The sequence below is a fragment of the Lithobates pipiens genome, unplaced genomic scaffold, assembly GCF_037356315.1.
Source record: "Lithobates pipiens isolate NorthernLeopardFrog02 unplaced genomic scaffold, aLitPip1_a1.2 Scaffold_19, whole genome shotgun sequence".
Taxonomy (NCBI): domain Eukaryota; kingdom Metazoa; phylum Chordata; class Amphibia; order Anura; family Ranidae; genus Lithobates; species Lithobates pipiens.
In genome coordinates this window covers 233,258,650-233,835,365 of record NW_027507764.1, presented here as the reverse complement: position 1 = coordinate 233,835,365, position 576,716 = coordinate 233,258,650, and the positions used below count along the sequence as shown (strand labels likewise).

Sequence of the window (576,716 nt, the reverse complement as noted above, 5' to 3'; positions counted from 1 at the left end):
CTCTTTATGCTTAGAGGAAAAGAGATTTCATCTCTAAATACGCAAAGGTTTCTTCACAGTAAGAGCTGTGAAAATGTGCAATATACTCCCTGCAGAGGTGGTTCTGGCCAGCTCAGTAGATTGCTTTAAGAAAGGTCTGGATTATTTCCTAAGTGTACATAATATAACTGGGTACTAGCATTTATAGGTAAAGTTGATCCAGAGAGAATCCGATTGCCTCTCGGGGGATCAGGATGGAATTTTTACCCTGCTTTAGCAAATTGGATCATGCTCTGCTGGGGTTTTTTGCCTTCCTCTGGATCAACTGTGGGTATAGAATTGGGTATATGGGATTGTATGATATTATTATTATTATTATTATTATTATTATTATTATAATAATAATATTTTTTTTTATTATTTTTTTGTGGTTGAACTGGATGGAAAATTAAGTTTGTCATTTTCCTGCAACTTGTGTCAAAAAATAAAATATTCCATGGGCTCAACATGCCTCTCAGCAAATAGATTGGAGTGTCTACTTTCCAAAATGGGGTCATTGGGGGGGGGGGGGGGATTGTACCATCTTGGCATTTTATGGCCTTCAAAACTGTGATAGGTAGGGAGGCGTGAGATCAATAATGTACGCTCTTAGAAATCCTGAAGGTGGTGCTTGGTTTTCGGGGCCCCGTACGTAGCTAGGCTCCCACACATGAGGTATCCCCATACTCAGGTAGCAAAATGTATTTTGGGGTGCAATTCCACATATAATCATGACATGTGTTAAATATTCAATGGGCTCAACATGCCTCCCAGCAATTTCCTTGGGGGTGTCTACTTTCTACTGTCTACTGTACCCTAGTTTGTAGATGCTATAACTTTTGCGCAAACCAATAAATGTACGCTTATTGACATTTCTTTTACCAAAGACATGTGGCTGAATACATGTTGGCCTATATGTATGACTAAAATTTAGTTTATTGGATTTTTCTTATAACAAAAAGTAGAAAATATAATTTCAGTTTATGTCGCAAAAAAATAAAAATCGCAGAGGCAATCAAATACCATAAAAGCTCTATCTGTGGGAAAAAAGGATGCAAATTTCGTTTGGGAACAACATTGCATGGCCGCGCAATTATCAGTTAAAGCAGCGCAGTGCCAAATTGTAAAAAGTCCTCTGGTCTTTAGGTAGCCTAATGGTCCAGGGCTTAAGTGGTTAAACATAAATTATATAATACACACATACACACAAATATAGATAAAACATGTGCAGCTGCTACTAAGAATGTGTTTAAGTTTTAAGAAATGTCAAAAACCATGAAGGTCAGGTTAATATAACCCAGGCAGCCAGCAAAGAGTTCCCCCTTACATCAGAGTCTGCAGGATTCCCCCCTTACAGTGCAAGGGGAACTGTGATGTAAAGGCTGCAGATCATGATACAAGAGATGGCCAGAGACTGTGCAGACGTGATACAAGTGATGGTCAGAGACTGTTCGGACATGATACAGGAGATGATCTTATGGTAATGACAAGCAAACTGTCACCTGGCTAACAGAGTAACACGACATTGCTGTAGCAGCCACCAAACACTAGAGCCCCAAATGATCCCACCACAGACAGAGTGCAGACAGATGATCCTTCTATACACTCCTCCATCCCCTACTACAAGCAGGAGAAGCCAAGATATTTGCTTTGAGTGCCCTGCAGTCAATTCTGGGAGGTGTAGTCTCTGCAGAGCACAGGCACTGAAGGGCCAAGTCTAGTGTGTGTTTTGGAGAACTCCAATTTCTGCCATACAATGTAGTGTAGGCTTTGGGAGAAGGCTAGGTTGGCAGTAGAGCCTGCTATTGGCTGCAGCTGATTAAATGTTTTCTGTTTGAGGGGGTGGTACAGCTGGCTGAAACCTCCATGGCTTTACCCCAGTGTGTGCGCCAGCCTGCTCACCCCTTGCCCCCCAGCCTGGGGAGTCTTTAATATTGATTGGACCCATGGAAAACATTTTCCTGAAAATTGTTACCGCTTACCCCTTAGTTGCTAGAGGTTACTGCGCATCCTCACTGATTGGTTGCAAGAGGTTACTGTACATTATTACAGCTCACTGATTGGTTGCTATGGGTTACTGCTTATCATTATCGCTCACTGATTGTTTGCTAGGGGTTACAGCACATGATTACCTCTCACCGGGTGGCAGGGCAGTATTGTGGTGTGTTATGCAACTATTGGGATACAGTTGGTTGGATGACAGGATGCAGTTTGGGGTGATGGTGGCAGCATTGGGGTGAGAGGCTGAGATCATATCTCCCCTATAATGATATGGGGTAGGGTAACAGGATGCCAGAGGTGGAGTACGGGGGGATGATGATGACAGGGGGTTGGGTGGTAGGATGCCAGAGGTGGGGTATAGAGGGATGATGGGGATGTTAATGACAATGGGCGGCATGGTAGGATGTCAGCAAAGGGATGATGATGACAGTGGGTGGGGTGGTAGGTAGCTGGCAGTGGGGTACAGGGGGGATGAGGACAATAATGATGGGGGTAGGGTGGTTGGATGCTAGAGTTGAGGTACAGGGGGATTATGGGGATGTTGATGACAGGAGTCAGGGTGGCAGTATGTCAGAGGTGGGGTATGGTGATGATGATGATAATGATGGGGGTAGGGTGGTTAAATGCCAGAGGTGGAGTACATGGGGGTGTTGATGGCAGAAGCCAGGGTGGTAGGATGTCAGAGGTGGGGTATGGGGATGATGATGGTGTTATGGGAAAGGCATGCAGAGAGGTTTGTTTATTTGCCCCCTAGCACTCTGCCTGACACTTTCTCATCAGCCCTTCCCAGGTCCTCTCAACCTATCCAGGAGGAGCCCATGCAAATTGGCACTACTCATATATCCTATGGGGAAAAGGCTAGAAGAAGATCCCAGGGACACTGCTTATACTATGGAAATCATGGCACTTTGTCGCCAACTGCCCTAATAAACCTGGAGGGGTCAGCTTCTCTAGACTATACTGTGTCTCATGCATGTGATAGTATGTCAAGCTACCTGTTTGTCTGCCTGTTCCTTGGCCTGCTGTTTGGATTCTCCTTTTATGATCTTGGATCAGCTATCAACTATTCTCTGAACTCTGCCTGCCTTTTGACTACAGGTTGTCATCCAACAATTCTGCCTGTCTGCCAACCACGAGTACCTGCTTGCTTTGCTCAGTTCACACCTGCCTCGGCGGGGTGCCTAGGCACTATAGCATCATTTATACATCCTGGGGGCAACTGAGTACCGATAGACCTACTTGCCTTATGGGAAAGGGGGCTGCTATAGGTGAAGAACACAGCAGCCAGCTATAGTATCTGACTTCCTGCGTTAGGGGTAAGAGTGACAGTGTCACGTACCTGGTTGGAGAGCCCAAGCGTGCAGGGAGCGGCGCCTCGTAAGCCCCGGCTCGAGAGCCCCTGGAGATGGGAACAGGGATTCAGGAGTCCGGAGGGCACAAGTGCCAGACTGGTTAGCTGGTAGAAGAGACCGGAGCAGATGGTGGACCGGAGCGGAAGGTGCAACCAGCGCAGGATGCTGGACAGGAACTGCTGGACAGCTGGCACAGGCGAACAAGCAGGAGCTGCAGAAGTAGTAGTCAGTGCAGGTCCGTAGGCAGACTGGCAGACGTGGTCAGGGACGAGCTGGGTCGGCAACAATCGGGCAGCAGAGGTACAAGGCAGAAGGCAGAAGCGTGGTCAATCAGGCAAAGGGTCGGAGGCAGGCGGCAAACAGGCAAAGTCCAGGAACAGGCCGGGTACAGAATCAGGAACACACACACAGGAACAGATAGCAGGAGTCACAGGAACGCTGTAGACGGGACAGCACAGAGGAGCAGGAGCAGGTCCCTTAAGTAGGCAACTGGGCGCCAAGAACGGTCGCACGGTACGTCTACGTACCCCCGTGGGTGACCGTGCTCCCGTTCGTGACCCCGCGTACCCGCGTACGCCCGTTCGGCTCGTCGCGCACCCGCGTGCGCCCGCTCGTGTCAACGCGCACCCGCGTGTGCCTGCTGGGGACTACGTGCACTCGCGTGCGTTCGTTAGCGCCAACCCGCGTCCGAAGGCACCGACGATCCCCTCGTACAGGGAACCTGCGGGTAAGTCTTACTTGGGTGACCGGGGTGGTGGAACGACCGTGACATTGCCCCCCCCAAGGGGCAACCTCCGGATGCCCAACTGTGCCATCTTATCCGGGTGAGCTCTTTTGAAGGCATGGATTAGTCTTTCAGCATGCAGGTTGGACTCCGGTTCCCATGAATTCTCCTCAGGGCCATATCCCCTCCATTTAACCAGAAACTGGGTCTGGTTACGTCTCCTCCTGCAATCCAAGATAGCTTCAACCTCAAACTCCAATTCCCCATCAATCATCACGGGTTCTGGGGGGTTGGTACTCCGGTCGGCAAAGGGGTCCGGAACCGCAGGCTTGAGCAATGAAACATGAAAAACCGGGTGGATCCGGAATGACCCCGGGAGTTTCAGCTCAAAGGCTACTTCATTTAGTTTCCTCAGAATGGGGAATGGACCCACAAACTTCGGACCCAGCTTCCTGGAAGGGCAGGCCAACTTCAAGTTTAAAGTAGACAGCCAGACCTGGTCCCCGACCTGGAGGTTAAGTTGGCCCCTTCTCTTCCTATCGAAGACTTCCTTATAGTGTTCCTGGGTCTTAGCCAGCGTTTCTTGAAGGATCCTGTTGTTATTCCTGAAGAAGTTAAGGTCCTCCTGGACCGCCGGTACTGAACACTCAGGAAGATTACCGGGCAGAAAAAGTGGGTGGAAACCGAAGTTTGCAAAGAAGGGGGACTGCTTGGTGGCCGAATGGACGGAATTATTATATGCAAATTCTGCTAAAGGTAGAAGCGATACCCAATCGTCCTGGGAGAAGGAAGAGAAGCAACGCAGATACTGCTCCAGCGTTTGGTTGGTTCTCTCGGTCTGGCCGTTAGTTTGAGGGTGATAGGCCGAAGATAGACGAAGCTCAATTTTCAGGGCCCCACAGAGAGCCTTCCAAAACCTGGACGTGAATTGAACTCCCCTGTCAGAGGTGATGTCAGCAGGAATGCCGTGGAGCCTTACTACTTCTTTAATAAAAGTCCTGGCCATCTCTGTGGCCGATGGAGTCCCCTTCATGGGTAAGAAGTGAGCCATTTTTGTAAATCTGTCCACCACCACCAGAATCGAGGAAAAGTCTTCAGAGGGGGGCAGTTCCACGATAAAATCCATGGATATCATCTTCCACGGCCTATCCGGGATGGGTAATGGCCTCAGCAAGCCCCAAACCTTCGACTTACTCCCCTTATTCCTGATGCAGGTGGTACACGCTTCTACATATTCCCTGCAGTGTTTCTTCATCTGGGGCCACCAAAACGTGCGTTGAAGTAAGTCTGAGGTTTTGAATGGCCCAAAGTGACCGGCCAATGGGTGGTCGTGGCAGGAGCTGAGGACCGCAGTACGTAACTCCTGGGGGACAAAGATTCTGTCCTGGTGCCAGAGAAGACCGTCCTTGGAGGTTAAAGAGGTGTCAGAAGATAGAGCCGGATCACTGGAGGCCTGTTTAATTCGGGACAAGAGATCTTCTTGGAGCAGGAGAAAGTTTCCTGGGGGAAGAATGGTGTCTGGCGTAGGAGATACCACTGGCTCATTGTACATCCGGGAAAGAGCATCGGGCTTCACGTTCTTCGACCCGGGCCTGTACGTGATATGGAACACGAACCTGGAAAAGAAAAGTGCCCACCGGGCCTGTCTTGGCTTCAGTCGCTTGGCAGATTTAAGATACTCCAGGTTCTTGTGGTCCGTATAAACCAGGATCGGGTGGGAAGCACCTTCAAGGAGGTAGCGCCATTCCTCCAACGCCGCCTTGATCGCCAGTAATTCCCGGTCTCCGACATCGTAGTTCTGCTCAGCTTCTGAGAGTTTACGGGAGAAAAAGGCCACCGGGTACAAAAGTGACTTAGGCCCCTGTCTCTGGGATAATACCGCCCCAACGGCTACTTCCGAAGCATCTACCTCCAGGATATAGGGCAGCGTGGCGTCGGGGTGTCTCAGGATCGAAGCTGAAACAAATAGGTTCTTCAGGGTTTCGAAGGCTTCTTGCGCCTTGGGAGTCCACAGGAATCTTTGACCCTGTTTGGTCAGCTCCGTGATGGGGGAGATAATGGATGAAAATCCTCTGATAAACCTTCTATAGAAATTGGCAAATCCCACGAACCGTTGGACCCCTTTCCGGTCCGAGGGAGCGGGCCAGTCTAGGATGGCTGAGACTTTCTGGGGATCCATTTCTATTCCATTTACCGAAATGATCAAGCCCAAGAATTGAATGCTCTGTTGCTCGAAGACGCACTTCTCCGGTTTGGCGTACAGGCCATGGAGACGGAGACGAGCCAGGACAATCTTCACATGTTCCCGGTGTTCGACTAAAGAGGAAGAAAAGATTAGTATATCGTCAAGGTATATGACAACAAACAGGTCTAAGTACTCTCTGAAGACATCATTAACGAAATGCTGGAATGTAGCAGGGGCATTACAGAGTCCGAAGGGCATGACGAGATACTCATAATGCCCGAAGCGGGTACGAAAGGCGGTCTTCCACTCATCGCCTTTGCAGATACGGACCAGGTTGTAGGCGCCCCGCAGATCCAGCTTGGAGAACACCCTAGCCGACCCCAGTCTCTGGAACAATTCAGGCACCAACGGTAGAGGGTAGCGTTTTTTCACAGTAACCTTATTGAGTGCCCGGTAGTCTACACATGGTCGTAGGGAGTGGTCCTTCTTCTGAACGAAGAAAATCCCTGCACCTGCCGGGGAAGTGGAAGGTCGGATAAAGCCCTTCCTTAAATTATCATCCAGGTAGGTCTTTAGAGCTCCCAGCTCGGTCTCAGATAGGGGAAAGATTCTCCCGAAGGGAATCTCCGCTCCCGGAAGCAAGTCTATCGGGCAATCATATAGTCTGTGGGGAGGTAGAGTCTCTGCGCCCTTCTTACTAAAAACGTCCAAAAATTGGTGATAGACTTCGGGCACTGCCAGTTGGATCTCGGTGTCTGTCTCCAAGCAGAGCAGGGAAGGAGGGTCCGTCTTGATGGCTGGAAGGCAATACTGATGACAATAGGTAGATGGAAACTCGATCTTTCCAGTGAACCAATTTATCAGGGGATTGTGGGCCTTCAACCAGGGTATGCCAAGAATTATGGGAAAGAGAGGAGACTCGATAATGTCCAGACACAGGTGCTCCTGGTGGTCCCCCGTGATGGTGACAAGAAGGGGAGATGTTTCCTGGGTTACAGGTCCGGATCTCAGAGAGGAACCGTCGGCCAAATAGATTGGAAGTTCCTTGGCCCTGGGCCGAAGGGGAATGTTGTTTCTCAGGGCGAAGGATAGGTCCATAAAACCGCTACAGGCCCCAGAGTCAATGATCGCGTTGACGCTGATAGTCTTGCCGGAGAACTGTAAAAGAAGAGGCACAGCCAGGTGAGAGATGGTACTGGTACTAGGCGGAGTAGGAGAAGAGGCGGGAGGTATAAGCAGGCACTTACGCGACTTGGCGGGGCAAGTGCGAACATAATGTCCAGATCCCCCGCAGTAGAGGCACAGGTTACCAGATCTTCGGCGTTGGCGCTCTTCGGGGGTCAGAGGTGAACGTAGTAGTCCCAGCTGCATGGGTTCCGATAAATCCGGAGAAGAAGGACCAGGAAGAACCGGTGGATTGGCACTTGGAACCCGTGGCATCATCCAGACTGGGCGAGAGGTGGAAGAAGAGCGCTCCAGACGACGCTCTCTTAACCGCCTATCAATCTGGACAGAGAGGTCGATGAGCGCTTCCAGGGTCTCAGGAGTTCCTACACGGGCCAGTTCGTCCTTCAAAGCCTCCGAGAGTCCCATGCGGAACTGGTAACGGAGGGCTGAGTTGTTCCACTCTGTGTCGGCGCTCCAGCGCCTGAACTCAGACACATAGTCCTCTACTGGCCTGCGACCTTGCTGGAGTGCATGCAAAGCCGCTTCTGCGGTGGCTGCAAGCTGGGGGTCCTCATATAGACAAGACATGGCTTGGAAGAAGACATCTAAGGAGTCCAGAGAGGGGTCTTTTCGATCAAGGAGGCGATGTGCCCAGGCCTGGGGTTCGTCGGTAAGCAAGGAGATAACGAACCCTACTTTCGTAGCCTCGAGAGAAAAGGTCCGGGGTTGAAGGGCGAAGAAGAGCTCGCAGGAATTCCGGAAGGCCCTAAACTTGTTCCGGTTGCCGGAAAAACGGTCTGGTGTAGGGACCCTTGGCTCTGGCGGCAACATGACCACTGAAGGAGGGCCTGGGGATCCTGAGGCAACTGGAGCTGCGGCAGATAGGGCTTGAACCCGTTCCTCCAAACGACCGTAACCCTCTTGCAGGTTCTTCACGGCCTGGGTGAGGCCGGCTAGATGGTGGCACAGTTCATCCATCGGTGACGCTCCCTGCGAGGGCTCGGACATGGCTGTCCCGTACTGTCACGTACCTGGTTGGAGAGCCCAAGCGTGCAGGGAGCGGCGCCTCGTAAGCCCCGGCTCGAGAGCCCCTGGAGATGGGAACAGGGATTCAGGAGTCCGGAGGGCACAAGTGCCAGACTGGTTAGCTGGTAGAAGAGACCGGAGCAGATGGTGGACCGGAGCGGAAGGTGCAACCAGCGCAGGATGCTGGACAGGAACTGCTGGACAGCTGGCACAGGCGAACAGGCAGGAGCTGCAGAAGTAGTAGTCAGTGCAGGTCCGTAGGCAGACTGGCAGACGTGGTCAGGGACGAGCTGGGTCGGCAACAATCGGGCAGCAGAGGTACAAGGCAGAAGGCAGAAGCGTGGTCAATCAGGCAAAGGGTCGGAGGCAGGCGGCAAACAGGCAAAGTCCAGGAACAGGCCGGGTACAGAATCAGGAACACACACACAGGAACAGATAGCAGGAGTCACAGGAACGCTGTAGACGGGACAGCACAGAGGAGCAGGAGCAGGTCCCTTAAGTAGGCAACTGGGCGCCAAGAACGGTCGCACGGTACGTCTACGTACCCCCGCGGGTGACCGTGCTCCCGTTCGTGACCCCGCGTACCCGCGTACGCCCGTTCGGCTCGTCGCGCACCCGCGTGCGCCCGCTCGTGTCAACGCGCACCCGCGTGCGCCTGCTGGGGACTACGTGCACTCGCGTGCATTCGTTAGCGCCAACCCGCGTCCGAAGGCACCGACGATCCCCTCGTACAGGGAACCTGCGGGTAAGTCTTACTTGGGTGACCGGGGTGGTGGAACGACCGTGACAGACAGATTGCTACAGGTTCTTCACCCTATTTCTGTATCCTCTGATCCCCACAGGTTCTCTTTACTGTTGTATTGTCCTATGAATGACAAGCAAAGATGCTATGTCTTGAAGGCTTCAGCTCAGGTTTATGCATTAGGATTTATATACATTTGCAAAATGTGTTTTTTAGATGTTATTATTGCATAATATTCTTATTTCGTTCTGGGAGGGGTTGACTTACCTGTCCCACTACCTTTGCCTCCGATCTTTGCTTATTGGCACACAGTAGTGGCATAGTAGTGGTTTAGTGGAATCAGAGCAGGCAACTGGTATGCAGAGTTTAAGTACACCCAAAAGTATCAAATGCAATCATACCAACAACAAGCATAGCTCTGCAAAAAAGAAAAGATGGGGGCAGTAAAATACAATACAGGGTAAAACAGGACAGGTAAGCTCAACATTGTTTTATTTTAAGGTCACTTTAAAAGCTGTTTTGCGTATTTTTTTATTTTTACGTAAAACGCATCCTTTGTTTCATGTGTTTAAAACTTGGGGAGCAAACATTGAGATTCTCCACTATTTACTGTCCCGGTGAAAATGGTCAGTAGGACAAATTGACCGACTCTATGCAGCTTAAACACAGACAGCACTAATAACCTAATAGTGTTTTCTACCACTTCACATATTATTCAAAGGGAAAGAAAGGTGCTGGCTTTAGAGGTATTATAAAAAGTACTATTGACCAAAAATACTGTTTTATTGCCACCACTGGCAAATTGGTATACAAATTTCAACTTCCCACCCATTCTTCCATTCAATCAGAACTGTTACAATCCACAATGTATCAATAGAGGCAATATCTACAATGACTTTATGCTTTAAAATATATTTATTGAGAATTTTATTAGATTGGGATTAATTTACAAAATCAGTAGAGACTGTTCCCTAAACAAACATTTTCAAGGGAAATTTAAAAGGGCGGGTTTTTGCTTGCTAATTACTTGGTGGTTGAAATGAACAAAGCTTAGTAGACATTAACTTTTGCTAAGTGATTAGCCTCCAATTTTTTTGTAAATCAACAGCATTATGTAACATGGAGCAAAACATGCCTGGAAAAAAACTTTAATCTTGTCTTAATTTATAAAATTAACGAAATTTAAGGGTTTTTGCCACAATAATAATAAAAAAATGATTAAAAACCATGTATATGAAAAATAAAGATACAGTGACTATTTGTAATTCATCCTAGGACTATTGTAGTGATAAACATTATGATGAATTCAAAATGAATAGAACTGTAGTACACAAACATACTTTAGAAGTTATGGTCAAAACTTTTAAATCATATATTTTCTTTTAGACATATTTTCTTGGGATTAAAATGTTTAAAACTCAGCTATAAGAATGTTTTCAAATTCTAAAATATTTAAAGGCCATTTATTGTCATTCCCACGAGAATATCTTGACATTCTTCTTTGCTTTGTATCATTCGTACTTCAATATGTCTACTTTTTATTTCTGGTATCACATAATTTGTCTTATATTCTGTACATGTAATTTATTTTAACATAAAATAAAAAATTTTGAACGAGAACTGTAGTACACTGTCTCAAAGAAATCTTCTTTCAGCTATACACCTATATTTAATAATTCAATGTGTGTGTTTGTGTAATATAAATAAATAAATATATATATATATATATATATATATATATATATATATATATATATATATATATATATATACATACATATATATATATATATATATATATATATATATATATATATATATATATATATATATATATATACACATTTATTTACAAACTTTGACAAATTTTTCACTTAATATTTTTTTGCCTACAGCAATGTATTTGACAAATGACAAATTTGAATATTTACTATAAGCCTGCTTTATATTTAAGCATTCAGTGTGAGCCCCTGTAACAGCAAATTAAACAAGACACTCTTTCTGAAATTCAAGCAGCTCCATTTCTTTATAAAAAAATAAAAAAAAAAACTTCTTGAATAATTAGGAGTGCATATAGAGGGAAGTTATGCTTGAGCAGTCTTATCAAGTATTGCTGTTGGTTATAGCACCATGCTAAATTAATGCAACACACATCCTCAGCATACACAGGAAACAACATTTACTATTCGCTTGTCAATTTGCTTGTTTCATGTTTTTATATATTTATTTTCATATACTCATTTTATGAGGGTTTTATATATAATTGATAGATATCGTTTTGCTTAAAAGGAAATACACAAAAGCATGAAAAAAATCTCTGTAGCATGTTTTGGATTGTCGGATTGAATGACTGTGCATTGCAAATTCAATCCTTAAACCTTTCTAGCAGATCATACACTGATCTTCAGTGCACACATTGCAGCCCTAGTTTGCAGTCAGTTTATTCAAATAAAGTATGCTAATAAATGCTAAATAAATTCATTAAAAAAGGAGCTGGATCAGGTGAAAAAAAGCATGTGCTGTTTTTTGTCATTATTACTCTGTTCAGAAGCAAAAGAATCATGTATGCATGCTTGCAGTGGCTTTATCAAGTCAATTCGTGCTGTGACACCCCAGCATATGGTGTACTATAGATTCTTAACTTTTTCAAGTGTTTTTACGAACATGATTACCAAAGTCAGTGCAAAAGTCATGCAGGATTTTTTTCTTTATGAAATGGGCATACAAATAGCTAACAGAAGAAGGAAAAACTATTTATTTAAAAAAAACACAAAAAACAAAAACAAATTTTTCTTAAACGTACCACCTAGCAAACAGTTGAAAACTGGAGTGTACACTTCATAACCAACCACATTTCACTATATACCGTCTGCATGTATGTACTGTATGTACGGTATGTATGTATGACAGATGCTAAAGGAATGGAGAATCTTCAGTTCATAAAATGTTGCTGTAATTAGTTTTCATACTCAATCATGTTCAGATAACATAAATACATTTTTTTTTTCATATGGATAGATTGAAGGGAATCGTCACTTTCAGTGATGATTCACTACTCCTTTAGTAAATGGGCCACATTTCACAGTTTGGTTGTTCATATACACTCGATCGAGATTATTCATAAGCATTAGTAAACCAGATCCATTGCAGTTGCTTTTTTATTTGAGGAATGATATGCACTGACTATGTTGGAAGAGAGAAGGGGTAAAGGGTCACAGGGACCTAATTCTGACTTTACAAGCAAGATGGACAATGATATAGTACAAAAATATATTTTATTAACAATAAGTCATATCAAACAGGTCAAGTAAAAAAGAATTAAAAACATACGATAGGCATATGATAGTAATGAGTATCTATTGTAAACAAGAGAGTTGACACCAAATAAACAACAGTGAGCCCCTGTGCGTCAGCACGTTTCACTGTTTTGCTTTGTCAGGACACTTGGGGGTAGCTGAAAGGAACAGGTCTCACTTGTCAACATAGAAATATCTCAACATGAGGAGCTCCCAAATGATCACCCAGGAATCACTGTGTACAGGAGGAGGCAGTTTCTTACTAATAACAGTGACCCTGTATAGGGCTGATGGCGTAAGGATATATAGATATGAATATAAACTCATATGGTTCACCAGGGGAGGAAGGAGATACACCGTGAGTATCCAAATAATTAAAGGGGGAGAGTAAGAGAGGAGAAGGGTAGAACAAACAAGGGCATCAACAATAATCCATATGGACAGATATATATTCCTTCCGAACTGGATATATCGAACTCTCCTATACCTGCCCCCAGTCAGTATAACTATATAGGCTCCATAGGTGTGTTTAAACAGGCCATAGTAGCATGAGGTTCAGTCTCTCCCCCAGGAACAAACAAACCCTTTGGGGTTTAATTAAACAAACCCTTTTGGGTTTGTTTGTTCCTGGGGGAGAGACTGAACCTCATGCTGCTATGGCCTATTTAAACATACCTATGGAGCCTATATAGTTATACTGACTGTGGACAGGTAAAGGAGAGTTCGATATATCCAGTTTGGAAGGAATATATATCTATTCATATGGATTATCGTTGAAGCCCTTGTTACTGTGGACTGAAAACAGGTGGAAGGGTGTTTGTTCTACCCTTCTCCTCTCTTACTCTCCCCCTAATTAATTATTTGGATACTCACAGTGTATCTCCTTCCTCCCCTGGTGAACAATTGAGTTTATATTCATATCTGTATATCCTTACACCATCAACCCTATACTTGATTGCTGGTATTCGTACACGGTGATTGCTGGGTGATCATCTGGGAGCTCCATGTGATATTTCCATGTTGGCAAGTGAGACCTATTCCTTTCAACTAATGCCAAGTGTGTCCTGACGAAGCAAAACAGTGAAATGCATTGATGCACAGGGGCTCACTGTCGTTTATTTGGTGTCAACTCTCTTGTTTACACTAGATACTTATTACTATCATATGCCTCTCATATGGTTTTAATTATTTTTTACTTGACCTGTTTGATATGACTTATAGTACAAAAATATATTTTATTAACAATATCATTGTCCATCTTGTTTGTAAGTTCGAATTAGGACCCTGTGGCCCTTTAACCCTTCTCTCTTCCAACCAAGTTTATACGGACGTGGCTTTAGGAGTGTTATTTCAATGTTTGCACTGACTATGTTATTGTCACCAAAACCTGATGCCATTCATTTATAAAGACACTCAAGTGCATTTACACGATGCACCTGCACTACAGCGCACCACAACATACATGCCATTCATTGTGGTTTCTCATATTTTGAAAGAAAATATGCCATGTTCAATTTTGGTTTTTCAAAGTAAATAGGTTGCCTTAATACGTGTTCAGTAACATATCGCAATGCAGCACAAATGTCTAAATGGTTCTGATAAGTTTGTTTCTTTTAATTATATGTAGTATTGACTCCCTAGGGAGCTTCTGGGATGTTGGGTCCCCCTACTGCTCCCAGGGATGACTCATCCTGAACCGAACCCAACACTCATCGCAATTCGCCAACACACCAATAATAACGAATAGGGGTTTTTATTAAGTTGCAGTCATGTTGAAACAGGAAGGGGCCATCCTAAAGCTGTTCCCCCAAAGTTGGGAGCATGAAATTGTCCAACATGTCCTGGTATGCTGACGCCTTAAGAGTTCCCTGCACTATAACTAAGTGGCCAAGCTCAACCCCTGAAAAAAAAAACACACCATAATCCCCCCTCCACCAAATGATTTGGACCAGTGCACAAAGGAAGATCCATAAAAAAATGGATGAAGGAGTTTGGGGTGGAGGAACTTGACTGGCCTGCACAGAGTCCTGACCTCAACTCGATAGAACACCTTTGGGGTGAATTAGAGCAGAGACTGGCCTTCTCATCCAACATCAGTGCCTGACCTCTTAAATACGCTTCTGGAAGAATGGTCAAACATTCCCATTAAAACACACTCCTAAATCTTGTGGGCAGCCTTCCGAGAAGAGTTGAAGCTGTTATAGCTGCAAAGGGTGGGCCAACTCATTATTGAACCCTACTGACTAATGCTCTATACACACGGTCGGAGTTTACGACGGAAAATGTTCGATGGGAGCTTGTTGTCGTAAATTCTGACCGTGTGCAGGCTCCATCGGACATTTTCCATCTGAATTTTCGACACACAAAACTTGAGATCTTGATGCTTGGAATCAGGAGCACTTACAGTGCAAAGTGGATTTCCTTTAGTAAATAACCCCCAATATCTTTTACTTTTTGCTATAATAAATATCCCAAATTAAAAAAATAATAATATTTTCTTCCTCAGTTTAGGCCAATATGAATTCTTCTACATACTTTTGGTGAAAAAAATTGCAATATGCGAATATTGATTGGTTTGCGCAAAAGTTGTAGCATCTACAAAATAAGGGATGGTGTTTTTATTATTATTATTTTTTTTTACTAGTAATGGTGGTGATTAGCGATTTCTATCAGATACTTTTGACACATTTTTGGGACCAGTGACATTTATACAGCGATCACTGTTATAAAAATGTACTGATTACTGTATAAATGACACTGGCAGGGAAACACTAGGGGGCAATCAAGGGGTTTACTGTGTTCCCTTGGTGTAATCTATTTGAAGAGGGGATGGGACTGACTAGGGGAAGAGAGCGATCAGTGTTCATACTTAGTATGACCACACGATCTGTCTCTTCTCTGCTGACAGAACCAGAATCTGTGTGTTTACACACACACATCCCGTTCTCGTTCTGTAATGAGCAATTGTGGGTACCCGGCGGTCATCGCGGCCGCCGGTCACTCGCATTGGCTTTGGGGACACACTTCGGGCACGTGGACATGCCTAAGGCAGAAAGGGCACCCCACCAGAGGCGTCTTAAAGAGCCAATGTACAGCTAGGACGGCTCGCACAGGGGAGCCAACCTGCCGCAGTGTAACAGCGGCAGCTGGTCGGGAAGCGGTTAAAGGAGCAGTGAATTTAATGATGCTTAAAGTGAAACATAAAAATTTAAAAATTTATTTAAATATAGTACCTGGAGGGTCCCCTTAGTCTGGCTGTAAAGTGGTGCATATGAACCATGTATAGAACCTTCTGCAGCAAAACTGGCATACATATAAAGAAAAAAATCTAATTTAAATGCAATACAATTGCCGGCAATATAAAATTGTTAAAAAAAATGATGTGGGGGTCCCTCCCAATCCATACCAGGACTTTTGAGTCTGGTATGGATTATAGGGGGAACTCCACGCCAACATTTAAAAAAAAAAGGCATAGGGACCTCCTCCAAAATCCATACCAGAGCCTTATCCGAGCATGCAACCTGGCAGGCCAGTAAAGGGGGGTGGAGCAAGCGAGCACCCCCCCTCCTGAACCAAACCAGGCCACATGCATTCAACATGGAGGGATGGTTTGGGATGGGGGCTCTGTTGATGTGGACAAGGACTCTTCCCGGCAACTTTAGGCTGCGGTTGTGGGGGTCTGCAGGCACCACCGCTGGACCCGAAAAAAGAGGGAAACCACTAACTCTGCCCTCGACGAAGGCTAACCGCCGCCTGCCTGCTCCGCCATGTGACAGTTCTTAAATAGGTAAGGGGTGGAGCCACATGGCAACTTCACCTGGTGTCACCGCCCTTGCATGATGTCATCGACCAGTGCATGTTTGGATAAGGGTCTGGTATGGATTTTGAAAGGGACCCCACACCATTTTATTTTTAATTTTGGCATGGTATTTTTTTTCCTTTTTCTATTGCTGCCAATGTTTTTTTTTTTTCATTCAGCTGTCAGCAAAGAAGCCCAATGATCTCTCTCTCTCTCTCTACCAAGGTTGGGGGCTGCTGCACTACACCAAATGAAGAAAACAACTATGTCAGTTTAAACAGGAACAATAGGAGTAATTCATTCCGCCCCAAATTGACTAATGCCCTGTACACACGGTCAGACATTCCGACGACAAAATCCGTCCCATTTTTTCGGACAGATTTTGGCCCAAACTTGTCTTGCATACACACGGTCGCACAAATTTGTAGGAAAATCCAATCGTTCAGAAGGAGGTGACGTAAACCACGTACAACGGGACCATAAAGAGGCCAATAGCTTTTGTCTCGTAATTTATTCTGAGCATGCATGGCACTGTGCATCAGAATTGTATACACACGATCGGAATTTAAACAATCAGATTTTGTCGTCGGAAAGCTTTAGATCCAGATCTCAAACTTTGTGTGTCAAATTCTGACGGAAAAAGTCAGATGGAGCCCACACGCAATTGGAATTTCCAACAACACAGTCCAATTGCACAATTTCCATTGGAAAGTACGCCCGTGTGTACAGGGCATAAGAGTGTCAAAAGTAAAGTGACTTATCCTATATGGTTTTGCCCATACCAACATCATTGGCTAGTGGAAGAATATGTATGTGGAGTGCTGGTGGTGGGGTCCATGACTACCTCCCACCATTAGGATGTCTTATGATGTCCTGGGCTTTTAGTGGGGATATTGAGATGATGCCTGGAGCTACAGGCTTCATCTCAGTCCCTCCATGCTCACACGCAAAGGTGAACGCATACATAAGACCTGCATGCATATGTAAACAGTGTTCGCACCACATGTGAGAGTGAGAGAAATAATTCTAGTGCCAGACCTCCTGTGTGACTCTAAATTGGTATCCTGTAAAGGCTTCTAAATAGGACTATTACTGATTAAAATTTTCATGTTCGATTAATCGATTTTTTTTAATTGATTAATCAACTTATTTAGATTAATTATAATGCACATACAGATCCAGCTACTTTTAGCACCCAGCACTAGTTAGTCTCCACAATCCATGACTTAACTTCACAGTTCACACAAATACGTTTTAAATTCAAACTGTAGCACTGACGTAAGTAATTTTTTTTATTAAACTAAAATACACCCCCCTTATGCAAGCTGGACACTAAAGAATTTTCACAGAATTCAAATAACAATTTTAAATAGGGATATAAGCGCAGTGCAAAAACAATTAATAAAATAAATAATAACAACAGAACAAATAATAATAAATCTGAAGGCAATTAGAGAGATGAAATAGCAGTCCAGAGAGAAGATAAACAGCTAGATCCACAAGTTATTCCACCAGTGCTGATCCACACGGCAAAAATATCACAGATTTTCAGCTTCTAAGGACAACAATGTTAAAAACTGAGGTTATCAAATTTGCCTACACTTAGCTCACTGAATGATCCCAGTTAACCACATCCATATTTACCATCACTGTCCAGGCTGTCCGTTGACGTTACGGACATCAACGTCACTGGACCCCTCCCCCCTTCGTTAGCAGACGGAGGCACTTGGGGAAGTGGAGAGGAGTCTGGTGACATTGATGTCCGTGATGTCACCGGATCTCCAACCAAACTCCTTGAAGACCTGGAAGTCGGTGGAGAGGTGAGTACCGATCAAAGGAATTTTGATTGATCAAAAAAATTAACGATTAATCGAGGAATTAATGGATGCCCCCCACTGAAACCACCGCTATGGAAGGGAATTCCACATCCTTGCTGCTCTTACAGTAAAGAACCCTCTATGCAGTTTAAGGTTAAACCTCTTTTCTTCTAATTTTAATGAATGGCAACGTGTTTTATTAAACTCCCTTCCGCAAAAAAGTTGTATCCCTATTGTGGGGTCACCAGTATGGTATTTGTAAATTGAAATCATATCCCCTCTCAAGCGTCTCTTCTCCAGAGAGAATAAGTTCAGTGCTTGCAAACCATCTTTATAACTAATATCCTCCAGACCCTTTATTAGCGTTGTTGCCTTTGTTGGTACTCTCTCCATTTCCAGTACATCCTTTCTGAGGACTGGTGCCCAGAACTGGACAGCATACTCCAGGTGCGGCCGGACCGAAGTCTTGTAGAGTGGGAGAATTATCGCTTTATCCCCGGAGTTAATCCCTTTTTAAGTAGATTGCATACATATTTTTGCTACCCAAATGCATTATTTTATTTTTTTCTACATTAAACCTCATTTTCCATGTAGTTGCCCATTAATTTGTTCAGATCTTCTTCCAAGGTTTCCACATCCTGCAGAGAAGTTATTTCCCTGCTTAGTTTAGTGTCGTCCGCAGATACAGAGATTGAACTGGTTACCCCATCCTCCAGGTCGTTTATGAACAAATTAAACAGGATTGGTCCCAGCACAGAACCCTGGGGGACCCCACTTCCCACCCGGACCATTCTGAGTATTCCCCATTTATCACCACCCTCTGAACTTGTCCTTGTAGCCAGTTTTCAATCCATGTACTCACCCTATGGTCCATGCCAATGGACCTACTTTGTACAGTAAACGTTTATGGGGAACTGTGTCAAATACCTTTGCAAAATCCAGATACACCATGTCTATGGGCCTTCCTTTTCTAAGTTCTCTGCTTAAAAATATATATAATGTTTGGGGGTTCTACATAATTTTCTAGCAAAAAAAAATATGGGTTTTATATGTATGAGAGAAATGTCAGAATTGACTCAGTAGGGAAGTAGTTAAAGTGTTTGTAAACCTCAGTCATGAAATCTGAGCAAATCACTTATATTTGTAGTGTTTAGTTATCTCTCTCCAAAGGTCTAAGTGTCATTTTTCTCTGGTGCTCCGTTCCTCTGTTATCAGCATGAGTCACTTCTGAGAAGGTTTCCCAACACATAAAATAAACTTTGTGACGGGGAGGGAGCGCAGCCCACATCTTGTCTATTCACAACACAGTTCTTCTGCTGTGTGAAGGGGGGGGGGGGTGTTCCTTTCCTTCAATCAGCTCTAATGCCCCGTACACACGACCAGACTTTTCAACATCAAAAGTCTGACGGAATGATTCCGGCAGACTATTCGAACGTGTGTGGGCTGCAGCGGACTTTTGATTTGCAAAAGTCTGACAGACTTTAGAAATGGAACATGTTTCAAATTTTTCCGACAGAACTCTGCCGGACCCAGAAATCCGCTCGTGTGTGTGCTAGTCTGATGGACTAAAACCGACGCTAGGGCAGCTATTGGCTACTGGCTATGAACTTCCTTATTCTAGTCCAGTCATACGTCATCACGTTCGAATCCGTCGGACTTTGGTGTGATTGTGTGTGGCCAAGTCTGTTCATTCGGAAAGTCCATCAGAACTCTGTCAGAATTCCATAAGAACTCCGTCGAAAGTCTGTCAGACTTAGTCCCTCGAAAAGTCTGGTCGTGTGTACGCGGCATTACACACCTCTCAGCCCCCTCCACTGTGATACTTATGCCGGCCATACACGGTTCGAATTTCGAAAGAATTTTCTTTCGAAAATCCTATCTAAGAATTTTCGTATGAATTTCGCACCATTAGTGGGCTGCAGCAACAGCCGATTTTTGTGCTGAAATAAAATTTGAGGAATCGGACATGTTGGAAATTTAAAAAAAAACGAACGATTTTCTAATCAATGATGGGAGAATCGTGCGAGAAACGTAATAAGAAAAGAAAATGTACGGAGATAAACGAAAATTTACAGAGAGAAAAGAAGATTCCCAGCCAAGAAAATTCTTTTCTGTAGCAACATGAGGTGAAATTGAAGGCTTGGTCGGCCGAATTTCGAAAATCAATGGTGGCATCATCGGATCACAAAAAAAACAAATTTTTTGATTTTGAAAAGAAAATTTGTTCGAAATTTGACCGTGTATGGCCTGCATTGCAGATGCAGAAGGATTTTATCACAATTCTGCCCTTTTGAAAGGGTGTAGGGAGGAGAAGTCTGCAAATAAGCAAGAAAAACCAATGTAGGAGGATTTGTTTCATCTCTATGTATCAGCTGAGGCTGTTCACTTCACTGGGTATATGTGAGGGTTTACAACCACCTTAATTTCTCAAAATTTTCGATTCTCTAAAAATGGCTAATTTCAGGAAAATGTTAGGGCAGCCAACTGGAAAAAACTGTAAAATACACCTACAACATTACTCACCATCAAAGTTGAGTGCACATCCTCAGGTCAGCAGTCCATTCCCTGGATTCCAGGAAAGGTGTCACACCCAGGGCTCCTCTCTCAGGCCTGCACCTATATCTGCTGCCTTCTGGGGTCCTCTGGCTCAGTGCAGAAGCACTCTCTGCAGCCTTGTTTACAGCACAGTCTCTCCTAATGACTCTTCTGCTCACAGCACACAGCAGACAGCTCAGATGTACCTCTGATTCTAGAAAATCTCTTTTGTGGCTACTGGCATAGTTCCCAACTGGCCCTGATTTTGAGGGATTAGCCCTGATTTGGAACAAAGTCCCCCTCTTGCCTCCTCATTTCTCCCTAATTTTGGTCTGATCTATATTGCTGTATATAAAATGCACTTTTTATCTTTTAAAAAGTGTTTCCTAGTGCTGAACCTTTCATCCAAATTCTAAATTGGTGCATTTGTAAATTTCAAAAAACAGTATAAAGGAATAGTAGTGGTAAAATTCTCTTTTAAGGGGGTGTGGCAGGAGGTGTGTCCTATGCCTTCATAATTTTGCTAATAAGTATCCCTCGTTCCCATCTCACAAAATTGGGAGGTATGTCTATTGGGAACTCAAATAGCCTGTCAGGTCACCTAGAGCTCAGGTGACAGGTGCACACCGTAGGGTTGGGGATGCACCGCAAGGCTGTGGACCCTACGGCTGACGGCTGCAGACGGGGGACAGATCCCACTGGGGTAAGAGCGTAAGATTCCCCGGGGCGCAGAGTCTAAGAGCCAGCCGGTGTTCACCAGAGCTTCGAGTGGTGAAGATGGTCTTGGCTGCAACTGGCTCCAGGTCGCGACCCCCAGGGTCCCCCAGCTCACACCCACAGTAGGTAACAGGAGGATAGGGATGGTGAGGGACAAAGCCAAGGTCGGGGCCACAAGCAGAACAGAATAGTCGGGTACACGCCAATAGGTCAGGGTCACAGGCAAGCAGGGATGGTCAGAACACGCCATGGTCGGTAATGGAAATCAGAAGCAGAGCACATGACAGGAAACAGGAAGCTAATACACAAAGGTTGATCAGCAGGATAGGCTAGCAGTGCAAAGGTTAATATAGTGTAGTCTGATAGGGGCTAGGGTGGAGCCATTTCCAGAGGAAGGAAATAAAAGCAGTCAGGTGAAGCTCGGCTGGTCTCTAGAAATGAACACATGCAGACAGGTAAGGAGAACAACTCTAATGCATAACCATGACAGTACCCCCCCTCTTACGAGGCCTCCCCCTCCCCCGCCTGGGACCAGGTTTAGAGGGGAACTTCAAATGAAACTTCCTCAACAGACGAGGTGCAAAGACCTCGGAAGCCGAAATCCACGACCTCTCCTCAGGACCAAAACCTTTCCAGTGCACGAGGTACTGGAGAATGCCTCTACAGAGGCGGGAATCCAAAATTTGGCTAACCTCGTACTCCTGATCATCCTCAGAGACCGGTGCTATGGTAGGGGAAGGACGAGAGAACTTATTGAGGACTAACGGCTTTAGAAGGGCAACATGGAAGGAGTTAGAGATTTTGAGGCTTTTGGGAATCTGGAGCTTGAAACAAACCGGATTCAGTTTAGAAATTATGGTGTATGGACCAATGAATCTTGGGGCAAATTTGAGGGAAGGAACCCGGAGTTTGATGTTCCTGGTGGAGAGCCAGACTTTGTCTCCTGGCTGAAAAGAGGGTGGCTTACGCCTGCGACGGTCAGCAAAACTCTTGAATTTGTTGGCAGCTTTCTGGAGGGAATCATGAACGTCAGCCCACATGGAATTGAATGATTCCTGAACAGTAGCCAAAGCTGGAATGTCAGAAGAACAAATCATAGGAAGGGGAAGCTGAGGATGTCTTCCATAAACAGTGAGGAAGGGTGTTTTCTGAGAACTGACGTTAACATGATTATTGTGGGAGAACTCAGCCCACGGTAATAGTGATGCCCAATCATCATGATGGGCAGAGACCAAGGTACGGAGAAAGACCTCTAACTCCTGAATAACTCTCTCAGTCTGGCCATTGGATTGGGGATGATAAGAAGAGGTAAAATCCAAGGTAATGTCGAGGGATTTGCAAAAGGCTCCCCAAAAATGAGAAGTAAATTGCACACCCCTGTCCGAGACGACATGCGAAGGAACACCATGAAGGCGGAAAATCTCTCGTACAAAAATGGGAACCAAGGCAGGGGCAGAAGGGAGACCAGGAAGAGGAACAAAATGAGCCATCTTGGAGAACCGATCGATTACTACCCAAATGGCCGTATTATTCTCCGATAGTGGAAGATCAGTGATAAAATCCATGGCGATATGAGACCAGGGCTCCTTAGGAATGGGCAAGGGCATGAGAAGACCAGCAGGGGCTTGAGTGGAAGATTTAGACTGAGCACAGACGTGACAAGCCTTAACATAGTCTTTAACATCTGAGCGGAGATTAGGCCACCAGTAGTGACGACTGATAAGCAGGAAGGATCGGAGGAACCCAGCATGACCTGCCATCTTGGAATCATGTCCCCAACGAAGGATCTTGGTTCTTAGCTCCGTGGGAACAAAGGTCTTACCAGGAGGAATCTTTGATTCCAGGGTGGTAGAATGGGCAACAATGCAAGAGGTAGGAATGATCGGCTCAGGATCAGGGTTGGACTCCTCGTCCAAGGTGTCAAATGACCTAGAGAGCGCATCAGCTCGACCGTTGCAGGAACCAGGTTTGTACGTAATCGTGAATTTAAAACGAGAAAAGAAGAGACTCCACCTGGCCTGTCTGGGGTTCAGACGTTTAGCATTCTGTAGGTACTGTAGATTCTTATGATCAGTAAAGATCGTTATGGAGTGAGGGGAACCTTCCAAGAGATGACGCCACTCCTCCAACGCCAATTTAATTGCGAGAAGTTCCCGATCACCAATGGCATAATTTCTCTCTGCCTGAGAACATTTTTTGGAGAAGAACGCACATGGTTGACGTTTCTTCTTAAAGTCCTGAAGAAGCACAGCTCCCACCCCCATCGAAGAAGCGTCTACTTCAATAAAAAATGGGTCTTCAGGATTTGGTCTCCTCAAGAGGGGTCCAGAGACAAAGGCCTGTTTCAGATCGTGAAACGCAGAGACAGCCTCGGAAGACCAGTCTTTGGCATTAGCACCCTTCTTGGTCAAAGCGATAATAGGCGCAGCAATGGAAGAGTAATTCCTTATGAACTGCCTATAATAATTTGTGAAGCCAAGGAAGCGTTGTGTGGCCTTGAGGCTAGCAGGAAGGGGCCAGTTGGTAATGGCAGAGACCTTTCCGGGATCCATGCGAAGACCCTCACTAGAAACAAAACATCCCAGAAACAGGACCTCGGAACATTCAAAGGAACATTTCTCCATCTTGGCATAGAGATTGTTCTCTCTAAGGCGCTGAAGTACGGTGCGTACATGGTTTCTGTGAGCAGGCAGATTTTGGGAAAAGATGAGAATGTCATCCAGATAGATGACAACAAACTGGTACAGTAGATCCCTGAATATTTTGTTGACAAAGTTCTGGAACACAGCTGGAGCATTACACAAACCAAAAGGCATAACCAAGTACTCGTAATGCCCGTCCCTAGTGTTAAATGCGATCTTCCATTCGTCACCTTCTCGTATTCGAATGAGATTGTATGCACCTCTGAGATCCAATTTAGTGAAAATGGAAGCCCCCTTCAACCTGTCAAATAGCTCAGATATTAGAGGTAAGGGGTAACGGTTTTTAATAGTCACAGCGTTTAAACCTCTATAGTCAATGCAGGGCCTGAGGGTGCCATCCTTTTTGGCAACGAAAAAGAACCCTGCTCCTGCAGGCGATGAGGATTTCCGGATGAAACCTCTCTCCAAATTCTCAGCGACATACTCAGACATGGCTTGGGTCTCTGGAATGGATAAAGGGTAGGTACGACCCCTGGGCAGGGTTGCTCCAGGGACAAGGTCAATAGCACAGTCAAAAGATCTGTGAGGAGGAAGTACCTCAGCAGACTTCTTACAGAACACATCCCGGAAATCGCTATAAGCCGCAGGAAGATCGGACGAGACAGATGTGGTAGCAATGGGAAGTTTCCTCTTGGGGGTCACCTTGGAAAGACAAGACGAGAAACACGAAGGACCCCAGGCCAGGATCTGCCCAGATACCCAGTCCACATGTGGCGAGTGGAGCTGCAGCCAAGGAAGACCCAATACAATGGGGGTAGAGGCCTTGGGTAGGATGAGGAAGGAGATCCACTCCTGGTGGAGTATCCCTACCGACATCCTAATAGGTAGCGTCTGGAAACGGATAGGACCCCCTGGGAGCACAGTGCCATCAATTGCCGAGACTACTAGTGGAGTAGCGAGGGGAGAAAGGGTAAGCTTCATAGAAGAGGCAGTTCTCCAGTCCATAAAATTGCCGGCAGCCCCGGAGTCCAGATATGCTAGGACTGATTGGGGAGAAGTGCCTACATGGAGGAACACCGGAAGAAGGAGACGAGAAGGTGATGTTTCTGGGTCCAATACTCCACCTTCCAAATGTATTAGACCCGAGCGTTTCCCGGACGGAGCGAGCAGGAGTCACGAAAATGACCCTTTCCCCCACAATAAAGACACAAGCCCAGAGTTCTGCGTCTAGCACGTTCTTCGGGGGTTAGTCTGGTCCGGCCCAGCTGCATGGGCTCCTCAGCAGACGGAGGATGCTCCACAGGGCGACGGGGAAAAAGCTCAGGCTGACTAGAACCTGGGGGGTGCTGGCGTCTTTTTTCTAAGGACCTCTCCTGGAAGCGAATGTCAATTTGATTACATAAGGAAATGACTTAGTCTAGACCGGCGGGGATAGCTCTTCCTGCTAATTCGTCCTTCACTCGGTCTGAGAGGCCATGTAAAAAGGTTGCGACCAGGGCCTCATTGTTCCAGCTCAATTCCGCTGTAAGGATACGGAACTGAAGTGCATATTGGCCCACTGAACCAGATTCTTGGCGAAGGCGTAAAAGGGCACTAGCCGCAGAAGAAACCCGAGCTGGCTCCTCAAAGATGTTACGAAAGAGCTTCAAGAAGTCGGACAGGCTGGAAACCACTGGATCATTTTTCTCCCACAGGGGGGCAGCCCAGGCTAAAGCTTCACCGGAGAGGAGGGAAATGATATAGGCTACCTTTGCCCGATCGGATAGAAAGTTTTGAGGCTGGAGCTCAAAATGAATGGTGCATTGGCTGAGGAAGCCCCTGCAGGCCTTGGAGTCCCCAGAGAAACGGGACGGAGCAGGCAGTACTAATGAATGCGTGGATGCGACTGGTGCGATAGGTGCAGTCGCAGACTGTACTTGAGGCTGCGGGTTCGGGGTTCCCAAGGAAGCCTGTAGCTGCTCGAAGCGAGAAGCCAGATCCTGGAGGAATCGCATCACCTGAGTCTGATTAGATTCCTGGGTCTTGAGTCTCCGCACTATGCCCTGCAATGGATCGACTGCAGGGAGCGGCACGTCAGCCGGGTCCATGGCTGATCAAACTGTCAGGTCACCTAGAGCTCAGGTGACAGGTGCACACCGTAGGGTTGGGGATGCACCGCAAGGCTGTGGACCCTACGGCTGACGGCTGCAGACGGGGGACAGATCCCACTGGGGTAAGAGCGTACGATTCCCCGGGGCGCAGAGTCTAAGAGCCAGCTGGTGTTCACCAGAGCTTCGAGTGGTGAAGATGGTCTTGGCTGCAACTGGCTCCAGGTCGCGACCCCCAGGGTCCCCCAGCTCACACCCACAGTAGGTAACAGGAGGATAGGGATGGTGAGGGACAAAGCCAAGGTCGGGGCCACAAGCAGAACAGAATAGTCGAGTACACGCCAATAGGTCAGGGTCACAGGCAAGCAGGGATGGTCAGAATGCGCTAAGGTCGGTAACGGAAATCAGAAGCAGAGCACACGACAGGAAACAGGAAGCTAATACACAAAGGTTGCTCAGCAGGATAGGCTAGCAGTGCAAAGGTTAATATAGTGTAGTCTGATAGGGGCTAGGGTGGAGCCATTTCCAGAGGAAGGAAATAAAAGCAGTCAGGTGAAGCTCGGCTGGTCTCTAGAAATGAACACATGCAGACAGGTAAGGAGAACAACTCTAATGCATAACCATGACATAGCCTCACTGATCTGCTGGCAGCTCTTTTCCCTGCAGCCCATGATCTCACTCCTACTGTCCTGGGAATTCTCTCTCTGCTGACGCAGCCAATCCAGTCCTGGGAATTCTCTCTCTGCTGACGCAGCCAATCTCTGCTCTCTGCCAGACCAACCTATCACAGCAGGACAGTCTCAGGAATTTCTGGTTTGTGCAACTACCACCTCTTAAAGGAGCCACGAGCCAATGCCTAATACTTGGTGTTTATGTCAGGGCTGGGCCCAGCCCTTCCTTCTCTGAGCTAGCCGCTCAGCTGTTGGCTAATTGCCAGCTCCTATCTCTTCACAGTGACTCACCTGTTGTTGATCCTGCTCGTCTGTCCAGCCTACTTAAAGCGGAGGTTCACACAAAAAAGGAACCTCCGCTTTTCGGAACATGCCCCCCCCCCGGTGTCACATTTGCCATTTTTCAGGGGGGAGGGTGGTGCAGATACCTGTATAATACAGGAATTTGCACCCACTTCTGGGCATAGATATCCGAAGAATATTTGGATATCTACGCCACTTCCTGTCTCCCCCGACTGTCTGCTGGGAAGCACACTGAACCCAGAGACAGCAGGGACTATTCGTATTGCGCAGCGCGACTCACAAGACTTCACTTCCTGATTTCCTTATCGAACGACAGATCGGCTTTGGGTGCCGACATTGCGGGTGCGCTGGACAGGTAAGTGTCCATATTTTAAAAGTCAACAGCTGCAGTATTTGTAGCTGCTGACTTAAAAAAATAAGCCGTCCAGTCCAGATGATGTCTGTCTTTGCCTTGGTTACATCTCTTGAAACGCTCTTCTGTGTTCCTGTTAAAGACTTGCTTGGCTGACATTCCTTCTGGCTACCAGACATTTTGGCTTGTCTGACTATCCGTTCCTTTTCCTGAACTCTGGCTACGCTTTGACTACGTTTACAGTTTTTTTATTATTATTATTATTAAACAAGTGTGATTTAAATGTACATCTGTCTTTGTCTGATTTATAGTTTATGACAGTTTTCCTCTAAGCCACAGCAGTTTTGATCTAGTACTAGACTTCATGTGTATATCATTAAAATAGCCATAATAATACAACTGTATGGTACTTGCCTATTTGTGGCTGATGAATAAACACTAATATTATCCTTTACTGACAAAAAAAACTGGATGTGGAGGTGTCAGGTTATACTGGAACAATGCTTTCAGGTACAAAAAATGCACATGTGGTCTGTGTATGTGATGCTCATAAATATTACATGAAAAAATTGCAATGCAAAAAGAAGAATAATTTTATAGAGAACAGATGCAAAATACCAGCTGCTGACATTTGTCTGTGAAAGAGTGACTGTGTGATTTGTTTTTTTTTGTTAAATGAATGAATTTTAAATTCAAAACTACATATTTCTTTGGCTCTTTCTGCTTACGATTATCTGCATCATAGAAAAAGTTAGACTAGCAAACTTCCCAACCATCCCACACTTTGCAGGATCATCCAGTCCTGGAGTGCCCAGTCTCCCACTGTAGCTGATGGATGAAATGGAGTGATGAAGTGGTGAGTAAGGGATCTATGAATAATGTTTTGCAATAAATTAATGTCATGTTTGTGAGAGGGGGTAGGCTCTAGGGACTCAAATGCAAGGAGGGGAATTCTAGGGATCCTAATGTAAGGGATGGAGACTCTGGGGACCCTGATGTAAGGCAGGGACTCTGCTTTAAATAGGGGTGGCTCTGGGGACCAAGATGTAAGGGGCTAGCTCTGGGAACCTGAGGGATGGGCCCTCAATAAACTCACGTACAATGCAAATCTGACAGTCCTGCATTGCGCATGATGGTGTCACACCTGTGACTGCTGACAAGAGGCTGCGGGGAACTGGATGCAGTGCGGGGGAATCCCATTGCATGGGGTTTTCTTTCCTTTTAGCTTAAATCATATTTAAAATATTTTTAAACTGTGCTTACATAAAAAAGAGGTCTATGAATATTTGGCAATGCAGGCTGGATTGTTGAAGTGGATCAGGTAAAAGTTGTTCAGTGAGGCACTCATCTTTGTCATTTGTTTTAAAAGACTATTAGTAGTGGGTGACTTTTAAACGTTCTAACTGCTTATTTTTAGACTTGCTGACTACATTAAACTGGCTATAGATGAATTCTTCATCAAGCATTGAGGCTACTTACTGTCAAAGGGCAGAGAGCAAGTTCACTGCCAAAACAGTTTGATCCACTGGATATCCACTAAGTATGTTTATGTAGATCACATGTGCAAATATTAACACAGTTAAATTATGCTTAAGGTGATCTGAACAAATTCTTATGACTTCAGCTTCCTCCTGCTGATGTTAGTTTTTCTCTTTTGATTTATACACAGGTTCACTTTAAGCTTGATTTCAATTAACTTCCTTTCTATACAAAATTACAAAATGCTTAAAGTGTTAGGGAGAAATTTAACTTTACCCCCTCTTTTTCTCCCTCTTCCATCCTTTTTGACACTTTTTTTGGTGATTGAGTAGGGGTACAATGTACCAAATACTCATTCACATGGGTGGGAGCCCTCTTGTTAAAGGGGCTTCTAGATTCTGATAAGTCCCCCCCAGCATCCCCACAGCCACCAGGCCAGGGTTGTGCGGAAGAGGCCCTTGTCCTCATCAACATGAAGACCAGGGGCTTTGGGGGTAGAGCCTCTGCCCCAAGTCACCCCCCCATGTTAAAGGCATGTGGCCTGGTATGGTACAAGAGGAGGGAGTGCTAGTTTTTCCCCCTCCCCCTTTTCTGACCTGCCAGGCTGCATGCTTGGATAAGGGTCAGGTATGGATTTTGGGGGGGACCGCATGCCATTTTTAAAAACATTTTGGTGTGGGGTTCCCCTCAAAATCCATACCAGACCAAAGGGTCTGGTATAGATTCGGGGGGGGGGGGGGGGTTGCTGTTTTTACTCAATGTCTATTTCCAGCAATTGTTGTGTTTACATTGAGCTGTCAGCGGGGAACCACTGACAACTGATGAGTTATCCTTTGTTAAGTATGCGGCAGCTGGCTTGCCAGCCCGTTCTCTAACGATCAGCTATATACTGGCTGTTAAGAATTCTGGCAGACTGCTGGCTAGTAAAATAAAAAGGCTGTAAAATTGTGCTTAGCAGTGGTTAACAGTGTTTGGGAGCTTCTAGGAGCTGTCAGCATTTTTTTTTCCAGCAGGCAAATCACTCCTAAAAATGCTCCTATTTCTGCTCCTAGAACTTGAAGCTGAAGCTGGAAAAATGCTACAAACTTACAAGCACTATTTGCTTCTAGGGGCAGAAAAAACTCTCCAACTAGCTGCTGAGAGCTTAAACAATAAGCTAGTGTGCATGGAACCTTAAAGCCTGCCATTGCTTTTCATTCCATCTGTCAAAAAGCTTTCTTCTCTAGTTCTATATAGGCTGATATCAATGTAGCAGGGGCAGCAGCATTCTAACTATGATACTAGTCCATATACTTCTGCTGGTCTAATAATATTATGATTGTACTAATTTTTTTTTTTTTTTAGGGACATACGTATGAAAGGGTTTAATGCCGTGTACACACGACAGGACTTAAGTCCGGCAGACTTTCGACGGAGTTCTGACGGAGTTCTGACAGAGTTCTGACGGACTTTCCGAATGAACGGACTTGGCCACACACAATCACACCAAAGTCCGACGGATTCGAACGTGATGACGTATGACTGGACTAGAATAAGGAAGTTCATAGCCAGTAGCCAATAGCTGCCCTAGCGTCGGTTTTAGTCCGTCAGACTAGCACACACACGAGAGTTCTGTCGGAAAAATTTGAAACATGTTCCATTTCTAAAGTCTGTCAGACTTTTGCAAATCAAAAGTCCGCTGCAGCCCACACACGTTCGAATAGTCTGCCAGAATCATTCCGTCAGACTTTTGATGTTGAAAAGTCTGGTCGTGTGTACGGGGCATAATAATTATTTAGAATTTAAAACACCTGGAAGATATACCTGCAGTGATTATACAGGGAATGTCACATTCACTGCTTTAAAAGTATGTTCTTTAGGCTATGTTTCCACTAGTGCAACTTGTCATGCAACTTTGGACACATAAAGTCGCATGACAAGTTACAGCCCATTGATTTCAAAGGCACCCGTTCCCATCTATGTGACTTTGAAAATCAACGACATTGAAAAGGTTCTGGAATTACTTTGATGTGACTTTTGATGTGACTTTGAGAATGTAACGTTGTATCAAAGTTTCACTCCAAAGTCACACTCTAAATCGCGCAACATTGGGGTCACAATAGTGGAAACGTAGCCTAATGCCCCGTACACACTATCGGAAATTTGGCCAGTAAAAGACCGATGGGAGCTTTTGGTCAGAAAATGCGATCGTGTGTATGCTCCATCGGACTTTTGCTGGTGGAATTTCGGCCAGCAAAAGATTCAAAGCATGTTCTCAATTTTTCAGTCGGAAAAAGTTCCTATCCAAAAATTTGTTTGTGTGTATGCAATTCCAACGTGCAAAAACATATGCATGCTCAGATGCAAGTACGAGACAGAAGTGATCGGTCTGGTAAAACTACTGTTCGTAATGGGCATAGCACATTCATCATGCTGAATTAGTTTTAATAGTTTAATGCAGTGCATTCTCTTCTTCTTTACAATGCTAGAAGAATGAAGTTGTTTTGCTGCTCATATTCACACAGTTCTCACAAACTTATTTCTTTATTATTTCTCTTGATCTGTAATCTTGTTTGTTTTTTAAAGCCAGATCTCCATAATAATGTTTGGATTTTTTTTATTGTTATTTTTTTTTAATCAAGAACTTTTTTTGGAATATTTTGAAATGATTTTCTAGTCATCTCCATCATTTTTTTTTGTGTGTGTCAAGTTTACACAACAACATTATTATCTTGTCTTTTTAAAGCTCAAGGAGGTTTCCCTTGTGTCCCTTGTTAATTTGACATTGTATTTTTGATATGTCTACTGTCCTATTTGAAGAAAAACACATAGGCACGTATTTTCTGAAAAAAATCTCCATTTATTCTGGCTGATAACAAAATAAAGAAGGCAAGAGACTGCTGAAGTTTGCGAAGCCTTTATACCCTAGGGTACACATCAACTATTTGGAAAATAAAATTGGTATCTTGAGTAGTCCATATAATGGGGAGCACAATCTGTTCTAGGTCTCCCAGAGATCATGAACAGCAGCGGATATATGTCCCCAGGCTGTGGTATTAAAACAGCCTGCGTCTTCTGACCAGACTGAACCCAGGCCATCACTTTCTTGTCTTCCTTGCAGCCTTCCCTGCAGTCTTCCTTGCAGCCTTCCTTGGAGGCTGTAGCTCTGGAGGTGTGGACTTGTGGCAGGAGGAGGAGGAGGATGGGCGAGCATACATAAGTGCATGTTATCACTTATTTGGCCACTCAACCCCTTTTGAATGGCCTCAAAAACAAATTTCTCACACCTGAGGTATTGGCCCTCCTCCATTTGCTGCAATTTAGCAGACACATAGCAGCCTCTTCAGCATCAGGGAGCTTTTCAGGGTCGCATTGGCATTCTTAAAGAGGGCCAGTGCTGCCTCCTCCACATTACTCCCCTTCCTGGCCCTTTTTTTTAAGGCGGAGGGGAGGCACCTGGGATTGGGTAAAGCTATAGGGCCCTGCCACCTCCTGGCTGCCAATTACCCCCGCCTCCTCCTGGCTGCCACTTACGCCTGCCTCCTCTTGTCTGCCACATTCTAGAGCCTTGTCCAGGCTGAGGTCTTCCTGTGTATGAAAAAGGGGCATACTTTTAGTTTTTGGTTCATCAATCACACCCAAATTTCAGCTCATGACTATTGCAAATTGAATGTTAACCACTTGCCGCCCGCCCTATAGCAAATAGACGGCGGCAAAGTGGTTTCATAATCCTGACCGGACGTCATATGACGTGATCAGGATTATGAGCCGCTGCGCGCCCCCGGGGGCGCGCATCGCGGCGATCGTTGTTGCGGGGTGTCAGTCTGACACCCGGCAACTACGATCTCGGTAAAGAGTCTCCGACGGAGACTCTTTACCACGTGATCAGCCGTGTCCAATCACGGCTGATCACAGTGAAAATAGGAAAAGCCGGTGATCGGCTTTTCCTCACTCGCGTCTGTCAGACGCGAGTAGAGGAGAGCCGATCGGCTGCTCCTCTGACAGGGGGGGTCTGTGCTTATCGATTATCAGCACAGCCCCCCCGAGGATGCCCACACTGGACCACCAGGGACACCACCAGACCACCATGGATGCCAAGGACAAGGTATGCCACCCTAGACCACCAGGGATTGCAGTCAGTGCCACAATGGATGCCAATCAGTGCCCATAATGGATGCCAATCAGTGCCCACAATGGGCATCACTGATTGGCATGCATTATTGATTGGCACTGATTGGCATCCATTAGTACAATATATTATAATACAATGCCGCCTATCAGTTCCCATCTGTGCCGCCTATCAGTGCCTACCCATGCCCACCTGTGCCGCCTACCCATGCCCACCTGTGCCGCCTAACCCATGCCCACCTGTGCCACCTATCCATGCCCATCCATGCCAATCCGTGCCAATTTGTGCCACCTATCAGTGCCCATCTGTGTCGCCCATCAGTGCCACCCATCAGTGCCGCCTATCAGTGCCACATATCGGTGTCCATCAATGCCACCTCATCAGTGCCACTTCATTGATGCCACCTCATCAGTGCCCATCAGTGCCGCCTTATCATTGCCCATCAGTGTAACCCCATCAGTGCCCATCAGTGAAGGAAAAAACTTACTTATTTGCAAAGTTTTGAAACTGAAACAAAAAAAAAACATTTTTTTTTTCAAAATTTTCGGTATTTTTTTATTTGTTTAGCAAAAAATAAAAACCGCAGAGGTGATCAAATACCACCAAAAGAAAGCTCTATTTGTGGGAAAAAAATGATAAAAATTTCATTTGGGTACAGTGTAGCATGACCGCGCAATTGTCATTCAAAGTGCAACAGTGCTGAAAGCTCAAAATTGGTCTGGGCAGGAAGGTGTTTAAGTGCCCGGTATTGAAGTGGTTAATAAATAGAAAAGACTATCATTCTGACCCCAGCATTTTTCATTCTTGTCACACTCATTTTTGGCCCCTACTGCCAATTGATATGTCAAACACTTTTGTTTTGTTAGCAAGACTAAAATCTAGTTAACAACAATCATTTTTGGACAATAAATATGTTAAAAGATACTATACCTAGCTCCAGCCGGGCTCCTCAACTTCCTCCAGGATGGAAGGCCCAGGTTTGTCCTTGGAAGCCTCAGCTGGGGTTGAGGGAATGGTGGATGGAAGTGTAGAAAGTAATTCCCTGGCTTCCATATAGTCTTCCAGAAACCGCATCCTGCTGTAGTACCACAGACTGGGTACATACACATCCTCTGCTGCAGCTCCTGATCTCATGGAAGCCTGGACCTTATTAAGCTCCTTCCTATATGTGCTTCTCAAACTACCAATTTTCCTATCCACAAACTTGATGTCTGCATCATCAGGGACCTGCGTCTTCACATATTCCAGTAATTTCTCCAGCGATGCCTTCCTAGCTGGTTTATTTCAATATATGGGTTTTTTAACCTCCCACAAATTTTGCATATCCCTGTATTTGTCTATGAAGTGGCCCATGAATTCAGGGTCTGTGAATTGTTTCATATTTGCTGCAAGACAAAACACAAGACAAAAACACTAAATATCAAGCTAAACTCTCTTAATCTTATCCTAATATAGGCCTCAATCTAGAATCAGTATAGGCCACTGATGTACCAAAGTTAAGATGTTACATTCATTAGAAAGTCTTCCTCCTTCCTTAGCACACCGAACGTACGTACGACACACACATCTTAACTCTATATACCCTGCGCATGTGTGAAACTCCGCCCGCTCACCCGCCACTGGCGTTCTTTCTCGAAGATTCCCTGCCCCGTCTCTTTCGACGCAGTGGGAGAGGAACATGGTGGAGACACAGCAGGTGGTCACTACTACTAATAGTAAAGAGTAGGAAAGCCCGGAGGTCGAAACGTCCCGATCCAGGAGGAGGTTTAAGGCCTCCAATATGTCCTTTTACCCAAAACCCAATCTGCGAAAAGGGCAAAAATCATGACGAAAGTGGTGAAGAGTCTGCGGTCGGAAATTTGGTATACGGCGATCCAAGGAGCAATTAAGGAAACGCTGGTCAGACCTAAAATTAAGGGAGCAGGATTAGTACAGAAGGATAAAGAAGGTGCTTCAAAAAAGTAAGTACTTGTGTATTTCTATTATGATTATTAACTTGCATGCTGCTCCATGTGCTTTTCTTTACTGTTGTAAAGTTTAAAATGGCTACTTTCATGTTCGTGGGCACAGTAATCGTTGTTTGTTTGCCAACTAAATACAATGTTTTTAGCTGATACAGGGTTAACTACATTTGGTCATGCTAATTTGTATTAAAAGAAGTTTAGGAGGGGGGCGTGGCTTGACCGGAGCCAAGATGGCAGCTTAGCACCAGAGCTCCGACGCATAGCGGGCAAACTTAGCGGCTCACGGACCACAGCGGCCTTTTTTTTCAGCCCCATAGTGGCGATCTGACTCGGGCACCTCTCGTCAGCATGACCCGTCGCAAAAGAGCGGAGAAGAAGCCCAGAAAATTGACGGCGTACTTCGTTCAGCCGCCCAGACAGCACACTAAAGATGGCGCCGACGCGTCCTCCACTCCGCTCCTCCCGCACAAACCCTGGGAACAACGGGAGGAATCGAACCACGCCAGCGGCGAGCTCTCCCCTGACGACTCGCGGACGTCCACCCCGCTGAGTAGGAGCCCAGCTAAGGCCAGAAGCAGGAGAGACTATTCTGACACACCGCTCCAATCTGAGGTGAGATCCCCCTCTGACTCTCAAGCAGACACAAGGGAGTTTCATGACTCCATTACTTCGTTCCCCACTACTAACCAGCCGGTTTTGGACACTACCCTTAAAGACATGCTCGTTTCATTGCGCAGCACTATCCACACAGACATGATGTCCTGTATGCGGAGCTTCGGCACAGAGCTTAAAGAGGTGGGCGAGAGGGTGAGCCATGTCGAAAACAAAATGGGGGAATATGCCACTACCATTAACGACCTGATTGATGCCTACGACTCGGTCGAAGAAGACCAACAGTGGATCAAAGCTAAATTGGCAGACCTGGAAGACCGGGCCAGGAGAAATAATGTGAACCTAAGGGGGATCCCTGAATCTGTGACCCCGGCAGAGCTGCGTCCTTATGTTACTAAGCTGCTATCCACTCTCATGCCGGATCTCTCACCAATCGAGCTGTCCATTGATAGAATCCACCGGATCCCCAAACCATCCTTTATTCCAGAAAATGTTCCTAGAGATGTTTTGCTCCGGATGCATTTTTTTCAAACTAAGGATCGCCTGATGCAAATGACCAGGCGAGGGGAACACCGAAATACGGAATTCTCTGACCTGCAATTTTATGCTTATCTCGCAGCACACTCTACAGCTACGCAAGAACTTAAACAACATCACTCATGATATTAACTACAAATGGGGATTCCCCACAAAACTAGTCGTGCACAGAGACGGGTCCAATTATGTGATTTCCACACCGGATAAAGGTCTCCAACTACTTAGAAAATGGAAGATACTTCCTGACGATTCCTCCTCACCTCCTGATGTACACAGCCCTAAGAGTCGATCATCTGCTGAATAACTGACTTTCCCCCCTGTTACTTTTCACTACCCATCTTGATGCTAATTGACGACCGTTGTACTCCTTTAGCTTGTCCCTCATGGGGCCCGCCTGATGGAGCTGTGCTTTGTTGGTCATTACAGACCCCACTTACTTGAGCAGATAAGATCTGCACACGGGTCATGATGACCCTCCTTTTATTCACTTTATCTTTTTGTTCTAGTTCTCTTCCCCCTGTTATGTTTTTTTCCCAGGAGATTGCAATACCTTCCCAAGAACCAGATGTCGTCAACCTTAAGCTATCTACGAGCCTTCCACAGGATGGTAACTTAGAGAAGATGTTCCACCCGTCGCATCTACCTTCCTGCTCGCTACGATTTCATCAGGACTAATTGCTCTGTGAGTACCAGTATCCACCCAGGTTTAGCTTCCAATCTTTGAGTTCTAATGCCTTTAAACATCTTGTCTATTAATGCCCGTGGACTAAACCACCCGGAAAAAAGATTCTCCTTGTGGAAAGAGGCCGAATCTTCGAAATGCGATATACTATGCGTCCAAGAGACACATTTTTGCAAGATCTCCCCTCCAAAGTGTACAGCTAAGGGATTTCAGCATTATTTTTTCTCTAACGCCCACAAGAAAAAAAGTGGAACTATGATAGCGATCAGAGATACTGTCGCTTTTCAACTACATCAGGAGCTGATAGACCCGAACGGTCGTTTCATAATTTTAATCTGTGATGTTAACAATGTGCGTTACACGCTGGTAAATACCTATGTTCCTAATGTACACCAGATCCGCTTTTTGAACAGACTTATGGTCAAAATTTGTAAAATTAAGCAGGGAGCTCTGTTGATATGCGGAGACTTCAACGTTGTACCTGACCCAGCAATAGATTCAACTTGTACTTCTATTAGGAGACCCCAAGCTCTGGGCAACTTTCTTCGTAGGAATGACATTTTTGATGTTTGGCGTTGTAGACATGCTGGTGAGAGAGACTACTCATTTTACTCTCATAGGCATCGCTCTTATAGCAGGATAGATCTCTTTCTCTCAGATAGGTGGCTTCTCCAAAAAATCACGCACACTAAAATCAATACTATTACCTGGTCGGACCATGCGTCCGTGCTGGTCACCATTGCTGATGGCAGCCCCTCTAACGCCGCTTATTTATGGCGAGCTAACTCCCGAGTAATTCAAGACCCCACCATCAAACGTTTACTTGAAGACCACCTGTCCGAGTTTTTTCGGTTCAACTCTACCCCTGAGATCACTCCTGATATAACATGGAATGCACATAAGGCGTTCATCCGCGGTATCTTTATACAGCAGGGGGCGCGGTTGAAGAGGCAGAGGCAGAGGCAGATAGATGACCTCCTGAACAAAATTACTACTCTAGAAAACTTACATAAATCTAATCCCACCCCGGCCTTTCATTCTACCTTGGGCAATCTACGACATGAACTTAGACTAGTGCTACTCCACAAGTTTGAACAGGTAGAGAGAAATCTTAAATTATCTTTTTACTCCTCGGGCAACAAGGCTGGGAAGGCCTTGGCACGTAGACTCCAAGGCCAGAGGTATAAATCAAAAATTCCATATTTATTGAATTCTAAGACTAACTCTAAGGAATGCGATCCTCAGCAGATCACTGACTCTTTCAGTGAGTACTATAATTCCCTATACAATTTGAACTCAGACAACTCCACTCCACAACCGACTAAGGAAGACATATTGAACTTCCTTGCTCTAGCAAAGCTCCCTACTCTTTCTGCTAAACAATTAGATGAACTTAATATGCCCTTCTCGATCGATGAGATCTACAGGGCCATAGACACCCTTCCACTTAATAAATCACCGGGGCCTGATGGACTAACTGGGGACTACTACAGGTCTTTTAAAATGATCCTGGGCCCTCACCTTCTCAGGGTCTTTGAAAATGCCGCTGCCTCTGCTCTCTTCCCGCAGGAAATGTTGGAAGCTGTTATTGTCACTATACCCAAACCGGGCAAAGCCCCGGAGATACCTCAGAACTTTAGACCTATATCTTTGCTAAATAATGATTTAAAGATATATGCCAAAATGCTTGCACTTCGCCTGATGCCGATACTACCTAACCTTATTGATGCTGATCAATCTGGTTTTACCATGGGGAGACAGTCTTCAGACGCCACTAGGCACTCTATCGATATCATCCACCTAGCACGGGCTCGGCGAACGCCTTCTCTGCTCCTTGCTTTGGATGCGGAGAAGGCGTTCGCCCGAGTTCACTGGGGATATATGGAGCAGGTATTGAGAGCTTTTGGTTTTGCGGGCCATATTTTATCGGCTATATTAGCTTTGTACTCCTTGCCTTCGGCTAGAGTTTACTCCTCTGGAATGCTGTCGAAGCCCTTTCAAATCACGAATGGTACCCGTCAGGGGTGCCCATTGTCCCCTTTGATTTTTAATTTGACAATTGAGCCTCTGGCGGCGTGCATTAGGCAGGATCCTAGGATTTGCGGATTTGAGGTGAACAATCGCAAGCATGTCATAGGCTTATTCGCTGATGATAGTAAAAAAGCTAGAAGTGCTTTCAAGAAATTGAGTAAAACCAGAAGAGCGGGAGGCCTTGGCCTCCCTGTACTAATAGACTATTACAGAGCAGCTATTTTGACACAAATGAGGGACTGGTTCGCTACTGCACCGACCTCGTTGTGGGGGGACATAGAGCGCCACTGTACTCCCGGTTGCAATTTGCTCGACCTAGCACTGGCATTCCCTCTCCTGGAACGAACCCGGACAGACCTCCCGCTCCCTATAATGGCATCCCTGAACTCCTGGAAACTATTAGTTTCGGCACACCCGCACAGCAGCCCAACCTCTTTAATATCAATGCCTATTTCAGTGTTGACCTGGCTAATCCCTGAGCTGTCCCTACATAGGTGGCATAGCTCGGGATTACACTGGATTCCGGATCTCTTTGAGGGTCCCCAAATCAAACCGTTTGCTCAGTTGCAGACGGAATACGGTCTACCTCATTCAGAATATTTCACCTACTATCGCATACAATCTTATCTTAAAAGAAAGCCTATCCCCCCTTGCGTGGTCTATTGGCGGGTTAAACAATATCTTAGTGCTAGATGTACAAAAAAAGGTGGTATCTCCTTGTTTTATGAAGCTATGAACGATAAATCACTCTTGGAAAAGACGGGGCCCATGTTGGCCTGGGAGAGAGATCTTGGGATCTCGATCCCTGATGTCCAGTGGAGCCGGGCCATTCATTATACTTATGCCGCTACTAAAAGTACCTCCCTCTGGGAGCTAGCCCACAAAACCACACAAAGGTGGTATCTGACTCCCTACCGTCTCGCCAAGTTTAATTCCTCGATCTCACCTCTCTGCTGGAGGAAGTGCTCCCAAATTGGCACCATATTCCATATCCTATGGTCATGCAGTAAGCTAGCTGAATATTGGAAGGGCATATTTCTGATCTTTAGACAAGTGACAGGCATAGCGACCCCCCCCCCCCACCCCTGCCTTGGCATTGCTCAACGTAGGAATTGAGGACATCCCCCCTTCACTTAGGCAGTTTGTAACCCACCTATTTCTAGCAGCTAAGTTGGTCCTCCTCAGGATCTGGAAGGCTCCTCATCCCCCAGAAGTTCTTGAGGCTATTAGAGTCCTTGCTACCCACTATGCCTATGAACTTATCCTAGCGTCGTCGTCAGGGAGGCGCACTGCCTTCCAAAACAACTGGCAACCTTGGTGCGATTGGTACAAAACTAACATATCACACTGACTGATACACTATATCCTTTTCTCTGATTGAGAACACAGTCACATTTAGATAACTGAGCGACAATCTCCTTCTACAGGACCTAGTTTTAGGTCCTTCCCCCTCCTTCCCTTCCCTTTCCCTCCCTAGTTATGGTTTTACGTCTCTGTTCTTCCTATTGTTTCTGAATTTATTTTTCATACACAGGCGATTCTATCCTGAAGCAATATGGTAACTGATGGGTCATCTTATATAACCCATCTGATGAGGTCTCATTTGGCTGATCTCTCTGCAGCATGGGATCTTGCAAAAGGTCCCGTACCCGTCCTCCCCCGGGGGTGCAGCTAGATCCCGGAAGGGGCACCTCTGGGGGAGATGCGGTATAGACCCAGTTTAGGACATTGTTGCCTAGATGTCTTTGAAACTAGAATGAATTGCAAACTTGATTCAGTGTAATGTAAAGACTCAGGACTCGGGAGCACTAGTGTGGGACACCAGAGCACATTTTTTAGGGTGACCCACACAGGTGCTCCAGTGGATACTTGGGGTGTCTCCATGTGTGAAACTTGTCCAAATAAGGTAAGTATTCCAGCTTGGTTAAGGGAATTAATCATGTCTTTAACTTGGAACTCTGCCCAAACAGCCAATTGTACCCCACTTCCAAGCAATGTTTCACATTAATATTTCTGTCAGCAAATATCTGTGTGCTAAGTATACCTTTTGTTTCAGTCCGTCGAAGGACAACATGAACCCCTCACCTCCTTAAGAAGGGGAACAGACAACACCACAATCTGAGGCTGTGGAAGAAAGAGATGAGGAGGCAGTGCTTGAATTTCTAAATTTCCAAATCTAAAGTTTTAATACAGTTTAAAAGCCAAATTTGGAAGATGCACACCGTGTGTCAACATGTGCTATCTGCCATCAGAGGATATCAATGTACGCATTTTGTGGGTGAAACCCTTTCCTCCCAACTCTAGTAGGTGAGAGGACGTGGTTGCACCCCCAAAACACGTCCATTGATCCCCCATGATGGGAAATAGCACATGTTGACATTAGGTATGGGATCAGAAAGAAAATCCCCATTTTGACTCACAATTTGTGTGCATCTTCTAAATTTAGCTTTTACAGGGGTGACTTCACCCCATCTGATGAAGGCATTTTCACACTATAAAATGTCTGATATTGCCTTCTTTTTTGCTATGTTGAACTTTGTAAGTTCGAGTGTATGTTTTGTTCGGTCAGCAAATATCTGTGTGCTAAGTATACCTTTTGTTTCAGTCCGTCGGAGGACAACATGAACCCCTCACTTCCTTAAGAAGGGGAACAGACAACACCACAATCTGAGGCTGTGGAAGAAAGAGATGAGGAGGCAGTGCTTGAATTTCTAAATGTCCAAATCTAAAGTTTTAATACAGTTTAAAAGCCAGATTTGGAAGATGCACACCGTGTGTCAACATGTGCTATCTGCCATCAGAGGATATCAATGTACGCATTTTGTGGGTGAAACCCTTTCCTCCCAACTCTAGTAGGTGAGAGGACGTGGTTGCACCCCCAAAACACGTCCATTGATCCCCCATGATGGGAGATAGCACATGTTGACATTAGGTATGGGATCAGAAAGAAAATACCCATTTTGACTCACAATTTGTGTGCATCTTCTAAATTTGGCTTTTACAGGGGTGACTTCACCCCATCTGATGAAGGCATTTTCACACTATAAAATGTCTGATATTGCCTTCTTTTTTGCTATGTTGAACTTTGTAAGTTCCAGAGTGTATGTTATGTTTGGAAACATGCCTGTTTCTGTATTTGTTAAAACATTTCAAGGTAAAACTTTGAAAAAAATATGTGTTTTTTTACCGCCAAAAGTTACATAAAAAGCACATGTGCAAGTTCATGGAGTAAAAGGCTTTCTACTCAACAATGTGCGGCTTCTTCTTTCAATGCTCAATAACACTTGTTGTATTAAGTTGGTGTTTACAGTGACAATGGGTGTTATTTAAATAATGTGAAAACCACTTGGCACTACAAGTGCACTAGGAGAACCAAGGAGACATATAAAAGAGACACAAGCAGTAAATCCAAATCAAGATTTTATCATATCAATTTTCTTTTTTTATTTAAAAAATATTTACAAATTAGCTGGCATAGCAATGGCCCCCCTACCAGTAAAATATTCCACATATTTTTCACACATGTCACGGGCACTTTGGGGGGGCAAGCCAGGAAGGACAGCTTCCAGGGCCATCAGTATTGGTTCACGAAGTCCGACCTCAGGCCCAACTGAGGCTATATAATTTGGAGCATTTCTTTTTAAAAAGTTGTGCAGGATGCAGCAGCATAAAACAATGTGGTTCAGTTTGTACTCCGCCAGGTTGATTAGCGTTAGAAATAGGCAGAACTGGCTGGCCATTATCCCAAAGGTATTCTCCATGACTCTTCGGACTCTGGTCAGCCGGTAATTAAAAACCCTCTTCTCTGGGGTGAGGGTCCTCTGGGGAAATGGCCCCATCAAGTGATTGGCCAGACCAAATGCTTTATCAGAAATAAAAACAAGCGGCAGTCCTTCGACGTTCTCTTCTGCAGGTGGTAATCCCAAGCCATCACTCTGGAGATGTCTGTAGAACTCGATCTGGGCAAAGACTCCACCATCTGACATCCGCCCATTCTTCCCCACATCCCCATAGAGAAACTCGTATGTCGCCCAAACCACCGCCACTATGAAACCTCTTATAGTTAAAATATTATGACCCTGAATGGGGTGGTGGAACGATGTGGACATGCTTCCCATCTATTGCTCCTCCGCAGTTGGGAAAGTCCCAATGATGGCCAAAGGAAACTGTGGAGTCCAAACAGAAAAAAAAATAGTAATTTTACACATAAACATTGCAAGCAGATTAGATACAAACATTCCTGGCCAACATTAGTATAACATTGATTTTAATCCATATTGAAAGACAAAAAAAGGTCCACTTATCAGATTCCTCACCCTCTCCGATGGCCCATTGTCCAAATTTTAGGGGGGTTCTAAATGAGTTTGTGAGACCAAAAAAAGCCTCTGACACTCTGCATGAATTTAAGGACAACAATAAAATTTGTGCACATTATTGGGGGTGTTTACAATGGAGCTGACAAAATACATGCTTAAGTGACTAGGCTAGGTGTGTATGGGCCCAGGATAGCATGCTTGGGAGGTTAGTGAAGGCAAATATGCATGTAGGCCAAAAAAGGAGCATTAAAAGATTCAAGCATGCATGAGGACAAAGGGGACATTCACAGCATATTACAATCAGAGTAATTATGGAATGATGAAAGAAATACAAAACATTGGCATACATTAACCACTTCCCACCCGGCCAATGCACATATACGGCCGGGTGGGAGCCGTCTACTCCTGATAGGACGTTCAGGAACGTCCATCAGGAGGAGCGGGATCGCGCGCGCGCGTGCCCGCGCAGCGGCGCGATCCCGATGCGCCCGTGTCACCGGGACACGGCGCATCTCAGATCGGCAGGAGGGCTCTGTGATTGGCCCTCCTGATCACATGACGGCCGTGTCCAATCACGGCCGTCATGTGATGTAAACAAACAGCCGGTTGCTAGGCAATCGGCTCCTCCTCTCCTCACACAGAAGTCATCGCTGAGGAGAGGAGAGCAAATTGCTGCAGCCGGCTGATGATCAGTGAGTATGAGCTGTTTTTTACAGCTTTTTACTCACTGATCTGCAGTCTAGTGTAAACACACAACACACCACACAGTGTAAACACAGTCCCCACATATGTCCCCATAACACACATGTCCCCAAAACATACATGTCCCCAAAAAATAAAAACACATGTCCCTAATAATAAAAACATGTCCCCCACATATGTCCCACTAAAATCACTTGTCCCAATGATTATGTGCACACATATGTACGTGATCACCTGCACACATATGTACATGATCATTTGCGTACATATGTCCGTGATCACACAAACCAATTATTATACACTTAACGGAATTTTTTTTACCAAAAACATGTAGCAGAATACATTTTGGCTTAAATTTATGACAAAATTTGATTTTATTGGATTTCTTTTAAAATAGAAAAAAGAAAATATTGTTTTTTTTCCAAATTTCCGCTTTTTTGCGCTTATATCGCAATAAATAAAAAACGGAGTCGTGAATAAATACCACCAAAATAAATCTCTATTTGTGCGAACAAAATGATAAAAATTTCATTTGGGTACAGTGTAGCATGACCGCGCAATTGTCACTGAAAGCGCTAGAGCGATGAAAGCTGAAAATTGGGCTGGGAAGGAAGGGGGCGAAAGTGCCCTGTATTGTAGTGGTTAAATACATATAATGTGATGTTAAAGGATCAAACTTACCCTAATATTGTCCTTCTGCAGGACCTGAATAATAGCAGAACAGGTCTCTGGAATAATGATCTCCAGAGCCTGGGGGGAGATGCCTGTAGAGGACTTGAGTTCCTGTAGACTTCTCCCCGTTGCCAAGTACTGCAAGGTGGTGACTAGCCTCTGCTTGGGAGTGATGGCTTGCCGCATGCAGATGTTCTGCCTGCTAATATAAGGGGTGAGCAAAGCCAAAAAACTGTGAAAAATGGGGTCTGTCACCCGGAGAAAATTCCTGAAATCATCAGAGTTATTCTCCTGGATCTCACGCAGCAGAGGCAAATGAGAGAATTGGTCACGCTGGAGTAATCAATTCTTGGTCCATGAACTACTCCCCATCCTGTTCATGGACTGGGCTTGGGTCAAAGTAAGAACCCCAGCACCAAGCCCCCACACAGCACAAACTCTACAACGAGTACGTAACAGCAACATGGTTTCAAAATGTTCGGCTGGTCAGAACGAACTAACCGAACGCACTGAAGAACAGCAAGGCCTGTGAAGAGCGAGCTAAAAATCAGGAATGAGCAGACAAGAACACACTGAAAAACAGATACGAACTGACTACACGCACTGAAAACCAGATACAAACCCACAAGCACAAACTGAACAGCAGTAAAACGATCAGAATAAGCACGAGTCTGGAAAGCGTGAATCGCCTGTCACCAAACTTCTACTAACACAAGATAGCAGAAGGAGCCCAAAGGGTGGCACACTGGGTATTGAACTTCCTTTTTCTAGTCCCGTTGTACGTGTTGTACGTCACCTAGTTCTTGATGGTCGGAATTTGGTATGACCGTGTGTATGCAAAACAGCTTGAGCTAAATTCCATCGGAGCTTTTTCTGACCAAAATTTCGAACGTGTGTATGTGGCATTAGTGTCTTTTATAAACATTTATACATGTTATACATTTATAGTGTAAATTTGCTGTCCCCTCAAAATAACCCAACTCAACAGTGAGTATACCCCTAAGTAAAAGTGTCCAAATTGGGCCCAATTAGCCATTTCCCCTCCCTGGTTTCATGCGAATAGTTAGTGTTACAAGGTTGCCAGATTATTTATACTGAAATATTAACCGTATTATATTTATGGAAATATGGAAAAACCAATGGTTAAGGAGATTTTCACATATTTCCACAAATCAACTAAATAATTGAAATTCTTTTTTCCATGCTAGTTTGAAGTCAAAATGAATACAGTTGTGTGCTGAATAGGGATGAGCTCGGTGTTCGAGTCGATGGCAAATTCAGAACTTTGCCATCACAGTGCATTCCTGGCTGATGCTTGGCCAAGCATACACTGTGACCCTGCATTCTTGGCCAACCACATCGCTGGCAGCGAGGAGAGCCATAATTGGCCACAGGCAGGATGCCTGTGGCCAATTATAGCTCGGGGGTTAGTACACGTCCCCACACTATATAAGGCCGCCAGCACGGTGGCCTTATGTAGTGTGTTGGCATGCAGGGGGAGAGCAGGATAGGCAGGGACAGTGTCATCTTTGCTTGTTAACCTAGCGCAGTTACAGTGGGTGTATTGTGCCTCCTGCACAGTATACACCTGAATTTACCCCTTATTGCTGGTGTTGTTCTGTTTCTGTAACACAGGCATCTGCAGCAGTTACAGTGGGTGTAGTGTGCCTCCTGCACAGTATACACCTGAAGCTACCCCTTATTGCTGGTGTTGTTCTGTTTCTCTAACACAGGCATCTGCCGCAGTTACAGTGGGTGTAGTGTGCCTCCTGCACAGTATACACCTGAAGCTACCCCTTATTGCTGCTGTTGTTCTGTTTCTCTAACACAGGCATCTGCAGCAGCTACAGTGGGTGTAGTGGGCCTCCTGCACAGTATACACCTGAAGCTACCCCTTAATGCTGGTGTTGTTCTGTTTCTCTAACACAGGCATCTGCAGCAGCTACAGTGGGTGTAGTGGGCCTCCTGCACAGTATACACCTGAAGCTACCCCTTAATGCTGGCGTTGTTCTGTTTCTGTAACACAGGCATCTGCAGCAGTTACAGTGGGTGTAGTGTGCCTCCTACACAGTATACACCTGAAGCTACCCCTTATTGCTGGTGTTGATCTGTTTCTGTAACACAGGCATCTGCAGAAGTTACAGTGGGTGTAGTGTGCCTCCTACACAGTATACACCTGAAGCTACCCCTTATTGCTGGTGTTGTTCTGTTTCTGTAACACAGGCATCTGCTGCGGTTACAGTGGGTGTAGTGTGCCTCCTGCACAGTATACACCTGAAGCTACCCCTTATTGCTGGTGTTGTTCTGTTTCTGTAATGCGGGCATTTGCAGCAGTTACAGTGGGTGTAGTGTGCCTCCTGCACAGTATACATCTGAAGCTACCCCTTACTGCTGGTGTTGTTCTTTTTCTGTAACACAGACATCTGCAGCAGTTACAATGGGTGTAGTGTGCCTCCTGCTCAGTATACACCTGAAACTACCCCTTATTGCTGGTGTTGTTCTGTTTCTGTAATACATGCATCTGCAGCAGTTACAGTGGGTGTAGTGTGCCTCCTGCACAGTATACACCTGAAGCTATCCCTTATTGCTGGTGTTGTTCTGTTTCTGTAACACAGGCATCTGCAGCAGTTACAATGGGTGTAGTGTGCCTCCCACACAGTATACACCTGAAGCTACCCCTTATTGCTGGTGTTGTTCTGTCTCTGTAATACAGGCATTTGTCTGGTCCTGGACAACGTGTTGCTGAGGCTTCGTTCAGTCACAGAAGGAGCGGTGAAGAAGGTGGCCATCTGACCAATGCGTTCAGACAATTTTTTAGTCCGCAGCCCCAAGGTATGATCGGTTCCAGCAACCATCACCAGCGTCTGATTTACATGGTGCAGAATTACCTAGGGGCAAGGTCAGACTTGGACACCTTTCCCACCGAAAATCCTCTGGCTTACTGGGTCTTGAGGATGGATCACTGGCCAGAGCTTGCACAGTATATAATTGAGCTAGTGGCCTGCCCTGCATCCAGCGTTCTTTCGGAATGCACATGCAGTGCTGCTGGAGGCTTTGTAGCCGTTCACAGGGTGCGCCTGTCCACTGACTCGGTTGATCGACTGACCTTCATAAAGAGGAATCAGTCTTGGATCATCACGAGCTACCAAGCACCTGAAGCTGATGTAAACGAATAATACATCCAACTGACAAACGTCTCCTACTTGCAAACGAAAGGAGACAACAGGAAGTGAGATGAAAAAAGACAGAAGGCCAAAAAAATTATACAGGGGTGATAACTCTTCCCTATGTTTTCCAAAAATCTTAAAAATAGATTTTTTGATTGAAAATACACTTTAAAAATGTACCAGTTCAAAATTACAAACAGATTCTACTTAACACAACAAACCTACACAGTCCCTGTCTTGGTTGCACCGCCTATATACTGCTGTTCTGAGTATATAGGGCCTGAGGGCCCCACGCCTTTCCTTTTTTTAATTTGGGTACGAGGTTCCCCTTAACATCCGTACAAGACCCAAAGAGGCTGGTAATGGGCAGGGGGGCTACCCATGCCATTTTCTCAATGATTTTCATCCGTATTGCCAGAAGCAGACATTACATTAAAACTGCAAGCAGTTTTAAATTACTTTTTTTCCGTTAAATGTCATTTTGTGCAGGGACTGTTCTAAACACAGGAAACACGTGCCACTTCACAGGCATACTATAGACACCCCCCAGGCACGATATTTAAAGGAATATTTCACTTTTTTTTTCACTTTAATCTTCCTTAACCACTTCAGCACCGGTATATTGTAATATGACACCCGCAGATGGGATCTCCCATCCTGGGTGGGCGTCATATGATGTCCTCTCATTCCCGGCCATCTAGGGAGCACGTGCGCGCCCGCGGCATCACTCGTCACCCAGTGCGCGTGCCCACGCGTGCCGCGATGTCCACCGGGCACCCGCGATTGCTCGGGAACATGGCAGGACGGTGGATCTGTGTATGTAAACACACAGATCCACATGCTGTCAGTGGAGAGGAGACCGATAGTGTGTTCTCAGTACAGAGAAACACCGATCGGTCTCCTCCCCTTGTGATTCCCCTCCCCCCACGGTTAGAATTACTCCCAGGGAACATAATTAACCCCTTCAGCGCCCCCTAGTGTTAACCCCTTCACTGCCAGTCACATTTACACAGTAATCAGTGCAATTTTGTAGCACCGATCGCTGTGTATATGTGAATGGTCCCAAAAATGTGTCAAAAGTGTTTGATGGGACCGACATAATGTCACAGTCACGAAAAAAATCGCAGATCACCGCCATTACTAGTAAAAAAAAAAAAAATCAAAAATCTATCCCCTATTTTTTAGATGCTATAACTTTTGCACAAACCAATCAATATATGCTTATTGCGATTTTTTTAACAAAAATATGTAGAAGAATATGTATCGGCCTAAACTGAAGAAAAAACATTTTTTTTTTTAAATGCGATATGTATTATAGCAAAAAGTAAAAAAATTGTGTTTTTTTTCAAAATTGTCGCTTTCTTTTGTTTATAGCGCAAAAAATAAAAACCGTAGAGGTGATCAAATACCACAAAAAAAAAGCTCCATTTGTGGGAAAAAAAGGACAAAAATTTTGTTTGGGTGCAACGTCGCATGACCGCGCAATTGTCAGTTAAAGCAACGTAGTGCCAAATCGCAAAAAGTGCTCTGGTAAGGAAGGGGGAAAATTCTCCGTGGCTGAAGTGGTTAAAATCAGTGCTCCTAAAAACTACAGTTTTAAAAAAAAAATTTGCATTGATCCATGTCCCCTGGGGCAGGAGCCGGGTCCCCAAACCCTTTTTAGGACAATATCTTGCATATTAGCCTTTAAAATTAGCACTCTTGATTTCAAATGTTCCTACGAATTTTCGGTCCGTTCGAAGGTTCTGGTGCGAACCGAACCGGGGGGTGTTTGGCTCATCCCTAGTGCTGAAATATATATATTTATTAACTTACAATTTAGTGCAAAATAGTATCAAATATAATTGGTGATGATACAAAGAAATATAAATTCTAATATCAAATATATGGGTGATACAGATGATGAGGAAAATAACCACGAGCTCTTGTTACAAAAACACCATGTCTCAACATCTCATGATGGCTAAGGCCGCGTACACACGGGCGGACTGTCCGTCCAACTAAGTCCGTCAGACAATCCGACAGACAGTCCGTCCTACTTTTGAATGAACGGACTTGACCACACACGACGAACAGACAGTCCGCTGAAAGCTTGCGCGATGACGTGTACAGCACGTACGACGGGACTAGAAATACGACGTCCAATACACTGCAATGCAACCTTCGGCCGTGTAAATCCTTTCTGAGCATGCGCCATACTTAGTCCGTCCAACTTGCCTACTCACGAGCGGACTGTCCGCTGAAACCAAGTTTGGACGGACAATATTACGGAAATTCCGAAAGACTTAGTCCGCCAGACTGTCCGCTGAAAAAGTCAGCTGAAGCCCACACACGAGCGGATTGTCCGCTGAAACACGTTTCAGCAGACCAAGTCCGTCAGACAGTCCGCCCGTGTGTACACGGCCTTAGTAAATAGTTTTCCGTTGCTTTACAGACCATGAAAACAAGAAAACAAACTAGGTGTTGATTTTAACACATGTGATTTCTTCTCAATCAAATTGCCCTTCAAGCTGACACTTTAAAAGTGCACAGAAAAAATAGGATTTTTATATACAGCTTACCTGTAAAATCCTTTTCTTGAGAGTACATCACGGGACACAGGAGCTCATTACATAGTGGGTTATATAGGCACCTCTGGTGATTGGACACTGAGTAACCCCAATTAAGGAGAATTCCTCCCCTATATAACCCCTCCCATATGGGAGGCACCTCAGTTTTGTAGCAAAGCAATAGGAAACCACGTAAAACCCAGGAGGGGCGGGAGGCATGTATCCCGTAATGTACTCTCAAGAAAAGGATTTTACAGTTAAGCTGTATATAAAAATCCTATTTTCTTGATCATACATCACGGGACACAGGAGCTCATTACATAGTGGGATGTCCCAAAGCAATGCTCAGATTGAGGGGAGGGAGACACAGATCATAATTATAGACTGCCATGGGCCAGAGAACCTAAACTGCAGCCTGCAGCACACTGTGCCCAAAGGTGATATCCTCTTGCCCTCTGACATCCACCTGATAGAATCTGGTGAATGTGTGGACTGATGACCAAGTTGCAGCCTTACAGATCTGAGCCAGGGAGGCCTGGTGATGCATTGCCCAAGAAACACTTACAGCCCTAGTAGAGTGCGCTTTCACTTGAAAAGGAGGGATTTTCCCTTTAACACTATAGGCCTGAGAAATAATCTGTCTAATCCACCTTGAGAGAGTGGATTTTGATGCCGCCTGGCCCTTCCTAGGGCCTTCCGGCAAAATAAATAAGCAATCAGTTCTCCTTATCTGAGTCGTAGCTTGAAGATAGATACTGATTGCCCTAACCACATCCAAAGTGTGCAAAGATTCTTCTTCTGCAGACTGTGGGTCCGGAAAAAAGGATGGTAGGATTACATCTTGATTCAAATGGAATACTAAAACCACCTTAGGTAGAAAGGACCTGTTGGGGCGCATTACCACCCGGTCCTTATGAACAATTAGATACGGCTCTTTGCTGGAGAGAGCTGCTAGTTCTGACACTCTTCTAGCCGTGGATATGGCTACCAAGAAAACCAATTTTTTGGTCAAAAGAACTAATGAAGCCAGATGCAAAGGTTCAAAAGGTTGCCCCTGCAAAGCCGAGAGAACCAAATTCAGATCCCATGGGCATACCGGAGGTTTGACTGGCGGCCTTATCCGCATAGCCCCTGGATGAAAGCCCGCACCAAGGAATGCGATGCAAGTGGCTTCTGAAAAAATACTGACAAGGCCGAAATCTGCACCTTGATAGTGCTTACGGCCAAATTCATTTCTAGGCTTGACTGGAGGAAGGCCAAGATCCTGCTAATGACATACTTTCTAGGATGCCATTCCCTGAGTTCACACCAGGAAACATATGCCCTCCAGATTTTGTAGTAAATAAGCCTGGAGGCCGGCTTTCTGGCATTAACCAGAGTACAAAGGACTGGCCCCGAAAGCCCACGGTCTCTCAGAATGTGGGTCTCAGCAGCCAAACCGTCAAATTCAGACTGTGTAAAGCAGGATGGTAAATTGGACCCTGTGAGAGCAGATCTGGCCGGAGGGGGAGGATCCATGGCCTGCCTACTGCCAACTTCATGATCTCTGCGTACCACGGTCGCCTGGGCTAAGCCGGGGCTACCAAAAGAACCGATTTTGTCTCCTTCTTGACTCTTCCCAGAAGAATCATCTGAAAGAGGAATCTCAGCAGAGGGAGGAGATCTACCCCTTTTCCTGCTATCTTTCAGGGAAGCAGAAATAAAATCCATGATTCTCCCCTCAAAATCCTCCAATGTAGCCCTAAGGGAGTCCTCAGTGACGTATACCGGGGCTGAGACATTGGGAGAGGCTGCAAAACCTGACAGGGGCACTGACTCATCCTGTGAGGCTGGCTCCAGTCTTGCAGGGGGGGATGGTAACTTACAGGCATTTTTAGAACCCCTGGACCTAGGTGGTGATTTACCAGTGCCCTTATTACCTCCCCCTGAGACCCTCTTACGAGGAGCCATAGTCCTAAGCTACAAAGCAGAGGTACTAGTATAAAGTGCAATCACTGTTGTGCTTAAAGTCTCACAATAAATATATATGCTTAATACTGCACAACCTGATGCTGAGTAGGTGTCTTAGGTTTGCCTGGATCCAATCCCTTGGGATGCTTACTGCCCACAGCTCCTGTGTCTCACACTTACAGCCCCCTGACGCTCTGGGCTTTTAAAACTGTCGCCTGGCGCCTGCGCAGTACAGTGCCATGCACACCAATGTGCACGGCTCACAACCACACTCCCCCCTCCTCCATTAGCCTTGGAGCGCGCTCGGCTCATGTGCACGTGCGCGAGGACCGCCGGAATCCGGGGGGGGAAAGGAATCTCCATCAGAGCTGCGTGGGACCCCCAGACTACGGGGGACCCCTGTATTACCTTATTGTGGCAGGGACTGCAGTGGAGACGTGAGACCTCTGGAGAACCAGGCTTCACTGAGCGTGTGTACTGAAAGGCATGTAAGTATGCATCAGGCTGCTCTTACTCCCTCTAGTGGTGGAAAACAGGTAAGACATACTACTACTCAAATGAAGAAATCCATAATATAATTATAAATAGGATTAACTTCCCTTACCTGTCCACGCCGCAGGAATTGCTGAAACAGACAGATTCCAGCCTTCACCCATCACGGAGGGCAGAGTTGTGCCAACCTTCAGGTTTTTCTGGGGTTCTTTCTCAGAAGAACCTCCTACTTGGACCTTGTAAAAGACTCTGCCAGAAACTTTCATGCCACTATGTAAACAGTACACCAAGTCTGGTTTTCCCAGAGCCCAGTCTTCCAATAGGAGAGGACTTACAGGCCAAACCTAGTTTCTTCAGATGATGAGGCCCGGGTACCATACCATCTCGGGAGTCAAATATGGGCCCGAGATATGGATCCGGTTTGTTGTAGCCCTTAGGCCCCCGCAGGGACCTGCACAGAGCTTTCTTTATAGCACATGTTTTACGTGACCAACCACCATAGACACTGGCGAAAAAACTGAGGTGCCTCCTATATGGGAGGAGTTATATAGGGGAGGAATTCTCCTTAATTGGGATTAACCAGTGTCCAATCACCAGAGGTGCCTATATTTTTTTTTTTTTTTTTTTTTTTTTTTCTTTTTTTTGCCACATCAGCGAATCTTTACCTGAGACTATGGATCAACTTAACGTTCATTGTTGTCTCTTAGAATTAATCTTCACATCATTGTGGCTGTTTTCTTGTTGCTTACTTGTATAATTAAATGTAAAAACATTTATCCAACTTTTATTTCATATTTCTTAAAACAATTCTTATATCTTACTCCCAATATTTCACTGAAATTATATTAAAGTTATACTACCCCCCCCCCCTCCCCTTTCCCCTTGTCAGTAGTGTCCCTGCTCCTGATATTCTGGTCTTTATGGTCTTAGTTGTGCGGAGAAACTCCAATCCCACTTAAATTGTTTCCAACCTCTCCATTTTTTTAGAAATATTACCCTTTCCTCTTCTTCTCTCAAACACAGGCTTTCCATATTATATATTTCTTCTACCGCATCTACCCACTCCCATGTTGTTGGGCACTCTACCTCTCGCCATTTTTTAGGGATCAGTTTTTTCGCAGCGTTTAATAGATGCGGGATGATTGTGTCTTGGTATTGTTTAACCCCAACCTCCGTGCCGTGAAAGAGTACTACCCAGGGGTCTGATTTCAATGCTGTTTGAGTTATTTCCTTAATCATTTGAAGGATCTTTTCCCAGTATAGTTTAATTTTAGCGCACTCCCACCAAATGTGTGTCATGGTACCTGTTTTCCCACAGCCCCGCCAGCACTCGGCGGTCCCGCCTAGCTGGAATTTAGATACCTTATCCGGGGTGTTATACCATCGGGAGATAAGTTTGTAGTTCATCTCAGCTGTTTTATTGTCCCTTGCCGAGCGGTGTGTCATTTTCAAAATTTTATTTATTGTTTCTTTACCTTTTTGTGATCCCAATTCCCTTTCCCATTTATTTATATATGGCGGCGTATCTTTCCAGCTGGTCCGCATCAATAGCCCATATAGCTTTGATATTATACCCTTTGTACTATCAGCCGTACAAAGTTGTTCCACCCCTGTCAAATCCTTTTCAGACCTAATCGGCTGGGGAAGTTTTTCTATGAAACGGGTCAGCTGGAGATATCGCCACCTATCCCTTCTCATAAATCCCATGTGCACTAACTCTTCATGTGAAAGAAGTTTCCCTTTTTTAATTATATCTTTTATTTGTGACCCCTCTAATCTTATCCAGTTCCCTCCTATCACCCCTCTACCCGGTGGGAAATATTCGTTATCTTTTAAGGTTATCAGTGGCGAATTATAGTGTCCATTTAATCTTTTATATTCCTTATCCCATATCTTCAGTGCAGTCTGTGTTAACTTATTTGTGTCTATATCTAGTACCCTGTATTTTGGGGGATTCCATATTATCTTATTTAATTGTGCTTTACTGTATGTATATTCTAAATTAACCCATCTTTTTTCCTCTTTTTTTTTCCCTTTTACCCATTCTACAATTCTTGATAAGACCACCGCCTGATAATAATATTGTAAATCAGGGACCGCTAATCCTCCCCTCCCTTTTTCTTGTTTTAATACTCCATAGGAGATCCTAGGTTTTTTGTTATTCCATATAAATTTGCTCATTATTGCTTTTAATTTTTGGAAATAGCTGGATGGGATTTCAACTGGCAACATCTGGAATTTATATACAATTTTTGGAAGAATAAACATTTTATACACGTTTATTCGACCTATCCACGAGATCGATCTATTACTTGCTCTTCTGAGTTCAGTTTTTATTTCATTCAATAAAGGGATATAATTTAGACGGTATATCTTATCCAGAGTGTTTGCCAATTTTACCCCCAGGTATTTCAGCTCTTTTGTCCATTTAAATTTACTTTGTTCTTGGATTAGTTGTACTTCCGTCGCACCTACATTTATATTAAGGATTTCAGATTTTGTTTGGTTAATTTTGAAGTTTGATAATTTCCCGTACTCATCCAGGGCCTTTGTTATCTTGGGCAGAGAATCTACTGGGTTACTTATATAAAACAACACGTCGTCTGCATATGCTGCAAGTTTATGTTCCTCTTGCTCAGCCTTAATTCCGCTTATTTCCGGGTTGTTTCTGATTGTCGCGAGTAGGGGTTCCAACGAAAGCACAAAAAGAAGAGGTGATAGTGGGCATCCCTGTCTGGTCCCATTTTCCATCTCAAAGGAAGAGGAGGGCAACCCGTTGATGTTTACAGTCGCTGTCGGGTGGTCATACATCGTTTTAATCCATCTGGCCATCCTAGGGCCTATGCCCATTTTGTCCATTGTCTGGAACATGAATCCCCAATCGACTCTATCAAAGGCCTTTTGGGCATCTATTGATAATAGTAGCGCCGGGGGTTCCGTCTTCTTCCTTTGAGATAGAATCAATAAAGTTCTCACTCCATTGTCCTTTCCCTCTCTCCCGGGGATAAACCCAGTCTGATCTGGATGTACTAGTATATTCATTACTTTTTTCATTCTATTTGCTAACACCTTAGCAAATAGTTTAGTATCCTCATTAAGGAGTGATATTGGTCTGTAACTTGCGCACTTGGTCTCGTCTTTTCCTTCTTTCCGTATGATCGTTATTGAGGCAGATAGCGCCTCTTTACTCATGGCGTACTCTGTCCCAATCCCGTTCATATATTTACAGAGTTTCGGTACTAGTATATTCTTAAACCTCTTGTAGTGACTAATTGTCAGACCGTCTGGTCCCGGGCTTTTCCCAGGAGCTGATTCCGCTAATACCTCGTTTATTTCTGCTTCCGTTATGGGGTTTTCTAAGTATTCTTTATCAATTTCACTGATCCTGGGGAGTCTCGCCTTATTTAAATATTTAACAGTTTCTTTTAGTTTACCTTCTTTATCTATCAAGTTGTTTTTTACCGCATATAATTTCCCGTAGTATGTTTTGAATGATTCGGCTATTTCTTTTGAAGCGTATACCATGTCCCCGGTTTCTGTTTGAATTTTCTCTATGTAGTTCGTAGCTTTTTTCTTTTGGAGCGTCCTGGCTAGATATTTAGTAGGTTTGTTTTCTTCTTGATACCTCACTTTATTGAGTTGATTAAAAAATTTTTTAGTTTCTTGTTCCATTAACCCACGTAGTTCTTCTCTCCTGGACGTTAATTTTTGATATAGCTTTTTATCTGTAAGCCCCCTTTTATGTTGTTGTTCAATTTTGAGGATTTCCTCTCTGAGTTTATTACCCCTCTCTATACGTTCTTTTTTTTTCTGCGAGCCTCGTGCAATCAAGATCCCCCGAATATACGCCTTATGGGCATCCCACAGGACCTGCCCAGAGATTCCTTCGGTCTCATTCATCAGAAAGTACTTCTCTAATTCCTTACTCACTACTTCCCCCCCCTCCTTATCAAGAATCAACGTGTCATTTAGTCGCCACCTAGAGAGACATTTACTTTGTCCGGGAATCTGCATTTTCATTTTTAAAGGCGCGTGATCTGACTGTGTTGTTATTTCTATACTTGTTTCTAGTACCATCTCTAGGGCTCTGTGTTCCACAAGAATATAATCAATCCTTGAGTACGACCCGTGTACTGGGGAGAAAAATGTGTAGTCCCTTATTTTGGGGTGTTGTGCCCTCCATACATCAACTAGTTGGTTTTTATTCAAGTTTTGAATTAACCTTTTTAATTGAGTGCTATTCCCTCCCAGTACCCGGGACGTACTGTCAAGTATGGGGTCTAGACAGAGATTCAGATCTCCCATTATAACTACATGGCCACTTTTAAATTCTTGTATTTTGGCCAGTATTCCCCTCAAGAAATTTATAGGGTTTTTATTTGGAGAGTAAATGTTAGCCAGTGTATACCTAATATTTCCTAATTTTCCTTTCAAAAATAGATATCTTCCTTCTGGGTCTGCTACTCTTCCTTCTACAGTGAATCGAATATCCTTACCGAATCCTATTGCTACTCCTCTTGCCCTTTTTGAGATCGTATCCCCATAGTACCATTTCGGGTGGTCTTTAGAGTAAAGCCTACTCCTTGACGTATGTGTTATATGTGTCTCCTGGAGAAAGATCACATCTGCCTCTAGTTGTTTTAATTCTACCAGGATTTTATGCCTCTTTTTTGCTGTGTTGAGCCCCCTAACATTATAAGATAGGAAGTTTAATTCCAGTTTCCTTTTATCCATATTCTCTGTCCTGACCATGTTTTCGTTTTTCTTTTCCTTCCCTCCTTTTTTCCCTCAGGGTTTCACTACTGACATCTTCTTCTCCTTCCTCCCTCCCCTTCCCCCTCTCCCCCATACCCCCCTCTCCCGCCCATCTCCCCATCCCCCTCCCCCCCCCCTGTTTTGGCCATCCTGCGGCCCTCGACTTATCAATTGGCCTCAAATCTCTGGCCATTTCTAAGTCTTAGTGCTCCGAGGTGGGGTTCGCCAGTTGCCTCCTTTCCCTCCCTACTTTGGTATATCTCCTCATAGGGATGGGAATGGGACTGCCCCACCCAACCGGTCCGACCACATACATCCCCCTACCTCTCCACCCCTCCCCCCCCCCCCCCGTCTCCCCCATGATCCCAGTCTCTTCCACTTCTAATTTATCATTTAAGTTGGGTGGCATTTTAAGGTGATTCCTCTGACTCGTCTGTCCAGCCGGGTAAACTTGGAGTTGGAATCTCCAGTTTTTCACAAAATTCTCTTAACTCTTCAGGGAAACTTAATTTAGCTGTTATTCCATCTTTAAATGCCAACAGGCAAGCCGGGAAGCCCCATCTGTATCTAATGTTTCGTACTCTCATCTGTTCCAAGAGAGGTTTCAGGAGACGTCTTCTGGCTAGGGTCTCAAATGCTAGGTCCGGGAAGATTTGTATTTCTGTTTCCGCATACTTTAATGGGGGGTTTCCCCTTAATTTCCTCCAGATCTCCTCTTTATCTTCATAGTGTTCAAACCTTACGATAATATCGCGGAATCTTCCCCTTCCTGTTTCTTCCGATCCTATCCTCCCAACCCGATGCACCCTCTCTAACAAAGGGAGTACCCCCTCTGCATTGTCTAGTATGGGGCGAAATATATCTTTCAGAACCTCCCTTAAATCTTCTTTCTTGTTCTCTGGGACATTTCTTATTCTCAGATTTAGTCTTCTATTTCTATTTTCTTGGTCTTCGAGTCGGTAGAGAATTCTTCTCTGGTTCTGAGAAATTGATTTAACTTGCGTCTGTACTTTCTTTAACTTCTGTTCTTGATTCTCAGTTCTTTCTTCTACAGCTTCAACTCTCGCTAGCATATGACCAAGGTCACTTCTTAGGAGACTAATATCTGATCTTATAGAGTTCTCCAGTTTTTGGAGCATCTCCCTCATGAACCCTTTTGTTATTCCCAGGTCTTCCATCCTCTGATCCTCATTTTTACTTAGTTCTAATTCGCTTTCCGTTGTCAGTTCGTCTCTAGACTGATCCGGGGTCTCCCCTGCTGTTTTTTCCACTCCCCTTTTTCCTCCATGGTTTGTGGGTATCTTTTCCTTCCCTCCTCCTCTTGGGCTAGCTCCTTGGGTCATATATTGTTTTATGGTGCTTTCCGTGTTGGGATTTTTTGGGGTTTTAAGGCCCCCCTTAGTATTTTGCTTTGAGGCTCTGCTCATTTTGGTTTTTTTTGCTTCCCGTGGTCGTCGCCCCAGTTTGCTGGTCTTCTCACGTTCTCCTTCTATGGCTGGTGCTTTTTCTTCTGAGAATTCCCTCCAATCAGCCCCTTACAGTATCTACCAGGGTAGGATCCCTTGGTTATGGCTGAGCGGTTTTCCGCCCTAAGTTTGTCAGTCTGCTATAAGTGTTTCTCCCCCTTCTTTATGGTCGATCAAGGGCAGGTACTTTCAGTCCAAGCATTTATTCTTATTATCTCCTCTCTTTCTTCCTCCCTCCCTCCAACACAGGGAAAGGGGGTCCGGGAGAAAGAGGGAGAAGAAAGGGGTAACAAAAAAAAAAAAAAAGAGAAGACAGAAAGTAGAGAGAAAAAACCAGTGGCACCACAGTTAGCTTTATCTATTGAGCAATGACGTCTTCCGTCCCTATATCTTTAATAGACACCTGTAAGTCGCATGTCATAATTTCGTTATGCGTTAAATATGGGGTTTCTCCCCTTATTGTGCCTCTCCTGATATTTTACCTCTATATTAGCTGGTCATCGAATTCTATAGGGACGTGCGTACTATGTAAGGTTATGTTTACTCTTGAGAATTCTGCTGGGCTCCCAGGAAAGTATGCAGCTGCAAAATGGGATCGCTTTCCATGCGTGTACTGTCCTTCATGCAGTTTCCTACATGCTATGAATATATTACTCCACCGAGTTACATCACTGCTCATGCGTTTAGAAAATATGCGATTTTTGAGTAGCTAAGCAGGAGTGCCGTGGGGTTCTTTTCCAGGGGGTTACCTTATATTAACCATCTATCATTACATTTAAGGATCCGGATTGATTTTCTGAAAGCAGGCAGCTAAGGAGTTATTCGTTCATTCCATCTTGAGTGTCTTATATAATGCTTGTTTCATCCTCACTGGCCGCTTTCAGTCTGGTTAGTAATATTTCAGGCTATTTCTCTGGGCATTTCCCTCACTCCCACCTGGTATCTTATAATTTTTTTTTTTTTTTTTTTTTTTTGCAGAGAATCTCAGCGACGAGTATAGTATTAATCTGAATTATATATCCCAGGGTAAAAGTATGTCATCATTCATACTATCTCTTTACTTTTACTCCAGTTTTAATGACCATGATAGTTTAAACATATTCTTATTTAAGACAGATGAGTTTTGCAGACATAAGTATCACTTATCTTATCTCTTATACTCGTTTATCTTCCTTAGTTCATCCCTTAGTGCGTCCCAGCTTACAAAGAAAAACTGCTGTTATGTTGCATCAGAGAGGTGAAGGGAAAAGTCTAATATCCTGCTGACCACTTCAGCGCATTTATAGTGTTCATACAAATTTTTCTAACACAATGCAGCCTGGTATCTTTATATCTTATATTTGTTTATGTATAGTTCCAGCAACCAGCGCAAAGCTGGTCTGAATTGTCTATCCCAGAAAGAGAAACACCTCATCATTCATGTTGTCCCATCATTGTTATTACAGTCCTTTCTATTCCCCTGGCAGTTTAGACATACGGTCATTTAAGACAGCTATGACTTGCACCGGGATATAGTACTTAGCTTATCTGTTGCTCTCCGTGATCATGCTCTCCTTTTATCTTCGAAATCCCGAGAGGTTGGGGGGGAGGGCGGCAGAGAGGAGGCGAGGTGGCAGCTGTTATTTATGGCCGGTAGGGTAGACAGGTTCCGGAGCGGCGTCTTGCGGCGGTGTCTTTCATTACTGGAGCCTCTCACCTTCCAGCATTATTCCGCTCTGCATTTCTCTTCCACACGCCGCACGCCTTCTCCTGCTCAGCCTCCTCGTAACCCCTCCCTTCCGTCGGAGCGTTCCTACGTCATCCCCCTGACCGACAGGCTACGACAGCTGTGTCTATAGCTTTAAATCCAGATTTTCTAACTGTTCCAGAGGTGCCTATATAACCCACTATGTAATGAGCTCCTGTGTCCCGTGATGTATGATCAAGAAAATGTTATACTGTGCACAGAGCTTGATAATATAATCAAGACTTATTTACAGTAAAGATAACTCTCTAATGAATTTTATGTTTAAACATATATCATAACTAGGGATGGGCCGAACACCCACCTATTCGATTCACACCAGAACACGCGAACAAGCAAAAAATTTGTTCAATGCCATTAAAGTCTATGGGACACAAACATGAAAAATCGAAAGTGCTAATTTTAAAGGCTTATATGCATGGTATTGTCTTAAAAAAGTGTTTGGGGACCTGGGTCCTGCCCCAGGGGACATGTATCAATGCAAAAAAAGTTTTAAAAATTGAGTTTTTTTCGGGAGCAGTGATTTTAATAATGCTTAAAGTGAAACAATAAAAGCTTAACCACCTCAGTACAGTGCAGTTACACCCCCTTCCTGACCAGACCAATTTTCAGCTTTCAGCGCTCTCACAGTTTGAATGACAATTACTCAGTCATCCAACACTGTATCCATATGAAACTTGCGTCCTTTTTTCCACACAAATAGAGCTTTCTTTTAGTGGTATTTAATCACTAGTGGGTTTTTTATTTTTTGTGCTATAAATAAAATAAAACGTAAATTTTGTGAAAAAAATGCCTTTTGCTTCGTTTCTGTCATAAATTTTTGCTAATTAGTAATTTTTCTTCATAAATTTTGGCCAAAATTTATACTGCTACATATCTTTGGTAAAAATAACCCACATTAGTATATATTATTTGGTCTTTGTGAAAGTTATAGAGTCTACAAACTATGGTGCCAATCACTGAAAATTGATCACTTCTGATCAGGCCTTCAGTACATCAGGTGTATCTCATTTCTTGAGACACTAACAAGTCAGGAAAGTACAAATACCCCCCAAATGACCCCTTTTTACAAAGTAGACATCCCAAGGTATTAAGTAAGTAGCATGGTGAGTTTTTTTAAGTTGTCATTTTTTCCCACAATTCTTTGCAAAATGAAGATTTTTTATTTTTTTTTATTTTTTTTTACTAAATTGTCATATTATCAGGTTATTTCTCACACACAGCATATGTATACAACAAATTACACCCCAAAATACATTCTGCTACTCTTCCCGAGTACGGCGATACCACATGTGTAAGACTTTTACACAGCCTGGCCACATACAGAGCACCAACATTGATGTAGTACCTTCAGACGTTCTACGAGCAAAAATTACGCATCTCGTTTCTCAACCACCTATTACACTTTTGAAGGCCCTGGAGTACCAGGACAATGGAATTTCCCATAAAATTATCCCATTTTGGAAAGCAAACACCCCAACGTATAATCTGTGAGGCATAATGAGTCTTTTGAACGGTTCATTTTTTTCCAGAAGTTTTTGGAATATGTGGAAAAAAATTAAAACGCATTTTTTTTTTACACAAAATTGTCAATTTATAAGCTATTTCTAACACATAGCATGTATATAGCAAAAATGACACCCCAAAATACATTCTGCTACTCTTCCCGAGTACGGCGATACCACATGTGTGAGACTTTTACACAGCCTGGCCACATACAGAGCACCAACATTGATGTAGTACCTTCAGACGTTCTACGAGCAAAAATTACGCATCTCGTTTCTCAACCACCTATTACACTTTTGAAGGCCCTGGAGTACCAGGACAATGGAATTTCCCATAAAATGACCCCATTTTGGAAAGCAAACACCCCAACGTATAATCTGTGAGGCATAATGAGTCTTTTGAACGGTTCATTTTTTTCCAGAAGTTTTTGGAATATGTGGAAAAAAATTAAAACACATTTTTTTTTACACAAAATTGTCAATTTATAAGATATTTCTAACACATAGCATGTATATAGCAAAAATTACACCCCAAAATACATTCTGCTACTCCTCCCGAGTATGGCGATACCACATGTGTGTGACTTTTACACAGCCTGGTTACATAGAGAGGCCGAACATTGAAGTAGTACGTTCAGGCGTTCTAGGAGCATAAATGACACATCTCATTTCATTCCTACCCATCACAGTTTTGAAGGTCCTGGACCACCAGGACAGTGAAATTACCCACAAAATGACCCCATTTTGGAAAGCAAACACCCCAACGTATATTCTATGAGACATGGGCTGCAAATAGGTACTCGGGTACTCTGATGGCCTGGTGACAGGTACTCGGGTACTCTGATGGCCTGGTGACAGGTACTCGGGTACTCTGATGGCCTGGTGACAGGTACTTGGGTACTCTGATGGCCTGGTGACAGGTACTTGGGTACTCTGATGGCCTGGTGACAGGTACTCGGGTACTTTGATGGCCTGGTGACAGGTACTCGGGTACTTTGATGGCCTGGTGACAGGTACTCGGGTACTCTGATGGCCTGGTGACAAGTACTCGGGTACACTGATGGCCTGGTGACAGGTACTCGGGTACACTGATGGCCTGGTGACAGGTACTCGGGTACACTGATGGCCTGGTGACAGGTACTCGGGTACTCTGATGGCCTGGTGATAGGTACTCGGGTACTCTGATGGCCTGGTGACAGGTACTCGGGTACTCTAATGGACTGTGACAGGTACTCTGTACTCTAATGGACTGTGACAGGTACTCGGTACTCTAATGGACTGTGACAGGTACTCGGTACTCTAATGGACTGTGACAGGTACTCGGTACTCTAATGGACTGTGACAGGTACTCGGGTACCCTGATGGGCCGTGACAGGTACTCGGGTAACCTGATGGGCCATGACAGGTACTCGGGTACCCCGATGGGCCGTGACAGGTACTCGGGTACCCTGATGGGCCGTGACAGGTACTCGGGTACTCTGATGGGCCGTGACAGGTACTCGGGTACTCTGATGTGCCGTGACAGGTACTCGGGTACTCTGATGTGCCGTGACAGGTACTCGGGTACTCTGATGTGCCGTGACAGGTACTTGGGTACTCTGATGGGCCGGGACAGGTACTCTGATGGGCCGGGACAGGTACTCGGGTACTCTGATGGGACAGGTACTCGGGTACTCTGATGGGCCGTGACAGGTACTCGGGTACTCTGATGGGCCGGGACAGGTACTCGGGTACTCTGATGGGCTGGGACAGGTACTCGGGTACTCTGATGGGCTGGGACAGGTACTCGGGTACTGAGATGGGCTGGGACAGGTACTCGGGTACTGAGATGGGCTGGGACAGGTACTCGGGTACTGAGATGGGCTGGGACAGGTACTCGGGTACTCTGATGGGCTGGGACAGGTACTCGGGTACTCTGATGGGCTGGGACAGGTACTCGGGTACTCTGATGGGCTAGGACAGGTACTCGGGTACTCTGATGGGCCGGGACAGGTACTCGGGTACTCTGATGGGCCGGGACAGGTACTCGGGTACTCTGATGGGCTGGGACAGGTACTCGGGTACTCTGATGGGCTGGGACAGGTACTCGGGTACTGAGATGGGCTGGGACAGGTACTCGGGTACTGAGATGGGCTGGGACAGGTACTCGGGTACTCTGATGGGCTGGGACAGGTACTCGGGTACTGAGATGGGCTGGGACAGGTACTCGGGTACTCTGATGGGCTGGGACAGGTACTCGGGTACTCTGATGGGCTGGGACAGGTACTCGGGTACTCTGATGGGCTAGGACAGGTACTCAAATACTCTGATGGACTGTGACAGGTACACTGATGGACTGTGATTGACAGGTACTATGAGGGGTGGTGACATGTCCTCTTTATTGGGGGGGGGGGGCAATCAGTGTGATTGGTGTACACTGTAGGCGGTAACGAAATGTTACCGCAATCTCCTCCTCACACACGATCGGTGTGTGAGGAGGAGAACCCGGTAACATCCCGTTACCGCGGTTTGTTTACATTTTAGTGATCGGCTGTGAAAGGATCACAGCCGATCACGTGGGTAAACAGCCGGCCAATGGCTGTTTACCAGCGTCGGTGACGAGCAGTGTTCCCGGGGAACACGCCGCCACCGACGTGCACGCGCAGCGCGCTCGCGATCGCGCGCATGCGCCGTGCACGTTCGGGGTGTGACAATCTGTGATCAGCCGTGACTTCATCACGGCCGATCACGTGGTAAACAGCCATAACGAATGGCTGTTCACCCCCTTCGGTGGCGAGCGGTGTCTCCGTGACACGCCGCCACCGAAGAAACAGGGATGCGCGCGCATTCCCTGTTTAAACGGGAGGCCGTCATATGACGGCCTCCCGCCACAATAGGTGCGCCGCCTGGCCGTCAATTGACGGTCGGCGGTCAGCATCTAGTTAATATTCCTTTACATTTCGTACCTGGGGGTGTCTATAGTATGCATGTAAAGTGGCGCATGTTTTCCATGTTTAGAACAGTCTGGCAGCAAAATGACATTTCTAAAGGAAAAAAGTTATTTAAAACTACTCGCGGCTATGATGAATTGTCGGTCCCGGCGATACCCATAAAAGTTCATTGATAAAAACAGCATGGGATTTCCCCACAGGGGAACCCCAAACCAAAATGTAAAAAAATGCATGGCTGTCCCCCCAAATTCCATACCAGGCCCTTCAGGTCTAGTATGGATATTAAGGGGAACCCCCGCCCCAATTTTTTTTTAAATGGCGTGGGGTCCCCCCAAAAATCCATACCAGACCCTTATCCGAGCACACAACCTGGCAGGCTGCAGGAAAAGAGGGCGGACAAGAGAGCTCCCCTCTCCTGAACCATACCAGGCCACATGTCCTCAACATTGGGGTAGCGCCACCCAAAGCACCCTGTCCGCATGTTGATGGGGAGAAGGACCTCATCCCCACAACCCTTGCCCGGTGGTTGTGGGTGTCTGCGTGCAGGGGGCTTATCGGAATCTGGAAGCCCCCTTTAACAAGAGGACCCCCAGATCTCCCCCCCCCCGTGTGAAATGGTAACGGGCACAAATGCACCCCTACCATATTACAAAAGATGTGTGAAAATGGTAAAAAAAAAAAAAAGACAATACACACTTGGGATGAGTCCTTTATTAAAAAAAATAATAATAATTCTGTAACCGAGTGACCCCGCCCCCTCTGGTGCTACGGGAAAGCCATAGGGATAGCCCTGTGCGTCAGAGGGGGGGGCGGGGTCACCCGGAAATGTCATTGTGTGGCCTCGCCCTCTGTTATAAAAGAACTGTCATCTGAGAGTCCTGTCATTACGGTGGGTGCCTCCCATGGAGGCAGATCATAGGCAGCTTGCGACTTATTTTTTTTTCCGGTCCATCGGAGTGCGAGAAGAAAAAGAAGAAGACTTCGTGGGACAGTTTTATTTTATTTTTTTTAAATAAAGGACTTGTCCCAAGGCGTGTTTTGTCTTTTTTTTTTACCATTTTCACACATTTTTTGTGAAATGGTAGGGGTACATTTGTACCCCGTTAACATTTCACACAGGGGGCTGGGATCTTGTAGTCCCCTTGTTAAAGGGGGCTTCCAGATTCCGATAAGCCCCTGCCCGCAGACCCCCACAACCAACGGGCAAGGGTTGTGGGAATGAGGCCCTTCAACAACATGGGGACAAGGTGCTTTGGGGGGCGTGGCTTCGGCATGGCGGCAGAAGGTCACTAGTTTAGTGAGCTCCCGGCCGGAGGCACCCGCGCGGCGCAGCAGGCACTATTTACCGGCACCAGACACAGCATTAGAGCCCGCAGAGGTGCGGGGACTGTTCCGCCGCACTTTCCCCTCGATCTACGGCATGGATCGATATATACAGCATTTTAAACAGGCAGCCTCCACCCCGGCGAAATCCAAGATGGCGCCGGCGGGACACACTGCGGAAGCGCCGCATAGTAAGAGGGATGCCCAGAGCAGAGGACAGCAGATGGAAGAGGATTTTACGATGCCGTCCTGCTCCCCCCTCAGCGATCTGTCTCCCTGTCTCCCACGGTCATTGGCCACATCACCAGACCGGACAGGGGGATTGTTTGGCTCTGAGCAGGCCTCGCCATGTGCACATCCCCCCCTTCCTGCTTCTGCACTCATACATGGCTCCAGCACACAGGACGATGTGAGTACTCATTCCAACCTTACTCAGCAATTTGGGGACGCAATGCAGGATGACCCCACGCATAAACTATGGGTCCTATTGCAACAGCTGCCCACTAGAACTGACTTTGAGGCTCTGGCCACCAGAATGGAACTAGCAATGAGGGGGGAGATGCAGGCCCTTAAACAAGAAGTCGCAGCAATAGACACACGGGTCTCCACTGTTGAGCAGACACAGGAAGTATTATCTCACAGGGTACAAGAGGTCCAGACAGCACAGGCGGGTTTCAGCGATCAATATTCCCAACTACAGTTGATGATCGATGACCTGGAAAATCGCAGTCGCAGACAGAACATCCGTCTGCGAGGAATCCCGGAGTCTGTCCAGCAGTCTGACCTCCGGTCGATGGTAACCACTGTATTTAATCGGTACTTGGACCGACCGCGAGACACCGCTATCACCTTGGACGCTGGGCCCTAACTCCAATGTACCTGACAGGCCCAGGGATGTCCTCTGCTGTCTGCACTCCTTTAATCTCAAAGAAGAAATCCTGCGATAGGCATGGCGAGTGGGAGTACTGGAGTTTGATGGCGCAGCGATACACCTGCTCCCGGATATTTCCCGTCGCACCCTACTGATGAGACGGGCGCTAAAACCTGTTTTGGACAGTATCAGTGAGAAAGGCCTTACATACAAATGGGGCCACCCATTTCATCTGATCGTTCGAAAGGGGACCGAGATCTTCGCTCTACGCCATCCCTCGGAGTTGCCGCACCTATTTGCCTTTGCCGCTATTGACCCAGTCGCCGTACCCAACTGGCTCCTGCTGAATGCTCCTTTGAATGCCCAGCAACGTCCCACCGCTGGAGGGCAACGGGGTGCCAGAATCGGACGACGCGTCCAGAGGGGTCGCTCACGAGATCCACGGGGACCGGCTCCTTGACTCTTGGGAAAACAGGTACTCTGATATCCCCCATTACTGGTCCTGCTAGACTATCCCTGTTCTGTGTGTGTTTTTTGTTTTTTCTACACCCAGCCAGTTTTTTAATGTGGCTAATTGGTCGCTCTCGGTGATCGGGCCCACCATACAGCAAGCCAAACTTTCCCAGCAGAAGGACTCCTCCAGCCTCCCGGATTGAACTGGTCGCTTTTTGTGCCCAAAGACTTGGGGGGAGACGGGTGGAACGGTTGTTGTTCTCTTTCCCTCCTCCTGGGCTCCCCGTCCGCTGGGCCTCCCCCCTCCCCCCCCTTTTCATTTTTTTTTTTTCTTTTTTTTTTATCTGGGGGGTGGGCCTAGGGGTGGGGAGAGTGCGGACAGAACACGAAAGCTAGGGGTTTTGGGGATCGGGTGTCGGGGGGTTTGGGGGAGGTGGGTGGGAGGATGTGGGATGGCTCCCATTCCACACCATATTACATTCCCCACGGGATTTCGGGCTTGTTGGGCATGATACTGAGGCTGTTGATCACAGACGTTGGGTTTGGGTTAAAATTACTTTCTGAGTCCCCACAGGACGCGTCTGGTTTCCTTATATGTGATTTTAGGTTAAATGTTATCTTTGCCATGTTGGTGTTGTCTTTTTGTCATTTTATTATAATGCTATGTAGATTACTTCCTGCTGATGCTGCGGGGGTCCCAATGGCTGGGGCTCCACGCTTGGCTGTGCCTTACCACCCCCCACCTTAGGTATACTCTGCCCTGGTGGCAGTAGTTCTCCTTTTTGGAGATACACCCCCTGATAGTTTTCCTTCTCTTTCCTCTCTCCTTCTATCTCCCCTTTCTCCCAGCTCTTCCTTGATGCCTATTTCCACCCTTGTTCACACCCTTCGCTTTCTTCCTCCCCTTCCCCTCCTCCCCCCCCTCTCTCCCCCTTCCCACCTCCCTCTCGGGGAGCGGGTACTCCGCTACCATGGCTCTTAAGTTTCTTTCCTGGAATGTTAAGGGACTCAATTCCCCAGAAAAGCGAACCAGCTGTCTTTCCGAGCTATGGAGGCAGAGAGCACACATAGTCTTTCTCCAAGAGACCCATTTTCGAGCAGACAAGGTACCAAAGCTTGCTAGCAAGCAATTCCCGGTAGCTTACCATAGTCCATCTGTCTCATCTAAATCCAAAGGGACGAGCATCCTACTGTCCAAATCACTACACTGGCAGTACCTGGACGAACTTAGAGATCCAGAAGGCAGGTTCCTGCTTTTAAAGGGGACAATAGACTCCCGCACGTTCACCCTTGCTAACTACTATCTACCAAACACGAATCAAGTACAGGCCCTGGGTATTTTTCTAGCTACGCTCGAAACGTTCAGTGAGGGCATTCTCATTGTGGGCGGGGACTTCAATCTTACCCTGGATCCCTCTAGGGACTCTTCGGTACAGTCGTCCTCGCTATCCCAAAGCGCTCGTCGTAACCTTAAAGAGTTGTTACATAGCCATCAACTGGTGGACATCTGGAGGATTTTCCATCCACAGGAAAAGGATTTCACTTTCTATTCTTCCACTCACGGATCCTATTCCAGGATCGATTTTTTTCTACTCCAACACTCCACCATCCCCCTCGCCTCTAAAACAGCGATCGGCCAGATAACGCTCTCTGACCATGCCACGGTCCTTCTAGAACTTACGATCCCACATTTCCGCCAGAAGACGCCATTTTGGCGTTTGAACGAAACACTCCTCAAGGACCCCGAGGGGGCTGCGGAGATTCACGCTAACTTGCGAGACTTCTTTACCAGCAATTCAGGATCTGTATCTAATCCTCTATCCGTCTGGGCAGCACATAAATGTGTCATCAGGGGGATTCTTATTAAGCTAGGTCACGCTGCAAAGCAGCGACGGGCCAAAACTCTGACAGACCTCCTGATGAAACTCCATCGACTGGAACGGAGGCACAAACCGAGCTCTGATCCCGCACTAGAGGCGGAGCTGCTCCAGACAAGAGAAGCAATTAGAAATCACTCTTTATACCAAGCCAAACACGTCCTACTCAAGGCGCGACGTTCATTCTATGAATATGGGGACAAGTGTGGTCGTTTATTGGCCAATGCACTTAGGGCGAAACGAGCACAATCGTACATTCCTGCACTATCAACCTCGACGGGATCCAAGATACATGCCTCCCCGGACCTGGCAGCGGCTTTCCGAGAGTTCTATTCGAAGCTTTACAATTTAGATCAGTCCCGGACAGCTACCGCTCCAGCCACTACCACCTCCAATATTCAGCATTATCTTAGAGAGGCTAAACTACCTACGCTCTCTGAGACTGACCAAGAATTGTTATCCCAGCCTATCCGCATAGAAGAACTGACTGCAGGCATAGCGGACACCCAGCCGGGTAAGGCCCCGGGTCCAGATGGCTTTACGCTTACATACTACAAAACCTTTCAGACGCAGTTGGCCCCCCAATTTGCTAAAGCCTTTAATGCTATCCTGGAGGGGCACCCCATACCTCCAGATATGCTGAGAGCATCTATCTCTGTGATTCCCAAACCGGGGAAGAACCCGTTGTTATGCGCCAGTTACAGGCCCATCTCTCTCCTGAACTGTGACGTTAAGCTCTTCACGAAAATCATAGCTTCCAGGCTCAGCGGCTTTATGCAACACCTGGTGGCTCTTGACCAAGTGGGCTTTATACAATCCAGAGAGGCGAGAGACAACACTGTCAGGACGCTTGACGTCATGGAGCAGGCGAAGAGATCAGGCACCCCACTTCTACTCCTGTCCGCTGATGCGGAAACAGCTTTCGACAGGGTGGATTGGGGGTTTCTCCAGGAGGCATTACGGTCCTTCGGTGTGCCTGAATCGATAATGGCCTGGATAGCTGCTATATACTCTAGTCCTTCTGCCACGGTCCGGGTTAACGGGATAGATTCGGAACCTTTTGAGATCTCCAACGGGACCAGGCAGGGGTGCCCACTTTCCCCCCTTCTTTTCGTCCTCTCCCTGGAACCATTTATTAGACACATACAGGACAACCCTAATGTAAGCGGGGTTCAGACCGATCACTATCATCACAAAGTGGCTGCATATGCAGACGACCTCCTATTCTTTATCACAAAACCTATCACGTCTCTGCCCTCACTGCTACAAGAGTTAAAACGGTACGGCTCCTTATCCAAGTTTAAAGTCAATCTTCAGAAGTCGGAGGCTCTGAATGTATCTATATCGGACCGCACTTTGGCAGGTCTACGACCGTTTTTCCCATTTAGGTGGGCCACCCGGTCTATACAGTACTTGGGCACCAAAATACCAGCCAACTCCAAGGACGTTTTTTCCCGGGACAAGGTGCTTTGGGGGGCCGCTACCCTAAAGCACCCTCCCAATGTTGAGGGCATGTGGCCTGGTACAGTTGAGGAGGGGGGCGCTCTCTCACCCTCTCTTTTCCTGTGGCCTGCTAGGTTGCGTGCTCAGATAAGGGTCTGGTATGGATTTTTGGGGGGACCCAACACCATTTTCTTTTTTATTTGGCGCGGGGTTCCCCTTAATATCCATACCAGACCTGAAGGGCCTGGTATGGAATTTGGGGGGACCCCCCACGGATTTATTTTTTTACATTTTGGTTCAGGGTTCATCTGTGGGGGAATCCCATGCCGTTTTTTTCAATGATTTTTATGTGTATTGCCGGGACCGCCAAATCTTTATAGCTGCGAGTAGTTTTAAATAACTTTTTTTCCTTTATAAATGTCATTTTGCGCTCAGATTTTTCTAAACACGGGAAACATGTGCCACTTTACAGGCATACTATAGACACCCCCCAGGTACAAAATTTAAAGGAATATTGCACTTTTATTGTTTCACTTTAAGCATTATTAAAATCACTGCTCCCAAAAAACTACAATTTTTAAAACTTTTTTTTGCATTAATACATGTCCCCTGGGGCAGGACCCAGATCCCCAAACACGTTTTATGACAATAACTGGCATATACGCCTTTAAAGTGACCACTTTTGATTATTCATGTTTGTGTCCCATAGACTTTAATGGTGTTCGGGTGTTCGAGCTAATTTTTTGCTTGTTCGCATGTTCTGAATGCAAACCGAGCCGGGGGGTGTTTGGCTCGACCCTAATAGTGACCATGCTGAAAAACAATGCTGTAAGTGATTTAAATCATATAACAAAGTGCTCATGTGCATGTAAGTAGCAACCAATTGCATCACTAATCCAGTATTGATAAAGATCCGTGTAATACAAAAGCTGTGATCCAAGCCGCGCTAAGGTGTCATCACTCAAGTGCCCCCCTTAGGTAATAAATGCTCACCTTGGAGCATGCGACTTTGCAATTAAGCTAAGTCAAAAAACGCATGTGGACCGCCTCTGGGCTCTATGATGGTAATAGGCTCTTGGATTCCTCAGCATACACCAACCGGGATATGAAACAGGAAAAACTTGATAGTGCAAATAAAGTTTGAACTGTTTATTTATGGTATTTTTTTTTTGTGCTGCCCTAGGCAAGACAAAAACTGGGCACTGTCCCATCCACATTTGCCCCACCCCTTCCTGTTTAAGATCCACCCCTTCATCTGTAAACTCCACCCATTTCTATGAGAGCCCGAGAGAGAGGGGAGGGGAGAGAAAGGGGTGGGGGAAGAGAGGGAAGGGGGTGAGAGAGGGGGCTCTCCTATCCCCCTATACTACACCATGTATTGTACAATAAATAAATAAATAAGTAAAATAAATTTATAATAAATAATAAGTGGTTGCAGCTGAAAAATCACTGGTGGAGCCTGGTATGTGTAAAGACAAGCACAACAAATTAGATGCACTGTGGGGTGTGATCCACTGTGTGGTGTACAATTAACAAAACAATATGATCAACACTACTTCCCCCTCACTCACAATGCAGAAAAGTCAGCCAACCAGATGGAAATGATAAGACCGTAATGGAGCCGGCCATCCTCAGGTCAGATGGAGCTTGTTTGTGATAGTTGTCCTGGTGGAGCTGCAGTAAAAACCACATGAGAACTGCTGAGCTGCCCTGCTCTGAAGACCCCTCACACTTCAACCTTGTGTGTCCCTTCTGCCTCTAGAGCCGCGTACACATGTAGCCGTCTGTCCAACGTCCTTAGTCTGGCGGACGTCCGCCAAACTGTCCGTCGGAATTTTCGAACGGACTACTTGCCCACACACGGCACTTTTTCAGCGGACTAATACGGCGTACTAAGTCCGCCGTACTTTCGAAATGAACGGACTCGCCCACACACGCGGAGGAAACTCCGCTCATTTCGAGCGCGTCTCCAGGTAGGCGGGGCCCGCGAAGGAGACATCGCTGGCCCCGCCGCCTGGTATGGACTTAAAGGGGAACCCCAACGCCGAAAAAAATCGGCGTGGGGGTCCCCCCAAGTCCACAACAGACCATTGTCCGAGCACGCTACCCGGCCGGCCAGGAAAGGGGGGCGAGCGAGCGCCCCCCCCCCCTCCTGAGCCGTACCAGGCCACGTGCCCTCAACATGGGGGGTGCCTTGGGGAAGGGGGGGCGCGGCCCCCCCACCCCAAAGCACCTTGTCCCCATGTTGATGAGGACAAGGGCCTCTTCCCGACAACCCTGGCCGTTGGTTGTCGGGGTCTGCGGGCGGGGGCTTATCGGAATCCGGGAGCCCCCTTTAATAAGGGGGCCCCCGGATACCGGTCCCCCACCCTATGTGAATGAGTATGGGGTACAATGTACCCCTACCCATTCACCTGTAAAAAAAAAGTACAAAAAAAAACACAACACACGAGATAAAATACTTTATTGCACAGCTCCGAGGGTCTTCCATCTTCGGGGGTCTTCTCGCCGGACTCCTCCGCTATCTTCTTGTAGCTCTTTTGCTAGCGGAGGAGTCCGGCTTTCTTCCTCGCCGCCGGCCTCTTCTCCCGACTTCGGGGGTCTTGTCCCCCTCTTCGGTTCTTCTGCCGGGCCACCGCGCCTTCTTATAGCTCTTTTACAGGCGGTGGCCCGGTCTTCTGTCGCCGCTGCCGCCTTCGGTTCTTCTTCTTGTTCTCCAGGAGATGTTGACTCGACGCTCTCTCCGGCCACAATGCCAGGGACGCGCTGCGCGGCCACTTATATAGGGACAAGGGGTGGTGTCACATGGCTTTATGTCACATGGGTTGGTGTCACATGGTGACCCCGCCACCTTACGATGTCACAGTCCCCATGTGACATCAACCCATGCGACCAACCCATGTGACATAACGCCATGTGACACCGCCCCTTGCCCCTGATTAAAGGGGGCTCCCTGATTCCGATAAGCCCCCCGCCCGCAGACCCCGACAACCAACGGCCAGGGTTGTCGGGAAGAGGCCCTTGTCCTCATCAACATGGGGACAAGGTGCTTTGGGGTGGGGGGGCACGCGCCCCCCCCTTCCCCAAGGCACCCCCCATGTTGAGGGCACGCGGCCTGGTACGGCTAAGGAGGGGGGGCGCTCGCTCGCCCCCCTTTCCTGGCCGGCCGGGTAGCGTGCTCGGACAAGGGTCTGTTGTGGACTTGGGGGGCACCCCATGCCGATTTTTTTCCGCATTGGGGTTCCCCTTTAAGTCCATACCAGGCGGCGGGGCCAGCGACGTCTCCTTCGCGGGCCCCGCCTACCTGGAGACCCGCTCGAAATGAGCGGACTTTTCTCCGGGCGGGAAAAGTCCGCTCATTTCAAAAGTACGGCGGACTTGCATACACACGGCCGGATTGTCCGCCGAAATGCGAGTACGGCGTGCAAATTTTTGTGCAAACCGAAATTCTAAGTCCGCCGTACTGTCGGGTCAAAAAAGTATGCCGGAGGCTACACACGGGGGGATTGTTTGGCGGACTTGAGTTTGCCGGACTTTTCCACCGGATTGTTTGATCGTGTGTACGCGGCATAGGGTGGCGCCGCCCCCTTGAAATATGGTGCCCAAGGCACACACCTCATATTCCTAATGTGCATGACATGTCCAGCCAGGGTCCATTTGTCAATTTACACATTAAGAGGCAGGTATTTAAGACTGGTAGATTTGGCAGACTATTCCTATGCTAATTCTACTCAACAGGCAAATGGTGCCTATGTAACTGTAACAAGAAAATGTTTAATTGGTTCAATTATTTGCTGTCCTGTGTAACAAGAGTCGTATACACTGTAGCTGGTCTTAATTGTTGCTTTCAGTAAAATTCAAGTAGGGTCTTTTCATGTTTTCACACAAAAATTGAACCTCCACTTTTTGGAACCCTCCCCTCCCTCCGGTGTCACATTTGGCACCTTTCAGGGGGGAGGGGGGTGCAGATACCTGTCTAAGACAGGTATTTGCACCCACTTCCGGGCATAGACTCCCATGGAAGTCTATGCCTCTTCCAATCCCCCTGCGTTGTCTGCTGGGACACACATGGGTCCCAGAGACAGCAGGGACCATTCGGATTGCTCTGCGCGACTCGCGCATGCACAGTAGGGAACAGGAAGTGAAGCCGCAAGGCTTCATTTCCTGATCCCCTTACCGAAGATGGTGGCGGCAGCATCTGAGGACCGAGGGATGGTTCGGTCTCGGGTGCCAACATTGCTGGACCCTGGAACAGGTGAGTGTTCTTACTTTAAAAGTCAGCAGCTGCAGTATTTGTAGCTCCTGACTTAAAAAAAAAAATAATGTTTTGCGCCACTCCCACTTGAAGATCAAAAGTGCTTGACCAACTAATCAGCTATTTTTTACATTTTAGGAGCTGGGGAAAATAAACTGTGTATCGAGAAAAGATTTTTTGATTGTGGCACATCATCATTATGGAAGCACAGGTCTAAATCATTACACATTATTGCATGTATGGAAGCCACCTAATTGCATAGATTGGACATATATGCTGGATACTGGAATTTTTCTATGCTTGCTTAGAGGCTGGGTTCACACTATTGTGAATTGGATGTGGGTTTCCCAATTCGCATAGCAGGAGATTGTAACTGGTTCTCTATGGAACCGGTTCATACATCTCCGCAGCAGCTCTGGTGCAAATTGCACTGGAGTCCTCTGTGTCTTTTGGTCCATTTCAGGTCTGAATTCAGCCCAAAATTTGGGCTGAAATCGGAGCTGAAACTGTGAATGGGGATGTACTGGACTCCTGCTGTGAGCCGTGCTGCAGTGCAAGCCCAGTGCAAACCCAGCCTTACAGAAGAGGACTAGTATTTTAGCAGCTGAAGGCTGCTGTTCGTTATATTATTTGCAAATACTCTATGGACTGTCATCTGTTCTGGAATTCAAGAAATGCCCATTTGGGCAACTCATTAACGTTTACGGCATGTGATAACAGGGTCACATTACTAATTTGCATAAATTATTGTATGCTATAAACAAAGTTTAATTCACTAGAAATAAAATAACAATTTTGTGTTAAATAACATGTAGCAATGTGGACTACAGTTATGAAGTACAGTGTTCCTCCAGTATTTCTTTGCATTGCATGTCCCTCTAGTGCTCAATGTTATCAATTTACATCATACTAGTGAGCCAAGCTAAAGGTATTGTAGGATGAGTAGTTCTCCAGACTGATAATTGCTTTGCGATAATCTTTGGCTGGACTACACATCCCTGGGATCTTTGCTGCCATTGGAGAGATCGCTGGGAGGAACTATATAAGAAGCCAAAGCCCTGCCCTGCGCTCTCTTCCTCCTGGGCCTGATGCAAGATGGACCTCTCCGTGCATGGAGAGAGAGGTTGCGGCCTACCATTTGGTGTAAATAGTCCAACCCAGATGAGAGGGGGCTAGCACTGCTTGCTGTCTTTGTCGGACATCCATCCAGCACCACTTCAGTTGCCTGCCAACCTGTGTCCTACACTTTGCATCGGGAGGTCAGAACATCAGGTCCACTGCATGTGTGTCGATCAGGGGCTGCTGTCAGGAAGATGTTAAATTGGCCTGGTTGTAGGTGAGAGGGCAATCACCCACTTTTACAAATCCTTTCTTATGGTTTCACTGAGACACTTTGCACAGACATCTTTATCTGGGAAACAGATCTATCTTGAACACTGTGCATAGACACCTTTAGCCTCTACCATTTCAAGAAATCTTATTGCTTCCTATTACACCGTATACATGCCAGTGAAGACCATCAGATCTGCAATGGGGACATTGCTGTCATTATTCTTCAAGGGCCCTTATACCACTGCCATTAAGCCTGACCTCTCATGAGGGTTTAAGGTTTATAGGCTGGGTGAGGTTTTCTCCCATTAGTAGTGCTCAGCATAACCATTTAATCTTGTTTACCCTTTCAGATGAAAGCAGTACTCCACTATACATGTGTATATAATAGACTGTTTACCTACAAATATTTTGATTTGTGTTATTGGAAAGAATTCCTTTGCTGAGTTGGAGCTGTTACTAAAAAAATAAACAGATCTATTACTCCTTTCTGTGACAGTATCTCTTCTTTGAACTGTCCTAGTAAACATTATCAGAATATAAACACACAGAGTTGTCTAACTTATTGCTTTGAAGTGGTGCAAAGATGTGTGAACCCAGAGTGACAGGTGAGTTGGAATGTTCACCAGGTCATGGCAGTGCAGATGACAATTTAGATCCATCAGCCTCTTAGGGGTCTTGCTACATTTGGGGGCTCATCCGGGATTCTATCTGCAGCTGGCCCTAAAGCGACCTAGACAAGAGCCACAATCCACTTGGGAGGTTGCTTCAATGGTCACGGTTGCTTGGGGCAGGGGTCAGGGAGCCCCAACAGAGAAGAGCACTGTTCTGGAGATCTCAGGAAGTGAGCACACCGAGAGAGAGAGAGAGAGAGAACAGAAAGCAGCCCTCAAACAGAACTCAAGAGAAGGGTTCCATACCTGTGAGAGATGACTCTCAAGGGGCCAGTGCCCCTCCTCTCTCTTTCTACATGGATATGAGCCAATTGGTTGATAGCTTAGTGAAAAATGTATCTGGAAATGCCAACCAGAACTATCTTAGACTTGGGTTCTTCCCAGGACAACTGCCAACTCCTGTAGGGAAAGATGAGTTTGAAACGTGATGAATCAGGGTCTGCAGGCTATGGAAGAGTGGTGTGTTTCAGAGGCTGTGAAATGACAAGTGACAGCCTTAGTGAGAGCCTTTGAGGTCCAGCGGCTTATCTGATCCATAATCTGAGGATGGGCAAGAAAATTTGTGTTGCCATAAACTACATAGATGCTCTGTATGCTGTATTTGGGAAGGTTGAAACTACCGCAGACCAGATGTACAAATTCAATCATACCCATCAGCAGAAGGGAGAGAGTATGTCCGAATATATTTCTTGAGTAGACAGGATGCTGCATCAAATTAACTTCAAGAGGGGTATTGACCCCAAAGATGTTGACCAGGCTGGCCTGGATCCTGTTCTGCAAGGGGCTCGGCTCAATCATCCTATTGTATTGAAGTTACTACTGAAGAGAACCCAAGTGGTCCCACATACCCCGAACTGATAAGAGAAGTACGAGAGGAGGATGCTCTATTAGAAGAGAAAAGCCAGTGATCGAGAGAATTGGCCTCTATTGCTGGGAACAAACAGAAAGTGGTGGCTCGAGCTGTTCGTGTGGCGATCGATTTCTCGGATGAAGACAGAGAAACTGAGTCTGAACCGGTGGGACTGGCCCTTCCTGACACTAATAAGCCGGTGGCTGAACTTGGGCCAATCAAATTGATTGCCCAGGTAGCTCAAGCCCAAACCCAAATGTATCATACGCTGATGCGAGTGATGAATAACCCAAGCGAAGGTCCAGGAACAAAGGACTCGTCAAGGTGAGCAAAAATCTTACCAGGGGCGAGAGAAGAGATGTTACGCGTGCAGAGAGTTTGGACACTTCCAAGATGAGTGCCCCAAGTCTGGCGTTAGCCCTTAATTACTGACTGAAGTCCTGAGAGCATTACACAAATTACTCTTCCCAAATCTGGCAGGAAACTTCAGGGGACCTCAGTGAACGAGCTAGTTGAGAGTCCCGAAGGGAAACTGCACTCCAAAGCCAAGAAAAGAAGCAAGAAAAAGAAAGGAAGCAACCCTTCGTTACCTAAACGAGTGGAAGAAACAAAATTCTCAGGGAAGGGAAAACAGAGGCAGGAGATCAATGCACACCTTACTGAATGAATAGTTAGACCAACTCCATCATCTCCAAAGAGGTTGGTTAGGGCACAAACTATAGAGCCATCTGTGAGAAACCTACCAAAGAACTTAGATGATAAATGGTTCTGGACAGCCGCACTCCAAATATGCCTTTTATTCAAAAACTACAAACAAAAATACATGCCACAGCAGAACAAAAGATCTAACATGTTTCACACTATATGTTAAGCACTACATATAGTGTGAAACGCATTAGCTCTTTTGTTCTGATGTGGCATGTATTTTTGTTTGTAATTTTTGAATAAAAGGCATATGTGGAGTGCCGCTGTCCAGAACCACTTTTGATCTATTTGATATATGAATGGCCTGCAACCCTGAACCGAAGAACTATCCCAGATCAGTACACAACACCTCACATAGAAGAAGCCCTACAATGCCTGTCAGGGATGAAGTGGTTCAGTGTACTGTATTGAGTGAATACTACCAGATCTCGATGCATCCAGATGCCTGAGAAAAGATGGCCTTCATCAGCCCTTTTTTTTCAAGTTTGACCGAATGCCACAGGGATTAACAGGGGCCCCTGCTACTTTCTACAGACTAATGGAGAAAACTGTGGGTGATATGAACTTGGTGGAAGTGTTAGGTTACCTTGATGATATCATTGTGTTTGGCAGAGCGTTGGAGAAGCATGAAGCTCAGTTGGAGAAAGTTTTCCAGCGACTACACACCGAGGGGTTGAAGCTGTTCTTAGAGAAGTGCCAGTTCTACCAGACTTCAGTCATTTACCTTGGGTATGTGGTATTGGCAGAGGGAATAGCAACTGGCCCTCAAAAGTTTGAGGCTGTTACTTCCTGGCCCTGCCCAAATACCGAGTTGAAGTCATTCTTGGGTTTCTGCTCGTACTAGAGAACATTTGTGGAGAACTTCTCACAGATTGCCCAGAAGCAAATGGAGGGAGACCAGCAGAAACCCAGAGGGGAGGCCCCAGGAGTCCACTCATGAGTCCATTCAGGAACAATGGACAGTGAAGATTGAAAGGTCTTTTGAATGGCTGAAGGAGAGCCTGATTGAAGCACCGCTGTTGGCCTATGCTGATCCATCTAAACCATATGACTTACATGTGGATGCCAGCCCAGCAGAGATGGCCTTGGAGGGGTGTTGTATCAAGAGTCAGAAGGGAAACTCCATCCAGTGGCCTATGTGAGTTTCAGCCTCACCCCCCCCCCCCCAGAACTATCCTGTGCCTAAATTGGTCTTCAAGTGGGCTGTGGTAGATAAACCACGTGACTATCTGTATTGGGCTACCTTTGTGGTGAAGATCGACAGCAACCTATTGACTTAGCTACTGTTCACTGCAAAGTTGGATGCCACTGGGCATCAGTGGTTGGCAGTTCTGTCAGAGTTTCAAATCAGCCTGAAATACCGACAGGCTGTGGGAAACAGATGATGCTCTTTCCCAAAGGACTCACTCTATCAAGGTTGGACAGAAGAGTTGGGTTAATTTACCTCTCGAAGGCCATGTGTCAAGGAGTAGAGTATAAACACAGAGGAGCAATAGGGGCTGAAGCCATAGGAGTCACCCCTATGGGAGTGCCGTAGTACTACTGTAATTTGACTCAATTATGCAGCCAAGAATTGCCTCAGCTGACAAAAGAGGACTCAGATGTGATCAACGGGAAGATCCATTGCGGAGTCTGATAAGGAAATCGCTGTCCTCCCAAGACCCTCATATACTAGTGAATAGCCCCATCGAGGGGGCCAAAGTGATCCATAGAGAGTGGGAGCAAATAAAGTTGGAAGATGGGGTCATATATCGAAGGGGTCCCTCTGAGAAACCAGGAGGTGTAAGTCAACTGTTGCTCCCTTAAAAACATCGTCTGACTGTGTTGCCCGCCCTTCATGATGATCATGGTCCCTGAGGCCCAGATAAAAATTTCAAGCTGGTCGGGGATGGATTCCATGAGAACAGAGGTGGAAAGTTACTGCTGCTCCTGCAGCAGATGCATTCAGAGAAAGACCTTACAAGGCAGGGCAACCCCAATGGGCCATCTTCAAAGCCAGGGACCCATGGACTTGGTGTGCATTGATTTCTAGTGTCTGGAACCTGACCTGAGTGGACAAAGTAATGCCCTGGTTGTGAGGGATCAATAAGCTAATACTGTAGCAAAGACTCTAGTGGGGAAGTTCTTTGTTCATTACGAGCTGCCTCAGAGCCTGCATTTGGATCAAGGTCAGGACTTGGAGAGCAAGCTGATCAGAAGGTTATGTGAACACTTGAACATAAAGAAATCCAAGACTACTCCTTACCATCCTCAAGGGGATCCACAGGACTGAGTGTTTCAACCGTACCCTGCTGAACATTTTGGGGACTCTTCCATTAGAGAAGAAACAGCATTGGGGGGATAATATTGCTGCAGTAGTTCATGCTTATAATAGCACCTCAAATGGTTCTACTGACTCATTGTCACGTACCTAGTGGTGAGCCTGGAATGCAGAAGGAGACCTCTCTTGCGTCCCCGACTCACGGCCCCTGATGGTGGTGACAGGAGGCACGGGAGTCAAAGGTAGCACGAGTTTGTCAGGCTTTGCATAAAGGCCATGCTGTCGGAGTCACTTTAACACACACTTGAAATGTTGACGATGGCTACTGATGGAGGCAGAAAAGATCAGAATGTCATCCAGGTAGATGATGACAAATAGGTCCAGAAGTCTCTAAAGATGTCATTTATAAAATGCTGGAAGGTGGCAGGGGTGTTGCAGAGCCCAAGAGGCATCACAAGGTATTCGAAATGTCCGAATCTGGTGCGAAAAGCTGTTTTCCATTGATCACCCTCTCTTATGCGAACCAGATTATAGGCCCCCCGTAGGTCTAATTTAGTAAAAATGACTGCTGCCCCCAGTCTCTGGAAAAGTTTCGGCACCAAAGGGAGAGGATAGCGGTTTTTAATGGTCACCTTGTTTAGTTCCCGGTAATCGACACATGGCCAAAGGGTATGGTCCTTTTTTTCCACAAAGAAAATGCCAGCTCCTGCAGGGGATGTGGAAGAGCGGATAAATCCTTTCTTAGGATTTTCGTCAATATAGTCTTTAAGTGAAAATGAAAGTGGATTGTGGGACTTTAAGTGAGGCATGGATATGTGTTTGAAATGGTCTAGGATACCTAAAATATTATTCATTGTCACTGTCCCTGCGGGGAAAATCTAAGTAGTTAGTTTATTTCATGATGTATACACTCACCTATTTGTAATATGTTTTTCATCACCTAGTCACTTTTTGATAGGTGTTTAAGCCTAGGTGGACAGTGTTGTTTTTTTGCAACCCCCCTTACTTCACACACATTTTACAACACAATTATTTTTTTTTATTTTTTATTTTTTCCATTTAAAACGTCATTATTCATCATAGCTTTTATCATCCAATTTTTATTTCATTTCACTATATTTATTTTATTTATTCACTCTTTTAGATTCTGATCTGTGGCCCATATGTGCATACCTCATACTCTGGCATTGTGGTGTGGCTGTTTGTTTCTCCCGTTGGCCGCTGTTTCCCACTGCCCTTCTCCATTCCTCCATGTTCCTTGGAGAGCTATGGCTTAGGGTGAAGGGGATGTGTCCCCGCCTCAACCCCGGGGGAGACGGTTCATTCAGTGCCACTATCCTATTCCCTTTTTGGGTCTGTTGGGTTACTTATCTGAACCTGGCCAAAGGTAATGCATTCACATGTAACACCTGCTCTCTTTTTGAAAGCAATGATTTTTCATTTGAGACTGTGACTGACCAATTTATTCATTTATTTCATCTCTTTATTTAGCGATTTTTGATGCATCCCACTCCTGATGATTGGCTGAAATCGCCATGAAACGCGTATAATCCATACTCAGGGATGCAAAGTCAAGTTTGCTACAATCATGAATTTTTTATTCATTCATAGTTATATTTATTAGGATAACCATGTTCACCTGTTCTGTCCATTCAATTTTTTAATTGTGATTGCTTGTACCAATTATGTCTATCCATTATATACATTAAATATGTCAATATGATTATTACTACAATTATGCTTCTTGCTGCATGACCCATGTATTATATATTATGATACATTATATATACCTACTATTCAGTATCTGTATTTAATTTATTGGATTGATTAGCAATTTTTTATGGGTATACAGATTTTCCCCGCAGGGACAGTGACAATGAATAATATTTTAGGTATCCTAGACCATTTCAAACACATATCCATGTCTCATTTAAAGTCCCACAATCCACTTTCATTTTCTTTTATCAATACAGGGATGGAGGCATGCTTATGTTGCATTGGGGTCCAAACAGGTCACGTGCTTTTTATAGTCTTTAAAGTGGAAGTAAACCCATCGATTTAAACAGTTAAAAAAAAGGCATGCTGGGAATGCTAACTGCACATTGGCTGTGCTCTCAGCCAAACTATCAAACCATCCAATGGCTGGTGTCATAACAAATCACATGTGCAGCACCATAGCAGTTGAAGATTAAACAGAGGCAAAGATGGCAGCTTCCTTGGCTGAAAACGATAGGGGAGTTTACTTCCACTTTAAGTGCTGCCAGTTCCAATTCAGTTAAAGGAAAAATTATTCCAAAAGGTACTTCGGCCCCCGGAAGGAGCTCGATAGGACAGTCATAGACCCGGTGAGGGGGGAGAGTATCTGCGCCTTTCTTACTGAAGACATCCAAGAAGTCGTGGTATGCCTCTGGGACTAATTGGCGAGCTTCAGTATCCAGGCACATCAGAGCTGTGGGCTGGTTGGAAGTCTTTGATAGACAGTAACTGGAAACAAGGGTGAAGAGATGATGTCAAGACATAAAAGTTCATGGTGAAGATTGGATATGCTGGCAGAGATGGGTATAGTTTTCTGGGTGACAGGACCAGACCGGATGGCAGAGCCATCGGCAAGATGTATTAGTAGTCCTTGGGTCTTGGAACGTAATGGAATGTGATGTTTTGCTGCAAAAGCAGAGTCCATAAAGCAGCTGCGGGAACCTGGATGTTGTTTCCGGGGAGCTGAAAAAAAACGGAAAGAGTAAGATGAGGGGAAGCATTGGTGATTGCAAGGACTTGATCAGCAGAAGGAGGAAGCCACTTATGGATCTTGGCGGGGCAGGACCTCACATAGTGCCCAGGCTCCCTACAATGCATGCACAGATCATTGATGCAGCAATGCTAATGTTCTTCAGGTGTGAGCGTTGGTCATAGCAACCCCATCTGCATAGGCTCCGGTACATCTGTAGTAGGAGTAGACTGAGCTGGTGACATAGTACTTGAGTAACTGGGCACTCTTGGCAACATCCAGGTGGGACGTGACGGACCTGTGGCTCTCTCTGACCTGCGTTCATGTAGGCGTCTGTCAATCTGTATGGCTAGATTGATAAGTTCATCCAGAGTCTGAGGAACCCCTACACGGGCGAGTTCATCTTTAAGGGGATAAGACAGACCCAACCAGAACTGGTAGCGGAGAGCAGCATTGTTCCAATTGGTGTCTGCACTTCAACGCCTGAACTCTGCAATGTAGTCCTCTGCGGCCCTGCGGCCCTGCGGCCCTGCTATAATGCATGGAGAGCGGCTTTGGCTGTTGCTGAGAGCTGAGGGTCCTCATAGGTTCGAGCCATCGTGTCAAAAAAGGTGGTCAGGTTGGAAAGTTCATCAGCCTTTTGTTCAAGAAGGCAATGTGCTAGGATCTGGGGTTCGTTTTGAAGCAAGGAGATTACAAAGCCCACTTTGGTGGCTTCCAACGAAAATGTCAGTGGCTGAAGAGCAAAGTATAGCTCGCAGGAGTTGCAAAAGGCCCTGAATTTGCTGCGGTCACCAGAATATCTCTCAGGCGTGGGCACTCGAGGTTCAGGGGGTAACATCACCACTGCTGGTGGAGCAGGCATGCTGGCAGAGGCAGATGGTGACCCCTGGGTAGTTGCAGGCAGAGAGAGGGCTTGAACACGTTCCTCCAGACGGGAATAGCTTTCTTGGAGACTTTTAACTGCCTGGGTCAAACCCGTCAAATGCAAACATAGTTCATCCAACGGAGAGGCTCCCTGCCTGGGCTTGGACATGGCTGCTTGATACTGTCACGTACCTAATGGTGAGCCCAGAATGCAGAAGGAGACCTCTCTTGGGTCCCCGACTCACGGCCCCTGATGGTGGTGACAGGAGGCATGGGAGCCAAAGGTAGCATGAGTGCCTGGCAGGATCAACAGCCGGAGGATGGATCAGGCTGACTTTAGGAACTGTAGCTGGACAAGCAGGCCTCAGAGGCAGCGGACAGGAACCAGTAAACAGCAGGAGACCAACAGGAACAGGTAGATCTCTCAGGGGCAGGCACACAGATGAGTCTGGCAAGCCGGGTCAAACCAGACAGTCAGTACAGGAACAGATGCAGCAGGCAGAGACAGGAACGTGGAACAGGCCGGGTCGGTAACGGATGAGCACGGATGGATGAGAGGATAAGACAGGTGCAGAGTCGTAGACAAGCCGGAGGTCAGAGGCAGACCCAGCAGGCTTGGCTGGGTCAATACACAAACAGATCAGATTCCGGTAATAGTCTCAGGAACGCTGTAGATCAAGCAGCAAGATCTGAAGGGAGAATTGGGTTTAAATAGCCCGCCTGGCGCCGGTAACCGCGCGCGCTCGTGTACGCGAGCATCCGCGGGACCGCGAACATGCGCAGCCACGCGCAGCCACGCGCACCCGCACAGACAGTCGCCCAGGCACCCGCAGGCTTGCACGGACAGGCGACGGACCACTGTCCCCAGCCAGCCTTTCCTGACACTCATGTTCAGGAGAGAAGCTTGTCTACCTGTAGATCTGGCTTTTGGAATATTCCCAGGTCACACCTCTCAAGCTTCTTATAAAGGTTGCATTGACAGACTTTCAAGAAATCTTATTGCTTGCTGTTAGGGATGAGCCAAACACCCCCGATTCGGTTCGCAGCAGAACATGCGAACAGGCAAAACATTTGTTTGAACATGCGAACACCGTTAAAATCTATGGGACACGAACATGAATAATCAAAAGTGCTAATTTTAAAGGCTTATATGCATGGTATTGTCATAAAAAGTGTTTGGGGACCTGGATTCTGCCACAGGGGACATGTATCAATGCAAAAACAAGTTTTAAAAACAGAAGTTTTTTCGGGAGCAGTGATTTTAATAATGCTTAAAGTGAAATATTCTTTACATTTCGTACATGGGGGTTGTCTATAGTATGCCTGTAAAGTGGCGCATGTTTCTCGTGTTTACAACAGTCCCTGCACAAAATAAAATTTCTAGGAAAAAGGAAAAAAAGTTAATAATAAATAAAGTAATTTAAAAGTACTCGCAGCTATAATGAATTGCCGTTCCCAGCAATACACAAAAAAGTAATTGAAAAAAAACGGCATGGGATTCCCCCACAGTCCATTACCAGACCCTTTGGGCCTGGTATGAATTTTAAGGGAAACCCCGAACCAAAATGTAAAAAAAAAATTGCGTAGGGGTCCCCCCAAATTCCATACCAGGCCCTTTAGGTCTGGTGTGGATATTAAGGGGAACCCAGAGGCAACATTTTTTAAAAAAATGGCCCGCCCCCCCCCCCCCTCTGACACCCTGGGGAAGCCATAGAGAAGTCCCTGTGCGTCAGAGGGAGCGTGGTCATCCGGGGACATCACTGTGTGGCCCCGGCCTCAATTATAAAAGAGCTGTCACCTGCGAAGATGCATCATACGGAGGGAGCCTCCCATGGAGGCGGTTTGGTCGCTGCTTTTTTTTTTGGTCCGTCGGAGCGGAAGAAGAAGAGAAGGAGAAGATGAATGGACTTCGTGGAACATTTTTATTCTTTTAATTTTTAATAAAGGACTTGTCCCAAGCCGTGTCTTGTCATTTTTACCATTTAGACACTTTTTTTGAAATGGTAGGGGTACATTTGTACTCCGTTGCCATTTCACAAGGGGGAGGCCAGGATCTGGGGGTCCTCTTGTTAAAGGGGGCTTCCAGATTCCGATAAGCCCCCTACCCGCAGACCCCCACAAACCACTGGGCAAGGATTGTGGGGATGAGGCCCTTGTCCCCATCAACATGGGGACAAGGTGCTTTGGAGGGCTACCCCAAAACACCCTACCCATGTTGAGGGCATGTGGCCTAGTACGGTTTGGCGGGGCGCTCTCTCGCCCCCCCCCCCTCTTTTCCTGTGGCCTGCCAGGTTGCATGCTCAGATAAGGGTCTCGCATGGATTTTTGGGGGGACCCCCACACCATTGCCTGGTAATGGTCTGTGGGGGAATCTCATGCTGTTTTTTTCAATGACATTTATGTGTATTGCCGGGATCGACAATTCATTATATCCGAGAGTACTTTTAAATTACTTTTTTTCCTTAAGAAATGTCATTTTGTGTCGGGGTTTTTGTAAACGTGGGAAATTTACCCAGGTATGAAATATTTCACTTTTATTGTTTCACTTTAAGCATTATTAAAATCACTGCTCCTGAAAAAACTGCCGTTTTTAATTTTTTTTTGCATTGATACATGCCACTTTTTATTACAATACCATGCATATAAGCCTTTAAAATTAGCACTTTTGATTTCTCCTATAGACTTTTAAAGGGTGTTCCACGGCTTTTGAATTTGCCGCAAACACCCCAAGTTATTCGCTATTCAGCGAACAGGAGAACACCCGATGTTTGAGTTGAGCTTACGTTCGACACGAACGTCGGGCTCATCCCTAGTGGCAAAGTCTGAAATCTGGTCACTGGATGTAACCTTTGAATCTGGTTGCTGAAATACACAAACTGCTTTTGCTAGTAGTGGTAAGAGTTAGTTATGGTGCCGGGTCTTTATTGGACCAGTTCTTCTTTATGGGCAGATCTAGTATACTGGAAATCTGAGCAGCTGCTTACAGATAACATAGGGTTAGGATTTCAAGCTAATCAGCTAACTTATGCTTCCCAGGGAAACCCAGATTCTTCAGCGGTAATCAATCACCTGGTTGCAGGTCCTGCACACTTACGCTCGGATCAAATTTTTTTTTGTTTTGTTGACCTCGGATGGCCACCTGAGCCTTCTCTCATTCCATCTTCAGATTCTTCCTCAAATGATTCACATACCCCCTATGAGATCTCACAGAGGTTTGCGCTGAAGATGTGCTAGGTAAAATGCTAGATTAGGCAACTATTAAAGTTGGGCAAGCAGTTCGGGCCAAGCAAAAGTTCAGCCTGAACATTGCCTGAGCATTTGGCGGGTGTTTGTTCCACTGAACACCATGCAATGTACTGCACACTGCCCAATTAGGGTGCAGTGAATAGCTGGTTAAGAAGCGGGGACGGGAAGCCGACACCCCCTTTCTCGCTAACCACTTTCTCATCAGTTCACAGTGTCTTTATCTTCAACCAGCTATCTCTCAAAGCATCAAAAGATTACTCGTAGAAATATTCTCCACTTTAACCCTTCATTTCTTTATTCCTCTACTGACTGCCTCTAGGACAAAATCTTACCCCTGTCCATAGGGGGCGGCCCGTCCATATGGGGCGCCTGGGTGCAACCCCCTCCAGACAGTACATTTTTTTTTAAAGCTGGTCCTTTAAAAAAAAGGTCCTTAAGTGCACTGTGTTCGGACGCCAGACACAGTGCACCTATGGGAAACGCCATGTCTATGCAATCACGAGATTACAGTGGAGCTTCATTTGTGGCCGTTTAGCCCACCTTGCGGCGCTTTCTAAAGCTCCAAATAGCTTCCGCACGTTCGTAGTATATATTACTACGGCCAGGCAGTTTGATTGACATCTGAGTTGATGTCACTTCCTTTTTTCTCTCTCCAATTGCACCCAGGAGAGAGGAAACAGGAAGTCAAGAAAGATCCATCTACTGCGGTCACGTAGAGGGGTAAAGCCAAGGCAACAAAGGCGATGCCCAACTCGGAAGCTAAAGACTGTTCAATGAAATTCCCGACAGCACCAGAGTCCACGTATGCAGAGAGTTGATAGGCATTTTGAGCCCAGTGGATAGCCACGGGAAGGGTGAAACGAGGGAAGCGGACAAAATTAACGGATCGGTCTAGATCACCTCCCTCCAAGTGACCTAGACCCTGGAGTTTCCCGGATGGACTGGACAGGAGTTCAAAAGATGTCCTTTATCGCCACAGTAAAGGCACAAGCGTAATCCCATGCATCGGGCATGTTCCTCGGGAGTGAGGCGGTCCGCCCAAGCTGCATAGGTTCTTCCAATGTGTGAGAGGTTGAAGAGAGAGGATCGCACAGGTCTTTGGACTACCTGTGCTGGATGGCAGCAGGGGGATGACTGGATCTGGATTTCTCCAGGGCCCGCTCCTGGAAGCGAATGTCTATTTGAATGCTCAATGCGATTAAGTCATCCAATGTGGTAGGAATGGTGCGTCCAGTGAGTTCATCCTTGACACGGTCAGATAGGCCTTGCCAGAAGGTAACAGTAAGGGCCTCATTATTCCATTTGAGCTCAGCGGCCAGCGTACAGAATTGAACTGCGTATTGGCCGACTGTCTTGCTGGCGAAGAGGAAGGAGGGCCCCAGCAGCTGAAGACACTCTGCCGGGCTCATCAAAAGTTTTCTGGAATGCATCCAAAAAGAGCTGGAGGTTGGAGGTGATAAGTTGTGTGATCTTGTGATTCCCAGAGTGGAGAGGCCCAATCTAGAGCATCATCGGAGAGGAGAGAGATGATATATGCGACTTTGGTGCAATCAGTTTGAAAATGGTGGCTGGAAAGTTCAAAGGGGATGGAACATTGATTAATGAAGCCCCGACAAGCCTTAGGGTTGCCAGAAAAACGAGGTGGCAACGGCAGATGCAGGCAGAGATTGCCAGGTGTAGCAGGTAAGACGGGAGCAACTGAATCAGGAGCAGGAATGGGAGGAGCTGAAGTTGCTGCGAGTTGCAGATGATCCAGAAGGCAAGATCCTGAAGAACCAGCATTATTTGCTCTTAATTTGCTTCCTGGGAGTTAAGTCTCTGAACTAGAAGTTGCATTTAAACCTCAGTCAGTGGCTGATTCTCAGAGGCGCTCATGGCTTGAGCAAACTGTCATGGTACTACTTAGGCCGCGTACACACGGGCGGATTGTCTGCCCAACTTAGTCCGCTGAACTGTGTTTCAGCGGACAATCCGCTCGTGTGTGGGCTTCAGCGGACTTTTTCAGCGGACAGTCTGACGGACTTAGTCTTTCGGAATTTCCGTAATTTTGTCCGTCCAAACTTGGTTTTGTCCGTCCAAACTTGGTTTCAGCGGACAGTCCGCTCGTGTGTAGGCAAGTTGGACGGACTAAGTATGGCGCATGCTCAGAAAGGATTTACACGGCCGAAGGTTGCATTGCAGTGTATTGGACGTCGTTTTTCTAGTCCCGTCGTACGTGCTGATTCTCAATAGGGTTTGGTCTGGAGTCATGCTTGGGCGGTCCATCACCTTTACCCTCAGCTTCTTTAGCAAGGCAGTGATCGTATTGGAGGTGTGTTTGGAGTCATTATCATGCTAGAATACTGCCCTGCGGCCCAGTATTTGAAGGGAGGGAATCATGCTCTGCTTCAGTATGTCACAGTAAATGTTGGCATTCATGGTTCCCGCAATCAACTGTAGCTCCCCAGTGCTGGCAGCACTCATTCAGCCCCAGACCATGCCACTCCCACCACCATGCTTGACTGTAGGCAAGACACACTTGTCTTTGTACTCCTCACCTGGTTGCTGCCTCACACGCTTAACAACATATGAAACAAATTAATGTATCTTGGTCTCATCAGACCACAGGACATGGTTCCAGTAATCCCTTTTCTTAGTTTGCTTGTCTTCAGCAAACTGTGCATCATTTTTAGAAAGGCTTCCTTCTGGGACAGCAGCCATGCCAACCAATTTAATGCAGTGTGCAGCGTGTGGTCTGAGCACTGACAGGGTGACCCCCCCCCCACCCCTTCAACCTCTGCAGAAATACTGGCAGCACTCATATCCCTATTTTTCAAAGACAACCTCTGGATAAGACGCTGAGCACATGCACTTAACTTCTTTGGTCGACCATGGCGAGGCCTGTTCTGAGTGGAACCTGTACTGTTGTATGGTCTTGGCCACCATCTTCTTATAGGCTAGACCATCTTTATGTAGAGCAACAATTCTTTTTTTTGGATCCTCAGAGAGGTGCCATGTTAAACTTCCAGGGAGCAGTATGAGAGAGTGAGTGCAATAAAACAAAATGCAACATACCTGCTCCCCATCCACACCTAAGACATTGTAACACTAACAAGTCACATGACTCACTTTTGTTGTCAGCGGTTTAGACATTAATAGCTGTGTGTTGTGTTATTTTGAGGGGACAGCAAATTTACACTGTTATACAAGCTGCACACTCACTACTTTACATTGTAGCAAAGTGTAATTTCTTCAGTGTTGACACATGAAAAGGTATAATAAAATATTCACAAAAACGTGAGGGATGTACTCACTTTTGTGAGATATGTATATAAATCCTGTATAATAATAATAATATATTTGAAAAGCAATACTGAAGCAATCTTGGTGTAGCAAAGCAACCTCAATAGTGGAAGAAAAAGTACTGAAACAAAATGAAATAAAAATAAATAAAACATAATTTTGATGTATTTACACAGGTGTCTGGCATATATTTGTACCAGCACTGTCCAATCCAGTGGAGGCATAGGATGGGGTTTGCTAATTCAGTATAACCCCGGGAGATGTTCCATTAAACAATAACTTCTTATGCATACCCCTATGGCAGCCTAAATTACCTGCTTGTCTCTAATTTTCCATCATTGTGCCTGTATCTTCAGTACAGTAGTGTGTTAGTTTGCTCTTCCACATCCAACACATTTACCATAGTGGTTTGTGAGCTTACTCTGAAAAGCTAGACCTACACAGCAGTGCTTCAATAATAATTCACAAAGGAGAGGCAGAGGCTTCCTGACTTGTTATTTTATATCTTGGAAGGAAAGAATCGATTAGAAGCACCAGGAAATAGCAATATGGTGTTCAAAACGACTTTAACCACTTCCCACCCGGCTTATAGCAGAATGACGGCCGGGAAGTGGTTGAGTTATCCCGACTGAACGTCATATGACCGTGCGGGGGCATGCAGCGTAGTGAACGCTGATGTGGTGTGTCACTCTGACACACCACAACTCCGATCTAGGTAAAGAGCCTCTGACAGAGGCTCTTTACCATGTGATCAGCTGTGTCCAATCACAATCAATTATCAGTGCAGCCCCCGTGAGGATGCCCACCCAGGAACACCAGGGATGCCCACCAATGATGCCCACCCATGACCATCAGGTATGCCCACCCATGATCACCAGGGATGCCAATCAGTGCCCATAAATGATGCCAATCATTGCCCATCATAAATGCCTACCAGTGCCTCCTCATCAGTGATGCCTATCAGTACCATCTGTCAGTGTTCATCAGTGCCATCCATCAGCGTGTCTATCAGTGCCCATCAGTGCCACCTATCAGTGCCCATCAGTGTCACCCATAAGTGCCCATCAGTGCAGCCTTTCAGTGCTGATCAGTGTTGTCTATCAGTGCCCATCAGTGCCACATATGAGTGCCCATTAATGCCGCCTATCAATGGCCATCAGAGCTGCATACCAGGCCCACCCATCGGTGCCACCTATAAGTGACCATCAGTGCTGCATATTAGTGCCCATCAGTGCCACCTCATTGGGGCCACCTCATCAGTGCTCGTCAGTGCAGCCTCATCAGTGCCCATCAGTGAAGGAGAAAACTTACTTATTCACAAAATTTTATAACAGAAACAAAGAAAAATTGTTTAGCAAAAAATAAAAACCCCATTGGTGCTCAAACACAACCAAAAGAAAGCTCCATTTGTGGGAACAAAAGGATAAAAATTTTGTTTGGGTACAGTGTTGCATGACTGCGCAATTGTCATTTAAAAAGCGACAGCGCTGAAAGCTGAAAATTGGCTTGGGCAGGAAGGGGGGAAAGTGCCCTGTATTAAAGTGGTTAAAGAGCTAAACGAGAACTCAAGTAAGCCAGGAATAAGATACCAAAAATAAATGCATGTGACCATAGACATCAGGCTAACACATACAACCTGCAAACATGCATAATAAAATAAAAACCACACCACACAAAGATAACTTTATTACTTAAATAATTTTTTCAAACAAAATTCATCTTCAGAATTCACCAAAACTCAACCCAGCCACTAAGACTCGGGTTGACCATCATCTCTTCTTTAAACATATTCTCACATATCCCAACCGACAGGAAGACTGTTCATAAAACAGCCCTCCTGTCACCACCCTCCTAAACCGTGGCTTTTTCTATGCATGTTTGAAGGTTGAGGTTCAGAATGTCCAAACCTACATCCGATAAAGGTATGCCATCAAACTAATACATACCTTGAATGCCATCTTCCAATTCAACATAACGAAATGAGAAACCTAAATCTGGAAATAGGAATCTTTTCATGGCTCTGTTAACTCACTTGCAAACTTTTTCTTATGGTTTAAACGTAACCGATTCCAACCATCTCAATCTGGGTATTATTTCTGAGAATACCAACACTGTGCTTGGAGAAACGAACTTCAAAAACCTAAAAGTATCCTTCATCGTTTACATTAATTTGAATGTCTAAATTTTCCCAATATCATTTTCCCCCAGATGGATTATAAGAATGTCAGGAGGGTGGAAAACTGCATAAAGTCTACCTAACTCATATACTAAATCTCTCAAAATCATTCCCCTTCCACCATACCAATTAATACAAACTGAAGGTGGATCCAATCTCAAATTTTCGGTAAAAATTCTAGCAGCCACTCTTTTCGGAGCCCAGAAAGAATGTCCCACTATCCACACCCAGCGATGATTACTTGAAACAAAGTAAGCCAAAATAAAGACGAATATACAATTCATAAGATAATTTTCTTGATGCTATTAGGTTGTATCCCAATTCAAGCAGCCTCTGTGGCTACTCCTATTCTAAAAGAGTGTGTTGTTATTCTCAAATGGCTCAAATCGTAATGATACAAGCACCGTTGTAATACCTCTCTAAATTGATAACCTGTTAAAGGTGAATTGTCACTGTGAATGAATAATAAATTGAATGAACCCGACCTCAAGTTCAAATATGACCTCAATGCCTTAACTGGACAAATACTTTCATCCTGGCACTTTTCAAATATATCCAAGAACCCCGACCCAAAAAGTCTGTCTTGCTAAATTTTGGAAATATTCTTATACTTTTTTCCAATAACTGTATGTTTCAAAACAAAATACCCAACCTTTCTGTGCTTGATGGAGGTAATAATTCTGACACCCTGAATGCTGCAAAAATTCTAATGAAAAACTGCATTGAGCAAAATAGCTTCATATTCCGATGAACATATTACTTTTGTTACTCTACATAACCTTGATAAAATTTCAGGTGTAATAGGAGATCTATTATCATTGATCAAATTTGTTCTCCTATAGCCTTTCATGGCCTGTTTTATTGAAAAGAAGCTTTGACAAACGAGTAGCTTGTAAAGACGTAGAAAAAAAAATTATATCCCAGCTAGTGTTTTATTAATGTGTGACCGAGAATAATTCCTTTCCATCATTGAATTCAGGAAAATTAACACTAAACATTCCAAGAATAAGCACTGCAACCATGAAGCAGAATATTTCCATACCACCACCAAATTCCTAATATTTACAAAAATGAAATCAGATCCCATAAATGGGGTGGGCATGAGGCTCAGATTAGATCTGCCTCCGGCAGCAAGGAGAAAAAATGGTCCCTCTGCAGGTGAGAGAGAGTGTCATCTATTATGTTAACCTTACAATGAAGGTATTTAGCCTTCAACCAGATATTCCATTTTAGGCAAAGAAAAACTAAATGCTGCAATAAAGAAACCACCTATGGAGACTTGGAGGAAAGACAATTTACAGCAAAACAACTTTATTGTCTGTATTCTCCTATTTGAAAACTGAAAACCCCATAGATAATGAAAAAAACACCGGGAAATAATTCCAAACCAATTGAACCTGCTGCATCTGTTGCCAATAGGAAATCACTGTTACAAATAAAATCAGCCTGCCACAACGATTTCCCATTGAATTGCTCCAAAAAAAAAAGGAAGCCAAACCAAAAGGCCCCCTTTTATCTCTGATGTTAATCTGACATGTGATGAAGGTTTTTTTTAAACCAGATAAAGCTGAGTACAATCTTCTGGAGAAAACTCTATCCATCGGCAGAACCCTTGATGCAAATGCTAATCATCCCAAGAACGATTGCATCTCTTTTAATGTAATCTTCTTCCTTCTTATGAACATTAACAACATCTGTGTAATTTTGTATATTTTATTGCCTGGGAGATGAAACTCACCTTCTACTGTATCCAAAGTGATACCTAAAATGTCCAAAGATGTTGATGGAAAAACTGTTTCCAAAGGAATACCGAAATATTTACATACTGAAAAGAATGAATGTAATAAATGACTACAGTCCTCCAATTCTGCTGACCCCATGAAAAGAAAGTCATCTAAATAATGGATTGAGAAATTTGAATCTGCCACCTCATTTACCACCCATTCAATGAATGATGAAAATGTTTCAAAATATGCACATGACAGCGAACAGCCCATAGTCAGGCACTTGTCAAAGTAGAATTTATTTTCAAAACATATCCCTAAAGAGTTAAAACAATTTGGATTCAATGGTAGAAGTCTAAAAGCAGACTTTGTCTGCTTTAACCATTAAAGCATTTCTTCCCAATATCTTTAGTTTTTGCAAAGCTGATTTGAAAGATGCATAAGACACAGTTGCTAAATCTGGGTCTATTTAATACCTTTCCAAAAGGAAATGAGAGGTGGTGGATGAGACGGAATAAATGTGATTCCTTTTTGGGAACCACCCCCAAAGGAGACACCCTTAAACTTGGAAAAGAGGGGTATTCAAAAGAACTTTCCATCCTATCAGCTCTTACCTCCTTTGCTAATTTTTCTCTAACCACATCCAGAAATTCCCTAGCTGATTTTAGGTTTTTAGGAAAACTACAACCTGAATTTTTCAAAAGGGGATAAATTAAAACCTACCATAAAACCTCTAGTTAACAATGAATCCTTTTGTTAATGTGGGTAAATTCTGAGCCAAGGTAGAATTCTTTGAAAATTCCCTGGCGTTACCACTTTTTGAAAAATTGTCTCTTTGACCAGACTGTTGCTTCCAAAAACATTTGGACACAGTGGGCCCCCGAACAAAAAGCACACTCGTGTCTGTATTTACATGCAGCCATCCATTTACAATGACTGTCATTAAATGCAAAGCATAGCCCTTTTTTGTAAGTCGTCCCTGAATTTGTATTTGCATTATTGACACTTTGGCAAGAAAAAGGTTGCTTTTGTGACAAAAATAAATTTAGCCAAGGGCCAACATCTTTTGTACCCCATTGAAGTGATGGTTGAACTGCCAACTTCTGCCGAAAACGTTCATCATATGACAACCATGAAAACCCACTGAAACTTCTATATGCCTTCAGAATGATATCCAAGTGTTGGAAAAGAGATGAACTCCTCTTAGGATATTACTCATACAATACGCTTGCATAAATGCAAAAAGCCTGTAGCCATCTATAAAAACATTTTAAAACTGGCTTACATTTATCCTCATCAATCCTTTCTTCCTTCTTATCATATCTGGGAGAAAAAAATCCCTTAAAGGAAGAATTGGCACTACATCTATATAATCTCCTTGCCAAAATGTTTCTCTTATTGCAGATGAAAGATGAAAACCCAAAGGGGGGAGTACACGTGACATGCACTTTTTACCTCTATTTTCCTTTACCTGTTTACTGAGAGGGGTTTCAAAAACCTGTGGAGTAAAAACAGGACACTTAACCACATTATCATTTTCACTTAAAACAGTTGACCAAACACCTGCTGCAACATCCCCACTTTCTACCCTCTTGTATAGGCTGCACTTCAATATTCTTCCTTAAAGCATGCAGTAATTGCTCTAAAGAGGATGATAAGGCTGACAACTGATTCATTTCTTCATGCTTACCATTATCGAAAGGTGTTATATTAAGTGGTACTGTTTGGTTGTGCATGGGAGATTTTCACCACACAGGGATTGCACTGCTGGCTTCATCTGCCCCTGAAATAGCGCCTCTGCTTGGCCCTTGTGCTGCTGCCTCATCATTAGCCTGTAGCTTCGGGAGTAGACCTTCCCTGCCTTGTCTCCGTGGCAATGCTCCTCTGCCTTGTGACTTAGTCTCCGCCCACCTATTCCCCTCCATGATGGCTCCACTCCTGTGCGCCTTCCACATGACTCCGCCACTGAGCTCCCTCTTCTGCCTCCAGGGGGAGTGACAGGACTAATGCTCTTTCGCTGCTGATGCCGCCTCTTTTTGACCCTGCGTCCGTCCTCTTTGTCCCCTCGGATGACTCCTTCCTGTCCTCTAAACCTCCACATCTTCTTCTGCAGGCACTTCACCCTCTGTCAGGAAGATCCTGCCAGTAACAAGCAATCCAGACCTATTGGTGCGCGATTGCGGGTGCCTATGTGCATGCGCACGGGAACGCTCGCACGCGTCCTTTAGCATCTGGCGGGCTATTTAAACCTGCCTGTCACAGGTAAACGTTGCTGTTTGCTCTGCAGCTTTCTGTGTGTTCCCTGATAATCTGAAACCTGCACCTATTTTGATCCGGCTTGTCTGAAGACTATTCCTGCTATCCGCCAGCACCTGACCCCCGGCTTGTCTGACCATTCTTGTGCCTGTTCCTCTTGTTCTTCTGCTGACCGCCTGATAACCGACCCAGCTTGCCTGACCTTCCAAGACTATCTTCCAGTCTGCTATACCTACCTGCTGAAGTCATCCAGCTCCAGCCCCAGTCCGCTGCTCCTACTTGCTGAGCCATCCGGTCTGTTATACCTGTCTGCGGAGCCATCCAGTCTGCTATACCTATCTGCTGAGTCATCCAGGCTGCTATAACTGTCTGCTGATCAATCCAGTCTGCTGTACCTGCTACCTTATCCATATCTGCTGTTGGTTCCGCTCTGCTCATCCAGTTCCAGCCCTTGGTGCCTATCTGCTGTTCCAGTTGTTCTGATTCCTGTCCTCAGAGTTCGGTTGCAGCCTGCACTTTCAACTCCTACCTGAGTCTCCTGAATCACTGGACTGATCTTCTGCTGTTGATCCTGCCAGGCACTTGAACCACTCCTCACTCCTGCGCTTCACTACAAGGGGCCTCCATTAGGAGGCGTAAGAGAGGCCATCCTCTGCAATTCTGGCTCACCTACTAGGTATGTAACACCCTCCATGGAGCAAACATGGTGTCGCATTGCTCCAGCACCGACCTGTTCCAGCTCCTCCATTCCTCCGCTATTTCCACCGCTGGCTCCAGACGAATCTTGACCTGAAGGTAATGCTAAACAGCCCTGCAGCTATTCTTCTCCGCTGGCTGCTTCTGCTCTCTCTAAAAGCTGACAAACCAGAGTCTTCATAGCTCTTCTGCTGAAGCTCTTCTGATGACTCTTCTCTGGCGACTGGCTAAATTCCAGCCAGAGGGGTTCTATAAATAGCTCTCTAAATAGCTTCCAGAAGGTTCCAAGGACACCTGCCCCTAACTGACCTATCACCTTCCATCTTCTCACCCTCTGGTAGCTTCTTTCTCTGTGACCAACAGAATGAGCCCCTTTATGCAAATTATATATATATTTTTTTATAATAGCCGACGCCACGGTCCCATGAGGCAAGGGAGGCCAAATTGAGCTGCCTCCTTTTACCGTACATTCCCTGAAATAACACCTATTTAGGCGAAAGATCCTGTGCTTTGACAGTTTCTACCCACGTTTTGAAATGTACAAGATGAAATCCCTGCATTGAAAATGTGATATATTCAGAACTGCTGACAGCACTTTTAAACATTTAAGGAAAGTGTCAACATTTTTCTGTATTTTAAAATCACTTTTCTTTGACCTTTGGTTATTTTGCTCACTGTTTTGATGCTAAGAGTGAACACTTCCATATGTTTAGATACGTAAGCAATTTGAAATAACAAGTAGTAAAAATTACTCCACCCGCCAACTCAGTTTTTATGAGGAAATACGTTTTTTTTTTTAAATTATTTCACTTGACCCTGACAGTGTTTACAATCTCTTGTAACCTTCTCATAACCTCTCAAGGGCTCAAAGAAGGATATGCTCTCTGTTTTTCTGTTGTGGTATGATTCGGTCATTAACTGGTTTGTGTTCCTAATAGAGGTGGCCAAACAGCTGTTGAATGATATCCCGTGGGAACATTGAGGATCAGCCTATAAAGGGGGCAATTATAATATTTTGATCTCTGCTTCATTGCCTGTTAATAACACTGTGTTCTATCATATTGTTGACCTTTGTTCCTAGTCAGAAAAGTAGCTGAAGAGCACATTTTTATCCACCCATATTTTATCTTTAATTATCCATCTAGCTACCATGTTTTAAGGCACACTTGGAGATCAGCTTTAGGGCTCATTTACACTTGCTTTAAAACATGGCATTGGACACACTTTTTTAAAGCATTCTGAATGCCAATCAAAGCCCCTGTCCCTAAATAAAATGGTTAGCTTACAGTCCTGTTCACACATTGTGTTTGCTTTGGTTTTCTTCTAAAAATTATACTGCATGTAACTTTAGTGGTGGTTCAAAGTGTCTCCAAAGCCTCCATAGAAGAAAGAAAGCTCGCTTACAGTCTTTGCTGCTTTTGAGAGGTTTTTATTCAGCTTTAGTTTTGCTTTGTTTTGGAAGTATTGCAGGCATGAGATATCAACACACACAGAGCATCTGCGAAACTTCATTGAAGCTTCAAAAAAGCATCAGCAAAGCATCATCAAAGCATCGCAGAAGCATAAAAACACATGCAAAGGGGGGCGTGGCTTGGCGTGCAACGGGTATGGACGCATTCTGAGAAGGCTCCGACACACACACGGCTTGCACCAGCCTAACTCACCCAACCCACCACGCTCCAATGCCGGGCAAAAGGCTCCACAGCTCCAAAGACTCACGCCCAAGGAGGGGGTCGGCGACAACCCTATCGCGGCATACCTGTTTAAATCAAAAACAGGGGCTGGCAGTGGTACGGAGCTATCCAAGATGGCGCCAGAACACCTCGAGGAGGAATTCAGTGAGGATTCCCAGTCTGCCCCGGAGGACTCAGGTAGGGGGACAGTGTGCCCTAACCATCCCCTCACCCTGGCAGACATGTCAGTGATAGCAGCGGATATTAAAGCCACGTTTTCTGCCGCCATAATGGACTTGAAGTCTAACCTGCTAGCCTTAAATGAGAGGATGGGCGGTGCGAAATCCAAAGGCAGACACAGGGACAAGGCGATACGCAGGCTGGAAAGGTATATAGCTCACAAAATTACCATCTCATTGAGATGAATAGACACCTGGAAGATTTGGACAACAGAGGAAGGAGGAATAATATCAGGGTGAGAGGGATACCGGAATCAGTGGAATCGGCCCAGATTATCCCAGCCTACAAAGAGTGTTTAATAGCCTACTGGAAAGGCAAGAAGATATGGGGATTGAATTTGTTAGAGCACATAGAGCACTCAGGCCAAAGGGACCCGACAATGCCCCACCCAGAGCCTACGCCCTCTAGTGGACAAACTAAGCGAAAAAGAACTGAGATATACCTGGAAGTTTCCATTTGCGCTGGCAGTAAACTTAAATGGACACCAGCACACTCTACGTAGGCCTGATGGTTTACAGGACTTCTGCATGGCATTGGATCTTGACTTCTTCCCACTTCCGGATTGGTATGCAGAGTTTCAGGAGGTTTCCCTGGAAAAAGTGCCATTGAACTCCCCTCTCTCCCCACCTGAAAAGAGGCTGAACAAAAAACGCAGGTCGCAACGCCCAGAAGGCTCAAAGACCGCAACGCCCAGAGCAGCCAGAGGGGACCACAGGGGACAAGAAGAAGACTGATGGTCTATCCCCCCCTGCTTACAGCTACATGCTGACTAAATATCCACTGATGACTTTCATTTGTGCAGGCTGAGAACTCCTTATATTAGGGGTTACATGGCAAGTGGGTGTAATTTATTATAGAGAGTAGGCGGTTGATTTCTACTGACTGAGGTGAAATTACTTACAAATCTGCCTACCCTTCTTAACCAGGTTGGGTGAAATCTTAAAATCTAGAAATAGATGTTGTTACTTATATGCTAATAATGCGGGTTGTGTGTGTTGAGTTGCATTCTGTTTACGCATATACTTTAAATGACTTTATACAGTTTTTATATTAGAGAGACAATTGGCTGACAGGGTACTCGGTTGCTGGCAGCCTCCCCTCGGTACCCCCACTGAGTGCCTTAGTCTTAGGTGCCCACATTGGTATCCAGTCCTTTTCAGATCACACTCCTACCTCTTTGGTCATGAAAACACCCACATCTGCGCCAAAATCTTTTAATTGGAGATTGAATGCCTCGCTCCTGACAGAGCAAGATTCAATGACAGATCTTACGGCCACAATCACTGACTTCTTTTGGAGAAATACTACCACAGAAACAGACCTACTCATAATTTGGGAAGCACACAAATGCACGATCAGAGGAGAACTTATCAGAATGGGCTCAAAGCGCAAAAAAGAAGGGGAGAAATGTATCCACTCCCTAACAGAACGCATAAAGCATTTGGAAACACTACATAAGCAATCTCTTTCCATCCAAACAGCCTCGGGAACTTCTGGAACACAGAAAGCCTCTTCAGAAGCATTTTGACGATAGGGCAAAGAGGTTTTTGTTTTTTAGAAAGAAGATTTATTATGAAGCAGGAAATAAACTGGGAAAATTGCTAGTGAGGGCCTTAAAGGAACAAACAACCAAAAATGTTATAGCCGGGATTTGATGTGGGGACAGAAAATTAGACGTGACCACTGAGGCCATAACAAAACATTTTCATAACTTCTACACAAGACTATATAACCTACCACCCCAATATAGGCCGGAGGGTTTGGAGGGAGGGAGGACGCAGATCATTCAGGATTACTTAGAAAACAGTGGCATGCCTACCCTATCAGAGTCAGACATATTACTGTTAGAGGAGCCAATAACAACAGAGGAGATAAATACCGCGATCAAACAGCTTAAACCAGGCAAAAGTCCGGGACCGGAAGGATTTACATCCATATACTATAAAACCTTTGCACATCTGCTAAACCTTCCGCTTAAGGCAGCTCTGGACTCTCTGGCTAGGCCTAGAACAGTGGTACCTGATTTCCCAGCAGTGCACATTGCCATTCTCCATGAAGAAGGCAAAGATGCGGCGGAGTGTGCTAGCTATCGCCCTATTTCTTTGCTGAATCTGGATGCAAAGATTCATGTGAAGATTCTGGCCTCGAGGTCGAGCCCCTTGCTTCCTGGCCTAATTGGCCCAGACCAGGTGGGCATAATGCCCAGCCGGGAGGCTAAAGACAACGTTATTAAGGCGTTACTCTTGACTCAAGAGGCACACACGTATACTACAGAGGGCTTTCTCTTGTCCACGGATGCAGAGAAAGCCTTTGACCGCGTAGCTTTGGACTATATGATGGCTGTCTGTGCCAGGATAGGCTTGGGTCCATGTATGATGGCTAGCATCTCCACCCTATATCAATGCCCAACAGCACAATTAAAGATAAAAGGCACCCTGTCAGATAAGGTCCAGATTCAAAATGGAACTAGACAGGGCTGCCCCTTATCTCCTCTGTTGTTCATACTCTCCCTGGAACCTTCCATTAGGACAGTTAGAGCAAACACAGACATCCAAGGCTTCAAAGTTAGGGAGAGGGATTATAAAGTGGCTGCCTATGACTTGCTCTTTTTCTTGTCCAACCCACTGATTTCTCTCCCCGTTCTCTTGAAGGACTTTGCCACGTACGGCTACGTCTCCAATCTTAAAATCAATTATGCTAAGTCGGAAGCCCTGAATGTCTCCCTACCAGAGAAATGCTGGGTCAGGTACAATCAGAGTCCCCCTTTTGGGAATCTAAGGCCTTAAAATATTTAGTCACGTGGCTTACACCCAAATTAGAAAACGTCTATAGATGTAACTTTCTTCCTTTCTTGCAAAACGTGAGGAAGGATCTTGACAGGTGGCAATCAAAGTATTTTTCCTGGTTTGGTTGTGCGGCTATAATTAAAATGACTATTCTCCCTAAATTGCTCTATCTGTTGCACACACTCCCACTTAAAATCCCCAGGGCCTTTTTTGCGTCCCTAAGAGCTGTGTTACTAAGATTTCTCTGGAACTCCCAAAGGCCCAGAAACCGGTATGCCTATCTAATGAAATCTAAAGAACAGGGTGGACTAGGCTTACCGGATTTAGAATCCTAATACAGAGCTACGCACCTATCTAGGATCATCGATTGGCACTGCCATGGCACAGCAAAAGACTGGGTGACACTAGAAACGGACCTAAGTCCCCTACCTCTGAAGTACTCCCCATGGATCCCTTGGGAAAGCTGCCTGGCAAATTTGAAAAGACATCCTATAACTGGAAATACACTAGAAGTCTTCCACAATATGTCCAATACACAGACTATCTCTTCCCAACCCAGCTCGTTAACCCCCCTGAAAAACAACCGAAACTTTGCACCGGGCATGAACAATCCACACTTCCATTTCGGGGAAAACTCTAGGCCCTTACTAGCAGGAGATTGCTTTAGGGAAGGCACAATAAAGGAAAGGACAGCGCTCGGGGAGGGATCAGATATGTCACCAATGCCAATCTGGGCATACTTGCAATTTCATAGTTATCTGGGGGGACATGCTGACAAACAGAAATATCATAGACACCCCACAGCTCTGGAGTCGATCTGTCTCAATGGTACAAACTGCTCCAAAACCACATCATTGGCCTACTCTTGGTTACAAAATACCAAACATGGAGAGGAAAGCAGGCTCCGGGCGAGATGGTCGGAGGAGCTCTGCATGGAGATCAATACCAAGCAATGGAGGTATGCTTCTATTTTTACCCATAAATGCTCGATAAGTACTAGGATGCAGAAGACAGCATACAAACTAATGAAACTAAACTAATTGGTATAACACCCATGCCAAGATCCAAGGATGGAACCCGCATTTCTCAGACACCTGTTAGAGGTGTGGGCAAGAGAAGGGTACGCTGTACCACATCTGGTGGCAATGCCCTCAGATAGCACAATTCTGGGAAAAAATTATCTTGATAATTAAGCGGATAATCAACAACACCAAAATTTGCTTGGATGCAGCAGCATGCCTGCTCAACATTACAAATGTCTCGATGAGGAGATATAAAAACTCTTTGTCGAGACATATCCTAAATGCAGCAAAATCCCTGATCCCGATATACTGGAAATCGCAAAAAGTTCCCTCTGTGGTGGAATGGCTGAACAAGGTGTCTGACTTTACTATACTATGGAAGAGACTCTTACACAGACAGATGACAAGGTGGATAGATTTCACAAAACGTGGCAACCTTGGGTGGTATACAGGCACTCAGCTGATTTTGGGGGGAATGCTTTCTGAGCCACCACTTGTATCCTGGGAAACTGATGACTGGAGCCTCTTCATCACCTTAGAACTCCTACTGAGGCCAGAATTATTTACGACCTCAGATGTGCGACTATACTGCTCTACACTTTCTTTTTCTTTCCTTCTACTTTTTCACACTCTTTTATCTATCTTTTCTGCCTTTTACGAAAACTACATTTGATAAAGGACGATACAACGGCTTGTAATGACAACAACTATACTATCACATTACACGACATTTGGAATGAAGACAAATTGCCGATATGTTACTATTAATTTTCTCACAAGTAGTGGGGAAGAGGATAACTTTTTGAATAAGACAACTTTTCTTTTTACATATTGCAGAATAAAGCTTGACTTAAAGCTGACGTCATGTTCTTGTTACTTACTTTACATATTCTTTAATAAACTTGGAATGATAAAAAAAAACACATCAAAAAAGCATGTTGAATCGGCTGCAGCACTGATCAGTGTATTCTGACAGAGGAGGAGTCCCTGCTGTCAGAATACAATAACACAGTAGGGAGGATTCTTCCACACACCTCACTTTTCTATTATATTAAAACTATTTGAATTAAAATTGTGTCAGAAATTGTGTTTCATTATTTCGGATTCCTTTAAATTTGTTACTATTGTAGTTCAGAAATTCGGATACATCCAAATTTCGGAATAACCATTTTTTTTTCAAAATTTCAATTTGGAACCTCACATATCTACTTACCATAACAACAGGCATTGTCAAGAAAGGAACAGGGTTCAAGTTTTAGTTTCTCCAAAGTTCTGCAGCGACAATGTTCTTGTCATTTAGGGATAACTTAATAATCAAAATAGTATTAAATCATACATGTTTACTATGTTCTTTAGGCACTTCAAAACCAGCCACTTTACCCTCTTCCTGCCCAGGCCAATTTCAGCTCTGTCACACTTTGAATGACAATTGCACGGTCTAGCAACACTGTACCCATAAGAATTTTTTATATTTTTTTCCACACATATAGAGCTTTATTTTGGTGGTATTTAATCACCAATGGGTTTTTATTTCTTTGCTAAATAAACAAAAAATTTTGGAAAAAAACTGGAAAATTGTATCAAATTCTTACCGTAATTTTCCTTTCCTGATGCCAAACCATGGCAGCATACTAGTGATAGAGTTCCGCCTCTTGACCACTCCCTCGGGAACAATGAATAGCATAAATGAAGGCATGGTTAGCCGCCACCCCAATTTTTGTAACAAGCCACATACCGGAACGCACATGGGTGGGCTCATATGCTGCCATGGCTTGGCATCAGGAAAGGAAAATTACGGTAAGTATTTGATACAATTTTCCGTTTTCCTGACGCCAACATGGCAGCATACTAGTGATAAATAACTAGCTGATAGGGTGGGATCTATTTGTCAAACCATTCTGAATAGTCCTTCCTAGTGATGGACGAACTTCCGACGGGACGTTTCGCGAACGCGAAACGCGAACGGACACAAACGTTCGCGAAAACGACCGTTCGCCGCAGGCTCCATTGACTTCAATGGGAGGCGAATTTCGCAAACCTTTAGGTCGAATTTGCGGCCACGGGGTAATTATTAGGGGGTAGCACGTAGTCCCACCACCTGGACAATAGCATAATACATGTATGAGGTGAATTTGGGATCGATAACTACAAGCATTTTTTTTTTATTTGGGAAATTGTTCTGACAATTCAGGACTATGGAGCTAATGAAGGCAATGGAGGAGAGGGAAGGTCAGGGACCAGGGTAGGCAAACAAGAGGGTGCAGGAGATACAGAGCACTGACAGCAGCACCGTAATACAGAGCACTGACATCAGCACCGTGACATACAGCGCTGACAGCAGCTCCGTGACATACAGCGCTGACAGCAGCTCCGTGACATACAGCGCTGACAGCAGCTCCGTGACATACAGCGCTGACAGCAGCTCCGTGACATACAGCGCTGACAGCAGCTCCGTGACATACAGCGCTGACAGCAGCACCGTGACATACAGCGCTGACAGCAGCTCCGTGACATACAGCGCTGACAGCAGCTCCGTGACATACAGCGCTGACAGCAGCTCCGTGACATACAGCGCTGACAGCAGCTCCGTGACATACAGCGCTGACAGCAGCTCCGTGACATACAGCGCTGACAGCAGCACCGTGACATACAGCGCTGACAGCAGCTCCGTGACATACAGCGCTGACAGCAGCTCCGTGACATACAGCGCTGACAGCAGCTCCGTGACATACAGCGCTGACAGCAGCTCCGTGACATACAGCGCTGACAGCAGCTCCGTGACATACAGCGCTGACAGCAGCACCGTGACATACAGCGCTGACAGCAGCTCCGTGACATACAGCGCTGACAGCAGCTCCGTGACATACAGCGCTGACAGCAGCTCCGTGACATACAGCGCTGACAGCAGCTCCGTGACATACAGCGCTGACAGCAGCTCCGTGACATACAGCGCTGACAGCAGCTCCGTGACATACAGCGCTGACAGCAGCTCCGTGACATACAGCGCTGACAGCAGCTCCGTGACATACAGCGCTGACAGCAGCACCGTAAGCAGCCCCAGGAGGAAGTCAGCACAGCACAGGGATGGTGTGATCCCCTCATAATAAGAACCCCCAGGAGGAAGTCAGCACAGCACAGGGATGGTGGGAGCCCCTCATAATAAGAACACCCAGGAGGAAGTCAGCACAGCACAGGGATGGTGGGAACCCCTCATAATAAGCAGCCCCAGTAGAAATATGACACCGCTCAACCTCTTCAAAGAGGAGGGTAGGGGCATATAGTACGGTGTGCTTTTTTGGGTCAGGGAAGTGAGCCAAATGAATTAAGAAGGTCTGTGTGCTTGATTCCAAAAATTGTTTATAGACATATACATGGTCTACTGATCACATGTGTTGAATTCCTCCGAGATCCATGCCTCATTCATTTTTAGAAATGTGAGGTAGTTAACACTGTCGTGAGCTAGGCGAGTACGCTTATCGGTCACAATCCCCCCTGCTGCGCTGAACGTCCTTTCGGACAGGACACTGGATGAGGGGCAAGCCAACAGTTCGATTGCAAATTGGGCAAGCTCTGGCCAGAGGTCAAGCCTGCCCACCCAGTAGTCTAGGGGTTCATCACTCCTCAGAGCGTCCACATCGGCCGTTAACCCAATGTAGTCGGACACCTGACGGTCTAGGCGTTCCCTGATGCTGGATCCGGATGACACCTGTCGATGGGTCGGCTGAAAGAATGACCTCATATCCGAAGTCACCAACACATCTTCAAACCGGCCTCTTCTTGCAGGCGCTGTTGGATTGGTACCCGCAAATCCTTCTCTGGGAGTGGGAATTGCTCCTCTGCCAGCGCACGCAAAAGCAGAATGCAGCATTTCTCGAAGCAAGGCCTGGAAGTGCTGCATTCTGACAGCCCTCTGCGACGGCGGTAACATTTCCGCCATTTTGTGTTTGTACCGGGGATCTAAGTACGTTGCCACCCAGTACTGGTCCTTGACCCTCATGCTTTTTATACGGGGGTCCCTATTAAAACACTGGAGCATGAAGGCCCCCATTTGCACTCAAGCGGAAGGTATGTGGTGGTGGTGGTGTTGTTGGTGGTAGTGTCTTTGGGGGTGCACATAGCAGAGAGTGAAGAAGAGGGTGCAGATCGAGAGGATGAGGAGGGTGCAGAAGAATAAGGCTGAGTGAGCCACTCAACCAAGTCTGGTGCGTCCTTTAAAGTAATTGAACGCACCTTCTGCAACTTCCCACTTTGGCTCAAGGCTGTTGCTCCTGCCCTACCCCTACCACCCCTGCGGAAGGGCCTGCCTCTTCCTCTGCCTGTCATTTTTTAAATCACCCTGTGACAAAACTCTTAGTCCCTATACCGCTGAAGGACTGCTGCAGTATAGGGCAGCGGTCAGCAGTAGTGCACGTCAACCCTATGTATTGTGGACCGATAGCGGTCCTTACAGAACAGCAGACTGTACTGCACTCAGGCCTATGTACCGTAGCACCCTATACCAAGTTACCAGTCCTTATAAAAACTTTTGTGGACCAAGCAGGTTGTGTGTTAGTGTTTAGCAGACTGTGCGTCAGTCCCTATACCGCTGAAGGACTGCTGCAGTATAGGGCAGCGGTCAGCAGTAGTGCACGGCAACCCTATGTATTGTGGACCGATAGCGGTCCTTACAGAACAGCAGACTGTAACGCACTCAGGCCTATGTACCGTAGCACCCTATACCAAGTTACCAGTCCTTATAAGAACTTTTGTGGACCAAGCAGGTTGTGTGTTAGTGATTAGCAGACTGTACGTCAGTCCCTATACCAATGAAGGACTGCTGCAGTATAGGGCAGCGGTCAGCAGTAGTGCACGGCAACCCTATGTATTGTGGACCGATAGCGGTCCTTACAGAACAGCAGACTGTACTGCACTCAGGCCTATGTACCGTAGCACCCTATACCAAGTTACCAGTCCTTATAAGAACTTTTGTGGACCAAGCAGGTTGTGTATTAGTGTTTAGCAGACTGTGCGTCAGTCCCTATACCGCTGAAGGACTGCTGCAGTATAGGGCAGCGGTCAGCAGTAGTGCACGGCAACCCTATGTATTGTGGACCGATAGCAGTCCTTACAGAACAGCAGACTGTACTGCACTCAGGCCTATGTACCGTAGCACCCTATACCAAGTTACCAGTCCTTATAAGAACTTTTGTGGACCAAGCAGGTTGTGTGTTAGTGATTAGCAGACTGTACGTCAGTCCCTATACCAATGAAGGACTGCTGCAGTATAGGGCAGCGGTCAGCAGTAGTGCACGGCAACCCTATGTATTGTGGACCGATAGCGGTCCTTACAGAACAGCAGACTGTACTGCACTCAGGCCTATGTACCGTAGCACCCTATACCAAGTTACCAGTCCTTATAAGAACTTTTGTGGACCAAGCAGGTTGTGTATTAGTGTTTAGCAGACTGTGCGTCAGTCCCTATACCGCTGAAGGACTGCTGCAGTATAGGGCAGCGGTCAGCAGTAGTGCACGGCAACCCTATGTATTGTGGACCGATAGCAGTCCTTACAGAACAGCAGACTGTACTGCACTCAGGCCTATGTACCGTAGCACCCTATACCAAGTTACCAGTCCTTATAAGAACTTTTGTGGACCAAGCAGGTTGTGTGTTAGTGATTAGCAGACTGTACGTCAGTCCCTATACCAATGAAGGACTGCTGCAGTATAGGGCAGCGGTCAGCAGTAGTGCACGGCAACCCTATGTATTGTGGACCGATAGCGGTCCTTACAGAACAGCAGACTGTACTGCACTCAGGCCTATGTACCGTAGCACCCTATACCAAGTTACCAGTCCTTATAAGAACTTTTGTGGACCAAGCAGGTTGTGTATTAGTGTTTAGCAGACTGTGCGTCAGTCCCTATACCGCTGAAGGACTGCTGCAGTATAGGGCAGCGGTCAGCAGTAGTGCACGGCAACCCTATGTATTGTGGACCGATAGCAGTCCTTACAGAACAGCAGACTGTACTGCACTCAGGCCTATGTACCGTAGCACCCTATACCAAGTTACCAGTCCTTATAAGAACTTTTGTGGACCAAGCAGGTTGTGTGTTAGTGTTTAGCAGACTGTGCGTCAGTCCCTATACCGCTGAAGGACTGCTGCAGTATAGGGCAGCGGTCAGCAGTAGTGCACGTCAACCCTATGTATTGTGGACCGATAGCGGTCCTTACAGAACAGCAGACTGTAACGCACTCAGGCCTATGTACCGTAGCACCCTATACCAAGTTACCAGTCCTTATAAGAACTTTTGTGGACCAAGCAGGTTGTGTATTAGTGTTTAGCAGACTGTGCGTCAGTCCCTATACCGCTGAAGGACTGCTGCAGTATAGGGCAGCGGTCAGCAGTAGTGCACGGCAACCCTATGTATTGTGGACCGATAGCGGTCCTTACAGAACAGCAGACTGTACCGCACCCAAGCCTATGTACCGTAGCACCCTAGACAGACCAAGTTACCAGTCCTGATAAAGAGCTTTGTGGAACAAGTGAGTTGTGAATGATTAGCAGACTGCAGCAGAAGGGCAGCAGTCAAGTATAATATTCTTTCTATATTTGGAAGAAAGAATATTATACGTGTACAAGCCTATTACCGTACCACTGATACCAGTCCTGAAAAGAACCTTTGTGGAACTAATAGTAACAGCAAGTCTTTAAAATTATCCTCACTGCCTGACACACTGCTTCCTGCCTGTCCCTATACAAATTGGCAAAAAAGAGTAGGCTGGAACGATTAGCTGGAACAGCTCTTTTGTGGACCTGATAGTAACAGCTAATGATGATGATGATGATGATGATGAAGAAAGACTAATCTGGCTGAGCTGTCCCTAAAATAGCAGCATACAGCGCTCTGTCCCTTTATCTAAACTGACAAAAGAAACTCAGGCTGCTGACCTAACACCTATACCAGTCCTGAAAAGAACTTTTGTGTACCAAATAGCTAGCGTTTTCTCTGTCCCTACTCCACACAGGATCCTTTCCCTACAGTGACAGAAGAAAGAATGTAAAATGGCCACCGGATCGGGTGTATTTATAGGTTAGGGGGAATGTCCAAGTGTCCATGAGCTGTCATGTCTCAATTGGTTGTCCTGTAACACATGATAAACGTGTCACGAAAGGTTAAAGTTCTTGTATACATTAAACACGTAAGTCCGCCGGGGCGAACGACGGAAAAAGGCGTTCGAACCCGCGGACGGCGAAAGTCGGAAATTCGCCGCGAAACGACCGCCGGGCGAAACGTTCGTCCATCACTAGTCCTTCCTACAAAGTCATCTGATGACAACACCCCTGGGTCTATTCCATCGAGTTTGAGTAGGAATGTTGGAGCGACCATGATACCCCTGTACAGATGGGCACCATAGATTCTCTTGAATGTGTTGCCTATGAGGCTTTAACCGCTCTGGTAGAGTGCTCTGACGCCACAGAAAGAGGTTTGCGACCTATAGTCCTATACAGAACCAAGCCTGCTAGGATCCAGGCAGTAACCTCTTTCCCTTGATTCCCAACTAGAATGACAAAAGGTTTATTTAGATGAACTGAAAGGGATTTGAGGAGAGATACTCCTTTAAAGTTCTGAAAATGAACAGTACATGTGACTTTCCTGTGTGAAGTTCTGGAAAGTTAGGCAATGTCCAGTTGTCTGTTAAATAGCAGACTGTTGCTATGTTTTATGCAGAATGATATACAAGATCCAACTCTACTCTTTCTGGAAAGAAAGGAATATATTATATATAATGTTTTTCTTTTTTACTTTGAAGCTCCAAGAGCTTGAATCTCTGATAACCTTCTGCTTAAAGTTCTTGCAATTGATAGTGCCTTTTAAGTGATGGTCTGAACCGAGCATTGCTCTGTTGGAACAAATGGTTAAACTGATTTGAGATCCAGCAACTGCAATAGATCTTTCTTCCTTGGTGACCGACTCCTCACGACTGCCCTCAAAAGTTGGTGCTGGGCAGCCGCCTCACACCTATAGGGATACCCTGACACCTACTGCATGGTGCAGCCCACTCCTCACTCACTCAGAACCTACCTAAAGTCAAAAAAGATGGGAGAAGAGCAGGAACTGAATAAAACAGGTAAAGTTATAGCCTAACAGACAAGGAAGCCCCTAGAAAAGGAAATGACAGGCTGGCCCCCCCAAAGCTCCGGAACCAAGTCATACTGAATGGTAGATTTCATTCCTAAAGAGGAAACACTGTAGGGACCCATCAAGTCCACACAGATGAGGGTCTGTCAGGCTTATTAGCGCAATGTTAGCAGCCCAAGCACTGAGACTACGCACTGGGAGAGGCATGAACCCAGCCAGTTACTGCTCAGCGATAGGGTGGGGGACATAAAATTCCTTACTTCTTCACTGGTGCGTGGAGGTATGAGGAAAAAAGGTAGAATGGGGTGACGGCTAACCATGCCTTCATTTATGCTATTCACTGGTCCTGAGGGAGTGGTCAAGAGGTGGAGCTCTATCACTAGTATGCTGCCATGTTGGAGTCAGGAAAATGCATTTTCTTAGTTTGTTATACAATTTGCAAACAAAAAATCTTTCTTCTTAAAATTAGGTTGAAAGGTATTCTGTTACATTTCTTTGGTGAAAATAACCTAAATCAGTGTATATTATTTAGTCTGTAAACAAACTTTGGTATACTGTATATATCTGAAAATTGATCAATCCAAAAATGCTTTTTGGAAAGTAGACAGCCAAAGTTATTTAGTAAGAGGCATGGCAAGTTATATTGAAGTTGTATATTTTTTTTTGTCACAATTATTTGGAAAATTAAGAAATAAATTTTTTTTTTTTTTACATAGTGTCACCAGTGCAGTACAGCATTATCATATAACTGGTGTGGTGGTGATGAGGGACACTTACTGGTGACAGTATGTAAAAATTCTAACACACTATGACCAGAGCAATACAGTGTTACCATAGTAACACTGTACTACTCCTGGGGAAGTGATCAGAATTTTTTTTTTTTTACACATTATTATTGCAAATACCAATTAATTCAGTGTCTTTTGTTGTGATTAGCTATGGTTGGTCAACGCTAATCACATGGTACAGATGGGCTGTGATTGGCCTGTCTGTACTGTATGTTTACTGTGACCAATCACTGCTAGCAACACAATTGTACACAATAGATGACATGAAAGGAAGCCATCTATTGTTTAAAATTGTCATGTGACCTGCTGTGATTAATCACAGTGATCACATGCAACTGGTAGTGGGCCAGTGCAGTGATTAGTCATTGGCTGTGTCCAATGGACACAGCCAGTGACAGATTGCGCAGCTGTGTGGCCCAGTGGCCACATGAAAGATGTGTTCTTGGGAGGACATCGTGTGACGTTGTATGTCATATAATATCCTCCCAGAACAGCAGTGCTCCCGCTGTTCTGGGAGGGTGGGAAAGTCTTAATATTAGTAGGGGGGGGGGTTATTTACTAAAGGAAAATCCACTTTGCCCTGCCAGTGCACTTGGAAGTAAAGTCTCTGTAGATCCAAGGGGGACATGCAAGGAAAATAAAAAACAGCATTTTAGCTTGCACATGATTGGATGATAAAATCAGCAGAGCTTCCATTCATTTCAGATCTACCCTTTACATTTAGAGCGACTGCACTTCCAAGTGCACTTGCAGTGCAAAGTGGGTTTGCCTTTCGTAAATTACCCCCTATGTCTCTATCTGATGCACAGATAAATTTGAAATGTAAGAATCTAAACAATCATGATTCGTGAATTGTATGAATTGTGTTTCTCATGTCCCCTTTGAGTATATTTCTCCATGCAGAGATTTACTAAAACTAGTGCATACAGAATTTGGTAACCAATCAGCTTCTGGGCTTTATTGTCAAAGCTTAGTTGAACAAACTTCTAAATGGTTTGGAAGTAGCCAGTTAGGTGATCCAGGACAGAAGGATAAAAATTAAGGCTTTCCTGGTTCGTTCTTTCCTTTTTTTTTTTGGCATGTTTTTGCTTGGGTCCGACCCGCTGTTCCTGTGTTATAAAAGAGAGACAGTGGTCCAGAGAAGTTGTTGGCCCGGTGCTCCAACTTCAGGGCCCGTAAGGGACAGATAACAGAACCCAGAAAAACTGAAGAATGTCATTTACTGCTACCAGGATGTAAAGTCATCAGAACTTGGGGTTTGACCCAAAGATACCACCTGCTGGGGAATGCCTCTGAAGGACTTTACCTTGCTGGTATGCTGAGGGCAGCACCTAGCCTCACTTAGGTTAAGAATGTAGGAAAGACTCTGAATGTTGGAATTTTGAAACTTTGTTCCTGACTGGTTTGAAGTTAATAAATGGATGTAATGCAAGTAACTGGCATCATCCCATGGTTCGGGGCCCCAAGGTACTTTGGGATATAAAGACATTAGTAGGAAAGTAATACAGTGTGAAGACACAAGTGGTTACCTAGTGTAACAGAAGTCTACCAAGCAGTCTGTAAGTAGCGTGTATCCTTTGCAAGTAGAATGGCCTCTAGCAGTGAGGGAGATGTCGGCGCTCCTTCAGCCAGTGGTCTGTGTCCTATAGCAATGGGAGTGGATTGGTGCCGCAGAGGATCCCATCCTATATGCAGGTATGGAAGTTCAAGAGTTAAGTTGAGTGCACGTGTGGACCCCTCGCAAGATGCGTGGTGGAACCTGCTGCACTACTGGGGAATGGTAGTGGAAAATTCTGGACAGGTGGATATGGACAAGGCTCAGCATGTCCCTACTAAATGCACATTACAGATAATGTATATATCTTCACGAGGACCCAAGAGTTAACTGGAGAACAGTTACAATGCAAGTGTACACAGGGCATTTTCATCACTAAAAGCAGAGGCCCACCTTAAGGTCAAGTATTCCCCCATGGCAGCCTCAGCTTTGTTCCAGGGCATTGATGAAAATGGCACCAGAGAGAAGGTACCCCATGTGTAGTAAAGTGATCCTATTATAGGTGCCTAGCATAGCCCAGAAGAACTCATACTGGGGTAGGCCTGTCATGTGACCCTTGCTTGGCACCCAACGAGGAGGAAAACATGGAGGACGTGACTTCCACCACACAACCCCTTCCCTACTACAAGCACCAGTTTTAATAAATCTCCCTCATTCTGCTCTTTCTGGCTCACCCATCCCTGGCTCACCCATCCTTGGCTCACCCATTGCTGGCTCATTCATCCCTGCCTCATCTATCCCTGGCTCACCCATCCCTGGGTCACCCATCCCTGACTTATGCATCCACATTCATGCTCATACATGCTCAATCCCTGGCTCATTCATGCTCATCCATGCTCATCCATCCCCATCCATGGCTCATCCGTGTCACATCAGTACTCATCCGTGCCACTGCAGTACCCATCAGTACCTAACAATTTAATTAGATGCGTAATGTATGCTCCTAGAACACCTGATGGTGTTCTCTGCATGTTGGCCTCTGTATGTGGCCAGGCTGTGTAAAAGTCCCACACATGTGATATCACCATACTCAGGAGGATGTATTTTGGGGTGTAGTTTTAAGAATGCATATGCTGTGTGTGAGAAATAATCTGTTAATATGACAATTTTGTGAAAAAAAAGAAAAAAAATCTTAATTTTGCAAAGAATTGTGGGAAAAAATTACAACTTCAAAAAACACACCATGACTCTTACTAAATACCTTGGAATCTCTACTTTCCAAAAAGGGGCCATTTAGGGGGTATTTGTACTTTCCTCGCTTGTTAGGGTCTCAAAAATTTAGATAGGCCTTCAGTACATCAGGTGTGATCAATTTTCAGTGAATGGCACCATAGCTTGTAGACTCTATAAGACCCCTTTCACACTGAGGCGTTTTTCAGGCGCTACAGCACTGAGGCTTTTTTTAGGTGCTACAGCACTAAAAATAGCGCCTGTATAGCGCCTGAAAAAAGCCTCAGCTGCAAACCCAGAGTGCTTTCAAACTGGGGTGCTGCGCTGGCACGACGTCACAAAAAGTCCTGCCAGCGGCTTCTTTGCAGTGGTGTAGGTGAATACACAGTTCCTCCACCGCTCCTGCCCATTGAAAACAATGGTGCAGTGCCATGATACCGCCGGCAAAGCACCACTATAGTGGCGTTTTGTGGGTGGATTTATCCCTTTTCGGTCTCTAGCAGGGAGTTAAAACTGTCCACTAACTGCCGAATAGCGGGGCGGCTCAGTGTGAAAGGTGTCTAACTTTCACAAAGACCAAATAATAAGCACTTATTTGAGTTAGTTTTACCAAAGATATGTAGCAGTATAAACTTTGGCTAAAATTTATGAAGAAAAATTACAAATTTTCTACATTTTACAACAGAAACAAAGAAAATATTTTCATTTATAGCGCAAAAAAGAAAAAACCTAGCCCTGATTAAATACCACCAAAAGAAAGCTCTATTTGTGGGGAAAAAAGGACAAAAATTTCATATAGGTACAGTGTTGCGTGACTGAGTAATTGTCATTCAAATTGTGAGCGCACTGAAAGCTGAAAATTGGTCTGGTTAGGAAGGGAGTTTAGGTGCCCAGTGGATAAGTAGTTAAAAAAATAATGGAGCATGCAGTCTAACAGGCCAGGAAAGGGGGGAGGACAAGCGAGTGCCCCCCTCCTGAACTATACCAGGCCAAATTATTTTAAAATGGGGGGGTGCTTTGGGGCAGGGTGCCTCCCAAAGTACCCCATGTTGATGGATGGAGTCAAGGGTCTCTAGATACGGCCAAACCATGTGAATGAGTACGGGTACATAGTACCCCTACTTATTCAACAAAAAAGTGTAAAAAGTAAATAAAAAGTCCCTAAAAAAAACCCTGGCCCTGCTCTTATATAACTATGGGGCATTGCCCTTTTGTGACATCCCTGACCCTGAATACCCTATGTTGATGATGTCACAAGAAGGCGTGGTTACTTGGTGATGTCACTGGTTGGCCCTGCCCCTTAGATATTTAAGCGTTGTCAGATGGTGGGAACCTTTGTCGGTCTTTCCTTTTTTCAGCCTGGCGGTGTGGTTGATGATGGATCTACACCGAGGACCATTTTTAAAAATTATTTTATTAAAGGACTTGCAAAAAACTTGTGTTGTGTTTTTATTTACTTTTTACACTTTTTTGGTGCATGAGTAGGGGTACTATTTACCCCACACTCATTCACATGGGGGCCCCAGGATCTGGGGGCCACCTTGTTAAAAGGAGCTTCCAGATTCTGATAAGATCCCCACCCACGGACCCCCACAACTGACAGCCAGGGTTGTGGGGAATGGGCCTTTGTACCCATCAACGTGGGGACAAGGTTCTTTGGCGGGAAAGCCCCCATGCCCCAAAGCACCTCCCATGTTCAGGGCACGGGGCCTGGTATGATTCGGGTCTGTATAGATTGGGGGGGACACCACACCATTTTTTTTTCTAATTTTGGCATGGACACTAGACCGCGCCCTACAGCATTTGTTTCAAATTTTTTATTGCCAGCAATGTTTTTTTTTTTTTTTTTACACGTTTAGGAGAGTTTAGGAGCTGTCAGTGTTTTTTTTCTGCCAAAATGCTGATGTTTCAAAATGCTGATGCTCTGCTGGCAGAGGGTTGTTCTTTTTTTGCCACTAACTCTTGCCAAAAAATGCTAATAAAAGCCTATGTGTACATGAACACATAGCATAAAATGCAGGTGAGTTTAGAGGCAGCTACAAAAAAAGTCTGACGCCCAAAACAGCAGCTGTAAAAATGCCCAATGTGCATGAGGCCTAACTTTTAACCCTTTCCCTGCCAGGTCGATACGGCATACGAACCTACAGCACTGCTACTAGCTGGCCAGGTTCTTACGCCATACAGACCTACATTCCTCCTCTGTGTATGCCATGTGGACTTACATTCCTCCTCTGCTATAAGTTCTTGGTCCCTCCAGTGACCAGGAACTTATAGCAAAATTGCTCAGCAGACCCTGCTGAACAAAACAATGGCTCTGATCAGCGGATTACAATAACACAAACGCACTAATAATCCCTGCCACTGTTACTCTCCTCCCTTCAGTGTCCCCCCCTTCCTCACCGATCCCTGGTGCCCCATCCATGTGCATCGCTGCTGTCCTCTTGTAAAGTGGCAGGGATTTATTTCTTCTATTCTGTCAGGATGTAAGTGTGATGGGTGCATGAATTTGTTTTGACATCAAGAATGAATTCTCACTGGCTGGAGACTAAAGCTATTAGTGCCTGTTGGACTTTCTCTTCAGTCCATGTGCCCTCCGGTATGTTTATCACTACATAGAGTTGGCTGGTTTGCGCTTGGCACCACTCAACAGCTGCATTAGGTTCCATGTCATCTCCTCCTCATTAATTAGGTCACTGGTACTCAGAACAAAATCCCAAATGAGCCTCCACACACAGCGCTACCCCCACAGGAACCACTGGTTGTATTGGGTCTCCTTACGTCAAATCTGATAAAGGCCTCTGCCCACTGACACCTCAGCCTACACTATTTTAGTAGATGTGGGTGAGCAATTTCTCAATACCTTAGGGTCACTCGGAAATTAGACTTGAGACTTTATAGCAAACAACAGAATGTATTGTCAATTGAAAAGGGCAGATACGGCAGGATATACTAATGAAGAAATATTACAACACAAACAATATACTGAGGGTTTTCACCAATATTTAGGGTACTGAAGTAGGCTTCAACCCCATCAGTATAAACTGTAGCTCTCTCCACTAAGTGAGCAGCAACAAGCAACCAGATATCAGTATCAACACAGCTCAGGGACTAGGTTGCCTGTGGGCATCTGCAATGAGGAAGCCAAGTCTAGAATTCTTATAGATGTAAGAATATGCAAAGTAATGGTAACCACACTCAAGTAAGTAAACTATATACAGTTCTGAAAGTTAATCCTCCTACGTCTGGGCCCTTGCAGACATTGGCATGCTTATTGGTGTTAGATAATCCTGCACTCAATGAGATAGACTAAGAAAGAATAGAGCCCTTGTGCTCAGAACTGGGAAGGGGTCAAGTAGCAAGTTAGGCCTTAGTGATGTAAACTCCAGCCAAGCAGCACCTAATAGTGATCAAATAGAAACTTAGAAGGTGCAAATGGAGCTCAGCTTTTCAAGGGGTGTATTCAGTATATCAACAACATAATAATGGTGGGTTTAGGACCATTGGAGGGGCCCCTCTTTAGTGTAATGATGATGCCTGACAACTTCCTTCAGTGATCTGGTTGATGGTGGCCTGGACTGGCTCAGGTAACAGAATTCTGGCATTCCTGGAGCAGACTGAAGAGGCAGTATAATCAGATCACTATGCAATGCTGTATCCAACATCAGCAGAAGAGTGCAGACACTCAGAGGAGCTCAGTAAAGCAATGGGGTGGATTTACTGAGACTGAGGCACATAGACTAAGACTAATTAGTAGCCTCCCAGGTAGTGCAGACCCAACAACTGTTGTAAAGTCATGAACTGTCCCCCTTCCTTAACTTTTCATCTCTCTATCTCTGTCTCAACAAGCCCAGCACTCCTCCTACCGTCAGGTACATTGGGCCTTGTAGTTTCTCTTTCATTGACTGCGATGGCACAGTTTATAGCCCAAGCTACATCTCCCAGCATTTAATGGGCTCCTGCTTTTATAGTAATTTTTGCTGTGATATTTGGCAAAGTCATTGCTATATCTTTGGCTAGGTCTGTTTTTTCGTATTAGAGAATAGTCATTGTCATTCTTTGATGTTCTTGAAAGTGTCACCCTGGTATCCATCTTTGAAACCTTTAAATTGATGACACACCTCCCCTAACAGCTCAAGTTCCATACCTTTTTAAGAATACTTGTCTATTCATAATCCCCTTCTGTCTTGTGAATATTTGAGCCAAAGATATCTCTAAAAATAATTGTGAATAAGTATCCCCACTACATATGACATATGTTCTAACAAAGTATTAGAGCATTGTGATATTCATGGACATTGTGTTATGTTTGTATTGATTGGGAGGACTGAGGACTTTGCAAATGCAGTTATTCCAGAGCTTAGTAAATGAGGGGGTTCATCCAATCATGTACAAGCAAAAATGTATTTATTTTTGTATTTTCCTTGCATGTGATTGCATAATCTTTGTAAAGGAAAGCTTTACCTCATTTACTAAACTCTGGAGCAACTTGCAAATTGCACAGTCTATTTGCTTTAAAGTAGAACTATAAGCATAACTTTTTTTTTGCATTTTTGATAGGGTAAGGGAGGGTCATAACTCCTGACAGTTTGTTTTTTTGCCATCTGTGTCCCATTGAAAGATTTCCCCTCTATTACTTTTCTGCGAACAGCCCAAAATGTGGGATTTTCTTTTACTTTTAATAATAGTGCCTTTAATAATAGTGGTAAACAGCACAAATATAGAGAGGGTGAATCTCCCTAATGGGGGCACAGACAACAATAAAAACCTGACAGGTGTTCTAATCCACTTTCACTCTATCCACAACTAAACAAAAAGTTTTTCCTTTAGTTATACATTAAGTAAATTTACCCTAATGATTTCCATATTCTATGCATTACTGTTGAGGGAACTAGATCCAATATGGCAGAGACAGAAACTCAAAATTGGCCATTATATTTTGACATGCCTTAAATACCGCATGCCTGGACCACTACTTAAATATTGCATGCATTTAGTTAGTTATTTCCTTCTGTGAATTGAGTTTAACCCCTCTTCATGTAGTATTTACTGACAGTTTTGAGCGCTTCGCGATCAATACTGAAAAACAGTATAGTGAATTCACATTTGTAGGCTCACGTGCGATATTTAGAGAAAATGTGTCCGGACACCTAAATAATGTATGCGAGCAGGGCCGGTGTTTGACTATTTTGCACCCTAGACAAGACTAAAACCCCCACCCAATGCCACCCGCCTGGACCGGCAAGGGCTGGTGGCTCTAGTAATGCCTAGAGCACGGGTGACTACAACAGGGAACAGGCAGTGTTGCCTACGTCCGGAGACCTGATGGTGTCCACCTCCCCAGCTGTTCTCATGCTCGCCCTGTCTGGCTCCCCAGTGTCCCATCCCCACTGTCCACCTCCCCAGCTGTCCTAATGCCTGCCTTGTTCGTTTCCCCAGTGTCCTCTCCCCACTGTCCACCCCTCACCTCCCTAGCTGGGCCCGCCTTGTCTGGCTCTCCAGTGTCCCCCCCTCTGTCCACCTTCCCAGCTGTCCTAATGCCTGCCTCGTCTGTCTCCCCAGTGTCCCCTCCCCACTGTCCTCCCCTCACCTCCCTAGCTGGGCCCACCTTGTCCGGCTCCCCAGTGTCCCCTGCCCACTGTCCTCCTCTGCCTCCCCAGCTAAGCCCGCCGGACATTCTTCAGCCTCTCGTGTTTCCTAGCCAGGCTAGAGGGGGGGTTGGTGGCCGTGGCTGCGCCCCCTAGGCAGCAGTGCACCCTAGGCTGCTACTTAATTTGCCTAGCGGCAGCTCCAGCCCTCGTTGTGAGATACTTTTTTGAATGGAGCCCAATTTTCTGTACTTGTGAATCAGGAGCACAGTATGTCCAGCAGCTCCATTTTGTGGGAGGAAAAATGAATTTTTCTCAGGCAACAATAAGCTTAATGTTCTGCAAAACTGAGTAACAGCATGCCTTGTTACAACTACAATACCCTAATCTAGTTCTTTTTTCAGCATTTGAACTTTATGTATACTCAAATTAATCCTGTATACCAGGGGTGGTAAACTTAGTAAATATAGAGGGCCTCAAGTGTGGCCCTAGACATGTCCAGTGGGCCACACAATGGCTTTGTTTGCTAAGTTTACTCTTATTAGTATATTGTGGTGCAATCAAAAAAAATATGTTTGAATAAAAAAAAAATATTTAATGTTAAAATAATATTAAGTTGAGTTTATGCAAGTAGAAATTACCACAGCAGACACATTTTCATTGTTTTACATTATTTAAAATTCTGAATGGCATTGCACTAGCTTATGCAGGTGTTTGATGCTTGCAAAGTATTAGTAAAATAGTTGTCAATCAGAGCATCCAACATATTTGTTGGTACCTAGTGATTGATGAGGAGGTATTTTGGGTTAATACATTTTTTAACAGATTTAAATAATATATACATTTTTATAACTTCCATTTTCTCATCAAGAAAGGTGGGTGGCATGTGATTAGTGGACCAGTGTAATTGATTTTGTGGATTAGTGGCTGTGTCACTATCCATTTTTCTTGTAAGAGTGATTTCCAGTGACGATTTTTGCAAGCACCTGACTGTGGAAGGCAAGCTTAGACTGACCAGGAGCAACATCATTGTTTATTATCAGTGAAATTCTAAAAGCGAGTTGTGCTGAAAGTTGACTCTAGCAGTGATCTATTGCTGTAGAGAAAAGTAGGAAAGAGCTACTCTGCTCTAATTGAGTTTATCTAAGGCCGCGTACACACGCGGGGACTGTTCGCTCAACTTTGTTCGTCAAACAGTTTCAGCGGACAGTCCGCTCAAAATTAGCATGGACGGACTTGCCCACACACGACGAACGAACAGTCCGCTGTTCGACGGGACTAGAAAACGACGTCCTATACACTGCAATGCAACCTTCGGCGTGTAAATTCTTTCTGAGCATGCGCGAGACTTAGTTTGACGAACAAGCCTACACACGGGCGGACTGTTCGCTCAAACCAAGTTTCAGCGGACAGTTTTTCGGAATTTCCGAAAAACTTTGTTCGTCAGACTGTCCGCTGAAACTGTCCGCTGAAAGCCCACACACGAGCGGACTGTCCGCCGAAACCCTTTTCAGCGGACAAAGTTGAGCGAACAGTCCCCGCGTGTGTACGCGGCCTCAGGAAGCATTTTTTTTAAGTGTTCTGTTTCTGAGTACTTCCATGGAGTGTTTTGTAGTAGTAACAGAAGCCCAGAGTTTAATAATTGAGCTCGGGCTTGGTCCGTGACCATGGCTGTCACTATTCAGCCCTAAAGCCCATTTGCACTTACTGGAACTTGCTGTGTAGCCTGCTATTCTCCAGACCTGATTTAAAGACCAAAGCCTCGTACACACAATTGGATTTTCCGCAGACAAAACCTCAGACTTTTGTCCCAAGGCGTGTGCCTGTATTTTGTCTTGCATACAAATGGCAAGGAATTATGGGCCAACAAATACAAAAGTAGTGACATACTACATGGTTTTTCAGCTCTTTAGCGACACCCTTTGGGCTCCTTCTGCTAATTTCATGTTAGTAAAAGTTTGGTGAGTGTTGAGTCCTGCTTTTTATTTAGCACTTTTCATTTCGTGCTTTTCAGTTCCTTTCTGAGCAGCCGTTCGTCAACCAGACATGTTTCAGAACTGGAGGAGATAACGTGTTATTTATTATTGACCTTCGGAGTTATTGCTTTGACCAAAGTCCAGTCCAGGAACAGAAGAAGGAGGCGTTCTTGGACCAAAAATTGGGTGCTTTATTAATCGTGACCAATTATGTCATATGTCCTTGCTGTGGGAGCTCCAGAAGAATAATCCACATGTTTTTCGGAATTATCTCCAGGTGACGGACCCCTGCTTTCACCAACTCTTGGCATTGTTGACCCCCTATATTAAGAAGCAGGACACATGCATGAAGCTTTTATTTTATATTTTGGATGTATAATAATGATTTGATTTGTTATATTTTCTATATTTTTGGATGCATAGGCAGACTGAGAATAGCTGTTTCAGGGGAATTCAATATTTTTATATAGGGGATCAGTTCAACCTTGCTAACTGACTGTCATAAAAGATGGGGGAACAGCATGAAGTCTAGGAATTAATTGAAGGCATTACAAAAGGACCATTTATTTCCCATCAGGTATGGGGATCACCACTGTCAAATCATCTTGTCCTTATGTTGATTAGGACAAATGCCCTTCCCCACATACCTGTTCAGTGGTTGTGGGAATCTGTGGGCAGGGGAGTCTGAAACACCCCCTTTAAAAATAAGAAACGGTCCCCCTACTTGAATGAGTAGGGGTCATTCGCAAAAAAAAAAGAAGATGTGAACTAGAAATAAAGACATTCAAACTTTCTCAAGGTTTTTATTAAAAAAAATTAAATAAATAAAACCCCCCACAAAGTTTTGTGTTGTAAATTCATCATCAATCACAATACCTATAGCCCACCTGACAACCCAGCATATACAACTGATCCTGATGATACCACTAGCTGCTCCCCCAGCTATTATATAAGGGAAGGGGCAAGGAAAGTGGTGACGTATAAGCAGTGGTCATATTTTGGGCAGTGATATCACTGCTGTCCCATCCCTTTGCTTACATAGCTTGGGAATCACAGCCAAGTAAGGCAATGTGTCATGATGTCAGCTATGAGGCCAGCCGTTAATTTGCACTCAGTGCAAACACTTGCTGCTTCCTAGGGAACCAGTGACAGTGGAAAGCTACCATAAATAAAAGCAGTAGAAATACAGCTTCTATTTATGTCGATCTGCTCCCACCAAACGGGGGGGGGGGGGGTGCATCTGGGCAAAAGTTGGGCCCAAACCTGGGTTTGGCATAAACCGTTGGCTCATTCCTAATCCTGTTAATCCTGTCTGATCCTACCTAACTTCTGATAGTCTATGCATGTGATGTGACAATGTCAGCAACTTTGAGCCACTAAGATATGAATAGAATTTAAAATAACTATTGTCGGTCAGTGTTACTTAGCAGGTTCATAGTACATAGTATTACATAGTATTACAGCTTAATGCAGAAATTCCAGGCAAGCCTCTAAATATGCAGTTAACATGCTGTACATACATACAATATGCAGTTAACCCCTTAAATATGCAGTTAGCATACTGTATATTGACTGATTTACCTAAAAAAAGGTATTTATAAGTTTGTACAGTCAGCCTTGAAACTTATATTTTCCGTGCTGCATATTGAGTGACAGATATAGCTATTTATTAGGAAATGTATGTTCCTGGTTTAGCAACCACATTTCCTTTGTCATCTCTCTGTGTCCAAACTGTTCAATGGACATGATATTAATACTGTTAATACTGATATTGATATTGGGGGGATTTACTAATGGAGTTAAGCCTATTAACAAAAAAAAATGGATATTCACTTTAATTAGTTAATCGCGTGAAAAATGATTTTTCTGTTAACTTTAATACCCAGTCATGTGCAGATACTTTTGAATATTTAAGTAAAAATTCAAACTTCTTTTTGAGTGAAAATGATCAACTCCTTTAGTAAATCAGCCCCCAAAAACTGAAAATGGACATAGAGAACATAAATTCTAAAATAGGATGTAGAGGGGGTTATATTTCTGACTAGCATAACAAAAATAGTTGACCAAAACTTTATATACTTTGACAGGTAAAATAGATATATATATATTTTTTTTAAATTAATTGTTAAATGTTTAAACTTACTAAAAAAAATCATTTATATTTATTTTTCTGAAGAAGATGGTTCCTGATTGGTCAATTTAGGTTACTGCAATTAATGATTAGTATTTAAGTATTTCAGATATGGCCGTGTATTTAGCAAACCGACAGGAAATGCATTCTAGCTGTGATAAATGGTAAGTTCTTTTTTCATACAAAGTGAAACGTAAGAACAATTGCTAGCTGTAATGAACATTGCAATTTAGTATGGAACTATGACTATCATGTGGAGGTGATGGCAACTGAGTGCAACTCTGTGATCATGAAGCATGATGTAGATAATTAAAGATTGCTCTAATGCCTGTGACTAGTGAATGGGTAGTAAGGCAGGTTTTAAGGTTCAATCTAATGTCACTATAACTAAAAATGACATCAGTCACCAAATGTTTGCAGATACCTCACTCAAACTAGTACAATCCAAGCCAAATATTGATTTTGGTGAATCTGTTTATGTTTTTATGTTTTTTGTAAATACCATTTTTCTGGTATAAATTTGGTACTCAATTCTAGAAATGTAAAATGAATCTGAAACCAGTAGATAGGGTTGACATTAAGGCCTGGTTCACACCTATGCATTTGTTAGTGTGTTTGGAATGAACATACTACAGTCCATTTAACATGGTTTCCTATGGATGTAGTTCATATCTGTGCATTTTATGGAAAGGGTCAGAGACTTTTTTCTGATATTTGGTTCCATAGACTTCAATAGATCAAAAGCGTGTATTGAAAAATGCAAAATGCACCTGCAATATGCAAAAGGAAACCTGCATAGGTGTGAACCAGGCCTTAAAGCTGTGGATCCTGCATGATATTTGCCAGAAAACCTTTGTTCCACCTCTGTCTTCTGTGACTATAGCTGTAGTTGCAGCACACAGTTTTCTCGAAAAGATGAGGTTGTTTAAAGGGGTAGAAGCAGACATACATCCAAGCTAAAAGGTAGGAAAGTACTAATAAAGAATATTTATACTCTGGAATATCATAGTTTTCACAGTTCTATTAAGACATAAAACACGCAAATGATGCAAAGCACTTATTTTGTCTTTGTTAGTATTTGCTACACTAGAACAATGTTTAATATTAATATCTTTAATTTGGTTGTCTGATTATGACCTTGTATATTCCCTGTTATAAAGACTTTTTTTTTTTTATTGCTAAGGGATTTAAAACAATTTACACGTCCAACAGTCTCCGTCTGTACATATATAGTAGTGGCTTTACAATATAAAAATAGGGGAATTGTTTTTAAATGTCAGAAAACTGAGAAAATGGGGAAAAAAATAACATCAAGGTCAAGACAGAAAAACAAAAAAAACCTTTAAATATCCTACTGCATTTATAAAACAATTTTGGTATTTTGGCAAAATGTTTGTGTAGCTGTTAGAAAAGCAAGGATGCAATTGGTGAGGAACATATAAATGACACTGTACATTTTATTAGTAGTTATTGTTTCAGGATAAATATTCTTCCATCAAAGCTTCATTCTAGTTCTTTCCAAGTCCTGAGGGATTTGTTTTTATCCAAAAATGTCACCTCTTTTACTGCACCAAACAACTAGGCTGATCATTGCTGCTGTCAAGAAAATTGGAACTAGAATAAGAGTTGTGAGAATGTCATCTGGGGGATCTTCCCATGTGACTGTGTCCAAAGTGCAGTTTGAAAAAAATTGTCTATGTATTCCAGTAATGAATCTCTCTGCCAGGGTGTTTGGCCAAAAGCATCCAGCATACAGCGCAGTCGTTTCTGTACAGTTGGAAAAGCTGCCATAATGCCTGCAAGATAAAAAAAATAATAATAATTAATGCATTTAATGAGAACTGTACCATATACTGTAAATATAAATACAAAGAATAGAGCCGACAACTCCAAAAGTCCTTGTTGCTTCTTTATTGGTGCATACAAAAGTGAGTAAAAACATACAGGGGCTCATGCGTTTCGGCTTACAAGCTGAAATCAAAGCACAATTTTTAAGTTAAAAACAGAACATATATGCAGAACACATATACTGTTTACCAAACCACACCATCCAATTAATTATCTCATTGAAACAGCAATTAAGAAACATCCAAAATAAAAGGTAGCATTTGGCAATATAAACATTGAAAATACTTTCTAGCAATGGATGTATGTTTATACACATCTACACAATAGAAAATGACAATAGGTGTGTAAAACAAGACAAAAAGGTTTTTGTAAATGAGAAACAGGTCTGCATCATATCTTGAGTTCAAACGATATGTGTAGTCATGCTGAGATATGTAGTCCCATGCTGGAATATGTAGAAAAATCAGTTGTCTTTTGTGCGACTGGCAGAGAGTATGTCATAAAAGATTTTGTTAACTGCAACAGCAGTAATGTAATTTACCTAATAGAATGTACATCTTGTAAATTATAGTATGTTGGCTGTAAATCTGGACCTATGAAAATCAGAATCAGTGAGCATTTCCATGGGACCTCCAGGGTGTAGCCCATGTCTCCACACATTCTAAATATGAACATTCTGGTGACATAGGATCATTTACATTTTATGGTTTGGAAAAAGTTAGAAAACCACCGAAGGGTGGAGATTTCCACTGCAAACTGTTGGAAAGAGAGGTCTGGTGGATTTTTAGTCTCCAATCTAGAATACCATCTGGTTTAAACTCAAGATATGATGTAGATCTGTTTATAAAATAGTCCCTGTATGGGACTACATATCTCAGCATGACTATATATCCCAGAACGGGATTATGTATCCCAGCATGGGACCACATATCTCAGCATAAATAATGAAGAATTGGACGCAAAACCATAGCCAGAGATATCTGGTGAGCAGATTCATGTGTCACTTCGGGTGAAGCACTGTTTTACAAGAATGAAGCACACTGCACTTTAGGAAGGCACAGTGTTGGAGATACAGTATACACAGAAGAATTACACCAGTATCCGAATTTGCGTGTAGCTTGGCGAGCTTCACAGTGCATTCTAGGGCCCTAATTGGATAAAGTCTTGCACCTGACCAGGCTTCGCCAATTAGCACTGTCCAGGCCCTGTTTAGACAAAGTGATGATTGCTTTCTCCAATCGCGGCTCAGTATTTATAGTCCCACCCCAACTAAATTCCCATAGCCAGGTCTTGTAGTGTGTTGAAGTGGAGATAGATAGAGCAGGGCTTGTTTTGCTACAAGCAGTTAGTGTGTTCACTGTTGACTTATTGTGACTCGTTAGTGCAGAGTGTTAAACTGGCCATACATTGTACAATTTTCTTATTCAATTTCCTTTAGATTTACCTTAGACTATGTAGTACAAGGGCCTGCCTTATTACATACAAATTTAAAGTGTTTAGGTATGACCTCATATTATATGATTTTGGTAAATAAAAAAGGAAAATTGTACATGAAAATTGTATAATGTATGGCCAGCCTTGGTTTATTGTTAGTATAGTGTGTCAATGTAGTGTGTTAGTGTAGTACAATGCTTAACCACTTGCCGACCACTGCACACCATGTACGTCAGCACAATAGCAGCGGTGGGCAAATGGGTGCACCTGTACATCCCCTTTAAGAGCCGGGGATAGCAGGCGTGCTTACCCGCCCACTGCATACAGCTTGACCATGCCCGTGGGACCAGCGGACATCGATGTCCGCTGGTCTCCTGGTGATCGTGTCACGGAACCTCAGAATGGGGAAGTGCCTATGTAAACAAGCCACTTCCCCATTCTGGCTTGTGTCATGACAGAGATCACCCTTCAAGCTGGCACTAGTGTGTAGCCCACCGCAGCTGTCAGAGCAGCCTATTCTGCCTCCTTATCTACAGCTACTCCTTCCATAGCCCCAGCATGCATGGAGGAATCAGCTGATTTATTTGAACACAGTGTCAACCACGTGCTGCTTCAGAATGCACAGATATTACTTGATTCAGACGTTGGTTCTGAGGTAGATGAAGGGACTAAATGAGCCAACAGAGAGGGAAGAACACTGATTAACAACAAATTGTCATTCATGTTCCCCCAGCCGCAGTGTATTGACAAGTTGGCTCCAGTGATGGAGGGGATGCTGATGATGAGGTCACTGATACAACTTGGGTGCCAGATAGAGGAGAGGAGGAAAGTGAGACAGAGAAACAACCCCAACGAGGCAGGATGTCTTCCAGAGGCAGGCATCATGGAAGAGTAGAGAGCAGCCATCCTATGCCATCTGATTGTAGAGCTGTTATATCCCAGCCCACTTCCAACAGGTCAGCTGTGTGGGCCTTTTTTAGCACATGTGTTGCACAGGTGCAAAATGCAATCTCTACCGCAAGCAGATCAAGCGTGACAAAAACCCCAGCCATTTGTGTACCACATGCTTGACACGGCATTTAACCTCCCACCCCTCAGCCCATTGGCAAGAGAATCTGAAAGTCACACACAAGAGACCAAATTCTCCTCACTCCTCGCCTCTCATGTCTAACCCTGCTTTAGCTCATGACCTCTCAGCAGCCTCCACGGAAAGGGATGATGACATAGCAAAGTCACAGGTCCTTGCAGCACATCAGCCAGCAGCACACCACCAGCTGTAAATTATAGCAGGTAAATTTCTCTGCCCCAGCTGCTGCAGCACAAAAAAAAATACATTCCCTAACATCCACATACCCAGCATCTAAATTCCAGCTTGTCAAATTTTTCTGACAAAAATGCTTTTGTTTTTAGGCTAGTCAGGAGTAATTCTTTACCATTTAGATGCATATCCCCTTTAAGAGACTGTGGGAGATACTGTAAACCTGATCTTGTTAGATATAAAAGTTAGGTGTTGTAAAACTATTATGATAAGTACTTCTGTTCTTTGTAAGTTATTTTATGTACAATTTGCCTGCTCGAATATGTTGTATTATATTGTATAAGGTTGTATTTATGAGCAAGGGAAATATGGGCCGAATGCTAATACAAACAAGTGTTACTTCCCTAGTGTCAGGCTGACACTATGCACATGTGAGTGTTTTAATAAAAGCCCAAGTATTATTCGGATTTACACTATGAGAGCCTTCCTTCCTGTTACCCGACCTCTATATCTGATTGGGACCTGTTTGTGAGGACCCACTGCGAGGGGATCGCATTGAGAGCCAGCACCTTGAAGTTATCTTTCCTGCAAGGATCAGTAATAAGTTTAGTAGCTGGTTCTATAAGACGAGCCATTAACTCTGGTGTGTTAATTTAGGTTGATCATTTAAGGAGCTCACTGGGATCACACATATAATGTTTGGAATACAGCAAGATTCATCACATATTTTTGAAATTTCTACTGGACATTTTTTCTTTTCATCACTGAGGGCTGTGTTTGATTTTTCACTTTATGAACTTTTTTGAATAGTTGTGGTACTTATTGTGAGTCACACTGTGTTGCTTTACGCTGCACTAGCACTTTATAAGTACATTGCTATATTGTTGCATATCGTGTTATGTCGTTTTCTTCTGCACTAGCACTTTATTTTTCTATTTTTGCATATATTGCACATTATGCTATAAGTATTTTGCTATATTGTTACATTTATATTTTTGTGTTTGCAGTATCAATTTCAGTAGTCACTACTTTGGGGATATGTTTCCCAACAGAGATGGTTTTATTGCATTATTATACTTTTGGTGGGTAGTTATCAAAGAGATTAGTTTTGGCCAGTGCTGCTTTCTTTTTTCAGTGTTTTGGCAAAATTGCTGGCTTTATAACTCCTGCCTTTCCGTCTGGTGGATCTTGCCCCTTCTGTGAATTTGCAGAATATGCTATACCACAATGGTAGGTTCTCAGTTTCTATTTCTTTTTACGTAAGGCCATTCCAGCTCTGTACCATTTCATGGAAGACAATGTTTTGGCATTGTTGAACAAGGCAGTCAGCCGCAAGGTCCACCATACTGCTGACTCGTGGTCCAGCAAGCATGGTCAGGGATGATATATTTTGTTCACAGCACACTAGGTAACTCTACTTGCAAGTAGGAAGGATGCAGGACAGGGCTCAGTGCTCAGCGCTGGAGCTTGTTTTGCCGCCATTTCTCCATACAGCTGATGGTAGTGATGCGAGATCTGTCAGCTCCACCCCCTCCCACATGGTCTCCTCTGCTGTATTGTTCTATGAACCACCAGTACTCCCTAAGCTTTCAAGGGGGCATTCAACGAGTCAGGCTAACAGATGCTATGCAGTGCTTCAGCCTGTCTATCTAGGGGACAAGAGCCACACCAGAGCAGAGATTCGTTCAGCTTTGTAGGGGCAGGCCCAGAGGTGGTTCACGCCATAGAAGCTGGAGCCAGGAATGGTGGTGTGTGATAATGGCACTAACCTTAAATCCACCCTATGACAGGGAAAGTTGATACATGCACCAAGCCTGGCACATGTCCTCAATTTGGTGGTGCAGCATTTCTTAAACAAGTACCCAGGTTTGCAAGACCTTCTAAAGCAAGCCAAGAGATTCTGTAACCATTTCAGGCGGTCATACACAGCCTGTGTTTAGTTGGCTGAAATTCAGCAGGAATTCAACCGTAAACTGCCTGATCTGTGATATGCCCACCAGATGGAACTCAACTTTGGCAATGCTGAAGTGGCTGCACATACAGCAGAGGGCCGTCAATGAGTATCTTTGTGAGTGTGGCACAAGGACAGGCGCAGGGCATCTCAGCATTTTTTCCCTATGCCAATGGCTGCTGATAAAAAATGCATGCACTGTACTGTCACCATTTTGAGGAGGCAACAAGAATGGTGAGTTGTGATCATGCATGCATCAGTGACACAATTCCTATTGTGTTCCTGCTGGAGCAGACTCTGCATGGCATTATAGACAGGGCACTCGAGGAAGAGCAGCAGGAGTAAGACGAGGGCTTCCTTTCCTCTCAAGGCCCATTTCATACAGAAACCATTCTTGCAACGCCACAAAACACATAAGAGGGAGGAGTAGGATTTTGGCAGTTTTGTAGGCATCGAAGCAGAGGAAGACATACGTCAAACTTTAAGAGATATTTTTCAGTCCCCAGAGACCTTGGGAGTAGTACGTGGCTAGGAGGAGGCAGTTCCAGATACTGTAATCCTCAGTGAAACTGAGGACTCTGCTTCTCATGCCTCCGGAAACTTGCGGTGCATGGCCTCCCCTATTCTTTAAAAGGATCTGAGAATTCATGGCATAAAGGATAAGGATGATTATTGATTGGCAATGCTCCTTGACCACCGTTACAAGGAGAAAGTCCCAGAACTCATTCTGTGCTCACAGAGGGATGGTTGATTTGGTTGTCTTTACTATCTTCTTTAGAATTAACTATTTTTGATTATTCGGAAAATATAGTGTTATAATTTAATCTTGGTCACACAGTAGCAAAACCCTAGCGGGAATATCATTTTTTCTGCATCTATACAAACTACCGGCTTGTCAAAGTTTCTTCTCAGTGGAACAGGCTATGAAAGGGTATGGAAAAAAATCATTTGTTAAATGATAATAGATCTCCTATTACACCTGAAATATTATCAAAGTTATGTAGTGTTACAAGAGTAATATGTTCATCGGAATACAAAGCAATTTTATTCAATGCAGCTTTTTCTCTGGCCTTCTTTACAGCATTCAGGGTTGTAGAGTTATTACCTTCATCAAGGGCAGGAAGGTCAGGTATTCTATTGTCAAATGTACAAGTATTGGAAGAAAGTGTTAGGCCGCGTACACACGCGGGGACTGTTCGCCCAACTTTGTCCGTCAAACAGTTTCGGCAAACAGTCCGCTCAAAATTAGCATGGACGGACATGGCCACACACGACGGACGAACAGTTTGCTGAAACCGTGCGCGATGACGTGAACGGCACGTACGACGGGACGAAAAATACGACGTCCTATACACTGCATTATAACTTTCGGCGTGAAAATCCTTTCTGAGCATGCGCGCAACTTTGTTTGACGAACAAGCCTACACACGCGGGGACTGTCCGCTGAAACAAGGTTTCAGCGGACAGTTTTTCGGAATTTCCGAAAAACCTTGTTCAGCGGACTGTTCGGTGAAACTGTCCGCTGAAAGCCCACACACGAGCGGACTGTCCGCTGAAACTTGGTTTCAGCGGACAGTTTCAGCGAACAGTCCCCGCGTGTGTACGCGGCCTTAGATTATTTCTAAAATTTGGCAAGAAGGATCCTTTGGGCATGGGTTCTTGGAAATATTTAACCACTTGCCGCCCGCCATATAGCAAAATGATGGTGGCAAAGTGGTTTTAATATCCTGACCGGACATCATATGACGTGATCAGGATATTAAGCCGCTTCACACCCCTGGGGGTGCGCATCGCGGTGAACATTGTTGCGGTGTGTCAGTCTGATACACCGCAACTATGATCTCGGTAAAGAGTCTCTGACGGAGACTCTTTACCATGTGATCAGCCGTGTCCAATCACAGCTGATCAGAGTGTAAATAGGAAGAATCGGTGATCGGCTTTTCCTCACTCGCGTCTGTCAGACGTGAGTAGAGGAGAGCCGATCGGCTGCTCTTCTGACGGGGGAGTCTGTGCTGATCGATTATCAGCACAGCCCCCCCCCCCCCCCAGGTTGCCCACACTGGACCACCAGGGACGCCACAAGACCACCAGGAATGCCCAGCACCAGGTATGCCACCCTAGACCACCAGGGATGCCAGTCAGTGCCCACAATGGATGCCAATCAGTGCCTACAATGGGCATTACTGATTGCCATGCATTATTGTTTGGCACTGTTTGGCATCCATCCCTTCAATACTGTACACTACAATGCCACCTATCAGTGCCCATCCATGCTGCCTATCAGTGCCCATCTGTGCCGCCTATCAGTGCCCATCCATGCCGCCTATCAGTGCCCATCCGTGCTGACTATCCATGCCGCCCATTCATGCCAAGCCGTGCCACCTATCCATGACAATCCGTGCCACCTATAAGTGCCTATTTGTGCCACCTATCAGTGTCTATCTGTGTCGCATATCAGTGCCGCCTATCAGTGCCACTTCATTGGTGCCACATCATCGGTGCCCATCAGTGCCGCCTCATCAGTGCCCGTCACTGCAGCCCCATCAGTGCCCATCAGTGAAGGAGAAAACTTACTTATTTACAAAGTTTTGTAACTGAAACAAAAAAAGCATATTTTTTTCAAAATTGTCGGTCTTTTTTTTATTTGTTTAGCAGAAAATAAAAATCCCAGAGGCGATCAAATACCACCAAAAGAAAGCTCTATTTGTGGTAACAAAATGATAAAAATTTAGTTTGAATGACAATTGCGCGGTCATGCTACACTGTACCCAAATTGCGACAGCGCTGAAAGCTCAAAATTCGTCTGGGCAGGAAGGTGGTATTGGCTCCAAAGACATGCAGGTAGGTTAATTGGCTTCTGTCCCAAATTGGCCCTAGTATATGAATGGAGACCTTGGATTGTGGGCTCCTTGAGGGTAGGGACCAATGTGTGTGTGCAATGTACAGGGATAGGGACAATTGTAGACACTCAGGTTGAACTGGATGGACTGGTGTCTTTATTCAACCTTACTAACTATGTATCTATGTAACTATGTATAAGTGCCCGGTATTGAAGTGGTTAAAGAAGTGCCAGAAGGAAAGCATTTGTCCAGTAATGACATTAAGGCTATACATGAGGTCAGTTTTATCGAACCTTTTATTCATTCACAGTGAGGATTCACCATTAACAGGTTATCAATTCAGAATAATATTGCAATGTGGTTTGTATCATTTAAATTTGACCCATTAAAGGATAACAACTCATTCAATCAGAATATAAGCAGCCACTGAGGCTGCTAGGATTAGTTTAAAAGACAAAAGCATCAAGAAAATAGGTAGGTGGAGATCAGACTCTTACACATTGTATATTCATCCTCATTAATCATTTATTTTGTTTCAGGTAATCGTTGCTCGGTGTGGATAATGTGGACATTCTTTTGTCTTCTGGGCTAAGAAAAGAGTGGCTGATAGAAATTATTCCGAAAATTTAGGATTGGATCTAGCCACATTTTGTGTTAATTGGTATGGTAGAAGGGGAATGGTTTGGAGTGATTTAGTTTGAGTTAGGTAGACTATATTTTATTTCCCCCTCCTGAGATTCTTATAGTTCACTTGGGTGGTAATGATATTGGGAAAATGAAGACGTTCCACTCAATATCAAATATGAAGGATAATTTCGCCAAATACAGTGTTGGTATTGTCAGAAATAATACCCAGGTTGAGATGGCTGGATTCAGTTACATTTAAAGTGGAAGTAAACTCACCTATCGTTTTCAGCCAAGGAAGCTGCCATCTTTGCCTCTGTTTAATCTTCAACTGCTATGGTGCTGCACATGTGATTCGTTATGACACCAGCCATTTGATGGTTTGATAGTTTGGCTGAGAGCACAGCCAATGTGCAGTTAGCATTCCCGGCATGCCTTTTTTTTTAACTCTTTAAATCAATGGGTTTACTTCCACTTTAAGCCCTTAGAAAAGGTTTTCAAAAGAGTTAATAGGGCTATGGAAAGATTCTTAGTTTCGAATTTAGGTTTTTCGTTTCGTGATGTTGAATTGGAAGGTGACATTCAAAGTATGTATCGTTTTGATGGCATACATTTATCAGAAGTGGGTCTGGATATTCTTAATCTCAACCTACAAACATGCATAGAAAAAGCAATGGTTTGGGGTGATGGTGACTGGAGGGCTGGTTTTCAAAACAGCCCTTCTGTCGGTTGGGACATGTGAAGATATGTTTAAAGAAGAGATGATGGTCAGACCGAGTCTTAGTGGCTGGGTTGAGTTTTTTTGGTGAATCCTGGATGAATTTGTTGAAAATTATTTAAGTAATAATGTTTATTACATTTATACATTTGTTTAAACCAATAAACAAGGCCGTGGCCTATTTTTATCTAAACTATTTATGTGTGGAATGGGTTTTGTATTATTCTATACATGCTTGCTGGTTGTATAATCTTTTCCTGATGTCTGCGGTCCCATACTGTAGAGGGAGCATCAATAGTTTCAAAAAACTATTAGATAAGCACCAGAATGACCACAACATACAGGGATATACAAGGTAATACTGACATATAATCACACACATAGGTTGGACTTGCGTCTTTTTTCAACCTCACCTACTATGTAACTATGTAACTGTTTGTTTTTTTCAATCACTGAAAACCTAATATCAGACCATTAGTAGATCAATTTCTGTTCAACCTTAGTTGCCACGCGTGGATTCGAAATTAGCTGGTCCCTGCTGAACCGGCTAAATTTTAATCCATGTATGGTCAGCTTGTCCTTTTTGCTGATTTTTCTGTTTTACATTTTATCTACACTTCGACTGTATTTATCCCACTTTTTCTCACAGTTTTAAAAGACAAAAGTTTATCATTTAATACATGATCGCAAAGAAAGCTCTGTCACAGAAATAACTCATTATCAAGATTCAAGATTGACTAGTTTAAATGCAAAACAAAAAGCTATTGTTAGATAATCTGCCACATCTCTAAAATCTGAAGAAGGCAGCTGTAAGATTGACGGATGTTTCAGTTATATAGCAAATTTTCATACAGTATGTCCTGAGTTATGCATTCCATTTGTATAAAGTCAAAACTGCTGAGTTTTTAGCCTTTGGGAAATCAAACCTGCCTTCTGAGACAATTATTGTGGTCATTCCAAAACTAAAGTCAACAAGTGTTGGTAATTTTATATGATTGCCTAATGGTATTAACATCTGTACTATAGGCAGCAGTAAATTTAGAGACCAAGATCCAACTCCTGTTTACAGACTCATGGTAGAAGTACTTTGTGAAAGTATATTAAATATATACACTCTACTTTCCTTACAGCTATGTCCTACTTCTGGTCAGCATAGAACTGAATGGATATCATTCTTTTCTGTCATATAGGCAGTGAAGGAAACATGATGATGCTGATGCTAACACTCAGAAGTGTGAGGCCGCGTACACACGCGGGGACTGTTCGCTCAACCTTGTCCGCTGAACAGTGTTTCGGCGGACAGTCCGCTCATGTGTGGGCTTCAGCGGACAGTTTCAGCGAACAGTCTGCTGAACAAAGTTTTTCGGAATTTCAGCGGACAGTCCCCTCGTGTGTAGGCTTGTTCGTCAAACTAAGTTCCGCGCATGCTCAGAAAGGATTTACACGCCGAAGGTTGCATTGCAGTGTATAGGACGTCGTTTTCTAGTCCCGTCGTACGTGCCGTTCACGTCATCGCGCGCGGTTTCAGCGGACTGTTCGTTCGTCGTGTGTGGGCAAGTCCGTCCATGCTAATTTTGAGCGGACTGTCCGCTGAAACTGTTTGACGAACAAAGTTGAGCGAACAGTCCCTGCGTGTGTACGCGGCCTGAGGGAAAAAATACAGAAAAACATAAGAATTAGTTTTCACCTTATCTAAAGCACAGGCAAAGTCACTGACATCAGCAATGCTGGTGCACTGTCGTTGCCTTTGGAAAGATATGCAAAACAATGGATGATATAGTAAGTGTCAGTAAAAAAATCAATTTCAACATGTCAATGTCTTACGCAAAAGCTAAAAGTGCTCAGAGGACTCAAGCACCAAAAAAATGTCATAAATGTCATTGTTTGTGATTTATTGATGTAATCACAGATAATATGCATTTGTTTCATGCAACGGAGATTCAGGGGTTTATTTTCAAATGCTTAAAGGAGACATGTATGCAGAGAAATATGTAGGCTGCCATTGCTCATTTCATTCTAAAAATCCTATTTACTTACACTTTCATAGTTATGGAAAAAATTCACCTTTCAGTAATCAATGACTTCATTGGTGCATTCTGAATTTTTGCTTTATGCCTAGGCACTGTGAGAAGGAATGTAAACTGTAAATGGATGTACACGCATGTAGGTGAGATTGTGTGGGTGGGACTGACCTGTCAGTTAAATTATGCATTTATCAGGGGCGGTTCAGACTGGGAGTCTTACACTCCTGTGTTCTTCCATGATTACAGCGGGTAAGTTACAAGACTGAGGTCATAGCGGCAATCGATCTTACAACACAGAAATTAGGGGAACAAAGGCCTTTAACTAAATAGGTTAAGTGTTGATTTCTCAGTACCTGGTTAACTACTGTATATATATATATATATATATATAAAATCAAGAAGCAATGCTTTAAAAGTAAGAAAGCACCTTTACACAAATGTCATAATATTTCTGCCCAGAGTTTAGCTTTAAAGTGGAATTAAACTTGGACAAACAAAACCCAAAAAGGTAGGATTTGTATTTTTATGACTTCTATTGTAAATGCTTCTCCCTTTATGCACAGCGTAGTATATATTTAGGACACAGCTCAGTGCCATGATGATGCCATTATGGCCCAGCCAATAAAGTGGTCAAACAGTCCTAACCTGAAAAGAAGACCAGGATAGGGTGGAAGGATTAGTGACCAGAGGGGATGGTTTGACAGGCAAACCTGCCATAATGTGCTAATATACAATGCATACTAGAGCATTATGACTAAATACGACATACTCCGGGGGCTCATAGTTTAAAAAAATAAAATAAAAAGGGTTTTTTTCTGCATGTGCTTAGTGCCTTTTTTTACTTCAGAGGATATTCAGACTAGCTTTCAAATGCTTTTCTAGTGCTTTGAAATTCAGTAAAGTTATCCTTCTTCAAATGTTATATGTAAAATTTGGGTCAGCAAAAGTAAAGTGATTTTAACAGAAATTTAAATGAAGTATGTTTGGTCTGTGCTTGGGAGTTTCCCTAAACTGAGGAAGTGAACAAATGGTGCTTACAAACTTCATCTTTGCACAAGTATTCAGATCCAACAGTATTTCCTCCTTTCATTGTTTGCATTAGTACACTAAGGAATGTTCCCCTGTGATTTTCTAGTTTTGTTATGTATTTATTCTTTATAATGCTGCAACTATGCACTCTCTGGAACTGTTCTTTCCTGTGTAAACATTCAGTTTGTATTTGCTTTTTTAGCTACAGATGTGTACTAAAATGTTAGCCTGATATTGATGAAACATTGCTATACAAAAAGAAATGCATATGTTTGACAGCTGACTTATTACAATAATACATTTAAAAAAATGGACCAATTAAGTGGGATTATAAAGAAGTGCCATGAAAATGAGAATATTATTTACGGTACCTTTGTCCAGACAATATGTGTAAATAGGAAGGAAGAGGCTATGTTGGACTTTAATGGTACCGTATATCAACTGATACTAGACAGTCAGGAGTAAAATATTTAATGAAATGTATTACAAAAATACATATGATGATAGATTTTTACAGATTAAAACAAATAGTGATAATCAGGACAAAATTCTATAGTTGCACCACATCGTGACAACTAGAACATAGATATCATCTGTATATTGCTTGCTCAAATTTCTTTAAATATTTTACTCCTGTCTTTCTTGCATCAGTTGATATACAGTACCATTACAGTCCAACATAGCCTCTTCCTTCCTATTTACACAATTAAGTGGGATATCATAAACTGGAAAGTGTCTTATTCAATAAAAATCAAGCTATACATCAATCATCTAAGGTTGTTTTGACACATTTTACACATCTGTGACTGAGTAGTGATGAACCGAACACCCAAGGTTCGGATTTGTGGTAAGTTTGAAAATTGGAGGTAGAGTTTGCAGGAGCCTATGCATTGCACCATGACCCAGTGATCACGGTTGCAATGCTTTATAGACTCATTTCCAAATTTACACTGTTATACAAGCTGTACACTCACTACTTTACATTGTAGCAAAGTGTCATTTCTTCAGTGTTGTTACATGAAAAGATAGAATAAAATATTTACAAAAATCTGAGGGTGTGCTCACTTTTGTGAGATACCGTATATGTTTTTCATATATAGATATAGATATATATATATATATATATATATATATATATATATATATATATATATATATATATTTATTTATATATATATATATATATATATATATATATTTATTTATATATATATATATATATATATATATATATATATATATATATATATATATATATATTATTTTTTTTTTTTTCAAAGGTGGACTTAGAGCTGATTAAGCTGGGCAAGGACGGATTGAAACCCTGTTGGTTCAGGGATCTGATAAAATTTTGAACTGTGTGCTGCTCTCGGAAACGTTTAGCAGCTGCTGATCAGGTTATTCTGACAGCAGTGGGAACTCATGAAAGAGATTCCTCCACCCTCCTGTGGATGGAGAAAACTTAGTTTGTTTGTTTTTTTTGGGCTAAATAAACTAACCATTTGATTGACAATCCGAGGTGTGATGGCAAATATGTGCATTTAATCTATGATGTTTCCAGTTTCAGCCGGTTGTTGCTGCAGCACCCGGTACTCCTAGAGCCCTATCCAGGAAAGGATGGGAAAATCAATACCACCTCAAAGCTCAAACACACACGCATGTGAGAGGGAGAGTGAGGGAGATAGGGGAAACGATAGAAAGGGAGAAGGCAAGAGAGAGAAAAAGAGAGAGAGAGAAACGGGGGGGGGGGGAGACAGAAGAAAGTACAGAAAGATGTGGGGAGAAAGAAGAGAGATAGAGGGGCCTTGCAGTAAATGCCTCTTTCCTGTTCACATTCTCCAGATTATTTTCACCTGGCTCTGCTCCTTCTCCTCCCCTCCCCAGTCTCCAAGGCCTTTCTCCAGCTAATTTTTTATTTTATTTTCTCAATCAAAAGTGGCAGGCTTGGGAAGGGGGCAGGTTGCAGTAGCACCCATTGGCTCAGTAGGCAGCAGGAGATGCATTTTTTTAATCTTTTGGTTTAGGTTAGAGTTGTTTACCCCATACATCACTTCAATCCTGGAATAACAATATACCCCTTTATTTTGTCCTGGCATAGATAGTTCTATTAATATTATTACAGTGGTATAGATATCAGGGACAACTGATCATATCCCACCACTATGTCAAAGAAGAAAAAGGGCTGCTTTTACCCTTAAAGCGGTTGTTCACACAAAAATTGAACCTCCACTTTTTGGAACCCTCCCTCCATCTGGTGTCACATTTGGCACCTTTCGGGGGGTGGTGCAGATACCTGTCTAAGACAGATATTTGTACCCACTTCTGGGCATAGACTACCATGGGAGTCTACACCTCTTCCCTTCCCACTGCGCTGTCTGCTTGGGACTCAAACGGGTCCCAGAGACAGCTCGGAGCATTCAGATTGCACAGCGCGACTCGAGCATGCGCAGTAGGGAACCACGAAGTGAAGCCGCAAGGCTTCATTTCCTGATTCCCTTAGCGAAGATGGCGGCGGCAGCATCTGAGGACCAAGGGATGGTTTGGCCTCGGGTGCCGACATTGCTGGACCCTGGGACAAGTGAGTGTCCTTATTTTAAAAGTCAGCAGCTGCATTATTTGTAACTGCTCACTTTAAAAAAAAAAATCTGCTTTAACCAGTTCCCGACCGGTGCATGATGATATACGTCGGCAGAATGGCATGAGCAGGCAAACTGGCATACAGGTACGTCCAGTTGAAATTGCACCCTGCCACCATGTGCCGGTCAGGACCCCCAGGAGTCCGATCGCGGGTCCTGCAGACTCGATTGCCGCGGGGATACCGGGGAGGCTGAACGGCGAGATGCCGATATAAACAGCATCTCCCCGTTCTGCCTAGCAACAAGTGACACTGATCTCTGCTCCCTGTGATTGGAGCAGAGATCAGTGTTCACTAAGACATAGCCCAGCCTCTCACAGTTAACAACACTCCCCTAGGACACACTTAACCCCTACACAGCCACCCCCTGGTTAACCCCTTTACTGCCAGTGTCATTTACACAGGAATCAGTGCATTTGTATAGCATTGTTTGCTTTATAAATGACAATGGTCCCAAAAATGTGTCAAAAATTTCAGATGTGTCCGCCATAATGTCGCAGTCACAATAAAAATCGCTAATCGCCGCCATTACTAGTAAAAAAAAATTATTAATAAAAATGCCATAAAATATCCCCCTATTTTGTAAACGCTATAAATTTTTTGCGCAAACCAATCAATAATTGCTTATTGCATTTTTTTTTACCAAAAATATGTAGAAGAAGAATACGTATCGGCCTAAACTGAGGGAAATTTTTTTATATATATATTTTTGGGGGATATTTATTATAGCAAAAAGTCAAAAATAATGAGTTTTTTTTTTCAAAATTGTCGCTCTTTTTTTGTTTATAGCGCAAAAAATAAAAACCGCAAAGGTGATCAAATACCACCAAATAAATCTCTATTTGTGGGGAAAAAAAGGACGTAAATTTTGTATGGGAGCCACGTTGCACGACCGCGCAATTGTCAGTTAAATTGACGCAGTGCCGAATCGCAAAAAGTGGTCTGGTCTTAAGCCAGCAAAATAGTCTGGCCTGAAAGTGGTTAAATGAAAATTCCAAATCCTGCAATATAATATACATTCTGTTTTTCAGAAGGAAGCAGAATAACTGGAGTAATGTTATAAAGAGAACATGCAGCTGAACAGATAAAAAAGTCTAATGAAATTATAAACAAAAAGAAAGAAATACTTTTCCAGAGTTCATATTATACATTCTTTATTATTTATGATTTAGAGAACTTACTGAAAGAATTATGACAACATTAGCTTAGGCAGTGGTGTAAATCATTTTCTAATAAAACTTTTGCCCTACTTTTGTCAAGCCTGTGAATTAAATAAAATTAGTCCCACCTTAATAGGGTTAAATATAAATCTTACAAAGTGTGTGATTTCTTTGTTTGCAGAGTAGATAAAGCTGATGTATTGAATTCTGATAATTATAGAGGACGCCCACCAAAAATGCTCACCTTTAAAGATTCTAGCTTTGCTTGACCATTAGGTAGGACATTTTTATGTTCCTGCTGCATTCCTTGTAATGCAAAATAAAAGGAAATGCCAGCAAATGTTGTGAAACTCCACTACAATATTTTTTTTGCAGATGGGAGGAAGAAGGGTGCATCAACCCAATTTATAGATGTACTGTACTTTATAATTGACATCAATGATTTAACAGAAACAAATTTTAGTATATATATATATATATATATATATATATATATATATATATATATATATATATATATATATATATATACATACATACACAGTTGTGCTCATAAGTTTACATACCCTGGCAGAATTTAAAACAAAACCTTTTCTTTCACTCCTTTTAGCATTTGGCTGGAGCCATTTATTATCAATCAACTGTGTTTACCCCTAAATCATAATGGCAACAGAAACTACCCAAATTACCCTGATCAAAACTTCAGATACATACCCCAGTTCTTAATACTGTGTATTGCCCCCTTTAACATCAAAGACAGCTTGAAGTCTTTTGTGGTATTTGTGGATGAGGCTCTTTATCTTCTCAAATGGTAAAGCTGTCCATTCTTCTTACCAAAAAGCCTCCAGTTCCTGTAAATTCCTGGGCTGTCTTGCACAACTTGCACATTCGAGATGTCCACAGAGTGGCTCAATGATATTGAGGTCAGGAAACTGAGATGGCCACTCCAGAGCCTTCACTTTATTCTGCTGTAGCCAATGACAGGTCGACTTGGCCTTGTGTTTTGGATCATCGTCATGTTGAAATGCCCAAGTACATCCCATGCACAGCTTCCTGGTACCATAAAGAATGAGGAAGGACATCTGGTTACAAAGGATGGGGAGATGGCGAAGGTATTGAAGTTATTCTTCTCCTCAGTCTTCACGGGGGAATCCGGGGGGTCCAGTAACCAAAACTGCAGTGTTTATCCTCATCACACATCACAGAAAGCACCCTCATGGCTAACAGAATTAGAATTAGACTTGGGAAACTTAACATTAATATATCACCAGGACCAGCTAGCTTGCACCCGAGGGTACTTAGGGTACTTAGTGAACTCAGTCACATAATTGTCAGACCATTATTCCTAATTTTTCCTGCCAGTCTACTGACTGGAATGGTACCAGCAGAATGGAGAAAAACCAATGTAGCACCAATATTTAAAAAGGGCCCAAAATACATCCCTGAGAATTACAGACCAGTTAACCTAACATCAATAGTATGCAAGCTCTTGGAGGGGATGATAAGGGACTAAATACAAGATTTTAGTAATCAAAACGGTATCATTAGCAGTAATCAGCTATATTCATGAAGAATCATTCTTGCCAAACAAATCTATTAATCTTCTATGAGGAGGTGAGTTGCCATCTAGATAAAGGAAGGCCCATAGACATGGAGTATCTGAATTTTGCAAAAGCATTTAACAAAGTTCCTCATAAAAGTTTACTGTACAAAATAAGGTCAGTTGGCATGGTAATAATTGGGGAATACTCGGAATGGTTAGAGGTGGGTAGTGGGGTCCCACAGGGTTCTGTGCTGGGACCAATCCTATTTAATTTATTCATAAACAACCTGGAGGATGGGGTAAACAGTTCAATCTCTGTATTTGCAGATGATACTAAGCTGAGCAGAGCAATAACTTCTCTGCAGGATGTGGAAACCTTGCAATAAAATCTGAACAAATTAATGGGGTGGGCAACTACATTGCAAATTAGGTTTAATGTAGAAAAATGTAAAATAATGCATTTGGGTGGCAAAAATATGAATGCAATATCACTAGTTGGAGAATCTCTGGGGGAATCTAGAATGGAAAATGACCTGGGGGTCCTAATAGATGATAGGCCAAGCTGCTGCTAACAAAGCAAACAGAATATTGGCATTAAAAAAGGGATTAACTCAAGGGATAAAGTACTAATTCTCCCACTCTACAAGACTCTGGTCTGGCTGCACCTGGAGTATGCTGTCCAGTTATGGGCACCAATCCTCAGGAAGGATGTAATAGAAATGAAGCGAGTACAAAGAAGGGCAACAAAGCTAATAAAGGGTCTGGAGGACATTAGTTATGAAGAAAGATTGCGAGCACTGAACTTATTCTCTCTGAGAGGAGAAGCTTGAGATGGGATATGATTTCAATTTACAAATACCATATTGGTGACCCCACAATAGGGATAAAACTTTTTTCATAGAAGGGAGTTTAACAAGACATGTGGCCACTCAGTAAAATTAGAAGAAAAGAGCTTTAACCTTAACCACTTTCAGACCGGACCATTTTGCTGGTAAATGACCAGAGGTCTTTTTACAGTTTGGCACTGCGCTGCTTTAACTGGTAATTGCGCGGTCATGCAATGTTGTACCCAAACAAAATTTGCGTCCTTTTCTTCCCACAAATAGAGCTTTCTTTTGATGGTATTTGATTGCCTCTGCGATTTTTATTTTTTGCGATATAAACGTAAAAAGACCGCAAATTTTGAAAAAAAATTATATTTTCTACTTTTTGTTATTAGAAAAATCCAATAAACTCAATTTTAGTCATACATTTAGGCCAAAATGTATTCAGCCACATGTCTTTGGTAAAAAAAAAGTCAATAATTGTATATTTATTGGTTTGCGCAAAAGTTGTCACATCTACAAACTAAGGTACGTTTTCTGGAATTTACGCAGCTTTTAGTTTACGACTGCCTATCTCATTTCTTGAGGTGCTAAAATGGCAGGGCAGTACAAAACCCCCCCAAATGACCCCATTTTGGAAAGTAGACCCCCTAAGGAAATTGATAAGAGGCATGTTGAGCCCATTGAATATTTTATTTTTTTGCCTCAAGCGATTGAATAATGACAAAAAAAAATTTTTTTTTTTTTTTTTACACAAAGTTGTCACTAAATGATATATTGCTCACACATGCTATGGGCGTATGTGAAATAACACCCCAAAATAAATTCTGCTGCTTCTCCTGAGTACGGGGATACCACATATGTGGGACTTTTTGGGAGCCTAGCCGCGTACGGGGCCCCGAAAACCAAGCACCGCCTTCAGGCTTTCTAAGGGCGTACATTTTTGAGTTCACTTCTCACTACCTATTACAGTTTTGAAGGCCATAAAATGCCAAGATGGCACAAAACCCCCACAAATGACCCCATTTTAGAAAGTAGACACCCCAAGCTATTTGCTGAGAGGCATGTTGAGTTCATGGAATATTTTATATTTTGCCACAAGTTGCGGGAAAATTACAAACTTTTTTTTTTTTTTTTTTTTTTCACAAAGTTGTCACTAAATGATATATTGCTCATGCATGCCATGGGCATATGTGAAATGACACCCCAAAATAAATTCTGCTGCTTCTCCTGAGTACGGGGATACCACATATGTGGGACTTTTTGGGAGCCTAGCCGCGTACGGGGCCCCGAAAACCAAGCACCGCCTTCAGGCTTTCTAAGGGCGTAAATTTTTGAGTTCACTTCTCACTACCTATTACAGTTTTGAAGGCCATAAAATGCCAAGATGGCACAAAACCCCCACAAATGACCCCATTTTAGAAAGTAGACACCCCAAGCTATTTGCTGAGAGGCATGTTGAGTCCATGGAATATTTTATATTTTGCCACAAGTTGCGGGAAAATTACAAACTTTTTTTTTTCACAAAGTTGTCACTAAATGATATATTGCTCACGCATGCCATGGGCATATGTGAAATGACACCCCAAAATAAATTCTGCTGCTTCTCCTGAGTACGGGGATACCACATATGTGGGACTTTTTGGGAGCCTAGCCGCGTACGGGGCCCCGAAAACCAAGCACCGCCTTCAGGCTTTCTAAGGGCGTTACAGTTTTGAAGGCCATAAAATGCCAAGATGGCACAAACCCCCCCCAAATGACCCCATTTTGGAAAGTAGACACCCCTAAATTTAGGGGTACACTAGTGAGACTAGGTAATAAATGGCGGGTGCCCTGAAACTATAAAAAAATAACTAACCAACCAGCGTCACCTGTAACAGTTATATGGTGATCACTGGTGAAAGGGTTAACTAGGGGGCAATCAGGGGGCTTTATGCGGTAGTATATGGGGGTCCCTGGCGCTATAAAAAGCTGCGGCGAACCTAAATACCTACCTGCCTAACTAGCGTCACCTGTGACACTAATACAGCGATCAGAAAAACGATCGCTTATTAGGCTGGGTTCACACTGGAGCGATGCGGGAACGCCACGAATGCGCGGCGGGTTCCCACATCGCATGCCTCCCGGCGGCAGTTCACACTGCCCTATGCGAACTGCTGGGAGTGTCAGTGAAATGTTACTGACACCCCCAGATCAGTTCGCATATCGCAGTGCGATCTGCAAACTCGGATCGCATGGTGTGAACACCCATGCGATCCGATTCTGCTGTGGGCCAAAAAAAGGGTCTCGTGCGAATTTGCGGCGGGTGCGGCGGGTGTGGCGGGTGCGGCGAATGGCTGAACTCGAATCGCACAGAGATCGGATGTGATTTGCACTGCAGTGCGGTGCGAATCACATCCGTTCTCATAAACCGCTGCAATGTGAACCCAGCCTTAGTGACACTGGCGACGGGGGGTGATCACGGGGTTAAACCTTTATTGGGGGGGGTTAGGGGGGTACCTTAGAACTAAAGGGGGCTAACCCTAACTGCCCTAACAGTTATTAGTCACAAATGACACCCGCCGGGTGATCAGGGGGTTAAACCTTTATTAGGTAATAAATGGCGGGTGCCCTGAAACTATAAAAAATAACTAACCAACCAGCGTCACCTGTAACAGTTATATGGTGATCACTGGTGAAAGGGTTAACTAGGGGGCAATCAGGGGGCTTTATGCGGTAGTATATGGGGGTCCCTGGCGCTATAAAAAGCTGCGGCGAACCTAAATACCTACCTGCCTAACTAGCGTCACCTGTGACACTAATACGGCGATCAGAAAAATGATCGCTTATTAGGCTGGGTTCACACTGGAGCGATGCGGAAACGCCGCAAATCCGCGGCGGGTTCCCGCATCGCATGCCTCCCGGCGGCAGTTCACACTGCCCTATGCGAACTGCTGGGAGTGTCAGTGAAATGTTACTGACACCCCCAGATCAGTTCGCATATCGCAGTGCGATCTGCAAACTTGGATCGCATGGTGTGAACACCCATGCGATCCGATTCTGCTGCGGGCCAAAAAAAGGGTCCCGTGCGAATTTGCGGTGGGTGCGGCGGGTGTGGCGGGTGCGGCGAATGGCTGAACTCGAATCGCACAGAGATCGGATGTGATTTGCACTGCAGTGCGGTGCGAATCACATTCGTTCTCATAAACCGCTGCAATGTGAACCCAGCCTTAGTGACACTGGCGACGGGGGGTGATCATGAGGTTAAACCTTTATTGGGGGGGTTAGGGGGGTACATTAGAACTAAAGGGGGCTAACTCTAACTGCCCTAACAGTTATTACAGTCACAAATGACACCAATGCAAAAAAAAAAAAAAAAAAAAAAAATGACATTGGTGTCACTGTGACTGGGGGGCAGGGGTAATTGGGGGGGTGATCGGGGGGTAAAGGGGGGGTGTGAGTGTGCCTGGCATGTTCTACTGTGTGTGTAGAGTGTTGGTGCAACTCACCGATCCGCTCTCCTCCGTGTCGGAACGAAAAATACCGACACGGAGGAGAGAATACATCACTTCCTCTCCTGTGTTTACATTACAGGAGAGGAAGTGATGTCACGGGGGATTCCTATTCGTCGGGAGCGATCGCGAGGGGGTGGCCATGAACGAATGGCCGTCCCCTCGTCCGGGATCGCTCCCGCACGAATACCGACCGCCGCAGGCACCGGGCGGGGGCCCGATCGGGCCCCCGACCCGCGGGAGGCAAGGGACGTACATGTACGCCAATATGCCTGCCCGTGCCATGCTATCGACGTACATCGTCGTGCGGCGGTCGGCAACTGGTTAAACTAAGTAGAAGGTTTTTTTCTGTAAGAGCGCAAAGGATATGGAATTCACTTCCACAGGCAGTGGTCTCAGTTGGGGGCATTGATAGTTTCAAAAAACTATTAGATAAGCACCTGAACAACTGCAACATACAGGCATATACAATGTAATACTGACATATAATAACACACATAGGCTGGACTTGATGGACTTGTGTCTTTTTTAAACCTCGCCTACTATGTAACTATGTACCTATGAATGCAAATGTTCATCAAGTATTTTTCTGATAACATACTACATTCATTTTGTCATCAATCTTGACCAAATGTTCTGGGCCTTTGTAACTCACACATCACCCAAAACATCAGGGAGCCACCTCCTTGTTTCACAGTAGGAATTGTGTGCCTTTCATCATAGGCCTCGTTGACTCTCCAAATGTAACATTTATGGTTGTGGCCAAAAAGCTCAATTTTGGTCTCATCACGCCAAATGACTTTGTGCCAGAAGGTTTGAGGCTTGTCTCTGTACTGTTTGGCATATTGTAAGCAGGATACTTTGTGGCATATGCATAGCTATGGCTTTCTTTTGGCGACTCAACCATGCAGCCCATCATTCTTCAAGTGCTTCCTTATTGTGCATCTTGAAATAGCCACACCACATGTTTCAACACATCCCAAACAATTTTCCTGACAGTGTGGCTGAAATTGTAGTTTGTCTACCTGACCGTGGTTTGGTTTTAACAAAAACCCCAAATTTCCACTTCTTGATTAGAGTTTGAACACTGTTGATTGGCATTCTCAATTCCTTGGATATCTTTTTATATCCCTTTCCTGTTTTATACAGTTCAACTACCTTTTCTTTTTTTTAACCTCACCTACTATGTAACTGAGTGTATATATATATATATATATATATATATATATATATATATATATATATATAGTATATATTAGGGCTGTGGAAATTAAAGATTAATTCCTTGATTAATCGATTCATTCTTTTGATTGGTACTCACGTCTCGGCCGGCTCCCGGGTCTTCAAGGAGTTCCGTTGGAGATCCGGTGATGTTACGGACATCAACGTCACTGGACTCCTCCCCCCTTCCCCAAGTGCCTCCATCTGCTAATGAAGGGAAGGGGGGAGGAGTCCGGTGACATTGAAGTTCTGATTGAACATAATGTGTACAGGGAGGAGCTATGCATGACATCACCCGCTGCTGCCCTATGGAATTAACACGATTATCGGCTGTGTTTTTATCATCTTTATGTGAGTAGTTTGTGTTTGAACACAAAAATGTAATCTTATACTTAAGCGGTGAGCACTTAGATCTTTTCTTTCTACCCAAGACCTGGAGTCCTTGCTGAAATCTAAGGAGACGTGAGAGAAGTTTATGGTCCGTGTTAACCCTTTTGATACCCACTTGCATGACCACCTGTTTGTACAGGGGTCCATGCCATGAGGTTGAGAGTGATTCGTTTGACCAGAGGTGGAGGGATTGTCATGCTACTGTGGAAAAAAAATACTTACATCAGTGCTACAGTTTGAATTTAAAACGTATTTGTGTGAACTGTGAAGTTAAGTCATGGATTCTGGAAACTAACTAGTGTCGGGTGATTGTATATAGTGTATACCACATTTTCCACTGACTAATGCAGAGTTGCAATGCAAGCAGATCAGCTAAAAGTAGTTGGATCTGCATGTGTGTTATAATTAATTGAAATTAGTCAATTAATTGATTAAAAAAAATCGATTAAATGAACACAAAAAATGTAATCAGTAACAGCCCTAATATATATACCTACACAGTATCTAACAAAAGTTACTAAACCCCTCGCATTTTTTTCAATTTTATTATATCTTTTCATGTGACAACACTGAAAAAATTACACTTTACTACAATGTAAAGTAATGAGTGTACAGCTTGTATAACAGTGTCAATTTGCTGTCCCCTCAAAATAACTCAACACACAGCCATTAATGTCTAAAGCGCTGGCACCAAAAGTACACTCCTAAGTGTAAATGTTCAAATTGGGCCCAAAGTGTCAATATCTTGTGTGGCCACCATTATTTTCCAGCATTGCCTTAACTCTCTTAGGCATGGAGTTCACCAGAACTTCACAGGTCTCCACTGGTGTACTCTTCCACTCCACCACAATGACATCACAGAGCTGGTGGATGTTAGAGACCTTGCGCTGCTCCACCTTCCTTTTGAGGTTGCCCCACAGATGCTCAATAGGGTTTAGGTCTGGAGACATGCTTGGCTTGTCCATCACCTTTACCCTCTTGGAGGTGTGTTTGGGGTTGTTATCATGTTGGAATACTGCCCTGAGGCCTAGACTCCAAAGGGAGGGGATCATGCTTTGCTTCAGTATGTCACAGTACATGTTGGCATTCATGGTTCCCTGAATGAACTGTAGCTTCCCAGTGCCGGCAGCACTCATGCAGCCCCAGACCATGACATTCCCGCCACTATGCTTAACTGTAGGCAAGACACACTTGTCTTTGTACTCCTTACTTGGTTGCCCTCACACACGCTTGACACCATCTGAACTAAATAAGTTTATCTTGGTCTCATCAGACAATAGGACATGGTTCTAGTAATCCATGTCATTAGCCTGCTTGTCTTCATCAAATTGTTTGAGGGCTTTCTTGTGCATCATCTTTAGAAGAGGCTTTCTTCTGGGATGACAGCCATGCCGACCAATTTGATGCAGTGTGTGGCGTATGGTCTGAGCACTGACAGGCTGTCCCCAACCCCTTCAACCTCTTCAGCAATGCTGGCAGCACTATGAGTCTATGAGCTGTACACTCACTACTTTACATTGTAGCAAAGTGTAATTTCTTCAGTGTTGTCAAATGAAAAGATATAATAAAATATTTACAAAAACGTGGGGGTGTACTTACAGAGATACTGTGTGTATACAGTGGTGTGAAAAAGTGTTTGCCCCCTTCCTCATTTCCTGTTCCTTTGCATGTTTGTCACACTTAAGTGTTTCGGAACATCAAACCAATTTAAACAATAGTCAAGGACAACACAAGTAAACACAAAATGCAATTTGTAAATGAAGATGTTTATTATTAAAGGTGAAAAAAATCCAAACCATCATGGCCCTGTGTGAAAAAGTGATTGCCCCCTAAACCTAATAACTGGTTGGGCCACCCTTAGCAGCAACAACTGCAACCAAGCGTTTGCGATAACGTGCAATGAGGCTTTTACAGCGTCCTGGAGGAATTTTGGCCCACTCATCTTTGCAGAATTGTCCTAATTCAGTTACATTAGAGGGTTTTTGAGCATGAACGGCCTTTTTAAGGTCATACCACAACATCTCAATAGGATTCAGGTCAGGACTTTGGCTAGGCCACTCCAAAGTCTTCATTTTGTTTTTCTTCAGCCATTCGGTGGTGGACTTGCTGGTGTGTTTAGGATCATTGTCCTGCTGCAGAACCCAAGTTCGTTTCAGCTTGAGTACACGAACAGATGGTCGGACATTCTCCTTCAGGATCTCTTGGTAGACAGCAGAATTCATAGTTCTTTTTATCACGGCAAGTCTTCCAGGTCCTGAAGCAGCAAAACAGCCCCAGACCATCACACTACCACCACCATATTTTACTGTTGGTATAATGTTCTTTTTATGAAATACAGTGTTCCTTCTACGCCAGATATACTTGGACACACACCTTCCAAAGAGTTCCACTTTTGTCTCATCGGTCCACAGAATGTTGTCCCAAAAGTCTTGGGGATCATCAAGATGTGTTGTGGAGAAATTGAGACGAGCTTTGATGTTCTTTTTGCTCAGCAGTGGTTTTCTCCTTGGAACTCTGCCATGCAGGCCATTTTTGCCCAGTCTTTTCCTGATGGTGGAGGCATGAACGCTGACCTTAACTGAGGCAAGTGAGGCCTGCAGTTCCTTGGACGTTGTTGTGGGGTCTTTTGTGACCTCTTGGATGAGTCGTCGCTGCGCTCTTGGGGTAATTTTGGGCGGCCGGCCACTCCTGGGAAGGTTCACCACTGTTCCATGTCTTCGCCATTTGTGGATAATGGCTCTCACTGTGGTTCACTGGATTCCCAAAGCTTTGGAAATGGCTTTATAACCCTTTCCAGACTGATAGATCTCAATTACTTTCTTTCTCAATTGTTCCTGAATTTCTTTGGGTCTCGGCATGATGTGTAGCTTTTAAGGATCTTCTGGTGGACCTTACTGTGTCAAGCAGCTCCTATTTAAGTGATGCCTTGATTGTGAACAGGTGTGGCAATAATCAGGCCTGGGTGTGGCTAGAGAAATTGAACTCAGGTGTGGACAACCACAGTTATAGTATGTTTTAACAAGGGGGGCAATCACTTTTTCACACAGGGCCATGATGGTTTGGATTTTTTTTCACCTTTAATAATAAACACCTTCATTTACAAATTGCATTTTGTGTTTACTTGTGTTGTCCTTGACTATTGTTTAAATTGGTTTGATGTTCCGAAACACTTAAGTGTGACAAACATACAAAGGAACAGGAAATGAGGAAGGGGGCAAACACTTTTTCACACCACTGTATATATATATATATATATATATATATATATATATATATATATATATATATATATATATATATATACACACACACACACACACACACACACACACACACACACAGTATATATAAGTTATATCATAAACCTGCAGAATTAAAAATACATCTTGTGTAACGTACAAAGAAATAAGCACTTTAAAAGTGTAAGGGAGAAGGAATAACACACAGTTAAATGCATAACCCCCTTGAGAAACTTTCTAAAGTGAACAGCAATGTCAGGTCATTGTGACCTTGGGATCCTTACAAACCCAGTTTGTCACCAAGGCAAATTATCGACCTAAGTCTTTGAGAGAGCTATTTTTGCAATGTAGTGTGATGGAGAATTGTGAGTGCTTTATATATTATTAAATATTGCTAAGTTTTTCTTCCAAGTTAGCACAGATATAAGTACAGTTCATATTAGTAAAGCTGATATTACTAAACCGGCACATGAAATTCCACTCTATTCACCATCACTGCACTAAGCGCTGAGAACTTACATGAATAGAAATAGGCATTTTAACCATCGTATATATTTCTCCCAAAATGGGAAAATTACAGATCTAATGGAGTGCTTCATGATGGAGAGCATAGCAAGCAATTTATTTCAGTTCACATGCTCAACCATTTGTACTTTCAATGCTTTTTGGTGCTCAGCACTTTTAGATAAAATAATTTTATTTTATTACATGAGACTATTAGGTTGTCATCTCTCCTATCTATTATGTCTCATCTCAGTTTCAATTTATCATTAATGTTAGAGTGGAAATAACTGGTAAAAATGTCTCATCTGTTAAAGAATATCACTGGAAAATAAAAACTTCCATTGTCACATACTATTTATTGCTGATATCCATCCATTTCTGATACAAATTGCCCTGAATCAGCTCTCATTAGATGGATTTTGAAATGCATGACTCAATGCTTCAACTACTTTTCTAAATGAAATATTCAAAATGCATACAGTAAATAAACTTAGCCAGCATTATGTAATAATGGAAGAGGAAATGAGCAATGTAGTTGGTATCCTGTCTTATTTTATCTTTTTTTTTTTACTTGTGTCCCATATGTGTTGCCATTTTGAACACATGTGTTGTCACTTCCATTTGTGGTCTTAATACTAATAACCCTGCAGTTTTACCAAGAAGATGCATAGACATGGGGTCTGTGTTAATAAATAAATATTTTCTAGTCGGTGTGGTGGAACATGACGCATGCAACACAAGTGGTATATAGTAAAAGCGCACTGGAAACATTTTTTTTATGTCTGTGGACTTTGGCTGCTACTTGGGATAGCTGCAATAAACAGATAGGTAATAAGCCCCAACAAATTTTTCACGAGTACAATGCCCCTGTGAACACACCCGACGCCATTCAGACTGCAAAAGCTAACTTAAGCCTGGTACACACTAACTATTTGCTGGGTTGCATAAAAAAAAGCTGACAGCTCTGGTCAGAGCCACTGCACCATGCGAGGTTAGTTCAGCGATCACCCCTGCTGAGCTGTTGTGTTCTGACAGAGGCACCGCCTTCCCCGCCAGAACACTTCGATCAGCGCTCTTTGCCATTGGCCCAGAGCACTGAACGGAGTCAGACCAGCATACACACTGCTTAATATCGGCAGTTTCTATTTAACGTCTCCCGACATTTGGCCAGTGTGAACCCAGGTTTAAAGGCCCCATTGGAAACTAGTAAATACAAATTATCAGTACAGTACCTGTATGGTGACATTCCAGTGGAGTCTGCCCAATCAGACAGAAATTCTAATTTTATTTTATTAATATTATTATTATTATTTTTTTATCACAGCCTCAGCTAAAATTTTCATAGATAAATTGTCTGTGTAAAGACCAGACACTCCCTTAAAATACAGAGTGTGAATAATAAGTTCTTAAACTTGCAATCTAAACATGCTATTAACCCACATTGTATTCCCCACTAGAGAGGCTGATTTGTACAGATTGATAAAGAGTCATCAGAACTCATTGGAATGTCAGAGAAAATTAGCAACAAACTGCACGATTGCTCAAGATTTCACAGGGATTGCAATAAAGAATGTATGAGCTATATTGGAAGGCTGTTCAACATGAAAGAGAGTAGGAAAAGACAAATTTAAAGCATCAAATTCCGAAGTGGAAGATAAATTTAGAGAAATACAGGATGTTAATGGCAAACCTGCCAAAGAAAGAGAGCTGGGATGGAGACAAGAGAAGGAGAATGTCTCAGAGCAAAAGCAGTGAATAAAAGAAAAATAGGAAGTACATTCTGAGTTGGAAAAGCAGTGAATAAAAGAAAAATAGGAAGTACATTCTGAGTTGGAAAAGCAGTGAATAAAAGAAAAATAGGAAGTACATTCTGAGTTGGAAAGTGTACAATGACCTAGATGAGATGATCGTCTTCATGTATTGCCCCTGCGCAATAGTGTACAGCTCTATTTCTGCTCTCCATATGTTAAGCTGGCCGTAGATGGATCAAAGTTTTGTTGGATCAGTGTTTTGCCAAACAAAGTGCTGATTAGGCCAGTGCTTTCAAACTGGAATAAATACCATTGTAGATCCAGTTCACTACTGGTTTGTTTACTTGGTTGCCAGTCAAGCCATGATGAAGGGGGCTCATAGATTGGCCATTTCCTGATCTGTGCACCTGACCTTTTCAACCCTTCTTACATTACATTACAATCAGTGTTTTCTGACAGTGGAAGTGTCCTTACTGTCCATCCATGGATGTTCTATCCATCTTGCTTGTGTGGATTGGGGAATCCGTTTTGTTTTTTTGATCATCCAACTGGCTGATCAGAATAAACTGATATTAGAGTCAACCTGACCTCAGCCCAATAGAACACCTTTGGGATGAATTAGAGTGGAGACTGTGAGCTAGGCCTTCTCATCCAACATCACTGCCTGGCCTCACAAATGCACATCTGGAAGAATGGTCAAACATTCCCATAGACACACTCCTAAACCTTGTGATCAGCCTTTCCATTAGAGTTGAACCTGTTATAGCTGTAAAGGTTGGGCCAACTCAATATTGAACCCTAAGGACTAAGACTGGGGTGCCATTAAAGTTCATGTGGGCATAAAGGCAGGCGTCTCAATAATTTTGACAATATAGTGTATGTACTGTACACACACACACACACACACACACACACACACACACACACACACACACACACACACAGTATCTCATATTGTTTAGATAAATTATTCTAAACTACTCAAACTTGAAAAGCATGTACAAAACCAACCCCAATTATTCCCAAATATAAAAAAGGTACAATGTTGTCATCAATCTAAACACCATTCCAAGAACAGTGATTTTTTTCTTTCTTTTGGTTTTGCTCTACATTGCTAAATCCGTTATGAACCGTGGTCTTGATATAAAAATTGGCTACAGAGGTTATTGTTAATCTATAATTTAAGTTGCTGTGGAATTGGTTATTAGAAGTTAAAACGTGCTTGAACTGTTGGATGTCATATTGTCAATTACTCACCGTAAGCTAAAGCAGATTTTCCTTCTGCATAGATGTTATCTGAATCATTATATTTCTCTCATATATTTCTCTCAGAGAGTACTATATAATGTAAAATTATGAAGAATGTTAAATAAAGTTATCTGGTCTACAAACAGGGCTAGAAGCAACAACACTTTGCCAGGATCATCAATTTTATACATAATATTTTCCTGGGTTGCAATCCTAATTTGGTTTAGGATGTTGATGGTGTGTATATAACCTTTTATTAGAAAACAGATTAATGATAGATCACTATTGATGGTGACAAAAACTGTGTGACTGTTAACTATACTGAGGACAGCCGAGTGTATTCCTCCACTGTCTACGGGCAAAGTCTAAGGCAGCCTTTTTCAACCAAGGTGTCTTGAGGTTTCTTCAGGGGAGCTTTGGCAAAATGCCTAAAAATTGATTACAAACTGTATACAAGTCAGCAGGTGGATCAAACCTGCCTTTTAGTTACACAAAGCTACAGGTTTTCAATATGCACCATTACGACTTTCCAGACACTTTCATCCTTACAACCAATGACATCATCAGTTGATAAGGAGAATGCATCCTTGTTTGACCTTCCTGTGCCCCTCTCCCTCAGCACTGGGGTGACATTAGCTGTCTGATAGAGAGAAATTGAGTGAGAAGAGAAACATTGAAATACTAGTCCGTACCAGTGTTGAAAAAGTGTATTTGCTTTGGAAGAATAAATCACCTCTAACATTGGGTGTCCTACGTGAGGATGTTGCTGCATAGTGTAAAACTATTAGTTTTTACAGAATAGTTTTTACATTTTAGAATGACTCGAGACTGTCGATAATTTTAAAGGGTGCCATGAGATTGTTTATAATTTTAAAGGGTGCCTTGACTGAAAAAAGGTTGGGAAACACTGATCAAAGGACCTGTTTCAATAGACATTTGTTTGCATCAGGTCAAAGGCACTTGTAATGCTTTCTGAATGATCTTAGAAGCTGGGCACAGGGAGGCTGCATTCGCGGGTATAGTAAAGCTGCATTTTATGGACAGTGAGGCTGCATTCATGGGCACAGTGAGGCTACATTGATGGGCACAATGATGCTGCATTCACAGGCACAGTTAGGCTGCATTCATGGGCACTCATGGGCACAGTGAGGTTGCATTCATGGGCACAGTGAGGCTGCATTTATGGGCACAATGAGAATGCTTTCAAGGGCACAATGAGGCTGTATTCATGTTGCATTCATGGGCACAGTGAGGTTGCATTGACGGCAAAGTGAAGTTGCATTGATGGCACAGTGAGGCTGCATTAAGGGGCACAGGGAGGCTGCTTTTGATGGGCACAGTGAGGCTGCATTGATGGACACAGTGAGGTTTCATTGATGGGCACAGTGAGGCTGAATTCACAGGGACAGTGAGGCTCCATTTATGGGCACGTGAGGCTGCATTCACGGGCACAGTGAGGCTGCAGTGATGGGCAGTGAGGCTGCATTGATGGGCACTGATGAGGCTGCATTTATCTCTTGTATCATGTCTCCACTCCCTGACCATCTCTTGTACCATGTCTCCAGTCTCTGACCATCTCTTGTACCATGTCTGCAGTCTCTGACCATCTTTTGTACCATGTCTGTAGTCTCTTACCATTCTCTTGTACCATGTCTCCAGTCTCTGACCATCTCTTGTATCATGTCCGCAAACCTCTAACCATCTCTTGACTTATATTATGTCTGCAGTCTCTGAGGGAGTCTGGAGAGGAGTCAAGAGAGGGAGTGCTGCCAGGATGGGGGTCATAGGAGAAGTCAGACGTGTGTGGACTATGGAGAGGAGACTGTAGGATAAAACCAGAGCCACCAAGTTGGAGCCAACTGTGACTGATCCCTGAAAGTTGCACCTGTCAGTGAAAGCGCTGCCAGGCCAGTCTGAGGGTGGGTCACTGATGTAAGGAGGGAGTGAATAAAGGGGGTACTGATATAAAGGTTTCCCCCTATATGAGTAAACCTCCCTCATCTTTTTTTTTTTTTTTAAAGAGTATTTATTGAGAAATGAAACAGACATAATATTACATATGCAACAAAGGTAAGTGCAGTACAGTAGGACCATCATCGCAGATGAGGTGCGCGAAGAGAAATGAGAACAGAGTAAGGCTGCAACATATTAATCGTACATCACATATTGTATCAAAAGAACCAGATAGCAAGTAATGACTCAAGTAAAAAACAGAGCAGCAAACTGACAGTAACTGGATGGATCCTGAGGCAAGAGTTTGTTGCGATAGCAATATAAAGTTAACCAAGAAAATGACATTTCCCAAGATTAAGTAAAGAAAAGAAAGGGGGGGGGGAGGGGAGGGAGGGACACATACAGGAAAAGGCAAACGGGGGGGGGGGGTGAAGGAGGGGGATAGAGCAAGGAGCCATGGGTTCTCGTGTCTAGTCCCAGGGGCGGGGGGTTCCGTAGGGTAGTTCCTGGGGGTAGTGGGTTGTTGAGAGCAGATTAGACATTAGGGGGGGGGGACTGACCCCCAGAACGGATGAAGGATCGCCATAGTAGAAAAAAGGTGTATTGGTCCAAATTGGTAATGTCCACCGGGGAGAGAGTGTTCGATATGAAGGTAAGCCACAGCGCATAGAAGCGAGACTTCGCTTTTTCGTCCCGAAAATTTGCGTTGCATCGGTCCTTGTAGAGGAGTGAAAGGAGGTCTTTCTGCGTCTGATCGATGGAGGGGGGAAGAGAAGAAGTCCAGCATTTTAGAATAGATTTCCTGGCTAGTAGCAAGCAGAGTAGAGCCCAGTCTTTGTGGGAAGGTTTGCAGGGCGTGCAGTTGGGGGGCACGAGGCCACTGGTGGGAGACCATGGAAGTAAGAGGGGGTCCCAATAACCAAAGATGAGGAGGAGGGGGTCCTTTGGCAATTTCAATAAGGTTACTTTGAAGATGTAGGCGAGTATCCGGTCCCAGAAAGATGAAATATAGGAGCAGGACCAGAAGCGGTGAGCCAGTGAGGGCCTGTTGAGAAGACAGTGGGGGCACTTGGTGGTGTCCTGATCAGTGGCAGATGGAAGAAAGGGAAGATATGCCCTATGGGCAATTTTCAGTTGCCATTCTCTCCAAAGTTCGTTGGGAGTTAGGCGGTAGACTTTGTTGAGACCTTGCAGAATTTTGTCTACTAAATCCGGGTCAGGAAAGTCTTTCTTCCAGTTGGCGACAGATGAAGATGTCAGTGGGGAGGAGTATCGCTGGAGCAAGGGTTTGTAAATGTCTGATATTTTGTAGGTATCATCCCTGAGCAGACGGTCCAAGAAAGTTAAGGTGAAGCGTTTACGTTCCTCTCTGCAGATGTCTTTTAAGTAGCTGATACATTGCCTATAATGAAAGGCATGAGCTGGAGGGAGGGAAAACCTTTCCGCTAGGAGAGCAAAAGGCAGAGGGCGGCCAGAGTCCAGGTCACAAAGTGTAGCAAAGCTGGTGATGCCCTTCTCTTTCCAGAGGTGGAATGGCTTGTGGAGAAGGCCAGGGGAGAAAGTAGGGTTCCCCTGTATCGGGAGGTGTCTGGAAACAAAAGGGGGAAGCTTGAGGCATTTCCTGGTTTCTCTCCAGGCTATGGCAGTGTCCCGGAGTAGGAGATTGTGTTGGAGCAGTGGTGGTACCGATTTCCACCGGCAGTGGAGGAGAGCTGACAACGAAAGTGGAGAGACCATGGCGGCTTCCATAGAGTAGTTGGAGTATCTGGAGGATTGGGATATCCAATCCAAACCAGTACGTAACAAACATGACAAATTATACAATCTTAAGTTAGGTAAGCTAATACCCCCCTCGTGTCTGGGAAGATGCAACTTTTTTAGGGCTATACGTGGGCGTTTGCCCTGCCACAAAAAGGAAGAAAAAACTGATTCCAGAGTCTTGATGTCCTTGTGGAGAAGGAGCAGAGGGATGGTCTGGAGTGGGTACAGTAGCCTGGCAAAACTAACCATTTTTAGAAGGTGGCATCTTCCCAGAAGCGAGAGAGGCAGATCCATCCAGTTCACCATTTCCTGAGAAATTTTTGTGATCAGGGGGGGGTAGTTAAGGTGGTAAAGGGAGGAAGGCAATTTTCCAATTTTAATACCAAGGTAGGTGATGTGGGAGCTAGCGGTTGTGAAGATAGAATGTTGCGTCCAGGGGGGTTTACGATGGGAGCCTATCGGGAGGATTTCGCTTTTGCTGTAATTTATTCGAAGCCCTGAACAGGATCTGAAGACGTCAAAGACCTCTTTAATGGTATGCATGTCGGAGGCAGGGTCCGACGAAAAAATGAGCACATCATCAGCAAAAAGGGAGGTGCGCAGGTCATGTTGGCCTATGCGGATACCGTGAAGGGGGGCTTTGTGTGATAAGTATCTGGACAGGGGTTCTAGGGCGATATTAAAGAGGAGAGGGGAGAGTGGGCACCCCTGACGAGTGCCCTTGTGCAGGTGGAATTCATCTGAGAGAACACCAGCCGCAACTAATTTTGCTGCAGGGGAAGAATACATGGCTTTGATTAGGTGGCAGAAGTGACCCTTGAAGCCCATTTCGGATAGAGTCATAGAGAGCCAATCAAAACTGACATTGTCGAAGGCCTTCTCCGCATCTAATGTTATAATGGCAAAGTCCCCATCGGGGTTGTTTTTTGCATGTTCCAGGGCGAGCATAACCTTACGGATGTTCAGGGTGGCGGTTCTGCCTTTCACAAAGCCAGATTGGGCAGGGTGAATTAGGGAGGGAATGATGGTAGCTAGTCTGGTGGCTATTATTTTGGACAGTATCTTGACATCCAGGTTGAGGAGGGAAATCTGCCTATACGAGCCTGGTTCGAGGGGGTCCTTCCCCTTTTTGTAGAGGAGTTTGATAACAGCCTGGTTCCCAGAGGGGAGATATGGACCACCGGACCAGATGCCATTATATACCTTGTGGAGTGTGGGCTCTGTGATAGAGGAGAGGGTTTTATAGAATTCACTGGTGAAACCGTCGGGACCTGGAGCTTTGGACGGGGTTAGTGTGCGGATTGTGGAGGAGATTTCGGTGAGTGAGATGGGGGCATTAAGGGTTTCTAATTGTTCAGAGGTGACTTTAGATAGGGGCACACTATCAAGGAAAGAGCGGGCAGAGGCATTATCTATAGGGTCTGGAGCGTAGAGGGCCATGTAGTAGTTTAGCATCACCTTGTTAATTGCTTGTGGGGTGGAGTGAAGGACACCCTTCGTAAGAGAGGTGATGTGCGTCGGGTGGAATGCGCCTTTGCACAGCCTCGCTAGGAGTTTACCCGCCTTATTGCCAAATTTGTGGAGCGTTGCGTCGAGTTGAGATCTTTTAGTGCGTTCGAGTGTGTCCACCCAGGTGTCAAAACCTTGCTTGGCTGCCTGCCATTCGGCTCTATTGTTGGGGGAATCATTAGTGGAGAGGGATCTTTGGGCTAGATGTAGTCTCGCGCTGGCGCGTTTATAATGGGACAGGGCGTTTCTTTTGAAAGAAGACGCATAGGAGATGATTCGGCCCCTGAGAAACGCTTTACCAGCATCCCAGAAAAGGTTGGGGGAGTCAGAGTGTGGGGAATTCGGTTCCGAGTATTCACGCCAGGATACCGCCATAAAGTGTTGGAAGTCAGGATTATTGTGGAGATAAGAGGGGAAGCGCCATAGTCTAGGGTGTGGTGGGAGATCTAAGTTGTCAAGTCGAATTACGATCGGGGCATGATCAGAAATAGCAATGTCAAGTATTTCTGCTTCAGACAGATTGGGGATGAGATCATCGGATCCGAAAAAATTGTCGATTCTCGAGAACATGTTATGGGGGTGGGAGTAAAAGGTGTATTCCCTGTCTGCCGGGTGAGACAGGCGCCACAGATCACGAAGATGTAGGGACTCCATGGTGGAGGCAAAAACGGAGGTGGCAGAGGGAGCGCTTTTTAACCTATGTCGTGGGGGAGGGGATCTGTCGTCTACGTGGTGTAGGATGTCGTTGAAGTCACCGCCGACCAAATGGGGGGTTTGGGTGAAACGAAGGAGCCAGGAGGTCAGACCACTATAAAAGGATTTACCAGGGTTATTGGGAGCGTACACGTTAGTGATCACTAGGTCTTTGGTTCCCAGGCGAATGTGCACTGAGAGGAGCCTGCCCTGAGAATCTGAGTGTGTGGACAGTACTTCGCAGGGGAGGTTTTTATGTATCAGCAGGAGAACACCCGCCTTACGGTTAACGGCATCTGAGCCTAGGACCTTTCCAACCCAGAGTTTCTGCATGCGATGAAAGTCTGGAGCGGATAAGTGGGTTTCCTGCAGGAGGGCAATATCTGTTTTCAATCTTTTTAGGTGCCGTAGGACTTTCATTCTCTTATTGGGCGATCTGAGGCCTTTCACGTTCCAGGATATTATGCTCATGTCAGGGGGGGCGAGAAGGGGAAATGGGTCGATGTTGTATATTTAACGCTAGCCGGTGGACCGAGTAGACTGGATTGTAGATTGAATAGAGAGAACCCGGTGTGGCAGTGGAACCCGTAGAGTGTGGCGGACAGAGGGGGGACGTAGTCTCCGATAGAAGATAGGGGGGGGGAGCAGGGGGGATGGGGAATAAACTTAAACACATACATAAACAAAAACATTGGAGCGAACTTCGCTTTTTTCCGCATGGAGTCACTGTGTAGGCCAGCCCCCAGTGCACGACCCAAGGCATGGAGCAAAAGCACTTGGGTGGGAGTATGAGCAAGGTTAAAAGTGCTAAGGGAGAGTCAAAAAAGAATACGTGCCATGGTACGGCGCTAGTCATGCACAGTGAGTCCAGAGGGAGCACAATAACGTCATAAGTCATGTAAGGAGGGAGCTTCGTATACACATGTAGTTTAAACATTTTAGGATAGAGACCCAGAAAAGCAGGGTAGTCTAAAGGGGGAGCATATATATAAAAGAAAATGTGGACCGTAAAAATATACGTAACAAGAAGAGCATATTAAAAGCAAGTAAACATACAAAGGTACTAGTGTAACCATAAAGTACAACGTATAGAATGGCCGCAATAGCGGCAGGGCCGCGTCTAAGCGAGGACAGAGAGTCAGTCGATGTAGAGGTGGCCAAGAAAACAACGGTGGTGTGACTGCTACATAGGAGCATAACTTGGTACAAGGCCTAAGAAAAGAGAAACCGGGTAGACATCAGGCAGAGCATCAACCGTGCCTGATCGGATGAATTAAAACTAACAAGGCAACTTACAGGTCTGACGGACCCGGCAAAAGGGTCACCGGAGAGGTGAGCAGAGGAGGAATCAGGGAGACTGCCATGTCCTCACCGAGGGGTATCACGGGGATGGCGGTCCGGGGCAGAGGGCCTGAACCGTTTGGGCGAGTCTTTCCGTGGGCTCCTTTGGTCCAGGGAGCGGTTGAGCGATGATGACTTGGATGGGGTGTGGGGGTGCGATTCCGAGTGAAGAGAGCGTAGAAATGCCTCCGCTTCGGAGGGATCTTGAAAGGTCAGCTGGTCGCCGTTCGGCGCTTTGAGGCGCAGGACAGCCGGGAAGGCTAGGGAGAACTTGAGTTGCATTTTGAAAAGTTCCGAGCACACCTGCTGGAATGCTTTCCTCTTCTTGGAGACCTCGATGGAATAATCGGCGAAGATTAGGACCTTGATTCCATCCAGTTGAAGAGAGCGGGTTTGTCTGAACTTTTGCAGGATCAGGGCCTTGTCAGAGTAATTGAGGTACTTTGCAATTATGGGTCTGGGGGATTTGCGTTCAGGTGTGGCGGGACCCATACGGTGGGCCCTCTCTACCGTGCAGGGGCCCGGGAGGCCCAGGGCTTCTGGGATGCGAACCGCGCAAAAGTCAGATAATTCGGAGGTCTGAAGCGACTCAGGGATGCCAACGAATCGCAAGTTACTCCGTCTGGCCCTATTTTCCAAGTCATCGAGCTTCTGCAAGATGTATTGGTTTGTCCTGTCCTGGGAGCGTTCAGTGGCTTGGGCCTGGTATAATTCCTCCTCCATGTCTGACACGCGGTGTTCCAGGTCCTTTAGTCTGGTGTGGTGTTCGCCTATTTGGGCCTTTAGCTGTTGCATGCCTGCATTTACAGCCTTTTCCACCGATGCAGAGATCATGGGGGATAATAGAGCAGCCACGGCCTGGGCAATGCGTTCCGTGGTGGAATCACCAGCAGGGGTTGTGGGGAGAGTGCCCTGGGATGGAGGAGCTTGAGAGGTCAGTAGGGGTTGTGCAGAGCGAGGGGAGGATGGGTCACTGCTCACCTCCATGTCTGTCGTGCGCTGCGAGGAGAAGGTAGCCGAGTAGGCCGAAGCCGGGGCCTCAATTTGCGGCCATGCCGCGGTCGCGGGCGGCGCCGCGTTCGTTCGCGCGCCGGATTTCTCCAGAAACTTGTCCATGGCTACAGAAGGCTATGGCAGAGGTGGATCGGTGGTTTCCCAGCCGCTCGGCCGAATTTATAAGCCGATTTCAGGGTCGCGCTGCGGGAGCTGAGTGGAGGAGCAGTCACTCCATGCGGCGCCGGAACCGGAAGTTCAACCTCCCTCACCTTAATGTATTCTTTGTGCGGAAGGTGGTGTTGCTCCCCCCCCCCCACATTTCCAGAGTTCCTGGGCCCCCCTTGATGATTGACCACTTTTAGCACTTTTAACTGGAATTTGCTTTTATATATATATATATATATATATATATATATATATATATATATATATATATATACAGTATATATATATTTATTTATATAAGGCCCTATGTGCTTTCATATCTGTCTTCTCTATAACACAAAATGCATGGTTTTCCTTTTCACAAACAAGAAAAAAATTATGTTTGCTATGGGGCTGGTATGATTTTTTTTCCAGAGCTGGTTTTTATTCCCAGTCCGGCCCTGCATACAACACCCTGTACTGGGTAGTTTATTTAGCCACCACTTCCCACAACTAATCACAGCATACCTATAGCACACACCTTTACCTCTTGAACATGCCACCTGCCCTAGCATAGCCTGCATTTTGCCTCAGGCTGAACAGACAATGGCAAACCCACACCTTGCATGTCTGCACAGGGTCCTGTAACTCCACCCTCACTATCAGGAAGAAGAGATGCATGATCACATGACAGAACTTTTTAACCTCATAAAAAAGGTAAGAAAGATAATTTCTGACACTGTCCACTGCTGTACTAATTGACACTATCCATTTCTCTACTGACAACAACCAATGTCCTTTTGACACCATCCAATGCTCTACTGACACAATCCACTAATCTACTGACACTGTCCCCTGGCTTTCTGACACCAACCTCTGCCCTACTGACACCATCCACTGTCCTACTGACACCGCCCTTTGCCCTACTGACACTATCCACTGCCCTACTGACACTATCCTCTGCCCTACTGAAGCATCCACTGCTCTACTGACACCATGTAAACAAAGATACCGTGCTGTCTAAATGCACACAAGCAGCCAGCACAACAGTCTATAAAATAAACAGAGAAACATTTTGAAAATGTGCAGTGCTAATGAATGACCAATATCAAAAAACTTAAAATTTACATATATAAGAAAAGATAGTTATGAATACATTGTGACATATATTCAATAAAAATTGTGATATATAATTAACCACTTCCCGACCAGCGCACGACGATGTACGTCGACAGAATGGCACGGGCAGGCATATTGGCGTACATGTACGTCCAATATTCGTTGCCGCCGTGCCATCGGGAGCGCGCCGCCGGCGGCGCACTCCCGCGCTGGTCGGGACCCCCGTGAGTCCGGTCGCGGGACCCGCGGACTCGATCGCCGCGGGCATCCCCGCGATCGTCTCACGGAGCGGCCGAATGGAGGAAATGCTGTATAAACAACATTTTCCCATTCTGCCTAGCAACTAGTGACGCTGATCTCTGCTCCATGTGATTGGAGCAGAGATCAGTGTACACTAAATGACAGCCCAACCCCCCCACAGTTAGTAACACACCCCTAGGAACACTTAACCCCTACACTGCCACCCACTGGTTAACCCTTTCACTGCCAGTGTAATTTACACAGGAATCACTGCATTTATATAGCAGTGATTACTGTATAAATGATAATGGTCCCAAAAATGTGTCAAAAATGTCCGATGGGTCCCCCACAATGTCGCAGTCACGATAAAAATCGCAGATCGCCGCCATTACTAGTAAAAAAAAATAATAAAAAATTATTAATAAAAATGCTATAAAACTATCCCTATTTTGTAAACGCTATAACTTTTGCGCAAACCAATCAATAATCGCTTATTGCGATTTTTTTACCAAAAATATGTAGAAGAATACGTATCGGCCTAAACTGAGGGAAAAAAATGTTTTTTTATATATTTTTGGGGGATATTTATTATTACAAAAAGTAAAAAATAATGTGTTTTTTTCAAAATTATCGCTCTATTTTTGTTTATAGCGCAAAAAATAAAAACCGCAGGGGTGATCAAATACCACCAAAAGAAAGCTCTATTTGTGTGAAAAAAAGGACGTTAATTTTGTTTGGGAGCCACGTTGCACGACCGCGCAATTGTCAGTTAAAGCGACGCAGTGCCGAATCGCAAAAAGTGGTCTGGTCTTTGACCAGCAGATTGGTCCGGTCTGAAAGTGGTTAATAAAAAAATAGTGTCCATATAATAAGGGACCATAAAGAGTCCTGGAGTGTTCCAAATGTGTGACAGTCACTGGAATCTTGAATGTGCATCAAAGAAATTGTGAATGAAAAAATGACACCACCAGAAGCATCAGTCGCTTACCGGAGAGATTGAACTCATACAGGTATACATCTGATGAGTCAATCAAGCTTTTTGAAAGGATCAGAAAGGCTCAGGCTCACTGTATGGACACAACCTCTGGACGAACGTTCCAGGATGGTAAATTCAGCAGGTTAAACATACACGGGCAAATCAGCCCAACCATGAGTATAAAAGAGAAGAAAGAAGGGGGCACATAGCGTAATTCCGTGAGGGATATTTATTTTGGTGAACATAAGAATTACACTTACATTTCCAAGGTAAAAACAAGCGCTTCAAAAGAGGACAGTAACAATGGAGCAATCAGCATGACAACAATCCCTACTGATTGACACCACCCATTGCTCTACTGACGACATCCTCTCCCCTACTGGCACCGTCCACTGATCTACTGGCTGACACTGTCGTACTGACACCATCCACTGCTCTATTGACATCGTCCTTTGCCCTACTGACAATGTCCACTGCCCTGACACCATCCACTGTCCTACTGACACTGTCCACTGCTCTACTGATTGACACTGTCCACTTCAAAAGGTTGACTAAGTTTATATTTGTGCTATGACTTTTTTTTAATACATTTTCCTTTCTATTTAGTTGGGATTTGCTAGTTTATTTCTTTTTTTTTTAAAAAGGGTGCCAAACCCTGGTAAACTTTGATCTTTTTCATGTTGTCCAGGTAGATCTCCACCTCTCAATGGTTGCCCACCCTTGATGTAGAGCATTCCTCACTACCTAAAACATAAACATGCATTGGGATAAAATATTCACGACTATGTAGCAATATGTACTCTATTCTGTGAATGACAAAGGATCATGAAACACAAACACTATAATGAAAACTTTACAAAAAAGAAATGCAAGTCTGTAATCTTTCAAAAGTCTCTCTTTGCACTTAAAGTCCTTCAAGTTGTGCAGTTCAATTTTATGTTGTCTCATGAACAGTTCCCTTTTACCAACCCTGTGCAATATAACTGAAAGGTGAAGTGTATACTACACCCTGTGTAGATGGAAAAAGTCAGATCAAATTGACCTTTTAGTAATGAAAATTCTGACAGCACTTGCTTGTGTGATATCAGTTAATGCTTCTATGCTTCTATCTTCCATTGCAAGCCATGTCAACAGAAAAAAAAAATTCTCTATTGGTGTAAAATATTTTATAATCATTAATTAGATCTAAAGAAGCAAACATACTCACTGACTAATGGGTTATATTCAGCACTGGACGTGTGTGATTGAACTTATTCATTAAGGAATGATGTCTGATCTGCAACATTATGGCAGACACATCGGACACTTTTGACACATTTTTGGGACCATTGGCATTTATACAGAGATTAGTGCTATAAAAATGCATTGATTACCGTAAAAATGTCACTGGCAGGGAAGGGGTTAGGGAGCGATCAAGGGTTTAATTGTGTTCCCTCTCTGTGCTCTAACTGAAGGAGGAGGGAACTGTCTAGGGAAGATAACAGATCACAGGTTCATACTTTGTATAAACAGACGATCAGTCTCTTCTCCCCTCAGAGAACAGGGATCTGTGTGGATCCTGGTTCTTGGTGTGTCACCAGCGATCAAGAGACTCGCATCGGCTCTGGGGGCGAGCAGCAGGGCCTGGTATGGATTTTGGGGGGACCCCAACGCAATTTGGTTTGGGGTTCCCCTTAATATTCATACCAGACCCAAACAGCCTAGTAATGGAATGGGGGGGTGCCCAATTCCGTTTTTTTCAATGAGTTTCATCTATATTGCTGAGATCTGACAATTCATTACAGCTGCGATCAATTTGAAATGCTTTTTTTTCCTTTAGAAATGTCATTTTGCTGTGGTACAGTTCTAAACACGGGAACACTGCGCCACTTTACAGGCATACTGAGGACATCCCCCAGGCATATTTAAAAGGAATATTTCATTTTTATTGTTTCACTTTAAGCTTTATTAAAATCACTGCTCCAGAAAAAACTGCCATTTTTAAAACTTTTTTTGCATTGATACATGTCCCCTGGGACAGGACCCAGGTCCCCAAACACTTTTTATGACAGTAACTTGCATTTAAGCCTTTAAAATAAGCACTTTTGGTTTTTCATGTTAATGTCCCATAGGCTTTAACGGTGTTCCGCGACTTTTGAATTTGCCATGAACACCGTATAATGCTCGTTGTTTGGCGAACGTCCGAACAACCAAAGTTTGGCCCGAACTTATGCTCGCGCCAAACCGTTCGCCCATCCCTATTATTCATAACCTGCTGGGTAAACCAGGATAATTCACTCACAAAAGCCACAAAGAGAAAGCAGATGCCATGAGTAGATCTCATAAGATTGAATTGCACAACTTTAACTTTTATTTTATTGACACTTTTTATTACAATATTCATGTTTCATTCTAACTTATCATTCACTGAAAGAAAGGTGTATATTTTACATTATTACAGCATATATATATATATATATATATATATATATATATATATATATATATATATATATATATATATATAGTGTATATGCAAGAGGACCCATGTAAATGAGGTCTAAATGTGTGATTACTTGTTATTGCAGATTGTGAAATGTATTTGCTGGAAAGGAGATATATATATTAGAAGTGTGACAAATACAAATGAAGAATGTCTTTTTATATTAAAACATTGTTTCAACAATTCATTAGTAGAAACATGGTGTTTTAACATATAGTTTATAAATGTAAACTACTTTTTGTAAAAATGCTGGCAGGTAGGCTTTTTATGACACAAATCATGTCTTCTCTGTCATAATTGCTTTTCCCTACAGCTCCATGTACAGTCAAACAGCATGCATGATCAAGGCAGCAGAACCCCATGAAATTCAGACAGAGTAGGCATTACAGCACTGGCGGGGATTGCTTTGCTAGGTAAGTGTAACATAGTGTGCAAATACAACATATGCTGTGCATACTTGCACATTATAGCAAAAAGATCCTGAGGCTTCTTTGTTTTGTTTTTTTCTGCCGGTTTACTTCTACAAATGTCCAGTTGGTCTAATGATTTATTGTACTAATTGATATAGTTATGATAACTATTTTCATCTATTTGTCTCACCAACAAATGTTTATTTTAGGTTTACAAATAGTAAGGGAGGTTAAAATTGCATTATTACTAAATCATATTCAATGATAATAAATAGTAATTATTATTTGGTATAATGAAGATGAATACATAAAGAAAATGTGTTAAACTCAAGAAATTACTGCATTTACCTAACAATAAAAATATCTTCCCCTAAAAAACTGGAAGAAATTATCAACAAAAAAGACACAGAATGTAAATAAGAGTTGTGACAAACCAAGCTGGGACAGAGGCTTTTGGAGGGGACTTGGGGCTAGCCTTCTACAAACAGATTATGGCCCATGAAGTCCAGGGATTCTGTCAGCTTCTCTCGGTCATAGCATGGAAAAGAGCTCAGATCAGCCTCCGATCCCATTGAGAGAACAGATCATTCTCTAATGATGGACCAGCTTGATAAATGCTGAGAACGAGGCTCAGATTAATTCTCTGAAAAGGGACAATAAAGCTTCCCTTCTGGAGTGGATGGAATGGTGTAATATGAATCTTGTACAGGTTAATGGTCAGAGGAAATATGGTGGCCCTCTTGCAACCGGGTTGGAGAAGTTCTCCCACTTGGGACAGAAATATTTATCAACAATATCCCTCAAGAAGTCTATGAAGATAAATTATTTCTACTTTTTCAGACTGCTTACACATTGTATGAGTTTTGTTTTATGATGACTTGTCTAGTGGGAAGATTACACAAGTGAAAGCTGGTTTTCGAGATTTGGATAGCCTGGGTCTTCTCTCTGGGGAACTGGTGCCCAACTGTCTGGGTGGGCACTGACCTGAGTCATCTAGACTTGTCTAGGTGACTAGTTGTTAATTAGCTTATTGTTAATTAGAACACTGTTAGTTGCTAGCTGTTGATTTAGCATACTGTTTATGTTTATGTAAGCTGTTTGTTTGGTGTACTCTTAGCCCTTGTACACACGGTCGGAGAATCCGTCGGAATGTGCCCTATCAGACCGTTTTGTCGGATAATCCGACTGTGTGTGGTGTGCATCGGACTGTTTCTGTCAGAATATCCATCGGACCCAATTTTCCAACTTGTTGGAAATATTTTCCAACAAACTGGTCCGATCGGACATACTCCGATCATGTGTAGAGAAATGCGATCGGACAAAGTGCCACACATGCTCAGATCAAATTCCTACACCAAAGCTATTGCCTACTAGCGTGAACGTAGTCCTGTCGTAACGAAATAACGTCATCATGTTCTGAATGATCGTATTTTCTGACAACTTGGTCCGACCGTGTGTATGCAACAGTTTCGGACACAATCCGTTGGACAAAATCAGTCGGACAAAATCCAACGGATTTGGTTGGCATAATGTCCGACCGTGTGTACAAGGGCTTAGATGTACTAATGGTATTACTCTTTAAAGTTTGCATTGTTTAGGATAATGTGATCAAGCTCTTATCTGATTTTGTGTGGTGTATATTCTGTGTGAATTTACAATAAAGTCAGTTCCAGCTACATAGTTACATAGTCTAGTTGAAAAAGACTCAAGTACATCTAGCTCAACCAATAACTAGCTCCTCTCAGACTCGCTTTGAGATCACTTCTCATATAGAGACAGACACCACCTTTCCTTTCACCTTGTCTCTCCAAAGTATATAGCCAGGAATATCAATTGCCCAGTCATGTGAAGAATGCAGCCAAGATTCAGTGATACTAATTAAATCATACTTTGTCACATGCACCAAAATGTACAACTCACATATTTTGCTTGGCACACTTCTGCCATTGGTGAACAAACTCTTTAATGCATTATTTAATTTTGCTCTTGTGTTTTTCATATTTTTTTAGTAGTACAAATAGCACTATACTTTCTAATGGTTGTTTGTAACATGGGAACCTTCTTGTCACCTGCCTTAACCCTCCCCCCCAGCTATCCCCATTCCATCCTCCATTAATGTCTGACCCCTAACCGACCTGTCTGCCCTATTGAATTCTAGTTCACCCTCCCCCTCAATCCTAGTTTAAATACTCCTCCAAACCTACCATAAACCTCCCTCCCAGCACAGCAAACCCCCTTCCATTTAGGTGCAAACCATCTTTAGCATATAGGTTGTACCCCAATGAAAAGTTAGCCCAGTGCTCTGGAAACCAAAACCCCTCCTTCTTACTCCAGGTCTTTAGAAGGCAATCAATTCTCTAATCTCCCCCATCTCTCCTGCATGGCACAGGCAATATTTCAAAGAATATCACTTTGATCATTCCTTAAGGCCATGTTTGGCCTAATTAATGGGCAAGTTTGTGTTCACTGGAAGTTAAAGCGATCTGTTAAGAAGACCTTTTGACACATATATTCTTATGGCTTACACCACCAAAGCTTATTGTCTTTTATTATGCTGCCAAAATTTACCAGCTAGTTGAATAACCCTTCTGAAGTAGCAGCCAGCATGATATTACAGCTTACAATTAATATTTTGTAGAGAAATTATGTTTGCATGTCACAAAAAAAAAAATGAAATATCTTTTTGGTGAGGTTAAGGCCTCTTGTGTGCCACCATTACATCTATATGCCTACTGTATACAACCACAGGATTCCATATTTCCGAACAAAAGTATCATTATCAGCTTTGCTTTCAAATGTGATAGTATAACTAGGAATTTTGAATGCCTGGATTTTTCTGAGGAAAAAGTTTGTGTTATTGAAGCATAACATTTTCCCTTGCAATTTTAACACCTGCTTTTAATTTGCTGCTGTAAGCCATGCAATATCTATCTTGTGGTATAAGAATCTTTTCACACATATTAGGTCACACTGAAAAAATATTCCTGTAGTGTTAGAGTCAAATTCAAACATAGTTTGAAAAGTCAGACTTTACTACTAGGTAAAAGAAAAATGTCATAAAAGAAAGAAAAATTGCTGCACTGTTATTGTTAGGCAAGAAGTTTCTAGTGTTGTTAATTTATATGTTTTTTTTTTTTGTATTATAGCCTTCTTGTTAGCATTCTGTTTATAGTTATACAGACATAGGTAGAACAACTATTGTTTGTTTGTTAAAAACAAAATGTCACCCTACAAGCCAGTGTCATAATGTGCTTGTATGCATTGCATATTCACATATTATGAGGGACTCAACTTAAAACATAGCCTTTTAGTGTTGCTCTGTCACGTCTATCTTCACCCAGTCTTCCTTATGGGTTCAGAGGCTCCGGCTGTCTGACTGGCCTAGTCACGATGACATAAGTCATCGGCTCGTGCACGGGAGTCACAGTTTATGGCACAGACTTCTGAAGGAAAGGCATCGGCTGCTACTCACTGGAATATCTCCCAAAAGGTGCACATTTTGAAGATATTAATTTTACCTCAGGTAAAGTTTATTATAAGCTTACCTATAGGTAAATGTACCATAAACAACTTTACTACCACTTTAATGCTTGCATAATATTCTTCTTAGTCAAATTTATCATGGTTATGATACAATTTCCTGTCTCTTTGTTCCTGTTATTTTCCAATTAACAAGAAAGGCTCCACCATGTGTTCCATAACATCCTGACTGGAAAGATCCATATCTCTTTCCCAGAATTTATGGATCCAGCTACATCTAAAGTAAAATGTTCTGTTAACATCTAAAAACACTGAAGCAAAGGACTTTGTGAAAATTAATATTTGTCTTATTCTCAAAACTTTTGACCAGGACTGTACACTTTAGAATCCAATATTCCTGCTGTAAAATTACAGTTAGAAGTAAGTAAACACTCTCAGGATATATGCTAACTTGTACACAAAAACACAAACTAGGTAACAGAAGAACATGTTGATCAGCAAGATCTTTTCAAAAACTGACAAAAAAATTTACAAATTCAAGAAACTACAGCGGATCCAGTCTAGCAAATGTGTTTTTTCTGAATCAGCACCCAAAATAACCCCAAGAAGAACAGGTCTAAAAAACAAAAGCACCAAGAAATTTTTTTTTTTGGGTGGACTGTGTAATGGAATACATCCCAAGAAGTGGAACATCTCAGAAACTTGAGAATATATCCCAAGTCCTTAGGAAGCAGAAAGCAGAATATCTGTGAAATGCATAGAATACTCAGGATTATTATGATGGGGGGGGGGGGGTGGTTTTGAATTTTCCTCATATTCAAAATTGTCTAGATCCAATGATTTTAACATTTATGTATAATGCATTTTAATAGGTTTTGCAGTAAAAGCTTTATTGATGATATATATATATATATATATATATATATATATATATATATATATATATATATATATACACACACACACGCTGTATATACTTGAGTATAGGCCAACCCGAATATAAGCCGAGGCACCTAATTTTACCACAAAAAACTGGGAAAACATATATTGACTCGAGTTTAAGCCTAGGGTGGTAAAATACAGCAGCTACTGGGTAAACAATGCCTCACTGTGCCCATTTGCAGCCTCATTGTGCCCATCTGCAGCCGTACCTTTGATTACTAAAACAACGGGTGTCTCCCTCTGTGTTATGCAGTCTGTTCGGCCGTCAATTGTAACAAAGCCCCGCCTCCTCATCCTTGATAGACGGAACACTGATACAGTTTCCCAGCATTGTATCAGTGTTCCTCTATCAAGGATGAGGAGGAGGCAGGGCTTTGTTACATTGGAAGGCTGCACAGACTGCATAACACAGCTGGGGACAAACGCTGTTTTAGTAATCAAGGTATGGCTGCTGTACGGCTCACTTGTATAAGCCGAGGGGGGGGGGGGGGGGTTTAGCCTAAAATATGGGCTTAAAACTTGGCTTATACTCAATATATATGATATGTATTCTTTACATTGATTTAATTACATAATGAGGTGCATACTAATTAGAAATGAGAAACCATGAATCAGACTGAGGAAGAAGTACAGTTAAATAACACTTGTTTAATAATAATAAAAAAAAGGTAAACATAGTCAAAACATAGCCAGAGTTTAGGAACCGGAACTGATAATTAGACAAGCCAAACGTCAGGGAGCCGGAGATGAGCGTAGTAGAACAGCAAGCAGGATCTAGAGCGAAAAGGGATTTCAGCCAAGAAGGTCTTTAACCACTTCAGCTCCGGACCAATAAATACCTTAAGGACCAGAGGTCTTTTTGCAATTTCGCACTGCGCTGCTTTAACTGGTAATTGCGCGGTCATGCAATATTGCACCCAAACGAAATTTGCGTCCTTTTCTTCCCACAAATAGAGCTTTCTTTTGATGGTATTTGATTGCCTCTGCGATTTTTTTTTTTTTGCGATATAAATGGAAAAAGAGCGAAAATTTTGAAAAAAAAAGATATTTTCTTCTTTTTGTTATAAGAAAAATCGAATAAACTAAATTTTAGTCATACATTGAGGGCAAAATTTATTCAGCCACATGTCTTTAGTAAAAAAAATGTCAATAAGCGTATATTTTTTGGTTTAGCTTCTACAAACTAGAGTACATTTTCTGGAATTTACACAGCTTTTAATTTATGACTGCCGATCTCATTTCTTGAGGTGCTAAAATGGCAGGGCAGTACAAATCCCCCCCAAATGACCCCATTTTGGAAAGTAGACACCCCAAGGAAATTGCTGATGGGTATGTTGAGCCCATTGAATATTTATTTTTTTTGTCCTAAGGGATTGAATAATGACAAAAAAAAAAAAGATTTTTTTTTACAAAAAGTTGTCACTAAATGATATATTGCTCACACATGCCATGGTTATATGTGGAATTGCACCCCAAAATATATTCCGCTACTTCTCCCGAGTATGGGGATACCACATGTGTGGGACTTTTTGGGAGTCTAGTCGCGCACGGCACCCCGAAAACCAATCACCACCTTCAGGATTTCTAAGGGTGGAAATTTTTGATTTAACTCCTCACTACCTATCACAGTTTCGAAGGCCATAAAATGCCAAAATAGCACAAAACCCCCCAAAATGACCCCATTTTGGAAAGTAGACACCCCAAGCTATTTACTGAGAGGCATGTTGAGTCCATGGAATATTTTATATTTTGCCACAAGTTGCGGGAATATTACAAACTTTTTTTTTTTTGCACCAAGTTGTCACTAAATGATATATTGCTCACACATGCTATGGGCATATGTGAAATGACACCCCAAAATACATTCTGCTGCTTCTCCTGAGTACGGGGATACCACATATGTGGGACTTTTTGGGAGTCTAGTCGCGCACGGCACCCCGAAAACCAATCACCACCTTCAGGATTTCTAAGGGTGCAAATTTTTGATTTAACTCCTCACTACCTATCACAGTTTCGAAGTCCATAAAATGCCAAAATAGCACAAACCCCCCCCAAATGACCCCATTTTGGAAAGTAGACACCCCAAGCTATTTACTGAGAGGCATGTTGAGTCCATGGAATATTTTATATTTTGCCAAAAGTTGCGGGAATATTACAAACTTTTTTTTTTTTCGCACAAAGTTGTCACTAAATGATATATTGCTCACACATGCTATGGGCAGAAGTCAAATTACACCCCAAAATAAATTCTGCTGCTTCTCCCGAGTACGGGGATACCACATGTGGGGGACTTTTTGGGAGCCTAGCCACGTACGGGACCCCGAAAACCAAGCACTGCCTTCCGGATTTGAATATAAAATGCTACCAAAAAACCTGTTAGCGATGGCAGGGATCAGGCCTGACTCTGCGATCGCTGCAGTTATGTGTTTAGTGTTTTGTAAGTGACAGTGATCGATCGATACTGCACTTGGGTGGGCTGGGCAGAGAGGCAAAACGCAGGTGCCAGCAGGTATTTGGGCTGATCCCGCTAACAATGCGTTTTTTTGGAACCCTAAACTGCTGGGGACGCTAGTATAGATCTGATCAGATCAGATATTGATCTGTTCAGATTCTATACCACTACGGAAGGTGTATGCTTTGTGTGTGGGTGTTAGCGGTACTGGCACTAACCTAGCGCTGCCTGGGGCGACGCAGACCCTGACCCTAAAACCTAATTGATATCACCCGCCGGGTGATCAGGGGGTTAAACCTTTATTGGGTAATAAATGGTGGGTGCCCTGATGCTATAAAAAACAAACTAACCAGAGTCACCCGTAACACTTATACGGTGATCAGTGGTGAAAGGGTTAACTAGGAGCAATCAGGGGGTTCAAATTTTTATTAGGTAGTATATGGGGGTCCCTGGCGCTATATAAAAACCTGACGGGGAACCTAAATAACTAACTGGCTAACCAGCGTCACCAGTGACACTTATACTGTGATCGCTGGTGAAAGGGGGTGAAAGGGTTAACTAGCAGAAATCAGGGGGTTAAAACCATTATTGGGTAGTATATCGGGGTACCTAGCGCTATAAAAACCTGGCGGTGAACCTAAAAAAATAACTAGCTACCTAGCGACTGTAGCGACACTAATGCAGCGATCAGAAAAACGATCGCTTAGTGACACTGGCAAAAGGGGGTGAAAGGGTTAACTAGCAGAAATCAGGGGGTTAAAACCATTATTGGGTAGTATATCGGGGTACCTAGCGCTATAAAAACCTGGCGGTGAACCTAAAAAAATAACTAGCTACCTAGCGACTGTAGCGACACTGATGCAGCGATCAGAAAAACGATCGCTTAGTGACACTGGCAAAAGGGGGTGAAAGGGTTAACTAGCGGCAATCAAGGGGTTAAAACCATTATTGGGTAGTATATCGGGGTACCTAGCGATATAAAAACCTGGCGGTGAACCTAAAAAAATAACTAGCTACCTAGCGACACATGCAGCGATCAGAAAAATGATCGCTTAGTGACACTGGCAAAAGGGGGTGAAAGGGTTAACTCTAGGGGCAATCAGGGGGTTAAATCTTTATTGGGGGGTGATAGGGGGCTACCCTGGACCTAACACTAACTGTCCTGACAGTTTTTACTGTCACAACTGACACTGAATGCATTGATCAGTAAAGAAATGATCAATGCAATCAGTGACACTGTGACTGGGGGGGGGGGGGGGCGATCGGGGGGGATCGGGGGGCGATCGGGGGGGGATCGGGGGGGGGTTTGTGTGCCTGTGTGTACCTACATGTCAGTGTAGTGTTGGTGCACACTTACTTTTACTTTTCTCCTCGTAGTCCGGTCAAAAAGACCGCCCCGAGGAGAATGACATCACTTCCTCCTTCCTGTGTAAACAATACACAGGGGAGGAAGCTTCTCATTGGCCAGGAGCGATCCAGAGGGGGTGGCCGAAAACCAACGGCCATCCCCTCATCACGGAGCGCTCCTGGACCGAATCGGACCGCCGTAACCAGCGGGAGGGGGTCCGATCGGACCCCCCACCCGCTGGAAGGCAATCACGTAGATGTACGTGATTGTGCCTGCCTGTGCCATTGTGCTGACGTACATTGGCAATACGGCGGTCCTCAAGTGGTTAACAGGAACACAGGAGTGTGTCTCTAGAGATGAGACTAAGGTGAAGGCAGAGACCATCTGGACAGGACAGCGTAAGTAGGCAGAACCGACGAGCAGGAACATCAACAGATGAGTCACTGTGGAGAGATAGGAGCTGGCAATTAGACGACAGCTGAACGACCAGCTCAAGGAAGGCCCAGCCCTGACAGTGCCCCCTCATTAACAACCCTCTCCCCCTCGGAGGACCACCAGGTTTGAGAGGAAAACATCAATGGAAATCATAGAGGAGGACAGGGGCATATACGTCTGAGGATGGGACCCAAGACCATTCCTCTGGACCATACCCTTTCCAATGCACCAGGTACTGTATGCACACATGGAAACTACAGGAGTCAACAATGGACTGTAATTCATAACCCCATGGTTCTCAACCTAAACAGGGTGAGGATGTGGCACAGAGGTGGTAAAGTGGTTGCAGATCAAAGGTTTTAATAAGGAGACATGAAATACATTTGAGATACTACAAGGAAGGTCTAATGCATAAGCAACTGGGTTAATCTTGATAAAGAATATGAAAAGGCCCAATAAACCGAGGTGCGAACTTCAGAGAGGGAACACGAAGTCAGAGGTTGCCAGATGACAGCCAGACTCTGTCCCCAACCTGTTAGGAAGGTGCAGGCAGGCATCTGCGGTCAGCATGGAGTCTGTACCTATCATTAGCATGTTGCAAAGCCTCCTGGACTTGTGCCCAAGTGGAACGAAGACCACAGAGATGTTTTTCTAATGCACGAATACTCTGCGGAACAAAAGAGTTAGGCAACATGGAAGGCTGGAAACCATAGTTCGCTATAAACAGGGACAATCAGGAAGCAGAATTCAAGGCACTATTGTGAGCAAACTCTGCCCACTGTAAGAGGACTAACCAGTTGTTATGATGATCAGAAATATAGCAACATAGGAATTGGTCCAATGTCTGATTTGCTCGTTCCGCAGCCCCATTAGACTGCAGGTGATACGCAGAGGAGAAAGCAAGCCGAATTCCCAACTGTGCACAAAAGTCTTGCCAGAATCGGGACACAAACTGATAACCCCTGTCTGAGACAATCACCTTGGGTAGCCCATGTAAGCGAAAGATCTCCCAAGCAAAAATGGAAGCTGGTTCCTTAGAAGTGGGCAACTTCTTCAGTGGAATACAATGATGCATTTTTGAGAACCGGTCAACCACCATAAGGATAACTGTGTTACCCTGAGACTTGGTTAGCTCCACAATAAAATCCATAGACAGGTGGGTCCAGGGCCTCTCTCCTTTGGGTATGGGTTGTAGGAGACCCACTGGAAGGTGTCATGGAGTCTTACTCTGAGCACACACAGAACATGCAGCTATGAAGGCAGTTACATCAGCACGTAGACTAGGCTACCAGAATTGTTGGGAAATGGCTCAAAAGAGTTGATTCTTCCCAGGGTGGCCAGAAATTTGCAGAATGGTAAGTCTGGAGCATGGCAGTACAAAGACTCTCTGAGACAAAGCAGCGGTTACAAGGTTTCTCAGGAGGAGCATGGACCTGAGCAGCAAGAATTTTGTCACCCAAAGGAGAAGTGAGACTGGTGTGAACCATAGCCAAAATACAATCAGGAGGAATCACAGGAACCAGAACTGACTCCATCTTGGAAGTGGAGGAAAATTGTTGTGACAAAGCGTCAGCCCTTACATTTTTAGTACCGAGTAAGAATCAAACAATGTAATTAAAATTTGACAAGAAAAGAGCCCATTGTGCCGTTTTGGGAGACAGGCGTTTAGCCTCTAGCAAGAAATTGAGATTCTTATTGTCAGCAAGAATGAAAACGGGCACAGTGGTACCATTGCTCCATTCTTTCAGGGCTAAAATGATTGCTAACAGCTCTCTGTCACCAATCTCATATTTCACTTCGCAGGTGACATTTTCTTGGAAAAGTAGCCACAAGCATGCATAGAGCTCTCAGAGGTAGGACGTTGAGACAGAAGAGCACCAATTCCAGTCTCAGAAGCATCAACCTCAAGGATAAAAGGAAATGTAGGATTAGAATGTGCCAACACAGGATCAGAAACAAAGGCAGCCTTAAGACTCTCAAAGGCCTTAATGGACTCCGTAGATAAACTCTGTGGGTTACCGTCCTTTCTGGTCATATCAGTCAGGGGCTTGACCAGAGACGAGAAGTTACAAATAAACTTCCGATAATAGTTGGCAAAGCCAAGAAAACGCTACAGAGGACGTGAACCAATGGGTCGGGGGCAACTGCAGGATGGCTGAAAGTTTCTCTAGGTCCATTGAAAAACCAGCAGTGGAAATGGCTCAGGAATAAAACCTGTTCACGGTGGGATTCACACTTCTCCAATTTACAATAGAGATTGTTCTCTCTTAGTTTCTGAAGCACACAACAGACATCTGTGTGGTGGCTCTCCAGGGACTTGGAAAATATGAGGATATAGTCCAGATAAACCACCACACATAACTGCAACAAATCTCGGAGGACATCGTTAATAACTTCCTGTAAAACTGACGGGGCGTTACAAAGGAAAAAAGGCACTACGAGGTACTTATAATGGCCTGCTCCCTTGAGGTGGTCAAATAACTCTGTAATCAACGGAATCGGATAGGCATTCTTAATCGTGAAATGATGGAGACCCCTATAATCAATACAAGGTCTCAGTTCACCACTCCTCTTCTTCCCAATGATGAAACCAGCACCAGCAGGAGATGAGGATTTGCGGATGAAACCTTGAGAAAGTGCATCTGCAACTCCTCCATGGCCTTATCCTCCAAGACCACAATAAAGGCACAATCTCTCCCTCCTCTTAAAGGTTCTCTCATCCGCAAAGAGACACGTGCATGGGTTCACCTTCACTGACCAACTAGGTACCAGGCGGCATGGGAGGTGAGGGAGGCAAGGGTGGGACTGCAAAGCTTGGAGACAAATGAAAAGGAGGCTTCCACAAGCACGCCTTAAAAGAGAGTCTTTCTCTGAGTCTGGAGTCAATGAGGATGGCAAACATGATCAACCTCTCCAGCTCAGTAGGTATATCTCGGGATGCTATCTTGTCCTTGATGGTATCCGACAGACCATGAGAAAAAGCAGCCATGAGGGCCTCATTGTTCCAAGCAACCTCTGCTGCCAGAGTACGTAATTCACTTGCGTAATCGGCAACAGTTCTCATACTCTGTTTGATGGACATGAGGCACTTGACAGCAGAAGCGGAGTGTGTGGGAATGTCAAATACCCTTTTAAAAGAAGCCACAGTCTCAGTGTAAATCAAGACAACAGGTTTTTGCATCTCCCATTGAGGGTTTGCTCAGGCCAAGGCTCTCTCAGAAAGCAAATGAAGCACTAACCCCAAAAGGAGCTACTGGTTTGATTGGACTTAACGTTACCTTCTTCACCTTGATTTGTGTCTAGGGGTTTCCGTGGTAGATGGCCCAGTAACTTTAGAGACTGACAACAGATCCGCTTAAAGGGATTTTTATTTGCAAAAAACGTAGTTAATGAAAAGTCTCTTAAAATAGGATCAGAGGGTTAGGAGGAAAGTTCAGGTACTCTTAGTGTCAAAGTCAATAATGAAAGACTTGCTTACTTTGATTAATCCAGATAATAGCCATTCACAACTGGATTTTTACTCAAGTTGGATAGTCCCTCTGTCACAAGGCCTAGCAGCCAACAAGGTGCTTAACTCAGGAACAAGTCTCTGCCACAGACGTTGTTGTAGAACATGCAGGAAACTAAAACTTGTAGAACACTCATGTAATATCTGGATCTTTCAGCCAGCTTGGTGATACCAACGAGATTGGATTCACTTAGGTACTTCAGCCCCACCAGGCTCTTGCTAAGAAGCCAACCCGTACGTGGCCTTTTTCTGAAGAGTCCTCCCCTGGATAGCTACAAAGTTACTGGGCTTCTCCATGACCAGAGACAGCACCAAACCACCTCAGAATCCCTTCTTTAGTTTCCTTGCTTCGGGCTAGCCAGCCCCGAGACGCAAAGTCGGGTGGATCCGCACCCCAGGCCATAGCCTTCCTGGGGGCTGTTCAGGAGGACCAGGACCATGGAGTCAGGACATACTTCTGGACCAGAGACCCCCGAACCACATGACATCTGCATCTTAAGTACCCTCTCCCAGAAAGCACAGCAAGAGTGATCCTCCCACTGGGCGGGCTCGGAGAGAAAGTAACCTTAAAGCACCCAACCAGACTGTGGTTCCATGCCTGCCAGAAGAGACAGTGCCCCGGTGGCCAGGCTGAACATCTTATAATCCAGTCAGACTGATGCTGAGGTCCAAATTTGGAACAATTGTACCCAAAACAAACTGCAGTTCAGGTGTAACATTAACTTTCAAAACATATAGCGCATGCTCTTCAGGAGCCGGCACTACACAAAGATATCACAAAATCTACCTTCTGTCCGTGGGAAATGCCTGTGGCAGCATCTCTAAGTATATCTCAACCTGGTTTCATAGTTTCATAGTTTCATAGTTAGTAAGGTTGAATAAAGACACCAGTCCATCCAGTTCAACCTGAGTGTCTACAATTGTCCCTATCCCTGGTTGAGAAACCCTCTGCATTGGACTGGATAGCCCCCAAATCACTGGGGAAGCAGAGTGGAACCAGACATACCTCTTATAGAGGTAATACACGAGGTGGGTGCCTACACATGGAGTAGCAGAAGGGATGGCCTGAAACACAGGTTGTACCGGAGCAGCCACAATGGAAGATTCTAGGTGAGCCGTGCGACTCAGGAGCGTTTGTATCGCCATGGCAAACTGATCCATGCGGTGATCCTGCTCATCCAATCTGGAAAATATATTACCAACAAGTGGATTGACTGCATATTCTGAATTCATAGCCTTCTCTTACTGTCAGAAACCAGGAATCAGACTGAGACAGAGGTACAGTTAAATCACACTTGTTTAATAATAATTAAAAAAGGTAAACAGAGTAAACGTAGTCAAAACATAGACAGAGTTCAGGAACTAGAATAGATAGTCAGTCAACCCAAACCTCAGGGAGCCGGAGATGAGTGTAGTAGAACAGCAAGCAGGATCTGGAGCCAGAAGGGATGTCAGCTAAGCAAGTCTTTAACAGGAACAGGAGATTGTCTCTAAAGATGTGACTAAGGAGAAGGCAGAGATCACCTGGACTGGACAGCTTAAGTAGGAAGGACCAACAAGCAGGATCATCAACAAGTGAGTCACTGTGCAAAGATAGGAGCTGGCAATTAGCCAGCTCAGAGGAGGAAGGGCTGGGCTCAGCCCTGGCAAAGCCCTGATAAAGGAGGATTGTTTTCTGACCACTGCAACACATTGGCTGTTAGTTTAAACCAACAAATTAATTTAAACTCTTTTTATCATTTGGTCTGGTGATCCTTCCACGGGTGCAGAATCTATATGAAATCACTCATAATCATACAAAATTACTATAATAGAAATACTTGATAACATAACTTAATTTATTTAAATGCTGATACTAAACTATATTGAATTTATGACAACTACTAACTGATAAGTCATTATTAAGCAACACAAAAACCTCTCCATAGCTGGTAAGAAAATGAACCTTTTGCATAATTTAAAATGTTTGCTTTAATTAATTACATTAAACAAATGCATTCATTTTATTGTATTGGTTCAGCAACTAAAATGCCTAGAGGATCAATAGTAATGAATGGTAAATTGATCTATAAACCAGAGCTCCATAAAACTGCAATCTGATGTTAATCTGTTATAATCTGGCATGTAAAATTGCTACCAGCCATAACTGTAGTTGAAAATATCTACATTGAGCTGCCTGCCAAACCATTATGTGTGAGAAAAATATGTTTGAGAAGTTAATTTAATTTGACAGGTCAGGTTAGTCAAAGTGAAAGCTAAAATTAGTTCTCATTGGCAACTACATAATGTGACTTATGTCTTATCCATCAGTGTTTGTAGATATTTTGCATTATATTGTTAGCAAGAGATTTTATTTAAAGAAGACAAGGTAGCATGAGTTTGAAGCTTTATATGTCACATCACATGGGAGCATTCGAGCATGATTGTCATTTAACGTGTTAAGCTGTAAAAGTGTCAAAATGCTGGAGGATAAAGTGGTTAAACATGGATTAGAGAAGCAAAAGTCAGGGAAATATGTTTATTTATAAAAATAAATTTTATTTATTTATTTGCATTTTCAACAGACGTGTATTTTGGTGTTCTTGGTAAGTATGATCTGATTCATATTAGCCTTATAGAACTATACATATTGCATAAGACTAAGGCCCCTTTCACACTAACGTCCCGTTCAGGCCCGCCTGTCAGTTTTTCAGGCGGACCTGAACGGGTGCTCCATAGAGCTCTATGGAGCGTCGGATGTCAGCGGTGACATGTCCGCTGACATCCGACCCGCTCCGATCCGAAAAAGTGTGACGGAGGAAAAAGCTATTTTTCCATCCGTCTGCGGATCGGATCGGATGACGACGGGCACTGCGGTCCGTCGTCATCCGATCTCCCATAGGGGAGAGCGGCGCTGTGACAGGTCCGTCCCTGCACAGTGTGCGGAGACAGACCTGTCATCTCCCTGCTCAGCGGGGATCGGCGGAGTGATCCCCGCTGAGCAAACGGACATCCACGGGGCGGATCAGAACTGATCCGCCCCGTGTGAAAGGACCCTAATCGTATATATGCTCAAGTTCAGGATAAGCAGGATACTGTAGTTGCTTTTATGCTCCCCAGATTTAAAAAAAAAAAACTACAAAAAATACATTGGAAATCAAATTGTTCTACAGTCCTATAATAACATAAAAATAGCAACTGGCTTGTGAATAGGTTTGAAAACCTATAATCTAAAGGTTGATTCCCCTTTTCTGTTGTAGATGCTTGATTTTTAATATGCATGCATTTTCTCACTATTATCCAGATACCAGTAAGTAGAAATACGAAGATTTAGAAATCATAGTGTAGCACTCTCCTAGGTAGGTTGCTAGGATGTACATAATGCCAAATACAGGCATAGGGGCCCCTATGTCTGCTGAGAAGGGTATTTATATATTGTGAGATGCACAGAAAGTGTTTTATGCCCAGAGATGAGAGTCCCGTTGATGAGGGGGCATTTTGTCCTCTTCGGCACCTGCTGCTATGTGGTCTCAGGTGGGAGGCCTGGAAGTTGGAGAGCTGGCCCACGTGTTCTGAAGAGCTGACTGAGAGGAGCTGTGCCAGCAAGAGGATCTGTTTGTGACTCCTGTGAGTACAGACTGTAGAGATCTTGGGGCTTGGTTCTTTAGACTACCCCTCTGGGCTAGGAAAGTCAGCTATTGGGTTCAGCAGAAAGGGGATACTGGCAAGTGTCCTGAAGAGCAACAGTCCAAAAATCCTTACAGAGGACTTGCTCAAAAGTGCACGGTATATGAAGTAGAAGTTCCATGGTTCAGTAAAGGAGTTGTCCTTCTGTAATTAGTTAAATATGAAGTATCCTACAACATTAACTTTCCTATCAAAGTTCTTAATAAAACACCAAAATCAACCAAAAACCCCTAGACTGATTATTGAATAAACAAGCATAACAGTGTGCCTAGCCGTGGAAAACACAGTGTGCCTGGCTGAAGAGCTGATGCAAGAGAGGATACTAGCGGCTCCTACAGGGGTAGTGCTACAATATAATGGAATAATTTAATCTTGTGGCATAAATAAGGTTGCATTGAGACCAGTAAAAATTAGTTAATTTCCCAAAAATAATAAAAAAAAATGCTTACTATTCTGTAGAATATTTTTGCTCTACTAAACACTGTTTTCAGTTTTTATGGGATCTGGTAATAATACTGTCCAATGTTTACAAATAATTGTATTAGCTTATATTTTGTTGTTAAAACGGTTGATATGTTATTATAAGTTTCTCTTGTTTCCATGTCTTTTTTTTCTTAGGCCTGCTCCTCCATGTATCCCTTCTTAAGAAATGCAATGCTTCACTTTGTTCTAAAGAATTCGGCACAATTCCTCTATAACCTTCGGTAATGGCTAAATGGAATAATAAAGTGTTAATAAACCCACAACAGTAAAATCAGTTTGTATATGCAGTAAAGCAATATACAGCTTCTGATAGTTCAGAACCTTGGAGACACTCTGCACATGCTCAGTTTGGTGTGTATTGCTAGTGTTTATTTTTTATTTATTGGAAGAGTGCATGTGATTGGCACAGGGCCAATCAGCGCTGTGCATAGCGAGGGTTAGGAGTCATGCAACCTAATAGGACAGTCTGAGGAGAATGAACACTTCTCCTACAAGCTTTAACCAATGCTCGGTCGGACACTAATAGAAGTCACAAGAGTGCTATATACTGCCGATGAGAAAGCGTAGCTGTTTATATTTACTAAAATAATTGCATTTCCATGTTCTGTGTACTGAGGGAGCTCAGTTGTAATGAATGCAGGGTCCTGAGTTTAGTAACAATTTACTTTTCCAGTCTGTGTGATGATAACTCTGTTGATGTAAATATGAGTAGGCCATGGCTTTTCATAAAATGGGTTTTTAAAATAATGTTACCTAATGAAATGGAACATAGTTCCAGATCCAGAAATACCAAATACTGATGGTATTTCTATAAATATGGTCTGCCCCATATTTTAATGCATTTTTTATGAGTTAATTGTGCAATATTGGACAAAGAAAGATATTAGATTAGATAGCCCATTCTTAATGATTATTATGTTGTTTATAAAGTGACCATAATACTCCAGATAATCAGCAAAAGGATTGTTAGACCAAACAATGCTTTTTGCAAATGCCCATGGCACCACCATGACAGACAATAGCCATTGTGCTTCTTCAAGGGGGTCTTTTGTATTTTGGACATTTTTACTCCACCCTTATCAGCTGCCCAAACAAAAGTGTAGGTTATCTGTAAGCATTCAATGCTTGCTTGTTATCTTGTGTGAGATTTTATTTTATTCATAGCTTACCTACCACCCAATCTACAATGTATGCTTTTTTTTACAGAGAGTGTTAATGTCTGCATCCATCATTGCACAGAAGGTTTTGATGAATTCACTCTTTGTATGTTGGAGTAGAAGACTGACTGGTGGTGAAAAGGTGTATGTATGAATGAGATAGTTGGTCTATTTGTGGAGTTCCACCCAAAAATTGAACTTCCACTTTAAGTAACTATGTAAGTGCTGGTGACCGCATGACATGCCACATTTGGCATGTAATTTTTAATTTTTTTGGGGTGGGAGCAGGCACCCTATTTTACAGGTACTCAACTTCCACTTCCTCCCCTGGCGACATGGCACCCAGAAGGAAGATCACCTCTCCCCCCTCCCTCCCTGCAATCTTCTGGGACACGTCACAGGTCCCAGAAGATTGCCCAGGGCCAATCACAGTGTGCAGTTCAGCGCACACATGCACAGTGTTTGCCCGGCTGTGAAGCCACAGCCGGGTGCCCACAGTGAGAATGCTGGTGCTGCGGAGAGGAGGGGGAGAGGAGCTGGGCTTCATGTGCCCACATCACTGGAGCGTAGAAACAGATGAGTGTCTGATTATTAAAAGTCAGCAGCTACACTTTTTGTAGCTGCTGACTTTTAAATGGGTGGAACTCCACTTTAATAGATCAATATCTGGCTTATGCCCCTCATAGTGAATAATGCATTCAATGTTTAGAATACCAACAGATCTTCCTCCTTCTCAAACTCCAACCCCTGAGCCTCACTAGATGTCATATTAATGTCACTCTTGCTTGTCTGCTAAAAATCACTATGTGTAAATTGCATGCATTTCTGCAACTCACATATACCTGAACCTAGAATTAATCAAGCGTTTGGTGGTATTTTACAAACTGTTTAAAATAGACTGTTATGAATATATTGGCGGCAACATTTCTAAATTAAGCTGTAGAATGGTTGAATGAAGAGGTAGAGATTAGGACTATCATTTAGTTCTCCTGGGTAGCCTAATAAAATGTCTTAGTAACAGTTCCTACCAAGGAATGGTTTAGGGTATTGGTATTGCCAATGATATCCAATTGCTCCCTCCTTTTGCTTAAAAACATAGAAAGAAAGTATCAATGATCAATACTTTATTAATTTTATTTATTATTATTATTGTTTGATAATGACATTAAACACTATGCTTATTCTGGTTCCAATTGTTGTAATAGTGACTTATCTCTTCCTGAGACTTCTAAGCATGGTCTGAAGGTAGCAAAAACAGTCTTCATCAGATAGCTGAACTGTCCAAACACTTGTCATCCAAGTATATCTTTATTGCATGCAGAATGTTGGGACAAACTATGTTAAGTGGTAGATGTTGGCACTGAAGTGTTTAACCAGTTGCCGACCACCCTATAGCAGCTTTACTGCAACAGGGCAACCACTATGCAGAATCACACACACACACACACACACATATATATATATATATATATATATATATATATATATATATATATACATGATTTTGCACTTCCTGTACTGCTTCTGCTGTGATTAGTCACAGCAGAAGCCAATCAGCAGGTTCCAGCCAATGGATGACCACAGACTCTGCCTGATTAGCAAGGCGCCATATTGGACAGAGCTCTGCATATGTAACAATGCAGAGTGCCTTCATGTTAGTGGGAATGTGCTGGATTTTGCTTCTCTGCAAAGCAGGGTATAAAATCCAGCACATGCCTTAGTAAAAGCACCTAAAAGTAAACACAAAAACAGTGGTTAGGCACACAGTTAACCCTTTGATTGCCCTAGATGTTTAACCAATTCCCAGGCATTTGTACAGCAGCAGTGCATGTTTTTAGCACTGATCACTGTATTAGTGTCACTGGTTCCCACAAAGTGTCAGTTAGTGTCAGATTGTCCACCGCAATATTGCAGTCCCACTATAAGTTGATGATCACCGCCATTACTGGTATAGAAACAAAATAATTACAGTATATACAGAAAGTATTTGGACCCCCTTAAATTTTTCACTCTTTGTTATATTGCAGCCATTTGCTAAAATGATTTACCGTATATACTCGAGTATAGGCCGACCCGAATATAAGCCGAGGCCCCCAATTTACCCCCAAAAAAACTGGCAAACTTATTGACTCGTGTATAAGCCGAGGGTGAGACATGCCTGTCCATCCCTGTGTGTGTGTCCGTCCATCCCTGTGTGTCCGTCCATCCCTGTGTGTCCGTCCATCCCTGTGTGTCCGTCCATCCATCCCTGTGTGTGTGTGTGTCCATCCATCCATCCATCCCTGTGTGTGTGTGTCTCCATCCATCCATCCATCCATCCCTGTGTGTGTGTGTGTGTCTCCATCCATCCATCCATCCCTGTGTGTGTCTCCATCCATCCACCCATCCCTGTGTGTGTCTCCATCCATCCACCCATCCCTGTGTGTGTGTGTATCCATCCGTGTGTGTGTGTGTGTGTGTGTGTGTGTGTGTGTGTGTGTGTGTGTGTGTGTGTGTGTGTGTGTGTGTGTGTGTGTGTGTGTGTCCAGCCTACCTTTGTCCCGAGCCTCCGTCCCGTGCCTTGCCTCCTTGCCTCCGTTCCGTCCCGTGCCGTCCCGTGCCGTGCCGTGCCTTGCCGTCGTGTCGTGCCTTGCCTTGCCTTGCCTCCGTCCCGTCCCGTGCCGTGCCGTGCCTTGCCTTGCCTTGCCTTGCCTCCGTCCCGTGCCCTCTTCGGCGGCCATTGTAAAATTCAAAAGCCGCGCCTCCTCCTTCGCCTGTGATAGGCGGAACACTGAATTTCCCAGCAGCCTGTGTTCCGCCTATCACTGACGTCGTATCATCCTCGTCCGTAGTACGAGGATGATACGATGTCCGTGATAGGCGGAACACAGGCTGCTGGGAAATTCAGTGTTCCGCCTATCACAGGCGAAGGCGGAGCCGGAGGCGCGGCTTTTGAATAGTAGAATGGCCGCTGTCTGTCTGCTCGACACGCTGATCGAGCGGGCAGACAGCGATGACTCGAGTATAAGCCGAGGGGGGCACTTTCAGCCTCAAAAAAGAGGCTGAAAATCTCGGCTTATACTCGAGTATATACGGTAAGTTATTTTTGTTTCCTCATTAATGTACACACAGTGCCTCATATTGACAAAAAAACACAGAATTGTTGACATTTTTACAGATTTATTAAAAAACAAAAACTGAAATATCACATGGTCCTAAGTATTGAGACCCTTTGCTGTGACACTCATATATTTAACTCAGGTGCTGTCCATTTCTTCTGATCATCCTTGAGATGGTTCTACACCTTCATTTGAGTCCAGCTGTGCTTGGTTACACTGACAGGGCTTGATTAGGAAAGTCACACACCTGTCTATATAAGATCTTACAGCTCATAGTGCATGTCAGAGCAAATGAGAATCATGAGGTCAAAGGAACTGCCTGAAGAGCTCAGAGACAGAATTGTGGCAAGGCACAGATCTGGCCACGGTTACAAAATAATTTCCGCTGCACTTAAGGTTCCTAAGAGCACAGTGACCTCCATAATACTTAAATGGAAGACGTTTGGGACAACCAGAACACTTCCTAGAGTTGGCCGTCCAGCCAAACTGAGCTATCCGGGGAGAAGAGCCTTGGTGAGAGAGGTGAAGAAGAACCCAAAGATCACTGTGGCTGAGCTCCAGAGATGCAGTCGGGAGGTGGGAGAAAGTTGTAAAAAGTCAACCATCACTGCAGCCCTCCACCAGTCGGGGCTTTAGGGCAGAGTAGCCCGACGGAAGACTCTCCTCAGTGAAAGACACATGAAAGCCTGCATGAAGTTTGCTAAAAAAAAACATCTGAAGGACTCCAAGATGGTGAGAAATCAGATTCTCTAGTCTGATGAGTCCAAGATAGAACTTTTTGGTCTTAATTCTAAGCGGTATGTGTGGAGAAAACCAGGCACTGCTCATCACCTGTCCAATACAGTCCCAACAGAGTGCTCAGGACCTCAGACTGGGCCGAAGGTTAACTTCCAACAAGACAATGACCCTAAGCACACAGCTAAAATAACAATCGAGTGGCTTCACAACAACTCTGTGACTGTTCTTAAATGGCCCAGCCAGAGCCCTGACTTAAACCCAATTGAGCATCTCTGGAGAGACCTAAAAATGGCTGTCCACCAACGTTTGCCATCCAACCTGACAGAACTGGAGAGGATCTGCAAGGAGGAATGGCAGAGGATCCACAAATCCAGGTGTGAAAAGCTTGTTGGATCTTTCCCAAGAAGACTCATGGCTGTATTAAATCAAAAGGGTGCTGCTACTAAATACTGAGCAAAGGGTTTGAATACTTAGGACCATGTGATATTTCAGTTTTTCTTTTTTAATAAATCTGCAAAAATGTCAACAATTCTGTGTTTTTCTGTCAATATGCGGTGCTGTGTGTACATTATGAGGGAAACAATTAACTTAAATGATTTCAGCAAATGGCTGCAATATAACAAACAGTGAAAAATTTAAGGGGGTCTGAATACTTTCCGTCCCCACTATATATATATATATATATATATATATATATATATATATATATATATATATATATATATATATATGTATATATATATATACACCATAGTTTGTAGATGCTATAACTTACTCAAACTAATCAATTTACACTTATTGGGATTTTTTTTTACCAAAAATATGTAGCAGAATATACATTTTTAAAGAAAATTGTCTTTTTTTAAATGCTTTTATCAGATATTTTGTATGACAGAAAGTAAAAAATATTTTTATATCATGGTTAAAATGGTCATATTTAATACTTTCTTTCCTAGCCATAGTGTATGCTATGTAGGAACATAACAGAACTCACAAATGAGGAAGGAGAAACTTACATCATACAAGGTGGAGGAATTACAGAAAATTAAACATTTAAAACAATGACCAAAAGGTGGCAGCAAAATCATAAACAATTAACCAGTGAAACAACGAAGACTATATACATAGATGCAATTGCACTGCCCATATAGCTTCTGGAGGCAGCACAATACTAATCACCTATTTTTCTTAATTGTGTGTACCCAATATGTATGTACTATGTACAGTATATATGCATGTCCATATATTGCAAGCTTTGACTTCTCCCCCAAAGTTGTTTTTATTGTACAAGGTCTATGCAATTTTTTGAGTTCTTTAAATAATATATAAAAAACAGAGGCCGTCCGGAACCAATTGGGGTTTTCTGCCCTACCTATCTCGCTCTTTTACCCCCCTTTTTCCCAAGAGTCCTCGATATGTTTGGAACCTTTGTTCCCTTCTTCCCCTCCACTTATTGAGTCCTACCCAGGAGGTGGGGGGCGGTTGGGAGGAGGGGTGGAGGGGCCAAAGATGAGTCTACCTAAACGGACCCGAAGCCTTAAAATGGGAACTGATGGCCGGGAAGAGCTGTGGGCTCTTCAGTAGGGGCTTCGGAGGTCTGGAAAGTGGGTATACTGTGAGATTAAAATTATATGTTTCCTAATGTAAATGATGTTCCCTTGCAGGTTTATGTTGATCATGAGGACCTCCTCCTTACCTTTTGTTACCTTATTATATGTTCACGTATATGGTGTATCTCCTGTTTTCACCCAGTCTGGGCATTAATAAAATTCTTATCTCAAATCATATTTGAAAAAAAAAAAACAGATTATGGCTGGCACGAGCCATAACAAAAATTTACTGACAGAGCACAAAACGTGTGTAATGAGGTCTAGTTGCCTTCAAAATAAATATATATAAATACAAAAATAATATATAAAGAATACATTTTGAATCTTTTTAATTTGTGCAGGGCTTTGCTAAAAGAATAATAATAAGCCAAAGCAAAAAAACTAACAAACAAATAAACAAAAAAAAACTGTATTAGCAAACTACAGGTAACCTACAGGGTAACCAATAATAATCATGGCTATTGTGAACTATTATTTTGTTATTAACCACTTCAGCCCCGGAAGGATTTACCCTCTTCCTGACCAAGCCCTTTTTTGCAATACAGTACTGCGTCGCTTTAACGGACAATTTTGCGGTCATACAACATTGCACCCAAACAAAACTGACGTCCTTTTTTCCCACAAATAGAGCTTTCTTTTGGTGGTATTTGATCACCTCTAAAGAAAAAAAGAGCGACAATGTTGAAAAAAAAAGCTATATTTTTAACTTTTTGCTACAATAAATATTGCCAAAAAATAAAAAAAACAAATTTCTTCCAGTTTAAGCCAATATGCATCCTTCTACTTATTTTTTTGTAAAAAAAAAGTGCAAAAAGCGTACATTGCTTAGTTTGCACAAAAGTGTCCACAAAATAGGGAATAGATTTATGGCATTTTTATTAATATAAATATTAATATTAATTACTATTAATATTTTTTTTAATTAGTAATGGCAGTGATCTGCAATTTCTATCATGACTGTGACATTGCGGCAGACAGATCAGAAACTTTTGACACTATTTTGTGTTAATTGGCATTTATACAGTGATCAGTGCTATAAAAATGCACTGATTAACTGTCACTGGCAGGGAAGCGGTTAAACACCAGGGGCGACCAAGGGGTTAACTGTGTTCCCTCAGCATGTTCTAACTGTGGGGGGGATGGGCTCACTAGAACATGATAAAGATCACTGCTCCAGATCACTGGGAGCAGTAGATCCCTGTTATGTTGCTAGGCAGAACAGGGAAATGCCTTGTTTACAAAGGCATCTCCTCGTTCTGCCTCTCCATGCCACGATCGTGGGCCACTGGTGGACATCGAGTCCGCAGGACCCGCGGGAACATACTCCCGTGGTGCCACAGCCATGCCCGTTAGCTGCGGATGACACAGCAACATACGGGTACGTTGTTTTGCGCATCCGTGCCACTTTGCCAACGTATATATCGGCGTGAGCAGGTCGGCAAGTGGTTAAGATATGCTGCCAGATATGGCTTTAGTTTGTCACTATTTGAGGGTTGTATAGCTTGCCTTTGCACTGATCTTTGTAGTATGAGTATTGATTTCACTGTTTTTTTTTTCTTCAAATTGCATACTATACACCAGTCAGCCATACTTTTGTGACCACTGACAGGTTAAGTGAATAACATTGATTATCTCATTACAATGGTATCTTAAAGTCGGTGGGATATATTAGGCAGCTATTTAACATTTTGCCCTCGAAGATAATGTGTTGAAAACATAAAAAATTGGCATCAAAGTTTGTTTTGTATGGGGCTGCATAGTCATAAACTGGTCAGGGTGTCCATGCTGATCTATGTCCATACAAAAAAAGAGTCTACGATGAGCCTGTGAGCATCAGTCAGAACTGGACCACAGAGCAATGGAAGAGGGTCGTCTGGTCTGATGAATCAAGTTTTCTTTTACATCATGTGGATGGCTGGGTGCGTGTACATTGCTTACCTGGGGAAGAGATGGCACCAGAATGGGAAGAAGGCAAGCCGGCAGAGGCATTGTGATGCTTTGGGCAATGTTCTGCTGGGAAACCTTGGTCATATCATTCATGTGGAAGTTACTTGACATGTATCACCTACCTAAACATTGTTGCTGACCAAGTGCACACCTTCATGGAAACGGTATTCCCTGATGCCAGTGGCCTCTTTCAACAGGATAATTGGCCCTACCCCACTGAAAAAATTGTTTGAGGAACACAAGAACAAGTTTGAGGTGTTGAAATGGCCTCCAAATTCTCCAGATCTCAATCAAATTGAGCATCTGTGGGATATGATATCTGATCCATAGAGGCTCTACCCGCAACTTACAAAACTTAAAGGATCAAAATTTCAAGCCCTAAGATACTAGCCAGGCCTTAAGGTTTACTTGCCACCAGTTGCCCTACCAAATCCCTACCCTGCACCGACCCTAATTCCACCCCTAAACACGCCCTCATGAATTATCGCAGGAAATTACACTTAAATGTTTTATGCAGAATTAAGTTACAAAAATAAATATTAACAACAACTTTATCAGTGCAGCCTCACCAGTGCCCATCATTCGAGCCTCACCAGTGGCCATCAATGCAGCCGCGTCAGTGCCCATCAATGCAGCATGACCTGTGCCCATCATTGCAGTGTGACATGTGCCCATCATTGCAGCCTCACCTGTGCCCACCATTACAGCCTCACCTGTGCCCACCATTGCAGCCTCACCTGGGCCCACCATTACACACAGCCCCGCCTCCTGACCCCATGTGCCTGTGATGGACAATCCCAGCATTGGATTGGTGTTCTGTCTATCACAGGCGCAGGTCAGGAAGCGGGGCTGTGTGTATTCACGAGTAGATGGCAATTCTAATGTAAGCTGTTACAATGGGCTGTATCCGGCCACCAGCTCGCCTCATCCTCCACTCTCTCTTCCCTGTGATGATCCGGCCACCATCTCTCTTCCTCGGCACAGGTCACCTGCAATGGTGGGCACAGGTAAGGCTGTAATGGTGGGCCCAGGTGAGGCTGCAATGGTGGGCACAGGTGAGGCTGTAATGGTGGGCAATTGTAATGTAAACTGTTACGGCAGTCTATATGCACTCTCTGTGATCCAGCAGCTCTCCTCTTCCTCCACGCTCTCTTTTCCCGGGGCGATCGCTTAGAGAATGGCTCCCAATCAACCTGCCTGCCAGCGGCGCTCCTCCGCCTCTCACCGGCAGCCCACACTCGCAAGCCCTAATTTTAAATTTGAGGGCTGCCATAGAATATCTTCAGAGGTCTAATGGCATCCATGCCTCATTGGGTCACGGACTTTTTACTGGAAAAGGGGTCTGTTTTGGTGGCAAAAGCGGGAACCTGCTCAATATTAGGTGGGTGGTCATAAAATTATGACTGATCTGCTGTGAGCTTTAAAGCGGAGTTCCACTCACATTTTTCATTCCTCACCATGCATCACTAAAATGTACACTTAAAACAAATTTGGCGGTTTTTTTTGGTTCACTTACTTTATTTGTGGATATATATTCTTTCACTTCCTCCTTCGGTGGTCACGGCACCGTACATTATTTCTGGCTTTGAATTGACTCCTGGGAAGTGTGTGCCATCAATCCCTGGAGGCAAAGGGCATTGCCGACCTACAAGCTATTGTACTCACTTGCATCGCATTGGCGAAAGCACGAGATTGGCAAGTGCATGCTGGGTAGCTAGCATGCACAGAATCCAGGAAGAAGTGACACTGCGGCTTCCGATGCCCACACTGAAGATGACCGCACTGTGCAAGGGCTTCACAAAGTAAGAAAATGCACAAATACAAACTAGCCAAAGTTTACAGCATACCTTTATTACACTGCAAGAGGCATGAGTATTATAGGGGTATTTTTTTTATCTAAAAAGTAAAATTTCAGCCGGAAAGACATTTTAATGAGCACAATGTTCTGCAATTATTCTAGCTGCAGAGGTCAGTGAAAGTCTTCCAGCTAATTTACTTGTAAACAATATGTAAATGCTTGAATGTCCATAACCTTCCCACAGATTAATTTGAATGCTTAATGGATGGCAACACTGTATTGCTCTGATCACCGTATGTAAAAAAAAATCATACATTTAAAAAAAAACATTGTTTTTTGCGCCACTTGAGAGAGGACAGTTTATATAAATTTACAAATATCTCAATGATGATCCCAGCATAGGAAAAACGATTCAGTCTCAGAGTGTAAGAGGACACAGGGCCACACAATGAGATTGGAGGAGAAGCAGTTTAACCTTCAACTGTGCAGGAGGTTTTTCACTGTCAGGGCAATAAGGCTGTGGAACTCTCTACCACAATTGGTGGTGGCATCGGGGAGAATGGATACTTTTTTAAAAGACTCTTGGATGTGCATCTTGAAGAACACAACATACAGGGATATGGGAAATAATCATAGACACTGACACGTATATCTACACAGGTTGAACTGGATGGACTATTGTCTTTATTAAACCTTTCCTACTATGTAACTATCGTATTGCATTACCATGCAACTGTCACTCAAGCTTTGAAAGCTGAAAATTTGCCTGGGCAGGAAGTGAAAAATTCCAGTTTTTAAGTAGTTAATAGGTATTAACTTTAAAGCCCTTTATTGTGTATTTCATATACATTCCTGAATCCTATATATTACTGGAATACAGTACTCAGAGTAACAGCATTGGTAGGCATCTAAATGAACAATTATCTGTTTCTGAAGAAAAAAAATGTCATCTTCATTTTCTATACAGCAATAATGAAAGAGCAATCGTTGACCTGCATCCGAATCTTGAAAGAAGCAGATATTTGATACAAGCATGGATATTTATTTTCTTATAGTTCTATATATCTTTCTTAGAGTCATTACACTTTATTATATATTAATATATCTTTCATAATTTGAAGGATCATTTCCCTGAGTATTAGGACATCCATTCTGTGTAAGACTTGATTGAATGGGATTGAGGGGGTTTGCCAGCCGAGGACTTTAAGTCACTGGACAACTCCTAATAAGGTATTTTCAGGGCCTGGGACCTTTACTGTGTCTGGCAATGACTCTTCTCACTGTGCCACCCGGATTGCTGGACAGTTCCCTGGACAATTCCTTGAATGATCCTGCCTTGAACCTTATTTGTCTTGAACATTGAACTCTGCTCCTCTCATGAACTTCCTAATGGCCTAAATATAGTTATGTCTTTGCCCTTCGTGCTTGCCAGATTAGTGTGCCCTCTCCAGCCAATGTCTCTCTCTTGTCTCTCTCTTCGCTACCATTTGTTACCGACCTCTGGCTTGTTCCTCGACTACGCTTCTGCTTAATTTCAACCTACAACCATTTGTTATTGACCTTGGCTTGACTGCGCTTCTGCTTGATCCCTACTGTTAGGGCACCATCCGCAACAGAGGTGTTTGAAGACCTGGCATTCCTGTAAGTACCTTTCATAACCACAAGAATTCAAACTGGCACATAAAAATGCACAGGGCGCATGCATGAGCACTGGCAAACAGGTGCCTAATGGTGAACAGGTGCACACATGGTATGTTTTTGGGCTCCTCTAGAGTGTTGTTCCTGTGATTTCCCATTACTGACTTGGCTTTTGCTGAACCTGTCTCCTGCCTGTCTCCTGACCTCGGCTTGATTATTGGATCTTCTCTTCCTGCTTTCCCGTGTATGACCCCGGGTATCCACCTGACCAGGTTTTCTCTGAAACCCACCTGACACCTGACATTGGCTTCGAAGCGACTTCTCTCCTGTCTCCATGCTACAAAGACCTGCTACACCTCATGGGCACCACCTGTCCACAGACCCAATTCCAGAACATCAGCTGTACTCTTGGGTTCCTCTGCAAGCATCCCAGCAGGTGACCTGTGCTACTTTGGGCCTCCTGTTCCACCTTAAGGGGAGTCTGGAACTTACCTGCAAGGGAAGCCCTCTCTCCATTGGCCTCTAGCACCAGGTACGTGATACCTACCTACTATATCTGTTACTGGACCCCATCTTGCTCACCTACTGGGGATTGCTACCTGGTACTAACAAGCAGCAAAACCCATGTCCACCATCAGGAGCTCTGGTGAATATCTGTTCCCAGATAGCAAGGATAAATTGCCACAAATTTGTGGAAGTGTTGAATAGTGAGTCTTGGTAACTTGCTGCACATTTTCACTGGCACATTGTACACTTGCAGAGCACTTGAAGCACAAGTTCTAGTTGACACTTTTCTAAATTATAGCAAATTTGTATGGCAAGTCTCTAGCAAGAGCAAAGTTGCAGTGGTGAGTCAACAACAAGAGCTCTGCAAGTCGCAGCGACTCCTGTGTTGGGATGACTATTGAACAACATAACTGAACCAGAACTTGAACCAGACTTGCAGAATGTTTGCAAATAATTTTGATTCAGAGTCATTCAATACAGATGTGCTGCAATTGTGCAACAAACTTGTGAAGCCTGGCAACTCTAGCTATAGCTTAGCAAGTAAGTGCTTGCTATCTGGGTTAGTATTTAGACCCCGCACCTTAGGTGAACCCATGTCATCAGCCAGGTGACCTGCTTGTATACCTGTCCCAATTGTTGGTAGGTGCTGCTCCACCTGCTATTAGACATCAATACATTTGTTTTGTTTTGTTTCGCTCCGTTCCGTTTCGTATTAGCCGTTAATTCGTATTTCGTAATTCGTGTCCGAAAATAAATTTGGATCAGTACGAAATACGAATTTTCGTAACAATTATGAATGTTCATTATGATGAATTTAAAAAGAAAAAAAATACCTTTTCAATATGGCAGTCATCCACTCATTATGAGGGGCTCCAACCATCCCTGTGCTGTGCTGAATTCCTGGGTTTGTACGCCTGCTCTGCTCATTATGAGGGGCTCCCACCATCCCTGTGCTGTGCTTACTTCCCCCTGGGGCTGTACCCCTGCTGTGCTCATTATGACGGGCTCCCATTATCCCTGTGCTGTGCTCATTATGAGGGGCTCCCACCATTCCTGTGCTGTGCTGACTTCCTGGGTTTTTAACTTCATCATAATGAATAATCGTAATTATTATGACAATAATAAAACAATATTAACCACTTTCAGACCGGACCAATTTGCTGGTCAAAGACCAGACCACTTTTTGCGATTCGGCACTGCGTCGCTTTAACTGACAATTGCGCGGTCGTGCGACCTGGCTCCCAAACAAAATTAACGTCCTTTTTTTCCCACAAATAGAGCTTTCTTTTGGTGGTATTTGATTACCCCTGCGGTTTTTATTTTTTGCGCTATAAACAAAAATAGAGCGATAATTTTGAAAAAAACGCATTATTTTTTACTTTTTGTAATAATAAATATCCCCCAAAAATATATAAAAAAACATTTTTTTCCCTCAGTTTAGGCCGATACGTATTCTTCTACATATTTTTGGTAAAAAAAATCGCAATAAGCGATTATTGATTGGTTTGCCCAAAAGTTATAGCGTTTACAAAATAGGGATAGTTTTATAGCATTTTTATTAATAATTTTTTATTATAATTTTTTTTACTAGTAATGGCGGCGATCTGCGATTTTTATTGTGACTGCGACATTGTGGGGGACCCATCGGACATGTTTGACACATTTTTGGGACCATTGTCATTTATACAGTAATCACTGCTATATAAATGCAGTGATTCCTGTGTAAATGACACTGGCAGTGAAAGGGTTAACCAGTGGGTGGCAGTGTAGGGGTTAAGTGTTCCTAGGGGTGTGTTACTAACTGTGGGGGGGTTGGGCTTTCATTTAGTGTACACTGATCTCTGCTCCAATCACATGGAGCAGAGATCAGCGTCACTAGTTGCTAGGCAGAATGGAAAAATGTTGTTTATACAGCATTTCCTCCATTCGGCCGCTCCGTGAGACGATCGCGGGGATGCCCGCGGCGATCGAGTCCGCGGGTCCCGCGACCGGACTCACGGGGGTCCCGACCAGCGCGGGAGCGCGCCGCCGGCGGCGCGCACCCGATGGCACGGCGGCAACGAATATTGGACGTACATGTACGCCAATATGCCTGCCCGTGCCATTCTGTCGACGTACATCGTCGTGCGCTGGTCGGGAAGTGGTTAACAAACATTCTTATTTTGTCCGGTTCTGAATCTCCCATCAACTACCAGTACCAGTTTCCCACCCCTATATTAAAAAAGGTAATTTTCCCAACCCTTACTCAGCAGCTGAAGAAAATCTCTGATTGGTCAAGAAAACACCAGTCACTTTTCCATTGTAATGGAATTTGGATCCAAAATTCGTAAATTTCATATTTTCTATACAATTCGGAAGCATAGAAATTCGTATTTTGGAAGCTTCCAAATGTACGAATTTTCGGAAACTAACTGCACATGTCTACCTGCTATAGCTACTGGCCTCTGAGCCTGACTCGTGGACCGTGACAGGTATATATTCAATAGAATTGTGAAAAGTAGTAAAATATAATAAGGGATCATCAGCTAAGTAAAATAATTATATGATGTGAGAAATCACAATGATTTTTTTATGCAATAAGCACTTGCAATTACTCATCTCTCCTCAGTATTCACAAGGGAAACGGGATGATTCCGTAACAAAGTCTGCAATGTTTATCTTCATAACACATCACAGGAAGCATCCTCATGGCTAACAGATGCTAAAATTAGTAGACTTGAAAAAACTTAACAATAATAAGTCACCAGGACCAGATGGCTTGCACCCGAGGGTCCTTAAGGAATTCAGTCAGGTGATAGCCAGACCATTGTTCCTACATTTTTATGGACAGTCTACTGACTGGAATGGTACCAGCTGATTGGAGAAAAGCCAATGTAGCACTGATATTTAAAAAAGGGCCAAGATACATCCCTGGGAACTAAAGGCCAGTTAGACTAACATCAACAGTTTTTAAGCTCTTGGAGGGGTTGTTAGGGCACGATATACAAGATTTTAGTAATAAAAAGTGTATTATTAGCAGTAATCAGCATGGATTAATGAAGAATTATTCTTACCAGACCAATCTTTTAACCTTCTATAAGGAGGTGAGCTGCCAACTAGATAAAGGAAGGCCTGTAAATGTGGTGTATCTGGATTTTGCAAAGGCATTCGATACAGTTCCCCATAAATGTTTAATGCACAAATTAAGGTCTGTCAGCATGGACCAAAGTTGGAGTACATAAATTGAAAACTGGCTACGGGGGCAAGTCCAGAGGGTGGGGATAAATGGGAAGTACTCAGAATGGTCTGGCGTGGAAAGTGGGGTCTCCCAGGGTTCTGTCCTGGGACCAATCCTATTTAATTTATTCATAAAGGATCTGGAGAATGGGATAAACAGCTCAATCTCAGTATTTGTGGACAATACTAAGCTAAGCAGGGCAATAACTTCTACGCAGGATGTAGAAAATTGACAATCATATGCAAACATCTTGCACAGTGTACAATCTCTTAATATAAATCACAGCACTGGACCAAGGCTCTTCTGGAACAATGTAAATAAAAAATAAAATAAAAAGCGGATAAATTTACACAGTTTTCCTGGTCATGCATGAGTCAATGGGCACCACAATGCATCTTCTCAATGTTCCATTGTTACATTTCAGCGCACCACAACAAGCTAAATATAGTGCCTGCACCTTTTTTGTACATTATGATGCATTAGGAAGTCAGTTCAAATGAATTATCTGCCTTCACGCAACACCCCTTAACCTCCCTAGCGGTAATCCCGAGTCTGGCTCGGGTTAGGAATTTACTAGCAGGAGCGGTAACCCCGAGCCAGACTCGGGATCGCATCGCTGGATGCAGGGGAGGACACTGGGAGAGTTACTTACCTTGTCCCCTGGATCCAGCGATGTCCCCCGCGCTGTGTGATCGAGCTGTCCTCCGCTCGATTCACAGTGCCGAATGCCGCCGAGCTCCGTTCCCTGCGACGTTACGGAGAATAGCGGCGAATTAAAAAAAGTAAAAACACACAAAACACACACAGCACTGTAATCTTGCAGATTACAGTACTGTATTAAAAAATACACACCCCCTTTGTCCCTAGTGGTCTGTGCAGTGCCCTGCATGCACTTTTATATTATAAATACATTTTTTTCTGCCTGGAATTTGGAGATTGTCCATAGCAACAAAAAAGTGTCCCTTTTTCAGTGTTTTAGGATTTGATTACATTATTGAATAATTTTTATTATTCTTTATTATATTATAAACTTTATCATACCCGGGATGTCTACTAGACTCTGGTTTGAAGAGATTTAAGAGCGTTATTCCTAAGAATTACAGGACTACACTATAAAACGCCAAATTTCCATGCAAAATAATTGTACCGCTTTCAGCACCTAATTCCAGACTGAATCATACCGCCAGGGAGGTTAAAGTGTGACATTGAGGGTTATTTATGAAAGGCAAATCCACTTTGCACTGCAAGTGCACTTGGAAGGGCAGTCACTGTAAATCTGAGGGGTAGATCTGAAATGAGGGGAAGCTCTGCTGATTTAATCATCCAATCATGTGCCAGTTAAAATGCTGTTTTTTATTTTCCTTGCATGTCCCCCTCAGATCCACAGTGACTGCACTTCCAAGTTCACTTTCAGCACACTTTCAGGTGCACTTGTAGTGCAAAGTGAATTTGCCTTTCATAAATAACCCCCATAGTGGGGTTAATTTACTAAATTCAAATAGACTGTGCACTTTGCAAGTGCAGTTGCTCCAGAGCTTAGTAAATGAGGTAAAGCTTCACTTTGCAAAGAATATCCAATCAAGTGGAAGGAAATGTTTTCACAAAAACAGCATTTTAGCTTGCACGCGATTGGATGATGGAAGTAAACAAAGTTTCTGCTCATTTACTAAGCTCTGGAGCAACTGCTCTTGTAGAGTGCAACTGCACTGTGCAAAGTGCACAGTCTATTTGCCTTTAGTAAATCAACCCCAATGCTCTTCAACATATTTTATGTCACATTAATATACATAAAAAAGAATAAAACAAGTACTATTTCTCTCCAAAATACAAATTTTAGCAAAGAATAATAACTCAAATATTTCTAAGTATCTTGTCCTCGTATCCCCAACATGTTGCTTTTCAAAACTGAACATAAAGTGATTATATTGAAAACTCCTTTTCATAGTACAGGTAACAATAGGTGATTAAGAAGAATATTGTTTTGTATTATTAGATGAGTTTAATCAGCTCTTATAGCTCCTCTAAAAGATCATTTCATTAGACCATTCCACAAGCACTCTTGTTGAAATGATAATTTGTCACTCAAGCTCTTTTTTTGTGCTGGTGATTTTAATTGTATGCTAAACAATCATTTTGATGGAATGCACAACAGAACTAATAGCTTAACTATAGCACAGGCCGTTGATAGCTAGCATACTGCAGTACTGTCATTTACTGTATTTAAGTAAATGCGGTAGTTCTAGTTTTCATTATTTTTTATAACACATATTTAGGTGTATATTTATAAACCAGTGACTGTGATATTCACCATAGTATAACCACATGCCGACCAGCACACGACGATGTATGTCGGCACAATGGCACAGCTGGGCAAATGGGCATACAGGTACATACCTTTCAATCACGGCATTGTGGGCACACATGTGGGGCTGCATGCTCCATAACCATGCCTGAGGGTCCCGCGGACTCGAAGTTCACCAAGGGGGCCTGCGATCATGTCACAGAGCGGCAGAACGGGGAAATGCCTTTGTAAACAAGGCATTTCCCTATTCTGCCTAGTGACATGACAGAGATCTACTGCTCCCTGTCGTTGAGAGCAGTGATTGCTGTCATGTCAGTGGTAGCCCTTCCCCCTCACAGTTAGAATCACTCTCTAGGACACACTTAAGCCCGGCTAGTAAGTATTCTGAGAACACGATGACCCATCAACATACATGGGTAAAAATAAAAAGGTGTGATAGCTAGCTAGGAAGCAAGACTGTTCAGGATTTATGGGGATAAGAAGCGGTGAGGAGAGGACAACATACAATGAGAAGTCATTACATAACAGGAGAGCTGGTTCCAGTAGGTTGAACAGCTTCTCAGTCTCCATCTTAAACACACAGCCACCAACATCGGATTTTCTCCACATCAGATCACACAGCCATTGCCAGTTAAACTACCCTGTGGAATACCTGTACTAATTTCTCTTTATTAAATTTTTTAAAGGATTTACAATAGCTTTCACAATTCACAAGAACTCATCATCTCATACATATATAATAAAGCCAAAGCCATATACAACACTCAAGTTACCATAGGCATGACGGCATAAATATCCCCCAACCCCCCACCCTGCCCGTCCCCCACCTTGAACACACGCTGCACGCCCCAGCCACCTCAATCATGGCTGGCTCGTTGGAAGATGATGGACGCCGTCGGGGTCCAAAGAGAGAAAAAAAAAAAAAAGAAGAAAGAAAAGAGGGAGGGATGGATGCACCCATAGGGCAATCCATCGAGGGGGGTGCAGAGGAGAAAAAAAAAACCCAACCCCCCCCCCTCCCCCGACCATGAGCCGGGCCAACGGATACCAAATCTATCCCTCAGCAACCCCACTCAGGGGGTAACCCATATCCCTCAGCCAAGGATTCCATAGCTCCCTGAATTTCATTAAATTATTTTGCTTTATAAGCATCGCACGTTCACACCAGATTGTAGAGTTAATTGCGTTTACCCATGATTCTAGTACAGGGGGGTTTTTAGCTTGCCAATTTATTGCTATTAGTCGCCTAGCCTGGTACAGGCACCTTAATATGGACGTCCTTATTAGGGAGGGAATTCTACCTTCCTCTAAGATCCCCAATAGGCAGGTCTTGGCTTCTGGTTTCAGAGTGGTCTTAAAAACCCTATTTATTCTGTGTACAATTTCTATCCAGTACCTGTACAGTTTTGGGCATTTCCACACCATATGGAGGAGATCACCTGATGCCCCACATCTGGGGCAATCATCACTGGGTTTCCTACCCATTTTCCACATCTTTTGGGGGGTATAATATGCCCTATGGATAAGAAACAAGTCAGACACTCGCTGTGATGGAGATATAGATACTAAACTCCCCTGTTCAAGTGTCTCCTCCCATTGCTCCCGAGTTATCGGTCCTACATCCCCCACCCATCCCCGCCTACTCTTATCGGGTCCCTCCCCCTTCAAGATTTTGTCCCTAAGTTTTATATATAGCCTAGAGATCTGGCCTTTTACTTGTCTACGGTCGATAAGCCCCTGGAACAAAGGAGTTTCAGTCCTCTCAATAACTAGTGACCCGTACTGTGCTTGAATTCCATGCCTCAATTGCAAATATTTATAAAACGTCTTATTAGAAATACTAAATTCCTGCCTAAGGTCTTCAAACGATTTCATAAGATTCCCTTCATATAGTTGCACTAGTCTGCTAATCCCCTGCCTCTCCCATTCCAAGGATCTATCTATGCCATTTAATTCAGCCAGGTTTCCATTATTCCATAGCGGGGTATAATCGGTCACTCCCACGTATCCCATGAGTTGCTTTACTGTCTGCCACACTTTCCTCACTAATACATTGGTAGGGCACCTATGGGCAAAATAATTGGCTTCCAAAACTTCAACCAAGGATTTATGGGGTGCTTTGTCAATCATCAGTTTGTGGTTTGGGCACCCTCCACTTTGGAGCCCGGCCCCAGCTAAATGCTGGAGCTGGGCTGACAAAAAGTATGATCTCGGATGAGGTATCGCCACTCCTCCTCTCCCAACGGGGAGCTGCATTGTCTGCAGCCTAATCCGGGCTTGCCCTTTCTTCCAAATTAGGTCGCGAAACAATGATTCCAGTTTCTTGAACCATTTCTGGTTGATCCAGACTGGAGAGTTATGCAAGATATATAAAACTGTGGAATACCTAAGTGACACTCTGAGTGTGAGGTCTTGTCCCAGTATGTTACAAGGTTCTTTGGCATACATTTAAGGCTGCTGATGAGTCAGATCTAAATGCTCTTTTTGCTTCGCCATCTGTTAAGCGCAACCTTATCTCGGTGGTCGGGCACTTCTTCACTTTATTCTACTTGTGTGGAGTCACCATGGTGTTTAAGCAAGATTATTCAAAGTGGACTTTGCTATTGCCATTTTTTAACCCTTCTAATCCTGTGAATGAACGATTTCCATAGAAAAGTTACTATCAGCGACTGATGATAAACTGATGTGTGTATATATATATATATATATATATATATATATATATATATATATATATATATATATATATATATATATATGATTGAATAAATTAATTGTTTTATAACTTTTTAAACACATAACTATTGTAGTTGGCGCAACTCTTCAGTTGTTTTTTTCATTCCTTGTGTGCGTATCCCACTTTGAGATGCAGCCTATAGATTTATTTAGGTTTATAATATTATCAATTTTTTTATAATTTTTATTTTTGTCGAGCACAGTTTTTGTTTCTCTATATTAGTAAACAGTAATTGAGGACGAACCAGGGTATTGAGTATTCTGAGAACAGGATGACTCATCAACATACATGGGTAAAAATAAAAAGGTGTGATAGCTAGCTAGGAAGCAATTCGCAGAGGGGAATGCAGAGTTTTATGTTTTCAAGTAAAAGAGAAAGAGAAAGAAAACCGGATCGAAAGATACAGGGTAAAAAAAGGCTGAGGGAAAAAAAAGAGAGACAGTGTTTCAGAACAGAGGTGGGTGGGGTCACAAGTTTATAGTCTTATTCCTGTAGCCTAGAATAGATGGAGGACTTGAATATAAAAGAGAATTAACTTTTGAGTGTCAAATGTAAGGCCAAATCGTTTTCCCATTCAGTGGAGAAAGGGGGACACAATTCCTCAGAGGGGAGACCAGCATAGGCAATTAACAGTCTTTGTCTAAGGCCGCGTACACACGGGCGGACTGTCTGCCCAACTTAGTCCGCTGAACAGTGTTTCAGCGGACAATCCGTTCGTGTGTGGGCTTCAGCGGACTTTTTCAGCGGACAGTCTGACGAACAAAGTCTTACGGAATTAACGTAAGACAGTCCGTTCAAACTTGGTTTTGTCCGTCCAAACTTGGTTTCAGCGGACAGTCCGCTCGTGTGTAGGCAAGTTGGATGGACTAAGTATGGCGCATGCTCAGAAAGGGTTTACACGGCCGAAGGTTGCATTGCAGTGTATAGGACGTCGTTTTTCTAGTCCCGTCGTACGTGCTGTACACGTCATCACGCACGCTTTCAGCGGACTGTCTGCTCATCGTGTGTGGTCAAGTCCGTTCATGCTAATTTTGAACGGATTGTCTGTCGGATTGTCTGCCGAACTTAGTTGGGCAGACAATCCGCCCGTGTGTACGCGGCCTCAGAAGCGTGGTTGAGGCACAGTCAAGGTCAAGGTCAAAAGAAGTGAGTGGTGGAACCAAGGCTGACTGTAGCTCAAGAGAGAGTAAATACTGTTTAGTTTGGTAAGCTTGCCAAGTCTGCAAAGGAGAGGAAAGAAAGGACTGAATGGTCAGGACAGATTTCCAACTTCCGTTTTGCAGAAAGTCTTGTAGCCTGAATTTATTATCCATTATAAATAAGTGAAACCTAATCTCAATAAACCCCAATGGTAAGCTCTGGGTTCTTGAGAAATGGAGTCATTGGAGAATCCAGACCTGAGTTGATTATCATAAGAGAAGTGTTAAGGGCAATTTTATAAGTGGCACCTAAGATAAGGGGCTTTCAAATTGAGGGGGGTTTGGAAGAGATATAGAAGATGGTGGAATAGATAAATTTCTAGAAAGCTGTTTCTGCCAAACCTGGAATGGGAAGATGCATGCCAGCATCATAAATCCTAATGGTTGGTCGAGGGCAACATAGTTTTCCCGAAAGATAATATTTTAAAGGCTAAGTTCACCTTTTCTGGTGGACTTTCATTTTTCATAATAAATAGAAGCTTCTTCTAATGTAATTTATGCCCAATCCCAGTGTGCTTATCTATCACTTACCTCTTTCATGAAAGCTTTAAATTTTCCACGTTTCCATTTTATATAAAAAAAAAAAAAAAAAAGCCTTTTCTTCCACCACTTTCTGTCATCTCTGGCTTGTTGCATCACAGAATAGGCATGTATTATCAGTCTGGACCATACCTGCATCAGTACTATATCATTTCTTGTATTATTTCCACCCACTTTCTGTACATTGCATTGTATGATTGTATATTCTCCTTTAGGTCTACCATCAGCTATATGTAGTGCAAGGGCCTGCCTGACTTGATACAAATTGAATAGATTGTTCAGATAGGTCCTCCTATTTCATAATTTTGGGATACCTGAAGGAAATCGTACAGATTGTACAATCAGATAGCATAGTGTATGGGCAACCATACAAGTACATACAAGTACATTAGAAGGCAACACTCCTTATGCATGACAAACACCCCAAAGAAGCTCCAGAACTTTTTTAGAGCAGAGTGTGGCACGTTTGTTTAACACACTTTTTGTTTTCATTTGTTGCAAGTTCACATTGTAGCAAAGTGTCATTTCTTTAATGTTGTCACATAAATTCAGGATAAATTCAGTTCCTCTAATATTTCCTCGTAGCTAAGCTCCTCAATGCCTCTTATCAGTTTGGTTGCCCTTCTCTGTACTTTCTCCAATTTCCCAATATCCTTTTTGAGAACTGGTGACCAAAACTGAACTGTATATTCCAGATGAGGTCTTACTTATGATTTGTACAGGGGCAAAATTATATCTCTCTCTCTATGGTGTCCATACCTCTCTTAATACTGTCACGTCGTGTCCAAGATTTGATCCTGGGACCTGGTATTCGCAGACAGGTTCCTGCTTGTGCTAGTTTGTGGATGCTATTTGTTTCTGGTTGCTGATTTTACTTGTTCCTGACTCTGATTCTTGGATTACCCCTTAGATTTATGCTGATCTTGTTACCAACCCTGCCTGTTTCCGACACTGCCTTCTGGTAGACCCCTGTGTACTTCTGCCTTGGTCTTTTCACTCACCGGTTCCTGTCTTCAGCCTCTACTAACCATGAGTTATTTATTGGTGGTTCCCTGTTAGGTTGTTTGCACCATCTATTGTGGTCCCTTTATTCTGGATGTAGGATTTCAACCGTCTCTCCACCTGACACTGGGATAACAGGACTATCGTTCAGGAAACTGGAGAGGCGGTGGAATTTCCTGGCAGAAAAATAAATACAATTTTTCATCAGTTTAGGCTATATATATATATTTATTTATTTATTTATTTATTAAGGATATATATTCTTCTACATATTTTTGGTAAAAAAAATCACAATAAGAGTATATTGATTGGTTTGCGCAAAAGTTCAAGGCAATCAAGGAGTTAAATGTGTGTTCCCTTCATGTGCTCTAACTGTATAGGGATAGGACTGACTGGGGGAGGAGACATATCGTTATTTCTACTGAGTAGGAACACACGATATGTCTCCTCTCCCCTGACAGAACAGGCTCTCGTTCATGCGATCTCGCATGGTCAGCGGTGATCGCTCCTGCCAGCCATTAGCATTGGGTCCCCCGCTGTGTGGCAGTTGCGCACGTGTGCCTCTGGTGGCATGCACGCCCTCTGGCAGCTCTAAAAGGGAAGGACGTACCCATACAGGGTTTCTCCAGGAGAGCCATTGTGCTGCAGTATTTCTGCGTGAGACGATCAGGAACCAGTTAATAATGTATTGAATTGAACACTTATTATTTTATATCCTTTCATTTCACGTTTATTAGTATTTTTTTATGTCTATTTTTGCAATAGCTGTCTAGCATGAAAATTGTTTGTGTTATATTCAATATAATTAGACACACCTATCTATCCAATCACTCTGTATCCAATCAGTCAGGCTCTTGCACTATATAATTTATGGTCGATCTAAAGTAGATTGTACAGTCAGATTGTATAGTGTATGATTAGCTTTACACACACATTCCACATAGGCTGCTTGTGGTCACTGTGCCAAATGAACAATCCTCTCTAACTCTCTACTCTTTTCTGTCTCTTTCTCTCTCTCTTTCCCTTTCCCCCTCACACTCTCTACTTTTTTTCTCCTCTCTCTTCCCTCCCTTTCTCTTTCTTTTTCTGCTCACCCTTTTCTTTTTACTCCTCCACTTTTCTCTCTCGTTTCCCTACCTCTCTCCTTCTCCCCCAACTCTCTATCCTCACTCTCATCTCTCTCTCTTGCTTTCCTTCCTCTTTTGTTCCTCCCACTTGCTCTCCTCCTTTTCCCCCACACTGTCTCCCACCCCATCCCAGCTCAGTCTCTCCCCTCCTCTCCTCCTTTCCACTCTTTGATAATAAAAATTGCATGTTAGACATCAGTTCTCAGTGTTGACTTCAACTAATAGCCAGTTAATCATTTGTTTATGGTAACTGTTTGACTATTTAAACTGTAAAGCTGGGCAGATTACTTGTTCATGGAATTGTTAACATTTTGGCAAAAAAGCCATTTCAAAGCTTAACTACAAAATGTAAATAAAAAATCTAAATTAAAAGCAGGAACAGCACTGGGTTAGACAATCTAATAAGATACAGTAACTATTAAAACGAACTGATCTCTGCAAGCTTTAAAGTCATATTATGGCTAAAAAACCATGCTACCAGTAATGAATGAAGCAGCAAAATCACAGCTCCCAAAGGGAAATAAAGATCTATTATCCGTTAAGAACCAAAGAACTAAAAATCTTTCTTCACTGTTGAACACCAATAAATAAAAATCGTAGAATCTCTCCAAATCTAGATATATAACATTTATAGAATGCTGCTAGTGGGGAAGCACTTAGGAAGGAGTGCAATCCTCATGGGCAAGTAAAAATAAGTTTTAATTGGAATCTCTGAATAATGTGTTTCATCATGAAGCAGTTGGTCATTTCCTGAGATCAAACCGCATGTGTATAGTATCTGTCTCTCTTGTCATTTCTGGCTATTTCTACTTCTGCTTTATATTGATCTTATTCTCTCCTGCTGGGTTTCCTTACCCCTGTTACCTGCTGGCTTTTCATCAATGTCCTTCCCTCTACTCATTTCTTGCTTCCTTGCTTTCCTGTTTCTTCAGCTGTCACCTCACAGAGTTTACTCCCGCTGTCTTTGCCTACCTGCTCCTTTTCCATTATCCAGTAAATCAATGTCTCATTCTCAGTACCTATTTATCCCAGACGATCACGTAATGTTTTTTCTCTCCTGCCAATCTTTTTTAACTTATTGCCAGTCGAGCAGTCTTTCTTCTGAGCTGCCATCCTCAAGTTCTTATTCTTGACTTTCCTACCCCCTGTCCCCTATCCCTCCTACTGCTTTCCGAGACAATCACTTTTGGGATTCTTAGCTTTCAAATTCATGCTCCAATTCATGTAGAGTTAAGGCCCTTCCCTGCTGAATGTTTTACATGAATGATTATAAACAATAAAATAATTCATCAATTAGATATATTCAGTGTTCCAATAAATAAACCCCTATCTGTAATTCATTAGTGTTTCGTAACATATAAATAGCAATAAGTCTGTCACCATACACAAAAAATAAGGAAATATAAAGTGCAATAGTGATAACTTAAAAAGTCCAAATGTACAACAATCTTGAAATCTGAGTGGATAACTCTCCCACTCAAACAATAAACTTCAATCTGTGCAAAGATGACATTAAAAATTGATTACGATGTCCTCCGCCATCCACTTCTGTGTGAAGTGGCCGCTCACCTTAGAAGAAGACCCTTTAGGTCTAATCACTCTTTGTTTTAATACATTGATCTTCAGTTATCAGGAATACCACCTCATGTAGTCTGAAGCGTATATAGACCACATGTGGAGATCGTCTCTTGATAATGCTCAGAGCAGTCTTTCGCTTGAGCTGTGTGACAGAGGCTTTTGGAGGGGACTGAATGCTAGCCTTTTGCCGACCGATTATGGGTCCTGGCATTTGGGGGAATGGTGTTCTTTGTGAGCTGTATGCCTGGGGACCCTTGGGGTGGTGCTACTTTGGATTCAGGTCCATATCCCCCCAAGAGACACAGACTCTGGTAACCCTGTATTTACCATATTACAAATAGTGACTGATTCCTACTGTTGGGACATATACTGCTAGATGCTAATGCCATCAACTCCAGCCACCTGTCTGTTGTTTTCTATAATTTAAATGAGTCTAGTGTGGTTACTCTTTCAGCCAATGTTGTCTGGGCTAATTAACCCTGCAACTGAGAAGGAGTCCTGTGTTTAAACTTATGATAATGTATCATCTATTGTGAGCTCGGTGACAACAAGTCTGACCTGTAGTGAAATCCTGATTTATCATAACAATGACCAGGCTGCTTAAAGGGGTTAATGAGCTAATGTTAATTAGGTTTCTGGTCACAGGTGTATTTATGAGCAATATGAGCAGGAGATATACACCTCCTCTTTTTACTCTACATAAGACCTGTATTCCTTTCAATAAAGATTCATTCCTGTTTGAACCTCAATACAGAGCCTTGTCTCGTACTTGGAGAGAATTATTCGTATGGGTTTTTTTTACGGCTGATGGGAGTGTTCGGTAGCTGCCTTTGTGTTTGGAAATGGAATGTCTTAAATGGCTTTAACCCCTTTCATACTCAGCGTGTCGTTACAAGCTGCCATCTTCAAGTGCTTATTCTTAGCTTCCCTACCTTCTGTCCTCTATCCCTCCTATTGCTTTCCCAGACAATCACTTTTGGGATTCTTTGCTTTCAAATTCAAGTTCCAATTGAGGTAAAGTTAATTCCCCTTTCTGCTGAATGTTTTATATGCATGATACCGATTTAACAATCCTACACTTTTTTAAGATTTTGTCATCTCAATGCCTTTTTCTTTATAATTAATAGCGGTGGGAAAATCTGCCCAGGTTCTATTTGCATGGGTTCAGCAACTCCTGTTTGAAATAATGAAAATCCAAACTTTGCCATCAATTGTATTGAAGTCTTTGGGAAGATTACTTTTTTTGATCACTTCTGACTTTTTAGGGAAAAAAAGATAAAATCAAAGCATCATGGCCATGGGGGAAATACTAATAGCAAAAATGTAAAACCAAAATAACATACTACTGGGAAAGGTTTTTCTTGCAGCATGGAGAGCAACTAAAAAAACAAATCCTATAAGTTACAGGTTTGAGGTGTATATGGTGTTATAGTGTCACAATTTTCACAGACAGCATTAGCAATGGTGTAATTTGGCAGCGCATATTCTCTTGTGGAATTTATTTTTTCTTGTTCAGTTAGCATGGCTTTAACAAAACAGAAGCACCCCAACTTGATTCTTTTTAGTTTTGAAAAAAATATATATTTTTAGGTATTTTTAGCAGAAAAACATACTTTTACATACAACTTAGGTTGTAATATGCTTGCTTTGACCGCTAGATAGAAATTACCAGGTGGTTCATGGCAGCTGTATTGATGTATAACTGCCAGTTATTAAATTTTACACAGATGGGCTACACCGATCAACCATAAAATTATGACGATTGACAGGTAAAGTGAATAACATTGATTGTCAGATTACAATGGAATCTGAAAGTGGATGGGATATATTAGACAGCAAGTGAACATGTTGTCTCTGAAGCTTGTGTTAAAAGCAGAAAAAATAGGCAAATGTAAGGATTTCAGCGACTTTGACAAGGGCCAAATTGAAATGGCTAGACAACCTGTGGGATGCCCCTGACTTGCAGTGGCCAGTGCCTACCAAAAGTGGTCCAAGGAAGGAAAACTGGTGAATCAGCAACAGGGTAATGGGTGGCCAAGGCTCACTGGTGCATGTGGGTAGTGAAGGCTGGCCCATGTATTTTGATCCAATAGAATAGTCACTGAAGCTCAAATTGTTGAAAACATTAGTGCTTCATAATCATAGCACACAGTGCATCACAGTTTGTTGGGGCTACATAGTCGCAGACTAGTCAGGGTGCCCATGCTGAGCTGTGTGTACAGCCAAAATCACCTACATTATCACGAGACCAGGTGGACTACAGAACAATGGAAAAAGGTGGCCCGGTCTGATGAATTAAAGAATGGTTTGAGGAACACAACAATGAGTTCAAAGTGTTGACTTGGCCTCCAAATTCTCTAGATTTCAATCCAATCGAGCATCTGTGGGATGTGCTGGAAAAACAATGCTGATCCATGGAGGCCCTACCTTGGAACTTACAGGATTTTAAGGATCTGCTACTGATGGCTTGGTGCCAAATACCACACCATACCTTCGGAGGTCTAATGGAGTCCATGGCTTAATGGGTTATGGTGAGTGATCATAATTTTACAACACACTGTGAGTGATCTGTACATTAAACCCTATACCTCTGTGTATAACCTATACATTTAATTTAGCTGGTGAATCATTGCCAAGCTCAATGTTTAAATTCTTCAATACCAGCATGTTTTTTAATTTCCCAAAAATTGTGGTAAAAATTTCTCCTTTGGGCGTCTAGTTGTAAAAAATAGGCTATTTTTTTTGGGGGGGGGGGGGGGGGGTTGTTGTTCATACTGTCCTGGCATTTTTATTTGATTTTTTTTTTTTTACCAGAAAGTAATAGAAATAGTTTTAGTGTGTTTGTTCTTTTTGTTACAAAATGTATGGGCATTTTCTTTTATATATAAAAAATCCAGTGGTTGAATACTGTAAAAAAGCTCTATCTGTCCCAAAAAGTACATCTATTTTGGTATAATGTTGCATGAGTAATGCTACATAAAACGATCACAGCACTGAAATAATAAAAATGTCCTAGTAACGATGTGCTAGTGAAGTCCTAGTGAAGTGGTTAAATATTTGTACATAAATAAAATGCTATATGGAAAATCTATACATGTATTTGAATATTAGCGCCTGCAAAAGTCTTCATATATAAAAGTAAAATTATATTATATAATTTCATATTATCTTCAGCATTTTAATGTAAGTCACACTATCTCTTGCTGATAGATGAGATATATTTAAAGCGATTGTAAAGGTAACAATTAAAAAAAAGTAAAAATAACAAACATGTCTATACTTACCTGCTCTGTGCAATTGAATTGCACAGAACGGCCATGAACCTCCTCTACTCGGGTCCACTGCTGGCTCTCCTGACCCCACCTCTCTGTCCAGTGCCCCCATAGGAAGGGGATTCCCATGGGGGCACACGTGCGTGCTCAAACCCAAGCCCTGCTGCTGCATCCATTGACACAGACAATGGGACTCGGTCCTGCCCCCTGTTCCCCCATCACTGGCTTTGATTGACAGCACTGGGAGCCAATGGCTCCCATGCCCCAGAAAAGCTAGCAAGACTAGGAAGTGAGGGGAGTGAAGAGCTGCAGACATGCACAGTGCTGGATCAAATGAGGGCTCAGGTAAGTACAAGGGGGTGAGGGGGGATACTGATGTCTAAACATGTTTTACCTCAATACAAAGAATGGCTTAGACTTTAGAACCACTGGCAGTCAAATTTTGTTTATCGCCACTTTCTTTTTTTACTGGACCCCAGTGTGAAAACTCAAAAGCCTGGTTACCTGCAGTAAAACAAATACTTTCTTTTAATCCCCTGCAGGTGATATGAAACATGTGCCAGCTTGAAGAGGCTAGTGTGGTTGTGCACCTCTATTTTATTTTTTGCCTTCTCTCATTTTGTAACAATAATGAGACATGCAGCAAATTCAGGTAGTTCCTACTGCCACCACTTTAAGAATCTTTCCCAAGTTTTGAAAGAATTACTGCTAGTTCCTAATTTAGGAAACACTTTCGGTGTAGATTTCCCAGAATTATAAAGGGTGAAATACCCCACTGTCCACATTTTCCTGCCTCTTATACATCTACATTTCTTGAGCTAATATAAGCCATTTAGGGGGTATTGTAAATAGAAATACTGTAATCCGTGCAAAAAAAGTTTGTTGTTCTCAATTTTCTAATGTATCAATTGTTTGTTCTAATTTGGTTTATTTTATCACTATAAACAAAATACATGATACAAAAACAATACCTATACATAAAACTATTATCATCAATTTATTTAAAAAGGATCTGAATCATCTAAGAATTCATGTTGTGAATGATTAATTCTAGCTATTAAAAATATTCAATCTGAGGGCATGTCCCAAGGCCTTGCTGGTAATATGTTTCTTAGTTCTCTGAGGCCGCTCTGCAGATTAAAGCTTTTGCTGGGCTTCCATTTCATGCTATGAGAAAACAGAAGGCTGATAAAGTTCTAGGGGAGCCCTTCAATTGACTCCACAAAACACCCAATTCTTTAATGAAGGACTTCTTTATAATTTAGCCAAGGGTGGAACTTTACATGGCCGACAAAATGGTGCTGACAAATGACTCCCAGCCCAGTCTCCCTTCCGTGGACCAAATAGCACCAATTTATTTTGATCTATGACTACCACATCTGCTCCCATCAAGCCCATACTTGAAGCACAGTGAGATGGCACAGGGAAATGGTCTGCATCATCCTCTTTGACTATGACACCACCATATTTATGCTCCATACATCCAACAGGGGTGTCAACCTCCAGGTAAGTGAACCCCCACACTCACCAGAGCAGGTTATTCCTTGTGTTAACAAAAGAGTCAAATTGCACCAGTGATCTCCATTAGAAGATATTTTGAATATTCCAATCGTCAAAAACATCTGGGGTGGTCCTATGCACTACTTCAAATGCTCACATAAAGGCCAGGTACAGTTGGTAAATACATGAAGGAAAAAGAGAAGAGACTCTCATGGTGAAACAATGTTTTAGTAATAAAATAGTTAAAAGCCAATGTAAAATGACTGAGAACACAGTGTGTAACAAGTGGGTGCTCCAACGAATGAATGTGATTTCACTGGAAGTCCAACCCAACATGTTTTGTCATGCAATGTCCTCAGGAACAAGTAACAGCTGGCTTCACTCTGCTCTCCATATATTGAGAGAGCCCCGCCTACAATGCATAAATGGAGAATTGCTTGCCTTATATATATATAGCTTATTACATCTATATTTTTCATAACTTTTAACATAATACACATAAAAATGTGAGTAAACTGTACACTACATCTTTGTATATTATCCAGTTTCACTACGCTGTATAAATATCAAAGATGTACCTATTCATTATGACCAGTTTCCAGCGCCATCTTGTGAAGATTTAAGGAAAAAGCTGTCTAAAATATCAATTCTGATGTCTAGCTTTTCTATGTCGTAGAAAACCTGTATAATTCTACAACCATAAAAATAAGAAAAATGCATTGAAAAATTTAAAAATATGAAGGAATTGGAAAACAATATATATGGTAAAAACAAGCTTGTCAAACATTTTATTTTATAACTGTTCTTCACATCCATACCCCTACAGTGTTTTTCTATTTTATTTATCCCAAAGAAAACAATACCACTGGATCTTTATTATTGTGTAACCTGAAATGATTGGAAATGCTGTGTTTGCAGAAACCTCTCTTAATGTTGCTCACATGTGTTCCCCTTTTCTTAATCTCAGTTTCCTAGTCATTCCACCCACATACTGAAGGGCACACCAGTAGGCAGTTGACATTGATACTTTTTACAGAACATGAATTTATTGATTTCATATTACCTCCATGTGATGTTGGATATGAAGTAGGTGGTGTAGAGGTTTCTGCAAACCTTTCCAATCAATTCAGGTTACAACACAAGGATCTAAGGGCATTTTTTAATGGGATAGATACAGTAGAGAAACACTGGAGGGAGACAGATATAAGGAAAGAAGTGTCAAAGAATGGGACATGTTGGATCTATGAATTGGGTACACTGATCCTGAAGGTCGGAATATAGATATTGATTTAAATTGTTTGATTTCTAACTATCGGATTAAAATCACAGTGATCACATGTCAGTAGTACACAATGGCTTTTGTTTATTGTGTACTATTGTGATCCCTGTGATTGGTCAGTGATTACATGGCACAGGGGCCGAACACAGCTATTACAATAGTTCACAAATTTATGAATTAAAAAAACTCACTATGCCTCTTACTAAATACCTTGGACTTTGCTATTCAAACCATAGACGTCTCCACACCAATTATCACCATGGGACCATATATTCAATTGAGAGTTTTCTTTCTGAATGAAAAAGGGCTAAATTCCAAAATTAAGCTACACCTCCTGGTTCACTTTAAATTTCTATCTAGACTATATTCACACTTCTATATGGCCTCACAAACAGGGAAGAAAAAAAGCAGGGGTTGCCATACTGGTAAAAGACATCTGCATCTTTTAGTGTTCTTCCTCAATAATTAATACACCAGCACATGGAAAAAGTGAAATTAAACTATAAAAAAAAAAGTTATACGCAAAAAAATATATGGCAAAAAAACACAAACGCTGCTGTGCTCAAAGTGTGGACCAACCATTCTCTACTACTAACAACAATATATTTACAGCGCTATGTATAATATCATATTATGCAAACGTGTAAAAATGAAAAGTCTATACATAAAATAATTTCCATGTATACCGTGAGCTCAAAAAAAATGTCCATGCAATACTTTCATGCAAGTGTCTCCATATATTTTTCTTCAAACACAAACAGTGCAATTGTTGTATTGTGCTTCAATTATCCTCCACCACCAACACAGAGAACTCACCAAACGTATATGACCACCCGTGACAGGTAAGTCATAATGCGCTTGTTTTTACAGGGTTTTATTGGCACAATCCACTTCCAGTGTAAACCACCTTGCTTCTCCTTTTACTTATATTCCATCCACATAAGCTCATACGATGTGGGGGAACAAATGAAAGGAAACTGCCATAGCGTAAAACCTTTAAACCACTTTATTTATAAAATCCACAAAATCTACTCACAATAAAAAGTGGTTCTCCTAGCACTAAGCTATAGGGGCATGGGAGTTAGCAATCCTTGGCTACCTACTCCATGATTAAATGCTGAGCATTCCCTTAATGTTCTCCAGGTGTATACAGCATCGCTTCTGGGTGTAGTGTGCAGGGTGATGTTACTTCCTCAATAGTCAATAGTGATGGCCGAACGGTTCGCCCGGCGGTCGTTTCGCGGCGAATTTCCGACTTTCGCCGTCCGCGGGTTCGAACGCCTTTTTCCGTCGTTCGCCCCGGCGGACTTACGTGTTTAATGTATACAAGAACTTTAACCTTTCGTGACACGTTTATCATGTGTTACAGGACAACCAATTGAGACATGACAGCTCATGGACACTTGGACATTCCCCCTAACCTATAAATACACCCGATCCGGTGGCCATTTTACATTCTTTCTTCTGTCACTGTAGGGAAAGGATCCTGTGTGGAGTAGGGACAGAGAAAACGCTAGCTATTTGGTACACAAAAGTTCTTTTCAGGACTGGTATAGGTGTTAGGTCAGCAGCCTGAGTTTCTTTTGTCAGTTTAGATAAAGGGACAGAGCGCTGTATGCTGCTATTTTAGGGACAGCTCAGCCAGATTAGTCTTTCTTCATCATCATCATCATCATCATCATTAGCTGTTACTATCAGGTCCACAAAAGAGCTGTTCCAGCTAATCGTTCCAGCCTACTCTTTTTTGCCAATTTGTATAGGGACAGGCAGGAAGCAGTGTGTCAGGCAGTGAGGATAATTTTAAAGACTTGCTGTTACTATTAGTTCCACAAAGGTTCTTTTCAGGACTGGTATCAGTGGTACGGTAATAGGCTTGTACACGTATAATATTCTTTCTTCCAAATATAGAAAGAATATTATACTTGACTGCTGCCCTTCTGCTGCAGTCTGCTAATCATTCACAACTCACTTGTTCCACAAAGCTCTTTATCAGGACTGGTAACTTGGTCTGTCTAGGGTGCTACGGTACATAGGCTTGGGTGCGGTACAGTCTGCTGTTCTGTAAGGACCGCTATCGGTCCACAATACATAGGGTTGCCGTGCACTACTGCTGACCGCTGCCCTATACTGCAGCAGTCCTTCATTGGTATAGGGACTGACGTACAGTCTGCTAATCACTAACACACAACCTGCTTGGTCCACAAAAGTTCTTATAAGGACTGGTAACTTGGTATAGGGTGCTACGGTACATAGGCCTGAGTGCGTTACAGTCTGCTGTTCTGTAAGGACCGCTATCGGTCCACAATACATAGGGTTGCCGTGCACTACTGCTGACCGCTGCCCTATACTGCAGCAGTCCTTCAGCGGTATAGGGACTGACGCACAGTCTGCTAAACACTAACACACAACCTGCTTGGTCCACAAAAGTTTTTATAAGGACTGGTAACTTGGTATAGGGTGCTACGGTACATAGGCCTGAGTGCAGTACAGTCTGCTGTTCTGTAAGGACCGCTATCGGTCCACAATACATAGGGTTGCCGTGCACTACTGCTGACCGCTGCCCTATACTGCAGCAGTCCTTCATTGGTATAGGGACTGACGTACAGTCTGCTAATCACTAACACACAACCTGCTTGGTCCACAAAAGTTCTTATAAGGACTGGTAACTTGGTATAGGGTGCTACGGTACATAGGCCTGAGTGCGTTACAGTCTGCTGTTCTGTAAGGACCGCTATCGGTCCACAATACATAGGGTTGCCGTGCACTACTGCTGACCGCTGCCCTATACTGCAGCAGTCCTTCATTGGTATAGGGACTGACGTACAGTCTGCTAATCACTAACACACAACCTGCTTGTTCCACAAAAGTTCTTATAAGGACTGGTAACTTGGTATAGGGTGCTACGGTACATAGGCCTGAGTGCGTTACAGTCTGCTGTTCTGTAAGGACCGCTATCGGTCCACAATACATAGGGTTGCCGTGCACTACTGCTGACCGCTGCCCTATACTGCAGCAGTCCTTCATTGGTATAGGGACTGACGTACAGTCTGCTAATCACTAACACACAACCTGCTTGGTCCACAAAAGTTCTTATAAGGACTGGTAACTTGGTATAGGGTGCTACGGTACATAGGCCTGAGTGCGTTACAGTCTGCTGTTCTGTAAGGACCGCTATCGGTCCACAATACATAGGGTTGCCGTGCACTACTGCTGACCGCTGCCCTATACTGCAGCAGTCCTTCAGCGGTATAGGGACTGACGCACAGTCTGCTAAACACTAACACACAACCTGCTTGGTCCACAAAAGTTTTTATAAGGACTGGTAACTTGGTATAGGGTGCTACGGTACATAGGCCTGAGTGCGTTACAGTCTGCTGTTCTGTAAGGACCGCTATCGGTCCACAATACATAGGGTTGCCGTGCACTACTGCTGACCGCTGCCCTATACTGCAGCAGTCCTTCATTGGTATAGGGACTGACGTACAGTCTGCTAATCACTAACACACAACCTGCTTGGTCCACAAAAGTTCTTATAAGGACTGGTAACTTGGTATAGGGTGCTACGGTACATAGGCCTGAGTGCAGTACAGTCTGCTGTTCTGTAAGGACCGCTATCGGTCCACAATACATAGGGTTGCCGTGCACTACTGCTGACCGCTGCCCTATACTGCAGCAGTCCTTCAGCGGTATAGGGACTGACGCACAGTCTGCTAAACACTAACACACAACCTGCTTGGTCCACAAAAGTTTTTATAAGGACTGGTAACTTGGTATAGGGTGCTACGGTACATAGGCCTGAGTGCAGTACAGTCTGCTGTTCTGTAAGGACCGCTATCGGTCCACAATACATAGGGTTGCCGTGCACTACTGCTGACCGCTGCCCTATACTGCAGCAGTCCTTCATTGGTATAGGGACTGACGTACAGTCTGCTAATCACTAACACACAACCTGCTTGTTCCACAAAAGTTCTTATAAGGACTGGTAACTTGGTATAGGGTGCTACGGTACATAGGCTTGAGTGCGGTACAGTCTGCTGTTCTGTAAGGACCGCTATCGGTCCACAATAGATAGGGTTGACGTGCACCACTGCTGACCGCTGCCCTATACTGCAGCAGTCCTTCAGCGGTATAGGGACTGACGCACAGTCTGCTAAACACTAACACACAACCTGCTTGGTCCACAAAAGTTTTTATAAGGACTGGTAACTTGGTATAGGGTGCTACGGTACATAGGCCTGAGTGCGTTACAGTCTGCTGTTCTGTAAGGACCGCTATCGGTCCACAATACATAGGGTTGCCGTGCACTACTGCTGACCGCTGCCCTATACTGCAGCAGTCCTTCATTGGTATAGGGACTGACGTACAGTCTGCTAATCACTAACACACAACCTGCTTGGTCCACAAAAGTTCTTATAAGGACTGGTAACTTGGTATAGGGTGCTACGGTACATAGGCCTGAGTGCGTTACAGTCTGCTGTTCTGTAAGGACCGCTATCGGTCCACAATACATAGGGTTGCCGTGCACTACTGCTGACCGCTGCCCTATACTGCAGCAGTCCTTCAGCGGTATAGGGACTGACGCACAGTCTGCTAAACACTAACACACAACCTGCTTGGTCCACAAAAGTTCTTATAAGGACTGGTAACTTGGTATAGGGTGCTACGGTACATAGGCTTGAGTGCGGTACAGTCTGCTGTTCTGTAAGGACCGCTATCGGTCCACAATAGATAGGGTTGACGTGCACCACTGCTGACCGCTGCCCTATACTGCAGCAGTCCTTCAGCGGTATAGGGACTGACGTACAGTCTGCTAAACACTAATACACAACCTGCTTGGTCCACAAAAGTTCTTATAAGGACTGGTAACTTGGTATAGGGTGCTACGGTACATAGGCTTGAGTGCGGTACAGTCTGCTGTTCTGTAAGGACCGCTATAGGTCCACAATAGATAGGGTTGACGTGCACCACTGCTGACCGCTCACCTATACTGCAGCAGTCCTTCAGCGGTATAGGGACTAAGAGTTTTGTCACAGGGTCATTTAAAAAATGACATGCAGAGGAAGAGGCAGGCCCTTCCGCAGGGGTGGTAGGGGTAGGGCAGGAGCAACAGGCTTGAGCCAAAGTGGGAAGTTGCAGAAGGTGCGTTCAATTACTTTAAAGGATGCACCAGACTTGGTTGAGTGGCTCGCTCAGCCTTACTCTTCTGCACCCTCCTCATCCTCTCGATCTGCACCCTCTTCTTCACTCTCTGCTATGTGCACCCCCAAAGACACTACCACCAACAACACGACCACCACCACCACCACCACATACCTTCCGCTTGAGTCACTGGAATTATTTTCCGATCCATATCAAGAGGACATTTCTGATGCGCAGCCACTCTTGGTATTGGATCAGGAAGAGGAGGTAGCAACAAGCGCTACTCAGCAGTCTGACGCCAGTACCCAGATCAGCCCAAGGAGGAGGTTGGTCCCCGGTGTTGCTGCCTACTCTACTTATAGCGGTGGGGAAGGTGACGTTGATGATGACGTGTCTAGTGATGTCACGTGGGTGCCCACAAGAGAGGAAGAGGAGGGGAGTTCAGAGGGAGATATGGACCAGCAGATAGGGAGGAGAAGCAGCAATGACTTACATTGCACAGCAGGGACAAAGCAGACTGCAAATGTATCAGGAGCGAGTCATCGACCATGTACGGTCACATCTGGCGCTCCCAGGACACCGGCACATGGCTCCGCAGTGTGGGCTTTTTTTAACGTGTCCGCTGCTGACAATAGCGTTGCCATCTGCAATCTTTGCAGTCAACGCGTTAGTCGCGGTAAGCCCAATACTCACCTAGGGACGACCGCCTTAAGAAGGCACATGAGCAGCCATCACCGAGCCCAGTGGGAGCAACGGAACACACAAAGCCACACTGCAGGCTCTCACCGTCCAGCCTCGTCTTCTACTTCTCCTTCTCCTCTCTCCTCACAATTGTCCTCCACTCCACCTTCCATCACGCCAAGCTCACATTTTTCTGCAAAAAGGCAGGCTTCCGTGGGCCTAATGTTTGAGCGTAAAAAAATGATGACGCCGGATAACCCTCTTGCCCAACGGTTGGCGGCTGGCTTGTCAGAACTCATAGCCCGCCAACTACTGCCATATAAACTGGTGGACTCGGAGGCCTTTCGCAAATTTGTGGCCATTGGAACACCACAATGGAAGGTCCCAGGAAGGAAGTATTTCTCAGAGAAGGGCATCCCAGAGCTATATGGCCATGTTCAGCGGCAAGTGAATGTATCTCTGGCACACAGTGTCGGTGCCAAGATACATCTGACCACAGACACGTGGTCTAGCAAACACGGGCAGGGAAGGTATATCAGTTTTACTGCCCACTGGGTGAACCTTCTGACGGCCGTCAAGCATGTAACCCGTGGCACCCGTGTAGATTTGGTTTTACCGCCACGGATTGCATGCAGGCCTGACTCTTCTTCTCCTCCTCCTACTCCATCCTCCTCCCTCTCCTCCTCAGCTGCCTCCTCCTTTTCCGCTGCTAGCGTCTCTTCCACTGCACCGCCCAAGCTCCCCAGAACCTATTCCACATGCCAGGTGAGACGTTGCCATGCCGTGCTGCGTCTGTTGTGCCTGGAAGCAAAGAGCCACACTGGCCCGGCACTCCTTTCAGCTTTGCGTTCACAGGCAGATGAGTGGCTAACACCGCTCAATTTGACAGTTGGTAAAGTGGTGTGTGACAACGGTGCCAATCTGCTTAGCGCATTGAAACAGGGCAAAATCACGCACGTGCCGTGCATGGCACACGTCTTAAACTTGGTCGTGCAGCGATTCCTTGTCAAATACCCTGGGGTCCAGGACATCTTGCGGCAGGCAAGGAAAATCTCGGCCCATTTCAGAAGATCTTACACGGCCATGGCTCGCCTTGCTGACATTCAGCGGCGACACCATCTGCCGGTCAGACGTCTTATTTGCGATTGCCCGACGCGATGGAACTCAACCTTCTATATGCTTGATAGGCTGCTCCAGCAGAAACGTGCAGTTAACGTCTACCTGTATGAACTCTGCGAAAGAAACGGTTCTGGGGAGCTGGGTTTTTTTTCACCGCGCCAGTGGCTGCTCATGCGCGACACATGCAGACTTCTGCGGCCATTTGAGGAGATCACCAAACTGGTCAGTCGCAGCCATGGCGCCATCAGTGACATGGTACCTTATGCCTTCTTTCTGGAGCGTGCATTGCGTCGTGTCATTGATCAGGCTGTGGAGGAGCAGGAGCGGGAAGATGAGGAAGTCGCAATGCTGGATGAATTCCCAGGGGGGGCTACTCTATCTGAGACAAGTCAACAACAGGAGTCTGATGAGGAGTCAGAGGAGGATGGTGCCGGGGCGGATGAGCAGGAGCAAGAAGAGCATGCTTTAAACCTTTCTGGGATCCCTGTTGTGCGAGGATGGGGAGAGGAGAATGAAGAGGACGACATTATCCTGGATGATGAGCAGGAGCCAGGCCACCACACCGCTTCCACTTTAGTGCAAATGGGGGCCTTCATGCTCCAGTGTTTTAATAGGGACCCCCGTATAAAAAGCATGAGGGTCAAGGACCAGTACTGGGTGGCAACGTACTTAGACCCCCGGTACAAACACAAAATGGCGGAAATGTTACCGCCGTCGCAGAGGGCTGTCAGAATGCAGCACTTCCAGGCCTTGCTTCGAGAAATGCTGCATTCTGCTTTTGCGTGCGCTGGCAGAGGAGCAATTCCCACTCCCAGAGAAGGATTTGCGGGTACCAATCCAACAGCGCCTGCAAGAAGAGGCCGGTTTGAAGATGTGTTGGTGACTTCGGATATGAGGTCATTCTTTCAGCCGACCCATCGACAGGTGTCATCCGGATCCAGCATCAGGGAACGCCTAGACCGTCAGGTGTCCGACTACATTGGGTTAACGGCCGATGTGGACGCTCTGAGGAGTGATGAACCCCTAGACTACTGGGTGGGCAGGCTTGACCTCTGGCCAGAGCTTGCCCAATTTGCAATCGAACTGTTGGCTTGCCCCTCATCCAGTGTCCTGTCCGAAAGGACGTTCAGCGCAGCAGGGGGGATTGTGACCGATAAGCGTACTCGCCTAGCTCACCACAGTGTTAACTACCTCACATTTCTAAAAATGAATGAGGCATGGATCTCGGAGGAATTCAACACATGTGATCAGTAGACCATGTATATGTCTATAAACAATTTTTGGAATCAAGCACACAGACCTTCTTAATTCATTTGGCTCACTTCCCTGACCCAAAAAAGCACACCGTACTATATGCCCCTACCCTCCTCTTTGAAGAGGTTGAGCGGTGTCATATTTCTACTGGGGCTGCTTATTATGAGGGGTTCCCACCATCCCTGTGCTGTGCTGACTTCCTCCTGGGTGTTCTTATTATGAGGGGCTCCCACCATCCCTGTGCTGTGCTGACTTCCTCCTGGGGGTTCTTATTATGAGGGGATCACACCATCCCTGTGCTGTGCTGACTTCCTCCTGGGGCTGCTTACGGTGCTGCTGTCAGCGCTGTATGTCACGGAGCTGCTGTCAGCGCTGTATGTCACGGAGCTGCTGTCAGCGCTGTATGTCACGGAGCTGCTGTCAGCGCTGTATGTCACGGAGCTGCTGTCAGCGCTGTATGTCACGGAGCTGCTGTCAGCGCTGTATGTCACGGAGCTGCTGTCAGCGCTGTATGTCACGGAGCTGCTGTCAGCGCTGTATGTCACGGAGCTGCTGTCAGCGCTGTATGTCACGGAGCTGCTGTCAGCGCTGTATGTCACGGAGCTGCTGTCAGCGCTGTATGTCACGGTGCTGCTGTCAGCGCTGTATGTCACGGAGCTGCTGTCAGCGCTGTATGTCACGGAGCTGCTGTCAGTGCTGTATGTCACGGAGCTGCTGTCAGCGCTGTATGTCACGGAGCTGCTGTCAGCGCTGTATGTCACGGAGCTGCTGTCAGCGCTGTATGTCACGGTGCTGCTGTCAGCGCTGTATGTCACGGAGCTGCTGTCAGCGCTGTATGTCACGGAGCTGCTGTCAGCGCTGTATGTCACGGAGCTGCTGTCAGCGCTGTATGTCACGGAGCTGCTGTCAGCGCTGTATGTCACGGAGCTGCTGTCAGCGCTGTATGTCACGGTGCTGATGTCAGTGCTCTGTATTACGGTGCTGCTGTCAGTGCTCTGTATCTCCTGCACCCTCTTGTTTGCCTACCCTGGTCCCTGACCTTCCCTCTCCTCCATTGCCTTCATTAGCTCCATAGTCCTGAATTGTCAGAACAATTTCCCAAATAAAAAAAAAATGCTTGTAGTTATCGATCCCAAATTCACCTCATACATGTATTATGCTATTGTCCAGGTGGTGGGACTACGTGCTACCCCCTAATAATTACCCCGTGGCCGCAAATTCGACCTAAAGGTTTGCGAAATTCGCCTCCCATTGAAGTCAATGGAGCCCGCGGCGAACGGTCGTTTTCGCGAACGTTTGTGTCCGTTCGCGTTTCGCGTTCGCGAAACGTCCCGTCGGAAGTTCGTCCATCACTAATAGTCAACACACAGGGATAGTAACTCATTCTGCACGGGAAATTGGTGTACTAGTCTTATTATTCTCTTTCATGTCTATGCTCCTAATGCAAATCTGATCCTCATCTTCCAAAAGCTTTTCCTGAAATTGATTCAACATGTCTCTATCTGGCAATCTAGATCATCTGGGCATGCATCCCCCCACCACCACCACCACCACCACCACCATGAGCCCTTGGGATGTTTAACAACTTATTAGCCAATTCTTCCTTTATAATGTGTGGGGAGTCCACCACTCCTCTGAAAAATGCTTCTCTTTCTACTCTACTGCACACAAAACACATCACAATTCCCATTGCTTTACCTTCAACTCAGACATAGGCCTTTTTCTTGACCCATCAGCCTCTAGATCTTGCTATTGGCACCTGCAAACTAATTACTTACTTTATTCAGAAAATAAAGTCCTGCTAGATTGTCTTATGCTGGCTACTTTTGCACTTTTGCAGGTAAAGCTATGCAAAATATTATAAACAAGTGCCTATACTGTTTAAAATCCAGTAATACAGTGCCTCACCCTGCTCTGCACATTCTCAGTTGCTCTCCATTTTTGACATTGTGGCAAAAATCAGAGCCACTAGAGGCCGATTTGCTGACAACCTAAAGATTTACTGCTGCTCAGGGGCTCTGGGCTTCAGCAAGCAGGAAAAGGAGTAATGCTAGAGGAAATTTACAGCACTCATTTTGGTAGCATCATTAATAATGTGGAATGTATGTATGCATTATGTTCCTTCATAAAGAACATTATATTTTATCACCTTTTTATGAGTAAAGTTCCACTTTAAATTTGAACATACTAAAATTGCCCTAATGGAAATGCTTTCCCATTATTTCAAAGACAATGCAGAATCAATGCCAACTTCCTCAATTTTCTGGGAAGTGGAATTTCGAGGTCAATGTATAGCAATACATTTTTGGTTGAAACACCACTCAATACTCCAAAAGCAATTGTTAGACGCTAAACTGTACAATTAGAGAAATGCATGTCCAAGGCTCTCTACTATCCTTTAAAAATTTACCGCTGTTCTAACTCAGCTGAAATACCTAGCACTGGGTAAGGTAGAGACACAGCTAACCTCACTTATGCAAAGGTATTATGAATGGGGTAAAAAATCTCATACCCTCTTAGCTTAAAGTGTGTGTGATGACGCAGCCACAAGAACTAAAATATTACAGACTTGAATGGAAATTGACAAAGGGGTTTTTAAGCTGGAGCTTAAAAAAATAAGGTGGAACTTAATTTTGCAAAAATACCAGATCAGATGCAAGGTAAGTAGACAAAAACATCATTTTTTCTTGTACATGATTGGATCATGGATGTCAACAACACGATTCAATAACTGCAGGACTATAGATCATACTGATATACTTTATAGATGGAGCAAAGAAGGTGTGGCCCTTAGTCTTGATGTCAAAAAGCTAGTTTGCCCTTTCTCTTTGTGATACTTAGGCACCTTGGCAACAAAGGGACCTCTTGACTCCATTACACTCCTAACTCTTACACAACTCCTAACCACCCTCCTGACTTTACAAACTTGCTTTGTAGAATTTATGGTCTTATGAGGCTATAAAGCAAATTAGTCTAAATATGAAGGCCTTAACTTGAACCACCACACTCCAGAAATGATTTGTTCTACCTACCAGTTTGCCTGGAATCACATATTATTATTATACAGGATTTTTATAGTGCCAAAAGTTTGTGCAGCACTTTACAACATGAGGGCAGACAGTACAGTTACAATACAATTCAATAAAGGAGGAATCAGAGGGCCCTGCTCGTTATGTTGCATTCTTTAACCAGTTGCCGACCAGCGCACGCCGATGTACGTCGGCAGAATGGCACGGGCAGGCAAATGGGCGTACCTGTACGTCCCTTTAAATTTGCTGCCCTGCCATCCGGAGGGCGCCGCCGGCCGCGCGCTCCCGCGCTGGTCGGGACCCCCGTGAGTCGGGTCGCGGGCATACCCACGATCGTCTCACGGAGCGGCCGAATGAAGAAATGCCGTTGTAAACAGCATTTCTCCATTCTGCCTAGCAACTAGTGACGCTGATCTCTGCTCCATGTGATTGGAGCAGAGATCAGTGTTCACTAAATTAAAGCCCAGCCCCCAACAGTTAGTAACACACCCCTAGGAACACTTAACCCCTACACTGCCACCCACTAGTTAACCCCTTCACTGCCAGTGTCATTTACACAGGAATCACTGCATTTATATAGCAGTGATAGCAGGTATAAATGACAATGGTCTCAAAAATGTGTCAAAAATGTCCGATGTGTCCGCCATAATGTTGCAGTCACAATAAAAATCGCTGATCGCCGCCATTACTAGTAAAAAAAAAATATTAATAAAAATGCCATAAAACTATCCCTTATTTTGTAAACGCTATAACTTTTGCGCAAACCAATCAATAATCACTTATTGCGATTTTTTTTACCAAAAATATGTAGAAGAATAGGTATCGGCCTAAACTGAGGGAAAATTAACTAATTTATAACAAAGTAAAAAATAATGCGTTTTTTTCAAAATTGTCGCTCTTTTTTTGTTTATAGCGCAAAAAATAAAAACCGCAGAGGTGATCAAATACCACCAAAAGAAAGCTCTATTTGTGGGAAAAAAAGGACGTCAATTTTGTTTGGGAGCCACGTCGCACGACCACGCAATTGTCAGTGCTGAATCGCAAAAAGTGGTCTGGTCTTTGACCAGCAAAATGGTCCGGTCTGTAAGTGGTTAAGAATGCAACAAGATATGTAAGGGTGCAATTAGGGTGGCTAAGATAGAACACATAGCGGAGGAGAGCAAAAAAAATCCCCAAAAATTCTTTAAACATAAAAACAGTATAGAAGGGAGATATATGAAAAAGAAAAGCTGCGCTATGAGTTGCTGAATGAAACATGAATAATTAATCTATGCAATGTGTATATTAATAAAACTACTCCAGCATAAACAAATTAAAGCAATAATCAGCTCAGCAAATAAGTGAATGTAAATAATTAAATAAATAAAATATCTAGCAAAAATGCTAAACAAGTGCATCAAATTTCAAAATTTTATAGTCCACACTATAAGTTGAAAGATGGTTCTTCAGCCCTCCAGAGTGATATCATACACGACACCCATGACGATGTGCCCGAGTACAGTAGAAAAAATCCTCCACCAATAAAAACACTGCCGCTTACCAGCTGGCTAGATCTCTTGTTTAGGGAGATCGATCGTGCCTGTGGCTTATCCCCAATCCAGGGTCTCTGTATCAGGATAACAGGATATTTCCTAATGCTCTACTCCAAGTAACGACAGAATATTCTCCAATCATCAAAATAGCAAGATGTTGTCAAACTTTCCAAACTTTCCCCGCAGGCATCCAAAGCATAACTGTTATATGCTCATTTCCCATGTAAAAATAGAAAAGCTACCATAGCATAATTATAATTCTATTAGAGTGATGAATTAGACAGCACTGTATTACCACTTTTTATTTAGTATAGAAGGGAGGACAGACCATATTGGCCCCATAAAGAATGAGAAAGGACGTCTGGTTACAAAGAATGGGGAGATGGTGAAGGTATTGAATTTATTCTTCTCCTCAGTCTTTATGAGGGTCCTCATGACGCATCACAGGAAGCACCTTCATGGCTAACAGAGAACAGAATTAGAAATAGACTTGGGAAACGTAACATTAATAAATCACCAGAATCAGATGGTTTGCACTTGAGGGTACTTAGGGAATTCAGTCAAGTAATTGCCAGACCATTGTTCCTAATTTTTACTGACAGCCTACTGACTGGAATGGTACCAGATGATTGGAGAAAAGCCAATGTAGCACCAATATTTTAAAAAGGGCCAAAATACATCCCTGGGAATTACAGACCAGTTAGCCTAACATCAATAGTATGCAAGCTCTTGGAGAGGATGATAAGGGACTATATACAAGATTTTAGTAATGAAAAGGTTATCATTAGCAGTAATCAGCATGGATTCATGAAGAAGCTGGCTTAGCCCTTCCTCCTCTGAGCTGGCCACTCAGCTGTCGGCTAATTGCCAGTTCTCTTCTCTCTCCACAGTTACCAGCTGTTTCTGATGATGCTCATCTGGCCTGCCTATTTAAAGTCTTCCAGCTCATTTATCCATTGCCTTCACGTTTGGTCACATCACTGGGAACCATCTCCTGCTGTTGTTTCAAGACTGGCTTGCTAACATCCCTCCTGGCTTCCATCCTGCTTGCAGTTGCTCTCCTTGGATCCCTGACGTCTGGACTGGCTGATTACCTGATCTGGTTTATGAACTTTGGACTGGCTGACTACCCGATCTGGCTACTGGACTCTGGCTTGCTTGACTGCGCTTATTCCTATTTGCCTTTTTTATTTTTATTAATAAACAAGTGTGATTTGTTTGTACTTCTGTCTCTGTCTGTTTCATGATTTCTGACACATTCTTGCCAAACCAATCTAATAATCTTCTATGAGGAGGGGAGCTGCCATCTAGATAAAGGAAGGCCCGTAGATGTGGTGTATCTGGATTTTGCAAAAGCATTTGACACAGTTCCCCATAAATGTTTACTGTACAAAGTAAGGTCCGTTGGCATGGACTATAGAGTGAGTACATGGACTGAAAACTGGCTACAAATGCGAGTTCAGAGAGTGGTGATAAATAGGGAATACTCGGAATGGTCAGGGGTGGATAGTGGGGTCCCCCAGGTTTCTGTGCTGGGACCAATCCTATTTAATTTGTTCATAAATGACCTGGAGGATGGGGTAAACAGCTCAATCTCTGCATTTGCAGATGACACTAAGCTGAGTAGGGCAATAACTTCTCTGCAGGATGTGGAAACCTTACAAGAAGATGTAAAACAAATTAATGGGGTGGGCAACTACATGGCAAATGAGGTTTAATGTAGAAAAATGTAAAATAATGCATTTGGGTGGCAAAAATATAAATGTAATTTACTCACTAGGGAGTGTACCTTTGGGAGAATCTAGAATGGAAAAGGACCTGGGGGTCTTAGTGGACAATAAGCCCAGCAATGGCATGCAATGCCAAGCTGCTGCTAGCAAAGCAAACAGAATATTGGCATGCATTAAAAAGGGGATTAACTCCAGGGATAAAGCAATAATTCTTCCACTCTGCAAGACTCTGGTCCGGCTGCACCTAGAGTATGCTGTCCAGTCCTGGGCACCAGTCCTTTGGAGGGATGTACTGGAAATGGAGCGAGTATAAAGAATGGCATCAAAGCTAATAAAGGTTTAAATTAAAATTTTTCCCAGTCTTTTTGTCAGCAGCTGGGATGACCAGATATTTGTACCTACGCAAAGAAACTGGGACCAGATCATGTACAGTATATATATATATATATATATATATATATATATGTACAGTATATACAGTGCCTTGCGAAAGTATTCGGCCCCCTTGAACTTTTCAACCTTTTGCCACATTTCAGGCTTCAAACATAAAGATATAAAATTTTTATTTTTTGTGAAGAATCACCAACAAGTGGGACACAATTGTGAAGTGGAACGAAATCTATTGGATTTTTTAAACGTTTTTAACTAATAAAAAAATGAAAAGTGGGGCGTGCAAAATTATTCGGCCCCCTTGCGTTAATACTTTGTAGAGCCACCTTTTGCTGTGATTACAGCTGCAAGTCGCTTGGGGTATGTCTCTATCAGTTTTGCACATTGAGAGACTGAAATTCTTGCCCATTCTTCCTTGCAAAACAGCTTGAGCTCAGTGAGGTTGGATGGAGAGCGTTTGTGAACAGCAGTTTTCAGCTCTTTCCACAGATTCTTGATTGGATTCAGGACTGGACTTTGACTTGGCCATTCTAACACCTGGATAAGTTTATTTGTAAACCATTCCTTTGTAGATTTTGCTGTATGTTTGGGATCATTGTCTTGTTGGAAGATAAATCTCCGTCCCAGTTTCAAGTCTTTTGCAGACTCCAACAGGTTTTCATCCTGTATTTGGCTGCATCCATCTTCCCCTCAATTTTAACCATCTTCCCTGTGCCTGCTGAAGAAAATCAGGCCCAAACCATGATGCTGCCACCACCATGTTTGACAGGGGGGATGGTGTGTTGAGGGTGATGAGCTGTGTTGCTTTTACGCCAAACATATCGTTTTGCATTGTGGGCAAAAAGTTCGATTTTGGTTTCATCTGACCAGAGCACCTTCTTCCACATGTTTGGTGTGTCTCCCAGATGGCTTGTGGCAAACTTTAGACGAGACTTTTTATGGATATCTTTGAGAAATGGCTTTCTTCTTGCCACTCTTCCATAAAGGCCAGATTTGTGCAGTGTACGACTGATTGTTGTCCTATGGACAGACTCTCCCACCTCAGCTGTAGTTCTCTGCAGTTCATCCAGAGTGATCATGGGCCTCTTGGCTGCATCTCTGATCAGTCTTCTCTTTGCCTGAGCTGAAAGTTTAGAGGGACGGCCAGGTCTTGGTAGATTTGCAGTGGTCTGATACTCCTTCCATTTCAAAATGATCGCTTGCACAGTGCTCCTTGGGATGTTTAAAGCTTGGGAAATCTTTTTGTATCCAAATCGGCTTTAAACTTCTCCACAACAGTATTACGGACCTGTCTGGTGTGTTCCTTGGTCTTCGTGATAGTCTCAGGGTTCTGTTGAAAGCGCAGAGAGCATCACAGAGCAGGTGCATTTATACAGAGACTTGATTACACACAGGTGGATTCTATTTATCACCATCAGTCATGCAGGACAACATTGGATCATTCAGAGATCATCGCTGAACTTCTGGAGTGAGTTTGCTGCACTGAAAGTAAAGGGGCCGAATAATTTTGCACGCACCACTTTTCAGTTTTTTATTTGCTAAAAAAGTTTAAAATATCCAATAGATTTCGTTCCACTTCACAATTGTGTCCCACTTGTTGGTGATTCTTCACAAAAAAATAAAATGTTATATCTTTATGTTTGAAGCCTGAAATGTGGCAAAAGGTTGAAAAGTTCAAGGGGGCCGAATACTTTCGCAAGGCACTGTAGATATATATATATATATATATATATATATATATATATATATACATCTTTAAAGTGAGATGCGTTTTAGTGAAACAAAATACAATCACATAACAGCAGACAATAAACGTGAGAATGCGTGAGAATCAAAACGAAATGACAAAATGCCTAATCAGCAATATACACTATATACACAAATGAGATACACATGAGGCAGGGGAAAACTGGAGGAGCTGGGAGCAAGACAGCAGGGTACTGGGTGCAGGGCAAGAGCAAGGTCAAGAATAAATGAGAGAGTCAGGCAGCAACAGCACAGCAACCAGAGTACAGGACAGGAGCAGGAAAAACACTGACGCGCCTTGTGCAAGTGAGAAAGGCATTATATGTGACCATTTGGCACTGATTACTGAGGCCTGCTGGCCTCTGGGAGACACCTGCTGGTGGACACTGGAACTACAGGCAAACTCGGTTCAAAATCTTTTCTTTAATGGCAAAGAAACTACCGTATATACTCGAGTATAAGCCGAGATTTTCAGCCTCTTTTTTGAGGCTGAAAGTGCCCCCCTCGGCTTATACTCGAGTCATCGCTGTCTGCCCGCTCGATCAGCGTGTCGAGCAGACAGACAGCGGCCATTCTATAGTTCAAAAGCCGCGCCTCCGGCTCCGCCTTCGCCTGTGATAGGCGGAACACTGAATTTCCCAGCAGCCTGTGTTCCGCCTATCACGGACTTCGTATCATCCTCGTACTACGGACGAGGATGATACGATGTACGTGATAGGCGGAACACAGGCTGCTGGGAAATTCAGTGTTCCGCCTATCACAGGCGAAGGCGGCGGCGCAGCTTTTGAATTTTACAATGGCCGCCGAGGCGCCGACGAACGAAGAGGGCACGGGACGGAGGCAAGGCAAGGCACGGCACGGGACGGGATGGGACGGGACGGAGGCAAGGCACGGCGGCGAGGCACGGAGGCAAGGAGGCTCGGCACGGGACGGAGGCTCGGGACAAAGGCTCGGGACACAGGTAGGCTGGACACACACACACACACACACACACACACACACACACACACACACACACACACACACACACAGGGATGGATGGATGGATGGAGACACACACACACAGGGATGGATGGATGGATGGATGGAGACACACACACACAGGGATGGATGGATGGATGGAGACACACACACACAGGGATGGATGGATGGATGGACACACACACACACAGGGATGGATGGACGGACACACAGGGATGGACGGACACACAGGGATGGACGGACACACACACAGGGATGGACAGGCATGTCTTACCCTCGGCTTATACACGAGTCAATAAGTTTGCCAGTTTTTTTGGGGGTAAATTGGGGGCCTCGGCTTATATTCGGGTCGGCCTATACTCGAGTATATACGGTAGGTGATATTTATACCTATTTTATTGTAGGTGTATTAAAATTAAATAATATAGAAAGTCTGTACCTTTACAGAATTCAGAATGTGTTTGAGTGGTTACCAAGACAATAAAGAGGGCAGTGGTTGACCTTGACTATTTGAGCTCTGTTTTTAAAAGGGATATTATAATTAGGGATGCACCAAAATGTTTTTTTTGGTGCCGAAACCAATACCGAAAATAAATCTTCCTTGATCCCAAAAACCAAAACCGATACCGAAACAGCACCAATACCGAAATTGACTATTTTTTAAAAATATTTTTATATAGGAGATGGCCAGAGACTGTGGACATGCTACAGGAGATGGTCAGAGACTGGGGACATGCTACAGGAGATGGTCAGAGACTGGGGACATGCTACACGAGATGGTCAGAGACTGCAGGCATGGTACAGGAGATGGCCAGAGACTGCAGGCATGGTACAGGAGCTGGTCAGAGACTGCAGGCATGGTACAGGAGCTGGTGAGAGACTGCAGGCATGGTACAGGAGCTGGTCAGAGACTGGAGGCATGGTACAGGAGCTGGTCAGAGACTGCAGGCATGGTACAGGAGCTGGTCAGAGACTGCGGGCATGGTACAGGAGCTGGTCAGAGACTGCAGGCATGGTACAGGAGCTGATCAGAGACTGCGGGCATGGTACAGGAGCTGGTCAGAGACTGCGGACATGCTACAGGAGATCAATGCAGCCTCACTGTGCCCAGCAGCCTACCAGTGCCCGCCATGTAGCCTGCCTGTGCCTCACCAGTGCATATAAACATACACATATAAAAACGCACACACACACACACACACACATATATAAACATACACACATATAAACATATAACACATACATACACACACATACATACATACAAACATGCACACATAACACACACATATATATATATATATATATATATATATATATATATATATATATATATATATATATATATACATACAAACATGCACACATAGAACATGCACACATATAACACACACACACACACAACACACTCACACACATGCACACACAGAGGCATACAAACATATATATAGACAGTCTTTTTTTAAACTTGGCAGCTGCAGCTCTACATTAATCTCCATGCTGGGTACTGCACTCTAGGTGGAGGCAGAGAGCACAGCACACACTGCTAGACGCCTCTCCTTTGCTTTCACTTTCACAGTAAACAGCGTGCCCAGCTCCTGCACAGCCGATTTACACATCGGCTGAGGAGACATATGCAGCCACCTCTGTGGAGAGGGGGATTTTAGAGCGAGACCCCACAGGCTGACTGCAGCATGGGCAAGGGGGGAGGGGAGGAGGAGAGCTAAAAACAGAATGACACCCCCATAATGGGCGGCACCGGGGGAGGGGCCAAGCCCAGCAGGCCCCGCCCCATTTTCGGCCAGTATCGGCGGAAATTCTCTTTCGGCTTTTTGCCGAAAGGGCCATTTTCGGCCGATATGTTTTGGCGGCCGAAATTTCAGTGCATCCCTAATTATTATTATTAATTCCTTTGAAGTCCCTTTTAGTGATAAAAATATTCCTCCTCACATTGCACCCTCCCATTTTCCTCCTCTCCTCTTCTGTTTAATTCATGGAATGGTCCTTATTTAGGTGTCCCCATTACTGCCTGAATGATGTAAACACTTCCTACACCAAACCAGAAACAATGGCAAATAAGAACCAAAATGGGGCACTTGGGAGACTAAAGGCTGTATTTACCAGTTGGGGGGGGGGGGGGGGGCGTCTGTCAGTTTAGATTAGAGGGGGGTGGAAGGGAAGTGTGGGGAAAGAATACTATAGTTTGTAATGTTCTATCACTAGTGTGTTTGTATAGCATAAATAATGCTATGGCATGCATAGCATAGGCAATTCAAAAACATACTATCAAAAGCCTTTTACATATTTTAACTTAGTCTTCAAATACTAATGCTGTTTCTGTTGCAGACAATTAGAAAAAATAAAGAAATAAATAAACAAAAATGATTTGTAAAATATTGAAATTGTGTTACCAGAATGTTTTTGACAGCATAATGTGTCAATGTCAAAATAAATGTGTTTGTGTCATTTAAAGCAATCAAATGAATCTATGTAACACATCACTAATAAAAGTGGTTCTAAAGGCTGAAAATGTTTTACCCTAATGCATTCTATTTTTTTTTTAAAGACACCCGTGATGTTCTTACTAATATCTGTCTAACAAGGTTATTACATGCAATGCCACTGGAGTAGTTGCATTTTGTGTAAAACAAACCTTTTCTTCTCAATTGCCAGAGCGCTCTCATCTTAACTGTGGGCATGTGAAGCCCATTAGTGTATTCCCCTTTGATAAATTGCTTCTGGATACCCAGCATGCACCTCCCGATCTCGCACATAAAGCAGAAGCTACAAATTGTTTATCAGGTTGCCATCACAATGACACTTATCCCCGCCTTGCATCGTGCCATTTCCTGTTTGGAAATAACGCAATGCTAACTAAGCCAAGGTAAAAAAATATATATATGTAGCGCACTACCCCCTTAGGAGCTGCTGAATTAGTTAATCTGATAAACACCACTACCGTCATACACACTACTCCCAATAAAACTGCAACGGTCCATCTTTAAGGTTTGCTTATTCTTTATTTTATTTGCATAAAACTTTAACTTGAATGAAAGGATGGTTTCTTAAGATGCTCTCTTGCTGCTTTTAGATTCTTCACTTGATTGCTATGCCAAAGAGTCACTCTGAATAACTCTTTAGTGATAAACTTCCGTAGAGTTGTAAAGAGTCATTCTGAATAACTCTTCACAAATATAGTCCCAGAACATACATAAGCTGGGTGATATAGAGTCACTCTGATTAACTCTTCACCCTGAGGCCTTTTCCTTTAGAACGTTCCTGCATCCCGGGCACAGTTGCTGCTCTACCTCTGCCTGTTGACTGTTACTTCAATTAGTACAGCACTCCCAATTTAAACAAATAATCTGAATAATCCCCTTTGCCTGATTGATTGGATTTCCCTGGGTGTTGAACCTAAAGCCACAGGCCATCACTGCCTATTTCCATGACTCCCGTTTTAGCATCCCTCAGTCTTTGGAATTACTGCTTCCCTGGGTTTCCACTCACTTGTCCCCCCAACCCGATGACCCAGAGCCTGCTGCCCAGCCCGATGACCCGGAGCCTGCCGCCCAGCCCGATGACCCGGAGCCTGCCGCCCAGCTCGATGACCCAGAGCCTGACGCGCCCAACTCAATGACCTGGAGCCTGCGGTCTGCCCTGATGTGCCTGCTGCCCAGTTCGATGTACCCACTGCCCAGCTTAATGTGCCTGCTGCCCAGCTTTATGTGCCCGCTGCCCAGCTTTATGTGCACGCTGCCCAGCTTGATTTGCCCTCTGTCCAGCTTGATGTATCTCCATCTGTTGTCCGGCTTGGTACGATGGACTTATTATCACATGCCCAGCATGATTTGCCTTTGCCCACTGCTCAGCTTGATGCCATGGACAATTCACTGTTACATCTAGTGGGAGTGCCCAGAGGTCGCTCCTTTGTGGGGGTTACTGTCAGGAAAGGTTCCATCCACTGGTAATATCTATTATTTGGCGTGCATTATTGAGGTCCACCAGCAGGTGTCTCCTGGCAGTTTGGAACTGTCAGGAGAGCTTTCCCCTGCTGATGTTATGTCTTCTTTGGGCCGCAGTACTGGCATCCACCAGTGGATGGATCCTGGCAGTGTGGAGCAGACAGCACCTCCTGCGATTAGGTGTCATCTGAGGCTAATTGCAGGTGTGCATATAAATACCTGGCAAGCATTCACATGCTTGCCCTGGTATCTTCCTTGCGCCTGACCTGTTAGCCTGCAACCTGTAACCTGAACCTGAACCTGATCCCATCCTGATCCTGTCCCTTCTGTGTTTCTCTTCCCTTGTAGCCTGATCCCATCCATCATCTCCCTCTCTTGTCCTGCCCTTGTTCATCTGTTGTGTATAACCCAGGCCTGGCTAACGTTTGTGATTCCGGAACTGTCCTTTGTTATCTGCTGATCTTCTGTGTATGACCCTTGAATGGCTAACGTGTTTGATTTTGGTACTTCCCTTTGGCTGTATATATTATCTGTTGTCTGTGGGTTTCTGTTGGTTAGTTGAGCACTATTTGTATTTGGGGTGTTTACTTGTTTACTACTTATCTTTAATAATTATATTATTCACCTTACATGCATTTTGGTTTCCTCTTTGCGGTCCACACAGTCTGGTCACACCTGCTCATCACAGGATGGTGCCAACATGAAAATGTGGGTAGAACCTTCTGAGTTTGCTGGAATAGTATCGGGTTAAATGGCGCTGCCTAAAAACAGGTTTCCATTCCAAAATGGACTCATGAAGTATAAATGGATAAAGAATAAATGGGTAAAGATAAATAAAAATAAAAATAGAAATCAAGGTCTTTTTTCAAAGAACCCAATAGTGTCCCTCAATCTAATGAGGCTCTATATTAATGAACCCAGAAAACCAGAAGGACCCCAAATTCACCCTAACAAGGTTATATCAAACAGTGGGTGTGGTAAATCTGTAGGCCACCGGGGACAGTGGACACAAAACCTGGAATCCTAGTACACCCGTTGCATATTAAATCTCCAAAACAGCAGGGATAGCAAGAGCTGACGATGTTGGAACAGGCTAGAGTATTTCCTTACAAGGGATGAAACAACCCTCAATCTCAAATAAAATATAACTTTAGACCAGAAAAACTAAAAATCACATATAACAAACTAAATGTGCAACCTAATGCGATTATAGATCAAGTCGCAGCAGTGCGAAAAAAGTGTTGCTCACTGGTGAACCTACTAACAAAAATACCAAAGTACCAGAGGTACACCAAACCAGTATATAGTGCTAGAGGTATCTATGTATATTTGGCATAACATACATTAATAATCAACCTAAAATCACATATGTATACTCAAACAGTGTTAAGTGAAAAAAACCTACACCAGTGTCTATATTGAACCTGTGTGGTGTGACAAAGATATAAATATAGGCCTAATAATTAAATATAGAAAATATGTAAACACTTTACATGCCAGAAATATAGACGATTATAAATAAGAAAAAAGTGTGTATGTATTAGTACACACAAGGGGTGAAAAAATGATACCAAAACCTTTTAGTGATATAAGGTAAAAACTGCTCTAGACCATAAAAAATATATATATGTGAAGAAGTGCATATACCCATAAAAAAGTAAAAAAATTAAGAATAAAAAATAAAAAATAAATAAAAATATAAAAATAAAATCAAAAAATATACACAAAAAATATATATATGTATATGTACGTGAAAATACAGGACAAAATATATATGCGGAATAAGTCCCAAATAAAAGTTCAATGATGTTAATTCAAAAAAAGTCCTTAAAAAATCTTTAAAGTGACTTTGGTGCTTCCTATGCAGTCTTCACTGTGACTTCTGTGCTCCCCCACCAGGAATCCTACTCACCAGAAGTAAGTACCCCTGCAGGGGTTGTGCGCCTTAAGGATCAATCTCCAGATGTCCCGTTCTTTACTTTGTGGTAGATGACTAAATATGCATCAGCATGGATTCCATAAGTCCTCATGGGAAAAAAATGGAAGCCTCCATAGTGTAATCCGTAAAAAATGATTTATTGGCACAGTATAAAAAATATATATATAAAGAACAAAAAACAGCACATCAAAAAAGAAAAAACAAAAGAAAAAACAAAAGAAATTATACTAAAAAATGGCCACAACTCTCGTAAAGTGAGTTATACTGCGAGACCACAGTCCATCAGGGGGTTGGTAAAATAATCCCCTCAAAAAGGAATTCCGGGTTGCCCCCAGAAGATACCATAAAAAGTATATGTTAATGCTAAGAACACAGCGTGAATTAAAGGCACTATCTATGGGGATCCGAAAACAAACCTCCCTATAGGGGTGATAAATCTCAGCTGCGTCCCCCCTGGGATAGAGCCATTCCCGTGGTGTTCAAAGCTAGAAAGCACAATTGTTCCTCGGGATCCGTATGGTGGATACGCGGTTTGCGTTCCACCTGCGTGCCAGATACCGGCGGCGACCCGGAAGTGACGTAAAAGCGTAGCTCCGTCGGACGCGTTTCGTCATAGACCTTCTGAACCTTCTGAGTGCAGATCCCCCAGCCCACCTTATACTTACCTTAGACCGATCTTAATCTAGCAATGTGTACCAGAGCCATGGCTCTCTCAGCTCTCTCACCAGGGGCAGCCCAAGATGCACTCTATGTGACAATGGCCACACAGAGCTCACTCAGGTACAAGCCCACACGAGAAATCCCATAGCAAGCATCTTGCAGCTAAGCTGGGGGAAGGAGCCAGGAGCACCAGTGAGGAGACCTGAAAAGAAGAGGATTAGAGCTGCTCTGTGCAAAACCATTGGTCAGAGTGGGTAGGCTTAGTTGGTTATTTAAAAAAAAAAAGGAATGTTTACAATTATGGGCAAATCAAGGGAAAAAAAAAACACCTATATTTTAATAGACATTAAAACCTATTGGAGAGTACTGCATGATTCAGTTTAACCACTTCAGCCCCGGTAGAATTTACACCCTTCCTGACCAGGCCATTTTTTGCTATACGGCACTGCGTCGCTTTAACTGACAATTGAGCGGTCGTGCGATGCAAACAAAATTTGCGTCCTTTCTCCGCATAAATAAAGCTTTGTTTTGGTGGTATGTGATCACCTCTGTGGTTTTTATTTTTTGCGCTATAAACAAAGAGTGACAATTTTGAAAAAAACACAATATTGTTTACTTTTTGCTATAATAAATATCCCAGTTTAAAAAAAAAATCCTCAGTTTAGGCCAATATGTATTCTTGGTAACAAAAAAAAATCCCAATTAGCATATATTGATTGGTTTGCACATAAGGTATAGTGTCTACAACTTAGGGGATAGATTTATTGCATTTTTGTTATTATTTTATTTTTACTAGTAATGGCAGAGATCAGCAATTTTTATTGGAACTGCGATATTGCAGCGGACAAATCGTGTACCTTTGACACATTTTTTGGACCAGTGACATTTATACAGCAATCAGTGCTATAAAAATGCACCGATTACTGTATATATGTCACTGGCAGGGAAGGGGTTAAAACTAGGGGGCGATCAAGGGGTTAACTGTGTTCCCTAGGTGTGTTCTAACTGTGGGGGGATGGGACTGACTAGGGGAGGAGACCAGTCAGTGTTCCGAATTAGTAGGAACACTCGATCTGTCTTCTCTCCCCTGAGAGAACCGGGATTTAAGATCCCGGTTCTCACTCTGTCACAAGCGATTACGGGGGCCCGGCAGTCATCATGCTCGCCGAGCGCTCGCATCGGCTCTGAGGACATGCTGCGGGCATGAACCTCCTACAGCGTCTTAAAGAGCTGACGTACAGCTACAACGGCTTGCCCAGGGGAGCCATCCTGCTGCAGTATAACTGCGGCTGGTCAGGAACCGGTTAAATGTATTTTGTGTAATAATAAATAAATGTTTACTTTAAAAAAAATCACCCTCACCTCTCTTTGATTGCTTGGGTGCATTCCATACATATGTATTTTATTAAAAGTCTTATGGGAAAATGCATTACATTTTAATCTCAGATAGAAACAGTAAGATGATATTTAAATTATAACCAGCTGTAAGAGATTATCTGCATCAATATACATAAAATACCTACTTAAAACAATAAAAATCCTCCTTTCTTTCTCGAAAAGTAGGTTCTGTGCAATTTATCACTTATGGCAAATATTTAGACTAATTTAGTCTAATGTGTGTCTTTTGTTATATTTGTCTGTGCCAATTTGCAATTACAGTCAATTCGTTTTGTGAAAAAGTCACAGCAAGCACTAGAGTGAAGGACAATGTCTTAATGCACAGTGCATATCATTTAAAAATGTGAATGGTTTGATCACTATGGGCTATCAACATTTCAGATAAACACAAATTACAAGGGATTTTAAATGACACTAACATTTCAATTCAGTGCATAACTGTCTAACAAACATGCACTATTAACTGATGATGAATTCATATGTTTTAATGAGTCCATCTTCCTAAGTGTAATGCACTGTAAGCATTTACAGACTCATATTATAGGTTATTTCCTGGAACACTCAGTGCACAACAGTATGCAACCAATGGGCAGCAGATTATAATGGCAAAGGAACTGGTACAGAACCAAGAGGAATAATTATAACACTCAAAATGCAGCAAGGTAAATAAGGAGATCAATAATGGTTTACGTAGAGAAAATAATTGTACCATGAAGATGTACTGTAAAGTTTAGTAAAATATATTTACAACTTGCTATAAAGGGGTTAATGTAAACTTCCTGATAAATTGTTAAATACACATCTGAAATACATACAGTGCCTTGAAAAAGTATTCATTCCCGTTGAAATTTTCCACTTTTTGTCATGGTATAACCAAAATATGTAAATGTATGACATTAAAAAAAAAAAGTATCGGTAATCGGTATCAGCAAGTACTGGAGAAAAATATCGGTGCAACCCTAAGAAAAATTGCTTAGTCATACTGTGAGCATCAGAACAAAGGTAAACATTAAAGCTAAACTCCAAATGGACACACACCAGTTAACCTCTGCCATGTTCTTTTCAAAAATGGCATAAGAGGCTGATCATCATGTCAATACTTAATAAAAATATTCAGGGAGAACAGAGAATGTAAGTATAAGGTAGCCCATGGATGAGTCATTTTTTTTCATTCAATCATATTGAATGAACTTATTACTCAATTCTTCCATGCATGCACTCAGCCACACTCACCATGGATGAGGGAATCCTCCCCACTTGGCTACTGTATTCTGACAGTGGGGAGATTTCCCCACCACCAGAATAAGCTGATCGGTGATATAGCTGTTGGCACTGATTGAGGAGGGAAAATCCAACAGGGGAGTTTTTCAGAAGTCAATCTTCAGTACAACTTCCCTGCCCATACATGTATCAAAATGTGTCTGGTTCCTGCTGAACCATCTGAACTTTGAATCATGTATGAACGGTTTTAGTAGCAGAGGAGGAGGACTAGAAAAAAAATGCTATTTTGTTCTGGATGGCTAAAGTGGCAGGTTTACTTTAATGAATATGTTTTTGTGATCTTTCTTTTCAAATCTGAGTTAAATTGAGCAGAATGTCCCAAATCTTGCCAAAGGACATTTCAATTCAAGGGTATCTTCTTATGAGGTATGGGCTTATCTGCATTCCCTAAGATCTCGACAGAAGGAGTGTGACATCACCCTCGCATAGGCACCACAGGCAGAAGATTAACATTAGCTAAGTATGTAATTATATCTTTTTGTTTTAGAGTTTCATTTGTAAAGTATTATCAGGCAGCAATTTTTATGTGATTGGGGGAGAAACTAAGCAAACTTTACCTTTCACTGCACTATTACTGCACTTTAATGTTAGTTACAGTTTAATGGCACTAACTTCCTGAGGTCTAAAAAGTCACATCCATTTTGGTTTTCAGGTTATATTATTTTTATAGTTCATTTTATGACACCAAAAACAGTTTTGCAGTAACCTGGAAATGTCAGAATATCAAGATAATCCCCAAACAACATCAATGAGAAAAATTACATAGTTAGATACATAGTTGCTAGTCAGGTGAAAAAAGATACAAGTCCATCTAGTTCAACCAAAACAATATAAAAAAATCATACAATCCCATATTCACAATCCTTCACCCACAGTTGATCCAGAGGAAGGCAAAAAAGCATGCTCCAATTTGCTACAGCAGGGTAAAAAGTTCCTTCCCGACCCCCCGAGAGGCAATTATATTTTTCCTGGATCAACTTTACCTATAAATGTTAGTACCCAGTTATATTATGTACATTTAGGGAAGAATCCAGGCCTTTTTTAAAGCAATCTACTGAGTAGGGATGAGCTGAGTGTTCGCGTCAAACCTATGTTCGACTCGAACACTGGCTGTTCGCCCGTTCAGCGAAATCAGAACATCATGGGCCGTTTGCGCCAAATTTGAGTGGCGCTCACGGCCCATAATTCACTGCGGCATCGCAGTGCATTGCTGGCTGATGATTGGCGAAGCATGCACTATGACCCGCATGCTTGGCCAATCACAGCACCATCAGCGAAGAGAGCCATAATTGGAGCAGTTACAATCGGTGTATTGTGCCACCTACACAGTGTTCACTTGAAGCTACCTCAATTGCTGGTGTTCTTCTGGTCCTATACCACAGGCAGCTGTAGCAGTTACAGTTGGTGTATTGTACCACCTGCACAGTGTACACCTGAAACTACCCCAATTGCTGGTGTTCTTCTGGTTCTATACCACAGGCAGCTGTAGCAGTTACATTCAGTGTATTGTGCCACATGCACAGTGTACACCTGAAGCTACCCCAATTGCTGGTGTTCCTCTCGTCCTATACCACTGGCAGCTGTAGCAGTTACAGTCGGTGTATTGTGCTACCTGCACAGTGTACAGCTGAAGCTACCCCAATTGCTGATGTTATTCTGGTCCTATACCACAGGTAGCTGTAGCAGTTACAGTCGGTGTATTGTGCCACCTGCTCAGTGAACATCTGAAGCTACTCCAATTGCTGGTGTTCTGCTGGTCCTATACCACAGGCAGCTCCAGTAATTACAGTTGGTGTATTGTGTCATCTGCTCAGTGTGCACCTAAAGCTATCCCAATTGCTGGTGTTCTGCTGATCCTATACCACAGGCAGCTGCAGTAATTACAGTCGGTGTACTGTGTCATCTGCTCAGTGTGCACCTAAAGATACCCCAATTGCTGTTGTTTTCATAGTAATAATACTACAGGCAGGTAGTTGATTCTGCTAGCTGCAGTATAATCGGTATATATGTCCCAGATTTGTGCAGCTACATCTCCCTGCAGGCCATTACTATGTCTGGAAGGCCAACAAGGAGAGGCAGACAGTCACAAGCCAAAAAAAGAGGGCAAGCAGGCTCTGTGTGTAGAGGCAACAGTGCTGGTCATGAACGTGGTGCATCCTCATCAGCACGTGGCCACGGGACACGCTTGTTGTTATTTTCGGGAGCTGGACGTGTTGAGCCGCAACATGCCGAAGACTTGGTAGAGTGGATGACTAAGCCCTCCTCATCCTCCTCATCCTCTCTCACCCAGGCTCAGGGTACTGGCAAAGCAGCTGCCAATGCGGCCTCTTCCCTCATCTCAATGGCATCAGTCACTCCTTCCCTAGCTCCACCATGTCCTCCTCCTGAGGAGTCCCACAAACTCTTTGAGCACAGTGTTGGGTACATGCTCCAGGAGGATGCCCAGTGTTTTGAAGGCTCTGTTTATGATACCTAGCTAGAGGAAGGCAGTAATGTGAGCCCAGAGAGAGGGAATGCCCAAGAAGGGCAGCAATCTGGCAGTCATGTTCCACCAGCTGCAGAATACTGCCAGGTTTGCTCCAGTGATGAGGAGGGAGGGAATGATGAGTTCACTGACTCCATGTGGGTGCCTGATAGGAGAGAGGAAGAGGAGGAGTCACATCTCTAATGAGGCAGGATGCCCTCCAGGGGGCAGCTTAAGGGCAGAGCTCCGCCTGTGCAGGGCGCTGCCTCTGCGGGTTATTCCAAAAGTTCTTTGGTGTGGGCCTTTTTTGAGATGAGTGCATCAGATCGCACCGCTGCTATTTGCAACATATGTCTCAAGCCTATCTCGCATGGCCAAAACATCAGCTGCTTGGGCACCACATTCTTGACCAGACATATGTCAACCTGTCATGCAGTTCGTTGGCAAGCGTACCTAAAAGAACCACACGAAAGAACAAAGCAGACCTCTCCTTTCTCCTCTTCAGCTGGGATCTCCAACCCCATTATACCTTCAGTACTCTCTGAAACCTGCACTGAGAGGAATGAAGGTGTAGAATTAGGTGTGTCACAGCCAAGTACTTGCGGGCAATCTGCTAGTGGTACACCGACGTCCGATTGTACCAGGCAAATTTCCCTGCCCCAGCTGCTGGCCTGTAGAAAGAAGTTCACTCCCAGCCATCCACATGCCCAGCAGTTGAATGCTAGCTTGGCTAAATTTCTAGCACTTCAACTGCTGCCTTTTCAGTTGGTAGACTCGTCCTCCTTCCGTGTGTTTGTGCAGTGTGCGGTTTCTCAGTGGCAGGTTCCCAAACGCCACTTTTTCTCACGGAAGGCGATTCCGGCTCTCTACTGGCATTTGGAAGGCAATGTCCATGCCTCGCTGGACAGAGCGGTCAGTGGTAAGGTGCTTATTACCACTGACTCATGGTTCAGCAGGCATGGACAGGGACGTTACCTATCTTTCATGGCACATTGGGTGACTCTTCTGGCAGCTGGGAAGGATGCAAGAAAATATGCAGTAGTGTTGGAGGTTGTTCCGCCACCACGCCTCCAAAATGCTACTACTGGTGATTGTGGCACACCTCTCTCCTCCACCCCTCCTCTTCTTCTTCCTCCATGGCCTCTTCCTGTGCTTTGTCCTTGGAACCAGCGGTGCTCTGTAGACGTTCAAGGAGCTATGCAAGTACACAGGCAAAAAGATGCCATGCCGTGCTTGCGCTGGTGTGCTTGGGGGACAGAAGCCACACTGGGTCAGATATTCTGTCAGCTCTGCAGGGGCAGACTGAGAGGTGGTTGACGCCACGCCATCTTAAGCCAGGAATGGCGGTTTGTGACAATGGCACCAACCTCCTCTCCACCCTCCGACAGGGAAAACTGATCCATGTGCCCTGTGTGGCTCATGTGTTTAACTTGGTGGTGCAGCGGTTCTTGAGCAGGTACCCGGGCTTACAGGATGTCCTATGGCAGGCCAGGAAAGTCTGTGTGCATTTCTGCTGCTCATATAATGCCAGTGCTCAGCTGGCTGACCTCCAAAAGGAATTGCATCTGCCCAAGAACCGCCTAATCTGTGACATGACTACCAGGTGTAATTCAACATTGGCCATGCTGCAGTGGCTGCATATGCAGCAGAGGACCATCAATGAGTACCTGTGCGACTAAAGCACCAGGACAGGGTCAGGGGAGCTCGGTTTTTTCTCCCCATGCCAGTGGGACATGATCAGGGAAGCATGCACTGTCCTGTCACCATTTGAGAAGGCCACTGGGATGGTAAACAGTGACAGTGCATGCATCAGTGACACTGTACCTCTTGTCCACCTGTTGGAGCACACCCTGCATGGACTAATGGACAGGGCACTTGAGGCAGAACAGAGGCAGGAAAAGGAGGACTTCCTTGCCTCTCAAGGCCCTCTTTATCCAGTGTTCTTGCTAGCCCTCCGATCACACAGGAAGAGGACGAGGATGAGGAGGAGGATGAGTATTGTGTCAGCATGGAGGTGGATGCTGGCACTCAGTATCAGCAACAGTCTTTTAGGGATGATTTACAGTCCCTAGAAACCCATGGACTTGTACATGGCTGGGAGGAGTTGGCTGCAGATCATGTCATCCTTAGTGACCCAGAGGACTCCGGACCGAATGCCTCAGCTAACCTATGCTGCATGGCCTCCCTGATCCTGCAAAGCCTGCAGAAGGATCCTCATAATCAGTGGATCAAGGAGAGGGATCATTACTGGCTGGCCACTCTCCTTGATCTACGGTACAAGGGTAAGGTTGCGGACCTTATCTTGCCTTTGCAGATGGAGTAGAGAATGAGACATCTTCGGGAGGCCTTGCAGAAAGGTCTGTGCAACGCGTTCCCAGAAACTGGGAGGTTAAAAATTCCTGGTCCTGGACAACGTGTTGCTGAGGTCAGTCACAGAAGGAGTGGTGGAGAAGACCGATGCGTTCAGACAATTTTTTATGTGGGAAAAATGTGGGAACTAGAAAAAGAAGGAACTAATCCCCAATCACTCCCTACTAAACAGGACATGGCAGAAATGATGTCACATCTGGAAGGGATGATCAAAGGAGAACTAAAGGCAACCCGGGCAGATATTCAAAACGTATTAAAAAGGGTAGAAGAATCGGAAACACAATTAGAAGAGCATAAAAAAGCTATTTCGGAATTACAAAAAAGAGCGGATATGGACTGGTTAGAAATGAGAAACATTAGATATAAATTAGAAGACCAGGAAAACAGAAATAGACACAATAATTTAAGAATTCGCGGCCTACCAGAATCCGTGAAAAACATTGAGTTGGAGACCGTGCTTCGAGAAGTCTTTAATAAAATAATGAAAAAAGAAGTAACATCCCATATAGCTTTTGATAGAATACATAGAATTCAAACAAAAGAGAAGCCAAGACCTGAGATAGAGAGAGATGTGATTGTGAGGTTTACTCAATACGAAACAAAACAACAAATTCAGCAAGATGCAAGAAGCTCTGATACTATTAAATATGAGGGAGCTACGTTGCTCTTCTTTTCGGACCTCTCACAAGAGACACTGAGCCGGAGAAGGGCATTGAAACCCCTAATAAATCAACTACAAGAGAAGAAGATTACTTACAGATGGGGTTTCCCCGCATGTCTGATAGCTAAAAACCAAGGGATAACAGCCATTTTAAGATTCCCAGAGGACCTGAAAGAATTTTGCAATAAACTGAATATACCATGTGTTAATCTAGAAAACTGGGAGAAAAAACCCCTAGATTGGACGAAATTAAGAGAACAACCTTGGAATAGAGTGTAGGGCCTCTCTCCCTCTTTTTCCTCTCCCTTCCTCTTTCGCTGGATTAGGGGAGAGGAGAGGGGGGTGGAAGAGGCAAATAGTGGGGTAAATAAATGACAACAGGTTAATGGGAAGGATTTGGGGAAGAATAGTAGAGGGGAGGGAAGGGGGAAGAGAGGGGAAGGGGGAGGAGAAGGAAAGGGAGGAGAAGGAAAAGGGAAGGAAAAGTAAAAAATAAAGAGAGGCACTAGACAAGGATGATTTTGAGTAGGCTCGCATGGGGGGGAAGTATGCGCCAGGGGCGGGGCGGTGCCCGCGTGCCCCCCCGAGACCACCCCCAAGGTGGGGTGAGGCTCGGGGGCTCACGCGGGCACTTATACTCCCTCAAGGAAGGTCCAACCAGGGCTGGGGTCTAGTAAATAGGCACTAGCATGGAGGACGATAACATTGATATTCAATGTGTAAAGGGTGGGGGGGTGGGAAGGGAGGGAGGAAAATATTGGGGGGGGAGAATATGTTGTTGTTTCACATTTATCAATGAAGGGTATACCGACTGGATCGATCTAGGTAAAAAATATACGTTTATTTTTGTTTTTGACTACATGATGGAATGTTTATGGTGGGCTATAACCAATCTCCATGAAAGATGGCCCCGTTGAAGATTGTTACATATAATGTTAGAGGGTTAAATAGTCCCAATAAGAGATATCAGATTTTGCAGGAGTTGAAAAAATGGTCATCAAATATTGCTTTCCTACAGGAAACTCATTTTAAATGGTCCCATAATAGTGGTCTGAAGTCTAAAAATTATCCAACTTGGTTTCACGGATATTCCTCTAGCAAAAGGGCAAGAGGAATTGCTATTGGGTTTGACAGAAATACCCCCTTTACTTTAAAGGCTATGGAATCGGATTCTGAAGGGAGATATCTATTTATCAAAGGTTTGATTTTTAATAAAATGTATACGTTGGCTTGTATCTACTGCCCTAATTATCTCCCCTGTCCCTTCTTGGGGAAAGTGATGAATAAATTAGAATGTTTTAAGGAAGGGGGGGTGATTATGGCAGGGGATTTTAACTTTGTATTTGATCCAACCCTGGATGCCCAACCCCCATCCCTACGCTCAGAAGGAAAATACCTAAAGATAATTAAACAAAAATTACATCGACAGCAACTAGTGGAGGTGTGGAGAGTTGCGCATCCGGGGGGAAAGGATTTTACATATTACTCCCAGGTACATCACTCCTACTCAAGAATCGATTATATCCTCTTGGACCATCAGCTTTTGGAGGGGTTAAAGAAAGTAGAAATAAAATCAATAACTCTCTCCGATCATGCCCCTGTTGAGGCTGTTTTGGACCTGGAGGATATACCGATTAGACAAAGAGTATGGAGGTTGGATGAATCCCTCCTGCATGACCATAAAATATTTGAAGCTTTGGAAAGAGATATGAATTTATTTTTTAAAGAAAATAATGTAGAAAATATTGCACCAACTGTGTTGTGGGAGACCCATAAGGTATATATGAGAGGGAGATTGATAGCAGAAGCAGTTAAGAGGAGGAAAATAAGGTCAACGCAAAAATCACTAATCTTACAGGAAATCCAGGTGTTGGAACAGTTACATAAAGGGTTAAATGACCATAAAATAATGGACGAACTTATGGGAAAAAGGGAGGCACTGAGAGACATATTGGAACAGGAAACCAGGCAGGCCTTTTTAAAGTCCGCTAAAAGACAATATGAATTTGGTAATAAACCGGGGAGAATCCTGGCAGGGGTAATTAAACCTAGAAGAAATTTTAATTATATTGCAAAAATTAAAGATAAGAAGGGAGTAATGAAATATGCGACAAGAGATATTAGTAACACCTTCTCAGAATACTACCAACTACTGTATAAGGTGAATGGTGACCAGGACCCCAAGGATAAACAAAAGAGAAGGGAAAAAATTGAACAATATCTCCGGAAGATAGATCTACCGAGGATAGCAGAGGAGGATGCTGGTATGCTCGATAGGGATATCTCTAAGGAGGAAATAGAGAGAGCAATCAAGGATAGTAAGAATGGGAAGAGCCCAGGGCCCGATGGATACACGTCATTATACTTTAAAAAGTTTTTGGGACCTTTAACACCTTATTTTCATCAGTACATGAACTCAATAGGGGAAGGAAGGGAGATACGGAAGGAAGCTTTGGGGGCCTTTATAACTATATTAGCAAAGGAAGGGAAAGATCCAACATTGTGCTCTAGTTTTAGACCTATTTCTCTGATTAATGAGGATGTAAAAATTTACGCAAGGATTTTAGCTGAGAGGCTGAAACAATATATGCCAGATTGTATAGAAGGAGATCAGGCAGGCTTTGTACCTGGAAGGGAGGCGAGGGACAATATACTGAGGACAACCCTTTTAATGCAGGAAGTTAAGAAGAAGAAGAAGCAGTCTTCCCTTTTCCTATCGGTTGATGCAGAAAAGGCATTTGATAGGTTAGAATGGGAATACATGCTGCAGACATTACATAAATTTGGTTTAGGCCCAAGAATGCTGCGGTGGATAGAGGCCTTATACTCTAACCCTACAGCTCAGATTCAGGTGAATGGGACCCTATCAAACTCTTTTGGGCTTTATAATGGTACACGTCAGGGATGTCCACTATCTCCCTTACTTTTTGTATTCTCCTTAGAACCCCTTTTGGTTTCTATAAGAGCGAACCAAGGTATTGAGGGAATAAAAGTATCAGAGAATGAGCATAAGATATCTGCATTTGCAGATGATATTATGCTCTATATAACGAATCCCAAACAGTCCCTTCCTAGGATTTTGCAGGAGCTGGAGGAATACGGGAATGTTTCGAACTTTAAGATCAATAGAGAGAAAACTGAGATATTAAATGTCCATTCTCCCCCAGAGGAGAGAAGAGAACTTAGAGCTCTTTTCCCCTTTGTGTGGAAAGAGAAGGGCCTGAAATACTTAGGAATATACTTATCGACATCAGTTACAGATTTATATCAAGATAATTATCTCCCTCTTTTAAATAAAATTAAACAAGATCTTAAAGGTTACCCTGCACATAGACTGTCATGGTTCGGCAGGATAAACGTAATTAAAATGATGATTCTGCCAAAGGCTCTATATGTCTTTCAGGGCCTCCCGATAAATATCCCAGGGGCCTATTTTAAAATTATTAAATCCCTGATTCAGAAATTTATATGGAACAAAAGAGGAAGTCGCGTCTCTTATAAGGTAATGAATAGGCCTAAGGAGAAGGGAGGGGTATCTCTCCCAGATTTTCAAAAATATCATTCAGCAGCGGTAATGAGGAGGATTTTGGATTGGGTTTACAACGCCCCATATAAAAAGTGGGTATCACTGGAAGATAATATGAGTAATGTTGCCCTGAGTCAGACCATTTGGATTCCAATGAAGTTTAGGGGTCTCTCTAGAAGAATATCCCCGATTACAATGGAAACATTAAGAACATGGGATGGGGTACTCAAAGGTACAGAAGGACAAAACAACAATAGCCCTCTAATGCCCCTGTCAGGAAATAACTATTTTCCCCCAGGGAAAGAAAACAAAATGTTCCAGAAGTGGACGCATAGGGACATATTAAGGTTAAGGGATGTGTTAAAAGTAAATAGCTTATGCTCATTGGAGGAGATACGAGAGAAATACGGAAGAACACCATGGGATGGATGGAGATACAGACAACTCCAACATTTTGTTGAGTCCCTTCCAAAACCTCTCCGCTCTGGTGACAATTTAAACCCTTGGGAGAAATTGATTGACCGAGGAGGAGTGGGCAGACAGGGGATCTCTAAGATATATAGGACCTTAATATCTTTAATGGAAGACGAGGCGATACCTGCTTTAGGGAGGTGGGAAGGGGAATTGAATCAACCAATCCCAGAAAAACTGAAAGGGAAAGTTATAGACTATACCCACTCCACGTCAATAGATACGAAGATCCAAGAAATGAACTATAAATTATTGGTTAGATGGTATTATGTCCCATCGAAAATGCATAAGATTAACAAAGACTTATCACCCCTCTGTTGGAGAGAGTGTGGGAGGGAGGGAACCCACGCCCATATATGGTGGCAATGCAGTGCAATCCAGCTATACTGGGAAAAGGTGGTGGGTTTAATTAAAGAGATCGATGGGAAGGAAATAGAATTGGATCCCTGGAAATGTTTGTTTCACGCGGCCGAGGGCCCTAGGGAAAAATATAGAAGAGCATTAACTCCATTTTTGCTAAACGCAGCGAAAGTACTGATCCCGAGATACTGGAAAGTAAAGGAAACACCAGGGATAAGAGATTGGTTTAGGGAAATAGACAGATTGAGGATTATGGAAGAACTAATACACCTTCAACGGGGAGCCGAAATTAGATTCCAGGCGACTTGGAGGAACTGGATGGAATTTAGAAAATCCTCAATATATCTTGGAATTATGGGGGATGGAGAGGGCGTCTAGGGGAGGGAGATAGGATGCATATACTTCATAACCCCTTATAAATTTTTTATTTCTTTTTTATAAAAGAGGGAGGAGGAGGGGAGGGAGGAAGGGAGGAGAAGGGGGTTTGTCGGGGTTTTTTTTTTTTTTTTTTTTTTGTAGAAGGGAGTGGGGATGGAAGGAGAGGAATCCCCACCTTACACAAACCACAAATTGGAATTAAGAAAAAGCGTCACGTGGGGGGGGGGGTAATAAATATGGGTAAGATAAAATCACAAAAGGATAATTTTAAACACATGAAGAGAGGGGGAGGGGGTGTGCTTTATATATTTTATTTTTTTTTTTTTTTCTCTCTCCCTCTCCCTCTCTCTTCCTCTTCTTCTCCCCTCTTGGGATATTTAAGATCGATCCGGTCGGGCACCCAATGTGTACTTTTTTTTGACTGTTTGTTTTTATGTGAATGTTGAAAACTCTGAAATAACATGAATGTTAGTCAAAGTGATTTTTAAAAGTATGTATAAGGAATATTTTGTACTGTTCTTTTTGTAAATGTGGAAAACGAAATAAACAATATTTAAATACAGACAATTTTTTAGTTTGAAGCCCCAAGGTATGATCAGTTCCAGCAACCATCGGCAGTGTCTGATTTACATGGTGCAGGAATACCTAGGGGCAAGATCAGACTTGGACACCTTTCCCACCGAAAATCCTCTGGGTTACTGGGTCTTGAGGATGGATCACTGGCCAGAGCTTGCACAGTATGCAATTGAGCTACTGACCTGTCTTGCATCCAGCGTTCTTTCGGAACGCACATTCAGTGCTGCTGGAGGCTTTGCAACCGATCACAGGGTGCGCGTGTCCACCGACTCGGTTGATCGACTAACCTTCATAAAGATGAGTCAGTCTTGGATCACCACCAGCTACCAATCACCTGAAGCTGATGTAACCAAATATTTTTTTTTAAATGTCACATCCCTTTAAGACTGCCTATGCTGATGCTGAGTGACTATCCTGTTATGCTGACTGACTATCCTCTTCCTCCTCAATGATCCTGCTGATAGCTTGGAAGAACATTTTTGGTGGTTCTGGGTGCCACCACCAGTGGCTAAGGCACAATTTTTCAGCCCCTGTTTAACAGGGGCGTGTAATTACAATTTTTGATGCAATACTTTGCAGCAGGGCTCATTCCTGTGCTCTAACTAGAGTATCTGTGAAGGGTTGCAGTGTTGTGGCACCAGCACCAGTGCCTAAGGCCCAATTTTCAGCCCCTGTTTAACAGGGGCATGTAGTTACAATTTTTGATGCAATACTTTGCAGCAGGGCTCATTCCTGCTCTCCAAATAGAGTTTCTGTGAGGTGTTGCAGTGTTGTGGCACCAGTGCCTAAGGCCCAATTTTTCTGCCCCTGGTCAACAGGTGCATGTAATTACAATTCTTGATACAATATTTCACAGCAGGGCCCGTTCCAGCACCCACCAAGAATAACTGTAAGGACTTACAGTGTTATGGTACCACCATCACCACCAAAGGCCCAATTTTTCTACCACTGTACAAAAATGGCATGTAATTACAATTCTTGATATAATAGTTCACAGCAGGGTGTTCCCACCAAGAGCCACTTTGAGGGCTTACAGTTTTGTGGCAACACCAACACCTTAGGCACAAATTTCTGCAGTGCATATAGGGCAAGCCCCTACTTTCAAACATCCAACTTACAAACCTCACTTACTTGCAAGCGGAAGGAGACAACAGGAAGTGAGATGAAAAAAGATGGACGGAAATAAAATGTTACAGGGGTGATAACCCTTCTCTATGTTTTCCAAAAAGCTTACAAATAGATTTTTTGACTGGAGCTACACTTTAAAAATGCACCAGTTCAAAATTACAAACAGATTCTACTTAACACAACAAACCTACACAGTCCCTGTCTTTTTTGCACCGACTGTATACTGCTGTTCTGAGTATATAGGGTCTGGGGGCCCCACGCCTTTCCTTTTTTTTATTTGCCTACGGGGTTCCCCTTAATATCTTTACGAGACCCAAAGGGGCTGGTAATGGGCAGGGGGGGGCTACCCATGCTATTTTTCTCAATGACTTTCACTCATATTGCTGGAACCAGACATTACATTAAAACCACAAGCAGTTTTGAATGAAATTTTTTCTATAGAAATGTCATTTTGTGCAGGGACTGTTCTAAACACTGGAAACACGTGCCACTTCACAGGCATACTATAGATACCCCCCAGGCACAATATTTAAAGGAATATTTCCCTTTTTTTTACTTTAAGTGACAATAAAATCAGTGCTCCTGAAAAAACAACCGTTTTTAAAGCTTTTTTTTGCATTGATCCATGTCCCCTGGGGCAGGAGCTGGGTCCCAACACTCTTTTTAGGACAATAACTTGCATATTAGCCTAAAAATTTGCACTTTTGATTTAGAACATTCGAGTCCCATAGACTTTACTGGGGTTCTAAAGTTTGCACAAATTTTCGGTCCGTTCGTAGGTTCTGGTGCAAACCAAACCGGGTTGTTCGGCTCATCCCTACTACTGAGCTTGCTCAGTAGTATCACGGCTCTTACTGTGAAGAAATCTTTCCATATTTGGAGAGGAAATCTTTTTTCCTCTAGAAATAAAGAGTGTCCCCTTGTCCTCTGTGATGACCTTAAAGTGAATAATTGAACACCAAGTTCACTATATGAACCACTTATGTATTTGTACATATTGATCATATCCCCCCTATTTTCCTCTTCTCAAGAAAGAATAAATTCAGTTCCTCTAATCTTTCCTCATAGCTGAGCTCCTCTATGCCTCTTATCAGTTTTTTTGCCCTTCTCTGCACTTTCTCCAGTTCCCCAATATCCTTTTTGAGAACTGGTTCCCAAAAGTGAACTGCATATTCCAGATGAGGTTTTACTAGGGATTTGTACAGGTGTAAAATTATATCTCTCTCTCTGGAGTCTACACCTCTCTTAATACAAGAAAAGACTTTGCCTGCTTTGGAAACCACAGCTTGGCATTGCATGCTTTTATTGAGCTTATGATCTACCAAAACCCCCAGATCCTTCTCCACTATGGATTACCCCAGTTTTACTCCCCCTAATATGTATGATGCATGCATTTTCTTAGACCCCAAGTGCATAACTTTACATTTATCAACATTAAACCTCATTTGCCACTTAGTTGCCCTATTAGACAGTGCATTGAGGTTGGCTTGTAAATTGGAGACATTCTGTAAAGACGTTATTCCACTGCATAGCTTGGTGTCATCTGCAAAGACAGACATGGTACTTTTAATCCCAGACCATATATCATTTATAAAGGTATTAAACGTAAGGGTTCCATCACTAAACCTTGGGGTTCACCGTGGATAACCTTAGACCATTCAGAGTAAGAATCATTTACCACTACTCTCTGAATTCAGTTTGTTAGCCAGTTTTCTATCCATTTACAAATTTATCTTTCCAAGCCTGTAGACTTCACATTTCACATTATTCTCTCCTTCAGCGGGTGGTCCGCTTCAACATAAAAGTGGTCTTTGCAGCATATTCGAGGCAAGATCACTTTTATCGGTGGTGGGAGAGGCCCCCCTCCTGGCGCACTCTGGTGCCCTCCGCCCCTTACCAGCAGTGGCTGAGGCACTTGAATCCTTTCCTTAGCCTGACCTGACCTCACCCATCTCCATATCATTGCAGGGCGGAAGGGACGTCAAAATGTCCCTTCCGCCCATAGCTCTTAAAGGACCATTTTTTTTTTTTTGGCATTTTAGTGTAAATATGAGATCTGAGGTCTTTTTGACCCCAGATCTCATATTTAAGAGGTCCTGTCATGCTTTTTTTCTATTGCAAGGGATGTTTACATCTTGTAATAGGAATACAAGTGAAACATTTTTTTTTTAAAAGAACAGTGCAAAAAAAAAAAAAAAGGTAAAATAAATAAGAATTTTTTTTTTTAAACGTGTCCTGTCCTGACAGGCTCGCGTGCAGGAGCGAACACATACATGAGTAGTGCCCCCATATGAAAACAGTGTTTAAAGGGTAAATGTTTGCCGCCATTCCACGAGCGGGCGCAATTTTGAAGTGTGACATGTTGGGCATCAGTTTACTCAGCATAACATTATCTTTTACAATATAAAAAATGGGCTAACTTTACTGTTGTCTTATTTTTTTATTAAAAAAAGTGTATTTTTTCAAAAAAAGTGCACTTGTAAGACCACTGCGCAAATATGGTGTGACAAAAAGTATTGCAATGACCCCCATTTAATTCTCTGGGGTGTTAGAAAAAAAATGTATAATGTTTGGGGGTTCTAAGTATATTTTCTAGAAAAAAAAACTGTTTTTAACTTGTAAACAACAAATCTCAGAAAGAGGCTCGGTCCTTAAGTGGTTAAAAAAAAATTTCCAGCAAGAACTCCTCTATGTCATCTTTTATTAAACTCTTAAAGTTAAACTAACAAGTCTATAGTTACTTGGTAAAGACTTTGATTCCTTTTTAAATATGGGCACCACATTGGCCCTATGCCAATCCAGTGGTACCATTCCAGTCATTAACAAGTCCCTAAAAATTAGAAACAATGGCTTTGAAAAGACAGTGCTCAATTATTTTAGGATCCCTGGGTGGATGCCATCTGGTCCAGGTGCTTTATCCACCTTTATTCTGTCTAAATATTTCTGGACCATATAGCATTGTGGCTCATTTAAGGCCATGCCAATACCACCCCCATGAGCTCCCCCATGCTCCTTTATATACACAGAGCTGAAGTAAATATGACTTGTCAATTAACAAGGGTTGAATGATAAAACTAGTACATCTCTGTGTTGTTTTTTTGTTTTGTTTTTTGTTTTTTTTGCCTGAAATAGCTACTTAATATTCATAGCTATTTTTTTTCTAACTTTGGACACAAGCCCATGTGTGTGATTTACCTGCTGCTGGGCAGATAGTTAATTATTCTCTTATCAAAGGAATGAAAAAACAAAGAAAGAAACTTTCACCGTATGGACATGAATACACAGTATTTATCCATTGTTTGAATAAATTAAAAGATTATGGCAACATTGTGCAAGTTTTATGCAGAATGGCAGGTGCCTTCCTAACAGAGGCTTCAAAAGGCTTTTCTTTCTTTAACATCATGTTTACATTGTTCTGGTGCAGTCATGCCGATTCTTCTTTTCTTTAAGAATACAGCACTGCAGACTAAGGGAACATTTATCATATTGATCACAAGGTAAGGAACTACATTTATTTATTTCTGATTTACAATATATTTAAGAAGCTTAACCACTTTCAGACCGGACCCTTTTGCTGGCTTAAGACCAGACCACTTTTTGCGATTCGGCACTGCGTCGCTTTAACTGAAAATTGCACGGTCAAGCGACGTGGCTCCTAAACAAAATTGGCGTCCTTTTTTCCCACAAATAGATCTTTCTTTTGGTGGTATTTGATCGCCCCTCAATTTAGGCCGATACGTATTCTTCTACATATTTTTGGTAAAAAAATCGCAATAAGCGATTATTGATTGGTTTGCGCAAAATTTATAGCGTTTACAAAATAGGGGATAGTTTTTATTAATATTTTTTTTTTACTAGTAAGTGTGGCCATCAGCGATTTTTATTGTGACTGCGACATTATGGCGGACACATCGGACATTTTTGACACATTTTTGGGACCATTGTCATTTATACAGCTATCAGTGCTATACAAATGCACTGATTCCTGTGTAAATGACACTGGCAGTGAAGGGGTTAACCAGGGGGTGGCAGTGTAGGAGCTAAGTGTGTCCTAGGGGCGTGTTACTATCTGTGGGGGGTGTGGCTGTGTGTTAGCGAACACTGATCTCTGCTCCAATCACAGGGAGCAGAGATCAGTGTCACTTGTTGCTAGGCAGAACTGGGAGATGCCGTGAGATGATCGTGGGTATCCCCGTGGCAATTAAGTCCACGGGACCCGCGACCGGACTCACTGGGGTCCCGACCGGCACGCACGCAATGGCATGGCGACATTCTTAAAGGGATGTACCTGTACGCCCATATGCCTATCCGTGCCATTCTGCCGACGTACATCGCCATGCACCGGTCGGGAAGTGGTTAAGCAAGCCGTAGATTATGTGATTTTCTTTACTGCAACCACAAATAAAAAAATCGCCCGATTCCACTTTTAACACAGTGTTGATGGGGGATTCCCTCCGCAGAGCTATTGTGTTCTCCCGGCGGTGGGGGGGGGGGGTGTGGAGCCACCTCTGCTGGGAGACAGTGATTACTGCAGGCGACTATAGCCACTGCTTTAAGCTGATACCCAAGTTGAGTGTATCAAGGCGACTATAGCCACTGCTTTAAGCTGATACCCAAGTTGAGTGTATCAAGGCGACTATAGCCACTGCTTTAAGCTGATACCCAAGTTGAGTGTATCACTTCATGATCAGCTTAACTGAAAACTCAGATAACTTGCTACAGTAGCACGCCATAACAAATAGTAACACATCATAAAACTTTAATAACCACAACCAGCTAATCATATTCGTGATGTTAGTGGGAACCAGTGAGCATGCCAGAAGCTGCCTAGACCTAGAGATCATCACTGTAACAGTAGTCATTGCAGCTCCCAATGGGAAGGCAAGTCAGGTAGCGCAATATGATTAAGAAGATTTCAGCCTAGTGAATTTTGAATTTCCACATACATTTTTTGTATCCATGAATTTCAAACCTACTGAATCTGCGGTAAACCCATGGTAGTGGCAAACCCAAACCTCATCCTTCTTGTGGTACACAGTGAAAAAATGTCAGGTCCATTAAAACTTGTATTGTGGTGAGCTGGCAGCTCATTCTAAATCCATAGTATTAGGTGAAAAACCTTATGCAGTGAACCAGTGTCAATGGACAGTTAAAGGCAGTGCAGATCGGTAAATGTATTTGTACATGCAACTAACATACTGAAAGTAATTATATCTATCTTGATATCAGCCTGCTGTTATGCCTTTTACAGAAGCCTTTAGAGCAGTGGTCATCAACCTTGTCCACTAACAGGCCAGGTTTTACGTATTACCTTGGGGAGATGCAGACTAGAATAATGCAATCACTGAGCAGCAAATGATATCACCTGTGTATTTCAGTTTTCTTGCAAACCTGGCCTGTTAGTGGGCCTTGAGGACAGGGTTGATGACCACTACTCTAGAGGATGGTACAGCACTAAAAGACACACATTATTTTATTGTCCAATAAACAAGATGAGAGGAGGGATGGGCACTGTATTCTCCGAAAGCCCAACGCGGAGGTATTTACTTTAAATGCCCCCCAACAGGTGTAAAAAAAAGCTCAGGCTGCAATACTTAGCACACCAGAGTTATACTTTCCCCACAGTACTTTCTTTTCATAACAAGTCCTCACCCTTTTGGATTGAGGGATTCTTATTATTTCAGAAGACTTAGGACAAACTGTAAACACAGACCATCACCAAGGTGTCCTGCATTTACCGTGTAACAGTTCAAAAAGCAGAGCTGATGTGTTCATATTAGCATTGCTCTCTGCATCATTGAGGCCTACCCTTTACCATAAAGGTTCCAAAGATGAAGAACACCCATCCGGACCCCCCAAGGTTCTGTTCCTGGACCTCTCCTTTTCTAAATTTACACCACCTCCCTGGGTCAGTTGATTGCCTCCCATGGCTTTCAATATCCTCTCTACGCTGATGACATCCAAATCTATCTCTCTACCCCCAGGTCTCTCTATCAGTCTCTTCACTTATCACCAACTTACTAGCAGAAATATCAGCCTGGATGTCAAATTACTTCCTCAAACTTAACCTATCCAAAATCAAGCTCATGATATTTCCTCCCCCAGGTGCGACCCCTGATTTCTATGTCAATATCAATGGCTCAACTATCAACTTGTCCCCCCACACCAAGGTCCTAGGTGTAATCCTGGACTCTGAACTAACCTTTCGGCCCCACATCCTATTGCTATCCAAAATTTGCCATCTCTACCCTTTGCAACATCTCCAATATACGTTCCTTCCTAACCAAAAAGCTTCTAATCCACTTCCTGGTCATCTTTAGCTTTGCGTTGACTACTGCAACTTCTTCCTTATTGGCTTACCTCTAAATAGGCTATCCCCACTTCAGTCCATCATGAACACTGCTGTCAGGCTCATCCATCTCACAAACCACTCAGCGTCTGCTATACCCCTCTGCCAATTCCTCCATTGGCTGCCAATCAACCAACAAATTCAATTCAAGATACTAACAATAACTTACAAAGCCATCCCCAACCTGGCCCCCAGCTACATTGCTAATCTAGTCTCAAAATACCAACCTAATCGTTCTCTTCGCTCCTCCCAAGACCTCCTGCTCTCTAAACCCTCTTGTCACCTCATCCCATGCTCGCCTTCAAGACTTCTACAGAGCCTCTTCCATCCTCTGGAATGCTCTAACTCAATCTGTCCGACTCTCTCCTACTTTGTGCACTTTTAGATGATAACTGAAAATGTATCTCTTCAGAGATGCCTATCTGGCCCCCACCTAACAACTGTACATTTATTTTCTCCATCAGCACATCCCCCACAGTTATTACCTCTCGTATCTCTTGGCCTTCCCTCTTAGATTATAAACTCTAAGGAGCAGAGCCCTCTGATTCCTACTGTTTTAAAGTATATTGTATGTGTACTGTCTACCCTCAAGTTGTAAAGCGATGCGTAAACAGTTGGCCTGTGAACGTCCAATCCTTCCTGCTCCCTGAGCATACAGACCATATTAAAGGGACACCAGGCCTGGGCAGAAAGGGTTTAAATAATCACAAAGCTGCCTAGTCTCAGCTGTTTTAACTGACCAAAACACAAGAAATCTTTTTTATTAAGGCCAAATCCTTATTTTTTTTCACTTTTTGTAAAATGTTTAAAAAATACATGGTCCCTGCAAAGAAGATTTTTACGCTCTCCTGCACCTACTGTTAGAATCTTGTGAATCTGACAAGAGTGCCTCATTCCTGGTCTCCAACCACATGTAGTGGCAGCACCTACTTCTGTATTGTGTATTGATGTAGATGAGGTGAATATTAAACATATTCTGCTAAGGGCCACATTTTTCATTGCTGGATGTGATCATGTTTAAATAAAATTAAAGATACAGCTAAGAGATGCAAGATGAATGTTTGCACATACCAGTACCCTGTTTCCCCTAAAATAAGACCTAGCGTGAGTGTCGGTGATGGCTGCAATATAAGCCCTACCCCCCAAATAAGCCCCACCCTCTTTCACCGAAAATAAGCCCTACCCTGAGAATAAGACATAGAAGGACTTTAACTAGGGCTTATTTGGGGGGTAGGGCTTATATTGCAGCCATCGTCGACAATCACGCTAGGTCTTATTTTAGGGGAAACAGGGTAGCATCCAGCATTTGCAACAAAACTATAAAGTAGATGCAAATCCTAATTGAATAGCATTCCGCTTTCTAAAGTGCTATGTATCACAAACAACAGGTTTTTTTCATTAAATATTTGTTTTTAATTTTTTTTTTTTAGCAATCACTTCCACTCATTTCAGCAATGGCTTCATGGCATTTCTCAGGGTGTGTTTTTTGATGGTGACCACAGTGATCCATGCGTGTGTGTTGAAACTTATAGTTTCAATTGGAAATCTGTGCGGCAGATCACAGACATCACAGAAACTCAATTGGGAGAGAAAAAGTTTTGTCACCTGATAACAGGCAGTGCCTCAACAAGGACCTTCATGGCAGGGTCACCAGATATTATTTTAATAAAAGCTCTAGATTTAAAAATAATAAAATCTCATTTTCAAATTATATTATGCTGAAATTACGTATAATATAATTTATAGTATAAATGAGATTTAGTGATTGAATTTACATTTACTTTAACGCCTTTGCATAAAGGAAATCCTACAAGTTCTACAGTGGACTTTGTAAATATTTTATTTTTAATTTATAAGGGGTGGTTGTAATAAAGGAGTAGGAATTGTAGGGAATTATGTTTGTCACTTAGCTTAGCAAATAAGGTAAATATGCTTTAATTTGAATAATCAAAACTCATGCCTCATAACTCATAACCTAAGTAAGTAATTTCTTTGCAAAGTAAACAGTATATCTCTACGTCTTTCGTAAATCAACCCCATCATTTTTAATTGAACCTTTGGTTGTCTGCTTATATTGTAGGATTGCAGTATGGCCAATTCATATCATAATTAGGAACAGTATGGTAAAACACTTTAATTAAACATAAGTTATTAATTTAAAGCATTAGTGTATTTAAATTGGGTAGTTAATCAATGGCTGGTCAAGAGTGTATTTAGCGGTGGAAGAGAATATATTCATCTTTATGTGTTCTGCCAATAATTAAATTTACCAAAGACAAATGCCCTCATCTTCCTTCTAAAAAACAACCTCAGCTCCACGGGGATGACGTCTCCTATAGTGCCTCCAGTCATTGATATTATTAACAATTTTATCCATACACTACAGTTAGGTAAGAGTGTTTGGGATCTGGTTCTGTTCCCCCTCTTTCTCCTTGTTTTCTACTCCTTCATATTTACCATCATACTATTTTTGGGATTTTTACTTTATTATAAATACTTCCAATTCTCATCTGCTCCTGATGAGTGGCAATATGACCACAAAATGTATAGAGCTTTCCTATGATGCTACGTCAAAGTAACCATGTGCAATATCTTAGATCTATTATATATTTTATTATAACAAACCATTTCCATCATTATTATCATGTTTATATGTTACCAAGTTTCATCTTTGGGTCTGCATACCTAAGGTCCATTACAATGTGTATCATGTTGGAATAATTGTGTATATATTTATGAATTGTTTGGATGATATCTAGTGTGACCTATTATATATATTTTTTACTGTTTTACGTTATTTTCACCCCATGGAAATAATAAACATCTACTATTTTACAATTATTGGTTTGTTTGGTTATGTGCTTCATATAAAATCCCACAAACCCCTCTTCTCTTTTAATACGTATCAGGGATGGAGGTACATGTACTGGCATAGTCATTGCCTCATATAAAGTCGCAATCTTTCTTTCTTTAACTCTAATATATATCTCAGGTCTCTCTGCCATAGTTCCTGACTCTGTTCCAGTCCACCTGGAAGTTTTAGATGTTCTCACTTTGATTAGCTTTCTTGTTGTATTCTTTATGATATAAAACAAATACAGAATTTAACAGAGAGAAAGGAGACACCTTTTAATGGCCATAGCAGGTGTTCAGACCCAAGAACTGAAGTGCAGAGATCTCACCCATAAAGTCCCAAAAAATATAAGCAACTGTCAGGAGGGGATGAAGGAACTGGATAAAGTTTCATTCACAGGAGTTTCTGCAAACCCAGCAAAAAGTCTGGCTTTTTCAAGGTCAATTTGCTATCTTTTGTGTAAAAAAAAAAAAAGCAATAGAAAGCTGTGCCACTGCCATGGATGACATGCAACAGTGCAACAAAAATACTGCCCATCAGGGAAGAGTCTTTTAATGCAGTTTAACACTTTCAGACCGGACCATTTTGCTGGCCAAGAACCAGACCACTTTTTGCGATTTGGCACTGCGTCGCTTTAACTGACAATTGCGCGGTCGTGAGACATGGCTCCCAAACAAAATTGACATCCCTTTTCCCCACAAATAGAGCTTTCTTTTGGTGATATTTGATCACCTCTGCGGTTTTTATTTTTTGCGCTATAAATAAAAAAAGAGATTCAATTTTGAAAAAAAAACATTATTTTTTACTTTTTGCTATAATAAATATCCCCCAAAAATGTATACATTTTTTTTTCTCAGTTTAGGCTGATACGTATTGTTCTATATATTTTTTGTAAAAAAAAAATCGCAATAAGCGATTATTGATTGGTTTACGCAAAAGTTATAACGTTTACAAAATAGGGGATAGTTTTATAGTATTTTTATTAATAATTTTTTGTTTACTAGTAATGGCGGCAATCAGCGATTTTAATTGTGACTGCGACATTATGGCGGACACATCGGACATTTTTGACACATTTTTGGGACCATTGTCATTTATACAGCAATCAGTGCTATACAAATGCACTGATTCCTGTGTAAATGACACTGGCAGTGAAGGGGTTAACCACAAGGTGGCAGTGTAGGGGTTAAGTGTGTCCTAGGGGAGTGTTGCTAACTGTGGTGGGAGTGGCTGTATTTTACACATCACTAATCTCTTCTCCAATCACAGGGAGCAGAGATCAGTGACACTGTTGCTAGGCAGAACGGGGAGATGCTTGTTTACTTTAGCATCTCCCCGTTCTTCCACCCTGTGAGACGAGCACGGGTATCCCCGTGGTGATCGAGTCCATAGGACCCGCGATCGGACTCATGGAGATCCAGACCGACGCGCACACGATGGCATGGCGACAAATTTAAAGGGATGTACCCGTACACCCATTTGCCATGTTCCCAAGTGCCATTTACCACTGAATATCATATTTCTAATTGCTTTGGCTAGTTCAAGATAGCACCAATCACAATAATGCCTATACTGTTTTATTACTTGTTATTTACTGGTGTTACAGCACATCTGTTGAAACGTTGTAGAAAAATGGAACAATGTAGGCTCGATTTTCTGGAGTACCATTTATAAACAATGCTATGGAAAACACACAAGGCTGCCAGAGTGCCCACTGAATGTCTACGATCTAGCTGCCATTAGACAGTGCAGATAACTGGCAAAATGCACTGAGCCAATCTGAGTGGCTCTGTTCCTTGTGATTGCTGTGCTGGTTATTCACAGTGATTACAAATGCAAACATTGTCTATGACTACATTTGTCTGTGACTACATTTGAGAGCCAATTCAAAGTGTACAGTTTTTTATTTTTTTATTTGATGAGTGTATTTGGTGAGTATGAGCTGTACATATCATCTACTGTACATGCTATCTTTGTAGCGACCTGCATATTAATGTCATCAGCTCCCGAATCCTGAACATTAACCCTCTCATCTCCATCCCTCTAATTGTATGTGACATATACATTAACCCCATTCACCTCCCCTTCCCTCTGTGTTTGATCTGTACATTAATGATGCATTGTATCCACTGCAACATTCCTAAGCCCCATGTTTTAACTTCCTCATTACCAGCATGGTTCTTTATCTCTAAAAATGAGATCACACAGGAGTGTAAACTTTGCAAAAGAGGCAATTTTGCAAAGTTTACACCCCTGTGTAAGGGAAAAACACGGTCACACAAATCTTGTCGGAAATTCAGAATGTCAAGAACGCGCTGACGTACAACATGTACAATGCCACTATAAAGAGGAAGTTCAATAGCCAGTGCTCCACCCTTTGGATTCCTTCTGCTAATTTTGTGTTAGTAGAGGTTTGGTGAGAGACGATTCGCAATTTTCAGCCTCATGCTTTTCCGATTGTTACTGCTCTTTAGTTTATGCTTGTGGATTTGTATCTATATTTTGTATTTGAGTTTCAGTGCGTTCTTGTCCGCTCGTTTCTGATTTTCAGCTCTGGCCTTTCTGTTTTTCAGTTCGTTCTGACCAGCCGACCATTTTGAAGCCATGAAGACCCCCACCCCGGACCAAAGGGTTTATAACTACCGTCTGGCCAGAGCCAGAAGAGTGGTGAACACTTTCGGGATAATGGCCAGCCGGTTCCGCCTATTCCTTATGTCAATCAACATGGCGGAATATAAACTTAATCATATAATCCTTGCCTGCTACATTATACACAACTATTTAAGGAGAAATTCAATGAACTATGTGGCCTCAGTTGGGCCTGAGGCCAGACTTCAAGGAAAAACTCTGACAGTGCCTGAAGCTGGCCATCCTGCGCCTGCAAAGTAAAGCGCCCACAAAGTAAGACAAAGTAAGACAGAAGTATGTTGAGTAGGGGGCCATTGATATGCCAAAAAATGTTTAAGAAACATTTTCCTTAAAATGTTTTTACTTTAACCTGAAATAAGATTTCCTTAGATTTACTGCTTGGATTTCTTTTAGCTGTCTCATAGGTTCTCCAATGGGATTTTCTTTTTGGCCATTTTCTTCAATAGTGCAAATGTAATTTATTTAATACATGAGGTGGCAATCTCTTATTCAACTAACTATTATTATGTTGTGGGTCTGCTACACACACACACACACACACACACCTTGTTTTTGTTAATGTATCGAATGCATTAATGATAAAAATATTCATAATTTTCAGCACCATGAATGAATTTTGGTGAGTCACAAAAATGGCATGATTGGGGAAAATTATAAAGCACTGTGGGAGTTATTTACTAAAGGAAAATCCACTTTGCACTCCAAGTGCACTGCAAAAGTGCACATGAAAATGCACTTGAAACTGCACTGAAAGTGCGATTGTAGTGCACAGTGGATTTGCGTTTAGTAAATAACCCCCATTTCAGTGTAAACACCAACTTAGTCCAAAAAATGATATTGAGCCTTGAAAGAAGAAGCCACATGTTGTTAAGTAGAAAACTTTTTACTCTATGCACATTCACATGTGCATTATAAAAGGGTTTTTGAACCAACCAACATATTTTAGTAAGAACATTTTTTTTGGACAGTACAAATAGCCTTTTTTGTTTTAAAACAGGCATGTTTCAAACCATAAAACAATACACAACTCAGATACTTACAAAGTTCAACTTTGAAAAAGTGAAGTCGTTATCAGACATTAGTATGTCCAAACTGTGTTGATATTGCCTTCATCAGATAGGGTGATGTCACCCCTGTGAAAGCCAAATTTTGAAGATGCACAGAAATTGACAGTCAAAATGGGGATTTCCCTCCTGATCCCATGCCTAATGTCAACATGTGCTAGCTCCCATCATGGGGGATCAAAGGACGTGTTTTGGGGGTGCAACCATTTCCTCTCAGCTACTTGAGTTGCGACGAAGGGATTGCACCTCCAAAACACGTACCTTGATATCCCGTGATGGCAGATAGCACATGTTGACACACTTGTGCATCTTCAAAATTTGGCTTTCCAAATTTTGGAGAAAAGGGGGGGGGGCGTGGCTTGCACGCTGAAGAAGATGGTTGCTTAAGCCTAGAGCTCTCCACAGCCGGCCGTTTAACAGCAAAAAACAGGCAGGTATTCTCCTCTAAAAACATACCTAAATACTCTGCAGTACTCCCACTACTGCCAGTAGGGGCAATAATGTCTTGCAAAAGAGGACAAGAAAGGGGACCAAAAAAGCTGTCATCATTTACATTTAAACAGAGCAGTGAGCTAAATAAAATCCAAGATGGCGCCGCCGGAGCTGTGAGGAAAAATAATAAAACTCACACAAACCTTTCTGCTAGCGATCCACCTGAAATGAATGAGGTATTATCATCCTCATATTCTAATGGCTCCTCTCAACTATCCCCAACATCTCAGGGACCCGCAAAATCGCGGATGAAGCTGGATTTATCTTGCCAGGCAGCTGATACTGTGAACACAGCTCTGCATAGTGATAATGCTATGTCCTCATTACAGACATCTATAGCTGCTTTCCCAACATCAGGTCAGCCAGTACTAGATACCACAATGAAAGAAATCTATTACAGTATATCTAATCTATCCTCCATGATTCATAAATTCTCTCTTGATATAAAACATATGGATGGTAGACTGCAATACGTTGAAAACAAAATGGAGGAATGCACTGAAACTGTGAATGAGCTAGTGGATGCATGTACAGAACAAAAAGATGATTCCATGTGGGTCAAGATGAAACTGGCAGATCTCGAGGACCACTCACGTCGAAACAACATTAAAATGAGAGGAATACCAGAGTCAGTTCTACCTATGGACCTACGTAACTATGCAAATACACTATTTTCTACATTATTGCCAGAATTATCGCCGATTGAACTTACAATCGATCGTATTCATAGAATTCTCAAACCAAAACATCTAGAAGAATCAATTCCCAGAGATGTTATTCTGCCAATTCCTTTTTATCAAGCTAAAGAGCAAATTCTCTCCAAAGCGAGGGAGCTAACTACTCTGCCACCACCATACTCAGATATACAATTATTCGCTGATCTCTCGCAATTTACACTACAAATGAGAAGACAGCTCAAAACTGTAACAAAGGCATTATCTAATCATAAGATCACATACAAATGGAGACATCCAGCCACTATATTGACCACTTACAACGGGAAACATTTTGCTATATCTACCATTGAAGATGGCATGCAATTACTCCAAACATGGGGTATTATAGTTGATCTTCCACATAACACCCCTGCCTTGAAGGAAAAACCTAATTTGTTCCACTTTGGACAAAAACGTGAACAAAATAGAATTAAATACAAATGAACTACTCCTGCCTGTTAAATGCATTACTGACATATACGGTCTGGTTTGATGCTCAATTCCTTACTACTTGAACTTCACCCCTTATCTTGGTCAGCATTCCTTTGAGTGGATTACTGCTGACTCTTGGAAAATATTTTTTTCTTTACTCTTTTATTTCTTATTTTTTATTCTCTCCTTTTTTTTAATTTTTTTTTTTTAATTAATTAATTTTTTATTTTTTTTATTTTATTTTTTTTCCTCTTGCAATATATATTGCCAAATAACTACTAATAGAGTAATAACTTGTTTTTTCATAGGTTTGAAAAAAAAATCTACATTGTTGTGTGCATGATTTAATAGTAACTGTGAACTGATCATATAACAAATACTTAGATATTTAGTTTAAGCGTTATAGAAACTAGAGAATATTCTTTTAGGAATATATAGAATTATAGTAACATCTAATTTTGATATATATTAATATGTCTTTCAAAATATTGTCTCTAAATGCAAGGGGACTGAATCACCCAGCGAAACGAACCTCTATGTGGAGGTCTGCCTTATCCTTTAATTGTGACATATTATGTGTTCAAGAGACACATTTTGCTAAAGATGCATCTCCCAAATGTCCACATAAACATTTTCCTCATATTTTTCAAACAAAATTATCCAAAAAACAAAGAGGGGTGTTAATAGCTATTAGAGATACTATTACATTTCAATTAGATAATTGTATCACTGACCCTGAAGGTCGCTATATTTTTTTGATTTGTACCATTAACAATATTCAATACACCCTTGTATCTATTTATGCTCCGAATATGAGGCAAATGCATTTCATAAAAAAAAACTATAGAGGAGGTGAAGAAAGTTCAAAAAGGACACCTCCTGATATGTGGAGATTTCAATTTGATTCCAAACAATGATATGGATTCTTCTGCTAAGTCAAAATGCTATGCTTCTCCCCTTGATAAGTTCATAACTTCGAATGACTTATTTGATGTGTGGAGATGTGGACATGCTAATGAAAGGGATAACACATATTTGTCACCACGGCACAATACCTACTCCAGAATTGACTTATTCTTAACAGATAAATGGCTGCTTGACAAGATTTCATCCTCCCATATACATACGGCCACATGGTCGGATCATGCTCCCATTAGCATGTCTATAACAACCACATCATCCCAACCAAATTCATATATATGGAGAGCTAATAACTATATTCTCCAAAATGAAAATTACTCCACAACACTCCAACAATACCTTACTGAATTCTTTTCAATTAATTCAACGACTATATCTGACCCAATGATATTATGGAATGCTCATAAAGCTGTTATGAGAGGGGTGTTTATGCAATTAGGTTCTAAAGCTAAAAAAAAGAGAACTCAGAGAATGGATGAACTTACTAAGGAGATAGCCAAAGCTGAGGAACACAATAAAAATGATCCTTCTCCTTTCATAAAAACACAAATTTTCCAGTTACGTAATGAATTAAGAACCCTACTTCTAGAGACACATGAGAAATCCTATAAAAAATTCAGAGCTACCACGTATGCAACAGAGAACAAAGCAGGGAAAACAATGGCATTACGCATTAAAGGTTATCGATCTAAGACTAAAATTCCATTCCTCTACCATCCTCACACTAATGAAAAATTGCTTAAGCCTTCTTCAATAGCTGAAGCATTTAGCTCATATGATTTATATAACATTAAGAACGATGGCGATACCCATCAACCTTCTCAGGAGGAGATTGACACCTGTTTGGAGAGTGTCAAACTTCCATCTATTTCCCCACAACAATTAGAATTTCTCAATTCTCCCTTTACTATCCCTGAAATTCTACAAACTATCCGTATTCTTCCTAACTTGAAATCACCTGGTCCAGATGGCTTTACAGGGGAATATTTAAAAAAAATTCAAAGTACTCTACCACCTATACTATGTGACATTTATAATTTAGCAGCCAATTCTTTATCATTTCCCAATGAAATGCTGAATGCTCTTGTTGTAACTCTTCCAAAACCAGATAAGAAACAATCTTCACCTAAAAATTTTAAACCAATTTCCTTACTCAATTTAGATGTTAAAATGTATGCGAAACTTATAGCCAAAAGATTAGATAGTTTGTTACCCTCTCTTATCCATAGAGATCAATCGGGTCTCTCCAAAGGAAGACAAGCATCGGATGCTACTAGAAGAATGATAAATATAATACACCATGTAGAACTCACCCAATCGCCATCCCTGTTTCTGTCGCTTGACACTGAAAAAGCGTTTGATAGAGTTCATTCGGGATACCTGTCATCCATTCTGACTAAATTTGGCTTAACAGGTCAAATCAACAAGCAATATTAGCCCTGTACTCTGTCCCCTCGGCTCGAGTGTATACTACGGATTCTTTATCACCTCCATTCCCAATAACAAATGGTACACGACAAGGATGCCCCTTATCCCCTCTAATTTTTAACCTTGTTATTGAAACCCTAGCTGAGAGTATTAGGTCCAACAAAAAAATTCTAGGAGTTACCATTGCTGAACAAGAACATAAAATCAACCTTTTTGCAGATGATGTTGTTCCTATGATTACTGATCCTGTGAAATCCTTACCGGAAATTCAGAAAACACTAAATATGTTCAGCAAAGTTTCTTATTACAGGCTTAACGCGAATAAATCTTGTATATTGAACTTGGGGATAGATGAAAATACTACTAAACATCTTAAATTAAAATTCCCTTATACATGGACTGAAAGTACAATTAAATATATGGGTATTCAATTATCAAATTCATGTAAAACACTGTTCCAATATAATTATATTCCACTTCGTAATGCAGTACAAGAAAATCTCACTAAACTAGCATTCCATGAATTTTCATGGATGGGACGTTTGGCAGCATTTAAAATGCTTCACCTTCCACAAATTTTATACTTTTTTAGAACTCTCCCGATTCCAATTCCGTTAAAATATTTCCAATCCCTTCAGACGGTTTTCTAGATTCATCTGGCAAGGTAAAAAATCTAGATGTGCTCATTCAAACTTAGTGAAGAAACATCAAGCTGGGGAACAGGGTATGTGGATTTCCAAGATTATTATTTAGCCTCGGTTCTTACACAGTCAAAGGAATGGTTTCTATCTCCTCCATCTACAATTTGGGGGAAGATGGAAACTGCTAAGATCCCAGGAAATAATCTATCAATATGGATTTCTTCCATGGCACTTGGAGCCAAGATACCTTCTCGCATCTCCCCAACAATATTAGCGACACTTAAATCCTGGGTTCGATTTCTGCATCTAACTTCCTCACACCCTCTCCCTACCAAAGTCCAAATTCCGCTAAATACTCGACATAATTTCATGAAGACAACCTCATTTACACCATGGATAGAGAAGGGAATTAAATATCTATCTGATCTACTTGATAATGGGGTGATTAAACCATTTCCTACACTTCAAAATAAATTTCAATTGCCAAATTCAGATTTATTCCTCTACACCCGAACTAAGAATTGCATTTCAAACCTCCCATCATGGACCTATAATGTTCCCCAATCGGCTTGGTCCTTCCTTAAGATCCCCATACATCAACAAAAAGGATCTCTCTTTTCTATAATCTTCTTCAACAAAAAAGTGTGTTTACAAAGACTATCCCTTTAATTAGATGGGAAGAAGACTTAGGATACATCTATACAGTTGACCAATGGGAAAAAGCTTGTAACACCACATATAAAGCCACATGCTGCTCTACATTATGGGAAGTATCCATTAAATTGACTCAACGCTGGTATCTTACTCCTGAGAAAATATCTAAATTCAACGACACATTTGACGACAAATGTTGGAGATTGTGCGGCAAAAAAGGTGATATGTTGCATACATTTTGGACATGCCCTAAACTTGGGAAGTATTGGGAATAAATCTTTCAAGTTATGTCTGAAATTACCAAAACAGTCATTCCTCCAAATCCCTCACTGGCTCTATTATCCATTGATTTTGATCGATATCCTATCCAGTTTAGAAATGTGTTTACACATATTTTGCTGTCAGCCAGGATCAGTATAACGAGGAACTGGAAAAATCCTGATCCTCCTTCCATAAAAGAAGTGATAGAATCGACTCAAACTCATTACATTTATGAATCAATTCTAGCTCTTCGGCCTCACAAAAAAGAACATACTCATAAAATATGGCAGCCATGGTTAAAATGGGCTAGTCCCCAAAACATTGCACGAGTTCTTTGTTCCTAGATAACTCGAATTAAAAAATGACTTACCCCGCTCTAATATTTTAATCTTTGTTTTGTATCTATTAAATGACAGGTTACTATTATTGTCCCGAACACAGTTTAGCACCCATAGGGGTGTTCGGGAATATATTTAGGTTCATCATCTTTGAATTACCTAAATTGGCAGTATATAAATATATGAAGATAATATTGATATTACTTTTGTGTATTGTCTCCACAATGGATGTATTCCCGATCGTTATCTTTATTATCCCGATTATAATTGAGATAATTAATATGGGTTTTCTTTATATTATATTTTTTATTATTTTTGGATACTATTATCTATGTATCTAACTACTGTAACTGATCTGTTATTTAGTCATAATTTCTGTCATTTGTCTTGATAAAAATGTAAACTTTAATAAAAACTATTGATTAAAATTTTGGAGAAAAGTTAGAAGAATAGAAACAATTTTATAAATGTTGGTTTTTTTTTTTTTCGATTCTGCCAAAAACATCAATGATGTTTTTGAGTGTTTTTTCAACATCATTGATGTCTTCCTTGATCTTTTGTAAATCCCAATTACACATCATGATCTCCCTGATGAGGACATGTGCACTTGCACGTGTGAAATGAGATTCTTCTTCCACAACATCCACATCACCTAAAATAAAAAAACACACCATGTTTTAGAAATATGCAGGCATCCATCTATTACCTGAACCTATGGTCTCAGACACTTAACTGTTGTGGTCACTATTTGGCCCACTTCCTAAACCTCTCCTTCCTCCACCTCCACATCCTCTGGTTTTTGTTTTTGGATTTCCCCTTCTTTAGGAGGTTGGGGGTCCCTGGTGACCTCAGACATCCCGGGTCTTTTCTCCCCTATATGGATAAAATAAAAGTATACTTAGCGCACAGATATTTTAGGCAAGAAAGACATGATTTTTTCACTTTATTAAAGCTGGAATACTTACCTTTTTGTGTAAAATTTCACACATGGAGACACCCCTAGTACCCACTGGAGCACCTGTGTGGGACACCCTAAAAAGTTTGTTCTGGAGTCCCACACTAGTGCTCCTGCGTCCAGATGTGTAAACAGCTGCTGAGTGTCCTCTCCTTACACTGAATCAAGTTTGCATTTCATTCTAGTTACAAACACATCTAGACAACAATGTCCTAAACGTCTTTTAATCCAAATAGGCATGAACAAATGTAGTTAACCTGCATCTGTCAAAAACATTGTCTTAGTGGGTGAATGAACGATGTTTACTATGAACGATTACTGTGCCCACAAACCTGAAACTTGCCATTTTATACTGTACAACAGTAAAGAAAAGCACATCGAGCAGCACGAATGTAATAAGAAGAATAGGAACACACAGCAAAATACTTACTTTTTTGCAGCACTATCTTGATTCTTCTGCACTGATCCTGCTCCCTCAATTTGAGGTCTGACCATCGTTTCCTCAGTTGATCCTTGGATCGCCGTAGCCCAAAATTCTTTGGCAGACTTTTCAGAACTTTAGTCATGATCTTGGCCTTTCTCACATTTGGGTTTGGTTATGGTCCATGCTTCCCATCATAGTTGGCCCTCCTGAAGATGTCCACCGTCTCCACCATCTCTATAAAGGCCATATTAGAGGCCTTAAATCTCCTCCGGTTTTGGGACGTTCATGGCTCCGGCTTCTTGTCATTGCTGCTGTGTTCATGCACCTGTTGTCTATCTGCCATGTGCTCTCCAACTGCGCAGAAAGACAAGGGGCAGGGCATATAGCAGAAAGAAGGTCAGGGGCAGGTGGAGTTTCACGCATGCAGTAGTGTATATAAAGCGCAACGCACGTGTGAGTGGAGGAAGGAGTATCGTAAGCGCAGATCGCTAGGACGAAGGTACAATTTGAACTTGGTGCATCAGTGGCCTATACTGCTTCTAGATTGAGGCCTATATTGGGACAAGATTAGGAGAGCTAAGCCTGGCATTAGGGTTTGTCCTGTGTTGTGTCTTGCAGAGAAAATGGATCTATTGAATGATGAGGACTTTATCCCCATATTCATTGCTATGTACAGGGAGCTGCCCTGTTTGTGGTAGGTAAACCACCCCTTTTAGAACAATAAACCAAAGAGGAAGGCAGCGCTGCATCATTTGCTGGAATTTGTGAAGCCAGTGATCCCCATGGCAGACATCCCCTATTTGAAGGCCCTAATTGGTGACATGAGGAGCACTTATAATAGGGAGTGCAAGAAGGTCCAGGATTCCCAGAGATCAGGAGCCGCAGCAGATGACATTTATGTACCCAGGCTGTGGTACTATGACAGACTGCATTTTCTGGCAGGCCAGACTGAACCCAGGCCAGCACCCTCCTATCTTCCTTCAAGGCTTCCTTTCACCCCAGCTGAGGTTTCAGATGGCCAACCTGGGCCTTCCAGCCAGGAAGAAGTGGAAGAGCCCAGCTTGGGCCAGGTATAGCATTGTTCAACATGTTTCTAGTCAAATAATTAATGATGTTAACTAGATGTTATTATTGATCAGTAATTTATGTTTTTACAAAGTGTTTTACATATCAATAGACAGTAGTAGCCACAAATGATTGGGAGAAGAATGAAAAATGCTGGGGTCAGAATGATAGTCTTTTCTATTTCTTGAATCTTCAATTTGCAACAGTCATGAGCTGAAAATTGTGTGTGATTGATGAACCAAAAACTAAAACTATGTCCCTTTTTCATACACAGGAAAGTCCCAGCCAGGGGGAGGCCATGGAGAGTGGCAGCCAGGAGGCGGAGGGTGTAAGTGGCAGCCAGGAGATGGCCGGGCCCAGTAGCCTGCCCGAATCCCAGGTCCCTCCCCTCTGCCTTCCACAAAAAAGTCCCAGGAAGAGGAGGCAGCACTTGGCCTATTTTGGAAGGCTACTGTGGCCCTCAGAACCCCCCCAATAATGAAGACGACTATACCTACATGGCAGCCTGCAAAATGCAGGAAATGGAGGAGGGCCAATGCCTCTTATTTGAGGAAGTTATGTTACAAGCCCTAAATAAGGGGTTGAGGGGTGAACTTACATGCCAAAGCCAAGTTTGTGAGTTCAACCATGGTCCTCCTCCACCCCCTGCCACAACTCAAACACCAGAGCCACAGCCTGGAAGGAAGCATGTAAGGAAAATAAGAGAGTGATGGTCTGGGTTCAGTCTGGTCTGACAAAGACGCAGGCTGTTGTAAGACCACAGCCTGGGGACAGATATGTCCTCTGCTGCTGTTCTTGATCTCTTGTAGTCCTGGACTGGATTGTGCTCACTATTATAAGGACTCCTCGGGCCAACAATTTTGACTAATTGATGTGTGTCCTGGGGTAAAAAGGCTTCGCAAATTTCACCAGTTTCTCCAGCATTGTCTTCCTCTTTATTTTGTTATGACCCATAATAAATGGCTATTTATTTTTGACAAATACTTGGCTATGTGTTTTACTTCAAAAATGACAGTGTGTTTGTGAGTAGGCAGGTACATTTCAAAAATACAATGTCAAATTAACAAGGGACACCAACACCAACCAACCTCCTTGAGGTTAAAAAATAAAAGATAATGACGGTGTTGTGGTAACTTGACACAAAACAAAAGAAAAAGAGATCACTATAAAAAAATAGGACATCTGGATAAAAAAAGAAAACAAAACACTATAACCAAAAATTCTAAACATTATTATGGAGATCTGATGAAAATAAAAAAAAATGAAAATATTCATGAGAGATAATAAAGAAATCAATTTGTGAGAACTCTGTGTGAATATCAGCAGCAAAACAACTTCATTATTCTAGCATTATAAAGAAGAAGAGAATGCGCCGCATTAAAAGATTTTAAAATTTGCAGCGTGACGAATGTGCTATCTCCATTATGAACGCTAGTTTTACCAGACCAAGCGCTTCCATCTCGCAAATGATTCAGAGCATACGTGGAACTTTGTGTGTCGGAATTGTGTACACACAATCGGAATTTACGAGAACGGATTTTGTTGTCGGAAAATTTGAGATTCAGATCTCAAATTTTGTGTGTCGGAAATTCCGATGGAAAATGTCCGCTGGAGCCTACACACGGTCAGAATTTCCCACAAAAAGGTCCCATCAAACATTTTCTAGCGGAAAATCCGACCGCGTGTACGCGGCATAACAGTGTTTCCACTTTGTTATGGTGAATTTAAGATTTTTTTTAGAATTGATACTGTACTGAGAACACTCCTGCTAAAGCAGTTATGTTTGTTTTCCTATGCAATCCAATAATTTGGTTATCCAAATTTTTTTACTCACTCATTACTCCTGTGTTAATGAATGTAGAGGTATTAGCAAAGTATAAGGGCTGCAAAGTAGATTTGCATGTGAGTGAGGAATACATGAGGGATTTAGCTAACTTAGACAGGTTATGCCATTATGAAAAGAAACATTTAACCTCCACCATTACCACCACCAGAGATACTTAGGTAAGAAGGAATTGGAAACAGATCTTCATTCTGATCTCCTGACATTCAGGCTACAACGGAGCATCTGGCCACCCTCCCTTAAGATAGGGCCCAGAATCAAATCTTGGCGTAAATGATAATATTTTCCTCAGATGAACAATTATGGTCTGGTACTGTTATCAATTACGCCTGCCTGGCACACCCTGTTACACCACTTCGCAGGAAGCAAAGGTAAATAAATTCTGTCAAGCTTTCCATGCACTGGTAACATAAACATATCCTGCCTGCAGTTTGGGGTTGACAAATAATAAAACCTAACTTTGAACCTAACCCTGAAGAGCTTGTCATATCTAAGAGGTGAAACTCCACTTTCGAATAAGCAATTATCCTAAATTAATTGGCATGTTAAGATACATTTGTTTGACTTAATTATCCACTAGCCTAAAAAAAAAAAATGTTTATCTAATATTATTAGTATTGTCCTGCGAGCACAAAACAAAGTGTCCAATTTCAACATAGCTGGCTTATATCACAGGCAAATGGTGTATTTTTATAATTATGCCATTGCCAATGCTGTTATAATAATAATCAAATAATAATAAAATATTCAAAAGAATTTAGGACATTTGTGTGTATGACTTATGCCTTGACTGATTTTCTATATTATAAAAATCCATTGCACTGAGTATGACCTTCCTTTGGGCCTTAAATAACTTTTTTCTACTAGTGTAAACTTTTTTTACCGTATTTATTTTTTTGAGAAGCTGGAACATTAGATTCCTCAAGCAGTAGCCAAATTTTATTTGTTTTCCTAATGTTTCCACGATGTGAAAACTGTTTCCAAGATTTGTTCTGGTCTTATAGTCTGTAAGCTGAAAGACATGACTGTAGTCCATTGCAGTTTTATTAAAGCAGCATATTAAATTTTTAGAAACAAGAGTGATATGTGTTGTTTCAATACCTTTGCATTAAAAGTAAATCTTGCCTCTGAAATACTTGTTATTAAAGCAAGGTAGAGTAAGCCACCAATAGGGAAAACAGAGGCTATTGACATGGACCAAGAGCGTGGGAAAGGAAGGAATTAGACGGCATGACTGGCAAGTGGATAGCAGTGAAAATCTATCACAATCCAGGTCACATATGGTTACAGTGGATGGACTTAATCTGGCACAAATTTATGTAGCTATGCATTTACTAATACAACAACAACATTAGACTTATTTTGTTTTAAGCATAACAGTCTAAGTACCAGAATTTCACTTGTTATAGTTTCTTGCAGGCTATGTACAACAGGAGGCAATCCATTTTTCTTCAGTGCAGAAAGCGTGCTTATAGCAAGAGAGAAAAGAGTGACCAAGAAATGAGCTCATGCATGTGCTGTGGTGTCCTTTCACTGATCAACCATAGGCTGAAGGTGAGAGCAAACCTTTCACACTTGTGCGACTTTTCCTGCGACTTTGGACATTAGAGTCCCATGACAATTCGTACCCCATGATTCCTAATGATAACCATTCATATCTGTGCGACTTTAAGTTCCCTGTACTACTTTGGTCGGACTTTGATGCAAGTTCAGGTCCATAGACTTCAAGCATTCTCAGAAATTGTGTCAAAATTGCGTCAAAATTGTGGAAAAATAGTGTGACTTTCAAGTTGTTCAATGTGAAAGGGGCCTTAGTGTTACTGAACTGCAGCCCGGCCTTGGCAGACAGGATTGTGCTGAGTGACAGAGCTATGCAAAACTCAGAACTGAAAGGGAAGAAATGCAAATTCTTTTGCATGTAAAACAGTTTCCTAATGTCCATTTTATCTGTGTATCTAGATATTTGCATATAATTCAGTTTTTTTTTCATAAATTAGAGTACTTTTCTTAATTATTGTGTTTAAAATGTTTTTTTTGTTCATATGCTTACAAACATGAAATATTATTTTTAACATTTCATGGACCACATATAACTTTAAAAATAGTCAGCTGCTCAATATTGCTGCCATAGCACATAGGAAATTAAAGTTGATATCATAATAATTTTTCATAACTTTAGTGCAGAAACTTCTGTAGCAGGGTATACACCCCAGCGGCTTATCAATCCAGCTCTTAGACTGAGCACTATATTTTATTTTTAACTGACACACTAAAGTTCCAGTAGCCATAACTACAAGACTTCCCTCAGCTATTTCTGTTTGAAAATGGCAATTTGCCTAAAGTGCTTCAAGTATAACTAAAGTCAAAACTTTATTTTTAATTTTTGTACAGTGGAGAGGTAGTAGAACACCTGAATTTTTTTATTGCTGGCTGTGCCTGCATTAGGAAGATTCGTCCTCACCATTAGACTGTTTACTATTATCACTGAAAGTGAAAGAAAATCCCACATTTTGGGTTGTCCCCAGAACAGCAATAAAGGGGAAATCCTTTAACACTAGTTCTCATGACCCTGATGACAACCAGTGATTTCCTCACTTTGGAGTGATTGCCCTTTACTTCATCTTTCGGCTATGGGACAGGAAGTGAAGGCCAATCTCTGCAATGGGACACAGATGGCAAAAAGAAACCCGATATAGGGTTATAATCCTCACTTTTTTTATATGAAAAAAAAACTTTAGCCTTTTGTTCTACTTTAAAATCCAGTTATCAAATGTGTCTATATCTCAATCTGTATATTAAGTTAAAGTAAGCATTTTAAACCTATCCTATTTTTACTAACTGGTTATATTTCATGGGAAAACGTAAATATACATTTTAATTTCTCCAAGCAGTAGGTTCAGAGTAAGGGAGGTTTATCATATATCAGTGAACTACCAGTATGTTTTTGATTGTGAAAACAAATCCTCACAAACATGGTGAGTATAAATGAATGAGTGAAGTGATTTCAGCAATTAGCATGTAAATCTACAATTTAGGAATGAGCAAAATTTTGCAAAAACTCTTTTTGTTTAGACAATATTTGTGTTTTGCATATTTTATTGTTATTTGGATTATTTGTGTATTTATGAAACTAATGAGGGGCTGTCTTTGTTGCACAAGAAATGGTCCAACATAGTTGAAATGAGCTTCTGCAACTCTCAGGGCCCTTATAAATTTCATTGCACACTTTAAAAACCACGCAGAAGGCCTTTAATTTTACCTTCCCCACTGATTTCAATGCATGTTACCTAGCTGAATGAATGAATCAATGAAATACTTGTATAGCGCACAATGCGAACTGAATCGCCTCTAGGTGCTGTAAAATTATCCCAATTTTCACTAAACTTCAGGGAAATTAAAACTTTCAGTTCTACTAATTTCTAACGTGGAAAGCATACCAATTTCATAAAGTGTTTATGTAGGGAAATTAACACATGACTTTAAAGCTGAATGTTACCACTTAACACCAAAGCTAGAATAATACTTTCTCAACTGTAAGTTAGACAAAAGATAACATCAATTTTATCTTACGTGATGAATTTTGTCAGGTTGCACCACTGGTTTGGATCTACAGTCTTCATCTTGCTTTCAAACACTTCTCCACAAAATGGCAAATACTCCAACAGAAGTGTTTCATTGCACTTGATCACATGATGTTGTAAACCACCTATAAATAAAAATATGAAAATACTGATTATCAGCTAGGGACTTGCAATAATATAACACCAACATGTATATACAGACAATGGGATTAAGTGCAAAATCTGGTGCAGCTTTGCATGGTAGCCAATTAGCATCTAACTTCAGCTTGTTCAATTAAGAAGTTAAACCTGACAGTAAAACCTGGAAGGTGATTGGTTTATATGCAGAGGTCCACCAGCTTTTGCTTTCCCTAGTTTTAGTAAATAGTATGTAGAAAAGTACAGTGCATTTACATAGACGTCTCACTTGACGCTTATTGGGCAAATTTACCATTGATTTACCATTGAAACATCCTTTTCTAGTGCCCAATGCAAATTCACAATTTATATGGGCTTCTGTTCCACAGGATAATAAATCTGCCTTTATAGCATACAGAAGCTCACCACTAGGGAAAAAACATACTAAGCCCTTGTACACACGGTCGGAGAGTCCGACATCCAAATCCGTTGGATTTTGTCTGATGGATTTTGTCCGACGGATTTTGTCCGAAACTGTTGCATACACACGGTCGGACAAAGTTGTCGGAAAATCCGACGTGATTACGTTATTTCATTACGACGGGACTACGTTCACGCTAGCCAATAGCTTTGGTGTAGGAATTTGATCTGAGCATGCGTGGCACTTTGTCCGATCGGAATTCTCTACACATGATCGGAGTATGTCCGATCAGAGCATTTTGTTGGAAAATTTTACCAACAAGTCCGATGTAGACCACACACATTCCGTCAGAATCTCTGACCATGTGTACAAGGGCTAAGACTTTACCCACTAAGAAGCAAGAAGGAATAGATACATTTCTGGCGCAGTCTAAAAAGCACATGTGACAAAGCTAGGACCTCATGGCAGATTCTCAGTCTAATTTTAACCAGTCACACCACAGGACTCCTTCTTAGATTGAGAAAATATCCTAGATCCTATCGATATAACAACCACAGTGGCCCTGATACTAAAACCCGCAATTTAGGTAGCAGTACATGTGGCAGTTATCAAAGGTATCTGATCCCTGAATCATGACTTACTGGTACAGACACAAAACATAGCTGAAACTGAGAACAAAATGCCTGTATTTGAGAATTAGCTAGCAATGGCTCTGTCCTCCATTCAAGTCACTAAGAAGCAGAAACTCTACCTCCTGGAAAAAAACTAAAGGATCTGGAAAACCAATTGAGGAGGAATAACCTCTACATCACAGCTCTACAAACTGACTATATTGCATTGCATTTCTTCTCAGAATATACAATTCAAGTTGGGCCTAGAGCAGTGGTGCAAAGTTGAAAGGGCACATCAAATCAGACCGCTCCTACCCACCACTGCATTCCTATGTCTAGTCATCATAAGATACCTTGATTACAATGAGAACCAACCATATTGAGAGGTTTCAGAAATACAAAAAATCTCCATAGAGTCTTCCACAAGCTTATAATATTTCAGGACTATTCAACAGAGATGAGGTACAGGAGAAAAGCATTAGTGAAGATCTACAAAACTGTTTTCTATAACATTGATTTCTCACTGGCATACCCTGCAACACTTTACCTGTAAATCTCAGAAGGGAAACACATTTACTAACCCTGAAAAACACCTTTCAATACATGACATCTGGAGATTGCACAACCCAAACCTTTTCACATGCCTGTACTTCACTATCAAAATTGGATTACAAATTATCCTCACAATCTCTACCCCCCATCACAATTAAATCCCAAATCCATGATCTGATTATAGATCATGCCCCAATCTCCCTAATTGAAGAATAAAAAAAACACTAACACTAAAAAAACTTTAAAGATAATTTCATAAAAAGATGAATGTAAAATGTCGCCTTTAACAAAGAAGTCTCCATCTCCCCTATCCTCTTTTGGAAAGCCGAGTGAAAATAATAACCTACTTACACAGTCAAAAAAAAACTAACTGTAGCATCATATAAGGCCAATGCCAGATTCTGTGCTGCATACATTGCCCTATAAACGAAACTGACAATGAAAGTGGTAAACTACTTGAAAACCTGCCCAGAGGGAAAGGAAGAACTACAACCATGAATAGTCTCACTTACAAATTGGATATGAAGGTCACTGACCAAAAAACAAATTTAAAGCTACAATAATGGAACAGTACATGTCCCTCTACATGGGGAAGAGGGAAGCCTAATAATAAGAGCACTGGACTCTGCAGAAGCTTGAAACTACAAAAAGTATTTTGCATCTCAACTGGAAACTTTGAATGCAGACATAACAGAAGCTGAATGGGGCAAAATATATGTTCAATTCATTTGATTACGAGGCCCCAGGGCCTTATGACTTTCCAGCTGAATTATTTAACAAGTTATAACACCCACACTATAAGCATTTTGCATGGGCTTGTGGGGTTATGAATAAAACAGGAATGAGGCCTATTATAAAACAAAAAACAAAAGATCCCACCCTATAAGCTCCTATAGGCTGATATTACTTGCTAATATAGATTCCATATTAATGAGATGCCAAAAATAGTGGCAGACAGGCTGGCTATTTTGATGCATATGCTACAAAACTCCACCCAAATATTTTTTTTTTTTATAAAAGTAGAGTGGTAATGACTGACATTCAAAAGCTTTTGCTGGTTCTAAAACTTTGTAAAACCAATGAGGCATCCGCCTTCATATTATTAGACACTGAAAAAGCATTCAATAGTGAACCAGGAATGGCTCTTCAGGAGTTGAAGTCATCTGGGATTCCAAAGATCCTTAAACTTTGATAAACTTGCTCCATGCCATGTATAACTTGTTTAAAGCCATGACAAAAATGAGAATCATTTTGAAACATGCAAACGCATTTTCTGATTTGCCAATATAGCCTGTTTTTTCTTAAGATTTGATTAAAGGTTTGTGAACATTTCAGAAGGACTCTCATCCCCACTGAGGTGAAAATGTGTCTGACCTTCTCATCTTCTAGTCAGTTAGTCCACTCTCAGAGCTATAAATATTCTATTTTATTCTAGTTCTATTTACAATAACCATTACAATTCAAGTGTGTCAAAAAAATTGTATTTAATTAAATGTTGTATTTCATTACTTCTCTGGTATATGTTTTCAAAGGACTGTCAATTATTTGAGTTGAGGATTGTGCCTGAACTTCTTATCCCTGAGTCAAATATTTTAATAACACTGCCAAACTCTGATCCCTATCTCTAAAGCATATTCCTTTACAATAGCCTTCACCTCTCAAGTGTGTTAAGAAAAAAATATATTTAAAAAAAAGAATGTTTTAAATATGTATATTTTATTGCTCCTACTTGTAAATCTCTGTATAAATGTCTGGGTTTTCAGTTTTCTGAGCCATTTTCAGAATTGTATAAAGCTTTAAGAAGAGATGTAAGTTAACCTGAACGTTTGCATCTTTAATAACCTAAAAAATAATTGGGTTCACCTTACTTGAGGGAAATATAAATGTACTCATCTTTTAAAGTGTATACACATTGAAAACTTAATTTTGGATAGAGTGGGTAAGGGTTAGAACTTCTGTTGAGTTTTCTTTTTTTACATACCAGTATGTCCAGGGTCTACTTAGTGAGATGTTTTTCTCATTCAAGCTCCCCATACATGGATTGAAAGTTTGCCATTTAAGCAGGGACTGGATGAATTGTGATCTATTTGTGGCCCCTGTAGTTGAACAGAAGTCTATTTACTGACCTTCTGTTCAGCCACCCTATTGTATTTTCCTCATTCAATCAGCGCCACAGGCTATAGACTGCAGCATTAATCAGTGTATTCTGATGGTGGGGGAGTCTCTCCCCTGTCAGAATACAATGACTCATCAGAGAGGATTCCCTCATCTACACCACTGGTTGAACGATAAAAAACGGACCCATGTATGGGCAGCTTTACTGTCAAGGTGACAAACGTTTTACCAGACAGGAAGTAAGGGAATACATACAACAGCCACGTAGACAGAAGTAAAAACTTCTTGTCCCAATCTTCTAGCAGCTCTCAAGCATGTTCCTTAGGCCGCGTACACACGAGAGGATTGTCCGTCCAACTAAGTCCGTCAGACAATCCGACAGACAGTCCGTCCTACTTTTGAATGAACGGACTTGACCACACACGATGAACAGACAGTCCGCTGAAAGCTTGCGTGATGACGTGTACAGCACAAACGACGGGACTAGAAATACGACGTCCAATACACTGCAATGCAACCTTCGGCCGTGTAAATCCTTTCTGAGCATGCGCCATACTTAGTCCGTCCAACTAGCCTACTCATGAGCGGACTGTCCGCTGAAAACAAAGTTGGACGGACTGTATTACGGAAATTCTGAAAGACTTAGTCCGCCAGACTGTCCGCTGAAAAAGTCAGCTGAAGCCCACACACGAGCGGACTGTCCGCTGAAACACGTTTCAGCGGACTAAGTTGGACGGACAATCCTCTCGTGTGTACGCGGCCTCAGTGGCCATATTGGATCCTCATCTCACCATCACCACAATGTATGTTGGCACAGAAACCTCTTCTCAAATAGTGAGGCCTGCCAGGAATCCTTGTTGCCAAAGATGGATGTCCTTTTTACTGAAATCTGCATAGTCCACCATGGCCTTGATCAATATAGGGGGCATTTGACTGAGGCTGAAAAATGTATCCCACAGGAAGAAGACATCTGCATGCTGGCTGTGTGTGCATTCAGACCTTCAAGTGGCACCTTAATTTTAGGGATCAGGATTGGATACTCTCCAAGGCCCACAGGCACTAGAAACTGTGCTACAGTAAAGCTTGGATCTCTGGGATTCTCTGAGGCAATACAGCAATACAGCAATATCATCTCTCTTTTAGAATATGAGAATGAGACTTCAAGATTATGGTATCAAATAGAGCTTTGTCTATACTAGCAAGCTTCAAATTCAAAATGGGGTCACCTTCAAATTCTTTGATACACCTGTGTTGGCTGCCAAGTGGGTCACTATGGATCTTGCTGTCTCTATACCGCTTGTAGCAGGGTGGTCTCCTACCATGGTCCAGGTCTAGTGAACAGCCAGTACACTAATTATTCAGCTGTGTTCTGGGTTTTAAGTAATGACTAGACCAGGATTCTGTGCTCCACCTTGCAGACAAATCTGGCCCAGGGGTCAGGAGGACTCCACCTAGATGAGAGGTGGGAGCCAGTACAGCATGAGGCTGCTAGCGATAATTCATAATGTGTTAAAAATGATACTCTGGATGTATTGTTTTCACAGGAGACACACTTGACGGAGAGCAAAGTCATGACGGGAAGAGTACACACCAGCTACTCCTCTCATTCTATAGAATTCACAGTGTTAATCAGCAAGTCACTATTGTGCACTTTTGAACTCACCCACATACACCAAGGAGATAGCTATACTATAGTAGTCCTTACTATCTGGTCTGCTAAGTATGTGCTTATTAATATGTACAATTCTCCTCCTTTCAAGACACGCTATTATATTCACTCTATGATAGGATTTCACCTCGCTGCCCAGCCAATATATTGTTTGTTGGTCATTTTATCACCACACATTCCTCAGATCTGCACAGAGAGACACCCCAGAAAACTTCTCTGGTGACCTTCTGCATTTGGTGAAAGCTGCAAGCTTGGTGGAGGCTGGGAGGTACAAGCACTTGTCGTAACAAGTTTTTCTCCTGTTTTTCATAAAAAAACATTCAGAATTGACCTTACCTTTGCTAATGCCTCACTATTGGTGGATTTAACAAAAATACAATATTTATTTGGTTATCTGATCATGTTCCCCTTCTTCTCCTCCCCTTAAAACTTTCTCAATTAAGCAAAGGGCACTGTGGCTATTAAACACTTATCTTATGGAACACCTTATGCCCCGTACACACGAGCGGACTTTTCGACATCCAAACTCCGACGGACTGAGTCCGTCAGACTATCCGATCGTGTGTGGGCTGCAACGGACTTTTGATTCGCCAAAGTCTGACGGACTTTAGAAATGAAGCATGCTTCAAATTTTCCCGACGGAACTCCGCCGGACCCGGTCCCCGTCGAAAAATCCGCTCGTGTGTGTGCTACTCCGACGGACTAAAACCGACGCTAGGGCAGCTATTGGCTACTGTCTATGAACTTCCTACGTCGAATCCAGTCGTACGTCATCACGTTCGACTCCGTCGGAGTTTGGTGTGATGGTGTGTGGTCAAGTCCGTTCGGTCGAAAAGTCCGCCAGAACTCCGGCGGAACTCCGCTAGAACTCCGTCGGAAGTCTGTCAGACTTAATCCCTCTCGTGTGTACGGGGCATAACTGTCCAACAGCATAGAGAATTACTGGCAGCTTAATTCTAACACCGCATCTACTGAAATAGTAAGGGATGCCTTTAAGGAAGACATGAGATGACAGGATGAAGAAAAGCAGTTAGAGGTCACATATGCTGCCGCACCTATCATTGCCTTTCCTTAATAGATGTCAGGAATAAATTGCATCTTCATTCCACAGACTCTGGCCTTCTTAAGACTTGGCAAATGTATTTTGAACAGGGGGATGGGAATGGTAGACTACTGGTCCTCATGGCACAGCATGATAGGCCAGTTATTTCTTTACCCCAGATCTCGGCATCTTCTTGTACAACCCATTATACCCCATAAGGTATCATTATGGAGGAGTTTGACACTTCTGCTTCCCTATCTACAACCCTTCCAACCCAATGCACCTATGCACTCAGGTCTTTTGACCATTGATTAAGATACTATAAGATATTCAGCCATTTTTTTTTTTTTTTTGTGCTAATGGATTAACAAACCTTCACTTATTTTTACTCTGTAATGCCTCTATTTTCTCTTTTTTTAAGACCATATCTCACAGAAACACTGACACCTCATTCACACAGTTTAAAAGAACATGATATGGTATTTGCCCTCCAAGCAAAATGTAACCATTCCTACCCTAAATTAGATTGTTTTGACAATAGTAAGTTAAACCCATTTAGAACAGGATTGCAGACTATATCCTGTATCCAGCTGTTTCATATACAGTTTAGGTTCTAAAAAAACACAAATGATATCCTTCTGGATGCTTAGTACCAAAAATACATAGTATGAAACAATTTATACTTGTCAGTCCTGATGAACATTGCTCCTGGGAGAGTAGGAGTGGCGTGAGGAAAGATCTGGAAATGTTATTCTTTTTAAAGATGCTTCTATTTACTGTAATGCATACTTAGGATAAAAATCTCTACTACAGTTTGCAATGCATTTTCAGAACACACTTTGATTATTTCCCAAACAATAAAGTACTGATAACGATCAAATAGACAGCATAATGTGACATTTTGCTTCAGTGATGTAAGCTAAACGATTGGATGCTTTGGAAAAATACCAAGTGGATTTTAAAACGATTTATAGAATTTGGCAAGAAATAATACTGCAGATGCAAAGAGGGGATCCTGTAAGCACAAAGGACTTGAAGACAATGTTGAGAAAATATATTTGGCAAGGAAATGTGCAGAATAATAAAAAGAAAAGTTTGCTGACTGCTGTAATGAAAGAGAACGAAAGGGCTGGAGCTCAAAATTGAAGCTTTTATTTTTAATAATGTCACAAGGAGTGCAGCTGTTTGTTTGCAGCTGAAAACACGTTTTTACATTTTCTATGTGTGAGTAGGCAGCAATGCTCTATTTGCATATTCTATAATCCAGCAGAGTTTCTTTGCAATGTGTGGGCATAGATAGCCAGTAATTAGGGTAACATAAATTCACAGTAAGTTTTCACCATAATCACAAAATGTGTACTATGCAGCTATTCGTTTGCAATAGCAGTTTAATATTAAGTAGGAAAAGGGAGGGTGACTATATTCTTTCCTTACAGGCAGGCATTTAAATGTAAAATTTGTATCAAAACATTTTTTTACACCCTCAAGCAGCACTTGGAGTCTATTAACGATGGAGAAGGGCTACAGTAAAATTCTCTAAAGAATCCTTAAATCCATTTTACACAGCCTGCGGATAACATTTATTTAATGTTAGGCCACCCCAAATCTGCTTGCACCAGAAAAAACGTATTGCTGGATTTAACCTCATCACATATTATATCCTCTTGCATCCTGGTACACTCTTCCAATGTCTTGCCCAAGGAGGTTCATCAGTAATTTATAGAGATTGTTCTATATGATTGTTCATATAGTGGTGAAAAAATATACAGTGAGGTTAATTTATTAAAAGAGCATAAAATGTTCTCTAATGCCGCGTACACACGACCGGACTTTTCGAGGGACTAGGTCCGACGGTCTTTCCGACGGACTTTCGGCAGAGTTCCGACGGACTTTCCGAATGAACGGACTTGGCCACACACATTCACACCAAAGTCTGACGGATTCGAACGTGATGACGTACGACCGGACTAGAATAAGGAAGTTCATAGCCAGTAGCCAAAAGCTGCCCTAGCGTCGGTTTTTGTCCATCGGACTAGCATACACACGAACAGATTTCTCGGTCCGGCAGAGTTCCGGTGGAAAAATGTAAAACATGTTCTATTTCTAAAGTCTGCTGGATTTTTGGCAAGCAAAGCTCCGATGGAGCCCACACATGATCGAATTGTCCGATGGACTCGTTCCGTCGGACCTTTGCTGTCAAAAAGTATGGTCATGTGTACGCGGCATAAGCAAACATATGCAGTGATGCACAATAGAAATTAGAACAAAAATGGGACTTGATTGGATGATTGAAGTAAATGTAGCCCCATCATTTTTAGGTGAGTGAACATTCATTTCACAAACTGAAACTTTTGCTAGAGGGCAAAAGGATGTCAGAAATTGTTTTCTGTTCCTATCTTTTTACTTAGTATCTTAAAAGCCATCTCCATCCTTGTTGTTTTTTAAGTGCACTACAAAAGAAATAATGTAGCCTGCCCTCCCTTCTACAGTACGGAGCAAGAAAGTAAAGAGAATTTAAAAGAAAGAAACCACAAACATGTTTTGTTATTCCAGTCATAGCACTGGTATGACTAATTCATCAAAGCCTGACATTTATTGTGACAGCCATCTACCTGTATCTATGTTAAGTCCCACTCACAGCATGCACATTTTTTTTACAGAAAAACATTCTGATGGTTTGTACCTATGATAACTCCCAGTATTCCAGAGGAGTACAGCCCTAGCTATAAGAATGTGTATACGCATTAATGCGCAAATACAATGAGATCTACATCACGTGTGACACCAGGCAGGTCAGCACAATGAAGAACTCATTAAATGTAAGTATTTAGGTAGGTAGTCTCAAATTGAGGAATCGGGGTGGGGTGAATGAAAGAGCAACTTCAAAAGTTAAGTTGTCCTTTAAATACCCTTGGCTATTATTAAATAAAACCTCCCTTAAACAGCTTAAAGTTTAAAGACTTTTCAGAATATATTTTCTAATGTGCAAATGACAGGGCATGACAGCTGTGCACCTTCAGTTGGCGGACGTGTTCCTCCTGGGTTTTAGCTGCCTTTCCTGTCTGGCTTACTGACTGACTCTACAGTGTTCAAAATTTACACAATGATTCAGAGGAAGAAAGAAGTTGGAAACTAATAAATCACATCTAACTGACAAATCTGTGTAGCATTTTTTTTTTTTTTTCATTTAAAAGCCTATAGATTTTCATTGGAAAACAGTTTGCTTGGGGTATACAAGAAATACAACTGCATACGTCAATGAGATACTTGAGAAGAGTTGACTCAAATCAAGTCTACTTATTGACAATCTGACATTGACAATTAAAATGGTAAATTATTACACAACTGACATTACTTGATGTAGTTTTAAAAAATAATTTAATTATTCAATTCTTGAAATGCATGGCCTGATTTGCTAAAGTCAAGGACATGCTACCAGCAAAGACAAGATGAATTCACTGCAAACGTTTTGGTTTCCCTACGCACATATGGACAGACACAGCCATCTTCTACAAAAGATCACTGAAATATATATAATTAAGGGTGTTGAAATTGACAAATAAATTAAGAATATATTTTTATATTATATTTTTAATATTTGCAAAGAGTAGCAGAAATTACTGCTTACCCCATCCACCCTGCTTTACAGGTCCATGATTGCTTATTCTTCTGCTTCTGTTGTTCCAGCTCCTGGTTAGATGAAGCGTACCATCAACTCTTCCTTTAGGCCTAGAAAGGTATAGAAATACCTCTTGTAATCCTATGGATTACATGTAGTGTGTCATCTCACTGTCTTAGTTCACTTTGGGCATTGCTGAAAGTGGTGATGAGCAGAATAACTATAGTATTTTTGCAACTTATTTTGATAAAAAAAGAAGGGTATGCAGACTTGAATTGGGAAACAGGCTTTGGCTACTTAAATAAATCCTGGAGTTGAGCTTTATTATTACCTGAAACATGTTAATAGTTTTTTTTTTTTTTTTTTGGAGGTTGTTATATGGAATAGAAATGTTAAAATTGTGAATAAATGAAAAATAACCTATCTTTTCATATTTAAAGTACTGTATGTACTTTAAATGTTAGCACACAATATAAATGTCAGTATAGAGAGCACTACACTGATATTTAGCAATGCTGCTAAAAATCTTTATATACCGTATATACTCGAGTATAGGCCGACCCGAGTATAAGCCGAGGCCCCCAATTTACCCCCAAAAAACTGGGAAACCTATTGACTCGTGTATAAGCCGAGGGTGAGATATGCCTGTCCATCCCTGTGTGTGTCCGTCCATCCCTCTGTGTCCGTCCATCCCTGTGTGTCCGTCCATCCCTGTGTGTGTGTCCATCCATCCATCCCTGTGTGTGTGTCCATCCATCCATCCCTGTGTGTGTGTCCATCCATCCATCCCTGTGTGTGTGTGCGTCCATCCATCCATCCATCCCTGTGTGTGTGTGTGTGTGTGTGTGTGTGTGTCCATCCATCCATCCATCCCTGTGTGTGTGTGTGTGTCCATCCATCCATCCATCCCTGTGTGTGTGTGTGTGTCCATCCATCCGTGTGTGTGTGTGTGTGTGTGTGTGTGTGTGTGTGTGTGTGTGTGTCCGTGCAGCCTTGTGTGTCCAGCCTACCTGTGTCCCGAGCCTCCGTCCGGTCCCGTCCCGAGCCTCCGTGTCGTCCCGTCCCGAGCCTCCGTGTCGTCCCGTCCCGAGCCTCCGTGTCGTCCCGTCCCGAGCCTCCGTGTCGTCCCATGCCAGGATCGCCGCTCTTCGTCGGCGCCCTGGCGGCCATTCCCCTGTTCAAAAGCCGCGCCTCCGCCTCCGCCTGTGATAGGCGGAACACTCAATTTCCCAGCAGTCAGTGTTCCGCCTATCACGGACATCGGCTCATCCGAGGATGAGCCGATGTCCGTGATAGGCGGAACACTGACTGCTGGGAAATTGAGTGTTCCGCCTATCACAGGCGGAGGCGGAGGCGCGGCTTTTGAAAGGTAGAATGGCCGCTGTCTGTCTGCTCGACACGCTGTTCGGGCAGTCAGACAGCGGTGACTCGAGTATAAGCCGAGGGGGGCACTTTCAGCCTCAAAAAAGAGGCTGAAAATCTCGGCTTATACTCGAGTATATACGGTAATAACATTTTTGTCAGCTTTTCTAGCAGTCACATGAGCACTTTAACTCTGTTTACATGCAGTGTAGCAGTGGCTGAGGGTGTATACACTCAGCAACTTTCACACCATTTCTTCCTCTAGAAGTGATCCAGGAGTATTGTTAACCCTCTTCCTGAAACAACTTAAGGTGTTTAAACTGGCAGGATCATCAGGCTGAAGCAGTAGGACAATCTAAAAAATTTTTTTTATTAATTTTTCATTTTAAGGTTTGCAATCACCAATACAGTGTATAGCAGTAAACAACAAGAGTGTTATAGCAATTTTCTTCTTTTATTATTCAATAACAATATTACTATAGAGGCAATAGTGAAAAACATGATCTTAGGGTTAAAGGGGTTGTAAAGGCAGAAGGTTTTCTATCCTAATGTATTCTATGCATTAAAAGAGAAATATGCCCCCCCCCCCCCTTTATACTTACCTAGGTGGATACAGCATTGAACCAATGCTGCATCTGTCCCCCGGCATCTCTACACTGAGAACAGAGCCATCAAACATCGCTGATGGCTCGGTTCTCACAGACCCCAGAGAGGAGAGCTGCTGACTGTCAATCAGCAGCTTTCCTCTTTGCTCCTCCACATTCACTGGAGCTCTGAGCTGTGGAGGGGCAGGGAGCAGCCTCTCAGTCTCTCAGCAGCTCACTGAGAGGCTGAGACAGGCATCGTTCCAGGCACCTGGCAGAGCCAGACTTCATTGTCGTGATGATGGGGTGCCTGGACTGATTCCAATGATGTCAGCAGAGAGCAGACTTCAGACCGCTCTCTGCTGAAAACAGGTCAGAGGAGTGCAATTTGTTTTGCACTCCTGTGACCCTGAGGGAAAGGCCAACCAAACAAGCTATGGCTGGACTTCTCCTTTAAGATAAAAACCATTTTGTGTGTAGCCCATCTGATACTTACCTGAGCCCCATCCCGATCCAGCAATGTTCACAAGTGCCTTGGCCATCTGGAACTGAGACACACCAGCAGCACCATTGGCTCCCATTGCTGTCAATCAAAGTCAGCTAGCCAATCAGGAGAGAGAAGCCAATCAGGACAGAGAAGGGTGGGGCCGAACCACAGCTCTGTGTCTGAATGGACACCCAGAGCTGCGGCTCTGCTCGGGTGCCCACATAGCAAGCAGTTTGCTGTGGGGGCACTCGACAGGAGGGAGGGGCCAGGAGCACTGAAGAGGGACCTGAAAAGAGGAGGATCCAGCATGCTCTGTGCAAAACCATTTCACAGAACAGGTGAGTATGGCATGTTTGTTATTTTTAAAGGAAAAAAAACAGACACTTTACAATCACTTTAAGATACATTAGGGTTTACTTGGAAGCGCTGGTGCCTGCAGATATCTGGCCACCAACACACCAGCGGCTACCACCAGAGGGTAGAGCAGATTAACACCGCATTTATAATTTATGCTGGAATTGTTTATAACCTTGTGAGTGCATTTCTTACCTTTTATATATTAAATTGTGGTCATACTGCACTTAGATGGTGCTGCTCTCTCTGTCTTTCAGGACAGAAGGGAGACAGCTGGCGGAAGGGGAGGAGGCGATGGGGAGGGGAATGCCACATACAGATGGAATGTCATTGGTTCTTAAGGACATGGCAGCCGCACTCCTTAATAACCAATAACTGCCAGCATTCTTTTATTTACATGAAGCTGTTAGCGGGGAAACCCTGCTGACAGCTGAAAGAACTTATCCAGAAGGTATCGGTTTCGGGTATCGGTGCATTTGCATGAGTACCGATACCCATGCAAATGCCTAGTATCAGCACCGATACTGATATCGGTGCAACTCTAATATCACCTTAATATACAGTATCTCACAAATATGTAAATATTTTATTATATCTTTTCAAGGGATAACACTGAAGAAATGACACTTTGCTACAATGTAAAGTAGTGAGTGTACAGCTTGTATAACAGTGTAAATGTGGGGGGGGGGGGGGGGAATCATTTTATGGACATCCATGCTCAGCCCCTTTTCGACAGGGGAGGGGCTTAGTCATTATCACATAAAGCTCAGACAGGCAGGCAAAGGTTTGAGAAATCTGATGCACAAGCTTAATAGAAGGATCAAGCTGCCATTGCCTGATTAGCAATTTCTAATCAGTTTTTTTTGTTTACACTATTGAATGCACCAAATTATTCATACACGATCATGATCAAGGCACTACAAGTGAGTAATAAAAAGAAAACACATGTAGAATCTGCATTTGGTGTTAACAAAGGACAAATAAAATATATGATAAATGAATTTATTTTGGAATGTATTAACTTAAATATACACACACACACACACACACACACACACACACACACACACACACACACACACACACACACACACACACACACACATATATATTTAGAACTAAATAACTGTTATCATCCAAATTGGAAAATAAAACATATAAACTTTAACTGCAAATATCTGCACTCTTACTTAAATTTAGCAATCATATCAGTATTTTTTTGTACAATTTTTGTTCTCTGGTTAGTGATCTCAAAAAAGAAACTGTAAACGTCTGTGGTCCTGTGCAAATTTATCAATTACTTTGTCAATGAACTGTTGTTTGTTTTCAGCAATTTTTGCTCTATGTATGCTCATCATGCACAAACCAGATAAGCGATCATCTGCCATTGTCGATCTCAGCCAGGTTTTCACCCTTCTCATTGTGCTGAAAGACCTTTCCACTGTACAAGTGGTAACTGGTAATGTGAGAGCAATGAGAACTGCTTGCTGGACTGACGGAAAAAAAATCTGTGTGGTTTAGCAAATCCATCAAACTGCTCATCCTTCGTTGACCAGATCTCAAACCATGTGACTGTTTCAGCTTCCAGGTTTTCAATGCCGTAAATTTCTTTGATGTCTGCAATATGACATTTGTATTGCTCAAGTGTCATTTTTGCCATTTGTTTTGGGTAAAGTGAGAACATACTGAAATTTTTCTTGTTTTCATTGCCAAACCAGCTTTCTAATGATGCAATGATTGAGTCCATGTATGGCACATAGATAGACTGGCGATAGTATTCTTCCACAGAAGAGGAACCAAAATTAGAACAAAATACTTGCCTGCCACACTGTCTGGGAGCGCAAAGTTCGATGTTCAATTTTTCTGCCATTGTTTGAACATTTGAAAAAAAATTCCTTAAATTGTTCTTCTGCATTTTCTCTATGATCACAGAACACAATTAGAAGATCTTGCACGTGATTACACACTTTGACGATATCAAGCTGAACAGCTTAGAGAGGCTGACTTACTGATTCCAATCTTGATGAGTAATTTTAAATGATGTTCAAGCAAAAGAGCAAGCTCCCTGTGCTTAAAGAACATTGCAATTGATATGCATCTGACACGTTTTCCCTGATGCTGTAGTGACCAGTAAACTTAATCGATTAAAAATATCTTCAAAGTTTGAGCTAAAAATTTGAATGCTTTTGTATTTGGCTGTCCACCTTGTTTCACTCAGCAATGGCACATTAGGAATAAGAGATCTTCTTTTTGGACTCTCACGGAAAAACTTGATGATGGCTTTCACTGTGCCAATAGAATTCCGTATATCAGGAACAGCATTCAGTTCATTAACAACCAAATTGAGTTTATGTGCAGCACAGTGGACTCCCACCCATCGCATGAATCTATCTATAGGTGATAGAGGGGTGGCAGGAGAGAAGGGGCGGCGCTCCCGTGCGTCCTTAATGCACGGGCCACCATTGTGTTCTGGACATATTTTTATCTTGATGAAAACAGGCTGGGTATGGACTTGTCTGGTAGCCTGGCCTGAGTGGTAACTTACAAAGTGAAGAAGACATGAACAACATATCAACATAATACACTGAATACACTATCTTTCCAGCAAATCTAGCAATAAAGCAAGAAATCAATCAAAATGCTTTTCCTCCTGGGAGTCCTGGGCTCCTGGTTGCTAACTGCTGTTACCTGTGGTTGTTTGCTGTTCTTGTTGCCTAGGCACAGCATAGCAGGTAGCAGAATATAACTGGGTGGCTCACAGACTGCCAGTGCCAGGCAAGCATATCACTCGCGTCGGCGGCTTGAGTGGGCGGATCCACAACAACACGATGAGAGTGAGACACACCTACACTACACAGACACTCAATCAATGAAGAGGAGGGCAGAAAGGCTGACCTGTGGAGCGGAGGACACTGGACAGTGTCAGACTGGCAGTGTGAAAACAGCAGCCAGCAGAGAAACAGATGTAGGAGAAAAAGTCTGCGGCAGCCGCGATTGCAGCACGGCCACGGCAGACATTTAAACACAACACACAGCCAAGTAGCCAACAATACCTGATGATTTTAGGGGGGGGCAACTGCCCCACCTTGTCCATATTAGCAGACGCCCATGCACACAGCCATTAATGTCTAAACCGCTGGCAACAAAAGTGAGTACACCCCTAATTTAAAAAAAACATACAAATTGGACCCAATGTGTCAATATTTTTCTGGCCACCATTATTTTCCAGCCCTGCCTTAACCCTCATGGGCATGGAGTTCACCAGAGCTTCACAGGTTGCCACTGGAGTCCTCTTCCACTCCTCCATGATGACATCATGGAGCTGATGGATGTTAAAGTGTTTGTAAACTCGGCGGCCGATATCTCCCCAGGGGGTTAATTCCAGGTATCGTAGCTCCGGCGCTGTGATTGGCTGGAGCTGTGATGACATCACTCCTGCGCATGCACACAGAGGCCGCCGGTAACGGCACAGTACAACTGAAGCAACAGCACATATGTGCCATTGCATCAGTTTGCTTAAGTGCTCATGTGCTAATGACGTCAGCACAAGCAAATACAGAGATATCTCCTAAGCCGTGCAGGGGATATCCAATGTAGCTACAGGTAAGCCTAATTATAGGCTTGCCTGTAGTATAAAGTGGTTGTAAAGGGTTTACAATCACTTTAAAGACCTTGCGCTCCTCCGCCTTCCATTTGAGGATGCCCCACAGATGCTCATTAGGATTCAGGCCTGGAGGCATGCTTGGCCAGCCCATCATCTTTACCCTCAGCTTTAGTAAGGCAGTGGTTGTCTTGGAGGTGTGTTTGGGGTCATTACCATGTTGGAACACAGCCCTGTGGCCCAATCTCCAAAGAGAGGGGGTCGTGCTCTGCTTCAGTATGCCACAGTACATGTTGGCTTTCATGGTTCCCTCAATGAAACTGTAGCTCCCCAGTGCTGGCAGCACTCATGCAGCCCCAGGCAATGAAACTCCCACCACCATGCTTGACTGTAGGCAAGACGCCCTTGCCTTTGTACTCCTCACCTGGTTGCCACCACACACACTTGAAACTATCTGAACCCAAAAGGTTTATCTTGGTCTCATCAGGTCACATGACCTGGCCTCAGTAATCCATGTACTTAGTCTGCTTGTCTTCAGCAAACTGTTTGCAGGCTTTTTTGTGCATGATCTTTAGAAGAGGCTTCCTTCTGGGACAACAGCCATGCAGATCAATTTGATGCAGTGTTTGGCATATGGTCTGAGCACTGACAGGCTGACACCACACCCCTTCAACCTCTGCAGCAATGCTGGCAGCACTCATATGTCTATTTCCCAAAGAGAACCTCTGGATATGACACTAAGCATGTGCACTCAATTTCTTTGGTCGACGATGGCATGGTTTTGTGGAAAAAGTTTGGTGGTGGTCCCTTCCTCTTCCAACATGACTATGCACCAGTGCACAAAACAAGGTCCATAAAGACATGGATGAGCTAGTTTGGGGTGGAGGAACTTGACTGGCCTGCACAGAGTTCTGACCTCCACTTGATAGACCGTGGGATAAATTAGTGTGGAGACTAGACTACGAGCCAGGCCTTCTCTCCAACATCAGTGCCTGACCTCACAAATGCGCTTCTGAAAGAATGGTCAAAAACACTCCTATACCTTGTGGACAGCCTTCCCAGAAGAGTTTAAACTGTTATAGTTGCAAAGGGTAGACCAACTCAATATTGAACTCTACGGACTCTACGGACTCAGACTGGGATTCCAAAAAAGGTTCATGTGCATGTAAAGGCAGGCATCCCAATACTTTGTGTAATATAGTGTATACATATAGTTTAAATTACCAGAAAGCTAGAAATAATAATAAAGTATTTAACATTCTTTTGCTACTTAACTTATTTAAATTTCAAGTTTTTTATATATGCAAGGCAGCTTTCTGAACTGGGTGAGCTAGGTTAAAACCATTGTTATGCTGTGAAAGTTGTAGCTCTCTTTCGTTAAATTTATTTTAAACATTTATGTCTTGACTTTACATCACTCTGTACTCTCTGCAACTTCATGTCATGTGAGCTGTTAAAGGACACTGCTGTCAAATTGACCCAGTAAAGTTAGAGAGTCTTGTGGTAGCTCATATGACGTGAGGTCATAAAAGACGCAGACCTCACTTAAAGATTAAAAACAGTTGAGCTCAGCATTTGCCTAAGGTTATGGCATTGTGCTTCACTTTAGCTATTAAGCTCATTTATGAAAATGCTTGTTCAGTTTCAATGAACTATTCAAGTTTTTCCTAAACTTCTGTATCGTTCTTAAAGATGAACTTTAGGTAGACATTGAAAGAACAGTATTTAATCCAATTATGTATTTTATTGTTTTTTCTTTCTTCTTAATAAAATAGCTTGGGATGAGCCCAATGTTCGCCGTTTGTCCTTACGTTCGGCTCGAACGTCGAGTGTTCGCTGAATAGTGAACAATTTTTGTTATTTGACAAATTCAAAAAGCCGCCGAACACCCTTAAAAAGTCTATGGGAGAAACTTTAAGTGCTTATTTTAAAGGCTTAAATGCATGGTATTGTCATAAAAAGTGTTTGAGGACCTGGGTCCTGCCCCAGTGGACATGTATCAATGCAAAAATAAGTTTTAAAAATGTCAGTTTTTTCAGGAGCAGTGATTTTAATAATGCTTAAAGTGAAACAATAACAGTGAAATATTCCTTTAAATTTCATACCTGGGGGGTGTCTATAGTATGCCCGTAAATTGGTGCATGTTTCCCATGTTTACAACAGTCCCTGCACAAAATGACTTTTTTAAAGAAAAAATAGTCATTTAAAAGTACTCGTGGCAATAATGAATTCATGAAAAAAAAGGCATGGGATTCCCCCACAGTCCATTACCAGGCCCTTTGGGTCTGGTATGAATATTAAGGGGAACCCCTAACCGTATGTGAGGGTTTACAACCACTTTAAAGGCTAAGCTTATCTTTTAAATATATAATAAATCCATATCTTTTTGCAGGTAAAAAAAGTGCATCTATTATTTTTTTTATTAGGAGCTTGTAAAGCATTGCACCCACGATCAGCGGATCAGCAATGCAGAGTGAGGCTCCTGCATAATGTCAGTGTAGCTGTCTGTCTGTACCTCTTATGGACAGGCAGTTACTGAATGGCAGGAGGAGTCAATTAACTACTAGAATGCTCACCAGTGCTCTGTATTTGTAAACCTCTATATAGTTCTTAATTATGGACTTCAGGTAGACATTGAAAGAACAGTATTTAATGCAGTTATGTATTTTATTGTTTTTTCTTTCTTCTTAATAAAATAGCTAGGGATGAGCCCAATGTTCGATTTGAACGTAAGTTCGACTCGAACATTGAGTGTTCGCCGAATAGTGAACAATTTGGGGTATTTGCGGCAAATTCGAAAAGCAGTGGAACCACCTTTAAAAGTCTATGGGAGAAATCAAAAGTGCTTATTTTACAGGCTTATATGCATTGTATTGTCATAAAAAGTGTTTGGGGACCTGGGTCCTGCCCCAGGGGACATGTATCAATGCAAAAAAAAAGTTTTAAAAATGGCAGTTTTTTCGGGAGCAGTGATTTTAATAAAGTGAAGCAATAAAAATGAAATATTCCTTTAAATTTCCTACCTGGGGGCTGTCTATAGTATGCCTTTAAATTGGCGCATGTTTCCCATGTTTACAACAGTCCCTGCACAACATGACATTTCTAAAGAAAAAAAAGTAATTTAAAAGTACACATGGCTATAATGTATTAATGAAAAAAACTACAAAGTTGTAAATTTTGTAAGCTATTTCTAACACATAGCATGTATATAGCAAAAGTTACACCTAAAATACATTCTGCTACTCTTCCCGAGTATGGCGATACCACATGTGTGAGACTTTTACCAAGCCTGTCCACATACAGAGGCCCAACATTGAAGTAGTACCTTCAGGCGTTCTAGGAGCATAAATTACACATCTCATTTCATTCCTACCTATCACACTTTTGAAAGTCCGTGAGCACCAGCCCAGTGGAATTACCCACAAAATTATTCCATTTTGGAAAGCAAATACCCCAACATATATTCTATGAGGCATGGGCTGCAAATAGATACTCGGGTACTCTGATGGGCTGCAGATAGGTACTCGGGTACTCTGATGGGCTTGAGACAGGTACTCAGGTAACTTGCTGAGCTGCAGACAGGTACTTGGGTACTCTGATGGGCTGGTGACAGGTACTTGGTTACTCTGATGGGCTGGTGACAGGTACTTGGTTACTCTGATGGGCTGGTGACGGGTACTCGGATACTCTGATGAACTGGTGACAGGTACTCTGATGGCCTGGTGACAGGTACTCGGGTACCCTGATGGGCTGGTGACGGGTACTCAGGTACTCTGATGAACTGGTGACAGGTACTCGGATGGCCTGGTGACAGGTATTCAGGTACTCAGGTACTCAGTACTCATAGAGACTGTAACAGGTACTCAGGTACTCATATGGACTGTGACAGGTACTCAAGTACTTGGGTACTCATATAGACTGTGACAGTTACTCAGGTACTTATATGGACTGTGACAGGTACTCAGGTACTCGGGTATTCAGATGAACTGTGACAGGTACTCAGGTACTCATATGGACTGTGACAGGTACTCTGGTACTCGGGTACTCAGATGAACTGTGACAGGTACTCAGGCACTCATATGGACTGTGACAGGTACTCGGGTACTCAGATGAACTGTGACAGGTACTCAGGTACTCAGATGGACTGTGAAAGGTACTAATGGAACTCAGATGGACTGTGACAGGTACTCAGGTACTCAGATGGATTGTGACAGGTACTCGGGTACTCTGATGGATTGTGACAGTACTCGGATACTTAGATGAACTGTGATAGGTACTCAGGTACTCTGATGGGCTGTGACAGGTACTCATATGGACTGACAGGTACTCAGATGAACTGTGGCAGGTACTTTGATGGGTGGTGACAGGTCCTCTTTTTTGGGGGGCAATAACTGTGATTGGTGAACACTGTAAGCAGTAACAAGATGTTACCACAATCTCATTCTCACACACAATGTGTGTGAGGAGGAGAACCCGGTAAAATCTCGTTACGGCAGTTTGTTGACATTTAGTGATCGGCTGTAAAAGGATCACAGTCGATCACATTGTAAACAGCTGCCAGCCAAAGGCGACGAGCAATGTTCCCAGGACTTCATACATTTATTATTATTTTTTTTAATAAAGGAATTGTCCCAAACTGTCTATTGTCATTTTGACTTTTTTGGTGAATGCGTAGGGGTACAATGTAACTGATACCCATTCACATAGGGGGGTGGGATCTGGGGGTCTCCTTGTTAAAGGGGGCTTCCAGATTCCAATAAGCCCCCCACAACCACCGGGCAAGGGTTGTGGGGAAAAGGGGTACAAGGTATTTTGGGGGGCTTTCCTTTTTTTAATTTTGGCATGGAGTATGACCTAAAATCCATATCAGACCTGAAGGGCCTGTTATGGATTTTAGGATGGACCCCCATGTCATTTAAAAAAAAAATATTGGCACAGGGTTCCCCTTAATATCCATACCAGACCCAAAGGGCCTGGTAATACGTTACAGCTGTGAGCAGTTTTAAATGACATTTTTTCCTTTAGAAATGTAATTTTGCTGCTCTCATTCATAAAACTATGTACGGCCACTATATAAGCAGGCTAACATAGTGTGGGGCATGAACTCAGCCCCCTGAGCCATGATTGGCCAAAGGCAGGGTCCTTTGGCCAATCATGGCCCTCACAGCAGAGCACACTGTGATTGGCCAAAGAATGCATGTCAGGTGCATGCTGTGGCCAATCAGCAGGCATTAATGCACTGCAATCTCGCAGTGCATTGATGGTCTTGCAGTTCATTATGGGGCGTTCTGTGGGTGATCATATAGCAAGGTGAAGTTTTGCACCAGTATATATATATATATATATATATATATATATATATATATATATATATTATGTATACTGTGAATGCTAATAGCTCGGAAGGGAATGGAACATTTATAGTCTGCTGCCGATTTTCTACAGTCTGAGTGGCTGCAAAGAATTACTTGCTCTGCACCATTAATGTCCATTCTGCTTATAGGAGATGGAGTAGTCTCATTTGTCTCTTAAAAAAATTTAAATATGCATTAAAAGCATTGAAGATACTGATATGTACATGAATGAATGAATGAATGAATGAAATACTTATATAGCGCACAATGCGAACTGAATCGCCTCTAGGCGCTGTGGCGAGCTTTGATCATCTGCTAAAAGAGGAAGGTCTTGAGTTTTTTCCTAAAAGCCAGGTGATTTTCTTCCAGGCGGATGTTGATTGGTAGAGCATTCCATAGCCGAGGCCCTTGGACAGCGAATCTCCGATCCCCCTTGGATTTATACCGGGCTTTGGGCACGAGGAGGAGGTTTTTGTTGGCTGATCGAAGACTGCGGTTTGGTGTGTAATGATTTATTTTCTCCATTAGGTATTGCGGAGCTTCTCCATGCACGCATTTGTGGGTGAGGCAAAGGGTCTTGAACGTGATCCGATTTTTTACGGTTAGCCAATGTAAGCTCCTCAGTGAAGGAGAAATGGATTCCCAGGGTTTTTTTCCTGTTATCAGCCTTGCCGCTGTGTTTTGGATCAGTTGTAATCGCGCAAGTTGATATTGTGGTAATCCTATGTAAAGCGAGTTTGCGTAGTCCAGTCGTGAATTAATGATTGTTCCAACTACCACTGCTTTGTCATTCTTTGGGATAAAAGGGATGAGTCTGCGAAGCATGCGCAGCAGATGGTGAGATCGACTGACTACTGCTCCTATTTGCGCATCCATTGACATTTGTGCGTCTAAAATAACCCCGAGACTCTTCGCTTTGGTCTTTGGGGAGATAGTCTGCCCAAAGACGGTTGGTGGAGACCAGGAGGTTTTGGTTGCGGGCTTATGATTTGGGTGTAAGATAAGAAGCTCTGTCTTTGATTGGTTCAGCTGGAGGGAGTTGGTGGTCATCCAGTCCTCTATTGATTTGAGGCAGTTTTCAAGTTGTTGTTGGTGATCTTTTTTTCCATTGATCCGGAAATAAAGTTGCGTGTCGTCAGCGTAAGAGTGGAAGCAGAGATCTGAGCATCTGATGATTTGAAGGAGTGGGCGAATGTAAATGTTGAAGAGAACGGGTGACAACGGAGAGCCTTGAGGGACTCCGCAGGTGACTGCCCGAGTTTCGGAGAGGAATTTTCCTAGTTTCACTGTCTGTGACCGATTTCCTAGGAGGGACGCGAACCATTGGAGATCTATGTCTTGGACTCCGGCTACTTCTGTGAGGCGGACGAGTAGAGTATTGTGATCTACTGTATCAAACGCTGCACTTAGGTCTAGCAGTACGAGGAGACACGGCTCTCCGTCATCTGCCGCTTGGAGGGCGTCATCCCAAATCTTGAGGAGAGCTGTTTCTGTTCCATGACCCGGGCGGAAGCCTGATTGCAGCGGGTCCAGGAGTTTGTGAGTATCCAGGTGAAGTTGTAGCTGATGTACTACAGCTTTCTCCATGATGTAGACATGTGTGTCTACATGAACTGCAAAGTAATGAAATAGTACCCACAATAAAATAGAGAGTATTTTTCAGCAGCAATTGTTACGCTTGCCACCTATTAACTTGGCCACAGGTCTGGTGATAGACTAAGGCCAGGTTTACACTATTGTAAAATGGATGCAGGCTCGCTGCACGCAATTCGCTCTCTATGGAGCCGGTTCACATATCTCCGGTGCGGCTCTGGTGCGAATTTGCACATGAGCATTGTGTGTCTTTTGGTCTGTTTCAGGTCCGAATTTGGGCTGAAATCGGACCTGAAATGATGAACCAGGTGTAGACATGTCACTGGAGAAGTGATCGAGGGGGTGTACATCTCACCTAGGTTGCTACACAGTGTGAGATGGTAAATCCAGGATGGATCAGTTTCTCAGCAGCGATATGCTGCTGAGTTGTTATTTAATTTTGCCGGGCCTGGGTTTATATGGAATGGCAGGTAGGTTTGGTAGAGGGACCTGTCATTCCACATCCCCCGATCCAGTTCTGGGTTTGGGATCAGGTGAGCTTGGATCCTAATTAGCCTGGGAAGCTAAAGGCTCTGTAGGGTCTGCAGGTGATTGCTTCTCAGCCAGGGAATGAACAATCTGTGTGTTGAAGGAAGCTGCAAGCACAGCCACTGCTGGAGCTAAAACTCACCCTGCGATATCCAGGCGAAAGACGCGGTGTTTGTAAGTGTCAGATAGGTGAGCAGAACCTGTTAGTAAGCGCCCAGCCGGGCTAGGACTTTTATTTTGTTGTACTTAGAAAGCACGGTGTTGCTGTATATTTTGTTTGCTGGACTGTTTGTACCACGAATAAACGCCAAGATCTGCTTTATCAAATTCCAAGTCTGCTGTGAACTGTGTCCAAACACACCCTACCCCGGGAAGATCCCTTACAATTGGTGGAGGTAGCGGGCAACGCGGTTGCTAGGGGCAACGGTGTGGACAGACTTGGCTACAGCTGCTGATGTCCTGGGTGAAAGCTGCAACTACACTCCAAAAACAGTCCAGCAACATGGAGGAGATGCTGAAGCAGTTTATGCAAGTGAGTTTGCAACAACAGCAGGCTCAGACAGAGGCCAATAGACGACATGAACAGTCCATGGCTAAACAACAGCAGATGATGGCTGCACAACAGCAGGCGCAGACAGAGGCCAATAGACGACATGAACAGTCCATGGCTGCACAACAGCAGATGATGGCTGCACAACAACAACTTATCGAGCACCTGATAGTAAATCGAGAGGCGCCTGTGGTTGCTAATCCACCCACAATGGAGGGAGCCGCTCCAGAGATTTTTTCTGGGAGAAGGACTGTGCAGAAAGCGCTGCAAAAGATGACTGCTGAGGACGATGTTGAGGCCTATCTAACAGTATTTGAGCGCGTGGCTGAGCGAGAGAAGTTACCAGCCGCTGAGTGGGCAGAGGTAATTGCGCCCTATTTAACAGGTGAACCTCAAAAGGCCTACTATGACCTCAGTGAGCAAGAGGTTAAGGACTATACTCGGCTAAAAGAGGAGATGCTTGCCCGACTAGGAGTTACTACTGCAGTCCGTGCCCGGAGGGTACGCAACTGGAGCTACAGTCTGGACAAATCAGCGAGGTCCCAGATGTATGACCTAATCCATTTGGCAAGAAAGTGGTTGGAGCCAGACACTTCTACTCCTGCACAAATCCTAGAGAAGGTCGTGATGGATCGCTACCTCCGAGCCCTTCCTACTGACTTGCAACGCTGGGTGGGACAAGGTGATCCTAAGAATGCAAACGAACTTGTCAACCTTGTGGAGAGGTTCCAGGCGACTGAGGACTACCTCCGTGATGTTCCTGCAGCATCTTCACCTCCCCGGAGCGCCAGATCTGTGCCGTCAGCTGGTAAGAGACTTCCATCTATTGGGGGAGTGTGGAGGGGTGCTGATGGGGGGAAAAGGGCTCAAGTGGTGTCTCAGGGACAAAAGACTGGTGATGGTCCCGGGTGGCTAAGGGGCTCTGAAAAGGACTCCTTGCCAAAGAGACCAGGCCCTATCCAGTGTTGGAGATGCCATGAGGCGGGACACGTGTCGGCCCATTGCCCTCTTACCTCTGAACCCATGGAATGTGACGCTAGCAGGCGTCAGTCGCTATTTGCGGAACCATCTTGTGCTGCAGTTCCTGGACTAGAGACTGAACCGCAAATCTGCAACATCACAATCAATGACTTTCCTGTTAAAGCGTTAATGGACTCAGGAAGCCTTGTAACCTTGGTGCATGCTAGCCTGGTGACTGGGGACTTAGAGTCTAAAAAGCATATGAGTGTTGTGTGCATACATGGTGATACAAAAGTGTACCCTATAGTGCTGGCTAAAGTCGGGACTGAACAAGGCACCGTACAATATGAAGTGGGTGTGGTTAAAAACCTCATGCATAATGTAATATTGGGGCGCGATTTTCCATTATTCTGGGCTCTTTGGGAAAAAAGAAAAATCCCCAAAAGGAGTGAGGATACCTCTAAGGGGGTTGCCTTGTCCACTGTGAATGATAAAAATGTGCAGGATGAAAATGATTGTTTTCCTTTGCAGGTCCTGGCTGGGGAGGAGGAGGCTCCTCCCACTGAGCAAAATATACTAGACTTAGAGGTGTCTAGCGATAATTTTGGGACTGCACAATTACAGGACCCCACTCTCAAAAATGCGAGAGAGCAGGTTGCTGTTATGAACGGGGTACCTCAGGAACCAGATGCTGAAAAAAGATTTCCACATTTTTCGGTGACTAATGATCTTTTCTATAGAGTCAATAAGGTTAAAGATGAGATTGTGGAACAGCTTCTGGTACCTAAGCCGTACCGGCGTCAGGTGCTTGACATGGCACATAACCATGTTCTTGGGGGACACTTGGGGACTGACAAAACGCGAGAGAGGGTTCTCCAGAGGTTTTTTTGGCCGGCCATATATGATGACATTAAAAAATACTGTGAGTCGTGCCCCACATGTCAGGTTAGTGCCCCAGTGTCACATTTTCGCAGTCCTTTGGTTTCGCTCCCTATTATAGAGGTGCCTTTTGAGCGTATTGCCATGGATTTAGTGGGTCCCATTGTAAAGTCAGCTAGAGGACACCAGTATATTTTGGTAGTCCTGGATTATGCGACCCGCTATCCTGAGGCTGTACCCTTAAGAAACACTGCATCTAAAACAATTGCACGTGAGTTGTTTTATATGTTCTCTAGGACTGGGATCCCCAAAGAAATCCTAACTGACCAAGGTACGCCATTTATGTCGAAAGTAATGAAGGAATTATGCAGACTATTTAAAATCTCACACATCCGTACCTCTGTGTACCACCCCCAGACGGACGGATTGGTGGAGAGATTTAATAAAACTTTGAAACATATGTTGAAGAAAGTGGTGGCAAAAGATGGTCGTGACTGGGATCATTTATTACCCTACCTCATGTTTGCTATTAGGGAGGTGCCCCAAGCGTCCACAGGGTTCTCACCATTCGAGTTGGTCTATGGTCATCACCCTAGGGGTCTACTAGACATTGCAAAAGAGACATGGGAGAATGAGTCCACCCCATACAAGAGTGTTATTGAGCATGTAGCACAAATGCAGGACCGTATAGCCACTGTAATGCCCCTGGTAAGGGAACACCTCCAGAGAGCTCAAGAGGCCCAAAGTAGAATTTACAACCGGTCCGCAAGAATCAGGACATTCAACCCAGGCGATAGGGTCCTTATACTAGTCCCCACTGTTGAGAGTAAATTCTTAGCGAAGTGGCAAGGTCCTTATGAAATTGTTGAAAAGATCAGTGAGGTGAACTACAAGGTGCACCAACCAGGTAGAAGGAAGCCTTTCCAAGTTTATCACATAAACTTGATCAAGCCCTGGAAAGACAGGGAATCCTTGGGGGCGACAAATACTGTTAATAATTTGTCACAACCAATCCCTCCAGTCAAGGTAGGTGATACTCTATCAGTGTCACAGAAACAGGAGGCTCAGGAATTTTTACAGAAAAACAAAAACAAGTTCTCTGACCTCCCAGGGCGTACACACCTCATCCATCATCACATTGAAACTGAGCCTAGAAGCAGAGTAAACCTTAAGCCCTATAGGATACCCGAGGCACGTAGGGAAGCCGTATCTGCCGAGGTAAAACGTATGCTTGCTCTGGGGGTAATTGAGGTGTCACAGAGTGAATGGTCCAGCCCAATTGTGCTAATCCCAAAGCCCAATGGAACTTGGAGGTTCTGTAACGATTTCAGAAAGTTGAATGAGATCTCCAAGTTCGATGCGTATCCTATGCCCAGGGTAGATGAGTTGATTGAGAAGTTGGGTAACGCCAGGTACATAACCACCCTCGATCTCACAAAGGGCTATTGGCAGATTCCACTTTCTGACGAGGCTAAAGAGAAAACTGCTTTCTCCACCCCTGATGGGCTATTCCAGTATGTAGTGATGCCGTTCGGGTTACATGGAGCGCCTGCAACTTTCCAGAGGTTGATGGACTTGATTCTGCGACCACATCGTGATTACTCAGCCGCCTACCTCGATGATGTGGTCATTTTTAGCCCTGATTGGGAAAGTCACCTCTGTAAGGTACAGGCCGTGTTGGATGCCATAAGTGATGCAGGGTTGACCATAAATGCCGAGAAGTGTGCTCTAGCCCTAGAAGAGGCCAAATATCTGGGCTACATTGTTGGAAGAGGATTGGTTAGGCCACAGCTAAATAAAATTGAGGCAATACAGAATTGGCCTAGACCCCTGACAAGGAAACAGGTTAGAGCTTTCCTGGGTATTACGGGTTATTACCGTAGATTTGTGCCGAACTTTGCCTCAGTTGCTGCTCCGCTAACTGACTTGACAAAGGGCGGAAAGACAGCAATGGTCACGTGGACCCCAGAGGCCGAGGAGGCTTTCCAAAGCCTTAAGTCTGCCTTGTGCCAACCACCTGTGTTAGTCACCCCCGATTTCAGGCGAGAATTTCTGGTCCAGACAGATGCCTCTAGCACAGGCTTAGGTGCAGTACTCTCACAAGTAGTGAATGGTGAGGAGCATCCGGTGACGTACTTGAGTAGAAAACTAACCCCGGCCGAGAAAAATTATGCCATTGTGGAGCGAGAATGTTTGGCAGTGAAGTGGGCCCTAGAATCTTTAAAGTATTACTTGCTAGGCAGGAAATTCAAGTTGGTGACAGACCATGCCCCCCTAACATGGATGAAGTTAAACAAGGAGAGAAATGCAAGAGTGACTAGATGGTTTCTCTCCCTACAAAACTTTAATTTCACTGTGGAACACAGGCCAGGGAAATTACAGGCAAATGCTGACGCATTGTCAAGGGTAAGTTGTCTGTGGGGACAAAAGGCTCAGCCCTCCGGTCTGAAAAAGAGGGGGGGGATATGTAGACATGTCACTGGAGAAGTGATCGAGGGGGTGTACATCTCACCTAGGTTGCTACACAGTGTGAGATGGTAAATCCAGGATGGATCAGTTTCTCAGCAGCGATATGCTGCTGAGTTGTTATTTAATTTTGCCGGGCCTGGGTTTATATGGAATGGCAGGTAGGTTTGGTAGAGGGACCTGTCATTCCACATCCCCCGATCCAGTTCTGGGTTTGGGATCAGGTGAGCTTGGATCCTAATTAGCCTGGGAAGCTAAAGGCTCTGTAGGGTCTGCAGGTGATTGCTTCTCAGCCAGGGAATGAACAATCTGTGTGTTGAAGGAAGCTGCAAGCACAGCCACTGCTGGAGCTAAAACTCACCCTGCGATATCCAGGCGAAAGACGCGGTGTTTGTAAGTGTCAGATAGGTGAGCAGAACCTGTTAGTAAGCGCCCAGCCGGGCTAGGACTTTTATTTTGTTGTACTTAGAAAGCACGGTGTTGCTGTATATTTTGTTTGCTGGACTGTTTGTACCACGAATAAACGCCAAGATCTGCTTTATCAAATTCCAAGTCTGCTGTGAACTGTGTCCAAACACACCCTACCCCGGGAAGATCCCTTACACAGGATGTACAGGACCCCTGCTGGGAGCCACATCGACATTTGGTGTGAACCGAGCCTTAGACTGGATGAGAAAATATAAGCTACCTTTTACATATGAACTTAAAGCAAATTGCAATGTAAGAAGTACAGTAGCAAAGAACAACGTATCAGAATAAATCTTTTCCTGACTAACTCTAGCCATAACTCTTTTTTTAAGTTTTATAATAAGTAGGTAACCATTTGACTCGGTTTTAAAATTACTTTTAACATTTTTTATCTTTACAATGAGTGGGGAGTGGGGAACTGTTAAATTGTCAGTTTTTTAAATCAATATTTTTTATTGAATATTTCACAGAACATAAGTGAAAAAACATGTAGAAAAATAGTCATTCAGACATGCACTTCTTCAGCTTATTACACAGTCTTGAGGATTATTCTATAACAAAGTCTGTATACAATAGGCATGTAAACCAAGGTAAAAAATGTGATCTATAAAGTATATATTGTTAGATCAAGAGTGAGGAACACCACTCCCCTGCCCAGGCACCCCAACTGGGAACACACTGCGCTCAGGAGGAGAGCAGTGACCCCCAGCCCTCTTTTTGGGGTTGTTGTGTTGTTTTCATTGTTAGATAACATCTAGTGTTACACTAAGTAGTATATTAAAAAGACATTGGTGTTCAAAAAAGAACTAATTTATGTCAGGTTTTTTATTGCTGTCTGTGCCACCTCTTGGAAGACTTGCTTTTTTCTATTTGTCTTGGTAACCATTGTAACCAGGACAGAAAGATTGGAAATCCAAAATTGTACCCACAACTAACCCACATAGAATTTTAATCTGTAATGTCAAAATCTTAAAACTCCTCTCCTGCACAGTTAAAAAAACATAACACCTCCTCATTTCATATTACATGTTTTTCTTGGTATTTGTATAATAGATATGTGTGACCAGTGCACTGACTTTGTGCATTACCAAAGATAAAATGTATTTAAATAGTAAAAACAAAGGTCATACTCACAAACAAGCATTTAAAAAAAGGCTTAGTATTACTCCAATCATTCGGAGCTGTGTCTTCTAGACACCTCCTGCAACCTGGACCGGATGTTAGGAGGAACCAGATGGCATTGCAAAATGGCTTACGCATTAAGAGGGAGTACCCTCTTCATCAGAGCCTTAAGGATAGCTGCCTGACTTTCTCAAGTTACCTTCTATATAAAGCCATTCGGAATTCTGAGCGGAAGCGCCCCAGAACCTGCTACACCCACCATTGCACTCCATCTAACCATATTGTATGCCAGATCACACTGCCGGACATACAAATATGTCCTATTCTCATAGAGAGGGGGCTAAGTTCCTGCACTGGCATCAGAGTGCATCTCCCGTTAACCACCGACCATCTTCCTACTTCATTCTCTAATCAAATCAAATACTTCATATGTCTCTGTCATGGTTATGCAATAGAGTTTATCTGCTTTCCTGTCTCCATGTGTTTATCTCTAGAGACCAGCCGACCCTCACCTGACTGCTTTTGTAATCCATCCTCTGGCATGGCTCCACCCTAGCTCCTATCAGAGAACTCTATATTAACCTGTGCACTGCAGGCCAACCCTGCTGATCAACCTTTGTGTGTTTGGCTTCCTGTTACCTGCCATGTGCCCTGTGATCCTGACCTTTTGGCGTGTCCCTGACTATTCCTGTCTGCTTGTGGCCCCAACCTTGGCTTATCCCTCAATATCCCTATCCTCCTGTTGCCTACTGTGGGTGTGAGCTGGGGGACCCTGGGGGTCGTGACCTGGAGCCAGTTGGAGCCCAGTCCATCCTCACCACTAGAAGCTCTGGTAAACACCTGCTGGCTCTTAGGCCGCGTACACACGCGCGGACTGTTCGCCCAACTTTGTCCGTCCAACAGTTTCGACAAACAGTCCGCTCAAACTTAGCATGGACGGACATGGCCACACACGACGGATGAACAGTTTGCTGAAACCGTGCGCGATGACGTGAACGGCACGTACGATGGGACGAAAAATACGACGTCCTATACACTGCATTATAGCTTTCGGCGTGAAAATCCTTTCTGAGCATGCGCGCAACTTTGTTTGACGAACAAGCCTACACACGGGCGGACTGTTCGCTCAAACAAGGTTTCAGCGGACAGTTTTTCGGAATTTCCGAAAAACCTTGTCCGTCCAACTGTCCGCTGAAACTGTCCGCTGAAAGCCCACACACGAGCGGACTGTCCGCCCAAACACTGTTCAGCGGACAAAGTTGGGCGAACAGTCCGCCCGTGTGTACGCGGCCTTAGACTCTGCGCCCCAGGGAATCTTACGCTCTAACCCTGGTGGGATCCGTCTTGGTGTTCTGGCGGCCCTGTCTTCCTTATCACCTTGACTCCCGTCCGCAGCAGTCGGCCGTAGGGTCCACAACCTTGCGGTGCACTCCTGATCCCTACGGTGTGCATCTGTCACCTGGCCTCAAGGTGACCTGACAGTCTCATTATGGCATCAATTGATCATTCCACAAAACACACCTACCCTTTTATATGTTTCAGCTTTAAGGACACCCATTGTTCTGAGGAGGGCAGCAAGACCTTTGACTTTCCACACTTTACCCAAAGGGTTGGCTACACCACCTGCACATGGACTAAGGACCTGAGCGCAGAAGATTGTTTTGTTAGGTGTGAACCAGGGAATATCCCATATAGATGATCTTCACATATCCACATATATGTATTTAAGTCTATCAAGAGTCAAAACTGTTTTTTTGTTTTGTATAGAATGGTATCAGTTTATCAATCATGTCAGATTTTAATAAATTTTCTCTATTAGTTCTAGCGCTCAATGCTGAGTAAGTAAAAATTCTAACTTTTGAGCTCTCACAGGGAAAGGAATAGTGGGTCTTCCAATGGGTAAACATATTCAAGTGAGAACTGTCTAAGAGCAGATTTTCTTTGCTTTGGTCTTCTCACTTATTGATGTTGGAAGTGTTCTCTAGGAGTGAAATAAAATCTTCCCAATGTGACACAGATGGAAAAAAAAACTAATAGGGATTTAATCCTTTTCTTCCCTATCCAAAACTTAAAGTGATACTAAAGTCTTGGTTTTGTTATACTTACCTGCTCTGTGCAGTGGTTTTGCACAAAGAAGCCCAGATCCTCCTCTTCTTGGGTCTCTCTTTGGTGCTGCTGGCCTCTCCCTCCTGTTCAGTGCCTCCACAGCAAGCAGCTTGCAATGGGGGCACCCAAGCCAAAGCTCCCTGTGTCCATTCGGGCATGGAGCTGTGATCCAAGCCCGCCTCTTTCTCTTCTCATTGGCTCACTGACTTTGATTGACAGCAGCGGGAGCCAATGGCGCCACACTGCTGTCTCAGCTAATGAGGAGGGGAATCCTGGACAGCTAAGTCTCTCGTACAACATCACTGGATCTAGATGGACCTCAGGGGGGTTGCTGCACACAGAAAGTTTTTCATCTTAATGCATAAAATGCATTAGTGTAAAAAACCTTCTGCTTTTACAACCACTTAAAAAATAAAAAGTTTTGGCTTTAGATAAGCTCAAAATATTAGAAGATTAAAATCACTAAGTAAAAGTTATTTTTAAATACAGTACATTTTCTGTTGGGCAGATTCTCCCCTTATTTGAACTGGTGGAAATTGTCTCTGGGACAGAAATTGATGGAAAATCCAAGCCTTTATATTTGCTCTGGGAACAGACGTTAAGGGGAAACCTTGTAATGGGGATTTTCCTAACATTTCCTCATCATATATAGAACTGCAATAACTCTAAACTATATTAAGTCATGCAAATTAGCGCATTTACTTTTGTTTCCCAATAATGAAAATGCCTTTCTTTATCCAGTGTAAAATTTAGGGTATCCAAAAAACCCTTTTCCGTGGACTGTCTTCACAAATCCTTTGCTGCCTCTAATGCCTCGTACACACTATCCGGCGGACAACCCGCCAGACTTTGCAGCAGATGTCCGCGGGACTTTCCGAAAGAGCGAGCCTGCCCACACACGATTGGACTTTTCTGGCGGACTAGGTCCAGTGTACAATCCGCCGGACTATGGCGGGAGTCCGTGTCAGAAACCATGAATCAGATAGAGACAGAAGTACAATTAAATCACACTTGTTTATTAAATAAAAATTAAAAGGTAAATAGAAAAAGTGCCGTCAAAGCATAGCCAGAGTCCAGTAACCGGATCGAGTAGTCAGCCAGGCCAGAGTTCAATAACCAGGTTGGGTAATCAGCCAGGCCAGAAGTCAGGGATCCAAGTAGAGCAACAGCAAGCAGGATAAGGAGCCAGAAGGGATGTCAGCAAGCCAGTCTGTAGCCTCCCTGGCGGTATTCCCGAGTCTGGCTTGGGTGAGATTTAAATACCGTAAGCGGTATTCCCGAGCCAGACTTGGGATCGCATCGCTGGATCCATGGATGGGGTTACTTACCTTGTCCCCTGGATCCAGCGATGTCTCCCCGCACTGTGACCTGTGAGCCATCCTCCGCTCGATCTGTCATATCGCCGAGCTCCATTCCCTGCGAGCGTTGCGACGCACAGGGAACGGAGTTTGGCACCAAATTCAAAAAGTAAAAAACACAGTATAGATACAGTATACTGGAATCTTACAGATTACAGTACTGTATCAAATAATTACACATCCCCTTTGTCCCTAGTGGTTTTTCCAGTGTCCTGCATACAGTTTTATATTATAAATGCTGTTCTTTATGCCTGGAAACTGGAGATTGTCCATAGCAACCAAAAAATGTCAGTTTACATCAAAAGTGCTTATAGACCAGTTAGAAAATAGTGATAATAAATTAGAATCACTCGCAGAATTGAATGATAATGATTTCTGGGGAAATTCCTCATCAAACACTAAAAGTAATGACAGCGACAATTCTGCAACTCAGCACATTTCAGTGTTTTTGATTTGATTACATTATTGAATAATTTTTATTATTATTATATTATTATTTGTTATATATATATATATATATATATATATATATATATATATATATATATATATATATATATATATATATATATATATATATATATATATATATATATTATAATTTATGATTTCATATTTCAAATTTTATCATACCCAGGATGTCTATTAGACTCTTGTTTGGACAGATTTAAGTGAATTATTTCTAAGAATTACAGGCCTACAATAAAAAACGCCAAATTTCCATGCAAAATAATGGTACCGCTTTCAGCACCTAAAATCTGAAATAATCGCAACGCCAGGAAGGTTAAACAGAACCGCAGGACTGCCGAGTCTGGCAGACAATTTTGAGTCAAAACTTCTTTCTAAGTCCGGCAGACTTTTGGGAAGGAAAAGTCAGACGGAGCCCACACACGGGCAGATTGTCCAGCGGATAATCCGATTATGTGTATGCGGCATAAGAAATCATCTGTTGTAGAAGTAGATTCCCACAGGGCAGGGATGTATTTAGGTTTTGTGCTGTTCTAGACCTGACTAAACTCATGCACCCCCTAATTTTAATATTACCCACCCCTTCCTGTCAATGCCACACCCCTTCCTGTTTAAGACCTGCCTTGGCATCTGCAAATCACTGTGTTCTCCCGGCAGTGACGTCTCCCCGCACCCCTAGCCTGGTGAACATGATATTAGTGTTTTGTGGCTATTCCCACGCAGCCCCTTAGCATCCCCAGCACTAGATATGGAAAAATGACGGCCAGGGCTGTGGTGGTGTGCAGGCGGTGTGCACTGAAAAAGTACAACATGCAGTACTTTTTTCCAGCACATTGTGACAATTCAATGAAGTTTGTTTGCAAATAAACAAAAAAAAAAAAGAAGAGCATTGCACTACACTGATCCTACTGGACCTCACCACACACGGTGCAACGCATTGGCTCATGTGAAATGACCCTAAGCTCCTGTGTTAAAAGGCTATATCTGACCACACAGGTACCCCTCTTGGTTGTCTGTGCCACTTATCCCAGGAGGAACAGCATGGATGGGGACCTGCCCAACTTATGTTCCATTTGATGGTGGTCATGTAACACTCACAAATCAGTTTCATAGTCAAAGAATTGGGACTCACTCGGGTCAAAAGTTTCCCTAACATATGTCAACACAGAGACTGAAAGATCTTTAAACTGTATATGTTTAAATACAATCAATTTTGCTAAATAAAACAGGATTAACTGGCATAAAGATGTCCCCATAGAGAAAAAGACAATTCAGCAGGTTGAAAAACCATGAGCAAAAAAAGTGTACGCTCCAGCTTAACTTCCTATCCAGAAGACTACAAAAGTGCGGTATTTTTTCATTACACCATCATTGAAGAGCTCAAGATTTAACCCTATCAATTCCAGGACAACAGGTAAGATTAATTTTTGCTCAAAGTATGACTCATAAAGAAATAGTCCCGTAATCACTTTATAAATCTCTTCAAAGTTATCAAGCAGGAAGGAAGCCTACAGCTAAATGCCCTTTTCCGAGTTGTCAGTGAGAATGCAAAGAAAATAAACCCTCCGTTGCCATTCCTGGGGGCTTCCCTCCTCTCTTCCCAGCTCCATTGGCACAGAGAGCCCTGGGAGGAAGTTACATTACATATCATAACTTCCTTTCAAGGATGCTGTGGAGGAGGGTAGGTGGAGCATTAGCCTGCTAAGACCTGCTACCAGTGCCACAGTTACTAATATTGACAGCCACCAGTTGTATTAAGTGTGGCTGCAGGTCTGTTCGAATGTCAGGCCAGTATTATCATACCAGCAGCAGTGCGACCGCTTTATGAGTGCGCCAGACCGGTTTGCCTCCTGGCCCAGTCCACCCCACAAGACTGACACTACACTAAAAGTGCGGCACAAGCCAACAGGGACTCTTTTCATGTGGGAGCCTGGAGGAGGCTGCTTTTTTCATACCAGGGGTGGCTTTTTTGCCGCCCCCCTGCAAAGTGCCACCCTGGGCCTGGGACTTGTTGGCCTAGGTCAAGATACAACATTGCTACAGGGATACTTTTTACTGTGTGTCTAACATGATCTGCAATAACAAATTCCTGGACAAAGAATATGTGCTCTATTAGTCATCAATTCAATGGGGAATTTTCTGCTGCATAGCCAAACAGCAATGGGATTTTTGAAATGGAAGGTGCTGTAATGACAACTGAGTCATCGTTTTCAGTCTAAAATGCAAGGAAGGTCATCAACACTCCCAGTTGCTTGTCCAAAACAGATTTATTGATCACACTAAAGTGACATTTTGGAGCTGTTATGTAAGCTTCTTTATCAAGAAAAAGTGAAAGCACTTTTAACTTATTAAGGAGCTTTCTTTTCAGCTCCAAAACATTGTCCCAATGTGATCAATATATTTGCTTCTGACAAGCAACCAGAAGTGCTGATGACATTATTTGTATTCTGGATGAATTATTGTCTGCAAAAATGTGGAAGCTTCCCCATTCACCTTGTCTACAGTACCTCACAAAAGAAAGTACACCGCTCACATTTTTTAAAAATACTTTATTATATCTTTTCATGTGACAACACTGAAGAAATGATCCTTTGCTACAGTGTAAAATAATGAGTGTACAGCTTGTATAACAGTGTAAATTTGCTGTCCCCAAAAAATAACTCAACACACAACAAAAGTGAGTACACCCCTAAGTGAAAATGTTCAAATTGGGTACAATTAGCCATTTTCCCTCCCTGGTGTCATGTGACTCGTAAGTCTTACAGGGTCTCAGGTGTGAATGGGGAGCAGGTGTGTTAAATTTGGTGTTATCGTTCTCACTCTCTCATACTAGTCACTGGAAGTTCAACATGGCACCTCATGGCAAAGAAATCTCTGAGGATCTGACAAAAAAAAGAATTGTTGCTCTACATAAAGATGGCCTAGGCTATAAGAAGATTGCCAAGACCCCGAAACTGAGCTGCAGCATGGTGGCCAAGACCATACAGCGGTTTAACAGTCAGAACAGGCTTCGCCATGGTCAACCAAAGAAGATGTCATATCAGCATCATATCCAGGGGTTGTCTTTGGGAAATAGACGTATGAATACTGCCAGCATTGCTGCAAAGGTTGAAAAGGTCAGCCTGTCAGTGCTCAGACCATACGTCGCACACTGCATCAAATTGGTCTGCATGGCTGTTGTCCCAGAAGGTAGCCTCTTCTAAAGTTGATGCACAGGAAAGCCTGAAAACAGTTTTCTGAAGACAAGCAGACTAAGGACATGGATTACTGGGGCCATGACCTGTGGTCTGATGAGAACAAGATAAGTTTATTTGGTTCAGATGGCGTCAAGCGTGTGTGGCGGCAACCAGCTGAGGAGTACAAAGTGAAGTGTGTCTTGCCTCCAGTCAAGCATGGTGGTGGGAGTGTCTTGGTCTGGGGCAGCATGAGTGCTACTGGCACTGGGAAACTACAGTTCATTGAGGGAACCATGAATGCCAACATGCACTGTGACATACTAAAGCCGAGCATGATCCCCTCCCTTTGGAGACTGGGCCACAGGGCAGTATTCCAACATGATAACGACCCAAAACACACCTCCAAGACAACCACTGCCTTCCTAAAGAAGCAGAGGGTATGGGTGATGGACTGGCAAAGCATATCTCCAGACCTAAACCCTATTGAGCATCTGTGGGGCATCCTCAAATGGAGGGTGGAGGAGCACAAGGTCTCTAAAATCCACCAGCTCCATGATGTCATCATGGAGGAGTGGAAGAGAACTCGAATGGCAACCTATGAAGCTCTGGGGAACTCTATGCACAAGAGGGTTAAGGCAGTGCTGGAAAATAATGGTGGCCACACAAAATATTGACACTTTGGGCCCGATTTGGACATTTTTACTTAGGGGTGTACTCACTTTTGTTGCCAGCGATTTAGACACTAATGGCTGTGTGTTAAGTTATTTTGAGGAGCCAACAAATTTACACAGTTATACCAGCTGTACACACACTACTTTACATTGTAGCAAAGTGTCATTTCTTCAGTGTTGTCAGATGGATATAATAAAATATTTACAAAAACGTGGGGGGTGTACTCACTTTTGTGAGATAATGTACATGCTGGAGATTGGATAATTTGGAGAGTGTACAATGACAGGTCCTCCTTATGGCTCATTTCCACCATGTGTGTTGCTGCATTTTTAGCACGGGCAAAATTCATACATTGTCTGTTCTTTCCAGTTCCAGTTGCATTCCAGTTCATTGAGAAAATATCCTGGAGTTTGGGGTGATTAGACTCAAGCTGTAGGTGCATTTTCAATAAGTTGTGCCAGTCCAAAACTGTATTTTTAAGGGCATGGTAGCCCACTTTTATTTGGAAAAGTTCACAAAATATATCAATTGCTTACACAGGGGGTTCCCCCATTACTGCAATTTGCACAGAATACGTCAGCCTGCTGGCCACATGGCTGCTTTAGGCCTCAAGCCTAGGCCCTAGGTCTGCTCTTCAGACTAAAAGAGTTCCTTAGAGTCAAGCTCTCTCATAGCTTACTCATGATCAGCTCCTTGCTGTTCTGTCGCAGACCAAATATGCCTCCTGCAGACATGCACGCTCTGGCTGCCCCATGCAGCCTCTTTGACTCCTAGAGAGGCTGGGGAGTCCACCTGACTCCCATGCACAGACCTCCTGTCTGTTGGGTGGATCCCTGAGCTCTAGCTCTGGGCTATTATAAAGCCAGCCCTCACCTGGATAATCAACATGCCTGTTTCTCCAAGAATCAGGCATAGACCACCTATCTTCCGAGTAGGATGGGGTCCCATCGATACAATATCAGGTGAGACCAGTTGTGCACATTGATTCCTTCTATTCCCTGATATTACGGGTCGGGTTCAGGAAAGTATTTGAGGGGGGGGGGGCTTTCTGGGGGGGGGGATCCTATGTACAGTAGTTTTTTTTAACCTTAATGCAGAGAATGTATTAGGATTTTTACTTTTTTTTACTTCTACCTTTACAGCCACTTTAGGTTTATTTATGTAAGGTAATAAACAAGAGAATAAACTTTCCACTATATATTTTTTCCTCAGAAAAAAAGGTTGTAGGGGCCTTTTCAAGCATAATCAATACTAATTTATTATATTCACTGACTTTCAGATAGCACTGACATCACTACATCAGTGCAAGGCAAAATTTAACTACAATGGGGCAGGAGAGGGATGCATTGGAAAAGAAAAGAAAGCACACAAACTCTCTGCATTTGCATGAACATCCTTATTTTGCTGGAGATGACCTTAAAAGAAAACCTATACTGAGAAAGAATGGCAGCTGCCATCGCCAACTGATCCTTCTTAAAATGTGCAATTGCCTGGCATACTGATTAAATTGATTTAGTCACTTACCCAATACAAATATTCCAATTAGGTGCTTTCACTGTTTTCTGATGCTCCTGATCTACATGTTTGTATTTGTATCTCAGAAAATATTGATGACAAAGACAGCCAAGCAACTAGAACATAAAAGGAGCTGAAAGAGATCTAGAAATAGCAGCCTTCATATTTCTCTCGATACAAGTTTCCTTTAGAACCTATTCACACCTATGCTTTTTCTTTTATTCATTTCCATTAAAATCAATGAGAAGTCCCTGTGCTCGGTTCCTGGTGCCACATCGTAATGTCTAATCAAAACTTATTGTATGTACATGACTATTAACAAAATTATGAAATGTCAGAAGTACACTGAGTATGTGTGTTGCTCTGGGGAGGAAAATGTGCATATCTCAATATTTTTCCATAATTATTTGAAAAACAATGCAAAAAATTGTCTTAAAGTTTACAACAAAAAGTCAAGGACAACTTAAAGTTTATTGCTTTTTAACTCTTCATTGGGAGTTAAAATTTGACCTCTGGCTATTAAATCATTTCCTTTTCTACAATTTCTCACTATTCATTGTGGTATTGTAATAGTTCAATGTGCATTGTTAAGAAGTGGAAAACAATTTTATCTTAATGTTCCTTATAAAATAAAAATGTTACAGCATGTGAATGATGTGAATGTATACCATCAGATTAGAATGGAGCTCTTTATACTAAAAGCAGTTATGTGTGCCTAAGTGCATGAGATAATTATAGCAAAAAAGTAAAAATAATAATAGCATTTGCACAGCTTTAACAATTTTCTTCCCGATATTGCATGAACAGGGGTCATAATCACACATAATGCGCATAGTAATAAATCCGGTCATTTTAGCCCACATTTGCTACAACAGAAGTATATTCTTATATATGTTTTGCCTTCTGCAGTGGGAAATATTCATGTATGTTATATTTATCATTTTTTATTAAATGGTGAAAGTTGCATAAAATTATTTTTACAACTCTAAATGCAAATCCAGTTATTTTCATTGAGTTCCAATGAAGATCCAAACACCTATTTCATATAAATCTATATACTGTAGATGACACATTTATTGCACATACAAGATTTGTACCAGATTAATTCCACTTTCCTTCTGTATAAATACCTCAAGACCAATTCAGACATCTACAGATATTGATATGCTTTTGGTCTTAAAATAGAATGATAAAATGATTGGCAACAAAACAGTTTTAGACCCCTTTCACACCGAGGCGCTTTACACGTGTTTTTGCACTAAAAATAGCACCTATAAAGCACCTGTAAACTGCCTCTTCTGCATCCCCAGTGTGAAAGCCTCAGTGCTTTCATACTGGGGCAATGAGCTGAGGACAGGAAAAAAAAATGAGCTGAGGACAGGAAAAAAAGTCCTGCAAGCAGCATCTTTGGGGCAGTGCAGGAGCGTTGTATACACCTCTCCTCCTCCGCCCCTGTCCATTGAAATATATGGGTGGCGCTTTCAAAGTGACTTAAAAGCACTTTGAAAGCAGCGCTAAGCAGGTGCTTTTAACCCCTTTTTTAACCCCCCATAAGGGTTAAAAAGGGGTTAAAAGCGCCCTGCTATTGTGGCACCAAAGGGCCGCTATAACAGTGGTAAATCGCTGCTTAAACTAGTGGCGCTTTCCCGCGCCACCCCAGTGTGAAAGGGGTCTTAAGGGCAGGCCTGCAAAGTTGCTTTTTGTCACATCTCCTTATTTGAATATATGATGCACAAGCTTTTGTACTATAGTGCTTTAAAGTATTACACATTGTTCCTTTTTACTCTTGATGAACATATTTGTCTGGGTATGGTTCACAAACAGTTCTGTGAATCTTGCTTGAAGTTCAAAGTTCACAAACTTTGCAGTATACCCAATGAAAGACTATGGAGTTTAATTTTGTTATTCGATTTTGTGCCTTGGGCTTTTAAGCAAGCTGGACACTGCAATGGGAAAATGTATCAATGGTAAAAAAATAAAATAAAAATAATAAAAAGCGTATTTCTACATGGAATTGTCTGCTTTCCCTAACAGTTCCACCAAACATTGAGGATATGGCCGCTGCAAGCTTACCCATTTATAGACAGGGGGATGGGTTATTCGTTATTTCAAATATCGCATCTCCTTCTTTGGATCATATTATGCACAACCTGTATAGTGCTTAAAGTATTGCATGCTTTTCCTTTTAAGTAGGGATAAGTGAACTTGGCTGGGTACAATTCATAAACAGTTCTGCAAATGTTGCTTCAAGTTCAAAGTTCACAAATGTTGCAGTCAACCCCACTGAGGTATATGGAGTTTAAGCTTGTTATTTAATTCTGGTCATTTGTAGGGCGAATAAGGAAGCTGGATTCTGCAATGGGGAAAAAATAAATAAAAATGCATCTCTCCCAACACAGAATTGTCAGCCCTCCCTAACAGTTCCACCAAACATGAAAATATGGCTGCTGTGAGCTTGATTATTTATAGAAAGTAGGATGGGTTATTCATTAGTTCCAATGATTGATATTTTGCCCTGGTAACTGACCAGAGAAAAGACTATTCACTTCATTATAGATTGTTCTCACAAGTGTGTGCAGCCCATTGCATTAGGGTGTGCACCCTAAAACTCAAACACACATGCCTTTCTCTGCAGACTCAGCTGCACTGGACAGTGAATGAATAGGAAGCACTCTGTGCTGAGCGGCTTCCTGTTTATTCACAATTTACTATGCTTCAGTTATGATTTAAGAGTAGGAGTATGTTCACTGTGTTCATTTAGAAAAGGTAGGGGCTGGTAAATGACATATTTATTAGCCCCTTCCCCCACTCTCCATCCTGAAATATACCCCACATCAGCTGGAGGTAGAGGAGAAGAATGGAGGAAAGCCAGCAGCACTGTGATGGGGGGAGGGGCGCCAGTAGCATCACTAGGGTTGGTGTCACCCAGTGCAAAAAAATGGTGTCATCACCCACCAACGATAGTCCCCCCTCAGTACAGACCCCCTCTACTAACTACAGACCCTCCTCCCGCAGTATAGATCCCCCTCCCTTAATACAGACCACCCTTCATCAATATAGACCCCCTTTCCTCAGTATAAACCTCCCCCTCAGTACAGAAACCCCTTCAGTGCAGACCCCTCTATCAGTACAGACACCCCCACCTCGGTGCAGACCCCCCCATCGGTACAGAGACCCCTACCTCAGTGCAGACACCCCCACCTCGCTGCAGACCCCCATCGGTACAGACACTGCCACCTCAGTACAGACACCCCCACCTCGGTGTAGAACCCCCAGCATTACAGACACCCCCCTCAGTGCAGACCCCGCGCAGTACAGACACCCCCTCAGTGCAGACCCCCCAATATAGACCCCCCAACAGTACAGCCCCCCCCTCAGTGCAGACCCCCCTCAGTTCAGACCCTGCTCAGTGCAGACACCGCACAGGGCAGACCCACCCCCCATGCAGACCCCCCCAGTGCATACCCCCCAGCAGTGCAGACACCCCCCAGTCAGACCTCCAATGCAGACACCCCCCAGTAGAGACACCCCCCCAGTGCAGACACCCCCCTCCGTGCAGACCCCCATGCAGACACCCCCCAGTGCTGACCCCCCCAGTGCCTACACCCCCCTTCCGTGCAGACACCCCAGTGCAGACCCCCCAGCAGTACAGACACCCCCCCAGTGCAGACACCCCCCTCCGTGCAGATCCTCGTGCAGACACCTGCAACCAGTATAGACACCCCACCAGTGCAGACCCCCCAGTGCAGACACCCCCCTCCGTGCAGACACCCCAGTGCAGACCCCCCCAGCAGTACAGACACCCCCCAGTGCAGACACCCCCCTCCGTGCAGACACCCCCCCAGTTCAGACCCCCCAGTGCAGACCCCCCAGTGCAGACACCCGCCTCCAGTGCAGACCCCCCAGTGCAGGCACCCCCAGTGCAGACTCCCCTCTATGCAGACCCCCCTTCTGTGCAGACCCCCCAGTGCAGAACCCCCCAGCAGTACAGACACCACCCTTACAGACCTCAGAACAGCAGATAATCATACACACTCACAGCGGTGTGTGTCCCTCGAACTCGGGCTCCTCTTCCTCTGTGGATATAAACAGAGAGGAGGGGGAGGCAGCTTAATTACACTCCGTTGAGGGGCACAACCACGGCATGGGACACGGTGCAGCAGGCGGTGTTGGCGGTGGCACTACCCAGGGGTTTCACCTTTCTGGCAGGTGTCACCTGGGTGTGGCCCGCATCCCCCGCACCTGCCTAGCAACCCCACATGTAGAGAATCCCAGGCAGTAGGTGGAATCGATTATAGTAGGATGGAGTGATTAGGGTGTGTCCATGCACAACTGGCACACATCCTGTGCACGCATGGTTGTTTCTTATTACCTGTGAGCAAACCTGCTAACTTTACGGATGCACTTTTGCAAATGGAAAACACATGGCAATGGTAAACCCGAACCTCATCTCTACTTTTCACATACAATGAAAATGTTTTAACTTGCACAAAGTAGCTTATTCTATTGCCATGTTATTTAGAACACTAATTTATAGTAGTAGTAATACTAATAAAAGCAAGATTTAGTATCAGATTTCACTTTGCTTATATAAAAATAAAGATACAATTGTTTCCAGGGCTTCTTTAAGAAGCACATTGCTCTTTCTCTTGCTGAATAAGTCATTACTAGGATTATGATAAATGTACTTATTGCTTTAGAAAAGGGGGCACCATAATGGTTCAGCATGTTTACTTCATGTTGAGTAGCCTTTGGTCACACCTTCATATTTTTTTAGTAACCTACAAATGGATACTGCATATCTGTCCTCCTTGGGGTGCTCAACAAAGGAAAAAAAAAACAATTGCGGCCTGGCTGATCAAATTTGGACATGCACATAGGGGTTTATGTGGGTTTGATGACAACAGACTAGCAATAAATAGTTTTTGCTTAAGTTTTCTCTGGAATAAGAACACTTCTTTTTCTGCTCATCTTGAGGAAAAGGTAAACTTTGCATCAGATGATTGAGATGCTAGGAAGCAAAGTGAATTACAGTGATCACTGATAATGACATCTGTAATGTGTATCATTTCTGCATAATCATCAAGGTCATTACAGCCTTTACACCAATCTAGTTTCATAGGAAATAACAGTACATGAGGTGGTTTATGATGTGAATTAAAAGGTGCCATAATTAGCTTTTGTACTTTTTCTTTTTTCTAATGTCACTCGTCTATGTTGCTATACCAGGTGCAAAACAGCATGACAGTATTTTGCCTCGGTCACTGCATAGGCTCTGAGGTTCCAGCATTATGCCAGCATTCTTGCATCCTTCCCAGACACTAAAAAATTCAGTGCTGTTAATGATACGTAGCTTTCCTACTGGTGCTTGGTGGACTATGGGGGTTATTTACAAAAAGGCAATTACACTTTGCACTGCAAGTGTACTTGGAAGTGCAGTCACTCTAAATCTAAGGGGTAGATCTGAAATGAGTGGAAGCTCTGCTGATTTTATCATCTAATCATGTGCAAGCTAAAATGCTGTCTTTTTATTTTCCTTGCACGTCCCCCTCAGATCTACAGCGACTTGCACATGCTGGTGGATGGCAGGGATGACCTTCTGGACAAACAATGGCAACAGGATACCTGCTACTGTGGTGTAGCATAGACCTTAAACTTGATGAAGGGAGGTGACATCACAAGCTTGAATGTGAACAACTTGCCAAACTGACATCAAACCCCCTTGTGAGACCTCCCTCCATATTGCTAGAGGAAACAGTGGTTACATTGGATACATCAGGAGAATTTTGTGGAGGGTGTGGAGAGGTAGAAAGTGAGGAGCAAGTAGAAGGCAGAGGTCTGATCTTTTCTGCTGATTGGTGTCATCGAGGTGCTGTTCCCACCGAACTTTCTGGTGTAGATTTATGGTTTTCCCATGCATTAGATACTCAAATGTCTGGTAGCGTACAGTGTACATGTTGCAGCATACTGTACATGTTGCAGGTAGATGCTGCAGACCACAATAATGCTGTGGTGTTTGCAATTGTGATAAAAAAAAAGGCCCAGACTGCAGAGCTCTGTAGACTGGCCCTGGAGACTGTCCATATTGGGCAGTTCAATCCAAGGTAAAAAGAAGGCTTTTCCCTGTAGTTCTCCACAAGCCACCTCTGCTTCTGGATTAAATCCTACCTCACTGCTGTTTTGCCTGTCCCTTGTGTTCCTTCCCTTTAATCAATGGCACCCACATGTGGCCTGTCACCTCATCCTTATCTCCTTTCTCATCACTGGCGTCCACTTGGCAATAAGTTGAATCTTCAGGAACACCATTACTTTTTGCTGCTCCTTTTTTTATGTCTTCCTTCCTCTATGGTCCTGGTGCTAATTTCCTCATCCTCAGCATATGCAATGGAGAATTGTTGTGAATGACCAGGATCCTCCTCCTGCAGGCGGGATGAATTAACTGCAATTTCAGACAGTTGGCTACTCTGCACTTGAGAGGAGGAATAAATGGGCTTGTCAGCCACTTAACTGCCTCCTCTTCAAATTGTGACTATATAGCAATCCACTGTCAGAAAAAAATGTCAGATATGCCCAGGTTCTAGATGATGCAGCCTGACCACTCTTCTGTGCTGCAAAACCTGCTCTGTATATGAGAGGCGTTCAAGTCAAATCAGGACTTTTAATTTTACACGTATAAAAAGGGATGCTAGAATGGCAGTACTACATGCAGTGGTAATTGGCAAGTCTGCTCTATTACTGATAGGTTGCGCGCATGTCGCAGTTCAGTCCAGAAACTGTTAATCAAGATGGCAGACAACAGTGTTAGTGTGTGCAGGGAACAGCATGTGGTGATGAAGTTCCTTTTGAACAAAGGTGTAAAACCCGTGGATATTTACAGAAGACTTCAAGCACAGTGCAGAGATGAGACGCTCAGCCACAGTAGGACATTTGAATGGTGTGAACTTTTCAAAGATGGCCGTACGTCCATCAGTGACGATCCTGACCGAGGTGGTTCTCAACCCCCAGCAGTCATTCCTGTGAACATTTGGCGCATGTATAATTGACGTATAACCTGTTGTGAACATGCATATTAAAGCAACTGGGCTGGGAGGTATTGCTCGGAGGTCAGCATTTCAGCATTGATGATGAAGTGAAGCAGGCTGTTCTAGGAAGATTCAGGCGTAATGACAAATCTTTCTATGCTGAAGCTTTCCAGGCCATAGTTAAATGCTGGGATAAGTGTATACATATTGCAGGGGAGTATGTTGAAAAATAAATGCAGTTTCCACTCCTCGAAATCTGTTCTTTTATTATATAAACTCAAAAGTCCCGGTTTTACTTGAAAGCCTCTCATATATACACAATATATACACAATATATATATATATATATATATATATATATATATATATATATATATATATATATATATATATATATATATATATATATATATATATATATACATACACTGTATATTGAGGTATATATGTTATTTTTGCAGAAGGCCCTTTAAGTATTATTGGGATAGCACCCTATTTGGGCATAAGCAGGACAGGTCTGCTTCTAACAAAACAAAAGAATAACATGATCCTTTACGGCTTCATGTCCATGGGACATTTTAAAACCCTCTCCTGAACGATGGAGTGTTTGTAAATGGTCAGAAATGTATCTCTATTAAAACCGTCTATAAACAAAACACGACTGAGCACAAGTTACCGCAGTTACATGCATTTACAAACTGTTACAGGCAATTTAAAATGCCTCTGAACATCCATCCTGAACGCATTTTTTTTTCCTTTTTCAAAAAATGCGTATAACCTCAACTGCCTTGAAATTACATTAACCTCCCTGTCGGTATGATTAGTTCTGGTGCTGAAAGCGGTACAATTATTTTGCATGGAAATTTGGCGTTTTATATTGTAGTCCTGTAATTCTTAGGAATAACTCACTTAAATCTGTTCAAACCAGAGTCTAGCAGACATCCCGGGTATGATAACATTTATAATATAATAAATAATAATAAAAATTATTCAATAATGTAATCAAATCCAAAAACACCGAAATTTGCTCATTTGCAGAATTGTCGCTGTCATTAGATTTAGTGTTTGATGACGAATTTCCCCACAAATCGCTATCGCTCAATTCTGCAAGTGATTATAATTTATTATCACTGTTTTCTAGTTGGTCTAAAATCACTTTTGGCATAAAGGGACACTTTTTGGTTGCTATGGACAATCTCCAAATTTCAGGCAGAAAAAACTGTATTTATAATATAAAAGTGCATGCAGGGCACTGCACAGACCACTAGGGACAAAGGGGTGTGTAATTTTTTATACAGTACTGTAATCTGTAAGATTACAGTACTGTGTGTGTTTTGTGTGTTTTTACTTTTTTGAATTTGATGCCGATCTCCACTCCCGTGCGCCATAACGTCGCAGGGAACTGAGCTCGGCGGCATTCGGGCACTGTGTGAATCGAGCGGAGGACAGCTCGCTCACACAGCGTGGAGGACATCACTGGATTCAGGGGACAAGGTAAGTAACTTCTATCTGTGTCCTCCCTGTATCCAGCGATGCGATCCCGAGTCTGGCTCGGGGTTACTGCTCATGGTACTGAAATCCCAACCCGAGCTAGACTCAGGATTACCGCTAGGGAGGTTAAACGACTCAGTGTACATGTGCTGATAAGATAACATGGGGAGAGTTCAGGGGCAGTTGAAAATAACGCCCAACTGTTTCTAAACATTCATTTACCAGCAACAGTGTACATGAGGCCTAACTGGTGAGTACATGCTTTTTTTTTTTTTTTTTTTATCAGAAAATTGTTTTTATTGTGAAAGTAAAACTTTTTATCTATCTGCATCAAATACGTGTATTACATTACTTTGTGAAATCTTTAAAAAAAAAAACACCCCGAGTACAGTACTGTACTCTCCAACAAAAGTTACAACTTCATTTGATACAAAAGAAAAATTCATGTTTTTCCATGGGTAAAAAAATTTTTTGCAGCTGTATAAAGTTATTCAGTGAGAAAATAGATTCCTCACATACAGATAAAGAAACAACCAACTAATACTAACTAATGAACATTTGCAAAATAGGAAAACAGTCACTTATACAGGTTGTCACATTGTCTAACTATTTCTTCACCATGTATGTCTCATCCCTCCAGTAATCTATTCAATACTAGTTGATGTGGTACAAGGCCTGGAACATCTTGACATGGTTGCCAAATGGAGAAGATTTTTTTAGGAACTTTTCTATGTAGATAGGTCAGTTTCTCTCTAATTATGGTAGAATTAACCTGTTCTATCCATTGTCCCTTGGTAGGCACCCTGGGAGAGTTCCAAAAACTTGCAATCAGTTTTTGTGCAATGTACAGTAATGGTAATATAGCTATTTGTTTATTCACATTTACAGTTTTCTCTCCCAGTGCGCCCAACAGACAGACAACAGGATCTTTCTTCAACTGGTAGTTGTAAACCTGGAATATTGTAGATAAAACCTCTGTCCAATATCGAAAAAGCTTGGGGCATTTCCATAACATATCTAATACGTCCCCATGTTCCCTTTGAAATTTTAGACACAATGAGTTATCTCTACACCCCCAATCATGCAGCTGATGGGGTGTTCTATAAGTTCTGTGGAGAAGGAAGAGATGGGATAGTTTGGTGGGTCGCACAATAAGGATGTTCTCCGTGAGAGTGGGTGAACATATTGCTCTAATCAAGAGCAGAGATTCTAAACATAGTGTCCCTAGACATTACAAGGAATTTTTACAATAGCAAGCCAAAAGGAACACAATTCATTGCTATAGATAAATATGTTCCCCCCTGGAGAGGGGGTGCTATGACCAGAGGGGTGTCTCGTTTAGAGACTTTCTGGATTTATGAGCTCCAGTCCCACTCCCCGTTTGGTATGAATGTGGAGTGGGACATTAATGCTTTCATTAACCCCCCTGGCAGTATTCCCGAGTCTGGAGAGGGGTGAAAATTTTGTACCATTAGCGGTAACCCCACGCTAGACTTGGGACTGCATCTCTGAATACAGGGAGAGCTTACTTACCTTATCCCCTGGATCCAGCGATGTCCCCCCACTGTACAAGTGAGCCATCCTCCTCTCGATCTATCATGGAGTTGAGCTCCGTTCCCTGCGAGGGTTGCGACGCACAGGGACGGAGAGCGGCGTCAAATTCAAAAAGTGAAACACACATATTGCATACAGTATAATGTAATCTTACAGATTACATTGCTGTATGTAATTATTTCACATCCCCTTTGTCCCTAGTGTTCTGTCCAGTGTCCTGCATGCAGTTTTATAATATAAAAACTGTTCTTTGTGCCTGGAAACTGGAGATTGTCCATAGCAACCAAAACTGTCCCTTTACATCAAAAATGGTTTTAGACCAACTAGAAAACAGCGATAATAAATTGGAATCACTCGCAGAATTGAGCGATAGAAACTTGTGGGGAGATCCGTCATCAAATACTGAAAAGTAATGACAGTGACAATTCTGCAACTGAGCAAATTTCTGTGTTTTTGATTTGATTACATTATTGAATCATTTTTATTATTATTATATTATTATTTGTTATAATTATTTATAATATTATAATTTATGATTTAATTTTTCAAACTTTATCATACCCGGGATGTCTGCTAGACTCTGGTTTGGACAGATTTAAGTGAGTTATTCCTAAGAATTACAGGACTACAATATAAAACGCAAAATAATGGTACCGCTTTCAGCATTTAAAATCCGAAATAATCATACCGCCAGTGAGGTTAATGAGTCTTAAGGTGTATGTCGTGGAGTTTATGTTTGTTTTGTTTTTTTGTTTTTTTTACATTTTCTAATATACATTTCTTACAAAAGTTTGTATATTTTTATGTATTTACAATTTTAATGTACGGCCCCTTTAAGAGAATCAATTTTGATTGAATTTTGGCCAATTTGCAGCACTGGACCATATCATTTATGATCTAGTGTTTGAATATTACATGTTTTACTTTTTATATAAATAAAAAAATGTTTTGGGTAATGTATTTGTCGGTCTTTATAGACAGTCAGGGATTTCTGTAAACGCCCGATAATAGGCCATGATGCTGATGCCTTTGGGCAGTCTGTGTCTGGTTACATATATTTTTACTCTGAGTGTCATGTCCACTCTGTTTGGCCATACATGGAGGGTTTATCGCAATGCAAGCCTCGATTCCATATTGAGGCTTGGAATGCAAACCAGTGTTCCGTTTTGGAGGAACCGGAAGTACGTAGTTGGAACGCATTCACTGATGTGAAATAGAGGCGTGGAACGCCTTTCACATCAAGGCTTGTGGTGCAGACCGACCCTCCATCTTGGAGGAACCGGAAGCTCTCAGTTGGAACGCATCTCAGGCTGTCAAACAGAGGCGTGGAACGCACACCTGTCGGTCATTTTGACCCTAGCCGGAAGTTCATCGCGGTGACACTGAGAGATGGATTCTCGTCATTGGGAGCAAATTTTCTTTAAATGTGAGTAAGGCTGCAATGGAGGTACACCCCAGACGAAGTCTATTGAGTCGAACCATGTCGGGAGTACTCCATTGCCACCACTTTTTGATTTGCAAAGTGCTTGAAATCATTTTTAAAATGTAAGTGTGATACCACTTTTTTAATAAATAATACTGGTTATACGGAATTACACTATATGGTTCTATCTCTTTATTCTACTTTCCCATCGATTGGAAGCTGACATTATTTACATCGGTTTGGAGAGGGATCTTCCAAAAATTTGGGGACGCAACGCCAGAAGCCAGAGTTGTCTGCCAACATTATATAGTGTGTATGACTCACAGAACATATGTTCTTGCGGGTCCGATCTATCTGGTAAGCCTACATCTGCAGATGTGGTGGTGTTGTCACGTTGGTTGTCACACGTTGCATCGCCGGGTCTGGTGGTCTATTTATTTTTCAGCATTTGGTTCAACACTTAGGTAGGACTTTTGTTGCACAGAAAAGGACTTTTTGCACATTTTTTATTTTTATTTCTATTTACCCTATATTTTTGGTTTGATATCAATATGTTTGGGCACGTATAAGTGCAGTATATGTGGGTTCAGTGTTTCATTACAGTAGCCACATTATCACTAACTGTGCATGATACATATTTGATATTATAGATTAATCACTATATATGTTATATATTTTTACTTTTTGCACATTTTTTTTTACACTAACTTAGGTCACTAAATTGTTAGTTTTAGCGCTACATTTTATGTAACTACTTTATTTGGAACAAAAGTTATTTATTTGTTGTGTTAGCTGCTACTTGATAGGTTGACAGCGCAGTGTTTTGACTCCCTCTTGACACCAATGGAGCAGCAGTTAGGCAAGCCTCCCAGATTTCTCCATCTATATTGCCCACGTCTCTCGCCCAAGCCCTCCTGCAGGGCAAATCTGATGTCCCCTGCAGTGCACTTAGGAGCATGGAATAAGCCGGAGAGATCATGCCTTTCTTGTCCAAAGTCATGATCCCTGCCTAGTGCCCCTGTATAATGCAAAGGGTTCCCCGTTAACTCTAATGTGAGCATTATACTAATGGTAAAACACATCTGTGAAAACAAAATAATTACATAAAATACTTTGATATAAACACAATTTTAAAAAGCAGTACCTCATGTACTGGTAAGTTCTTTATTTCTTTCCTGTGTAACCAAATTATTTGTGTAAAGGCTGCAATGACCTTGATGATTATGCAAAAATGGCACACATTACAGATCTTATCATCAGGGACCACTGTAATTCATTTTGCTTCCTAGCATCTATTAGATGGCCTCCTTAATCGTCTGGTACAAAGTTTAACTTTTTCTCAAGATGATTGGAAAAATAATTGTTCTTATTTCAGAGAACACCTAAGCAAAACATTTTAATTGCTAGTCTGTAGTCATCAAAACCATCCAAAGACTTGTACGCATGTTTAAACAGCCAGGCTGTATTTTGGGGGCTTTTTGCTTTGCTGATAGGTGTTGGGTGAATTGTTTGTATTAGTTTGGGCCGAACATTGGCTGTAAGTGCAAGCGCAATTTTTGGGCTATACTATTGGAAAACCTGCACAGACTAAATTGTGCAATGTTATTTTACGCTGCTTTTTTTGAGCGTCTGTCTGCATAAGAATTGAAAATCCTAACAGCTGATCCAAGCAAGCCACGGATCAACCCTCTCTGATGTTGCTTACCCTTTCATTTATGTGATATTTATGCAATTGTTGATCTAGCAAATTGCTGTCTGGTGAGTTTTTCCTTCTCACACAAGTGTTGGTGAAGCACAGACTTTCCAATTTCACTTATTTCATAATACTGAACACTTCCTATGAAGTTATGTGGACTTTTTCCTTTCTCTTTAAAGTTTTTTGGTAATGATTTATGAAATGATGAATTAGTGCCATCCTTTTTATTCCCTTTATTTCACATGTCAATGGGTAATTAGTTCACCTGTAAAAGGGGCAGCTTTTTCTATATTTTATCACAAACCTTGGTTGACGCCATCACTTATTAAATATACACTACGAGAAAGTAATGATGACTGTGCCCAATCATGGCTCATTGCTCATAGATTCACCCCACACTATAAAAGGTTCCTTCGCAGAGCAGCCATTTGCAGTGTGGTGTTGGAGTACAGATAGGTAGAACAGGGCTCTGTTCATTGCTACTAGTGAGTTAGTATGCTATAGTGTGCTATTGAAATTCTATTGTGAATGTAGAGTGTCAGTGTAGTGCAAATATAGTGATAGCGCAACCTTTCTTTTTTACTTTAGTGTCAGGGCAGTATATTGAAGTATATCAGTTTAGTGTGTCAGGGCTGGTTTATTGCAGTATATTGAAGTTCGTTAGTGCACGTTTACTGCAATATATTGAAATGCATCAGTGCACTTTTACTGCAGTATATTGAAGTGTGTTTGTCCACTTTTAATGCATGATATTGAAGTGTATCAGGGCATTTTTACTGTAATATATTGAAGTGCATTAGCACACTTTTACTGCAGTATATTGATGTGCATCAGGGCACTTTTACTGCAATATATTGAAGTGTGTTAGTGCACTTTTACTGCAGTATATTGATGTGCATTAGAGCACTTTTACTACAATATATTAAAGTGCGTTAATGCACTTTTACTACAGTATATTGAAGTGCATCAGTGCAATTTTACTGCAGTACATTGCAGTGTGTCAGTGGAATGTGTCTGTGTAGTGAGTCCTCAAGTTAAAGTGCACCAAACACCACTTTCCATTGATTAAATGTGCATCCAAGTACACATTTCCCCATCTCTAATACATTTCGTAATAAGCTCCTCCATCATGTCGGGAAAGCCAACAAGGAGAGGCAGACATTCCCATGGCACTGTGAGAGGACCATCACTGTCTGTGTCGTAAGGTGGATCTGGTCCATCCCCAGGCAGGGCACCATTTCCTTTGTTTAGTGATGTTACCCATGCTATCCAGCCACAACATGCAGAGGAGGTGGTGGACTGGCTTATTAAACCATCCTCATCGTCTATCACCCAAGCAGAGACTATTGCACAGTCCACCACACCCACCAGAGTAGATTATTCTGCCTCCTTGTGCACAGCTACTCCTGTCATAGCCTCAGCATCATGCATGGAGGTTGAGTTATTTGAACACAACATAAGCCACTTGCTCTTTGATGATGCACAGGCATTACTTGATTCTGATGTTGGTTCTGAGGCTGAGAAAGGTAAAAACATGAGCCTACAGAGAGGGAAGAACACTGGTAAACAACGAATTGGCAATCATGGTCCCCCAGCAGCAGCGTTTAGTCAAGTTGGCTCCAGTGATGACGAGGATGGAGGGAACTATGACAATGAGGTCATTGACACGACTTGGGTGCCGGATAGAGCAGAGGAGGGTGAGGCACAACCCCAATGAGGTAGTGATCGTGGAAGAGTAGAGAGCAGCCTCCTTATTCTATCACATTGTGGAGCTGTTATCTCCCTACCCACTTCCCACAGCTTCAGGGCTTTTTTAGCACATGTGCAGCCGATCGCACTGTTGCAATTTGCAAACTTTGCCTCAAGCAGATCAAGCATGGCAAAAACACCAGCCATTTGGGTACCACATACTTGACAAGGCATTTAATCTCCCAACACTTAGCCTACTGGGAAGAGTACTGGAAAGCCACGCAAAAGGGAAAGGGACCCAATACAGCTCCTCGCCTTTCTGGTCTACCCCTACTATGTCTCATGACCTCTCAGAAGCATCCATTGACATGAATAATGGTGTAGCGAAGGGTGTCACAGGTTCTTGCAGCACATCTGCCAGCAGCGCATCACCAGCTGTAAAGGATAGCAGGCACTTTTCTCTGCCCCAGCTGTTGCAGTGAAAAATAAAATACAGACACTGCCACCAACATGCCCAATGTCTAAAATACCATCTTGTCAAATCTGCTGGATTTACACTCCTGCCTTTCCGTCTGGTGGATTCTGCCCCCTTTCGTGAATTTGCAGAATTTGCTGTACCAGAATGGCAGGTTCCCAGATGCTATTTATTTTCACGTAAGGCCATTCCAGCTCTGTACCATCATGCAGAAAGTAATGTTGGGGCATCGTTGTGCAAGACAGTCAGCCACAAAGTCCACGTTAATGCTGACACATGGTCCAGCAAGTGTGGTCAAGGATGATATGTTTCATTCAGCAAGAATTCCACCTGCCTGTAAACCACCTGATACATGCCTGACAGGTGGAACTCAACTTTGGCAATGCTGCACGTGCAGCACAGGACCTCACTGAGTACCTGTGTGAGGATGGCAAAACGACAGGCTTAGGGTGGCTCAGCTTTTTTTCCCCATTTCACTGTCACCATTTCAGGAGGCAACAAGGATGATGAGCTGTAACAATGCATGCATCAGTGACATAATCCCTCTTGTGTCCCTGCTGGAGCAGATTCTGCCTGGCATTATGGATGGGGCACTCGAGGCAGAGCAGCGGGAGGAAGAGGAGAAAATCCTTTCCTCTCAAGGCCCTCCTTATGAAGACACTATTTTTGCGATGCCACAGAACTTATAAGAGGAGAGGGAGGAGGAGGATTCTGCTTCTCATGCCTGTGCAAACTTGCAGTGCGTGGCCCCCTTATTCTTCAAAGCCTGCAAAAGAACCTGATAAATTGGGGCATCAAGGCGAATGATCACTATTGATTGGCAACCCTCCTTGACCACCGTTACAAGGGGAAAGTCTCATCCCATCCTCACAGAGGGAGCAGAGGATGAAATATCTTGAGAACACCTTAAAGAGGAGTTTATGTAACACTTTTCCAGACTCTGGTAGGCTACAGTCTGTTGACTAGGAGATGAGCAGCGGAGAAGGGTGCCCCCTCAGTGATGCATTTCAAAATGTTTTTACTCCTTAGTGCCCAGGACTGTCAGCTTCCACATCCCATTGCATCTGCATCATATGATGGGAGATTATCCCAGACATATAACAGATTATCACAGACATGGAGTGCTTTCCAGTTGACAATCCACTGGGTCATGAAAATAGACCAGTGGCCAGAACTAGCCAGTATGCAGATGAGTTGCTGGGCTTCCCCACATCCAGCATGCTTTCTGAACAGGCATTCAGTGCTGCTGGAGGTTTTGTGACAGATAAAAGAGTGTAACTGTCCACACATTCCACTGACCAGCTGACATTTATCAAAATCAATCATTCCTGGATTAGCAGCAGCTATCAAGCCCCTGATGAAATTTTTCTAGTCAGTTACCAGGGAACAATAAATAACCCAGCCTCCAGCCTCCTTTCTATAGATGATCAAGCTCACAGCAGACATATTTTCAATGTTTGGTTGAACTGTTAGGGAGGGCTGACAAAAAAGAGATGCATTTTTCACTTTTTTTGTCGCTGGTACATTTTCCCATTGCAGTGTCCAGCTTGCTTATTCGCCCTACAAATGACCAGATTTGATAACAAAATTCATAGACTTCAGTGGACAGAGCAGGTACGTATAAAATGTTTGTTATTTCTAACAAAAAAACAAGACTTTTGTATTCGTATCGACTTTAATGTTTTAATAATGTCTTCCATTTCCCTTCCTGCTTCTATACTGTATATATTAAGTTCCTGAAGCCTTTCTTGATATGTGCCCATCTCTGGACTTGTTCTATTTTCTCAATATCTTTTTGTTAGCAGCTCACCAGAACTGGACACAGTATTCTAAATGAGGTGTAAAAGTCTATTAATGACCGCCTTCTTCCTGCTGGTGATCTCTCCAGCAATACACCTTCAAATGCTGTTCTTTTACCAGGTCTTGGCCACACTGTTTGCTCATTTTGCAATCAACTGAAATAAGTACTACCAAATCTTTTTTCCACTGTACCCCCAACATTGTACTCTGTCAAGGGATTTTTTTTCCCTAGGTGCATGATTTTACATTTAGAAACATTGAATTACAGCTTCTATTGCTTTGACCAATTTTCCAGCAAAGCCAACTAATGTTCCATGTTACAGACCCCTCCAGGAATATCAATCCTATTGCACACCTTTGTGTCGTCAGCAAAAAGATATACCGTACCTTAAGCTGCAACTAGCTTAACATTTTATGAGATTATTATGTGGAACTATAGCAAATAGTGATGGCCGAACGGTTCGCCCGGCGGTCGTTTCGCGGCGAATTTCCGACATTCGCGGTCCGCACGTTCGAACGCCTTTTTCCGTCGTTCGCCGCGGCGGACTTACGTGTTTAATGTATACAAGAACTTTAACCTTTGGTGACACGTTTATCATGTGATACAGGACAGCCAATTGAGACATGACAGCACATGGACACTTGTACATTCCCCCTAACCTATAAATACACCCGATCCGGTGGCCATTTTACATTCTTTCTTCTGTTACGATAGGGACAGGTTCCTGTGTGGAGTAGGGAGAGATAAACCACTAGCTATTTGGTACACAAAAGTTCTTTTCAGGACTGGTATAGGTGTTAGGTGTTGATAGGTTTGCTGTGCTGCTGATTCTTGCAGCAGCCTGAGTGTCTTTTGTTAGTTTAATAAAAAGGGAAAGGACGGTGTATGCTACAGGGACAGCCAGATTAGTCTTTCATCATCATCATCATCATCATCATCATTAGCTGTTACTATCAAGGTCCACAAAAGAGCTGTTCCAGTAACCACTAATCGTTCTCTTTTTTTGCCAATTTGTATAGGGACAGGAAGGAAGCAGTGTTGTCAGGCAGTGAGGGTAATTTTAAAGACTTGCTGTTATTATTAGTTCCACAAAGGTTCTTTTCAGGACTGGTATCAGTGGTACAGTAATAGGCTTGTACATGTATAATATTCTTTCTTCCAAATATAGAAAGGATATTATACTTGACTGCTGCCCTTCTGCTGCAGTCTGCTAAACATTCACAACTCACTTGTTCCACAAAAGTTCTTATAAGGACTGGTAACTTGGTATAGGGTGCTACGGTACATAGGCTTGAGTGCGGTACAGTCTGCTGTTCTGTAAGGACCGCTATCGGTCCACAATAGATAGGGTTGACGTGCACCACTGCTGACCGCTGCCCTATACTGCAGCAGTCCTTCAGCGGTATAGGGACTGACGTACAGTCTGCTAATCACTAACACACAACCTGCTTGTTCCACAAAAGTTCTTATAAGGACTGGTAACTTGGTATAGGGTGCTACGGTACATAGGCTTGAGTGCGGTACAGTCTGCTGTTCTGTAAGGACCGCTATCGGTCCACAATAGATAGGGTTGACGTGCACCACTGCTGACCGCTGCCCTATACTGCAGCAGTCCTTCAGCGGTATAGGGACTGACGTACAGTCTGCTAAACACTAATACACAACCTGCTTGGTCCACAAAAGTTCTTATAAGGACTGGTAACTTGGTATAGGGTGCTACGGTACATAGGCTTGAGTGCGGTACAGTCTGCTGTTCTGTAAGGACCGCTATCGGTCCACAATAGATAGGGTTGACGTGCACCACTGCTGACCGCTGCCCTATACTGCAGCAGTCCTTCAGCGGTATAGGGACTGACGTACAGTCTGCTAAACACTAATACACAACCTGCTTGGTCCACAAAAGTTCTTATAAGGACTGGTAACTTGGTATAGGGTGCTACGGTACATAGGCTTGAGTGCGGTACAGTCTGCTGTTCTGTAAGGACCGCTATCGGTCCACAATAGATAGGGTTGACGTGCACCACTGCTGACCGCTCACCTATACTGCAGCAGTCCTTCAGCGGTATAGGGACTGACGTACAGTCTGCTAATCACTAACACACAACCTGCTTGTTCCACAAAAGTTCTTATAAGGACTGGTAACTTGGTATAGGGTGCTACGGTACATAGGCTTGAGTGCGGTACAGTCTGCTGTTCTGTAAGGACCGCTATCGGTCCACAATAGATAGGGTTGACGTGCACCACTGCTGACCGCTGCCCTATACTGCAGCAGTCCTTCAGCGGTATAGGGACTGACGTACAGTCTGCTAATCACTAACACACAACCTGCTTGTTCCACAAAAGTTCTTATAAGGACTGGTAACTTGGTATAGGGTGCTACGGTACATAGGCTTGAGTGCGGTACAGTCTGCTGTTCTGTAAGGACCGCTATCGGTCCACAATAGATAGGGTTGACGTGCACCACTGCTGACCGCTGCCCTATACTGCAGCAGTCCTTCAGCGGTATAGGGACTGACGTACAGTCTGCTAAACACTAATACACAACCTGCTTGGTCCACAAAAGTTCTTATAAGGACTGGTAACTTGGTATAGGGTGCTACGGTACATAGGCTTGAGTGCGGTACAGTCTGCTGTTCTGTAAGGACCGCTATCGGTCCACAATAGATAGGGTTGACGTGCACCACTGCTGACCGCTGCCCTATACTGCAGCAGTCCTTCAGCGGTATAGGGACTGACGTACAGTCTGCTAAACACTAATACACAACCTGCTTGGTCCACAAAAGTTCTTATAAGGACTGGTAACTTGGTATAGGGTGCTACGGTACATAGGCTTGAGTGCGGTACAGTCTGCTGTTCTGTAAGGACCGCTATCGGTCCACAATAGATAGGGTTGACGTGCACCACTGCTGACCGCTGCCCTATACTGCAGCAGTCCTTCAGCGGTATAGGGACTGACGTACAGTCTGCTAATCACTAACACACAACCTGCTTGTTCCACAAAAGTTCTTATAAGGACTGGTAACTTGGTATAGGGTGCTACGGTACATAGGCTTGAGTGCGGTACAGTCTGCTGTTCTGTAAGGACCGCTATCGGTCCACAATAGATAGGGTTGACGTGCACCACTGCTGACCGCTGCCCTATACTGCAGCAGTCCTTCAGCGGTATAGGGACTGACGTACAGTCTGCTAAACACTAATACACAACCTGCTTGGTCCACAAAAGTTCTTATAAGGACTGGTAACTTGGTATAGGGTGCTACGGTACATAGGCTTGAGTGCGGTACAGTCTGCTGTTCTGTAAGGACCGCTATAGGTCCACAATAGATAGGGTTGACGTGCACCACTGCTGACCGCTCACCTATACTGCAGCAGTCCTTCAGCGGTATAGGGACTGACGTACAGTCTGCTAATCACTAACACACAACCTGCTTGTTCCACAAAAGTTCTTATAAGGACTGGTAACTTGGTATAGGGTGCTACGGTACATAGGCTTGAGTGCGGTACAGTCTGCTGTTCTGTAAGGACCGCTATCGGTCCACAATAGATAGGGTTGACGTGCACCACTGCTGACCGCTGCCCTATACTGCAGCAGTCCTTCAGCGGTATAGGGACTGACGTACAGTCTGCTAAACACTAATACACAACCTGCTTGGTCCACAAAAGTTCTTATAAGGACTGGTAACTTGGTATAGGGTGCTACGGTACATAGGCTTGAGTGCGGTACAGTCTGCTGTTCTGTAAGGACCGCTATAGGTCCACAATAGATAGGGTTGACGTGCACCACTGCTGACCGCTCACCTATACTGCAGCAGTCCTTCAGCGGTATAGGGACTGACGTACAGTCTGCTAATCACTAACACACAACCTGCTTGTTCCACAAAAGTTCTTATAAGGACTGGTAACTTGGTATAGGGTGCTACGGTACATAGGCTTGAGTGCGGTACAGTCTGCTGTTCTGTAAGGACCGCTATCGGTCCACAATAGATAGGGTTGACGTGCACCACTGCTGACCGCTGCCCTATACTGCAGCAGTCCTTCAGCGGTATAGGGACTGACGTACAGTCTGCTAAACACTAATACACAACCTGCTTGGTCCACAAAAGTTCTTATAAGGACTGGTAACTTGGTATAGGGTGCTACGGTACATAGGCTTGAGTGCGGTACAGTCTGCTGTTCTGTAAGGACCGCTATCGGTCCACAATAGATAGGGTTGACGTGCACCACTGCTGACCGCTCACCTATACTGCAGCAGTCCTTCAGCGGTATAGGGACTGACGTACAGTCTGCTAATCACTAACACACAACCTGCTTGTTCCACAAAAGTTCTTATAAGGACTGGTAACTTGGTATAGGGTGCTACGGTACATAGGCTTGAGTGCGGTACAGTCTGCTGTTCTGTAAGGACCGCTATCGGTCCACAATAGATAGGGTTGACGTGCACCACTGCTGACCGCTGCCCTATACTGCAGCAGTCCTTCAGCGGTATAGGGACTGACGTACAGTCTGCTAATCACTAACACACAACCTGCTTGTTCCACAAAAGTTCTTATAAGGACTGGTAACTTGGTATAGGGTGCTACGGTACATAGGCTTGAGTGCGGTACAGTCTGCTGTTCTGTAAGGACCGCTATAGGTCCACAATAGATAGGGTTGACGTGCACCACTGCTGACCGCTCACCTATACTGCAGCAGTCCTTCAGCGGTATAGGGACTAAGAGTTTTGTCACAGGGTCATTTAAAAAATGACATGCAGAGGAAGAGGCAGGCCCTTCCGCAGGGGTGGTAGGGGTAGGGCAGGAGCAACAGGCTTGAGCCAAAGTGGGAAGTTGCAGAAGGTGCGTTCAATTACTTTAAAGGATGCACCAGACTTGGTTGAGTGGCTCGCTCAGCCTTACTCTTCTGCACCCTCCTCATCCTCTCGATCTGCACCCTCTTCTTCACTCTCTGCTATGTGCACCCCCAAAGACACTACCACCAACAACACGACCACCACCACCACCACCACATACCTTCCGCTTGAGTCACTGGAATTATTTTCCGATCCATATCAAGAGGACATTTCTGATGCGCAGCCACTCTTGGTATTGGATCAGGAAGAGGAGGTAGCAACAAGCGCTACTCAGCAGTCTGACGCCAGTACCCAGATCAGCCCAAGGAGGAGGTTGGTCCCCGGTGTTGCTGCCTACTCCGAGATCTCTACTTATAGCGGTGGGGAAGGTGACGTTGATGATGACGTGTCTAGTGATGTCACGTGGGTGCCCACAAGAGAGGAAGAGGAGGGGAGTTCAGAGGGAGATATGGACCAGCAGATAGGGAGGAGAAGCAGCAATGACTTACATTGCACAGCAGGGACAAAGCAGACTGCAAATGTATCAGGAGCGAGTCATCGACCATGTACGGTCACATCTGGCGCTCCCAGGACACCGGCACATGGCTCCGCAGTGTGGGCTTTTTTTAACGTGTCCGCTGCTGACAATAGCGTTGCCATCTGCAATCTTTGCAGTCAACGCGTTAGTCGCGGTAAGCCCAATACTCACCTAGGGACGACCGCCTTAAGAAGGCACATGAGCAGCCATCACCGAGCCCAGTGGGAGCAACGGAACACACAAAGCCACACTGCAGGCTCTCACCGTCCAGCCTCGTCTTCTACTTCTCCTTCTCCTCTCTCCTCACAATTGTCCTCCACTCCACCTTCCATCACGCCAAGCTCACATTTTTCTGCAAAAAGGCAGGCTTCCGTGGGCCTAATGTTTGAGCGTAAAAAAATGATGATGCCGGATAACCCTCTTGCCCAACGGTTGGCGGCTGGCTTGTCAGAACTCATAGCCCGCCAACTACTGCCATATAAACTGGTGGACTCGGAGGCCTTTCGCAAATTTGTGGCCATTGGAACACCACAATGGAAGGTCCCAGGAAGGAAGTATTTCTCAGAGAAGGGCATCCCAGAGCTATATGGCCATGTTCAGCGGCAAGTGAATGTATCTCTGGCACACAGTGTCGGTGCCAAGATACATCTGACCACAGACACGTGGTCTAGCAAACACGGGCAGGGAAGGTATATCAGTTTTACTGCCCACTGGGTGAACCTTCTGACGGCCGTCAAGCATGTAACCCGTGGCACCCGTGTAGATTTGGTTTTACCGCCACGGATTGCATGCAGGCCTGACTCTTCTTCTCCTCCTCCTACTCCATCCTCCTCCCTCTCCTCCTCAGCTGCCTCCTCCTTTTCCGCTGCTAGCGTCTCTTCCACTGCACCGCCCAAGCTCCCCAGAACCTATTCCACATGCCAGGTGAGACGTTGCCATGCCGTGCTGCGTCTGTTGTGCCTGGAAGCAAAGAGCCACACTGGCCCGGCACTCCTTTCAGCTTTGCGTTCACAGGCAGATGAGTGGCTAACACCGCTCAATTTGACAGTTGGTAAAGTGGTGTGTGACAACGGTGCCAATCTGCTTAGCGCATTGAAACAGGGCAAAATCACGCACGTGCCGTGCATGGCACACGTCTTAAACTTGGTCGTGCAGCGATTCCTTGTCAAATACCCTGGGGTCCAGGACATCTTGCGGCAGGCAAGGAAAATCTCGGCCCATTTCAGAAGATCTTACACGGCCATGGCTCGCCTTGCTGACATTCAGCGGCGACACCATCTGCCGGTCAGACGTCTTATTTGCGATTGCCCGACGCGATGGAACTCAACCTTCTATATGCTTGATAGGCTGCTCCAGCAGAAACGTGCAGTTAACGTCTACCTGTATGAACTCTGCGAAAGAAACGGTTCTGGGGAGCTGGGTTTTTTTTCACCGCGCCAGTGGCTGCTCATGCGCGACACATGCAGACTTCTGCGGCCATTTGAGGAGATCACCAAACTGGTCAGTCGCAGCCATGGCGCCATCAGTGACATGGTACCTTATGCCTTCTTTCTGGAGCGTGCATTGCGTCGTGTCATTGATCAGGCTGTGGAGGAGCAGGAGCGGGAAGATGAGGAAGTCGCAATGCTGGATGAATTCCCAGGGGGGGCTACTCTATCTGAGACAAGTCAACAACAGGAGTCTGATGAGGAGTCAGAGGAGGATGGTGCCGGGGCGGATGAGCAGGAGCAAGAAGAGCATGCTTTAAACCTTTCTGGGATCCCTGTTGTGCGTGGATGGGGAGAGGAGAATGAAGAGGACGACATTATCCTGGATGATGAGCAGGAGCCAGGCCACCACACCGCTTCCACTTTAGTGCAAATGGGGGCCTTCATGCTCCAGTGTTTTAATAGGGACCCCCGTATAAAAAGCATGAGGGTCAAGGACCAGTACTGGGTGGCAACGTACTTAGACCCCCGGTACAAACACAAAATGGCGGAAATGTTACCGCCGTCGCAGAGGGCTGTCAGAATGCAGCACTTCCAGGCCTTGCTTCGAGAAATGCTGCATTCTGCTTTTGCGTGCGCTGGCAGAGGAGCAATTCCCACTCCCAGAGAAGGATTTGCGGGTACCAATCCAACAGCGCCTGCAAGAAGAGGCCGGTTTGAAGATGTGTTGGTGACTTCGGATATGAGGTCATTCTTTCAGCCGACCCATCGACAGGTGTCATCCGGATCCAGCATCAGGGAACGCCTAGACCGTCAGGTGTCCGACTACATTGGGTTAACGGCCGATGTGGACGCTCTGAGGAGTGATGAACCCCTAGACTACTGGGTGGGCAGGCTTGACCTCTGGCCAGAGCTTGCCCAATTTGCAATCGAACTGTTGGCTTGCCCCTCATCCAGTGTCCTGTCCGAAAGGACGTTCAGCGCAGCAGGGGGGATTGTGACCGATAAGCGTACTCGCCTAGCTCACCACAGTGTTAACTACCTCACATTTCTAAAAATGAATGAGGCATGGATCTCGGAGGAATTCAACACATGTGACCAGTAGACCATGTATATGTCTATAAACTATTTTTTTAATCAAGCACACAGACCTTCTTAATTCATTTGGCTCACTTCCTTGACCCAAAAAAGCACACCGTACTATATGCCCCTACCCTCCTCTTTGAAGAGGTTGAGCGGTGTCATATTTCTACTGGGGCTGCTTATGATATCCCTGTGCTGTGCTGACTTCCTCCTGGGGGTTCTTATTATGAAGGGATCACACTATCCCTGTGCTGTGCTGACTTCCTCCTGGGGGTTCTTATTATGAGGGGATCACACCATCCCTGTGCTGTGCTGACTTCCTCCTGGGGCTGCTTACGGTGCTGCTGTCAGTGCTGTATGTCACGGTGCTGCTGTCAGCGCTGTATGTCACGGTGCTGCTGTCAGCGCTGTATGTCACGGTGCTGCTGTCAGCGCTGTATGTCACGGTGCTGCTGTCAGCGCTGTATGTCACGGTGCTGCTGTCAGCGCTGTATGTCACGGTGCTGCTGTCAGCGCTGTATGTCACGGTGCTGCTGTCAGCGCTGTATGTCACGGTGCTGCTGTCAGCGCTGTATGTCACGGTGCTGCTGTCAGCGCTGTATGTCACGGTGCTGCTGTCAGCGCTGTATGTCACGGTGCTGCTGTCAGCGCTGTATGTCACGGTGCTGCTGTCAGTGCTCTGTATTACGGTGCTGCTGTCAGATGCCTCTATCACGGTGCATGTGTCATTCCGGTATGTCACGCTGCTGGTGATCATCTCCTGCACCCTCTTCTTTGCCTACCCTGGTCCCTGACCTTCCCTCTCCTCCATTGCCTTCATTAGCTCCATAGTCCTGAATTGTTAGAACAATTTCCCAAATAAAATAAAAATGCTTGTAGTTATCGATCCCAAATTCACCTCATACATGTATTATGTCATTGTCCAGATGGTGGGACTACGTTTTACCCCCTAATAATTACCACGTGGCCGCAAATTCGACATGAAGGTTTGCAAAGTTCGCCTCCCATTGAAGTCAATGGGGCCCGCGGCGAACGTTCTGTTTCGCGAACGTTTGGGTCCGTTCGCATTTCGCGTTCGCGAAACGTCCCGTCGGAAGTTCGTCCATCACTAATAGCAAATGCTTTGCTGAAATCAAGACAGGCTATGTCCACAGCACCACCATATGACCACTACAAGTTAGTAGGCCTAGGGGTGAAAAAAGTATTAATCTGCCCTTGAGTTCTACAGGAAAGTGCATTCAGAGCTGTAATTCTAGAAATGTTGGTATGAAAACGATGAAAGTTGCAGCTTGCATATAAAGGATGCTTTCATTTACTCTCCCTTTCATATTCCCTTGTCCATTCAAAGGACACATTTTATTCTGTTCACAGAATACAAGGTGTTCTGTGAGTGGACAAGGGGAGAGCCTATTGTTTGCCCACCCAGGATAGGTTTGGGAGGGTTGGGACCCTATAGCTTGAAAGTATCTCAGGTTTAAAAATACCATTTTCCAAATTATCACAATCATCGAATGTAACACTGGCATAGAATCCTTCTGCACCTTGAATAATTTCTGTCAATTTTACCATGCAGATAATGATTTATATGAAAAAAAAAGGTTCAGTGTTGTTACCTGCTGTGTAGTTACAGAATATATATTTGTTTATTACATTTGAAAACCTTGATTTTCCATTAGTCAGTGACTCTAAAGCAGGCTATTTTGACCTATGGTAATATATTCCATAATAAAAATCATTAATGGAAAGTAGTTTGTAATTATACCTTTCATCTACTCGCAGATGCATATATAGATCATAGGTTAGTTAATACTTTCAAAGTTTTTTTTAATGAGATTATTTAAATTGTGCTTTATATTTATTACCTTACATTCTAAACTGCATTATTCTTGAAGCTAGCAATTTTTTTTACATCTTTGGGTCTTGTGCATACCACTTTCTTTTTCAGAATAATAGAATATTATTCTTAGGGGGCAGCACAGTGGTGTAGTGGTTAGCACTCTCACCTAGCAGTAAGAAGGGCCACTGGTTCAAATCCCAACCAAGACACTACCTGCCTGGAGTTTGCATGTTCTCCCTGTGCCTGCATGGGTTTCCTCCGGGTACTCAGATTTCCTCCCACAATCCAAAGACATGTAGGTAGGTTAATTGGCTTCTGTCCAAAATTGGCCCTAGTATATGAATGGGAACCTTGGATTGTGGGCTCCTTGAGGGTAGGGACCAATGTGAGTGTGCAATGTACAGGGATAGGGACAATTATAGACACTAACTCAGGTTGAACTGGATGGACTGGTGTCTTTATTCAACCTCACTAACTATGAAACTATGAATATGGCCATGCTTCTTTACAGTCTTCTCATCACTTTTGGAATAATTGAAATCCATTCTATGTTAGTTCAGGATATGTAGCTGGAAATTCTAGCATATTATTGGGTACACATGAGGGAAAATAGAAAAGGTTGTTGCTGACCACCCATATAAGAAACACCTTAGACTAAAGTCATTATGCTGCATAAAACCAAATGGAAAACAACATTAACCCCCCTGACGGTATTCCCGAGTCTGGCTCGGGGTGGAATTTTTATACCAAAAGCGGTATCCCCGAGCCAGACTCGGGACTGCATCGCTGGATCCAGGAGGAGGTTTACTTACCTTCTCCCTCGGATCCAGCGTTGTCTCCCCGCTGTACAAGCGAGCCGTGTCTCGCTCGATCTATCACGGACCCGATCTCCGTTCCCTGCGAGCGTTGCGACGCACGGGGACGGAGATCGGCGCCAAATTCAAAAAGTGAAACACACAGTATACATACAGTATAATGTAATCTTACAGATTACATTGCTGTATGTAAATATTTCACCTCCCCTTTGTCCCTAGTGGTCTGCCCAGTGTCCTGCATGCAGTTTTATATAATAATAACTGTTCTTTCTGCCTGGAAACTAGAGATTGTCCATAGCAACCAAACTGTCACTTTACATCAAAAATGGTTTTAGACCAGCTAGAAAACAGCGATAATAAATTGGAATCACTCGCAGAATTGAGCGAAAGCGATTTGTGGGGAGATCCGTCATCAAATACTGAAAAGTTATGACAGTGACAATTCTGCAACTGAGCAAATTTCAGTGTTTTTGATTTGCTTACATTATTGAATAATTTTTATTATTGTTATATTATTATTTGGCACAATTATTTATTATATTATAATTTATGATTTCATTTTTCAAACTTTATCATACCCGGGATGTCTGCTAGACTCTGGTTTGGACAGATTTAGGAGAGTTATTCCTAAGAATTACAGGACTACAATATAAAACGCCAAATTTTCATGCAAAATAATGGTACCGCTTTTAGCACCTAAAATCCGAAATAATCGTACCGCCAGGGAGGTTAAGTGATGTTAAAGCTTAACCCTGGCCATTACTTTCTGCCTTCAACTAAATGTTATGTTAAATGTGCTGGGTCCTGAGTTGTCTACCTTCTTCAACAGGGAATCTTTGGCTACCCAGATAGCTGCCTATGTGATGTGGTAATTTCCTTTAGGCAGTCCAACATAGCAGTTCTCTAATGCTGTTAAAGATTGCACAGTGTAATGATGTCACAAAGAGGTGTCCAGTCGACACTGGTACAGACTGTAGCACTGGACAGTTGGCACCCCAGAAGCTGTGCCGGTGAGGGACAGGTGAGTTAGGTGAATAAAAATACCTTCAGATGGTCATTTAAAAAAAAAGAAAAAGATAAATGGGGGGGGGGGGGAGCTTTGTCCGGGGATGCGCTTTAGCATCAAGAATAGATTTCCAATTAGACGATATAGGACATGGCCTAGAGCAACAGGACATCTCAAGACAATATGCAGACTCATATATAAGATTGTATTAGCATTTACTAACACATCCCAGTGCTTAAAAAAGTCATCTTTCCTGGACAGTTCTATTCAGACATTCTTGCTGCCCCTGCATGCTCTGTTAATTTTCATTGGTGATATAGTTTCATCTTTAATTACAGGTAGCCCACTCTGGGTCCATACTCCTAAACATCAAGCAAAGTAAAATTACAATTTATCCTAATCTTGGAGAGGGTAAATTCTAGATTTATTAGGAAGCACAGATCTCACGAGCCACTCTGTTCTTATATCTAGCATGATCTTTTTATTATAATAATAAAAATATCCTTACACTAAGTGCATTTCAGCCAGTTTCTGATAAACCAGTAGAAATCTGCTACATGGGTGGCCACGTCACCACCCTCCCAGCCAATATCCCCTGAGTGAAAAATTAAAGAAGCCAAACAGAAAATTGTCTACTAAACAGGGGCTACATCCAATCAGATGTAGCCATTGTTTGGGTATTCTGAAAGCTGCTGGTGCCGACTGTCAGATTACAACAGCCACATTGAGAGATTCTTCCATCCACACTGTACAATACGTTTGACTAGCTAGTTTCAGGAGGTAGGGACTAGTATCTTGATCTTGGTTAGAGTAATGAATTTACTAAAAGCAAATAGGCTGTTCTCTTTGAAACTTATCCCCAGCACTTAGTGATAAAATGTAATTTTGCAAAGAATATACAATCACGTGCAAGGAAATTGCTTGCTTATGATTGAATGAAGTCAGCTGAGCTTCAGCTCATTCACTGAACTCTGGGGATAATTCCCTTGCGAAATGAACAGCCTATTTGCTTTAGTAAATCAGCCCCCTTTATCTTATGATGTTGGAGGAATTTTGTGAACATTTCATTAATATTGGCTTTATTAAATTTAGTCTATAATAAGAAAACATAAACTTAAATTTACATGTACAGTTGCTGTAAGCAACAAATTATTCATTTTGGGTTAATAATGAGAATATATACCCATCATGCAATGCTGACTAGTAATGTGCAAACTGGCCCGCGTTCAGTTAACAGTGTTATTTGCAAATGCAGCCTGAAATCTGCTCATTTCGAACATAGCATCCAAATGCGAGTGAAGTCTATGGAAACTTTCATTTTTTGGATTATGGAGTCCTTTCCTTTTTTTTTTGGGGTAAAAACAAAGTCATAGGTAGATGGGGAGCAGGTCTTGCAATTTAAAGGGCAAAATCTCTTTAAATAACATACTTGGAGGATGCCTTAAATTATTGCCCATTAAATGACACATTAGCAGGATGTACTCTAACAAAAGTGACAATTTAAACATATGCACTACACCTATCACCAATGAAAGTGAAAGGATAACAGAAATAAATAAAAACAAAAAATCACGTTTCAAATATAATATCTAAATAATGTGAGGATAAAGCTGCCAACACCTGTAGTGTCATTACATACTCACTCAAAATTTTAAACATAAATATGGAGTGGTACTAAATCAAAAGTGTTAATAATTCCAAATAAAACAGCAAAAAAAAACAAAACACTGAAATGATCAAATACAAATACATATTATATGAAAAAGTTAAGCATGAATTCCTATGTGCAATAAATGTTAACTAGAACAACAAAGTGATTATCAGTTCATAATAGCCCCGATGAGCAGTGCCTCCAAAATCCAGTGCTGCATGAGCCACACCAATGATTGATAAAACTCATAGTCCTGCAATAATAATCTAAATTCATTGATATTTAAAAAATTGTGTAATCAATTGTTTAATCCAAGTGCTCCACCAGTATGTGCAATGGCCACTCACCTTAAGATTCAATGTAACACGCTTCAGTTGAATCACAGATCTCCATGGGGTACATATCACTCAGTGGTTGATGACTTTCAAATGGCCGATACATGAAATATGAATGAGAGCCCTCATAGTGTAGTAGTGTTAACAAGTTTATTAAAAATTTTAGAGACTTACACTTACTTTAATTGTATTAATTATAATATATTGGTGTTTCTTTTTATTATCAATTTCAGTTATTATAAATATTATTTATATTTTATATATTTTTTTGATCAGTTTTTATATTTGCTGGATATATATACATTTTTTTTGCACATATATTCTATATATACTGTATATTTTCTATAACGTTTTCTGTAAGAATATGGTGGTTATTCACGATTGTATTGTTAAACTACTATGGCAACCGGACAGGATCAGACTTATACTTATTGCTGTCATTGTAACTGCATGTATGTAATTTGATATATATCTTCTTTTATTATACGTTCAGATTGCTACCTGATAAATAGCCAGCTGTTATTTTAAAAGTTAAAGGAAATGTTTTTAATTTTGTGTACATCCGGTTCCTAAGGTAACTGGACAAACATAAAATTCTGAGGAGCTGGATAACGCTACTTCTGATTGCGGCCGAGACTCGAAGTTCGGATTGGTTAGCAATCGTTTGCTGTGTGACCCCACAGTTTCATTCGTTGGATGCATAGCAGTAATTTTAACTGTAAGTCTCTACATTTTTTGATAAACTTGTTACCAATACTACACTTTGAGGAATCTCATTCATATTTCATGTGCCAGCCATTTGAATACCATCAACCACTGACTGGTATGTACCCTATGAAGATCTGTGATTCAATTGAAGTGTGTCACATTGAATCTTAAGGTGCACGGCCATTGCACATAGTGGTGAAGCAATTGGATTGAACACCCGATTGTGCGATTTTTAAAATATCACTGGATTTAGATTATTACTGCAGCACTTTATCAAGAATTTTATTTATCATTAGTGTGGCTTACGCAGCACAGGATTTTGTAGGCACTGCCTATCGGGGCTATTATGAAGTGATAATCACTGTGTTTTTCATATTAACATTTATTGCACATAGCAATTCATGATTAACTGTTTCATATTATATGCTTTTGTATACAATAATTTCAGCATCTGGTGTTTTAGTTGGAAATATAAACACTTTTGATTTAGCGTCACTCCATATTTATGTTTAAAATATTTTTTTTTAAAACTATTGCCGCTAAAGGCCCATTTACACTAGAGTGTTATGCTTTGTATAACAGGTGCCTGCTGGTGTGCATTGTATAGATGTATAAAGTGCAGGGCATTCTTAAAAATTACATTTCGTACATTTATATGCACTTTAGCACATGTGATGATGTGGTGTAATGCATTGTAACACAATGTGTGTGGTAAAAATGTAGCATGTTTATTTCATGTAGACTAGAGCAGCACATCAATGTGTACCAAAATAATGGGACATAACGCAATTTGCCTTGTCTATGCATTGGGACTTGGGTCAGCAAGCATTACAGACCATCTCCTGAAAAAAAAATACCAAGCCCTATGTTGTCCCCAAGGGATGCAGAGTTTCTGGGGGAGCTTATCAGAAAAAAGGGCTACCAGATATCTGGTCCTTCCCTGTACATGAATGAATAATTCATGTACTATTTCCAAAAATAGTAAAACAGTAAACACAGGGCACCTTAGAAGAATTTCTTTGATATAATAAATAATCACATCATCTAGCAATGTAGATCCATTGTCAATCACGTTGAGCGACATCCCAATGGCCCTCAAATACTACGACCCATGCCATGATGGTGTCACACTCTCATTGCAAAGAACATCTCCCCAAATGTTAAGAAACCAGTTGAGCATTATGGATGACGTCTTTGACCAAATATGGTTATGGTCATAATTAGTCAAGTGTCTTTTTTTCTTGTTCTTTGTGTCATTTATTTTCTGTTGAATATTTCTTTCATTTTCCTGCTTTCTTTTCTATGCTTTCTTTACAGTCTTTTTATTTGCTTTTCAAAGGGGCATTGTTTTGGAATTTGTGCCCTGAATCTTTACGAATAGTGCATAACCTCAACTGACAAAAATGCTGGCACTTTTAAGCTGATTTACTAACAGGGTTGGGAATCCTAAGGCCCCTTTCACATCAGTAATGATCCGCCCCGTGATGATGTGCCGGCTCAGCGGGGACAACGGAGCGATGTGCAGGGACCGCCCTGTCAGCTCTCCGCTCTCCTCTATGGGGGATCGGATGAGCACGGACTGTCTGTCCGTGTTCATCCGATCCACTCTGCAGACGGATAGCAAAAATAGGATTTTCCTCCGTCTGCAGAATCAGACAATAGCGGAGGCGGACAAAAGCGAGTGTCTGCGGATGTTTATCCGCAGGCACCCGCTATCCCATAGGAATGCATGTATGTCTGTATTTCATCCGCAAACGGATGGATGAAATACAGACATATGGTCCGCATGTGTGAAAAGGGCCTAACTCAATAAATTAAATGAATGTTTACATTTAATATGATTGGATAATTAAAATAAATATTCTTTAAGTTTTATTTAGTGAAGATTCTTGACTCTTAGTAAATCATCTTTGCTGTCTTTTATTCATGCTTTAATGTCCTCATGCTAAAACATGTTTTCTTGTCCATGTAGTGTATTCTTGCAAACTCTCAAGATTTACAGGACTTAAATTATATACACAGAAAACTCTGAGCTATATCCCCAACCCAAATTCTAAATATAGCAAAATAAAAAGCGAATCTGTCCAAATACAAATTAAACTTACAGTATATATGAAACTGTATCTGCATGAAGAAGATCTCTCAGTGTTTCATAATAAATGTGGTGTGAACAAAATTTGATGAAACACACTATTTAAAAATTATACCTATAACTATAACTTTTTTTTTTTATCGGTGCACTCATTAAAACAATTCTAAATCTACATAAATTGTGTGGAACATAATAGACAGTTACCCTTAGCAACCATTCTTGTAGTAAATTTGAACAACACTAAAAAGTGGATAACACAGTTATCGTAGTAATAGTGAATCCAATATTTTTGGTAATCCTCAGAGACTATTGAAATCAACTCATTTGTGCAAATAGTGGCAGTTTATTAATCATAGTGACTGTGATTTCCACCGCCTCCATGCTCCCTCATGCCCATGAGACAACATCCCGAAAGCGATGTGACTTTAAATTTATGTTGTAAAAAGGTTTTTAAAAATGTAATGTGCAATACAAAAGATTATGGTAGATGATCCCATATGTTCCCTTAGGTATTCAGTCATTCATTACAATTTTTCGAACAAACAGAAGAAAATCCACAGATAGGAGTAAAACCTTCACATACAAACTGCATTGAAACCAGCACCAACATGGCGCACACTAACTTTGTTTGCTGTCTTTGATCACCCCCCCCCCCCCCCCCCAGCAAATGTGAACGTTATGAAAACAGCAACCTCTGCCCAACATGTTTCATCACTTACAGAAGGTATGGAATGCGTTGTGCGAAGCTTGCTGATATCATTATGCTCACATTAGCTATGGGGATCAAATGCAGCATACAGAATTAGGCTCAATTAAAAAGTCCCAGTTTCATGGAAAGGATAATCAGGTTGGAAGGACCATGAGAATTTGTTACACAGTGATGTCAGCCGCTGAAAAGTCTTTTAGTCACAGAAGTGTGGGCATAAATGTATTGTAGATGCATGCAGAACATAGCCTTGGTTAGTTTATATTTTGTGCATTGTTATAATTATTGTGGAAATAATGTCAATAAAAAATTGATTTAGCAGATAAAAGACTTTTTTTTTCAGTCAATTTTACATGTTCTACATGGTTATCAAAAACTTTGATCGCTGACAGAATCCTAGATATACAGTATATTCCCTTTCTACAGTTTTAAAAAGTGAATCTGATTTTACTTAACAGACAATCAGTGCTGTGGAAAATGATTTATCATGCAATTAGAAATGTTTTACTACAGCTTCTAAAACAGTGTTCTACATAACTTTGCCATAAAATATTAATGAACATGGACACTATTCATCATATATCTCTGGCGGTGTGTTAATTCAACATTTTACAGCTTAATGAATAACTTTTTCTGGTAAGCAAAGAGGTCATTCTAATGGTGAAAAGTGAAAAAGTGTTGATATTAATGGAAACAGATAGATGAGTTAGGGTATAGCCTGAAAAGAGACAGACAAGATCATAACACAAAGAAAACACAGATCCTCAGTTTAGATATTTTGGGAAAATGTATCAGATTCAAATGGATAAATGGTAAAAATCACAGGTAGTTTACTCTACTTCTTATCCTTTTAGGAAGGAGTAAACTGAGCAAAGTTTTGTTCATTGGATGTTTTCTTTTTCAAAGCCAGTTTGCAAGCTTCTGTTAGAAAGACATGAATAACTGAGTACAGCCTTGGGGGCCTGCACTAATAATGCATTTTTGTTTTAAACACTGCCTAGCAGTAAGCAGATCTTTTAATGTGGATTAAAGGACATAATTAAAAATACACAATTCCTTTAGCCGCTTACCTACTAGACACGTTCACCCCCTTCCTGCCCAGGACAATTTTCAGCTTTCAGTGCTGTTGCACTTTGAATGACAATTGTGTGGTCAAGCAACACTATACCCAAATGAAATTGTTATCATTTTTTTTTTTTTAGACAGATAGAATCTCCTTTAGTTGGTTAGGTTTAGGCACCACTGTGGTTAAATTTAATCACCACTATTTTTTTTTATTTTTGCTAAACAAACAAACAAACAAACAGAAAGGTTTGAAAAAAAAATGTTTTCTTTGTTTCAGTTATAAAAGTTTGCAAATAAGTAATTTTACTTCTTCACTGATAGGTGCTGATGAGGCTGTAAGGAGGAGGCTGCACTGAAGGGCACTGATGAGGCTGCACTGATTGGCACTGATGACCACTGAGGAGGGTGGAAATGATGGACACAGATAAGCTGCACTTTTGGGAACTGAAGGGCACTGATGAGGCTGCGCTGATTGGCACTGATGAGGTGGCACTAATAGGCACTGATATCCACGGATGAAGCTGGAAATGTTGGGCACTGATAGGCAGCACTGATGGGCACTGATGAGTCTGCTCTGATGGTCATTGATATGCTGCACTGATAGGCGCTGATATGCTGCACTTATGGGCACTGATTGGCACAGATGGGGCTGCACTGATCTTCAGGGCACTGATAATCAGTGCCTTGATCATCAGTGTAATTGTCCCCTGTCACAGGAAAGCTGGTTATTGGCTTTCCTTTCCTTAGACAGTGACAGTAATATGATTGGACACAGCTGCTCACATGGTAAAGAGCCAACATCATTGGCTCTTTACCCTGATTGTTGATGCGCTGTGTCCGAGGAACACAGCTCACCACTGATTGCTGGGGTGTACATGTGCGGCAAGAATATGATCTAATGATGTCCCTCCCAGCTGTCATTGTACAATAGGCCAGGCTGAAACCAGTATATAACAAACTTGTTATTTGCATTTAAAGTTGCACACCCTACAATGTGGTTCACAAATAGCTGTATTTAGAAAAACATAATAATTTCCACTTTGTTCTATTTGTAAAAAAACAATTTATGATCCCCCTATCTAATCGATACCTTGCACTAGATAAGTGCCTGGTATGAGTTTTAAAGGGTACTCTATGCTGTTTTTAGCTAAAAAGACATTACACACTGTTTACAAAATATGTGTGCCTTAAAGTTAGACAAAGTGTACTACAAAAGGGTCTTGTATGGATTTTGAGTGGGAGCCTAGGAAAATAAATAGATAAATAAATAAAGGCACCCAATATGTATAACCTTTACTCGGCATGCAGCCTGGCTGGATAGGAAATTGGTGCAGCATGTGTGTGCACCCACCATCCAAACCATACCAGGCCACGTGTGCACAAATTGAGAGGGTAGATTTTGGGGGTGGCACAAAGTGATGGAAGGATAATTTTGGAATGGCTCACCATGGAGGCAGGTCATTGGAAAGTTCACTCATTGTGATTGTCTAAATCACTGAATGGCTTTTTCTAAGGTGTGGGTGTTTTTATTTACTATTTAAAGGAATTGTAAAGGCAGAAGGTTTTTTTTTTTATCTTAATACAATCTATGGATTAAGATAAAAAGCCTTCTGTGTTTAGCAGCCTCCCCAGAACTCCCTAATGCTTACCTGAACCCCATCTCTGCCCTGCAATGTCCACGTGTCCCTCAGCCACCTGGGTCTCTCCCTCCTGATTGGCTGATACACAACAGCATCACCATTGCATTCCACTGCTGTCAATCAAAGTCAGTTAGCCAATCAGCAGAGAGTGGGGGTGGGGCTGAATGACAGCTCCAAATCTGAATGGTTGCACATAGCTGCAGCTTGGCTCAGGTGCCCCCATAGCAAGCTGCTTGCTGTGGGGGCACTCAACAAGAGGGAGGGGACAGGAGCAGGGAAGAGGAACCCGAGAAGAGGAGGATTGGGGCTGCCCTGTGCAAAACCACTGCACAGAGCAGATAAGTATAGCATGTTTTTTATTTTTATTTTATTTTTTAAAAGAGACTTTACAATCACTTTAATTTTTTAATACTTTGTTTCCCCTCAAAAGGTACTCTTCAATTATTAAGGGAACATGGCCTTGTATGGTTTGAGGGGTGCATACTCACTCACCTTTTAAGGCTAGCCAGGCTGTCTGTAAAAGGATCTTGATTTAATTTGGGGGGCTCGGGTCCGAACCATTGCAAAAAGTTCAGACCCGAACACTGAACCCCATTGAAGTCTATGGGACCAGAACTTGAAAAATCAAAAATCCCCATTTTGAAGGCTTATATACAAGTTATTGACCATAAAAATGGGGGGGGGCCGGGTACTGCCCTTGGGGGACATCAATGCAATTTTTTTTTTAAATAATCATTTTTAAATGAGCAGTGATTTTAATTAAGTGAAACAATAAAAAATAAAAATCATTTAAATATAGTGCCTGGGGGTCCCCTAGTCTGGCGCAAGGTGGCACATCTGTACAGTGTATAGAACATGCTGCAGCAAAACTGACATTTCTAAAGAAAAGAAAATGCATTTAAATGTACTTCACTGCTGCAAGCCATTGTTGGGCACCCAGCAATTCAAAAAAATGGAAAAAAACGGCATGCCCCCCTCTAAGTACTTGCCAGGCCCTTTGGGTCTAGTATGAGTTTTAGAGGAACCTCACACCAACATTAAAAAATAAACAACGTGGGGCCCCTCCAAATCCATACCAGATCCTTATTTTAGCACGCAGCCTGGCAGGCCAGGAAAGGGGTGGACCAGCGAGTGCCCCCCTCCTGAACCATACCAGGCCACATGCCCTCAACATGTGGGGGGTGGGGCGGGAACAAGGGCATCTTCCCAACAACCATGGATGGTGATTATGGGGCACCCCCATGTGGCCCTCTTATGTGAATGAATATGGGGTTCACCAAAAAAAGTGTCAAAAATAAATAAAAACAGTAGAGGGATTTTTGACAATTCCTTTATTAAGAAAATTGTTTAAATAATGTCCCTCGTCAGTCACAAAGCCTGCCGCACCACAAAACCCTAAATAGGTGAGGGGCGGGGGTTACCTGGTGATGTCACCTGGTGGCCCTGCCCCCTTGTGACTCCACCGACTGGTGCATGCTGGGTCGTTGATGTCACAAGAGGGCAGGACCACCAGGTGAAGTGATTAGTGGCCCCTTACCTATTTAAGAACTCTCACATGGCTGAGTAGGCATTTAGCGGTCAGTCTTCGACGAGTGCAGTTTTCTTTTTTCGGGTACAGCGGTGCGGGCATCGTGATTAACAATGAATCTACATCAGGGGACTTTTTAATGTTTTTTTTTTTTTTTTTTTTTTAATAAAGGAATTGTCAAAAACCTGTCTCCTGTTTACTGTTTTATTTATTTTTGACACTTTATTTGGTGAATGGGTAAGGGTAAAATGTACCCCATACTCATTCACATAGGGGGGCGGGATCTGGGGCCCCCTTGTTAAAAGGGACTTCCAGATTCTGATAAGCCCCCCTGCATGATGCAGACCCCCACAACCACTATCCCAGGTTGTGGGAAATAGCTCCCCTGCCCCAAAGCACCCCTCCATGTTGAGGGCATGTGGCCCGGTATGGTTCAGGAGGGGGGGAATTCACTCATCCCCATACCCCCCCATCCTGGCCTGCCAGGCTTTATCCTCATATAAGGGTCTGGTATGACTTTTGGGAGGGCACACCATTTTTTTTTATGTTCCGCAATTTTTGTTTTTATTTCTTTCAGCTGGGGAAGCCCGCTGACAGCTAATGACTCATTTGTTGCTAACACAAACTGTTCACCCAACACTGGTTGCCTGAAGTCTCCCACAAAAATCTATTCCAGACTATTACTCAGGATTAAAGTTTGGTTTAGGGTTTTGAATTAGACCTCACTCAATTTGTTTATTGCCCAAGGCCCTCCTAAATTCTCCGGTAGACCCTTTTAAGAATAGGATAGAATTTTTTAGGGCATGCGGCCCTAAAGTTGAGGAAGGAGGGCCGCATGCTCACCCTCCCCTTTACTGGCCAAAAAATAAACAATGATGTCTCCATGTAAATCTGCCAATTATGTCATCAAGTGACGAAGATCCAAACTGAATCATGATGAGTGAACACTCCATGAACCCACAAACACAATGAAACATGCCTCGATGATTCCGCTCCCATTTCTAATTGCATTTCCATGACACTGCTGATATGTTAACACTGCACTGGAAAAACTGTGTGAAGCGATTACTAAAATGTAGTCATGAGACGCCTGTCCGCTTCTTTTACATGGCAAACAAGGCAGTGGAATCGTACATTGTGAAACAAGCAGTCAGAAGCTGTTATTTAGTGGCAGTATTAATGCTGCAACTAAATGAAGGGCGTTCGTCTTCAGTAGCTGGAGGTCCTAGAGGACCGGCAAACTTGCCAAATCTGTTCTATTAGTGTGTTCATTCACTGAACTACAAACAAGCTGGGTTTGGGTCAAGCTTATGGTCCACCCAAACCCAAAGTTCTCCCCTATTAGCCTTTACTATTTGTTATGCTGAGCTGTCGTGTGCTGCAGAAATTAAATATTTTGGAGATACATTGGGGTATTATTGGCACTGTGAATTACCGTGTGTTACTGAAATAAGATTGATATTTCCATCAAAGAGTATGACCAAATAACAAAGCATGAACACAACTGGGAGACATGAACAGAGTGGCGTCACCCTATAACAAGAAGGGCCTGAACAAAAATCCTATTTTCGGGAAATCAAGGAATCATTTAATTGAAAGTATTAGATATAAAAAATTGAAGAAAACTTGTTAAATTATATTAGAATGTTAAATCAGATTTTTTTATTGTATGGGTTTACTTGTATTGCTATTTTTAACCTCAGTAGGGGAATGTCTGTGGACGATGCCTGCATGACATTTTAAAGGAAAAAACACTGGTCCAGATGTACATGATGCCATCTTTTAATTAAATATCATATTGGTTACCAATATTTATAAAAAAGGCTGAACTAAAACGTAATTGAATCTAATTTAAAAAATCTCCCATTTAAATTTCTCAGCTATAAGCGACATAGTTATTGCGAATTTGTATCAAATTAATGTTTTTGTGTGTGTGTGTGTGTGTGTGTGTGTGTGTGTGAGAGAGACAAAGGATTTTTTTTTTCTGACCTTTCAGTCCTGTGCTAGATATCACAAATGTTATTTTATATGTGTCCAGAGTTCAGCTTTAATTCAATACAGAAAATAAAAATTATATCTTTCTTTAAACAGTGGAAAATATATTATCTATGAATAAAGGTCAATGATAAAACAGATCGAGTTTGTTCAGTATTCTAAACAGCAGTCATGTCAGTCAATCTTATCCAGAGTTGTAAATATATTTCTTGACAGAACCACTCGCTTGCCTTGCAGTATTCTCTCTTAGGAAATAAAAGACCTTTTCTATTCTATAAATGGAATATCAAAAACACAAATATGTCAAAAAATAACTTCAATCAAGATGTATTTTTTTATTAATAAAGGCATAACATTCCTATAAAGATGCTCTATAATTCTAACATATATAGTGAATAAAGCTAATAAAAGGGAAAATAAAATGGCGTTTTATGATGCTTCTAGTTGTAGTAAATATATATTTCATTTAAACGACTCCAGAAAAAAATGCAAGCTGTTTCTGTATGGCCAATTATGTCAGCTTCTTTAATGGGGTTGAATTACTAACCTCTGCCCACCTGCCGTATGCATATATGTGGCAGTCCAGTGGTGGGCTTTAATACTGGACTGCTTTACACAGTATCTCACGAAAGTGAGTACACCTCTCACATTTTTTTAAACATTTTATTATATCTTTTCATGTGACAACACTGAAGAAATTACACTTTGCTGCAATGTAAAGCAGTGAGTATACAGCTTGTAAAAAAATAAATTTGCTGTCCCCTTAAAAATAACTCAACACACAGCCATTGACCACTTGCTTACTGGGCACGTAAACCCCTCTCCTGCCCAGACCAATTTTCAGCTTTCAGCGCTGATGCACTTTGAATAACAATTGCGCGGTCATACAACACTGTACCCAAATTAAATTTTTATCATTTTTTTCCCACAAATAGAGCTTTCTTTTGGTGGTATTTAATTACAGCTGGGGTTTTTATTTTTTGCTAAACAAACAAAAAAATATAAATAAGAATAAAATAAAAATAAATAAAAAATCATGTTTAATAGTTTGTTATAAAATGTTGTAAACAGGTCATTTTTCTCCTTCATTGAAATGCGCTGATGAGGCGGCACTGGTGGGCACTGATAGGCTGCAATGGTGGGCACTGATAGGCTGCACTGGTGGGCACTGATAGGCACGGTTAAGGTGGCACCGATAGACACAGATAAGGCGGTACTGATAGGCACAGATAAGGCAGCACTGATGGGCACAGATAAGACGGCACTGATGGGCAAAGATGGGCACAGATAAGATGGCACGGATGGGTGGCACGGATGGGTGGCACTAATGGACACTGATAGGTACCACTGATAGATGGGACTGATGGGCACTGATAGGTGGCACTGATAGGTGGCTCTGATAGGTGGCACTGCTGGGCAATTATGGGCACTGATGGGCACTGGTGGATGACACTGATGTTCACGGATATGTGGCATATGAAGTGCAGCACTGATAAGTGCCACTGTAGGCACTGATAGGTGGCACTATGGGCACTGATAGGTGGCACTGTGGGCACTGATGGGTGGCACTATGGGCACTAATGGGTGGCATTATGGGCACTAAGGGGTGGTACTGATGGGTGGCGCTTTTACTATAATTAGGTGGCACTGGCAGGGGGCAGGTGGGCACTGATGACTTGGCCCCAGCTCGCCGTGATCGGGACTAATGTCCCTCTCACGGCCGCCGGTGATCGCCTTTTTTTTACCAGCTCTGTTGTGATCACATGATCAGCTGATTACGTGGCAAGGGGTCGGGATCGACCCCCTTCTCCGATCTGTGATCAGGCGAGTCTCATAGACTCGCTGATTACAGAGCGTGCCGCGCGCGCCCCTCAGGGGGCGCGCAGGCTGCTCGTGCATGGGACAATGTCAATAGATGTAGTCCCAGCAAAGCAGGTCCGCGCTGTAGCCGTCATTCGGCTATAGCAGGGATCTCAAAAGGTTAAGCTCTAAACCACTGACAACACAAGTGAGTATAACCCTAAGTGAAAATATCCAAATTGGGCCCAATTAGCCATTTTCCCTCCCAGTGTCATGTGACTTGATAGTGTTACATGGTCTCAGGTGTGAATGGGAAGCAGGTTTTCTAAACTTGGTGTTATCGCTCTCACTCTCTCATACTGGTCACTGGAAGTTCAACATGGCACCTCATGGCAAAGAACTTTCTGAGGATCTGAAAAAATAATTATTGCTCTACATAAAGATGGCATAGGCTATAAGAAGATTATCAAGAAACTGAAACTGAGCTGCGGCATGGTGGCCAAGACCATACAGCAGTTTAACAGGACAGGTTCCATTCAAAACAGGCCTAGCCATGGTCGACCAAAGAAGTTGAGTGCACGTGCTCAGTGTCATATCCAGAGGTTGTCTTTGGGAAATAGACATATGAGTGCTGCCAGCATTGCTGCAGAAGTTGAAGGGGTGGGGTGGGGGGGGCAGCCTGTCAGTGCTCAGACTGGACACTGCACACTGCATCAAATTGGTCTGCATAGCTGTCATCCCAGAAGGAAGCCTCTTCTAAAGATGAGAAGAAAGCTTGCAAACAGTTTGCTGAAGACAAGCAGACTAAGGACATGGGTTACTGGAACCATGTCCTGCAGTTTGATGAGACCAAGATAAACTTATTTGGTTCAGATGGTGTCAAGCGTGTGTGGCGATAACCAGGTGAGGAGTACAAAGACAAATGTGTCTTGCCTACAGTCAAGCATGGTGGTGGGAGTGTCATGGTCTGGGGCTGAGGAGTGATGCTGGCACTGGGATGCTACAGTTCATTGAGGGAACCATGAATGCCAACATGTACTGTGACACACTGAAGCAGAGCATATTCCCCTCCCTTCCTAGACTGGGCCTCAGGGCAGAATTCCAACATGATAACAACCCCAAACACACCTCCAAGACAACCACCGTCTTGCTAAAGAAGCTGAGGTCTCCAGACCTAAACCCTATTGAGAATCTGTGGGGCATATTCCAATGGAAGGTGGCAAAGAGCAAGGTCTCTAACATCCACTAGATCCGTTGTAATGGAGGAGTGAAAGAGGACTCCAGTGGCAATCTGTGAAGCTCTGGTGAACTCCATGCCCAGAGGGTTAAGGTAGTGCTGGAAAATAATGGTGGCCACAAAAAATATTGAAACTTTGGGTCCAATTTGGACATTTATACTTAGGGGTGTACTCACTTTTGTTGCCAGCAGTTTAGACATTAATGGCTGTGTGTTGAGTTATTTTGAGGGGACAGCAAATTTACACTGTTATACAACCTGTATACTCGCTACTTTACATTGTAGGAAAGTGTCATTTCTTCAGTGCTGCCACATGAAAAGATATAATAAAATATTTACAAAAATGTGAGGGGTGTACTCACTTTTGTGAGACACTGTATATAATTGCACAGTTGGAGCTGACGGGAGAGAGAGCCGAAGTGGCTTTGCTAGAGTGGGGAGATGTGCAGCTGCTGGATCTATGTAAACTCCTGCCGCCTGCTCTGTCTCCCCCTTCTCCCTCATAGCAACAGCAAAGGAGCCAATCAGGAAATACATGAGGAGCATCATAAGACATGTCGTCCCAGAAGACAGGTAGCCCAAAATTGGAATTGATGGGGTAAACTGTAGACTCCAGCATGCTTGACTGAAGAGGAGAAAGTCAATAGCTCAGAAATAAGTGGTCTGGGGGAGTGCTACATGAGGTCAGGGGAGTGAGAGGATGTGCTGTGGGATGCCATCTCCAGAGACAGAGTGAGGCAATGCCATTAGAAGCCACTACAGTGTGGGGAGGCCAGGGGAAGCAGATCTGTGACCTGAATGTGGAGAGACAAAGCCACTGCCTGGACACCATCTTTGCTCTGCTGTCTGCCAGAGTCACCCTAGGCAATCCAAGCGAGTGGACATGGAGGGACAACTACCACTGTGTCACCAGGTCCTTGCTACCACTGCTAGAGACTAAGCGGACCTTAGCAACTCTAGAATACCACACTGTTTATCAGGTTACGTTCAACTTTATCTGCTATGTGTGCATTTATGTTCTACTGCTGCTTATATTAAGCTCTAGCCAATATAACAAGAACATTTTTTTTTAAAACAGGTGTGTGTCTATTCACTGGTAACAACCCACAGTCAGAATAAAGGTCCTTATTCATGTTTGCAGTGGTTTTCATTAAACTAGGCGTGTCAGGAGGCTGAGGTTGTTCCTGGAGTCAAGGTGCAAAACAGAGAACCCCTTTATCGAGCAGCTCCTTCGGGGGTAGTGCTACACAAATAATAAGCACAACTGGCAAAATGCATATGCTATTAAAGTAAAATTACAGTCTAAACCAAACTTGTCTTAAAAATACTCCCTCCCCCCCTCCAAACAAAGCATTCTCTGAGGGGTGGCCATGCAGAGTGGCTGACCTCCTGGGTTCACAATGCAGCAGGGCACCCCTCTCGGCATGAACCCAGAAATGAAGATCACTATAGTAGTGGTGACTACTACAGTGCTTTCCAGCTTCCAGGGGATCCCTATTCTACCTTCCTATTATGTTTAATAAATGCTTAAAGCTGCTTCAATGTATATTTTTATACACTCCCTTCCCCCCACAGAGAATTTGCTGATCCATATAAATAGATACACATAGTCACCTAATACAAGAGACACAGACAGACAGTTTAAAGTGGTTGTAAACCCTTACAGACCACTTTGATCTACAGGTAAGCCTAGATTAAGGTCCAAGAAGGTCCTACACGGTTTAGGAGATTTTTGCAAAAAGACAGGCACCGCTGACATTGGTGCGCAGGGGCACTGAGCACGCAGCTGCTAACGGCAATAACCCCACCAGGGTTTACTTCCTCTTTAAAAACAAACAAAAGTAAAGTAAAGTAAATCAACCTCTTTGTATCACTAGACAGATCATTTACTCATTCTGAATGGGATGCTTTGGTTCATTATTAACCAACTGGTGCACTTCCTGTGTTCTTATGAGGAAATCTGAAGTGTCTGCCTTCCTTTAGAAGTGATTAACCCCTGGGAGTATCTCACCAGAACTTACATTTTTATTGCAGGGAGTACCTAAAATCTGACTTTTATCTTCATGTAAAAATTTGGGAGAATTCGAGCCAATAACACAAGAAGGAAATGACATGTTTGTTGGTGTTCTGTACACCAACTGTGTGCAGGATGTATCCAGGTTGCCATGTTTTATTACAGTGCTGTATATTGAAATAGAAAGGTTATTTTTAGAAACAATAAATTTCTACACGGCTTGTGTAACAATTGTATATACTATGTTTATCTATTTGCTATATTTTTTTTCTAAAAAAAGTGTAGTTATCCTTTAAATAAAGCAACAGGGGTTTGCTTATAGGGTAAGTAATATTGTTATACTCCCAAATTCCTGATTATTAAACACAAAAAAAGGAGTGCACTACTATGCATGGTTCTTATTCTCTAGTTTAAGGTAGTTATTCATAATCAGCCATTTGTTTAATGTGCTCATGAAACTATTGGCCTTTAATTTCTTCTCTCCTGTTGGTCTCCATCTTTTACCACTTAATTATTTCTTATGCCGCATACACGCGATCGAATTGTCCAGTGGAATTGGTCCAGCAAACAATCTGGCAAACAATCCGCCAGACTTTATAACGAAGGACTTGGCCACTAACGGACGCTCCGAAAGTCCGGCGATTTCTAACGTGATGACGTGCAGCACGTCCGACGGAACTAGAAAAAGGCAGTTCAATAGCCCATAGCCAATAGCTTCCTTCTCATACTTGCTTCAGAGCATGCGTCATTCTTAGTCAAACTTTGAGTCAAATCTACTTTCTAAGTCCGCCGGACTTCACGATGAAAAAGTCCACTGGAGCCCACGCACAATCAAATTGTCTGGCGTACTGTGGTCGATCGTGTGTACGCGGCATTAATCTCACTAGTTTGGACTTCACCTACACTTATCACCCTGCCCTTTACCAAGTACAGGACGTAGCATCAATACATTTTGGCCTAAATTTATTAAGAATTTAGATTTTATTTGATATGTTTTATAACAGAAAATATAATTTTTTTTTGTTTTTTTGTTGTTAAATGTCAGTCTTTTTTCATTTATATAGCAAATAATGAAAAACCCAGTGGTGATCACATAATGGGAGCTGATGAAGGGGTCCTGCATGGCTCTGAAACATTGCACTTATCTTTGTGATGTGATCAATCTACAATAAAAACCTTTGGATGGTAATTGAAGATTCCTGGTGTGCTGGCAAATATATACACATTGACTATACATCTGATGAATAGGTGAATAGAGATATTGCATTTAATTGATATTGCTTCAAATCACCCTGAAAAATGTGTCATTGGTGAAAAACTCAAAACATGCTATAACTGTTCATGAAAACAACCAATGCATTTCCAGTGAAAACACATTCATTCTTAACCACTTGCCGCCCGCCCTATTACAAATTGACGGCAGCAAAGTGGTTTCATTATCCTAACCGGACGTCATATGACGTGATTAGGATTATGAGCCGCTGCGCGCCCCCGGGGGCGCGCATCGCGGCGATCGTTGTTGCGGGGTGTCAGTCTGACACCCGGCAACTATGATCTCGGTAAAGAGTCTCCGACGGAGACTCTTTACCATGTGATCAGCCGTGTCCAATCACGGCTGATCACAGTGTAAATGGGAAGAGCCGGTGATCGGCTTTCCCTCACTCGCGTCTGTCAGACGCGAGTAGAGGAGAGCCGATCGGCTGCTCCTCTGACAGGGGGGGTCTGTGCTGATCGATTATCAGCACAGCCCCCCCGAGGATGCCCACACTGGACCACCAGGGACACCACTAGACCACCAGGGAAAAGGTAATAAAAATCCATAATCCTCCCTAGACCACCAGGGTGCCAGTCAGCACAATGGGTGCCAATCAGTGCCCATAATGGATGCCAATCAGTGGCCACAATGGGCATCACTGATTGGCATGCATTATTGTTTGGCACTGATTGGCATCCATTACTATAACACCGATGCCGCCTATGAGTGCCCACCTGTGCCGCCTATGAGTGCCCACCTGTGCCGCCTGAGTGCCCACCTGTGCCGCCTGAGTGCCCACCTGTGCCGCCTATGAGTGCCCACCTGTGCCGCCTATCCATGCCCACCTGTGCCGCCTATCCATGCCCATCCGTGCCGCCCATCCGTGCCAGCTATCAGTGCCAATTTGTGCCACCTATCAGTGTCCGTCCGTGTCGCCCATCCGTGTCGCCCATCAGTGCCGCCTATCAGTGCCACTTCATTGGTGCCACATTGGTGCCCATCAGTGCCACCTTATCAGTGCCCATCAGTGTAGCCCCATCAGTGCCCATCAGTGAAGGAGAAAACTTACTTATTTACAAAGTTTTGAAACTGAAACAAAAAAAAACATTTTTTTTTTCAAAATTTTCGGTATTTTTTTATTTGTAGCGCATAAAATAAAAACCGTAGAGGTGATCAAATACCACCAAAATAAAGCTCTATTTGTGGGAAAAAAATGATAAAAATTTCATTTGGGTACAGTGTAGCATGACCGCGCAATTGTCATTCAAAGTGCGACAGCGCTGAAAGCTCAAAATTGGTCTGGGCAGGAAGGTGTTTAAGTGCCCTGTATTGAAGTGGTTAATCAGACTACAAAATAAATACAACTATGCAAATTGTAAATAAAAATATCTAGCAATTTGCAGCACACCAACTTGCATATAAAGCCTAAATCCAGCAAACTGAAGGCACAACAATAAAAATAAGACAGTGAAGATAAATTGCATACAAATACAAAATTCTGAGATGAAAAATGGATAAAAAAAAAACTGTGGTATTGTTGTAAAAGCAGAACAATACCATTATAACATGCATTAACCACATGCCGACCAGCGCATGATGATGTACGTCGGGTCAATGGCATGGCTGGGCAAATGGGCATACAGGTATTTCCCCTTTAAATTGTGGCATTGTGGATGCATGCACAATGCTGGCGGGCTGCAAGTGCGCCTGCTGCACACTCTGTGGCCATGCCCGCAGGTCCCTGGGACTCGATGTCCGCCGGGGGGCTTGCAATTGTGTCACAGAGAGGCAGAATGGGGAGATGGGAAGATGTAAACAAGGCATTTCCCTGTTCTTCCTAGTGACATTACAGTCGGGAGCAGTGATCGCTGTCATGTCAGTGGTAGCCCACCCCCCCACAGTTAGAATCACTCCCTAGGACACACTTAACCACTTCATTGCCCCCTAGTGTTAAATCCCTTCCCTGCCAGTGTTTTTTACACAGTAATCAGTGCATTTTTATAGCACTGATCGCTGTATAAATGACAATGGTCCCAAAATAGTGTCAAAAGTGTCCGATATGTCCGCCATAATGTCACAAAAATCGCAGATTGCAACCATTACTAATAAAAAAATGAATAATAAAAATGCCATAAATCTATCCCCAATTTTGTAGATGCAATAACTTTTGCGCAAACCAATCAATATACGCTTATTGCTATTTTTTTTAACAAAAATATGTAGAATATATATTGGCCTAAACTGAGAAAGAAATTCGTTTTTTTATATATTTTTGGGGGAAATTTATTATAGCAAAGAGTAAAAAAAAAATTGCTTTTTTTCAAAATTGGCACAAAAAATAAAAACCGCAGAGGTACTCAAATACCACAAAAAGAAAGCAATATTTTTGGGGGAAAAAAGGACGTCAATTTTGTTTGGGTGCAACTTCGCACGACCACGCAATTGTCAGTTAAAGCGACACAGTGCTGTAATGCAAAAAGTGCTCTGGTCAGGAGGGGGTAAATCCTTCAGGGCTGAGGTGGTTAAAAGAAAGATTAATCAGTGGTAACAAATACAAGCACTAGGAGAAGTACAGTTACAGGGAATATAATGCAAAAGTAATCTTTGTAATTCTATTGTGCAGATAAAGTTGAGACCACAAACATAATGTAGTGAACATAATGGTTGAAGCTGGGTTCCAGTGAAAACATTAGTATCCATTTTTATATGTAAAGTATTATTCTGAAGCATTCTTGATTGTAACATTTTGTAAAGAGAACTGAAAGCATACATCAATGATAATTGAAAGTGCAAATCTGTATTAGGGGAATTAAATAAAATGTCAACAAAGAATAAGTGAGATTCAGAAATGAAGATGATGAAATTAAGAGTACATTAAACTTAAAGTGGAAGTAAACCCTTCTATCGTTTTCAGTAAAGGAAGCTGCCATCTTGGCCTCTAATGATTCTTCAACTGCCATAATGCTGCACATGTGATCAGTTATGAAACCAGCCATTGGATAGTTTGAAAGTTTGGTTGAGAACACAACCAATGTGAAAGTTAGCATTTCCAGCATGCCGGGAATGTAAGTGTTTTTTGAAACTGGGTTTACTCCCGCTTTAAGTTTATTGTTTGAAACTGAATTCGATTAAGAAGAATTAAACTGAATTAGATTAAACAGAATGAATGCAACAACAGAAATAGGGTGCTACATGTGGTGATTTAAATAGAGAAAAAAGGTGCCGGGATTGAAAGTGTGAGAAGATCTGAAGCATGGTGACTAGGGGAGCAATGGGGAGATACTGATATGACTGGTGGACAGTGGGAGGAAGGAATGGTGCTGACCGGCCAAAAGGCAGGAACAAGGGGAGGGGAAGGAGCTACACAAAGTCATGGGAGGATCTGAAGATGCACTAAAAAATGAATGAAAAGACATGCTGGAATGAGAACACTGATCTCAATTGGGAAAAGATGTGTTAAATCAGTGAGAAAGCCAAAATGTAACAATGGGGGAATTTACTAAAACTGGAGCTTGCAAAATGTGGTGCAGATCTACCTAGAAACCTCTTCCAGATTTTATTGTCAAAGTTTACCTGAACAAGTTGAAGTTGAAGCTTTTAAGCTACCATGTACAGTTGCACTAGATTCTGAGTGCTCCTGCTTTAGTAAATATCCCCCAATGTGTCAAAATAGCTGTAAATGGGATTTATATACAGTGCCTTGCGAAAGTATTCGGCCCCCTTGAACTTTTCAACCTTTTGCCACATTTCAGGCTTTAAACATAAAGATATAAAAATTTTATTTTTTGTGAAGAATCACCAACAAGTGGGACACAATTGTGAAGTGGAACGAAATCTATTGGATATTTTAAACTTTTTTAACTAATAAAAAAATGAAAAGTGGGGCGTGCAAAATTATTCGGCCCCCTTGCATTAATACTTTGTAGAGCCACCTTTTGCTGCGATTACAGCTGCAAGTCGCTTGGGGTATGTCTCTATCAGTTTTGCACATCGAGAGACTGAAATTCTCACCCATTCTTCCTTGAAAAACAGCTCGAGCTCAGTGAGGTTGGATGGAGAGCGTTTGTAAACAGCAGTTTTCAGCTCTTTCCACAGATTCTTGATTGGATTCAGGTCCGGACTTTGACTTGGCCATTCTAACACCTGGATACGTTTATTTGTGAACCATTCCTTTGTAGATTTTGCTGTATGTTTGGGATCATTGTCTTGTTGGAAGATAAATCTCCGTCCCAGTTTCAGGTCTTTTGCAGACTCCAACAGGTTTTCATCCAGAATGGTCCTGTATTTGGCTGCATCCATCTTCCCCTCAATTTTAACCATCTTCCCTGTCCCTGCTGAAGAAAAGCAGGCCCAACCCATGATGCTGCCACCACCATGTTTGACAGTGGGGATGGTGTGTTGAGGGTGATGAGCTGTGTTGCTTTTACGCCAAACATATCGTTTTGCATTGTGGGCAAAAAGTTTGATTTTGGTTTCATCTGACCAAAGCACCTTCTTCCACATGTTTGGTGTGTCTCCCAGGTGGCTTGTGGCAAACTTTAGACGAGACTTTTTATGGATATCTTTGAGAAATGGCTTTCTTCTTGCCACTCTTTCATACAGGCCAGATTTGTGCAGTGTACGACTGATTGTTGTCCTATGGACAGACTCTCCCACCTCAGCTGTAGTTCTCTGCAGTTCATCCAGAGTGATCATGGGCCTCTTGGCTGCATCTCTGATCAGTCTTCTCCTTGTCTGAGCTGAAAGTTTAGAGGGACGGCCAGGTCTTGGTAGATTTGCAGCGGTCTGATACTCCTTCCATTTCAAAATGATCGCTTGCACAGTGCTCCTTGGGATGTTTAAAGCTTGAGAAATCTTTTTGTATCCAAATCCGGCTTTAAACTTCTCCACAACAGTATTACGGACCTGCCTGGTGTGTTCCTTGGTCTTCATGATGCTCTCTGCGCTTTCAACAGAACCCTGAGACTATCACAGAGCAGGTGCATTTATACAGAGACTTGATTACACACAGGTGGATTCTATTTATCACCATCAGTCATTTAGGACAACATTGGATCATTCAGAGATCCTCGCTGAACTTCTGGAGTGAGTTTGCTGCACTGAAAGTAAAGGGGCCGAATAATTTTGCACGCACCACTTTTCAGTTTTTTATTTGCTAAAAAAGTTTAAATTATCCAATAGATTTCGTTCCACTTCACAATTGTGTCCCACTTGTTGGTGATTCTTCACAAAAAATTAAAATTTTATATCTTTATGTTTGAAGCCTGAAATGTGGCAAAAGGTTGAAAAGTTTAAGGGGGCCAAATACTTTCGCAAGGCACTGTAGAAAGATTAAAGGTTAACTGTTTAGTTTAACATATAAGAATTGCAAATAACATGTGGTACAACATGAGTAGAAATGTGAGTTATTAAACAAGGCAGAGAATTAGCTAAACATGTGATGGAGATATTACATCTATGAAGTTCTTGACAGAGCTACAAATCACCCTGTTAAATGGGTCTATTGGCTTCAGGAAATATTGGTGTGATATAGCTGATGTCTCTTTAGTAAAAGCTTCTTTTGGAGCATTGGAGTGCAGAATCCTTCTAAATTTTAACTACAGGTACTCCTCGCTTAATGACCAGGTTCTGTTCCAACGACCAGGTTATTAAAACAAATTGGTTGTTAAACGAGGAGTCACAAGATATCAATATTTTAAGCATTCTTAGCTCAATACCCTTGTTTAACCCTTTCATGACTAAGCCTATTTTTGGAATTTGGTGTTTACAAGTTAAAATCCATATTTTCTACTAGAAAATTACTTGGAACCCCCACACATTATATATATATTTTTAACAGAGACTCTAGAGAATAAAACGGCGATTGTTGCAATATTTTATGTCACACGGTATTTGCGCAGCGGTGTTTTAAATGTAACTTTTTGGGAAAAGGGACACTTTCATGAATTAAAAAAAAAAAACTGTAAAATTATCCCATTTTTTTTTGCATAATGTGAAAGATAATATTACACCGAGTAAATAGATACCAAACATGTCACACTTTATAATTGCACGCACTTGTAGATTGACGACAAAGTACGGTACCTAAAAATCTCAATAGGCGACGCTTTAAACATTTTTTACGGTTACCAGGTTAGCGTTACAGAGGAGGTCTAGTGCTAGAATTATTGCTCTCGCTCTGACAATCGTGGCGATACCTCACATGTGTGATTTGAACACCGTTTACATACACGGGCGCAACTTCCATATGCGTTTTCTTTGCTTTGCGAGCTCGCGGGGACGGCGGGCACTTTAAAAAAAATTTTTTTATTTTTTTATTTTTTTTATTTATTTTAAAATGACTAAATTGTTTAAAATAAAAAAATAAACATTTGATCACTTTTATTGCTGTCACAAGGAATGTAAACATCCCTTGTGACAGTAATAGGCGGTGACAGGTACTCTGTATGGAGGGATCGGGGGTCTAAAAGACCTCCCACCCCTCCTTTACACTTCAGTGTATTCAGATCGCCGAAAACGGCGATTCTGAATACCGGATATTTTTTTAAAACCGGCGCCATTGGCAGCCGAGTAAACGGGAAGTGACGTCATGACGTCACTTCCGTGTTTACTATGAGGAGGCTGGAACGAAGCTGATTACGGCTTCGTTCCAGTTCCTCCCCAGCGGCCGGAGGCATCGCAGCAGGAATCGGTGCTCCCGATCGAGCGGGAGCACTGGTAACAGCGGCGGGAGGCGGCGGGAGGGGGGGACGTCCCCTCCCGCTCCTCCAGGATAACAGCCGAGCGGCTTTTAGCCGCATCGGTTGTTATGGCTGGATAGCCAATCGCCCGCTGAACAAAACAGTACCGGGATGATGCCTGCAGGTGCGGGCATCATCCCGATATACCCCCCGGAAGCCGAGTACGCACATCTGCGTACGCTCGGCGGGAAAGGGTTAAATCAGTACTATAATGCAGTGGTCATCAACCCTCTCCTCAGGGCCCACTAACAGGCCAGGTTTGCAAGATAACTGAAATACATCACAGGTAATATCATTTTCTGCTCAGTGATTGCAGTATTCTAGTCTGCATCTCCCCAAGGTAATACATAAAACCTGGCCTGTTAGTGGGCCCTGAGGACAGGGTTGATGACCACTGCTGTACTGTACAATACAATGATGTACAGCCCATCGTTCAGTTGGGGAGAGCTGGTCATGAGTCCGAGCAGTTATTTAACTAAAAGTATCTGTAATAATATTAACTGAATTTTAACTAATAACAGTTGCTCTAATGGTTATAAAAGGACTAAAAGAAACTTGCTACGTTGCCTTCCAAATTACACTTTCAATGCATGTGAGTAAAAGTCTCAGAAAAAGATCAGTACAGCATAACTAGCAAGCATAAATGTCATATTATGAACTGCTAAATATACACAAGCACATAATTACCTTTACACTGTATCCATCAAATGTCTGAGATGAATCTTGAATGAGTTTCACTCTATGCTTTCTCATTAGCTTTCACCAGACTGTATTTGCACTTTAAAGGTTCTTTACTATGTTCATATACACAGTATATGAAATCCAAAGCATGAAGATCAAATGATTTCGGCCAGCTAGTTTGTTTATTGTCAAGCACACATGAGAGACAGATTTGTGCTTGGAATTGTTTTCCATTTGTGTTTGGTATATACAGGCATACCCCACTTTTAAGTACACAATGTGGTTTATTTACTAAAGCTGGAAAATGCAAAATCAGGCTCACTTCTGCATAGAAACCAATGAGCTTCCAGGTTTTATTACCAAAGCTTAATTGAACAAGCTGGGGTAAGAAGCTCATTGGTTTCTATGCAGAAGTGAGCCTGATTTTGCACTTTCCAGCTTTAGTAAATAAATCCCATTGTGTACTTAAAAGTGGGGTATGCCTGTAGTATGACAATAGAGTTGAAGGCCATAACAAAAAAAAAAGAAAAGATTATTGGGAATCTGAACCATATATGAACTGAGTGACTAGTATGGATGCACTTCAGGTTTGGGTCGACAGAGCTTCACCAAATGGGCAAAATAAATGCCCACATTTGGCCTGTTCCCCCATGCTGAACCTCTGACTGCTGCTGCTACTGCTGATGATGCCTAAAGTCACTCATTTAGTGGCAGTATCACTATCACCACTAAAGATGATAGCGATAGTTAACAAGGCAGAAGGTATCCCAGGTGATGTCACTGATCTTGAATGGTCAAGCAGGGACTTGTAGTATCAACAATTGAGTACTGTAAGTTTATTTGTCAAATCTTTTTTAGCATAGCCAGGATGAAACGCTTTGGAGAAAAAGTTGAGTAATGCTCGTAGGTCAACAATTATGAAATGGATTCTCTCATTAATTAAAATACCATTATGTGGCTTTAAAGCTGATGACTAAAGATTTTACCATTTACAGTCAAAGATCTTACTTACTGAGTGAACTTACTGTTCACTGCAAGAGGCCTAGAGCAAAACTCATGTTGAAACTGGAAAACCACATTATTGAGAGATTGTCTGTAATATATGTGCAGGAAAAAATATGCATTTGAAAAAGAAGTATTTAAAACTTTTTTTAAAAGATTTTTTTCATTTCAGATTTTTATTCAAACGATTTAATTTAGAAAGGCTCCGGACCATCTGTGAAGTGATACTACAAGTACATTTAAAAAAAAAAAAAAAAAACATTTTATACTTACTTGTGCAATGATTTTGAACAGAGTAGCCCTAATCCTCTTCTTCCCAGGTCCCCCGCTGTTGCTCTGAGCTCCCCCTCCCCCCTGCCGATCATCCCCATAGCAATTTGCTTGTTATGGGAGCACTTGTTTGCACTATATTCACTCCGGAGCTGCTCTGTGTGTTCATTAAGCTGCACACAGAAGGTTTTTTACCTTCATGCATAGTATGCATGGAGGTAAATAACCTTCTGCCTTTAGAACCACTTTTAGGTTTGCCATAATGAATCTTGTTTTATTTGTAATAATCTTTTGTGAATTATAAAAAGCATACTTTCCCTTAAACATCTTATGAAAATCATTATTTGATTCAGAGCCATTTAAAATAGATCTAAACTGCAATTTGATGTAATTTAGTTTTTCCAGAAGCTACTGTTTTTAATTTTAAAATCCATTCTTGTATTTTGGCACTGCTGAAAATGACATTGGTTGACCATGCCAGAGACAGTTGTCAATCCATAACAGGACATTTCTGAACAAGGACCTGCACAGCAGGATCATCAGGTATTATAATAATGCAAACTGCATATTTATAAAAGTTGAAAACAAAATGTGAAATGACAATACTGTTCATTTTTTAAATATAATTTTTGTGATATACTTTATAGTAGAGAATTGTTCTGTCATACTAGAAAATAGGCTGAGATACGGAAATAAAAACCTTCAGACACACCGTACAAAAATAAAGAACAATAGAAGAATATCACTCGTGATTTGCTTTGTGTTTTCCGCCCTTTACACACTTATCTTCCTCCATTTGTTTTAGAAATCAGTCTGCCCTGGGCTAATAGCACAGCTGGTCTAGCTAACATCTGTAAAACAAAGGATTATAGTACTTTGAGAGTAAACACTTCCTCACATGAAAATCTGAGATGAAAAAAATAGGTAATAAAATATTTTAAAAGAAAATATACTTTCATATAATTTCCACTTTTCAAATGCGTTTTTTTATGATTATGAGAGTAATCCACGTAGCTTTCTGGTACACGATAATCGGTATTGTTTTTATATATTGTTGAATTGGCAAAATTGTGTGGCCTTCATAAGAATGAGGAACAATACAAAACATAGACTTAAATCAAAATGGCTTCTAGTCTTCCTCTAAGTTTTCTTTAAAATGGTGGGTGTTGCGATTTTTTATGTCACATGGTAATTGCGCAGTGGTTTGAAAAAAACACTATTTAATAAGTTCTAATGCACAAAAACACAATATACAAATTGTTTGGTAAAATATAAGAGATGATGTTACACCTAGTAAATAGATACCAAACATGTCACACATTAAAACTGCATCTGCCCCCGGAATAGCAGCAAATGATGGCGCCTAAAAATCTCCCTAGCTGATGTTTTAAATAAATGTACAGGTTACAGGTTACCAGTTTAGGTCTATTAGATCCCAGATCTCTCCTCTGGTCTCCAAAGCATCTGATCAAACCAAGATGAGTTTGATCAGATGATTGTTCAAGCTGGTAATGGCTTGTTTATAGGAAACCAAAACTGTGTGTGGCAAAATCATCATCGCTTCCATTATCTGATGCCACACAGTTCCTCTCACTGAGAGGATGTGATTGAATAGTAGGTCGATAGACCTGCACAAAAAGGACAATAATGCCCCATACACATGATCAGAAATTCCACCAGCAAAAGTCCAATGATAGTTTTGGTCGGAAAATGCGATCGTATGTATGCTCCATCGAAGATTTGATGACAGCATTTCGGCCAGCAAAAGATTGAGATCAGGTTCTCTATTTTTCGGTCGGAAGAAGTGCCGATTGAAATTCCGATCGTCTGTACAAATACCGATGCGTAAAATTCTTATGCATGCTCGGAAACAATTCGGCGCATGCTCAGAAGCATGGAACTTAATTTTCTCGGCTCGTCGTAGTGTTGTATGTCACTGCGGTCGAAAGTTCAGAGAACTTTTGTGTGACTGTGTGTATGCAAGCCAAGCTTGAGCGGAATTCTGTCAGAAAAACCATCCAAGTTTTTTCCGACGGAAAATTTGTGTATTTTGTTGGTAGCTGCTTCTTATCAGACTTAACGTGTAAACATGTAACTATAAATTAAATTAATAAGCGCACTCAATTTCCTATATTTCTGCATGTGCACCATGCAGAAAAATATTATATATTATTATATTATATTATATTATATATATAAATAAAGAAATTATGTGCTTTTCTTTTCACCAAGCAATGTGCATGTGCAACTCTTTCTCCAATCAGCATACATTGCCATAATTAGTAACCATAAAAAATATATACAGTACAAATAATATGTCAAAAAATTCCAAATAAGTTTCCAAACATATGATAGTTTAACCTCCCTGGTGGTATGATTATTTCAGATTTTTGATGCTTAAAGCGGTACAATTATTTTACATGGAAATTTGGCATTTTATATTGTAGGCCTGTAATTCTTAGGAATAACTCACTGGAGCGGGAGGGGACCAGGAGCACCGATTCAAGATCCGGCGCCTCCGGCTGCTGGGGAGGAACTGGAATGAAGCCGTAATTGGCTTTGTTCCAGTATCCTAATCGTAAACACGGAAGTGACGTCATGATGTCACTTCCCGTTTACTCGGCTGCCAATGGCGCCGGTTTAAAAAAAATATACAGCATTCAGAATCGCCATTCTCGGCGATCTGAATACATTGAAGTGTAAAGGAGGGGTGGGGGGTCTTTTAGACCCCCCGATCCCTCCATAAAGAGTACCTGTCACCACCTATTACTGTCACAACGGATGTTTACAGTCCTTGAGACAGCAATAAAAGTGATCAATTTTTTTTTTAAAACAATTTAGTCATTTTAATATAAGTAAAATAAATAAAAACATTTTTTTAAAGCGCCCGCCGTCCCCGCGAGCTCGCGAAGCAAAGAAAACGCATACGGAAGTCGCGCCCGCATATGTAAACGGTGTTCAAATCACACATGTGAGGTATTGCCGCGATCGTCAGAGTGAGAGCAATAATTATAGCACTAGACCTCCTCTTTAACGCAAACCTGGTAACCATAAACATTTTTAAATCATCGCCTATTGAGATTTTTAGGTACCGTACTTTGTCGTTAATCCACGAGTGCGTGCAATTATAAAGTGTGACATGTTTGGTATCTATTTACTCGGCGTAACATTATCTTTCACATTATGCAAAAAAATTGGGTTAATTTTACTTTTTCGTTTTTTTTTAATTCATGAAAGTGTCCCTTTTCCAAAAAAGTTGCGTTTAAAACACCGCTGCGCAAATACCGTGTGACATAAAATATTGCAACAATCGCCGTTTTATTCTCAAGAGTCTCTGCTAAAAAAATATATATAATGTTTGGGGGTTCCAAGTAATTTTCTAGCAAAAAATTTGGATTTTAACTTGTAAACACCAAATGCCAAAAATAGGCTTAGTCATGAAAGGGATAAAATATAATAATTAACTATAAATAATTATACCAAATAATAATAAAAATTATTCAATAATGTAATCAAATCAAAAACACTGAAATTAGCTCAGTTGCAGAATTGCCACTGTTATTACTTTTCAGTATTTGATGACGGATCTCCCCACAAATCCCTATCGCTCAATTCTGCGAATGATTCTAATTTCTTATCACTGTTTTCTAGCTGGTCTAAAACCACTTTTGATGTAAAGGGACAGTTTTGGTTGCTATGGACAATCTCCAGTTTCCAGAAGAAAGAACAGTTTTTATAATATAAAACTACATGCAGGGCACTGGACAGACCACTAGGGACGTGTGTGTTTCACTTTTTGAATTTGGCGCCGTTCTCCGCCCCGTGCATTGCAATGCTCGCAGGGAACGGAGCCCGGCTCCATGATACATCGAGTGGAGGACAAGCCGCTCACACAGTGGGGGGACATTGTTGGATCCAGGGGATAAGGTGAGCACACTCTTCCTGGATCCTGCAATGCGATCCTGAGTCTGGCTCGGGGTTACCGCTTTTGGTTCTGAAATTCCACCCCAAGCCAGACTCGAGCCAGACTCGAGCCAGACTCGGGAATACCGCCAGGGAGGTTAAAACCGAATGAGTGATTGTGCTCTCCTCTCCACCTTGATATAGATATACAGCTCACTCACCACTATTACAGGAAGTCAAACAGCACTCTCTGTTTATCCCAAACTGGCAGGCTTTTCCATCAGGCTGTGAAGTCAAATGCTCCACACGATTCCACTCAGACAAACCCAAATTCACAGAAAGCTAGGTAACCAGAGACAACAAAACGGCGTTCCTGGCACCTTTACAAGACTCAACATATGACTCACATATGGAGAAGAAGAGAGGGACCTCTCATAGTGCAGTATGTTTACATTTATTTTAAAAAGTTAAAAGATTTGCACTCACAATGTTTAAGAACAAAATCAGTATTACATAAGCATTAAAAAGGCAGTTTGCATTCCACTTGCATTTCAAATGGTAGCAGTGACGTGTCCCAGAAGTCCTGCCTACGTGTTTTGGCAACAAGTGTCTGATGTCATCAGGGGTCTCGATCATGGACCCATGGGATTGTATAACACATACAGATTTGTTACAATTTTAAAGAAATATTCAACCAATAGTTACAATTAAAAAAAATACATCACTCAAAGAACAAACTGTCATTTTCGGGTTGACTTACTAAAACTGGAGTGTGCAAAATCTGATGCAGCTGTGCACGATAGCCAATTAGCTTCTAACTTTAGCTTGTTCCAATAAGTTTTCACAAAAAAATGAAAGCTGATTGGTTTCTATGCATAGGTGCACCTGATTTTCATCTAATTTTAGTAAACCCCTGTTTGTCTAAAAGAAACATGAACCATTGTACTCCTTTAATAAGTTATCTGTCGGCCTGCCTTACAGAGTTTGGGACAAACTCTGCTGCTAATACCACTAAGGTACCCTGACACATGTGTATTTGTAAGGGTAATGAAGGGTTGGAAGCACTCATACTCTAAGGCTACTTTCACACTGGGGCGGGTGGGCGCCAGCGGTAAAGTGGCGCTATTTTTAGCACCGCTTTACCAGCATTTTAGCGGCCTATTCGGCCACTAGCGGGGCAGTTTTAAACCCTGCTAGTGGCCAAAAAGGGTTAAAACCACCCGCAAAGCACTGCTGCAGTGGTGCTTTGCCAGCGATTTGGCACCGCTGCCCCATTGTTTTCAATGGGCAGGGGCGCTTTAGGAGCAGTGTATACATGGCTTGCAGGACTTTTCTGACCATCCTGCAAGCATACCACTTTCACACTGGAGACACAGGAGACACTCTTTACAGGCGGTATACAGGTGCTATTTTTAGCGCTGTATCGCCTGTAAAGTGAATCAGTGTGAAAGTAGCCAAATTGTTCCGATTACCAATGTCACTGGGAAAAAGTGAGCGTAATTCAAACATTTAGGGTAAATTTTCCGATGAATGAACATATTCTCACGACAAGAGTGCATTTCACTAAAATTAAAGACATTGTCTAAGATATTGTCCAAGACTGCTAAGTCTACTGACCACGAAGTAAAGAAAAATTTTCCTAATAAGGAACTGAAAAAATATTGACTTCAAATATTCTTAAATATCATTTTCCAAACTCCAGAGAGAGCTAGATCTAGTCATCCATATAAGTGAAGAACTCATGATAGTCTTGTTCACAAAACAAAATAAGGAAAATAATCAGAACCCTTATAAAACATATCTAAATTTGGGTTCAGTGATGTCATCACTGAAACTTTACACTTTTATATGCAATGCAGGCAAAACATGGTTTGTGTTAGACTCTAGAAAGATGGAATATATAGCTTTTAGTCTTTGAGTCTTTGAGAATTTCTGGAAATAAATTATGGCTATGAGACAAAGTAAAACTATTCAAATTTTAGGGGCTGATATACAGTACTGTCCAAACGTTTTAGGCAGGTGTGAAGAAATTCTGTATAGTAAGAATGTTTTCAAACATTTATATTTTAATTGTTTATTTTTATCAATTTATAAAATGCAAAGTGAGTGAACAGAAGAAAAATCTAAATCAAATCAATATTTGATGTGGCTACACTTTGGCTTCAAACCAGCATCAATTCTTCTAGGTTCACTTGCACACAGTTTTTGAAGGAAATTGGCAGGTAATGTAGGTTGTTTCAAATATCTTGGAGAACTAACCACAGATCTTCTGTGGATGTACAGTAAGCTGCCTTAAATCCTTCTGTCTCTTTATGTAATCGCAGACAGACTCGATGATATTGCGAGAACTCCTAGTTCTTCCTTACAATGAAGATAGTTCCTAATGACATTGGCTGTATGTTTGGGGTCGCTGTCTTGTTGCAGAATAAATCACACACAATCACACACAATCACTCACCTACCTAATGGTATGGCTTGATGGATAAGTGTCTGCCTGTAGGTGTTGCAATGAATGCTGGAGTAAGAGCAATACTTTAAGGGCCATAATTCAGGATTAATTCTAAACTGATAACCTGTTATGACTTTTGTCACCTATGAACAACTTTAGGTACCATAGTTTGTTGCCATATCAGAGGTGTGTACTAAAATTAATTCCGGTGTATATTTTCTTTAAAATCTGCATTTGCACAAATATTATGTGACATAAAAAATTGCATCAGCCACCATTTTATTCTCCATGGCCTCTGTTTTCAGAAAACAGTTAATGTTTGAGGGTTCTGAGTCACTTTTTAGAAAAAAATACTGATTATAGCATGTATGTGAAAAATGTCAAAACTGTCCCAGTTGGCAATCGGTTAAAGACTGTGAACTCTGCAGCCTTAAAGTGTAAGTTAACCTTTACAGAAAATCTGTAAGGTGAACTTACACTGGACCCCTCCCCACCCCCCCCCACCCCCCGTTCCAGCTGTAGCAGAGTCCCATGATTCATTGCTGTCAGACACACCGGGACGCCCCTTCACCGGTCTAGGAATTAAAAATCCCCGTGGCTCATTCTCCTATCCTTACCACTCAGCGTGTACAGATAGGAGGCATTCTAATTAGTCAGCACCATCACATAGACAGCACTAACCAAGAAGACTCAGTTTAGCCCACCCTGTCAACGCTGAAGGAGAGGACAAATCCTTGGACCAGTGAAGCAGCACCCCGGTGTCTGAGAGTGGGGGATCGTGGGACTCCAGTACAGAGGGACCAGTGGGGGATGGGGAGGGGGTCCATTGTAAGTTCACCTTACAGACTTTCTGTAAAGGTGAACCTACTCTTTAAGGATATTCCTTTAAAATCTATTGTGGTACGCTCCGCATCAGATGATACCAGACTGGAACAAACATTCTGACATTCTGAGTACAATGCCTGCACTTCTACCAGATATTTGAATATTGGTCTTAGTAAAAGTCACCCACTGCAGGAGAAAGTTGCAAGAAGTGCGGGACCTTGCTGACCAGAGCTAATATATAAAATGTGCTTAGCACCTGTAAGGCGCACCCTTTTTGGAAGATCCACTGGACAATTGTGAAGAAGAATCCATTTCTTTGCAATCTCTGACTTCCAATCCAGATCCTCTCTGCAAAATGATGAAAGTGGGAAACACGTAACTATGCCATAGAACAAATACTAGTGGTTTTACCCCAGTTTATCAGACTCCTGCATTTAATAATGTATTTGAAGAGATCTACAAAATTAAACCTTGGAAAGCTACTAATGAGTTTTGCAGCAGAGAAATTTGAGTGGGGATAACTTTAAAGAAATTTAAACTATATGTGCTAAAGAGGCCTGAGTTTATTTAGGGATGGAAGAGAAACTCATGAATGTTAGTTACTAAATAACTTAATGATTATCATCTTTTGCTCATGGGAGGCATGAGTTCTTACTTTTGTAATATTTCTATTGTCTCAAACATTACCATAATGTGATCAATGTTGCGCAACAGTTTATAGACCTTCACATCTGATATGGTATTTGGTCTCCTGGAAATTATCAACTTTTGCATTTTATATTTCTTGTGGGATAAGAATGCATTCAGTATTTGCGAAATAAATTTACTTTACTTGGGAAGGGAGGAGGGGGTTATGAATGGTGAGAGGCTTTAGGGTTACTAGCTAACTTAACCACTTGAGACCCACGCTATAGACGAATGACGGCTACAGCACGGACCTCCTTTGCCAGGACTACGTCTATTGACGTCGTCCCGTGCACGAGCGGCCTGCGCGCCCCCTGAGGGGCGCGCGTGGCGCGCTCTGTGATCGGCGAGTCTATGAGACTCGCCTGATCACCGATTCGAGCAAGGGGTCGATCCCGACCCCTTATCACGTGATCAGCTGTCAGCCAATGACAGCTGATCATGTGATACAACGGAGCCGGTAATCGGCTATTATTCCTCCTCGCGCTGACAGCGCGAGGAGAATAAAAAAGAGCCGATCACCGGCAGCCGTGATCGGGACATCAGTCCCGATCACGGCCAGCCCTGCCAGTGCCCACCTGCCCCCTGCCAGTGCCACCTCAATAAACAATAAGTGCCCCCATCAGTGCCACCCAGCAGTGCCCATAGTGCCACCCAGCAGTGCCCACAGTGCCACCCAGCAGTGCCCAAAGTGCCACCCAGCAGTGCCACCCAGCAGTGCCCACAGTCCCACCCAGCAGTGCCCACAATCTGCCTCAACAAAGGTGCTGCACCCCAGTGCCACATATCCGTGCCCATCAGTGTCATCTACCAGTGCCCATCAGTGCCGCCCATCAGTGCCCAGCAGTGCCACCTATCAGAGCCACCTATCAGTGCCACCTATCAGTGCCCATCAGTTCCATCTATCAGTGTTACCTATCAGTGCCCCTTAGTGCCACCCATCCGTGCCACCCATCTGTGCCATCTTATCTGTGCCCATCTTTGCCCATCAGTGCCGCCTTATCTGTGCCCATCGGTGCCGCCTTATCTGTGCCTATTAGTGCCGCCTTAACTATGCCTATCAGTGCCCACCAGTGCAGCCTATCAGTGCCCACCAGTGCAGCCTATCAGTGCCCACCAATGCAGCCTATCAGTGCCCACCAGTGCAGCCTATCAGTGCCTCCTCATCAGCGCACTTCAATGAAGGAGAAAAATGACCTGTTTGCAAAATTTTATAACAAACTATTAAACATGATTTTTTTTTTTGCATCTTTTTTTGTTTGTTTAGCAAAAAATAAAACTCCCAGCTGTAATTAAATACCACCAAAAAAAAGCTCTATTTGTGGGAAAAAAATGATAAAAATTTCATTTGGGTACAGTGTTGTATGCCTGCGCAATTGTCATTCAAAGTGCATCAGCGCTGAAAGCTGAAAATTGGTCTGGGCATGAGGGGGGTTTAAGTGCCCAGTAAGCAAGTGGTTAATACTTATCATCTTTTACTAATTGGAAAATGAGGCATGAGTGCCTGCTTTTTTAATATTTATGGTAATATATCTCAAATATTATTAAAGTACATGTAAACCCCATAACGGATCTCTCTTATGTGAATTAACATAAAATAGTTTTATAATGTAAAAGTAATTTTCAATCATTTCAAATATGCAGCTATAATTAAAATGATACCTTCCTGTTATGACTTAACATTCTATTCCTGTCTCCTAATGTGTTTCTGCTTTTGTCACTCCATCGGTCTTCTACTGGAAACTACAAGTGACCTTTTCAACACATATTGGGCAGACATGGTTCGCTGCTAAAGCAACTCCTCTAATACAGATCATGAATTGCTTTCATAGCAGTCATATAGTTGATTCCAAACCTCATATAAATTAATTTAATACAAGCCCAAATGTTATTGCTATCAGTATAAATCACTGCGTAGCTAGACAGTGCTGGGCCCCCCTTGCCTCAGAGCCCCACAGAAGTCAAATGCTCTGCCATGGCTAATGCCATGTATGCCAAGGGTATACCCTTGCTTTGGTGAAACAACCAACTGATGACTAGGTTGATAGAATCACAATAACAACCACCTTTTTGTTTGTTGCATTTATAACATGTTATTGTACTGACACTTTCTGAGCTTTTCAATTCATACTCACCATTTGAAAATTAGTTGATATCAATGATATGTTTAGTCAAGTGGGGAGGTGGCAGGGACAGTAAAATTATTCATGAATTATTATTATTATTATTTTTTTTTTGTAGTTCAAATAATGCAAAGGAATTTGCAAAAAACAAAAAAAAAAAAACCCTTACTTGACTGATTGGCAGAGGTACCAAAACTTTTTTTCGCAAACTCCTTTGTACTATTCAATCCCTTACACCCATCTAAAAATTCCAATGAGGATCCGGGATGGTGATCCTTGAGGCATAGTGTGACCATTTCAAGACCGCATGCAGACAGGTTATCTCCACCCATTTATTCAGAAGGTTGTGTGTTGTGTTGTAAACCTTAAAGCATCTCTCCACCTTTCCACAGAATATTTTATAAGCTCCCAAAGAAGCATTCAAATTGCGAAACATGTAGCGCTTTTCTTGTGCATTACAACACGATTACAGGATTTTGATCTGTACTAATGTTATGCATCTATCTAATTAGAGAGATTCAGTTAGTGGTCTGCATTTTATCAGCAAGATTTTTATATAAAAAATTTGTGTTTTGTAATATTTGTTAAATAAATCTTTGTATATCTTTTTTATAGTCGGCGCCTATAAAGTCCATTCTTGTTGTCCCTCTATTTAAAACTACTGTTCAGGACATGGCACTGCTTTATTTTTTGGATTCCCACAGTGCCATCCTGTGTTGGAGTTTTGTAAAACGTGTTGATTCATAAGGTTAAACCTTGTTTCTTCTAATTTTAGTGAGTGGCCACATGTCTTATTAAACTCCCTTCTGCAAAATCTTTTATCCCTATTTTAGCATAAAGGGAGGGATATTAGCTGAGTTAAGGGAAAGCCATACTGGGTTTTTGAATGCATTTGGGAGACTGGTATGGACCCTAATCCTTTGTGACTGTCATTACACCCCAATATTATTCCGCTACTAGTGTTTGCCACTACACTACTGGTGGTTACCTGCTCCTCACCAGAAAGCCTCATTAGTTTTGTGGGCACCCTTTCCTATTTATCTGATTCTGTTACAGACCCACTGCTTCCACTGGTTCGTACTCCGAATCAGAATCAGACAGAGAGAGCTCCTTGCTGCTCTCATCGATCATACTGAGGATTTAAAAAGCCTCCTTGCTGGTAAAGAATTTTTTAAGCATGATGTACACTGGCTCTGGTGATGCTATACTGCTGTCATGGTGACACTGGGCCAGATGTGGCTGCACTGATGTGGATGATCAGGGTGCACTGACGGGCACTTATGAGGATGCACTGCTGATGAGGCGGCACTGATGGAGCGGTACTGATGGGCACTGATAAGCTGCACTGATGTGGACTGATGAGGCTTCAGTAAATGAAAGTGGCCATATCACAGCTCCAGCATCTATTGAACTGGCTAACCAAAATATATTTCTTCAAACATCTTGAAACATAATTAAAAAGTAACTACAATATTAGATGTAAGGACATAACATGTAATCTGGAACACACTGAAAAAAGGTAGAGTGTATTTAACAAAGCAGATTATAGAAAAAAAATAAAATGTTATGCATTCCTATGGACAATATTTTCTTTGTTTTTTTTTTATAAATCAGTCATACTGGTCAAATGTATGAAGGTTCACTACACAAGACAAACAAGGCATGTATGATATATAATAATTCATATCTGTTATGTCCTTGCACAGACAAGGGCTGTCAAAGATCCTTGCTTCCAGGGAACATCTGTAATCATGTACGACATTACCTAGATGTTCTAGTGTCATAGTTTGAGTAATCCCCATCCCTTTTATTTGAAGCACAGTCTTTTTTTCATGTGCAGCCTGTTCAAATTGCTGCCTACCATAACATGTGTATAACTGGTATTTCATCAACATATACAGTAAGTTGGAACTATAAACTATTAAAATATTAGTGCGCTAAAATCAAAAATACGTGGTCAAAAAATCTAACAAAAAGGCACTATATCTATACTATACATAGATTCACAATGGTCCAATATACCGTGATATCCATATAAAGTGCTCTTGTGCATATATGTGTGCAAGACAAACTCATCAATAAAGTGCTTAATGTGCATAAAAATGCTGAACTATGTAAACTTCAAAATAAAGTGCTCTGAACGGAACAAATGACTATCCCAAAACGTCATACAAAGTGCTATAAGTGCTACAAGAATGGTAAATTAATGCCCCAAAAAACCTAATCCTTCTGATTGTTTATATGCAAGCAAGATACAAATTAGTTAATAAAGTGCTTGTGTTCATGGGTATGTGTGATCCACATTAATCCTTGTGCTAAACTTATATAGACTTCACACAAAAATCAAATGCTCTAAACAATGTGAAATACTATCCCAAAATCTTCATACAAAGAATAAAGTGCTCTAAACAATGTGAAATACTATCCCAAAATCTTCATACAAAGAATAAAGTGCTCTGAGTGCTATAAGAATGACAAAAGAATGCCCTAAAAACTTAAAGCGGTAGTAAACCCGCACATTTTTTTACTTTTATTTTTTTAACCTACAAAGCAAAAGGCATAATGAGCTAGTATGCACCGCATACTAGCTCATTATGAAATACTTACCTTAAAATTATGAAATACTTACCTTAGAACGAGGCCCCGACATCTGGCCCGATCCACGCTGAGGGAGCTGACATGCTCCCTCGGCGTTTCTTCCGGGTATCGCGGCTCCGGCGCTGTGAGTGGCCGGAGCTGCGATATCGTCACTCCCACGCATGCGCGCGGGAGATTTCATTCCGGCCGGCCGGCCACTGCCGGGTTTTCAGGCCGAGAATCCCCTTGTGCGCATGCGCCGCTGCAGTCAGCGGCGCATACCGAGGGGAATATCTCCTAAACTGTACAGGTTTAGGAGATATTTTTTTACCTACAGGTAAGCCTTATTATAGGTTTTCCTGTAGGTAAAAGTTAAAAAATTGAGTATACAACCACTTTAATCTTCCTGATTGTTTACAAATATATTGATAAGGTGCCTTTGTGTATAGAAAACGCCACAATGCCAGTCAAGACAAATTCATTAATAGCATTAAAAACCACTGTTTCTGCAATCAGATCAGGTTGATATGTTATACACCAGTCTCTTTAAAACTTCATAGCATCATATCATAGTGCGCTGATCTCTTGGCAACTATACACATTTTCCTTCCGCTTTAACTGAAGATCATTCCACCATTCGCGGACATGCAGAGGAAAAAAGAGAACCCACAATAGTTTATTACTACAAACACGGAATGCTGCTACACTGTTTTAAGTGATCCTACTCACGAAACCAATTGTATACACAAGCCTCAGAGCGTCAGGTTATACACCGCCTCACAGCCTCCCTGCAAACCGAAGGCTCCACGCCACTTGGCTGAAACTATACTTTGTAAAACAAAATAAAACCTCTCTAATTTCTTTTTTTATAAGGTAGTTCTGGCAGCAGTACCAGATTTTTAGTTTACTTTTCCTTGCTTCTGATGGGAAAATGTCAGTGGAGTGATGGAAAGGGAAGGCTGGTTTGATAATACCTGGTGTTTGAAATTGCATTCATTTTTGATGAGTTTTCTGTGTATATGCACTTGGTTATGATGGAAAGTAAAATGTGGTGGGGTTAAAAACCATAAATAAATTTCCATCCCACAAATTGAGAGTAGGAAAAGACACATTAAAATCATAGAATAACATATACACTTAAAAATGGTCATCCAGGGTTACAACTGAGATATTTTCAATGATTAAATGTATACAGGGTGAAAAGCAACAGGTTTCGTGATAGTCACTTCTTAAAGACAGCCATTTCTTCATGATAAGTGCTGCCACTATCATAAAATGTGTTCATATTTACGCTACATACATGCATTAATTACAAATATTTCCCAGGTGTAATCTTGTATGACCATTTTTTAAGTGTATATGATATACTAAGGTTTTAATGTGTATTATTGATAAATATTTATAGGACTATTGTTGTTAATTTGGTGCATTTAAAATCCCAAACTTTTTTTCTTATGTCATTATGAAGGTATTTTCGTATATATGTGAGAAACAGATATCTGTGCGTAGGAAAAAAACATATATATGTGCATACCACCGGTATATATATAAAGTGACAAGTGCTAATTATCCACTACGAAGCAATCCTAATTCATGTTTTAGATAATAAAAAATATTATAAATAAATGTCCAAAAAAATTATATTAAAGAATGTCCAAACCATAATATTTATATATATATATATATATATATATATATATATATATATATATATATATATATATATATATATATATATATATATATATATATATATAGGTAAAAAAGCTAATAAAAAATATAGATGTGAATAAAAATGCAAAATAACAATCTGTAAAAGGTGATCCGTGTGACAGCAGAAAAAAAGTGACTTCTTCACGGCAATTGAAACAAGGTAATCCAATGTTCTCACTGAAAACCAACAGGGCACTTCCGCAATGCCGGCGTGGACTCGGCTTGCGTTCCATGGCCGAATAGATCTTTTCACTTATAATGCTCAATTATAATACAATAATAGTTAGTAAGTTCTAATGTCCTATTATAAGTAACTGAATCTCGTAGTAATTAATATTATTTCTTTATTACATATTACCCTCAAAGTTAAAAGTTTAACATTTACATTTTTTGTTGCTCTTGGTTATATAATTGCTAAAATTTATTGTAACACCTTAGTCTTTCGAAAAACATATAGCCTACTTAAATCTTTAAATGCTTGTAACTCCAAGAAATACTAAGATCTGACATGTAAATTCAACTAATGCTACCATTTAATGTAATCAATATTTTGTTAATTGTACCAATGTTTATATTTTCAAAATCAATAAACAAATTTGACAAGAAAGCACCCCATATGAGGAAGTGCCTGAACAAGAATCATCATGACCACCAGATAACCAGATCACTAGGTACAGTATACTTTTAAGAGTTTCAATTTTAAAGAATTGAAACAACTCTGAAATCACAAAAACATGTTATAGCTTATATTTTAGTGATTTGATTTAGATCTACATTAATTATGGTGTTCTAAAGCCATCAATTGTAGGTGGTGACATGTTGTATTTTGAGGTATATGGCCTTTGTTTTAGTTTGTGATGGGTTCTGCAACCCAGAAATCTAATTTTATCATACTTTGGGAAAAACGATTTAGGCTTAAGAAAGGATTATGTTACCTTGTTGTTGAAGAGCATTTGTTACTGGTTGCATTACATGTCTTTGAATAGAGCTCATTGCATTTTATTTATCCATCACAGAATGATAAATATTGCTCCAGGGAAATGCTTTAATTTTCAATATTTGAGAAATGGATGGCAACAAAAGGAACATTAAATGTGTAAAAGTGTTTCCAGGATAGTTTTACTATATATGTTAATAAAACGGGGAATATACAGCATTTCAATGCTCCCCTAGGATTTAGATTACATTCCAAGAACTGTATCAGCCACTTTGATAACCTTTTGCAGGCGTATACACATTTGGTCTTACACAGTAAAAATAAGGTTTCTTATTTGCGTATGCTTACGTTTAGTAACTATATTCCTCATGTAAAGATCTAATTTTAGCAAGATAGTTTCTGTGCCTCTTCACTAATGATTTAGCTACAGGCAAAGGTAAAACTTATTTTTATTTTGGATAGAGTAAGGTAGAGTTATAACCCCTGCCAGTTTTGTTCTATCTATTTTGCATTTGGGATATTTCCCTTCACTTCTTGTCCCATAATACGAAGTAAGAGGAAATCTCTCCAATGTCAGAGAATTCCTGCTTGTCACATGGGTCACAAGACCTAGTGCTCCCACTTAAAGAATTACCTTCTTTTTCTGTTCTGGTGACCACCCTAAATTTGGGATAAACAAGGAAAGCAGGGGGAGAGGTGACTAGCCTGAACTGGACTTTTAACGGTATCAAACATTACATATGAAAAAAATCGCATAGCAATCAAAAAACGTTTTTTTAAAAAAATGAATTTTCTTAGAAATGTATTATACAAAAACATACCAGATTTTGCTAAAACAGCACCATGAATACAGATATAAATCCATACAATACATAGAGATCTGGAAGAATCATTTGTGAACTCAGTCAATGTAGTATGATGCTCGACCTGTTTCACTCGTAAGCGAGTTTCTTCAGGAGCTTAGAGTATCATTGACAAGAATAGTACTGCATGGATAAACACATAGACAAACAAAGATTAAATAGTTCGTTACACCTGTGTAATTAGGTATGTAGCTGTTATCTTGCTTGTGTGACTTTCAGCTCAAATCTTTATTTCTATCCTGATTTTTTAATACTGAATGTATCCAAACTAATTTGTGGCTATTGCTTGCTGTTTGGTCTTTCTTTTCTGTGCATACCAGATTTGATAAGCCCCAGCATAACACTGAGTCAATTTCACCCTATATGAGAACGGCTAGGTGGACATCTCCCCTGCCCATTTTGGAAATTGCGGTCTAGCTATGGCAGCCCCTGACCCCTATGTGGGGGTTCAGTTTCTTTAACCTTGATCCTACCAGGTAATGAGTTTTAAATTATTTATCAATCTATGCAGTTAATATAAATTTCTCTCCAGAGTTGCATAATTTGATGCGATTCAGGAGAGCAATATTATGCCCTTTTAATCAAAGCGGGATTTTTGTTTTCCTCTTTTTATAGCATATATTTAAACTGCTATTTTGAAGCACCTCCCTGCAAGCATATATGGTCCGGATGGTTTCCCAATCCCTTTATCTTCCACTGAGCCTCTCCATTTTTTGCAATACGGGATTATTTTGATCTATTGTGTAAATATATATTTGGTAAGTATGTGATCTTTCAGCCCCCATGATTCTGAATGACCCAAATGTTTTGTTCCCTAAATACCCATTTATTAGAATTTTGTTTATGGCAATGCTGTATGTAGCAATCATATCAATTTGTTTTGCTTTTCTTTGAAGCTCATTGTGAATAATGGAATTTGCACTATTTCATCTTTGTTTGTCTATGTGTTTATCCATGCAGTACTATTCTTGTCAATGATACTCTAAGCTCCTGAAGAAACTCGCTTACGAGTGAAACATGTCGAGCATCATACTACATTGACTGAGTTCACAAATGATTCTTCCAGATCTCTATGTATTGTATGGATTTATATCTGTATTCATGGTGCTGTTTTAGCAAAATCTGGTATGTTTTTGTATAATAAATTTCTAAGAAAATTTGTTTTACAAAAAAAACTTTTTTTGATTGCTATGCGATTTTTTTCATATGTAATGTTTGATACCGTTAAAAGTCCCGTTGAGGCTAATCACCTCTCCCCCTGCTTTCCTTGTTTATATTGAACATAAAGCATCCAAGGAGACAGTTTGGTGGTGGGCATAGGGGCAAAAAGAACCACCGACATACAGTGGAATCCGCCATGAACAGGGGTGTTATTGTAGAAACCCAAAGAATAATAATGCCCTAAATATGTACAGTGAATAGGTGAAAGGTTTATTGGTATGTGCTGTATAAATAAAAGGCTTACTACCGTGGGGGCACAAAAAGGCACGCTGCTGGTTGGTTTTTAACTGGCCTGGTGGGTGGTGCATGTGCATGAGGGACATACTGTATATTACTGGTAAGCTATGCCATTCTATGGGCTATTTTTCCTGTCCCCAATTGATATGCTGGTTACAACGGTCCTAGTAAGCCATATATATCTCCTTCATAGATTATGGGCACTATCCTGTAGGCGTAAGAAATACTGAGACCATTTGATCTTTATGTCCTGGCCTGCTTAACCTTATTCTACACTGGTGATAATTAAGTTAAAATGTTTAGTATAGAATAGGTGGTTGGAGCAGGGGTCTGTTTCAGTATTTTGCCCCACCTTCTGTTTTCTACTATGTGCCTATACTTGTTTTGACTATAGATTTTTTGAAGACCACATAATTCAATTGTTGGAGGCTGAACAACTTTTCACTATTATCTAGTAAGCCTTTTATTTATACAGCGGTACCAGTCTACCTAAAGTATGTCACATGTTACATTTTTGTCAAAATTGTATTATATCTTTCCATATGACAACACTGAAGAAATTACACTTTGCTACAATGTAAAGTAGCGAGTGTACAGCTTGCATAACAGTGTAAATGTGTTGTCTCCTCAAAATAACTCAACACACAGCCATTATTGTCTAAACCGCTGGCAACAAAAGTGAGTACACCCCTAAATGAAAATGTCCAAATTGGGCCCAATTAGCTATTTTCCCTCCCTGGTGTCATGTGACTCGTTAGTGTTACAAGGTCTCAGGTGTGAATGGGGAGCAGGTGTGTTAAATTTGGTGTTATCGTTCTCACTTTCAACGTTCAACGTGGCACCACATGGCAAAGAGCTCTCTGAGGATCTGAAAAAAAGAATTGCTGCTCTACATAAAGATGACCTAGACTATAAGAAGATTGCCAAGACCCTGAAACTGAGCTGCAGCACGGTGGCCAAGGCCATACAGTGGTTTAATAAGACAGGTTCCACTCAGAATAAGCCTCGCCATGGTAAACCAAAGAAGTTGAGTGTATGTGCAAATAAAGAGGTTATCTTGGGAAATAGACATGTGAGTGCTGCCAGCATTGCTGCAGAGGTTGGGAGGTTAGCTTGCCAGTGCTCAGACCATATGCTGTGCACTGCATCAAATTGGTCTGCATGGCTGTTGTCCCAGAAAGAAGCCTCTTCTAAAGATGATGCACAAGAAAGCCTGCAAACAGTTTGCTGAAGACAAGCTGACTAAGGACAGGGATTATTGGTGTCATGTCCTGTGGTCTGATGAGAATAAGATAAACTTATTTGGTTCAAATGGTGTCAAGCATGTGTGTTGGGAACCAGGTGAGGAGAACAAAGACAAGTGTGTCTTGCCTACAGTGAAGCATGGTGGTGGGAGTGTTGTGGTCTGCGGCTGCATGATTGCTGCTGGCCCTGGGGAGCTACAGTTCATTGCCAACCATGAATGCCAACATGTACTGTGACATACTGAAGCAGAGCACTATCCCCTCCCTTTGGAGACTGGGAATCAGGTTAGTATTCCAACATAACGACCCCAAGCAAATAATGGTGTCCACATAAACTATTGACTCTTTGGGCCCAATTTGGACATTTTCACTTAGGGGTGTACTCACTTTTGTTGCCAGCGGTTTAGACAATAATGGCGGAGTCATTTTGAGGGGACATTACATTTACACTGATATACAACAAGCAGTATACTCACTACTTTACATGGTAGCCATGTGTCATTTCTTCAGTGTTGTCACATGAAAAGATATAATAAAATATTTACAAAAATGTGAGGGGTGTACTCACTTTTGTTAGATAATATATATATATATATATATATATATATATATATATATATATATATATATATATATACAGTATATATATATATATATACAGTATATATATATATATATATATATATATTCTTTAGGTCCCTAAGTTGCACCCCTGTTCGTGGCAGATCCCACGTGTGGGTCCTGTTACGCCCACCCCCAGACTGTAATCCTTGGGCGCTTCATGATCCATCACAGGAATGTGAGCATTTCATCTTTATATAACTTGTGTAACAAGTAACTAAATAATATAGACTCTGTATTGAAAATGTGTGATGCTTATATTTTCTTTTTGTGTCTGTTTATACTACCGGTACATATGTAGTGTTGCTCTATTTTGCCATAGTGGGTCCTGAGAAAGCTGTTTTATTGGCAAAACACTGACCTGGCAGATTGGCTACCGGAAACTCACAGTCTCCACATTGCTGTTATGTAATATCAACATTTATTGACTTGTTTCCAGTTTTCTGGTACTGTAGTAAAGTTTGTTTGCAACAGTACCTTACAGAGCATTTATATTCTTATATGCCTCTGTTTTTATGAATTTGTCTTTAAAATATATACATATATGTACATATGTTGTGTCTCCCATGCTGAGTCATTAAAGTCTGGCAACGTAGACGGATTCTGCCTTTACTGGTCTCGTATCTTTTTGTACTTCCCATTTCGGATGTGGCTTTAGCCAAAATTCATTTTTGTCTTATGTCTTTAGTTAAACATTAAGCATTTAGGAATTACAAACTCATGGGGCATTTGGCTTCAAGTTGGTAATCTTACACAGAACTTAGCAAGTATTAAAGCAGAACTAAATTCCTCCTATTCCAAGGAAGCTACCACCCTAGCCTCTGTTTGATCTACAATTGTCATAGTGTTGTATATGAGATCGGTTAGGGCACCAGCCATTTGTTAGTTTGACATTTCAGTTGAGATGAGAGCCCAAACAAATTTGGTACTTATTATTTACGGCATGCCTTGAATGCAACTGTATTGAAAAACAGTTAAAGCAAGCAGGTTAGTTCTGTTTAAAATAATGAATTGGGTTTCATTTATTTATGGGATAATTCTGAACTTAACCCTGGTGCCATACCATCACACCCATTATGATCAGCTTCCTTCCATGTTACTTTGCCAATCTTGTTTTCTCAGACTTCCTAACTCTTTATATCATATTTCCATGGTGTCGCCCCCCCTTTCTTTTAGTTAAGCTTCCTCGGAGTGCCTTGGTTTCTCAGTTTGGGTACTCTTGGAACCTTACTGATAGTTGATCCGGAGAGTAATGCCCCAGACAGACGGTCGGACATTCCGACAACAAAATCCATCAGATTTTTTACAATGGATGTTGGCCCAAACTCGTCTTGCATACACATGGTTGCACAAAGTTGTCAGAAAATCTGATTGTTCATAAAGCTTTGACGTATAACACGTACAATGGGACTATAAAGAGGCCAGCAGCCAATAGCTTTCGTCTCTTAGTCTATTTTGAGCATGCATGGCACTTTGTCCTTCGGAATTGCCTACACACGATTGGAATTTTGTTGTCTGAAAATTTTAGATCCTGCTCTCAAACTTTGTGTGTCGGAAAATCTGACGGAAAAAGTCTGATGGAGCCCACACACGGTCAGATTTTCCGACAACATGATCCGATTGCACATTTTCCATCGGAAAATCCGACCGCGTGCATGGGGCATAACAATTCTTGTCTGTGTAATATCATTATTATTATACAGGATTTAAACAGCGCCAACAGTTTGCACAGCACTTTAAAACATGAGGGCAGACAGTACACTTACATATTTTGATGCCTGTTTGTTACGGCTGCTCTCTTGGTCCATCACCCTCCCCCCCTCTTCCCTTCACCCTCCTGAACTGTTTTGAAGTTCTATAATGCTTTCATATACGTATTATTGTATGTCTGATTTTATATCCTATGTATATGACTTATTTCAATTTTGCTGATTGCGATTCTCAAAGTCTGATTTCTGTTTTTCCTTTCCTGTAATTCTGTGAAAAACATAACAAATATACAATTAAAAAAAAAAATCATCAGGTTTAGTTCCACTTTAACTGATGTATTTGTCAGAAATTTTCAGACTTCTTGTTGCTGGTCCTGAATCACTTCTACAGGATAGAGCAGTACCATCTTAGAGCATGCAGTTTATAAGTTGCGATGCCACCACATTTTACCTGAGCACTCAGATTCCCTTGAAAAATACAGTGCCATTTCCCCATTTAATGATCCTACTTTGAATTTTATCAGGTAACAGTGATATATATTCAACTATCTGAAACCATTAGTTTATAAGACAATTTTAATGATTCAATTCAATGTTTTACAAAAGGTTGAACAGTCATTTTCACAATACCATATTATAGACTTATTACATGCAGCAAAACACCAAGATAAGGATATTAATTTTTGAAAAGTTACAGTTAGTTTCAGCTCAAATAGATTTAAAAAATGCAGTCACTGAGTAAAATAAGAATCCTTATCCTTGCATTAAAGCTTTTTAAATTGAATTTCTATCTACAGAACACGTACGACAATCAAACAAAAATGTACTGTATTTTACTGTACTTTGGCAACACACACACATTTAAAGATACATTCTTTTGTGTTTTATCTTTGCTATTTTGGAATGTTAACATATTTAAATGAGTCCAGAAATAACTCAGAACAAAGCCACCTCACAGGTTGTCACATGAAAAATTAACACACATTTTAATACTCTTATAATATTCTGCTTGTTAACAATGCAGTCATTAGACCAATCGGTATGAATTGCATGAAACAACTTTATGTCATACAATACATCAACATATTATATGAACATGTAGTAAAATATGATTTCACATTCAAGAGATAATATATTGTTAGTGATTAATAACTATTTGAAGTAAATAACCAATATTTATACTTTTGTTTGCCTTGCTACAGGTTATTTTAAACAGGGCTATGCATTGTTTTTGCTAACGTGCAAATATTACAGTATACATACATTAATCTAAATCGTATTGTAGTTTATTTAATGTCATTTTAAGGAGAGTTTACTGATCTAGATGACTAGTGGATAAATCCAGATACAGTATATAGGTTTCCAGCAAGGAGCAAAACAGTATGCATACCACAAAATACGATATGATCATTATATTTGAAATGTTCTTTCAAATCATTGTAAGCAAACAAGCAATTTTTAAAGAAACTTCTCTTTCAAATTATAATGAAGAATATCTGCAGCATTATTCATGTGCGTAAGTATGTTGCTCTAACTGAATTTACCAACGGAATTTAGTTCTAAAGTGTAATATAGCAATAATACATCAGTTACATGTCATCAGAAATATAATGTGTATTAAGCAGTGAAGTTCAACAATTTTCCTATTTACTTAAGCTTAGTGTATACTTGCCGATATTTTCTCATTTTATCTTACGTGCATTCATACATAAATAGAGTTATGCCCAGTACACACGGTCGGACATTCCGCTGACAAAAATACATTGGATTTTTTCCGACGGATTTTGGCCCAAACTTGTCTTGCATACACACGGTCGCACAAAGTTGTTGGAAAATCTGATCGTTCAGAATGCGGTGACGTACAACACGTACGACAGGACTATAAACGGGCCAGTAGCCAATAGCTTTCGTCTGGTAATTTATTCTGAGCCTGCGTGGCACTTTGTCCGTCGGAATTGTCTAAACACGATCGGATTTTAAACAATCAGATTTTCTTATTGGAAAATTTTAGATCCTGCTCTCAAACTTTGTGTGTCGGAAAAAGTCAGATGGAGCCTACACACGATCAGATTTTCCGAAAACAAGATCCGATCGCACATTTTCCGTCGGAAAGTCCGACCGTGTGTACAGGGCATATGAATGCAAAAGTGGGGTCAGGTATGTTGGTTTAAAAAAAACTAATAAAAAAAACAAAATGCAAAAAACATATATTAACCAATCACTGTCATTTAACCACAGATAAGCTACAAAGGGACACAAAATGGACAATGCTGAAATATTTATGAGAGTTAGATATCAACCACTTGACCTCTTGAAGATGTACCCCCCCCCCCCCTCATGACCATGCCATTTTTGCAATACTTTAAGTGACAATTGCGCAGTTGATACGGTACCAAAATAAAATGTATGTCATTTTTCTCCTAAACATAGAGCTTTCTTTTGGTGGTATTTAATCACCACTGCATTTTTTTTTTTGCGCTAACAAAAAAAGACAGACAATTTCGGAAAAAAACAAAACAATATTTTTTACTTTCTGCTATAAAACATATCCATTAAAAAAACTATTTTCCTTCTTTACCATCTGTTGCTGCTACTCTAATGATATAATTGTAATAAAAAAGTTTGAACCAACTGAATTTCTAACTTTCCCAATATTACAAGAACAACATCTAGTATTTTTCCCCCTAAGAATACATATTGTACTTATTCTTTGAAATACTCATTTAGATATTAATCCACATGTATGTTCAGACGAACAAGGGTGGTAATAGGAATTGAAAAGGGGGATTTTTTTTTTAACATATAAAAGCTTATTTCTGGTGATGAGAAAATAGCAGGACATTGAGTAATTTTGTTTGTTGATTTGTGTTAAGTGAAGTATAAAGAGGTCCATCAGAGTTCTTATTAGTTGTGGTCAATGTAGATTGTGCATTCACAACCCCCCCCCCACCCTCTTCTCCCACCCCTATTAAGTTTGTTATGATTTTTTCATTCGATACATTTTTATTGATTATTGTGAACTGTGTCCTATTTTTTATTATCAAAGGAGAGTCACAGGAGGTGTGAAATATACCCCTAAAAAACCATTGCACTGCTAAAATGTTGTGACCAAGGAGTCTGTTTGCTAGTGTGGGGAAAGTTAATCGGTAAGACCCACTGAGTAAGCTTCTCTGGACAAAGCACTGTTAAATGATTTACCCAAACATGTTCTGACTCACACAAACTAGTTCACTTGCTATGCGTATTATATCAAAATTGTTTAGCTGCAGGAATTTTCATACTGCAAATGTAATAGTATAATTTGGATTGGTGGGTGTAGGAAACTTCTTAGTACTGATTTGTTTTAAAATATTAGGTCTTTGGTATGTAAAAGATAGTATGAAGCTTGCAGTTGTTGTGCTTATAAATTACTCTCCAGCATTGCAAGCATTTCAGATCACAAGATTACTGACAAAAGAGTGTTTTGTGGTGGACTAATACTTTAACATTATAACATTACATAATTAACAAAATGTGGAGTTTGTGATTATTTTTTCAAAGTAGAACAAACACCTCTGTCAATTAATCACAAATTTGACACAGCAAAACATTAGACATGTGCAGAGTAAAATATTTCGTTTCGGAATTTCGTTTTCGTCCGAAAACTTAATTTATTTAGCTACTCCCGAAATTCGTTTTTATCTATTTCGTTTTTCGTTCAAAAATTGCATTCGTCCGAAAATCCACATGAATTACGATCGAATCTGTCTTTGAAGGCTTATGGTGTCTGTCGAATGTATAAAGAAGATTCGACGGAGCTAGTATATAGCATACTTTAGAACCCTATTAAAGTCTATGGGACTCCAACGTTCAAAATCGAAAGTGCTAATTTTAAAGGCTAATTTGCAAGTTACTATCCTAAAAAGTGTTTGGGGACCCGGGTCCTGCCCCAGGGGACATGTATCAATGCAAAAAAAAGTTTTAAAAACGGCCGTTTTTTCGGGAGCAGTTATTTTAATAATGGTTAAAGTGAAACAATAAAAGTGTAATATTCCTTTAAATTTCGTAGGGGGGGGGGGGGTTGTCTATAGTATGCCTGTGAAGGTGCGCATGTTTCTGGTGCTTAGAACTGTCCCTGCACAAAGTGTCATTTATGCAGGAAAAAAAGTCCTTTAAAATCACTCGCAGCTATTATGAATTGTGGGCTCCGTAATACAGAGAACACTGATTGAAAGTCATTGATAAAAAAATAAATAAATTAAAAAAAAAAAAAGCGTGGGGGTCCCCCAAATTCAATTACCAGGCCCTTCAGGTCTGGTATGGATATTAAGGGGAACCCTGCCTCAAATTTAAGAAAAAATTTGACGTGGGGTTCCCCCTAAATATCCATAACCAGACCCTTCAGGTCTGGTATGGATATTAAGGGGAACCCCGCGTCAAATTTAAAAAAAAATTGACGTGGGTTCCCCCTAAAAATCCATACCAGACCCTTTATCCGAGCACGCAACCTGGCAGGCCGCAGGAAAAGAGGGGGGGATGAGAGAGCGCCCCCCCCTCCCTCCTGAACCGTACCAGGCCACATGCCCTCAACATTGGGAGGATGCTTTGGGGGTCTGTGACCCCTCAAAGCACCTTGTCCCCATGTTGATGAGGACAAGGGCCTCATCCTCACAACCCTGGCCGTTGGTTGTGAGGGTCTGCGGGTGGGGGGCTTATCAGAATCTGGAAGCCCCCTTTAACAAGGGGACCCCCAGATCCCGCCCCCCCCCCCCTGTTTGAAATGGTAAGGGGGTACAAAAGTACCCCTACCATTTCACAAAGAAAGTGTAAAAAATGGTTAAATAAAACAAACACACTTTTGAAAAATTCCTTTATTAAAAATCAAAAAATAAAAAGCGGCGGTAATCCACTCTTGCTATCCAGCGACGGACGGTCATCTCTCCAGCGATGGCTCATCTCATCCAGCGCAGCGTATCCATCCTTCTTCTGTCTCCGTGGAGGAGACACTGCAATGATTCCGGCGGCCTGACGTTTCTTTTATACGGAGGGCGGGGCCTCCCGTCACCTGACCCCGCCCCCCTCTGACGCAAGGGGAAACCCAGGGTTCCACGTGACGTATGGGTGACCCCGCCCCCCTCTGATGTAACGGAAACCTGCCTGTGTTACATCAAAGGGGTGTGGGGTCACCCATACGTCACAGGGAACCCCGGGTTTCCCCTTGCGTCAGAGGGGGCAGGGTCAGGTGACGGGTGGCCCCGCCCTCCGTATATAAGAAACGTCAGCCGCCGGAATGCCTGCAGTGTCTCCTCCACGGAGACAGAAGAAGGATGGATTCGCTGCGCTGGATGAGATGAGCCATCGCTGGAGAGATGACCGTCCGTCGTTGGATAGCAAGAGTGGATTACCGCCGCTGGAATCTTTTTTTTATTTTTTTATTTTTAATAAAGGAATTTTTCAAAAGTGTGTTTGTTTTATTTAACCATTTTTTACACTTTCTTTGTGAAATGGTAGGGGTACTTTTGTACCCCCTTACCATTTCAAACAGGGGGGGGGGCGGGATCTGGGGGTCCCCTTGTTAAAGGGGGCTTCCAGATTCTGATAAGCCCCCCGCCCGCAGACCTTCACAACCACCGGCCAGGGTTGTGGGGATGAGGCCCTTGTCCTCATCAACATGGGGACAAGGTGCTTTGAGGGGTCACAGACCCCCAAAGCATCCTCCCAATGTTGAGGGCATGTGGCCTGGTACGGTTCAGGAGGGAGGGGGGGCCGCTCTCTTGTCCCCCCTCTTTTCCTGCGGCCTGCCAGGTTGCGTGCTCGGATAAAGGGTCTGGTATGGATTTTTAGGGGGAACCCCACGTCAATTTTTTTTAAAATTTGACGCGGGGTTCCCCTTAATATCCATACCAGACCTGAAGGGTCTGGTTATGGATATTTAGGGGGAACCCCACGTCAAATTTTTTCTTAAATTTGAGGCAGGGTTCCCCTTAATATCCATACCAGACCTGAAGGGCCTGGTAATTGAATTTGGGGGACCCCCACGCTTTTTTTTTTATTTTATTTTTTATCAATGACTTTCAATGAGTGTTCTCTGTATTACAGAGCCGACAATTCATAATAGCTGCGAGTGATTTTAAAGGACTTTTTTTCCTGCATAAATGACACTTTGTGCAGGGACAGTTCTAAGCACCAGAAACATGAGCCCCTTCACAGGCATACTATAGACACCCCCCCCCCCCTACGAAATTTAAAGGAATATTACACTTTTATTGTTTCACTTTAATCATTATTAAAATAACTGCTCCCAAAAAAACGGCCGTTTTTAAAACTTTTTTTTGCATTGATCCATGTCCCCTCGGGCAGGACCCGGGTCCCCAAACACTTTTTAGGACAGTAACTTACAGAATCTTTTCTCTCTGTCAAATCTTTTTTCTCTGTCGAATATTTTCTCTATATAATCTTGGACTAATAGAGGTAAGGTTAGGCACATTCGACCACAGGTTCTATAGACAGATTGTTATCGTCAGAGTCTTGTCGAATCTCCTATTCTATATCGAACTGTTGTAACAATGAAAACGAAAATAAAGCATTTATTTATGTTGGATCTTTAGTTTTTCGGATTTTGTGCTTTCGTTATCGTTTGTCAAAACGAAAACGAAAATAGCTGAAATTCGGACGAAAATGCATTCGGACGAAAACGAATGCACATGTCTACAAAACATACATTTATGTGCACTGATATGAGAACCAAGCAACCAAGGGTACTTAGTACAATACAAGACATGTCAGAATGGGGAACAATGTAAATGCAATTTCAAGGCAAAAGAGACAGATTCCTTCCTCTTGCTAATTAGCCTTTTATTACTACACCTTGTATCTATGTAACTAAACCCATTTTCATATGTACCTCCATGCTGAACCTTTCAGTGGTGGGTGGGAAGATACTGAGGTTTGATCAACCCAAAATTAGGTGCAGAGAATGGGGCTGTAGTACTGACCAGCATGCCACCCTCATTTTCACCAGAAGTTACAAATCTATAACACAAAATGGTAATTCAAATCTCATGTCTGTTTTTAAAGCTTAAGCCAGTTTAAGACACATTTGGCAGAAAGCAGAGACACTAGATGGAATGCAGGGACATCATAAATAGTACTTTCAGAACGTCCTTAATTCTTGCTGTAATGCAGTTAATTCCTAAAAAGTTGTTACACTAATGTATATGAAGATATGAATACCTTAGAGACCAAACATGCTTGTATTCGTATTACAAGGCCCAGAAGGCTAATAAGATGCATTAGACCTCTCAATTGGCTCAAAGTTAACTCACCAACACCCTAGAGAGTCAAGAAAAAAGACGTTGCCTAAACAGCTCCAAGCTCCTGTTGACATCAAATTGATCAAATATGCCAAGAGTGAAGTTAAGAGAACAGGTGACTCTTATGCCCTGTACACATGATTGGACTATCTGGCGGACTTGTGTGGGCTCCGGACGTTTTTTCCCCAAAAGTCCGGCAGACTTAGAAAGAAGTTTTGACTCAAAATTGTCCGGCTGACAATCCGGCCATCTGTGTGCTAGTCCGCCAGACTTTTAAAATTAATGGACTTGGCCGCACACGGAGAAAAGTCAGTTCATTTTGAACGCAGCTCCAGGTAGACTGGACTAGCGAAGGAAGTTAATTGGAGGAGATTGACACCTCGCCAGCCCCGTTACCTGGTATGGACTTAAAGGGGAAGCCCTACGTGGGGGTCCATATCTGACTCTTATCCGAGCCCGCATCCTGGCCGATCAGGAAAGGGGGTGGGGACAAGCGAGCGCTTCCCCCTCCTGAGCCGTACCAGAGCGCGTGCCCTCAACATGGGGGGGTGCTTTGGGGAAGGGGGGCCATGCGGCCCCCCCACCCCAAAGCACCTTGTCCCCATGTTGATGAGACCCCCCTGATGCCCCCAGATACTGGCCCCCCACCCTATGTGAATGAGTATGGGGTACAATGTACCCCTACCCATTCACCTGGTAAAAAAAATTTAAATAAAACACAACACAAGGTTTTAAAATAATTTATTGCACAGCTCCTGGGGTCTTCTTCCATCTTGGTGGGTCTTCTCGCCGGACTCCATCTTCGGACTCGGACTCTATCTTCTGCTAGCTCTTTTACTATCGGAGGAGCCCGGCTTTCTTCTTCTTCGTCGATGCCGCTGTCCTGGGGTCTTCTTCCGACTTCGGGGGTCTTATCCCCCTCTTCGGTTCTTCTTGCTGGGCCTCCGCTTTCTTCTCCCAGCTCTTTTACTAGCGGTGGCCCGGTCTTCTGTCGCTGCTGACTCTTCTTCCGACTTCGGGGTCTTGTCCCCCTCTTCGGTTCTTCTTGCCGGGCCTCCGCTTCCTTCTTCCAGCTCTTTTACTAGCGGTGGCCTGGTCTTCTGTCATCGCAGCCGCCACCTTCTCTTCTCTTCTTCTTCTTCTTCTCTTCTTCCTTGAGATATTGACTCGATGCTGTCTCTGGCCGCAATGACAGGGGCGCGTTGTGGGCGACTTATATAGGGACAGTGGGTGGGGTCACTGGGTGATATCACATGGTGACCCCACCCCCTTATGATGTCACAGTTCCAGCAACACTTCACTGCATCGATAAGCCCCCCCGCCTGCAGACCCCCGGCAACCAACGGCCCTTGTCCTCATCAACATGGGGACAAGGTGCTTTGGGGTGGGGGTCGCAGGGCCCCTTCCCCAAAGCACCCCCCCATGTTGAGGGCATGCGGACTGGTACGGCTCGGGGGGGGGGGGCTCACTCATCCCCACCCCCTTTCCTGACCGGCCGGGCTGCATACTCGGATAAGGGTCTGATATGGACCTTGAGGGGGACCCCACGCCATTTTTTCGGTGTAAGGCGTCCCCTATAAGTCTATACCAGGTGACGGGGCCGGCGAGGTGCCAATCTCGCCGCTAAAGGTGGCGACATTAACTTCCTTCGCTAGTCCCATCTACCTGGAGCCACGTTCAAAATGAACGGACTTTCCTCAGTGTGTGGGCAAGTCCGTTCATTTCAAAAAGTTCGGCCATAGTCTGGCGGTTTGTCTGCCGCACCTAGTCCAGTCGTGTGTGGGCAGCTCGTTTTGAAGTCCGGCGGACCTAAGTCCGATCGTGTGTACGCGGCATTACTCATTAGATTGGACTTATGCTGCAAGTTATCCAAACTCTACACTGCACCAAAGACCAGAGCAGAGAGGCCATATTTGCACATTTTCACTTATAAAACCAAGTTGCTTACATCTATTTTGTATTCTTTTTTTCTGTAAATATTTATTGCACCTCTTTTCATTCCAGTAAAATGATAAATGTATTTATTTTTTTGCTGAAACTCTAAATGTTCTAATTAGACATTAAATAAAATTTCCTCTGCAAATAAGCTACCATAGTGTATACTCTGTTCCATTATTATATAGGTGTGGCATTTTAGTTAAAGGCCAAAACTGCAAAAGCAATTGCTATAATTGGTGCATGGTTTACCAGTGACTATCAGACTAGTGCATGTAAAGGGTAAGCTGCTCAGTTAATATGCCACAGTGACAATCACTCTCAGTCACTTTCTTATCAGGTAAATAAACTGATCCATAAGTATACATTTAATTGTGTGTTAGTTTTTTATAATTAGCATGGCGCACTTTGTTACTAGATATAGGTTTTAAAAATTGCACTGTCAACATCTGTCTATCATGATTTTACAGAAAATTATGCTTTAGACCAGTATTTTTCAATCATGGTGCCTTCAGGAGTACCTTGGAAAAATGCCAACAAATTGCCCCAAAACTGTATACAATCCAGTGCGTGGATCAAGCCTGCCTTTTAGTTACACAAAGCCACAGGTTTTTATTGTGCACCATTACATAGTGTTCTTGTTTGCCCCTTTCCGTAAGCACTGAAGTCACACAGAGGGAAAAGATACAAATTGGAATACTCATCACCTCTAATGTTGGGCATCCTATGTGTGTGGATGTTGTTGCATTATGTAAAACTATTAGTTTAGTTTTTTGCATCTTAGAATGGGGTGCCATGGGTGTGCTCCTTGAGTGAAAAAAGGTTGCGAAACACTGCTTTAGACTACCAACAAAAATTACAGCATGGTGTAAGTATAGACTCAATTACAGAATTCCTGGATATCCTGGTACGACTTGTGAATAAAGGAAAAAATCTGAGGATCAGTTCAATAGAGTGTTTTCTAAAACTGGCTCCCCAATAACCTGAATTTAATATTTCTGAATATTTAAAGCTTATTTTTACACATGTTTTTAAGGAAGGAAAGGATTAGCAACCCCCTTTCATAGCTGTGTCCCATTAGGGAGAAATTTCTTCATTTCTTGTGCCATTGACACAGCAGGAGCTTAGCTTAATCTCGGAGAAACATTATTTAAGACTAGTGTCATGGAAACACATGCCCACATTGGAATATTTCCCCTCATTTTTTATTCTGAAGAAACTAAAATTATTGCACAAACACTTGGATATACTATAAACCAAGATACAGTAACATTATTCAATCAGAGGCAAGAAATAATATACTTAATCATAGAGTAATATTAAGGAAGAAAAGTAATTTCATGCCAAAAGTGACTCATCAAATAGAATAGGATTTCTCAAGCTACACCCAGCTAACAAAGCAAGGATTGAATTAAAATACAAATAGAAATTAAAAATAGTGCATACACCCATAACTGCAAATCTGTTATTTAAGACTTTCTCAATACCTTGCCAAGCTTCTGCACAGGCACAGCAGATTTTCTATGATCTCTGGTTTGATCTCTGTAAACTGTAAACGTTATGGTCTGAAGCACCATCTACAGACAAAACATAGACCCTGTGACTTTAAATGAAGCAGATAACATTGGAGTAAAATGATCAATACCCATGATTACCCATGATTGCATATTTATTGATCCATATAATATACAAAGCTCATCTTATCAAAGTAAGGTTCAATTAAAAATGTATATTGTTGAGATGATCTGTAGCGTAAATAAAATATCAATATAAATAAATTCAAGGTAAATTCATATCTGAAGTCCACATATAAAAGCATGATAGTAATAAGATTGTATTCAACATCCAATCATACGGTTTTTACAAATAGATACTTTAGTCAGCTTTAAGCTACAACATTATTTTTTTAACATAATCTGTCTTTCCTCTATATATGCAGTATGTTATAACTGAGAAGACAGTGGAGCAGTGTGAAAAAAGCAATGTTTGGATTACAATAGGAAATTAGATTTGAGATTTAATGTTGAGAAAAAGGAGAAATTTGCTAAAAAGTAAGAGGTATGCATTACCCATACTGAGACAGGTGTTGGTGGTAGTGAAGAAGATGCCTTAACATCTCGACACCATTACCAACATGTGGAGCAGCTTTAAAGGGGTTCTAAACGTTAATGCATCCTATGTACTAAGGGGAAAGAACTTCTGTCGCTGAGCAGTCCCCCAGCCCCCCCGTTTTACTCACCTGAGCCCACATCAGAGATGCTCTCTACCTCTCTTGGGCCTTGATTGGATATATTTATAGCACTGCAGCCATTGGCTCCCGCTGCTGTCAATCAAATCAAATGACGCGGACATTGGGGTGGCCTGTACATAGCTGCGTCACCTGCGGCTAGCAAGCGTGCCGTGGGAGCATGCCCGTGGGTCTCACGGACTCGATGTTCACCGGTGGTCTGCGATCGTGGCACAGAGAGACAGAACAAGGTGCAACATGACATGCCTAGCAACATGACATGGATCTTCTGCTCTCAGTGATCGGGAGCAGTGATCTCTGTCATATTCTAGTAAGCCCATCCACTCTACAGTTAGAACATGCTGAGGAAACACGACTTGATTGCCCCCTAGTGTTTAACCCCTTCCTTGACAGTGACATTTACACAGTAATCAGTGCATTTTTTTCCCAAAATAGTGTCAAAACTGTCCGATCTGTCCACCGCAATGTCACAGTCATGATAAAAATCACAGATTGCCACCATTAGAATAAAAAAATAATAACAAAAATTCCATAATCTATCCCCTAACTTTTTTTAACAAACATATATAGAAGAATACATATTGGCCTAAACTGAGGAAGAAATTATTTTTTTATATATTTCGGGGATATTTATTATAGCAAAAAGCAAAAAGTTAAAAAATATTGTTTTATTTTTTCAAAATTGTTTTTTTTTTATAGAGCAAAAAATCAAAACTGCAGAGGCGATCAAATACCACCAAAAGAAAGCTGTATTGGTGGAAAAAAAAGACGTCAATTTTGTTTGGGCACAACAGCATATGACTGTGCAATTGTCAGTTGAAGTGACACAGTGCCGTATCGTAACTGGCTTGGTCAGGAAGGGGGTAAATCCTTCCGGGGCTGAAATGGTTTAAAAAAAAATGGTATCACTTTTATTCCTATTAAAAGGAATGTAAACATCGCTATAGAATAATAGAAAAAAAAGCATGACCTCTTAAATATCAGATCTGGGGTCAAAAAGACCTCAGATTTACACTAAAATGCAATAAAAAAATAATAATAATTGAATGTCATTTAAAAAATTTTTTTTTTAAATGTCTCTTTAAGAGCTATGGGCAGAAGTGAAGTTTCAACGTCGCTTCCACCCTGCAATGGTATGGAGATGGGTGGGGGCCATCTTTCCCTCACTCGTCTCCATACCAAGCCAGGGAGAGGACTCGATCGCCTCAGCCACTACCGACGGCTCCGGTAAGCGGCACCGGAGAGTGGTGGGAGTGGGGGGCCCTCTCCTGCCGCGGATAAAAGTGATCTCGCAATGGATCCACCGCAGAGACCCCTTTAATCTGAAACCAGACCACTTACTGAAGAAGAAGATACTGAGGTTATGTTAGCTAGCTGCTGCCATAACAACGGTATCCCTCTTCAAAGTGCCAACATATATCGGCATGAGCTGGTCCGCAAAGTGCTTAAATCAGCAGGCTGCCCTATGTGTGTCACAGGAAAAACGAGACACAAAAAGTCCGCTCCCACTTTACTACATGTGAATGGGTCCCGAATGTGAAATTGGTGCGTTAACACAAGAACAATGAGGCTCCAATCACATCTGTGCATTTCCTTGCATTTCAGAAATGTGCTGCACAAAAAATTGCAGTAAAAAATGCACCAAGCTCTTCTCTAAAAAAAAAAGTCCAGAAGCTTCTTTGGTACGATTGCGATTGCTGCATGTAGGGCAGCCCATTCAGGTGGGTGGGCTACCCTATGTGTGATGAGTGAAAATGCACCAAAACACCTCCCCCCACGGAAAAAAAAAAAAAACACACACGTGGGAATGCGAGTTCCCACTATGCAGAGATGTGAACGGGGCTTGATAGCTGAGTGTTTCTGTCCACTCACTTCTATGTACTTGTATAAAGATGACCAAACACTATACATTCTGATTGCATATTGTGTATTTAGTAAGAAGGGTGATCACTGATTGATTGTATTTCATTTAAAAAACATACAGTTGGGAGTGGGTGGGTGGATGATTCAGGGTGTGTGCTAATGTGATCAGCTGGTCAACTCCTTCCTATGTCATAACCTATAGTCTGTGAGGATGTAAGACAGAAGCAATAGATACGTTTGGAATCAAGGATGGAGGACAGTAAGGTAAGTGTCTGTAGATTTTATGAAAAGCTTTGATATTTTTGCAATAAAAATGACATGTATGCTATATTGGTACATAGGGGAGCTGGAATTTAGAAAAAAAGAAAAAGGTGAACTTAGCTTTTAAGCTGTAAATTCTTATCCCTGTTCATAACCCTGCTCTCTCTATGCATTGAATGAAAATTGATTGTATGATTGAATGTGATGTGCATTTTACTTGCATTTTTAGCCCTTTGAGCATTCACTGCTGAAAATGTTTGATGCATTTTCAGCATGTTGTGTTTTTGAAGGAAATTACATCCTCAATGATGATGAAAAAATTTCTAGCCACAATTTTCAAAAACACGTGTAAAGCACATGTAAGTGCCTGACACTTGCAAACTCACACCTAAAGCCCCATACACACGATCAGAAATTCTGCCAGCAAAAATCAGATGTGAGCTTTTGGTCAGAAATTCTAACTGTGTGTATGCTCCATCGGACTTTTGCTGGCAGAATTCCAGCCAGCAAAAGATTGAGAGCAGGTTGGAAAAAGTTCCGATCGGAAATTCCGATCGTCTGTACAAATTTCCGATGCGCAAAATTCTTACACATGCTCAGAAACAATTTGACGCATGCTTGGAAGCATTGAACTTAATTTTCTTGGCTCGTTGTAGTGTTGTACATCACCGCGTTCTTGACAGTCGAAAGTTCATAGAACTTTTGTGTGACCGTGTGTATGCAAGCCAAGCTTGAACGGAATTTCGTCAGAAAAATCATCCAAGTTTTTCCAGCAGAAAAAACGCTTGTGTGTACGGAGCATTACAGGGGTCTTAACCACTCCATTCTCAGTATAAAACGAATTAAAACAATCTTTTTTCATTGCTTGCGCTTTAAAACTAAATTCTGGGCTCACCCCTCTCACACCTCAGTGGCCTCTTCCCCAGCCCCAACTACACCATCTGTAATTTCTGCTCTTTTTATTATACTTATGTTTTTGAGGTCTTCAGGCCTGCCTCATGACATAGAGTATCCTCTTGAAGGGCTTGTAAATCCTCATGTTTTTTCACCTAATGCATCCTATGCATTAAGGTAAAAAAAAAAAAATGGCAGTAACCGGCCCCCCAGCCCACCCGTTTTACTTACCTGAGCCCTGGAACTTGACCCATCGGGGACATGCTGTCTCTCTACCCAGGGTTCTCAGCTCTTAATTGGATAAATTGATAGCAGTGCAGCCATTGGCTCCTGCTGCTGTCAATCAAATCCACTGACGTGGGCACTGGGGGGCAGGGCCAAATCATACATTTGGTGGCTATGGACGCCGAATGCTGAACTCTGGAGTGCACCCGCAAGGTAACCCCCCTAGGGAGAGCACTTCTCCTAGGGGGTTATCTGATGTGGGCAGGAGCTGTGAGAGCCGCCGGGGGACCCCGGAAGACGAGGTTCGGGGCCACTCTGTGCAAAATGTGCTGCACAGTGGAGGTAAGTATGATATGTTTGTTATTTAGAAAAAAATAAAACCCTTACAATCACTTTAAGCTTTTCTACCATGATGGGTGGTCCTTGATGCAGATGGCATTTCTCTGATGACATCAGCACTGTCCTCTGCATCCTTGTATGTGCGTGCATGGCACTGTGGCACCCCGCACTCACAGAATGTCTCCAGTGATCTAAGTTAAATGATGTTAGGTGTCATTCAATCCAAAAGACTAAAAACATTTAGTGCCAGAAAGAAATTACTGCTGGGAACAGTGCTGGAGGTGAGTTTTGCAGCCAGAGCTGCTTTTTTGTTTTGATAGGTGACTGTTTAATGGAAAAAAAATTGGGTTTTGAATCCTAACATCATTACTTTACACCTAATAAGCCTGGGGAAAACTGGTGTGAGAATATTACCTATACTTGTGGGAACATATTCTTTATCCTTTGCTGAGATACTGAATTGGTGGTCCATAAACCATCTAGACCTACAGCAAATTTTCCCACATTTTATGGTGCTACTGCAAAAAAATTACACTGGGCTTGCAAAGTATAGACGACCCTTTATGTTAAACTTTGATCTGCCTCATGCAAGAAAAATCTCTAGGTCTGACCCTTGTTTGCATCACTGTTAGGGATTTATAAAGGAGTGAAACTCTGCAGGAGCAAGTGTAGTGGGTCCAGGAGAGTCATCATCATCTTTATGAAGAATGATGAAGAAATTGTACAAACTAAATTTTGTCTTAACCACTTAAGCCCCGGGCCATTTTCCAGCTTAAAGAGGGATTCCACCTACAAAAAAAATATTAAAAGCCAGCAGCTATAAATACTAAAGCTGCTGACTTTTAATAAATGGACACTCACCTGTCCCGGGTTCCATTTTCCAGCTTAAAGAGGGATTCCACCTACAAAAAAAATATTAAAAGCCAGCAGCTATAAATACTAAAGCTGCTGACTTTTAATAAATGGACACTCACCTGTCCCGGGTTCCACTTTCTATGGGGGCACTGTTGTGAGCTTGATCTTGCACCACCCTGTCTCCCTCTATAGACATAGGCAGGACTGCTGTCACCCCCCCCCCCCCCCAGCTCCCTTATCACAAAATTGTATTTTAGCAGCAGGAGCCAATGGCTCGCACTTCCATAAATCTGCCCGGTGAAGGGGGAGAGAAGGGGGAGAGAGCCAAGAGAGCTGCTGCTCTCGTGCACAGAACTGGATCAGGAATGGGCTCAGGTAAAGGGGGGATCTTGTAGGGTAGGAGGATCCTGTGGCACAAAAGGTTTTTACCTTAATGCACAAAATGCATTAAGGCCCTCCCAATTTATTTATTTTTTAAATGGGGTGGGTTTTTTTTTATCAGTGCGGCAGGTGTCATGATTGATGGTGGATTTATATCGGGGGACATTTTTTCCAATTTTTTTAATAAAGGAATTTTCAAAAGCTGCCTCCTGTCTTTATTTTTGACAATTTTTTGGGGGTGAATGGGTAGGGGTACAATGTACCCCATACTCATTCACATAGGAGTGCAAGGGTCTGGAAGCCCCCTTGCTAAAGGGGGCTTCCAGATTCTGATAAGCATCTTACCCACAGACCCCCACAACCACCGCCCAGGGTTGTCAGAAAGAGGCCCTTGATCCCCATCAATGTGAGGACAAGGTGCTTTGGGGTGGGCATGTGACCTGGTATGGTTCAGAACGGGGGGTGCTGCTCGCCTTCCCCCTTTCCTGTCCTGCCAGGCTGCATACTCGTATAAGGTCTGGTATGGATTGTGGGGGACTGCATGCCTTTTTTTTTAATTTTGGCATAGGGTTCCCCTTAAAATCCAAACCAGACAAGAAGGGCCTGGTATGGATTGGGGGGACCCCCACACCATTTTTTAACTTTTTTCTATTACCAACATTTTTTATTTTTCATTCAGCAGTCAGTGGGGAAACCCGTGGTTAAGGACACATTGGCATTTCCCGGCCTGCTCCTTGACAAGCAGCTATTCACTACACCCTGATTGGGCAAAGCTTTGGGCCTGTCTCCCCAGCTTTCCACAGGTTAGGGGGCCTATAGCATACTCCCAGTATTATGTTCCCCTTTGTCCCTTTGGAGCTCTACCCATAAGGATTCCACTTCCTCCCTAGCTGCCTTAGTGATGTCATCTCTCACATTCACTTGTACATTATTCTTGATTTATAGACATACCCCTCCCCCTTTTTTACCCTCTCTATCCCTGCGATAAAGGGTATACCCTTGAATGGTTGCCAACCAATCATGAGAGCTGCTGAACCAGGTCTCTGAAATTCCCCCAAAATCCAAATCCTCCTTGTACAACAGTATCTCTAGTTCACCCACTTTTGTTCGCCAGGCTCCTGGCATTGGTGAACATGCCACGTAGTTTAGACCGGTCGCATACTATCCTCTTATTGGTTGTTATTTTCTCTCAAATATCTACTGCACATCTTGTATAGTTATGATACAAGAACTCAGTAAGTCAGTAAAAATAATGATTTCAGTATTTTATTTCAGGATTCTAATAGTGTGGTTGCATTTTGATTTCAATATTCTAGGGCTACAAAACAATGTTAATCTGAATTATTATTGTTTTCATTTAGTCGAACTAATGAAAGTTGATTTCTGACTGGAGTTATGCCCCATACACACAGTCTGACATTCCGACCAAAACATCCTTTCGATTTTTTCAGACGGATTTTAGCCCAAACTTGTCTTGCATACACACGGTCGCACAAAGTTGTTGGAAAATCCGATCGTTTGGAACGAGGTGACGTATAAAACGTACGATGGGACTACGTAGAGGCCAGTAGCCAATAGCTTTCGTCTCCAAATTTTTTCTGAGCATGTAAACCACTTTGTGCGTCGGAATTCTCTACACACGATCGGAAAAAGTCTGATCAGATTTTGTTGTCGGAAAATTTTAGATCCTGCTCTCAAACTTTGTACATCGGAAATTCAGACGGAAAAAGTCAGATGGAGCCCACACGCGGTCGGATTTTCCGACAACATGAGCCGATCGCACATTTTCCGACCATGGGCATTAGACTGCACATCACTAAACATAGGACAGTGGAGCACGTGTAAAAAAAAAAATCTAAAAAAGTCTTCCTTGCTTATGTCTTGCTATATAGCTGTTCAGTCTGCATTAGGCAATCTCTTACAAAAAACAAAAACAAAAAAAAAAAATGGGCAGAGTCGATGGGCTACTCAGTCTTTTTCTGCCGTCACTTTTCCATGTTTCTAAGGCTATTACACTTTTGTCTTGTTTTAACAAGTCAGCTGAGAATATCAAGTTAACAAATATATGTTTATGTGTATATTAGTTTTTTGCTAAATGACCTCTGCCAGCATTGAGCATGATGTAGAGAGGCATGTGCACTCTGGAAGATTATTGTACAATTACTTGCATATTTACAACTGCCTAGGGCAGCACAACAGTTGCTAATTTTAGATGAGCTGTTTAACAGTAGGTGACTACACCGATGATTCTGCTGTCTACTATTCTTATGTCATGTCTGACCTTTTTGAAATGTACTATACCTACAGTATGCGTTTGCTCTCACCTTAGACTTAAAACAAAATCATTATTTAAAAACAACTTTACTTAAAAAATAGGTATCATGAAGGTTTTAAGTCAGATCTTTATTTAACCACAAGGCAGATCCCCATTCTGACAGGAGACGTGACTGAAATTTACTGTTCCTAGAGATCGGGAACAGCGATCTCTGTCATGTCCCTGCCAGCCCATCACCCCTACAGTTAGAACCCACTCAGGGAATACAGTTAACACCTTGATTCCCTCTAGTGTAAAACCCTTCCCTGCCAGTGTCATTTTTACATTGATTATTGCATTTTTATAGCACTGATCAATGTAATAATGTCACTGGTCCCCAAAAAGTGTAATTTGTGGTCAGATTTGTCCACTGCAATGTTGCAGTCCTGCTAAAAATCTCCGCCATTGTCAGTAAAAACGATAAACAAATAAATAAAAGTCCCTAAATCTATCCCATAGTTTGTAGGCGCGATAAGTTTTGCGCAAACCAATCAATATACTCCTATATTTTTTTTTTTTACCAAAAATATGTAGAAGAATATAGATTGGCCTAAACTGATGAATACATTTTTTATATATATATATATATATTTTTTTTTTGGAGAATTATAGCAGAAAGTAAAAAAAAAACATTTTTTTCAAAATTTTCGCTCTTTGTTTATAGGGCAAAAAATTTAAAACTGCAGAAGTGATCAAATACCACCAAAAGAGAGCTCTATTTATAGGGAAAAAATTATTTTTTGGGGTATAGCATCACACGACTGCGCCATTGTGAGTTAAAGCGACGGAGTGCCGTATCGCAAAAATGTCCTGATCATTAAGGGGGCAAATCCTTTCTGGGGCTGAAGTGGTTAAAGACAACAAAAGGGTGCTTGACATTTGAATTTGGGGGCACATAAGATAAATTACCAGGACAATTAACCTCGCATATACTGTACCTATATTGTCCTGACCCAAATGCAAAGCAAACTTTGCACTGAAAGTGCACTTGGAAGTAAAGTCACTGTAGATCCAGAGTGTGGACAAGCAAGGAAAATAAAAAACAGCATTTTAGCTTGCACATGATTGGATGATAAAATCAGCAGAACTTCCACTCATTTCAGATCTACTCCTTAGATTCACTTCCAAGTGCACTTACAGTGCAAAGTGGACTTACCTTTCGTAAATAACCCCCAATATGTTTGCTAAAACATCCCTCTTCTGAGATTACTTATCCATTACCCATTACATGAAAACATCAATAATCACATTCACAATGAACCCCACTATATCGATGCTGCAGGTGGATTTACAGCCAGACAGTCAGGTCGCTGAGAACCTTTCCTGATTGGTTTCACCAGATGTACCAGCCAGTGTTAATTTTAGTCATAATCTTTTGAAAAAAATAATTTTTCGTTTTAGTCGTATTTTAGTCTTTTGGCTAAAATGCCATTATAGTTTTAGTCATATTTTAGTCGACTAAAATCTCTAGTATATTTTAGTCGACTAAAATCGAATGGATTTAGGTAAATTGTAATACATTATTTAAGCATTTCTCTAGAATTTCCAAACAATTTATGTACTCCATGAGTAAAAATGTGATAACATATTATTATTTATGGTATTAAGTTTGAACATGCACTACAGACACAGATTTAGCTTTTGTGATATACAAGTTTCATAAGCAAACAAAATTCTTTCTTTTTGACAAACAGAAGTGCAACTTTAAATACAAAAAAAAACAAAAAACTGTAAACTCTATTGGCTGTAATGCCATTGCACATATTACCTGAATATGTTACCAACATTAAATATTAAAAGAACATATAAGAAAAGCCGTTTTCTTATTTTTTTCTCTTTCAGCAGCTTAGTAGATGCCCTTTACTTATCCTTATGCGGTCGTGGAATAATGCAATACATGTTTAAACTTTAATGTGCTATTATTATAGGCTCTGGATAGAATTGCGTTGCAGATTTAGAATTGGCCAGCAGAGTAGTGTTCATTTTGATTTCAATTTTCGATTAAGTTTTAGTCATAGTCTTTTGACTTAAATGCCATTTTAGTTTTAGTCGTATTGTAGTCTTATGACTAAAATACTATTTTAGTTTTATTCGTATTTTAGTCATCTGAATTGTTTTAGTTGTATTTTAGTTCACTAAAATAGTGTTAATTTAGTCGACTAAAATATTTTATTCAACAAAATTAACCCTGGTACCAGATGCTTCAGAAGAACTTCCTCTGAAGCAGCTGGCACATCCAGAACTTATTTTAAATAATTTGGTACATCCAGAACTTCCTCTGAACCCCTTCTTCAAACCACCAGGGGACAGGGTCTCCTGCTTAACCACTTTCTACCCAGAGGATGTCATATGACATCTTCAATTTTAGTCATGATACCAGGAGGATGCCTGCAGCTACAGGCATCATCAATGTATATATATTTTTCAACTGACAACGCGGTTTAACCACTTCAGATCCAGAAGATTTAACCCCCTTGGTCATTTTTTATAGCGCAAAAATAAAAAATGCAGAGGTGATCAAATACCATCAAAATATTTTTTTACTTTCTGCTATAAAAATAATCCAATAAAAAAATTGAAAAAAAAATCGAATTTCTTCATAAATTTGGGCCAATATGTATTCTGATACATATTTTCAGTACAAAAATCCCAATTGGTTTGCACAAAAGTTATAGAGCCTACAAACTATGGAATATTTTTATTAATTTTTATTTTATTTTTTATTTTTCTAACTAGTAATGTCAGCAATCTGCGACTTTTAGCGGGACTGCGATATTGCCTGTGTATTAATACAGTATGGGAGGTGCTTTTACTAGGGGAAGACGTGGATCCATGTCCCTGCTTTGCATTTATTCATGCCTTCCCTCATGTCAGAACAGCGATCTGCCTTGTTTACATAGGCAACCCACCTTTCTGCCTCTGCGCGGAATGATTGGCGGGTGCCAACAGACATCAAGACCACTGGACATGTTGATTGACTCCCGCTGTGTATAATTACAGCGGGAGTGAAAAAAGAGGGGGATAGGGGCAGAAGGGGCATTGGGACTTTATATGAAACACAACACTAAGGGAAACCGAGTCATTCAATAGACTAAAATTAATATTTAATTATTATCCAATTTGGGCATAGTGCAATGAATGATACATATATTAGATCAGTAAATATAATACAGAGTAGGTAAAACATGATTATGACAACACATCATAGTAAAATTGGTAGCATAATAAACACTGTAGCACATGATTAAATATAGTAACATCAGCAGTACACCCAACATGTATAAACATAACAAATATTATATACAAAATTGATGACTCGGATAATTGATACCCATGGTATGCACATGGTTGCTGTGACATGAAATCAAATAATGTATGCTCGATGCGTTTCATGGTTTGTCCACTCATCAGGAGAAGCTAACTGGAAATACATTTAACAAATTTAAAATGGGTAATTGATGATAATTAATTTATACCTATTGGTATAATGTAGAATTGTAATAGAGCATATATGATGACATTGATGATGATAGGAGACACCAGGGGATGACCCCTTGAATGACTAGCACCTGTAGACCATTGGGATCTTGCCATGATGGACAGCACAAGGATCCCAGTATTCTTTGGGTTTTGTCTGTATTGCCATTTTGTGCACTTTCCACTGAGCCACTGACAGTATGCCTCAGGCTTTTCTTCAGTCTGACCACTATCAGGTGACTATTTATTGTTTGTGGGCAGCCCTGCAGGCTGATGAAGGGGCGAGGATTTGAAATGCATTCTGACTGGATCTGGAATCAGCATTTCTTGGTTGTTCATTGTCACAGGGATTCCCCAGTGGGGATAGTGCTCCATTTTCATGTCCCTTCCCCATGCCTTCAGCTGTGACAAGGTGGTAACCATCTCCCTTCCTGTAGTTCTTATTGGAGTTACGCCCCCCACATGGCATCCACATTCTTTGTGAGTACATTTCAACCCTTTTTTAATAAATATTCATATTGCTACTACTGACTACACTATGCAGAGCTTGCTCTGTGTTATTTGTACAGGAGATGGAGCTCCCTCTCCTCTACACTTGGCAGCATACAATTCACAGTCAGAACACTTTATCTTTATTTAGTTTCAGGATACCCACATAGCTTATGATTTGAACAGGATTTTTACAGTGTTTTTGTGCATTTTACTAGTCCTCTGTGTTAGCCTTTTTACATCTCATTTCTACAATACCCAGGCTGGTCTGGGATACCTCTTGAGCGACCTTCACAGATAATAGCTGTTGTTGAGTGCTATTGATCCCTATGGGGTCTTTCATCTTTTTATCCTGTTCACTAGTGGGACTCATTTGTGCCTGCACTAAGCTTTTGTATCATCATCTATTTGCACTAACATAAAAATTTTCAGGACAAACTTTCGGGGTATGTCCCCTCTTCAAGGCCCAAGCAGTACTGATTTACAAATTTTTAAGCAGAATGTAAAAACAAAACAAAACAAAAAAAAACACCTCTGAGGGAAGGGAGAGAAAAAAAACCACATACAAATCAATGGCAATAAAGATAACAGCAGAGTTAGTGAGATAAGACAGAGGGAGAGCTATGGAATGGGGGGGGGGGGGTTGCTCATCACAGAGGGGGTTGTGATGAGCAACCCCCCCCAACCCCCCTTCATTCCATAGCTCTCCCTCTGTCTTATCTCACTAACTCTGCTGTTATCTTTATTGGCATTGATTTGTATGTGTTTTTTTTCTTTCCTTTCCCTCAGAGGTGTTTTTTTTTGGTTTTTTGTTTTATTTGTTTTTACATTCTACATTCTGCTTAAAAATCTGTAAATCAGTACTGCTTGGACCTTGAAGAAGGGGACATACCCCCAAAAGCTTGTCTTGAAAAATTGTATGTTAGTGCAAATAAAAAAAGTATCACGGACAGTACTTTAGACAGTATTTTCTCTGTCACAATTGCACTAATACGGCTACAATCACATTAAGGATCATCATCTATTAACCACTTCCCGACCAGCGCACGACGATGTACGTCGACAGAATGGCACGGGCAGGCATATTGGCGTACAGGTACGTCCAATATTCGATGCCGCCCTGCCATCGGGAGCGCGCCGCCGGCGGCGCGCTCCCGCGCTGGTCGGGACCCCCGTGAGTCCGGTCGCGGGACCCGCGGACTCGATCGCCGCGGGCATCCCCGCGATCGTCTCACGGAGCGGCCGAATAGAGCAAATGCTGTGTAAACAACATTTGTCTATTCTGCCTAGCAACTAGTGACGCTGATCTCTGCTCCATGTGATTGGAGCAGAGATCAGTGTACACTAAATGAAAGCCTAACCCCCCCACAGTTAGTAACACTCCCCTAGGAACACTTAACCCCTACACTGCCACCCACTGGTTAACCCTTTCACTGCCAGTGTCATTTACACAGGAATCACTGCATTTATATAGCAGTGATTACTGTATAAATGACAATGGTCCCAAAAATGTGTCAAAAATGTCCGATGTGTCTGCCATAATGTCGAAGTCACAATAAAAATCGCTGATCGCCGCCATTACTAGTAAAAAAAAATAATAAAAAATTATTAATAAAAATGCTATAAAACTATCCCTATTTTGTAAACGCTATAACTTTTGCGCAAACCAATCAATAATCGCTTATTGCGATTTTTTTTACCAAAAATATGTAGAAGAATACGTATCGGCCTAAACTGAGGGAAAAAAATGTTTTTTTATATATTTTTGGGGGATATTTATTATAACAAAAAGTAAAAAATAATGTGTTTTTTTCAAAATTGTCGCTCTATTTTTGTTTATAGCGCAAAAAATAAAAACCGCAGGGGTGATCAAATACCACCAAAAGAAAGCTCTATTTGTGGGAAAAAAAGGACGTCAATTTTGTTTGGGAGCCACGTCGCACGACTGCGCAATTGTCAGTTAAAGCGACGCAGTGCCGAATCGCAAAAAGTGGTCTGGTCTTTGACCAGCAAATTGGTCCGGTCTGAAAGTGGTTAATATATAGACAGTAACTTTTATCCACATTAGTGGCGCTGGATAGATGTATATCTGTATTCTACAGTACTCTTGCTATGGACAATAACCTTATATATAAATGTGTATATTTTGCCAGTTAGTTATGCATTGTGCTAAATTTTAGTGGTGTTAGACTAATTTATAGCTGTATGTAGCTGCAGTCCTGTTGCTACTGGAGACTATAGTTCAACATTTTTTGATCTGCATACTGGGATAGAAACATGGTAGCAGCATTAGGAGTGATACTTCTTGGACTCTGTATACGTTTTAGAAGACAGTCCTTGTACTCTTATTCACTATTACTATTACTGGAGCTCCAACCTTGTCGTTATTGCAAACCAAGGATTCCGTATAGTGGTCTTTTGTCATTAGCAGCTTTTACAGAGATTACATATACTAGCGCTGCCATTTTCTGCATGTGATTTATGTCTACTGGGATGCTTACAGAGGCCATTAATAGTTTTTGAACTGTCCAAAGTGGTGCTTGATTGATATATATTCATATGTAATTGCAATATTATTGCTATATTATTGCTATAGAAGACAACAGTACAGCTTCATATTACATTGTAGACTGTGTACTGATGCACTATGTGTGGCTTCTATCTGGTTGCTAGAGCTAACAGCCTCACCATCACAACACACTCTTTGGCACTCCTTTTTGGTGCACTATTATAGGAATGCACGATGTGAAGCCCTTTGTTCTTAGTGGGCTATTATTTTGGTTGTTATTTTAGTACGTTACTGCTGCATCTGGTAATATATATTTTGGATTACTTGTTAGTGTGATATAACAGTTTAAGTCCCTAGATGAGCCTTTCCAACTTTGGAATTTTATCACTGTATCATCAACAGCCAACAGCCAACAGCCAATTTTTTATCAATTTAATCTTTCAGCCGGGAGATTACTTCTTTTATTCAACTGAGGATTCCAACGCATGTGATAATATTGCACTTAATCATCCATCATCATGTTTGACACTGAAATGAACATCGACTCCCGTTGCCTATTGCAGCAGAGGATATAGTCTGTGTGTGTATATATATATATATATATATATATATATATATATATATATATATATATACATATATATATATATATACATATACTGTATAGTTCACACAATCTTTAGATTGAACCATATACCCTGCTTCATGGTAGCTGTGCATTGGGCATTATACCCATTTACTCCTTGCTGTAATGTTAATAATCATATGCAACACATAGTATAAATATATCTTTTAGATTGTAAGTTCAAATGAGCAGAGCCCTCTGATTCCTCCTGTATTGAATAATATTGCAACTATACAGTTTGCCCTAAAGTTGTAAAGCTCTCTGAAAACTGTTGGCACTATATAAATCCTGTATATTAATTCATTGATACTATAATAAATTATATATCTTTTTTTTTTATATGGGGTACAGTGGATAAACCTTAGGTTTCCAGGTTTGGTGCATATTTAATGGTGTTTTTAATGGCGTTTTATATGATATAATAAAGTAAATATTGTTTGTTCTGTATATATATCTGTATCTGTATATATATATATATATATATATATATATATATATATATATATATATATATATATATATATATATATATGTGTGTGTGGTGGATTTTCTGTCTAATTTAGAGGTATTATATCTATTACACACAAGGTAATCTGAGAGCAATATAAAGCATATAGTCAAAAGTTACAAATGAAATAGGGGAAATATTTTATACGGCAGTGAACAGAATAGGGCACAAAATATTAAACAGATCATTTATTTTCAGCACTACAGGGAAGGGCAATGAACTACTAGACAGCCAATTTCACAAACAGACCATTATTTTCAGAGGTCAAACAGAACTGTCTTTTTACTAATGTACTGTAAATCAGTGATATACAGTATTTTTGATCCAATACTTACTGTATACATGGAACAGTGTTAGGTATGACTTTATAATTTATATTGCAATAAAGAAAGCAGTCCACCAGAGTCTCTAGCCATTCTAATCATTAAGTTTACTATATCAGAAAGTAGCATAAAAAAAAAAAACCTCCAGTTCAAAAGTAATATATAATAAAAAAGCAAGAGATCACACTGCAGAAAAACATCAGATTATTCATGCTCCATAATCCAGCCTGTGAGTATGCTGAGCTCTCGAAATTATGTATTTACAAGTGATCAATTTACTTAATAACCATTTGCACATTTTTTAAACAAGGATTTGACATTTAAAACCGCATGCAGAGTCTGTTAGAAACAAAGTATTTAGCTGCAGGGAGCCAGTCAGTCTTACATTTCCAAACACCCTTAACATTTTACAACAGTTAAATCAAGTATGACCATTGCCTTTAGCACTGGAAGGCTCTGGAATCCTGGTGTGGCTCTCTTTTCTAACCCTCTAAGTTTGACAATAGAAATCCAGTTGTATCTGTAGGAAAGGTCCAAGGGGCCAGGAATTAAAAAAGAGAAAGGCTAATGATATTTTGGACCCAAAGGATACTTGGCAGTGTATAGGTCATCCTTGAGTCTCTATTTTTTTAGGTCAAAACAATAGTCATTAACTAAACAGATACTGAGGGTGTAGATTTTCTTAAAGTGGAACTTTAGTCAGACAATTAAGTCCTGATTATATTGTGCTGGCCCCTTTTGCTGGTATAGCTACTGTATGTAAAACATTAAAAATAAGTGCCTATACTGTGTAAAATCAAGTAAAGGCACTCTCTCACCCTCTCTCTATTTTCCGCACTATGCTGATAAAAAGTAAGACCAATCAGCTGACAGATTCAAGATTTACTGCATGTTAGGAGGGGAGGGAGCATTGGGGATGACACAGACTGTGTGAGGGATTAGGGAGGGAGAATAGAAAAACAGGAGAGGTGACAAGTAGGGATGAGCTTTGAGTTTGAGTCAAACACATGTTCGACTCGAACATTGCCTGTTCGCCTGTTTGCCGAACAGTGAACAATTTGGGGTGTTTGCGGCAAATTTGAAAAGCTACGGAACACCCTGTACAAGTCTATGGGAGAAATCTAAAGTGCTAATTTAAAGGCTTATATGCAAGTTATTGTCATAAAAAGTGTTTGGGGACCTGGTTCCTGCCCCAGGGGACATGTATCAATGCAAAAAAAGTTTAAAAACATCAGTTTTTTCGCGAGCAGTGATTTTAATAATGCTTAAAGTGAAAAAATAAAAGTGTAATATTCCTTTAAATTTCGTACCTGGGGGGTGTCTATAGTATGCCTGTGAAGGGGCGCATGTTTCCCGTGCTTAGAACTGTCCCTGCACAAAGTGTCATTTCTGCAGGAAAAAAAGTAATTTAAAAGCATTCATGGCTATAATGAATTGTCAGCTCCCCATAATACAGAGAACAGTCATTGAAAGTCATTGATAAAAAAAAAAAAAGTGCGGGGTTCCCCCCAAATTCAATTGCTAGGCCCTTCAAGTCTGGTATGGATATTAAAGGGAACTCTACACCAAATTAAAAAAAAAATATCCATACCAGACCCTTTATCCGAGCACGCAACCTGGCAGGCCGCAGGAAAAGAAGGAGGACAAGAGAGCAGCCCCCCCCTCCTGAACCGTACCAGGCCACATGCCCTCAACATTGGTAGGATGCTTTGGGGGGTCTGTGACCCCTCAAAGCACCATGTCCCCATGTTGATGGGGACAAGGGCCTCATCCTCACAACCCTGGCCGGTGGCTGTGGGGGTCTGCAGGCTTATCAGAATCTGGAAGCCCCCTTTAACAAGGGGACCCCCAGATCCCAGCCCCCCCTGTTTGAAATGGTAAGCGGGTACATAAATACCCCGACCATTTCACAAAGAAAGTGTAAACAATTGTTAAAAAACATGTGTGTACGTTGATCCCCTGGATGTTGGTTCTTTGTTGTTATAATGGGGGCCTGTCATGATACAGAAGCTGATGTCCAGGGGATTGAGCTGTTTATTCTGTGGCTATGGCTGGCCCCTGGACGGTGCTCACATCCATCCCCTGTTTCTGTGGTCTGCAGGGGGAGTTAGGTTTGAGCCCAGCCACGGTGGGAGGGGGATGTGTCCCCATGTCGTGGCTGGTAGATGCAGATGGCAGCTACGTCCCAGTGTGACGCCTTCTGCTGTGTGCGGACTTCAGCTGCCCACTCCGGATACACTGATCGGCGGAGCTTTGGTGGAAGTGCCACATCACTGAAAGGGTGTTTTCTAAATGGCCATCTCTATGTGGGACGATGGCCATGCCCCACACTATCAGACTTAATATGTCCACGCTGTGACGTCGCGGCCTGCGCTGGCTCTGGGCTACTGTGCACATGGGCGCCCAGTATGGTGATGGAGGCATATAAATATTATTGCCTCCTACCCCCCAGCGGATGACTTCCCCAGGGAAGGATATCTAGCTACACCAACATCTCAGACTCCTGCAGACTGTCAGTGTAGTCGTCTGCCTGTGCCTTGTATGGGCAGGCACTTACTGAATGACAGAAAGGATCAATAAAATATCACAACACTCATCAGTGCCCTGATAGTTCATTGAGAACTACAAGCTGTCAGCTGCAATGGCTGGCGGTAGTTATCCCATTCACAGAACTCTGTGAATGAATGAATGAATGACAGGGCCGGGTGGTGTCTCGCACAGTCAGGTTTTTTTTAAATGGTGACCGCAGGCATGGGGATAAGATCTCTGGCCTGCTGTCACAACGGGGACATGGGGGGTGTACCAGGGCTGTCTTAATAGCATCATGGGCCCCTGGGTAAAGTAATGCTCTGGGGCCCCTACAATTGAGACAGCACAGGTAAACAGACAAGTAGGTAGAAGGCAGACAAGCGGAGCTTCCCCTTTTAATGTGGAGCTCTGCATTAACTACAATCATTCTGTACAGCAAAGAAACAGTGGGAAAATACTACATACACAAAGCTGTCCTGTGCATACAATATATCTGCTAGATTGATGCCTCCCCAGCACTATGGCCCCACTACACCCCAGATATCCCCCCGGGACTCTGACCCCTCTATACCCCAGATATCCCCCCATCTTTCTGACCCCTCTACAGCCCAGATATCCCCCCCCCGGGACTCTGACCCCTCTACACCCCAGATATCCCCCCATCTTTCTGACCCCTCTACAGCCCAGATATCCCACAGCACTGTGACCCCTCTACATCCCAGATATCCCCCCAGCACTGTGACCCCTCTACATCCCAGATATCCCCCCAGCCAGGGGTCAAGTCCTGGGGAAAAAAAGTGTGGGATCTCCCACCCAAGATCCACTCCCCCACCAAAAAAAATAAAAAATGATACGCTCATTTGCACGAATACTTCAAAAGTGTTATTTTTCATCCAATTTTCGTATTGTGTGTATGAAGCTTAACTGTTAGTACATAAAAAAAAATCCTCAATAAACATAAATACAGTAATTCTCTGAATAATCAGCATTCATTCAATTGTGCTTCCATGCAAATGTGAACATCATGTTCTGATCTTTATTGGGGAATGTTATTTTGTATATAGAGTGTTTATGTGGTGAGTTTACACTTTTCATTGAACAGAGTTTGGATAACACAGGGTTAAACGGAAAGGTCATAATTAACTGCACGTTATCTGGACAGAATGCTTAGGGAGATAGTGATGTGTTCCTGCTTAGGAGATGTATGTTAGCTTGGGGGGTTGCAAACTCTGCAGGGCTCTAACATACACTCACTGCTATTCCAACCCTTCCCATATTTCCACATAACCTTCCCTCCTGGCATTAAACTTTTCCAGGTATTGTGCTCAGCTTACCACCCCAAACTGATGTTCCTCCCTCGGGGGGGGATGAGCAGGGACCTGATCTACCCATCAGCTAGCTGTGATTGACAGGTAGATCGAAGAGGAAGCTGACATGGGGCCCCCTACTGGCAATGCCTGAATGGTCAGTCCACCCCAGATGTGTGGCACTTACTATTGCGAGCTGTGTCGGTGGCTGCTGGTGTAGCACCTGCCATACAGCTTGCATACTTTAAAGTCTTGCAGGACGCGGCTGCTAACGGGAACTGAGTTCCTGTTGTGGAAAAAGTACAGGAACTCCGTTCCCATGCATTCCCGCAGGACTTGAGCCCTGCCCCCAGCACTCTGACCCCTCTGGGCTCTCAGTGCTGCCAACTCACCAGCTCTCAATCCAACTCCTACCCTGCAGTCTTCAAGTCCCACGCATTCAAGCTGCATGGGGCGGGGTCAGAGCATCACTGGTGCTCCGGCTCTGCCCCTTGCTGCTGGCTGTGAAATAATAGGTATAGTTCTGTGCAGCATGGTGCACCACTGCCAGCCTGCCTCCCCTGTGTATCCATCACTCTCAGTACCATCATGGGGCCCCCAATTTTGGGGCAGCATGGGCTCAAGGACCAGCTTCTTTGGGGAAAGTGCAGGAGCCCCCCATGTAGCTGGGGCCCCTAGGCAATGCCCAGGTGTGCCCACTCATTAAGACAGCCCTGGGGTGTATGTGTGTAACATGTGTGACATGTGTGACATGTAATGAAAGATTAACTTATCCTTTAACTTCAGTTTTAAGCTTATTCGTCATTGATCCCTATAGATAGATACATTTTTTCCTGACCATTGTTAACATAGAAAACATGTTCTTCTATTACAATCTGTATTTCTTACTTCCAGATGTTCCAGATGGAAGCTCAAGCACACTTTACATTTTGTTGCTAAATGCTGAGAGAGACAGAAAAAGAAACTACCAAAACAAAGATTTTCTTTTCGGAAAAAAAAATCCACTATTTACCTCTTTAGCACTATGTTTCACTCCAGAAAAACATACAAAATAAGTTGCAATGTTTTTGACACATATTAAAATGCACATTTGATGGCCTGAAAACTACTTAAAATCTCAAAGCATTATATATTTTCTGAATGCAGAGAGCCTTTAAAATAAATAGGTTACACTTAAAGTTTTCCTGAACCCACAGCAATAAAATCAGTCTGTATATGCAGTAAAGCATGCTTGTTATACACACTATGGAACGTAAAGGGTTAATCCTCCGCATTATGTAAAAAGCCTGTTTGATCCTGTCTTCTCTGATCCTCCCCTTCTCCCACTGTCCCCAATCCATCTCCTGATGAGACAGAAGCTTTGCACACATGCTCAGTTTGGTGTATAGAGTTTTTTTTTGTGAAGGTGCATGTGATCAGCACAGGGCCAATCAGCACTGTCCAGGCAGAGGTTCAGGGGTCCTGCAGCCCCATAGGGCAGTCAGGATGGAAACTCCTGCCACAACCTTTAACCAGACACTGATAGAAGTCATAAAACTACTATATACTGCTGATGAGAAAAGGTATTTAGCAGTTTATATTTACTAAAATACTTGCATTTCCATGTTCTGTGTACTGTGGGAGGCCAGATATAGTGAATGCAGGATCCTGAGTTTAGTAACACTTTAAATTAATTTAGGAACACACAAACACAAAATAGCTCTCATTTGTTGCAAAATATAAAAGTCAAGAATGTGTTACAGTCAGGGCTTTTATCTGCCGGAAAGCGGCAGAATGCCATTCCGGCACCTATGAAGGCCCTCTCTGCTCCAACCTTGCATGACACATTAGCGCAGTGCAGCCCTCGAGTTTTTCAGGTCCTGTGTTGGTTCAGGAGGCAGCTTCCGTCCCTGCCTCTAGTCACATTGTAGCACGGAGGGCGGAGGAGCCCTGAAACTCCGCCCCATCTACAGCTCCTCAGTCAGCTGAAAAAAAAGCCTGTGCATACCAGGTGGACTGGGGAACTGCCGGCGGAAGAGGTAAGGGAGCTGGCAATGAAAACAGGGGGGGGGGGGAGAGCTCCACAGAGACTAAATTTGCAGAGAGAGAACTGTGAACAAAAGGGGGGGGGGGGGTGGTTGTGCAGAGAGAACTGTGGAAGTGTGTGTTGGGGGATTTGAGTATGGAGGAGAACTGGGAAAACGTATGTGTGGAGGGGGGAATTTATGCATAGAGGGAAGCTGGGAAAGTGGGGTGGAGGATTTGTGTGGAGAGGAGGGCTGAGAATTTGTGCAAAGAGGAGGACTGAGAAAGTGGTGGGGGGGATTTGTGCGTAGAGGAGGGCTTGAAATGTGGTGGGGGGGGTTGTGCGGAGATTAGGGCTGAGAATTTGTTCAGAGAGGAGGGCTTGGAAAGTGGTGGGGGTGATTTGTGCAGAGAGGAGGGCTGGGAAAGTGGGGGGATTTGTGCAGAGAGGAGGGCTGGGAAAGTGGGATGGATTTGTGCAGAGAGGAGGACTCGGAAAGTGGAGGGGATTTGTGCAGAGAGGAGGGCTGGGAAAGTGAGAGGGATTTGTGCAGAGAAGAGGGCTGGGAAAGTGGGGGGGATTTGTGCAGAGAGGAGGACTCGGAAATTGGAGGGGATTTGTTCAGAGAGGAGGGCTGGGAAAGTGGGAGGGATTTGTGCAGAGAAGAGGGCTGGGAAAGTGGGGGGTATTTGTGCAAAGAGGAGGGCTGAGAAAGTGGGGGGGGATTTGTGCAGAGAGGAGGGCTGGGAAAGGGGGGATTTGTGCAGAGGGGAGGGCTGGGAAAGTTGGGGGTGTGGTTTATGCAGAAAGAAGGGCTAGGAAAGTGGGGGATTTGTGCAGAGAGAAGGGCTGGGAAAATGGGGGGGGGTTTGTGCGGAGAGGAGAGTGGGGGGATTTGTGCAGAGCGGAGAGCTGGGAAAATGGGTGGGGATTTGTGCAGAGATGAGAGGGGGAATTTTAGCAGAGAGGACAGCTGGTGAGGGGGTGGAAATTTGTCCAGAGAGAAGAACTGGGAAGGAGGGAGCTTTGTACAGAGGTAAGAGCTGCAGAGGGCAGAAGGCAGGTTGTGCAAAATAAGAGCTGTGGAGAATGGGGCCAGTTGTGCAGAGGTGAGAGCTGTAGGGGAAGCTGGAGGTGCAGAGGGGAAATATTGGTGGTGAGAGCTGTGGATTGGGGCTAAGCTTTAGATGGGGGTGCAGAAGGGGAGCAGAGATAATATGGATGGGGGTGCAAAGGTGAGTTGTGGAGTGGGGGTGTAAGCTGTAGTTAGAGGGATGCAGAGGTGAGATGTTAAAGGGGGGAGGCAAAGGTGAGTTGTGGATAGGGGTGCAGAGTGGAACTGTGGACAGGGGAAAGAAGAGGTGAGCTGTGGACGAGGGTTGCAGAGGTTGAGTGTGGATGGGGGATACAGAGGTAAGCGAAGAGATAAGCAGAAGTGAGTATGTAATGTATGGCACTGTGTGTAGGGTGAGAATTTTGGAACACCTTGTACATTACATACTCAGAACTGCTATACTCTGTGTGCTGTATGTTACATATTAAAGGCCTTCGTGTGGTACTCCTTATTAATGCTGTACTCTATACAATGGGTTTAGCTTTACATATTGATGACCCCTGCCCTCTGTACACAGGTCTATATGCTCTCCTCTAAGGAAGGTGTGTCTGGGGGTGGGGTTTGGGGCGTGATTGGGGTGGGGTTTGGGCGGGGAGGATGAGTTGCTGCACCTATTTTCTCAGAAAAAAAGCCCTGGTTACAGTAAGTAAATAATTACCAAATATGGTAGACCTTACATTTTCACATGGCAGGGAAACAGCAAATAATTATGATATTAATATTATTAATTATTTTAAAGCTAACCATAACTATTAGCCCTAGAAGTATTCAACTTACTCTGGGATGCATGCAATATAAATATGTGTTAACTGATCAGAGTTATGATCAGATCATGTGTACTAGGTCTATATATGTGGATGCATTTGTGCAAACGAAAGCTGGGGTCTTTTAATTGATTTATTTTTACTTTTTTGATTTTTAATTTATTATATTAGATTTCAGAACTTTTTATTTATTCATTTATACTTAAAAGTATAGCCAAGGCTCTTTTGGCTATACTTCTGTAGGTCACAGGAGTACACTTAGTTCTGCATTCCTGTGGCCCAAATTTAGACGACAGCGGGCCAAAACACACTGTCAGCTGACGTCACAGAGAGAGTCCGGGCTTTGCAGGGATCCCGACAATAATGCTGAAGGAGCAGAGCACAGAGTTGGTGACTGACAGTTACCACTCTGTGTTCAGAGCTAACCCAAGAATTGAGAGATCAGAGGTCTTTGATTGTTCAGTTGTTGGTGTAGAGGCGGTGGGAGACAGCTATCCAGTCGAGTGCATATGTTTGGCATCTGTCATGTTGTTATTGTTGTTTGTGCCCCTGCTAGGGAGATTCACCCTCTCTATTAGTCCTGCTTACCTTTATCACCAAAAGTGAAAGTAAAAGAAAATCCAAAAGCTGTCCCCAGAACAGTAATAGGGGGAAATTTTCATTAGTTCTGATCACCCCGGTGACAACCAGGAATTCTCTACTTTTAGAGGAATTTTCACTCACTTCCTCTTTAGGCAATGGGACAAGAAGTGAAGAGAAAGCTCCCTAATAGGACACAGATGGCAAAAGTAAACTTTACAGGTGTTAAAACCCTCAGTTACTCTATTCAAAACACACTGGAAGGATGTGTGAATGGATGTTTACTGATCCACCTTTTCTCCCCATCCACAATATCCCCATCCTCCTCGGTATTAAGGCTGAACCTTACTTAGACTTGAAACTATATGTACATATGGCTACCTAGAGAGATGCTCAGGGTTAGCTCATTTTACATAGAATTCCATGCCCAAGTAAAGCTTGGGGTTAATGTTATGGTGGTTAACCTGAATATGCAAGGAACACAAAATACATCTAAGTGTAGTAAACACTAACAATGACCTTCAATTATTTCCATAATTTGTTTTTTTTAACCACTTAAGGACCGCCTCATGCCAATGTACGTCAGCAGAATGGCACGGCTGGGCACAAGCACGTACCTGTACATTGCTTTTTAAGTGCCCAGCCATGGGTCGGGAGAGTGCCGCCAGTGGCATGCTCCCGACCTGGTCCTGAGCTCCGTGACCGTGGACGCAATCGGGTCACAGAGCTGAAGAACGAGGAGAGGTCTGTGTAAACAAACATCTCCCCGTGCTTCCTACTGTGGCTGTCACCGATCGTCTGTTCCCTTTTATAGGGAAGGACGATCAGTGATGTCACATGCCAGGCCACGCCCCCTACAATAAAAAAACATAACGTCATACATAACACCTACCCTGCCCCCTAATGGTTAACTCCTTCACTGCCAGTGTCATTTACACAGGAATCAGTGCATTTAAATAGCACGGATTGCTGTATAAATGACAATGGTCTCAAAAATGTGTCAAAAATGTCTGATGTGTCCGCCATAATGTCACAGTCACAATAAAAAATCGCTGATCACCACCATTACTAGTAAAAAAAAATTATTAATAAAAATGCTATAAAACAATCTATTTTTGTTTATAGCGCAAAAAATAAAAACCGCAGAGGTAATCAAATACCACCAAAAGAAAGCTCCATTTGTGGGAAAAAAAGGACGCCAACTTTGTTTGGGAGCCACGTCGCACGACCGCGCAATTGTCAGTTAAAGCGACGCAGTGCCGAATCGCAAAAAGGGGCTTGGTCCTTTGGCTGCAAATTAGTCCGGGGCTTAAGTGGTTAAATATATAATCTAATGAGCGTTGTTACACATGTTTGAGGAGTGCAAAGAATTACTATAAGACATGTGTCATTTGCCACGATGACCATTAATTCAGCCATGTAGTTGTGTTCAACTTTCATTGGTTCTCATTGTTGAAAATAATCTTTATAATAAAAAATGCTCTTAATGGTTAAAGAAATTGAGCCTTTAAGTTTCTTCTGTCTTCATTCCAGTACATTTTTTTTTCTTCATATTTATATTTAATGTTCTCATTTGTAGTTTTATTTGTATTTGCTTCAGCATAGTTAACCTACTGAAAGCTTCCTAATATTGCTTTCAATTTCCTCGTACAAAGATAGAAGAGTTTACATTTCAGTGGACCTCAAATCCTTTCAAATACTGGAGTCCTGGGATTTTTGAACAATTTCTTCATCCAGAAAATAATGAACATCATCTGCATTTTTGTTGTAAAAAAAATATGCAATAATAAAATGTTATTATGCTAGAGGACACCATGGTTATACACTGTAAGGTTTAAATCAACATTTTGTCGCTTGATTTAAAAAAAAGAAAGACAACCACACACAGTCACATATGAACAGGAATTTAAAAGATAAACTCAACTCCAGCAAAAAAAAAAAACATTTTCACTTAATTTAAGCCTTTGTACACACGGTCAGACATTCCGACGGAAAATGTCAGATCGGACCGCGATGTCGGATAATCCGACTGTGTGTGGGCTCCGTCGGACTGTTTCCGTCGGAATATCCGACGGACAAAGTTTTAGAGCTGGGCTATAAAACTTTCCGACAACATGATCTGATCGGACTTTGTCCGATTGTGTGTAGAGAATTCCGATCGGACAAAGTGCCACGCATGCTCAGATCAAATTCCTAGACCAAAGCTATTGGCTACTAGCCTGAACATAGTCCCGAAATAACGAAATAACGCCATCACGTTACGTACGATCGGATTTTCCGACAACTTTGTCCGACCGTCTGTATGCAACACAAGTTTCGGACAAATCCGACGGATTTTGTTGTCAGAATGTCCGACTGTGTGTACAAGGGCTTAGACAGAATGAAAAGAGTTAAAACTTCTTTCATGCTTTGTTTCCTTTTATTTCCATTATCTCTTCTGCTGTGAAGGGGTAACCAGAAGAGAAAGTGATAGGTGATTTCTACAATGGGGAATGCCTGGCACTGCACTACTCACTATTCAAAATCCACACCAGGCCATTACCCAAGCATGCAACTGGACTAGCCAGGAAAAAGGGGGCCGCAAGCAGGTGGCCTCTCTTCCTGAACCATATGATGCAGCAACTGCCATTGCTTTCCCCAGCCACATCCTCTTGAGCACACTTGTTGTATTCAACCTTCCCCAACTGGATATATGCGGAGCAACACTAGCGGGTTCTTGGGGTTCTTGGACAGTGTAAGGTATATTCAAGTGGTTTCAGTCATATGATTACTATAGACAGCACAGTGGCTACGTGGTTAGTACTTCCACCTAGCAGCACCAGGGCCATCGGTTCGAAACCCAACCATAACACTACCTGCCTGGAGTTTGCATGTGCTTCATGTGCTTGTGTGGGTTTCCTCTGGGTACACCGGTTTCCTCCCACAGTCCAAAGACATGCTGGTAGGTAATTTGGTTTTTGTCTAAACTGACCCTAGTATATTTATGAATGTGGGTTAGGAACCTTAGATTATAAACTACTTGAGGTTGTACATGTGCATGTACAATATATATGTAAGCACTGTGTAAATTGAAGGTGATATATAAGTATATGTAATAAATAAATTGTGCTGATGCTGGTAATGGTTAACAATTCCTGCACATTTGGATGTCCTGCGTAATTCTACGCCTTGTAGATTTTCTATGCATGTGAACTGCATCACCTTTAAACATTGCTATATGAGGCTTAGCTAATACCTATAATTGTACAGTTCTTATTTTCTGAAGAGGCTGTCATTATGTTGGCCTATATGAATCTATTACCCCAAGATGAATTCACAGCATTATTTGGATGTCTGCTATTGTGTGACCTTTTCTGGGATATGTCTACAGCATATTTGTATAATTGGCTTTATGTGTGTATACCTTATTACATATATTTAGCAGGTCGACGCATTTTAGAACTGCTCTAGCACTCTGACAAGATAAATGTGCCAACATTTTGCAGTTTTATCTACTTCAGTGGCCAGTTTATTTGGTCTACTATTGATGTACTGTATAATTTACTTTCACCCCTGATCCCACTGTACCTATAACTGAATTATGACAAGCCCTTCACATCCGCCAGGTTATTAATGATTCTCTAGAGATGGATTCTGTTGGCTCAAATTCTAGTTAGAGTTAAATATTTTTTTGTGTGTGTATTTTACCAGTGTAGAGAACTGAAGCCATCACTGAAAATTTAACTTTAGGACTTGGCATAGGTACTAACTTAAAAGAGAAGTAAAGGTTTTTTTTTTAGGAATCATACTTACCTCGGTGGATGCAGCATCGGTCCGATGATGCATCTGTCCCCCGACACCTCTGCACTGAGAACCGAGCGATCGAACACTGCCAATCGCTCAGTTTTCAGAGCTCCCTGAGCAAAGAGCTGTAGACTGTCAGTCACAGCTCTCTGCTCTGCTCCCTCCTTGCCCATTGGAACACTGGGCTGTAGAGGGGACGGCTGGCTCAGGCTCTCAGTGGCTCACTGAGAGGCTGAGCTAACTTTATTGTCATGATGACCCAGTGCCTTGACTGGTTTCTGTTAAATCAGCAAAGAGCGGACTTCAGCCCGCTCTCTGCTGAAAACGGGTCACAGGAGTGAAAAACGAACTGCACTCCTATGATCCATAGGAGAAGTACTGCCAAGCGAGCTTTGTGAGTAACGTATTATATTTGTTCTTTTTCTCTTGTTCTAAAATATTTATTTTGATTTGTTTATGTACTTATTTGTGATTTTCTCTCTTTATAAATGAATAAGACCCTTCCTTAATTTTAGCACTTTTGTTGTTATTATTATTATTTCTACAAAGCATTTAATTAAGCTAATCTAGCAGTTTAGCTTAATTAGGAAGAGATAAAATAGATTTAATTTGCCGCAATGAAAAAGTATACATTTTATTCCATCACCTGTTTAAAATTATGCAAAATATGACCAAAAAAGAATAAAAATCAGGAAAAGAAAAGCTAAGGGCCCCTCCTTGGCTAGGGGTTAATTATTGCTGATTAGGGTAAAATAAAGGTTAATAAGGGGTTAAAAAGAAATACGTTTTATTAAATAAAAAAAAACTTTTTTATTTGTCAGGTTGCCTTAACATCAGCAGACACAAGCTCTTCCTATTGATCTGCAACCTAATGGAACAGAAAATACAAAAGTAACAATGACCCTTTGTATCTATGAATCACACATGTACAGTGTTTATAAATACTGCTTCAAAAGGTCAATTTTTATACTAGCTGCTGTATTTACACAGAAATTCCCAGCTGTCAAAATGAATTGCTGGTAAATGAAAACAAGGGATTGGCAGTGGGTAGGAGGACAGGAGGTAGGGGGATAGGGCATACTATAAACACCCTGTGTACATCGATTACATTTTTTTTTTGGGCTTGTAGTAAACATAATGTCCACAAGTGACTAATGAAGTGCTAAATTGCTGTTTTTTAATAGATATGCTTATAGTATAAAAATCCTATAATCAAAATCTATTTCTTCTTTTTCACAAACATGTCTCTGGGTTTATTTTTTTCAGACCAGCAGGCAAGGAAACTTTATCATCACAGATAATTATGAGCAAGGGGCAGCCATGCTGTTTGTAGCACAGTGCAGGCTATTTGACTGATGGCATGCCATCTACGTGGTAGCAGAAGGGCAGAGCTTCCAATGTATCTTAGAAAACAAATGATGTTTTAACCACTTCCCATCCAGGCCAATTCTGAAATTTCTCTCTTACATGTTAAATTCATAATTTTTTTGCTGGAAAATTACATAGAACCCCCAAGCATTATAAATGTTTTTTTGGCAAAGACTCTAGAAAATACAATGGCGGTCATTGCAACTTTTTATCTCGCACGGTTTCATGCTTGAAAAATAAACAAAACATTAAAGTTAGGCCAATTTTTTTGCTTAATGTGAAAGATGAAGTTACATACATACACATACAGTAAATAGATACCTAACATGTCACGCTTCAAAATTGCTAGTGGAATGACGCCAAACTTCGGTAAAAAAAATTAAAGCGCCACCTATGAGGATTTTTACGTACCGGTTACATGTTTTGAATTACAGAGGAGGTATAGGGCTAGAATTATTGCTCATGCTCTAATGTTCGTGGTGATACCTCACATGTATGATTTAAACACCGTTTTCATATGTGGACGGGACTTATGTATGCGTTCACTTCTGCGTGCAAGCACACGGGGACAGGGGGCGCTTAATTTTTTTTTTTGTTAATTATTTTTTTTTTAGTTTGACACTTTAAAAAAAAAAAATTGTATCATTTTTATTCCTATTACAAGGAATGTAAACATCCCTTGTAATAAGAATATGGCATGATCGGTCCTCTCTACAGTGAGATATGGGGTCAGTAAGACCTAGTCACCTCTAGGCTGGGAAGCCTGAAATAAAAAAAAAAATTAAGGATCACGGCTTCCCAGCCAAGGTGCTGCCATTTGTTAAAAAGCAGAGGTCAGGCGTGACATCATAACATCTCGCCGGGCCTTCGAACGATCAAATCTCTATGATCACCATCCAGGACCGGCGAATCCTGTCTCCAACTCATCGATGGAACAGTGAGTTGGTAAAAGCACCTGAGGACAGCGGGAGGGGGGAGTCCCTCTCGCTGCCAGTAAGAACGATCAAGCGGTGGAACAGCCACTATGATCATTCTTATGGTGTAGGGAATCGCTGGCACTAAAAGATGATATCTGAATGATGTCTGTAGCTGCAGGCATTATTCAGATATACCCCCACAAATTCAAGGACGTCCCTGGACGTACCTTGGGTGGGAAGTGGTTAAGTAAGTACCATTGTTATCACCCAATCAGGCCTAGAGCTAGAATGTCCAGCTCCAACTGAGAAAAAGTATTATCTGTGACACATAATCATTTGCATCTGAATACAACACTATAGACTCAATTCACAAAGCTTTGTCACAAGGATAATATTTATTTTAATCATGTGACTAAACTGTTGATGATGTTTTAGCTTTGTGAATTGAGACATATGTATTTGGTGATAGAGGCTCAATTCACAAAGATAACACAGTAAGACAACAATCCTTATTTTCAAAAACATCAGTTATTTTCAGTCTAATGAGGCGTGAACATTTGTCACATGGCTGAAACAAAACATCTTAGATCGGCCATACATGGGGTGAATTTCTTTCCTGCAACCACGGGTAAGTCAGATAGTGTTGATGTGGGAATCCCTCCAGCTGGGCTATTGTCTTCTCCCAGTGGGTGGGGGCAGGGGCAGACAGGGTTAGCCATCCCAACTGGGAGAAGACAGTGATTATCGCTAGTGGCTATAGCAGCCACTAGCAATAATCGGAGACAATCCAACAGGCTGACCATTAATGGTTTGAATCTCAGCCAGCTCCTGCTGAACCGGCTGAGATGCCGGCTTTAGTCCTTATATTAAGGCTTTTTTAAAAGCATTATGCATTGAGAAACAAAGAGTGAACAGCACGAGTTGCAACTTTTCAGTAGCAATACAATATACACAGTATACATATATATATATTATATATATATATAAACTGTATCTACTCACTATTTTAGCTATTTTATCAATGACATTTCAATGAATTTGATTACATATTGCATTGTCAAATAGCACATGCAGTTTCAGACTGGGTTCACACTTGTGCGATGATTCACAATGCATTGCTGTGCAGATACAGTTTGTATGGCTGAATTTGCATCACATTCGCACCAAAATGGTGCAGGACCCTTTTTTGGTCCACATTGGAAACGGATAGCATGGGTGTTCACACCTATGAGATCCAATTTCTGCATGATTTCACTGTTCACACTGCGATCTGCAAACCGATCTGGGGGTGTCATTAACTTTGTATTGACACCCACAGTGATTTCGCAGAGGGTAGTGTGAACCGCCAGCAATTAAGTGTGATGTGACCCGCACTGTGAACCAAGCCTCACACTCTAAGCAAACCAGAAGAGATGCACCTGGTTACTCAGCTCTATCCAGGAGGACAAAAGGTCCACCCAGTTAAATGTCTATCTTTACTTATACACTGTGAGGTGCCAGGGCCTGTGCAAGGATTTTTTTCTAGAAGCGAATGTGTGTTTTGGAGGTGAGGAGGAATGGAGAGGAGGGAAGTATTTACTGATGATGCAGATCCCCTTTATGTGTAGCATAATACCAAAGAATGTTTGTAAAATACAAAAAACTAAATGCACTCAAAAGTAGAAGTGATCAGGCAACTAAGCAACACTACTGTGGGGAAGATGACACACTCCGCTGGGATCACAGCCTGAATGGTGAGGAGAGCCTGGTCAGAGCAGACAGAGCACTCACCACTCTCCCATTATGACTCACATAGCTTGGAGCTGTGACATTTGCCGCTGTCAAACAAGGTCCCGCCTCCTTATTAGACAGTGGCCAGTGATTCAGCTGGGAGGGTAGTGGGAAGGAACCTTTTCTGACAGTGGCCAGTGTCTCATCTCCAAGCGTTGTGAGTCACAGCAGGTGATCCCCACTCTGCCTGCTCCGGCCAGCCTCTCCTCCTTATTTGTGCTTTGATGCTGGTGGAGTGTGTCATCCTCCCTACAACGTTGTTTATTGTCTGATCACTTCTCTTTTTGTGAGTGCATTTCGTTTTTGTTTTTATGCTACTAGTGGCTCCTTTTGTGCTGGTTTCTTTGTTTAGAATTTACTGCCTCCCTATCCTGATGCCCTTAGGTGGCTGCCCAAGCTGCCTTCTGCTGGCGCCAACCCTGGGAGGTATTAAACGTCACCCATGATGGAGGCTGATAATAATACTATTCTGTGCAAATGTTAGGTTAGTCAGCACTGCTTTTGGCTGCAGGTCAGTAAAGTGTGTATAGCTTTTTATGATTCCATTGGATGGTTCTTTTACTATTGTATGCAATATGTAATAACCCCCTCCTGTGAAAATCAGTGATGAAGGGAATATTATCAAAATCTCAAAATTTGGTTTTTGAGACCTGAAAGATTATTTTATTGTAAAAGATGTGGAGCAGGCAACAATAACAATAAAGGTCAAAGCCTTACAGTCTTTTCAAACAGAAAGGAAATACAAGATTAATCAGTGCTTAACCTGAAACTCAGGGAGGGTAGTGTACCTCCTGAAATATACTTTGCAGTATATAGGCAGAACTAAGAGGGTGTTACATGTTGAATTGGGGAACACAAGAGAAATATATGCCAGAGTGGTTTGGCCCATTTTACATTAAACAAATAAGAAAAGATAAAAGGGGGATGTGTGCACAAACTTTATCCCAAAAACGAAGAGCAATGGACACATAGAATAAAAAAAGTATCCTGCTCCTTTAAAGCATGTTATATGACACAGTGTTATTCCTGTGTCATCTGGCCCCCTGTAACGTCTAAAAAACCTTGCTGATCCTGCCAGTTTCTCCCCACCCCTCTGTAAACTGACCGTGGTGTATCATGGCTGCTGAGCCCTGACATCTTGGTCATTTTCATCAGCAGCCTGCTATCTGCTCTCCTCTCTGCTCCTGTGTCTGCCTCCCCCCTCTCCTCTCTGTCTGTGTGTGAGCCGCCCTCCCCCCTCCTGCTGCTCTCATAACACTAACCTGTATACACCATTAGCACTGCCTCCTTCTGCATTGTTCCCCTATGTGAATGATTTATAAATATAAATGCTGTAAATACCTAATTTAAGAGCCAAGATTGCAAAAACATGACCAGCCAACTCTCTCCTCCTCCCCTCCAGACTAACATCAGCAGGGGAATCTCAGCCACGCCCGCTGTATCTCTCAGAGGAGGAAAGGAGAAAGCTGGCTGGTCATGTGATCACAGTCTTGGCAGTGAAATTAGGTATTTGCAGCATTTATTTTTATAAATCACACACAGATGGGGATAATACAATAGGAGGCAGTGCTGAAGGGTATATACAGGTTAGAGTGGTTTAACAACCACTTTAAGTGAGCTTGCCTTTGGATTTGTAAAGGCTAGGGTTACTGAAGTTGTAAGAAGAACCCGCACTTGGGGAGAAGTGCTGTAGCGCTGGTTTTATGAGATATGTTTAAAGACAATCATTTTTACAAATGCATTTTCAAACAAAACTGCCTGCGGGTCACACAGACTTGATGTCCGCCGGTGTCTCGGGATCGTGTCACGGAGCAGCAGAATGGGGAGATGCCTAAGTGAACAAGGCACTCCCTTTCTGCCCAGTGACATGACAGGGATCTACTGCTCTACTACAGCAGTGATCGCTTTCATGTCAGTGGTAGCCCACCCCCCCACAGTTAGAATTACTCCCTAGGACACACTTAATCCCTTGATCGCCCCCTAGTGTTTAACCCCTTCCATGCCAGTGTCATTTACACAGTAATCAGTGCATTTTTATAACACCGATTGCTGTATAAATGACAATGGCCCAAAATAGTATCAAAAGTGTTGATGTGTCCACCATAATGTTGCAGTCACAAAAAAAAATCAAAGATTGCCACCATTACTAATTAAAAAAAATGAATAATAAAAATGCTTTAAATATATCCCCTATTTTGTGGACGCTATAACTTTTGCGCAAACCAATCAATATACGCTTATTAAGATTTTTTTTTTTACCAAAAATATTTAAAAGAATAATATCAGCCTAAATTGAAAAAGAAATTCGTTTTTTTTATATTTTTGGGGGATATTTTTAATAGCAAAAGTTTTAAAAACTATTGCTTTTTGTTTTAAATTGTCGCTTTTTTGTTTATAACGCAAAAAATAAAAACCACAGAGATGATCAAATACCACCAAAAGAAAGCTCTATTTGTGGGAAAAAAGGTTGTCAATTTTGTTTGGGTGCAACATCACACGACCGCAAAATTGTCAGTTAAAGCATCGCAGTGCCGTATCGCAAAAAGGGCTCTGGTCAGGAAGGGGGTCAATTCTTCCAAAGCTGAAGTGGTTAACTTACCTTTCATGAGGAATGCCCCACATCATGCAGGCTGTTTAATCCTATAGAAATCTACTCTGCAGAGTGTCTGGTCCTCTTCCTGGTGGTAAACCTCCAGGTCCTTGGGCTGAACCAAATCGTAAACAGTTATGCCCCCCACACAGGGTCGGACATTCCGACCACAAAATCTGTCATATTTTTTCCAATGGATTTTGGCTGAAACTTGTCTTGCATACACATGGTCGCACAAAATTGACGGAAAATCCAAACGTTCGGAACGAAGTGACGTACAAAACATACGTCAGGACTACGTAGAGGCCAGTAGCCAATAGCTTTCGTCGCCAATTTTTTTCTGAGCATGCGTGCCACTATGTGTGTCAGAATTCTCTACACATGATCGGAAAAAGTCTGATCGGATTTTTTTTTTTTCGGAAAATTTTAGATCCAGCTCTCAAACTTTTTCCGTTGGAAATTCTGACAGAAAAAGTCCGATAGAGCCCACACACAATCAGATTTTCCGACAACATAATCCGATCTGACTTTTTCCGTCTGAATTTCCGACCCTGTGTATGGGGCATAAGGCTCTCAATAGAAAAGGAGGGGGCAGGTCCCATCGGACCATCTCTAATGTAGTTCAGCACAAAGACCCGAAGCTTTTCATTGAAGAAAAAGTTGAATTGAATCTTCAGGAAGTCCTCTTAGAAATTCAAAAAATGCATCATATATTCTGCCAAGGAGGAGCTTTTACAAGAGGGATTACATCATATCCTCTCCTCTCGCTACACTATAATCAAACTACACTTCCCATCATGCTTTGCGAATTGCAGTGAATGTGGGAGGGTACATAAGACCTGTACATGTAAATGTGAACAAGCCCACTTAAACATAAATCACACCCTCTCATTCTGCAGCCATCACAATCCACACCCCCTGCAGTGTCCCCCAGTACAATCGACACCCCCTCTGCAGTATCCCCAAATACAATCTACACCCCCTCTGCAGTCTTCCCCAACACAATCCACAGTTTTCCCCAGCACAGTCACCTACTGTTGAGTTTAGTCAACCAACCTCCAGCATGCATCGGCAGCTTGTGAAATTTCCTTCCTCTTCGGCTAAAGATGACATCACCACCCCACCCCCAGAGTTAACAGCACCTGCAGATCCCCACCAGCAACAGACAAGGGGGCACAGGTAGCGGGACTCTGTCTACAACTGGATACAGACAGCAGGACCCAGGCAAGTAACTGCACACTGACAGGGGCCCACAGACAGTGGGACCCAGGCATGCAAACAGGCAGTGGGACACATGCAGGGAAATAAGAAGATGGATGGCAAATTCAGTAAAGGTAGACAAATGGAAAACAGAACATATAAAAAGTTTTTGTCCAGAGTTCTGTTTTAAGAAAAAAGAGTTGTCTGAGTATCATATTTATCGTCACAAGAACTATTAACAAGTTTCAGGTACTTTTAGACATTCAATAATTCATTAGGGGTTGGTGGAGAAGCCCACTATGATAATTAACAAAGTTCAAAATGTTTCCAAATACAACACCTTAAGAAATAAATCTACTTTTAACTCAACACTCAAAAATTGAGTCTTGAAAGATCTAAAAATGGGAAGAAATATAACTATGGCAATATTAACAAAGGAGACAGAAAGGTGTTAAAAACATCTGAAACAAGATATAACTATTGTTATTAAATTTGCACATGGGAGGGCATTGGTTATAATAGACAAGTGATATTTTGAAGAAGAATCTAAATCAGAAAAATAATAGGAGAGCCCACAATAAGAATAAAAATGCATTGGGAAAGGTTTTAAAAGAAGGATTGAATGAAGTAGTAATAAAAAGAGGAGTGGAAATATTTTAACATAAAACAATACATTTTTCCATTACTGAGCATTAACAGTCTGATGATGAGAGTCTTGTAATAAGTATGTGGATATACCTATATAGGCACATATTGTTAAAGAGGAGTCCCCCTCCCCCCCAAAAAAAAGGTAAAAGTGAACAGCTACAGTATACTGTAGCTACTGACTTTTCTATTAGGGCACTTATCTGTCCAGGCATACAGCGGTGTCCTCATCCAAGCCGATTCTTGAATTGCTTCACAGCAAGTTTTCTACTGTGCATGTGCGAATTGCGCTGTGCTTTCTCAATGGGCTAGCTGTGGGGGAGAGGGGCCAAACTTCCGGATCACTTAGCCGAGGCAAATTGAGCCGGAAGTGGGAGCGGGTACCTGTCAAACCAGGAACTCGCTCCCCCCCAAAAGGTACCAAAATGAGACAGCGGAAAGGGGGAGGAGGCAGACAAGCGGAGCTTCCCCTTTTGGGTGGAGCTCCTCTTTAAATTACCATAGTACATTACAAGGTTATACATATACTGGCCATATAATAAAAGAACTAAGCAAAATTGAGTGTCAGGAAGGGAATTTTCGAATCACAAGTGACATTAAACCAAAGTATACTACAACGTATTATTGGACATGAAAGTGGAAATGTGTGAAAAAAATGTGTTTTAAAAAAAATAACTACTTTTGGTTTTTGGAAATTCTATGTACAAAAAGAAGATCAGCAATGGGTTGCAAATACATACCTAGATATGCCAATTTATTTATGGGAATGGGGAAGAGCAGACCATACAACCATTATGATTTTGAAAACAAAATAGATTTTTTGCTGTGGATATATTGATGATTGCATACTCTGTGCAAAACGAGCTACACAGAGGTAAGTATGTTTGTTATTTAAAGACCAAAAAACAAACAAAAAAACCTTACAATCACTTTAATAAGATTTTCCAAAAGAATTGTCATATTCTTTTTTTATTGTGAGTGCATTTTAATAAATACCATGTGTGCTTGTACAATACTATACAAGGAGCTGGTTCACCAATTTTATTTGCAGCTTGGGAATACTGTGGATCACTTGTGGCTATGTGAGCTGTTCAAAAAGCTATGCGAATGCCAGCAGCGTGAGTGAGAAAGGGTGAAGATCTTAAGGGTAGAGGAGAGTATATTTTACAGCAGAAACTCTACTGGGTTTTGTCTTTTTAAAATTAACGGAGAGAATAATGGGGGTGCATATAGTGACTGGCAGACTGTTCTCTGGGCGGCAGACTTTTGGCTTGGGAATCAAAGCGAGGTCTTCATAGTTCGAAGTCAGTTTGGGTGTGTTTGAGATGCATTCACATTGATGTGTAAAGAGTGAACTAAATCAAAGCAATGGGATACATGTCAAAAGCAGTAACAATTGCAAGCATACATTGCACCATAAGATCCTGTTCAAAATTCAAACACTACCTTCAAGGTCCTTCAAAAATGCTTAAAAGGTGCATTTAGAAACAAGTTTAAGTGCAGTATGTGTTCAGTGTTCATGGAGAGGCTTGCATTTGACATCAATTTGAAGCCAGTTTGGATGTGTTTTAGATGCATTCTGCATTCACATTGATGTGTAAAGAGGAGTTTTAGAGAAGTAATAGGATGCATGTCAAAAGCAATAACAAATGCAAACATACATTGTGCATAAGATCCTTTTCAAAATTCAAACAATCCCTGCCAGATCCTTCAAAAAAGCTTCACAGATGCATGTCAGAAGAAAAACACGAATGAACATGTACATTCATTCACTTGCATTACTCATACTAAGTTTGCATCAAACAAGCATTAAAATAAGCATTTTAGTAAATGTATTGCTTTTTCTTTACAAAACTCCATTACAAAAACATCTGCTAAAATAGGTCTCTATTATACTCTAATATTTATAGCGCTGCTTCAGCCGTACCTCAAAGTCAACTTTCGGCTCCAGAGTTCATTGCTCTGCTCCAGTTAATGTGACAGTTACCTAATAACGTGATTAACATCAGCTCTACTATTTCTACTTGAAATTTCACTTTTTAGAATGAACAAAAGTGTGTGTAACTTAGTCAAAAATATGTTTCAGAAAGAATACATAAAACAATAAATCATTTCTAAAGCAATATGCAGTGCTTTCATGGGAGAAATACAATTCAACTCATTTGTATAATCATGTTAAACTATCTAGGATCTGTTCTAGTTTGTTAAAATTCCCAGTATTATCACTTTTAAATAGTTATAATTAGAAAAATGAAACAATCAGAGACTGATAAAATGTAACTCAGAAGCTGTGATAATGGACTGGTCACTGGGTTTCTGAAGACAGGGAGTACATGAGATATGAGATCACTATCTAAATTATTCAGCTTCATTTTATTACAGTTTTAGTGAGTTTTCCCATTAGAGACAGACTTCATATTTTTCCCTGGATGGGAAGTTGTATTATGATTAATAAAATATTCAGAGATGATGCAATATGACGCCTAGGGGGGACTTAGGGGATACATGCTCATGTAAGCATAGTACACAATAAAAACTAAGTTGAAATGACATTTACAAGTGAAAGCATTTAAGTGAGCTACTAATGCTATTCAGATAACATTGCAACTATTCTAGAACTAAGAAATTATATAAATTATGTGTATTCCCCCTTAAGAATAGGATCTTTATACAGGATCGAAAGTGTTGACAGGGCCGGTGCTAGACTATTTTTCATCCTAGGCAAGACCAGCTATTTGTGCCCCCCCCTCCAAAAAATAAAAAATAAATAAATAAAAAATAAAAAATTAAAAACAGTAGAACATTTAAATATGAAACCTCTAAATGTATTTTCATTCGCAAAAATGCATGCCATAAGGTGTCAAAGAGACAGCCCAATCCATCAAAAAAGAGAAGAAAACAGCCCAATCCAGAAAAGAGACAGCCAAATCCAGCAAATAGACAACCCAATCCAAAGAGACAGCCAAATCCAGCAAAGACACATCTTCATATAAAAAAGAAAGCCCAATCCAAAGAGACAACCAAATCCAGCAAAGAGGCATCCCCATATAACAAAGAGACAGCCAAATCCAGCAAAGAGACAGCCCTGTCTAGCAAAGAGACAAATCCAGCAGTGTGGCAGGTGGGGGCGGGACAGTGTGATAGGTGGGGGAGAGTGTGACAGGTGGGGGTGACAGGTGAGGGGCAGTGTGCACAGTGTGTAAAAGGTGGGGGGCCAGTGTGACAGGTGGTGGGGGCCAGTGTGACAGCTAGTGGAGAGTGTGACAGGTGGGGGGCCAGGGGGCAGTGTGACAGGAGGTGGAGTGCCAGTGTGACAGGTGGGGGACCAATGTGACAGGTGATGGGGGCCAGTGTGACAGGTGGAGGGGGGCAGTGTGACAGGCAGTGGTGGGTGGCCAGTGTGACAGGTGGAGGGGGCAGTGTGATAGGTAGTGGTAGGGGGCCATGTGACAGGTGGTGATGGTAGGCCAGTGTGACAGGTGGTGATGGTAGGCCAGTGTGACAGGTAGCGGGGCAGTGTGACAGGTGGTGGTGGGGGGCTAGTGTGACAGGTGGTGGGGGCCAGTGTGACAGGTGGTGGTGGTGGGGGCCAGTGTGACAGGTGGTGTGGAGGGGACAGTATGAGAAGTGGTGGTGGGGGGACAGTGTGACAGGTGGTGGGGGAGGGGTCAATGTGATAGGTGGTGGTGTGGGGCCAGTGTGACAGGTGCAAGAACTTCACTCACTGTGTTTGCCTTTAGTGCCAGGCTCTCAGGTCTGCCCTTAAAAACAAGAAGGAGAGAGCTGAGACAGGCACGTTGCATGGAATCCTATGTCACGACCAATCGATAGCAGGGGTGGGGGTTCCGTGTGGTGGCGGGTGTGGCTAATGGCTACTTGTACTTTGTGCTGTTCCAGGGGTCAAGTGAGCATTGAGTAGAGGCAGGACGGCGTACGTATGGTCACCTGTTAAGGGACGACCTCCACCCCATTACTAGGAAGGAATTCCCACACTTCTCGCATGCTCCTCCCCTTCAGTAAACAGTGACAAATGGCCCGGGGAGTGAAGGCAGACTGGGGGCGGAGCAAAGCACCCACAAACATGTTACTCTCTATGTGTGTGAGTGGAGCTGATGCGGTCGGCCAGCCGTGGTAGTGTGCTGCCACTGTGCGTGCCCTATGCATGCTGGACTATGGAGAACGAGGCACTGACAAGCTACTGGTGGAAAGTAGGGAAACCAGAGGTCCTGGCTGCGCCCTAGGTGGCAATGTGCCCTAGGCAGTTGCCTAGTCCAACTAGTGGTAGCACTGGCCCTGAGTGTTAGGCAAATCTGCTTGGGTTCAGTCTGTGTTTTGGCAAACATGTCCAAAAGCATTACAAATCATCACAAAGAAAAATACCACTTAAGATGCTGTCAAATTACATTTTCTACTTTGCGTTGTTTGTTAAGAAAAACAGGATTCTCTTCAACATTCATACCAGCCCCTTATCCTAGGCTTGAAAGGGCTTGTGAAGAGTGGAAATGCATTGCAGCTTGAAACCCCACTCATCCTCCCTGCTTGACCTATGTGCTTTGGGAACTGTTAAATGGCAGTTACTGTATGGGTTTTGCTCATACCCAGGGCTCGAGTCCTGCGGGAACGCATGGGAACGGCGTTCCCGTACTATTTCCACAACGGGAACACCGTTCCCATTAGCCGCCTGAGTAGCCCGCCGCCAGTGCGTAGCCCGCCGCTCCTCTGCCGCCCGAGTGACCGGTTGCTAGGCTAGGGCCGCTCCGCGTCTAGCAACCGGTCACATGACGTCGGCCGTACACGTGGGCACGCACTGGAGTCAGTGGGCAGTGCGCATACGGCCTCCAGCGCAGCCAGCGACAGACACATGCCGCTGTGATCCGGACTGTCTCCTCCCTCCCCTCTACCCAGTGCCAGACAGTCCAGGCCTCCTGGGGCCACAGCCGCTGCACTGCTACCAGTTTACTTCTCTCCCGAGAAGTAAACCAGGTTAGTCACTAGTATGTTAAGTTGCACTCTGCATTACTCCGCCAATACTCTGCATTACCCAATACTCTGCATTACCCCGCCAATACTCTGCATTACTCCACCAATACTCTGCATTACTCAATACTCTGCAATACCCCGCCAATACTCTGCATTACTCCGCCAATACTCTGCATTACTCCACCAATACTCTGCATTACTCAATACTCTGCAATACCCCGCCAATACTCTGCATTACTCCGCCAATACTCTGCATTACTCCGCCAATACTCTGCATTACTCCACCAATACTTTGCATTACTTAATACTCTGCAATACTCCGCCAATACTCTGCATTACTCCACCAATACTCTGCAATACCCCGCCAATACTCTGCATTACCCAATACTCTGCTATACCCTGCCAATACTCTGCATTGCTCCACCAATACTCTGCAATACCCCGCCAATACTCTGCAATACCCTGCCAATACTCTGCAATACCCTGCCAATACTCTGCATTACCCAATACTCTGCAATACCCAGCCAATACTCTGCAATACCCTGCCAATAATCTGCAATACCCTGCCAATACTCTGCATTACCCAATAATCTGCAACACCCTGTCAATACGCCGCAATACCAAATACTCTGCATTACCCAATACTCTGAAATACCCTGCCAGCACTCTGCAATACCCTGCCAATACTCTGCAATACATACCCTGTCATTACTCTGCAATACCCTGCCAATACTCTGCAATACCCTGCCAATACTCTGCAATACATACCCTGCCAATACTCTGCAATACCCTGCCAATACTCTGCAATACCCCGCCAATACTCTGCAATACATACCCTGCCAATACTCTGCAATACATACCCTGCCAATACTCTGCAATACATACCCTGCCGATACTTACTCTGCAATACTTACCCTGCCAATACTCTGCAATACCCTGCCAATACTCTGCATTACATACCCTGCCGATACTTACTCTGCAATACTTACCCTGCCAATACTCTGCAATACCCTGCCAATACTCTGCAATACATACCCCGCCGATACTCTGCAATACATACCCTGCCAATACTCTGCAATACATACCCTGCCGATACTTACTCTGCAATACTTACCCTGCCAATACTCTGCAATACCCTGCCAATACTCTGCAATACATACCCTGCCGATACTTACTCTGCAGTACTTACCCTGCCAAGACTCTGCAATACTTACCCTGCAATACCCAGCAATGCTCTGCCAATAATCTGCAATACCCAGCAATAATCTGCCATACCCTGCCAATACTCTGCAATACCCTGCCAATACTTATCCTGCCAATATTCTGCAATACCCTGCCAATACTTACCCTGCCAATACATATTCTGCTAATACCCAGCCATACCCATCCATGCTCAGCCAAAATATTATTGGGGGAGATGATGTGGATATTACAGTGGGGGAGATGTATATTGCAGTGGGGACTATATGGTGGTGAAATTTTTCACAGGTTTTTGCAAATTCAATTATTATTTACTGATCCGAAAAAAGATCCGATCTGTGACTCAGATCCAAGGAATGATCCGATCCGTGAGTTTTTTGATCCGTTGCCGATAATCTTGCACGGCAAGGGCAACATTATTCCAGTTTGTGTGATATTTTCTAATTTGCTGTATTTGAATTTGGAACAGGGTGTATTTGTGTTAGAAATTCCCTGCGAGGGAAAGATCATCACCCATTGTGTTGATTATTCTGTTTGACAAGTTAACTTATTTTGTTTTTGTAAACTGGCACTTTACAATAAATGTACTGTATTTTCTGTGAAATATATATGCATATGAGCGTACCTTTATTTATTTTTATTTTTTTTGGTGGGGGAGTGGATCTTGGGTGGGAGTTCCCACACTTTTTTCCCCAGGACTTGACCCCTGCTCATACCTATACTTGGTGGATCAGGCTTCGGATCCTTCTGTGTTCAGCATGGCCCAGCCAGCTCTTATGCTGCTATCTCTAGCATTTCTGCATGCTGAGCTGTGCCTGTTTTTATGTAAGTGGATACATTGTTTTGATTTAATAAAGCATGCACAATACTGATACATTCCTGCACCCTTGCATTTTCTTTCATGTTGCCTGGTGTTGTTAGCTTCACCCTGATTCTAAGTGTGAGATACTGTGGGAAGTATTAATTCCTGATGTGCCATACGCTGATCAATCCTCAGATTATGATCATTTGACCTACTGTCCACATGGATCATTTTTAACTTAATGGCTGACATTTGGACTATTTTTGGGACTTGATTTGATTACAACATTAAAGTCATGTGATTTTTGCTTTTTCCTTTATACTAGATTAAGATCTGGTATGAATTTTAAGGGGACTTAATGATGTGGGGTCCCCCAAAATCCATACAGGTCCCTATGTGAGAAGGTATGCTGGCTGGCCAGGAAAGCGGGAAGAGCAACCAATGTGCAGTTCCCCTCCTGAACCATACAAGGTCACATGTCCTCAACATGGAGAGGGTACCTTATTTTAATGAGGGCTTCCAAGCTTAGATAAATTCCCCAAAATAGACTCCTGCATCCATTTTGCCAGGAATATGGTAAAAGGCCCTCATCACGTTCAACATGGGGACAGTGTGCTTTGCCAAGGGGCTCCTCTGAAAAGGTACCTGCCTCATGTTGACAGTATGTTGCCTGGTATAGTATATTTCAGGAAGGGAGGATGCAGACTACAAGTTCAGATAAGGGCCTGGTTTAGATTTAGGGGGACCATATACTTTTGTCTTTTTGCATTGGGTCTCCGTTAAAATCCATACAAACCCCTATCTAGGATATAGATTTGTGAAGAAACGAAGGATGGCCGCACGTTCATACACAATGCAATTAGATTATATTGGAGAAGTAAAAACATCAGCACACAATGGTACATAGCCAGAGGGACATGGGTGACACGTTTCACACGGCTTGCATGCTTTGTCAGACAAAGTGCAGCCATCCTTTGTTTCTTCACATAGTATCTGTTGCAGTGACAGGACGTGCACCCCTACCTACAGACTGGTTAACTTGGAGCCCTACCTACACACTTGGAGCAGCTGAATTTGCTCATATGGTATAGGTTTGGCATGGCTTTTGGAAAGTGACCCTGCGTCCTATTTTTTTTTTTTGCATCATAACAAAAAATTACTGTGCGTTCACCAACATCATAGCTGCCACGTATGCTGATCGGCCCCTCTCGTGTCCTAGAAACCAAAGATGCTTAGGGTCCACACAGCTGCAAGTTTAGTGGGGGTGGTAATACTGTCATTAAACTAATGATTTCCAGCTGCAGTAGCAGCCAGAGGTTTTGCACAGGAGAATAGGCCAAATCTGGAAATTTGGCTCACCTATTCAGTGACCTATGAACAGGTAAAGTTTGCTGAAAACCATACATCAAAGTGGACTCTAAATCTAAACACCTATCTCAATTAAACATCTTTGATTGAGACTCTGGTTGATGGTTGTGAAAAGTGAAAACACCCTCAGTACTAATATTTTTACATTAACATATATCTCTAAGCAAAACTCTATTTTTAGTTTTGTATAGAGTAGGTAAGAGCTAGAACCCTTGTCAGGTTTTTTTCCCTGTTAGGGAGAGTCACTCTTTTTATTTGTACTACTGACCTTTGTCAATGAAACAAAAATTGTGTTTTACAGGCTGTTGGCAGTGGGGCTGGTTGGTGTGCCAGGACTGTGTTGGTGAAGGTCTGCAGGATCCTGACATTGCACCTGCCATCTGCTGATCTTGGGTGCAGTGTTTTAAAAGTCTGCAGTGTAAAAAAAGAATTAACGCCCCATTTTCTTACCTCTAAAAAGATGTGCATTTATTTATTTACTTTTTAAAGGTGAACTTATCCTTTAAGCTTTCTGTGTATGAACAGCATGAAGTAATCTGAAGTGTGTTACACAATTCCTAGCTAGTGTGTTTCAGTTTCACCATATTACAAACAAAGGAAGTGGAGTGGATTGATGTGATAGAACAATGCCTTCATTAGAAAGGGAACTATTATTTTGACTTCAATGTACCATTAACTATTCACTATTTCATCCTTTATGGTTAAATGTTTCTAATTAGATAATCAACAATGAGGACACATCTGGATATTTACGGTATTATTGGGGTTTTCCAATTTTCCTGTAATTTTTTCAAGCAAAATTTAAGTCACCGGATACTGAGCATACTGAATTTTCAAAGTATGCTTAAAGTTGGCTGACTCCTTACCAGTTGGAAGCCAACAAATGATGAGCACTCTATGTTCATGACTCAGGAGGAGATAAAGAGCGTTACTGTTTTGAAAATGTTAAACTCCTTTAATTAACCATGCACAACATAAACTGTATCTAGCAACATAGTCATCTGATGCCAATTTTACTTCCTTTAAATTAATAATTCTGCCTATTGTTGGTGTTTTGGGGTTATCTGCTATGATTATCCATATGGTATAAACTAATAGTTGCAAGTTTACCAAGAACATCATATTACATTATATGTTATACATTTCTATTAAAATCCCATAACTTGATTGTTAAGAAGTGATGCTCTTTTAACTTGCTCTTTCATATTTTATACTTTCAGTGCATATTGGTAAAATTCTTGCTTAGAAAATTGTGTAGTTTATCCAAAAAACTATGTGTATGTGACCTTTTATGCCTTTTTTTTTGTTCAAGAGGATCAAATCAGAGTTCATTAATTACTTTTAAGCAAGGAAATCACAGTTTCCTGTCATTTGAATTGCCCTATCACTTGTATTTTCAGCATGCTGCCACTTTATAAACAAGTGTAATCCTGCTGAAGTACAATATAATATACTTCAAGATCCTCAACCACAACAACACCATTATACTCAACTCCAGGTCACTGTCACATCACATCATCCTGTTCTTGACTAACAATGCTATCAGTAAGGAACATGTTCTGTTCATTTATACTGGCCATGCAATGTACACATCCTCCCTTACAATATCAAAGGACTTGTAACAATAGTCATAGCTTCAAATAGTTTTACTTTGTTAATACTGCACACTCTACAGTTGAAGAAGATATAACTACTTAATCAGTGGCTTTTCATTACAAGTCTGACATAAACAGAGATACAACTTCTCACACAATGTAAGTCTGGCCATTGTCTTGGGATCTATTGACATACAATCTCATGTTACTTACCACAAACCACAGACAAGAAAAGTTGTAAAAGAGACAAGACATGTTTATCCATTCCGACTTGCTGTAATATTAGTCAATTCAAAAGGTTTAAAACATCTGAGACAAGTGAGCATGGGTTCATAGGATGGCCGGAGGCTTCATGGGAAAGTATAATTCACATCACAAGGATAAACTTCATTCTCAGTGAATACAACGCTGACCAAGGAGATGCAGGCAAATACTAATGTCAAGCTCTGATATCCCTTTAGCTCCAAACTCCAGTTAACATCAAATTGATGCTAAAAATAACTACTTAAAAAAAATAGCAAAAGAGCACAATTTCCTCCACGCTACAAGCAATTGACTTGATATAATAAAAAAAAAAAGCCAGTACTTGTATTTCCGTCTTGATTTTATTGTGATTTGGATTCTTTGTTAGCAGCTCTGTATAGATCAGCTACAGTACCATGATGTAGATTTTTCCGTTTACTGGTTCCTTTCCTCTTGATATCAGTGTTCTTTTGTCTTTTTGAACTAAGAAGTTAGCTACAATAGCCAAATAAGCTGCTGCTGGTTTTCTGTGACTGCTATTACAATAAACATTAAGAGCACGAAAAAGCCTTGGGAGAAGCCCCTTGTCTGTGCTCACCACCCCCTTCGACACACCTCCTTCCTTCCTCAGCCCAGCATCAGCAGCATCAAGACTGCATGTGATTGCTTTATTAAGGCTGTAGCATTTTAGCCATCCATACGTCAACTGGAATTGTGATTTTTCTAAAACAAATATTTTACATAGGGATTATAGTATATTTCTCATTGAAAATAAACATGCATTTGTCTCTTCCTGCTTTTTAAATAATTATGGTACATATGTGCTAATAACATAATTCTAATAATAAAAGACTTATAAAATTAGCTTGTTTATTATATACAAAGCATTTTGAAAATATAGGGGCTGATTAAGAAAGCTGAGCTATTATTATTGTTACTATTATTATTTTATATTATTAATATTATTATTACTACTATTATTTTCACCATAACTTGCATTTAGTAGAAATGTTCATGTAAAATCTTTATTTTCAAATCCACTGAATGGGAATAAGTACTTATACAAATGATGGTGTGAATTAAACATTTACTAAATCATTTCAATAGTATCAAATATATGACTTTTATAAATGTGATTAATAGACACGCACAAATTGATTAGTAGCAAAGTTTGACTACGAAGATATTAAGTGACTCAAAGCAAGTATTCTCACTTGTGGCTGATCAGTCCATTGTCAACGTGGGGTGATATCTGGTGGACTTTCTCTTGCTGCCTTGTAACCCTCCATTATTTCATTGTACTTTTTTACCCATCTAGAAGTAAATCAATACAGCTTGTATTATCAGACACCATCTGCCAGTTATGAACATTGCAATATTCACTAATGTCTATACTTACAGTATGTGCTACTCACAACCATCATTAGTTGCAGCATCGCTGCTTATTTTTCACCTTCGCTTCTATCGGTGACCTAACATCAAAGTTAAATTAAGGAATGGATTGAAGGTCATTGATTCGAATCCCAATCACGTCACTACATGCCTGGAATTTGAATGTTCTGCTTGTGTTTAAGTGGTTTCCTCTGGGGTTCCACTTTCCTCTCAATGGGAGTTTAATTGGCTCCTGTCTAAATTGGCCATTGTATATGTATTTATGAAGGTGAATTAGGGACCTTAGAGTGTAAGCTCTTTGAGGGGAGGGACTGATGTTAATGTACAATATAATGTATATTAAATGTATATTAAAAGCACTGTGGCAGTGCTATATTAATACCAATAATGAATAAATGTACTGGTAATATGCAATCTGGCTATGTGGCATCCTCCTATTGTTACCAATGTTCAAGCACACAAAGTCGAAAAACTGTTATTATTATTATGGGCTGCTCTAAGCTTTCATTAGTAGCCACCCTGCTGCTTATTATTCACCCATGTTAGACCTTAGTGCATTAGCATTCACCACTACAAGACAGAGTATTTTTTTCATTTGTGTGCTCATCTGGAAATCATTGCCTTCACCTGTACTAGTTGCAGACACTTATTCTTCTCACTGCTGCTAATGATTAGTATATCAGAAATCCTACGCAGTGTTTTTCTACATAAACTATCAAAGTTTTACACTTTTTAACCCTTTTTTGCTATACAGTTACTGCCTTCATTTTGCATATCCTTTCAGGTCCATTAGTAGTCGGTCTATGTCCTTGACGAGAGTACCCTTTAGTCATTGGTTTGCAAAGCTACATTTTATCACAGAGGTCCCTAACCTTTTCCAAAGGGCAAGTTCACTGTATGGCACATTGTAGCAGTATAAAAAAAAAAAGGCCTTGGCATTGAAGGTCAGTGTAAGTAAAAATACAGCAAAAAGGGAGTTCAGGACAGCCGCACTCCGGAATATAGCCTTTATTTTAAAAAATCCAACAGATACAAGCCACAGCAAAAAAATGGGACAAATCACTGATGCGTTTCACTCTTAGCAGTGCTTAGTCAAAGCTTTTCCCTAGTGCGGCTATCCAGAACCTCCTTTTTGCTTCATTTTGCTATATGCTTAGCCTGCACCTGGAGCTCCAGTTCTGAGGAAAGTCTTGTATCCATACACACACCTGGAGCAGTGATCCCCTTCCCTTAATCAGATACACCAGATGACCCCTCTTGTGATAAATGCCTACTTTTAACCTTCTAAATGTGAGTGCAAATTTTACTACTGTCACATTGTAAATAAAGTTTTTGGAAAAAATCTGCACCCAGAGGCGCCCCTCTCTTCTTCTCTTCTTATCTCTAACCTTCCCCTGCTGTTCCTGGACTGTAAGTAAAAATGCCCCTACATTGTTAATGAGTGGGATTAAAAATTACCCTGCAGCAGGGATTAGTGGAAGTGGAAAAAAAGGCACTGCAACAGGGGTAAATTGCAGTATTAAACACTACTGTGTATGTAAAATTAAAGAATGTAAAAAAATTCTCTACATCAATGCATCTAAAAAAAAATTATCCTGCATCAGTAAAGGTCAGAGTAAGTCAAAATGCTCCATTTGGGTAACCAGCACCTGGCACCTGGCACCTGCTGCCACTCATCACTTAGCAGCTCCCCCACCATGGCTTGTAATGAGAACACCCTGCATGCAAGGCTTTCTATTTGACAGGGGAATTACATGGAATTCTGCAGACTGTGATTCGGTGATCATCGCTTTAGCATAGCTGCTCTGTCCTACATATACAGTATGTACACATGTTTAGTGTTGAGCGCAATGGCATAACTAGTTCTGATCTACATCTGCTGTTGGGTGCCTCAAGTACTAATGCCACGGCTGCCGGCCACTGCAGCTGCCAACATCTTGCCTTACCATGCTGAAAGTTAATAGAATACAGAGCGGGGGGAAGTTTCGCTCTTCAGCTCTGATGTGTCACATGACACAAGTCAAGTAGGATCATGGGAGAAATCCCCTTACACCAATTATGAGGTCTGGTATGTTCAGGGACAGAGAGTGGAATTGTTTTGAAGGCCATTGTGACTTGTGAGGAGGGAGTGGAAATGAAGATTTATGCTAAGAGAAGACATTTGGGGGGATGAAGGCTTGTGCTGGGAAGAGATTTGGGGGTAAGGACTATTTGGAGGAGGGGACCATACTGGCAGGGGAGATTTCAGCAGAGGGGTGGGAGGGCATCTGTAGCTGTTAGGCCACTCAAACAATAATATATAGATGTTTCTCTGCTGATCTATTGTAAGTATTGTGACGTACTGGAAGAAATTCTGAACACAACGCTACGAAGGTGTTGGTGATAACCTTTAAGAAACAATCCTATATAGGGAAATACCTAAAGTATTAGAACTGAAAAACAGAAGAAAGAAAGAAAAGGAGAGAAAATAAGGCGAAAAAGAATGAAAATAAGAAGGAAAAAAAGGAGAGAGGTGGGGAAAGAGGAAAAGTAGAACAATCAAAAAAGTATGGTCAAATGACAAGCCTTATAATAGAGGCTCACATTTAGGAGACCAATACCTCCTTTATACTTGGGCAAAGCATTTCTAAACGAATTCTTGGAGTAGCATTCTTCCAAATGTATGTGCTAAAAAGTTTCAGTAATGAGGTAAAACAGGCCATAGGAATTCTGAGGGGGATAACTTGCAGCAAATACAGTACTCAGTAGGAAGTACAGGCATTTTTAGAAATGCAGCCCTTTAAAACATGTTTTTTGCCACTATTTCAGATCTTTACTTTAAATATTTTAGAAGTGACAGGTAACATGCATACAGCATACCCAAATTGGCTGGTTGCTGGACCCCCAGATATGTGATTATTCAGTTTTCCACATAATTGGGAATGTTTGTTGAGATTTCTGAACCAGATCAGGTGGGAGAGTTATATAAAGAATACACGACTTAGTATATTTATTTGTAGCTTCAAGAACTACCCAAATTGCTTAAATTCGGTCAGCAAGGTAGAAAGAAAGATATACGCGGTCAAATAAAATACAAGCATATTATCTGCTAAAGCTGTGATTTTGTTTACTTATTTTTTCAATTTGTATGCCCTTAACATCCATTTTTGCACATAAACTATGCATAAAAGGGGGGATTTCTGGGAAGGGGAAAGTTGTAGAGAATGACGGCCTTTGTCATCTGAGAAAGAAGAAAAAGCAGAGTACTACTATATTGTGTCAATGCACTTTAGCATTTGTAGCATTTGATAGAAGAAAAGCAAAATATTTGTTTTCTTCTTTTAGGTTTCCTAAATTGTTTATTTTGTATTTGTTTTCTTCTGCTTTTGTGTATCTCACTTCCTAAATCCTTCCTAATTCTAATCTTAAACTCAATATAACTGGATATAGTATAAATTCTATTCATGCACATGGTCTAATGCAAACCTGTACACATATTCCCTTTTTCCGAAGGTAGTAGGAGGCTTACCTGGTGGGAACTTGGGGATGTAATGAATAGGGCTGAGTCGGCTAGGTCTCAAAGATAATTTAGAGAAACCCAATAAAGCATCCCCCAGTAGCAGAAGAGAAGTGATTTGTAGAAGAAGTGTGTCAGTCAAGGGGAACTAACATATTTTTTCAAAGAATTTTTAATCCTCCTGGATGGTTTAAAGTGGTCTTTAACCCAAAGGCAAACATTTATTGTATAGCAGCTTTACAAATCCTTAGATGTTATGGCTGCATTCATTTTCTTGTTTAGGCTTTCTTTCTTCTACTTTCATCTGGTCATCCAGCCAATTAGTGTGTTGTTTTTCAAAGGAACAAGCTGCCCTCCAGAACGTACAGGAACTCCAGGAGACTGATACCAAGTCAAATTCTCCTACTTACTTGTACTTACATTGCTTATTGATTACAGAGCTAGATTACTTTTTGTCGTTTAAATCTGTCTGGAGTTCAGCTTCATTGTCCTACGATTTCCTCAGGGTACTTTCAAACACTGAAAAAACAAAGAGCAAAATGCATGTAGCTATTTAAAACTCCTCTTTAGTTTTAAAAGAAAAACTGAACCATTTGGAAATACCGCAGGCAAATAAAACCGCCATACCAACGCCTTAAAATTTTTAGAAATAAGTACCATTCAGTCTCTTTCCTAAATAGAGACTTTTATTTATTTGTAAAATGTTATCAGGTAGACTCACAAGGATTTTTCCACAGCTACTACTAATTGGTCAAGCTATAGATTACCCATAATTATACAAATTTGGCTATTAATACAATCTAAGATACAAAAAAATGACAGGCCCTTCTACAGATCCTTGGCCTGGAAAATGTATTTGCCAAGATAATTTCGTTTTTTTTTTTTTTCATCAGAGGCTCATGTGCAGCTCACAGATCATGCAGCGGGGAGCATGGTGATCGTTGTGTCCCCCAAACACAGTCAATCACATTACTGGGTACAGAACCATATAAATTGGTCCTGCACCATATGATCACTGTTTCCAATCACAGCAATCACATATTAAACAAAGAAAGTGAAAGCAAACATTGGTTCACCTGTGAGAGAAGAGAGAACCCTTTGACTTCCTGAGCACGGAATCGATTTACAGGCGTTTTTGAGCTAAAAATAGCACCTGTAAAGTGCCTCTGAAGCCACCCCAGTGTGAAATCCTGAGTGCTTTCACACTGGGGTGGTGCGCTTGGATGGGAAAAAAAGTCCTGCAAGCAGCATCATTGGGGCGGTGGGGGACTACACCGCTCCTCCACCGCCCCTGCCCATTGGAATGAATGGGCAGCGCTGCTGAAGCACCTGCAAAGCACGGGTGCTATTAGCCCCTTATTTGGCCACTGGAGGGGGTTAAAAGTGCAGCTATAACAGCAGTAAAGCTACCGCCCCCAGTGTGAATGTAGCCTTACAGGAGCCTGTAAGTGTATTCTGCCTGCAGAGATGGGACACGGGGGCAGAGGGGCAGCTGCCTTGGATGCACTGATTTACTGTGAGAGGGGGGCACATTCTTCTGGGTACTGCTGTTACCAAAGCAGAATATGCTGCTGGATGTATCATGTTAGACAGAGAGCAGCTTTGGTGCTGCATGTAGGGCAGATTGTAGCACTACACCCATCACCCGCACCCTGTCAGAACTGCACTACTCCCCCAGCAACAGTGCAGAGTGAACCAGGCAAGGCACATGAGGTTGGCATCATTGAAAGGCATTGATTTTCCATGCGTTCCTACATACAGCATTCCCATTCCTCTGCTTAATTGTACAGTGGTTTCTCTCCCCACTCACTTTGTTTTTTACTACTACTTTCTCTTTCACAGTGTCACCAATGTCTGTATGACATCAGCAGTTCCACCCCCTATCCCCATTTTTTTTTCTCTCCCTGCATAATCTGTCACTGTAGCCCATTCCTTCTCTGTGTAGTGACTGCTTCCTCTGAACCCTTTCTCTTGAGTCTCCTCCTATCTAGTCCAAGAATGACATTTCTTACCTACAATGAATGGTGCTCTGTCCTGCTACTTTGCTGCTGCTGCTGCTGGCACTAAATTCTCAGTTGTTTCTACATGTCACCTGCAACAGGTAATACACTTCCAGGCTTGATATCATTGTGATAGCTTTAAAGACAACTATTCTTCGGCTTCTATTGTAATAAATTCTTCTATTGTAATTGTAATAAAGACACACACACTGACACTTAAGCCCTGTACACATTATCAGAATATCGTACAGAAAAAATACATTTGTAGCGGCCACAACCTTTGCTGTGTGGCCTTGACTTATTGGGCTTACCGGTTACCTTTCCCTGGCCTGCTCCTCCGCGTCTAGGGGTTCCCAGGGTTGATACCCAACGACTTGTACAATGGCACAGATAAAGTCCTTCCAAAAAAAGGTTTATTTTGCAGTAGAACTTTCACAAACACAATCTCTTAGGGAACAGAGAGCACGGGTGAAGAACTGAGGCACCTGCAGGTTCAGCAAAGCCTCTATTTCCACCCAGAGAGTAGCCACTCACAGCTGGGTACTTTGAGGCTAAACAGAGCTCTAGCCAGAGATCATGACAGTCAGCACGTTGACTCAAAACTTGAACAATTAACTGAGAGTATACAGGAACCTTTTTCCAACCGTATCTGGAACGTTTCCCGCATTCTTTATGGTACTGGAAAATTGTGAATTCATCAATGTCCTTCCCAACTCAGTAACCAGGCACTTCTCAGGATGCCATTTGCCGGCCCTCCTCCAAAGAGTCCTCTCCCGGTCACTTCCACAAGCTGTGGTGTCCCTCCAAGCCAAGAGCACACCCGGACACTTTGATTCCTCCCTCAGTTACAGCGCCTCAGCCCAGCAGGTTCCGAGACTGGGGAACAGACGGATCCCTACCCCAGACCAGGCAGGTCTATCAGGGGCCACTGACAAGAACAGGTTGCGGGATGTCGAACACCCCATGACCTTATGGGGCTACCCTGGTCCTGGAACCAGAACAGACCACACAGGTCTCATGAACACATGACCCACACCTGTTTAAGTACCCCCTCCCAGACTCCTCAGCGGGCCCCGACACTCCCGCTGATTGGCTCCGAGAGGGCCAAAATCAAAACATCCAACCAGACTTGGCTCTAGCCTGTCATGTGCACCTCACCGCTCACATGACCAGGCAGAACTTCTAAACACAGCCTGGCCAGGCTGGTGTTAGGCCTACCTACAATAATTAACCCTTAGAACCTTTATTGTCCTGAGGTCAAAAACTAAATTTACAATGCGTGTGACATTTGATCCCAAATGTCATCCGCTACACATTTCAAAGTGATCGTATGATAAACTGATTGTTAGTACACAGCTTTTGACTGAAATTTTCAGAAGGGACAAACATGAAAATTTTTCTCATACGAAACTAGATCATACAATTTTTGTTTAATTAGTACAGTTTTCATCTGAAAATACAATGCAAATACATGACATCACTTTAGAATTTAGAAAAATTGTATGTTAGTGCAAATAAAAAAAGTATCATAGACAGTACTCAATTTTTTCTGCCTCTGGGTTGGGAAAGCCTGTGTTCTTAGTTCCTCTTATGTGTTCCTAGTCCCACTACAGCCTGAACCTATGCTTAGTGGGTTCCCTATCTCCCCAGGGAACATAAAGCCACAAAGATGTTACACCTCTGCACACAGGAGCTGCTAAAGTCCTCTGTTTAGCAGGGACCAGACAACTTTCAATCCACTTATGGCTGTTCCAGTTCCAGAAAAGTTGATCTAATGAAAAACTTCTTTTGAACTGGGTTGGAAAAATTTCCTTCAATCTGCAGAGCTGATCCGTGTATTCTGACAGCGGGGGGAGCCAGAATACTATAACACAGTGGGGGGGGGGGGGGGGGGGGCTTCCTCCATCCACCTTACTTGTGTGGATAGATAATGCATTCAGTTTTTTTTTTTTTGTCCTATCAGCCTTTGGGTGTTTGAAAAAAAAAATCAATCCATATATGTCCAGACTTAGTGTCCATGTGACGTTGACAAATGTTTTCCCTGACAAATCTGTATCTTCATTCATCATCATTGTCATCTATACGGGTTTGTTTGTTTAGGAGCTTTGTTTTTGAGCCCAATAAACACCCCGATACATTGTCTAAAGCTGGGTATACACACTATTTTTTTTTTTTTCGTTCAACCAACGAGCTGAAGGGAACAAAATCTCTACATTAGATAGAGCTGCCCAATATTCTGGATAAAATGAGAATCGCAATTGCTTAGAATAAAGATCATGATCCTCTCACGATTTTCGGCATAACACATTATACAAAAAAGGGCTACTTTACTATAGTGTTTTTTCCAAATTCATTGAAGTGCATTTTTTCCCCAAAAATTGCATTTGAAAGACCAATGTGCAAATAAAGTGTGACATAAAATATTGCAACAACTGCCATTTTATTCTCTAGGGTCTCTGCTAAAAGAAAAAAAAAAAAAAAAATATATATATATATATATATATATATATATATATATATATATATATATATATATGTAGGAAGGCCAGTATGGTGGCCTAAATTTATGGGAGGAGCCCGGGGGGTATTTAACCAGCCCGCTCGCCTGTGGTCTTTGTCGGTTTCCTGTGAGCGGTACGATGTCACTAGGCCGACTCTTCGAAACTCATTAGCGTCCGTGAGTTACTGCTTTCGTCGTTTTTCAAGGCTCTCGTTTCCGTTCGCAATTCACGTACAACGTGTCTGGCTCGGCTGCCGCAGGTAGGGTTCTTGGTTGACTTTGTGTACCTCACACCGACACGAAGACACAGCTTCATTTAGGCATGTCTCACTGTTTTATGCTCCACAGACTAATCGATGTTACTCGTGAATTAATGGACACCGGTCAGTGCCATATCAAGGCCGAAACATTTCAACCATTTCAAACCATTTCAAACCATTTCCGATCATTTCAAATCATTTCACTCTCACCTACCGCGCTCGAATCGAGTCGCATCCACGATGCACCGATTCGTCCCGAGGCGCCCCAGTTGTCTTTCCGGCCTTATTTCAGTACATGCTCCAGAGTCCCATTCATTGGCAGTCGCAGGTTGCGGCGCACCGATTCGTACCTCTGTCATGGGAAATAATTTCACTGTCACGTATCACGTTCCGATACGAATCCAGTCGCATCTGCGATGCACCAATTCGTTTCGGTGTGCCCCAGGTATTTTTTGGCCTCATTTCAGTACATGCTCCAGAGTCCCGTTTGTTGTCAGTCACAGTCGAGGCGCGACCGATTATTGCATCTGTCATGGCAAACTTTTTCACTCACTTCACTGTCACTTACCGCGCACCGATTCGAATCCAGTCGCATCCGCGATGCACCGATTCATTCCGGTGTGCTTCAGTTGTTTGCGGCCTCTTTCAGTACATGCTCCAGAGTCAGGATTCATTGTCAGTCACAGGTTTCCGTTTTCTGATTCATGTCTGTGTCATGGGAAATCATTTCACTGTCACGTATCACGCTCCGATACGAATCCAGGCACATCACGCACTCATTCGTCTCAGCGCGCCCCAGGTATTTCAGACACATTTCGGTACATGCTCCAGAGTCCGATTCGTGGTCAGTCGCAACAGCGGCATGATCGATTCGTGCCTCTGTCATGGCAATCAAAATAATTTCACCGCCACGTACCACGCTCCGATTCTAATCCAGTTGCATCCCTAATGTACCGTTTCATTACGGTGTGCCCCAGTGCTTTTGGCCTCATTTCCGTGCATGCTCCAGAGTCCGGTTCATCGTCAGTCGCGGCCCGACCGACTTGTGCCTCTGCCATGACATACATTTCGTTAATTTGACTGTCATATACCATGCCCCAATTCGAATCGGTCGCATCCGAGATGCACCGATTCATTCCGGTGTGCCCCAGTTGTTTTTTCCCCAATTGGCTCGGTCTCATTTCATTACATGCTCCACAGTTCGACTCGTCACTTGTCGTCTGACACGTCGTTTATCGCAGTTAGCCTATATCACGCCAAACATTTCACTCATTCATTTCACAGTTGTCGCTTGAGTCGAATCCACTCATACCAACAATGCATTGATTCGCACCCGTCATTTCAGCATTACAGCTATCGTTCGCATGTTGCCTGTCATTCCCCCAAGTCCGCCAGTCACTACAGATCGAATCTTTCGAGCTTCGAAGTTCAGCCAAGGGTCTCGATTCATTCGTTAAAAACCTCACTGCTACTGTCCCTGATAGTCGCACAATCCAATGCATGTTGGTTTCGTTTCATACACTTTACAACCGGTTTGTATCAGGATTCATTACGTATAGTTACAAAGATTCGTGTCAGTTTCATTTTCATACACGGTACAGCCCGATTCAATTCCAGTCGCCTCAGCGGCACATCGATTCGTACCGGGTTCATTTCGTACTCTCCACGGTCTGATTTATATCAGATTAATTTCATACACTCTGCAACCGGTTCTTATCAGATTAATTTCATGCAATCGATTTGTATAGGATTCGTTTCATACTTACGACCGATTCATATCGGATTCATTCCATACACACCCAAGAACAACTTCTTGCAATCATTGAGAGCACACATCCAATCACAAACTTCTTGCAAACCGCTGCTATCATGCACCCAAGCATACACTCCCTGCAATCATTGGAAACACATATCCAGGCACAAACCTCTTGCAAGCACACATTCAAGCATAGACTTCTTGCAATCGTTGCAAGCACGCATTCAAGCATAGACTTCTTGCAATTGTTGCAAGCACGCATTCAAGCATAGACTTCTTGCAATCGTTGCAAGCACGCATCCAAGCATAGACTTCTTGCAATCGTTGCAAGCTTGCATCCAAGCATAGACTTCTTGCAATCGTTGCAAGCACACATTCAAGCATAGACTTCTTGCAATCGTTGCAAGCACGCATCCAGACATAAACTTCTTGCAGTTGTCACAAGCAGATGTCCAGGCACAAACTTATTGCAATCATTGCTGGCATGCAGTTCTGGCTAGCTCAGTAGATTGCTTCAGGAAAAAGGCCTGGATACTTTCCTAAATGTACATAATATAACGGGTTGATCCAGGGAAAAATCTGACTGCCTCTTGAGGGATCAGGAAGGAATTTTTTCCCCTGCTGTAGCAAATTGGAGCATGCTCTGCTGGTTTTTTTTGCCGTCCTCTGGATCAGCTGTGGGTGTAGAATTTGTGTATGTTGGGTTGTGCGATATTTTATTTATTTAATTTGTGGTTGGACTGGATGGACTTCTGTCTTTTTTGACCTAGCTAACCATGCATCCTACCATAACTCCTTGCAATTGTTGCAAGCATGCATCCTGGCATAACTCCTTGCAATCGTTGCAGGCACGCATCCTAGCATAACATCTTGCAATCATTGCAAGCACGCATCTTGGCATAACATCTTGCAATCGTTGCAAGCATGCATCCAAACACACATTCAAGCACAACTCCTGCAGTCTTCGCAAGCACATGCAGTAATACAAACCTCTCACAGTCACTACGAACACATCTCCAGTGACAAACTCCCATGCAATTGTTGCAAGCACACGTTTAAGCACAACTTTTGCAATCATGGCAAGGCACGCAACTTAGCATAACTTCTTGCAATCCTTCTTGCAAGCACATTCTAAGTGGCACACAAACTGGCTACGTATCATTTTCAGCGGTACTATATTGATCACTTGTCTCCAGTGGCTTTTTCATACAAGCCACTCACCATTTCCTGTCTGTCATCTCTCCCTAAGCCCTTGTACACATGGTCGGAGAATCCGTCGGAATGTGTCGGAATGTTGGAAATATTTCCCGACCAACTGGGCCGATCGGACCTAATCCGATCATGTGTAGAGAATTTTGATCGGACCAAGTGCCACGCATGCTCAGATCAAATTCCTACATCAAAGCTATTTGCTACTAGCCTGAATGTAGTCCCATTGTAACGAAATTACGTCATCACGTTCTGAAAGATCGGATTTTTTCCCCAACTTTGTCCGACCGTGTGTATGCAACAGTTTCGGACAAGATCCGACGGGCAAAATCCAACGGATTTGGTTGTGGAAATCTCCGACCGTGTGTACAGGGGCTTAGGACAGTTGAGTTCAACTTCCGTCCTGCACCAGGTATCGTGTTGCCACACGCAACTGGCTTCTTCTTGTAACACTATCAGGCTATACCTAGCCAGCATCCAGCATTTCTTATCCTTACAGGACCCAGAGAGCCATCTGTCTTTTTGGCTTATACAGTAACATCCCCTCTACGAGGCATCCAGAGGCATCAGCCCATAGCCAATGGCAAACCCTCGCCCATCACAACTGCCATCTTTAGGGACATATAAAATCCTCGCACATTCCCCAGTCTAGTCATCCAAGCGGCCATCTACCTGGCACTTTGCGGTTTTCTACGGCCTAGCCTATTTATCATTAGTAGCACTAGCAGCCAGGTACTATATACACATTACCTGACTTTTAAAGACCATTACGTCCTTCAGCTTACGGTCTCCAACTCCTAGACTTCACCCATACACTGGGGTGTACCGGTGTACCAAGAAGCGGCTCCAGTCTCTCTTGAGAATGCTCAATTCTGCAATACGGGTCATTCCCCAGGGCCGATCTTTATGTCACGCCTCCTGATCTTCTTCTCACGGTCGCAGGACCCCTCTCAGATCCTTAATTTAGATGCCGCAGCAATAGAAGACCTATCAATGTCGTAAGGTTCCGTACTGCATGGATTGGTATAGTGATTTTTATACCATCTATGATGCCCCTGTCACCCCTGGTAGTGACAGATGACGCAGCTTCCACAGGCTTCGCTGCAATTTTTGGCCACCATTGGTTTACAGCACCATGGCCTCAGGGATACTCCTAAACCCTGGGTTTACCTGGACTTCTTCCCTCTTCAAGCTGTATCCAGTCATGACAGCCTCTCGACTCTGTGGTCATATCAGGACAGGACAGGCCGCGACTTTCACCACCGACAACTGGGCCGAGGTCGATCTTGTTGATGAAGCCAGGTCTGGATCGCTCTCAGTTATGTCCTTCCTGCGCTGGCTGCTGTGGTTATCTTGGCAGCACCAGTTTAATGTCCACTGTACGTTCATTCCAGGCTGCCATCTTCTGGGACAGGTCTACTATCTTTACTAGTTCGCCATTTGACCTTCCCCCCAGCCTGCTCATACAAACAGCCCATTACTTAGACTACTACGGGTTCTGATGGCATAGCAAGTTCACCTTCACCAATCCCGCAGGCCAAGTTCTGTAGTCGTCACTTGGCTCGCACTCCTACCGGAACGTTCAAACTCTAGTCCCCTGTTACCTTTTTCCGTGCTAACCCTTGAGTGCCTGCCAGTTTTCCAAACACATGGGAGTTCTTCTACGCAGCCTACACCTCGATCCCAGTCCATACCATGGTCACTCTTTAGTATTGGAGCGGCATTGGCAGCATCTTGGCATGGGTCCCAGGTCATGTCATTAAGAGACTAAGCAGTTGGAACTCTGCCTACCTCACCGGTACATCCCCAATGCTCGGGTGGAAATGGCACAAGCATTCACCAAACTTGCTCAATAAATTAAGCTAAAACTAATACAACTACACATAAAGGAGAAAAAAGAGAGAGAGGGGCGCCTCTGGGTGCAGATTTTTCAAAAGGTTTTATTTTCAGTGTAAAAACATAAAATTTTGCACTCACATTTAGTAGGCAAAAAGTAAGCACTAAACACAGAGGGTCATCTGGTTTATCTGATTATGGGACGTCAGCCAGTGATCCGGTCCACATCTGTCATCTCGTTGTTCCTGTTCCTCTCACATGAGGTCCACTACAGGTGTTTTTTATGAAGCAGCCGGCTTATGGTGGACACGAGATGTGTGGTCTTCAGAACGAGGCTTGGGAGGCAGAGATGACCAGGGCGCGGGGCTGTGACGTCAGAGGGTATGCAACGCGTTTCTTGAGCGTGCGGGTCGAGATTGTCGGACGACCGCGCTCTTTCATCAGGCAGAATCAGAATAAAGTGAGCTTGAGTTTCAGCTCTTTTAAGGTGGCAGCCCTGCATGCGGATCCATCCCCCCTCTCCATCCCCCTTCTCCATCCCTCTCCCCCCCCTCTCCTCAGGAACAAAAGAACATTTAATTTTCCTTTTTTGGACTTGACAAAGTAGTGCATTCCCTGCACTCACTATCATATGTAATTTTATAGACTTTTTTTAAGTGGGAACCTAATATCTTTGTGCCAAATACTTGTCTTATAATAAAACTACACCCCTACCTGAATGTTTTTGCCCCTTTATTTTGGTATACCGAACATCAGACCAGGGCACGCTTCAGGTCTATTTCATGTTGTAAGTCTTATGGTAAGTCTATTTGTTCATATCCGTATTGGCCATAGGGCTTCGACCATGAGTAGGAAGGCCAGTATGGTGGCCGGAATTTATGGGAGGAGCCCGGGGGGTATTTAACCAGCCTGCTCGCCTGTGGTCTTTGTCGGTTTTTCTGTGCGCGGTATCCACCCTCCCCTCCCCTTTTCAGGGCATTGCTCAAATTCATTTCTTTTCACAAATATTCATTTCTAATCTAGGGTATGCCCCCTTATTTTTATATACTGACCATCAGACCAGGGTACACTTCAGGTCTATTTCATGTTGCAAGACTTATGGTAAGTCTATTTGTTCATATCCGTATCGGCCATAGGGCTTCGACCATAAATATATATATAAGTAATGTTGTGATGAACTTTGCTGTTTTTTTTTTTTTTTGATAGCTCTGAGAAGAGAACTGCTCTGCACTTGTTACATGAATCTTGGAAATGCTTGTAAAGGCTTGTTCTGTTTCCTATATACATGTTATACTTACCTGATCTGTTGCAGTGGATTTGCACAGAGCAGCCTGTATCTTCCTCTTTTTGGGTCTCTCTTTGCTGCTCCTGGCCCCTCCCTTCTGTTCAGTGCCCCTGCAGCATGCAGCTTGCTATGAGGGCCCCCTGAGCCAGAGCCCCGACCCGGTGCCAACCCCTCTCTCCCCTTAATGGCTAGCTGACTTTGAGGGACAGCAGCAAGAGTCAATAACACCACTGCTGTGTCTCAGCCAATCAGGAAGGAGAATGTCGGATGTCTGAGACATTCCTGGACATCGCTGGACAGAGAGGGACCTCATGTAAGTAAGTAAGTAAGGGTTGTTGAATCAAAATCACAATTTTTTATGATTAATCGTGCAGCTCTAGCATACATGGATAGAAATTTGGCCGGTTTAGCAGGGACCTGAGGAATTTTGATCTATGTAACGGCAGGCTGGTTTTACAGAAGCCAATCTACTAATTCATTTCTGTAGAACCAGCCTGTTTGGGTTTTCTTGAACAATCGTTTAGAATACAATAGCACAGCAGGAGTGACTTCCCCCTATACCTCGAGGCATTTTTCTTCCTTCAACTTGCAAGCTGAAGAAAAAAAAAAGAGATGAATATATGGCCAGCTTAACAGATTCCTGGATCCACACATTATCAGAATACACTGATCAGTGCTGCAGCCATTGGCTGCAATCCACTGATCAAAGGAGGTTTTCCAGAAGGACCATTCAACAGAAGTCAAACAATCAGCCTCTGTTGAACAGGGAGGACTACAAACAGATCAAAGTTTAGCCCATTCAGCATTTCGATCTGTGTGTACCCAGCTTAAGGAAGCTTTTCTTAACTGAGATTTTTCATGGGTGTGTATTGTTAAAAAAGGTGAATTTCTAGCTCTAGAGCACCATTTATAATCACCACTTCAGAAATCACCCTAGGGAAGCCAGTGTGCCCATTATTTTTTATGAACCAACCATTAAACAGTAATACTGGTTACATATATTTTAGTGTGCTGCATGTCATTCTACTAGCTCCACCCCTGCTCTTCTTTGGGGGGGGGGGGGGGTGCAGGTTGGCATCTTCACCCTGGGCACTGAATGACCTTGTCCTGGTACTGTCTGCCTGTCACACTTGCATGTACACAAACAGATACCAGTGCCAGCCTGCCCCTAGTTTCCCTGATCACAGCCCCCAGTGTAATGCAAACAAACAGTGCAGTTAGCCTCCTGTCACACCTGTCCCAGTGTCACCAGGGAGGCTACTAACACCCCCATACCAGTGTCCCAATCATGCCATACCCAATACTAGCATCCTGATCACCTCCATACCTCACACCAGCGTCTAGATTACCGTCATATCACATACAAGCATCCTGATCACCACCATACCTCATACAGGCATCCTGATTGTCCTCATACATCATACCAGTGTTCAGACCACCACCATACCTCATACCAGAGTCCCGATTACCACATACTAGCGCAGTATAGTTTAGTGCACCAAATCACTACATTGTGAAGTGCTCCAAAGCACCACATACTCAATCCCCCTATTGCCATATCTGCTAATAAAGTTCGTTTAATAAAGTTCCCTGTATTCATCATGTCTGGGAAGCTTAAAAACAGGGCCCATCTGTATTTCCTTTCTGTCAGTAGGTATGCTATATAGTCAATGGATGTGAAAGATGCAGGGGAATGGATAACCAGGTCTTTCACATCCTCCTCCTAGCTGTAGAGCAGTGCATTTTCAACAGAAGCTGCAAATTCTTCCTCATCCTCTACAGCTAAGCCTAATATCTCCCCTACAAGCTGGCATGGAGGAGTCAGCTGTATTAATTCAGCACACCATCATTAACTTTATACTTAAGAATTGTTGCTATTGTACCAAAATCATAGAGGTAGTCATATCATGACAAATCATAGAGAGAGTAAGAAGGCAGGGAGAAGTAAGTATAATTAATGAAGCCATCAGGAGGGTGGGGATGACGTTGGGTGGCAGAAATTGTAGAGGAGGAAAATGAGGAAGAGGCACAATGGAGTGGTAAATGTACCAGTCAATTGCTTAACACATGCATGAGGAGACACATAACCGTTCACCACAAAGTTTGGTGGAAGCAGCAAATCCAAGTTAGCAGTCAGCAGCAAGAGGCTCACACTCTTCCTCTTCATTCCTCTATTTCCACCATTCCCTCCACCCTACTAAAAATCGCTACTGCATCCAATGCAGCATCTGTGTCTTCAAACACTAAGGATGGAAGTCTGACAGAGGATGTGAGAGACCTACCTTATGGCACATCAAACAGGAATGATGGTCAGCATGGGACCTCATACAGTAGGGCTAAGAATAGGATTCAATCTTATCATATGTCTCTTAACTTCATCCTGCCATCTGCAGCAATTTTCTTGGTCAGGTAGGTGTCTCTTTCCCAGCTTCTGAAGCATAAAAAAAAAATAATTCACCCAATCACCACCATGCCCAACGTTTCAATGCCAGTTTGGTAAATTTGCTGTTTTAATAGTTACTTCTGATCCAGATGGTCTTCGCCCTTCAATGTATCAAAACCCACATTTTCATGTGCAGATACATTATTAATAATAATATATATATATACAATATATCATTTACAGTAAGCACAATGAAGAGTATGTTTGCCTTTTATTTTAGCACATCCCTGATTAGGATATGAAGAGGAGAAAGAAGGGAACAGTGTGGCTATCACTTCTTGAAGGGGAAAGGGCTATAATAGACCTTATATAACTGAGGTCAACTACCAGAGGTAAGGGCACAACTGAACAAGTGTGTGGTAATGTGGTGGAGCACCAGTGTTGATTTGCAGTGAAACATTAGGAAGATCACAAGGAAATATGAGATTGTAAATTATCAGTTTTTTCAGAATATTTAAAGTTAGAATTGCGTTCAAAGTGTTGTATTTTCTATTATTAACATTCATATGTACCATATGCACTTTGTTTCGTGGTATATGTAATGCCTTGTTATGTTCTGTTCTTTACTCAATAAAAAAATTAAATGAAAAAAATAAATAAAAATAAATAAAAAAAAGAATTGCATTCAGTGATGCAGAGATGCAGAATAAGTATATGGATTAAACATATTATTTATATACATATATGGTGTAATTTGGATATATGTAACCCTGATAGATTGTAGGATAGAAGGCACAGCATTTAGTAGCACTGCACTGTTTTTTGGGAATTTTTATGTTTAAATAAGTGGGAACACATAATAGTGCTGGCATGCTGCTTATAGAGAGGTATAGCTTAGTAGGAGGTAGCACGGACGAATATAAGAAAAATAGGTGACAGGGTTACTTTTAAAAATGCCATCACACATTTTATCTAACAACTTTATCTAACCTTACAGTAAAAACATTATTTGAGTGCCATTTCACACAACAGTCAAAAAGCTGTGAACAGCAGAGCTGGTGGTATGCACTTATGGGAAATCTAGATTGGGAAATGTGTACCTAGGTAATGAACACCTGATGGCACAGTTACTCTAGTACTGTAGTTATGAGTGAAGTGGTGACAAAGATGATAAAGTGATAGACAGAACAGGTTAACCAAGGTAAAATAATATATGCACAGTGGGTTTTATACATACAATATTTACTTTATTTATTTATTATGAGCAGGATTGAAAGTATACAACTTTTAAAAAATATTAGCTTATTTTTTTCTTAGTCAGGTAAATGCTAAATATTACATGTAACTATTAGCTAGTCTTTTACGCAGTCAGCGGGTTGCATTGCAGATCATTTTTAATTTCTCCTTTCACCTACCATCATACCTGGGAACTTTGAGATTGGAGTAGGAGGCAGGGCAAGAAGGGGGCAATAGTGGTGTGCAATATTCGCTGCTCCAAAATAAAGGCAATCATTTAATAGCAGTGTACATTGTGTGCCACTGCCAAAACTGAGGCTAAAGCCTCATACACATGATCGGATTTTCCACAGACAAAAACTCAGACTTTTGTCCGAAGGTCTTGCATACAAATGGCAAGGAATTGTCGGCCAACAAACATAAACATAGTGACGTAAAACGTGTTTTTTCAGCTCTTTAGTGTGTAGAGTTTATCTGAAATCAGAGGAGATAACGTGTTATTTATTATTGACTTTGACCCAAGTTCAGTCCAGGAACAGGAGGAGGAATAGATCTTGGACCAAAAATTGGTTGCTTTATTAATCATGATCAATTATGTCATATGCTTTTGCTGCGGGAGCTCCAGGAGAATAATCCAGATGATTTTCAGAACTATCTCCTGATGACGGACGCCTGCTTTCACCAACTCTTTGCATCTTTGACCCCCTATATTAAGAAGCAGGACACATGCATGAGGCTTTTATTTTATTTTTTGGTTGAATAATAATGATTTGATTTTTTATATTTTCTATATTTTTGGATGCATAGAATGCACTTTTTGGTTAAGTTCTATTGGCAGATAGTATGTCTGATTTTATTTGTTTTCTTTTTTTAATGCACAATAAATAAAATGTGGAGAATAATACTTGGCTATGTGTTTTACTTCAAATGACAGTTTGGGAGTAGGCAGTTACATTTAAAAAAATTGAGAAGGGACACCAACATAGTTGTAGCTTTGATCTTAAAGACTATGGGATAATATTGTTGGGGTAACTTGCCCAAAAAAATTAATAAAAAAAGTATAATAATATTATTCTTGATATCACTAGAAAAAAAAGTCTTTGAAAATTTGTTTGCAATAACTTCATCAGTATCACCAGCAAAGCAGCTTCATTATTATCCCATTAAAGAAGTAGAGAATATGCGCTGCATTTCGAAATTTCATAATTTGCCACGTCATAAATGTTAATTCTCCATTTTGAACACTAGTTTACAAGGCAACCGTTTCTGAGTCGTCCTTGCTTCCAGAGCATGCGTGTTTGTACTTTGGACTTTTGTCCAACGGACTTGTGTACACACGCTTGGAAAATTCGACAACAGACATGTGTTTGCGTAAAATTTTAAAACCTGTCATCCAACATTTGTCCGTGTAAAATCCAACAACAATTATCCGATGGAGCGTACAAACGGTCACATTTTCCACCAACAGCCTGTCATCACACATTTCCCGTCAGAAAATCTGATTGTGTGTACAAGGCTTAACAGTGCTATGGTTTGGTAGCGACAGCTCTACAGGTCTGTAGTAGGGATGAGCCGAACACCCCCCGGTTCGATTTGCAGCAGAACATGCAAACAGGTAAAACATTTGTTTGAACATGCGAACAAGGTTAAAGTCTATCGGACACGAACGTGAAAAATCTAAAAGTTCAAATTAAGGCTTATATAAAGGCTTATATGCAAGTTATTGCCGTAAAAAGTGTTTGGGGACCTGGGTTCTGCCCCAGGAGACATGTATCAATGCAAAAAAAAGTTTTAAACACGGCTGTTTTTTCGAGAAGAGTGATTTTAATAATGCTTAATGTAAACCAATAAAAATAAAACATTCCTTTAACTATCGTGCCTGGGGAGTGTCTATAGTATGGCTGTAAAGTTGCGCAGTTTTCCCATTTTTAGAACAATACCACAGCAAAATTACATTTCTAAAGGTAAAAAAGTAATTTAAAACTGCTTGAGGCTGTAATGTATTGTTGAATCCCGCAAATAAAGATGAAAATCCTTGAAAAATGCCCCCCCAGTCCATCACCAGGCCCTTTGGGTCTGGTATGGATATTAAGAGGAACCCCGCAGCCAAATTTAAAAAAAAATGGCGTGGGGGTCCCTCAGACCCCCAGGCACTATATACTCTGAACAGCATTATATATACACTATATGGCCTGCCCTATATACTTTGCAGGAAATTAGGCCTTAGGTCTTGGTGGTACCAGAACTTTTACATGTTAAACAGGGGCAGAAAAATTGGGCCTTTGGTGGTGGTGGTACCAGAATACTGTAAGCCCTCACAGTTAATCTTGTTGGGTACATGAATGGGCCCTGCTGTGAAATATTATATCAAGAATTGTAATTACATGCCCCTGTTAAACAGGGGCAGAAAATTAGGCCAAGGGTGGTGGTAGTGCCAAAACACTGTAACCCCTCACAGATACTCCTGTTGGGTGCAGAAACGGGCCCTGCGTTGAAATATTATATAAAAAATTGTAATTGCATACCCCTGTTAAACAGGGGCAGACAAATTGGGCCTTGGGTGGTGGTAGTGGTGCCTTAAACCAAAAATATTGTTGGAAGCTAGCATCATAATGATTGAGGAGGAATAGTATAGTCACTCAGCATTGGCAGCCTTCAAGGGATCCCACAGCCATAGAAAATGTATACAGTTACAACAGCATCAGGTGCTTGATAGCTGCTGATGCAAGACTGATTTGTTTTTATGAATGTGAGCCTATCAATGGAATCTATGGACAGGCGCACTCTATGATCCATTACAAACCCTCCAGCAGCACTGCATGTGTGTTCAGAAAAAACTCTGGATGCAAGACAATCCAGTAGCTCAATTGCATATTGAGCAAGTTCTGGTCAGTGGTCGATCCTCAGTAACCCAGTGAATGCCCTGTTGGAAAGGTCTTCAAGTCTACCCTTTCCCCTAGATATTCCCGCACCATGTAATGCAGATGCTGGTAATGGTTGCGTGAACTGATCAGACCTTGTAGCTGAGGACTGAAAAATTGTTTAAAGGCAACGGTAAGCTGGCTACCTTCTCCACTGATCTTCCTCTGACTGAACAAAGCCCCAGCAACATGTTGTCCAGCATCAGGAAATTGTAACCTCCCAAGGTCTGGAAATGCAATGTACAAACCTTTCTTCAATGCCTCCTGAAGATTGTTCATCCTCTGCTCCCTCTGCAAAGGCAGGATTAGTTCTGCAACCTTACTCTTGTAATGTGGATCAAGAAGGGTTGTCAGCCAGTACTGAGCCCTCTCCTTGATACCACGAATCCTAGCCTAGGGTCCTTTCACAGGCTTTTCAGAATCAGGGAGGCCATGCAGCATAACTTTCCAGAGGCATTCGATTCTGAGTCCTCTAGGTCACTAAGCATCATATGATCCGTAACAACCTCCTCCAAGCCATGTACAACTCCTTGGGTTTCTGGGGACTAAAAACCATCCTTTAAAGACTGCTGCTGAGTGTTATCCTCCATGTCCATGCTGACACAATCCTCCTCCTCCTCTTCTTCCTGTGTGTTTGGCGGGCCTGCAGGAATACTATCTGGATAAAGGGGGCCTTGAGAGGTAAGGAAGTCCTCCTCTTCCTGCCGCTGTTCTGCCTCAAGTACCCTGTCCGTTATTTCACAAAGCATGTGCTCCAACAGGAAGACAAGAGGGATAGTGTCACAAATTCATGCATTGTCACTGCTCACCATCCTCGTGGGCTCCTCAAATGGTGACAGGACAGTGCATGCGTCCTTGATCAGTAGCCACTGGTGTTGCGAGAAAAAAGAAGCCAAGCTCCCCTGACCCTGTCATGGTGCCATACTCACACACAGATACTCATTGATGGCCCTCTGCTGCATGCGCAGCTGCTGCAGCATTGCCAGCATTAAGTTACACCTGATGGGAATGTCACAAATGAGGCAGTGGGTGGGCAGGTAGCATTCCCTTTGAATGTCAGCCAGCCGAGCTCTGGCATTGTATGACCGGCGGAAATTACCACAGACTTTTCTAGCCTGCCTCAGAAGATCTTGCACCACCAAATTTAGGACATGTGCCAGACTTAGAACATAGGTCAAGTGTCCCTGTCCCTGTCAGAGGGCGGAGAGAAGGTTGGTGCCATTGTCACATACAACCATTCCTGGGTGAAGCTGGCGTGGCGTCAACCACCTCTGAGCCTGACAGAATCTTTCCCCCAGTGTGGCTCCTGTCCCCTAAGTAGACAAACTCAAGCACGCATGCCATCTTTTTGCCTGACTGCTTGCGTAGCCCCTTGTATGCTTACAGAGCACCGCTGGTTCAGAGGGAAAATCTGCAGAAGAGGCCATAGAGGAAGAAGAAGTGGAGGGGGTGCCGGAGAGAGCTGTGGCAGATTTACCACTAGCATTTTGGAGGCATGGTGGCGGAACAAGCTCCAACATTACTGAACCCTGTCCTTCATCCTTCCCAGCTACCAGCAGAGTTACCCAGTGTGCCGTGAAGGAAAGGTAATGTCCCTGCCCATGCCTGCTGGACCATGTGTCAGCGGTAATATGCACCTTACTGCTGACCACTCTGTTCAACAAGACCAAAACATTGCCTTCCACATGCCGATAGAGAGCCAGAATGGCCTTCCGTGAAAAGAAATGGCGTTTTAGAACCTGCCACTGAGGTACAGCATGTTTCACAAATTCACAAAAGGGGGCAGAGTCTACCAGCTGAAAAGGCAGCAGTTGCAGTGCTAGCAATTTTGGCAAGCTAGCATTCAGATTCTGAGCATGTGAATTGCTGGGACCGATTTTTCTTTTTACAGTTCAGCAACTGGGGTAAGGAAATTTGCATGCTAAAATCAGATGGTGGTGTACCGCTAGCAGATTAGCTGAAAGTACCTGGGACACTTTTTGCTTTTGGTTTTTGAGAGGACTGGAGGTATAGTGAGGTTTGAGATCCCAGACGAGGAGCAAAGAGAAGTCTGCCTTTTTCTTTGATGTGGGTCTTTCAAGTGCTGTTGCCAATGGACTGCATGGCAGGTCGTCATATGTCTGGTCAAGCATGTGGTGCCCAAGCGGCTGCTGTTCTGGTCATGCTTGATCCACTTCAGACATAGGTTGCAAACAGAAATGGTGCCATCTCCTGCACATGTGTCGAAAAAAGGGCCACACCAAGGAACTTTTAGAAGTCAGCGAGGAGTCAGCAGCATCCTGCACCTGTGGAGCTCTGCAGTGTGATGCAATGGGTGGCTGCCCTTAAACTGCCACCTAGAGGACATCCTGCCTCATTGGAGCTGTGCCTCCTCCTCCTCTCTTCTCTCAGGCACCCATTCCCTCCCTCCTCATCACTGGAGAAACCTTGGCAGTATTCTGCAGCTGGTGGAATATAACTGACAGTTTCTTGTCCTTCTTGGGTACCCCCTCTCTCTAGGCTCACATTACTCCCTTCCTCAACCTGGGAACACCAACATCAGAGCCTTCAAATTGCTGCACATCCTCCAGCAGCATCTACCAACCGACACTGTGGTTGAATAGTTCTGGGGACTCCTCCATGCGTGATGGTGGGGCTACAGAAGGAATGACTGTGGACAAGGAGCTGATGGAACAGACAAACTACTTTGAGCCTGGGTGACAGAGAATGAGGAGGATGAGAACACCTTTGTTATCCACTCCACCAACTCTTCTGCATGTTGTGGCTCAATAACATGGCCAGCAGAAGAAAAAAAGGACAAACATGCCCCACGGCCACCTGCAGAGGATGTACCATGTCTATGACCAGCACTGTTGACTGTAGACCCAGAGGCTGCTTGCCCTCTTTTAGTGGCCTGTGAGTGCCTGCCTCTCCTTGGTGGCCTTCTGGACATGATGTATATTTTCTTTTGCAACACCTACACTACACTGTATTAGATACTGTGTACACCACCAGAAGTGTAGTAGAAACTCTACAAACTGTATTAGATACTGTGTACATCGCCTGAACTGTATTAGCAACTGTACTACGACTGCACTGTATTTTATACTGTGTACCCCACCAGAGGTGTAGTGGTAGACACTGTACACACTGTATTAGATACTGTATACACCACCTGCACTGTATAAACTGTACTACGGCTGCACTGTATTGTGTACTGTGCACACCACCAGAAGTGTAGTAAAAAATGTACACACTGTATTAGATACTGTGTACACCACCATAAAAGCAGTAAAATGAGGGTCCTCTAAACAAAGACGTGACATGAAAATATAGAGGTAAACGAGCAATTGTTAGTACTCATGGGCAACAAATGGACAATCATGACAATACATGAACAACAAACAGGTAATTGTCACAATACGCAGGCAACAAACTGGCAATTGTGGCAAAATGTTGCACTGATGATGACATGGACCTTAAACTAAAAATAGTGAAAATAACTGGAGCTTTTTCTGCCAACCCCTTCCCACTTTCACTTAATTTTACTCCAGGAATTCAGGACTCAACATGAAGGACACTTTATTCAGACAAGTCTACCCCAGCTCTATCTAAAAAACTGTACTTGAGTAATTTCCATCAGATCATTCCCTACAGCTATCCCCTTTTGTAACACCACCCCCTCCCTTTAGATTGTAAACTATATTAAACTGTGTTGTAATTGTATTTTCCCCTTTATATTGTAAACATGCTGTTGGCGCTATATAAATCCTATATATTAAGAACAATATCTTATTCTGGAGTGCTACAGGGAAACACTGACTGCCCACCTTTGCCTTGTTGCTACGTCAGCGGAGTATCATCCATGGGTGCACCGAGGGGGGCCATTGTGCTCTGACCCACTCTGCACCCAAGGATGCCTGTGTAGAGGGATCCCCTACACACCCAACCAACGGCACAGCAAGCAGGGGGCAGACCGGTCCCAGAGAGAAGGTAGGACCGATCCCCACCTTCGCGAATGAGAAGTGCTCCTCATTTGAGCAGAGGGGAGCCCAGCCAACAGGTGGATTGCTGGTGATCCATGCAGAGTGCCCACCCTGCCGCCTGGATGGAGCAGGGAGGAGGGGGCAAGTCGGGCATCAGAGGTAAGCTGGGGGCATAGAGCACCCTGGACTAGGGGAGGTTTGCTAGGGGATCAATAAGCTTTCTTTAAAGCTGCAGGATGTCTCTGGTGGCTCAGCTCTCTCTGGCATGTCATGTCTCAGTCAGGCTGGGAGCCTCATGATTAGCAGAAGGAGCACAGCATCTGTGAGAGCTGGACACCTGTCTGAAATGTTCCACCTCTTTACCACCGCCATCCTCGTAGTGACACTGTACTTCAGCTTATGAACATCTCTTCACCCCCCATGCCTAACTGGGACTGCTCAAGCCCCACCACCCATCACTACCTGATTCTGGAGAGGTTCTTCTCTGTCCTGTAATACTGCCCCCTTCCTGTCCCGCTGCCCCCACCTTGCTGAGCGGCCCCCCTCCTGTCCCACTACCTACTCTTGCCCCGCGGCCCCCTCCTGTAATGCTGCCCAACTTCTGTGGCACTGCTGCCCTCCTGTCCTGCTGCCCCTCTTCTGTGATTCTGCCCCCTCCTGTGCTGCAGCTCCCTCCTCTAAAGCTACCACCTTCCTGTCCTGCTGCCCCCTCCTGTCACTCTGTCCACCTCCTGTGGCACTGCCCCCTCTTGTCTTGCTACCCCCTCTCTGATGCTGCCCCCTTCTGTCCCGCAGCTCCCCTCTTCTGATGCTGCCCCCTTCTGTCCCACTGCCCCCTCTTGTCCCCCTGCCCACCTCCTGTGATGCTGCCCCCCGTTTTGGGGCCCGCTGCTCCCCTTCTGTGACACTGCCCCCTTCCTGTTTCCATGCCCCTCCTGTGACACTTCCCACCTCCTGTCCCGCTGTTCCCATCCTGTCCCACTGCCCCCTCCTGCTACACTGCCCTCCTCCTGCGATGATTCCCCTCTCCTATCCTGCTGCACCCTCCTGTGATGCTGCCTTCCTCCTGGCACACTGCCCCCCTTCTGTGATGCTGCCTTCCTCCTGTCCCTCTGTCCACCTCCAGTGATGCTGCTCCTCTCCTGTGACCAACATACACTCGGCTCCCTACACATACTACCCACCGTCATACATGCCACACTCCTCTCCTGCACAAACTACCCACCGCCATACACTCCATACTCCTCTGCCTGCAGTACAAGCTCACTGCTCCTGAGTATAGAATTCTAGGAAAATTTTGTTTTTGGCTCTTCTGCAGTCTATTGTTTTCTTTGGGCTGTTCTAGGTTTCACAGTCTGCAGGTTTGATTGCTTCTCCCTGCATTTTAGAGGCTTCCAGAACATAGAGGACTGGGAGAGTCCTGTCCTGCTGGAGTAGTTCCTAGCCTCAGGGATTTCTATAGCAAAGACATTAAAGCTGGCTATGCTCTAGTAGAATTGTATATGAAACTGTCTGTGGAACATTCTTTTGAATTCCTAATGGTTAGTGGGGTCAAATGAACGTTAATTTTCAACCGTAGTGACAACGTTCTTTAAAGCAGTAGGATTGATTTTTTTTCCCCAAACACAATTTTAACTGTGAATATAGTTTTTGTTTGGGAAATTTATTTTACAAAAAAACATAGATATTGTAATGAAATCAGTTTAATACATCTGGGATTACATTCAAACAGCAGACTTGAATGATAATGGGAGGCCTTTCAAAATTAGTTTGCTCAATGATTACAAGAAAGAGTGTTCTAACAATGTTCTTGCGAACGTTCATACAGAATTCTACTAGTGAATGCCCAGCATTACACACAAATTAATTCATTCTTTGCAGATGAATTTTTCATAAGATGACTCAGTAGAATTTTAGTGAAAGACAGCTGTGTATCAAAGGGAATTACTTTGAGTGTTCCTTTGTGCTTTGAGAGACCTCTGTCATGTAGTAAATGTTTACATGTTCAACAAAGGTTGTACATAGTAAAAACAGATACAGTACAATACAATTTAATACATATAAAAAAAATGTATTTAAAAAAAAAAAAAATGTATAAGGCCTCATGCACACTGGACATTTTTGGAGGTTTTTACAACTGCTGTTTTTGGCTTCAGTTTTTTCCTACAGTCAATAAATTCTCCAGCATGTTATATTATGTGTCCATGCACACATAGGCTGCTATCAACTGTTTTGGCTGGGTTGTTTTTTGGTTGTAAAAAAAATACCCCGAAAACTGATAGGGCCCCCTCAGTTCAGAACACTCTTGAGCTAGTCAACACTCACTACACTTATGAACTAACCATGGCTTCTAGTGGTAATCGCCTAGTTAAGGAACAAAACCTGTGGAGACGTTGGGCCCAATGGGCAGGCACTGAAAAATTCCTGTAAAAATATAGAATTTTGCTCTTCAGATGGGTCATGATATAGCATCAAGTCAGAATTGCACCGTTGAATTTTGGACAAATAGTAATACTGCATACCTAAGTTACGTAGGAATCTGTAGACTTAGCTCTCCTCCGTGGGACAAAAGTGATCCCAGTCGGGGTCTCACAGGGGAGAAGATACCATATTTTCAAGGTAACCTTAGTGTTTTACCGATTGTATATGTTTCTGCTTTCATAAATGTTTGTTCAAGATGTAAGTCGACTTGACTCATATAACATGTTTCTTTTTACTGAAATGTACACACTTCTTTGTACCACGTTTACATTGCCTACAGTGTACTATCTCTTTGTAAACTATTGAAAACCAATAAAAACGATTGAAGCAAAAAAAAAAAATCCAAGACTAGTGGGTTCTGAGAGGATTTTTTTTCAGCTGTAAAAACGCTCTAACGTCAAAAAATGCCCCAAAAAAAAAGCCAAAAAATGCAGATAAATGCTCAAAAACGTTGCTCACCAGAGATTTTTAATGTTTTTGATCCCATTGGAAAAGAAAATGCTGAAAACTGCGAAAAAATACTGAAAAACGCTAAAAACGAAAAAAAAAAACACTAAAAAACATCATTGGAAAAACGATGAAAAGCTCACTGCAAATCTACTGGCGTTTTTAGAACGTCATTATGACATCCAGTGTGCATGAGGCCTTACAGTTGCCTTTGGGGGTTAAGAGAAGGAATCAGAAGGTGGTGTTACAGATGATAAACCGCTGCAACGTTATGCGTTATACGCTATGTTAGCACAGACTACCTTACAAGTAGTATATGAATAATGAGTAACCAGAGCTGGTGCTGCCTGAAGAGGAAAACATAGACAAAGGCTTTGATATATTCATAAATGAGTGACCCAAAAAAAGAAAACAAGTCATTGACATGGAGGTCACGTGAGGGAACAGTCCTGATTATGCTGAAAGAAAGCTTTAGAATGAAGGCAGTGAGATAACGGACCAAAGCTTTCACATTATAACAGATGCATAATGTGAAGATGAACCTAGGATTTAAAAGCTCTCCTGGCTTTGTGAAAGACAGTTAAGATAAAAACAGCACTTAAAATAAAAAAATATAAAATTCACCCTGATCATTGCAAAAAGGCGCAAGCCTTCACATTTACAAGATGATCTGTGAGTACCCTGTTTCCATGTGATAGAATTCCACTCTGCAGCTGTTCAACAGCCTATTTTCATTATGTTTAAATTAAACATGTCCTTCGAAAATATGGAGCATGCCATTGCTGACCTAATCTCATGCTAGATGTCCTTTCTGTCATAATGATCCAATTGCTTCAATACTTTAGAAAGCACTAATCTGGAACATGTATTTAAATTGCCTTTTGAATCTGCATGCTTATTCTAGCATTATAAAGCTAGAGAAATTGGCAAGCTAATATTTTTTGGGGACTTTAGCAATGGCAATGTTTTTTTCACTACACAAATACAAAATACAAAAGTATTGTGTGTTTTCAGTGAGCAAACATTTTGTGCTATTTTTGCAGGCTTTACATTAAAGTCCTTTTTAATTTGTCTTTATAATTTTACATGCTTGCTCTTCTTTAGAGCCATGACACTTATGATAAAGCATGCCAGCGAGAGGATCACTATACCGTACAGAGAAATGCTTGCTTCTTCTCACACTGTCTCTCTCTGTCCAAATTAACAAGTTATCCATCCTTTGCCACAAAAGTCTACTGTGTTTCAGTCAATGAGAGAGTGACACCTTGCTCATTTGTGGAAACAAGTATTTCTCTGACATGTACTGTGACAAGTTGTCGCCAGCGTCTGGATCATAAGTGTGACATGGCCCATCAATTTTGTTGCATTAAATGTAGAGATTTTTAACAGAAATATACCTTCATACACAAGAATCATACATGAACATTGTTCTGGCATCACAGGCCAACGTTAAGACATCATATTTAAATAAAGGAACAATTGTTGTACATGAAGATATACTTTATCATGGATCATTAAGTGTCCAGGATTGTACTATTTTCAATTATTTTGAAGCAAGTAACATGCCATCCGGGCACCACACCAGGCAGACTAAGTTAAAAAGGTGAGCTGTGATTTCTTTTCCTTTGTTTTTATATTATTAGTATGTTGAACATGCAGAACAAACAGGGACCGCATTGTACAGATTAAACATCAATGTTTAATCGACTAAGTTCAAAGATTGCAGTCACTATGTACATACTGTATATCACTGTATATGCAGTTCACAATACATGCATACTTTAATTATTTATCACTGTTCTTGTTCATTTTCTTTAGTAAATCATCTCCATTGCCTTCAGACAATAAACCCTGTCTAAGCTAAATTCATTAAAAAAGAGAAGTGATCTGCTTTTAACAGGTCTGTTTTTCCTGTGGCTTCTGGTATTAACCACTTGCCTACCCTGCCAATTCTAACACTCCCCTCATACATGTAAAAATCAGTGTTTTGTTTTTTTTCGCTAGAAAATTATTTAGATATCTTAAACATTATATATTTTTTTTAGCAGAGGCCCTAGAGAATAAAATAGCGGTTTATGTCACATGGTATTTGTGCAGCAATTTTTCAAGCACAATTTTTTTAAATAAAATACACTTTAATGAATTACAAAAAAAATGAAAACACAATATATAACCAATATGTTTTGTAAAATATGAAGGTTGATGTTACGCCGAGTAAATGGATACCCAACATGTCATTCTTTAAAATTGGAATAGTACCAAATTACAGTACTTACAAATCTTCATGGGTGTAGAGTTACAGAGGAGATCTAGTGCTAGAATTATTGCTTTCACTCAGATGTTTGTGGCGATACCTCACATGTGTGGTTTGAACAACGTTTACATATGTGGGCGTGACCTACCTATATGTTCACCACTGCATGCGAGCACTGGGGGATGTGGGTGCTTTAAATAATTTTTAATTTGAATTTTTTAAGTACAGTTTTTGATTTTTACACTGTACCTTTAATGTCTTTTTTTTTTACCAATTGCATTTCTATCGCAACAAATGTAAACATCCTGTGCAATAGCAAAACAGCATGACAGGTCCACTTTATTAAGAGTTCTGGGGTTCAAAACATTTTTTTTGATCATTTACTTTAAAAAAAAGCCTTGTTTACATGCCTGAGGAACCGGAAGTGATGTCACAACATCACACTGGTCCTCCAAGGTCCTCCACTCATCTCTATGCCAATGCATCGGCAGTACCAGATGGGTCCGGGACTTCTCCGATTGGTAAGGTAAGCCCGGGAACTGCCGGGAGGTGGGGGCCCTCCCGTCGCTTCTTCAAAGATCCAGTGGCAAATTCACCACTCAGACCACTTTAGTCCTGTAGAAGATTGCCGCCTGAAAAAAAAAAAAACAATACCGGGGTTATGGCATAATGCTGCATCCATAACCCAGGTATTCCACTTTCTGCCCAGGACATAATTTGTCTATGGCTTGGTCAGCAGGTGCAGAATTTGCAGATATACCACAAAAATGTATAATTAGTGTGCAAGCTGGGTCACTAATTGCCTTCCTCTGCTTATTATGTATTACATTACTTATTTTAACAGTTTTGGTTAGACAGCAGCAAGCATGTCTAGAGTAAGTTTAGTGTACAGTATATTATAGTTTAGTTTAGCATTAAAATATATGAATGTCTTATATTTCTCTGAATTAAACAAAGAATATTTAGATTTTTAACAAGAGATGGTTCCTATATTTCTGTATTCAGTCTTAATCAATAACTTTCTTTGACAATAATTGCATTTCTAATCAGAACTATCCCAATTCAATAAAGTACTTTTACACCTTGTTCCTGTTTAGGATACTGTGAAAAAACAGTGTGTAGCAACCTCCTAGTATGGAATGCTTGGAAATTTGGGTTTTTGGCACCTCTGTAGTCTATTGATTTCTTTGGGCAGGTCTAGGCTTCACTGTCTGCAGGTTTTATTGCTTCTCCCAGCATTTTAGAGGCTCCCAGAACATAGAGGGCTTGGAAAGTCAAATGGGCAGCCACTCTCTGGGAAGGTGTGTCAAGTAGGTGGCTGGGGAGAACATAAATAGGCTGAGGTTTGGAGCAGCCATGTTCCTGTCCTGCTTGAGTAGTTCCCAGCCTCAGGGGTTACTCTATAAGAGCTGGGGGCCCTATTACTAATTTATGCTAAAGCTAAGGACCTGGTCTGCAGAACTCACCAAGGAGCACCTGGTGGAAACTGAGAGGTGTAGCTGCCTCAGGACACTGTGAGTACTGACCCAAGCTTGAAGTGATTGTAAACAATCACCTTGTAAAACAACCCATTCAGTTTAAAATAGAAATGAAAGGCAAAACATTTTTGTACAGCTATAACATTATAAATACTTTATTTCCCTTTTTTATTAGTGATCACATTCTCTCGGTTCTCAGCTGGGGAGGGGGGGGGGGGAGCAGCATCACACTGAGCTTTCCAGTGAAATCGGGGGGCATGTCAGGACAAGTCCAATCATTGGAAGAGCACAGGCTGAGTTCCCAGTATAGCTAGAGAACTGACAACAGAGTGTGCTCCTGGTTAGTGTGGTCAGTTTTTAATAGGAAACTAAAAGGGAACACCAGGGATTTCAAAAGGAAGTAATACAAAGAGAACAGGATACTTTCTCATACAAGTACATGGTACAGCAGGAACATATCAGAAATATGAAGTTTTGGGGTAACAAACGCTTTAGGTATCCACTGACTATGTGCTGTTCTACTTTGAGGGTCAGTGGTAGCTCTTTATCTGAGTCTGCTCCTATAGAGTCTCAGTTCTGGGCTTCCCCCTGGTTACTGGTTTAACCACTTCAGCTCCGGACCAATAAACACCTTAAGGACCAGAGGTCTTTTTGCAATTTCGCACTGCGCTGCTTTAACTGGTAATTGCGCGGTCATGCAATATTGCACCCAAACGAAATTTGCGTCCTTTTCTTCCCACAAATAGAGCTTTCTTTTGATGGTATTTGATTGCCTCTGCGATTTTTTTTTTTTGCGATATAAATGGAAAAAGAGCGAAAATTTTGAAAAAAAAAGATATTTTCTTCTTTTTGTTATAAGAAAAATCGAATAAACTAAATTTTAGTCATACATTGAGGGCAAAATTTATTCAGCCACATGTCTTTAGTAAAAAAAATGTCAATAAGCGTATATTTTTTGGTTTGCGCAAAAGTTATAGCGTCTACAAACTAGAGTACATTTTCTGGAATTTACACAGCTTTTAATTTATGACTGCCGATCTCATTTCTTGAGGTGCTAAAATGGCAGGGCAGTACAAATCCCCCCCAAATGACCCCATTTTGGAAAGTAGACACCCCAAGGAAATTGCTGATGGGTATGTTGAGCCCATTGAATATTTATTTTTTTTGTCCTAAGGGATTGAATAATGACAAAAAAAAAAAAAAAAAAAAAATTTTTTTACAAAAAGTTGTCACTAAATGATATATTGCTCACACATGCCATGGTTATATGTGGAATTGCACCCCAAAATATATTCCGCTACTTCTCCCGAGTATGGCGATACCACGTGTGTGGGACTTTTTGGGAGTCTAGTCGCGCACGGCACCCCGAAAACCAATCACCACCTTCAGGATTTCTAAGGGTGCAAATTTTTGATTTAACTCCTCACTACCTATCACAGTTTCGAAGGCCATAAAATGCCAAAATAGCACAAAACCCCCCAAAATGACCCCATTTTGGAAAGTAGACACTCCAAGCTATTTACTGAGAGGCATGTTGAGTCCATGGAATATTTTATATTTTGCCACAAGTTGCGGGAATATTACAAACTTTTTTTTTTTTGCACCAAGTTGTCACTAAATGATATATTGCTCACACATGCTATGGGCATATGTGAAATGACACCCCAAAATACATTCTGCTGCTTCTCCCGAGTACGGGGATACCACATGTGTGGGACTTTTTTGGAGTCTAGTCGCGCACGGCACCCCGAAAACCAATCACCACCTTCAGGATTTCTAAGGGTGCAAATTTTTGATTTAACTCCTCACTACCTATCACAGTTTCGAAGGCCATAAAATGCCAAAATAGCACAAAACCCCCCCAAATGACCCCATTTTGGAAAGTAGACACCCCAAGCTATTTACTGAGAGGCATGTTGAGTCCATGGAATATTTTATATTTTGCCAAAAGTTGCGGGAATATTACAAACTTTTTTTTTTTTTTGCACAAAGTTGTCACTAAATGATATATTGCTCACACATGCTATGGGCAGAAGTCAAATTACACCCCAAAATAAATTCTGCTGCTTCTCCCGAGTACGGGGATACCACATGTGGGGGACTTTTTGGGAGCCTAGCCACGTACGGGACCCCGAAAACCAAGCACTGCCTTCCGGATTTGAATATAAAATGCTATAAAAAACAAACTAACCAGAGTCACCCGTAACACTTATACGGTGATCAGTGGTGAAAGGGTTAACTAGGGGCAATCAGGGGGTTCAAATTTTTATTAGGTAGTATATGGGGGTCCCTGGCGCTATATAAAAACCTGACGGGGAACCTAAATAACTAACTGGCTAACCAGCGTCACCAGTGACACTTATACTGTGATCGCTGGTGAAAGGGTTAACTAGCAGCAATCAGGGGGTTAAAACCATTATTGGGTAGTATATCGGGGTACCTAGCGCTATAAAAACCTGGCGGTGAACCTAAAAAAATAACTAGCTACCTAGCGACACTAGCGACACTGATGCAGCGTTCAGAAAAATTATCGCTTAGTGACACTGGCAAAAGGGGGTGAAAGGGTTAACTAGCGGAAATCAGGGGGTTAAAACCATTATTGGGTAGTATATCGGGGTACCTAGCGCTATAAAAACCTGGCGGTGAACCTAAAAAAATAACTAGCTACCTAGCGACTGTAGCGACACTAATGCAGCGATCAGAAAAACGATCGCTTAGTGACACTGGCAAAAGGGGGTGAAAGGGTTAACTAGCGGCAATCAGGGGGTTAAAACCATTATTGGGTAGTATATCGGGGTACCTAGCGATATAAAAACCTGGCGGTGAACCTAAAAAAATAACTAGCTACCTAGCGACACATGCAGCGATCAGAAAAATGATCGCTTAGTGACACTGGCAAAAGGGGGTGAAAGGGTTAACTAGCGGCAATCAGGGGGTTAAAAACATTATTGGGTAGTATATCGGGGTACCTAGCGCTATAAAAACCTGGCGGTGAACCTAAAAAAATAACTAGCTACCTAGCGACTGTAGCGACACTAATGCAGCGATCAGAAAAACGATCGCTTAGTGACACTGGCAAAAGGGGGTGAAAGGGTTAACTAGCGGCAATCAGGGGGTTAAAAACATTATTGGGTAGTATATCGGGGTACCTAGCGATATAAAAACCTGGCGGTGAACCTAAAAAAATAACTAGCTACCTAGCGACACTAGCGACACATGCAGCGATCAGAAAAATGATCGCTTAGTGACACTGGCAAAAGGGGGTGAAAGGGTTAACTCTAGGGGCAATCAGGGGGTTAAATCTTTATTGGGGGTGATAGGGGGCTACCCTGGACCTAACACTAACTGTCCTGACAGTTTTTACTGTCACAACTGACACTGAATGCATTGATCAGTAAAGAAATGATCAATGCAATCAGTGACACTGTGACTGGGGGGGGAGGGGGGGCGGGGGGGCGATCGGGGGGCGATCGGGGGGGGGGGTCGGGGGGGTTTGTGTGCCTGTGTGTACCTACATGTCAGTGTAGTGTTGGTGCACACTTACTTTTACTCTTCTCCTCGTAGTCCGGTCAAAAAGACCGCCCCGAGGAGAATGACATCACTTCCTCCTTCCTGTGTAAACAATACACAGGGGAGGAAGCTTCTCATTGGCCAGGAGCGATCCAGAGGGGGTGGCCGAAAACCAACGGCCATCCCCTCATCACGGAGCGCTCCTGGACCGAATCGGACCGCCGTAAACAGCGGGAGGGGGTCCGATCGGACCCCCCACCCGCTGGAAGGCAATCACGTAGATGTACGTGATTGTGCCTGCCTGTGCCATTGTGCTGACGTACAATGGCAATACGGCGGTCCTCAAGTGGTTAAGATGGCCCAAAGATATTTTGCCTACTGAAGTGTGGTCCCCAACCCCCGAAACCCCCCCCCCCCCAAAACCCCCGTTACAAAATGTTTTGGAGCATCCCATACAAACCCATACAATCCATTGCTTGCACAAGTTCTACAAGCAATAAATCTTTAAAAAAACACCCCCTAGACTGTTTAAACACTTACCGCAAACTGGCATCATTGTACATCGGATCCTACCACGCATCCTCTCCCCTGACAATTAGATGACGGAAGCGACGTCAAAAGTCACTCTCGTCCAATTTGTAAAAAAAAAAAAATACATTTATTTATTTATTTTATTTATTTCTTCTTTTTCTTTTTATATTATTGCATTTAAGTGTAAATGTGAGATCTGAGGTCTTTTGACCCCAGTTCTCACATGTAAAAAAATAAAAAATAAATTAAATAAGAAAAAAAATTGAAAGCGCCCTGTCCCACCTAGCTCACACTCAGAAGTGAACACATACTTAAGTCGCACCCTCATATGATAACGGTGTTCAAACCACACATGTGAGGTATTGCCTGTGGAAGGTAATTCCACATCCTTGCTGCTCTAACAGTAAAGAGCCCTCTACATAGTATAAGGTTAAACCTCTTTTCTTCTAATTTTAATGAGTGGCCATGTGTCTTGTTAAACTCCCTTCCGCAAAAAAGTTTTATCCCTATTGTGGGGTCACCAGTACAGTATTTATAAATTGAAATAATATCCTCTCTTAAGCGTCTCTTTTCCAGAGAGAATAAGTTCAGTGCTTGCAACCTTTCCTCATAACTAATATCCTCCAGACCCTTTATTAGCTTAGTTGCCCTTCTTTGTACTCGCTCCATTTCCAGTACATCCTTCCTGAAGACTGGTGCCCAGAACTCAACAGCATACTCCAGGTGTGGCCGGACCAGAGTCTTATAGAGCGGGAGAATTATTGTTTTATTTCTGGAGTTGATCCCTTTTTAATGCATGCCAATATTCTGTTTGCTTTGTTAGCAGTAGCTTGGCATTGCATGCTATTGCTGAGCCTATTATCTACTAGGACCTCCAGGTCCTTTTCCATCATAGATTCCCCCAGAGGTTTTCCCCCCAGTGTATACATTGCATTCATATTGTTGCCACCCAAATGCATTATTTTTTGCATTATTGGAAACTTTGCAAAAAGATCTGAACAATTTAATGGGGTGGGCAACTACATGGCAAATGAGCTTTAACCACTTTCAGACCGGACCAATTTGCTGGTCAAAGACCAGACCACTTTTTGCGATTCGGCACTGCGTCGCTTTAACTGACAATTGCGCGGTCGTGCGACGTGGCTCCCAAACAAAATTGACGTCCTTTTTTCCCACAAATAGAGCTTTCTTTTGGTGGTATTTGATCAACCCTGCGGTTTTTATTTTTTGCGCTATAAACAAAAATAGAGCGACAATTTTGAAAAAAACGCATTATTTTTTACTTTTTGTTATAATAAATATCCCCCAAAAATATATAAAAAAACATTTTTTTCCCTCAATTTAGGCCGATACGTATTCTTCTACATATTTTTGGTAAAAAAAATCGCAATAAGCGATTATTGATTGGTTTGCGCAAAAGTTATAGCGTTTACAAAATAGGGATAGTTTTATAGCATTTTTATTAATAATTTTTTATTATTTTTTTTTTTACTAGTAATGGCGGCGATCTGCGATTTTTATTGTGACTGCGACATTGTCGGGGACCCATCGGACATTTTTGACACATTTTTGGGACCATTGTCATTTATACAGTAATCACTGCTATATAAATGCAGTGATTCCTGTGTAAATGACACTGGCAGTGAAAGGGTTAACCAGTGGGTGGCAGTGTAGGGGTTAAGTGTTCCTAGGGGTGTGTTACTAACTGTGGGGGGGTTGGGCTTTCATTTAGTGTACACTGATCTCTGCTCCAATCACATGGAGCAGAGATCAGCGTCACTAGTTGCTAGGCAGAATGGAAAAATGTTGTTTATACAGCATTTCCTCCATTCGGCAGCTCCGTCAGACGATCGCGGGGATGCCCGCGGCGATCGAGTCCGCGGGTCCCGCGACCGGACTCACGGGGGTCCCGACCAGCGCGGGAGCGCGCCGCCGGCGGCGCGCTCCCGATGGCAGGGCGGCATCGAATATTGGACGTACATGTACGCCAATATGCCTGCCCGTGCCATTCTGTCGACGTACATCGTCGTGCGCTGGTCGGGAAGTGGTTAAATTGTTCAGATCTTTTTGCAAGGTTTCCACATCCTGCTGAGAAGTTATTGCCCTGCTTAGCTTAGTATCGTCCACAGATACAGAGACTGAACTGTTTACCCCATCCTCCAGGTCATTTATGAACAAAATAAATAGGATTGGACCCAGCACAGAACCCTGAGGGACCCCACTAGCCACCCCTGACCATTCAAAGTACTCCCCATTTATCACCACCCTCTGAACTCATCCTTGTAGCAAGTTTTCAATCCATGTATTCACCCTATGGCCCATTCCAATGAACCTTATTTTGTACACTAAACATGTATAGGGAACTGTGTCAAATTCTTTTTCAAAATCCAGATATACCACATCTATGGGCCTTCCTTTATCTACATGCCAACTCACCTCCTCATAGAACAGGGATATGCAATTAGCGGACCTCCAGCTGTTGCAGAACTACAATTCCCATGAGGCATAGCACGACTCTGACAGCCACAAGCATGACACCCAGAGGCAGAGGCATGATGGGACTTGTAGTTTTGCAACAGCTGGAGATCCGCTAATTGCTTATCCCTGTCATAGAAGGTTAATAGATTGGTTTGGCAAGAACAATTCTTCATGAATCCATGCTGATTACTGCTAATGATACCATTCTTGTTACTAAAATCTTGTATATAGTCCCTTAACCTCCACTCCAAGAGCTTGCATACTATTGATGTTAGGCTAACTGGTCTGAAATAGTGATGGACGAACTTCCGACGGGACGTTTCGCGAACGCGAAATGCGAACGGACCCAAACGTTCGCGAAACCGAACGTTCGCCGCGGGCCCCATTGACTTCAATGGGAGGCGAACTTTGCAAACCTTCATGTCGAATTTGCGGCCACGTGGTAATTATTAGGGGGTAAAACGTAGTCCCACCATCTGGACAATGACATAATACATGTATGAGGTGAATTTGGGATCGATAACTACAAGCATTTTTATTTTATTTGGGAAATTGTTCTAACAATTCAGGACTATGGAGCTAATGAAGGCAATGGAGGAGAGGGAAGGTCAGGGACCAGGGTAGGCAAAGAAGAGGGTGCAGGAGATGATCACCAGCAGCGTGACATACCGGAATGACACATGCACCGTGATAGAGGCATCTGACAGCAGCACCGTAATACAGAGCACTGACAGCAGCACCGTGACATACAGCGCTGACAGCAGCACCGTGACATACAGCGCTGACAGCAGCACCGTGACATACAGCGCTGACAGCAGCACCGTGACATACAGCGCTGACAGCAGCACCGTGACATACAGCGCTGACAGCAGCACCGTGACATACAGCGCTGACAGCAGCACCGTGACATACAGCGCTGACAGCAGCACCGTGACATACAGCGCTGACAGCAGCACCGTGACATACAGCGCTGACAGCAGCACCGTGACATACAGCACTGACAGCAGCACCGTAAGCAGCCCCAGGAGGAAGTCAGCACAGCACAGGGATGGTGTGATCCCCTCATAATAAGAACCCCCAGGAGGAAGTCAGCACAGCACAGGGATATCATAAGCAGCCCCAGTAGAAATATGACACCGCTCAACCTCTTCAAAGAGGAGGGTAGGGGCATATAGTACGGTGTGCTTTTTTGGGTCAAGGAAGTGAGCCAAATGAATTAAGAAGGTCTGTGTTCTTGATTAAAAAAATAGTTTATAGACATATACATGGTCTACTGGTCACATGTGTTGAATTCCTCCGAGATCCATGCCTCATTCATTTTTAGAAATGTGAGGTAGTTAACACTGTGGTGAGCTAGGCGAGTACGCTTATCGGTCACAATCCCCCCTGCTGCGCTGAACGTCCTTTCGGACAGGACACTGGATGAGGGGCAAGCCAACAGTTCGATTGCAAATTGGGCAAGCTCTGGCCAGAGGTCAAGCCTGCCCACCCAGTAGTCTAGGGGTTCATCACTCCTCAGAGCGTCCACATCGGCCGTTAACCCAATGTAGTCGGACACCTGACGGTCTAGGCGTTCCCTGATGCTGGATCCGGATGACACCTGTCGATGGGTCGGCTGAAAGAATGACCTCATATCCGAAGTCACCAACACATCTTCAAACCGGCCTCTTCTTGCAGGCGCTGTTGGATTGGTACCCGCAAATCCTTCTCTGGGAGTGGGAATTGCTCCTCTGCCAGCGCACGCAAAAGCAGAATGCAGCATTTCTCGAAGCAAGGCCTGGAAGTGCTGCATTCTGACAGCCCTCTGCGACGGCGGTAACATTTCCGCCATTTTGTGTTTGTACCGGGGGTCTAAGTACGTTGCCACCCAGTACTGGTCCTTGACCCTCATGCTTTTTATACGGGGGTCCCTATTAAAACACTGGAGCATGAAGGCCCCCATTTGCACTAAAGTGGAAGCGGTGTGGTGGCCTGGCTCCTGCTCATCATCCAGGATAATGTCGTCCTCTTCATTCTCCTCTCCCCATCCTCGCACAACAGGGATCCCAGAAAGGTTTAAAGCATGCTCTTCTTGCTCCTGCTCATCCGCCCCGGCACCATCCTCCTCTGACTCCTCATCAGACTCCTGTTGTTGACTTGTCTCAGATAGAGTAGCCCCCCCTGGGAATTCATCCAGCATTGCGACTTCCTCATCTTCCCGCTCCTGCTCCTCCACAGCCTGATCAATGACACGACGCAATGCACGCTCCAGAAAGAAGGCATAAGGTACCATGTCACTGATGGCGCCATGGCTGCGACTGACCAGTTTGGTGATCTCCTCAAATGGCCGCAGAAGTCTGCATGTGTCGCGCATGAGCAGCCACTGGCGCGGTGAAAAAAAACCCAGCTCCCCAGAACCGTTTCTTTCGCAGAGTTCATACAGGTAGACGTTAACTGCACGTTTCTGCTGGAGCAGCCTATCAAGCATATAGAAGGTTGAGTTCCATCGCGTCGGGCAATCGCAAATAAGACGTCTGACCGGCAGATGGTGTCGCCGCTGAATGTCAGCAAGGCGAGCCATGGCCGTGTAAGATCTTCTGAAATGGGCCGAGATTTTCCTTGCCTGCCGCAAGATGTCCTGGACCCCAGGGTATTTGACAAGGAATCGCTGCACGACCAAGTTTAAGACGTGTGCCATGCACGGCACGTGCGTGATTTTGCCCTGTTTCAATGCGCTAAGCAGATTGGCACCGTTGTCACACACCACTTTACCAACTGTCAAATTGAGCGGTGTTAGCCACTCATCTGCCTGTGAACGCAAAGCTGAAAGGAGTGCCGGGCCAGTGTGGCTCTTTGCTTCCAGGCACAACAGACGCAGCACGGCATGGCAACGTCTCACCTGGCATGTGGAATAGGTTCTGGGGAGCTTGGGCGGTGCAGTGGAAGAGACGCTAGCAGCGGAAAAGGAGGAGGCAGCTGAGGAGGAGAGGGAGGAGGATGGAGTAGGAGGAGGAGAAGAAGAGTCAGGCCTGCATGCAATCCGTGGCGGTAAAACCAAATCTACACGGGTGCCACGGGTTACATGCTTGACGGCCGTCAGAAGGTTCACCCAGTGGGCAGTAAAACTGATATACCTTCCCTGCCCGTGTTTGCTAGACCACGTGTCTGTGGTCAGATGTATCTTGGCACCGACACTGTGTGCCAGAGATACATTCACTTGCCGCTGAACATGGCCATATAGCTCTGGGATGCCCTTCTCTGAGAAATACTTCCTTCCTGGGACCTTCCATTGTGGTGTTCCAATGGCCACAAATTTGCGAAAGGCCTCCGAGTCCACCAGTTTATATGGCAGTAGTTGGCGGGCTATGAGTTCTGACAAGCCAGCCGCCAACCGTTGGGCAAGAGGGTTATCCGGCATCATCATTTTTTTACGCTCAAACATTAGGCCCACGGAAGCCTGCCTTTTTGCAGAAAAATGTGAGCTTGGCGTGATGGAAGGTGGAGTGGAGGACAATTGTGAGGAGAGAGGAGAAGGAGAAGTAGAAGACGAGGCTGGACGGTGAGAGCCTGCAGTGTGGCTTTGTGTGTTCCGTTGCTCCCACTGGGCTCGGTGATGGCTGCTCATGTGCCTTCTTAAGGCGGTCGTCCCTAGGTGAGTATTGGGCTTACCGCGACTAACGCGTTGACTGCAAAGATTGCAGATGGCAACGCTATTGTCAGCAGCGGACACGTTAAAAAAAGCCCACACTGCGGAGCCATGTGCCGGTGTCCTGGGAGCGCCAGATGTGACCGTACATGGTCGATGACTCGCTCCTGATACATTTGCAGTCTGCTTTGTCCCTGCTGTGCAATGTAAGTCATTGCTGCTTCTCCTCCCTATCTGCTGGTCCATATCTCCCTCTGAACTCCCCTCCTCTTCCTCTCTTGTGGGCACCCACGTGACATCACTAGACACGTCATCATCAACGTCACCTTCCCCACCGCTATAAGTAGAGATCTCGGAGTAGGCAGCAACACCGGGGACCAACCTCCTCCTTGGGCTGATCTGGGTACTGGCGTCAGACTGCTGAGTAGCGCTTGTTGCTACCTCCTCTTCCTGATCCAATACCAAGAGTGGCTGCGCATCAGAAATGTCCTCTTGATATGGATCGGAAAATAATTCCAGTGACTCAAGCGGAAGGTATGTGGTGGTGGTGGTGGTGGTCGTGTTGTTGGTGGTAGTGTCTTTGGGGGTGCACATAGCAGAGAGTGAAGAAGAGGGTGCAGATCGAGAGGATGAGGAGGGTGCAGAAGAGTAAGGCTGAGCGAGCCACTCAACCAAGTCTGGTGCATCCTTTAAAGTAATTGAACGCACCTTCTGCAACTTCCCACTTTGGCTCAAGCCTGTTGCTCCTGCCCTACCCCTACCACCCCTGCGGAAGGGCCTGCCTCTTCCTCTGCATGTCATTTTTTAAATGACCCTGTGACAAAACTCTTAGTCCCTATACCGCTGAAGGACTGCTGCAGTATAGGTGAGCGGTCAGCAGTGGTGCACGTCAACCCTATCTATTGTGGACCTATAGCGGTCCTTACAGAACAGCAGACTGTACCGCACTCAAGCCTATGTACCGTAGCACCCTATACCAAGTTACCAGTCCTTATAAGAACTTTTGTGGACCAAGCAGGTTGTGTATTAGTGTTTAGCAGACTGTACGTCAGTCCCTATACCGCTGAAGGACTGCTGCAGTATAGGGCAGCGGTCAGCAGTGGTGCACGTCAACCCTATCTATTGTGGACCGATAGCGGTCCTTACAGAACAGCAGACTGTACCGCACTCAAGCCTATGTACCGTAGCACCCTATACCAAGTTACCAGTCCTTATAAGAACTTTTGTGGAACAAGCAGGTTGTGTGTTAGTGATTAGCAGACTGTACGTCAGTCCCTATACCGCTGAAGGACTGCTGCAGTATAGGTGAGCGGTCAGCAGTGGTGCACGTCAACCCTATCTATTGTGGACCGATAGCGGTCCTTACAGAACAGCAGACTGTACCGCACTCAAGCCTATGTACCGTAGCACCCTATACCAAGTTACCAGTCCTTATAAGAACTTTTGTGGACCAAGCAGGTTGTGTATTAGTGTTTAGCAGACTGTACGTCAGTCCCTATACCGCTGAAGGACTGCTGCAGTATAGGGCAGCGGTCAGCAGTGGTGCACGTCAACCCTATCTATTGTGGACCGATAGCGGTCCTTACAGAACAGCAGACTGTACCGCACTCAAGCCTATGTACCGTAGCACCCTATACCAAGTTACCAGTCCTTATAAGAACTTTTGTGGACCAAGCAGGTTGTGTATTAGTGTTTAGCAGACTGTACGTCAGTCCCTATACCGCTGAAGGACTGCTGCAGTATAGGGCAGCGGTCAGCAGTGGTGCACGTCAACCCTATCTATTGTGGACCGATAGCGGTCCTTACAGAACAGCAGACTGTACCGCACTCAAGCCTATGTACCGTAGCACCCTATACCAAGTTACCAGTCCTTATAAGAACTTTTGTGGAACAAGCAGGTTGTGTGTTAGTGATTAGCAGACTGTACGTCAGTCCCTATACCGCTGAAGGACTGCTGCAGTATAGGGCAGCGGTCAGCAGTGGTGCACGTCAACCCTATCTATTGTGGACCGATAGCGGTCCTTACAGAACAGCAGACTGTACCGCACTCAAGCCTATGTACCGTAGCACCCTATACCAAGTTACCAGTCCTTATAAGAACTTTTGTGGAACAAGCAGGTTGTGTGTTAGTGATTAGCAGACTGTACGTCAGTCCCTATACCGCTGAAGGACTGCTGCAGTATAGGTGAGCGGTCAGCAGTGGTGCACGTCAACCCTATCTATTGTGGACCTATAGCGGTCCTTACAGAACAGCAGACTGTACCGCACTCAAGCCTATGTACCGTAGCACCCTATACCAAGTTACCAGTCCTTATAAGAACTTTTGTGGACCAAGCAGGTTGTGTATTAGTGTTTAGCAGACTGTACGTCAGTCCCTATACCGCTGAAGGACTGCTGCAGTATAGGGCAGCGGTCAGCAGTGGTGCACGTCAACCCTATCTATTGTGGACCGATAGCGGTCCTTACAGAACAGCAGACTGTACCGCACTCAAGCCTATGTACCGTAGCACCCTATACCAAGTTACCAGTCCTTATAAGAACTTTTGTGGAACAAGCAGGTTGTGTGTTAGTGATTAGCAGACTGTACGTCAGTCCCTATACCGCTGAAGGACTGCTGCAGTATAGGTGAGCGGTCAGCAGTGGTGCACGTCAACCCTATCTATTGTGGACCGATAGCGGTCCTTACAGAACAGCAGACTGTACCGCACTCAAGCCTATGTACCGTAGCACCCTATACCAAGTTACCAGTCCTTATAAGAACTTTTGTGGAACAAGCAGGTTGTGTGTTAGTGATTAGCAGACTGTACGTCAGTCCCTATACCGCTGAAGGACTGCTGCAGTATAGGGCAGCGGTCAGCAGTGGTGCACGTCAACCCTATCTATTGTGGACCGATAGCGGTCCTTACAGAACAGCAGACTGTACCGCACTCAAGCCTATGTACCGTAGCACCCTATACCAAGTTACCAGTCCTTATAAGAACTTTTGTGGAACAAGCAGGTTGTGTGTTAGTGATTAGCAGACTGTACGTCAGTCCCTATACCGCTGAAGGACTGCTGCAGTATAGGTGAGCGGTCAGCAGTGGTGCACGTCAACCCTATCTATTGTGGACCTATAGCGGTCCTTACAGAACAGCAGACTGTACCGCACTCAAGCCTATGTACCGTAGCACCCTATACCAAGTTACCAGTCCTTATAAGAACTTTTGTGGACCAAGCAGGTTGTGTATTAGTGTTTAGCAGACTGTACGTCAGTCCCTATACCGCTGAAGGACTGCTGCAGTATAGGGCAGCGGTCAGCAGTGGTGCACGTCAACCCTATCTATTGTGGACCGATAGCGGTCCTTACAGAACAGCAGACTGTACCGCACTCAAGCCTATGTACCGTAGCACCCTATACCAAGTTACCAGTCCTTATAAGAACTTTTGTGGAACAAGCAGGTTGTGTGTTAGTGATTAGCAGACTGTACGTCAGTCCCTATACCGCTGAAGGACTGCTGCAGTATAGGTGAGCGGTCAGCAGTGGTGCACGTCAACCCTATCTATTGTGGACCGATAGCGGTCCTTACAGAACAGCAGACTGTACCGCACTCAAGCCTATGTACCGTAGCACCCTATACCAAGTTACCAGTCCTTATAAGAACTTTTGTGGACCAAGCAGGTTGTGTATTAGTGTTTAGCAGACTGTACGTCAGTCCCTATACCGCTGAAGGACTGCTGCAGTATAGGGCAGCGGTCAGCAGTGGTGCACGTCAACCCTATCTATTGTGGACCGATAGCGGTCCTTACAGAACAGCAGACTGTACCGCACTCAAGCCTATGTACCGTAGCACCCTATACCAAGTTACCAGTCCTTATAAGAACTTTTGTGGACCAAGCAGGTTGTGTATTAGTGTTTAGCAGACTGTACGTCAGTCCCTATACCGCTGAAGGACTGCTGCAGTATAGGGCAGCGGTCAGCAGTGGTGCACGTCAACCCTATCTATTGTGGACCGATAGCGGTCCTTACAGAACAGCAGACTGTACCGCACTCAAGCCTATGTACCGTAGCACCCTATACCAAGTTACCAGTCCTTATAAGAACTTTTGTGGAACAAGCAGGTTGTGTGTTAGTGATTAGCAGACTGTACGTCAGTCCCTATACCGCTGAAGGACTGCTGCAGTATAGGGCAGCGGTCAGCAGTGGTGCACGTCAACCCTATCTATTGTGGACCGATAGCGGTCCTTACAGAACAGCAGACTGTACCGCACTCAAGCCTATGTACCGTAGCACCCTATACCAAGTTACCAGTCCTTATAAGAACTTTTGTGGAACAAGCAGGTTGTGTGTTAGTGATTAGCAGACTGTACGTCAGTCCCTATACCGCTGAAGGACTGCTGCAGTATAGGGCAGCGGTCAGCAGTGGTGCACGTCAACCCTATCTATTGTGGACCGATAGCGGTCCTTACAGAACAGCAGACTGTACCGCACTCAAGCCTATGTACCGTAGCACCCTATACCAAGTTACCAGTCCTTATAAGAACTTTTGTGGAACAAGCAGGTTGTGTGTTAGTGATTAGCAGACTGTACGTCAGTCCCTATACCGCTGAAGGACTGCTGCAGTATAGGTGAGCGGTCAGCAGTGGTGCACGTCAACCCTATCTATTGTGGACCTATAGCGGTCCTTACAGAACAGCAGACTGTACCGCACTCAAGCCTATGTACCGTAGCACCCTATACCAAGTTACCAGTCCTTATAAGAACTTTTGTGGACCAAGCAGGTTGTGTATTAGTGTTTAGCAGACTGTACGTCAGTCCCTATACCGCTGAAGGACTGCTGCAGTATAGGGCAGCGGTCAGCAGTGGTGCACGTCAACCCTATCTATTGTGGACCGATAGCGGTCCTTACAGAACAGCAGACTGTACCGCACTCAAGCCTATGTACCGTAGCACCCTATACCAAGTTACCAGTCCTTATAAGAACTTTTGTGGAACAAGCAGGTTGTGTGTTAGTGATTAGCAGACTGTACGTCAGTCCCTATACCGCTGAAGGACTGCTGCAGTATAGGTGAGCGGTCAGCAGTGGTGCACGTCAACCCTATCTATTGTGGACCGATAGCGGTCCTTACAGAACAGCAGACTGTACCGCACTCAAGCCTATGTACCGTAGCACCCTATACCAAGTTACCAGTCCTTATAAGAACTTTTGTGGAACAAGCAGGTTGTGTGTTAGTGATTAGCAGACTGTACGTCAGTCCCTATACCGCTGAAGGACTGCTGCAGTATAGGGCAGCGGTCAGCAGTGGTGCACGTCAACCCTATCTATTGTGGACCGATAGCGGTCCTTACAGAACAGCAGACTGTACCGCACTCAAGCCTATGTACCGTAGCACCCTATACCAAGTTACCAGTCCTTATAAGAACTTTTGTGGAACAAGTGAGTTGTGAATGTTTAGCAGACTGCAGCAGAAGGGCAGCAGTCAAGTATAATATCCTTTCTATATTTGGAAGAAAGAATATTATACATGTACAAGCCTATTACTGTACCACTGATACCAGTCCTGAAAAGAACCTTTGTGGAACTAATAATAACAGCAAGTCTTTAAAATTACCCTCACTGCCTGACAACACTGCTTCCTTCCTGTCCCTATACAAATTGGCAAAAAAAGAGAACGATTAGTGGTTACTGGAACAGCTCTTTTGTGGACCTTGATAGTAACAGCTAATGATGATGATGATGATGATGATGATGAAAGACTAATCTGGCTGTCCCTGTAGCATACACCGTCCTTTCCCTTTCTCTAAACTAACAAAAGACACTCAGGCTGCTGCAAGAATCAGCAGCACAGCAAACCTATCAACACCTAACACCTATACCAGTCCTGAAAAGAACTTTTGTGTACCAAATAGCTAGTGGTTTATCTCTCCCTACTCCACACAGGAACCTGTCCCTATCGTAACAGAAGAAAGAATGTAAAATGGCCACCGGATCGGGTGTATTTATAGGTTAGGGGGAATGTACAAGTGTCCATGTGCTGTCATGTCTCAATTGGCTGTCCTGTATCACATGATAAACGTGTCACCAAAGGTTAAAGTTCTTGTATACATTAAACACGTAAGTCCGCCGCGGCGAACGACGGAAAAAGGCGTTCGAACGTGCGGACCGCGAATGTCGGAAATTCGCCGCGAAACGACCGCCGGGCGAACCGTTCGGCCATCACTAGTCTGAAATGCCCAGGGATTTGTAGGCTCTGTACTGTTTTGGGGAAGCTCTACACATGCAAATGCTTTCGTTATAAGAACTAAGAAATCACATAATGCTTGTGGTTGTTTTTTTGCTTACTACACTGTTAGTTAGCAATCCTAAATATTTTCTTTTTGGACTTGCTTCATTAATCAAAATATAGTGTACACTGGAGATGTAGAATGAATTATTTAATTATGAATGTGAGGTTCTAAATTGTAGTTGCCAGCAGTAGAGCAGAAGCCCTTGTGCTACCTCAAGCATTCAATTTGTACCTTGACTAGGAATAAGGTTTGGGTTTGAACCCAGAACAAAATCATTGTCAGTTTAAGGAAATTGTGATTTAAAGCAGCTGTTGGCGTATCAGATGGCCCTTCCTGTTAGAGCTTACAATCTAGGAACATACACCAGTATGTTGAATAAACATTTGTACAAACAAGCCCCTATTAAATTTTTTTAATTTATTCAATGCCTTGACAATGTCATTCAAAAGTAATTCAAAATTTTGTTTGGTTTTAACAGACAATTTTGGAAGGAATGGACTTCCTTAAGTGAAAACCAGATACTGTACACTGTTTGAGAAAACATTTCCATCCAGTTCCTTTGAATTTTTTTGTTACTGTGAATAAAAACATCAATTTGACCCCACTAATGATTAAAGGATTAAACAAACAATTTTCAAAACAAAAAAATGTCAAACAAATTCTATTAGTGGATAGCCAGCTTTTGATACGGCTGGTGACTTAGTTCATGGTTTCATTTTTATTTTTTTACTTTCAGTTGCGTTAAAAAAAAAGAGAGGGGTGAGGTTTAGTGTTTAGTAAAAATGTTTAAAGACTGTACACATGCTCACAAAAATATTTCGGAAGATTTTTTAGTAAAATAAATACACCCTAATGTTGATTTTTATTTAAAAGCTGGCTGGTGTGGTTTCTGTTGACAAAACAGCCCAGTAAAAGTTTTAAAAAAGTGTTCTTTTAGTGAAATAAATAAATTTAATATATATTTACTGGTTATTAAAACCTTGCTGGTGTCAGTCCTGTCGAATAACAGCCTGGTCGAAGTATTAAAAAGACTGCAGGCACCCACTAAAATATTTCTGAATACATACATAAACTCTAACGTAGGTCTTTTTCTTAAATGCTGGCTAGCGTGGGTCCTATTTAAAAAAGTGGTCTAGTGTTTAAAGACTGTGCATGTACTCACTACAATAGTAAGACATTTTTTTTTCAGCTAAATAAATAAACTTTCTGGCTATTTTGCTTTAAAAATGACCTATGTGGGTCTTGTTGAAAATGGTGCCAAGTCAAAGTGTTTAATTACTGTGAGTGTACATACCACAATTTTTGAAGGCTCTTTTCAGCAAACAAATACATTCTCATGTCAATTTCCTGATTGAAAAATAATTTTATGTGGGTCCTGTTTAAAAAGATGGGTAAGTCAAAGTGTTTAAATACATCATGTACTCACAACAATTTTAGAATTTTTTTGTCAGCAAAAGAATACACTGTAATGCTTATTTCTTGATTTGCAAACTAAATACCCTCTAATAATCATTTTTTTATTTAAAAATAACTGGTAAAAAATGCAGCCTAGTACAGGGGTTTTAACCATTTGCTGACCGCCCCATAGCAGATGTACTGCGACAGGGCGGCCACGCTGTGCAGGATCAATATATACATGATCCCGCACAGCGTGGCCTCCCTGTAGCAGTAAATCTGCTATGGGGTGGTTTGTGATCCTGCAATTCTGGGAATTGGTGGCGTGTATGTGCTGCTGGTGGCTCGCTCCCGCTGTGATTTTACACAGCAGGAGCTGCTCAGCAGGTACCGCTGTTTCTGGCATCTGCTGATTGTTTGGTACATTGACATGATATGTAAGCAAGGCAAATTGCCATTCTGTCAGTCAGAAGGAATGGATCCTGTGTCTCTGTAAAGCAGAAACACTGCCTTTCACTTGTAAAAGAACCTCCTCCACTACGCTGAAATATTAGCTAGGCACGCAGTTAAACCTTTGATCGCACCCAATGTTAACTCCTTCCCTGCGAGTGTCATTAGTACAGTGGCAGTGCATATTTTTATTTCTGATCAATGTAATAATGTCACTGGTCCCCCAAAAAAGTGTCAAAAGTTTTAGTTAGGTGTCCGATTTGTCCACCGCAATATTGCAGTCCTGATATATTAGGATGTTTTTACCAAAAATATGTAGCAGAATACATATTGGCTTAAATTGATGAAGAAATTAGATTTCTTTACTTTTTTTTGGATGTGTTTTAGAGCAGAAAGAAAAATATATATTTAATTTTTTTTTCAAAATTGTCAGTCATTCTTTGTTTATAGCGCAAAGAATAAAAAGCGCAGAGGTGATCAAATACCACTGAAAGAAAGCTCTATTTGTGGGAAAAAAGGAAATACATTTTATTTGGGTACAGAGTCGCACGACTGCACAATTGTCAGTTAAGGTAACGTAGTGCCATATAGCAAAAAATGGCCTGGTCAGGAAGGGGGGTAAATCTTCTGGATGTCAAGTGGTTACTACTGTGACTACAATATTCTAGTGTTTTTTTCAGTAAAATAATTGCACTCTAATGATATTTTAAAGCTAGCTGGTGTCTGTCTTGTTCAAAATGTGGCTTCGTAAAAGTGTTCAAATTCTGTGCAAATTCTGTGCAATAAAAGGGAAAATACTTACCGTAATTTTCCTTTCCTGATGGACTCCATGGCAACCTACATGTAGGTTAATCCTGCCTCCTCTCCAATGCTATAGGACTCCACTGCCATAAATTTGAACTCACCGGTAGAGACTGCATTTCGTAACTAGCCTACTTTTGACTGATGGGTGGGAACTCTGTCTGCCATGGAGTCCATCAGAAAAGGAAAATTACGGTAAGTATTTGATAATATATTTTCTGTTCTCCTGACAGACTTCATGGCAACCTAAGTGTGGGAAATAACTAGCCAAACCACACGGGTGAGTATGCTGAGCAAAGAAAATTAAATTGGGCCCGTCAACCGACAGGATTTTTACACCAACATTTACAGAAGATAGAGAAGCAGGTTCAATGCAGTAATGTGACATAAAAGTATTAATGGAGGCCCATGAGGCTGCTTTGCAGATGACATCTGGAGCCACATGCCTTCTGCCCACAAAGCCGCTATGCCTCTGGTGGAATGTGCTGTCATCACCTCTGGAGGAGCCAAGCCCTTAGCCTTATAGGCCTGCTGGATAGACTGGACGATCCAGGCTGCAATCGTTCTAATCGAAGCTCACTTCCCTCTGTTACTGCCGGAGTACAGGATAAACAGGTAGTCAGAGCGTCTAAAGGAGGAAGTAACTTGCAGGTATTCCTTCAGTATTCCGACCACATCAAGAAGGTGAATCTCAGTGGACCCTGGGGCTCTAAATGTAGGTAGGACAATCTCTTGGTTCTCATGGAACACAGAAGTGACTTTCGGGTTTGGGCCAAGCATAAAGATTAGGACCACCTGGTCTGGGAAGAAAGTCAGGAATAGTTCTTTGTAACCCAAGGATCCTATCTCGGAAACCCTTTTGGTTGAAGTGATGGCTACCAGGAAACTGACTCTTGCAGAAAGGTCTTTAAAGAGGGATTCCACCTACAAAAAAATATTAAAAGCCAGCAGCTATAAATACTACAGCTGCTGACTTTTAATAAATGGACACTCACCTGTCCCAGGGTCCAGCGATGTTGGCAGCCGAGGTCGATCGATTGCTTGGCACTCGGCTGCTGCCACCGACATTCTCACTGAGGTAATCAGGAAGTGAAGCGTTGCAGCTTCACTTCCCGGTTCCCTGTTACGCATGCACGAGTCACGCAGCACAATGGGAATGATCTGCACTGGCTTTGGGACCCGTGTGTGTCTATGGGAGTCTTTGCCCGGAAGTGGGTGCAAATACCTGTCTTAGACAGGTATCTGCACCCCCCTCCCCCCTGAAAAGTGTCAACTGTGACACCGGAGGGGGGGAGGGTTCTGATGAGCAGAAGTTCCACTTTAGGGTGGAACCCCGCTTTAATAGGAAGCAGAGTAGATCCCGCAGGACTTAATCCAGACAATGAGTCAAGAACAAGAGGAAGATCCCATTTGGGAATCTTGGTTTTCTTTGGGGCCTGAGTCTTGTCGCCCCACGGAAGAACTGCGATATTAAATGGTGGACCACCCATGATGTTCCAGATAAGGCTGATAAGGCTGAGACCTAGACCCCGAGAGAGCTGATAGATAATGACAAATCTAGGCTGGATTGAAGGAAGCTGAGTATATCCCGAATATCTGGGTCTCTGAATGATCTGCCTGTAGAGGATGAGAATTTGACGAACTTGGCCCAAATTCTCCCATAGACTTTATTCGTGCTTGACTTCCTAGAGCTCATGAGGGTGGAAATCCTCCTTCAAGCATAACCATGGCCTGTTTGGCCAGTAGGGTGCTATCACTATCACTTCGGCTGCTTCTGCTTGAAGTCTCCATAAGAACCTTAGGATGATCTGGAGCGGCGGAAAAGCATATGCCCTGTTGAAGTTCCACTGATCTTTTATGGAATCTATCCCGAAGGCATGGCTGCAATGGCCCCGAGTGTATTACTTCTTGATCTTGAAGTTGCAGGGGGATGCAAATAGATCTTCTTCGGGATTGACTCCCAAGGACAAGATCCAATCGAATGTCTGCACATGAAGGGACCACTCGTTGTTGTCCAACTGAGTGTGAGGCAGGAAGACCACTTGGATGTTCTGGACTCTAAGGATGAAGACTGCTGAAATGTTGGCCAGGTTTTTCTGCGCCCAAGACATGATGGGCTCGACTTCTTGGAGCAAGGTGGAGCTCCAGGTGCCCCCTTTCTCTTCACATAGGAGACCGCTGTGGTGTTGTCCATCCTTAATAGCACTGATTTCCCTTTCAGGAGACAGGTGAAGGACTGGAGGGCACACCAGGCTGCCCGAAGTTCCAGGACGTCCGAGCCCGGGTTGTGAAGGCAAATATCCCACTGGCCTTGAGCAAGTTTAGACCTGCAGAGGGCTCCCCATCCAGTACTGCTGTCATTGGTCATGACTGTGATTCATGAGAACGGGACAATGGAGTGGCAGTTCCTCATTACTGAAGTTATGTGAATCGATTGATTAATATTCCCTGATTCCCGTTGCTGAAGAAACCCTATCTGGAAATGCCGTAACCTCCACAGGGACCACTTGACCATAAGGGGCGAAAAGTGCCAATAATTTTTAGGCACTGAGAGGCCTTCAGGCATCCGGAGCTCAGGACTCGTGAGATTCTCTCCCGAATGATTGGGATCTTCTCCAGTGGGAGAGATGGTACTTTCCACCATGTCAAACTGGGCCCCTAAGTATATTAGGTGCTGAACTGGATCTACATTTTTCCAGATTTAGGAGGCAACTGAATTTGGTCAATGTGGAGATAATCAGTTCCCTGTGGACTAACAGCTGCTCCTTGTCATGGGAAAGCATCAGGAGGTCGTCGATGTAGTCCCCTGCGTGGAGATGCTGCTGATTGACTCTCTTCGCCACACACTCTGTCAGTGTGAGGCGATAAGAGCCCATTACTGGCCCATTACTGGCATTACTTCTCCATGTTTACATGTGACCGGCTGTGATTGGACACAGCCAATCACATGGTTAAAGAACCGCAGCTGTGGCTCTTTACAGAGATTGGGGTCATGCCGTGTCCAACAATATGGCATGGGCGTGCGAGAGCGGCCGTTCCAGGACAACGTCATATGATGAGAGCCGCACCAATCCTCCGTCATCTGAGGGTGGGAGAGCGGCAAGTGGTTAAGCTGTTGTGCCAAGTGCCAATTCATATGAAGTTAAGGGCTTTTTTTTTTTAGAATTCAATTTCTTATAGCTTTTAGATCTGTTGTGACTGTTACTCCCACCAGTCAAATCATGCATTTTTTTTTCTAGCTATAATAAATCCTATTAAGCTGCTACGGCTGCTTTATTTAAGCCATAATGTAAAATTTGAAAATGTATTGCACATGTGAATATGAGAATACAGTGGCACTGAGTTAATTGAGCTCTCATTGACGTGAATGGGGTTCAGATTAGAGTTCACAATTGCTAGATTTTACAAAAGTTTCACAGAATGGCCCATGAATCAAACCCAGACCAATTTGCTCATCCCTAATCTTGACCATACATACATACAGTTACATAGTAGTTACATAGGAGGTGAGGTTAAAAAAAGGCACAAGTTCATCAAGTCCAACCTATGTGTTTGATTATATGTCAATATTACATTGTATATCACTGTATGTTGTGGTAGTTCAGGTGCTTATCTAATCATTTTTTTAAACTATCAATGCTCCCCACTGAGACCACCGCCTGTGGAAGGGCGCTCTTACAGTAAAGAACCCTCTACGTAGTTTAACCACATCAATACTGGGCACTTTCGCCCCTTCCTTCCCAGACCAATTTTTAGCTTTCAGCGCTCTTGACAATTGTGCGGTCATGCAACGTTGTACCCAAATGAAAATGTTATCATTTTGTTCACACAAATAGAGCTTTCTTTTGGTGGTATTTATTCGCGACTCTCTTTTTTTGACACATAAGTGAAAAAAGAGTGAAAATTTGGAAAAAAACAATACTTTCTTCTTTCTATTTTAAAAGAAATCCAATAAAATCTTGTGTGATCACAGACATATAGTTACATAGTTAGTCAGGATGAAAAAAGACACAAGTCCACCCAGTTTAACCACAAATAAAAAAAAATAATATCACACAATCCCATATACCCAATTCTATACTCAGAGTTCATCCAGAGGAAGGCAAAAAACCCCAGCAGAGCATGATCCAATTTGCTACAGCAGGAGACAAAATTTCTTTCTGATCCCCCGAGAGGCAATTGGATTTTCCCCGGATTAACTTTACCTATAAATGTTAGTACCCAGTTATATTATGTACATTTAGGAAATAATCCAGACATTTCTACTGAGTTGGCCAGAACAACCTCTGCTGGGAGTCTATTCCCCATTTTCACAGCTCTTACTGTGAAGAAACCTTTCCGTATTTGGTGATGAAATCTCTTTTCCTCTAGACATAAAGAGTGCCCCCTTGTCCTCTGTGTTGACTGTAAAGTGAATAACTTAACACCAAGTTCCCTATATGGACCCCACACTCTCCATCCACCAGGTCCTCTTTCAAACTCAATTTGAGATCACGCCTCACATAGAGACAGACCCCTCAACCTTTCCTTTTTAATCTGTCTTTATGAAAGAGTGCATAGCCAGGAATATTAATAGCCCAGTCATGTGAGGAATGAAGCCAAGTTTCAGCAATACCAATTACATCATAGCTCTCCTGATGCACCAGAGCTTCCAACTCACCTATTTTGCTTGGCAGACTTCTGGCATTGGTGAACAAACACTTAAATACATTGATATATTTTGACCGGTCACATACTATCCTCTTGGATTTTCTGAGATTGCAACTAGAACTTGCTACTATACTTACATTGGGTTTATGTGCTTTGGTTACCCTACCACTAATGCCCCTAATATTACTCTCTGGAATATGTTCCACGCTGACTATCTCTATCTCTGGACCCTCCCCCCATTGCCTAGTTTAAAAACCCTTCTAACTTTTTGGCCATCTTCATTCCCAGATAATTTGCACCCTAATTTAGGTGCAGTCCGTCTCTTCTATAGTATGTACGCAAATGATCATGTACAGATGTGCGCAGGTGATCACGGACATATGTGTGCAGATAATCATTGAGATATGTGATTTTACTATTAAATATGTGGGGGACAGGGGCAGTGTTTTTTACATTGTGGGGACACTAGACTGGTTATCAGTGAGTAAAAAGCTGTAAAAAGAGCTCATACTCACTGATCACTATCCGGCTGCAGTGATCCGCTCTCCTCTCCTCACCGGCAATTTCTGTGTGAGGAGAGGAGAGATGATTGCCTAGCAGCCGACTCTGTATTTAGATCACATGACAGCTGTGATTGGACACAGCCATCATGTGATCAGGAGGGCCAATCACAGAGCCCTCCTGCCGATAGAGATTAGCCATATCTGGGTGGCACGAGCACATCGGAATCTTGCCGCTGCATGGGCCCATGGGTGCACGATCCCCCTCCTTCTGAAGGATGTTCCTGAACATCCTCTCAGAAAGAAAGAGTGCCCACCCACCATTTATATACAGTGGTCGGGTGGAAAGTAGTTAAGGTTAAACCTCTTTTCTTCTCATTTTAATGAGTGGCCACATGTCTTGTTAAACTCTCTTCCACGAAAAAGTAGTATCCCTATTGTGGGGTCACCAGTAGGGATGAGCTTCAAGTTTGAGTCAAACTCATTTTCGGCTCGAACATTGCCTGTTCGCCTGTTCACCGAACAGTGAACAATTTGGGGTGTGTGCGGCAAATTCGAAAAGGCGCGGAACACCCTGTAAAAGTCTATGGGAGAAATCTAAAGTGCTCATTTTAAAGGCTTATATGCAAGTTATTGTCATAAAAAGTGTTTGGGGACCTGGGTCCTGCCCCAGGGGACATGTATCAATGCAAAAAAAAAGTTTTAAAAACATCAGTTTTTTCGGTAGCAGTAATTTTAATAATGCTTAAAGGGAAACAATAAAAGTGTAATATTCCTTTAAATTTTGTACCTGGGGGGTGTCTATAGTAAGGGGCGCATGTTTCCCGTGCTTAGAACTGTCCTTGCACAAAGTGTCATTTCTGCAGGAAAAAAATAATTTAAAAGCATTCGCGGCTATAATGAATTGTCGGCTCCCCGTAATACAGAGAACAGTCTTTGAAAGTCATTGATATAAATTAAATAATTTTTTTTATTTTTAATAAATGACTTTTCCCAACAGTGTCTGTGTGTTAACAATTTTTTACACTTTCTTTGTAAAATGGTAGGGGTACTTTTGCACCCCCTTACCATTTCAAACAGGAGAGCTGGGATCTGGGGGTCCCCTTGTTAAAGGGGGCTTCCAGATTCTGATAAGCCCCCCGCCCGTAGACCCCCACAACCACCGGCCAGGTTTGTGAGGATGAGGCCCATGTCCCCATCAACATGGGGACATGGTGCTTTGAGGGGTCACAGACCCCCAAAGCATCCTCCCAATGTTGAGGGCATGTGACCTGGTACGGTTCAGGAGAAGGGGTGTTCTCTCTCACTTTTTTGGGAATCCTAATACAGTAATCAGAGCTAAAAATATCCACTGTTACTGTACTAATGACACTGGCTTAGAAGGTGTTAACATCAGGGGTGATCAAAGGGTTAACTGTGTGCCTAGCCTCTTTTATTACAGTGTGGGAGGTGCTTTTTCTAGGGGAAAACAAGTTCTAAACAAGTTCTAGGGGACTTGTTAACATAGGCAGACTGCTGTTCTGCCTCTCTGCAGGATGATCGGCGGGTGCTGGTGGGCATCGAGTCTGTGATACCTGCTGTGTATAATGCATTTGCACCCCCTACCCTGAAGTGCAGGATCATGTATATATACATGATCCTGTGCACAACGGCCACCCTGTAGCAGTAAAACTGCTATACGGTGGTCGGCAAGTGGTTAAGCTAGCCCCCACTACATATTTTTGATAAATCGAAAAGGAGATTGCAAAGAATTATACAAATGATCATAAGTACATTCTAACCCGCTTCTTATTAAATGCCTTGTGCAATAAATTAACAGCCTTATGTCATAAATTGGGCAAACAATTGCCAATGTAACAAAAAGTCATGAGCACCAAGGACTGTGCAATGTTCACTTAATTTAACTCTTTATTAAATTGCACAACAAGTAGGCAACAGCAAGTTACACAGATGACTTGTTACTTTAAAAAATTATACAACCAGACTGTAACATATGTGACCTCTTTTAGCTAATGTACCTGCCTTTTTAGTTTTAGGTAGAGTAGGGAACTAAAAGTTCAATTTCTATGAGGTTATTTTTGTTTTCTCTATCCCACTGGGGCTGATTTTCCTTTGCTTCCTCCCCTAGAGATGCAACAGGAAATTCGAGGATGTGATTTTACTAAGGATCTGAAGCCTAGCTGCTCATATATATTGCATTGTATTTGTACACTTTCTGGCCATTTTACATTTTTGGTATTGCAGCTTTTAACCATTTTTCAGGTGCTCACAATTTTTAGGCTTGACATTTTTGGTATTTTCTCTCAACAACTTTTTTATTTACTAATAAAATTAGACAGTATGCTGTGTCTGTGTACTCTAAAAAAAACTATGATTACCATCTTTGTATTTTGCAGATCCTCTGATTTCAGAACATATATATAGATTTGGAGGATCCTTGGTAAATTTTCATGCTAGAAATATGCATTTGTATGTGTGTGAAAAAAGGGAAAAAGTTAAGAACTTGTTGTGTATCATGCCTAAAGTAAAACTGGCCATTGATGCATTGTTTTTTTCGTTCAGCAAGGGGATGGATGGAAAAAAGTAACAGATTTCTCAATCCACACAAGTTAAGTGGGTGGTGGAATCCCCCCTTCCCCTCATGGGACATTGTATTCTGATAGCCGATTGACTGCAACTGCTGATTGAAAAAAAAATTTCCAGCACAACCCCCCTTCAAGCTTACTGATTTTCTGTTCCTAACGTTGGACCTTCTCCAATCACAGAAAACCTTGCATTCAATAAAAAGAACACAATGATTTTTTTCTGAATCGAGGAAGTGTATAACAAGGGACCTGCTATGAACAGTGTACTACCCCTGGAACTGCAAATCTCATGGACTTCCAGGGTTTTCAGTACTGTGAGGGCTCAGTTTTACCACATGGAGCAGCAGCCAAACATCAGTCAGGCATCAATAAAGGTAATTTATTTTTATACAGCAAATGTCCCAAAATAGATTTTTTTTCTGGAGTTAAGCTAAGCTTTACATTTGAGCATTTCTTATGGTATCCCTCACAAATTTATAAAGATGCAGGCTAATATTATGGATGCTGCCTGCACACTTGCTGCTCACTATCTGTAAGTATGCCAGTCTGCATGCATAACAACATCAAAGATTGGTCCCTTTTTTTTTTTATTTATGGTAGCAAGGTGTTTTTTTAATAAAATATTCCTCCTTATTTTTTTAATGTTGAGCCTTACTTGTGCTATAAGGTAGAATTTGAAATATTATTGGTGCTTCAGAATTTACTCAAAGGTCTTTATATATATATATATAGGTCAATATCTTCAAAAAAATGAATTAATGTTATTAGCATAACAGCCCAGCAACTAGCATTTTTAAAGCAAAGGGTAAGTTATGGCGCCCTCCATATTTCTGTCGATTCCGATTTATGTTAAACTCAATCCTTTGTGGATTTTTTTCATCCTGTGAAAATAAATGTGATTTCTGTCTTTCTCATTTTAAGCCTCTGTGCCAAAGCTGGAATTGTTCTACCATGAAGTCAAGATGCTTTTTAATTGCCACACCCAGTGAGAACAATTTTCCCAATTCTTCTTCTTTTTCATTGTTATTAGCTTTCTTTCCCCCTCGAAAGGTCAACACAGATCACAGTGATGTTGCTATATGACTAAAAAAGAAAAACAAGTCGAGCAGAGTACCTTCTTCCTCATAAAGCATGTTTTCTGTTGTTGTTTTTCTAGATACAAGGGGTGCAAAATACAGTGCCTTGCAAAAGTATTCACCCCACTTGGCATTTTTTGTTTTGTTGCCTAACAACTAGGGATGGGCCGAAAAAACCCCTGTTCGGGTCGCACCAGAACATGTGAACAGGCAAAAAATTGTTCAAACACGCGAACACTGTTAAAGTCTATGGGACGTGAACATGAAAAATCAAAAGTGCTAATTTTAAAGGCTTATATGCATGGTATTGTCTTAAAACATGTTTGGGGACCTGGGTCCTGCCCCAGGGGACATGTATCAATGCAAAAGAAAGTTTTAAAAACTGAAGTTTTTTCGGGAGCAGTTATTTTAATAATGCTTAAAGTGAAAAAATACAAGTGTAATATTCCTTAAAATTTTGTACCTGGGGGTGTCTATAGTATGCCTGTAAAGTGCTGCATGTTTCCCGTGTTTAGAACAGTCTGACAGCAAAATAAAATTTCTAAAGGAAAAAAAATAGTTTAAAACTACTCGTGGCTATAATGAATTGTCGGTCCCAGCAATACACATCATGAAAGTTCATTGATAAAAGCGGCATGGGATTCCCCCACAGGGGAACCCCGAACCAAAATTGAAAAAAAAAAATGCGTGGGGGTACCCCAAATTCCATACCAGGCCATTCACGTCTGGCATGGATTTTAAGCGGAACCCCGAGCCAAAATAAAAAAAAAATGGCGTGGGTCCCCCCAAAAAATCCACACCAGACCCTTATCTGAGCAAGCAACCTGGCAGGTCGCAGGACAAGAGAGTGCCACATGCCCTCAACATTGGGAGGGTGCTTTGGGGTAGCCCCCAAAGCACCTTGTTCCCATGTTGATGGGGAGAAGGGCCTCATCCCCACGACCCTTGCCTGGTGGTTGTGGGGGTCTGCAGACAGGGGGCTTATCAGAATCTGGAAGCCCCCTTTAACAAGGGGACCCCCAGATCCCGTCCCCCCGTGTGAATTGGTAATGGGGTACAAATGTACCCCTACCATTTCACAAAAAGTGTCAAAAATTTAAAAAACACAATAGATGGATTTTGACAATTCCTTTATTAATGTCTTCTTCTTTACCGGTTCTTCTTCCATCTTCTTCTGGTCCTCCTTCGGTGTTCTTCTTCTTCATCCATCTTATTCTTCCCCCACTTCTTCCTCTATCTTCCTCCGCTTCTTCCTCCAGTCTTCTCGTCTGGCATGTTCCTCTGGCTTCATCTTCCTCTGGCTTCTACTTCTTCGCTTCGCTTCCTCCAGACGATCCGCCTCAATGGGAGTCTCCCGCTGTGTGACGCTTCTGTCCAGGTGACAGCTATTATATAACAGAGGGTGGGGCCACCCATTGACCCCGCTCCCTCTGACACACTGGGACTTCCCTATGGCTTTCCCCGTGTTGTCAGGGGGGCGGGGTCACCCATTTACCTAAATGGGTGACCCCGCACCCCCTCTGACAAGTCAGGAAGCCAGAGATCAGCATAGTGGAACAGCAAGCAGGATCTGGAGCCAGAAGGAATGTCAGCCAAACAAGTCTTTAATAGAAATGCAGGAGATAGTCTCTGTGATGTTGAACAAGGCGAAAGCAGAGATCATCTGGGCTGAAAGGCTTAAGTAGGCAGGACTGACGAGCAGGATATCATCAACAGGGGAGTCACTGTGGAGAGATAGGAGCTGGCAATTAGCCAACTGCTAAGAGGAAGGACGGGCTGAACCCAGCCCTGACAGTACCCGCTCCTCAACGACCCCTATGGAAATCACGGAGGAGGACAGGGGAATGTACATCCGAGGATGAGACCCAAGAGCGTTCCTCCAGACCATACCCTTTCCAATGCATCAGGTACTGTATGCGCCCACGGAACCTACGGGAGTCAACAACGGACTGTACTTCATACTCCTCATGGTTTCCAACCTTTACAGGGTGAGGACGTGGTACCGAGGTGGTAAAGCGGTTGCAGACCAAAGGTTTCAATAAGGAAACATGAAATACATTTGAGATATGCATATTAGAAGGAAGGTCTAATGCGTAAGCCACTGGGTTAATCTTGCGAAGAATACAAAACGGCCCAATAAACCGAGGTGCGAACTTCAGAGAGGGAATACGAAGTCGGAGTTTGTGAGATGACAGCCAGACCCTGTCCCCAACCTGGTAGGAAGGCACAGGCAGGCGTCTATGGTCAGCATGGAGTCTGTACCTATCATTAGCACGTCTCAAAGCCTCCTGGACTTGTGCCCAAATGAAGGAAGACCACGGAGATGCTCCTCTAATGCAGGAATATTCTGCGGAACAAATGAGTCAGGCAATATGGAAGGATGGAAACCATAGTTCGCCATAAATAGGAACAATTGGGAAGCAGAATTCAAAGCACTATTGTAAGCAGACTTTGCCCATGGTAAGAGGTCTGACCAGTTGTTATGATGGTCAGAAATATAGCAATGTAGGAATTGTTCCAAGGACTGATTGGCTCGTTCTGCGGCCCCCATTAGACTGCGGGTGATACACAAAGGAGAAAGCAAGCTGAATTCCCAACTGTGCACAAAAGGCTCACCAGAAACGGGGAAAAAAACGAACTACCCCTGTCCGAGACAATCACCTTGGGTAGCCCATGTAAGCAAAAGATTTCCCAAGCAAAAATGGAAGCCAGTTCTTTAGAAGTGGGCAACTTATTTTTTTTTCAATTTCTTTATTTTTATTTTAACAAAGGAAAATGAATAGCCTCTTGCATAATTGACATACATCACCTATATAAGTAACCAACAACTTATCATCAAATTCAATATCGTTTAACCACAACATTAAATCTGGAGGAATATCAAAAAGAGAAAAGTTCTGCATCTAGATTCCACTTTCCACTAGCCAAACCTGGTCAAGGGGGAACACAATACTTGATTCAGGACTCAGCACAGCAACTACTCCCCCTAATGTTCCAGACATAACAGCTAATATCAGACTATTCTCCTCCTTTTCTTTTGCTACCCCCCCACCTTAAAGAAAAAAAAAAGAGTCCCCCCTAATTCTGCCCCCTCCTTCTCCCCCCAAAAGGCTCCCCCTCTTTAAGGTATACTAAAGGGCCCATGTTCTCCACTTTCATCTCATGGGGGTCACGTCAACAAGTTTTCTTCCTTCCTCTGAAGAAACAAAAAGATGTTTTCATATAGATTTCTAATTTTTGTTGAGATGTCCAGACCAGATCTTCCATTCGGTTTACTTCCTCTACCTTCCTAAGCCACATTCCCATTGTGGGAGGCTGTGTCTGTTTCCAAGTGAGGGGGATACACTGTTTGGCTCCATTCGATAAATGGCACAAGATGGATTTCCTATGTTTTAGTTGGGATTTCGGATAGATGCAATAGGAAGAAGGCTGGGTCTTCCAGGATTTCAATATCACAAAATTTTTGCATGATCTCCTGGACCTTTTTTCAAAATTTCCTAATTCTAGGACAGGACCAAAAAATATGTTGTAGGGTGCCCTGTTCGTTCTGACAGCGCCCGCAACCATCCCGTATGTTCGGAAAGCATTTGTGAAGTATAACTGGGGTTCCGTACCAATGGGAAATGATCTTATAATTTGTTTCCTGCATTTTCATACAAGTCGCTGTTTTAAATATGGAGTATATTATGTTGGTACTTTGACCTTTCCGAGAAGGTCCTACCCAAATCCAGTTCCCATTTTTGTAAAAAAGTCAACTGGTAATTCTCCATTGGTTTGACCAATAACGCATACATCTTAGAAAGCATATGCAAAAGTGGTCCTTTTTCCATACAATACTTATCAAATGGCAGCAGGCTGCATTCCAAGGATTCAGAAGGACCCATAGTATGTAAAAAATGTCTTAGTTGTACCGCCCGCCAAAAGTCTAATTAAAAGGACCATTTCTGTCTGTCCTGAACTGTAGGCCAACATCCTGCTCTTAAAAAATGTGAGGCCTGATATAATCCCCGCTTTATCAATATGTCAAAGGATCCCTTCCATAAACCTAAAATGAACTGTGGGTTTCCCAAAACAGGGACCAGGGGTGAATCCCTTGAGGATAGCTTACCCTTGGCAAAAATGTTATTGCATATGCGTAAAGTTGGTCCTATAGTTTGGTGTGACTTGGATGGGAGATCCCTGAAGCACCATGGTGCCCTCAGCAGTACTCCTACTCTGTGCTTTTTCTAATCTTCACCAGATTTTTAAGTCCCGATGTCGGCACCAGTCAATCATTCAACTTACTAGGGCTGCCTGATAGCGTTTGTACATATCGGGGATCGTTACCCCCCCCCCCCCCCCGTATTGCTTTTTATTGCTTTGGCAACATCAAGAGTGTCCTTCTAATCCTTGGATGTCTATATGCCCAAAAAAAAAATTGGGAATAGTGTGTGGATATTTCTAAAAAATATCCTGGGGATAGCAATGGGTATAGCTTGAAAAAGGTATAGGAACTTTGGTAAGATGTTACTTTGTGTTAATTTTTATTATATTACTCCTACAAAACCATGAATGAAGTCATTATGCCATCCCTCCAGCAGATCTCTCACCCTACATAGCAAAAAATTAAGCTCATATATAAGCGATCGGTATACAGGAATGGAGGTCCCTAAATATATCAGGGACTGGTTCATCCATTTAAATTTGTGTTTTAACTTCATTACTTTTACCATTTCACTCGGTACCACTACTCCCATGACTTCAGATTTAGAAAAGCTTATCTTAAAAAAAGATAATGCACTGTAAAGCTCTATTTCCCTGAAGCGATTCGGAAGAGAAATCATTGGATTGGTCATTGAAAAAAGCATATCCTCTGCATATGCTGACACTTATTATTGTGTTCCTTCCACAATTATCCCCTGAATATCCACATTCAGCCAGACTCTACACATAAATGGCTCAAGAGACAGGGCAAACAAGAAGGGAGACAGTGAGCATCCCTGCCTTGTCCCATTTGTGATTGCAAAGGAAGGAGATATACAGTGCTGTGAAAAAGTGTTTGCCCCCTTCCTCATTTCCTGTTCCTTTGCATGTTTGTCACACTTAAGTGTTTCGGAACATCAAACCAATTTAAACAATAGTCAAGGACAACACAAGTAAACACAAAATGCAATTTGTAAATGAAGGTGTTTATTATTAAAGGTGAAAAAAAATCCAAACCATCATGGCCCTGTGTGAAAAAGTGATTGCCCCCTAAACCTAATAACTGGTTGGGCCACCCTTAGCAGCAACAACTGCAACCAAGCGTTTGCGATAACATGCAATGAGGCTTTTACAGCGTCCTGGAGGAATTTTGGCCCACTCATCTTTGCAGAATTGTCCTAATTCAGTTACATTAGAGGGTTTTTGAGCATGAACGGCCTTTTTAAGGTCATACCACAACATCTCAATAGGATTCAGGTCAGGACTTTGGCTAGGCCACTCCAAAGTCTTCATTTTGTTTTTCTTCAGCCATTCGATGGTGGACTTGCTGGTGTGTTTAGGATCATTGTCCTGCTGCAGAACCCAAGTTCGTTTCAGCTTGAGTACACAAACAGATGGTCGGACATTCTCCTTCAGGATCTCTTGGTAGACAGCAGAATTCATAGTTCCTTTTATCACGGCAAGTCTTCCAGGTCCTGAAGCAGCAAAACAGCACCAGACCATCACACTACCACCACCATATTTTACTGTTGGTATAATGTTCTTTTTATGAAATGCAGTGTTCCTTCTACGCCAGATATACTTGGACACACACCTTCCAAAGAGTTCCACTTTTGTCTCATCGGTCCACAGAATGTTGTCCCAAAAGTCTTGGGGATCATCAAGATGTGTTGTGGAGAAATTGAGACGAGCTTTGATGTTCTTTTTGCTCAGCAGTGGTTTTCTCCTTGGAACTCTGCCATGCAGGCCATTTTTGCCCAGTCTTTTCCTGATGGTGGAGGCATGAACGCTGACCTTAACTGAGGCAAGTGAGGTCTGCAGTTCCTTGGACGTTGTTGTGGGGTCTTTTGTGACCTCTTGGATGAGTCGTCGCTGCGCTCTTGGGGTAATTTTGGGTGGCCGGCCACTCCTGGGAAGGTTCACCACTGTTCCATGTCTTCGCCATTTGTGGATAATGGCTCTCACTGTGGTTCGCTGGATTCCCAAAGCTTTGGAAATGGCTTTATAACCCTTTCCAGACTGATAGATCTCAATTACTTTCTTTCTCAATTGTTCCTGAATTTCTTTGGGTCTCGGCATGATGTGTAGCTTTTAAGGATCTTCTGGTGGACCTTACTGTGTCAAGCAGCTCCTATTTAAGTGATGCCTTGATTGTGAACAGGTGTGGCAATAATCGGGCCTGGGTGTGGCTAGAGAAATTGAACTCAGCTGTGGACAACCACAGTTATAGTATGTTTTAACAAAGGGGGCAATCACTTTTTCACACAGGGCCATGATGGTTTGGATTTTTTTTCACCTTTAATAATAAACACCTTCATTTACAAATTGCATTTTGTGTTTACTTGTGTTGTCCTTGACTATTGTTTAAATTGGTTTGATGTTCCGAAACACTTAAGTGTGACAAACATGCAAAGGAACAGGAAATGAGGAAGGGGGCAAACACTTTTTCACACCACTGTAGCTCAGTTTACCTTTACTTGGGCTGTAGACCCCTTATAAATACTTGTGATCCATTTGAGCATTTTTTCTCCTAATCCGATAAGTCGTAGAACAGCAAACATTATCCCCCAGCCAACCTGATCAAAAGCCTTCTCTGCATCAGTTCCAAGGAACACACATGGGGTCTTAGTTGAATTGGGTATATACACCGAATTCAAGGCTTTGATGGTATTGTCTCAGGCTTCTCTTGTCAGAATGAATCCCACCTGGTCCTGGTGGATCAAGGTTCGCAGTTGTTGTTGTAACCTTAAAGCTATGATCTTACTGAAAAATTTCAGGTCAACATTTAGTAAAGATATCGGCCAGTAACTTCAACATTGCTTAGGATCTTTGCCTTCTTTTGGTATCACGGAAATCATGGCTTTCAAAGATTCTAAATGTAAGGTAGTTGTATCTCCCAAACCATTGAGCATCTTAACTAGATAAGGCCCCAAAATGGGTAATAAAAGCTTATAGTACTGAACTGTGAAACCATCTGGTCCTGGTGCCTTTCCCATCTTTGCTGTTCTTATTACAGTTTGTAGTTCTTCTAGTGTAATTGGTGATTCCAACTGCTCCTATGTGATAGTTGTCAGACTTGGCATTCCACATGCTGCCAAATAGTCCTCCATCACCGATTGGTCTGGTACGTCCAGATTCAAATTATAAAGTGAGGAGTAGAAATCCCTAAACACCTCAGCAATTTGTTTAGGTAATTTAATTTCTTCTCCCTTGGTATTTAAGATTGAAGTAATGCACGTCATTGAATGCAGCTCATGCAAGGCTCTAGCAAGTTGTCTACTGCATTTGTTACCGAACTCATAACTACATTTACGTCCTACCTGAAGTGGCATTTTAGCTCTGTACTGGAGTAAATCAATCACTTGTCTACGGGTACTTAAGAGTTCTTGTTCTATTTCTATAGCAGGGGCATGTTTGTGTCGTGTCTCTAATCGATGGATATTTGACAACATGATTGATAATTGTGTTTCCCTTTCCGTCTTAATTCTTGCTCCATGCTTAATCAGTACACCTCGTATTACTGCTTTGTGGATTTCCCAGATTACTCCAAGAGCACATTCTGGGCTATCATTAGTCTGCAAAAAAAATGTTGCCTCCCTCTGGACATCCTCTATCACTGAGGGGTCCTGTAGGAGGCTTTCATTGAGTTTACACATCGTGGGACCTAAGCAACAACTGTCAACAAGATTTTATTTTAGAAAAATTTGCACGTGGTCCGATCAAATGATCAACCCAATGGAAACCTCCACAATTGAGTGTAATTGTTTATGTAGAATAAAATAATAGTCAGTACGTGAATATACTTAATGTGGGTTAGAAAAGAAGGTATAGTCCCTTTCCCCTGGGTGAAAAAGGTGCCATATAGCCACTATTCTCGCTCATGCAATTGTCTGGGAGATCCTCTTCCTTGTACTTGGTGCAACTAACGATACACACCGATGAGGTATCTTCCTTGGGTATCAATGGGAGAGGAAGATCCCCTCCCATAATCATCTGTTCTTCAGTAAACTCCATTAGTTAATCTAATGTATTTTTTTTTTAAAGTTCCTGCTGAATATTAGGTGCATAATAGGAGGCCAAAGTTACTCTAGTCCCTCCAATTGTTCCCTTAAGAAATAAATACCTTCCTTTTGTATCTACCCAAATGTCTGTGCAGTTTCACTGTACTTTATTTGAAATCGTAATAGATATTCCTCTAGTTTTGGTGTCTGGATTAGACACATGGTACACCAATGGATAACTTCTATTTCTAAGCAGAGGGAGATTATTTTCTCTAAAATGTGTCTCTTGAATAAATGCAATATCTATCCGTAATCTCTTTAAATCTTGAAGCAATATACGTTACTTTTCAGGAATATTTAATCCCTTTACATTACGGGACATTATAGAGAGGGTATCCATCCTCCTGTACCCTATCCCTGAAGCAGGGATGTACACCGACTCCTTGAGGTGGGATGACCATCCCAATATCCCAATGGGGGGAGGAGAAAAAAAAATCCACCCCTATTTACCTATGAACTATCAAATCGGTTGCCTAAATGCAGCCACCTGAGGGTCCCTAAAGCAACTCTACTTTAAGCACTCAGCTTCTATTTCTACAATTCTATGAGTGCTGGCCTAATTGGGGTGGTAGTTATACATGGCTGCTCTAGGCTGAGTTTCCAGGTAGGCTCCATTCTCTATCCACCCTAGTACTTCTATCTCCAGCCCTTTCATTTAACTTTATTTCTTATATCCCCAGTCTCAAAAAAATAAAAAAATCTCTAACCCTTTATTTGTGGGAAACCTTTCCCCTATTGGAGAGTATGTGAAAAATAAAATAAAAAAAAAAGGGACATAAACCAGCCCCTTCAAACCAAAACCCCCCATGGCTAAAAAAAAACCCCACTAGAAATAAACAAATAATAAAAAAAATCAAAATGTGTATCCCTTAACCACTTCCCGACCAGCGCACGACGATGTACGTCGACAAAATGGCACAGGCAGGCATATTGGCGTACAAGTACGTCCAATATTCAATGCCGCCCTGCCATCGGGAGCGTGCCGCCGGCAGCGCGCTCCCGCGCTGGTCGGGACCCCCGTGAGTCCGGTCGCGGGACCCGCGGACTCGATCGCCACGGGCATCCCCGCGATCGTCTCACGGAGCGGCCGAATGGAGGAAATGCCGAGTAAACAGCATTTCTCCATTCTGCCTAGCAACTAGTGACGCTGATCTCTGCTCCATGTGATTGGAGCAGAGATCAGTGTTCACTAAATGAAAGCCCAACCCCCCCACAGTTAGTAACACACCCCTAGGAACACTTAACCCCTACACTGCCACCCACTGGTTAACCCCTTCACTGCCAGTGTCATTTACACAGGAATCACTGCATTTATATAGCAGTGATTACTGTATAAATGACAATGGTCCCAAAAATATGTCAAAAATGTCCGATGGGTCCCCCACAATGTCGCAGTCACAATAAAAATCGCTGATCGCCGCCATTACTAGTAAAAAAAAATAATAAAAAATTATTAATAAAAATGCTATAAAACTATCCCTATTTTGTAAACGCTATAACTTTTGCGCAAACCAATCAATAATCGCTTATTGCGATTTTTTTTACCAAAAATATGTAGAAGAATACGTATCGGCCTAAACTGAGGGAAAAAAATGTTTTTTGTTTATAGCGCAAAAAATAAAAACCGCAGGGGTGATCAAATACCACCAAAAGAAAGCTCTATTTGTGGGGAAAAAAGGACGTCAATTTTGTTTGGGAGCCACTTCGCACGACCGCGCAATTGTCAGTTAAAGCGACGCAGTGCCGAATCGCAAAAAGTGGTCTGGTCTTTGACCAGCAAATTGGTCCGGTCTGAAAGTGGTTAATAGGGATTATATAAAACGTATTCATATATTCTACAAAAACTACAAAAGTGTGTTTCCCTTAACCACTTTCAGACCGGACCATTTTGCTGACTTAAGACCAGACCCCTTTTTGCGTCAATTTAACTGACAATTGCGCGGTCGTGCGACGTGGCTCCCAAACAAAATCAACGTCCTTTTTTTCCCACAAATAGAGTTTTGTTTTGGTGGTATTTGATATCACCTGCATTTTTTATTTTTTGCGCTATAAACAAAAATAGAGCGACAATTTAAAAAAAAAAACATTATTTTTTACTTTTTGTTATAATAAATATCCCCAAAAATATGTAAAAAAACATTTTTTTTCCTCAGTTTAGGCCAATACATATTCTTCTACATATTTTTGGTAAAAAAAATCACAATAAGCAATTATTGATTGGTTTGCGCAAAAGTTATAGCGTTTACAAAATAGGGGATAGTTCTATGGCATTTTTATTAATAATTTTTTTTTACTAGTAACGCCGGTGATCAGCAATTTTTATTGTGACTGCGACATTATGGCGGACACATCAGACATTTTTGACACATTTTTGGTACCATTGTCATTTATACAGCAATCACTGCTATACAAATGCAGTGATTCCTGTGTAAATGGCACTGGCAGTGAAGGGGTTAACCAGGGGGTGGCAGTGTAGGGGTTAAGTGTTCCTAGGGGCGTGTTACTAACTGTGGGGGGCTGGGCTTTGTTTTAGTGAACACTGATCTCTGCTCCAATCGCTGTTTACAACGGCATCTCCTCGTTCAGCCGCCCCATGAGACGATGATGCAGGGTGTATGCTAATGAGGTCAGCTAGTCAATTCCTTCCTGTGTCATGACCTATAGTCTGTAAGGAAGAAAGACATTACTAATGGAAACATCTGGAAACATGGATTAGGACAAGAAAACCTACGCTCAGGGAGTCTCCATCTTGGTCCAACGCTGTACAGTGTCATAGTGTTTCCACATCAAGATACATGTTAAAGGATGCTGTCTGCGATGCACAGTAAATGTGTGAAGAATTTTGCTGCATTAGCATCTCCCTGACTTTTGAGTGCTGCCTAGAATATCTCATAGTGTCTATCTCACAATGAGAATTAAGTCAAATATATTTGTGTATTCTAAGCGCCATCTCTCATTCCCCTTTCCCCACCCCCTTCATTCCAGGCATCCTTGTCCACTTATTCTAATACTATCTCACCTTTCTAAACTCTCATTCTCTCTCTCTATCTCTCTCTCCATCTCTCACTCTCTATTCCTCCATTCATCCCCTCTTTCCTTTCACTGTTGCCCACTTTCTACTCAATCCATTCATTCCCCTAATGCTACTACCCCTATCCTCTATACCCCCTACATCCACTCATCACACTTTGCCTATTCCTTTACATTCAGTCTACATATCTGCATACATTCCTCCTATATCTGGATGAGGTCAGTGTTCCCATGTCCTCCAAGTTCTCATTATGTCCCTATTCGATCCTCCTTTTCCTTCCATCTTGGTACTTGTTACTATATAAGTGCCAGTTCACACCAATTCGACGTGGGAACCCTGCAAATCCAGTATGGGCCCCCGTATTTCCCCCAAATCGCACAGTGTTTCACATCGAGATCCGCAAACCTCTGGGCCACTGGGGGTGTCAATGCAAAGTCAATGACCCCCCCAGATTGGTCAACAGATGACAGTGCGAATTTTGGAGTGTTTCAGGAATTGGTCCACAAACACTCATGTGTGAGCCAAGAAAAAAATAAGGGGGCCCCACACCATTTTATGGTGAATGTGGCACAATCTCTGGCACACAGTTTACATGGCCGAAATTGCATTGTATAGACACCGCATGTGATCTGAACAGCTATGCAGTGCGAATCACATGCGATGTCCTGCAATGCATCTGTGCGAACCGGACCCAAACCAGCGAAGTTCTATAAGTCTCTATACTACCATTATTTAAATCCTTTAGTTAGGGAAATACTCATGAGGTGAGAAGTGGGAAAAAAAGGGGGAGGAGAAAAAAAATGATAAGATGGAGCGGGTTTATATATCCTTAAGTCCACCACATTTAAATGTTCTTCCAATCTCCTATGGGAATTCCAAAAAAGTCCTATTCCCATTGCAATCCTGATCTCCATTTGGCCCGTAGGAGCATTTCTCTGTGAGGCCTTAGCTCCACTGCGACTTTTTGTCTGCGATAATAGTTGCAGCCAGTTTAGAACCACAAAAGGCTCCACTTTAAAAAAAGAAAAGGGTCTGGAAGGTTGCTTTGTGACTTGAGTGAATGTAGACGGACCTTTCCTTATTGTTACTGCTAATGGATACCTCCACCGATATGTGCAGCCCACCTGATGCACTCTGTTCAATACTGGACGGAGCAGAGCTCTGTGTTTTAGTGTAGCTCGGGAAAGGTTGGGTAATATTTTAACAGATGTCCCGTCAAATTCATTTATACCTGCCTCCCAAGCTTTCCGGCATATAATCTCCTTGTGTGTAAATCGGTGAAGGCAGCAGATTATGTCATGGGGCGTTTCAAGGATTTAGGACCCATTGTCCTATGTACCCTGTCCAGGTCCATATTGGCCAGTATCCTGCCATCCAAAACTTTATGGAAATTAGCTATTACCTTGTCCTAGAGGTTCTGCTTCTGGAATACCTCGGAGCCACAAATTACGTTTCTGAATGTAACTCCCTCTCTCTCTCTCTAACATAACTACTCTCTCTTCCAAGCAGATCGTTGTTACCTCACCTGCTGTTAGGCGGTCTGATAGTGATTGAACCTCCATCTGCACCTGCTGCATTTCCATACAATGAGCGTCCTACTCTTTGTGAATAAGAGCCTCTATGTTTGTCCTCATCGGGAGCGCTTGTATTAATGTCCTTAAATCTTCTATGTTACTAGGAGTTACTAATCTCTGTTTAGAGCGGTCCGCTCCGTCTGCAACCACCGTTTCCCGAATCTCCATTGTGTTATTCAGTCTCTCTTTTCCTTCCGGTATGACACTCACTGCTTTTGGAGATCTCACAGCCTGTCCTTTTAGAATTGACATTTTATTCCTGTATCCCCATTTCTGTGGGACTATGAAGTAATGCTGAATCTCAGGTTGAGTATCACTTATTTTCGCTGCGTTACGGGAGGTTTTAGTATCCCGCTGTTTAGCTGGAATCATGCTGTTTATTCAAGTCGTATTAGAGGGGTCAATCTGTAACTGATGGAGTGCCTGGAGCTTGTGCACTATGTGTCCTCACTCAGTCATGTCCACCCACAGTGGGCAAGTTCTTACGTGGAATACAATGAGACATTTTTCGAAAACCGGTCAACCACCATAAGGATAACTGTGTTGCCCTAGGTGTTGGGTAACTCCACAATGAAATCCATAGAAAACTGGGTCCAAGGCCTCTCTCCATTGAGTATGGGTTGTAAGAGACCCACTGGAAGGTGTCATGGAGTCTTAGTCTTAGCACACATGGAACAGGCAGCTACTGTCAGAGAGCTTACCTTGGTGGATGCTGTGCTGGCCACTCTGGTGCGCGCCAGTGTGCACCACTGCATTCTGGCATGTGCGTTCCTGTGTGCGCTGGTGTGCGCGCCTCTGTGGGCACTGATGTGCACAATCCTGTGCACTCTGGTGTTCGGGTGCGTGCACGTTGGCGTGCACGGCACTTGGCACCAACCAGCCTATTTAGATTACCTGTGCACTCTGCTCGGTGCTGCCTGATCATCAGCTCCCCTGTGCCCATACTCCTGGTACCAGTGTTCCTGATCTCCTGACAACCCGGCTTGCTATTCAGATACCCCTCACTTCTGCTTGCACCTGACATTGGCCTGTTTGACTCCACTTCTGCCTGCTCCTCTGTACCTCGCTGCCCGCCTGTTGCCGAACCCTGCCTATGCCCTGACCTACCTGCTGTGCTCCTGCTCAGCACCTGTTTGCCTGTGTTCCAGCCTACATACCTGCTGTTGAAGGACTGTCTAACCATCCAGCATCTGGATCCTGCTATCAGGCTCTCTCGTGCCTCCTGTTTATTCTACCAGGGGCACGTAAGGGAGACCACCCTCTGCCCAAGTGGACTCACTAGTCAGGTACGTAGAAGTCTGATAGCTACAAAGGCAGTTACATCAGCATGTAGACTAGGCCACCAGAATTGTCTGGAAATGGCCCAAAAGAGTTGATTCCTCCCAGGGTGGCCAGCAGCCTTGGGAGAATGGTAAGTCTGGAGCACGGTGGTATCTCTGGGACAAAGCAGTGGTCACAAGGTTTCTCAAGGGAAGCATGGACCTGAGCAGCAAAATGTTGTCACCCGTAGGAGAAGAGAGACTGGTACGAACTGTAGCCAGAATATGATCAGGAGGAATCACAGGAACTGACTCCATCTTGGAAATGGAGGAAAATTGTCGTGACAAAGCATCAGTCCTTACATTCTTAGTACTGGGTAAGGATGAGACAATGTAATTGAAACTTGACAAGAAAAGAGTCCATCGTGCCATACTGGGAGAAAGGCATTTAGCCTCAGACAAAAAAGTGAAATTCTTATGGTTAATAAGAATGAGAACTGGCACAGTGGTACCTTTGAGGAGATGTCTCCATTCTTTCAGGGCTAAAATGATCGCTAACAGCTTTCTGTCACCAATCTCGTAATTGCACTCTGCAGGTGACAATTTCTTGGAAAAGTAGTCATAAGGATGCATAGCGCTCTCAGAGATAGGTCGTTGAGACAGAAGTGCGCCAACTCCAGTCTCAGAAGCATAAACCTCAAAGATAAAAGGTAACGTAGGATCAGGATGTGCCAACACAGGAGAAGAAAGTAAGACTCTCAAAGGCCTTAATGGACTCCAGAGACAAACTTTGTGATCATATCAGTCAGGGGCTTGACCAGAGAAGAGAAGTTACAAATACATTTCCGATAATAGTTGGCAAAGCCAAGAAAACGCTGCAGAAGGCATAAACCCATGGGTCGGAGCCCCTGTAGGACTGCTGAACGTTTTTCTGGGTCCATCAAAAAAACAGCAGTGGAAATGACATAACCCAGGAATTTAACCTCTTCTCCAATTTACAATAGAGATTGTTCTCGATCACTATCTGAAGCACACGACAGACATCTGTGTGGTGGCTCTCCAGGGACTTGGAAAATATGAGGATATCATTGAGATAAACCACCACACATAACTGCAACAAATCTTGGAGGACATTGTTAATACATTCCAGTTACAAAGGCCAAAAGGCATTACAAGGTACTCATAAATGGCCTGTACTTTTTTTTTTTTTTTTAAGTTTCAAAAAAAGGTTTATTGAAGTTAAGAACAGTAAAGGTGTAAAAAAAAAAGTTTGACAAAATGCCCCAACTGGGGACAGTACAGAATGCATTTTACTAATACAAACAGATAGTGTTTCCCTTGAGGAAGGGCATTAAAACAAGAACAGCCCTTTACACTTTAAGCCGAGCCTGAAAGACTCTATACAAAAGTCATGGGTGTTGTTGAATGAAAGGGAGGAACTGACAAAATCAGGTCCTAATCCACACCCTTACCAGTCCACACACCCCAAATGGGATCCTGCTGTGCACGGAGTGATCGGGCGATAAACACCCAGGAAGAGCAAGACATAGGGATCCAGTCGAGCCGGTCCCATGATCTGGCTGTCTGCCCCCCGTGGGAACGAGCAGCCTGTGGTGAGTCCGATACCAATGACTATCCAATAGTCAGGGGTATGTGAGGCCCCCAAGCAGGGGCATGACCTCCAAAACTTGCAAAAGCCAAACTATGAAACCAGGCCATCATTTTAATGGGCTGTTCAGGCTGTACTGTTGAAAGGTTAGGGAACAGTTTATAACTGAGCCTGAGGAAAGATGAGAGTGGAAGAGAGAGAAGAAGAAGAGGGAGGATGAGAGGAGCGAAGTGGAGTAAGAAAGGGAGGGGAGGAAGGGAAGGGAGGTGTAGGAACCTTTGCGGAGCAGAGGGGGATCTGAAGAGATTCTGAACTCAATAGGGGTTACTAACGTGTCTACTTGTTAGGGGAGTAATGAGATTCCTATATGCTTGGCCCAGGGCTCCCAAATGAGTCTGAATTTTTCAGAAGTGTCCAGAATAGTATTTGAAATCTTCTCCTGTGACATTATCCAAGAAATCTTGTGTTTGGTCTGGCGAAAGGAAACCGAGGGATACTTCCAGGAGTGGGCCAGGGTGATCTTGGCCCCCAGGAGGATAAAGTGGATGAGAGAGCGGGTCAATTTAGGCACCTACAGGATTTTGTTATTATGGAGGGCTATAGTAGGGTCTTGTTTCACCATGTGACCAGTGGTTTTGCGGATGAGATTAAAGATTCTGTTCCAGTACCCTCTTATTTTCGGGCATTCCCATAGGGTAGGGAGAAGAGAACCTATAAAGCCACATCCTCTGAAGCAGAGGGGAGAAGACTGCGGGTAGAATTTGGTTTGGCCGGGTGGGGACTAGGTACCAGCGGGAGATAACCTTAAGGTCTGTTCCAAGAGGGAAGTGTTCAAGATACCCTTGTATGATCGGGAGAAGTTAGTGTGCCAGGTGTTCAGGTCCCATTCAAATTGTAGGTCATGCGCCCACCTTAACATATAGGTCGCTTTCTCCTGTGTATCAGCTAGCATTGAATAGATAAGGGAGATTCCTCCCCTAACGCTCATGGCTGAGGAACACCAGAGTTCATAATGAGTAACCGATAGTGGGTTGGCCAAGCTTTTCCAGACCTTCTGAAGAAAGTGTAGCAATTGGTAGTAGTGGAAAGTTTCAGAGGAGGGCATGTCTAATTTGGACAAGCAGTATTTGGGTGAGATGGGGCCACTGTTATTAAAATATTGCCCTATTCTGTAGAGGCCCTTGACGAGCCACTATCCAAAAGCCTTGATATTTAGACCTGAGGGAAATTGGGGATTGTTGAAGATGTGTGAAAGAGGGTGCCAAGCTGAGACCAGGGGAGTTTTTTTTTTTTTTTCAATAAAATTTTTATTCAAAAAGAATAACATAAATCAGTTACAATAATAAAGATGTCATATATTTCTCCAGGTAACATAAAATGTACATAATGAAAGATCCAAGCCAGAACATGTTGTAGGTAATTCACATCCATTTGTCGTCAGTTAAGATACAAAAAGCAAAAGAAAACATATTCTCCAAACAAAAGGTAGGAAGTGCATTCAGGGAAGATGTGTTAGACATTTTGAATCAGCCATATCAGGATGGACCAAAGGTAGATGTATCCCAATAGTAACGTAGCTGGGGTCAATTCGTGAAGGATGTTTCGGTGGAAGTTCCTACCTAGCCAAGCCGATGGGTACTTATGTTCCATAATAATTCTGCGAGTACATGTAAAAGGGTCGGCTTGGATACCTCAATTTGGGCATCCAAAAAATAACCAGTGGGTTGTGGTAGCTATAAAGGACAGGAGGGGGTGTAAAGGGGGGGGGAAGAGTCGGGTTAGTAGATTGGGGGGAGGGGGGGTCAGGATCATGGGAGTGCAAATAAGGAGGGGGGAAGCTAAGAAAGGGTAAAGGGGGTGGATAATGTCGTCTTCGGTCTCCACTCTGCACTACACAAGATCTGCCTATTATTGCTTCTGAAAGGCTAGGGTGAAAAAAGAGCTCTTTGTGAAATCTAATGGTGGTTCTCAGGCCCATCCCTCAAGAAGGAATGGGAGCACCCCGTCACCTAGAGAACAGGGGTAAATACCGGGTCCGTTCTCCTGACGGACATTCATACCGCATTACATGGAATCGCACATTCGCGCATCAAGTTTCGATACCTGTCAGTGGTAAGGAAATGTTTCCAGCAGGCCCATGTCTTGGAGAATTTAGCTGTGGAGTCTCGAGCTATAGCAATGAGCTCCTCCATTTCCGCTATTCTATTAACTTGCTTGAGCCATTCTGAGATTGTTGGGGGGTGAGGTGAGGCCCAGTGCCTGGGAATGCACATTTTGGCTGCATTAAGCAGGGGCAGGACAAGGGTCCCTCGGTAGTGAAGGGTTGGCATATCAGAGAGATGAAACAGACAGTGAGCTGGGGTGAAGTTAATTGTATATGTTGATATTATTTCTGTGAGTTGTCTGACCTGTGCCCAAAATGGCTGTAAAACGGGGCAGTCCCATAGTATGTGAAGTAGAGTACCTGGCGCTTCCGTACATCTCCAACATGTGATAGGGTAGGAAGGGTTATATTTGTGTAAAATCATCGGGGTTCTGTACCAGCGCGTCAGGGATTTATAATTGTTTTCTTGTATGGAGACATTCAGGGAGCCCTTATGTGCTATCGTGTATATATGTTCCCATTGATCCGCCGTTATTTCTAACTGCATTTCTTTTTCCCATGCTTTAGGGGCCTTCCCATCTTTGGCAGATATATTTGCAAATAACATGGCATATGTGTTGGAAATCAAGTGTCGTTGGGGTGTTGACTGAGAGCATAGGCTTTTAAATGGGGATAGGCCTCTGGAAACCTTGGCATTTCGGTTTAATGTTTGTAGGAAATGACGAATTTGAAAATAGGACCAATATGGGATAGGAGCTTCAGTGTGGTTGGGGATTAGAGTGAGACGGTCTAGTATTAGATCATTGTGGAAAAAATGATGTGCTAGCATGTCGGGGTGTTGCCATTGCTGCGCTAGGAATTGTGTAGACATGCCGGGGGGGAAGGCAGGGTTCATTCTAATAGGGGTGAGAGGGCCTGGGATAGATGATACAGGTATGTGCTCGATTTGCAGATTTCTCTAAAAGATCGGAGGGTCGCGTCGATAAAAGGGTGTTTTTTCCATAGGGGAGAAATGAAAGATGATTCTATCCATGGAGATAAATGTAGCGGGACGGGGGAGGTCGAATTTTCCAGAGCAACCCAATCTTTATATCGGCCGTGTACGGCCCAGTCTACAATTCTAGAGAGCTGGCAGGCCCAATAATATTTTCTAAGGTCTGGGAGACCAGGGGAGTTTTTTTTTATGTAAAGTGTCGCATAAGGCCATTAAATGGGATAGTGTGGGTGCTAGGATCGGGGGTCTTTCTTTATGTGGTCTCCAGACCAAGTAGTCCAAGGTGTTATTGGGGGTTGCCTGTCTTTCTATGTCCACCCAGTCTGGTTTTGGGCCTTTAGAATAGATGGCCGAGAATTGGCAAAGTTGAACAGCTTGATAATACCACCATATGTTAGGGAGACCCAGACCCCCCTTTCTTCTTGCTCTAAATAATACTTTCTTAGAGAGACTATGTCCCTTGCCCCCCCCAAACGAACTGTAGAATTTCTGATTGAAGTTTGTCTAGGGTAGTGATGGCAAACCTTGGCACCCCAGATGTTTTGGAACTACCTTTCCCATGATTCTCATCCACACTGCAGTGTAGTTGAGCATCATGGGAAATGTAGTTCCAAAACATCTGGGGTGCTAAGGTTCGCCATCACCAGTCTAGGGACTGGGAGTGCTTTTTGATGGGTATGGGAAGAGACCGGAAGAGATACAGAAGTTTGGGTAGTAGGGTCATCTTTACAGAATTTACTCTTCCCAGCCAGGACATTTTATATATGGACCATTGTGCAAGTTCATCCGAGAGTTTCTTGAACATGGGGGGGTAATTGTGATGGTACAGTAGTTCTATTTTAGGGATGAGGGTCACACTTAAATAGGGAAGAGAGGAGATGCACCAGGAAAAGGCAAAGTGAGATTTAAGTCTGTCAACTAGGTCTAGGGGGGTTGTGATATTCAAAGCCATTGATTTGGCCATATTAACTTGAAGGCCTGAAATGGTATAAAATGTGTTGGGAAGTCAGAGAATATTGGGAGTCGAAATGAGAGGGGAGGTAATGAACAGGAGGAAGTCATCCACAAATAGGGCACATTTGTACGAATGTTGGTCGCATTTTACTTCCTGTATATCAGGATGTTGTCTAATAGCTAGAGCTAAGGTTTCTATTGCTATGGCAAAGAGGATTGGTGATAATGGGAACTCTTGTCTGGTACCTTTTACAATTGGGATTTGATCAGAGAGGTGTCCTTGCAGTTTTATCTGGGCTTTCGGGGATGAGTATAGTGATGTTAGGGTTCTGAGAAATTCTGGGCCAAAGCCCCATTTTTGTAGAATGGTAAAGAGATATGGCCAGGTGATCGTGTCAAAAGCCTTTTGGAGGTCTATGCAAAGAACGTATCCTGGCTGGGAAGGGCCTCTGTCCCATCAGGATTGCATGAGGGAGATTAAATCTACCACTCTCCTGATGTGGTCCGATCCCTGTCTACCGGGAATGAAGCCTACCTGGTCCATATGGATGCAAGAATCTATAAAGGAGGCCATTCTATTTGCTAGAATTTTGGTCATGATCTTTAAGTCATTATTGATTAATGAGATCGGCCTATAGTTGCCTACTTAACAGGGGTCTTTGCCCTGTTTTGGAATTACTGTTATATACGCTAGGTTAGCAGCTGGTTCCAGAGGGGAGCCTTCATGGAAGGAGTTAAAGAAATGGACCAGATGAGGAGAAAGGACCTCAGAAAATGCTTTGTAGTAGTGAGCTGAGAATCCACCCGGACCTGGGGCAGAGTCCGATTTGAGATTCTTGATGACTTCTTGGACCTCCTCCAATTGGAAAGGTGATTCCATGATGGACCGATGGGAGTCCGAGCGTGTGGGGAGATTAATGTCCTCCAAGAAGGAGTCGAGGGAGTCCGGGTCCCCAGGGGACGGTGCCAAATAGAGATTCGAATAGAAAGCCTGAAAGGTTTTGAGGATTTTTTGGGGGTTCTGGGAGTTCCCGAGAGAAATTTGATCTTGGGGAGGGTGAAAGCTTTTATTTTAGAAGAGCGTTTCGCTGCTAAGCGGGGGCCAATTTTATCGGCCTGTAATTAGAACCTGTCGCTCAGCCATCTCAGATGCTTATCGATGTTGGATGTTAGGGCTAAATTCAGGGCCCGACGCGGATTCCAGATCGGCTAGGGTAGCAGGTGTGGATTTAGTCTTATGAGCTTTACTTAGCAGTTTAAATTATTTTTCTAGCTTCTCCACATCCACTTTTCTTTCCCTTTTAAGTTTGGATGCCAGTTGGATTATTTTTCCCCTCCGGACAGCCTTATGGGCTACCCAGAGAGAGCTTGTAGACATGTCTTCAGTGTCATTGAGCAGAAAAAACTCTTTGATATCTTTTTAAAGCATGGTACAGTGGACTGGGTTAGAGAGGAGGGATTTGCTTAGGCGCCACTGGGGTGGCCCAGTGGGCGAGAGGGAGCTGGAGACTCTGACTAACGAGTGGTTTGACCACAGTACTTCATGTATTGAGGTATGAGTCACTGTGTGAATATCTGAGTTAGGGATAAAGATGTGGTCAATTCTGGCGTATGTTTTATGGGGTGTAGAGTAGTGAGTGAAGTCCCTAGCTGAGGGGTTTATTTCCCTCCATGCATCAATCAGGCCGAAGTCATGCAGAAGACGGGCTATTCTGAGGCTTTGTTTGGCTGTTTTTTTGAAGTGGGGTATGTCTTGGGAGGATTTCTCTAAGTTGTGGTCAAATGTGATATTTGAGTCACCTCCTAGAATAACTTTACCTTCCAGGAGAGAGGAGAGGGTGGAAAGCATGGAGGTGAAAAAGCATGCCTGGCCCTGGTTAGGGGCGTAGTAAGAAACAATAGAGTACATAGCCCCCTCTATGAGCCCCTTGACAATTCTGTGTCTTTAAATGTGTGCACGTGTACAAAAAGGATTTGTTTAGCTAAAAGAATGGTCACCCCCCCCCCCTCTTTTTGGCATCGGCATTTGCCAGGTAGAAAGTAGGGAAGCTGCGGTGGAGGAAGGAGGGGGTATAGCTAGCGGGGAAATGGGTCTCCTGGAGTAGGACAATATCAAGGCTTCTGGCATGATAGCTCTGGAAGGTCTTTCTGCATTTGGATTAAGCCCCTGTGTGTTAAGAGGCAAATTTTAAAAATAGCTGATGTGAATTTGTGTCAGCAATGAACGTTAGGGGTGGTCAGCGAAAATGTGTGAATGGAGCTTACCTTTGTATTTGTCAGGGCTGGCTTAGCCCTTCCTTCTCTGGGCTGGCGGCTCAGCTGTCAGCTAATTGCCAGCTCCCATCTCCCTCCACAGTTACCAGCTGTTCCTTATCCAGCTCGTCTGACCTGCCTACTTAAAGGTGTCCAGCTCACTTCATATCTGCCTTCGCCTTGGTCACATCACAAGAAACCATCTCCTGTGGTTCTGTTCAAAGACTGGATTGCTGGCATCCCTTCTGGCTCCTTATCCTTCTTGCTGTTGCTCTACTTGGATCCTTGACTTCTGGCCTGGCTGATTACCTGATCTGGTTATTGAACTCTGGACTGGCTTACTACTCGATCCGGTTACTGGACTCTGGCTATGCTTTGACTACGCTTTCTCTATTTACCTTTTTATTTAATAAACAAGTGTGATTTAATTGTACTTCTGTCTCTGTCTGATTCATGGTTTCTGACAGTATTGGGAGTGCTGATATCCTCTTTAGGGGGATCGGTCGTCTGGTCGAACCCTGGGGGAGGATCAGAGAGTGTTCTCCGCGAGAATTCCTGGGGAATGAGGAGGAGGAGAGATGGAGAGAGGAGTGGGAATATGGGTGAAGTAGGGAAAGAGGCATAAAAGGCAAGAGCAGAGAGAGTGAGAAGATGGATAAGTAACGCACAAATTGAGCTTAAAACAATCATGTAGAAAATTTAAAAGTAAAGTAACTGGACTGGAAAACCAAGTCCTAGTCCAAGTACCCCGATAAGGGGGCACACAGATAAAGTGCAACCCCGTAGGGGATTGTCTACCTGATGTCCCCAGAAGGGAGTTAAGTCCCTCTGCGTCACAACAGAGCGAGTGGCATGTCAAGCTGCTCCAGGCCATCAGGTCCCCCGCTAAGGGGCCAGACCAATATGGGACCGGCTTAAAAGTAGAAATATCATGAGGCATTCAAAATCAAAACATTAATTGGTAAAGTAAGGTAACAGAATCTAATTTGTAAGGGGAGGGGTAACCGCAGAGGGAGGGATGGGAAGGAGAGGTGGAGGATGAGGCTGGTAGGCCCAACTAAAGGGGAGATGCTGTAAAGGCACAACTAATATGAAACAAATTAGTTAACATAAAGCAGTGGCTTCCCCATCCGGGGAGGAATGTTCAAGAAGGTTAGGTATCCCAGTTAGCCATTAAGAGGGCTAATGGGGTCTAACATAGTGTGGTTAAAGACCTGGCCTGAATGTCCAGATTCAGAACTGTGCGGGGATGCCCCCTACACAAGCCTGGTGGGAGCGCAATTATCGCTCAAAAAATGGGAAAGGTGCCTCCTGGTCCGGAGTAAGAAAGGGGTCTCTCATCTCGGAGGGTGGGAGTCGCGGTGTCTCTTGGGCAGTTGTTTGTTCCACAACGGGGTAAGAGGGCTGCCCGGGGGTGGGCGTTTGGAGGATCCCGATTTGTCTGTCTTGTGAGATGGAGCAAGTTCTTGGGAGATATGTCCTAGTTGCATCAGAAGATGCTCCCCATCCTGAAAGTTGGAGAAGACATATGATTTGTCTCTGAAGTGAAACTGGAGGTGAAATGCAAATGACCAGCGATACTTGATGCAGTTTTGGGTGAGGAGCTCTAGAAGGGGCTTGAGGGATCTCTGTTTCTGGACCGTGGTAGGAGAGATGTCCGCAAAGATTGGATCTTGTTCCCTTGGAAGGAGAGGTTGTCCAGGTTGCGGGTTTTTCCCATAACGTCTTCCTTGATGCTATAATAATGGGGCTTGATGACAATGTCCCTCGGGAGGCCATCTTGTCGGGGGCGTTGGAGGGCTCTGTGTGCCCTGTCCAGTTCCAGCCTGATACCCTGAATATCTGGTATGAGCTCTTTGATAAACAACTTGACAGGGCTAGGAACGTCCGTAACAGATTTGGGGATCCCACGTATGTGAAAATTTACCTCCTGCTTCTGTTTTCCAAATCATCTATTTTGGATCATGCTGCTTCTAGTTGGTCTTGTAAAGTTTTGATGCAATTGGTGTTTTGATTGGTGCGGGCAGCAGTATTGTCAACCACCTGCTCAATGGCGTCTATGCGGGCTCCCAAACTCTGCAAGTCAGCTTTAATGGTGACAGTAATCTGTGTGGAGTTGTGTGCCAGGCCTGCGGCCATCATTTCAGAAAAACTCTGTAACATATGTTGCATGTCCGGGGACTGAATGGACTGCATGGAGGAGGGATGGTGGGGGCCTGCCAGGCCTGCAGGGGATTGCAACATGGGGGTGTGGAGGAAATCTCCTAATGCCCTGTTTAGCAGGGACTCTGAGGAGATCCCTTGGGGGGTGCAAGTACTCACACGTGTTGCCAGCATGTGGTTCTGTTGCTGGTAAAGGCAAGGATGGTCTGCAATGGAGTCTGGGTCCTCCATGCTTCCGCGTGTGGGTGCTGTGGCCAGCATCTTGGGAGGAGCAGGGGTCACAAGTTAATGTCCAGCTGGTGGCTCACCTCGCTTTTTTGTGAGCCGCTCGGCATGCGGGGTTGTGCCTGGGTCTCCCGAGGAGAGATGGGTATGATTTCGGCCGGACCCAACTTGATCTAAGCGCTCAGGGGGCAGAGAATGGCCGGAGGGGTGCGGAACCTCTGTTCAGAGCGTCTTCCCAGAAGTCCCGCGCAAGCGCACTCTCTTGTTCTGGTATTTAATGCCGCTTCCATTTGTCACCCTCCTTAATCCTCACGAGATTGTATTCCCCTCTCAAATCAAGCTTTGTGAAAACCGCTGCTCCCTTGAGGTGGTCAAATAAGTCCATAATCAATGAAATCGGATAGGTATTCTTAATCGTGAAATGATTGAGACCCCTATAATCAATACAAGGCCTCAGTTCACCATTCTTCTTCTTCACAAAGAAGAAACCAGCACCAGCAGGAGATGAGAATTTGTGGATGAAACCTTGAGAAAGTGCATCTACAACATACTCCTCCGTGGCTTTATCCTCCAAGACCAACAAAGGGTAAACCCGGCCACAATGGGGTATGGCACCAGGCTGAATGTCAATTGCACAATCATACGGCCAATGTGCAGACAAACTACCGGATTGATCTTTGTCAAAGACACAGCTAAAATCGCGGTACTCCTCCGGCAGGGAGGAGAGTGAAGAGATGCACAGGACCTTGCCTCTGTAACCAAGGATAACCAATATCCAGTGGAAACTTAGGTGAGGAAATAACTTGGAATTGGATTATCTCATGGTGAAGAGGAGTCCCTATGGCCATGGACAATGGAACAGCCTCATGAGTCATATGGGCAGGGTGTAGATCTCTCCCGTCAAGAGCTTCAATAGCAAGTGGAGTGTCACGCAGATGCAGCAGAATCGAGTGCTTCGATACAAAGGAGGCATCAATGAACAGGCCTGCAGCCCCAGAGTCGATTAGAGCCTGTATCTTGACGGACGACTCAGCCCAAGAAAGGGTAACCAAAACTAGGGGCTTATCCTTCTGGATATCTGGGGATGAAACAATGCCAACTAAGGTCTGTCCATGACAGGACCTCACGGTGTGGGTGTTCCCTGGGCTGGTAGGTTAAGACTTCAAAAAGTGGCCTGTCTGGCCACAATAAAGGCACAATAAAGGCAAAGATATTATGAAACCTACTTTGCTTCTGTCTGTGGGAAATGCCTGCGGCAGCATCTCAGAGCATATCTCAATCTGGTTGAGAAACCCTCTGCATTGGACTGGATTGCTCCCAAATTGCTGGGGAAGCGGAGTGGGACCAGACATACCTCTTATTGAGTTAATACTCAAGGAGGGTGTCTGCACAGAGACTGGAGCAGCAGCTGGGATGGCCTGCAACACAGGTTGTACCAGAGCAGCCACAGTGGGAGATTCCAGGTGAGCCGTGCGACTCAGCAGCTTTGTAATGCTATGACAAACTGATCCATGCGGTGATCCTGCTCACCCAATCTGGAAAAAATATTAAAGTGAATTGACTGCATCTTCTGAATTCATGGCTTTTGCCTATTGTCAGAAACCATGAACCAGACCGTGACAGAAGTACAGTTAAATCACGCTTGTTTAATAATAAAAGTAAATAGAACAAACGTAGTCAAAACATAGCAAAAGTTCGGTAACCGGAATGGATATTCAGACAAGCCAGAAAGTCAGGAAGCCAGCGATCAGCATCGTGGAATAGCAAGTAGGATCTGAAGCCAGAAGGAATGTCATCCAAGCAAGTCTTTAACAGGAATGCAGGAGATAGTCTTTGTGATGTTGACCAAGGTGAAGGCAGGGATCATCTGGGCTGAACGGTTTAGGCAGGCAAATGGAAAATTAACAAGGAAAAAATGTAATCAAAACTAATAGAAAAATAACAGAAAGGAGAAATAAATGTTTTAGTGACAATAAACAACAATCAAATGGACACAAAACGAGGAAAAACAAAACAAAAAGTACACTAGGAGGTCTGTTTATAAAAAAAATTGCTTTGGGAAAGACTCAACATTCATGCAATGAATATTACATGTTTGTAATATGTGTGTAATAGTTTCCTTGTTGTCTTTCACCAGGCAAATGTAACATCACAACATTCATTTCGAATAGAAATAAAAGCTATAAGAACATCCAGCTACAGAGTTAACATTCACCAATGGAGAAAATATCCTGACACTAATTCGAATGTTCTTATCATATATAGTGTTAGTGTTATAGTGTTATAATGTTAGGCCATTTTCTCTGCTGGTGAATGTTAACTCCCAGGGTCCTATGTTTTCATAACTATTTTTCCAAAAAAAAAGCCTGTCGGATGCTGGCTGAATGGGACTTTGGAGAAGATTTGGTACAGCCAGAGGGAGTCAATCCTTGACACTTATAAGGATGAGCAAAGGGTACCAAGGCCCCTTCAGCCAATCTGCAATCATCACCAGAACTGTCACCTTCCTCCGCCACAGCCTCAGCTGGAAGCTGAGAATCAGAGGGAGCAGCAGAAAGGCATAAGCTGTCTTGGAGATCCACTCCGCAGTCAGCACCTCCACCCCAATAGCTTGCGGATTCTGGGCCTTAGAATCGAACTTCAGCAACTTGGTGTTGACTAGGGATGTGAGCGGTCTACCTCTGGAAGAAAAATACCAAGCTCTTTTAGTTATAGAAAGAATCGCAGTAGTCTGGACCATTCATTGTCATCCAAACTTGTCCTGGACAAATAGTTTGTCTGAAGATTCTTCTGACCAGGCACATAGGTCGCAGAAAGCTGCATAAGATTGACATGGGCAGATTCTAGAATTAGAGAAACCTCCTTCAGAAGGGAGAGACTGAGCCTTGTTTCCAAATGTAGGCCATGGTCGCTGTTCTATCCAACTTTACCAGGACAGACTTACCCCGGAACATTGCAGACGATTTTGTTTCTTCAACCATAAGTTTAGGCCACTGGTCCAGAAACCTGACTTGAACGGGAGCGAGAGTTAAACTGAGCCTACCTGAGCTTCTGGAGTGAGGCGATTTCTATGGCTCAATATGAGACATGAAGGATGAAAGATCTTCAAATATGGCCTAAAATGCTTGTGTGAACCACCAAAGCCCTACCGCAGAGGAGCTACATAGTGCTGCAAGGCATGTACTTGGGAGGCACAATCTCAAAATAACAGAAAGCATCCTGACATGGAACTCTTTACTGACTTCTTGGTTTATGCTTTGGTCTCCAAGTTTTCCCTGGACTCCCGGTAAGAAATGCAAAAGCTAACCTCTCTGGAGTAAGAGTGAACGTGGAAAATGACTTGAGTTTTTCAGTCTCCTTTAACTCAGCAGACATTCATCTTGAGGCAGGAAGCCAAAGTGACCACTATTAAATTTAGACTTGACCTTCTATGATCAAGAAAAATGCAGTGATAGCGTTTTTCCTTGAAGGCCACAACATCTTCTGATGGTAAGGACATGTATATGGCCAACCCCACAAGGGACACTCACTGACCAGAGGGGTGATCCCAACCCCTGGACATCTTTCAGTTCAAAAAGGCATAACTTTTACTGCCTGCTGTGACAATATACTCCAATCTTGTAGAAGGAGCACTTGATCCAGCCAACATAATTGTCAGAAAATTGTCAAGCTGTCCTCTAGAGGTACTTCAAATACTTCCAAAGCTTCACCTCTATTTAAATGCATTTCACCAATCTTACCAATCTGGACAAAGGTCATCATCTTCCTGTTTAAAGGAGACTGAAGAAGATTGATTGGCTTGAGAAGGCCCTGAATATCATGTCCATCCAGAAAGACTGCACATCGCTGGAATAGATGGCCCTTGCAGAAGATGAATTCAGCAATTCCTTTAGAGTGTCTTGACCATATGCTTAATTGTGACAACTTGGTCACCATCATCTTAATCACAGCCTGCCTGAACAAAGTAGGAATCACATGTTTATTCACCTCTACTTGGGAAGAATCTGATAAGGGTTAATTTGCCTGAGGAGGTTCTGAGACTACTTATTGGCACCATATATGACCCCTTCACAGAGTGAGTGGAAACGACTTCTTTAGAGAGTGTATTGACCACATGTCAATATAAAGAATGTGACAACCAGTTCGGTGTCGTTGTTATTTTATCCTCAGTCGCTTGAACAAGGCAACATTCTTGCAGTCATGCTCGTCTGTCTTCTCTTTGGAAGAACCTGAAGCTGATTGCATGCCTGGGAAGGCTCAAGACTGCCGGTAACCCTTTCACAGGGTGAGTGGAAACAATCTGTTAGAGTGTTTTGACCACATGCCTAATGAATGTGACAACCTGTTATGCCCTGTACATATGACTGGTTTTCCCATCAGAATAAACTCTGAAGGTTTTTCTGAAGGAGTTCCGACGGAATTCCACTGAAACTGTCTTGCATACACACGATCACACCGTCCGATCGCCAAGAACTCGGTGATGTACAGCACCTACGACGGGACTAGAAAAAGGAAGTTCAATAGCCACTTTGGTCTCCTTCTGCTAATCTCGTGTTAGTAGAAGTTTGCTTAGAGACGATTCACGCTTTTCAGATGCCAGCTTTTTCAGATCATTTTACTGCTGTTCAGTTTGTGCTTGTGGGTTTGTATCTGGTTTTCAGTGGGTGCAGTAAGTTCGTATGTGTTTTTCAGTGCGTTCTTATCCGCTCGTTGCTGATTTTCAGCTCCCTATTCACGGGCCTTGCTGTTCTTCAGTGCGTTCTGTTAAGTATGTTCTGACCAGCTGACAATTTTGAAGCCATGTTGCGGTTACGTTCTCCTCGTACAGTTCGTGCTGTGTGAGGGCTTGATGTTGGGGTTTATACTTTGACCCAAGTCCAGTCCATGAACAGGGCGAGGAGGAGTTCATGGACCAAGAATTGGTAACTCCAGCGTGACCAATTTTCGCACATGCCTCTGCTGCGTTAGATCCCAGAGAATAATCCTGATGATTTCAGGAACTTTCTCCAGATGACAGACCCCGTCTTTCACCATCTGTTGGCTTTGCTGACCCCTTATATCAGTAGGCAGGATACCTGCATGAGACAAGCCATCAGAGGCTAGTCGCCACCTTGTGGTACTTGCCAACTGGGAGAGGTCTACAGGACCTCACGTTCTCTACAGACATCTCCTCCTAGGCTCTGGGGATCATTATTCCAGAGACCTGTTCTGCCATCATTCAGGTCCTGCAGAAGGACTATATTAAGGTAAGTTTTATCGTTTTAACATCACATTATATGTATTTAATGTTTGCTACTGTATTGTGTTGTATTTCTTTCATCATTCCCTAATTACCATGATTGTAATATGCTGTGAATGTCCCCTTTATCCGCATGCATGCTGTAAGCTTTTAATGCTCCTTTTTTGGCCTACATACATATTTGCCTTCACTAACCTCCCCAGCATGCTATCCTGGGCCCATATACACCTATAGCCTAATCCCTTAACAATGGATTTTGTCAGCTCCATTGTAGTGCTTTACCCTAAACACCCCCTAAAATGTGTACAAATGTTATGTGTGTCCTTAAAATCAGGCAGAGTGCTGGTGGATTTTTTTATTTTTGGCTCCCAAAGTCATCTCAACCCCCCCTCCCCTAAAATTTGATCAATGGGCCATCAGAAAGGGTGAGGAATCTGATAAGTGGGCCTTATAGTTTTGTCTTTACATACTCCTTAAAATAAATGTTATATTGATGTTGTGCAAGCCCTTGTACACACAGTCGGAGATTTCCACAACCAAATCCGTCGGATTTTGCCCGTCGGATTTTGTCCGTCGGATCTTGTCCGAAACTGTTGCATACACACGGTCGGACAAAGTTGGCGAAAAATCCGATCTTTCAGAAAGTGATGACGTAATTTCGTTACGATGGGACTACATTCAGGCTAGTAGCCAATAGCTTTGATGTAGGAATTTGATCTGAGCATGCGTGGCACTTGGTCCGATCAAAATTCTCTACACATGATCGGAGTATGTCCGACCGGCCCAGTTGGTCGGAAAATATTTCCAACATGTTGGAAAATTGGGTCCGACGGATATTCCGATGGAATCAGTCCGATGCATACCACACACAGTCGGATTATACGACGATAGGACACATTCCGACGGATTCTCCGACCGTGTGTACAAGGGCTAAGAATGTTTTTTCTGTAATCTGCTTGCAATGTTATGTGCAAAAGTACTTTTTTTTCTTGTTTGATGCCACAGTTTCCTGCAATTCCACAGGAATGGCAGACTGTGGCCTCCCATTTTGCCGACTGTTGAGACTTTTCCAACTGTGGAGGGGCTATAGATGGGAAGCACATCCATATCGTGCCACCACCCCATTCGGGGTCTTACTATTATAACAGTAAGGGGTTTAATAGTGTAGTGTTAATGGTGGTAGTGTCAGCGCAATATGAGTTTCTCTATGTGGACGTGGGGAAGAATGGCCGGATGTCGGATGGAGGAGTCTTCGCCCATATGGAGTTTTACCAGCATCTCCAGACTGGTGGCCTGGCATTGCCACCTGATGCAAATAACGTGGACTCCCCTTCGTCTTTATTGCAGATGAAGCCTTCGGTCTGGGCGAGTACCTAATGAGGCCATTCCCCCAAACGACCCTCACCCTGGAGAGTAGGTTTTTTAACTACCGGCTGGCCAGAGTGCGAAGAGTTGTTGAGAATACCTTTGGGATAATGGCCAGCCGGTTCTGCCTGTTTCTGACAGCAATCCATATGACAGACTACAAAATCAACCATATCATCCTATCCTGCTGCATACTGCACAATTATTTAAGAAAAAATGCCCAAAATTATATTGCCTCAGTTGGGCCTAAGGCTGGACTTATTACTGAGAATCCCCTGACAGGCCTTGATACTGGCCATCCTGGCCTGGCCCCCCCAAAGCGCCTGTGAAGTTCGGGAGAAATATGGAAATTATTGTAAAAGCCAAATTTTGAGGATGCGCACAAATTGGGGATTTCCCTCCTAATCCCATGCCTAATGTCAACATGTGCTATCTCCCATCATGGGGAATCAATGGACATGTTTTGGGGGCGCAACCCCTTCCTCTCACCTATTCATTTGGGAGGAAGGGGTTGTACCCACCAAACACATACATTGAAATCCCCTGATGGCAGATAGTACATGTTGACACACTGTGTGCATCTTCAAAATGTGGCTTTTACTAATTCCTAAAAAATGTGTTTTTAAGACAACAACAATTAAGAAAATGGTTGTATTTTGAAGATCTTTTAAATGCTCCCCAACACATCAATCATGTTGTTCATTTGTTGCTCCAGAAAATTTTGTTTATTTCTTATGATGTCTATTTCACAATTCCATGTCATGATGTCCTGGATTAGTAGTTATGCACTTGCACTTGTGAATTTTTGAGCTTGATCTTCCACAACCAGCAAATCACCTAAAAAATTTGGAAAAACGGGGGGCGTGGCTACCGAGCTACTGCATGGACGTGTGAGCAGATAGCTCCGTGCTGGAGACCGGGGAACGACGCTTAACGGAGAGGACTTTAACTCTATCTAACCACTACCTGCGTGGGAACTATCCCTCATTCCCTCGGCATGGCCAAAAAGAGGAAAGGAGTCTCACAGCTCCATAAACTTCAACACTTCTTCCCGCAGAAAGACCGCGGCCTACTCCAAGATGGCGCCGGAGACGCCTAGCCGCCTACCTCCAGCGAATCTGCGACATCCTCTCCGAGCCCGAAGCACAGCCCCAGCGTGTCCAGAGACCCTCCGGATGTCTCTTCTCCGCTGTCCCGGAGCCCGGCGAAATCTAAACCCCGTCTGACGGTGGACGTGACCGCCGACAAGGTGAGCGGGGACCACGAGGGCTTGGATGATACTAGGGAACTAGCTGAAACGCTCCATTCGTTCCCCACCACCAACCAGCCGGTGTCTGACACCACGTTGAAAGACATGCTAGTGTCCCTTCGCAGCTCCCTCCACGCGGACCTAATGGACTGCATGCAGAGTTTTAAGGCAGACATGGGGGAGCTGGGAGACAGAGTATCTCATGTGGAGGAAAAAATGGGCGATTATGCCACCTCTTATAACTCATTAGTTGATGCCCATAATGAGCAGGCTGACGAGGTGTCCTGGCTTAGGTCAAAGGTCGCTGACCTTGAAGATAGATCCCGCCGCAACAACCTCAAAATCAGGGGGATCCCCGAAGTGATCACCCCGGGCCAACTATTGCAATATGCTCAAACTATGATGAGATCCTTTCTGCCGGACGCTACTGACTCTGATTTAGTGATTGACAGGATCCATCGACTCCCCAAACCGTCCCATCTACCAGACAACATCCCTAGGGATGTCCTTATGCGGGTACATTTTTACCACATTAAAGAAAATTTCATGTCTGCTCATCGCAAAAACAAACAACCACCTGAATGCTATGCACATATTCAGCTTTTTGCGGACTTGTCCCAGTACACCATGCAGAAACGTAAAGCCCTGTTATCCATTACTAAAGCTCTGCGTAACCACGCCATCTTATACCGCTGGGGATATCCGGCTAAGTTACATATCACTAAAGATGAGCAGGTGTCTGTGGTCAATTCCCTGGAGGAAGGACTGAAGCTGCTTAGAGCATGGGACATCCTTCCAGCTCAATCAGAATCTCACACTTCTCCACCAGCTTCAATGGATGTCGGCGACACCTGGCAGGTTGTATCCAGGAAACACAAAAATGCCTCCTCCAGGAGACGCACTTGATCTCTCCGTCACACACTACCAACCTATTCGACAATACCCGGCTCCCCTAGCACGTATGCCACCGAGTGTTTTCTACACCCCATGACATTTAGTGCAGAAATTCTGCCACGGGCCCCTGGAAAGGGCCCCTTTCTTAATCCGGAGCAAGATAAAGCTCCGAGTTTATTTTTTTTACTGTTTCTCTTTCTCTACGTGCAACCATGTTGGTTTTGCTTTCCCCTGCTTGCTGTTTTTTCTCTTTTTTTCTCTCTCCCTTCTGTTCTATTCCCCCCTCACTTCTTCACAGGATGGACTCGTTTAATTTCTCAGATTCCCAGTCTCACTGCTGAAGACCGTTTCCACAACAGGATACTCGAGGACCTCTATCTGACCAAGACCGCTTGGGTATGCTTACTACACTCTCTTCCCTATAATGATTGCCAATGGTAAAGTTTGTTTCTTTTAATACACATGGGCTTAACCACCCGGCTAAAAGAGCTGCCCTCTGGAAGGAGGCCAGCAAGCTGAAGGCCGATGTCCTTTGCATACAAGAGTCGCATCTCACACTACAGGACCAACATAGACTCCATCATAAAAAATTCCCACATATTTTCCAAGCCTCGGTGTCACGTAAACATAAAGGAGTTGCTATTCTCATCAGTGCTTCTGTAACCTTCACTCTCAAGTCTTTTACTACCGATCCCGGAGGTCGCTATGTCATTGTTATTGGAGAAATCAACAACAAACTCTATACGGTAGTTAGCCTCTACGCTCCAAACTCTCATCAGCTGAGATTTCTGAAAAGGCTACTGAAAAAAATTGATGAAGTTAAACAGGGTGCTTTACTTATTGGTGGCGATTTTAACATCACTATGGACTACAATATTGACACTACGTCTAAGTCCAAGAGGCTTTTACCCACACTCCAATCCACTTTGCACTCCGCAGAACTGTATGACATCTGGAGATGTAGGCATCCTGGTGAAAAGGATTTTTCATTTCACTCAGCCAGGCATAATACTTATTCCCGTATAGATATGATTGTTGGGGATAGAGGTATATTGCGGGCAACATCCTCCTCCGCTATCCATGACATAACTTGGTCAGATCATGCGCCAGTATCGGTGGTGGTGGCGGAGAGGGATGTCCCTTCGGGAGATTTTGTATGGAGGGCTGACTCGAGTCTGCTTCGGATACGGTTATGTGACCTCCTTAACAAAAACACTACAAGAATTTTTTGATATCAACAAAAACTCTGTCTCCGACCCTATGACCCTATGGTGCGCCCACAAGGCGTATATGAGGGGTATTTTGCTACAACTCAGCTCCAGGCTTAAGAAACAGAGATCGAGCAAATTAGATTCTCTGCTTCAAGAAATTAAAACCATTGAGGCTCAAAATAAGGTCACTCCTGGGGCTCCCTTGGCAGACAAGTTGACAGCCCTTCGTTACGAGCTGAGGGGTTTGCTTTTGGACTCTCATGATAAACATATTAAGGCTTTGCAAATTAACCACTATGCTCATGGTAATAGGGCTGGGAAACTTCTCGCTAACAAATTAAAAGACCACAAAACCCGTAACAGAATCCCCTTTATTAGGCGAGCTTCTGATGGTGCTAAAATCTCAGATCCTAGGGGCATAGCGGACGCTTTTGCCGACTACTACTCCTCTCTCTATAACATAGATAAAGACCCTGACACAGTCCAACCCTTAGAAGATGATATCCAGTCTTTCTTGCAGTCCCTTAATCTCCCAACCTTGTCTCACTCGCAGTTCACCTCCCTCAACGCCCCTATATCTGTGAAAGAAATACAAAAAGCCATACATACCTTACCCCTAGGCAAGTCTCCCGGTCCTGACGGCCTTCCAAATGATTATTATAAAGTATTTAAAACGGTGTTATCCCCGACATTACAAGACGTCTTTTCTAAAGCAATTTTAAACGCCTCTTTCCCCCCAGAAATGCTTAGAGCCTATGTAGTTACTATTCCCAAGCCTGGTAAAACTCCTGATGCCCCGTCAAATTTCCGCCCTATATCTCTCCTAAATACTGATGTCAAACTGTATGCAAAAATACTAGCCTTAAGACTTTTAGACACCCTGCCTTCCCTGATCAACCCTGACCAGTCCGGATTCACGACTGGGAGACAGCCCTCGGATGCAACCCGAAGGGTTGTCGACCTGCTCCATCACGCGAAGTCCTGTCGGACGCCTTCTCTGCTCCTTTCTTTGGATGCGGAGAAGGCGTTCGACAGGATACACTGGGGGTATATGGTTCAGGTTCTTAAAAAGTTTGGGTTCACTGGGCCCATACTATCTGCTATTCTTGCCCTCTACTCATCTCCATCCGCACAGGTTTACACGTGAAGTACATTATCTCAGATTTTTAAGATTACGAATGGCACGAGGCAGGGGTGCCCCCTCTCTCCTTCCATCTTTAATTTACTTATTGAACCCCTTGCGGAAAAAATCAGAACACACCCGGACATAATTGGCTTCACTTTCCAAAACACCTCCCATAAGATCAACCTGTTTGCAGACGATGTCATCTTATTTTTAAATGCCCCCGCAAAATCCTTACCCGCTGCTCATTCTATTCTACAAAATTTTAGCCAAATTTCATATTATAAAATACATTTTTCCAAATCCTTAATTTTACCAATCAATGTCCCTACCAATCTTAGAAATACCTTACAAGCCTTGTTTTCTTACACCTGGAGTGAAGTGGGCATAACTTATTTGGGTCTCCGGATAGTTGCTGACCCAACTGAGCTAGCTGACATTAATTACCGCCAGCTCTCCGACCATTTGACTACAGAGACTGCCCGATTATCCAAAGTAGAACTCTCTTGGTCGGGGAGACTGGCTTCATTCAAAATGCTCCTCTTACCACAGATCCTATATATTTTTCGTACACTACCTGTTCCTCTCTCCCCTGCACATTTCAAAAGACTAGATGCCATAATTACTAAATATGTCTGGCAATCCAAAAGACCCAGATGCTCCAAAACTTACTTATTGAAACATAGGAATGCTGGTGGGGTAGGATATCCCATACTCATAGATTACTATAGGGCTTCGCTTCTTGTCCAACTTCGACACTGGTTTCGAGATACGAAGTCCTCGCCCTGGGGATCTATCGAGCAAGCGATATGCCCTACTAGTACGCTGTCAGCTATGCTTTTAATAGACAGGTGGAAACCGTTTCCACTCAAGCAGCTCCCTCTGACCATACAAGCCTCTCTGCTGGCTTGGCGGGCTCTCTGTGCAGCCCCGTCACCTGGCGAAAACTTAATTAATATCCCCGTCCCCATAGATACACTAGCAGACATTATTCCCAACATTCCCACTAAAAGATGGCGGGATAAGGGAATTGAGACGATTGCTGACCTTTTCCATGATAACTCTTTAAAATCCTTTGATGTTCTTGTCCAACAATATGAGTTCCAAGTTCAGGATAACTATCCTTATAGTCAAATCTCCCACTTTTTTAAGTCACTTTCATCCCACAAGTTATATCTCCACGAATCAGCGTGGAATTACCTCACATCCACACAAACTCAAAAGAAGGTAATATCTATATTTTATCTGCTCTTTCAACAAAAAACAATATTTGTTAAAACCACATCTCATATAAAGTGGGAAAGGGACTTGGCAACCACTTATACCATTCAACAGTGGCAGGTAGCATTCAGAACCCTATATAAGGCCACTAGATGTATCAACCACTGGGAACTCCACCAGAAGATTACCCTGAGATGGTATCTGACACCTTATCGCTTGAGCAAGTTTTCCGGCGATCACTCACGACATTGTTGGAGAGGTTGTGGCGAGATAGGTAATCTTAAGCACATCCTATGGTCTTGCAAAAACTTGAGCAGTTACTGGAACTCAGTGTTTCGTCTGATCTCCTCAACCACTGGAATGCTCACCCCCCCTAATATAAGTCTTGCTCTTCTAAACTTAGGTATAGAGCTTTTCCCTCCCGATCTCCGCACCGTGGTTATCCATATACTCCTTGCTGCTAAATCACTTATAACCAAACAATGGAAAAATGCCGTAGCGCCAAATATATCTGATTTATACCGTATCCTTCAAACTACTTCCACATATGAAGTCCTCCTCGCCCGGAAGCGGGGATCGGAGGGAAAGGCCATCCAGCTCTGGAAGGTTTGGCTAGATCAGTTTCCTGCCTAAGTTCCATCTATCACTAACTTGGAGATTATATTATTATAATTTAATAACTATCCCCTTTGATGAAATGTCTATTTTGATAATGGGCCCCCCGATACCTTTCTGATACTTACCCACACAACTCTCTTCCACTCTTCTCCATCCTCTTTTGCTTAACCTTCTTCTCCTCTTTCTGCTTACCCTTTTTCTGCTCTCCCTCTCTCCTTCACTACATATGTCGGAATCTCTACGGTCCTGAGTATATTTTGTTGTAATCTATCAACATTAGATAATGTTCTATACTATCCTAATGCTATTGTTAACAACATTGGTGTGGAGTTACTTGTCTAATACTACAACCGATTGCTACATGCTATATGTTTCTCCTTTATTCTCTGATGTATGTATTACTTTTGTTCTGTTAACCAAAAATCTTTTCAATAAAAATATTGTGAAAAAAAAAAATTTGGAAAAACATGTCTTATAAATATGCAGGCATACATATATTACCTGAAGCTGGGGTGTCAGACACTCACCTGTTGTGGTGACAAGTTCACTAAGTTCCTCCAACTCTCCTTCCTCCAGATCCTCGGGGTGTGTTTTTTGGAGTTCCCTTTTTTTCTCAGGTGGGGGGTTCCTGGTGTCCTCTGTTCCTCTGTAGCACACAGATATTTAGGCATAACCAAATGTATTTAACCTGTATCTGCCCAAAACATTGTATTTAATGAGCGAACAATGTTTACTACTAAATATTTTTACTGTGCCCACTAACCTGAAACGTGCCATTTTAAAATGTTCTACAGTAAAGAAAATCACATGGCGCAGCATGCAACTAATAATAAAGAATCGGAACACACTACAACTGCTTACTTTTTCTAAGCACTCTCTTGATCCTCCTATACTGATCCAGCTCCCTCAGTTTCAGGCCTGACCAGCGTTTCCTTAATTGCTCTTTTGTTCGTCGTGCCCCAAAATTTGTGTGCAGACTCTTCACAACTTTTGTCATAATTTTAGTCTTTCTCACATTCGGGTTTAGATACATTCTTCCCATGATAGTCGGTCGTCCTCAAGATGTCCACTATCTCCATCATCTCAAGGACGGACATATTTGTAGCCTTAAATCGTCGCCTCTGGGATCGTGACATTTCGGCCCCTGGGCATTCCTCCTCCTCGTTACACCAATCACACACCTGCTGTGTCTCCACCATGTCACTCCTACTGAAGAGAAAGGGCAGGGAATAAACTACAAAGAACATCAGTGGCAGGCGACGCGGGCGACGCATGAGCAGTGTATATAAATTAACACACGTGTGTCGTACGTATGTTCGGTGTGCTAAGGAAGGTGGACAAATGTTCTATAACAAAGGTAAAATGTTTTAACTTTGGAACATCAGTGGCCTAAACTGCTTAAAGGCCTATATTGGAATAAGATTATGAGAGTTTAGGCTGACATTAGTGTTTTTGTCTTGTGTATTGTCTTTACAGAAATTACGAATCACTTTAACCACTTGCTTACTGGGCACTTAAATCCCCCTCCTGCCCAGATCAATTTTCAGCTTTCGGCACTGACACACTTTGAATGACAATTACACGGTCATACAACACTGTACCCAAATTAAATTTTTAGCATTTTTTTCCCCACAAATAGAGCTTTCTTTTGGTGGTATTTAATCACAGCTGGGGTTTTTATTTTTTGCTAAACAAACAAACAAAGATGGAAAAAAAAAAAAATCATGTTTAATAGTTTGTTATAAAATTTTGCAAACAGGGAATTTTTCTGCTTCATTGATATGCACTGGTAGGCACTGATAGGCTGCACTGGTGAGCACTGATAGGCTGCACTGATGGGTACTAATAGGCACAGTTAAGGCGGCACTGATAGGCATAGATAAGGTGGCACTGATGTGGACAGGTAAGTCAGAACAGATGGGCACAGATAAGGCGGTACTGATGCCCACTGATAAGATTGCACTGATTGGTTCTTATGGGTGGCACGGATGGGCACTGATAGGTACCCCAGATAGATGGCACTGATGGGCGCTGATAGGTGGCACTGATGGGAACTGATAGGTCGCACTGATGGGCACTGATAGAGGGCACTGATGTGCAGCACTGTCCAGGCCCTGATTGTGGGCACTGATAGGTGGTGCTGTGGGCACTGACAGATGGTACTGTGGGCACTGATAGGTGGTGCTGGTGGGCACTGGTAGGAGGCACTTGTGGGGGGCACAGGTGGGCACTGAGGATCTGGGCATATTGCAGTGAGTGGGACTGATGTCCCGCTCACTGCTGTCCGGTGATCGCCTTTTTTTTTCTCCTCGCGCTGACGCGAAGAGAAAAAATAGCCGATTGCCGGCTGTGTTGACATCACATGATCAGTTGTCATTGGCTGACAGCTGATCACGTGCTAAGTGGTCAGGATCGACTCTCATAGACTCGCTGATCACAGAGCGCGCCGTACGCGCCTTTCAATAGACATCATCCCAGCAATGCAGGTCCACGCTGTAGCCATCAATCGGCTATAGCGCGGATCCCTAGTGGTTAAGGACCCAGAATTTATGGCCAGTTTCATTGACAAGTACAGGGAGATGCGGAATTTGGAGGTGAAACAGTTTATATTATACCAAGAATAAGAGATGGATGACATAGGGATTATTGCGGTGCCAAACAACTCAGATAAAGTGCTTTTTTAAAAATAAAATATTAATTTTATTACATCATAGCAAAAATATACATTATAGAACAGTTGATATTAAAATAATATAATAGGGAGCATGTCATATTCCATAAAGGGCCAGATTGATAGAAGGCCTTGGTACAAATTCAGGTCAGATTGTCCCTACATGTTTCGCCAAGTCATTGGCTTCCTCAGGGGAATAGGACAGGGCCAATAATTTGGTAAAGAGCTCTAGAGAACAGAAAACAGTTTGAATAATAAGAAACATAGCATATTATAGACATTTCCACATTAATTAAACAAAATATTAACATGCTGCAAGGTATTGTGAAATGACATGGATGAAAAAGATCTGCTCTCAGGTTCCTACAGTATCCACAGATGAAACACACCCCATAGTCCCAAAAGACCCGATACCTACCCCAATGAATATCCAGCAGTATGAAGAGCGTGGTGTCCGCCTTAAGGATGGCACCCCAAAACCACCTTAGTGGTATCAGCCTGGATGTCAAACCACTTCCTCAAACTTAATCTATCTAAAACCGAGCTCTTAATAATTCCTCCCCCGGGGGCCCCTTCCCCTGACTTCTCTGTCAAGATCAATGGCACATCTATCAGTCCGTCCCCACATGCCAGGGTGCTAGGGGTAACCTTAGACTCTGAACTGCCCTTTCAGGCCCACATACAATTCCTGTCCAAATCATGCCGCCTTAGCCTCCGCAACATTTCCAGAATACGCCCCTTTTTAACTAATGACACCACCAAGCTTCTAATTCCCTCCCTGGTCACCTCTCGCCTTGACTATTGCAACTCCCTCCTCATTCGATTACCCTTACATAGACTATCCCCCCTTCAGTCCATAATGAATGCTGCTGCCAGACTCAACCACCTTACCAGCCATTCAGTGTCCTCCACCCCTCTCTGCCAATCCCTCCACTGGCTTCCACTCACCCAATGAATAAAATTCAAAGTACTAACAATAATTTACAAAGCCATCCATAACTCTCCACCTAGTTACATCACTAACCTAGTCCCAAAATACCAACCAAGCCGATCTCTTCAGTCATCCCAAGACCTTCTGCTCTCTAGCTACCTTGTTACCTCATCCCATGCTCACCTCCAGGATTTCTCCAGAGCTTCTCCCATCCTTTGGAACTCCCTACCCCAATCTGTCCGACTGTCCCCTAATCTATCCATCTTTAGGAGATCCCTGAAAACCCTTCTCTTCAAAGAAGCCTATCCTGCTTCTAAGTAACACTGTTTTTACTTCCTTCATCAGCTCATCCCCCACAGCTATTACCTTTTGTATCAATTGACCCTTTCTTTTTAGATCGTAAGTTCTAACGAGCAGGGCCCTCTGATTCCTCTTGTACCAAACTGTAATGTAACTGTAATGTCTGCCCTCATGTTGTAAAGCGCTGTGCAAACTGTTGGTGCTATATAAAACCTGTATAATAATAATAATAATAGTGTGGCTGCAGGGGGCGAACAGCGGCCAATAAAACTAGAAAAATAACAGAAAATTATGTTAACATAGGGGCATTTGGCTCAAACGCCACAAAAAGTCCCTGGGGGAATAGGCCAACGTAGCCTCCGTACCTACCCAATCAATAAAGAAGACTATTTTAAAAACAGGGGAGCTGAATAAATGAATATTGATTCAATGAGGTAAGAAGTGGCTCAGGTACTCTAGGAATAAAGATATAATGACTGAAAGAATAAAACAAGAAATATAATGACAGTAATACCACTGGCAAAGAAAGCAACATATAATAACAAAATACTGCAGTAGGGAAGATAGTACCGTATATACTCGAGTATAGGCCGACCCGAATATAAGCCGAGGCCCCCAATTTACCCCCAAAAAAACTGGCAAACTTATTGACTCGTGTATAAGCCGAGGGTGAGACATGCCTGTCCATCCCTGTGTGTCCGTCCATCCCTGTGTGTCCGTCCATCCCTGTGTGTCCGTCCATCCATCCCTGTGTGTGTGTGTCCATCCATCCATCCATCCCTGTGTGTGTGTGTCTCCATCCATCCATCCATCCATCCATCCCTGTGTGTGTGTGTCTCCATCCATCCATCCATCCCTGTGTGTGTGTGTATCCATCCATGTGTGTGTGTGTGTGTGTGTGTGTGTGTGTGTGTGTGTGTGTGTGTGTGTGTGTGTGTGTGTGTCCAGCCTACCTGTGTCCCGAGCCTTTGTCCCGAGCCTCCGTCCCGTGCCTTGCCTCCTTGCCTCCGTGCCTTGCCTCCGTGCCTTGCCGCCGTGCCTTGCCTCCGTCCCGTCCCGTCCCGTGCCGTGCCTTGCCTTGCCTCCGTCCCGTGCCCTCTTCGTCGGCGCCTCGGCGGCCATTGTAAAATTCAAAAGCTGCGCCGCCGCCTTCGCCTGTGATAGGCGGAACACTGAATTTCCCAGCAGCCTGTGTTCCGCCTATCACGTACATCGTATCATCCTCGTCCGTAGTACGAGGATGATACGATGTCCGTGATAGGCGGAACACAGGCTGCTGGGAAATTCAGTGTTCCGCCTATCACAGGCGAAGGCGGAGCCAGAGGCGCGGCTTTTGAATTATAGAATGGCCGCTGTCTGTCTGCTCGACACGCTGATCGAGCGGGCAGACAGCGATGACTCGAGTATAAGCCGAGGGGGGCACTTTCAGCCTCAAAAAAGAGGCTGAAAATCTCGGCTTATACTCGAGTATATACGGTAATTATAGCTTACCCTACAAAGGTAAAGCGTATGTCATTAATACACTGATAGCACAGATGAATGCAAACAAGGCAGCCATAAATAGGAGTGCCTGAAAAATTTTGACCAGCTTGAAAAATGCTGGGGTCAGAATGATAGTCTTTTCTATTTATTAACATTGAATTTGCAAGTAATGAGCTGAACATTGTGTGTGATTTTCCTTTTTTTATACACAGGATGAGCTCAGCCAGGAGGAGGGTCGTGTCCATTGTCAGCCAGGAGGAGGCCCTGTCCAGTGGCAGCCAGGAGGAGGGCATGCCCAGTGGCAGCCAGGAGGTGAGTGGGCCCAGTAGAAGCCTCACCCATTCTCAGGTGCCTCCCCTTTGCCACCAAAAAGGCCTAGGAAGGGGACGATGATGGAGGAGGCAGCATTGGGACTCATTAGGGAAGCAAGTGATGTCCTCAGGAGCCCCCCAATGCTGAAGAGGCCTATGGCTGCTATCTAGCCACCAGGTTGCTAGAATTGGAGAAGGGCCAATGGCTCCTCTGTGAGGGAATTATTTTTGAGGCCCTTCAGAAGGGGTTGAGGGGCCAGCTGACTGAGAACAGTCACATATATGAGCAAGCTCATCCTCCTCCTTCTGCCACAAGTCCACCACCAGAGCCACAGCCTCCAAGGAAAGCTGCAGGGAATGCTGCAGGGAAGACTGCAGGGAAGCGTGGAGGGAAGGCTGCAGCGAAGAGAAGAAAGTGATGACCTGGCTTCAGTTTAGTCTGACAGAAGACGCAGGCTGGTGTAGTACTACAGCCTGGGGACAGATATGTCATATGTTGCTGGTCCTAATCTCTGGGATTCCTGGACCAGATTGTGCTGCAAATTATATGGACTCCTCAAGCTTTCAATTTTCTTTTCCACAGACTTGATGTGTTCCCTGGGGCCAAAAAGCTTCACTAATTCCAAAAGTTTCTCCAGCATTGCCTTCATTTTTATTTTATTACCCAGAATAAATGTATATTTTATTTTCAGAAAATACTTGCCTATGTGTTTTTCTACAAAAAGGACAGTTTGTTTGTGAGCAGGCAGGTACATTTCAAAAAGACAATGTCAAATTAACAAGGGACACCAACCTCCTTGAGGTTAATAAAAAATACAAGATAATAATGTTATTGTGGTAACTTGACACAAAAAAATATATATATGAAGATCACTAGAAAATCATTTTTAATTAATCCTAAAAAAACTTCATAAAATAAAAAATAATAAAAGATGACCATAAAAAATAATTTAACATTATTATGGAGATCGAGCATTTAAATAATACAATATTATTCATGAGATCAGGAGAAATAATCAAGAAATAAGTTTGTGAGAACTCTGTGTGAATATGAGCAGCAAAACAACTTCATTCTTCTAGCATTATAAAGAAGAAAAGAATGCGCTGTATTAAAAGATCACAGAATTAGCAGCGTGAGGAATGTGCTAGCTCTAATACGAACAATAGTTTTACCACACTGAACGCTTCCATCTCGTACTTGCTTTAGAGCATGCGTCATTTTTGGTCCGGAACAGCATACAGACGAGCGGTTTTCCCAATAGGAATTGGTTCCGCCTGACTTTTTCTGTCGGACATTCCGCTCGTGTGTGTACGTGGCATTAGGTGTCTTCATGCTTATTCTTGGTTGCTTGAACAAAGCAGAATTATGCACTCATGTCCATCCGGAAATTTAGAAAATGGGTTGTTTCACCTAGTATGGCTGGGCAGCTTCTCACTGCCAGAGCAGATAACCCTTTCAAAGGGTGAGCAGAAACCACTCCTTTAGAGTGTATTGACAATATGCTTATTGAATGTGACATCCTATTAGGTGTCATCCTTATCCCTGGCTAATTGAGCCAGTACGATACATACTGCCACGCCCATCTGTGTATTCCTCTTATAGAGTCTGAAAACTGGAGAACACATATAAATATAAAAGGATATCCCATATATCTGGAAATTCTGTTTTTTTGAGGGGGTTGGCACAATGGCGCATTAGTAAAGCAAACATGAGAAGCCACCGGAAGGTTATTGCCATGTGCGAACAGACAAAGTATTACTTTGTGTACCTGTTATGCAGAGTACTCCCTGTGGAGGAGCTCAGGCTATAGAGGCTGCAGGGAGCAAGGCACCACAATACCTAGCAATGCAGCATTCATTTGGATACAAAGTATTTTTCAAATTTAGCTCACCCAACCTCTGTCATCCAACCGTAAACACCTGCACAGCGCGGGTGCACATGCATAGGGGAGACTAAGCTAAGCTTCTCCACAGGATGTGGAAACTTTGCAAAAAGATCTGAACAAATTAATGGGGTAAGCAACTACATGGCAAATGAGGTTTAATGTAGAAAAATGTAAAATAATACATTTGGGTGGTAAAAATATGAATGCAATCTATACACTGGGGGGATAACCTCTGGGGCAATCTAGGATGGAAAAGGACCTGGGGGTCCTAGTAGATGATAAGCTCAGCAATGGCATGCAATTCCAAGCTGCTGCTAACAAAGCAAACAGAATATTGACATACATTAAAAAGGGGATCAATTCCAGAGATAAAACGATAATTCTCCTGCTGTACAAGACTCTGGTCCGGCCACACCTAGAGTATGCTATCTAGTTCTGGGCACCAGTCCTCAGGAAGGATGTACTGGAAATGGAGCGAGTACAAAGAAGGGCAACAAAGCTATTAAAAGGGTCTGGAGGATATTAGTTATGAGGAAAGGTTTCAAGCACTGAACTTATTCTCTCTGGAGAAGAGACGATTGAGTGGGATATGATACTGGTGACCCCACAATAGGGATAAAACTTTTTTGCAGAACGGAGTTTAACAAGACCTGTGACTATAATCACACACATAGGTTGGACTTTATGGACGTGTGTCTTTTTTCAACCTCACCTACTATGTAACCATGTAACTCTGCCAACACCGCTGCCCACTTTACATGGACCCAGCAGACATTAGACAAGGCTGTTAGCCTTGATAAAAGCCACCCTGAGGACCAGCAGCAGGGCTCCCTGGATTATGGATCATTTAGCCGAGACACAAGGGACTGGATCCAGTCTAATCCAAAATGGATGGACGGCCAGCCATTTAGACCAGCCAGGTAGAGGAGCACACCTAGGTCCTGTGCTTATGAGGAAAAAAGAAGGACGCTGAGGCTGTAGGTGGGCTCAAAGTTGTATGAGTTAAGTCCTGAAGGCATGGGGGTGGAGCCTATAACCCAGCTGTGCTGACATGGAGCCGTGACATGGAAATAAATGAAACTACCAACTCAAACTCAGTCCCCTTCTCAATAAAAAAAGAAATCCTCTACACTGTTTTTTCAAGCAAATTTCGCCAAAGCAATCCAATGCATGACATTGGGAGCTTTGCTTAGGTAAATGTTTGCAAACTACATTACATATGCAACAAAATTTGTAGGACAAAAATCCATTTGCTTATTCCTAGTTGTTACTTTTGTTTAAATCCCTAAGCTTTTTGAAGACTACAACCTATGTCTTTATGTCTTTAAAAATAAAAGCTGTGTATGATTATCACTGCTTGAAGAAATGTAATTAAAACACAAAGGTGTCAATCTATAGAAAGTGTAAATTGTGTTTACCTTTCTGTGCATCACTAATAAATTACCAGACACGGCAGTTTTAAAGCTAATTTCAGAGCAAATATGACCTAAGATAGTAAGACAGGCTCTTAAATTGCTATGAAAATGTTACAATTGTCCCTCGGCGATTTCCTCTTAGGCACTCATTAGAGCAAATTAGTGATAGGAAATATGCTTTGGAATATCTCTGGCTTTTAATTATACATGCACTAAGATGCCATTATAAACTGTTAATTGGTCCCAACGACGGCTGGTGCTCAAAGTTTTTGAGGGGCCGCAAACAAACTGGAAAATTCTGAAAAAAAAACCCATCAATTGCAGTCTCACAGTACCCATCAAACACAGCCAGTACCATCAAACACAGCCACTGTGCCATCAAACGCAGCCATTGTGCCATCAAACGCCGCCACTGTGCCCATAAAACACAGCCACTGTGCCCATCAAACGCTGCCACTGTGCCCATCAAATGCAACCACTGAGCCATCAAACGCTGCCACTGTGCCCATAAAATGCTCCCACTGTACCATCAAATGCTGCCACTGTGCCATCAAATGCTCCCACTGTGCCATCAAATGCTGCCACTGTGACCATCAAACGCTGCCACTGTGCCCATTAAATGCAGCCACTGTACCATCAAATGTTGCCAATGTGCCCATCAAATGCTGCCACTGTGCCATCAAACGCTGCCACTGTGCCCATCAAATGATGCCACTGTGCCATCAAACGCTGCCACTGGGCCATCAAATGCTTCTGCTGTGCCACCAAATGCTCCCACTGTGCCATCAAATGCTGCCACTGTGCCATCTAATGCTGCCACTGGGCCATCAAACGCTGCCACTGGGCCATCAAATGTTGCTACTGTGCCATCAAATGCTCCCACTGTGCCATTAAATGCTGCCACTGTGCCTTCAAATGCTGCCATTGTGCCATCAATCACTGCCACTGTGCCCATCAAATGCTGCCACTGTGCCATCAAATGCTGCCACTGTGCCTGCAAAATGCTGCCAATGTGCCCATCAATTGCAGTCTCACAGTGCCCATCAAATAAAGCCAGTACCATCAAATGCAGCCACTGTGCCATCAAACACAGCCATTGTGCCATCAAATGCCACCACTGTGCCCATCAAACACAGCCACTGTGCCCAACAAATGCTGCCACTGTGCCCATCAAATGATGCCACTGTGCCATCAAACGCTGCCACTGGGCATTCAAATGCTGCTGCTGTGCCATCAAAGGCTCCCACTGTGCCATCAAATGCTGCCACTGTGCCATCTAATGCTGCCACTGGGCCATCAAACGCTGCCACTGGGCCATCAAATGCTGCTACTGTGCCATCAAATGCTCCCACTGTGCCATTAAATGCTGCCACTGTGCCTTCAAATGCTGCCACTGTGCCATCAATCACTGCCACTGTGCCCATCAAATGCTGCCACTGTGCCCATCAAATGCTGCCACTGTGCCAACAAATGCTGCCACTGTGCCTGCAAAATGCTGCCAATGTGCCCATCAATTGCAGTCTCACAGTGCCCATCAAATAAAGCCAGTACCATCAAATGCAGCCACTGTGCCCATCAAACACAGCCACTGTGCCCAACAAACGCTGCCACTGTGCCCATCAAATGCTACCACTGTGCCATCAAATGCTGCCACTGTGCCCATAAAATGCTCCCACTGTACCATCAAATGCTGCCACTGTGCCATTACACACTGCCACTGTGCCATCAAGCGCAGCCACTGTGCCCATAAAACGCAACCACTGTGCCCATAAAATACAGCCACTGTGCCCATCATACGCTGCCACCATGCCCATCAAATGCTGCCACTGTGCCATCAAACGCTGTCACTGTGCCCATAAAATGCTCCCACTGCTGTACCATTAAATGCTGCCACTGTGCCATCAAATGCTGCCACTGTGACCTTCAAACGCTGCCACTGTGCCCATCAAACGCAGCCACTGCCCCATCAAATGTTGCCAATGTGCCCATCAAATGCCGCCACTGTGCCATCAAACACTGCCACTGTACCCATCGAATGTTCCCACTGTGCCCCCCGCCCGTCGTCTGTTGGGAACTTACCCTGTCTGGATGGGGCAGCGGGGGCTGCTCCTCCATGTCCTCGATGTCTTCTCCCGTCCTCTCCTATGATTGGACAATTATCCAAAGTTTTTAGCTTGTGATGGAAAGATAAACCACATGATGGTTTCTCCCATTTTTTGAAGACTATTCTGGTAAGATCTCTGTGCTTCATTTTCTGTGGTTATATGCCTATTGAGGCCATTATGAGGAGTCCACACTCTCCTTGTTCTGAAAGATTTAAAGATGAGCAAGAACACCCACCAGAGAGACATAAATATGGCACCTGACCCACAGCTGATTCTTCTTCATATGACCTATATTTTGAAATACAAACAAATGTAGCCAAACATCTAAAGGTAGCCATTCACATTTCGGATTTGTACAATATTCTTTGCCATTCTTTTGGGGCAACACAACTCCAATGTTCGTTTGTTGTAGCACACCACGATGCACCATGTAATGTGTTACCGTGAGTTTTGTTGCCCTACATTGCCAAAAAGACACATGTTTGATTTTATTTGGATATTTTCTTGGTTGTCAGCCCTTTCATTTTGAATAGGGTGCCTTAACACAATGCATATTAATGAGCAAAGAAAACGCATATTAATGCAACACACCAGGAAAAACGAATGTGCCCTAATAGCATTATGGCTCTGAAATTCAACCAGACCCCCCTCAAAATAATGTTTTTAAATGTAAATGTATAATGGAAAAAAATAAGATTGTTAAGAACCAAAACTGTCAGTAAGGATGACATTGCTGGCCTTCAGCTATTCCTAAACATACAAAAAGCTAGTAGTTATTGTCTAAACCCTAAGTGAACCACAAATTGTAAGAGGAAAAATTATATTAAAGTGGAATTGAACTTCAAAAATAGCTGACAGCCAACTCCACACTGGAATGACATGGAGGCCCTGGCATGCTCTAAAGGTTCAATTGCAGCTTTAATGTGGATTCCTAGCAAATTAAGGCCCCCAATTGTATGTCCTAATCTTTCATTGGCATTATCTCTTTGGGATACAGTGCCATGCAAAGTATTAACCCCCCCCCCCCCCCCCCGGCTTTTTTACATATTTTGTTACATTACAGCCTTTAGTTAAATGTTTTTTAAATCTGAATTATATGCAAGAGGCACTACTAAACAAACACTGCCATGAAGACCAAGGAACTCTCCAAACAAGTAAGGGACAATGTTGTTGAGAAGTACAAGTCAGGGTTAGGTTATAAAAAAATATCCAAATCTTTGATGATCTCTAGGAGCACCATCAAATCTATCATAACCAAATGGAAAGAACATGGCACAACAGAAAACCTGCCAAGAGATGGCCACACACCAAAACTCACAGACCGGTCAAGGAGGGCATTAATCAGAGAGGCAGCACAGAGACCTAATGTAACCGTGGAGGAGCTGCAGAGTTCCACAGCAGAGACTGGAGTATCTGTACATAGGACGACGATAAACCGTAAACTCCATAGAGTCGGGCTTTATGGCATAGTGGCCAGAAGAAAGCCGTTACTTTCAGCAAAAAACAAAATTGCAAGTTTTGAGTTGGCAAAAGGGCACGTGGGAGACTCTGAGGCCGCGTACACACGGGCGGACTGTTCGCCCAACTTTGTTCGTCAAACAGTTTCGGCAAACAGTCCGCTCAAAATTAGCATGGACAGACATGGCCACACACGGCACTTTTTGAGCGGACTGTTTCAGCGAACTGTTTGCCAAACAGTTCGCTCAACTTTTGAAATGAACGGACTCGCCCACGTAAGGCGGAGGCAAATCCGCCGATTTCGAGCGCGTGTACAGGTAGGCGGGGCCCGCGAAGGAGACGTCGCGGGCTCCGCCGCCTGGAATGGACTTAAAGGGGAACCCCAACGCCGAAAAAAATCGGCGTGGGGTCCCCCCAAAGTCCACAACAGACCCTTGTCCGAGCACGCTACCCGGCCGGCCAGGAAAGGGGGGCGAGCGAGCGCGCCCCCCCCTCCTGAGCCGTACCAGGCCGCGTGCCCACAACATGGGGGGGTGCCTTGGGGAAGGGGGGGCCTCGCGGCCCCCCCACCCCAAAGCACCTTGTCCCCATGTTGATGAGGACAAGGGCCTCTTCCCGACAACCCTGGCCGTTGGTTGTCGGGGTCTGCGGGCGGGGGGCTTATCGGAATCCGGGAGCCCCCTTTAAGAAGGGGGCCCCCGGATACCGGCCCCCCACCCTATGTGAATGAGTATGGGGTACAATGTACCCCTACCCATTCACCTGTGAAATAAAGTACAAAAAAAAACACAACACAGGGAAAAAATATTTTATTGCACAGCTCCGGGGGTCTTCCGTCTTCGGGGGTCTTCTCGCCGGACTCCTCCGCTATCTTCGTGTAGCTCTTTTGCTAGCGGAGGAGTCCGGCTTTCTTCCTCCCCGCCGCCGGCCTCTTCTCCCGACTTCGGGGGTCTTGTCCCCCTCTTCGGTTCTTCTGCCGGGCCACCGCGCCTTCTTGTAGCTCTTTTGCAGGCGGTGGCCCGGTCTTCTGTCGCCGCTGCCTTCCGTTCTTCTGTCGCCGCCTTCGGTTCTTCTGCCGGGCCACCGCACCTTCTTGTAGCTCTTTTACAGGCGGTGGCCCGGTCTTCTGTCGCCGCTGTCGCTGTCGCCGTCGCCGCCTTCCGTTCTTCTTCTTGTTCTTCTTCTTCTTCTCCAGGAGATGTTGACACGTCGCTCTCTCCGGCCGAAATGCCAGAGCCGCGCTGTGCGGTCACTTATATAGTGACAATGGGGCGGGGTCACATGGTATATGTCACATGGGTTGGTCACATGGTGACCCCGCCCCCTTACGATGTCATAGTCCCCATGTGACATCAACCCATGTGACCAACCCATGTGACATATACCATGTGACACCGCCCCATTGTCACTATATAAGTGACCGCACAGCGCGGCTCTGGCATTCCGGCCGGAGAGAGCGACGTGTCAACATCTCCTGGGGAAGAAGAAGAAGAACAAGAAGAAGAAGAAGAACGGAAGGCGGCGACGGCGACAGCGACAGCGGCGACAGAAGACCGGGCCACCGCCTGTAAAAGAGCTACAAGAAGGCGCGGTGGCCCGGCAGAAGAACCGAAGGCGGCGACAGAAGAACGGAAGGCAGCGGCGACAGAAGACCGGGCCACCGCCTGCAAAAGAGCTACAAGAAGGCGCGGTGGCCCGGCAGAAGAACCGAAGAGGGGGACAAGACCCCCGAAGTCGGGAGAAGAGGCCGGCGGCGGGGAGGAAGAAAGCCGGACTCCTCCGCTAGCAAAAGAGCTACACGAAGATAGCGGAGGAGTCCGGCGAGAAGACCCCCGAAGACGGAAGACCCCCGGAGCTGTGCAATAAAATATTTTTTCCCTGTGTTGTGTTTTTTTTTGTACTTTATTTCACAGGTGAATGGGTAGGGGTACATTGTACCCCATACTCATTCACATAGGGTGGGGGGCCGGTATCCGGGGGCCCCCTTCTTAAAGGGGGCTCCCGGATTCCGATAAGCCCCCCCGCCCGCAGACCCCGACAACCAACGGCCAGGGTTGTCGGGAAGAGGCCCTTGTCCTCATCAACATGGGGACAAGGTGCTTTGGGGTGGGGGGGCCGCGCGGCCCCCCCTTCCCCAAGGCACCCCCCCATGTTGAGGGCACGCGGCCTGGTACGGCTCAGGAGGGGGGGCACGCTCGCTCGCCCCCCTTTCCTGGCCAGCCGGGTAGCGTGCTCGGACAAGGGTCTGTTGTGGACTTTGGGGGAACCCCCACGCCGATTTTTTTCGGCGTTGGGGTTCCCCTTTAAGCCCATTCCAGGCGGCGGAGCCCGCGACGTCTCCATCGCGGGCCCCGCCTACCTTCACACGCGCTCGAAATGAGCAGACTTTCCTCCGAGCGGGAACAGTTTGCTCATTTCGAAAGTAGCCTACACACGGGCGGACTGTTCGCTCAAACACAGTTTCAGCGGACAGTTTTTCGGAATTTCCGAAAGACTTTGTCCGTCAAACTGTCCGCTGAAACTGACCGCTGAAAGCCCACACACGAGCGGACTGTCCGCCCAAACACTGTTCAGCGGACAAGGTTGGGCGAACAGTCCGCCCGTGTGTACGCGGCCTGAAAATGTATGGAGGAAGTTGCTCTGGTCTGATGAGAATAAAATGTAACTTTTTGGCCATCAAAGAAAACGCTATGTCTGGCACAAACCCAATGCATCACATCATCCAAAGAATACCAGAATGGGGAATGGGGATGTTTTTCAGCAGTCGAGACTGGGAAACTGGTCTGAGTTGAGGGAAAGATGGATGGTGCTAAATACAGAAATATTCTTGAGCAAAACCTGTACCACTCTGTGTGTGATTTTAGGCTAAGATGAAGGTCCACCTTCCAGCAGGACAATGATCCCAAACACACTGCTAAAGCAACACTTGAGTGGTTTAAGGGGAAACATGTAAATGTGTTGGAATGGCCTAGTCAAAGCCCAGACCTCAATCCAACAGAAAATATGTGGTCAGACTTAAAGATTGTTGTTCACAAGCGCAAACCATCCAACTTGAAGGAGGTGGATCAGTTTTGCAAGGAGGAATGGGCAATAGTTATGCACATTGACTTTTTCTGTTATTTTTATTTTCTGTTATTTTTATTTTCTGTTATTTTTATTTTCTGTTATTTTGTCCTATTTGTTCCTTGCTTCACAATAAAAAAAAAAAAAATCTTCAAAGTTGTGGGCATGTTCTGTAAATTAAATGATGCAAATCCTCAAACAATCCATGTTAATTCCAAGTTGTGAGGCAACAAAACGTGAAAAATGCCAAGGGGGTGAATACTTTTGCAAGGCACTGTAGGTGTCAAATAAGTAAAAATCTTTGCTCACCTCATACACCTTTATCTCCTTTATTTAATAATCCTGGATTATCCCCTGATCTTTTTCAGGGGTGGGAAAATAAAGGTTTGTCAAGCATTATGAACTTTTTATCTGGAAATAAATTATACTCACTAGAATATTATCAATCTATATTACAATTTCCATCCTCAGAAATGTCTCAATATAACTTGATTAATTTATTATTAGAAAATAAACTTCATGCAATTAATCCCCCATTCAAGTTATCCCTATTCGAACAATCTTTACTACTAGAAACCCCAGAACAGGCCTTATCTCTATTATTTATAACACTTTAATTGAACCTGAACATAAACTCCCATACATGACACAATTGGAAAAGGATCTTAATTTTTCTTGGGAAATATCAGAATGGTATAAAACAATTAATAATCTCTTTAAAATCTTGATAAATACATCTTTAGTGGAATCTAATTACAAAACTCAATTATGATGGTACATGGTTCCATTGAGAGTAGCTTAAATAAATTGATGAGTCTAAATGTTTTAGAAATTGTGGTCAAGAAAGTTATATGGTACATCTGGTAGCAATGTCCCAAAATACATAAAGTTTGGATAAAAATATTTGATTTTATACATGAAATTACCAAAATAAATATTTTTAAATCCCCTGAAATTGCTCTTTTTCAAAAACTTGATACAAGTTTACCTAAACACACCAAACGCCTAATTTCTTATATAATTCTGGCCGCTAGAATAACCATTGCGCGTTGTTGGAATCAATCTGGAATAACATTTGAATATATTTTACAAAAGTTAAACTGAATTATGATTAACGATAAATTGACTTTTTAAATAAATGCCATCTATTTTTGAAAATACTTCACAACCTTGGTTACATTATTTATCTTTGAATACCAGCGATTCGTGAAAAACATAACCCTTAACTATCCTTTTCTTGCCCACATTCTTCTTCCATTTCCTCTTTTTTTTTCCTTAATTATATATTTCTTTTAGCTTTAAAACACTATTCAATTGATTAATAATCAATTACAATGATACATATTATACTACGAGAATACTACCTTATATACTAATTCTTTTAATATCTTATTTAAACAATGATATTTAAATTTTTTGATTTTGTTAATGAATCTGATATATCCCTACTTTATAGGGGTACATTAAAAGGTAGAAGTGCCAGTGACAGACGAGTGCGGTTACAGTGCAGCACTGAGGACGTTGTTTGACAGGTAAGTCTGCCATAAAGTGTTAAAAAACGGGGCATACTAGCACGTTAGGGCATAAAGCTCTCAGGGGTTTGTTTAAGAAAAAAATAGCAGTGTTTAATTTCACTTTTTGTTAACTTGCTATTTGATATATACCCAATATACGCTATTGGATCACAGGGACTTCAAATAGTCCTATCAACAAGTCCCTCAAAGTATACTCAGAAAATAAGGTACAATTGTAACTATTTACTGTGTGTGGTTTATGATCCTTATATTGTCTTCTGTCTATGTTGTAAACATTACAGAGTACACTTCTTTAAAAAAAAAATCAGGAGATGGCACAGGCCGTCAGGCTCTACCTATTAGTAAAATATCTGTTTTAAGGCACAGTTTCAATAAATAGATAAAAAAATAGATACATAAAAGATTTAAATCCAAGGTATTGACTAAAAAGCCAGCATCTTTCACTGGTAATGAAGAGGGTGGCAGATTACTCAACACTAAAAGAATAAAGAACACACATGGATTTTTTTGGCTTTGAAACCTACAAAGTCCTGGAGTGACTTGAGTATGATCACAAAGTAAAAATGCACTTCCCAGCTGTATAAACAGGACAGAACAGTTGTTAAAATAGAAATCACATATCAAAATATGCAGTTGATAACCAATGATGTAACTACAAAAAGACATCTTAGGAGAACCTATAAATAGCTTACAGTTGAAAAACTGCGGAGACCAGATTGTGTGTAAGCATGCAGCAAGTCATCAATGTAGAGCAACTTGAGCCAGCACTGTAAATCGGAAATCTGGCAAATGCTGGAAAGATTATTTATACACAAAGTTAAAATTATTGTTAAATGTAACATAATATATACAGTACAGGAAGAGGGAGCCACAACACACTGGAGGGATTGCTAATATTTGTGTTTATTGTATACGACACCCACAAGCATAGCAGTGGCATTATTAAAATCACCAGATTGAATACTTACCTAAATGAACCCTGAAAAAAAAAAATATTCTTTATTTACCTTTTATTTCAGATGTTTCTGCTGACTTCCGGGTTGTCCTCCTGTGGGAGTAGGCGTGGTTATCGTCCTCGCAATGGTCCCTGGGAAATTTCTAAGCTATTTCCCAAGAATCCATGGGGGGACAATGAAATTGCGAAATCTCGCGAGATTTCGTTAGGACGCCGGTCACGTGACGAGGGCGTGTCCGAATTTGCCATTTTTAAAGTGGGCAGGCAGCTGTATCTGCCATTACCACTGCTATCACTGAGCATGCGCGAGATGGAGCGGAGCATGCTGGGAGCCGAGCGTCATCAATATACAGGAAGTAAATGCCTGTGGGCTTCAGACGCCCACACTTAAAATGGAAAACGCCAGAGCACTTTTTTAAAAGTCATACCGAGGAAAAGAATCGTCGCGCCGGGAGTCAAAAAAACGCCGGACGTGGATGCTAAGCGAAGGTAGCAGTCGCCCACCTGTGACACAGGTAAGAAAAAAAAAAAAAGAGCGGAATCCCGCTTTAAGTGACAGCTTTGCTTCAATCCTTCCTCCATCCCTGAGTTTGGCTAAATAGAGCATGCCCTACCAGTGAGATCCACAGTCCACAGAACTACCATACCTGTAAGAGTAGGTCATTCTCTGTTTCCTATGAGAAGCTGGAGGCTTTTTACACTAATTCAATTAACCAGCAATTACCACTTCCAGTGTTCCTTTGTAAAAGAGCATGTCCTGTTTCCTGTCAACAATATTGGAGGCTTCCTGTACTTTAAACCCTCATGGCTCCCTCTCTCTGCTCTCCTCCCCGGTGTAGACCACTCTCCGTAGAAGTACGTGTCCTTCTTTCCCCTTTTGTTGGCATGCTTTGTTTTTACTAGAGTTCACAGATGCTGATTACATGACCGGTATATGTAGACTGTCAGACATCTGTCAGCAGGCAGCAAAAAAAGGGTACACACATACAAATAATTAGAGTTAGTGGACATACTATCAGAAACATCACACATACACAGATCAAAAAGACAGCACTCTACTTCACTCACCCAGTCACGCACTCAGTCCAGGCTCACCTGTCCTCTACCAATCCATTATAAATGCATGTGCTTCCAAGACAGAGACTTTCAGTAGTTAGGGATTGCAGGATACAGGGTGCCTTGGCAGGGCCTGCAGCTTACGCATGTATTTGCAAATGTGTGCAACTAAACCCCTGTTCTTAGCACATATTGTTAGACAGATCAATTTGGTTGGTCGCTGGCTGGTTGGTAACTTTGAGCTTGGAAATCCCTTTATATTTGTTTGACATATGTTGCCATTCCAGTGCTCCTTGCTACAAAGACCAGTCATAGGTAGGGGCAGTGGGCACTTTTTTTTACCTGAATATATTGGTCAAGCAATGCACTGACGTCCTTGCTGCCATAGTGCTATGGGCTGGGTGTTCAGTGTGACCCTTTACCTTTAAGGAGGGGTGGCTCCTTCCAGGCTCACCTGCCCCCTACCTATCCATTATAAATGCATGTGCTTCCAAGATGGAGACTTTCAGTAGTTAGGGACTGCCAGAAACAGGGTGCCTTGGTGAGGCCTGCAGCTTACGCATTCATTTGCAAATGTGTGCAACTAAACCCCTGTTCTTAACTCATATCGTTAGACAGATCAATTCGGTTGGTCGCTGGCTGGTTGTTAAGTTTGAGTTTGGAAATCCCTTTATATTTGTTTGACGTTGCCATTCCAGTGCTCCTTGCTACAAAGACCTGCAGTAACGATGCTTCATTTTGCATCTTCACGTTTACCCGACATGTAGCAATCTGTGGGGAGCAAGCATGTCGAACGCTGCGCACTCAAGCAAATGGGGAAATGCCACAAATGTCCTGCAACCATGTGTAGCGCATACAGTTGGCGTGTGTCGTCAAAAATGGGGCTAAAACTGACATTGAAGAGGCATCTCATTGCTTCCTCACTGCAGGTCAGTAGCCTCTGAAGTGTGATCCAAATGGGGATCAGGCTTCAGAGGAAAGGGAGATTTAGATACACCTGTAGCACCCCCCTTGCCTACATAGTGTGAATAGATTAGATAAATTTAGTCACGCATCACTGCAGCCACTGGAGTCAGGATTAAGGGGTCATGTACAGTTCAGCTGGCAGACTCTGAGGGCCAAGCCTTCGTTGCCTCCCCCTGTCTTCAGGACTTGCAGAAAGTTCCAGGACTTAGTGGGTAGAGGGATTGAGTTAGAAGCCTAAATATTCATGAGAGCTCTACCAATCCCTGGTTAAGGATGGTCCAGAAGGGTAGAGTGTTTGCCTATAAATGCTCAGGAGCCTGGCCATGTGGGGGAGAAGCCAGGAGGCTGAAGGGGACCACTGTGCTGGGGGGGGGGGAGAGAAAGAGGGGGAGAAAGGGGAAGAGAGAGAGAGATGGTGTGCTG

General features: G+C 43.0%; 1 protein-coding gene across 1 annotated transcript; it reads right to left on the bottom strand.

Moving 5' to 3' along the window:
- Positions 1-123,807: 123,807 nt before the first annotated feature.
- Positions 123,808-458,642, bottom strand: RAMP3 (receptor activity modifying protein 3). Its single transcript, XM_077491790.1, has 3 exons — positions 458,036-458,642; positions 284,499-284,634; positions 123,808-126,947 (listed from the first exon to the last, which is right to left on the bottom strand). The coding sequence occupies exons 1-3, from the start codon at positions 458,085-458,087 to the stop codon at positions 126,692-126,694; spliced, it is 444 nt and encodes a 147-aa protein (XP_077347916.1). The 5' UTR covers positions 458,088-458,642; the 3' UTR covers positions 123,808-126,691.
- Positions 458,643-576,716: the final 118,074 nt, after the last annotated feature.

What these genes read in the sequence shown, in the direction of transcription:
- RAMP3 (XM_077491790.1), bottom strand. Translation starts at nt 458,087, where the DNA reads ATGGATAAACATGTCTTGTCTCTTTTACAACTTTTCTTGTCTGTGGTT. An exon ending in TTTCTTGTCTGTGGTTTGTG is followed by an intron (nt 284,635 to 458,035) that starts GTAAGTAACATG and finishes TTTTATTTATAG; the next exon opens with GTGGTTTACAACATCATGTG. An exon ending in AACCTGACAAAATTCATCAC is followed by an intron (nt 126,948 to 284,498) that starts GTAAGATAAAAT and finishes TTTATCTTGCAG; the next exon opens with GCATTATGGCAGCTTTTCCA.